Source organism: Pleurodeles waltl, chromosome 2_2 (genome assembly GCF_031143425.1).
Source record: "Pleurodeles waltl isolate 20211129_DDA chromosome 2_2, aPleWal1.hap1.20221129, whole genome shotgun sequence".
Taxonomy (NCBI): Eukaryota; Metazoa; Chordata; class Amphibia; order Caudata; family Salamandridae; genus Pleurodeles; species Pleurodeles waltl.
In genome coordinates this window covers 858,442,110-859,018,825 of record NC_090439.1, presented here as the reverse complement: position 1 = coordinate 859,018,825, position 576,716 = coordinate 858,442,110, and positions in this window count along the sequence as shown.

Sequence of the window (576,716 nt, the reverse complement as noted above, 5' to 3'; positions counted from 1 at the left end):
TCGCAGTGTTGTTGAGATATGCATGGGTTATGTTATATGGCATCCGAGTTAGAACAATGCTTACAGATATTGAAGATTCTCTTTGATTGAGAGTTTCAAAGATGAGTTTGGCAAAGTAAGCCTTTAGACTCTCTTGATGGATTTATGATAGCCTCCCCGTGAGTTTCTTGCAGACGATTTTGCGGTCTTCTGTCGGTGAATTGTGCCATTCTCTCTCTCTCTCGCTCTCACACACGTAAACATATGCACACATACAGACGCAAATGGAGAAGCATGTCCACGCTCAGCCACAAACACGCACATACACTTAACATCATTGTATTACATGCTTTGAATTGTATCCACATGGGTACTATTTCACAGGAAGCGCTGCTGTGTTAACTGTGGCATTTTCTGCTCTTAACCAAAATGACTTCAGAACGTTAAGCCCTTGTTGGCACTTTAGTGATCCTGCTCTTTTTGAATATCCGTGACTGTATCTGGTTTCTCTCATCCCCTGGGGGGATTCTTCATCCCGTGTCCGCAAGGCAGAGCGACCAGCAGGCACCGTGCCGCGAATTTACAGCTCACTTTCCTGAGATCAGTTTCACTCCTTGGTTTTGTCAAGTCATTTGCAGCACATTTCTCACATGCCACGCGCTCTTTAAAGGTGTAGGGCGGCAGGCTCTGCTTAGGATGCATTCCTGGGCAGCCAAGAAAGAAGGCAGTGAAAGTGTTATAAGGCAGCGTGTCCTAAATTATGTTACCGGGCCTAAGCGCTATCAAGTGTCACCCGAAGCAAACAAACAGAACTAAGAAAGTGCGGAGTACTTGAAAAACTGTCACTGTACACGAAGAAGATTGCCATAAGCTAAAAAAAAAAGACAAAAATCAGTCACGCAGCACGCTTTCCTTGTCGTGAAGGGATGCCTGGCAGCGTAAGCACAGCAGGCACCTTTGAACACACGGGAAGTTCCACTCATCATTTGCTTTTTTCGCACAGTATTCCTTGGTGTCTGGATCTGAGCACAGACCGAAAGTGAGGACACGGAATAAAATCTCGAGAGTTGTAGGCTGAGGTTTATGTATGGCTCTTAAGGCTTTGAATTTGTGTATTTTTAGCTAATGTTAGAACATTTTAGAGTTTTCTGTAATCAAATCATGTATTACTTTCCTCCTGCTATTACGTTTTGTTTCGTTTGTATGTGCGGGTGATTTATTTCGTCTGATTCAGATGAAGCTTCCAAGAATGATCGGCGTACGACGAATTTACAGTATTTAATTTGACACGAATGTATAGGCATATGGTAGAAAAGATATTTGAACGTGGTTCATCACCCGTCCCTTGTGGGGCTGAGCACAAATTGAGGTGACACTTGTCGTTGCCCGGCAAATGCCACTATTATTGACACTGACCACTGCAGCGCCTGCGCTGATTGATGCGACATTTCACTGTGACATCCCTCTAAGAAAGGTCCAAATAAACCCACTACACAGTTTTTTCCTTAGCCGGTTTTTGCTATTTTTGGTTTCCACAAAATTTGATAACTGCTCTGTTAGCCTATTGACGCCGGTAGACTTCTATACTAATATAACTAGTACTTCAACAATAATTCCGATGGGGAGGTGGAAGGGGGGAGTTGGAGGGTATTGATTTCAATCGGAGGTACACCCTCACATTCACTCATGGGAGACAGGGTCATCCGGCTGACACTGAAGGCTGGTTAACTAATCTTGCTTTGACTTTTTTTTTTAAAGGACGTATTTGTTTGAAATCATTTGCCTGTTAACCAAATAAAACACACTATCAAAGCGATAATTATAATGCAAAATGCCTTTAATTTTTAACTCTGCAATGCTGTAAACCTATGTAAAGCGCAAGAAGAAGATTTTGATGATCCATAAATGGAACTGTCAATTTATCAAATTATAAAGGACACATTAACCAGTTCTGAAAATTATTTTTAATACAATGTACTTGCTAAAATAATTATTAATTTATTTATTTAGTGGTATTTTATGCAGCACGTGCCAGGGCCGGGATTAATGGAACCTCACCTGCAAAGGTCAGGAGTGACAGCAAAAGCAACAATGTATCTGCAGCAGATTGAAAATCATGAATGAATCAAAGTAGAGGAACAAAAAAATAGTAGATCTATGTGCCAAGGTTCCATTGAGAGGAGAGAGCCAATAAACACATATTGCAGGATTAGGTTATACGTTGTGGACAGAGGAGCATAGAAGTTAAAAGTAATGTCATTTGAAATAGAAGGTAATTTTTCTACCTTTGTGATGCATTATAGGAAGGTTTCGTTCTGATAGCTGGGGAATGGAATTTACCATTGGGTGTGTTCCAAGAGAAAGCTTGAGAGTCCTCTTGTTATGGTTGAGTCTGCAAGTGCATGCAATAGTGCAACGCTTCACTTGCAAGACTGTGTTGTGTACAGTCCACGGGTTGAAGCCCGCCTGCCACTTACCATTTGTGTGCTTGCCTGGCACTCTTCTTTACAGCCTTGTAGCCTTGCAGCCTTGTGCTGCACTCCTAGCATCATTTCTGTTCTTCTCTCTGGAGCAGGGACCAAGCACTGATTGAGTCAACTTAATCAGTGCACGTCTGCAGCTCCTGAACTGACTGAGGTGCTCTTTTGTTCTTTTGAACTTCTAGTGCTCTGCAAACATAAGGCCAGTGACTGGAAAAAATGTGCCCAGCAGGACAAACAAAATTGCAAGGTTTTAATTTTTATAGCTAACTTTCTAGAACTTTGCCAAGTCGTCTTTTCCCACCTTGCAAACATGTTTCATTTTGTTTTTGCTTGTGATCAAAAGATGACAATTATCTTGTTCTGAATATTGCAAAGCGGCATTGTTTATTACGTGTAATTTTGAAAATAATGCTTTAACACATAATTGTGCAGTACCTCAATCCACCCTACCACAATCCACCCAAGTCCACCCCACCTCAACCCACTCCAATCCAAACCACTCACCCCAATCCAATCCACTCCAAACCCACCCCAATCTAATCTGCCCCACTCCAATTTGCCCCACTCCAATTAAAAAAATCTGCACCACTCCAAAGCAATTTGTCACACTCCAAAACAAGCTGCCCCACTCTAGTCCAAAACAATATTCCCCACTCCCATCTACCCCTCTCCAATCTTCCCCAATTCAATCCAAAACAATCTGCCACAATCCAAAACAATCTGTACCACTGCAGTCTGCTGCACTACAATCCCAAACAATCTGTCCCACTCCAATCTGCTCCACTGCAATCTAAACCAATCTGCCCTACTCCGATCCAAAATAATCTGCCCCACTCAATACAAAACAATCTGCCCCACTCCAATCCGCCTCACTCCAATCTGTCCATTTTTAATCCAAAGCAATTTGCCCCACTCCAATCTGCCCCCTTCAATCCAAAACAATCCTCCCCACTCCAATCCAAAACAATCTTCCCCCACCAATCTGCCTCACTCCAAACCAAAACAGTCCACCCCACTCCAATCTGCCCCACTCCAATCCAAAACAATACACCCCACTCCAATCCAATCCAATCCACGTCACCCCCAATCCAATTCACCCCACTCCATCCCAAAACCACCCGACTCCAATCCACCCTAATACAATCTGCTCCACTCCAGTCTACCCACTCTAATCCAACACATTCTGCCCCATTCTAGTCTAATCCACCCCAATCCAAAACAATTTACTCCACTCCAATCTGTCACTCTCCAATCCAAAACAATCTGTCCCACTCCAATCCAAAACAATCTGGCCCACTTAAATTTTCCCCACTTCAATCCAAAACAACCCGCCCCACTCCAGTCCATTTCAATCCGCCTCACTCCAATCTGCCTATTTTATCCAAAACAATCTGCCCAACTCCAACCTGTCCTACTTCATACCCAAACAACCCACTCCAATCCAAAACAATGTGTCCCACTTCAATTCACCCCACTCCAATCCACCTCACCACAAAATTCAATCCACTGAGCTCCATCCCAATTCAGCCACACCAATCCACCCTACTACAATCCAGTCCACCCCACACAAATCAATCCACCCCACCCCAATCTACTCCTGTCCAGTCCACCCCACTCCAATCCAATCAACCCACTCCAATCCAATCCAACCCAACCCAACTCAACCCACCCCACTTCAATCCAACACACCCCACCCAACTCCAGCCCAATCCAATCCATTCCAACCCATTCCACCCACTCCAATGAAGTCCACCACTACCCAATCCACCTCACCCCTATCCAGTCCACCCGCATTACCTCAAACTATCCCACTCCAATACAATCCACTTTAATACCCCCACTCAAATCCACATTCATTGACCTTACTCCAGTCCAATCCGCCTCACTACAAACCATCTTAATCTACCCCATTCCAATGTAGTTCAATCAAATCCACCCTGCACCAATCCAATCCACCCCACACCAATCCAATGCACCCATCTCCAATCCAAACCACTCCACTCCAATTAAATCCAACTCACTCTAATCCAATCCACCCCACTCCAGTCCAATTCATCACAATCCACTCCACTCCAATCAAATCCAAGCCACCCCAATCCAATGAACCTCATTCCAATCCACCACACCCAATCCACCCCACCATCCCCTACACTAATCCAGCCCACTCAATCCAATCCACCACCCTAAATCCAATCCCTACCACTCAATCTAATCCACCACACTCTATTCATTCCACTTCACTCAAATCCACTGCACTTCACTGCAGTCCACCTGGTCCGAATCTGATCCACTCCAGTCTGATCCACCCCAATCCAGTCCAGTCCATGCCACACCACTCCAATCCACCCCATTCTAGTCCACCTCACTCCAATTCACCCCACTCCAATGCAATCCACGCCACTCTCGTCCACCCCAATCCAATCCAACACACTCTACTCCAATCCAAACCAATCCACTCCATGCCAATCCAATCCACCTCACCTTAATGCAATCCAATCCAATCCTCCCCACCACACTCTAATTCAATCCACCTCTCCAGTACACCCCACCCCATAACACCCCACCCCATTTTCAATACCTTCCACCCCACTCCAATCCACCCCACTCTATCCGAATCCAATTAACACCACCCATTTCAGTCCACTGCACTGCAAGCCAGTCCATCCAGCCTACCCCACACCAATTCACTCCACTCCACTCCACTCCAACCCAATCCACACCAATCCACCCCACACCAATCCAACCCCTTCAATCCATTCCACCCCATCCCACCCAAATCCATGCCACCCCACCCCATCCCAGTCCAGTCCACCCCATTCCAATCCAATCCATCCACCCACCTCACTCTAATCCACCCAACCACAATGCAATCCATGCCACTCCACTCCACCCCAAACCAACACACTCCTATCGAATCCAAAACATCCTACTCCAATCCAATCCACTTCACCCTGCTCCAATCCAATCCTTCCCACTGCAGCACACCACATCCAAATCCAATCAACCCCATCCCATTTCAATCTACCCCACTCCAATCCACCCCACTCACTCCAATCCACCACACTCTACTCCAACCCACCACACTCTACTCCAACCCACCACACTCTATCCCAATTCAATCCACCCTGCCCAATCCCAGTTCAGTCCACCCCACTCCAATCCAATCCACCCCACCCCAATCCAATCCACCCCACCCCATCACTCCAACCTAAACCACCCCACCCCAATCCAATCTAATCCACCCCACTTGAATGCATCCCAGTCTAATCCACCTCATCCCATTACCTTCTACCTGACTACAATCCAATCCATCCCACTGAATCCACCCACTCCACTCAATCCAGCCCACTCTACCCCAATTCAATCCACCCACTCTGCTCCAATCCACCCCACTCTACTCCAGTCCAATTCACCCCTCTACCACACTCCACCCTATTCCACCATCTCTTTTCCACTCTAAAACACTCTGCCACTGAACTCTATTCCCCCACTTCACTCTGACACTCCACACCACTAACTTTCAGCCATACTGAACATCAGCCACACTAGTGTACAATATGGCAAAACACTTTGCCAAAGCCAATAGCTTTTTTATAGGCAAGACCTATTCGCTTTGCCATTTCTTGTTTGTTATTGAAAGTAGGATTTTCAAGAAGGAGGTTTCAGACATTCTCAGCAAACTCTGCATTAGTCGTGGCGTTATAATATAGTGCATGCTGCAAGACAATAAATGGATTCTATGCTTTTCTCGGAATGCAGGCTGTTCCTCACCATACATAGCTTTTAACCATATAGTAACCCCATATATATTTGAAATGGATAGGAAATGTTTGCTGACCACATTTGAATTTTGTTGTAAATAATGGATGGGGTACATATGCATCCTGGAGGTTCTGTTTATGAAGCTAGCTCTGAACAACATTTGTATTCTGTTTGTGGGCCGTAGCTTTCAAACAAAGTTGAACCTTTGCTATTTATTTAGACCGAAAACCAGTGTTCACAAAGGTGCTCATGGAGATCAGTGTTGACCACCAGGGCATTTGGTTCTGTATCAATCTGAATAGAACCATTTATTAGCAAAACAAATCCTTGGAAGTGGGGTTCACATCTCTTCATTTTAAGGATCTGCGAGCCAGGTGTAGAAATATCTAGAATCAAAATGCTGGTTGTAAATTGACTATTGTTTTTGTTACTGGTAAAGATTTTTAAGAATTGACCTTTGTACTAATAGATCAGTTCTTAAATTCCGACCTACCTTATAAATATTAATAATAAGGCCTAGCTGGAATTTAATTCCATTGGCGGTAATGGAGGAATTTGGTAATTCTGTGTTTCTAAACACACCAGGAAGTGGCACTATTTTCTTAGGCAAAGTTCACCCTTGCATCCATTTTTGGACACATGGATGCATTTTGTGCAAAGTAAATAGCACCAAATGCCCACCCCGCCCCATAGCAGAATTCAGTGGGATGTGGCAATTTCCCTCAATGTTTATGGAATACAGTTACAGTGTTAATTGTGACCCTCACCCAATTGATGCACATTCTCCACTGTTGGTGGAATTGAAGTTACAACAGTAAATACCCTCCACCATTTTATGTAACTTCACAAAAGATTTGTAGGAGTCGAGTTAGAATTGAAAATTATCCCAGAGTAAATGCTTTTGTAAATGTTTGCTGGATTGGAGTTAGAATATTAAACCTCACCCATCAAAATATGTGAATTTTTCACAATGTTTGTGGGGCTGAAGCGACATTATTAACAGCCTGCTCCAATATTTGCAGTTCTAACAATTTACCTGTTATTGAAGCCTGAACTGTCATTTGCAGTCATCCTCACTGTAGAAATGAAAAGGCAAATAAAAAAAACTGACAAGCAAGAGGGAAGAAATTTCAAGCATACAGGCAGAGGAATAGAGAGCCTCACAGAAATACAAATAAATAAGGAGATACAGAAAAAAGCTCAATAAAATAAAATAGTTTTCAGTTTTCTGCAAAAGACCTGGTGAGACGTGGTGTGGCAAACACTGAGGGTAGGAATGTATGAATCAGTTTGGGTCCCAGGATTCTCAAGGATCACCCTCCTTATCTGGCCTTGTGAAAGTGAGTGATTGACAGCAGAGAGAGGGAAACTGATCTAAGTAGTATCCATGGGTGATAGAATGAAATCAAAGAAGATAGAAGCTTGGAGCTCTGAACATAACAGGCCCAATGGACCAAGCAAAGCACCTTTATCTAGATACATGTCTTGACAGGCAACCAGGGCAGTGCATGGCAGGCTTCAGGTATTTGATTGAATCATTGAAGCTCAGCCACAGGGCTTGTAGCCATGTTTTGGATTGTCTGCAATCTGGTGACTTTAACATCAGGAAGGTCAATATAAAACTTTTTGCCATACTCCATCCCAGACAAAATGATCACACTGATGATCACTGCCACTAGTCTTGAGGGAGAAAGGGCAGGATTTAGGAGCAAGAGAAGAGGGCCCGGTATAAAGCATAAAGGCTGTGGAAAAGGGGAACAGTCAATATCAGACCAGAAAAATCCCATCAAATTTAAAAAATGCTCATCAGTCCACAATATTATATAATCATACAAAAACAGCTACCGAAGAGCCAAAATTATATCTAAAAATACCACATAACCTCCCACCTGTAACCCCAAACACACAAAAATATTATTTTAAAAATTCAACCAACTATCATTCTAATTCATCCTAAATCAATACCATATTCAGCACCCCAACTAAAACATCAAAAAACTCTCTAGTCCCAGCAATCACCAAGATTATATTTTCTCAACAATTTACTATTCATAGATTCCCTCTCTTAATTTGTATAGAGATGTTTCATTACATTTGCATATTATCATCGTATACATTTCTTCAATGTTGCACATTTGGTGTGTGATTTTTCTCCTTTGGTGATTCGCCATAGTTACGTGAGAGCCTGTGGTGTAAAAATACAGGTGGTTTTCCACCCTCTCCAAGGTTCCCTTTTGCACATTCTTTAATGATGAATATGTTCACCGTGTCCTGAGGAAGGCACAGGACTAAAGAGTAGTCTCACATAGAAATGTGCATTGGCAAAGTACTGGAGACATAGCAGAACTGATTATAATAAAACTATCTGAAGATTAATGAGAAGAACAACATTGGAGAAATGTATAGGATGAAGTGTGGTGGGGCTGAGGATGTGAGGTTGTGGAGGTCTTGTGTGTACATGAATTGGTTAGGACATTGATGTATTAATGTAAAGCAATGAATTTATCAAATTAATACATATAGAAATAGTCAAATTAACATATAAATAAATAAAAAGCTAGATTTTGGACATATCTTGGGTTTTGCATTGAATGTTTTGTGTATGATTACACATGATAAGCATTTTTGAAGTTTGATGGGGTAGGCTGCAAGTTGCTGGACTGAAAGGGCAATATTTTCCTGGGAGCTTTTTGGCCATTTACACTGAGCAAAGCCATCAGAGATGATGACCAAAGACCAGATGGACTTTCTTCCATGTATGGGCCTGATTTAGAGCTGGGCAGAGGGGAATACTCTGTCACAAATGGGATGGATATCTGTCTGCCGTGTTATGATCAACTTATATCCTTAGGAGATCATAATATGGCAGATGGGATATCTGTCCCATTTGTGACAGAGTATTCTGTCTACAGAAATCTAAGTCAGGCCCTAAAGCATCATCCAGTTTCGAAAAGTTGGTTGGGCATTGCTAAAATTCGAAAGAATCTCTGTGTTGTTGGCGCAAGACAGCATGTGGAAACCAAAACCTTTGATCAACTCATTCAGAGGCTGACCATAAAAGTTGAAAAGTATTGGGCAATGTGAGGAACCTTGTTTTAATATCCAATAAGCAGATGCAGATGGACAACTTAAATGTTGCTTTGATAATGTTTTACAAGAATATTTAATAGGCAATCAAACATTTTAAAATTGCAATGCATTTATAGACAGTTTTCATTTCTATTTTGCCACAGTTTTTGCACATTACCCCCATTGAAGAGGTTTTATAATTTCATTATCAAGTGGACAATTTTTAAAGCTAATTGTTTTGAATTTATAAGGGAATTATATGATGTGATATACAACCTTATGTTTTGTTATTTGTCTATCAAATGTATGTATTTTAATATTTTTGTAGGGAATTAAAGATGGATTTCTTTCTCTGTTGGTGGACTGTCCAGTTTGGATTTTCTACTACTATGCAAATATGAGTGTTTTTTAAACTTTATTTTCTTTGGAAATTGTGCTTCTGAGGTTAAGTAGGACAAAGATAATTTGTTAAGTAATGTATATTTATGATTGTAATATTCAGATGTATGTGTTATGTATGTATTGTAAAATGTTTTAGAAAAGTTTGAGAAACTCTACTGAATAATTCCTTTTACAGAGTAATTTATTGCATTTATTCATTATGTTATTTTAACACATGTATTTCTCAGTATGAATTTCATGTTTGCTGTATTGTAGTTTTTAATTTACCGGCGGCCTTTGGTCAGCTAGTGTAGGTGATATTCTGGTGACATATTCTTTTAGAATTGTTCCAGTTGGAGCTGTAGAACTGGTTCTAGCTCTGACATTGAGGGCAAATGGTTGTGATTGCATGTTTTTAATTGCATTTTTAATTTCCAGGGTATGTGTTTATTTATAGTATACTGTGTAGAATAAGTGTAACAGTGTGGTGAAAAATTCCCTGGTAGAGCTGTTGTGTAACTTGGTACAGTTGACGTTTTGTGATAAATTACATGATATAAATGTATTAAAGTTACATTTTTTTAACAAATTATCTTTTGTAGTATATTTCTTCTAATTCACTAACTACATGTGTGATTCCTTCAGCTAAGCTTCTAATTACTTCAGTTGGGCACAGTAGCATTTTCCTCTATCCTCAGAAAGCAGTGGCGCCACCTATGATTGTTCAATGTCACTTCTTTTTAAATTCTTGGGAAGTTATGCTTTCTGTTTGTTAACTGTGTATTTAAATGTGATTAGTTCAGAAATTATTTTGTATTATGTTTTGGGTTAAATGTTACATTCATTTTACTTTTTACTTCATAATTGTTTTCATGATTGAATTTGTGAGTTTGGTATGTACATGTTTTTGAGGGAGTTATAGATTTATGTTTGGTTTTATCAATATATTTGTATATGATATTTATGCTGTTGATATTTTTGCCTTCCTCAATGAAGTCATTTTGACAGCAATATTTTGTAGTTCTACATTGTTGTGATAAAAGTAATTGTGTGTATGATATTTTTATGAAATGGTTTTGTGGGTCATATTTTGGTATTTTAATAAGGGTGTTTAAAAGTTAATACTTTGGTTGTTCATATTTAGGTTATAATATTTTTGTACCACAATATTTGTGTTGTGGATATTTTGAAATACAGCCCAAGACAGCAGATTCCTAGTGCAATGTAAATCTGCACTAGCATCTTATTGTGGCTGAATGTTTCAGGGTCAGGCCAAATTTTAGCTCTGATTTGAGAATGAAGCAGTTTGCCTGATCAATTGGTACTATTTTTTTAAAAACATACATAAAGTGAGCTTTGGCTCCACCCACAGAAGTGTATTTCATTCTGCTCATGCTATTAGCTTTATTGTGTTTACTTTCACCCACTATAGAGGGTTTGCATTGTGGACAGTGTGCAGACAGCGTGCATTTCAAGGATGCTGGAGTACCCTGCGCGTGGTAGCATTGCAACCGGCTCAATTATGAGCTGGGAACAATGCTGTTGCACCTTTCCCACTGGGCTGACTTGCGGAAATCTTGGTTTCCGCCGGTCAGCCCACTGGCAAAGTTGTAATGGGGCCTGTGGGGAGACCACCAGCACTGTGGCGGTCTCCTCATCAGGAGTTTGGCAGACAGATGTGTCCATCTGCCAAACTCCCAATGACCCCCAAAATTCATTATCTCGTAGATGAAGGTGTACAGTTTTTCAGTTTGCTTTTTTCATGCCCCCATCACATTCAGCAATGTAAATAAGTAGGGCATGCATCTCTATCAGATCTAATCCTAAAACCTTACCTATATACTTACATGGATGCATGTTTTTGGATATTTGAAATTAAGAAACTGTGGAAAATGTAAAACCTTGTATCCAAAATAACTGCAGTGTACAATAAAGCATCTACAATTATGGTGGTACACCGGTTCAGCCTGTATTGTACTCTTCTTGCTTCTTTCATATGTCCATTTGGATTCTCAATGATAGACAATGTGCTTGATTGCGAGTTTGGCTGCCCCAGGACCCCCAAACTTGCAGTTACTGTCAGACCGCTGCAATCCTGGCGGTCTGACTGCCAGATTACAGCCCTGGAGGTTGACCCGCCAGGGGACCACCGCCTCTGCTGGGATCAGGGATCCCTCCATGAAAAGGCTGGTTGAAAGGCAGAGTTGGGGGCTACAAGGGCCCCTGCATTGCCCACGATCATGTTGTGGGCAATGCAGAGGTCCCTCTGTCAGCACGCTTGGAATGTGGACTGTCTGCTATGGGAGACAGTGCACGTTCTGAGGGTGATGTATGGGACAGCATTGGCTCCCTGAGGGAGCTGAGGCCAATATCCCTGCACTGTTTCCCCTGGTTAGCCTGGCAGAAACGTAATATGATGGTGATGAGGCCACCGGCTTGACAGTTACCTACCACCGCCATATTGGAGTTCGGGGGGTCTAACTCCTGAACTCGTAATTAGCCCCAAATTCTCGATCACTGGGCCAGATTTACAAGGCCCTAGCATCTCCCTTTGTCACATTAGCATCATTTCTTTTACACTGATGTGGCTCAAGGAGGTAATTTTTGCTGCGCCATATTTACTAAATGGTGCAATGCATTCATTGCGCCACTTTAGGAGCAATGTATGTAAGTGGAGGTGTTCTGGCGTTAGGAGGCATGCAAAAATGGTGCAGTGAAATCTTCAAGATTTCACTGCGCCATTTTCGTCATCACTTTTAACCCCGGCTCAGAGGAGACATTAAGTTGACGCACCCATTAAAATCAATGGGCCTCCTTGCTCTTGGTGCGCCATATTATACATACAACACACACATGGACCCTCATTACGAGTCTGGCTGTCTACTGACTGCTAGACTTGCGGTGGCAGTCCGACCGCCGACAGGCCAGTGGTGAAGATTACAAGTGTGGCGGTTTGGCCTGTGCCAAGCCGCCACTTACCCATTCCTACTACCAGGACGGGAGGACCGCTGGGCAGGAGATGTTTATCTCCGACCCCGTGATCCACGAAAGACCGCTGGGGTATCACGAGTCCCCTTCCCAGCAGGGATTTGTGACAGTAGCACTGCCACAAAATTTCTGACAGGAAGGCTACCTGTGACAGGAATTTGCCAGTAGATGAACCCCGCCCCCTGAAATCCCCCCACCCCCACCCCCTTCTATACCAGAACCCTCTCCTTCCTCCCCTTCCATACCAGATCCCTCTCCCCCTGCATACACGCACACACACAACCACATGCACCCCACATACACTCATTCACAAACACTGACATACACGCATGTCGGGGTTCTTTGCCCCGGAAATGGAAGACGCCCAAACTTGATGATATTTTATAATGTGTTTTATTTACTATATTCTGTTCATATAGTCTCTGATGTTCACTTTATGTTATATGTTCCTCGTTTCATCCCTCTGGTTTCCCTTCTTCTTTCTTTTCCTTAGTAGATGTCCTGTTCTTTCTTTCTCTTCGTTCTGGATCTGGATATCCCTTTTAATGTTCTCTTTATTTTCACTCTCTTCCACAGGAGTTCAGGGTCGGAACGTCTCGCCGTCGTGGAATCCCCCAAGGAGAAAAGGGAAACCGAAACCAAAGGTAAATGGACTTGTCTGTCTCAATTAAAGTTTTAATAGGGCAAGGAGTGCAGGGATACACCAACCCATTAGTGGAATTGAAAGTCAGTGATAATTCTTATCATGAGAAAACAAGTGTTCTTAGTGCGAGAGATGAACGTTCCAGTAAACAGTCAGTCCAGTGAGTATTTAGAGATTTGAGCGGACTGTTCGGCAAAACGTTCTACCTTTCTTTGTGGAGCCCATGTTGTGTGTGAGAAAAAAGAAAAACTAGGAAGCAAAAACATAACAACAACAAAAATAAAACTAGCGATCCCACTATCAAATAATATCTTTCTACCAACAATACCCCGAGGGGCTCAGTAAGCAGGCACGTACCTGTGTGAGCCACATCCCTCCAGGGACATGGCTGGCTCTAGTGGCCGTCTGGGATTCCTGGGCTGACAGTTTGCGTTGTAGCGTCCTGGACGCCGCTTCTTCTGCCCTGCAGTCTGCTGTTGTCCCGCACTGGCTCTCCTTCTCCTCATCCGATGCTTCCACCTTCGCCTCCTGAGATCTCGCTCACGCAACGGAGTTCGTATTTCTTTCCTCTTGATCCAGGTTGACACTGGATGATGTCACGTCCAGAAACTGAAAGGCACCCCCAGGGGTCTGCTCCAAGTTCCTTAGGGTATCGCAAAGAGCCAGGGTAACGACAGCCCTGCTACAATGCATTCACTCACACGCATCCATACACGCATTCACACAGACATTCCAACATGCACTCACTTCAACAATCATACCCACATTTATACACCCATACACACATGCATACAGACACGCATGCACACATGCATGCACACACGCATTCAAACACGCTTACAAACATGCACACGAACACCCATACACACACGCATACACGCTGATATTCACACACGCAGACAACACCGACTCACACATGCACACACAACACCGCCAACCCTCCTGCCACCCTCCCCTGTTGGACGTTCAACTTACCTTGTCCGGCGAGGAGGTCTTCTTGCAGGGAGCTAGCGCTTCCCCCGCCTGCAGCGCCCCACCATCAGGACAACGTCAGGCCACATTACAGGCTGTAAAAGGGCTGGAGGAGACCTTTTGGTGGGGTGGGGCCGGTGGTGGAACCACCCCTGCGCCTCCGACCACCAGCACGACTACTTGTGGATTCCGGCCCAAATTGTAGCAAAAATCCCTCAGTCTTCATAATATGGCGGTCTTCCGGGGCCCGCGGCTTCGGCGGTCTGTGTAAAAGACCACCAAAGTCGTAATGAAGACCATGGTGTTTTTAGGTAGGGCAAGGGCGATGCAAGAAAAGTGGCACATCAGTACTGATGCGCCACTTTCTTGTAAATCTCACCCATTGTTTCTTTTAATGGTGGTCTCAGCCATAGTCCAGATAAATTTGGCTCTTGCATGCTGCCAGTTGCCACTTGGATGACAAATAATTGCTTAAGATTAAATTGTAACAACACAAATATCCTTATCATGGGCAGTGCCATTTCACTATGGTCTTCCATGAAGTGGTGTGATGAGCTCTGTTCTACACTATCCCAGTGGATGCAGCCAGAAAACATTATTTTGTTTTTAATCATGTTCATTCATTTTGCCCACAAATTAATAAGTTAATTTCCAGCTCCTTTTTGAACTTTTTATGCTGATTTCAGCACATATATAATGAATAGAAAATGTATTTATTTTATTTTCAATGTGTTTTAGTGAGCATAACCAGGTTTCAGTTGAAAGGACTAGGCAAAGTCATTTTCATTGACATTTCTTTTGGAGTAACAGAGAAAATATGCTTTTAAAATTGCGTGAAACAGTTTCCTACGTGTATTTTTCTATTCTGAGCTTTTTCCTCTTAAAAAAACAAAATTTCAATAATTTTGTGGTGATTATTTTGCTGAATTGAAATATATTAATTTCTATTTCTTGAGAAAGAAGCTGCGTGCTAAATGTTCCCCTATTTGCAATATATTCAAGTCTGTTTGTCCCAGTCTGCTTTAGACAATTGCACTCTGTACTGTTTTCAATTGTATGATAAATGCCATGTCATTTCCTTCATTTCCTATGTACACAGTAATATAATTATGAATGATAGTAGGTGTTCCTGAATGTTTCTTACCTTATCTATCATATTTTCCTCTTTTACTATTTGTTTATGTGAAAGCTACTGTATTAGTGCAGCCCTATGAAGTCAGATTTCACTAATGCCAGAGTGTGTCTTTCACTGTCTGAAACCTATAGAATGCATTATTTTCCGGAGCTGTGCCATACTTTTTTGCTTACTTTCTTGAAGGCAAACTCACCTTAGTGTGTCTGTTTGATTTATACTTAGGTCTATTTTTCCTTTTTACTTGAACATACTCTGAACTATTCTCTCTACTGACTTAGGGCCTGATTATGACTTTGACGGTGGGACAGTCAATCCGCCATGGCAGTCGCAAGAATGCCATCAAGCCGCTGGCATCCAGACTGCTGCATGATGACATTCTAGCGGAGCTTGCGGTGTGTTGGCGGTGCAGTCAAGGCGGCGGCATGCTTTGGCCTGAAGTCAATACTGGCTACACTGCTGCACCTCCAGAAAGTTGCGTGTACTGTTTCCATGCACCATGTCGTACATGGCAAACAGTGTATGCACCAAAATTACAGTCTGGGGGAAACAACATGGGTCCTGCCACAATCCACATGGGCTTATTTGCCCTGGGGCCCTTTTTTGTGGCCTTTTACCTGCCTTTCCGCCAAGCTTTTCATGGCGGTGTCCCTGCCATGAAAAGGTCAGTGGAAAGGCAGATCATAATACACACAGCAGTATCAATGCCGGCACCACCACCATTGACCACCGTTGTCTCTACCGCTACCGCCGGGTAGCTCAATGTTGGCGGGGCAGAGGTCCTGTGGCGGTCTGACCGTACAGATCGTAATTGGGCGGTTGGACCGCCAAGTAGGCAGTGGTCAGACCGGCAAAGACAGTACGGCAGTCCCAAGACCCCTGAAGTCGTAATCTTCTCCTTAAGCCTTAAACTATTTGAACAAATTACAATGTTAGTCCTCTTGCTGAACCATATTTTGGGTCTAGCTCTCTACTTGCTTTGGAAGTTGACTTATTTTCTGGTTTTCTTTCCTCACTCATCAGTCTCTAGTCATTTAGTCACCTTTCATTCACTCCTAATGTCCCAGTCCTCCTTCAGTAAGGCCCTCTGCATTTGCCCCCAAGCATTTTATAAAACTGACCCTCTTTTTAGCCAACACAAAGGCCTTCATTACAACCCTGGTGGTAAATGCCGCTTACCGCCGTGCAGAACACCGCCAACATACCACTGCGGCCGAGGAATTCCACTACAGGTATTACGGCCCACAGCTCGGAATCCACCATAATACAGACACCCACACAAGTCCGCCACACCAAAGGTCAGTGATAAACTGGCGATAACAAAACCTCCACCGTCACGCCAATAGAAATACGCCCACACTATCACAACCCATGAATCAATGCGGCGGTCTTTCAACCGCGGTATTCCATTGGCGGTACACAACGCCGCACTCAAAATACACACACATTTACAAAACACAATCACATTGGACAAATCGAAATACACACACCTGATACACATACACCCACCACACCCACACACCCAATCCAATATAAAGCACACACCCACATCACCCACAAACCCTTACTATCGGAATTCTGAAACCACGCCAGAGAGAGACACCACCTTAAACAACACCAGCATCCACAGACACACAACACCATCACTTAGACAACATCCATGCACCTCAAACAACACACAACAACACATCCCCTCACACATCACAACACACACCACCTCACACATCACCCACACCACATCATGGCACCTCAACGACACCCCAGGTTCTCTGAGGAGGAGCTCAGGGTCATGGTGGAGGAAATCATCCGGGTAGAGCCACAGCTATTCGGATCACAGGTGCAGCACAACTCCATTGCAAGGAAGATGAAGCTATGGCACAGAATTGTCGACAGGGTCAATGCAGTGGGACAGCATCCAAGAACTAGGGATGACATCAGGAAGAGGTGGAACGACCTACAGGGGAAGGTGCGTTCCTTGGTCTCCAGACACCAGATTGCTGTACAGAGGACTGGCGGTGGACCCCCACCTCCTCCCCCCAACTAACAACATGGGAGGAGCAACTCTTGGCAATACTGCATCCTGAGAGCCTTGCAGGAGTAGCAGGAGGACTGGACTCTGGTAAGTCATATCTTTACTACCTTATCCCCCACACCCTACCTGCATGCCAACACATACTCCCATCCTCACCCCCATCACTCCAACACCTCACATATGCCCCATTATCACAACCCACCCATCCCAATACCAACCCCTGCATGTCACACCAAAGCATGGACACCCATCACCAAAGCATGTCCACTACAGATACCAGAACAGACCCCAAACCAAATATCACACAAGGAACAAACCAAGAATGCAAGCACTGCAGTAGAGGGTCACTCACCCATTGCACACAATGGCACACACAGATGCAATACTCATGCCTTTACACCCCTGCAGGACCCCTACCCAACGTCACCGGACAGGAGGTACCAGACATATCCAGTCCCCCCACAGAAGAGACCCACAGTGATGACAGCAGCCCTGCACAACTGGATCAAGATGACCAGCCCAGCCCATCAGGGACCTCGGGACAGTCGGTTCCCCTGACACAGTCACAAACCACCACAGAGCCTCCCCCCTCAGGAAACTCCACCACAGCACCCACCCAGCTGGCCCATACCTCTGTCCCCAGGACACATCAATCAGCATGTGTCCACCACTACAGGGAACCCAGGCAAACCCACTAACACAGTACGATCAGGGACCTGGGGGCAGTGGCAGTGGGCACACGGTTCAGGGGACAGAGGCACAGAAAAACAGGGAAGCTGGGAGGACTGCTGTGCGACAGGGGGAGGACAGGCCGAGGCAACCCACTCTCCATGAGGCACTTTCCAACATCATGGGAGCTTAAAATCATTCCCAGGAGATGATGGCAACAGTACTGGACAAGTTTCAGGAGACCCAGCGGCAGCAGGAGGAATACTATCTGAGGATCAGGGAGGAGCTGAAGTCCATTAACAACACCCTGGTCACCATTGCAGGGGTGCTGCAAGACCTTGTCAACACCAGGAGGGACACAGTGGTACAACAAGGGGCCCCTGACACTTGTCTGGATGATGAACAGCCCTCCACCTCCGCCGGCGCTAGAGGACAGGAGGCACCGCCACAGGAGCACAACACTAGCACCCCACCCCCTGCAGATGGAGGACCACCCCGCAAACGGTCCCTGAGATCCAGGAACAAGACAGAGAACATTGCCAAGATCCCCACCAGGAAATGAGACCCCCCTGAATTTCACCCTTCTGTCCCACTTTGTCACCCGGTCCATCCTTCAACTGCTATTGCACCACTTCCTGTGCCCCTTTGGACAATGCACCTGTGCAACAAATAGACTGGACTCTGCCATGGACATTCTTTCACCATCCCCCCTGCCCATTATACAACCCCCTCCACTTATTTGCACAGAAATAAACACACTTCAATCACAAAACAATCTGGAGTCAGTCTGTGCTTTCACAAACGTGTAATTGCAATAACCATGGAATATAGCAATGTCAATTTACTTGTGCACATACCGATGTAACACAGCTGTAGGCCTGGAGGAAATATAGCAGAGGGCACAAAGTGGGACCCACATCTGTGAAACGGAAAGGCAAAGTGACAAGTCAGGGTCCATACACTGAGTGAAAATGACAGACTCATGCTAGCTCCAAGAACAGTATGAGATATGGGAGGCAGTGACATCTTCTTACCTGTGTCTCAGTGGAAGTATTGCATGATTATGTTGTTTCTGTTGTCGATATCCTCTTCTTCTGCCTCCTCTTCTTCACTGTCCACAGGCTCCACAGCTGCCACAAGACCACCATCTGGACCATCCTCCTGCAGAAAAGGCACCTGGTGTTGCAAAGATAGGTTGTGCAGCATAGAGCAAGCCACGATGATCTGACACACCTTCTTTGGTGAGTAGTAGAGAGAACCACCTGTCATATGGAGGCACTGGAATCTGGCCTTCAGGAGGCCGAAGGTTCGTACAATCACCCTCCTAGTTCGCCCATGTGCCTCATTGTAGCGTTCCTCTGCCCTTGTCCCTGATGCAATGGCCACTGTTGTTTGAAAGGAACCACTTGCCAGGAAATGGAGTACTGACAAGACCTGCACTAGAAGGGGTATCCCTGTGGGTTGGCAGGTAGCTGACATCAGGTCGGGCTCCAACTGGGCACACAGTTCCTGGATTGTTGCACGATCAAGTCTGTAGGTGACTATTATGTGTCTCTCTTCCATTGTCGACAGGTCCACCAGGGGTCTGTACACCGGAGGATGCCGCCATCTCATCACGTGCCCCATCAGACGTGCCCTATGAAGGAGAACAGCGAGCAGAGAGTCATCCAACACTGAAGTATCACAAAATGTCATTTGCACACATTTATTAATCCGCAATGTGCCTGTAACTGTGTGTATTCCAGGCCTACATTGGTGTGACACAGTTATTATTAATGCCATGTGGGCCCCTGAAATGGCGGCTACCTGACCTGTAAGGTGGGTCAGGGGATATGAGGTAACTGAGCTGGCGTTGTACACCGCTGCGGTGGGCGGTCGAAGACAGCGGCGCAATTCTGCATTGGTTAACATTGGATCCTATGGGTCCCAGGGGCCAATGACGATGTACGCGGGCGCTGACGGTACGCACCGCCACGGACGTGACCGCTATTTTCTGTCTGTACACTCACTTGATACCTGACCTTCAATAGGAGAGGACCTACACTGCAAGTGCTGCTGTGACCTGTGTCTGGAAGCGACGATGGCTCATGTGTCTCGGGAAAGGGCCCCTGCCTTCACTTTGGAGGAGTTGGAGAAACTAGTGGATGGGGTCCTACCCCAGTACACGCAACTGTACGGTCCTCCAGACAAACAGGTGAGTACTCTGTGAGCACGCTGCATGGGCAATGCCTGTTTTGAGTGGTGTGGATGGAAGATACATGGGGGAGGCTGAGGCCTGCATGTGCGGACGGTGAGTATATGTGCATCAGGGCAGGGGTGGGAACGGGGGCCAATGAGTATGACGGTCCGGACGGCTAAAGATTTTCCTTTCCCCTTGTACTATTCCTCTAGGTCAGCGCTCACCAGAAGAAGGCTATTTGGCGTGCCATCGCCAAGGATGTCGGGACCCTGGGGGTCCACCACAGACGGAGCACCCACTGCCCTAAAAGATGGGAGGACCTGCACCGCTGGAGCAAGAAGACGGCGGAGGCCCAGCTGGGGATGGCCTCCCAATGTGGGAGGGGTGCGGGATGATGTTCCAGATCCTGGTGGTGGCGTATCCTGAGTTGGATGGACACTTAAGGGCATCACAGCAGCCACAAGGGGGTGAGTACACTCTCATTCAGCTGACTCTGCGTGCATTGCGAGGTGTCTGGGTGGGGGTGGTGGGCAGTGGGTTCCCCTAGGCCAGGGCGATTGTGGTAGGCAAGGTCCCTTGTGAGGCAGGCTATGTGGCACCCCAACCCCACTAGTGATTAGAGCCTTCTACTCCTAGTCAGGCTCCTGTGACTTCCAGGTGTGCAGCAATCATGCTTAGGCCTTGTACCCTATGGGCATGTGAGCAATCTAGGAACTATAAGTGCATGGCGTAGTGCAGAGGGCTGCTGTGTCTGTTGTGTCCGCCAACGGTAGTGGTGTTGCATGCACTGAACATGTCTTTCTCTTGTCTCTCCCCCCTCTTTTTGTGGTCTCCCTGTTCTTGTGTGCAATAGCATCATCAGGCAGAGGAGCATTGGCACTGGAGCAGGGGGGAGCTGTATCCCACTTGGCCCTGGAGGGCGAAGCAATGGAGTCTGAAGCCACCCGTGGGACGGAGGGGAGCTCCACGGCAGGGACAGGAGCAGAGACCAGCGACAGCGAGTCCTTCTCTGATGGGAGCTCCCTTGCAGTGGCGGGCCCCTCTGTGCCCACCGCATCAACAGATACAGCCGCCACCCCCCCCTACCAGCACCGCCCTCCCAGCAGCCCCTCAGCGTGTGTCCCGTGCCCGCTCACCCAGTAGGGTGGGCATCTCCTTCACCCCAGGCACCACAGGCCCTGCCCCAGTCATCCCTGCTGCCCTCAGTGAGGAGGCTTTTGACCTCCTGAGATCCCTCACTGCTGGGCAGTCTACCATTCTGAATGCCATCATGGATATCAATATACTGATACACATCAATCTCGTTCCTTTCAGGACTCATCGGAAAAAAGAAATGAGAAAGGTGGGCGATCAGAGTGAAGAACAGAGTATGTGAAACCGAGACAGGAATCACAACGCTCTTCAGAGGTTTCTGTTAAAAAGGAAGAGAAACCTGTACAGCAAAAACAACAATTGAAAAAGAAAAAAGTGGCAGCAGTCTCAGTTCGACATGCCACTCAGGAAGAGGGTTGTCTTGAAGAACAAGACTTGGGCTCTAGCACTGCTAGACAGCGCGACCGACGTCACAATAGTTTGCCGGAATCTTCTAGAGCATCTGGAGGTGAAATCAACTAATGACTTTATACAAGTAGAAACAGCGGACATGCGTGTCTCAGAGCCTGATAGGGTATACAAAGTAACACTACAATTAGAAGGAGACATTGAACGTACAATACACACAATCTTTTGGGACCGTGTAGTTAACGTGTACGACATCTTGTTGGCTGAACAGGATTGGCCTCCTGACTTTGTCCGCACCTGCCTATATGGAGAAGAGGTCATTAAACTTTTCTCGCCCCTTGTTCCGGAGGAACTTGCAGAGTCCTATTCTATAGAATGGGCTCTAGCACAGGCACCCGTGTTATATAGAAATCACGTGGGGTGGGATAGGGACTCTCCCTACCATGTTATTCCCATTAAAAGTGAACCTCAGCCACAAACGCAGTATCCCATAAAACATGAAGCAAGGGCACCGGTGAGAGAGATACTTACACAATTAGAATACCAGGGTGTGATTAAACCCTGTGTTTCACCGATAAATAACCCTTTATTTCCTGTAGCCAAGCCGGTCCATTCATACAGAATAGTCTTAAACTACAGACACTTAAATGGACATACACGTACATATGCTATACAAAATTCACATAGCACTGCACTGATGAGCAACATAGTGCGGAATAAATACAAAACAACTTTAGACATCTCGAATGGGTTCTTCTGCCAGAATACAGCACCTGAAAGCAGGGACTTAACAAGCTTTAGCGCATTAGGCTCTCAGACAAAATTCAGTTGTTTGCCTAAGGGGTATAAGAACAGCCCAGGACTGTTTGCGGCTCGTGTGACGGGTATATTACACGAGTTAGACCCTGAAGCATTGTCATATGTAGATGATATATATCTCACGGATGACGAGTTACTACAACATTTAAGACGGGTAGCTCGCATTGTTGTAGGGTTTGCCGAACTTGGCTACAAATGTAACTTTAAAAAATCAAAAATTGCCTTCCTCAGCGTCCTGTTTCTGGGATATGAGCTGTTGAGTGAAGGGAAGAACCTAGTGCCACAATTTTTAGAAAAATTTGCACAATTACAACCACCGAATACGATTAAAAAACTTCAGTCGTTATTGTTTTTTCTAAATTTTGGCAGAACATACATTCCTGATATGCAACGCGCATAAAACCTTTATATGACTTAATACGTCATGATTTTTCAAGCAAATACTGGACAGCTGAGCATACACGCACCCTTCGAGAATTGCAGACAGACATGCTAGCAGCAAAACATTTACACACAAGGGACAACAAAACACATTTGGTCATCAGGGTAATAGCTGGGGCCATCGATTTCACCTATGTGACATTTAATGAAGGTGAGACAGTCCAGATAGCATACAAATCACATTTGTATTCAGCTGCTGAACAACGCTTAACACCCACGGAGAAAATTTGCACCGCTGTACAGATGGCTGTTATTAAAGAAAGACCTCTTGCCCAAGGGAAACACATTATTGTTGTTTCTCCAATTCCAGCCCTAGAGGCTGTTACAAAAGCTAGCATTCCGAACGCAAAAGCACTTCATCCACGTTGGATACAATGGGCTACGTCTCTAACAGCCACTGATGTAGACTACATTTTCGATCCAAAGTTACAAACTCAAGAACTTCTACAATATGAAGTAGAATATCCAGTTTCAGCGAATACCTTGCCTATTGATCAATATCATAGAGTCATGTACACCAATGGCTCTGCGCAACCAGCGATTGGAACTATACATCAATATTCTGATGCTTGCGCAGTCGTAAGCGGCTATATGGAGGAGGAGAAATTCTGTCCCCTACATACGTACACACAGACCTTAGGGGATTGTACAGCACAATTGGCTGAGCTAAAAGCTCTACTGATGGCACTAGAACATACGGATCCAGCGCAGTCTACACTGATTGTTTGTGATTCATATTACTGTGTCCAGTCCCTTAGTGAATATCTGCATTACTGGCGTCAGAATGGGTTCAGAGATTCCAAAGGCAACACCATAAAACACAGACTTCTGTGGGGGAAGGTAGCAGACCTGAAAGAGATGCTACCGAAAGTCCATGTTGTGCATACATTTGGACACCAGAGGCGTTGGAATACACGTTGCTGAGAATACTTTGGCTGATGAAGCCGCAAAATCAGCAGTGGCAGTAGCCACTGTACCTGCAGTGACTCGTTCGAGTTCCAAACCAGACACAGACATTATGGCTGGCATAAAAGCTACGGTTGATGGTACGCCTTATCCTAAAGGATTTCCTAATAAATGTCAATACTTGATGGGAGGTAGCTGAACGCTGAAATTAAAATTCCAGGCGTAGGCGTACGTGACATCCCCAATAAAGATGTAAGATCACAATTGATTAAAGCAGCGCATGAGGGGGTGGTATCTGCACATGCTGGTGTGGCGGCTACAATTTCACTCTTACAGGCCCGTTATTGGTGGCCCGGTCTCTATAAAGAGACTAAGCAGTATGTCCTTTGTTGTGACATCTGTCAACAAATTAAAGTTTCCACGGCCAAGTGCCCGCCACAGACACCCCTCTTAATTCCCAATAGACCATTACAATGTGTGTACTTGGACCGTTGCGGTCCATGAACACCTGATAGTGCATACAAACACATATTAGTTGCTGTTGATTCATGCTCCAGATTTGTGTGGGTGTGGCCACAACGCTTGGCTGACGCTCAGACTGTTATTAAAGATTGGCAAGTCTTTATCAGTATATATGCAGTGGCGGCCTTCCATTTGGACCAGGGCCCTGCTTTTGCATCAAGGGCATTCAGGGACACCATGGCTTCATTGGGGGTTCAACTTCAGTACTCGTCTCCATTTCATCCTGAGGGAAATAGTGTTGTGGAGCGATTAATCCGTGATTTAAAGCAATCCTTAACAGCCAGAGTCTTAGGTACGGGTCGTAATTGGCTATTCCACATGTATGGAGTTCAGAGAGCACTAAATAACCTGCCTAGAAGGTCCCTGGGGGGTCGTACTTCATATGAGTGCCTGTTCGGAACACAAATGTTTGTTCCGGATCTTGATGGTCCTGGCGTGGAGGCAGCAGAAACACCTTTTGACATAAATGATCGTGTCACTATTTTACAGGAATTACAGCAGTTCTGTGAAGATAACTCTTCTAAAAGTGCTGCCTCCACAGGAATTAAGGATGTGCCTGTAACATCTACCAGCTGGATTCCCAGGGTTGGGGATCTTGTACATGAAAAGGTCGCAGTGAAAAAATAATTTGGCCCTTCTTATCGGGCACCAGTCCCTGTACTGGGGATACACGGTACCAGAACTGTTATTCTACCACTGTTGCCAGGTGCCAAAGAAAATCGTTTTGTTTCAATTGACAATGTCAAACTACAACATGTGGCTGATTCTGCACAGCCGACCAAGAGGAACATCCAGCAGTTCCCGAATCCCTCTCACTACTGGAGAAGAAGTTCTGCTACAAGCTGTTTATACCAACACTGCTACCTCTCCGAGCTTGGGGAGGGTGGATGATGATGATCTTGCATCAGTTCCACTAACAACAAGCAATTTAGAAACATTTGATCAAGTCACCACGACTGCTAGTCAGACGGATGGTGCTGTCTACAGTGTACCACCCCAAAAAACACCAACTCCACCATTGACCACCGCTACGCCATTTGCACGAACTGCCTCTGGTTACTTTGCGGACTTCAACGACGGTCTATCCGACTCGTTTGCCTCTTCGACAGCTGACCTGTCAGGTGCACGTTAGCTGATACATTGGCTTAAAGACATATTTTGTTTTTCCATGGAACTATGTATGGCTTTCTTTGACTGTCCTAGCCTTCCTGCTTTGGATTGGTTTTTGTTATTAGCTTTTTCTTGCTGATACATGGTCATTTTCTTCCAGAGAGATCAGCGGTTGAACAGGTGGAGGAGGTTTTGAAGCCACAATTTTCATCACATAAGATTCGAAGAGACTTGTCTTTTATGAACATTTCTGCAGTGCCAATTCCTGATGGGATTGTGTGGGACAAAGTAATGTTTGATATATATGGTCCCACTGAAATCATCCAAATACCATATGTGTTAAAATTATCTATGAATTATATAGTCATACCAGGCATTGTGTCAAATGATTGGGATGTGAAAACAGTTGATTCTATGATGACAGAATTGCAATATTATAATGTCTATGAAAACGAAGATGCTTACCACTTTAAAGAAAATTATGGTGATATGTTTTGCTATAATTATTATGGGCACCACTTCATACATAGAGCGAGTAATCCCTAGACGATATTTAATTACACGCAATGGGAACACTGTTTAACTCCACCACAAGGGAGTTCAAAAACATACTGAAAAGTTTGCGTACTTTTCTGGGCATCGTCAAAAAAATGCTGAGTCCTATTATTTTAAAGAAACTCCTACTAAGGATATATCTGTTATTGACCAACACGAAATTTATATATTCTGAATCCTTTGTTTCCTGGTTATCAATTGAAGCTTATGAATATTGGTCCAAATATATTGATTTGAAAAGTGTTTGGGGAACAAAAAATTGGCAGACTAAGGATACAGAAACATTGTTTAGAGCATGTCTCATCTCTGTTCAAATCATCTTTTTAAATGAAACGGTGCAACAAACAAGTTGTTTAGGCTTAGCAACAATCAGAGAATTAATTATGCCCAGTATACCTACCACTGCAAAATTTGACAACTGGCAAAAATACACAAATGCAACCATACACGAGCTTAATGAGTGGGTCCAGAATGGTACGTTTAATGCTTCACTGACACGTCCAGGCGGGTGGCTATTGTGGCCCATAGATACCAATGGGTGTCATCAACGTTTTGTCACCTCCTCGGGGGGTTTCCGGGCGAGTAGGCCAGACCATCGCTATTTATTACCAGAACATGCCGACATAATTACAACATATAGGCGGTCATTCCAACCGCACCGCCGCCCGCCATGCGATTACCGCCGAATGACCGCACCGCGGTCAAAAGACTGCGGCGGCCATTCTGGCTTTCCCGCCGGGCCGGCGGGCGACCGCCAAAAGGCCGCCCGCTGGCCCAGCGAGAAAGCCCCAGCAACGATGAAGCCGGCTCCGAATGGAGCCGGCGGAGTTGCTGGTGTGCGACGGGTGCAGTGGCACCCGTCGCGATTTTCAGTGTCTGCTTTGCAGACACTGAAAATCATTATGGGGCCCTGTGAACGGGCCCCTGCACTGCCCATGCCAGTTGCATGGGCAGTGCAGGGGCCCCCAGGGGCCCCACGACACCCGTTCCCACCATCCTGTTCCTGGCGGTATTTACCGCCAGGACCAGGATGGCGGGAAGGGGGTCGGAATCCCCATGGCGGTGCTGCAAGCAGCGCCTCCATGGCGGATTCCTTGGGCCAGGGGTAAACCGGCGGGAAACCGCTGGTTGCCCTTTTCTGACCGCGGCTTTACCGCCGCGGTCAGAATGGCCCTGGAAGCACCGCCAGCCTGTTGGCGGTGCTTCCGCGGTCCCCGGCCCTGGCGGTCCCATAGTGTAGAAAAATTGGGCCAACAGTGGCTAAAATATTCCTCACTTGATGCAGTTAAAGCGCACCTCAATCTCTTGTCTAACAACAGTGACTTACAAGATTTCTTGTCAGGCCCCAAGATATCACGGAGGAAGCGTTTCTTGTATGAAGTATACAATGAAATATGGAAACTTTCCCAACAAGAGGCTGCAGCCCGGTTAAGGCAAATAGACCAGGAAAATTTGAAAAAGGCATTAGCTGTTGTGGATAATGGGATTCACACTTTGTCCAACCGGATATATACAATTAACAACATTGTTTCTTCTGCTATAGACATTATACAATCTGATATGTCTACTTTATATCATGGACAGAGTCAGACCAGGTCCATTATGCAGTTGGGTTGGACACTTCAGACATTGAAGGCAGGTCGCGTTCCATGGCAGCACATCAGTGCCAGGGAAATATTTTTTTCCTTTAATTTGACGTGGCAACAACAACTAATGGCTAAGAAAGAAGTGACTTATGTCATGCTTAACATTGAAAAGATAGAAAGACTGCCTTTTACCGTGGCCGAGATTCCTTCGGCAGAGTTGTTAATACACGGGGTTATTAATCTGCCTATTTCAACATTACAATTCACTTCTTGTTTGAAACACGTTCCGGTAGGCAGATATGAAAAGTTGGGAGATAGTTACATCCATGAGGTGTGGGAGCTTCCCTTCTCGTACAAATGCCTCAATGGCATGAAAGAGGTCTTTCTTAGCGGTAGTGAATGCAAGACTTCAGTCAGCCATTCGATGATTTGTAAGCAGCTGTCCTTGCATGGGGCGTGTAATGCCTCGGTTGCAAACTTGGCTTGCTATCTGAAGGGAGTTCCAGTCCCCTTGATTAAATGCATGTTCCAGGTGCTTTCAAACGGCAGCTACATCCTTCTCAATAGTGAAGACTGTTGTGGCATGCGGGCCAGAAAAGTTTACTTTGTTTCGGTCTCTAAGGTCGTTACATGCTGCGGGAACGTGTTTTTTCCCCCCACTAAATTAAGGGAAATATCTGACATCTGGCTTCATATTGCTACTTCCAAGGTGAATTTTGACAAGTTGAGTAGACTCAAGGTTTTATTGTTTCAGAAGCATGTGGCCCTTACATCTGCACGCGAGACCTACGCACTTCAAGTGGCAAGGTCGTCGGCAAAGATACAGTCCCTGTTAAATACGAACTTTCCGAGACACTTTGGTGAACTCGTGGGACGTATATTTAATGTGTCCAGCACAGCTGGGTTAGCACACTTTTCAAAGCTGTTGATATTGGTTTTGTTCACACCTTCTCCTCTATATTCGGTTTGATACCTTCAGCTATTCACTCAATTTTCGGAAGTATTTTTGTTTTTTTTCCAATAACTTTGGCTGTATTAGCCAGCCTTTTGCTGTTGCTATTGTTTTTCCGCAATGGCTGTCCCGCCGCAACAAGGACAAATGAAGGCACTCCCATCAGTACAGCTGTGTCGTGAACACATGTACCAGTTTGGAGCAACACACCTGGAACATTTGGGGTGTGACTGGTCTTTGTCATTCAGACCGGTTTTGGATTGTGTGCAGCCGGTGTTTCGGTGCCGTTGGTGCTCTGTTGAACATGCACTGGCAGTTTTTCTTTTACAGCAACGCCCCTCAGTGATTGAGGCTGATCTGTTGATGTTCTCGTTGAGGGTTCATTACCAGACATGCGCACTGCGGCTGCGTTTGCTGAGAGAAGCTGATTACGAGCTACCCTTCCTGGAGGAAGTTAACATTGACTCGTTAATGGGCACTGCACGGGATGCTGCCTTGGTTGATACTGGGGCTATGGAACACACCTGCTCCTTAGTCGTTTTTGGTGCAGATTTACCGGTTCTGTCATCTGCCGAAGTGGAAGATCTCCTGCTTTCCATGAATTGTGTTTGATTCGGAACTGTTCTAAATTGACATTTCAATTTGAATTTGGCTCTGAACCGCATGCTCATTTCTAAATTGTCAAGTAATATGCTTGTGTGTCCTCTTAACTTGTCAAAAGTTTGTAGGGTTTTAAATATATTTTAGGTTAGGGCATTTTAGCTTTGGCTTGAACCACTTTCTACCGACAAGGGGAGGGTGTTGTGTAGCCATTTTATGTATAGCTCCATGCACGTTAGTTTAACATACTAGGCCGCTGTGCACTTTGCCCTAGATATATTTTATTCAGCTTTGCACTGTTATTTTACAATAACCAGTTTTTACGGTCTTGTTTTAATTTCTTCTATCACACTGTTTAGCTTAGTTCAGCACTGTATTCTCAAATAATGCATTCTTGAAAGCCCTGTGCTTCAGTCAAGGCTACAGTCTGGTACATTGCTGGTAAACGTGGTAGAAGTTTAGTCTCCAGCATTCGTAGAAAATACACATTCTTACGTAGGGACATTTTCTTAGAACATCTGCGTGTTAGTTATAAAAACACTTTCTAGTCCTAGTACACGTCAAGAGGGAGATTCCAGCCAGGGAACCACAACTGTGTGCTGAATGCCCCATTGCAGATGCTGATGCAGATCACAGGCCTTTGCTCAGGTATGAGGGTTGATGTCCTCCCGGGGGAACCTGAAATCAGGCTTAGAGATTAACATGGTGTGCTCAAACTATAACTTAGAGAGAGAATAATCTAGTGGCACTATGATAGCCTTATTCTTGTGCTTCACTCTCATTGTTACTATTTTAATATTAATGTGTTGTGTAGTTCTGGTTATTGCAGCTCATACTTTGCTATCCAAAATGCAGTCGTTTTATTAAACCAATCTTTAAAACTTACACTGCCTCTATTGTCATTTATATATGAGACTGTACTGTGTATGAGAGAACTGGTTGTGACCTGAGTGACCACGACTTCCCTGAGAAGTACAGAAATGTCATGCGCTTGACTGCCCAATCATCTCTACCATTCGGGAGGGATGAGGCACTGCTAGTTAGCCGGAGCAAAGCCCGGATTTGGAGTGGCAAGTGTCATCCACCGTGGGTCAGACTCAGTCCCCCACATTGTGGACGATCTTGCTGCTCAAAATCCAGTAGTCTCATTAAGATAATGAGAGCCTACGCGACATGGCGCCGCCATCGTTTGGTCAGGCTCTAATTTTCAGGTCCACTGGAACCTCTCATTCTATATAATGACCCCTCAGTTCCGTATACGGAGACGTCTGTGGTACTGAGGATTTCCACCACAGCCGTATAGGTAATCCTATTTTCAGCTGGCGGTTGTTCAAGCTTGAACTTTAAAAGGAAAAAAAAACATCTTGGTATGCCTTCTCTGAACTCTGAACTCAGACTCGTGGATGATCTTGCTGCCCAAAATCCAGTAGTCTCATTAAGATAATGAGAGCCTACATGACAACACAAGAGTGGCTCAGGCAAACATAAGCACCACACATCCCACAGGCACTCACTCAAGTATCATGCAGACATACTAACATCCACTTCCTCCACTGTGTCCCCCTCCTCCACGTCTCCCTCCTCCCTCCCAGTCTCGTTTCCACTCACACCTGTATGCACTACATCCTCAGCCACTACCTCCATCACCAACACGCCCATCACCACACACCGCTCATGTGCACTCACCACCCCCACTACCATTAACACATCCCCGGTGTCCTCTCCCAGTGTGTCAGTGAACCCTCCTCCCAAAGTACACAAACGCAGGCATACACCCACCCAACAGCCATCCACTTCACGACAGCCTCCAGCCCATGCACCCTCACCCAAATTCAGCAGGCGTACACCTCCTACAACCACTACCTCTTCCTCCACTCCCAAACCCCCTCCATCTACCCGTCCCAGTGAGTCAAAAAACCTTTTCCTGTCAAACCTTGACCTCTTCCCTTCACCTCCCCCCGTCCTTCCCCTAGGGCCAGGCTTTCAAGGTCTCAGCCCAGCACCTCAGCCACCACATCTCCAGGCACAGTGGTGCCAGCAACTGCAGGGTCATGGAGTGTGCCAACCATCAGGGCTGCCAGTGTGCCACAGAGCGAGGGCAAGGACATTCCGCCACCTGCCAAGGTTAAAAAGGTGCCCACATCCAGGAGGGAGAAGCCAAAAACACCTGCCACCAAGGGGTCAGCGAAAACGAAAGGGGATAGTGGCAAGACAACTGCACCACCATCAAAGGTGGGGAATGGCAAAAAACTGAAGGGCAGGTCAGGAGAGGGCATGGTGGCACCTACTGAGGGACCAGTGTCACACCTTCTGTCCACATCCACGCCCACCTGTACGGTGGCGAACACCGCCACCTGCACTGCCTCCGGCACGTCTACAACCGCTGCGACAGTCCCCAGCCTCTTCCTCGGGGGGCAGCCGTCCGAGGCTGCAGGAGACATCCTGCTTTCTCACTCAGCAGGTGCTGACACATGCTCTGCCGCCACAGACCCCGCAGCCAGCACCGCCACGACTGACACCGCCGCAAGCACCGCCACGACTGACACCGCCACAAGCACCGCCAGCGGCCTCGCGACGTCCTCAGACAGTGGCACCACCGCAGACATGTCTACCATCCCCAGTGGTCAGTCGTCCGAGGCAGGTGGTGAGTTCCAGGACCCAGGACAGCTTCCATGAAGCATCACTGTCATCACAGTTGTCACCTGCATATGGAATGCGAAGCCGCAGCAGTGTGGGGTATGTCTCTGCCTCAATGGCGTATCATGCTACCTGTACCTCGGCAATCTCGTGGCACAGACACCCAGGCGAGTGTATTGTACCGGCCACACTGCATGTAGAGCACTCTGGGCACACAGCCCCATCCAGAACCACTGGAGAGATACATCCACTTCCTCAGTCCTTGGCAGGATGAAGCACTCTGGGCACAAAGCCCCCTCCAGAACCAGTGGAGAGATACATCCACTTCCTCGGTCCTTGGCAGGATGAAGCACTCTGGGCACAAAGCCCCCTCCAGAACCAGTGGAGAGATACATCCACTTCCTCAGTCCTTGGTAGGATGAAGCACTCTGGGCACAAAGCCCCCTCAAGAACCAGTGGAGAATGACCTCCACTTCCTCAGTCCTTGGCAGGATGAAGCACTCTGTGCACAAAGCCCCCTCTAGAACCAGTGGAGAGATACATCCACTTCCTCAGTCCTTGGCAGGATGAAGCACTCTGGGCACAAAGCCCCCTCCAGAACCAGTGGAGAATGACATCCACTTCCTCAGTCCTTGGCAGGATGAAGCACTCTGGGCACAAAGCCCCCTCCAGAAACAGAGGAGAATGACATCCACTTGAGAGACTGTGGCTTTGCACTCCCCAGGATAAAGCAGTGGGCAAACCACCCACTGGAAAGACTTGAGAGACTGTGGCTTTGCACTCCCCAGGATAAAGCAGTGGGCAAACCACCCACTGGAAAGACTTGAGAGACTGTGGCTTTGTACTCCCCAGGATAAAGCAGTGGGCAACCCTCCCACTGGAAAGACTTGACAGGCTGTGGCTTTGCACTCCCCAGGATAAAGCAGTGGGCAAACCACCCACTGGAAAGACTTGAGAGACTGTGGCTTTGCACTCCCCAGGACCAAACTGTGGGCATGGAGCCCCCTCATGGAGCAGTGGCGTTGTGCCTTCATCAGGCTGAGGTGCCCCCCTCTCCCTGAGGTGCCTGTATATTTTCGATCTGATGCCCCTCAAGTGTTCTCTCCGTTTGGAGTCAGGTATCATGTGTGGGGCTCGCCCATGCATTTTGGGTTGTGTGGTCCACGGACAATGATTGATGCACTATCCGGACTTGTGTAGTTGGTGTACATAATTGTATATACTGGATTTTGAATATTGATAATGACATTTCACATGATTACATTCGTTCAAATCATTTCCTTTTGTCCTTGCATTCTTCCAGGGGGTGGGGACGTGTATATGTAATGTTGCAGCATGTATTTGTGTGTATGGTGTTGTGGGTGAGGGTGGGGTGGGGGTGTTGCGTGTTGCTTGTGTGTGTCACTCTCTTTTCCCTCCCCCTCTCCTGTGTTGTAGGTGCAGTACTCACCGTGGTCGTCGCCGTCGTTGGAGCTCCTGATAGAGGAGAAGGAATACCATAATTGGCAGAATCTGCAATTCGGGCTCCATGGCGTCCTGGTTCCTCGTGGGGTGTGGAGAGGTGAGTGTTTTCCCTTCTGTGTACTGTTTCCGCCGTGTTTTCGTTTGGGTTCGTTCCACCCTGGAAAAGGTGGCGGATAGGCCTGTTGTGATAGGGTGGGCGGTACATTGTCTTCCGCCTGTCTGTTGGCGGTGTCCACCGTGCTGTTTGTTTGTACTGCTGTGGCGGTCGGAGTGTTAAAGTGGCTGTCTATGTTGGCGGTTTCCGCCACAGTCGTAATCCCATTGTTTTCTCCCCCGGCCTATTTGCGGTATTACCGCCGCTTTAACACCGACCGCCAGAGTTGTAATGAGGGTCTCTTCTTACATTTCACGGAGAACCTTTCATTTTGTAAATGCTTCCTCGCGATAAAATGGCCAATACTGGAGGGCTCTTATTATCCTTTTTGGCTGTGAAGCACTTAAACGGTCTTTACCAGAGGTGCAGTACTCACCGTGGTCGTCGCCGCCGTCGTTGGAGCTCCTGATAGAGGAGAAAGAAGACCATCATTGGCAGTATCTGCAATTCGGGCTCCATGGCGTCCTGGTTCCTCGTGGGGTGTGGAGAGGTGAGTGTTTTCCCTTCTGTGTACTGTTTCCGCTGTTTTTTTGTTTGCGTTGGTTCCGCCCCGGAAAAGGTGGCGGATAGGCATGTTGTGATAGGGTGGGCGGTACATTGTCTTCCGCCTGTCTGTTGACGGTGTCCACCGCGCTGTTTGTTTGTACCGCCTTGGCGGTCGGAGTGTTAAAGTGGCTGTCTATGTTGCCGGTTTCCGCCACAGTCGTAATCCCATTATTTTCTCCCCCGGCCTATTTGCGGTATTACCGCTGCTTTAACACCGACCCCCAGAGTTGTAATGAGGGTCTTTTCTTACATTTCACGGAGAACCTTTCATTTTGTAAATGCTTCCTCACGATAAAATGGCCAATACTGGAGGACTCTTATTATCCTATTTGGCTGTGAAGCACTTAAACGGTCTTTACCATAGGATCAGTAACATAACTAATTTCAGCTCATTTAGGAAAAAGCGTAAATCCTGGCTCTTCACTAACTTGTCTATTTTTGACGTGTTTATTTTCATCTTAGCATATAGATGCCTTTTCTAGGTAGCAGTGGGCTTTAGAAATCATCTTAATTCATTCATGCATTTATGTCCTACTAATCAAACAATACACTGAGTAAAAATTAGATGCTGCTATCTATTTATAATTACCAAAGTGAATCCACAAAATAAAAGTTTTATAAAATGAGAGAACTTACAATAGCTATTGCCAAATGGTTGACAGCTGTCTGCTGGTTAATAGTGAGGACAATTCTGATTACTAATGCTCCCTACTGGAGTCTTTCATCAGCTCTAGCTAGTCCTCCCCTTGGGGACTGAGTTTTTCCTTGAGGTGGTGAATTATTTCTAGCAGGAACAGAGAATTTATCTTTTTTAATGTCGAGCCTGTGCATGCATATTGCTAGCGAGATGCTGTTGTAGTTGAAAAGAGCTTCAAGTCCGCCCGTCACTTATCATTTGTTGACTTGCCTGGCACTCTTCTTTACAGCCACTTAATTCGCTACTGGAGGCCATATCATTACTTCTGTCCCTGTCCATGGATCAGGGAACAAACACTGATTGATTCAACTTAATCAGTGCCCGTTCGCTGCCCCTGATGGTATTGAGGTGCTATATTGTTCTTTTAACTTCTACTGCCCGTCTAACAGAAGGCGCATGACTAGCAAAAACATGCCCACCAGAACGAACAAAATTGCAAAGTTGAATATTCTGTAGTTAACTTTTTCTTTGCCAAGTCTTCTTTTCTCACTTTGCACTCATATTTTGTTTATGCCCAAGGGCACTGTTCTCAAAATATGACTATTATTTTGTTCTAAATATTGCAAAGTGACACTGTTTCTTTCTTATGCGTAATTTTCAAAATTATACTTTAACACATAATCATGCAGCACGTCCCAATCCAACCCACTCCAATCCACCACACTCCAGTCCAATCCACTGCACTCTATCCCAAATCACCATACTCCAATACTCCCAACCCACCGCTCCACTCTGCCCCTCTTCAATCCAAAACAATATTCCCCACTCCAATCCACAACAATGTACCTCTCCCAAATCCAAAACAATCTGCCCCACTCCAATCTGAAACAATCTGCCCTACTGTAATCCAAAACAATCTGGCCCACTCCAATTTGCACTCTTCAATCCAAAACAATCTGCACCATTCCAATCTATCCCACTTCAGTCTGCCCCACTTCAACCCACAGCAATCTACCCCACTCTAATCTAAAACAATCTGTGCCACTCCAATCCAAAACAATCTGCCCCATTCCAATTCCCCACTCAAATCCAGTCCACCCACTCCAAACCAGCCCACCTCACCCCGATCCACCCCACTGTAATCTGTTCCACTCCAATCCAAAACAATCTGACCCACTCCAATCCAAAGTAATCTGACCCACTCAAATCTGTCCTACTCAAATCCACAGAAATCTCCCTACTCCATTCCAAAACAGCGGGAACAGAGTGGCCAGGGCACACCCGTATCGTAAATCCAGATAAAGTTCAGGAATTGAGTAGATGTCCGATCAGGAAATTTGGTGCAGAGGAATTTATTATAGATGCAAATGGGTATTCAAAGTCACGATCACAGAGAGAATGTTGTGCAGTAAGTCCATGTATCCAAAAGCAGCCAGATGTTAATGAATGGCCAAGGTTACAATCAGATGACCACAGATAACAAAGAGTCCGTACAGCAAAACAGCCAACACGTGTTTCGTCTTCAAGACTTTGTCAAGGCTTTGGATATGCGTGATATATATCAGGATATGGAAAACTATAAACAGGACTGGTAGTGGAGATTTTAGTTTCTCTAGGTGCAGTCAATGAGCATAAAAAGGATCAATGGTGGCCATGATAAGCCTCAAATATAGTTGTAATCAACCCGTGCTGATCGCATTGGGAAAAGCAGTGTGAGTGAACAATCTGACCGACTCCAAACCAAAGTAATCTGACCCACTCAAATATGACCTACTCAAATCCACAGCAATCTCCATACTCCATTCCAAAACAGTCTGCCCCACTTCAATCCAAAGTAATCTGCCCTACTCCAATCGATAGCAATATGTCCCAGTCCAATCTGTCCCACTCCAAACAAAAACAACCTGCCGTACTCCATTCCAAAAACAATCTGCACCACTTCAATCCAAATCAATCTGCCCCACTCCAATCCAAAAACAATATGTCCCATTCCAGTCTCCCTACTACCTTCCCAAAAAATTGGCGCCACTACAATCCAATCTGTCCCACTCCAAACAAAAACATTCTGCCCCACTTCAATACAAATCAATCTGCCACACTCCAATCCAGAACAATATGTCCCACTCCATTCTGCCCCACTACCTTCCAAACAAATCTGCTCCACTAAAATACAAAGCAATCTGCCACACTCCAATCTGCCCCAGTAAAAAACAAAATAATCTGCCCAATCCAATCTGACCCACTCCAGTCCAAAACAATCTGTCCCACTCCAATCCAAAACAATACACCCCCACTTCAATCCAAAACAATGTGCCTCCTCCAGTCTGCCCTACTGCAATTGAACAGATCTGCCCCACTCCAATCCAAAACAGTCTGCCTCACAACAATCCAAAACAATCTGCCCTACTCCAACCAGACGCACTCCAATCCAAAATAATCTGCCTCACTTAAATCTGCTCCACTTCAATCCAAAACACTCTACTCCACTCTAATCTAAACAATCAGCCCACTCCTATCTGCCCCACTCCAAAACAAAACAATCTGCTCCACTCGATCCAAAGAAATCTGTCCCACTTCAATCCAAAACAATCTGCTCCACTCCAATCCGAAACAATCCACCCAACTCCAATCCCTCACACAAATCCAATCCACCCCACTTTAATCCAACCCACCCCATTCTAGTCCACCTCACCCCAAACCACCCCACCCCACTACAATCTGCCGCACTCAAATCTGCACCACTACAATCCAAAACAATCTGCCCCACTTTAATCTGTTCCACTGCAATCCAAAGCAATCTGACCTACTCTATTCCAAAGCAGTCTGCCCACTTCAATTCAAAATAATCTGCCCCATTTAAATCCAAAGCAATAGGTTCACTCCCAGACTGGCCCACTGCAATCCAAGAATTCTGCCCCACTCCAATCCAAAACAATCTGCCACACTCCAATCTGCCCCAGTACAAACCAAAATAAACTGCCCTAATCCAATCAGACCCACTCCAGTCCAAAACAATCTGCCCACTGCAATCCAAAACAATTTGCCCCATTCCAACCTGACACTCTCCAATCAAATCCAAAACAATCTGGCCCACTCCAATCCAAAACAATCTGGCCCACTCCAATCTGAAACAATCTGCCCTAACCCAATCCTCCACTCATATTGAATCCACCCCACTTCAATCCAATCTGCCACAGCCCAGTCCAGTCCACCTCATCCCAATCGACCACACTCCACCCACTCCATTCCAGCCCACTCTAATCTGCCCCACTCAATCTGCCTCACTCCCAACAGGCCCACTCCAATCCAATACAATCTGCCCCACTCCAATCTAAAACAAACAACCCCATTCTAATCCAAAACAATCTGCCCTCTTCAATCCAAAGCAATCTTCCCCACTCCAGACCAATCGGCCCATTCCAATCCTAAACAATCTGCCCTGCTCCAATCTGCCTCACTCAAATCCAAAACAATCTGCCCACTCCAAACCAAAGCAAATTGCCCCACTCCAATCTGTCCCACTCTAATCCAAAGCGATCAGCCCCACTGCAGTCCAACCGTTCTGCCTCACTCCAATACACAACAATCTGCCTCACAACAATCCAAAATAATCTGCCCCACTCTAATCTGCTCCACTACAATCCAAAACAATCTATCCCACTCTAATCTAAACAATCAGCCCCACTCCTATCTGCCCCACTCCAAACCAAAACAATCTGCTCCACTCCAATCCAAAGAAATCTGCCCCACTCCAATCCAAAACAATCCACCCCACTCCAATCCAAAACAATCCACCCCACTCCAATCCCTCACACAAACCCAATCCAGCCACAAATCCAGTCTACCCCACTTCAATCCAGTCCACCTCAGTCCAATCCACCCCACCCCACTACAATCTGCCCCACTCCAATGCAAACAAATCTGCCCCACTCAAATAAAAAATAATCTGACCCACTACAACCAAAACAATCTGCCCCTCCCATCCACAATAATCTGTCCCATTCAATTCAAAAGAATCTGCCCCACTCCAGTCCATAATAATCTTCCCCACTCCAATCCAAAACAATTTGCCTCAAAACAATCTGCAGCACTCCAGTCCAACACAATCTGTCACACTTCAGTCCAAAACAATCTTTCCACTTCAATCTGCCTCACTGCAAACCAAAACATTCTGCCCCACTCCAATTTGCCCCACTCGAATCCAGTCCACCACACCCCGATCCGCCCCATTCTAATCTGTTCCACTCCAATCCAAAACAATCTGACCCACTCCAATCCAAAGTAATCTGACCCACTTAAATATGTCCTACTCAAATCCACAGCAATCTCCCTACTGCATTCCAAAACAGCCTGCCCCACTTCAATTCAAAGTAATCTGCCCTACTCCAATCGATAACAATATGTCCCACTCCAATCTGTCCCACTCCAAACAAAAACAACCTGCTGTACTCCATTCCAAAACAATCTGCCCCACTTCAATCCAAATCAATCTGCCCCACTCCAATCCAAAACAATATGTCCCATTCCAGTCTGCCCTACTACCTTCCAAAAAAATCTGCTCCACTACAATCCAATCTGCCCCACTCCAAACAAAAACAATCTGCCCCACTTCAATACAAATCAATCTGCCCCACTCCAATACAGAATAATATGTCCCACTCCATTCTGCCCCACTACCTTCCAAACAAATCTGCTCCACTAAAATACAAAGCAATCTGCCCCGGTAAAAAACAAAAGAATCTGCCCCAATCCAATCTGACCCACTCCAGTCCAAAACAATCTGTCCCACTCCAATCCAAAACAATATACCCCCACTTCAATCCAAAACAATGTGCCTCCTCCAGTCTGCCCCACTGCAATTGAGCAGATCTGCCCCACTCCAATCCAGAACAGTCTGCCTCACAACAATCCAAAACAATCTGCCCTACTCCAACCTGCCCCACCCCAATCCAAAATAATCTGCCTCACTCCAGTCTGCTCCACTTCAATCCAAAACACTACCACACTCTAATCTAAACAATCAGCCCACTCCTACCTGCCCCACTCCAAAACAAAACAATCTGCTCCACTCGATCCAAAGAAATCTGTCCCACTTCAATCCAAAACAATCTGCTCCACTCCAATCCGAAACAATCCACCCCACTCCAGTCCCACACACAAATCCAATCCACCCCACTTTAATCCAATCCACCCCACTCTAGTCCACCTCACCCCAAACCACCCCACCCCACTACAATCTGCCGCACTCAAATCTGCACCACTCCAATCCAAAACAATCTGCCCCACTTTAATCTGTTCCCATGCAATCCAAAGCAATCTGACCTACTCTATTCCAAAGCAGTCTGCCCACTTCAATACAAAATAATCTGCCCCACTTAAATCCAAAGCAATAGGTTCACCCCCAGTCTGCCCCACTGCAATCCAAACATTATGCACCACTCCAATCCAAAACAATCTGCCACACTCCAATTTGCCCCAGTACAAACCAAAATAAACTGCCCTAATCCAATCGGACCCACTCCAGTCCAAAACAATCTGCCCACTGCAATCCAAAACAATTTGCCCCATTCCAACCTGACACTCTATAATCAAATCCAAAACAATCTGGCCCACTCCAATCCAAAACAATCTGCCCCACTCCAATCTGAAACAATCTGCCCTAACCCAATCCTCCACTCATATCCAATCCACCCCACTTCAATCCAATCTGCCACACTCCAGTCAAGTTCACCTCACCCCAATCGACCCCACTCCATTCCAGCCCACTCTAATCTGCCCCACTCAATCTGCCTCACTCCCAACAGGCCCACTCCAATCCAATACAATCTGCCCTACTCCAATCTCAAACAAACAACCCCATTCCAATCCAAAACAATCTGCCCTCTGCAATCCACAGCAACCTGCCCCACTCCAGACCAATCGGCCCATTCCAATCCTAAACAATCTGCCTGGCTCCAATCTGCCTCACTCAAATCCAAAACAATCTGCCCACTCCAATCCAAAGCAAATTGCCCCACTCCAATCTGTCCCATTCTAATCCAAAGCGATCAGCCCCACTGCAGTCCAACCGTTCTGTCTCACTCCAATCCAAAACAATCTGCCTCACAACAATCCAAAATAATCTGCCCCACTCTAATCTGCTCCACTACAATCCAAAACAATCTACCCCACTCTAATCTAAACAATCAGCCCCACTCCTATCTGCCCCACTCCAAACCAAAACAATCTGCTCCACACCAATCCAAAGAAATCTGCCCCACTCCAATCCGAAACAATCCATCCCACTCCAATCCCTCACACAAACCAATCCACCCACATCAATCCAGTCTACCCCACTTCAATCCAGTCCACCTCAGTCCAATTCACCCCACTCCACTACAATCTGCCCCACTCCAATGCAAAACAATCTGCCCCACTCAAATAAAAAATAATCTGACCCACTACAATACAAAACAATCTGCCCCTCTAATCCACAATAATCTGTCCCATTCAATTCAAAAGAATCTGCCCCACTCCAGTCCATAATAATCTTCCCCACTCCAATCCAAAACAATTTGCCCCAAACCAATCTGCACCACTGCAGTCCAACACAATCTGTCACGCTTCAGTCCAAAACAATCTTTCCACTTCAATCTGCCTCACTGCAAACCAAAACATTCTGCCCCACTCCAATTTGTCCCACTCAAATCCAAAACAATCTGGCCCACTCCAATCTGAAACAATCTGCCCTAACCCAATGCTCCACTCATATCCAATCCACCCCACTTCAATCCAATCTGCCACACTCCAGTCCAGTCCACCTCCCTCCAATCGACCCCACTCCACCCCACTCCAATCTGCCCCACTCAATCTGCCTCACTCCCAACAGGCCCACTCCAATCCAATACACTCTGCTGCACTCCAATCTATAACAAACAACCCCATTCCAATCCAAAACAATCTGCCCTCTGCAATCCAAAGCAATCTGCCCCACACCAGTCCAATCGGCCCATTCCAATCCTAAACAATCTGCCCGGCTCCAATCTGCCTCACTCAAATCCAAAACAATCTGCCCACTCCAATCCAAAGCAATATGCCCCACTCCAATCTGCCCCACTCTAATCCAAAACGATCAGCCCCACTGCAGTCCAACCATTCTGCCTCACTCCAATCCAAAACAATTTGCCTCACAACAATCCAAAATAATCTGCACCACTCTAATCTGCTCCACTTCAATCGAAAACAATCTACCCCACTCTAATCTAAACAATCAGCCCCACTCATATCTACCCCACTCCAAACCAAAACAATCTGCTCCACTCCAATCCAAAGAAATCTGCCCCACTCCAATCTGAACCAATCCACCCCACTCCAATCCGAAACAATCCACCCCACTCCAATCCCTCACACAAATCCAATCCACCCACATCAATCCTATCTACCCCACTCCAATCCAGTCCACCTCACCCCAATCCACCCCACCCCACTACAATCTTCCCCACTCCAATCCAAAACAATCGGCCCCACTCCAATCTGTCCCACTCCAATCCAAAACAACCTGCCCTACTCTATTCCAAAACAATCTGCCCACTTCAATCCAAACATTCTGCCCCACTACAATCCAAAACAATCTGCTCCAATCCAATCTGAAACAATCTGCCCCAACCCAATCTCCCACTCCTATCTAATCCATCCGACTTCAATCCAATCTGCCACACTCCAATCCAGTCCACCTCACCCCAATCTACCCCACTCCACCCCACCCCAATCGACCCCACTCCATTCGACCCAACTCCAATCTGCCCCACTCAACCTGTCTCACTCCCAAAAGGCCCACTCCAATCCAATACAATCTGCCCCACTCCAATCCAAAACAATCAACCCCACTCCAATCCACTCCGATCTGTCCCACTCAAATCCGAACCAGTTTGTCCCATTCCAATCCAAAACAACCTGCCCTCTGCAATCCAAAGCAATCTGCCCCACTCCAGTCCAATCCACCCATTCCAATCCAAAACAATCTGCCCTGCTCCAATCTGCCTCACTCCAATCCAAAACAATCTGCCCACTCTAATCCAAAGCAATATGCCCCACTCCAATCTGTCTCACTCTGATCCAAAGCAATCAGCCCCACTCCAGTCTAAACTTTCTGCCCCACTCCATTACAAAACAATCTGCCCCACTCCAATGCAAAACAATCTGCCACACTCAAATAAAAAATAATCTGACCCACTACAATACAAAACAATCTGCCCCTCCAGTCCACAACTATCTGTCCCATTCAATTCAAAGGAATCTGCCCGACTAAAGTCCATAATAATCTTCCCCACTCCAATCCAAAACAATTTGCCCCAAACCAATCTGCACCACTCCAGTCCAACACAATCTGTCACACTTCAGTCCAAAACAATCTTTACACTTCAATCTGCCTCACTGCAAACCAAAACATTCTGCCTGACTCCAATTTGCCCCACTCAAATCCAAGACAATCTGCCCCACTACAATACAAAATGATCTGCCCATCCAATCCACAACAATCTATCCCATTCAATTCAAAAGAATCTGCCCCACTCCAGTCCATAATAATCTTCCCCACTGCAATCCAAAACAATTTGCCCCAAACCAATCTGCACCACTCCAGTCCAACACAATCTGTCACACTTCAGTCCAAAACAATCTTTCCACTTAAATCTGCCTCACTGCAAACCAAAACATTCTACCCCACTCTGATTTGCCCCACTCCAATCCAAAACAATCTGCCACACTCCAGTCCAAAACAATCTGTTCCACTCCAATCCAACACAATATGTCCCACTCCAATCCAAAACAACGTGCCCCACCCCAATTCGCCCCACTCCAGTATGCCCCACTCCAGATTGCCTGCTCCAATTCAGTCCACTTTACCCCAATTCAATCCACCCCACTCCATCCCAATTCAACCCACTCCATCCCAAATTACCCCACCGAAACCACCACAATCCACTCCACACCAATCCAAACCACCCCAATCGAGACCTGTCCAATCAATCCCAATTCAATCTACCCAACTCCAATCAAATCTACCCCACTCCAATTCATCACAATACATCCCACTCCAGTCCAACCCACAGCACTCCAACCCAACCTTCTCCAGTCCAACCTATTCCAATCCAACCCACCCCTCTCCTATCCAGTCCAATTGACCCCAATCCAATCTAATCCAGTCCACCCACTCCAATCCACCAACACCACCCCAGTCTACCCCCGCTCCAATACATTCCAATCAATGTTAATCATTCTCAATCCAATCCAGTTCACCTTAATCCACCCCACTCCAGTCCAATCCACCTCACTCCACAACAACCCAATCTACGTCACACCACACCAAGGTAATCCAGACCACTCCAATCCAATTCATCCCACTCCAGTTCAACCCACCCCACTCCAATTCATTCCACCACACCTAATCCAATCCACCCCACTCAATCCAATTCACCTCACTCCAGTTGTCTCCACCCCTCTCCAGTCCACCACACTCTAATCCAATCACCCCACTCAATCCATCTCACCCCACTCCAATCCAATCCACCCCACCTCAATGCATTCCATCTCATTCCAATCCACCCTACCACACCCCAATCCAATTCAACTCACCCCACCCCAATCCAATCCCCTCCACTCCAATCCAATCCACTCCATCCCAATTCACCCCATTCCAATCCACCCCATCCAGTTCACCCCACCCTACCCCATTTTAATCCACTGCAATCCACTCTACTTCACTCATCCACTCCACTCTACTGCAATCCACTTCACTCCAGTCCAATCCACCGCACTCTAATCCAGTCCTACCCAAATCCACCCCACTCTGTTTCAATCCACCCCACTCTACTTCAATCCACCCCACACTACTCCAATCCACCCCACTCTACTCCAATCCACCCAACTCCACACCACTTCACTCTACTCCAATCCACCCAACTCTACTCCAATCCACACCACCCCAGTTCAGCCAATCCCAATCCACGACACTCCAGTTGACCCCACTCCAATCCAATTCACCTTAACTCACCCTACTGCAGTCCATTAACGTCAACCTTAATCCACACCAATCCAATTTACCCCACTCCACACCAATGTAATCCACCCCACTCCAATCCAATTCATCCCATTCCAGTCCAATCCACCCCACTCCAATCCAATCCACCCCACCTCAATCCATTAAATCCAATCCAATCCATTCCACCCCAATCCAATCCACCCATCCAATCCAATCCACCCCACTCAATCCATCTGATCCCACACCAATCCAATCCACCCCACCTAAATTTGTTCCACCTCACTCCAGTCCATCCTACCACACCTCAAACCAATTCAACTCAACCCACCCCAATCCAATCCACCCCACTCCAATGCACCCCATCCAGTTTACATCACCCAATTTCCATCCGCTCCACTCCAATCCACTCTATCCTATCCACTCTACCCCACTCCACTCCAGTCCACCACACTCTAATCCAGTCATACCAACTCAACTTCAATCAACTGCACTCTACTCCAATCCACCCTGCTCAACTCCAATACACCCCTCTCTACCTCAATCCACCCCACTCTACCCCAACCCACACCACTTTACTCTAATCCACCCCTATCCACACCACTTCACTCTACTCCAATCCACCCACTCTACCCCAATCCACCCCAATCCAATCCACACCGCCCCAGTTCAGCCCACCTTACATCAGTCCAATCCACTACACTCTAGTCCATCCCACTAAAATTCTAGTTCACCTTAACCCACCCCACAACAGTCCAATACAGTCCACCTTAATCCACCCCACTCCTTTCCAATCAACCCCAATGCATCCCACTCCAAACCACCTTAATCATGTAACCCACCCCAACCCACACCAATCAGTCATCCCACACCAATCTAATTCACCCCACACCAATCCAATCCACCACACATCAATCAAATCCACCCCAATCCAATCCACCTCACTCAATTCAATTCACCCCACTCCATTCCAATCCAATCCAACCCACGCCTCCAGACCTGGCTGTTCGGGCAGTCACACCTCCCCCTCTTCCCCCCCAGCACCTTGAGACCCTCACACGTGAGTAGCGCACTCTACAAATGATTGAATGATTGATTGATTTCACCCTACTCCTGTCCAATCCACCACAATCCACCCAACTCAAATCCAGTCCATTCACATCCAATCGACCACACCCCACCACAATCTAACCCTCCCCAATCCAATCTACTCCAATCCAATCCAATCCACCCCACTCCATTCCACTCAACTCAATACCGCCCCACTCCATTCCAATGCACTCCACCTCAGCCTAATCCACTCCACTCCAATTCACCCCTCTCCAGTCCACCTCACCTAGTGCAATCCACCCCACACAATCTACCCCACCCCAACTCAACCCACCCATCCAATATACCCCAATCCAATCCACCCACTCAATCCACTCCAATCCACCCCACTCCAATCCACCCCACCCCAACCCAATTCAATCCAGTCAACCCCACTCTCATCGACTCAAACCTACCCACTCCCCTCTAGGCCAATCCACTCCACTCTAGTCCAATCCACCTCAATCTACCTAATCCAACCCACCCTCACCAATCCATCCACTCAACTCCAGTCCAATCCACTCCACTCCACAATCCATTCCAGTCCAATCCACCCCACTCCACCCCACCCCACCCCATTCTGATCAAATGAATCCAATTCACCCCACTCCATTCCACTCAAATCCTCCCCACTACAGTCCAGTCTCATCCACCCATTCCAATTCACCCCATTCCAAACCACACAGTACAATCCACCCCACCCCAGCCTAATCCACCCCACCCTAGTGCTATCACTTCAGACCTATTTGCCCACTTCAACCCAATCTAATCACCCCACTCCAATACACCTCACCCATTTCAATCAATGCCACTCCAATCCACCCAATTTCATTCAATCCACGCCACTCTACTCCAATCCACCCCACCAGCTTTAGGTGGTAAGGGAGGGTGTACCTGTTCTCACCATTCACAAATCGTGCAAAGCTTATTCAGAAGGAAAGGCCTGTCGTCAAGCGAGCTGCACATTCTTTAAAGACGTTAGCACTGGAAAGTGTAAGAAAGAGTTGAAGTTATAAATAATGCCAGCATTGAGAGTCATTGACGAAAAGCTGTCAACTTGTTTGGAAACTTGACACGATGCTCTTTATTCAACCATTGGAACGTCAATAAGTTAGCCTCTACAAGTTACTCCTCGGTTATGTTTACTCAATATTTCGGTATCAAATTAAGCACAAAAATGTTTCACAGTATAAAGGGGATACTTTAAATGAACAGCTCGTTCAATCATTTTAACAGAGCAGATGTGGGGAGTGAGTAGATTAATACATGCTACCACCGATAAAGTTAGAACATGTTGTGAATCTACAGATACATAGCCGTGCAGATTCTATGTACAGCTGGACATATGACTTCCACCTAAAAGTCTGTCTTAAAATTGTGCAGAAAACCTAGTGAAGGACAGCACCCACACGCTTTTTTTAGAAAGAGGTGACACAAATCGTAAAATAATTTAAAGAGAAAAAACAGTGATATAACAAATTTGAAAAAATCGTCACCTTTCCCAGTATTACACAGTGCGTACCTTATTTATTGTAAATTAGGACTAAAGATGCATGTCTTTGTTGTACATACATGCTATACATCTTAGTGCGTAGATTATATCATGATCAATTTATTTATAAGGTTCACGAAAGAGGAACAGGCTAGCAAAAAAATCAATACATTGCTAGATGCATGAAGGCCCACATTTCTTAATCATAATCATGGGTGTAGAGTCCTTGATGAGCACAGTCGGTGCAATCTTATGCGGAGTCCAGGGTGGCAGGATACGGGAGGCTCAAGAGGAAGTTAAACATAATTCGCCTTCAGGAAGAAAACTCTTATGCTTGGGGCTGGTTTGGATGATTGTACCAATCTCACTGCTGACTTTTGTAAGTGTATGTTTAATTGGTATGGATATGTTCTCCTCCAACTCGTGAACTGAAAGTGGTCAGCCTGGTAGACCATTGCTCTTACATGAGATGGAGGACCCACCGTAGGAAGAATCAGACCCTTGTGGATCCAAGGGTTGGATGACCTAGCACTGCGACATTGCCCCAAACCTCACACTTTGACATCAAGGTGTAGTTCATGAATTGGAGGTACTTGATTGCACCTAAGTTGGGCCAACCTCATGCCTGTCCGTACTTAGTTGTTGCTACCTAACCTTTTATCATGCTGTCACCACAGAACAGCTGTAGGACACTTTATGATAGTCACTACCAGGGTTTGGGGGTAGGGGGTGTGTGTGTATATATATCAGAGTAACTCACCTCACTATATGTGTATCTGCGATTATTCCACCATTCTGATAATCACCAGAAGGGTTTCGTTGACTTTTTGATCCAGATGGAGGAATTAAAAATGTTCACTGGTGTATGCTCCGGGAAGCATCCCGAGCAACGAGTCCTGAACAACGAAGTCGTGGAAAACGAAAGCGGAACAACGCTTTCGTTTTCCACGACTTCCTTGTTCAGGGCCTTCACCACACATGTGCTGAACCACGTACATGCGTGGTTAAGGCACAGAAGAAGGGAGTCGGCTGAGGAGGACGACGCAATCAAGGAAGAGGTAAGTTAGGCTGGGACTGGGGCTGTTTTAAGGGCTGGGGGTCGGGTATTTTTAGTTTTAGGGGCGTGGGTGGAGAGTCGGGGTATTTTTAGTTTTTGGGGGTGGGGTGGGGGGCTCGGGGTGATTAAAGTTTAGGGGAGGGGGCCCAGGGTTTAGGTTTTAGGGGTGGGGGGTTGGGGTATTTTTAGTTTTTGGTGGTGGGAGGGGGCTTGGGGTGATTAAGGTTTAGGGGTGGGGGAGGGGGAGGGGAGCCAGGGTTTAGGTTTTAGGGGTGGGGTGGGGGGTTGGGGTGCTTTAGGTTTTAGGGGAGGTGGTTGGGGTTGTGGTAATTTTGGGGGTGGGGGTTGGGGTGGGGGGTTGCGGTAATTTTTAGGGGTGGGGGGCCAGGGGGGACACATGCTGGAACCATGCATGCCGTTCACTAATGCCTTAACCAGGAATGCCTTTACAAGGAAAAATCATTGTTAAGGCATTCGTGGTAAAGGCATTAATGGTAACAACGAGGTGGTTTTTCCGACCTCGTTGTTAAGGCATGCGTGGTTCGAGCATGCGTTGTTCCGACATATAACCTCCCCTTTGGCAAGCTTAGCACCAGAAGAAGGCAGAAAATGACGGATTGTGAATATTGGGAAACGTGGTGGCAGTCCTACTTGCTGAAGTTGGCCTGCATTTGAACTGTTGCTGAGTGAAAGGTATGTCTCCCGCTCAGAATATCTCCCCATACGCCGAGTAACGCAACACAAAAGGCAATATAGTTTTCATGGTAGGCAGTAAAGTAAAGCAATATGGCGGAGATGTTTGTTTCGGTTGCCCTAGCCGCCGGGGGCCTCCCTAGAGTGAGTGCATTCTCGAAGAATGAGATGTCATGGAAGAGTGCTGTCCGCAAACACGGGCTCCTGAAGTGGTTCGGAAGACTTGCTTTGGTGTCTTGCATGACTCCCAGACTTGATTTCTTGCTGTAGGCAGCATGACAGTGACTGCTTTGAGGGTGAAGGATGAGCGGCGAAGGAGGCCACCTGATCTGCCACTGAAGTAGGCGGGTGACCCTTAACAGTCACCCATACCGAAGGGTGCTTGCACTTCATTAAATGGCCGCATCTGCAGCTGTGATTATATTATTCTTCGTTGTTATCTACGAGGCGTGTTCGCTCATCACGTCCATGTGGGTGACTGCTAGACTTCACTGACAAGTGGAAAGCTGTGTTACACGGTGCATGCCCTAAGGTGAAACACTAGCAACTGCCCAGGTCTATAAACGTAAGGCATGCTTCATTCTGAGAAGTGCCACACTTTCTCCAATCTCCTTTATTAGAGTTAAGATTCTAGTACTCAGACCTTAACGGTACTTGCCATTTTAATGCGCAAACTTTCTCTCAGACCCGGTGAAAGGAGTAAAAAGTGGTCCACTTAAGATCCATCATCCCAGGAGCGTAGGTCTCAATAGTGCAACAGGTGAACTGGCTCCAGGTCCCAGTGTTCTGAGGGCGAAACTTAACTCTGATAATGACTGTAATCTGTTACCCAACTAGTCGTCAGAGGAGCCATGTTCCTTGATAACAGTAGGGTCTATGAAACCCTTACGCCACTGAACTGTCCATTCCCCACCTATACACGTCGTGACGCTGTTAGGGGCCAGTTACTAGGATCCCAAGTGGCTTTGATGGAATCAGGATGGGAATGTTAGAGAAAACCATTGATATTGGATACTTCATACACTGAATGTAATTCGGTGTGAGGTGTATTGTAGCAAACAATATAAACCACAGGACTGAGAAAATGTAAGGGTTCTATGCACTTTTTAAAAACTCATTTTATTAGTTTTGTCACAAGCAGGCGAGAAACAAGGTGAATATCAGCAGCATACATTTACATAGTTAATGTTGGATATAACATAATATCATAATATGCACAGAGGGCAGGCAACTCAATAATTTTAGAATCTGGTGACTCAAAATACAGCCTCGTATCGCTCATTCACTACTTTTATCGCTCAGTAAATGACACATGCTTTCACCTGTACATAACAAAACCCCCAACCCACCACATATTCAAACACCAATATTATCATACTCATCATGCATGTGCTGCTCGAAATCCTTCAATGGCAAGACTTGTAACATATTAAACAAATTATTCATGGAATGTCAGATGAGAGGGCATCAGAGACATTCAGGGCGTGCAATGGAAGGTTCACATTTATTAGTCTCCAGGTGACGTTTGCGGGTGAAACTGCTTTAGCATCATATTGCACTCCATGGATATTGGTCTTTTGCATAACCCCCTGTATTCTTCCCTGTGCAGTGCCACGCTTTCTGTGGCTCCTCGTCGGCATACCACCTCCCTTCACTACAACAGTGAAACGGGACTGACGATTTCCAGCATTGTGTTATTTGTCGCTTGGCTAGTAGCTGAGCCAGGTCAATGGAAAGTGCCTCTGAACGGGTGTTTTTTGGCGGGAATAGAGCCCTAGTACGCAGTGCTCTATTGTGTCCCAATGCGCATGCTCCGTCAGTGACTTAAAGTGAGTCACCAACTTCTGCCCAGAAGGGCACCAGGTGTGGGCATGACCAAATCATATATATCAGATCTGCTTCTTCGGTGCAGCATCGGGAACAAGTGGATGCCACCGAAGGGAAGTGTGCATGGACCTTCAAGGAGGTCAGGTATGCCCTGTGAAAAATCATGACCTGAATTCAATTTAATCTAATGTTGTGGGCTATATGGGTGGCATATTCCAAGAGGAATTGCCACTCCTTTCCGTGCAGTGACTTGGCCATCTCTCTTTCCCATTTATGTTGTAATGGTGACAATAATAACTGAAGGTGAGGGTGTATGTCTCCATAGAGCCACAGAACTAAGGGACAACAACTTCCCATTTCATGAATTGCTTGTACTACCTGTGTGTTTGTGGCTTTTCCCCAGTTCGCATCCAGAGGGCCCCGGTAAACTACACAAGCGTGATATGTGTGGGTCCAGGGGAGAGTATGGACCTGCATAAATTCTTGATGGGGAAGCAGTGGGCCCTCTCCAAACAGGTCTCCCACCGCTGACACTCCCTGTTCCTCCCATTATCTGATACTTGTTGTCGATAGCACACTTGTAGGATTGGGTAGACCGCACAGTGGACTATTAGGGGAGAATGGAACCGTGGTTCATATAAGGCGAAGCACTGTGTGCCAGCATGTAATGGCATTGTACAATACTAGTGGCAACATTTGGAGGCGACTTACTTTCAGGTAATAACAATGAGTGTAGGTGACCATTTCACAGTTGGGATGGTGTATAACCTGTTTCTTGCAATTTAATGCCAACTAACCAGTGAGAAAGCCTCTGCAATTGTGCAACCAAATAGTATGCTCTAAAACCTGGAGGACCCATGCCTCCTTCATCTACCAGTAGCTATAGTTTTTGAAGACTAATGCGACGCTGTCCCAACACCCTATGAGGTCAGTTAGAAGTGAACTGAGTGTGCAAAAAACTATGGATGCAATAATGATGGGGAGATTAACAAAATACTATAATAGATTTAAGAGCATCACCATTTTAGCCAAGGCTAGACGGTCAGCTACTTATAGGGGGAGTCTAACGCAAAACTTCACTTGGGATCTTAGAGCCGCTATTGCCCTCAAGAGATTCCTGTTGAGTAGGCCTATATGGGCTCTGTATATCTGAATGCCCAAATTTCAAAATGTTTGTTGCACCCCCAGTATTTAATGTGTGCCCAGTGAGACCATGCCAGGGGACGTAGTATCGCAGAAAGAGAACATTTTAGACTTGGCATGATTAATCCATAGGCAAGATACATCTCCAAATAGATGGAGCATTCTAGTTATAGGAGTCAGGTCCATGGTCATATCTCAGGTGCATTTGAGAATGTCGTCCTCATTTAAAGAGACTGTGGGGGTGATTCCAACTCTGGCGGGCGGCAGTGAAACCGCCATTTGGCCGCCATGCGGCCAAATTTCCGCGGTCCCCATTCCAACATTCCCGCCGGCCCAGCGGGAATGAGGCCGCAACACAGGAGCCGGCTCCGAATGGAGCCGGCGGTGTTGCGGCGGTGCGACGGGTGCAGTTGCACCCGTTGCGCTTTTCACTGTCTGCTAGGCAGACAGTGAAAATCTGGCCGGGGCCCTGTTAGGGGGCCCCTGCTCTGCCCATGCCACTGGCTTGGGCAGTGCAGGGGCCCCCAGGGGCCCCGGGACACCCCTTACCGCCAGCCTGTTCCTGGCAGTGAAAACCGCCAGAAACAGGCTGGCGGTACGGGGTTCAGAATCCCCAGGGCAGCGCTGCTTGCAGCACTGCCCTGGCGGATTCTCCTAGCCGGGGCAAAAACGGCGGAATACCGCCGGCCCCGGCAGGGCGACAGCGGCTTTACCGCCACGGTCAGAATGCCATTTGAAGCACCGCCAGCCTGTTGGCGGTGCTTCCATCATTCGTGACCTGGCGGTCCAAGACCGCCAGGGTCAGAATGACCCCCTGTGTGTGTGCATGTCGCCCATCTGGGATATTTCACCCTGTCCCCTCTTGGCATAGTTTCTGCTTGAGCAGTCCCATCACCAGAACAAACCATAGTCGGAATAATGGTTATCCTTGTCATGTGCCTCAGGATATTGAGTATTCAGAAGAAATGTGCTTCCCTGTTCTAGCCCTGGCCGCAAGATGTGCATAAAGTATCTTGACCCTTGAGTTTATAAAGGTGGGTAGAAAATTAAATATTTTTAAGACTAGAAAAAGATATTCCCACTCTAGGGAGTCAAAAGCTTTTTGTAATTCCGTATGTCACGGGAAAGGGGGCACCAGCTGTCTCCATAATTTAGTAAAAGCATCTAATAATCAAGGGGGTACTCCTATAGGGTATGAAACCACATTGGTCAATATGTAAGGGTTCTATTAATATTTCATTAAATAGAGCATGAGTCTGTAATTCACTGAGGGCCTTTTGCATGCACAGAGCAAACTGTGTAATAAACCATATTAAAAATGTACGTATGCGATTGGGCATGCATCTGAATGACTAAAAAGTTGCACTTTTATTTATGTTTCTAAATAGGTGTTTGTGTTGTTTTCTACAAGTTAAATATGTGGCTAGGCGTAGTTGACGGAGTTGCGCTACGTGGAACTCTGTGAAGTGACAAAAAAACTCCTCTGCGCTAGGCGGAGTTCAGCGGGTGGGCAGAGTTTCCTCATCACGCCCGTTCTCATTGTGTTTTACGTCTAACGCAACGCTGAGTACGTTCTTGCATTCAAAATTGCTTGCAAATGGCACCACTCGGTTCTCATTGGCACAGCCATCTTGGTTTTCACTCTGTTTATGGTGCTGGGCCTGTTTTTTCCATCCCTTAATAAACTTTTCAATCCTCCACCCTTCTAATTAATCTACCCCGTATTTTTATTTACTGTATTAATGTGTCTTATTGTGTGTGTGTATTTTAATTTTTTAAAAACTTTTCAGGCTTTTTGTGACCTTTTGTATTTTTGTTTATTTTTACCTTTACTTCCTTAGTTATTTCTCCCCTCTTTCTCCAGGCCTCACGAACAGCCAACAGCAGGTGTCTACCTGGTGGGTGGCAGAGCCACAAAGGGGTGCAGCTTAGTTCATCTTCTGTGAGGCAAAGGTGGCAGCACTGGTTTTCTATGTGCAGTGCCACCTCCCCTCCATGCTGGCAGCATGCAGCATGCTTGGAAGTGGTTACCCTCTGCTGGAGCATCAGCTGCGTTGGAGAAGGATGTGCACGGTTGTTCTGTGCACCACCCAGGTCCAGCGCTCCACCCAACAGCTGATGCACTACTGGGCTGATATCATCAACCGTGGGCACGACCTGCTTGAACTGATAGGCATAGAGATTACGGTGCTCGGTGAGTATTATTAACTATATTATCGTATTTGTGTTCTGCAATGCTAATTTATTTCTGAATAGCATGCTGCTCACACCCAGAGGTAATTAAGTTTAGTTTACGTTAAAAATATTATTATGTGATCCAGTTAGAGCTAGGCAGATTCCAGGTGCTACCTTACCGTACTCGTCAACACTTGCTTTGACAGATTATTTAAGAAACCATTGCAATGCAGACTCCTTTGTCCTCCTGTCACCATTTGAATTAGTGATAGCAGTGAGTTAGCATTCTCTGTGACTTTCTTTATGTAGCTCATACAGTCCCAAGCAATTTCACAGTGATGTGTAGTACTAGTATACATCTATACATTGTGAAAAAGGGAGACTGAGTTGGTCCATCCAGGGAGTTGAGAAATGAGAATAGAATCAAAGAACATTCATTGCAATGCATTAGTTCCAAATGTAGTTTTTGCTAAGGAAATTTAAAATAGGGATTTTAGGATTAGTATAGCCAACTCAACGATAGTTGATAGTAGTACCATAGGCGATCTGATTTAGATAACTACAATGTTACTGCATTTGCCTGTTGTTTTGTGGAGATTAACCATACCACGAATGTACTTTTTTAATCTTCTTTATTTCTTACTGTCAGAGTCACCAGATCCTCGGGGTCTGTGCACGTTCCCAACACGTCCACCACTGAACAGCTCCAAGACTCTGATAGATAAATCACAGAGACTGAGAGAGTTCAAGAGGGGAAGAGGGGATTAGGAAGGGAACAGCTGGGAAGGAGACCTGTAGTAAGAAAAAGGTTAGAACACACAATATGAAAATTATATCTCCTGAAATCAATACTAGACTATGATTCTAAGCCTAGTCACTCTGAAAACATGAACAATCTAAGAGTTAAGTTTAAAATGACTAAGTTTCAAGATGGCCGGATACCTGTAAGGGAATCAAGATGAATTAAATGAAAACTTTCTTATTCAAGTACTTTCCTATACATGAGAATCAGAAAAAAACATTCTGACTAAATTTTAAACCGGTCATATAAATCCTGTTTTGAGAATGTATACTAGGACCATACAATATTGCATCTAGAAACTCTGGCCTTCTGTGTACTCTTAAAATGTTTCAACACAAATTGCGCATATTACAGATATATATATATATATATATATATAGTAAACACCATAAAAGGATTGTGCACCATGAATAACACAATATGGATTCAGGAAACAAATCACATAACTTGTCAACTCGAATATTACATAATCAATATCTTAGAATAGTGGCATACAATAAACAACATGAAATAAACTCGAGGAGAGAATCATACGTCTTGCCGATTCGAGTGTCACCATGTAAAATACCAAGAAATGGTAGCACGCAATGAATATCAAAGTTAAATCATCATTAATCGAATTGCGCGTCTTGCCGATTCGTAAAACACAATGTGAATGTCAAGAAATAACAGCTCACAATAAATAACAAGATCAAAGTACAATGAAATGAATCGCGCTTCTTTTGCCGATTCTTAAGCCACCATGTAAATGTCAAGAAATGGTAGCACGCAATGATCAACAAACTTAAATCCTCATGAAACGAGTTGCGCGTCTTGCCAATTCATAAAACATCATGTAAATGTCAAGAAATAGTAGCGCGCAATGGACAACAATGTTTAAACTCCATAAAACGAATCGCGCGTCTTGCCGATTCTTAAGCCACCATGCCAATGTCAAGAAATGGTAGCACGCAATGAATAACAAAGTCAAACCTTTATGAAACAAATCGCGCATCTTGCCTATTTGTAAACTACCATATAAATGTCAAGAAATGGTAGCGCGCAAGTAATCTGTTACTCATTCAAGAATTAAACCAAGAATATGAAAATTCTCAATAACGGTGTCGGAACAGTCCAACCACCGTCTTACCGCCTGGAACAATGATCACCAATGAAGGATGAAGGGCAGAAGACTGGAAGATCCAAATAGGCCGCCGGGACAGGAGCTCAGGAAGAAGCTGCTGTTCTGCACCGGGACCTCTGAATAGTGAGCACTGGGAGTTGGGCTGGCTCTCTTTTATAGAGTCTTGGCCCAGCCCAGAACCACGCCCAGGCATGTTGCAGGGAAAGTCTCTGGAAGGCCCTGGAAAGGGGCCACACCCTAACACACTCTGAAAACCTGCAGCAATACATTGCAAAGGAACAGTATTTGTAAGCATATTACAAATAAGTTTTCAGGATTGAACTCTGCAATTCAAAAGGTTAAACCACAACATATCAGCACAATGCATAAATTACATTGTTTTGAGAGTGCTGGGTTTTTGCATTTTTGTCGCCAATAGAGCGCGTACTGCTCTGGTGTTGACACTTACATCAGCAACCAGGGCCAAGAAGAGAGGATAAAATGAGGTGGATCCAGGAACAGCTGGGGATAAGGCGCAGCAGGGGATAAGGCGCCAACCACCAGTGCCTCTGTTGAGGCTCTGCTCACCCCAGTAAGTTCTATTATTTATTATTAATATTTTCCTAACTTTTACCTCTGCCTACTATTATACTACTTTTAATTTTGCCTTGTTTATTTTTTTATGCTGTCTCCTTTTTTTTCAACTCCCTATCCAATTTCTTTTTTAAATCCTGTTATCCCTGCTTTATTGTTTTTGTTTGGTAGCTGACTTCTTCAGTCTATACTAGTCTGTAGAATTCTTCTGCTTTGTTGGTAATCTTTCCCTCCCCCCTATGTTTCTTATGGTACTGTAGGACTAAGAACAGAGGTTTGGTACACTCCTATCTACTGTGAAGATTGCGGGCGCAAGTAAGCTAGTATCATTAATAATATTCATCATGTATGTTTGTTGAGAAGGCTTTCTTTTTCTTGCTGATGCTCTAACAGTTAACAAGAGAGTGGCCTTGGTCATGGACCACCCCGCCAACCCCCAATGTTGTGCTGTGTAAATCATTTATACAGTATACCAGCAGTTCCCATGACAGTGCAGCATGGATGGAAAGTATGAGGTCCCTTTGCATTTGCCAACCAACAACATGTCTTTTGTTGACCATTATTATTCTACCCGCTCATTACACTTCAATGATTCAGACTCATCATCATAGGCTATATAGCTCTGCACCTCCATTACAAAAGTTTTGGTTGGCTTGACTACCAGGCTTTTCTAATGTTGTGAAGCAACAAAATGCTCAAAGTGATATTTTTTTATAGAAGATATTGCAGTGGTAACCCATCTGTAGTGATGTATTGCTGTTGTATTTTTTTAATTTAAAAAATGAAGGGGAGGCATATCTGGCATGTAAAAAATGTATAATATTTACTTCTAGCCACTCAAGTTCCGCTGCAGGTGCAGAAGGAGCTGGGGGAGAAGCACCGGAAGGGATGGGCAGTGGTAAGTCACATTGCTTGCTTATTGACAATTGCAATTATACTCACTAGTTACAAGGGCATTGTTGTGACTCGTGATCGTGAATCCCCTACTTTATCAGCTACATCAGTGGTTGAGTTATGGTCACTTCTATCTGCAACTCAGCTAAAGCTCACGTAATGTAGGCTGATGAAAATGGGAAAGAACGGAAGGTTAAAAGAAAGGATGAGTGAAATGAGTGAAAGGAAAGGATGCATGGGTGGGTGAAAAGATGCATGGGTGAGTATTGGGTAAATGGATGGATGGGTGAGAGGGTGATTGAAAGAAAGGGTAGATACTGAATGGATAGATAATGGATTGGCCTTTTTGTTGAAGGACTGGATGAGGGAAAGTAAAGCTCAAATCATGGTGGCTATGGATGAATATAGTAGGAAGAATGAAAGGATGGTTGAATAATTGTTCGGATGAAAAAACAAGGAAGCTCTTCTGGAGAGGGGCATGCTGCTCACCTACTTCCCTTACTTTGCTTTTTGTTTGGTTACCAAAGCTATGGTTCAAAATGGAGGGTATCTTAATTTGTGTTCTTCTAATCCCTTGACTCACTGTATTTGTTAAGTGAGACAAATATGTATCCCACCCATCATCATTCATCAACCCCCCCTTCCTGGCCATGCCATTTTAGCACCCTTGACTGAAGAAGTGCAGTATGGTTCAATTTATGACTGCAGTGTTGGCTGTGCAATGTGCATCTGCTTTAGTTAATGCAGCATTTACAAAGTTTTCAATGCATTGCAAACAGAACACACAAGGTGTGTTCCCCTTCGGTCACTCAGTCACCTTGCTGAGTGCTTCCCTCCTTTATTCTTTCCTAAGTTCTTCCATCCCAGCCTACCAAAAAAAAAATATATATATTTTTTGGCATGTTTCATAACATACAGGCCATTTGAAGTGTTTCCAAAATGTAATTTATGGTTTCCCATAATAGATTTATTTTAAGACTGTTCAGATTGTTCCCTTTAGATTTTTGTCTGTCACAGTGACTGAATAAGCCAAATCTTAGGCACATAATGAATCGATGATCATTGACACCCCTCTATTCCACAGCAAAAGCTTTATCTACCCAACATATCCCTTTGCCTTACCCTGCAGTAGAGTATTTCAAGTTTCCTTTTCTTACTTCCCAGCAAATGAATTTGTTGGAAATAATTTCTGGTGGGGGCGAGGCCAGTGAGTAAAGTAAACTAGTAAGTGCCTGATTTGATTTCAAGTTTGGTGTAAGGGGTACCTGTGACAAACATGACAAATACAATCTATGTAGCCCATTCCTTTCGCTGTAGTGCAGTGCATCATTTTCCCCACCATCTGCTTACGGCAGCCAGAATAATATATCTGCATTTCATGTGTGAGGTGTGTGATGTAGTATCTTATTTATTATTCATCATTTTCCCCACCATCTGCTTACGGCAGCCAGAAGAATATATCTGCATTTCATTTGTGAGGTGTGTGATGTAGTATCTTATTTATTATTCAGCCGCCTTCTTGGAGTCAAGGTAGAAATAAGTGAAAGGCATTTTGAGAGGAGCAGGGCCATTGGAATTAAAGATAGATAATTGTCAACTACAGCTGCCCCAGCTGAAGACAGTAGCAGAGTATCCGAAGTGCTGGCTAGCATGCTTCCATTAATTTAGCACCACAACTTGTACTCCATAGTGCATAATTCCTCACTCATAAAAGAGAGGTAATTTTATTTTTATTTTTCCACTAAAAGTGTCTGTTTAGTTACTAGAAAAGTTTTTAAAAGAAAAAAATAAAATCACTGTTTTTTTAATCTGGTGTTAATCTGCCTTAATTCTTTTCTACCAGACAGTCAGTGCTTTTGTGTGAGGCATGTGTGGGTAAAGAAATGAAATTGGCCCTGTGACTCTCCTAATCATAAACACGTCAAATCTTAAGGTCCCTAGGGGACCAGCAATGTACTGCTACTATGCCACCCACTGCTTACTTTTAAAGAAATGTTTTTTTTCACAGCATTGTTTACAATTTGTCTTTTATATTTTCGTTTTTCTGGATATAGCTACTCCAGTTGGTCGACCAGCACTACCCTCCAGGCAGGAAATAGTGGCTGGTCTGCGGCAGTAGAGGCTGGAGAACATCCAGGCCAAATACCGGCGGCTGGTAGTCCTGGAGGATGAAGAGGCAGGAATTGCTGTCTCTGACCCAGGGCTCAGTTCATCATCAGCACAGCAGCCCCAGCCTCCCAGCGATCACATTGCTGGCACTGCCACCAGCTGTGAGGGGCCCTGACTGCACCTGCTGTGGCCCCCTCCTGCTCTGACAGGGCATTATTTCAGCGCATCCTGCATCGGAAGGACCATGTGGAGAGCCAGCTCGCCAGGATCAAGTAGATCCTTGACCAGCTCTCGGGTCAAGTTGACAATGCCCATTTCTGAGCCCTTTTTTAATTTTTTGTCTTGGTGGGAGGGACTTGTGGGTGGAGAAGGTGGGGAGGGAGTTGGAACAGGGTTTCACTTTAGATTTTCATTTGACTTTTTGAGGAGGGAGCTATTTGTTTGGGGAAAGGGGTGGACCTGTTGTGGGTGGAAAGGATGGGTTTTCTTATTTGTTAAAAAAAGGGGAACATTTATTTTACTTAATTTACGCCTCAAATGTTTATTTTGATGTTTTAGTTTCCACTGCTGTCTTTTATTGTAGCCTGTTTTCTAAATCTGCTATAAAAGTGTATGTCATTTGCTTATACCCTTGCTCTACTGCCCTATGTAACTATATTGATCATTAGGGGATGATTGCATTGCCTATTTTGTCTACCAAAACCTAGATACAGACAAACAACATGTTCTTGGTAGAAGTTAATTACCAACTAAAAAAGTTCACTTAAACCTGTTATCCTTCTCTTACCTGAATAGAAGAAGTGAGGACTAATAAATCAGTCTTCTTACTGCAGGGTTTCCCCAAGGTGGCATCTTAACTTAAGGGGTGGTAGTAGCAGCAAACTCCAGCTCCAGGATTAATCAAAGGGTACCCATCACTCTCAACTAGATTGAAAGAAAACAGAGAGTTAGTGGGTCATATATGATATCACAACTTTAGGAACACTGAGACCAGACTACCAGAATGACAGTATATGGCACAAAGAAGACCTGATATAATAATAAAAACCAGCAATATCAACTTCTTCTGAGCCATGGGGAGCTAGTATTTAAAAACTAAACTTAGGAAATGAAATCCTTGAGTCAGGAGAAGTGGGCTCAGAGTCAAAAGTGGTTGGACAAGTTTAAGCAGTTATGCAACACACAACACATGGCCTTAATGGTGATGTTGATGGGACTAGTGTGGAATATTGCTCAGGTAATAGAAGGTCATGCTTTGAGTTGGTGTCACTTTCACCACATCTGCACCAGCAAGTGTGTGATCCATTTATGGTGTAAAATTAAGTCACACCTCAATAATTCACACAGCCCAGGGGAAGAAGGTTAGGGGCTCAATGAATGGATGAGAAAAGGGATTTGGGGAAAGGTGTGACAAAGACAAACACTTCACAAAAGAAACCATGACAATATTCATGGGGGCGTTGAGCAGCACACCATCATCAATCCGTTGTGGAAGGGAACAATGAAAGAATAAGAATGACACAGTTAAATGTATTGCAAACGGTCCTTCTGCCCCAGAGAGACCCAAGGTAGTATATCTCTAAACATTATGGCCCTCATTATGACATTGGCGGTGAGTGATAAAGTGCGGTAATACTGCCAAGAGACTGGTGGTAATTACTGCCAAATTATGACCATGGTGTTGAGAACTCCCATAGACAGCCAATGTACCAACCGCCAGGGGGTTAACACCCCTGACCACGGCGGTAGCCAACAACAGCCAGGCGGAAGACAAAGTACCACCCACCTTATCTTGAAACAGGAAACCACCACGATTTCCAGGGCGGTACCAACGCCATCAAAAGCCTGGCGGAAACACATCACAGAAGACCAAAGACTCACCATCGGAGACAAATAGAAGGAGAAAGCCGCCATGGAACCAGAACTGCTAGTCTTCCCCATGCTCATCTATGCCATACTCCACCTGGAACACCAACGCTGACAAAGACGATGACGGTGAGTACAGCCACCTAGCACATAAGGGAGGGAGGGAGGAAAAGGAGAGTGACACACACATGCATGACATACACCCGACACACACACATCATCCACACAACCAGCTGCAGACGAAAAACAATGGCACACGACACACTGCATAATAATGCAAGGACAACAAGAACGCAGTAATGAGAAAGTATTGATTGTGAACAGCTACCAAATGAACCAATTGTACGAAAAACAGATATGTACAAATGTACACACAGGGCCAATGCCCAGTCCAAAGTAAAAAGGGCCCACATGGCCACAGGGGACAGTCCAACTCGAAGCCTGACATCATCCGGATAGAACTCTGCAGGGGCATCAGTTTGCAAGTGGGCAGGCACTTCAGGGGGGTGAGGGGTGGAGGCACCTCAACTGAATATGGGAACATTCCCACTGGTTCTGGAGGCAACTCCATACCCATTTCTCTCTGCAGGGGAGTGCAAGGTCACAGTCTCTCAGGTGGGGAACATGCCCACTGCTTCTGGAGGGGGCTCCATGCCCATTTCTCTCTGCTGTGGAGTGCAAGATCACAGTCTCTCAGGTGGCTGACTTGACCACTGGTTCTGGAGGGGGCTCCATGCCCATTTCTCTCTGCCGGGAGTGCAAGGTCACAGTCTCTCAGGTGGGGAGCATACCCACTGCTTCTGGAGGGGGATCCATGCCCATTTCTCTCTGCCGGGGAGTGCAAGGTCACAGTCTCTGAGGTATCTGACTTGCCCACTGATTCTGGAGGGGCCTACATACCCATTTCTCTCTGCTGGGGAGTGCAAGGACACAGTCTCTCATGTGGGGATCATGCCCACTCCTTCTGGAGGGGGGTCCATGCCCATTTCTCTCTGCTGGGGAGTGCAAGGTCACAGTCTCTCAGGTGGGGAACATGCCCACTGCTTCTGGAGGGGGCTTTATGCCCATTTCTCTCTGCTGGGGATTGGAAGGTCACAGTCTCTCAGGTGGCTGACTTGCCCACTGCTTCTGGAGGTGGCCCCTTATACAGCAGTACCTGGAGGGTGGCCTACATGCCCTCCGCTGGTGGTGGGGGGTGCACTGTGTCATCTGCAGGTGTGAGCTGCACTAGGTCAGCAGGTGAAGGTGCCTCCTGGGCAGCCTCTGCTGGTGGTGAGGGCTGCCCTGTTTCAGCAGGTGAAGGTGCCTCCTGGGCAGCCTCTACAGGAAGAGTGGGCTGCACTTCCTCAGCTGGCGGTGAGGGCTCCGTGACCACTGGTGGTTGTGGTGTCACCCTGACAGCCTCTGCTGGAGTCGAGGGTTTCTTCCCCTTCATGGCAGGAGGTGTGGGATCCTTAGCCTACGTGGCATGGGTTGAGCGCTTCTTCCCCTTCATGGCAGGATGTACGGGCTCCTGAGCCTTCCTGGCAGTAGTTGAGGGCTTCTTCCCCTTCACAGCAGGAGGTGCGGGCTGCTTTCCCTTCATGGGTGGAGTTGAGGGCTTCTTCCCCTTCATGGCAGGAGGTATGGGATCCCTAACCTTCCTAGCTGGTAGAGTGGGATCCTTCACTGTCTTGCCACCATGACTAGGAGGTGCCTCCACTGTCCGCATGGACTGTTTGGCTGAGGTGCTGGGTCGTTGGGACCCTGCTCTTACGGGCAAGACGGGGGGGAAGGGAGAGGGAAGAGGTCAAGTTGGGCAAGGAAATCTTCTTAGGGATGGGGGGTGGGATGAGGGAGGAGGGATGGGAGTGGAGGTTGAGGGAGTGGTTGTTGGAGGTGTGTGTGCTGGACTTTGGTGCAGGTGCATGGGCAGTGTGCTGATGTGAGGTGGATGGATGTTGGGTGTCTGAGTGCTTGCGTTTGTGTCCTTAGGAGCGGGGGACAGACAGGGTGGGAGAGGACACAGGGGACGCTTAGATGGATGTAGTGGAGGTGTTTGCTAGTGAGATGTGTGTTCTGCTTGGTGTGGTGATGCTGGTGGTGGATGTTGATGCAGTGCATGCAAGTGTGAGTGTGGATGTGACTGTGAGGGGGTGCAGGAGGAGGGGGGGAGACAGTGGAAGCAGTGGATGTGGTTGTGTCTGCAACTGTCTGGTGTTTGTGTGTGTGCTTGTGGGATGAAATGTGGTGCCTGTGTTTGACTGTGTCACTCTTGTGTGTTGTCTTGTGTGCATGCTCATCTGTATGTGTGCATGGAATGGGTTGGGGGTGAGGAGACTGGGACTGGGAAGTGGTAGTTGGAGGGGGGGCTGTAGGAATAGGGACAATGGCTTCCATCAGAGAGGAAGCCAGAGCCTGAATCGATATCTGTTGGCCTGCCAATCCACCATGTATGCCCCCCGAGAATGCATTGCTGCATCTGAGATGCCAGCCCCTGGATGGCATTCACAATGGTTGACTGCCCTAAAGAGATGGATCTCAGGAGGTCAATAGGCTCCTCACTCAGGGCAGCAGGGCTCACTGGGGCAGGGCCTAAGGTGCCTGGGGCAAAGGAGATGCCCACCCTCCTGGGTGAGCGGGCATGGGCAACTCGCTGAGGGGCTACTGGGAGGGTGGTGCTGGTACGGGGGATGCTGGCTGTACCTGCAGCTGGTGGGGTCACAGAAGTGTCCGCCACCACCAGGGAGCTTCCATCTGAGGAGGTATCAGAGTCTGTGTTGTCACCTCCTGTCTCCACCGTGGTGCTCCCCTCGCCCTCCATCCCACTGGTTCCCTCGGCGTCAGTGGACTCTGCCTCCAGGGTCCTGTGGGATGCAGCTTCTACCATTGCCGGTGCCCCTGCTCCTCCACCAGATGATGCTAATGCACACATGGACAGGATGACAGAAGAAAAAAGGGGGGAGAGAGAGAAAGGAAACACTGGGTCAATTACTGCACCAACACCACAGTTGACATACACAGCAGGGATCAGGATTGAGCACTATGCATTGCACTGCCAGTGATTTGGCTAGATGCCACGGCAAGATGAGGGCCACACACCGTCTACCGCACCCCTCCTGGGACCTACAAAGCCCTGACTGACATAAATGCTAACAAGCTAGTTTACCTACATTTGCCATACACCCATTACCCTTGAGCTGGCTCATGCTGCAATGTCTGCAATGTCTGACCTGGCATTAAGGAGCACCCACTAACTCACACTCACCACCCGGATCCCATGCCACCTACCAATTATTGTAGTAATGCCCACTGTACTCACCCCCTTGTGGCTGCTGTGATGCCCTCAAGCGCCCATCCAGCCCGTATGCGGGCCATCAGGGGGGTCAGGTTCCGACGGGCACCCCTTCCTCGTTGGGAGGCCATCCCCAGCTGGGCCTCCACGGTCTTCCATGGCTAGCATCTCAGGTTATGATGGGCACCCCTTCCTTGTTGGGAGGTCATCCCCAGCTGGGCCTCCACGGTCTTCCATGCCCAGCATCTCAGGTCCTCCCACAGTTTCTGACAGTGGGTGCTCCGCCTGTCATAGACACCAAGGGTCAGCACGTCCTTGGCAATGGCATGCCGTAATCCCTTCATTTGACGGGCACTGACCTGCAGAGGTAATACAGACAGGAGGACACCATTACACATACAAACCAGCCTGTCACACACATGGCCCACCAATCCTGTTTCCATCACCATTGGCACACATATCGCCCGACGCACACCATGTACACTACCAAAAGACATCCCCGAAGACACGATGCTTGCACACACATCTCCATGAATCCTTTACACATGCATCGTGTCCAAGGTGTACTCACCTGTTGGTCTGCAGGCCCATACAGCAGTCCGTGCTGGGGTAGGACCCCATCCACCAATCGCTCCAACTCCTCCGCAGTGAAGGCAGGGGCCCTTTCCCCCGTCACACGGGCCATGGCAGGTTCCAGACACAGGTGACAGCAGCACACGCAGTGTAGGTGTTCTCCTGTTGAAGGTCAGGAAACAAGTGAGGAATCTGACGGAAAATAGAGGTCACATCACCGCTGGCACTGAACCCCATTGGCCTCACTTCCACCTGTCCCCACATACAAGACAGGTGGTTGCATTTCATGGTGGTGGAAAATGATCATATCAAACAAATCCCCGTGTACAGACCCCTTGTGGACTTGGCTACACTGGAGGACAGGCACATTATACTAACCAATAGCTGCGACAGGGCCACAATCACAGAGCTGTGTGACCAATTGCAGCCTGACCTGATATCTGCTATCTGTTATCCGTCTGGATCCCCCCTCTAGTGCAAGTGCTATCAGTGCTCCATTCCCTGGCAATGGGTTCTTTCCAAGTGACAGTGGGCTTGGCAGCAGGAATGTCACAGACAATATTTTCAATCGTGCTGGCAAGAGTTTTGTCTGCCCTTGTGAAACACATGTGCAGCTACATCGCTTTCCCCCAGGTGGAAGATCTGGCCACTGTGAAGGTCGGATTCTATGCAATGGGACATATCCCCAATATTGTTGGGGCGACTGACGGGACACATATTGCGTTAGTCCCCCCCCCCGCCAGAATGAACAGGTGTTCAGGAATCGTAAGAGTTTCCACTCACTGAATGTGCAAATGGTGTGCCTGACGGACCAGTACATCTCCCATGTCACTGCCATGTATCCTGGGTCAGTGCATGAGGCCTTTGTCCTGAGGAATAGCAGCATCCCAAATGTGATGGCCCAACTATAGAGGCACAGGGTGTGGGTAATAGGTGAACCATGATCCCCACCCACTGTATGTTAGTGTATGCCTTCAGGTGTTATCCCCACAGCATTGTGTGAGGCTAAATGTTGTCCCTCAATATTTGCAGGTGACTCTGGCTACCCAAACCTATTGTGGCTGCTGACTCCTGTGAGGAATGCCAAGACAGGGGCTGAGGAACATTATAATGAGGCACATGGGTGAACCAAAAGCATCATTGAGAGGACCATCAGGCTCCTGAAGGCCAGGTTCAGGTGCCTCCATCTGACAGGTGGATCCCTGTGCTACTCACCCGGGAAGGTCTGCCAGATAGTAGTGGCAGCTGCATGTTGCACAACCTGGCCCTCTGATGGCATGTACTTTTTCTGCAGGAGGAGGAGACTGGAGATGTCCCTGTGGCAGCAGTGGACCCTGAGGACAGTGAGGATGAGGAAGCAGAGGATGAGGATGAGGACAACTGAACATCAGTTATACGTCATTACTTCCATTGACACACAGGTGAGACAGTGCAACTTACCATTCCTCTGACTATTGATATTTTCTGTGTGGCTGTAGCATGATGGCATTAACTTCCTTTGCATCTCAACTTACTGTCACCTATGGCTTGTCATTTTACAGATGTTGGTGAGATAACAACTGTGTACTGATGTGATGACTATAGACAGCTACAGGTAATTATTTCTATGCTCTCACAGTGTTCAGATCATTTGCAGTAGATGTGACTGTTTCAATAAATGCACATTTTCAACCCATAAAACACTAGTAGTCAAGTTGTGCTCAAGGGTGTTTATTGTAGTGCTATGAAATTGAGGGTAAAGTGCAATGGAATGGGGTAATGGTGGAGGAAAGTCCAGGGTATTGTTCCAGTCTGTTCGCAGCACAGGTCCAGTGTCCAGGGGACCATAGGAAGGGGAGCAAAGACAGTTCAAAATGGACAAGGTGACAGTGTGGGATACAAGGGGGACAATCAGGAGAGTCTCATTTCCTGGCGGTGGTCTTGACAAGTGTCTCTGGCTTCTGTCTGGGTCACAGGAAACGTTTGAGAGGTGGTTCACCTTCTGCAGGAGGAGGGGTGCTGGTGGCCTGTGGGTCCTGTGGCGGGGCCTCCTGCCCACTAGCTGCAGCAGAAGTGGAGGGCTGGTCAATGGACTGGCTAGTGGAAGGGGCCCGCTGCTGTGCTGTTGCTTCCCTCATGATGTTGGCCATGTCTGCCAGCACCCTTGCTATAGAGATCAAGGTGCTATTGATGGCCTGCAAGTCCTCCCTGATCCCCTGATACTGTTCCTCCTGCAGCCGCCTGTTCTCCTGTACGTTATCAAGGGTCTGGCCCATCGTAACCTGGGAATGTTGGTAGGCTCCCAGGATCTCAGTGAGTGCCTCCTGGAGAGTCGGTTCCCTGGGCCTTTCCTCCCCTGGTGCACAGCGGTCCTCCTAGTGTCCCTGTTGCCCTGTGTGTCTGTCCCCTGAACGGTTTGCCCACTGGCACTGACCCCAGGTCCCTGATTGTCTTGGGGGCGAGGTGTGGACTGTGGTTCCCTGTACAGGTGGGCACACTGCTGATTGACATGTCCTGGGGTCAGAGGTGTGGGTATGCTGGGTTCATGCTTTGGTGTTGAATACTGATGGGGGAGGCTATGTGGTGGACTGTGAGTGGGCTGGGGTGACCGACTGTCCAGTGGTCCCTGTTGGTCCAGATCCTGAAGTTCAGAGTTACTGTCATCACTGGGGGCATCTTCTGTTGGGGGACTGGCACCTCCTCTCCGCTGACATTGACTGGGGCACCTGTGGGGATGTAAGTGATGCATTATGCTTCATGTCTGTGACATATTATACATCCCTGGCTTCCCCTCTATCGTTGCTGTTGCCCTGCCACCTTTCTTTGTGTATGGTGATGTATTGTGGGATTGTTAGTTTCCCTATGCTGTGCATGCTTTAGTGATGAGTGTTCGTGCAGGGCTGGGAGGGCTGTCCATGCATTGGTATGGCATGCAGGATTTGGCTTTGGGGTTAGTCAGATGTGTAGATGCAGTATGTGAGATGACGTGGAGTAATGGGAGTGAGGGTGAGGGTGAGGGGGTGTGATGGCATGCAGATGTGGGGGGTGATAAGTAGTAAATATTGATTCACCAGTGTTCAGTCCTCTGGCTATTCCAGCAAGTCCGTCAGGATGCAGTAATGCGAAGACTTGCTCCTCCCATGCTATGAGCTGTGGGGGAGAAGGTGGGGCTCCACCGCCAGGCCTCTGTATGGCAAGCTGGTGCCTTGCTGCCACGGAACGTACCTTCCCCCGTACGTCGTTCCACCTCTTCCTGATGTCGTCCCTTGTTCTTGGATGCTGTTCCAGGGCGTTCACCCAGTCCACGATTCTCTGCCATAGCTCCATGTTCCTGGCAATGGATATTTGCTGTACCTGTACTCCAAACAGCTGTGGCTCTACCCTGACTGTTTCCTCCATTGTGACCCTTAACTCCTCATCAGTGAAACAGGGGTGCCTTAGTAGGGACATGGGTGTTGTGTGGTGTGTGTTGGTGAGAGTGTGTTGAGTAATATGGTGTGGTGTGTGATGTGGGGTGCGTGAGGAATGTATAGGTGTATGTGGTGTGTGTGTCTAGTTGTCTCTGTGCTGTTCGTGTAAATCTCCTGGCAGTAATTGTTGTTCGTAAAGGGTTTTGAGTAATGTGGGTGTGTGTTTTATGGTGCTGTGGGTGGGTGGGTGTGGTGTGTGTAAAAGAGTCAGGTGTGTGTTTTTAGTATTGGCCAATGTAGTGTTGTTTTGTATGTGGATGTCCGTTCTGAGCACGGTGGTATGTACTGCAAATGGTTTACCGCTATTGAATGCCCGCCATGGTGATTTGTGGGTCATGATATGGTGGGTGTTGTTTTGTTGGCGTAAAGGTATGGATGTTGGTACTGCCACTTTAGCACTGACCTTTGGGCTAGCGGATTTGTGTATGTGGCAGTATTCTGTCAGATTGGTGTGTGTGTCATAATATGGGAACGGATATTCGCCACCTCGGCAGTATGTTGGTGGCCGTTACCATGGCGGTAAGCGGGATTTACCGCCACTGTTAAAATGAGGGCCTATCTCTTCTAGATTTGAAAAATACAAATTATAGAGGAGTGAAGTTACTCAACCCAGTTGTAAAAGGAAAATGATACTGTATTGCTAAATTGGGCGATGCATCTCCATTCTTCTTGGACTGTCCATCACTCCTGGGTGCTCAACTGAACCCATCCAGTGGGTAAGCGGAGTGTTGAGCTTTCACCAAGTTTTTTTCATGCAGGAGAGGACTGAGAGAAGGCCTGCATATTGAAGAGCAGTAACTGCATTATAGAGTAACGGACAAGGACAAAAGGAAGCAAGGTAAGCTCCGTGAGGAGTCAGGAGTGTACTAAGAAGACACACAGTCAGAGCAAGAACATAAAGAGGAGTGTCACCTTTGATCCAGCAATGCAGCAAACACACATTCAGCAGCATTTTCCAAATCAACGCACCTCTCTCCAGTCCACAGAGCTGAGTGAGTACTAGGCCTCAGAGTCTTCGTCTTCCCCATGGTTTCTCTTTGAAGTCAATAACTTTCTCCTTCTAGCTGTTAAGGTAGTCCCGCCCTGAGTACTTCCATCCTCCTCCTCCTCCTCCTGATTCTGAGTAACTCTATCCCAGTCCCAAACCGAGCAAGGTAGAACTGTGTAATGCACTGCTATTGAAGAACAAATAAAAAAAGAGAATTAGAGTATTTTTGTGTAGATTTGTGTTTGGTACTAAAGTGACAGGTCTGGTCTCTGAAGAACCAGAAAAAAGGAGTCGACCCTGCATGAAAATGTTGCTAAGTTTGAAAGGACACTCAATTTAAGGAAAAAAGATCACCTCTCAGCCCCCAAACATTGCAAATCATCGAAATCAAGTTTACAAATTTGTTGAACCCCCTCCGTCACTGTCAGCCACCATATACATCATCAATCATCACTCACAATCACTCAATATATCATCACTCATTGGTTCAATAGTTAGTAGTTACCTTTTCCAATCCAAGCACGGTGCTTGATTGATACAAAATGTTTTTCCTCTTTGATGGTAGCAATACATTGAAATTTCACATTGGCACTGGCAGTCTTTTACTGATGATGTAAAAAAAAAGGATAGACATTCCTTTGTCTACAATGTCCTGAAGGGTATGTGGGGGCTACTTCACTGCACACAGGTCCAACAATTTTTTTGCAAAGAAAGAAGTTAAATGAGAAATAATTAAAAAGGTCTATGGTGGCAACTGCATACTCCGTCGGGGAAGCAGAGTTCATCCTCAAACTCAAGCGCTTCACCCAGAAGTTGGTCAGCAAACCCACTTGATTCTGACCAATCATCCTCTTCCTCCTCCTGTGGTGTTTCGGGAACAGTGTAATCAGGTGGTACAAAATGCTAGTTTATTTTGATCATGATTAATCTCTCCACGGTTTGAGGTGAGAGACTGGTCCTTCTCACTGTAACAACTGTACCAGCTGCACTGAGCACACATTCAGCAGACACACTGGCTACAGGACAAGCCAGATGCTATATTGTCAGCCTGCTGAACTCTTGCCATTAGTGCATCTTCCCATAACAATACACTAATGGGTTTTGATCCACATACACCTCTTTTGGGTCATCCGGATACTCCTGGAACATCCTCTGAAGTGTCATTGGTGCTGCAACTTGCTTGGTCTCTTTTGCCTTCTCCTCTGCACTAGACTGAAGACCTGCCACTTGAAACCAAGCGAATCCAGAGGTTGGGTCTTATTCTTCTGATGCTGTTGTTGCCGGTGTACTTGTTGCTGGTGTTGGCTGCTGTGAGACAATACTGCCCTCTCTGGAAGTTGAAGGTGGCACCCCAGAACCGAATAATGAGACTCTAAGGTCTAACCATTCTTCTTACAGTTCTCTGGCTTGCTCAACAATCCACCTCGTGTGTTTTGAAACATCCCCTTCATAAAAAGGAATGAAAGAGGAAAGAATTGTTTTGTAGCGTAGATCACCTAGGGTGGCACAGATGTACGCTTTCAACAAGATAATGTCATTTTGCAGCCTCACATTACAAATCAAGAGATAGCTTGGGCTCTCAACCAAGGCAGGTGCTTTTGGGTTTATGTTCGCACCTCTGAGTGTAAGCCTTTCAGACACCTTCTTTAGCTAGTCCTGTAGCAGATGCAGCAATGGGATAGCTTGGCCCATCATACTGGCCTCCTTACTAACTTCCCATGTGAAAACCTCAAAAGAGATCAGCACCTGTGTCAGGCATTTGACTAGGCCCCATTTGTCTGCATCCATGGTCATAGCTTTCCCAATTGCATCTCCTCCTCTTATAATGACATAGTCATTGATATGTCTGTACTGTTCAAACAGATGTGGTAAAATATAGTAGGTTGAGATCCAACGTGTTGGCACCTCCTGTATCAGGGTTTTAACTGGTACTCTATTACCACACTGAGTAATCTACAAATGTTTCTGGACTGTAAAAGAATGGCTGAAATTAGTGCAGATTCATCTGCAGGTGGTCAGTATGTTGCTGACTATGTCCCCTTTTTGTTTAGAAAGTCTTGCACAACCAGGTTGTTGCAGTATGCCAAACACAGGACCCTGAAATAGCCACCATTTGCCATGGCCTTGACTATGTTACTGTTATGGTCCGTGGCAACAAATCCAGTTCAGAAACCTATGGGTAACAGCCATTCAGACACCTTGCTATTAAATTCATCCAGCTGTATGTGATTTCTCCATGGTGAACATGGCTACTGTTACATGCCACAGAACACTCTTAAAAATGTCTTCAATGGCAAGACCTTTAGATAACTTTTGCTTTAATCCCACAAAAGAGATCCAGTGTGCAGTGATGCACATGTAATTAGTAGCCTGACAACTGGCCCGCATGTCTGCTGTCAGGTGGATAGTGTGGCAACACTTTGCTGTAATGGTTGTTCCAGCAATTGCAGCACATTGTGATGCAGCGCTGAAACGGCTACTCTGACAAAGTAGGTCATTCCTATTTTGGGCAGATGGCTGTCACAAAATCTGAGAATCCAACTCCTTCCACAAAATAAAAAAGGATGAGGTCTAGAGCTCACATTTTTGCCAACTTCCCATTGTACAAATGTGCCATTGGGTGGTTGCGGTCGTGTGGCCCCTCATGCCTATATATGACCATAGCCTGGATTTATTTATTTTGTGGGGCCACTGACACAGGTGACTTTTGAGTTGTAGGTGGTGGTAGACTCAATGTGAGTCATGGTGCAGTGACCGTATGTCTTGGTGTCTCTATCTGACTCTGAGTCCCCCTCTGCCATTGTGAGGTTGATGAGGTGGTGATTCTGGTGCACTACTGGGGACAGGGCTGCTTTGCATGTGGATGTCACCCTTTTCTTCCTCACCTTCCACCACGATTTGACCAGCTGTAGCTGATGTTTCCCAGCTCTGCTCACCTTCATCACCGCAACCATGTTCAACAACTTTTTTAAGGTGCTCCTCCCACCGGATTGCATGATGTTTTTCCATATGGGTCGTCTGTCCTCCAGTACCATAATGTGAACCAGGCTTACCTCGATTAACATTTGTGTGGCAAACTGAGCATATTGCAATGTTCTCCTCCTTCTTATTGGGCCACTTTCAATGCCTGAAAAAGAACTGGAGAGAGGTGGGTGTGTCAATTGGCTCTCTGCAGAGCATCTTTCTACTGAGGTACTGGTTGGTACAGGTCTCTCCTGAGACCTTACAAATATTGGAGCTGGCGGTGCTGCCTATGCCATTGTAATGTCAGACTCCTCTGTGCCACCATCCACAATGACTGGCTTGTTGTCATAATCCTACTCATCATCATCATCCTCTTCCATTATTCTAAGCTTTCTGTAACATTTTCTTTTCCCTTGCCTTTCCTGGCGGTTCCCGGACACTGCTGGGGTCCACTCTATATCCCTATCTTTGTCATCAAAAGTGGTGTTTGGAGAAGAAGGTGGAGTAGTACCCTTTCTTTTTCTTACTGGGGATCTGGGAGCCATTGAGTCTGAAAGAGGAGGTTCTTGCTCAGCAGAAAGCTTGACCTCTTGTTCTGCTCCAACTTTGGGAAGATCTAATATTGCTGGCTGCAGCTGCTATCCACTTTGCTCTGTTTCCTGAAATGATTGGGTACAACTTTACAAAAGGGACAAATCCAATTCAACATCACCGCTCATCAGCATTTCCATGATTGCAGTGGCTGCCTCACTGAAAGACATGGTCTTGATCTTAGGTTGAGGTGGTGCTGTTGATGCAGGAGTGCAGCTTTCCGGTTCCTCCCCAGAAGCCGGTGTGGCAGACACACGTCTCCCTAAGAAGGTTGTGGTCGGCACACCACTGGTGGAAAGTTGCTTCTTCTCACTGACCACTTTCTTGGGAGCAACTTTCTTTGGGGCCATCTTAAGTTCTCAGTTGGCAGTGGCACTAAGATGCACAAACTGAAGAGTTTGGAGGACCGAAGTAACTGTACAGGCCTTCTCTTTGGCAGTACTGTGGTGATGTGACATCTCTTATCTTGTGCACCTACAAGCAACAAAAACATGTAGTTAGTGAAATGTGGCATTGTTGCAGGTTAAGTAATACAGACAAATGCAGTATTAGTGCAGTTGGTTAATTATGTAATAAATATCATTAAAATCAAACATCGTAAAATCAAACCACACAACGAAGCCAAAAATTGTCATTTCAAATCAGGCAGCACAACATGCAGACATAGCTCTTTGTTTAATCTCCTTCTGTTTTAAAGGAAACACTTATTATAGTCAGAGGGAGGTGCTTAGGTAAATTGAATAATCCTTAAAAAGCCATTGGTGGCAAGTTTAAATGGAATAACCATAAAAAAAAATTATTATGCTGCTGATGTGTCTGCAGTGCACCACATCCAAAGTGTCCAGGAGGATATGGAATTAATATATGCCTAAACGAAGCAAATCCTGTAGTGCGTGCATGCCTTTGTTAGATGGATAGATGGAGGAATGGATGGATGGATGGAACAAGGCATATTGCTGAATTAAATAAAATGAAAGAAATTAAAAAAGTAAAAAAAAAAATCAATTAAAAAAAACTAAAATTCAAATAAAAAAAAAAAAATTAAACAAAATTAAAACATGAAATAAAAAAATAAACTAAAAAGTAAAAAAAAAAATCTAATAAAATCAAATAATGAAATAAAAAATAAAATAAAAAATTAAATAAATTAAAATAGAAAATGAAATGAAAATAAAAAAATAAAAAAGAACACATGCAAGCCTATGGCAATTGGCACTGGCTGGATGCCCAAAATGGCAGCCAGACACATGGTCAAACAACAACGGAGCAAGGATGTATGGGGAACAAAGAACACATGCAAACTTGTGGCAAAGACACAGTGGCTGGATGCACAAAATGGCTACCAGCCACATGACCAAACAACAGCAAAGATCAAGGAGGCATAGCAAACAAAGAACACATGCAAGCCTATAGCAAAGGGACACTTGCTGGATGCATAAAATGGCCTCCATCCACAAGGTCAAACAACAACAAGGAGCAAGGAGGCATAGGGAACAAAGAACACATGCAAGCCTATGGCAAAGACACTGTGAATGGATGCACAAAATGGGTGCCAGCTATATCGTCAAACAACAACAAGGAGCAAGGAGGCTTGGCAAACAAAGAGCACATGCAAGCCTATGGCGTAGGGACACTGGCTGGATGCACCAAATTGCCACCAGCCATAAGGTTAAACAACAACAGCAAGCAAGGAGACATGGGGAACAAAGAACACATGCAAGCCTATGGCAAAATCACATGACAGGATGCACAAAATAGCTGCCAGCCACATGGTCAAACAACAACTGTCAGTAAGGTGGCATGGAAAACAAAGAACACATGCAAGTTTATGGACATAGACTACAAAAATTGGCCCCTGACCACAGTGCATGAAGACTAAATACAAATGGTGGACAATGAGAAACACACACACACACATACACACACACACCGGCCATAAGGAGGCATGTTGGTAACACCTTAGAAAATGCTAGCATTAATTCAGCACTGCAAAACACAAAAATGAATTGAATTTCATGGCCGGAAGCAGTGCGAGGAAACGCAAAGTCTTGTGCATGCAGACGGAAGCAGCTCAAGAGAACACAAAGGCTCTCACATGCTCACTAGCGCCCCAAGAGTATTGTGGCTCAAGCGAGTGCCAAAACCATATCTTGTGTGAATGAACTCTGCTCCATGCCAGATTGTGAAATTGGGGAACCTGGCACTATTCCATGTAGTGCCTGAATTCTGCAAACTCCACGGGAGGAGCAGAGTTCTACACCCGGGCCTAACGCAAATGTTCTGTAACATTAATTTTAAGACATAATGCAGAAGCGTAGCATGGTTGCCATGAACAAGCAAAGAAAGTGGGACCCCTCCACCTTCCTGGAAGATGGACCTAAGCCAGCTGCTGACAGCACCACTCTTGAAACTCTCTAGCATAGACGGAAGCACTGCCCTTCATACACACTACAAATCTCTGTCATACACCATGATGTATTTGGAGACAGTGCCGGTGGGCACCACCTGTTTTTACCAGTTCAAATTAAGCACTGTTTATTGGTGGGTGCAAGACTTTGGGTATTTGATTGAGGGGGTGAAAACCCGTATTAACCCCTTCACTGCCAGGTCTTTTCCCCCTCAGATGCCAAGCCTTTTTTGGCTGTTTGGGGCAATTCGCGCTTATTGTCCACATAAGCTACCTACGCCAAATTTGTGTCCTTTTTTCGCAACATCCTAGGGATTCTAGAGGTACCCAGACTTTGTGGGTTCCCCTGAAGGAGACCAAGACATTAGCCAAAATACAGCGAACATTTCATTTGTTGCAAAAAATGGGAAAAAAGGGCTGCAGAAGAAGGCTAGTGTTTTTTTCCCTGAAAATGACATCAACAAAGGGTTTGCGGTGCTTTAAACACCATCTTCCCAGCTTTCAGGAACAGACAGACTTGAATCAGAAAACCCAATTTGTCAACACAATTTTGGCATTTTACTGGGACATACCCCATTTTTACTATTTTTTGTGCTTTCAGCCTCCTTCCAGTTAGTGACAGAAATGGGTGTAAAACTAATGCTGGATCCCAGAAAGCTAAACTTTTCTGAAAAGTAGACGAAACTCTGAATTCAGCAAGGGGTAATTTGTGTAGATCCTACAAGGGTTTCCTGCAGAAAATAACAGCTGAAACAAAAAGATATATTGAAATTGAGGTAAAAAACAGCCATTTTTCTCCACGTTTTACTCTGTAACTTTTTCCTGCGATGTCAGATTTTTGAAAGCATATACAGTTACGTCTGCTGGACTCTTCTGATTGTGGGGATATATAGGGCTTGTAGGTTCATCAAGAACCCTAGGTACCCAGAGCCAATAAATGAGCTGCACCTTGCAATGGGTTTTCATTCTATAACGGGTATACAGCAATTAATTTGCTGAAATATAAAGAGTGAAAAATGGGTATCAAGAAAACCTTTGTATTTTCAAAATGGGCACAAGATAAGGTGTTGAGAAGCAGTGGTTATTTGCACATCTCTGAATTCTAGGGTGCTCATAACTAGTGTGTGAATTACAGGGCATTCCTCAAATAGATTTCTTTTTTACACACTGTCTTACATTTGGAAGGAAAAAATGTAGAGAAAGACAAGGGGCAATAACACTTGTTTTGCTATTCTGTGTTCCCCTAAGTCTCCCGATACAAATGGCACTTCACTTGTGTGGGTAGGCCTAGCGCCCACAACAGGTAATGCCCCAAAACACAAGGTGGACGCATCAAAATTATCAAATGCAAAACTACCTGTTTTTGTAGGGGGTGGGGAACCTGTGTTTTTGGTCCTGGGCTCAGCAGCCATACAGGGAAACCTACCAAACCCAGAAACGGAAAACTAGACACCCGAAGTAGTTCAGGGAGGTGTGATTTGCGTGGATCACCCAATGTTTTCTTACCCAGAATCCTCAGGAAACCTAAAATTTAGCTACAAAATCTCATTTTCCCCACATTTCTGTTTGTGGGATCACTGCACCGGGACAAATTTCCTACCACCCAACGTTCCCCTCAGTCTCCTGGTAAAAATGATACCTCACTTGTGTAGGTGGGCCAAGTGCCACTGACAGGGAAGAGCCAAAAACATGTCGAAATGGAAGGGGAACCAAAGCGGATCCAAAAGGGCAGTTTGAAAAAAAAAACATTTTTAGGCTGACAAGTGCAGCAGAATTTCTATCGGTATAGTTGAGACAATGTTCGGTGGTAGGAATTTTGTGAATTCCTGCAGATTCAGGAAAGTTCCATCACAAAAATGTGGGAAAAATGTGTGATTTCCAGCAAAGTTGGAGGTTTGCAGGGCATTGTGGGTAAGAAAATGGCGATGGGTGCATGTGAAGCACACCACCCTGGAATCAACCAGATGTTTAGTTTTCAGATGTGTCTAGGTCTTGTGGATGTTTCTACATGGCAGCATCCCAAAGTCAAAAAAGTGCACCCCTCACCATTCCAAGATGGACGATTTTGTGAGTTACCAAGCTCTTATGGCCCAAATGTAAAACCAAAACCCAAAATAATCAAATGTCCTCTTGCTTGCCATGGGCTAGTGTGCAGGGGAGAGCTGAAAGACTGCTAGCCCCTTCAGTTGGGGTAGGGGCATAACCAGGCTCACACTGGTTGGTAGCCACCACCCCACAATTTTTTTTTTTTTTTAATTCCCTGGCATCTAGTAGACTCTCTGCCCCCCCCCGGGGTGTGGATCAGGGGTTATTGCTCAATCTGCCCACTGGTGCGCAGAAAAACTTTGGCCCCATTTATTTGGGGTGGGGGTATGGCCATACCCCCACCCTCTTATTTTGAAAAAAAAATCTTCACTGATCTCTGGTGGGATTTCTGCCCCCTTTGGGGGCAGATGGGCCTTCCAAGGGGGGCAGATATGGTCAATAGTAAGGTGCCCCATGGGGAGTGACCCTTGCCCAAGGGGCTCACCCCCAACCAAAACACACACATAAACATACACCAATCCCTGGTGTCTAGTGGTTTCTGCCCCCGCCCCCTTCAGGGCAGATTGGCCTAACAAAAATAGGCCGATCTGCCCCTAAAGGGAACAGAAATGGCCTAAATACAATTTGCCCCACAGGAGAGCGATCCTTTTCTAAGGGGTCCCTCCCCATACACAAAAACATAAAGAAAATAAGAAATATATATATCCCTGGTGTCTAGAGATTTCTGCCTAAGGGGTTGCTCCCCACAAATAAAATAAAAAAATAAAAATGTATCCTGGTGTTTAGGGGTTTTCTGCCCCCAGGGGGGGCAGAAATGGCCTAAAAATATTTTGCCCCCCTGGGGAGTGGCCCTTGCCCAAGGGGCTGCTCCCCTCATGACAATTACAAAAAAAAAAATCCCTGGTGTCTAGTAGGCATTTCTGCTGCCTGATCGCATCGCGATCGGGCAGCAGAAATGCTTGCAGAGACACGAAAGGAAAGCAAAGGCCTTTCCTTTCCTTTCATGCCTCTGTCGGCCCCCTCGTCCCGAGCGGAAGAGAAATGCTAAGCATTTCTCTTCCGCATCACGCTGGAAGCATGCTTCCAATGCGATGGGAGGTGACCACGCGATCGCGTGCTGATGTCATTAGACGTCACTCTCGGGGGATCGGGGGTGGAAGGTGAAGCGATTCCCCTTCCAGCCCTGCCCTGGGGGGGGTGGCACTCAAGGGGAGCGCTAGTGCTTCCCCGAGGGATGGTACCTGGATGTAATAGTTACGCCCTTGGCACCTGAGCGGCGCAGCTACAGACGTAACCATTACGTCCATGGTGGGCAAGGGGTTAAGCAACAACCACAGTCATTGTCCGAGTGAACCACAAAAGTTATTCAATTAACTTATGCTTAACCCTCTGGCAACTTGGCATGAAGGCAGTCAGGCTTAACTTAGCGGAAATCTTAAAGTATTTATGCAGCACACCAGCAGTAATAAAGGGAAAACACCACACCAATTTAGAAAAATATGGGGAAAATGTTAATGAAGAAATGTTAATTAATAGAATGAGACCATAGCAACAAAAATCCAATCAGTACAACAGGAGATGTACAATTTTAAATGTTTTAATAAAAATAGTGCCAAGAATCAGTGCTAACTGTGGATACCTGGTCGTTCTTGACTTGGGCAAATTCACAAGTTCAGGCTGACCACAATGGAGTGGAGGCCAGATACAGGGACCAAGTTAGTCCCACTAAAAGAAATACTTTCTTAAGGTCTGTTTCACAGAGTTCCAAACTTCGTAATTTCACAGGAGGAGCTGAACTCATGCCAGCCAAGGATCCAGGACATGGGTAGGCACCACTTATGATTCAGGGGCTCACTCCAGCAGAGGCCACCAGGGCTCAGGCAGGTCCAGGTGCAGGACCAGGTTGTTCCAATTGGAGATTTCAGCAGGTCCAGTTTCAGCAGGTCAACTGGGCAGTTGCAGGGCAGCATCTGGAGCTTATTGTGTCCCTATAGCTCAGAACAGGAAGTCAGACAACTGATCCTTGTACTCACTCAGATTATCCTGGGATAAAGATTTCCTTCTTAGAGAGCAGGGCATGCCTCAACCAGCAGGACAGTCCTCTGAAGAACAAGGCAGGCCACGAGCAGAAAGGCAATCCTCTGCTGAACAAGGCAGGCCCCAAGCAGCATGGCAGCCCTATGAGCAACAAGAGAATCCTTCTTCTGTAATACCCACAGGTCCAGGGGTATACTGAAGAGTTGTTCTGAGGGTAAAATAATTATACCCAGTGTCAGCCTTAGAAGAGAAAGTAACTTCTAGGCTCTTCTACATGTGGTTTCTGGAAACTCCCCTCTTCCGCTGCCCAGGCTTCCAAAGGTCTAGGATAAAAAAAGACCAGCATGAAGGTATTTATGAGTGTGATGAGGCAACTTCTTTCCAATGTTAGTGGGGCAGGGGACAGCCCTTCCTCACACATTCCAGCAGGATGACCCATTGTGCCAACATCTTGTCCTAGCCCTTGTCTCACTGTCTGGAAGTAATACACAAATGCCAACTGCCATGTTAATCACAGTATTGTGACCCTTTCTCACTGTTTGGGAGTAACACACAAAGGCCAACTGACATGTTAAACAAGGCCGTATGCCCCAGGCCACAAGCTGCAGGAATTAAACGGTTAGGATAAGTTAAATGCCATTGTTCTAAAAGTGGCATTTTCAGAATTGAGATTTAAAATCCAACTTTACCATTAACAGGGTATAGATCTTTTGAGATCACACATGACATTTCTACCTGTTCCCAATCAAAGGTTAGCACTCATTAAATGTAGTAAGGTATCCCAATGTAACCCTATGGGGAGGTAGGCCTCAAAATAGTAAAAAGCAAAGTTAGGTATTTTTCACTTCCAGAACATGTAAAACTGGAAAGTACACATTCAACTTTCTAAATAGAGTGCACACTTCCTTATTGGCTGTTTGAGGCTTACTCCATGGGTAACACATATGTATTAAGAAGTGGGGTTTAGGTCTGACAAAAGGTTTATTTTGCTGGGTAAAATTGGCAACTTAAAACTGCACACAGGCTGCAATGGCAAACTGAAGCATGTTTTAAAGGGCTAATTTAGTATGTGTCATAATAAGTGCAGCAGGCATATTAGTAGCATTTAATTTACGGGATGTGGGTAGATGTACCACTTTACTCTCTTAAATTAATTGTGCCATTGGGTGTCAGCCACTTTTACCATGTTTTAAGTAGTGAGCACAAGCACTGTAGCATTGGCCAGCAGTGGTAAAGTGTGTAGAATCTTAATGGCAACAAAAAGGAAATTCAGAAAAACAGGAAGGGTGAAGGGGAAACATTTAAGGGTGACCCTGCCAAGAGGGCAAATTCCAACTGCGGGGTTTTGGATTCAGACAATAACAGTTTAGTAACTTAGTTAAACTGCAGTCTAGGGCTCCAGACAACAGGTCCTCCTTTCCCCAGAAACTGTAAGTGAATCATCGCTGAGCTCAGGGTGAAGAACCATTCTGGAGATCCTTCTCTGTGCAAAGTGATTAAATGTAATGTGTGACACTTTCAGCCAATAGTGGTTTTTCTAACCAACAACAGTGTGCATTGCAGGACTTGTAGTTTCATTTTACTGTTGAAATATGGGCTTAAAAACCACAGCATGCAAAGTGCGGCTGTGTACAAAGCCAGGGTTGACTGAAGGTGTTAAGTAAAACATGGATCCTCTTGGCCATTGTGAACTTTGCATTGTCATTTTAAAAGACAAACTTGGGCAGTTAAAAGAGCTACCAAAGTCCCAAATTGCATCATATTGCCTAAACAGCCCGAGGCATGTGAAGGTGTCACAAATGACTGTGGCTCACTTTAAAGCTATGAAAAGAGTTTGTTCTAAAGATTAATAGCGGCTGTATTTTTTTCTCACACTGCTTAAGTAGGTTAATCATTAGGACATGATCATCTGAAGATAGCACCATGTGCAGTACACGTTCTGCAGAGCAAGTGTTGCTTCACCACCATTCCAGCTGAAGAACAAATTTTTACTTGGTGGTGCAAAGTTTATTTTTTTGTGCATAGTCCTGCTTTGGAAGCAGAACTCTGAAGTAGTTCTGTTTCAGGAGTGACTGCTCTTAAGGCCCTATATTTCACTTTGTATTCTGGCACTTGCAGTTTTAGTTTGCTTGTTACAAATATAGAACTCCCTTTGTCAAAACACCCAAATGCACCTGACATGGGAGACCGGAAATCAATGCAAACTTATCTATCTGTATTCCATGTATGTGCTGTTTTGCCGTCATGTAATTTTCTTACTTCTGTATTTTATTTAGCACCCACTGCCACGTCTTGTCTGTTTCAGGGAGCTTTCTGACATTGACTACATACACAAACACAAAATGGCTATAATCGAATTCTGCATACTAGAACAGTCACAGGGTGTTCATCGAGAGGTGTAGCTGGGTGGCGAGGTATATAAGTGGCTCCTTGGAAGTTGTAATACTCATGGCTTCAAATGAGGCCTATGTTATATCTGTGTTATGTGTGACACCTTCAGCTGTCTAGTTTTATATGGAAAAATGCCTAACATGCTTGGAATTTTAAACCTTTACTTCCAATAGCAAATTTTCAACTACAAATCCCAGAATCCAAAGTGCTCTTGGCTTAAAAGTAAGCACTGGCTTTAGGTGTCATAACTTATATGGTCCCACAGAATAAACTCCATCTGCCTATACCAAGACTCGTTATACCTGCTGAAGAGTTTGAAGAGAGTCCTGCTAATGTCATCACATTGCAATTAAAGAGAATACTTTCTATAAAGCCCCACACATTGTGAGTCATCTTAAGTTATCCCTGCCTTTTTAGCAAACAGCTCTTTTCATTTTTAAATCAATTCTTACAAAGTTAAAAGTGAGACTGTATATTGTAGCATGCAACTCTATGCTGGTTCAAATGGGGGAACTGGCAAAAAATGGCTCACGTGCTATAGTTTTACCTCAAAGCCACAGAAGAGAGCAAAATCTAGATGAGGATCTTGTTAATCACCTGTTACTTCTGCATCATACCAACCAGTGGGAATACATATATGTGAGATGACGGTTCTGACTATCTGGTCCTCCCTGATTTCTCACCTTGTGATCACCTGGATTTTGAACTTTTACTGTGAGGGAGCCTCATAGTTGGGTACTCACCCACAGTAAACTCATGGTAAAATGGACTTCACATGTTTACCGCTGGTGCACTTTGAGAGGGAATGGTTGCTGTGGTGCAGCAAGAGTAGGAGGCCCCAGCTGGTTGCACGTGATTACGTTTGTATAAGTGTGTGAGGGCTGTGTGGCAAGGATTCCTGGTGTGTGCAGCCGAAGAATTGCACTTAAGTAGCCTGGCACAGAAGAGACTATGCACAGTGCGTAGTGAACGGGTGTAGGCCTCATGAGATGGGTGTACACATGTGAGGGATAGTCAGTGTGCTTACTGTCTTTTCACTGTAGGGACACTACATCAAATGTCAATATCAGTGTGCTTTCTGTCTTTTCACTGTTGGGGCACTCCATTTTTTTGTCAATGGGATAGGGTGGTCTAGGGTGCAACTCCAGTCCCCTAGGGTCCACAGAGACAAGAGTCACACCAAGGTACACTCTAACCTGCATGAATAGAATAAGGCAGTAGGTTATGAAGGCATAGTTGCACAGCTTATAGGTCAACCAGGAATGTCATCTTCCTCTGACTCAGCTCAGGATTAGGGTCAATTACTGCTCTGTCTAGCTGCCTGAGCAGGACCTTGCATCAATCAGCCAGCTGACAGCCTGTGCCAGAAAATGGGCAGAGAGCCCCTGGAAGAAATGTCAGGGAGGACGGGCTGAGAGTTTCAGAGCACATGTAGCACTAACTCCTGGACGATGCCATTCTGAGCTATCCCAGAGGGCTGTGCAGGAAGGAGGGGACAGGGGCAAGAAAAAAGTGATGTGGCACATTTGGATTGGTCAGAAGTGCAGGCCTGCTGGACAATTCCACATCCACTTAAAAGGTCTTGTACAGAGGAGAACTCTCTCACTTGGCTGTGCTTCACTTCAGGACACTGGTACTGAGGACGGGTGTCACAGACAACTGGAAAGAAAAACTCTCTGATTGTTCACTGGGGTAGGGACTCTGCCCCTGAAGGATTTTAGACCTAGCGAGGCACATGCCAGGGCAAGACAAGTTGGCTCCCTTATTCCCTGAGGACTAGTTGAGGGAGAGACTAGGCTGGCGCAAGGAGAGTGCACTGCCCAGAAGACAAGAAAGCCACCCAGATGAAAGTCTGGTGCAGGGAGCCAGAGGGATTGGCTCCCCACAATTTGGGGATCTTCTAGGCCAGGAGGCCTCACAAAAGGGCTCACCACCAGGAGCAAAATGACACCAAGATCCTCAAAATCGGCCCTTGGGTACCCGAGATATCCCAATGAGAAGGTCCGTGACTTTTGACCTATTTCTGAACGAGCTGCTCTGGGCAATGCCCCTGGGTTGGGCCAGGGCCCGTGGGCTGCTTCCAAAAAGAAGTAAAGCTGGGGGCACCATTGCGCCCCCGTGAAGCCTAGTAGAGGGGCCCCAGACCTCATCCTGGGGCCCCCAAAGAGAAGTAAACCGGGGGAGCGCTGTCACTCTCCCCGCAAATTTGTGCTGGGCTGTGGCCTGAAGTAAATTTGGGGGGTGCTGTTACGCCCCTCATAAAGTGCCTGGAAAGGGCCCTGGATCCCATCCTGGGGCCCCGCCAAGAAGCAAAGTTGGGGGATAACATCGCGTCCCCTGTGAAGATGGCTGTCGGCTGAAGGAGAGGCCAAGGCCGAAGACAAAGCCGGGGAGTGCAGCAGCGCTTCCTGTAAAAGTTTCAAAAGGGGACCCAGTCCCCATCCCAGGGCCCCACACAAAAGATGAAGTTGGGGCGCACCCCCGTGAAGCTGCCCAGAGAGGCCCCATCATGCTCCCCGTGAAGGTGAAGAGGGGGCTACAGACCCCATCCGCGAGACCCCAGTGATGCAGGAGAGCCCCGGGGGCCCCATCAACCAGGGTCTGGTCATGACATTGGGGATCGTGGGGGGAGCCTGCATGCTCTCACGGTTCTAGCTGGCTCCCCACCTCCTGTTGGAGCCAGCATTGTTGTCATAGAGAGGGAGCTGCTCCGCTGTCTGCCTGCCTGCATCTTTGTGGGCAGGCAGACAGAGGAAACATGAGCTCTGATGAAGGAAGAGCTGTTTGACAGCTCCAATGCTTCCACCAAGACACAGCGAACAGCTCTGTCCAAGGGTGGGCACCCCGGGACATATCACGAGCTGGTCTTGAGAGGTGGCGGTCCCTAGTGTCATCAGTGGCTCCTTGAGGGGGGCAACACGGCCTCCCTCCCACAAATATATCCTCTGGAAGGTGGTGGTCCCTGGGGCTGCAGGGGGTCTGAAACAGTCTCCCGATCTCTTTGTTTAAACTCTGTCCCAGGGAAAGTGGTGGTCCCCGGGGCTGTTGGGGGGCTGTGCGTTCCCCCTGCATTTAATTTCACAAAGTGCCCCAGAGAGGTGGCAGTCCCTAGGGCTGCAGGAGGGCTAGTTTTACAAAGTGCTCACACATATTTACCTCATCACCCTGGGGAGGTGGGGGCCCCCAGGACTAAAGGTAGCCCTAGAAGTGGGGCCCCATGCACCCCCCTCCTCATTTAACTCCCCTATGCCCCAGAGACCTGGCCCACCTAGGGGCTAATAAAAAGAAACGGGAGAGATATCAGAAAAATCTGCGCATCTGATCTGTGAAAAAAATGCTTTTAAGCCCTGGCGCGGCCCTTCAGCGGCTGAAACGGCAACTTGCGAATGTATACATACATATACATGTGTACACATATGTACATATATATATATATATATATATATACACACACATATATATTCATATATGTATATGTATGTGTGTTTGTCTATTGCCTACTCGCTGTTGCCAGTAGGTGATTATAATTAGTACTTAGTTTTCATAGAAAAAGCGTTTTTTCACCTGCGTATATCTTTGGCACCGTTTGGCGAATCTTCATGAAATTGTCCCAAAAAAAGTCTGCCTAAAACCCTTGTTGTGCATGGGAAGTTTTGGGCTGATTTCCCATGTTAATTCCCATAGAAATGTTGAACATGACTACAGCCCAAACTACAGGAAGCAATTGCACCAAATTTGGAAGAAATTTAGCTTTCGGTACGCATATTACGCTTTTTGTGGTTTGGTGTGAATTCATTCAGTAGTATAAGAGAAATTAAAGGAAAGTCAAATTTGTATATTTAGCGACACTTCGGGCCTCTTTATGAGGCTCACGGTCTTAAGACCACCAGCCTCGCGATGGCGGTTGGACCGCCGCAGACAGGGAGGTCTGTCTGCCCCATTATGACTGTGGCGGAGCCGCTACGGTCAAACCGCCGACACCGCCAGGCTGCAGTGGTTGTAATCCGCCAGTGCAGCGCTAAAAGCAGCGACGCCCTGGGGACTACAAGTCCCCATCCTCCAGCCTTTCTATGGCGGTATACGCCGCTATGGAAAGGCTGGTGGAATGGGGGTGTCTGCACTGCCCATGCACTTGTCATGGGCAGTGTAGGGGACCCCATGCACAGCCCCATTGCACAGTGCAGGGGCCCCATGCACAGCCCCATCATGCATTTCACTGCCCAAATTACGGGCAGTGAAATACGCGACGGTTGCTGCTGCACCCGATGCAGCACAACATCGCCACCTGCTCAATTACTGGCTGGCGTCAATGTTGTGGTGAGTGTTCTGCTGGGCCAGCTGAACATTCCTAATATGGCAGGCAAAAGACCTCCATTACTGGCGGTCTTTTGCCTGCAGCGGCTTCGACGATCCTATGAAAGGACCACCAAAGTCATAATGAAGTCCTTTGTCTTTACAAGTCCTCCCAATCCCTTGCAGAGATCAGATTGGCTGGCAACACTTCAACCAGTAGGTGTTGGCAGCCATTTTGAGACTTGGCTTCACCCTGAACCAAGGCTTAAAAGTATATTTTTTAAAAACAAAACACAACAAAAATTACTGTGATTAAAAAAGAAAACATGTGCGGTCTCCCGGGTGAGCTAGGTCCCTGGGGCATTGCCAAAATATAGGAGGGGATCAGGGGCCCCCTCCTAGGGCTTATGAAAGCCCCAGGGACCACCACCTCCCCAGGGCACAGTACATTATGTTTGGGGGCAGGTCTGCTCGGCACACCGATGCTCTGGAGACTGCTACCTCCCTGTGGCAAAAGTTGTTAAATGAATGTGGGGGGCCCACGTGGTACCCTGCAGCCCTGGGACCGCCACACACACAGGGGAATTGTTGTTAGAAGAATGCAGGTGGATCCACGTGCCCCCCCCCTGTAGCCATGGGGACCACCATCTACCTTGGGCAAATATACTTAAATGAATTGGAGGGCATGCCCCTCACAGCCCAGGGACCACCACCTCCGTGTGGCAACTGCACTTAAATGAATACGTGGGGCCTGTGTGGTCTCCCCGCAGCCCAGAGGACCACCACCTCCCCGGGGCTGCAGTACCTTAATGTAAGGGGTTTGTTGCAGACCCCCAACCCTGGTGATCACCACCTCCCTAGGGCTAAATTCAAATTATGGAGAGGGCCACACCACACCACACCCACATTGGAGCCGGCTCCTGCTACTCCTGAGGTGCCCACCATTGGGAGGTAGCTGTTTACTTTTGCTTGGCAGGAGCTGACATCTCCCACCAAGCAAAAACAAACATAACTCCGCTTTCAACAAGCGGGAGCTGTCAAGCAGCTCCCACTTGCTGAAAGTGGAGTTTTCAACTCTTTCCCTGCATGCACATATGCGTGCAGTGAAAAAGATGAAAACTTTACTGCTGCAAGCAGGAAGCTGCTATTTAAAGCAGCTCCCTGCTTGCTGAAGCAATGCCAGCTCCTGCAGGTGATGGGAGTCGGCTGGGACTGTGGTGGCCTTCAGGCTCCCCTGGTGGTCATCTACTGGCAGCAAACATCTTGCTTGTGTGCTGCTGCTTTGAAGTCATTCTATGGAGAGACCATTGCAATAGCAATAGCAATGGTCTCTCCATAGAATGTCTTCAAAGCGGCACACCAGCAAGATGTTTAGTACAGATATCATAGTTGCATTTTGATGCACAGCAGCTCTGAGTCACCTCTGGCCTACTGGTAAAACTCCTGGACTGTTATTCAGTAGTTTGAAGGTTCAAATCCTGGTATTTCATGACAGTGTGTCTGTTTATTTACTAGCGTTTTGAATAGTGAACATTCCTCTTGATTTAACATTGAAATCTTTATCCCAGCAAAATCCTTGGGTCATGGCCAACCCCCTATAACCACCCAATCCCAGGACAGGCCCTGCAGTCAACCCCTGCAACGCAATGCCAAAGGCTGTGCGTGGTGCTGGCTTGGGTAGTTAAAGGGGGTTGGCAGCAGTCAGTGAATATGAGACTGCAAGAGGGAAGAAACAAGATCAGGCAATTTCTTACCTGAAGCTCCCAGTATGTCATCTACATATTAGTATGTCTGTGTTTATTAAAATACATTGGGAGCACTATCTGGACTGCAAGAAATAGGGTGCAAGAACATCTGAGGGCTATTGGTAATTGTGATAAAAAATATCAAGTTGCAAGACATTTTCAGGAGAAACACAATAGAGATCACACCAAATTATCATTTTTTACGGTTCAACAAATTGAACCTAATCCAAAAGGTGGAAATCGAGCCCTCAGGCTAAGACAAAGAGAGTCTGAATTAATTATTGATCTTACGATTCTCAGCCCTGGGGTCTCAATTTGGACGAAGAATTAAATGTACATTTATCAAAACAGAGAAAAATGTGTTACTAGAGGTGTTGCAGCTGCAATTTGAGGTATTATGTAGATAAAAGGTTTAGTATTTAGTAGTTTCTTTTGCCTGTCCTTGTGCAGTTATTATTGTTTTAGTCATTTATATTGCATACTTTATATTTATCTTACCATATTTAGTTTTCTTTACAGGAGGAAAGAAAGGGGTTCCACATTTGTTTGGACTTTTTGTTGGATCCTCTACCATTTTCTTCACGTACATAGGGCCCAGTATTCTATTTCAGATAAGAGAGTTGTATTTTTTGCTTACTGTTTTGTTTGTTATATTTGGTTTTGGGGTTGTCGCCATTTGTGAAGGGATCAGTCTGTTGGAGATATGACTGTTGTTGAGACTGCTGGATTGCGTAATTAGATTTACTGCTGTGAACAGGCTTGAGATTTACATGGGGTTAACTATAGATGCACTGTTCCTTTTAAAGGGTCTCCATTATTGTTGATGTGCATCAGCCTACTGGGGCTTGATTGATTTTTTATTATGATCAGATTGTATTATGAATGGATTTCAGGCATGTTATATTATTTTTGATCATTATTCTATACTTGTTGAGTTTACCTTTATTCATTTGGTTTTTATCTTCGGTCCACCTTGATCCAATCCCCACGCTCCTTTGGTAAAGTGCAATTTGTTTGGGAACTTGGGAATATCATTAACACCCCCTTTTATTAGCCTCCCAGCATCTGTGGATATACCATATTTCTCCACTGGTCTTGTGGAATGTTCCCCATTATTCCAACAATCGCCTATTATTATTTAGTGCGAGCTTTGGTAATTTAGGTAATTTAGATATGCCTATGTGCAATATTCTGTCTCTACTTTAAAACATATATTTTGGGTCATGGACTCAGTTTTAGAAGGTTCTGCATTTGCATGACTTTATATGTTAGTAGTACATATTCTTGAGTTCCTTTCCGAACATATTAACTTCACTAATGTAAGTGATTTTTTCCATTTGTGGTGATGATGTATGATGTTTGTTATTCGGTATCATGCAAGGTTTATACAGTGTGATTATATGTTTTACACTTGGAGACAGATTTGTATAAGCATGAAAACATACTAATGATTTTACATATCTTTCCCTTGCAAGATGGTGCTTACGTGCAAACTGTGTATCTTTTGTTTTTTCTTTATGTCGGTTGAAGGTATTTCACACAGTGTATGGTGTAATGAATCATGTGATCAAGGCTGCGGAGTCTGCTGAAACACGTCAGATTCCACGTCAGTAAACATTTTCTCACCTGCAGCCCGAGTGAGTGTTTCATTTATCTTTGGACTTTGATCTATCTGTCTATCTATCTTAGAAATTCACCAAAAAAAGGTTAAAGGGATGTTATAGTTAGGTTCAGATTTTACACACAGAAAACCATAGCAATTCAGCAGTTATGGCAGTGGGTTTGATAATCCATTACTGAATTCTTCGACCGGTTCTAGTAGCCATTCATCCCAGGTATGACTCACACATTTTATCCCTAATTTCAAATTTTTAAAATAAAAATAGCACTAAAAAGCGTTAAGTTCTGACCGTGATCACCTACTTTATCTTGACTGGTACCTAAGCATGATTTAAGGCTGACAGCAATGGAACGGGGGTCAGAGAAAAAAAAAACAGGTTTGACTCGGTCAGATGTTTTACCTTCTGACTCAGTTTCTGAAATGAAAGTCAGAAAACCTTGGAAGTACACACAATACATTTTGCAACACTATTTTCTGAAAGCTACTGAGCAGATTTACAATACACCAAGCAAAATCACTTCATGAGTAACGTTCTACTTTCATGCCAAATGTGTTGTAATTCACTTCTGCCATTTACTTCTGTAGAGGACAGCAAAGAATCCTATGGGAGTTAAAATGGAAATGGAAATGGAATACAATACTTCTTTGAACCCTCCTTTGCCCCTTTTTGATGGATCTGAATAAATCTTGACCTGATCAACCCAAATAAAATCAGCTTTTTATGCAACATGTCATAAAGATTTGGCAAACAAGGGTAATGTTGTTAAGCAAACAATAAACTGTTTTTAGTGGAAACCGTTACCTCATAATAACTGCACTCACTTACACAACAACCAGAAAAACCATAAGTCTCACTCTTAATGAATCCTTTGGTCAAGCCCAGCAGGCTACCCATCATGCACACTAAAAAGGCTGTTCCAGTGGAAGTTGGCCACTTGTTGAGGCATGTCAACAGGGCCTGGCAGTCGTCCCCAGCTGCACCGACCTAAGGCCAGGGACAGGGGAAGTTTGACAGTGCAAGTGGGGGCTGGCTGCCCTCAGGAGTTTAGGCACAGGGAAATGTTGGATGTGTTAAATAAAAAACTCTAAAATGTCACTGAAAAAAGAAAAGGTCAAAGAAAAGGGATGGTGGAATTTGTTAATACACCTTAACATATGTTTAAAACCCCTCAAAAATTCACTTAATACACACACACACAAAAGTGCCTTTATGGTCTTGACAAATACAAAAAAAACACTGCTATTTGGTGTTCCTAACTGATCAAAATGCAGTGGTATAAAAACTCATGTTTCAGAGGTTACTGTGAAATATGGGAACCATTTAATAGTTGTCTGTGAAACAAGGATTTCATCATCATAATGGCAGCCCCAAACCATTCTACAGAGATTCAACACTATTAGGGCTACTAGGATTATGCAGTGTGGAAGATCAAATTATGCAGCAAGGTATAGTAAATCATACAGCAAAACAATTCATTTTGTTCTTCTGTAGCAGTACTAGTTTTATCTATTTGAGATTAAAACAACATTTTTGGTGGGATCTGCATTTTTTGTAAATTACGCTGTAAATTATACAGCAAATGCAGTAAATCTATGATTACTTATTTCATGCAGCCACCTAACTGCCTACATCCACAGACTCTCACCATTGCCCTTTATTTTTTTAGCAATGTACCCAAGCAAGGTAAACAAAGCCTAAACATCCTAATTCCAGAGAGTGTCCGTTGTTAAGAGCATTTTGACAAAACAGGGTTTTCAAGCTAATTGCTTCTAAACAACCATGTAATATAAAAATGCATAACTGATACCATGTCGCTATCTCAGGGTTCTTGTGGTTTATGCTGTTACCAGAACCCCTCGATAAAAAGTATTGGAACATATTATATTTTTACCCTGCTATCTGTTCTTTCTCTCAGGCTCCCTGTGTGTGTGTGTGTGTGTGTGCGTGGGTGTGTGTGTTTGTGTGTGTTTGGATGTGTGTGTGTGTCTGTGTGTTTTGGCTGTGCACAGCTGACTTTAGCCTTAAGGCTTGTTTTTTGTAACATTTTTTTTATGCTCAAGAATCCAGTTGATACGTCTATAATTATCACCTGACACTCTTCCTAGGCTGCCTTTAGGTGCACTCACTAGAGTAAACACCCGAGATAACACTTTACTTATACTCATAACATCTTTAGAACATACATATTATACTGTTAAAAGCCTCTTCTATGCTTGGATTTGTCAAGGCAAAATTTGAACATAACAAAGTAACTAATATGATTGTTTATAATGTTTAGTTACATATTAACTCTAAATTTTGTGGTGGCCAAAATAAGGCACGTAAAATGCTTGCTAATTATCTAACAACTAAAAATAGCGTGAATTAATTGTATCATTGATGATATTGATAAATCTTCTTTTTTTTTTTTTTTTTTTTTTTTTTTTTTATTGGTGGAAGAAAACATATTACATAAACATCTTTAAATCATTATAAACTGAAAACTTACAGTAAGATAATCTATGGGGGTAAAGAGAAAAGATAAACGAAAAAGGGGGATAAAAGATAAGGTACAGAATAATAAAGAAAAAAAATAAAATAATAATAATAAATAAAAACAAAAAAGGGGGGAAAAACCATCACCAAATTAAATCATTCATATCAAATACAGAGCCTAACCACCCCACAAATACTAGCTTGGGAATGGTACCCCTTAATTCGAAGATGGGTGACCCCAGCCGGTATGGGCCTGTACCCAGGCCTGAAACAGACCCCATATTGTCTTCCCCTTCCTCCTGGCCTGTTTCCCCTTCCGTTCATACAATGATTTTTCCAAGTAGTAAGAGGAAAGCAACCTAGCCAACCATTGTTGCCAGGACGGGGGTCGTGGATCCAGCCATGCCGATGCTATACAAATTCGAGCCACCGCCATGGCTATGAATATAAATGCCCTACAAGGTCCAGCGATTTCGCCATCTGTCCCAAAGACCATAATTTCAGGTGTAAGGTCTATATCATAGCCCACTACTTCCTTCAAAACAGATTGGATCCCTTCCCTTAAAGCTTTTAATTCCCCACAGGTAGCCATCATATGGATAATATCTGTTCCGTACATCCCACATCTCGGACAGCTTGTTCCTGTCGTACATCCCCATTTGACAAGATGGGCTGGTGACTAATACAGATCAAATATAGTCTTATAATGCTGCGCTTGTAGGGAAGATGATAATAAAGTAGTGCATCCCAACTCCAATGAACTCAGGAAATTGCTACTACCCTCTGCCATTTTCTTACTCCACCTCTCCTTATGTTTTTCTAAATCGTCAGCTTGTTCTACTAAAAAGATAGGGTAGGTTGACCTAATGGCTAAGCTGGGTTTTGCCAACATGTCGTCCAGCAATTGGATACTTTTGAATCCCTGAGCCCCCCCTGTTTTTTTCCCTAAAAAATCCCTTATCTGTAAGTATTTGAAAAAATCCCTTTTCTGTAGCCCATACTGTTCCTGTAGGTCTCGAAATGTCTTGACCCCCGAGTTATCAAAAACATTTCCTAACCGAGTTACACCTAATGTACACCACTTCGCCATATATTTATCGTGAAATATTTCTGGGAGTAATGGATTCTTCTTGATCATAGTATAATAATTATATCTACCTAGTCCTTTTTTTTTACACCAAAATCGCCACCACTTGTGAGCGGCTTCTAACACTTTATACCTAGTTTTTTTGTAATATCCAGGCTCATGGTATGTTACTAGACACCCATTGGCAGCTTCTCCTATCTGCAGCTCATATATGTTGGGGCTGTCAACAATTGTAGTACCTTCCATATCAAATCCGAATAGTGGGCGCATGTATTGAAAGGCTGCTGCCAATTGATACAATTTTATATTCGGTAAGGACCATCCACCCCTTTCCCGTGGAAGAGACATATATTTACTCGCTCTCCTGCACTTTCCATATGCCCATTTAAACCTCATGATCATTCTGTCAATCTCTTTAAATTTTAGATTGGAGAAATACAATGGGATAGTGCGAAATAAATACAACAGCTTTGGAAGGAAAATCATCTTTATCATATTGCATCGTCCTACAATAGTTAAATGTAGATTATCCCATCTACGTGCATCTTCTCTAAATTTAGCAAGTATAGGATCTATATTTAAATTTACTACTTTATCTATATTCGGTGTGATATTAATACCTAGGTATACTGCATGATCCACCCTCCGTGTATCTTTAATATTTGTATATTGATTAGCCAACAGTTGTGTCTTAGCTCCATTTAACGAATATCCAGAAAACCGGCCAAATTGTTTCGCCACCACTTCTATTTCTTTTAGTGCTGAATCAGGGGATGGGGTTAGTATGGCTATATCATCTGCGTATGCTAGAACTTTGGTATCCCATCCCTGCCTGTGAATTGGTGGTATCTTATTATTCGCTTCCAATTGTCTCAGCAAAGGGTCTATATACAGAGCAAAGAGAAGAGGAGAGCAGGGGCACCCCTGCCTGGTTCCTCTCCTAATCAATATAGTCTCAGATTGTCCTCCCATTAGTTGTATTTTCGCCGCTGGGGATCTGTATAAGGCCCTAATTGCTGTAATGAATTGCCTCCCTAGCCCAAGCTGTTCCATTACAAACCACAAGTACTTCCACTTTACCCGATCAAAAGCTTTCTCTGCATCCAGAAAGATAGCCGCCATAGGCTCTTTAACAGCTTCTGTGGAGTCAAAGAGTGCTAAGACTCTCTGAATATGATTAGTCGTGTCTCTCCCTGGAATAAACCCGTGCTGCCATGGAGAAACCAGCTTTTTGATCACCAATGACAATCGGGCGGCCAAGATCTTTGAATATATCTTGGCAGAACTATTTATTAATGTGATCGGGCGATATGAGGCAGGATTTAATGGGGATTTGCCCTTCTTCTGGAATATGACTATGTTAGCTAGGTCCCAAGACGGGGGGATTTTCCCTCCTTTTTGTACCTGAACATACAGCTCCAACATTACCGGAAGCAAAGGTGACTTAAAAACTTTATAAAATTCTAAGGGGATAGCATCAGGGCCAGTAGCCTTCCCTGTGAGCAGATTGTTGATTGCCATTTCTATTGCTGTAATGTCTATCTGTTCTCCAAGGAATAGCTGGTCGCTCTTATCTAGTTTTCCTGTCGTGATAGGATACAAAAACTCTAAGGCTTCTTCATCCGAATAAGCCACTGTATCATCATATAGTTCCTGATAATACCCATGAAACACCTTTCTTATTTTATCCACCTCTGATATTAGCTGTCCTTGTCGATCTATGATCTCCCTGATTACCCCAGCTGCTGTTTTCTGTACTGCCCGAGCCGCTAATAGCCGCCCGGCTTTTTCCCCAAACTCAAGCCTTTGTGCCCGCTGCGCTAAATATTTCTCCGCTATTTTTTGAGCTGTAGTCTCATTTGCTGCTGCTTTGATTATGGCAACCTCTTCCTGTACTTTCGTTATATCTGCTCCAGCTTCTATAGCCATGGCTAGCTGTCTCTCTGCACACTGCAACTTTAATTGAAACTCTATTATTCTCCCTTGAACCTCCTTTTGCCTATTAATACTAAAGCTTAATGTTTCTCCACGTATACCAGCTTTCAGAGTATCCCAAACCATTTCTACTGAAGCGGATCCCCTTTTGAACCCCAAAAATTCGGTTATCCATTTGGTCATATGTTCACGGTATTCTGGATTTTTTAAAAGACCCCTTTCAAAGGTCCATCTACTACTCTTTAATTCTAGCCCCTCCAACTCCAAATCTAGCACTATAGGGTTATGATCTGAAACCATCCGGGGATATAATTCGATCCTAGCCTGCTTTAAGAAAACCGGGGAGATTAAAAAATAGTCAAGACGTGCTAATTTCTTATGCGGAGCCGAGTAATAGGTATAACCGGGATCAGGTTTGCGCAGCTTCACCCAAGCATCCACTAGCCCTAATTCTTGTTGCAGAGCACCCATGGCCTTATACACCCGAGGTTTGCGCCCTTGATACTTTTTAGTTGCGAGTGCTAACACATCCTGTAATCCCTCCCACGAGCCATTAAAGTTAAAATCACCACATATGATATAGGGAGGTACCCATCCTGTGAGCTCAATGGCTAAGGTATCTATTACTATCGGATCGTCCGTGACCGCCCCATATATGGAACATAAAGTGAAGCTGCTATGGCCATATCTACATTCTAAGATTGCCCATCTTCCACCAGCATCAGCCTTTTGCCGAGTAAATTGTAATTTGTTGGTCCGGTCTAAAATCGCCACTCCTTTAGTTTTAGCTTCTTGTTTGGACCAAACAATTGCCTTTAGGCCCAGTGAGCCGAAAATCCCGGAGTTTTTATATTCTATGTGCGTTTCTTGCAGGCAGTAAATATCTGCCTTGAAGGTTTTCAATTCTTCAGCAACTCTCCTTCTTTTATGAGGATCGTTCAGACCACATATATTAATTGATGCAATTCTGAATCTAGCCATACCCCCTTTTTTTTTTTATACTTTCGGATCTCTTTTTTTTGGGGTCACTCAAATTTCCATATCTAGCTACACCATCCCTTAGGTTTCCTTTCCTTCCTTTTCCATTTCTTTCCCCGATATCTCTCGTCTCCATTAACTGTTCCCTTTCCACATTTTTCCCCAGTTTTACCATTATGGATCCTCCCTCCACCCTTCTTACTTTCCCTTTCCCCATCCCCTTCCCTTTCCCCTCTCCTTTGCCCTCCCCCCAGGCCAGTCGCCCCCTACCCCACCCCTGCCACCCCCCCCCCACTGACACTGGCCCCCCATTCTGTAGAGCAATCAGACCCCTAATGGCCTGAATGTTGATGTCGTGCGTATGTCAGCCTGTCCCAGCCCACCGGTACCCCAAGCGCCTATGTCTTCCCTATTTCCCTCCCCCTTTATACTCTATACACTTACCCCTGTCAGATATTCTTTTGCTTTGATTTCTGACGTAAAAACTCTTATTTTCCCATTCATTATGGTTTTTAGCCTAGCGGGGGCCAGCAGATAGGCCTCACCTCCTTTCTCAAAAAATGGCTTGATAAGCTGCCGCAGCCGCCATCTCCGCTCAACTGTAGCATGGCAGAAGTCTGGGCGGGTAAAAAATGTAACCCCATTATAAGTACGCGGATTTCTGGGAGGGGTTTTATCAGCAATTTCTTGACGTACCAGATAGCTCCCTAGATATACCAGGACCGCTCTTGGGTATTTAGCGTCTGCCCGTTGACTACCCTCCCGTGTATTTAGCGGGAACCTGTGAGCCCTCTGTACCTCATTGTCCCAGTCCCGATTCCCTAATTCTGGAAAAGACCCGCGCAGAAGAGTAACCATGTATGTCTGCATATTGTCCCCTTCCAGTCCTTCTGGTATACCCAGAAAGCGAAGATTGTTCCTTCTTTGTCTGTTTTCCAAATCTTCTAGCTTCCACATCACATCCGTTAGCTGTCCATCTCGGGTGGCATTCTGTTCTTTAAGAGTGTCCATATCATCCTCGACTGCCACTATCCGATCTTCCATGGAGCATAGCTTCGCTTCGATTTCCTTGCAAGATTTAGCTACCTTGCGGACTGATCCTTGCAGTCTCTTTGTGGCAACCCTTGCCCGATGGCTATCGATCCGCGTCTCCGTTTGAAGCTCTTTGATTGAGCTATAAATTGACTGCAGGATCCCCACATCGGTGCCAATTTCATAGTTTCTACCAGTGGCACCTATCTCTCCGGCTGCAGGTTCCGGATCGCTTCCATTTTTATCTTTAGCGGAGCTTTGGTTGCCACCTGTAGAAGTGTCAGCCAAGTTAATCCCTGTATAGTCCCACCTTAAGGACCTACCATTCCTAGATGCCATACTTTCAGAGCCCTCTTGTAAACCAGAGCGTGATTTAACAGATTTCCTTTGGCGAGCCTTACGTACTGTGCACTCCCCACTTGCAGATTTGTTGCCTGTTTCAGATATCTCGCTCTCGTCAGTTTCACTAAAACTACAATCAGCGCTACCAAGGTCGGACTCCTCTGTCAAGGAATAAAACTTATCACTACTTTCTCTGCCCCAATCGTTTAGTTGGAGATTTTTCCCCCCCCCCATAATTTGGTCCCTTATTTTAGGACTGCCGGGAGGATTGGCAGGTTCATTCTCCTCTGCTGTGTGTCCTAATAGGCCGCCAGGTTTCCCCTTATTTTGGAGGTCCACCTGTTCACATTGCTCCACCTGTTGGGTTTGTGACTGCCCATTTTCGCAAAGACTAAGCACTTTTATAGTTGCTTCCCGACTGATATCTTGATTTTCTGACATGTTTGCTGTAGGATTATCACCGTAGTCTGGGTTTCTAGTACTTGAGTCTAATGAAGAGGATCCTTTTACTAAACAGTCAGTTTCAGAGAAAGAGGTTGCCATAACAACAGAGGTTCTTTGCATCCCTCCAGCCAGAAAGGCAGTTATAGTAGATTGATTTTTACCTTTCACTTTGTCCTCCAGCAGGGGAGTAGTACTATCACTTGCCTTAGTACTCATCTTTGCGTCTATCATCTGTCCTAGGATAGAGGCATTCTCCCCAGCCGCTTTTCCGGTTGTAGACGCTAGACGTTTATTAGAGCCCAGTGGTTCTCCTTTTCCTCTGCCAGAGCGCACAGTCTTGACACCTTCGTTTTTATCTCCCAGATGCCGATTAGCTTTAGGTGCCATATTTATTATAATGGCCTGAGATAATGATCTAATGGCTCTCGTTATGCCCACTGCTGCCACAAATACCTCTATTATTGTTTGCTTAATCACGCTCCTTAATGACCGTGCAGGAGTAGGCATATGCCATAGTGCATTTCTGTATGTGGCTACGAGCATTTGACGCTTCCTAGGATACTACACCTTCCTTCCTAGGAAGCTAGAATCTTTTTCTACCCCCTGTTCCGAATTGTTTCTCCTCTCTCTTCCTACCGCACCTTCTATTTTTATGTTAACAAAAATGACAGCCCAAACTCATGTAAGATGCGCGGAGAATTATCAGGAAATATTGATATCCTAAGGGGAATCCTCTTTATGATTACATCCGTTTTGCGCAGTTATTACTGCGGAACATAGTGTGTAAAGCGTCAATCCATGCGGCTGTAGCTAGCTAGCTTTATAGTTACTGCGGCTTAACGCGGACTTCTAAGGTATCCAGACGCAGTACAAAAGTCATGTATAGACACACTGCAAAAAACGGTCTGTGCTTTCCCCCATTAGCAGTAAGCAAGTCATATCATGTTGCTACTTCACTTTAGTCATTATTGGTCCTGGCCGGCTATAGAGTTCAACGATACTCGCCCTTCATCTGGATTAAACCACTTCAAATAATGCGGCCACCATCTGCTAAACGCCTCTGCTGCTACTGCCAATCTCGCCTTTTCAAAAAGCCATTAAGACCCTCTTTTCATTTCGAGGGGTTTTAATCTGGATATGATGCCTGCATTTTAGCCCCAGGTCCCTCAACTTCTTAATTCCCGGATAAGAAGTCAGAGTAAATCTTATTTCGTTGCTTCCTATACAGCCACAAGGGCTACAATTCGCTAAATCAGGATAGCGTCCTTGTGCCAAGCAAACAAAGTTTTTCTTTTCCTTTGCAGTTATTAATAGTTGATTATGAAGCCTCCTCCTCCCCCTTACCCCAAAGTTACCACTCTTTTGCTGCGAGGGGGAGGGGGTCCTTGTTGTGGTTGGGCCGCTGTCCTCCAGCCGCGGTGGCTGCCGTGCCTCGCGATCCCGCAAAATCCGCTTCTGAATCCCAAAGCCTAGTGAGGCAGCTGCCGGCCGTGCGGGAAAGGGCGGTAGCGGCTCAATACGAGCGCGGCCAAGAGCGGCCGGTGCAACGGCCGGTGCTGTGACCGTGCGGCGTCTCCGCGGTCAATTTCCTCTTCGCGCTGACTGCTGTCGCCGTGGCGCTTGGTTTCCGGTGGGTGTGGCTAATGGGCCTCACTACGCCGACACCATATTGCCCTGCACAGTGTGTGAATTCAGGTATTGATAAATCTTCTACTGTTTTTATGTTGATATTCCTAAATATGTTTACGTTTTTTAAAAAGATCGCTACAATGAGAATTTTAACCCCCGATGTGTAATTGCAACTCAATCTGATTTGAATTCTTTATTTTCTGCCATCCCCAATATTAAGACCTCTTCCAAACATTTCCTGCATTGGCTGAAGAAGTTTTATTCAGCCTTTACTCTTTCAAAAATGCTAAATATCTCAGTCATCATGGCCTCTCTGTTGAATTGTTTCCCCATTTCTCTTCATTTTTTGCCCAAAACCTTTGGGCTTATTTAGTAGCATTCTGTCTCAATCCCTTGCATGTGGAATGTTTTCAGAAGTTCATATCACAGTTATACCAATAAAGGCAATCATTTCTGCAAACATTGTAGGTCAATGTCGTTAAGTAATAGTGACTGCAAAATGTAAGCAAAAATTGGAATCCATTGAAATCCATACCCCTGCTTCTTAAATATAGCCAATCTGGTTTTGTTAAAAGTCGATTATCTATAGTTAGTGCTACAGGATTTTCTAATATTGTTTTAAAAGGTTCTAATTCCTTTAACTGTTTGCTCATTAGATGCTGAAGAGGACTTTCAACAGATTAACTGGAATCATTTGTTTAAAACTTTCTTATGGTTTGGCTTTGGGGAACAATGTATTAATATTTTTAAGCTCTTACATCCTTATCCTAGGGACTGTGTTCTTACTAGTGGTTGTTCCTCCTCTTCGTGTCCTTATTTCAACTGTGCCATGGCACTAGATAATATCGCTTGCTCTCTGCCTTTTGGCTAGTTTCATTCCTTGAGCCCTTTTTTGGAAAGATTGCAATGCAATAGCTCAATAAAAGGTTTTTATCACAAAACCTTTGCAATTAATGTATCCACATATGTTGCTGAAATTTCCTATTATGGCTGATGCCTTTAATTTTTTGGTGTCTTTTTGAGGTGACTAGTCAATTGTTTCAGAATACAAACTTCAGCCAAAATACAATTTTACCTCTTAATATTTTTTACCTGCAATATTTGTTGAGAGCTACAATTTTAAATGGAGCCTCAAACATTAAATATACCATATCTAGGTATCTGATTCTCTTTTAATAAAAATAGATTAATTTTTTATAATGTTTCCCCATTAAAAGAACAAAATTAAGACTGCCACTACCCTTGTCTTGATGGAGTTGTCTGAACACTAAAAATGGTCATTGCCCCAAACATCCTCTGTATTTTGTCTGCGCTTCTTTTCAAATATTCTAGCCATCTTTTTAAACAATTTGATTTCTTATGCTCGTTTGAGGCTTCCCTAATGTACTAGGGAGAAGTGTGCAATAGTGCTTTAGTGTTCTCTTAGTGTGAATGATGCCTACAACCTATGAGCAGTAATATGGAAGCATCTAAATATCTGACTAGGTGCTTTCGATGCTTCACATGCTCCAGATGAGAGTTGTGCACAAATAGTGTGTGTGCATTGTGCTAGAGTCGCATTCGTTTCGGGTGTAACATAGAAGTCTTGTGTGACTTCAAAGAGTACTTGAAATTGGGGGGCATCTGAAGCATGGCATGAGTATTTAAGCCACACCTTGAAGGCAGACCGCGATTGCTAGTGAGGAATCTGAGCTTTCCTGAAAATTGTGCTGCTGCAGCAGGATGGAGACGTACCTATTTCTCTTATGTCCAGAGGATTGCCGTGTCAAGTAACATAGGACCTCAGGAAACCCAGAGAAAGGAAGAAGATAGATAAGAATGTTAAGGTAAGGAACTGAGATTTGTTGAAAAGAAGGTAAGACACTTGCACGAGAAAAAATGCATTGCATATATTTACCTGTCCCAAATGCCTAGTGACGAACAGCACTTTTTTTTTTCAAATATATTTTTATTAATTTTCAACAGTGTCAAGTAAATAGTCGGTGGCAATGTCTCCAGCTGCACCACAATTTCTTATCAAAGAGGGGTTACAGTACAAGAAACAGTATGTCATATTTCAGTTAGTGAATCAACTTCACATTTGTAGGCTTTGGCCTCATACATTTCCATCAGAATTGCCTATCAAAGTCACAAGTATGTGAACAATAATCATCCAGTGAAGTTTATCGCAAGCATGTGTTCTAAACCCATAATATCAACCACACTTCAGGATGTGGTCGGCTGGCACCACTTGCCATAAGGCCTTCGTACAGGAAATACGGGCAAGAGAATAAAACTTGGTGAAAGTACAAACTATAGAACGTGCCCAGTATGTGCAGTTCAAGGAGAGAGGGTAACCACGGCAAACCACCCACCAGGGACCACGGTCCCGGTGGAGGGGGGAGCTGCTGAAGTAGGAAGGGGTGAGAGGGGCGCAGGGTGAGCAACCGGAAATCAATGGCCTCTGAGCCTTCACAAAGGGTGTGTCCAGCAATCGCATTGGGTACATTGTCCATCATACCCATAAAGGACCCTGGGGATTAGAGAAGCAGATGGCTCTCGGATGGCATGGGAAGAAGTAGCAGAGAAAGCCATGACTTTAAATGGTACGGAGTACTACCACTGGTTGGTAGGCTATACAGTAGCAGATTACGCCACCGTCCGGAGCGAACCTGCTGGGCTGGTGTTCTCATCCTCCCGGGGTGCTATTTTCTCAGTCAGTTTTAACATGTAGGTGTCCCAGAATTTCGTAGTCCTACCCCTACCCAGCAACTCTTGGTCTTGCTCCAATGCCGCAGCCTCTGTTGCAGCCCAACGGGACACCACGTGTAACCAGTTCTCTACATTGGGGGTTGGGGTGCTTTCCATGACATAGCAATAAGTTGCTTAAATAATGTTTAGGCTGTGTGGTTCTCTTAGCTATCCCCGGGAGACAGAAGAGTGGGTCTAGTGGAAGGTGTGCATCTATGATATCCTATATTTGTTGCACTACTTTTGTCCATGCACTGTGCAACACTGGGCATTCCCATGTCATATGTAAAAAGGTAGCATCTTCGTGGTTGCACCTCGGGCAGGAGGGAGAGGCTTCTGGAAACATACTATGTAGGCGATGGGGTGTCAGATAATTTCGATGAACATAATTAAATTGGGTATATTTCAATCTAGCATTCCTTGAAACGTAATGTCATCCTCCAATGCTGTTCTGTCAGATCGTTGCCCAAGCAGGCGTCTATTTAGCCTTCTTATGGGCATGTGGCACGCCCTGTGTCTCCCTAAGCGCTATGTAGAGATTAGAGATCACCCTCCTTTCCGAGCCCCGTGTTAGGAAATAATGCACTCCTTGATGTATTGTGGGCTCTGTACAGCCCGATCGCCAGATTTTCCCCATCACTGGCTGTTTTGCTGCATAAGCAGTGAAATGTCCTGCGTCCAGGCCATATGCATCACTCAAATTTGAAAAAGTACGCAGCTGACCCTCTTCATAGAAGTCACCTAGGTGTGCAAGTCCCCCCTCCCTCCAAGGATTAAAGTTATATATGTGAGAAAGGTCTTGCAACTGTGGTATATCCCATATCAGGAGCTGAGGTGAGTAGGGGAGTGAACGACTCCATGAATGGACATAACGGGCCCAAGCCAACTTTGCTGTCCGCAGAAGTAAACCCAACTCTGCATCGGGTGCGCCCTGAGTGAGAAGCCATCTTAATACCCCTCCTTCCCCTACCACTGCCCACACCATATCCCCCTCCATTGTTTGATCCCCAGTCAACCAAAGCATCAGCCACTGGAGCTGAGCTGCCGCATAATATCTTTCTATGTCTGGCACTGCCATATCACCCTTGGCCAAGGGAAGCTGGAGTGTCTTCAGGGATACCCTCCTACATCCAGAACCCCATTTAAGTGGCATTAGAAGACTGCGTATGGTCTTAAAAACAGTCTTTGCAAGAGGAACTGGTAATGCCAGAAACAAATAGAGCAATCTGGGAGAACCAACATTTTGGCAATGGCCACTCTGCCCATAGGGGAGATGGGCAGGCGAGTCCGGAAGGATAGAGATTGTCTAGCAGAGCTCAGGGCCTTACCATAGATGCCCTCCACCAAATCCATCTCAGAATGATAAACATTGACCCCTAAATAACAGAAGGTCCCAGCGGCCCAAACAAGGCGCTCCCCACTCGGTAATAGGGCTGCTACGTCACTGGCCTTACATAGGGGGAAGGCACAGGACTTAGCCCAATTTACCTTCAAGCCCGGCACTTCCCCAAAATGGTCTAAAATAGTAAATAAGTCCAGAAGAGCTCCGGCAATCTTGTGTAAATAAATTATGACATCATCCACGTATAGGGAAGTGACATGCCATCGTCCGCCCACCCAAATTCCCTTGTCTACTTCCTTCATCCGCAATTGCGCTGCTAACGGCTCGATATCCGGTGCAAAAAGCACAGGTGAAAGAGAACAACCATGTTGCGTCCCCCTTTGAATGGAAAAGGAGCAAGATACCTGACTGCCAGTGTGGTCCCACGCCCGAGGGGTGGAATATAGCAGTTGTACCCACTTTATAAAACAAGGGCCAAGTCCAAATCATTCCAGGACCTGCAACAAGTATGTCCAGCCGAGTGTGTTGAATGCCTTTTCAAAGTCCAGGGACACAGCCACTGGATGGCTCGCATGCCTTTAGACCGTGTCTATGATGTTACACAGTTGTCTGGTGTTGTGCAATGTGGTTCTACGAGGCACAAAGCCGCATTGATCGGTGTGAATTAAGGTTGAAATCACCGGAAGTAACCTGTTAGCCAGGGTTTTACTTAGGATCTTATCATAAATGTTTAACATTGATAAGGGTCTCTATGAGCCTACTTCAAGCAGGTCTTTGCCCGGCTTGGGAAGCACTATTATAAGTGCTTCACAGAGCAACGGTGGGAGTTCCCCTTGCTGATAAGACGCCCCATACATATCCATACATATCCAGTAACTGGGTCGCAAGTGTGTCCCTGTAGGTAGTGTAAAATTCAATTGGAAACCCATCTAGTCTGGGGGTTTTCCCTTTAGCTATCTGTTGAATTGCTAATCGTATTTTGTATAACTGCAACAGAAGTTCTAAGTGCTGCCTCTGCTGCTGAGTCAGGGTAGGTAGAGGTAGTGCCTGCAGAAATTGGCAGTACTTTGCTCCATATTAACACCGTCCACCGGGGTCATAATGACCCCCATAGTGTACATTCCCATGGTCGCCTCCCTCCCCCTCCCCCAACCCCTGGACCCAACTTGCACTCTCCCTGTTCACCAGGCATACTAGAAACAATAAAAACAAGATTAACAACTCCCCAATCCCAGGTCTGAACCATAATAACTATCACGCCAAAACCCCTCAAACATGTAAACAGTACTGTAAAAACTGTAGTATACATGCGTCCTTCCCGCCAAGGCTTACGTCTGTCATCTCACTCTCATCCAGAGGCGTGGGGGGGCAAAGAAAGGTCTGTATGAGAAGAGTATCTGCACCACGTATCCTGGGGATTGATCGAGAGAGGCCAGTTCCAGGGAGGGCACCATCCAGGAGGAAGGAATTCAGGCCCCGTGGTTTTCTCCTGTTCATACCAGAGCATCCCGCTCAGAAGGAGAATAAAGCATTAAAGAGTGTCAAAGGTCGTCTCCCAAATAGGGGGTTAGCGCCGGGCCCTCCTCCACAGGTGAGTTCCGGGGTGGTGATGGAGTCCCCGCGTTTGTATTAAAGTCAATGGATGGTTTATGCACCAGTGCAAAAAAAGTGTTGTTAGATAACTGCAAGGCTTCCTTCAATGCTCCTTCTCGTTCCTTAGGTACCTGGGCGCGTGATGTTCTCACTCTGCTGGTGTTATGCCTGTGCCTATTTGTTCGTGGTGTCAGCCAGGTGTCTTCATCTCGTGGTGCCTATGGGGAGTGCATGAGAACCTTGGAGTGTAACCAAGACCATGCATCCTCTGGGGAGGTAAACACTTGCGTTGCTTCCCCATCGATCACCCGCAACTTTGTGTCAGGGAGTCCGGATCCTCTGGGTTTGTGCTTGTTCCCAATATGTCCACCTCTTGGCAGCTCCAAACTCCACTATCTATTATAGCACAGAGTTAAAGAATGGCCAAGTGGGGAATGGGGTTTTAGGTTGGGAACAGCGGGGAAGGAGACCTGTGGAAGCAAAAGCTAAGAACACAATAGCAAGATTATTCACATTGACTTTCATAAACTTTGTTTCTAATATTTATATACTGAACACATGAATGATCAAGAGCTTTCCTATATCATGACCTTATTAGCTCTGGGTACCTGGAAAATAAAGAAGGATTATGCAAACTTTCATCTGAGCGTTTTTTAGAATGAAATCTTATGCTCTGAACCTTGAACTGTCTCAAGTTATTCCTTGGAATAGCAACTACATTATAACAGTAATCAATGAACACATTTGTTTTCAGGAATAAACTGCAATAGACTCATGAATGATACTGCAAGGTCACACTCTGTCTTGACTTTCAAGATTCAATTGCTTAGAAATGATTATACACTTTAATATCAAACTGTGCATCAAGATTTCAATGCCTAGAAATTATTGCGCACTCTGCCGATCTGAAACACAAGGGTTAAGTGCCAAGAATGAATCACGGGCTCTGTTGCTGATTCAACCATCAGGATTTAAATGCCTAGAAACGATCGCACACTCTGCCAATCTGAATTGCAAGGGTTAATTGCCAAGAATGAATCGCGCACACTGCTGCCGATTCAACCATCAAGGTTTAAATGTCAAGATACGATCTCGCACTCTGCCGATCTGAGCTGCAAGGTTTAATTGCCAAGAATGGATCGCGCACACTGCTGCTGATTCCACCATCAAGGTTTAAATGCCAAGGTATGATCGCGCACCCTGCCGATCTAAGCTGCAAGGGTTAATTGCCAAGAATGAATCACGCACACTGCTGCCGATTCAACCATCAAGGTTTAAATGCCAAGATATGATTGCGCACTCTGCCGATCTAAGCTGCAAGGGTTAATTGGCAAGAATGAATAGCGCACACTGCTGCCGTGTCAACCATCAAGGTTTAAATGCCAAGGTATGATTGCGCACTCTGCTGATCTGAGCTACAAGGGGTTATTGCCAAGAATGGATCGCACACACTGTTGCCAATTCGTACATCAAGATCCTAATGCCATGAAATGATCGCGCACTCTGCCGATCTGAAATGCAAGAGTTAAATGCCAAGAACGAATCGCGCACACTGTTGCCGATTCTTACATCAATATTCCAATGCCATGAAATGATCGCGCACTCTGCCGATCTGAAATGCAAGAGTTGAATGGCAAGAATGAATCGCCCACACTGTTGCCGATTTGTACATCAAGTTTCTAATGACATGAAATGATCGCGCACTCTGCCGATCTGAAATGCAAGAATTAAATTCCAAGAATGAATCGTGCACACTGTTGCCGATTCGTGCATCAAGATTCTAATGCCATGAAATGATTGCGCACTCTGCCGATCTGAAATGCAAGAGTTAAATGCCAAGAATGAATCGTGCACACTGTTGCCGATTCGTACATCAAGATTCTAATGCCATGAAATGTTCGCGCACTCTGCCGATCCGAACTGCAAGAGTTAAATGCCAAGAATGCGATTACCAAAAGGGCCCAAAACTCTTCTGAAAACTGAGTCGGCGGTCCAACCCAACCTCCGCCTTACCGCCTTACTTGAGGATCACCAAGAAAATTAGGACAGGGCCTGGAAATCCTAGGTAGGCCTCCGGAACAGGAGTTCAGGAAAATGCTGCTGCTCTGCACCGGGGCCTCTGAATAGTGAGCACGTGGAGCTGGGCTGGGTCCCTTAAATAGACCCAGACCCCGCCCACGTGCCACACCCAGCCAGACTGCAGGAGAGGATTCTAGAAGGGCTCAGAACAGGGACCACACCCTAACCACACTCTGTAATCCTGCAGCGAAGTCTTGAAAATGAGCAATACATTTCAAACAGCATTAATGACGTTTCAAGATGAATCGCTGCAATGCAAAAGGTTAACATACTGCATTAACACATAATGCATGAATTATTACATTACATAAGGATTGGCTTTTTGCATTACGTCGCCCGTAGGGCGCGCACTGTCCTGATGTTGACACTGTGCTGGAAATAAAAGAACATATTTTTAGTTCAGACCAATCAGATGCTGTTTTACTCTAATAAAGGAGTTACATTGTTTTTGCACTTCAGCAGTAAAGTCTGGAGAAGCTGAAATCTCAGCACTTTCATGACACCATAGGCCTTTAGAGCGGGATAGTTGAAGAATCAAATCACTGTCTCTAAAATTAAGGAGGCAGGCCACTAATGGTTGTGGAGGATCACCTGGGCGTGGAGGTCTATCAGATATTCTATGGGCCTGTTCCACCGAGAAAAAGTTTGAGGGGTTCCCATACAGAACATTGGCAGTCAACCATTGTTCCACAAATAGTTCCACACTATGGCCTTCTGTTAGTTCAGGGAATCCCACCAGTCTGATGTTATTATGGCGTGATCTCCTTTCTGCATCCTCCGCCCACTTATGGAGAGCAGTCATCTCCAGTTTCACCTGCGCTATCTGTGTTTGAAGTTCCTGACCCATAGGGAGGAGGGCGGCAAGCAAGAATTCCACTGCGTCCACCCGCTCCGCTAAATTGTGGTGATCTACTCAGAGTAGATAAACTTCCATGGCTATTGCATCGATCCTAGCCTCCAGTGAAGTTTTTGTGTCCAGAATAGCCTGGAGGACTTTGTCAAGCTGTGTGGAGTGGAATTTTAGTGTCATATCCAATTGAGTGATGGTCTCCATCGCACCACCATCTTTCAAGAGTTGATTTGGTTCTTGCCCACTGTTCTTTGTGCCGTTAGTTTTACCCATCATTGCAGTACATGTGTGTGGCAGAGAGGGGGATCACCTGTCTTCTGAGGAGCACTCCAGCGCACAGGAAAGTATCAGCCGACCACCCAGCAAGTATATTGAGGAGCACTTACATTGTCTCAGATGGTGATCAAGAGCTCAAAGAAGGATGCTGGAGGCCGCAGGGAGCCACTGAGCCATATTTTTGTCCAGACTCTTTTTCAATTATGATGGTCTCTGCTTCCACCACGTGCCAGACCGCAGGATTTGTTATGGGATCTTCCCTTCATGAAGAGGTAGTCCCCACGGGAGGTTAACGTTGCTCCCTCCTGGCCGCCGCCGACATAGGCCTCCCTCCTTGCTTCGTTATCCTTTGGAAAGGCCTTGTCAGATGACGCCTGCCCGTGGTTCCCCCCTGCCTATTCAGTACTGGGGGGCCTCACCACCATCCCCACATATGCTCAGCCAGCTACCCCATCCGATGCAGTAGGGAAAGGCAACGACACCAATTCACTGCGTGACAGGGCTCCTCCTTCCTACCCAAATATCCTCCACTGGGACGGTTTATGGTAAAGGAGGAGGGCCCCCTCCAGTTTCTGTTTTCGCCACTTCGGTGGGGATCTCGTATATCGCAGCCGCATCGCTGCCGCGTGTCGTCTCAATTGCCCTGTGTAGGAAAGTACCATCTTGCCTGGCATGTTACCCCCATTTTTCACTGTATATATGTTGTTTTAGTTGTATGTGTCACTGGGACCCTGGTAACCCAGGGCCCCAGTGCTCATAAGTGTGCCTGAATGTGTTACCTGTGTAGTGACTAACTGTCTCACTGAGGCTCTGCTAATCAGAACCTCAGTGGTTATGCTCTCTCATTTCTTTCCAAATTGTCACTAACAGGCTAGTGACCATTTTTACCAATTTACATTGGCTTACTGGAACACCCTTATAATTCCCTAGTATATGGTACTGAGGTACCCAGGGTATTGGGGTTCCAGGAGATCCCTATGGGCTGCAGCATTTCTTTTGCCACCCATAGGGAGCTCTGACAATTCTTACACAGGCCTGCCACTGCAGCCTGAGTGAAATAACGTCCACGTTATTTCACAGCCATTTTACACTGCACTTAAGTAACTTATAAGTCACCTATATGTCTAACCTTTACCTGGTAAAGGTTAGGTGCAAAGTTACTTAGTGTGAGGGCACCCTGACACTAGCCAAGGTGCCCCCACATTGTTCAGAGCCAATTCCCTGAACTTTGTGAGTGCGGGGACACCATTACACGCGTGCACTACATATAGGTCACTACCTATATGTAGCTTCACCATGGTAACTCCGAATATGGCCATGTAACATGTCTATGATCATGGAATTGCCCCCTCTATACCATCCTGGCATAGTTGGCACAATCCCATGATCCCAGTGGTCTGTAGCACAGACCCTGGTACTGCCAAACTGCCCTTCCTGGGGTTTCACTGCAGCTGCTGCTGCTGCCAACCCCTCAGACAGGCAGCTGCCCTCCTGGGGTCCAGCCAGGCCTGGCCCAGAATGGCAGAACAAAGAACTTCCTCTGAGAGAGGGTGTGACACCCTCTCCCTTTGGAAAATGGTGTGAAGGCAGGGGAGGAGTAGCCTCCCCCAGCCTCTGGAAATGCTTTGTTGGGCACAGATGTGCCCAATTCTGCATAAGCCAGTCTACACCGGTTCAGGGACCCCTTAGCCCCTGCTCTGGCGCGAAACTGGACAAAGGAAAGGGGAGTGACCACTCCCCTGACCTGCACCTCCCCTGGGAGGTGTCCAGAGCTCCTCCAGTGTGCTCCAGACCTCTGCCATCTTGGAAACAGAGGTGCTGCTGGCACACTGGACTGCTCTGAATGGCCAGTGCCACCAGGTGACGTCAGAGACTCCTGCTGATAGGCTCCTTCAGGTGTTAGTAGCCTTTCCTCTCTCCTAGGTAGCCAAACCCTCTTTTCTGGCTATTTAGGGTCTCTGTCTCTGGGGAAACTTTAGATAACGAATGCATGAGCTCAGCCGAGTTCCTCTGCATCTCTCTCTTCACCTTCTGATAAGGAAACGACTGCTGACCGCGCTGGAAGCCTGCAAACCTGCAACATAGTAGCAAAGATGACTACTGCAACTCTGTAACGCTGATCCTGCCGCCTTCTCGACTGTTTTCCTGCTTGTGCATGCTGTGGGGGTAGCCTGCCTCCTCTCTGCACCAGAAGCTCCGAAGAAATCTCCCGTGGGTCGACGGAATCTTCCCCCTGCAACCGCAGGCACCAAAAAGCTGCATTACCGGTCCCTTGGGTCTCCTCTCAGCATGACGAGCGAGGTCCCTTGAATCCAGCGACACAGTCCAAGTGACCCCCACAGTCCAGTGACTCTTCAGTCCAAGTTTGGTGGAGGTAAGTCCTTGCCTCACCTCGCTGGGCTGCATTGCTGGGAACCGCGACTTTGCAGCTACTCCGGCCCCTGTGCACTTCCGGCAGAAATCCTTTGTGCACAGCCACGCCTGGGTCCACGGCACTCTAACCTGCATTGCACGACTTTCTAAGTTGGTCTCCGGGGACGTGGGACTCCTTTGTGCAACTTCGGCGAGCACCGTTTCACGCATCCTTGTAGTGCCTGTTTCTGGCACTTTTCCAGGTGCTACCTGCTTCAGTGAGGGCTCTTTGTCTTGCTCGACGTCCCCTCTCTCTTCAGGTCCAATTTGCGACCTCCTGGTCCCTCCTGGGCCCCAGCAGCGTCCAAAAACGCCAAACGCACGATTTGCGTGAAGCAAGGCTTGTTGGCGTCCTTCCAGCGGAAAAACACTTCTGTACGACTCTCCAAGGCAAGAGGGATCCGTCCACCAAAGGAGAAGTCTCTAGCCCTTTTCGTTCCTGCAGAAACCTCAGCTTCTTCTGTCCAGTCGAAGCTTCTTTGCACCCGCAGCTGGCATTTCCTGGGCATCTGCCCATCTCCGACTTGCTTGTGACTTTTGGACTTGGTCCCCTTGTTCCACAGGTACCCTAGATTGGAAATCCACAGTTGTTGCATTGCTGGTTTGTGTCTTTCCTGCATTATTCCTCTAACACGACTATTTTGTCCCTAGGGGAACTTTAGTTCACTTTGCACTCACTTTTCAGGGTCTTGGGGAGGGTTATTTTTCTAACTCTCACTATTTTCTAATAGTCCCAGCGACCCTCTACAAGGTCACATAGGTTTGGGATCCATACGTGGTTCGCATTCCACTTCTGGAGTATATGGTTTGTGTTGCCCCTATCCCTATGTTTCCCCATTGCATCCTATTGTAACTATACATTGTTTGCACTGTTTTCTAAGACTATACTGCATATTTTTGCTATTGTGTATATATATCTTGTGTATATTTCCTATCCTCTCACTGAGGGTACACTCTAAGATACTTTGGCATATTGTCATAAAAATAAAGTACCTTTATTTTTAGTATAACTGTGTATTGTGTTTTCTTGTGATATTGTGCATATGACACTAAGTGGTACTGTAGTAGCTTCACACGTCTCCTAGTTCAGCCTAAGCTGCTCTGCTAAGCTACCATTATCTATCAGCCTAAGCTGCTAGACACCCTATACACTAATAAGGGATAACTGGGCCTGGTGCAAGGTGCAAGTACCCCTTGGTACTCACTACAAGCCAGTCCAGCCTCCTACATTGGTTGTGCAGTGGTGGGATAAGTGCTTGAGACTACTTACCACTCTTGTCATTGTACTTTTCATAAGAGAAAAATATACAAAACAAGGTCAGTGTATATACACATAGCCAAAAAGTTTTGCATTTCCTCTTTTCACTCTTTTCTAAGTGCTGAAAAGTACTCCTAAACTTTCAAAAAGTTCTTAAAAGTTTAAAAAGTTTTTTTTTCTGTCTTTCCAAAAAGTTCAGAAAACTTTTGTCTCTTTCTCTATCACTTTAACTCTCTCTAAAAAATGTCTGGCACAGGCCAAAGTGTTGATCTGTCCAAACTTGCATATGACAACCTTAGCTGGAAAAGAGCAAGGAGTCTCTGTATAGAGAGAGGTTTGAGTGTAGGGAAGAATCCTGCCTTGGAACTGTTAATTAACATGCTTAGAGAACAGGATAAGGCCAGAGGTGGCCCATCTGTTGAAAAAGTACCTAATAGTTCCCAATCTGATTCAGGGACTCCCCCAGGAAAAGATTCAGGAAAGAAACTTCCTAGCCTGCCCATTACTAGACAATCTAGCATAGATGGTAATGATGATGAGCCACACCAAAGAAATAGTGTTGTCTCACATCATAGCAAAAGCATTTATTCTCACCATACTGGTAGTAATGTTTCTGTAAACCAAGCTGTTAAGTTGGCTTCTGTAAGGGACAGGTCTCCTTCTGTTCATTCCCATCATAGCTCTGTTTCTAGAAATGTCCCTCCCACCAACCCTGATGACAGAATGTTAGAGAGGGAACTCAATAAGTTGAGGGTGGAACAAACCAGACTGAAGCTTAAAAAGCAACAGCTGGATTTGGATAGACAGTCTTTTGAATTAGAGAAGGAAAGACAGAAGTTGGGTTTAGATACCCATGGTGGCAGCAGCAGTATTCCCCATAGTCATCCTGCAAAAGAGCATGATTCCAGGAATCTGCACAAGATAGTTCCCCCTTATAAGGAGGGGGATGACATTAACAAGTGGTTTGCTGCACTTGAGAGGGCCTGTGTTGTACAGGATGTCCCTCAAAGGCAGTGGGCTGCTATCCTATGGCTATCATTTAGTGGAAAAGGTAGGGATAGGCTCCTTACTGTGAAAGAAAATGATGCCAATAATTTCCAAGTTCTTAAGAATGCACTCCTGGATGGTTATGGCTTAACCACTGAACAGTACAGGATAAAGTTCAGAGAGACCAAAAAGGAGTCTTCACAAGACTGGGTTGATTTAATTGACCATTCAGTGAAGGCCTTGGAGGGGTGGTTACATGGCAGTAAAGTTACTGATTATGACAGCCTGTATAACTTGATCCTGAGAGAGCATATTCTTAATAATTGTGTGTCTGATTTGTTGCACCAGTACTTGGTGGACTCTGATCTGACCTCTCCCCAAGAATTGGGAAAGAAGGCAGACAAATGGGTCAGAACAAGAGTGAACAGAAAAGTTCATACAGGGGGTGACAAAGATGGCAACAAAAAGAAGGATGGTAAGTCTTCTGACAAGGGTGGGGACAAATCTAAAAATGAGTCTTCATCAGGCCCACAAAAACACTCTGGTGGGGGTGGTGGGCCCAAATCCTCCTTTAATCAGAACAAGGAAAAGAAACCATGGTGCTATTTATGTAAAATAAAAGGCCATTGGACAACAGATCCCAGTTGTCCAAAGAAAGGCACCACAGCTCCTACCACTACAACCCCTACTGCTACACCTAGTGTCCCTACTAATAGCAGTGGTGGTGGGAGCAAACCTCCTAATAGCCAATCCAAGGGAGTAGCTGGGCTCACTTTTGGTAATTTAGTTGGGGTTGGTCTGATTAGGGAGACCACAGAGGCTACTTTAGTCTCTGAAGGGGCTATTGATTTAGCCACTTTGGTTGCTTGCCCCCATAACTTGGAGAAGTACAAGCAACTAACCCTAATAAATGGTGTTGAGGTCCAGGCCTACAGGGACACAGGTGCCAGTGTCACAATGGTGATTGAGAAACTGGTGCACCCTGAACAACACATACTTGGACACCAGTACCAAGTAACCGATGCTCACAACATAACACACAGCCACCCCATGGCTGTTGTAAATCTCAACTGGGGGGGGGTAACTGGTCCAAAGAAAGTTGTGGTAGCTTCAGATTTACCTGTAGACTGTCTATTAGGGAATGATTTGGAGACATCAGCTTGGTCAGATGTGGAGTTGGAGGCCATGCAGCAATGCTGGGCATCCCAGGGCATATTTTTGCTTTGACAAGGGCTCAGGCCAAAAAGCAAAAAGGACAGGGAAGCTTGGATCCTGGAACAATGGACCAAGTGCTCCCTAAAGCTAGGGCTAGTAGAAGCAAACCACTTCCTACTATCCCTCCCTCTACAGTGGATTCTACTTCTGAGGAAGAAGAATTCCCTCCCTGTGCAGAACCTACACCAGAGGAGCTGGAAGCAGACACTGCTGAGCTTTTGGGTGAAGGGGGGCCTGCCAGAGAGGAGCTGAGTGTGGCACAGCAAACCTGTCCCATATTAGAGGGTCTCAGACAGCAAGCTGTCAAACAGGCTAATGGGGATGTCAGTGACTCTCACAGAGTTTACTGGGAGGACAACCTCTTGTACACTGAGCATAGGGATCCTAAACCTGGAGCTGCCAGGAGATTAGTGATTCCTCAGGAGTACAGAAAGTTCCTCCTAACACTGGCACATGACATTCCCTTAGCTGGGCACCTAGGACAAATGAAAACTTGGGACAGGCTTGTTCCCCTGTTTCATTGGCCTAGGATGTCTGAGGACACAAAGGAATTTTGTAAGTCCTGTGAAACCTGTCAAGCCAGTGGCAAGACAGGTGGCACTCCAAAGGCACCCCTTATCCCACTGCCTGTGGTTGGGGTTCCCTTTGAAAGGGTAGGGGTTGACATAGTTGGCCCCCTTGACCCTCCTACTGCTTCAGGCAATAGGTTTATCTTAGTGGTAGTGGACCATGCCACAAGATATCCTGAAGCAATTCCTTTAAGGACCACTACAGCTCCTGCAGTGGCAAAGGCCCTCCTGGGAATATTTTCCAGGGTGGGCTTCCCAAAGGAAGTAGTATCAGACAGGGGAAGCAATTTCATGTCTGCATACTTAAAGGCCATGTGGAAGGAGTGTGGTGTAACATACAAGTTCACAACACCCTATCATCCACAAACAAATGGACTGGTGGAGAGATTTAATAAAACTCTCAAAGGCATGATTATAGGTCTCCCTGAAAAACTCCGCAGGAGATGGGATATCCTTCTACCATGCCTCCTTTTTGCCTACAGGGAGGTACCCCAGAAAGGAGTGGGCTTCAGCCCCTTTGAACTTCTTTTTGGACACCCTGTTAGGGGTCCACTCACACTTGTAAAGGAGGGTTGGGAACAACCTTTAAAAGCTCCTAAGCAGGATATTGTGGATTATGTACTTGGCCTCAGATCAAGGATGGCTGAGTACATGAAAAAGGCCAGTAAAAACCTTCAGGCCAGCCAAGAGCTCCAGAAGCAATGGCATGATCAGAAGGCTGTTTTGGTTCAGTACCAACCAGGGCAGAAAGTGTGGGTCTTGGAGCCTGTGGCCCCAAGAGCACTCCAAGATAAATGGAGTGGACCCCACACAATTGTTGAAAAGAAGGGTGAAGTCACCTACTTGGTTGACTTAGGCACTGCCAGGAGTCCCCTTAGGGTGCTCCATGTCAACCGCCTGAAACCCTACTATGACAGGGCTGATCTCACCCTGCTCATGGCAACAGATGAGGGACAGGAAGAAGATAGTGATCCTCTACCTGATCTCTTCTCTTCCACAGATCAAGATGCTCTTGTGGAAGGTGTAGTTTTGGCTGATTGTCTTACTGCTGAGCAGAAAGACAATTGCATAAATCTCCTAGGACAATTTTCAGAACTCTTCTCTACTGTGCCAGGCACCACTTCTTGGTGTGAGCACACTATAGATACTGGAGACAGTTTACCTGTCAAAAGTAAGATCTATAGGCAGCCTGACCATGTCAGGGACTGCATAAAGCAAGAAGTTCAGAAAATGTTGGAACTAGGAGTGGTTGAGCACTCTGACAGTCCATGGGCTTCTCCTGTGGTACTGGTACCAAAACCCAATTCTAAAGATGGACAGAAAGAAATGCGGTTTTGTGTAGACTATAGAGGTCTCAACTTAGTAACCAAAACTGATGCTCACCCTATACCCAGGGCAGATGAGCTCATAGATACACTGGCATCTGCCAAGTATCTAAGCACTTTTGATTTGACTGCAGGGTATTGGCAGATCAAATTGTCAGAAGATGCTAAACCTAAGACTGCATTTTCTACCATTGGAGGACATTACCAGTTTACTGTAATGCCTTTTGGTTTGAAAAATGCACCTGCCACTTTTCAGAGGTTGGTGAACACAGTCCTGCAAGGGCTGGAAGCTTTCAGTGCAGCATATTTGGACGATATAGCTGTCTTTAGCTCCAGCTGGGATGATCACCTGGTCCACCTATGGAAAGTTTTGGAGGCCCTGCAAAAGGCAGGCCTCACTATCAAGGCTTCAAAGTGCCAGATAGGGCAGGGTAAGGTGGTTTATCTGGGACACCTTGTTGGTGGGGAACAGATTGCACCACTTCAGGGGAAAATCCAAACTATTATTGATTGGGTTCCCCCTACCACTCAGACTCAGGTGAGAGCCTTCCTAGGCCTCACTGGGTATTACAGGAGGTTCATTAAGAACTATGGCTCCATTGCAGCCCCTCTTAATGACCTCACATCCAAGAAAATGCCTAAAAAGGTATTATGGACAGCAAACTGTCAGAAAGCTTTTGAGGAGCTGAAGCAGGCCATGTGCTCTGCACCTGTCCTGAAAAGCCCTTGTTACTCTAAAAAATTCTATGTCCAAACTGATGCATCTGAATTAGGAGTAGGGGCAGTCCTATCACAACTTAATTCTGAGGGCCAGGATCAACCTGTTGTTTTTATTAGTAGGAGGTTGACCCCTAGAGAAAAGCGTTGGTCTGCCATTGAGAGGGAGGCCTTTGCTGTGGTCTGGGCTCTGAAGAAGTTGAGGCCATACCTGTTTGGCACTCACTTCATTGTTCAGACAGACCACAAACCTCTACTTTGGCTAAAACAAATGAAAGGTGAAAATCCTAAATTGTTGAGGTGGTCCATATCCCTACAGGGAATGGACTACACAGTGGAACATAGACCTGGGAGTAGCCACTCCAATGCAGATGGACTCTCCAGATATTTCCACTTAGACAATGAAGACTCATCAGGTCATGGCTAGTCTTATTGTCCTTCATTTGGGGGGGGGTTGTGTAGGAAAGTACCATCTTGCCTGGCATGTTACCCCCATTTTTCACTGTATATATGTTGTTTTAGTTGTATGTGTCACTGGGACCCTGGTAACCCAGGGCCCCAGTGCTCATAAGTGTGCCTGAATGTGTTACCTGTGTAGTGACTAACTGTCTCACTGAGGCTCTGCTAATCAGAACCTCAGTGGTTATGCTCTCTCATTTCTTTCCAAATTGTCACTAACAGGCTAGTGACCATTTTTACCAATTTACATTGGCTTACTGGAACACCCTTATAATTCCCTAGTATATGGTACTGAGGTACCCAGGGTATTGGGGTTCCAGGAGATCCCTATGGGCTGCAGCATTTCTTTTGCCACCCATAGGGAGCTCTGACAATTCTTACACAGGCCTGCCACTGCAGCCTGAGTGAAATAACGTCCACATTATTTCACAGCCATTTTACACTGCACTTAAGTAACTTATAAGTCACCTATATGTCTAACCTTTACCTGGTAAAGGTTAGGTGCAAAGTTACTTAGTGTGAGGGCACCCTGGCACTAGCCAAGGTGCCCCCACATTGTTCAGAGCCAATTCCCTGAACTTTGTGAGTGCGGGGACACCATTACACGCGTGCACTACATATAGGTCACTACCTATATGTAGCTTCACCATGGTAACTCCGAATATGGCCATGTAACATGTCTATGATCATGGAATTGCCCCCTGTATACCATCCTGGCATAGTTGGCACAATCCCATGATCCCAGTGGTCTGTAGCACAGACCCTGGTACTGCCAAACTGCCCTTCCTGGGGTTTCACTGCAGCTGCTGCTGCTGCCAACCCCTCAGACAGGCAGCTGCCCTCCTGGGGTCCAGCCAGGCCTGGCCCAGGATGGCAGAACAAAGAACTTCCTCTGAGAGAGGGTGTGACACCCTCTCCCTTTGGAAAATGGTGTGAAGGCAGGGGAGGAGATGCCTCCCCCAGCCTCTGGAAATGCTTTGTTGGGCACAGATGTGCCCAATTCTGCATAAGCCAGTCTACACCGGTTCAGGGACCCCTTAGCCCCTGCTCTGGCGCGAAACTGGACAAAGGAAAGGGGAGTGACCACTCCCCTGACCTGCACCTCCCCTGGGAGGTGTCCAGAGCTCCTCCAGTGTGCTCCAGACCTCTGCCATCTTGGAAACAGAGGTGCTGCTGGCACACTGGACTGCTCTGAATGGCCAGTGCCACCAGGTGACGTCAGAGACTCCTGCTGATAGGCTCCTTCAGGTGTTAGTAGCCTTTCCTCTCTCCTAGGTAGCCAAACCCTCTTTTCTGGTTATTTAGGGTCTCTGTCTCTGGGGAAACTTTAGATAACGAATGCATGAGCTCAGCCGAGTTCCTCTGCATCTCTCTCTTCACCTTCTGATAAGGAAACGACCGCTGACCGCGCTGGAAGCCTGCAAACCTGCAACATAGTAGCAAAGACGACTACTGCAACTCTGTAACGCTGATCCTGCCGCCTTCTCGACTGTTTTCCTGCTTGTGCATGCTGTGGGGGTAGCCTGCCTCCTCTCTGCACCAGAAGCTCCGAAGAAATCTCCCTTGGGTCGACGGAATCTTCCCCCTGTAACCGCAGGCACCAAAAAGCTGCATTACCGGTCCTTTGGGTCTCCTCTCAGCACGACGAGCGAGGTCCCTCGAATCCAGCGACGCTGTCCAAGTGACCCCCACAGTCCAGTGACTCTTCAGTCCAAGTTTGGTGGAGGTAAGTCCTTGCCTCACCTCGCTGGGCTGCATTGCTGGGAACCGCGACTTTGCAGCTACTCCGGCCCCTGTGCACTTCCAGCGGAAATCCTTTGTGCACAGCCAAGCCTGGGTCCACGGCACTCTAACCTGCATTGCACGACTTTCTAAGTTGGTCTCCGGCGACGTGGGACTCCTTTGTGCAACTTCAGTGAGCACCATTTCACGCATCCTCTTAGTGCCTGTTTCTGGCACTTCTCTGGGAGCTACCTGCTTCAGTGAGGGCTCTTTGTCTTGCTCGACGTCCCCTCTCTCTTCAGGTCCAATTTGCGACCCCCTGGTCCCTCCTGGGCCCCAGCAGCGTCCAAAAACGCCAAACACACGATTTGCGTGTAGCAAGGCTTGTTGGCGTCCTTCCGGCGGGAAAATACTTCTGCACAACTTTCCCAGGCGAGAGGGATCCGTCCACCAAAGGGGAAATCTCTAGCCCTTTTCGTTCCTGCAGAAACCTCAGCTTCTTCTGTCCAGTCGAAGCTTCTTTGCACCCGCAGCTGGCATTTCCTGGGCATCTGCCCATCTCCGACTTGCTTGTGACTTTTGGACTTGGTCCCCTTGTTCCACAGGTACCCTAGATTGGAAATCCACAGTTGTTGCATTGCTGGTTTGTGTCTTTCCTGCATTATTCCTCTAACACGACTATTTTGTCCTTAGGGGAACTTTAGTGCACTTTGCACTCACTTTTCAGGGTCTTGGGGAGGGTTATTTTTCTAACTCTGACTATTTTCTAATAGTCCCAGCGACCCTCTACAAGGTCACATAGGTTTGGGGTCCATACGTGGTTCGCATTCCACTTCTGGAGTATATGGTTTGTGTTGCCCCTATCCCTATGTTTCCCCATTGCATCCTATTGTAACTATACATTGTTTGCACTGTTTTCTAAGACTATACTGCATATTTTTGCTATTGTGTATATATATCTTGTGTATATTTCCTATCCTCTCACTGAGGGTACACTCTAAGATACTTTGGCATATTGTCATAAAAATAAAGTACCTTTATTTTTAGTATAACTGTGTATTGTGTTTTCTTGTGATATTGTGCATATGACACTAAGTGGTACTGTAGTAGCTTCACACGTCTCCTAGTTCAGCCTAAGCTGCTCTGCTAAGCTACCATTATCTATCAGCCTAAGCTGCTAGACACCCTATACACTAATAAGGGATAACTGGGCCTGGTGCAAGGTGCAAGTACCCCTTGGTACTCACTACAAGCCAGTCCAGCCTCCTACACCCTGCCGGCTGCCCGGTGCACGTAGAGCACCCTGTGTCTATCTTTATTGTTATTTTTGTTTTTTTATCTCCTTCCTCGTTTTCTGTTTTGTTTTATTCACCGCTGGAGCAGCTCCAACAAATCTGACTAACTCCAATGCCAAGCCCTGCATGCTATACCAATGCATGGAGAGCCCTCCCAGTCCTACATGTACACCCATCACCAAAGCATGCACAGCATGGAGAATTACAATCCCACAATACATCACCATACACAAACAAAGGTGGCAGGGCAACAGCAACAATAGAGGGAAGCTAGGGATGTACAATATGTCACAGACATGAAGCATAATACATCACTTACAGCCCCAGCCAATCTCAGTGGCGAGGAGGTGCCTCGACTATCCAGTCCCCCAACAGAAAATGCCCCCAGTGATGACTGTAACTCTGGACTTCAGGATCTGGATGAACTACCTTGCCCACCAGGGACCACTGGTCAATTGGCCACCCTAGTCCACCAAAGAGCCTCCCCATCAGTATCCAACACCACAGCACCCACCCAACATCCCCACACCTCTGTCCCCAGGACACGTCAATGAGCAGTGTGCCCACCTGTACAGGGACCCTAGTCCACACCTCACACCCAAGACAATCAGGGTCCTGGGGTCAGTGGCAGTGGGCACACTGTTCAGGGGACACAGGCACAGGGGAACAGGGACACTGGGAGGGCCGCTGTGCGCCAGGGGGAGGACAGGCCCACTAATGTCCTGGGGGCTTACCAACAATCCCAGGACAAGATCCTTGCCAATATGCAGGAGAACAAGCGGCTGCAGGAGGAAAACCATCAGGAGACCAGGGAGGATTTTCAGGCCCTCAACACCCCCATGGTTTCCATAGCAGTGGTGCTGGCAGATATGGCCAACATCATGAGGGAATGGACAGCACATGAGCGGGCCCCTACCACTAGCCAGTCTACTGACCAGCCCACCACTTCTGCTGCAGCTAGAAGGCAGGAGGCCCTGCCACATGACCCACAGGTCACCTGCACCCCTCCCCCTGCAGAAGGTAAACCACCCGCAAACATTCCCTGCAACCCAGACAGAAACCATAGACACTTGCCAAGACCAAGAAATGAGACCCTCCTGAATGCCCACTTGCGTCCCACCCTGTTACCTTGTTCACTTTGAACTGCCTTTGCACCCCTTCCTATGGCCCCTTGGACACTGGACCTGTGCTACAAACACACTGGAACAATAACCTGGACTTTCCTCTACATCACCCCATTCCATTGCACTTTTCCATCAATTATTTGCACTACAATAAACACCCTTAAACACAACTTGAGTGATAGTGTTTATGTGATGAAAGTGTGCATCTATGGAAACAGTCACATCTTGTGCAAATGATCTGATAGCATACAATTAATGACATGTAGCTGTCTGTAGTCATCACACCAGTACACAGTAATTATACCACCAACATCTGCAAAATGAGAAGCCATTGGTGACAGTAAGTTGAGATTCAAAGGAAGTGAATGTCATTGTGCTACAGCCACACAGAAAACATAAATATTCAGAGGAATGGTCAGTTCCACTGTCTCACCTATGTGTCACTGACAGCATTGACGTATAACTGATGTTCTGTTGTTCCCATCCACATCCTCTGCATCATCAACCTCACTGTCCTCAGGGTCCACTGCTGCCACAGGGGCATTTCTAGTATCCTCCTCCTGCAGATAAGGCACATGTCATCTGAGGGTCAGGTTGTGCAACATGCAGCATGCAACTACTGTCTGACAGACCTCCTCAGGTGAGTAGCACAGGGATCCACCTGTTAGAATGAAGGCATCTGAAACTGCCCTTCAGGAGACTGAAGGTCCTTTCAATGATTCTTCTGGTTCGCCCATGTGCATCATTATTACGATTCTCAGCCCCTGTCCTGGCATTACTCACAGGGGTCTGGAGCCAAGATATGTTTGGGTAGCCAGAGTCACCTGCAAGTACTGAGGGACAAACATTAGCCTTAATCAATGGTATGGGGTTAACACCAGAAGGCATACACTGACATACATTAGGTAGGGAGTCAGGCTCACCAATTAGGTACACCCTGTCACTCTGTAGTTGTGACATCACATTTGGGATGCTGCTATTCCTCTGGATGAAGGCGTCATGCACTGACCCAGGATACTTGGCTGTGACGTGGGAGATGTACTGGTCCACCAGGCACACCATTTGCACATTGAATGAGTGGAAACTCTTCAGATTCCTGAACACCTGTTCATTGTGCCGGGGGAGGAGGGGACAAACGCAATATGTGTACTGTCAATCTCCCCAATAATATTGGGTGTCTTCCATTGCATAAAATACAGCCTTTACAGTGGCCAAATCTTCCACTTGGGGGAAAGCGATGTAGCTGCACATGTGTTTGAGCAAGGCAGACAAAACCCTTGCCAGCACAATTGAGAACATTGGCTGTGACATTCTTGCTGCCAAGTCCACTGTCACTTGGAAAGAACCAGTTGCCAGGAAATGGAGCACTGATAGAACCTGCACAAGAATGGGGATCCCAGTGGGTTGACGGATAGCTGATATCAGATCAGGCTCCAATTGGTCACACAGCTCTGTGATTGTGGCCCTGCCCAGTCTATAGGTGAGTATTATATGCCTCTCCTCCAGTGTAGCCAAGTCCACAAGGGTCTGTACATGGGGGCTTGTCTCCTCCTCCTATTCATCCGCAGTGGTAGGTATCTAAGGGACACCAGAGTGAGTAGGCTGTTACAATTTGAACAATGGAACCACCTCCTCAGTGTACATTGAGCATTGATGTGATCGGAGAATGAGAATGTCAGTGTATGTGCAAAGTGTAGCAATGACACAGTTATGGATTATCTAAATGTAGTCCACCACCATGAAATGGTGACCACCTGTACTGTATCTAGTGACAGGTGGAAGTGAGGTAACTCCGCCGACGTTCTGTGTCATGGCAGAAGGCGGTCTTGCACCTTCGTGCAATTCCTCATTGGCTAACTACACCGCCGCAGACGTGGCCACCATTTTCTATCTAAATCCTCACTTGATTCCTGAATTTCCACAGGACAACACCTACACTGCATGTGCTGCTGTGACCTGTGTCGGGATCCTGCCATGGCCCATGTGACTGGGGAAAGAGCCGCTGCCTTCACCTCGGAGGAGTTGGAGCTCTTGGTGGATTGGGTCCTATCCCAGTTTGGACAGCTGTATGGGCCTCCTGACCAACAGGTGAGTACACCTTGGGCACGATGCATGTGACAAGTTTGCATGGAGATGTGTGTGCAAGCACTGTGTCATTTGGGGGGTGGTGTGTGTGGTGATAGTGTACATGATGGGAGCTGGGTGATGTGTGTGCCAATGGAGATGGAAATGGGATTTGTGGACCATATGTGTGACAAGCTGGATTGTATGTGTAATGGTTTCCTCCTGTCTGTGTTTCCATTGCAGGTCAGCACCCATCAGAAGAAGGGATTGTGGTGTGCCATCGCCAAGGACGTGTGGACCCTGGGGGTCTACAGCAGGTGGAGCACCCACTGTCAGAAAAGGTGGGAGGAATTGAGACGCTGGGCCCAGAAGACTGCGGAGGCCCAGCTGGGGATGGCCTCCTAACGAGGGCGGGGGGCCTGTCAGAACCTGACCCCCCTGATGTCCTGCATACTAGCGGTGGCCTACCCAGAGCTGGATGGACACTTGAGGGCATCACAGGAGCCACAAGGTAGTGAGTACAGAGGGTGTTACAACAGTAATTTGTAGGTGGCATGGGATCCTGGAGGTTGGTGTCAGTTAGTGGGTGCCCCTTTATGCCAGCTCAAGGTTAATTAGTGTACTGCAAAATCTGGTAACCTAGCTAGGTTGCATTCCATGTCAGACAGGGCTTAGTGACTCCCAGGAGGGGTGCAGTTGCCGGTGGTTGGCTCACATCTTGCTGTGGTACATAGCCAATGGAATGCCAGTGCTACGCATGGTGCTCAATCCTGATCCCTGTGTGTGACAGTAATGTGTATGCCATCTGTGGTGTTGGTGCTGTAATGGACCCAGTGCTCCCATTCTTTCTCCCCCGTCTATGTGTGCATAAGCATCATCTGGCAGAGAAGCAGGGGCACGGGCAACAGAAGGCGTTGCATCCCACAGGATCCAGGAGTCAGAGTCCACTGACGCCGGGGGAACCAGTGGGACGGAGGGCGAGGGGAGTACCACAGCTGAGACAGGAGGTGAGAACACTGACTTTGATTCCTCCTCTGATGGAAGCTCCCTGGTGGTGGCGGACACCTCTGGGACCACCCCAGCTACAGGTACAGCCGCCATCCCCAGTACCAGCACCACCCTCGCAATAGCCCCTCACTGAGTTGCCCATGCCCACTCACCCAGGAGGGTGGGCACCTCCTTCACCCCAGGAACCTCAGGCCCTGCCCCAGTGAGCCTTGCTACCCTCAGTGAGGAGGTTATTGACCTCCTGAGATCCATCTCTATAGGGCAGTCAACCATTGTGAATGTCATCAGAGGCTTGCATCACAGATGCAGCTATTCAATGCATTCCTGGAGGGCATTCTCGGTGGATTGCCGGCCCAACAGAGATCGTTCCGGGCTCTGGCCTCCTCTCTGATGGCAGCCATTTTCCCTGTTCCTACCATCCCCCCTCCAACTACCATTTCACAGTCCCAGTCTCCTCAACCTCAACCCATCCCATGCACACATACAGACAAGCATGCACACAAAGCATCACACAAGAGTTGCACAGACAAACACAGGCAGCACACTTCAGCCCACAAGGACTCACACAAACAACAGACATTTGCCCACACAACAACATCCACTGCCTCCACTGTCTCCCCCTCCTCCCTCACAGTCATATCCACAATCACACCTGCATGCACTGCATCAACACCCACCACCACCATCACCACACCAAGCAGCACACACACCTCACTTCAAGACACCTCCACAGCAAGCATCCACGCATCCCTTGTGTCCTCTCCCACCCAGTCTGCCCCACAAGAGACACAAACAGACACACTCAGACTCCTAATAGCCATCCACCTCACATCAGCACAATGCCCCTGCACCTGCCCCTAAGTCCAGCAGACATACACCTCCAACAACCACTCCCTCAACCTCCACTCCCATCCCTCCTCCCTCATCCCGCCCACCATCCCTAAGAACCTTTTCCTTTCCCAACTTGACCTCTTCCATCCACCTCCACACCCTGTCCTGCCCGTAAGAGCAGGGTCACAATGACCCAGACCAGCACCTCAGTAAAACAGTCCACGGGGACAGCTGAGGCACCTCCTAGTCATGGAGGCAAGAAAGGAAAGGATCCCACTCCACAGTCCAAGAGAGGGAAGGATCCCACTCCACAACCCAAGAGAGAGAAGGATCCCACTCCACCAAGCAAGAGAGGGAAGGATCCTACTCCACCACTCAAGAGAGGGAAGGATCCCACTCCATCTGGGACACAGCAGCCCTAAACTCCAGCTGGGACACAGCAGCCCTCACCTCCAGCAGAGGGCATATAGGCCATCCTCCAGGGACTGTTGTACAAGGAGCCCCCTCTGGAACTACTGGGCAAGTTCCCCACCTCAGATACTGTGACCTTGCACTCCCCAGCAAAGATAAATGGGTTTGGAGCTCCTCCAGAACCAGTGGGCAAGTTCCCGACCTCAGAGACTGTGACCTTGCACTCCACAGCAAAGGGAAATGGGCATGGAGCCCCCTCCAGGACCAGTGGGCAAGTTCCCCACTTCAGCTGAGGTGCCCCCAACCCATCTTCCCCTGAGGTGCCTGGCCATTCCCAACACGATGCACCTGCACAGTGTAATGCAGACTTCGTCAGGGAACAAGTTGTGCCTTGGACTGTGCCCTGTGGCCATGTGGGCCTTTTGTACTTTGGACTGGCCATTGGCCCTTTCTGAACAGTGACTCAAATATCTCTTATCACATGGACAATATGGTGGCTGTTTGCATCAAATTACTCTATCAGTTATGGCTAAATGTTGTCCTTGCATTATTATGACATGTGTCCTGTGAGATTGGTTTTCCTCAGCAGCTGGTTGTGTGTATGGTGTCTGTGTGGATGGTGTGTGTTGTGCGTGGGTGTATCACTCTCCTTTTCCTCCCTTCCTCCCTTGTGTGCTAGGCAGCTGTACTCACCGTCGTTGTCTTCATTGGAGTTGGTGTTCCAGGTGGAGCATGGCGTAGATGAGCATCGGGAAGACTTGAAGTTCCGGTTCCATGGCAGTTTTGATCTTCTCTGTGTCTCTGATAGTGAGTCTTTCGCCTTCTGTGTTCTGTTTCCGCCAAGCTTTTGATGGCATTGGTACTGCCCCAGAAATCATGGCAGTTTGCTATTTCATAATATGGTGGGCGGTACCTTGTCTTCGCCTGGCTGTTGATGGCTGCCGCCGTGGTCAGTGGTGTTTACACCCTGGCGGTTGGTGTGGTACATTGACTGGCTAAGGGAGTTATCACCGCCATGGTCATAGTTTGGTGGTAATTACTGCCAGCCTGTTGGCAGTGTTACTGCCACTTTAACAGTCACCACCATTGTCATAATGACCACCTAAATACTTGTTGTACAGCACACATCCTGAAGTCATGTATTTTGAGGCCCTCTTACATGTGATAATGTACAAAAAGGAGGGAAAGTGAAATAAAGTAATTTGCTAGGATCAAACAATTTGGTCAAGTGGGGAAGCTGGGATTTATCCTAGGGTTTTTTCTGCTTTCAAATTGTTCAGTTCAGCAATTCAGCCACTAGATATAAATGCATAGCTTCCCCAACATTTACCTTACACACTCCCTTCCCCAACCTCCACCCTGGTTGTATCAATGTGGCCCTTTGTCAAATCACAGACCAAACATTTTGGCTCTTGAGAAAATATTTGTGAGTACCCATGAACTAAAGGATACCTCGGTGACTAGTTAAGAATAGTCCAGCCTGCGGTCCTTCACTAATGACTGATTTCTACGTTTTCAGCCAAAAGAAGAAAGAAAAGATCATAAAATAAATCCTGTGGAACAGAGGAGTAGCAAGTATAAAAAAGCCATAACTAAGAGAAACATTTGCTGGAATAGTACAGATATTCACTACTTGGAAACTGAGGTGACTAATCTTCTCTATGCTTATATTACACAGGAGGGGAACTTCTAAGAGCCTATACTCTGACAAGCCAACAACATGTGGAGCAGCGTCAGCGGCCTAAAGGACTTACCTGCTGCGATACAGACTCAACTTGACTTCTCATCTCACACATCCTCTTTCCTCCTGCTCTGCTGGTCAGCATTCTAGTACTGATTCTAGAGGAGTTGAGGCACAGCAGTAGTTGTGGATTTGTACTGCTTCCACAGGAGAAGTAGAGGGTTAATGGTCTGGACATTTTTAATTTTGTATGAAATAATAAATCATCAAGAGTTGCTTTATCAAGACTCAAAAATTCTAAATCATATGGTGGTGTTAGAGTTCCAGATTTCAAAATCTATCATTATTAAACAGGCATGTTCATTACTTCATAATTTTACCCAAATTTCCCCTCCCACATGTCCTGTTACTTCAACATTTATTTACCAATTTACTTTTCAGTCATCACTTATTTGGTACAGTATGCACTTCAAAATTAAAAACAGATCATCTTGTTGTGCTAAATGGTGTGACAAGAGCATATCATGGACTTATCAAATTATTGATGAAAATGACCCTGTATCCTTTGATACGCTTCAATCTAAATTTTAATTTCCATTTTTCTTCTGCAATTATTAAATGTTTCTTCAAGGTTCTGTATCCTCATTTGTAAAGATTTCTGATATTCCGGAACAGGAACCCATCATGAAATCTGATTTGTATAACCTTGTTTAGTGCAACTCAGGTCCCAAAGCTGCTGTAATATGTAAGTATCGAACAACCCATTTAACAGAGGCCAGGATTATAGGCTAGAGCTGCTTTGGAGTAGGATTTACAAGTTTGGTGGGATCCTCAACTTTGGGATTGCTTATGGAAAACTTTTGTTTATAATTTCTAGATGTGCAAATGTAACTCAGACATTGTTTTTCACTTACAGCAGGCTTCCCTCAACACCTAGCACATTTTATAATTTTATGAAGACCGAAAATAGACTCTGCTGTTCAACCAAAAGATGCTAAAGGCACCCAAGTTTCATGTTTTATTTGGTTGTTAATAGTCTCTGCTCTTTGTGGGAAGTGTGATGGGTTTAAAGTGATGAAATCCCCAGTACCAATATACAGACTCTCTCCTCAGCTTATGGTATTGTGTACTATTAGGCATTTCCAAAGAACAATAGTTATCAAAGTATATCTATTGTTGATTGATTATAATAGCAGTCAAATAGGTTACGTCTTGTCGGAAAGATCTATCTAAACTGTCATATCAATCATGTTGAAATGGGATTTGTGACATTAGTAGAGTTGATACAGCGATTGCATCTACTACCAAATGCAAGATCAGAAAGATATTTTCTGACTACTGCTTTTTATTCTCTTGAATAGCCAATGTTCTACTGTTTGTTGTCTAACTGAGTACCACCTTTAATTCATTATTTTCTCTCTATTGTTCTCTATGTCACATACTACTTCAGACCTATGCAATTCAGTTTGCTTTTGATTGATGCATTATCTTCCTTCAGTCTTTCCTGTCCTCTCATTTTGTATCTCTTGTCACCTTTTGCCTCCTGATGTTTTTCTCTCTTATTTGCCACAGTTGATAACTTTATCACTATATTATAAAATTATGTATATGTGTTTCATATATATGTTTTCTGCATGATTTTAAAATACTAATAACATCATTTAAAAAAAAGATTGTTGACCTGACTGGGCAGCAGAATGAATGTCCACAATGACACACTATGTTTCATGAAGACCGTCAAATTTATGAGCTACTTGGTCCAACATTTTTTAGCACATGTCATTCTGGATATAATGTAGACCAAATGGCCATTGCTTTTTTGTGCATGAAAGCTTAGCACCTGGGGCCTGACAAAATTTCTGAAGATATGCTCATTACCCAGTCACAAAATCTATTACTTCGCAATGGTTAAGTCTATACATTGAGAACGTGTTAGAATCAGGCCTTTTAAGTTTCTGTTGGGTAACCTATGGTATACAAAATGATACAAGCTGGAAGGCTCAATTGTAGCAATTAGCTTTGAACAAGCCTTATGTCCACCTGTTAGTAACCATGCCAAACTCTCTCAACAACACAGGTATTCCAAAACATTCAATAAACACCTCAAACAGAAACTCCAACCAAAGGGAAAGGAGAAATGTGTTTTGGTAGGAATCCACAGTTGAATAGGCCTTTATGGTAGCAAGTCATTCACACTTATCAGCAGGTCAAGCAGGGCCAGGCCAGGCCACCCTTTTCCAATATATAACTTGCTTTGTGTAAATTCCCTCTGAAGGTTCTGCAAAGGCAACTAGTAAATTCAGGGTACATGGACACAGTAATTGCATCCCTCTCCTGCCCATAAGGCTTAATTGCCTGATAATTTGCTGTGCAGGAAATGAGAACAAAGTCACAACTCTCACATTTTAAAAAACATAGAAGGTAATGTTCAATTCTTTCAGAATTACATTTTGTAGACATGTCATAGAGGCAAGCCTCATGTTAAACATGGCTGAACATGGAAGAAGATTCATGGGTTCTCTACCATTGTATCAAAGTTTAAAAATTGAGTTGTGTTTCCACTATTTCCACACTATTGAGTACCAACAAATGAGTAGATGTGGAGTAAAGGATTAAAAGGCCCAGATGTACTAAGATTTTGTGTTAAAGTGTGTCACTTATTTGGTGCAGCCCAATGAAAAATCAATTTTGGAATTTACAAAGCTATGGAAATCCTGATTTCAGTGGCTTTGTAAAAAAAAAGAAGTAACACAATGCAGTGCATAACTTGTACCTACCTGAGACTGGTGTATTGTGGAGAAATATCCTCCATTCTACACCTGCAAATGGGAAATAGCCTCAAAGGACAACTTCCTGCACAAAAGCAGTCTTGACCACAATGCTGACATCCCTTCCTCATGGTGCAAAGGTGCCTGCATTGCCACTAGGCAGCCACATGTGTGCCAATGCATTGAGACAGCAGAACTGTGCCATATCTTTATAACTATGGCATAGTTTTGCAATATTCCTTTCACACAACACATCACAGCAAGTTCACATCATTCTGTGAAATCTTAGTAACTTTGGCCCTAAATCTTGACTTTTCCATGCTTTCCTTAATGGTCTGTTATCAATAGATATCAAGACATTGATATATATGCAGGTCAGTATTCTTCAACTCTTCAACAATTGAGTCATGACTAATTTCAAAGAGCACATGGAGGTGAGGCCTGGACACAAGTCCACATTCCATTGAAGTGATGGAAAATCCAGAGGTCCATAAGAAGTATCCTATTAAAGCATCTTTTGCTGAAGGAGCTCCTCACATTTGTAGTTTCTGAATCTCATGCTCAGATTTCCCACTAGCTGTGGTTTTCTCCCTAGTTGAGCTTTTGCCTCTTATGAGGGCTTACACTTTACTCATAGATTTACTTTTCCAGACGTGTAGTGATGTCAAAATGTCATCTACACTTATGCATTAATGCAGGAGAGGGTTTGGTGATGCTGAGTAATAAAACTGTGGGTGACCTCAAAGGAGAATGCTAGAAATAGTGTTTTTAGCCTCACGTGTCTCACTAATTATGTGTGGATTATAGATTAACTCATACAATCACTCATGTGCATGTTTGTACTACTCTATATCAAGGCTATACATGTTGTGGTACAAGAATATTGTGGACAAAATATTGAAGACAAGGATATAGAGGAAGTTTACATGTAATATTCCTAACGCCACAGATACGTACCTTGAATATATATGGTTAAGGTACATCAATGTGGAGTTACGTATAGAAAAAGAAAATCTACACTTACTTACCTTTCAATATTTTTAGGTTCAATATTTTGTCCTTGATATTCACTTCCCTCGAAATTCTGGGTTCGACATTCAGGGTGCACACCATTTCCAATAAATAGAAAAAAATTGCATTACAATTTCATGTCTATCTGACAGAGTAATAAAATGAGAATTCTTACAACTGAAAAAGGACCAAATGATTGTATGGTATGAATAAAAGAAAGTCCAGAACTACGACAGCACTAAACCAAATTGGAACACCATGGATTATGAAAAAAAAAAAAATCAAAAACGTAACCTTGGGGGTTATTATGAACCTGGTGGTCTCAGGACCATGAGATTCCTGGATGGCACTTGTACAATCAAAAATGAGACGGTCGACTGCCGTATTTTAACTGTGGTGGATGGGCTGTGGTGGGACCACCAGCACCACCAGGATCAGAGATCCCAGTGGTCTGGAGGTTGCAGTGGTCCTAATCCACCAGGGCATTGCTGTAAGCAATGCTGCCCTGGGGATTACAATGTCATTCTCTGCCAGCAATTTCATGGCAGTAGCAACGCCATGAAAAGGCTGTCAGAGAACGTGTGCCCCAGGGGGTCCTCTGCACTGCCCATGTACTTGGCATAGGTTTCCCTGGCCAGCACCCTGCATCCCACAGCATTGCTGCCGGCTCGATTATGTTTCCCCGTCGGAAGTTTGGCAGATGGGCAAAACCATCTACCGAACTCATAATGAGGCCTTCTGTGTTCAGTAGGTGTAGTTCTGTTGTTAAAACACTGAGCTGGCCAGAATTTTGACATAGGCATCTTATTAGATGATAAGCAGTGAGAAGTTAAGACTTTTGTTTTAACTGTTGTTTTTAATATCACTGTACAAAATATTGTTTTCGTAAAATGATATTGTTTTATGGGTAATTTATTAATTTTTGTAGTATTTAATAGTAGTAGTTAAATGGTGTTGTACCTTAATTTTGTGTTATTAATTTGTATATAATTTGTTTTTATTTACATACTAGCATGTTTAAGTATTATTTAGATTAGTCTAATATATTTGATATTATAGGAGTGGGATATTGGGCTGATGGGGGAAAGGGTATGGAGGGTTTTAGAATATGTAGCATTAATTTGCTTGTACATGTTGGTTTATGGGTATTAATATGACAGGTTTTAACATTTAACATTTAAATAAAATGATTTTCATTATACAATCATTTGTTTTATAGGTTTTGAGTTTAAAAAAAATCTTTGTTGTACTAATGTAGATTTAAATTGAAATATTAAAAAATTCCTTTGATAACCTGTGAATATTTTATGACAAATTATAACAAAATAAAATGTATATTTTTGGCAACATTTTGAATATTTGTTTTTAATTAATATTAAAATTTTAACAAAATTGTAATTGGTAAAAACAAATTATTAATTTATGTTTTCCATTTTTTTAGGCTAAATATGTATTTCCAATGTATTTAAATTTTAATGTGCAAATTGTTTATACCTTTTAAAGCTTGTATTAAAATGTAAAAATAAACATAAAGTATCATAAAGTAATATATGTTTTATGTGTATACATATTAAATATTATTTTGTTATATTAGTTTATAATTTATATAATTTAAATGTTTGAAATATTTTTCTATAGACATTATTTATAATCAATTATATTGTTTGTTTACATGATTAATTTTGTATCTATGTTGTTCAAAAATAGGTTTATTCTCATTGCCCAATCCCCCAGAGAGTCATTGTAATGAGCTAACTGCTTATTTTCAAAATAAAGTTGCAGACATTTACAGTGAATTGCAAAAAAAAGAAAGTAGTCTCCTGCATTGGTCCAGGAAATCATTCATTAATGGAGGGGAGAAGTTGTCTGCAGAACTTTCCTTTAATTATGGAAGACACACTCCTAGAGTTGTTTGGGAAGGTGAAATTGGGCTCCCCATTAGACCTAGCTCATCCTCATTTTCTTTCACAAGGGAGCATAGAAATAGTACCTATAATAAGAGAATTATTAAACACTTCATTTACCACAGGCGTAGTCCCACAGGATTGGAAACATGAGGTCATCAAACCTTTGTTAAAAAAAAAAACTGACTCAGTCACTGTCTGTCCAGGGAATTTTAGACCTATCTCTCTGCTGCCAATAGTTGGGAAAGTTTTTGAAAAACGTATTAACTACCATCTCTCCTAGTATTTAGAGGATAATATGCTTCTCGATGATTGCCAAAATGGATGCCATCCAAAGCACAGCACGGAGGCAGCATTATTGGTAGTCACGGAGAAGGTCAAATAAATCCTAGATAAGGGAGGAACAGCTTCCGTTATTCTCCTCGACCTGAGCGCAGCTTTTGAAACGGTTGCCCATCGGATACTGAGACTCAGGTTGAAGGAGTTTGGCAAAGGAGGTGCTGCCGTAGACTAGTTTCTGTCATTTTTAATAGCTAGATAATTTCAGGTCTGGTAACCTCCCTATTGCTCTGAGGTGGAAGAGTGGGGTCCCACATGGTTCTGCACTCAGCCCCTCTCTTTCATATTTATATTTGACCACTAGCCTCCATTGTTAAGGAATTCAGTTTGCCAATTTCTTCTATGCTGATGATACACCTCTTATCGTCCCTCTTGCCACAGATGAAGGCTCCCAGTCTCATCAGGTCCCATGCTGAGAAAAAGTGGCTCATTGGATGGCAAGCTGCTTATTGAAATTAAATGGGGACAAAACTGAACTGATGACTTTAGGAAACAATCCATCCCCAATAACTTTCTAGGATGGCTAAACTGTCCAGGGACACTATCCATTCCAACCTCACTTATAAAAAGACTGGAAATGTGGTTGGGCAGCTCTCTGGCGAAGGATGCCCAAGTTAATAAACTTACCAGCTCATGCTTTTCCATGTTAAGCACCTTGAGGAAAATATTGGATCTGCTACCATTTTCATGTAGAAGGTTTGTAGTCCAGGCATTGATCTCTTCTTACCTGGATTTTGGAAATTCTCTATGTCTTGGCTCCCCTAAAGCAGTCCATAAAAGGTTACAAGTGTTGCAGAATGCTGTGGCCAGAACCATTTATAAAATACATAAAGGGTCCTGAGTCAAAAAAGCCTGAACCGCCTAACACTGGCTTCCTGTGGAACATAGAATCAATTTCAAAGTACAATGTATGACTCATAGGGCATATAAATGGTAAAGGCCCCCATATGATTAGAGCCCTTTTGGCAGTATACAATCCAAATAGGACTTTAAGATCCTCTGATATGGGTCTTCTATTAGTCTCTCGTATTCAGAAGGCCAAATGGGGTAGAAGATCCTTCTCTTATCTCTATTGCTATTTATGGAACACATTACCAATAACTCTGAAAAATGAGCTGGATGAACCCAAATTTAGGAAATGTCTCAAAACCTGGCTTTATCCTAACTAGCTATGAACAAATTGCAGATTGGTAGGTGCACATTCTGATTCACAGCGCTGGGAAGCCTTACGGTAGCCATGAGCTTGATAAGATAAGATAAGATAAGATTACATTTTTTTAAAATGAATGTGCAGCCTAATGTTTTTTTTATTCCTAGTTAATTTTTCTATTTTAAATGAAAACATTGTGTTTTGTAATTGTTCAGTAATTAATTTGTTTGTAAAATATTTATGTATTTAGGTATTTTTGGTGTTTTATTTGTCCCTTTTCCATGTATATGATGAAAAATTATTATATGTTATGTTTGCATATTACTTATGAAATGAATATATGTTATTTTGTCAATAATTATTAATGAATGCTGTTACCTTTTTAAATTATTATTTATTAAGTTGATTTTCATATACAATATATATTTTAATTATCCTTTTTTAAAGATATTAATAAATAATTTAAATTAAAATATATATCTTTAAAGTCATATGTTTATGTGGTATTATTTTTACTGTTAATTACATTAAAGAGTTATATTAGAGGTTACTGTAAATATTAAATGCTACCCCATTAGTATACGACACCTTACCCAAAATGGCTTATATTGGAATGAGAATAGTAAATGTCGCCCTTTAGTATCCAACATCTTCCCCAAAATGGCTTAGACTGGAGTGGGAATAGTAAATATCAATCCTTTAGTGTCTAGCACCTTCCCCTATATAGTGTGGATTAGAGTGGGAATGTAAGCGTCATCCCTTTAGTGTCCAAAGCCTTCCCCAAAATAGCTTAGAATGGATTGAGAATAGTAAATGTAACCCCTTTAATGTACAACAGCTTCTCCGGAAAGGCTTAGATTGGAGTGGGAATAGTAAATGTAACCCCTTTAGTGTACTAAACTTTCCACTAAAGAGCTGAGATTAGAGTGGGAATAGTAAATGTCACCCATTTAGTGCCCAATACTTTCCCCTAAATGGCTTTGATTAGAGTGGGGATAGTGACTCTCGCACCTTTAGTGCCCAAATTGTTCCCCTATGTAGCTTAGATTGGAGTGGGAATACTAAATGTTACCCTTTTAATGTCCAACAGCTTCCCCAAAATGGCTTAGATAGGAGTGGAAATAGTAGGTTTGTTTTTTGTGTAGAACATAATGAATACAATAGTTTCAACAGAAGTGGGAGTTCTATTTCTTTGATAGATGACTTTCTGGCCTTAGACATCAAGCTGATTAATAATTCCCCCACTCACAAAGCTGGAGATATGCTGGATCTGCCATTCACAAATCTGAGAAATGAACAGATACGCCTCTACCATTGATATGGTCTGACCATTTCACAGTTCCCTGCTCATTTTTAGCAGACTTAAGGTTACAGAGTTGGGAAACATTCTGTCTCCTCTATGAGGAGTTGGGCAAAATGTGATGCCCTTTTGTGGAATGCTGCTCTAGAGGCCAATCCCCCTTTGTTAGACAACTCAGTGGTGCTAGATACATTTACAATTGATAGTTGGCTTAGGTCCTCTTTGGACTCCTTAATACCTATTACTGTTAATAAGCACCACAGAACCTTTCCACTGGCTCCCTGGTTTCAATAATTTCTATGTGAAGCAAAAATGTGTTGTAAACATCTAGAAATGGTATAGCGTAAAACTTATAACAATGAAGACAAAGTAAACTATAAAACTGCCTTATTCTTACCGTAAAACCTGTCATAAGGCCAAAGCTGTGTTGTTTGCAAGCAAAATTGCTGCAGGCCAAAACTGCCCCAAGACTCTCTTTCAGTAGTGAGAACTCTTTCGGGCCCAACAAATATTGCATCACTTACCCTTCTTTCTCAAATACAGTGTGAAGAAATTGCCAAATGTTTTATTAAAAAAGTGGCACATATTAACGCCACATTCTCCAAAACAGTTGAGGCCAATACTCAAACAAGTGTCCCTATCATAAACAGAAGGCTGCAGGGGTTCCAGTCCTTGGTCGGGCCATCCTTTAGGGACATCCTTCTGTCTATTAAATCAAGATCCCCATTGGATCCCTGTCCCCCAAATATACTCGGGAAGTTTTCTGGCCCGGTTGTGGAGCTTATTACCCAACTATTAAATAGGTCATTGGTCGAGGGTGTAGTTCTAAAGATCTGGAAAACTGCTTTGGTCACCCCCTACTAAAAAGAACAATATGGACCTCTTCATATGGTCTAACTATAGGCCTATATTTGTGTTGGCCGGTCTTGCTAAGGTATTGGAGAAACATGGAAATCAACAACTTACAAGACACATAGGGCCTGATTACAACTTTGGCAGTCCGAGAACGCCAACAGGTTTGCAGAGCAGACCGCCATACTAGGAGTTTGGCAGTAGAGGCACCAAAAGATTGCCAGTGGTCTGCCAACACTGCCAGGCATCACAGACCGATGCGGCCTGTCCGAGCCACAAACAACCCGGCAGAGTCCATGTTTCCGCCAGACCTCTTAGGAGGTTGCACACTGCCAATGTAACTGTGGTGGTCCAACCACCACCTACCAGGAGGCAGAAACAAACAGTATAAAGGGAGACACTCACCTGCAGACAGCCCTTCCAGTCCAGAGCTGCCATGGAGCCATTCCTTGATGTCATGCAGCTGCTCCTGCTCACTGAAAGACAACAAAATCACTGCCGACATGGACGACACTAACCATAAGTACACACACTTACCTAGAACATTAACCCTTTAAAAACAGCACGCTGTGCATGCAAACACATCGGGGGGCAATGAGGAGCAGCTACACCTCTCATTGTAGACACACCCACCCATATACTGCAACAAGGACACCCACACATTCACAACATGCACACCTCAGCCAGCACACACACACTGCATGACAATACAACACATTTACACACGAATACACAGTACAGGCCCAGGGCCACTTAAGGCCATAGAGCATACACACACTTCAACCACAACACAACTACTGCACACAACCAATTACAGCCTGGAACAACATAAACCTATGGGAGGAAATGCAGGACAAAGGTTTATCCAAAACACCGACAACTGGTTGTGTGAATTAAAATAACTTCTGAAGGGCAAAATCAGTACAACGCCATAGGCCAGTCCATATTTTTAAGCACAAAGGGTGCAAATCAGGGCCCCAACTCAATTCCTGACTGCCATGTAACCTCCACAGGTAGCGGTATCAAGGGGGCAGGCAGGCACCTCAGGGATCAGCTGGGAGGGCAGAGGAGGGTTTTTTTGGATTGGGCTTAGTAGGGGTGGGCTGGGTTTAGGCTTGGAAGGGGGGAACCTTCTGGGGAGGGGTAGGCTCCTTCTTGGTGGTCAGGGGTCTAAGTGCTTGCAGGGGTGTAGGGGACACCTTCAAGGTTTAACTGGATGTCCTTAGGGAGGGAAACTGATCTTTTGGGGGTGTCACATTGGGGGACAAACAGGGGAAAGATCAAGGTCACAGAGGAAACGTTTCTTAGACAAACAGCAATAGGATCAGTAGGGTGTGGGGATTTTAGGGTGAGGGAGTGGTTGTATGACGAGTAGGAGGTGTGTCTTGGGCGCATGCTTGTAGGGGGTGTCTGTTGGGTGGGTGAGTGACGGTGTTTATGTGTCTTGGTTGAGGAGGGGTGGAGGTGCTGGGGGTTGCTGTGGTTGTCTGTTGGGGTGGTGACTGCAGGTGTGGTGGATGTGCTGCATATAAGTGGGTCAGCAGTGGTGGTGTTTGCAGGTGTGGTGACTGGGGTGGATGTCTGAGGGTCTGCTGGGGTGGTGTCTGCAGGTAGGATGGGTGTGGTGGCTGTATCAGTGACTGTTGTGGTGTCTGTGGGTAGGCCAGATGTTGTGTGTGTGTTAAGCTGGGGTGGGAGGTTGTCAGGGTAAGTCATGACTGTTGCCGTGTCTGCAGGTGGATGTTGTTTGTGTGTGTGCCGGTGGTGTGTCTTGTGTTGCTTGTGTTTGTGTGTGGTACCCTTGTCTGTTGAGGTGGATGCATGTGAGTGTCTGTGTGCTTTGGCTAGGTCGGGGAACGGGGGTCTTGGATTTGGAAGAGGAAGGTAGAGGGGGGACGGTAGACAAGGAGTGACTAGCTGCCATCAGTGTGGAGGCCAGAGCCTAAAAAGATCTCTGTAGGCTAGCCATTGCACCGTGAATGCCTTCAAGGAACACGCTGGACTGCTGGAGTTGTGTTACCAGTGCCTGGATGGCATTCATGGCAGAGAACTGACCCACAGAGATGGTCTGAGGGCAACAAGGCTAACAGGGGCTGGGACAGAGGTGCCTGTGGCAAAGGAGACGCCCACCCTCTTGGGTGTGCGTGCATGGCCAACTCGGTGGGGTGCAATAAAGAGGGGGATGGTAAACAAAGGTGGTACTGGGTTGGTCCCCGATGGGTCTGTCACCACCAGGGATTGTCCACTGGAGAAGGAATCTGATGATGTAGAGCCTGATCCAGTCTTTCCTGTGGCACTCCCCTCGCCCTCTGCGCTACTGGGTCCCTCGTTGTCCCTGGTGTTGTGACCTGAGGTTCTGTGGCCAGATGCTTCCCCACTTGACTCAGCCTGTCTCCTTCACCTGCCGGTGCTGATGCTGCCAAAAGAAAGTCAGGTAGGGGTACAACATGCACATGATAACACTCCAATCATAACTCCAAGAGACAAATCATATCATCATGTCAAGTGGTCCCCCGCATGAAGTGACGGTAAACTGACACCATCATGTGCCAAAACATGAATATGCGTGCCACTGGGAATTACAAAGGTAACACTTGAGCAATTCTTGGTCACAGAAAACTATAATTGCAGGGATGAAGTCAAGCTACCACAATAACCATACCACAACTAGGTGTTCACTTCACCCCAAACCTGTGCTACATGTAGTAAAACACACTGAACTAGTAGATAACAATTAGATACCATTGTGGGTACCCTACCAATTACACATTTGCCTATGCACACATTTACCTTGCACTGATGTCAAGTATCAACAAAAACAAAAGTTGATAGGGAAAGGCAGACAACACTGGTACCAAAATACTGTTCCTTTGTTAGATGAAATGGAAACATTAGTGTAACTATGGACACATCTCAACAAATATCAGCTCTAGAAATGACACCTGACCTAAGTGAGTCAAGGAGGTAGTAGCAAGCTCATGCAGACGTGCCCAACATGTGATGTTGCTAGGGTCAACAATGAAGCCAGGTCAAAAGGAGAAATGTCACAACATTACATACAATAGTAGCCCTGTAAGGCCCAGGATAGCCCCCACCTATGTCCCATTCCCATTTCCATGTCAATGTCTGAGTGTATTTGTAGTTGACAACTGTCCTGTGCTGGAAGGAGGGAGACAGACCTTGCAATCACTAACAGGAGGACATCAAATTGTTGTACATTGAGAACCAACATTACTACCCACATATCAGACATGACAACCATGGCATCTGCCTGTGGAAGATTACCTGACCCCAAACATAAGTCACACAAACATTACTGCAATAATTCCATGATGCATCACAACGTTCTGGGCACATCTAATGAACAACAAACAGGTGTTGTGCACCTACATCAACATACCCCATCTAGATTACAATAGATCATGACCTGAAGCAACACCCTGGCCATACCTGTCATGTCCATTGTAGCCAATGCAGTTACACATGACAAACTACACATTATGAGGCATGAATGTATCTGTCTAACTACATATGCTGTTGACACAGTTCAGTGAATGGATAAACATTGTAGAAGTATCATAATGACAACAGGATCCCATAGACATACATGTGAGAGGTTTCAGACATCATGCCATATGCAAGTTTAGCACTTGCACATATCCAGTGCATACATATGTCTGCAAATGGTATGCAAATGGTATGTTGTCCACACCTATGAGAGCTCATCCATGACAAAGCACATTCTCCATTTACAAATGAAAACCACCTTGCTGCAGCTACACTGTTTTGCCATGTAAGACATGTCACGTATGATGGACCACCATACATCACAGACTGCAGTGAGACACGAACACCCAACATTGAAAGATGAAAACTTGTCCATGGCTTGGAGAACCCCAGCTAGACATATGCCCAGAAAGATAGCAGAGGACAGTGAGCCACATCCTAGCCATCTTGGTACTGTGACATTTAGGAGGAGTGATCTTTTGTCAGACACTAGCACCCATACAGGGTACATGAAGCAATATAATTTAACACTATACACAGTTTTATGTGCTCCCTAATATGCAACTTGACTGAGGGATCCCAACAGTTTAGTCTCAGGGTTCAGACCCTGAAGGTTGAGTACACCAGTTGGGAAGACATGGCCCATCAAAATCTAAAGGATCACAGATGATCTGTGACACATGACATGTTCCACATTGTCAGGGGGAGCAGTCTGTCCCTCACTCAATCACCTGCTAAAGGGTCAATAATGTAGCTGCATTGTATTCACTCCTTGTGGCTGTAGTGCTGCCCTTAAATGCCCATCCAAGGCCGGGTAGGCCACCTCCAAGATGCACGCCCTTAGGGGGGTCACGGTCTGACAGGCACCCTGTCCTCGTTGGGAGGACATCCCCAGCGGGGCCTCTGCGGTCTTCTGGGTCCAGAGTCACAGGTCCTCCCACCTCTTCCGACAGTGGGTGCTCCACCGGCTATGGACCCCCCAGGGTCCGCACCTTCTTGGTGATGGCTCGACAGATCCCATTCTTCTGATGGGCGTTGACCTGCATGGATGCAAAAAACAAGAACATTTCTTATGTTTACAACTCCCACACAAAATAGATAAGTCACATACATGTCAATGCGACTAGCTAATGACATCATGTCTTGACCATCCTGTCCACCTGTGGCACATACCACTCTTTGGACATAGAGACATTACTGCAAACACTGCCCAATAGGGTGCCCTACAAACACCCCAGATCAGACCCTGAAGTGACTATATTCGAAAACAGTGCATTTGTGGGACATGGGATAATCACATGACATTGACATGGAACACATCACAGAATGTGGCAAAAGACAGGTACATCACACAGCTAACAATGCTCACAAACATCAACTTCCTCGGAATGTTATCCACTGCAGATATTCCCTACTGGTCACAGCCAGACTACAGACAGACCCATTGTGCTTGGACCTCATTGAAAAGAGTGACATGTAGAGCTCACAAATAGGCAAGCCTGTCCATGTGAGGATATGTGCTGATACAGATGCTGACACCTACTTCCTCAGGGCTTGGGGGGCTCTGTGACACATCAACATAGAAGTATAAAGATTTAAACACATGTTTGTACACAAAACATATGGCACTGTAAGGGAAACCTGGACCTGCACTGTACATGTCCCACATCATGGACACACCACAGAGTCCAAACTCATGGCACATCAGTGAACAAAACACTGTTGGCAGTTGTACAATGTCCTAAATGCAAGGAGTCTGCACATGACACATAATAACTGGATGACAGAGACAACAGGGCTTTTGGATCAATGTGTGTGGGAACAGTATCACACTTGCAGTGCAAAAGGGAATTTAGCTCAGGCCAAATGACACATTTAGCAATGAGTCAGAATTTTCAAGCCCGTTATTTGCAGGCAGACCCGACAGATCTACATAATACACCATGGCTAAAAAATAACATGCATACCAGAGGATTATCTAGCCCACAAGCAATTAGCAATAGGTGTCTATGTGTAGAGCTGAGGGGCATAGTGAGTCATTACCTGGCTCCAGTACAACAGTCCTACAAGGCCTGATCTGGCCAAGGATCAATGTATAAACACAGTGAGGCCTCAAATACTGGGCAACCGACCAATACAACATGCATTCACGCATCCTGCTTATATCCAAACATGTGTGACAACACATTTACGACATCGTCTGGCCAGCATTGTCTGGGAATGGCTATCCTGACACCTCACCTAACCATGTGCATCAAAGGCAAGTGGGGTCTGGGAGCACTCAATGCACACTCACCACATTGCCTCAGGAATTCAAACCTGTCATTTTACATAGCTTATAGCCTATTGACTGTACCATTGATGCACACTGATATCACCTACAGGGCATTGAAGACACAATATGACAAAAAGCGCCTAAGATTAGCCTAACTCAAGCTAAGATCAGTAGCGGTATAGAGAAAAGTGTGCACTTGGTGCACTTACCTGCTCCTCTGGTGCACCATTGAGCTATCTACACAGGTGTAGGACCTTCTCCACAAGCTTCTCCAGCTCTTTTGGGGAGAAGGCAGGGGCTCTATTACCTGCAGGATGAGGCATTATTGCTCCCAGGTGTGGTACACAGCAGCTCAGGTCACGGAGGTCTTGCTGGCAGCAGTATCAGGAGTTGAGTGAGAGATTCAGCAGAAGATGGCTTTCATGTCTGCCACGTATGCGACCGTCACTGCCAGCGGACACTGCCTTCAATCCAAAACTGCCAGAGACAGCAATGTAATCCAATGGCAGTGTCAATAGCTGATTGGAGTAAGAAGTGACACAGTAGCAGAGGACACAGTTGTAGCAGTTTGTCATTAGAGTCCCAGTGGTGGCTGTCCTTAACATTCATTTCATTGCCTGTGCCATACCCAGACACTATACAGTTGTGTACCATTCATATGAGAAAACACCATTGGTTAGTTGACCTACAAGGCAATAATCATGATGGTACATTTTTCTTGTTTAAGTGATAGAGGAACAATGCCTCCTGGGACTTGAAGTGCTGTCAACCCCTGTAGTACCTCCATTATACAGAGCTGTGTTTTTTCCAGGTGAGTGACCTTGGCATGTTGGCTTTTGAGTGGGGTGACATTGTAAGCAAGGAAAGGTTTTCAGTGAGCATGTATGCCAATACCTTTTGAAAAAAAATGTTCTGTTGTGACTTACTAGACTCCACTCCCCCAGGTTATCATGTCCAGCCCTCCGGATGCAGAATGGCCAAGACCTTCTTCTCCCATGATGTGAACTGTGAAGGGAGGGGGGAGGACCACCGCCAGTCTTATGTACCACCAGCTGGTGCCTAGTGGCCATGAAACGTACATTCTCCCTGAGTTCATTCCACCTCTTCCTGATGTAATCCCTCGTGCGTGGATAGCTGCCTACTGAATTCACACTGTCAACTATTCTTTGCCACATTTCCACTTTCCTAGCTATTGTAGTATGCTGTATTTGGGCTCTGAATAATTTTGGCTCTACTCGGATGATTTCATCCACCATAACTCTTAACTTGTCATCTGTGAAACAGGGAAGTTTTTGTGGTGACATGGTGGTGGGTAACAAGACAAACAAAAAGTGATGGGATGTAGGTGCTGTGTGGTGAGGGTGTGATGGTAAGTACATGAGGTGTAGGGGTGGTATTTTGTGTGGTGGGGATGTTGTCTGGGTGTGGGGTATGTGATAAGTGGATATTGGTGGTGTGCCTAATCTATACTTCTTATTTCGGCTCTGTCTGCAATGTTTAGCGTCAGTGATGTAAAGAATTGTGGTGTGTTAAGGGGTGTGTTTTATAGTTTGCTTGGTAGGGGTGTCAAGTGTGTGAATGTGTGTCAGCTCTGTGATTTTTAAAACCATCCAATGTGATGTTGTGTGTTACTGAGGGATCCGCCGACTGCCGCGGATCGTGCCGCCATTGGAAGACCACCTTGGCATCACTGCTATGGCAATGTTTGACTTGTAATATGGTCGTTGGTTGGATCACGGGCTGGTTGTGCCAGTGGTTGGACTGCTTATTTCCCCTCCCTCTTGAGTCAATGTCTGGTATTTGGCTGTCTTTTGGCAGTTCATGGCTATGTAACGCGCAATGCAGAGGTCTTTTGGCGGCCGCCACCATGGCAGTCAGTCCGCCAAACTAGTAATGAGGCCCATAGGACTTAATGACTTTCTCTACCTTTCACAATCTGGGTTTCAAGCAGGTCATAGCACAAAATCGGTGCTCCTTGGGGTCATGGAGTTCTTGAGGCATCTATTGGACGAGGGTGGAGCTGCTGCACTGATTCTGTGAAATCTCAGTCACGGTTTCATGATGCGTATTAGGTAAGACCTTTTTAAAGTATTTTTATAGGGATTTGAGAATAGGGGAGATGTAGATAGAACTAGTTAATGGTAGTTATAGTGTTGGTTGTTAGTTTTAGGGTTTTTTGGTGGGCATTTGTGTTATTTTGTGTAATAGTGTTCTGTGTTAGATCTAGTTAGAGTTTGGTAATAATTTTGAGTTAATTTAGATAAATTTATATTAAATTTGGGTGTGCTACAACTGAAATGTAATGTTTCTGTTGTATTTAGAAGTACTGTTTTTGTATGATTTAAATTACAGGTTTATAGATCTAAAGTTACTCTCTGGATGTGTAGATTTAGATTTTTTTCTGTGGGACACTTATTTTGGTTTCTAGCAAAGCAATATTTTTATTTTAGATTTCTTGTGTGGAAGTCTTTTGTTTATGGATCCGCATGCATCATAGTACGGTGGTCTGACCGCCAACCAGATGGCGATTGGACTGCCGGTGCCATGGCGGTCCATGAACCGCCAAACTCGTATTCAGGCCCTAGGTCCCCTAATGGATTACTGAGGAGATACATGGGATGGCAGACTACAATGCTCTGGACAGTTGCAAATCCAAATTCTAAATATCATGGTGGAGTATCCACGACAGCAGCATGGCCCAAGAGGCCAAAGCCAACAAATTCCTAGAGGCACTACAAAATGAACAAATGGGTCACACCTGTAGATGAAGCAGTGGGAAGGTGCACACATCAAAATGGACAAATGGTCAGTCAAATGTAAAGGAAGGTAGCACAATTGAACACCATCCATGTGTGGATTCACAAAGCTCTAGCTTGCACACATGAGATGAATGTCCAGTCTACATCAAGGGGATAAATCTAACACAATACATGCTGTCAATGGCCAGGCCAAGATGAAATACTTACCACATGAAACATAACCCAATGCAATGACACCCCAATTGGATTACCTCCCACATATCCATACATTGAACATCTCAGTGACCACCCCTGGGTGGGATGAAGCCTAATGTAGGATGGGTAGGTTTGGTTTTCAGAGGGGTGGGCTTAACCTTTGAGAGTAGTGGGCTTCTTCTTGGGGGTGGGAGGGGTGTGCCTAGTTTCAAGGGTTGGGGGAGGTGTGACAGGGGAAGACTCATACATGGAAGGGATGGGTTGGGATTTGGCTGAGGCACTTTTGGTTTTGGGAAGGGGTATTTTACAGAGGTACGGACAAGGTCAAACAGGAAACTTTCTTTGGGTAAACCGGTATGGTCTACAGAAGGGATTTGGGATTGGGAGGTTGAGGAAGTGCTTGTGTCAGCTGTTGGTGTTGTTGGTACTGGGGTGTGTGTGTCTGAAATATGTTTGTGTATGGGTGGTGGCTGTTGCATGTGTGAGTGTAGGAGTTTGCATCTCTTGGGGAGCTGTCAGATGGAGCTGATGGCTAAGGTGGGTGTGGGTGCTGTCTGTGGGAATGGTGTGTGTGATGACTGTGTCTGTGGGTGTTGTTGGGGTGTCTGGGGTATGGTGTGTGTGTGTGGCTGTGTCTTTGGGTATTGGGGGTTATATGAGGGTATGGTGTGTGTGTGGTGTGTTGGTCTATGGGTAGAGGAGTGGCATCTGGTGGTATGGTGTGTGTGATATGTGGGAATGTGGGTTTTGGGATGGTGTCTGGGGGTATGATGTGTGTGGTGCGTGGGTATATGGGTGTAGGGGTGGTGTCTGGGTGGTGTCTGGGTGTATGGTGTGTATGATGGCTATGTCTGTGGATGTTGGGGTGGTATCTGTGGGTATGGTGTGTATGGTGTGTAGGTCTGTGGGTGTTGGGGTGGGGACTGTGAGTCTGATGGATATGGTGTGTGGGTCTGTGTGTGTTGGGGTGGTGTCTGTGGAAATGGTGTGTGTGGTGGTGTGTGTGAGTAACTGTTGAGTGCTTGTGTGCCGGTGTGTCTTCTTGTGCTTATGTGTGCTGCTTGTGTGTATTGAGGTGGGTGCATGCAAATGTGTGTGTGTGTGCTTGGGACAGGTATGGGAAGAGGGAAATTGTATGGGTAAGAGGTAGGTGGTGGAGGTAGAATTGTGGAGGGTGGAACACTACTATCATTAAGGAGGTCAGAGCCTGAAGAGATCTGTGTAGGCTAGACAAGGACATATGAATGCCTTCCAGGTATGCAGCCACCTGCTGAAGCTAGCTGCCCAGCACCTGGATGGCATTTAGCTTGGCAGTCTGACCCACAGAGATACTCCTCAGTAGCTTACTAGCCTCCTCACCCAGGGCAGAAGGGGCAACAGGGGCAAAAGGTGAGGTGATTGGTGTGAAGGAGATGCCCACCCTCTTGGGTGAGTGGACACCGCCAACTGGGTGGGAAGCAACAGGGAAGGTGGAGTTTGAACTGAGGGTGGCAGACAAGGGTGGAATAGGTACAGGTCCTGATGGGTCCACCATCACTAGGGAGTGGTCACTGGAGGAAGAATCCAAAGATGAAGATGTTGATTCAGTTCCTTCTGTGGTACTCTCCTCACCCTTCAGGCCACTGGGTCCCTCCATGTCTGATATTTCTCGATTGGAGGTATCATGGCCAACTGCTTCCCCACTGGTTTTGGCCATATCTCCTCTGCTAGCCTGTGCTGATGCTGAAATTACAGAGACAAATGGGGTCACTACATGGGTCTGATCACACTTGAACAACAGCTTTGATCACCAAACATTACCATAATATACAGTAGCCCCAAGCCACAGTGGCTCCAACATTTGCTACACCATATGCATGCATGTTACATGAACTGTGAACAATGGCCAACAGGAGCATCAGAACCACAATCAACTCCAATTGCATGGGTGAAGTTGTGCAATCACAATATCCATTGATCAAGTAGGAGACCATATCACCTTGAATGGTTTGGCTTACGTAGCATCCCTCAGTGACCTGTTGTTACAAAAAAGTATTGCAATGCCAAGTTCAGTCTCACAGATCCCACACAAGGTCATGCATCCAGCTAATTCACATATACCCAATACCACATCATGATGGAATGATGGCCAAATAACCCAGCCATGTTACAGAAAGAAGTACAGTAGCTGTAAGAAGGTGACATGGAAACACCCATGTCACGTTGTAAAAAATCCCCAAAGGCAACTTCACAATATGTCCATTGACAAAATAGACTCATGGAAGTTGTACTAATATTGCTATGAATGATAACCCATCTTGCACAGCAAAGTATACTGTAGACAATTTGGCCAAAATGTCTGGGAGATGTGTCTCCAAATATCCACACCACAAAGTATAAGCTAGTCCCAGAGAAATCACCTATCTTTATTGGACTGGAATACCCTACTCAGATTTCAAAAGTAAAAGCCAATAGTCCATTGAATGTTGTAGAGGCTCTTGGAATCTCCAGTGCCTGTAGCAGGACCTCAACATGTTGCCCTGTGGGAAGGCACATCACTTTCCCTTTTTGTCATGCAAACACAGATTCACTTGGATCAATGAGTGTACATAATCACATATGATTCCCCCATTCCTGCAAGTCACTCCCTGATGTATGTCAATACTGTAGTTAGGTAATGAACTTTCACAATTTAACATGTGCAAAGCCCTTTGCCAAATGATTCTACATCAATGGTCTGAAAATGCACATTGTGAGGGAATCAGACATCATCCCATGAAGACAGGTAGGCAATGCATGAAACAGAAAATTAAATGGCAAAGTGAAAGGTACACATGCTAACTTGTAGGCACAAGGATGGATGGTACCAGTGACGTTACCAAAATAATGTCACTGGACATTCACTACTTACCAAGGGAAAGTATTGCTCTGTGACTGCACCCAAAGGGCAATATATGCTCTGTCAAATGTATGATGGCCACCTTCACATGAGAGACAGTAGTGAGGCACCAGCACTTGTGACACACTGAAGACAAGTACCCTGTGGGGGACAGATGCCAACACACTCACTTGAACAGACACATGGCTGAGTACAGGGATCTATTACATAATGTTGTTTGTTGTTGGGGCTGACACACTGAAGACAAGTGGACTATTGGGTACAAATGACACACACAACAACAAACAACATGACCTGATTGATCACTGTACTCAGGCATGTGTTGGTCCTGGCGAGTATATTGGTATTGAACTGTACTCTGCTGTGTCCTAGGTCACTGGGCCAATGGGCAAGGCACATCAACATTCAACCAGCTTCCATACCTACACAAACAATTACTCATCTTGTGTGTCACACATGACCCATCTCCAGTGTTGAGGGGAGATGGCAGACTCTAACGCTTCAACTTGCCAATGTACCAGACAGGAAAATGCCCAGGATTCACCCCCTTGTAGCTGCTGTGCTCCCCTCAAATGCCCATCAAGCTCAGGGTAGACCACCGCCAGACTGAGGGCCATTAGTGGGGTCAGGCTCCGGCACCCTACTAGATACCCACATTTCAATTACTCTCATGCATGACAGTACATCCTGTGCCCATCCTCTATGTGGGTTCAGGGTTGTGTGGCACTCTAGATGGCACAGTGAGTTTTACATGATTCTCATATAACAGTTTGGCAAGGGAAGATGTGGGCTAGGTGATATGTGGGAATATACACATTGCTAACTAGATCCTAAAATGTCTCAAACAGTAGACATACACAGCTCATGCTGTAATGCACATACATGTTGTTTTACATTTATAAACATCATATCCAAAGATATGTCATTGTATGGCTGCTAAGTCTCCTTGCCTATATTAATGCAACAGATGGAGGATCTAGGGCACATCACACAACACAACGGTAATGAGAAATACATAGAATATGTGTCTCCACTACAAACACCATGTACATCCCATGTATAAAACGCAAAATGTGACAACAGACACCTGAAAAGTCTCACTGGCATTCAGAGGTACATTGTAGCCTATGGGGAAGGAAATGATGGTGTCAAACAGAGTCAAATACGTCTATGAGGTTCATATCTGCTCCTCTGGCGAGGAGTGTATCTGAACCGTCCTTTGTTGTTGACACCACCGAGGAATTCAACTACGCCAGGGGAAGTCCACTTCAGTGAGGCCCATGGAGAACACAGCGGCCAGTGAAGTGGGCTTTTGGCCTCCTGAAGATTTTGCTGTCTGGACAAGACTGGGAGAGCCCTTCTCTACTCACTTGGGAAGGTGTGTTGGATCACTGTGGCATGCTTTATGCTCCATAACATTGCCCTGCGTAGGAATATCACTTACATCCCAGAGGAAGGGGAGGCAGTAGTGCCACTGGATGAGAATCCTGGAAAATAAAGATGATAGTGGTGAAGAGAAAGGGGCTGACTTGCAACAAGATCTCATCTACAGCTTCTTCTCATGAGTGTAAGTATGCATTGAGATGTCATGACTTTGACGGTACAATGAACTGTAATTGTGATAATGTGTGGAGTATGTTTTTGGAAATAGTTAGGGTGCTGATGCTCAGGCAAAACCTGCCAAAGGGTGTTTGATGAGGAATCTTTTGACACATTCACATTTTGATGATGTTTTACTTTGTTTGTGTCAAATGTTTCTAATGGACTTTGTTTTCCAGATGTTTGCTATGAGACTTGTGTCATATGTATGGTTTCATAACTGTACTCCTTGTTTAATTCTTTGTTCAGGTACCTTCACCTTGAGATCTTCATTTGGGCATTTCAGAGTTGTGACATTGGCAGGTGTTTTGTGTGTAGGGACATAAAAAGTTACATGGATTGTTCCTGGGAATATATTTCACAGATTTTGGATGTGGAAGACATGTGCCAAGACAGCTTGCACAGTGATAGGATGGAAGTGCAGACGATTTCCTGGACTTGTTTGCTGTTGTGTGGTGGCCATGATGCATCATATGTGTCATCATGTGGTCAGCAAAAAATGTTGTTGTAGGCCAAATTCATGTCAGTTCCCTTTCATATTGGCTAAACACTATTTTTGTTTGAACTGTTTGTAGCTGTTTAGGTGTTTCATTATTGTAGGCCATAGTGCCTGTGGCATATCACTAACCTTTGTTTGTGTCATACAACCAGATGCAGTAGTACCGGATTGTAATGACCGTGTGATTAGAGACTGTTGTACTGCCATCTGTCTGGGTGTTGCATTTTATGATGTGGGTTTCCTTTTGAGAGCTATGGGATATGGCTCCAGCTGATGACATCAATCATATCAATTTTTGCCTATTTAACATGACAATGTCTGATATGTTAATTCCTACAATGTTCGGGGGTCTGTATCACTATATTTGGTGGCCTACACAGTCTGATGTGGTCATGTCTGAATTTCTATGTTTCTGGCATGCTGACAGCCTATGTACTAAAAAATATAATAAAATGTCTTCTGAAACAAGACACTTGTATGTATGTGTTGGTGTGTAATGGTTGTAATCCATAGCTGGACACTCTGTACATGCAATATGTCCCTGCTTTCATAAGTAGCTTGTATCTTCATCATATGGTTCACATGGTCTTACATATCTACATAGGTAAATGTAAATTTTAAGACAGCAGACAATGAGTTTGTGATGGGTGAATTTATTAAAATGCTAATACAGAAAATCCATTTGGGACAGAAAGGAACATAGATATAACTTGAAGGGGTCAGTCATGGTGAATGAAATCATTGGAGTAGAAGCCACACCTTTCAAAGTCCTAAGTCCAGAGTACTCCTTCCATTGGAAGTCGAATGTGGTTCAGGATCAGTCCACAGAGGGTAGGTGTGACACACAAAATGAAGGCCTTTGAGGAAAAGGTTTCTTGCTGGTAGTAGTGGGTGCCTTGCCATCCGCACCACCTGGATTCTTGCATAGACATCCCTGCTTGTGAGGGGGCGGGATCAGCTGCTGCAGGGGCAGGGGTGTCTGAGGGTGGTTATGCTTCTGGCAGGGCCTCCCTTCCTGTGGCTGCTGCAGATGTCCTTTGGCTTGTGTTAGCTTGGCCACAGAAAGTGGGGGATGGTGCTGAAAAAGCACAGCTCAGGGTTGTGTAGATGTCCCCCAGCACCCCTGTCAGGATGCCCATGTTGGAATTGTGGTCATCCAATTTTTGGATCATGTCCATCTGTAGGTACTTCATTTCCTGGAATTCAGTTAACACATGGCCCATCATACCTTGTGATTCTTGATAGACCCCCAAGAAGTGGCTGATGGTATCCTGGTCAACAGCAGCCCCAGTTGTCTCACTCCACTGGCCCACAGTATCCCACTTATGCACCCCACCCCTTTGAGCCTGTGTCCTTGGCACAGGGTGCCCTCTCCAACTGTGTCCTGGACCCTCAGTGTCAGAATGTTGGATTGCACCTCAGGGTACGGGACTGGGGGTGCACAAGATGGTTGAAACAGTGATAAGTACACAGGTTGGGAGCCACATTGTTGCCTGTGATGCAGCAGTACTGGGAGGTGTTGTTGTGGGCACAGTGAGACTCACTGTTGCCATCTGACCAGGTTGCCAGGACCATACTCCACATCCACAAGTCCAGGAGTGTTGTCATCACTGAGGGCTTCATCCAGGGGTGGAGTGTGATTGTGGTAGGTGGAATACGTCTGCCCAGGGGCTGTGCCAGCTCAACCTGTTGAGAAAAAGAGTACATTTTTATTGGTTGAAGTGTGACATCCTATTCCAAAGGTTTTGTGTTACAGTAAGTAGAGACAGTGGACATTCTTAAGTGGTAGGTTAGCCTATTGTACCATTTTACCATGATATTGGAGTATTTGACATGACATTTGTGAAGCGTACCTAAACTATTAGACCCAAGCAGCTCATTAGATATTGCATTTTGGATGAGGGAATGAAAATGGCATCTTACCAAAAGTGAAGACAACACAGTGGAGAGGTAACATGTGCATTTGTCCATTCGGAGGCCTAGTTGAGCGTGATACAGGCAAACACACAACTTTGTTGTATGTATATATGCAGTCATCACATGTGCATTGCTGTGTCAAAATCTGTTTGCTGCTGCTACCAATCTGCTGATGCAGTTTAAGGCTTTAAGAATTCTTGGTGTAGACACTTGGTAAGGTGTCATTCCTGTTCGCAATGTTTTAATTTTGGGATACCAGGTCAAGATGGAGCAAGGTAGACAGATGCATCTTCGAGTTGAGCATGTATATTGCTCACTTCCAGGTGAGTAAACGTCATTTGAGAGATAAGAAACAGGTGTATTTGGGTAAGTGAACACTAGACTGGTAGGGGAATCACAGATCAGGGCCTCCTGGGAGTTGCAGTCAAGTCACTCACTCTACTTTACATACTAGACAAAAGGTATACTCCCAGGTGAGTAAACCTCCTTTGAGAGTTCACTAACAGGTGTATTTGGGCAAGTGCACTCTGGGCTGATGGAGTTACAGAAACAGAGCCTATTAGGCTTTACAGTCAGGTCACTCCCATTACTTCCCAACACTTGACAAATGGTATACTTCCAGGTTAGTGAAGAGCATTTGAAGGGACACAAACAGGTGTATGTGGGCAAGTGAACACTGGGCTGGTGGTTGGAGTTACAGAAACAGGGCCTCCTGGGAGTTGCATTCAGGTCACTCCCTCTACTTCCCAATACTTGACAAATGGTATAATCCCAGGTGAGTAAACTTAATTTGAGAGTTCACTAACAGGTGTATGTGGGCAAGTGAACACTGGGCTGGTGGTTGGAGTTACAGAAACAGGGCCTCCTGGGAATTACAGTCAGATCACTCCCTCTACTTCACAAACTAGACAAATGTTGGGTAATACATATCTGTTGCCAGACTTCATTTAGGTTGGAGCACACATTTACAGGATGAAACATACCATGAGTCCTGGGATGAATTTCTGATATTGAAACACATACCGGCACCATTCAAACTTATGGTAGGGATGGGTCTTGGTAGCTGTGATGTTAGGTCCAACAATACACATTGACAGCCTTACATCTATGATAATCTGGGTTTTGAATGTTGGTAAAGTCAACGAATGACACAGTGGCAAAAGCTGAGTTATAAGCATCCATGACATTGACGTTTTGTGACAGCTTTTGTGTTGTAATTTACCAGACTTCGCTACCACAGGTATTTCTGTCAAGCCCTCCAGATATAGGATGGCCAAGACCTTCTCCTCCCAGAGAAAGAGTTGTAATGGGGTACTGGGAGGGCCATCACCAGTCTTGTTCATCTCCATCTGTTTCCTGGAGGCCAGGTAACACACCTTGTCCCTCAGGTCGTTCCACTTCTTCCTAATGTCCTCCTTTATGTGCAGGGTGGTACCTACAGCATTCACTCTGTCGACGATCCTTTGCCACAATTCCATTTTCCTACTGAGAGGAGTGTGCTGGACTTGGGCTCTAAACAATGGTGGCTCTACTCTTATGATTTCATCCAACATGACTCTCAACTCATCTGCTCAGAAACAGGGATTTTTGAGATGTGACATGGTGGGGAATTAAAGCGGGTGACAGGGAGATACTTACAAAAGAAAAGTGATGTGGGGCTAAAAGGAGAAAAATAGTGGAACGAGTTTTAGGGACAGTGAAAAAAAGGGGCGCCTTATCTCTCTGAACAAAATAAAATTTTGGTTGCAGTGAAAATGCAAAGGATCATGGTCTGTGAACGGGTGTGTTTTATTGTGTGATTTGCAGGTGTGTCCAATCGAGCCATGATTGTCAGCTGTGTTGTTTTTAATTCATCCAATGGGCACTTGTCTGTTGCTCTGCTGAGTGCGTACAGCGGTGGTTGACCACCGTTGGCTATCTGCCGCAAGGGGACTGACATATCGACTGTATGTTTGGAATTGGCTCAGCGGTTTGCCGCAGTACTGACCACGCTGGAGTATGGACGGCCAAGATAACAGACTGCCACTCGAGATCAGCACTTTGCCTTGGCAGGCGGCAGTTTGGCCTGTATATATCGTAATATGGAAGTCTGGGGATCGCTGCCACAGTGGTCTTTTTGGGATTGCCACCTTGGTGGTCTGGCAGCCCGACCGCCAAACTCGTAATCAGCCCCTTAGTTTGTGTTTTTTTTTTTTTGTAGAATAGACTTTAGGTTGTACTGGTTAGTTATCTCTCTTACAGGTACATAGGATAGTGCAATCCATTTTTTATTTCAAAGGTAAATTGACTGTTCATTGCACACTCTGCACTTAATGCAGATTGTTGGAAAATGTCTCCCACTGCTTCGGTTAAAATGGAAGTACTTGTCTTGTATAGCTGTGTGTGGGTATAGTTTAAGGGGCATATTTATGAGAGGCTTGCGCCGCCACAGCATCACTTTTTTAGATGCTCAAGCAGTGCAAGTCTCTTAACCATATCTATGAAATCACACAAAGCCACCTTGTGTGGCTGTGCACGGCCTCATAGATGTGGAGTACAGCAAGGTGCAAGGGTGCCTGCGTAGGTGCTAGCCAGCCAATTGTGCAGCAACACAGAGGTAAAGGACAGGAATGCACCGTATTTCAGAAATATGGTGCATTCCGGCCCAGTTCAGCAAGAAGACCTGCGGTACTGCCTTACACCAATCCCCCATAAATATGGGCCTAAGTATTGTTTGGATCATGGCTTGTTCAAAGTCTATTGTTTGTTTTAATTTGAATCTGGGTTAATAGTTCATAGTATGTTCTACTTAGTTTACTAGGCAGCAAGGTGTGTATGAAGGGTATTTGTGTTTTGATATTCATCATGTATGGTGTATATCTGAGTGAATGGTTTAAGGCATTTTAAATGTTCCAACCATCATCCGTGCTTGACATTGGCTTAGTCTTAATATGCTGTAGCAAATGTAATAATGTGTTTGTCATCATTAAGATTGTCATGTAGGAGTAAAGGTTCCTCATTATGTGTGGTGGTTAAGTGTTCAGGAATTTGGATGTCTTGGTATCTTCTTGGGGCCGGAGGAATATCACTGGTAGCTTTTTTTAGTTTGTGCTGTTAAGCATTTCAAAGGGAGATAGCAGGCAGCTGACGTGATGTGTTCAGGGACTATAAAGAGTATATTCTTTGAAAATGTTAGTATTGGACTCTTGGAACCTAGGATTTGCCTCTTTTAAATTTTGTAGCACATGCTTTGATTTTGGTGACATTTGAGGGGGTGTTGTTTTTCTCTCACATAAATGACAACATAATTTATTGTAGTAGCCTTAACATAATAAGCATTAGAGTAATATTTTGTATGTGCCTTATGGTGATGTGGTGTAGCTTGCTCTTTGTGTCATTATGTGTGGAAATATTTTAATGATATAGTTAGATTGATAGCTTTAATTTATATGTAAATAAAACAGTATGAGCACCTTTTTGCATTTTATACTTACATTTAGAACATTTGAATGTGTTGGGAGCTCCATGGAAGACAATTGGGTAGCTCTGAGCTTATAATGGCTGGTATAAGCCTGGAGCTCCAACATTCCAATGTTTGTCTTCATGTTTCTCCCTTTTTAATTTTGAACATTCTAGCCTCAGTGCATAGAATGCTCAAATAGCCCTATAGTTCTACTGCCTTGGACTATACTGGTTGTTAAAGGCCCTCTGCCTCTTTATATGCCCTTGCCTGCAGCTCAGGCCTTAAATTCAGGTTCAGGGCATTTTAACAACTAATATAGCCCTCAGCAGTGGGCTATAAGGCTATATTGTATTCTTGATGGTAATTGCAGTACATTTTTATCTGTTTTCCATTGCAGGCGGTCCGATTTGGATCAAGTAACTTCTTTGCTGTTGGGGGAAAAAAGTTGTTTTACTTTTGTGTTAAATGTTTGTTGGTCGTTTGTATGGGTTGAGGGCATTTAATTTGATTTTTTCACATTTAAGGTTTATTTGCTATTTAGAACTTCTTTAAATTCACTAACTTTTGATTTGCCTTTCTCCAGGTATTTGTTTTGTGTATTTTATTGGAGGTTCTGTAGTTTGTCAATGGTGCTGTAATTTTTCTTTAGTTCCTAAAATTGTGAATATAAATAAAAATAGTGTTGTGTTAGTTATTTGTATATTTACATTTTTAATGTACAATATGTTTAGGTATGTTTACATAACTGTTTCCCTTACTTTGGAAGGTTTTCTTCTAATTTACATTTCTGCTTATCTGTTGGCAATCTGCCAGTCTCATCATTTTGCAGCTTTAGGCCCTCATTACGATTTTGACAGTCCGAGCACTGGTGCAGACCTCCACATTATGACCATGGTGGTCTTCCCAACGGAACACAGCCAACCCCCAGTGCGAAGGGGCCGCAACGGATGGTGATAGGTATCTCCAGGCTGGGGGGGACCATGTTACTGCAGAGTGAATTACGAGGTTGCACACCGCCAGGATTTCTGGCGCGGTCGCACCACCACCAAAACCCTGGCCGAACTGAATGCTATACAAGGAGACACTCACCTCCAGGAACAAAGACATGTTTGGAGCCACCATGGAACCAGAACTTGAAGTCTTCCCACTGCTCCTGATCGCCCTGCATCTCTGGAACCAGCGACGACGAAGAAGACAACAACCATAAGTATACCCACCTAGCACCCACTGGAGAAAAATGTATAAGAACACACACACACAACACACACATAATGGATGGCTAGCGACTGCCACGCACAGCCACGCCATCACACACCCATAACAAAACACATACACACACAAAACACACACATGCACACGAACATTACACACACCACCCCACACACACAGATCACCGCCACAGGCTAACACGCATATATACCACCGAGTCACACAACATCACAATCGCAACCACACAAATGCGTTGTCAACCCATAGTACTGCACACCTACACATGACAATACATACTGACAACAACACGCAGACAGCTTACAACAAATCAGCACCATCACACATACATTCAACGTACAAAATGTCACACTACGTCCACACAACTCACAACACAAATGACATAGCCATCACCCCACAAATATGGACACACACACAACAACCACACACTGGCACATAACACCACCACTACACATCACACCACGTACAATGCACAACTTAGCTACACACATGAATGGAACTACACAATTATATCACAGACACAAAACACACCAACAGCAGCGAGACCAATGGCATGGCTACACACACATGCAGCCCAGGCACAACATCTAGCACACCCAACACACACAACTCACACACAGACAAACCAAAGCCCATAAACATCCATATTGAAAGAAAGCCAGGACAAGCATGTTGCCATCAATACCAACACTAGGTTGGACCAGCTGTATTCAACCAGGAAAGGTCATAAAAACTACATGCAAATATGAGGCCATTGACCAGTCCATAGTTCATGGTGCCCATGGCACAAATGGCACCACAATTTTGCCTCAACTTGACTCCTGACTGTAAATGACCTCTACAGTGTTGGGGCATCAAGGGGCAGGCAGGCAGCTCAGTGGTGAGGGGATTGTGGAGTTGGGGGTTTGGGCTTGGGAGGAGGGGTACCTGGGTTTGGGTTTGGGTTTGGGCGGAGGGGTCTTGGGTTTGTGTTTGGCCTTGGTTAGAGGCTCCTTAGGTTTGGCCTTGGAAGGGGGTACCTTGGGTTTGGGGGGGTCAGACTTTCTGGCAGGGGGAGGAGCATCGGCAACACTAGAGGTGACAGGGGAGGACTTGGAGGTGGAAGGGCTGCACATGGTGAGGGACACAAGGCACTTGTGGGAATCACAGGGTGGGAGGGGGAGGGAACTGGGAAAACTCATAAAGGAAATGTTTCTTAGAGACAGCAGGAGGTCATGGGAAAAGCGTTTGGGAGTGGAGGGAGAGGGAGTGGTAGTAAGATGTGTCCTTGTGGGTGTCTTGGGTGCTGGTGTGTGTGAAGAATGTTTGTGTGTGCTGGGTGTCTGTTGGGTGGGTGAGCGTGGGTGTTTAGGTGTCTTGGGAGGAGCGGGAGGAGGTGCTGGGAGATGCCATGCTGGATGGGTGACTGTCTGTCGGGGTGGTGTCTGCAGGTATGGTACATGTGCTGCATGTGGGGGTGTTGGTGGCTGTGGTGAGTGCGGATATGGTGACTGCGGTGGATGTCTGCGGGTCTGTTAATGTGCTGACTGTGGGTATGATGGAACTTGGGGCTGGATCAGGGAATGTTGGTGTCATGCCAGCAGATATGAGTGGTGTTGTGTCTGTGAAGGAGGGGGTGGTGGGGAAGTCTGAGCAGGAAGTGGAGGTTGTTGTGTCTGCAGGTGGTTGTTGTCTGTATGAATGGCGGTGGTGGGTCCTGTGGTGCTTGTGTTTGTCAGTGCCAACAGTGTCTATTGAGGTGGATGCAAGGCTGTGTGAATATGTGCTTTGGATGGGTGTGGGGAGAGGGCTTTGGGATTGGGAAGAGGTAGGTGGAGGGTGGACAGGAGACTAAGGGTGACTGGCTGCCATCAGTGAGGTGGCCAGAGCCTGAAAGGATCTCTGGAGGCCAGCTGGGGCACCATGAATGCCTTCCAGGAATGCATTGCTCTTTTAGACTTGAGCTGCCAGTCCCTGGATGGCATTCATGATGGCAGACTGACCCACAGAGATGGACCTCAGGAGGTCAATAGCCTCATCACTGAGGGCAGCAAGGCTGACTGGGGCAGGGTCAGAGGTGCCTCTGGCGAAGGAGACGCCCACCCTCCTAGGTGAGCAGGCAAGGGCGACTGGGTGCGGAGCAACAGGGAGGGCGGTGCTAGTAAGGAGGGTGGCAGACAATGATGTTGCTGGGGTGGTCCCAGATGGGTCTGCCGCCACCAGGGAGTGTCCATCAAAGGAGATATCAGAAGATGATGTTGTCGATCCGGTGTCCCCCATGGCACTCCCCTTGCCCTCTGTCCCACTGTGTCCCTCAGTCTCACTGGTATCAGCCTCCTGGGTCCCATGGGCTGCTGCTTCCCCATTCGCCTGTGCCCCTTCCCCTCATCCTGATGATGCTGATGCACACAAAGAGAGAGGAAGATAGGGAGGGAGAGTGAGAAAGATAGGGTGGATACGGGTCAATACATGCCTCCCATAGACACATATCAACATTTACATCTCTGATATATCATGGCAGACTATGCCATTACTAGTGCACTCCAAATCTGATAATATTTATTGGCCAAGGCAAGCTGTAATGGGAATTAAACATCAGATGTGCACACAAGTTGACATATTGACATGATGAAGCCAGTGACTACGCATAGCAGCATGGGAATTTCCGGGGCTATGTCATACATGACATGAAAACACTATGGTGATACTTCAGGGACCTCCCCAGTGACTTACCACATCTAGTACCATCCCATTGTTGTAAGTGCAAGTCAACACAATGATAGCTCCAAATATTACATTTGCTGTGTAATCTGGCCTCATGAAATCTCTGTTACCAGTATCCCATGGGTGTTTCCCTACACATTGTAGGAAGGTACCATCTTGCCTGGCATGTTACCCACATTTTTACATATAAGTCAGTTTGTTTTTACCTGTCTCACTGGGATCCTCCTAGCCAGGACCCCAGTGCTCATAGTTTGTGGCCTGAATGTGTATGCCTGTGTAGTGACTAACTGTGTCACTGAGGCTCTGCTAATCAGAACCTCAGTGCTTATGATCTCTCTGCCTTTAAATTTGTCACTATAGGCTAGTGACCACTTTTACCAATTTCAATTGGCACACTGGAACACCCTTAAAATTCCCTAGTATAGGGTACCTAGGTACCCAGGGTATTGGTATTGGGGTTCCAGGAGATCCCTATGGGCTGCAGCATTTCTTTTGCCACACATATGGAGCTCAGACAAACCTTTGCACAGGACTACCATTGCAGCCTGAGTGAAATAACGTACATGTTATTTCACACCCATTTTCACTGGACTTAAGTAACTTATAAGTCACCTATATGTCTAACCCTCACTTGCTGAAGGTTAGGTGCAAAGTTACTAAGTGTAAGGGCACCCTTGCAATAGCAAAGGTGCCCACACATAGTTCAGGGCCATTTCCCCAGACTTTGTGAGTGTCGGCACACCATTACACGTGTGCGCTACATATAGGTCAATACCTAACTGTAACTTCACAATGGTAACTCCGAATATGGCTATTTAACATGTCTAAGATCATGGAATTGTCCCCCCATTCCAAATCTGGTATTGGGGAGTCAATTCCATGCATCCCAGGGGCTCCACTATGGACCCCGGGTACTGCCAAACCAGCTCTCTGGGGTTTTCTCTGCAGCCACCGCTGCTGCCACCCCACAGGCAGGGTTCTGCCCTCCTGGGGTCTGGGCAGCCCAGTCCCAGGAAGGCAGAACAAAGAATTTCCTCTGAGAGAGGGTGTTACACCCTCTCCCTTTGGAAAAAGGTGTTAAAGGCTGGGGAGGAGTAACCTCTCCCAGCCTCTGGAAATGCTTTGAAGGGCACAGATGGTGCCCTCCTTGCATAAGCCAGTCTACACCAGTTTAGGGAACCCCCAGTCCCTGCTTTGGTGCGAAACTGGACAAAGGAAAGGGGAGTGACCACTCCCCTGTCCATCACCATCCCAGTGGTGGTGCCCAGAGCTCCTCCAGTGTGCCCCAGATGTCTGCCATCTTGTTTCTAGAGGTGTGAGGGCACTCTGGAGGCCTCTGAGTGGCCAGTGCTAGCAGGTGACGTCAGAGACCCCTCCCGATAGGTGCTTACCTAACTAGGTGGCCAATCATCCTCTGATGGCTATTTAGGGTATCTCCAGTGGGCTTTTCCTCAGATAACAACTTGCAAGAATTCACCAGAGTTCCTCTGCACTTCTCTCTTCGACTTCTGCCAAAGATCGACCGCTGACTGCTCCAGGATACCGGCAAAACTGCAACAAAGTAGCAAGAAGACTACCAGCGACATTGTAGCGCTTAATCCTGCCAGCTTTCTTGACTGTTTCCTGGTGGTGGATTATCTGGGGGCTGCCTGCCTTCACCCTGCACTGGAAGCCACGAAGAAATTTCCTGTGGGTAGACAGAATCTTCCCCCTGCTTCAGCAGGCACCAAACTTCAGCTTCACTGGTACTCTGGACCCCTCTCATCCTGATGAGCATGGCCCCTGGAACACAGGTGGTGGACCTAAGTGACCCAGACTGTCCAGTGGTCCAACTGTCCAAATTTGGAGGAGGTACGTCCTTGCCTACCCTCACCAGACAGTAATCCCGTGCACCGCGTGAACTGCAGCTACAAGGGCTTTTGTGCACATTTCCAAGAAATCCTGCATGCACAGCTGAACCTAGGTCCCCAGCACTCTGTCCTGTGATGTTCAGCTCCCTGAGTTGATCTCTGGTGTTGTGGGACCTCCTTTTGCAGTGTTGAGATGACCGCTGTGTTCAGACTTCTTGAACCCATGTCGAAGGACTTCTGTGGGTGCTTCCTGCTTGTGCATGGGCTCTCTACATTGCTGAGGGCCCCCTTTGTCTCCTCTCCCAAGTGGCCACATCCTGGTCCATCCTGGGTCCGGGCAGCACCCTTTTTCTCCAACTGTAACTCTTGCAGCTAGCAAGGCTTGATTGCAGTATTTTGCCAAGGAAACAACTCTGCACCCTCCAGCACGCCGTGGGACATCTTTGCGTAAAGGAGAAGTTCCTAGCACCTTTTGTTATTGCAGAATCTTCAGCTTCTTCCATCTAGAGGCAGAAATGTTGCACCTTCATCTGAGGTTTAGTGGGCTCCTACCCCCCCTGGACACTTTTGCGACTCTTGGACTTGGTCCCCTTCCTTTGCAGGTCCTAAGGTCCAGGAATCCATCTTCAGTGCTTTGCAGTCTCTTGGGGGCTTTGCAAAATCCCTTATCATGAGTTTAGTGTGTTTCTGGGGAAATAGTAGTACTTTACTCCTACTTTCCAGGGTCTTGGGGTGGGTTATCTTGGACACCCTTAGTATTTTCTTACACTCCCAGTGACCCTCGACACACTACACTAGCCTAGGGGTCCACTCGTGGTTCGTATTCCACATTCTTAGTATATGGTTTGTGTTGCCCCTAGGCCTATTGCATTCTATTGTATTCTACAGTGTTTGCACTACTTTCTGACTGTTTTACTTACCTGATTTTGGTTTGTGTGTATATTTTGTGTATTTTACTTACCTCCTAAGGGAGTATTTGTGTGTATATTTTGTGTATTTTACTTACCTCCTAAGGGGGTATACCTTCTGAGATATTTTTGGCACATTGTCACTAAAATAAAGTACATGTATTTTTAGTAACTCTGAGTATTGTCTTTCTTATGATATAGTACCTATATGATATAAGTGGTATAGTAGGAGCTTTGCATGTCTCCTAGTTCAGCCTTGGCTGCTCTGCTATAACTACCTCTATCAGCCTAAGCTGCTAGAACACTACTAATCTACTAATAAGGGATAACTGGACCTGGCACAAGGTGTAAGTACCATTGATACCCATTATAAGCCAGGCCAGCCTCCTACACACATGCCTTACACTCTAAAGTTAACATATGTTTGCCTTGACAGCTATCAGGGCAATACTCATGTCTCATTGAAACCCTTCATGTGGTGGAACTGTGATGCCAGCTCCACAATCAGTCCATGGCAGCTACAGTACGATATCTATATTGTCTCAATAATTGCAGGAGACTAACATAGATGGGATCACACTTACACCTCAGATAAATTGATGCAGATGGATGGAGCTGGTCAGACATAATGCTTAGGGTGCCCAAACCTACACAACCATTGGAAATGTGAATTCTACATCCACTGACAGCATAGTATTGTCACACATCTACAAAATTTACCCTGCCAGGGTGACTAATACCCAATGTTGATATGCATGTACGAATGACCACAATCACAGCAGCTCACTAGTAAGCCACCAAACCCCATTCAAGGCCTGTCATGTACGAGGTGACAGCCAGTACTTACCCCCTGGTGGCTGCTGCACTGCCCTCAAGCGCTCATCCACCTCAAGGTAGGCCACCAGTAAAATGTGGGCCATTAGGGGGTCAGGGTCTGATGGGCACCCTCCCTCTTCGGGAAGACATCCCCAGCTGGGCCTCTGCGGTCTTCCGGGCCTAGCGTCTCAAGTCCTCCCACCGCTTCCAACACTGGGTGCTCCGCCGGATATGGACCCCCAGGGTTTGCACTTGCTTGGCGATGGCATGCCTAATCCCCTTCTTCTGATGGGCTGTAACATGGATGGGTGGCAGAGACAGAAGGAGAAAGTAATGAGGATTGGCACAACATCAACAGCAGTTGCTTACACACAACAGACACACCACCTTCCTACCCAAATCCATCATAACAGCACACACGCCTTAACTCCATGCCCCCAGCATGCATGTACCCCGTGGCCTATATGCCTACGCCATTCACCCTGTCACACACCTATCATACACGACAATGGCATGGGGCTCACCTGCTCCTCTGGTGCCCCATACAGATGTCCATAAAAGGCTAGGACCCCTTTGACCTGCTTCTCCAGCTCTTCTTGGGTGAAGGCCAGGGCCCTATAACCTGCAGGATGTGGCATGAAGGGCTCCCAGAGATAGAACACAGCAGCTCACCTTGTGGAGGTCTTCCTTGCAGGAATGTCAGGAGTCATGTGAGCTAGACTGCAGAAAATGGTAGTCACAGCTGCTGTGTACATGACCGTCACTGCCAGCGGTTATCATCATTGGTCCTAGTCCCCCATATGCAGCAATGTAAACCAATGAGAAGTTGCACGGCGATTGTGACCGCCTACTGCCATGACGGCATACGCCAGCGTACTTGCATCACTTCCATCTGTCTTGTGCTGCAGGAACGGCAGCTGCCATTTTATCTACAATCAACTGCTTGTAGCAGTTAAATATAAATGCATCATAGTGCTTATATGTCCTGCATACTGCGAAGGCCCATGTTGTGCGAACATGGTTAGGCTCATACATATCACAGTCAAGGCACAGTGCAGACAAATGGGTGGATGTCACATGTAGTACATGTCCACCTACTTTCTGCCTCGTAGGCGGTGTGAGCGCCTAGGTAACTGACATTTCTACATACATGGTCCATGCGGGACCCATCTGTGCACACAACATATAACATAACACATGTGAAGTGTGCCAGAAACTATAGTACAGGGCCAGCAATGGGCATCAAGGATGTTTGGAGTGGCACTCCTGCATACACTATTTAGTATGTGTCCACTGTTCAGGCATGTCTGTAGTGTTAAGTGTGAAGCACAAGATTTTGTACAGCTAACAGGTGGGGTGCTTGACACATTGTACTGTCTCTCCTCTCTATCCTAGATTCCATGTAATGAGGATAAGGAGGCATACACCATTGTACTGACCGCTAGTTGACCTCGCTACCTTGGAAGAGAGACACATCATCCAGACCTATTGTCTGAATCACCTGACCATCATGGACCTATGTGCCCAGTTGGAGCAAGATTTACTGCCTGGCATCCGCAATCCCTATGCCACCCCTCCCACAGTACAAGTGTTGTCAGTGCTACACTTTCTTGCCACAGGATCCTTTCAGGTTACAGTTGGCCTGGCTGCAGGGATACCATAGCCCATGTTCAGCATTGTGTTGCAGTATGTACTGTGTGCTTTTCTGAAACACTTGGACAGCTACATCAGGTTCCCACAACCCGCTGATTTGCCCACTATGAAGGCAGACTTCTATGAGCTTGGACACACACCTCATGTGATAGGGGTCATTGATGGCACCCATATTGCTTTGGTCCCTCCAAGTGTTAACGAACAAATGTATAGGAACAGGAAACGCCATCACTCAATCAATGTTCAGATGGTGTGTCTACCGGACTAGCACATCTCTCAAGTGGCAGCCAAGTTCCCTGGATGTGTGCATGATTCCTACATTCTGAGGAACAGCAATGTCCCACACATGACGGTACAACTACAGAATGAGAGGGCTTGGCTCATTGGTACTTATCAATATGGATAATTGTCTCTGTTGTTGCAAGTGTCAACACAATCTTCCCTGTGGCTGTACCTGGATTGTAACGAGTCCTAGCTTTATTCACACAGATGACTTAGGCTATCCTAACCTTCCCTGGCTGTCAACACCAGTGAGGTACCCTGTCTCGGATGGGGAAACCCGTTTCAATGAGGCTCACAGCAGGTTGAGGCATGTGATAGAAAGAACTTTTGGGCTACTTAAGGCAAGATTCTGGTGCCTACACGTCTCTGGAGATGCCCTCCTCTACAGTCCCCTGAACGTGTGCCAGATCATAGTTGCCTGCTGGGTGCTCCACAATCTGGCCCTGAGACATATGATACCCTTACTGGCAGATGAGGAGGTGGCCGCTGCACTAGTGGGTGATGATGGTGGCATGCAAAGTAAAGAGGATGCAGATGAGTATGGTGCAGCAGACATTTTTGGATGGAGCTGATCAATCAGTACTTCTATTGAAATACACGTATGTTGTGTGTTGTAGCAGGTGATATACTTGCACTTTGTTTAATGACAATTGCCCTCCTGGCCAGGTACATCAGTGGAGATGTACAATTTACCTATCCCAATATGTGGGTACTCGTAGACGACAGATTATGTGTCAGGAGCAGTGTTAGTGGTCTAAACTCAGACATATGTTCTCAATGCAGGGTGCTAGTTTAACATCTGCTATGGGCTGTCTTGTAGTATGCTATGTGTGCTGTTATCTCACATCCAGATGTGAATCCAGCCATGGACTGTGTACAGTGTATCCTTTCCTCTCCTATCAGTTGCCTGAGGCATTTATGTCCATTTGATTTTGCACACAGTCGGAATTGTTGAGTTGAGGCCATTACAGCTGTCAGGTAGTGCGTATTACTCATTACTTTATTGTGTTTGTTGTAGTAGAAGTGTTCTCTGTTTTGACCTGTTTCCTTGACAATCCACAATGATGATGATAACAATGGATTGCATATGTGCTTTGAGTGCCGCCATGCCTACATTACTGATGTGTGTCCCTGTGTTGTTCTTTTTTCAGGCTGAATAAGTGGATATACTCTAATGTACTATGTCCCCTGCAGAGGATGCCTACCTCTACTATTATTTGAAGTGACTGTTGGTTGAAGGATACTACCACACATTACAGATTGGTGACCCCACATTTGTACATGTCACAATCAAGACACAAAAGCTGTGATCTGCAGTTTTTATTGTGCATATTTTGTCAAACACTTCTTGAGTGGTGTCATGGTGGATAAAATCATCAGAGTTGGCCTAGGTCTAGGTAGTTCAGGTCCAGTGTCCAAGGGCCATGGGATAAAGGAGACATGACATTGAACAGTCAACTGGATATGTCAGTGGCACACAAGGGAGGTTGTGCAGGAGAGGTTGACTTCCTGCCAGTGGGTTTGGTCTTGGCATCTGCTCCAGCCGGATTCCTGGATGGATGACAACATTTGCTGGGGGTTCCTCAGCTACAGAGGGAGGGGTGTCAGTAGCCTGTGGCTCCCCTGGCAGGGCCTCTAGTCCACTAGCAGCTGCTGATGTGGATGGCTAAGATAAGGGGTTGCCGGTGGAAGGGGCCTGCTGGTGGGTGGAGGTGGAGCGCCGGATGTTGGGGAAGTCCCTGAGCACCACAGCAATGGTGGCCATGGAGGCAATAAGTGCCTGCCACTGCTGCATGGCCTCCTGGTGGTATTCCCTCTGCAGCCTTTGGTTTCCTCCCAAGATGGTGAGTATTTGACCCATCTTGTCCTGGGATTGCTGGTATGCTCCCAGGACTTGTGAGATCCACTCCTGGTCGGTTAGCTCCCTTGGCTGCCTCGTCCTCTGGTGCTCTTTATCTGCCACATACAGTGGCTTGAGTTGATTCCCAGTCATGGGAATGACCGATGCAGCACTGCAGGTATTGTTTGTGGGTAGTGGATTCTGACCTAGGTCCATGTTCTATTGAGGGTTGAGGTCTGAGTGTTGCATTGCTGTCATTGCCAAGTCTTGGTCCTCAGTCGAAGCATCCAGTCAGTGTGGCTGGTGCAATGGCTGTACATGCAGGAGTTGCACTGTGCAGTGGACATAGCAGGTTTACTTGTAGACGGGCAGGTGCATTGAGGGAGCCGGACGCTTTCCAGCACTTTGTCAACCATGTTCTGAGAGAGTTTTTAGATCAATTTGTAGTAGCCTACATTGATGATATTTTAATCTTCTCCCAGAATTTGCAAGACCATGTAGATCACATGAGAGCAGTTCTAAAGAAATTGTTGGAAAATAACCTATATGTAAAGTTGGAAAATTGTGCCTTTCATGCGAAGGAAGAAGAATTCTTGGGATACGTCTTATCGGAAAAAGGAGTTTCCATGGATCCTGCTAAAATTCAAACAATCCTGGATTGTCCTTCTCCTAAAACGGTAAAGGAAGTGCAAAGTTTTATTAGCTTTGCCAATTTTTACCATTAGTTTATAAAAGAGTTTTATACAAAGGTGGTCCCCATTACAAATCTTTGGAGAAAAGGAGTACCCTTCCATTGGTCAACTGATGCTGAAGAATCTTTTGAGTTCCTCAAAAGAGCCTTTACGACAGCCCCGATCCTTATCCATCCTAACCCTGAGGATCCATTTTTTGTGGAAGCTGACGCCTACGACCAAGCAATTGGTGGTGTATTGTCTCAGAGATACAAGGAAACTGGTCAACTTCACCCAGTGGCATTTCGATCCAGGAAATTTACTCCTCCTGAAAAAATTATCCAAATGCTGACAAAGAGCTATTGGCAGGGAAGGAAGCCTTTCAGGAATGGCGGCATTATTTATTAGGGGCTCGTCATGTAGTCACTGTGTTCAACGATCATAAAAATCTTCAGTTTTTAAAGTCTGCTTAGACAATAACTCCAAGGCAATTGAGATGGTCCTTGTACTTTGCAGATTTTAATTTTACCATTACCTATTGATCTGGTTCTGACAATGGTAAGGCAGATACCAATTCTGGAGGGCCTTTATAAAACAACTTGGAATAGACTCACGTTATTCTACTAGTTATCATCCAGAAACGGATGGAAAGACAGTGAAAGTTAACCAGGAGATAGAGCAGTATCTACGCTTGTATCTTCTGGACCAAGATAATGATTGGCCAGATTTCATTTGGACAGCAGAATGTGCGTACAACAATGCTATTCATGCCTCCATGGGTTATTCTCCTTTCTATTTGAACTCTGGTAGGCACCCAAACATTATCTTAGGAAGGTCAGGAGGCTCGGTCCCAGTTGCAAATGAGTTCAGTAAAAAAATTCAAAAGACCTACCAATCAGCTAGAGAACATTTGACCAAGGCGAAGGTCTCTTACAAGAAGCATGCTGACAAAAAGAGGAGAGGCAATCCTGATTATTGAGAGGGTGAGAAGGTCTGGTTATCTACTTGACATTTACATTCAAGAGGGAACAAAAAATTCCAGCCTAGATATGTAGGGACCTTTAAAATAAAGATTTTTTTTAATCCAGTAACAGTCAAACTCACCTTGCCTCCTCAGACTAAGGTTCATCCAGTATTCCATGTCTCACTACTTAAAAGAAGCCCTCCCAATGTTAGGACAACCACCCCTCCAGATCTTATCCAAGTAGATTCACATTTAGAATTTGAAGTGAATAGAATTTTAGACTCAAAGTTTAAAAAAGGAACATTATATCACCTCATTGATTGGAAAGGTTTTGGCCCAGAAGAAAGGTCCTGGGAAACCTTCCAAAATGTGCATGCTACAAGTCTGATAAAGCAATTTCACAACACTTTCCCCAACTAACCTTCTGTGGGAAGGAGTTCTTTGGAGAGGGGTACTGTCAGGAAAACTATTGCCAGTGTTGTTAAGTTCTTCCCTCAACAAAAACGATTCCCCTTTTCCTTGTACCCAGGTTGGTTGCAGCGGCGTCCTCACTCCCAGTGGCTCTTGCGGAGGCTGCCCTGTCCTCTGGCCCACAGGTGTGCTCCCACACACCCTCCCTCTGTGCCTGTGCCACTGACACGGTGTGCCCACACCCAATGTCACCAGGACGTTCATTGTATTGGGTTTGACGGGTCGACTCCGGTCCCTGTACCGTGGCGCCCACTATTGATTGACCTTCCTGAGGACAGAGGTTTGGGGACTAGGGGTTGGCTGTGCTGTTGTTGCCACTAGGTGGTGGGGTTAATGTGGGCAGGGTGAGGCTGAGAGTGGTGGACTGACCAGGGGTCTCCGATTGGCCAGGTATGTCCTCATTGTCCAGACATCCAGATGCATAGTCTTCACTACGGCCGTCATCCTGGCTGGCTGTGTCTGGCATCCTCTCCATGGTAGCAGTAGCAGGGGTATTTCTGGATGGACTGGAAGAGTGTTACATGGTGGAGGTGTGATTGGGTGTCTCTTTGTCTGCCGCATACAGTGGCTTGAGTTGATTCCCAGTCATGGCAATGACGAAGCAGCACTGCAGGTATTGTTTGTGGGTAGTGGATTCTGACCTAGGTCCATGTTCCATTGAGGGTTGAGGTATGAGTGTTGCATTGGTGTCATTGCCATGTCTTGGTCCTCAGTCGAAGCATCCAGTTGGTGTGGCTGGTGCAATGGCTGTACATGCAGGAGTTGCACTGTGCAGTGGACATAGCAGGTTTCCTTGTAGACTGGCAGGTGCATTGATCATTCTTGGCAGTCGTATCCCTGCACTTGGGAGGGACTGTGTGGGCATTGTGGCTGGGTGGTGCTGTGGCATGCAGGAGAGGGGTACTGGTGAATGGCTGTAAGGTGGAATGGTAGACAGGTGACTTGGGGAGTGATAGGGTGGGCAGGAGTACTTAGTGCCAGGGGAGTGTTAGTTTCTTACCAGACTCCAGTCCTCCGGGTATTTCTGTCACACCCTCAGGATGCAGTATGTCAGGAAAACTATTGCCAGTGTTGTTAAGTTCTTCCCTCAGCAAAAACAATTCCCCTTTTCCTTGTACCCACGTTGGTTGCAGCGGCGTTCTCACTCTCGGTGGCTCTTGCGGAGGCTGTTCTTAGAAGTAGCTTCTTCAGGTTTAACTGCCACTCAAGATGGTGGCCGCAAATCTTTGTGAGGTCAGCGCTCTAGCGTTTCTACCGTAGTCTCATGCTGAAGCTTCCCTCCAGCTGTTTCTCTCTGGGAGCTGTACACATCAACTGTCATCCTGAGGAGAATGAGCAGTGTTCCTGAGGCGCTTCGTTTCATACAGAATTCTTCCAGTTTTGAGTAATTAATTCTTTTTCTTGTTATGGTGTGCACACCAGCTACTTTTTCCCTTCTGGAGAAGCGGAATTTCTTCCTCTTTCCGACAACTGGCTATCTGCTTTCTGAGGAGAATTTGTTTTGGCTTCACAGAACTTCAAGCAACTGCAGTAAGGAATCCTTTTGTATCATTTCCAGACTTGCCATTAGACATATGTACACATATATTCAAAAACTCTTTGCCTTGCAGACTTGCCAGTCTTAGAGACAAATCTCAGTTCTCAGACTAATTTCTAGATACTGTGATTGAGAAAACTGAACCTTGAGAAGGAGTTTTTGTTTCCTGTAAAAGACATTAGTAGATTTTATATTTGTGAACCTTTGAACTGTTCTCCAGAGAACCTTGGATGCCTCTGACTGCTGGAGAAAAGAAGATATTAAGTTAACATTGTGCTTTTAGAGAAAGGCTAGTCTCTCAAAAGATCCAGGTTAGAATAACAATAGAATTGGGTTAATGTGAATGGCTGAACAGTTGAATGTGCAGTAGGAATGTACTTATCTATGCTCTTATCACCCGACTGCAGGTCCTTCTTTAAAGAAATCCCAATAAGAAGAAAGGTGCAGGTTACAGAAGCACACACTCAATATCCTATCTTCAAGTGGGATACGCAGGCTGGAACTGGATTTAGAGGCGGTCTCTCTTTTTCTATTCCCATTCTCCTTTCCCCCCTAGCGGATGCAGTGTTCAGATGATCAGTAAAGTCTGAGCACGCTTCTCTTGGAGGGAGTTAGGTAAAAGGCATCTGGTCCTGTGGAAGTTTGATTTAATGGGTACTCTCCTGACACAGTATTGCCATAACCTTCTCCTCCCATGTTGTGAGCTCAGGGTGAGGTGTTGGGGGCCCACTGCCAGTGTTCTGTATGGCAATTTGGTGGTGTGATGCCATGGAATGCACTTTCCCCCGTAGATCACTCCATCTTTTCTAAACATCCTCCCTTGTGCGTGGATGGTTGCCCACTGAGTTCACCCTGTCGACAATTCTCTGCCATAACTTGATTTTCCTGCCTACGGATGTTTGCTGGATCTGTGCTCCAAATAGTTGTGGCTATGCCCTGACAATTTCATCGACCATGACCCCCAGCTCTTCGTCTGTGAAGCGTGGGTGCTTTTGAGGGGACATTGTGGTTGTGTTGTGAGTGGTGGTGTGTGTTGTGTGCAAGGGTGCAGTGTAGGGTAGTTGATGGGGTGTTTGGTTGTGTCTGATTTACAAATGTGGTGTTTGTGTGTAGTGGCAATGTGTGCACTGTGTTGCTGGTGCCGTTGTGTGGTGTGTGATGCGTTATGAGTGTGATGGTGCCTATGGTATCCAGGTGCAGAGTCTTCTGTTTGTGTGCTCCTCATTGTCTGTGTTGGTAGTGGTGGTCGCTAAGGATTGTGGGTTGTGTGGTGGGTGTTATGTGGTGTAGTGAGCAGGTGTGTGTGATGTGTGTATATGTTTCAGGTGTGGGGAATTCGTACTGTCCAATGTGGTGTTGTATTCTCATGGAGGTGAGTGTTTGACCACGGCGGTTCGTTCCGCTAATGGTTTTCAACTGCGGAATGATCGCTGTGCTGATTTGTGGGTTTCAATCTGGAGGGCAGTATGTGGTGGGTGTGGTGGTGCTGGTGGGGGCACCTCCTCTTTTCTGCCCGTGGTCGTCCAGGCAGACTCAGATTTGTGGCAGGGTTTTGGCGGTGTTCAGTGTGTGACTCGTAATAGGGCGGTAGGATTACCACCTCCATTTCGATCTTTTGCCGTCCGCAACCGCGGCGGTCTTCAGGAAAGACCTCCAAACTTATAATGAGGCCCTTAGTCTTTTTGGTGTAGTTAGTGTTCAAATCTTGTGCTCCATTTCTATTGTATTTTTAATTAATTGTATGCTTTTATTGGTTAGTCTGCTTTATGGTTGTTTTTATTGGTTAGCGTTCATTTAGTTTGATTTTTTTTCATTTATTGCCTTTTTTAGTGGGTGCTAATTAGTGTTTCTTTTTATTATTAAATTAATATTTATATTTCTTAATATTATCATGGGTGTATGATTTATGTTAATAATTTATCTTTTTCTCATTTTTTATATTACATTAGTTGTGGTAAGTATTATGAGCTTCTTAATTACTTGATTTGTTGACGTGTATATTTATTTTTTGTGTTAAAGTTTATTTCAGGGTTACAAAATTAATATAATGTTGTTAGATTATTTATTAATGTGTTTAGAGTTTATTTTTTTAGTTTTCATTAAAATATAGTTTATATTTGGTTTGTAATATTTGTCTGCTTTTTTGTGATATTAACTTGGTCAATATTGTGTGTTTCAATATTTTTTACATTTTATATATTTATTTCAATGTAACATTATTTTATTTTCACTATTTATAGTATTGATAGAGGTAGAAATAGATATTATTCCTGCAGATATTTTTGTTAGCAATATTTGTGTTTTTGTTAGTTAAGTATAGGAAGGAAATATGTTTTTAAACAATATTTAATTTCTGACACTTGTGCAAATCAATATTAATTTTATCACTATTTTGTCATTTACCTTCTTATACATGGCTAACAAGGTTGTCCATGAACCAGTAAGGAGGCACATATTTCAGCTGATAGGACTGAATGCCCAATACCCTAAATGCACACATAAGCAAACTGACTTTGCACTTATAAAAAGAAAATTAAAGTTGAACACATAGGGGTTCATTACAACATTGGCGGTAAAAGCCGCTTACCGCCGTGCAGAAGACCGCCAACACACCGCCGCGGCCGTGGAATTCCACCACAGCTATTATGACCCACATCTCGGAATCCGACAAAATTCAGACACCCACACAAGTCCGCCACACCAAAGGTCAGTGATAAACTGGCGAAAACAAAACCGACACCGTCACGCCAACAGAAATACGCCCACACTATCACGACACACGAATCCACGCGGCGGTATTTCAACCGCGGTATTCCATTGGCAGTACACACCGCCGCGCTCAAAATACACACACTCTTACAAAACACAGCCACATTGGCCAATTCAAAATACACACACCTGATACACATACACACACCATTCACACACACCCAATACAATATAAAACACACACCCACATCACCCACAAACCCCTCCTACCAAAAATTCGGAAAGAAGTACAGAGAGAGACACCACCAGCAAGTACAACAGCATCAACAGGCACATAACACCATCACCCACACAACTTCCACGCACCTCACACAACACACCACTACATATCACCACACTTATCACCACACATACCACCCCACACATCACCTACACCACCCCATGGCACGACAAAGACACCCCAGGTTCTCGGAGGAGGAGCTCAGGGTCATGGTGGAGGAAATCGTACGGGTAGAGCCACAGCTATTTGGATCACAGGTGCAGCACACCTCAATTGCAAGGAAGATGGAGCTATGGCGAAGAATAGTCGACAGGGTCAACGCAGTGGGGCAACACCCAAGAAATCGGGAGGACATCAGGAAAAGGTGGAACGACCTACGGGGGAAGGTGCGTTCCGTGGTCTCAAGACACCACCTGGCGGTTCAGCGGACTGGCAGTAGACCCCCACCTCCTCACCCACAACTAACAACATGGGAGGAGCAGGTCTTGGCGATTCTGCATCCTGAGGGCCTCGCAGGAGTTGGTGGAAGAATGGACTCTGGTAAGTCAAATCTTAATTATTACATCCCCCACCCTACCTGCATGCTATCACATACCCCCACCCTCGCCCTCACCCCTATCACTCCAACTCCTCACAAATGTACCAATATCAAAAACCACCCATCCCAACACCAAGCCCTGCATGCAACAACAAAGCATGGCCACCCATCACTAAAGCATTCCCACTGCACATACCCATACACCCCCCTAAACCATCATCACACAAGCTCCCACACAGGACTGCCAGCACTGGGGTACACGGTCACCCACCCATTGCACACCATGACACACACAGATGCAATAATCATGCCTTTAAACCCCTGCAGGACCACTACCCAACGTCACCAGACAGGAGGGTCCAGACATGTCCACTCCACCCACAGAAGAGGCCCACAGTGATGACAGCACCTCTGTCCAACTGGATCTAGATGACCAGCCCGGACAATCGGGGACCTCGGGAAAGTCGGTTCCCCTCACACAGTCACAGGCCACCACAGACCTTCCCCCCTCTGGAAACACCAGCACAGCACCCACCCAGCGGGCGCATACCTCCGTCCCCAGGACACGTCAATCAGCTGTGTGTCCACCACTACAGGGAACCCAGGATAACCCACCACCCCAACAACAACAGGGACCTGGGGGCAGTGGCAGTGGGCACACGGTCCAGGTGACGGAGGCCCAGGAACACAGGAGAACTGGAAGGGCTGCTGTGCGACAGGGGGCGGACAGGCCCAGGGAACCCACTCTCCACGAGGCCCTCTCCTCCATCATGGGAGCATACCACCACTCCCAGGAGACGATGGCAACGGTACTGGCCAAGTTTCAGCAGACCCAGCGCATGCAGGAGAAACAGTGTATGGGCTTCAGGGAGGAACTCAGAACCATCAGATCCACCCTGGGCACCATCGTAGGGATGCTGAAGGAAGTACTTAACACCAGGAGGGACACTGTGGCACTCCAAGGGGCCCCTGACACTAGCATGGACGATGAACTGCCCACCACCTCCGCCGGCGCTAGTGGACAGGACGCCCCTCCACAGGACCACCACACCAGCACCCCACCCCCTGCAGACGGAGAACCACCCCGCAAACGGTCCCTGAGATCCAGGAACGAGACAGAGCACAATGCCAAGACCCCCGCCAAGAAATGAGACCACCCTGATTGTCATCCCACAGTCCCACTTTGTCACCCTGTCCATAATGAAACTGCCCCAGCTCCACTTCCCATGCCCATATGGGCAATGCACCTGTGAGACTAATAGACTGGACTCTGCCATGGACATTCCTCCACCATCACCCCTCACCATTTAACTTCCCCCTCCAATATTTTGCATTTAAATAAACACACCTAAAGCACAAAATGATCTGGAGTCTGTCTGTGAATTCGAAATAGTGTATTTGCAATTACAGTGACCAAATGTAATGTCAACATACCTATGTCACACAGCTCTGATCCATGAGGAATCTAAGCAGATGACACATGTTGGGACCCACATCTGTGAAACCGTAAGGGAAAGTGACAACTCAGTGACTATACACTGGGTGAAAACGACAGACAGTAGAGAGGTAGTAGTGTAAAAGTACATGTAGTAGGCAGGAATGTATTCTCACCTGTGTTTCACTTGAAATATTGCTGGATCACTGAGTCCCTGTTTTGCATGTCTTCTTCCTCTGCTTCATCCTCATCACTGTCCACAGGCTCCACAGCTGCCACAACACCGCCATCTGGACCATCCTCCTGCAGAAAAGGCACCTGTCGTCGCAAAGCCAAGTTGTGAAGCATACAGCAGGCCACGATGATCTGGCATACCTTCTTTGGTGAGTAGAATAGGGATCCACCTGTCATGTGGAGGCACCTGAACCTGGCCTTCAGGAGGCCGAAGGTCCGCTCGATCACCCTCCTAGTTCGCCCATGGGCCTCATTGTAGCGTTCCTCTGCCCTGGTCCTGGGATTCCTCACTGGGGTCAGTAGCCATGACAGGTTGGGGTACCCAGAGTCACCTGCAAATGGCGAGGGACAACTGTTAGCCACACACTAACCTGTAGGGATAACCCCAGACAACCATTCCCACTGTCTTGCTTCCATGGGCTCACCTAATAGCCACACACGGTGCCTCTGGAGTTGACCCATCACATAAGGGATGCTGCTATTCCGCAGGATGTAGGCGTCATGCACTGAGCCAGGGAACATGGCATTCACATGGGAGATGTACTGGTCGGCCAAACATACCATCTGTACATTCATGGAATGATAACTCTTCGGTTTCTGTACACCTGTTCACTCCTGTGGGGGGGGACCAAAGCCATATGGGTCCCATCAATGGCACCTATGATGTTGGGGATATGTCCAAGGGCATAGAAGTCACCTTTCACTGTAGGCAAATCCTCCACCTGAGTGAAAACGATGTAGCTCCGCATGTGTTTCAGCAGGGCAAACAACACTCTGGACAATACGTTTGAAAACATAGGCTGGGACATCCCTGATGCCATGGCCACAGTTGTCTGAAAAGACCCACTTTCAAGGAAATGGAGCACTGATAGCACCTGCAATTGAGGGGGGATTCCTGTGGGATGGCGGATTGCTGACATCAGGTCTGGCTCCAGCTGGGTACACAGTTCCTGGATTGTGGCACGGTCAAACCTGTAGGTGATGATCAAATGTCTTTCCTTCATTGTCGACAGGTCCACCAGCGGTCGGTACACCAGAGGATTCCGCCATCTCCTCACATTTCCCAGCAGACGGTGCCTATGAAGGACAACAGCGACCACAGAGTCAAACAACTCAGAGGTACGTACCCACAGTTTACACAGAACACCAATCATACACAATAGGTGGCCTGTATGTGTGTTGAGACTAGGCCTAGGTATGTGTGACGCAGTTGGAAATTAGGCCATGTGGGCCCCTGAAATGGCGGCTGCCTGACCTGTAAAGTGGGACAATGGGATGTGAGGTAACTGCGCTGGCGTTGTAGACCGTCACGGTAGGCGGTCGGAGACCGCGGCGCAGTGCTGCATTGGTTAACATTGGACCCTATGGGTCCCAGGAGCCAGTGACGATGTACGCCGGTGGTGATGATACGCACCGCCGCGGACGTGACCACCGCGGACGTGACTGCCATTTTCTATCTGTTCAATCACTCGATACCTGATCTTCGACAGGATAGGACGTACACTGCAAGTGCTGCTGTGACCTCGGTCCGGAAGAGACAATGGCTCGTGCGTCTGGGGAAAGGGCCCATGCCTTCACATCGGAGGAGTTGGAGAAGCTCGTTGAGGGGGTCCTCCCCCAGTACACGCTACTCTACGGTCCTCCAGACAAACAGGTAAGTACACTGGGAGCATGTTGTATGGGCTATGCCTGTGTGGAGAGGGCTGGATGTAAGAAGGAAGGAGGTAGAGTTCTGCGTGCATGAAAGACGGTGGGTGCATGTGCCACATGGCAAGGGTAGAGATGGGGGCCACTAACTTTGACGATGCAGTTGATAATGACTTCTCTTCTTCCCCTGTACATTTCATGTATTGTATTGTATTGTAATCGTATTTATATAGCGCTTACTACCCCTGACGAGGCGTCGAAGGGCTTTTCGATGAGTAGCACGCTACTCCGGAACCCAACAAGAATTAGTGATGGATTAGTATCATTTAATAATGAGTACAGTTTTAGTATTATTATGAGTTCATTTGAGCCGCGGATATGAGAGTTTGTTAGTTAGATTGACTGGAGTAATGGAGGGGTGGAGGAGGAAAAAAATCCAGAAGTGTTAATTGGGAGTATATCCTTCATTTACTCAATCCAAAGGCTTGGGATGAATAAAGGGGGGCAGAGGGGGGAAGAGTATGTGGAAGGGTTAGGGAGAGCATAGTAGCAGGGTGAGATGAATGCAGGAGAATTTAGTAGGGTTGTATGGGAGGTCACAGAGGTAGAGTGAGGTTTGGTGAGTTAGGTGTGGAGGTGGAGGGAAGAGTTTAGGCAGAGATATTTAGGAGATGAGTGGTTGAAGGGATTTGGGATGAGTCAGAGTGAGAATGGAGGATAGTTTGATAGAGACATGACATAAGAGTGATATAAAATGAGAGCAGAAATTCATAGATATCTAGTATAACAACCCAAAAACCAGGAGCCATGCAATGATCCACAAACATGCCAAGCACAGAAACAACATATACACATACATACACATATATAGATATATATATATTTATACACACACACATGAATACACACACATATGCACATACAATACATAATGAGAATCATGGGTAAAAAATACTTAGACAGGTTTAAAAGAGTGTGTGTGTATTTTATTGTTATGACAGTAGCAATACATATTTTCCAAAGAAAACTATAAATAAATAGAAATATACATATAATCTGAAAAAATATTTATCCACATAGGCATATGCAGTTCATAGTTGTTTGAAAAAGGTGGTTATGAAGGAAAGAGCCAACTCTTGAGTAGTTTTCTGAAAACAAGAAAGTTATCTGTGGCTCTTATAGTTGGGGGTAATGAATTCCAAAGTTTGGCTGCTTGGACGGAGAAGGATGTACCACCTACAGTCTTTTTCTTGTATGGTGGTGTTCTAAGGCGGGGTGCCAGTCTTGAGCGGAGGGTTCTTTGTTGGATGTATTTGGTAATTTTCTTTCTGATAAAAAGCGGTCCTGTTCCATGTATAGCTTTGTGGGTGATACAAAGCAGCTTGAAAGTGCATCTTCTGGCAACGGGTAACCAGTGTAGTGCTCTCAAGGCAGGGGAGATGTGGGCTTGCGGCTTTATATGTAGTAGTAGCCTGGCTGCGGAATTCTGGATACGTTGTAGTTTTTTCATAACAGATAGAGATGATCCATGGTAGAGGCTATTGGCATAATCCAGTTTGGATAATACAAGTGAGATAGTAGCTTGCACCTTGTGTGGAAATCCGAGGTGGGGGAAGATGCGTCGTAAAGTCTTTAAGGTGATGAAGCTTGTGCGTGCTAATTTGTCTACTTGGGTATTCATAGTTAGCTTGGAATCCATGGTGATTCCCAGGTTTTTCACTTCCTTGGATAATTGAGGAGGTGGTCCGAGATCTTCAGGCCAGACGCACAGAGGGTCATAATTTTTCCAGTCACCACATATGAGTATTTCTGTTTTGGAGGTATTTAGTTTGAGATGGCTCCAGGTCATCCACTGATCAACGGCTCTGAGGCAACTGAAGATTTGTGAGTTTTCAATGTTTTTTTGGGGTCTTCTAATTGAAGTAGTATCTGTGTGTCATCTGCATAGTTGTAGCAGTGAGATGGAAATCATTGATCACTTCTGGTAAAGATATCATGTAGATGTTAAAAAGCAAAGGTAAGATGATTGACCCTTGGGGGACCCCTGTTTTTGTGAGGTAGGGTTCGGACGAGAAGGGGGGCGAGTGGATGATATTAGCTCTTTTTTGGATATAGGAAGTAATCCAGTCGAGAGCAATCCCTTGTATGCCGGCTTCGTGGAGTCTTTGAGTTAGGGTGTCATGGTCAACCGTATCAAAGGCAGCTGAGAGGTCCAAGAGAAGTAGTGCAGCAACTCCATTTCGGTCGACTGTGTTTTTAAGATCGTCCCAGATTGCCATGAGTGCCGATTCAGTGCTTCTTCCTGGGCGGAATCCAGTTGTGAAGTCTGAAAGTATAGAATTGTCTTCAATGTAGGTCAGCGCCCACCAGAAGAAAGATATTTGGCGTACCATCGCCAAAGACGTCCGGACCCTTGGGGTCTACCACAGACGGAGCACCCACTGCCGGAAAAGATGGGAGGACATTCGCCGCGGGAGCAAGAAGACAGCGGAGGCTCAGCTGGGGATGGCCTCCCAATGTGGGAGGGGTGCCCGTAAAACCATGACCCCTCTGATGTTCAGGATCCTGGCGGTGGCCTACCCGGAGTTGGATGGGCGCTTGAGGGCATCACAGCAGACACAAGGGTGTGAGTACACTCTCATTCAGCTGACTTTGCGCTCAGTGGAGTTGTCTGGGTGGGGGAGGAGGGCTGTGGGTTTCCCTAGGCCAGGGCGAGTTCCGTCGGCTAGGCCCCTCCGCAAGGCATGGCCCTGTGGCCCCCCACACCACCTCTGTAGTGTGCCAAGTACAGCTATTCATGCCCCTGTGTCATCTATGTGTGCAGATGTCGTCCATAGCCTTGTAGGCCATTTCCCAGGAATTGCACTGTAGAGCCCAAGAGCGCGGCGTAGTGCAGGGGCCTCCTTTGTCTGACTTGTCTGCCAACGGTATCGGTAATCCATGCACTCAACATGTCTTTATTCTCTTTCGCCCCCCCATTTTTGTGGTTTCCCTGTTCTTGTGTGCATTAGCATCATCAGGCGGAGGAGCAGTGGCACCGGGGCACGAGGGAGCTGCATCCCACATGGCCATGGAGGGCCACACTACGGACTCAGAATTCACCAGTGGGACGGAGTGCGACGGGAGCTCCACAGCGGGGACAGGAGCTGACACCAGCGACACGGACTCGTCCTCTGATGGGAGCTCGCTTGTGGCCGCGCATCTACAGGTACAGCCGCCACCCCCCTACCAGCATCGCCCTCCCAGCAGCCCCTCAGCCTTCGCCCCGTGCCCGCTCACCCAGGAGGGTGGGCATCACCTTCGCCCCAGGCACCTCAGTCCCTGCCCCAGTCACCCCTGCTGCCCTCAGTGAGGAGGCCATTGACCTCCTCAGGTCCCTCACTGTTGGGCAGTCTACCATTTTGAATGCCATCCAGGGTGTAGAAAGGCAGTTGCAACAAACTAATGCATTCCTGGAGGGCATTAATTCTGGTCAGGCGGCCCTTCACCAAGACTTTCAAACTCTGGCCTCAGCACTGATGGCAGCCATTGTCCCTGTGTCTAGCCTCCCCCCTCCATCTTCCTCCACCCAGACCCAATCCCCTGTACCTCAGCCTATCCCAAGCACACCATCAGACCAGCCTGCACACACCTCACCACACAAGGGAAGCTCAGGCAAACATAAGCACCACACATCCCACAGGCACTCACGCAAGCATCACACACATGCAGACACACCAACATCCACTGCCTCCACTGTGTCCCCCTCCTCGTCGTCTCCCTCCTCCCTCACAGTCTCGTCTACACACACACCTGCATGCACTACCTCTACAGCCACTACATCCCTCACCAGCACATCCACCAGCACACCCCGCTCACGTGCAGTCACCACCCCCACTACCATTCACACGTCCCCTGTGTCCTCTCCCAGTGTGTCTGTGACACCCCCTCCCAAGATACACAAACGCAGGCACACACCCACCCAACAGCCATCCACCTCACGGCAGCCTCCAGCGCATGCACCTGCACCCAAAGTCACCAAACCTACACCTCCTACTACCACCACCTCTTCCTCCACTCCCAAACCCCCTCCAGCTACCCGTCCCAGTGTGTCCCAAAAACTTTTCCTGTCCAGCCTTGACCTTTTTCCCACACCTCCCCCACCCCGTCCATCTCATAGGTCCCAAACTAGCACCTCAGCCACAACATCTCCGGGACCAGTGGTGCCTGTAGTCACAGGTATGTGGAGTGCACCGGCCACCAGGACAGCCAGTGTGGCACGGAGCCACAGCACAGCCAGTCCCCCCTCCCTGTGAAGCATCAGAAGTTGGACAGTGCCCGGCGGGAGAGGGGGAAGACTCCAGCCACCAAAGCCGCTCCCAGGGGTCCCGGTGGGAGTGTGGACTCAGCTGTGACACCTCCCAAGGTGGGGAAGGGCCACAAGAAACCCGGCAAGTCTGGGAAGAGCAGCACGGTGGAGAAGACCGCCATCATCCCCGCTGCCCAGGAGGGCCGCGCCAGCCCCATCCCAGCTGCCCAGGAGGGCCCCGCCAGCCCCATCCCAGCTGCCCAGGAGGCCACCGCCAGCCCCATCCCAGCTGCCCAGTAGGGCCCCGCCAGCCCAAGCCCAGCTGGGCCATGAAGCACAGCCAACTCAAGCACCGCTGAACAGGGCACCGCCAACTCAAGCACCGCTGAACAGGGCAAGCACCGCTGAACAGGGCACCGCCAACTCAAGCACCGCTGAACAGGGCACTGCCAACTCATGCACCGCCGAACAGGGCACCGCCAACTCAAGCACCGCTGAACAGGGCAAGCACCGCTGAACAGGGCACCACCGAATCAAGCACCGCTGAACAGGGCACTGCCAACTCATGCACCGCTGAACAGGGCACGGCCAGATCAAGCACCGCTGCACAGGGCACCGCCAAATCAAGCACCGCTGCACGGGGCACCGCCAAATCAAGCACTACTGAACAGGGCACCGCCAACTCAAGCACCGCTGAACAGGGCACCGCCAACTCATGCACCGCTGAACAGGGCACCGCCAAATCAAGCACCGCTGCACAGGGCACCGCCAAATCAAGCACCGCTGCACAGGGCACTGCCAAATCAAGCACTGCTGCACAGGGCACCGGCAAATCAAGCACCGCTGAACAGGGCACCGCCAAATCAAGCACCGCTGAACAGGGCACCGCCAAATCAAGCACCGCTGAACAGGGCACCGCCAACTCATGCACCGCTGAACAGGGCACCGCCAAATCAAGCACCGCTGAACAGGGCACCGCCAAATCAAGCACCGCCAACTCATGCACCGCTGAACAGGGCACCGCCAAATCAAGCACCGCTGCACAGGGCACCGCCAAATCAAGCACCGCTGCACAGGGCACTGCCAAATCAAGCACTGCTGCACAGGGCACCGCCAAATCAAGCACCGCTGAACAGGGCACCGCCAAATCAAGCACCGCTGAACAGGGCACCGCCAAATCAAGCACCGCTGAACAGGGCACCGCCAACTCATGCACCGCTGAACAGGGCACCGCCAAATCAAGCACCGCTGAACAGGGCACTGCCAAATCAAGCACCGCCAACTCATGCACCGCTGAACAGGGCACCGCCAAATCAAGCACCGCTGCACAGGGCACTGCCAAATCAAGCACCGCTGCACAGGGCACCGCCAAATCAAGCACCGCTGAACAGGGCACCGCCAAATCAAGCACCGCTGAACAGGGCACCGCCAAATCAAGCACCGCTGCACAGGGCACCGCCAACTCAAGCACCGCTGAACAGGGCACCGCCAAATCAAGCACCGCTAGCCCATGAGCGGCAGGGGCACTGACGCAACTGGGACCGTCACGGGGTGAGTGATGCACTCTGGGCACCAGTTCCCCTCCAGAACCAGTGGAGACATGCATCCACTACCTCTGTCCTTCACAGGATGAAGCACTCTGAGCACCAGTCCCCCTCCAAAACCAGTGGAGAGATGCATCCACTACCTCTGTCCTTCACAGGATGAAGCACTCTGGGCACCAGTCTCCCTCAAGAACCAGTGGAGAGATGCATCCACTAACTCTGTCCTTCACAGGATGAAGCACTCTGGGCACCAGTCCGCCTCCAGAACCAGTGGAGACTGTTATCCACTTGAGAGACTGTGGCTTTGCACTCCCCAGGATAATGCAGTGGGCAAACCACCCACTGGAGACACTTGAGAGACTGTGGCTTTGCACTCCCCATGATAATGCAGTGGGCAAACCACCCACTGGAGACACTTGAGAGACTGTGGCTTTGCACTCCCCAGGATAATGCAGTGGGCAAACCACCCACTGGCGACACTTGAGAGAATGTGGCTTTGCACTCCCCAGGATTGAACAGTGGGCATTGAGCCCCCTCGTGGATCCGGCGTTGTGCACTCATCCGGCTGAGGTGCCCCCCCTTCCCTTCCCCCTGAGGTGCCTGTTGTATTTCTATCTGATGCCCCTGCAGTGTTCTCTCTGATTTGATCTGGTATCGAGTGTGGGCCTCGCCCATGCATTTTGGGCCCAGTGGACCACGGACTATAAATGGTGCAATACCTGGACTACTATTCTTGGTGTATATTTTGTTAATAGTGTATATATGTATATTTTTGTGTACTGGATTTTAATATATTACAATGGTTACACTCATTTCCTTTTGTCTTTGCATTCTTCCGGGGGGGTTGGGGGGTGTCACTATAATGTATAGATATGTATTAGTGTCTGTGTTGTAGTGGGTGAGGGTGGGGGTGGGGGTGTGTGTGTCCCTGTTTTTTGCCTCCCCCTCCCCTGTGTCGTAGGTGCAGTACTCACCGTGGTCTTCGCCGCCGGCGTTCGTGCTCCTGGTACAGGAAGTCTATCGCAGGTAGGATTTGGAGTTCCGGGTCCATGATGTCCTCGTTCCTCGTGGAGTGTGTAGAGGTGAGCGTTTTCCGTTCGAAATTCCTGTTTCCGCCGTGTTTTTATCCACGGTGAATCCGCCCCGGAAAAGGTGGCCGATTGGCCTGTCATAATAGTGTGGGCTGTACATTGTCTTCCGCCTGTCTGTTGGCGGTCACCGCTGCGCTGTTTGTTTGTACCGCCGTGGCGGTCGGAGTGTTAAAGTGGCTGTCTTTGTTGGCGGTTTCCGCCACGGTCGTAATTGCAAAAATGTTTCCGCCGGCCTGTTGGCGGTCTTACCGCCGCTTTAACAAAGTCTGCCAGGTTTGTAATGGCCCCCATAGATAGGTATAGATTGTCAAATTATTTCCAAATGTTTGAATAAATAAAGAGTTTGATTAGTAAGATTGTTGGCTTTGAGATACTGTCAACAACAAACCTCTGTCTTTGTGTGTTGTTTGTTTCAATGGTAAAAGCATCAGAGTTGCAAGTCATTGCATCTCGCGGCAAGGGTAGCACCATAACCACTGTGAGTGAATTAGTAGTTTCATTTCCTGAGCTACGTTTTAGAACTGATAATGTCCAATAGTAAGTTCAAAGCAGGTGATAAGGGGTTATTGAAACGGGCCCATTGTTTGGGCCATATTGGGAATCTCCAAGGGCCTGATTACAAGTCTGGCAGTCCCAGGACTGCCAGACTTGTGGTGGCTGTCAGACTGTTGCAGCAGTAGTGGTCTGACCACCACATTATGAGGTTGGCAGGCAGACCTGCCAACTTTCCACCATCTCTGCCATGATCTCAGATCACGATGGGCTGATGGCGGTGCAGGTTGTAAGCAGCCTGCTGATTACAACCTTGTTCTCCACCAGCCTTTTCATGGTGGTCCACCATGAAAAGGCTGGTGGAGAACGAACAAGTGCAGGCGGCCACTGTGGCATGGGCAGTGCATAAGTCCCTCTCCCAGCACCCTCGAAATGCACAATGTCTGCTTTGCAGACAGTATGCATTTCAAGGGTGCGGGTGCCCCCTGCATGCATCAGCATTGCCGCCGACTCTATTATGAGCCGGTGGCAATGCTGCTGACCCTTTCCTACTGGGATTCCCGCCCGTCAGCCCAGTGGGAAAGTTGTGATGGGGCCAGTGGGGAGGTTGCCAGTATGGTGGCAGCCACCCCGTCAGGAATTTGGTAGAATGGTGTTCCTGTCCGTCAAACTCATAGTCCGCCCCCATGTGTTTTTTTACCCACATGTTATTCAGATTTAACAGTACCATGGTACCATGATAGTACCACAGATCTGCATAACCTTTTTTTGTTAAAAGGGCAGACTCTTGCATTTTTCATTTCGGAACCAATCGCCTCCCCAGTTCCCCCCAACTAAGGTGGTCCAGGGGTAGGCACAGTTAATAAAAATAAATAAATAAATAAATAAGGAGGTACCTCATTTCCAACAGCCCACCTCCCCAAGCCAAAAATGGCCCCCAATGACACCATGCTCTGGGGCCTGCTGTAGATATTTGGGAAAGGGCCCCCTCCCCCAAGCCACATTATATTCCTGGCCCATGAGACCTTTCCCCGTTCGGATTCACTGTTGGTCGATGAACCTTTTGAATCGCATGAAGTAACCTAGTTATGCACTGATCCCAAGTTCCGAAAACAACATTAATACATCATTGTCAACACTCAAATATCAAGACTGAAAACCCTTAGTAACCAAAAATAACCATCACTCACTATAGAAAGTCAATAATTTTTTATTCCCTATTGATTACAATTCTAATCAAAATCTTTATTTACTTTCTTATATTCATTAATTCTTTATTAGTCATCACACAATATTATTCATCAAAAGAATCACAGGCGATCAAAGCAATTCATTATTCAGCAATTATTATCATTACTGGAGTATTTCAGCAATGCAATTTCGTCAGTCAATTGTCACTGTCAACGTCTCCCCAGTCACCTCTCTAACCAAGATTAGCATCAGCATGTGGGTCTTCATGCGAAAATAATTTTGTCAAAAGCATTAATTTGGAAAAATCTATCTAAGAGAGAGATTCTGAATAACAGCACAGTTGGTACCTGGAAGAAAAGGCACAATTAATCAGTCACATTTTCATAGCTACCTATCCAAGATAGATTAGCAACAGGTCTGTCTTCGTCCTCAGGTCATCAGTAGTCAGCAAAGTATCAGGCTCACAGAGAGCAAGCCCAATTTATCAGCACTTCAGACAGCGTCTCCTGACGTCATCAACTTTCTCCTCAATGCTCTGATTTTGCTCCCCTTGTCATGACTTTTTATTAGGGTCTCTCAGTCCGTCCCACTGATTGCTAATTGGTCAACCTTATCAAAAGTTATGACTCCAACCTATAGTTTTTGTTTACCGCATCTACACGTCTATTTAGGTTTCAAGTTCCATTAATTTGATTGGTTCTTCTAATGATGTGAACATCATCCGGCTCTTCAGGTAAAGAAATTGTTGCAGATGAGTCTTTGGTCAGTGCTTCCATTGTTCAAGTCCTGGGAAAGTACATTTAGCCTACACTACACATAATTGTATCAAATTGTCTTCATCATCTCCTGTCTACTGGTACATTTGCTGAATATTCTAGCAGAGTCATCTGAACTCTGCACAGTTCAAGGTCCTTTGCTCCGGTTACCAGTCCTCGCAAGCCTTGTCGAGTCTTCACGTTATAAGCAGGCAAGGCCCAGTGAAACCAGGCCTTTGGTTCAGCTAAGTTAAGAATGCGAATTAACACAAAACATAGGTTATACTTCCAGTTATGATATATTAATACATTTTACATATATTTTTCTCACATTTTAGCATCTTGTTATTACACATGGTGACCACTCCCCGTGGGACCCTTTTGCTTGCACACGTTATTTTCTAATATCAGTTTCATTATGAAATTTTCTTCACTAATAAACACATATTAGTCATTAGAAATTTCTCAAATTAACATTTCTGCTCCATCAGTATCCTGAGGCCCTACTGTTCCCGATCATGAGAGTGCAGGCAGGGAAGACTTCATTGATGTATCTCCCTGTTCTCATGGGCAGGGAAAAAAAGGATTGCTACCACCTGGTGGGAGCAGAAGAAAATACTGCTTCCGCTGGGCATGAGCAAAGAAGGCAAGCCAGTTCTCACTGCAACCAGGATGGGTGTAGGCAGAATTGCGGGTGCCATGGGCCTTGTCCCACAGCCCCCAATGTTTAAAAAAAGATGTAGGCACCTTGGGTAGGACCAGGGCCCCCACAAAACAAAAAACACATGGCTGGCTCCCACCGGCACCCGCGATGGGGGCTGCCAGGGGATCTGGCAGGACCATGGAGACCATGGGCCTCCCTCTATGGTGCCTCACATTTCTCATAGTTGTTGGGTGCCCTTGGTGGGCCAGGGTACCCAACCAAGTAATAAAAGAGAGTGGCTGGCTCTAACGCAGCCCCATAGACTGGGGGCTGAATGCAGAGAACTGGTGGGGCTTCCCTCTGCAGCCCCAAATGGCTAGAAATGTTGTGGGTGCCCTGGATGGGATGGGGCACCAAAAAAACAAAAATCAAAAACCCAGGAAAGGTAGGAATATGAAATGAGCAGAGTAGCTGCTCATATCATATTCACTGCACCTGATGGGGGAAGCACCGCATAATTCCCTGTGAGGGCTTTGTATGTTTATTTTTCATTCCTGGTGGTGCCTCAAGAAGGGGCAGAGGCACAATCAACCAGCCCCTTTAAGAACATAAAAAAACCTCATTGTAAATTTCCTGAGAATTCAAAAACATGACCCCAGGAGTGCTTACTATCTTTTGTAAAGTACTCCAATCTGGAGCTCAAATACATGTTTAGAAAATTGCCTTCTATAAAATGTTTTGTGTCACTAATTATTATTTAACATAGTCATGCATGTATTTGTAAGGAATTGATTAGATTTTGGTAATTAGTAAATTATTATGGTGATGTGTGTCAAAGCCAACAGGTCTGCTTTATATATTTTGATGCCCTGAACCCCTGATAAAGTCAATAGGCATGCCTTTTATATGATGTTCTGGTCCTTGGGGTGTGGCCAAGCAGCCAGCAATGGCGGACACGTGATTGCGGTGCTCCAAATGGGCCGCGGCCAGAAGCGGAAAGCCGGCGGTGTACCGCCGACTTTCTGCTGCCCATGGGAATCCGCCATGGAGGCGCAGCTTGCTGCGCCGCCATGGGGATTCCGACCCCCTCACCGCCATCCTGTTCCTGGCGGTTCCGCCCGCCAGGAACAGGATGGCGGTGAGGGGTGTCGTGGGGCCCCTGGGGGCCCCTGCAGTGCCCATGCCAATGGCATGGGCACTGCAGGGGCCCCCGTAAGAGGGCCCCACTTTGAATTTCAGTGTCTGCTCAGCAGACACTGAAATTCGCGACGGGTGCTACTGCACCCGTCGCACATCCTCCACTCCGCCGGCTCCATTCGGAGCCGGCATCCTCATGGAGGGGTGTTTCCCACTGGGCTGGCGGGCGGGCTTTTGGCGGTCGCCCGCCAGCCCAGTGGGAAACCCAGAATACCCGCGGCGGTCTTTTGACCGCGCAGCGGAATTCTGGCGGTTCCCTCCAGGCGGGCGGCTCCCGCCGCCAGCCGGGGTCAGAATGACCCCCTTAGTGAGACCAAAGGAGGCAGACGACGGTGCCTGGGCTGGCTCCAGCAAGGTTGGGCCGACTGGCGCCCAACATGCTGCATGCCCAACATGCTGCATGGGGCAACCAATGTGAAGGAACCAGCAGTGGCAGTGAGAGGTGATCAGAAATTGGTTTTGTGTTCCTGGGACCAAACTGCCCGCTCCCCAGCCCAGCACTACCTGAGAGAGGTGGATGAGGTGAGTGCTAGGATTTGGTGGGTATGACTGACAAGACAGGGGAGCGGCAATATGATGAGGTGAGAGGATGGGACTGGGACGATGCCCATGAGGGATGGAGGAGCAAATGTAACTAGCGCTGCAGAGACAAAAGGCCTGGGGAAGCATGTTGGAGACACAGTGCGACAGGATGAAGGAATCCCACCCAGGAACAACTGAAATCTTCATGAGGCCTTAGAGTGGATTTGAGCACATTCCACTCACAGAGGACTTTATATTGGGCGGCCAGGGCTTGGCGTGCTGCTTAATCCATCAAACAAGCAGGGTGGGAACTGGATGTTACGGAGTGCTCCTGACCCCCTCTTCTGATCACTGAATTTGAGGCCTCTCAAGGGTTGCACCACTGATCAGTGCATGTTCATCCCTTTCAGTGTAAGAGCGTGGAGGGGACAGTGGTTCCGCTATCTTAGTACTCTCCCAAGTGAGTGGAACAGTAACAAGTAGATCCCTTGAGTACCCTATGCCTGGCACTTCAGGAGAATAGTTCACTGGCTAGAGAATTGATGGGCAGAAACTGGAGGCAGTAAGCCCTATCAATCGATGGACCCTTAGACCAGTGACCGGTGGTATGCGATTGAGTACACATTGTGGAAACCCTCCAGTGCGGCCCTCTCAGGCAGTTCAAGACAGCTTGAATACGCAGGAGGTGCTTACAGATAAGGCGGAGGGACCAGAGACAATGCCAACAACTATCAATCACAGTTTGACAAAATTTTGGCAGCAATAGTGGACACTAAATCTGCTCTTCAACAGGATATTGGGGCTGTTGCGGTGGGCCTGGGATTGCTGCTTGCTGAACATCGAAAGTTAGTGGAAAGAGTGCAGGAAACGGAACGTGATCTAGCTGAGATGTGCCCAGCTCAAGAGGCTCTCACACACTAATTAGCAGCACTGACCGTTTGAGTACGCAGACTAGAATAAAGAGCAGAGGATGCGGAAGGCCGCAATAGATGCAATAATGTTCGTATAGTGGGACTCCCGGTGGACTGAAAGAAAAGATATGGTAGTGTATCTCAGGAACTGGCTCAGGACAGAAGTGGCCCCAAACAAATTCACACCTTTCTTTGCACTTGAATGGGCAAATAGAGTTCCTGCCCATCCCCCTGCCCCAGGTAGACAGCCACCAACAGTGGTGGCTAAACTACTGCATTACCACGGCAGGGATATCCTACTGAACTGTGCCCGCAAGGATTTTCCCTACCTCGTTAAGAATGGAAAGGTGAACATGTTCCCTGATTACACAGCCACAGACCAGGAAAAATAGGTGTTCAATACTCCTTACTGTTCTCTGCCAAACTAAAGCTGGTAGTGGACAGTGAGACACACTTTTGTTATGATCCCTGTGAAGCGTGGGACTGGCTGGAGGCATACAGGGCTTGAACTCCCTGGATGGGGAAAAAAGTCGAGTGATCACTTGCGTGGGCCTACCAGGAAATGTTGGAGGTCCTGTAGTCGTGATCAGCGATTGTGGCCAACACTGGCACAGACCCATAATGACTGGGAGGCAGCACTCAAGGTGGTAGCGAGCCTTGCCAGACAACACAGCTTTGATCACCGATGTGGGGCTGACACAGGTGACTCGGCTACGTACTCTGAGGTGGACAAACTTGACCCTGAGAATGATGGTTTCCCAGGGATAACCCCTCAGTCAGTGGATGAAATTATTTAGCCACCTACAAACTTTCGCTACTTCCAAGTCAGATTTTTTTAGGTCTGTCTAAATATATTTGTTTAGTGTCAGATGATACTGAACCCCAGACATACAGATGACATCAGGTGAGAAGGGAAGCATGTTGTTTGAAACGTGGTCTCATAAATAGTAGGGGTGAGCCTGGCCTTCTCTTGATATTAGGGGCATGCCTGATGACAACTAATATTGTACTAGATAGGCAGGAGTGACTTTGCTGGTTTTGGATTGCTGGAAGCCTCACCCATGTCACCATGCTCCCTGAAAGAGCAACCTGGAACAATAAAGGAGACATGGTTTCTTTCACAGAAGTTGACTTTTTTGGGCAGAAGGCCGTTGCCGTTCGGCCCAGGGGTTGGGGAGTTCAGCATAGGGTTTTGGTTTGTGTTTCAACGATGTAGGAACTGTTTTACATGGTACGGTGAGAGGCTGGGACTTGAGATGGGATCAGGCACTAACACCTGGCAAGTTAGACTTCCCATAGACACATGGCTAACACATCACAGCACATCCTATGCATGACCTGGAATGTCTGGGGCCTAGGGTTTGCAGCAAAACGTTACAAGGTACACCAGTACATATGCCGCAGAGGTGTGCAGAGAGCGATGTTGCAAGAAACACATTTAGTGGGGTGGAGTTTACCCATTTAAAGCATAGATGGCATAGACAACTTTATGCTACAGCTTATTCTGCTTATACAAGGGGAACACTGATTTGGGTCAGGCGAGGAGTCCACTTTGAACCTCTGCACAAACTCATTGATAAGGAGGGGAGGTATGTACTTATCGCTGGCAGGCTTTTGAGGAGGAAGGTCATCCTGGGAAGCATTTATACACTCAACCAAGATCAACTTGTATTTTTCCAAACTTTGTAGGCCCAGATGGGCATGCTGACGACTGGTGACATTTTGCTAGGAGGGGATTTTAACTGTGTAGATTTCATCCAGCTCAACCGTTCCATTCCACCATTGCAGGGGGCCCCCACCTCAAAACTGGCCTTAGGGTTCGGGGACTGGCTGCAACATTGGACCCTCACTGGCCTGTGGAGGTTCCAACATGGATAGGAATGGGATTACTCCTACTTCTCACACATACATGATTTACACACCAGAATAGACAGGATGTTCTGCTCTGGGGGGGTTATGTCACTAAGTGCGGTCCACAGAATACCTGGGACGTAGCCCCTCGGATCACAGCCCTCTTATTCCGAAGCTTGCTCCACTGCAGGACAAGCCAGCGATACCACTTTGGTGGCAGCAACCTGCGACGTTTGAAGACACCAGTTAAAGGGAGTCCTTGAGAACAGCTATTGCAGATTACTTTGCAGTAAATTACGGGCCAGCCTCTTTTGCTATAGTGGAATGGGAGGCCTTTAAGGTCGTCGTAAGAGGGCGATGTAGGGAACAGACTGTGGGGGTGCGCAGGATGCTATAGGAGGGGCTACGGACCCTTAAAGCCGCTATACATGAATTAGAGACAACACAGACGGACAACACACTGGTCCAAAATTACGGGAGGCACATATGCAGCATAGTAAATCTTTGGGCAGATTGCGAAACTGTGATTATAAAGCATATGTGGATTGATCCAACAAGGAGGGGGGTAAGCCTGGATGCTTACTGGTCGGGTTGACCTGTCTGGAATTAAGGGGCACTCCTATCACACACTTAACTACCATGACAGGAGAACATAAATATTCCAAAAGTTAAATTAATGATGAATTCAGAACATATTATGAGACACTCTATAGGTGACCAGAGGTTATTCCTGATAACCCAGGAGGCACTTCCTGGCAGAGTACAATTTCAGACTGTACCACAGGGTGCAACTGAGACACTGGGTGACTGATTACTGCCCTGAAGCTTCACCAAGTAATCAGGGAGATGGCCAAAGGTAAAATCCCAGGGCTACATGGCCTTCCAGCCAAATTTTATCTGACTTTTATGGATGTCCTGATTCCAAAGATGGAATGCCTTTATGCTACCTCGTGGGATAGAGGTAATGTACCAGATTCCACAAGGAGTGCATTGGTGGTTCCAATACCTGACGATATGTTCAGGGGTGCCTGCCTCAGAATTTCGTCCATTATCTATGTTGAATATGGATTTCAAAATACTTAGCAAGGTTTTGGCAAATAGAATTCTTCCCTATATGCAGACTCTTGTACACGAAGATCGGGAACAGGTTTATTCCAGGTGGGAACACCTCCCTTAACCTGCGCAGACTTTTCAACATGTTGTATCACCCAGATGTGCAGTACCAGGCGGAAGCCACACTTATGTCTGTGGATCTCAAGAAAATGTTTGATTCTATCCGCTGGGACTTTCTGACCAAGGTCATGCAGCGCATGAGCCTGTGAGAGGGCTGGATAAGGTGGGTGACGCTACTGTACACTGAGCTGACTGCCAGGGTGCGAATTGGGGTTACTATCTCCCCTGAGTATGCGGTCAATAGAAGGACTCAGCAAGGTTGCCCATTATCACCTTTATTATTTGCGCTCGCCATAGAACCATTGGCAGCCTAGTTCCGAACAGATAGGCAGATGGGTTAAACATGGGACTACTAGTGGACGGATACCGCCATGTCATTTCACTGTACGCAGATGACCTTCTCTTGTACCTGGAGAATAAAGTGAAGGGTGTAGATGCCATTGGGCGACTACAGGAATTTAGAAGGGTGTTCGGCTTGTGGCTGAACTGCACAAAGACCTGCTCTTCTCCTGTATTAAGGAAAGCCAGTGCCCATAGCACCCAATGCTGAGACTCAGATGGGAATCCTCTTCTTTTCAATATTTAGGCATCCAAATTTAAAAGCCATTGAGGATTTCTATGGAGGAAACCTGGGTAGAGCATATAGCTCCTTTAAGGGTAGTTTTATTTTCTGAAGCTCACTAAAAGTGTCCCTAATGGCTCATATAGCAGTAACTAAAATGGTGGTGTCACCCCACCTCGCCAACCTTTTTGCAGATATGCTGATTAACATCCCGGTGGTGTGGTTTCGTCAAGGGCCAAAACAATGAACAGGATCCAAGCAAAATCTGGGTCAATGAGATGCAAATTAAACCAAATGGTGGACATGGACGGAATTCAAAGAATGCTCGGGCTTTTCTGATTTTTGAAGTTCACTAGTAAGTCTTTGCCATCAACTGAAAGTTTTGAAATACCTTGCCTAAGGATTATGACACAGCTCTAGTTTAATGTAATAGTGCTGCCATTCTTTAGAAATACCAAAATGAGGAGGTCTTTCTATGGAAATGACATGTTTAGTAAAGTAAACTCACTTTCATGAAAATGTTCAGCTGTTAAATATCAGTATAATTCTCTTTACAAAATGTCATTCATTTTTAGCACTTGTTTTTACCATTCCTATAGACATTTTCCTGATAAAGGCATTACATTCCTGAAATACACCAGTATCATGCTTGATTTAAAAAGTATATTAAACGCAGTAAAGAAAGAACTAAATGAACTTGAGTTAGGCAATAAAGTAAGTATAAATTAAACTATGGGGCTGATTTAGAGTTTGGTGAAAGAGCTACTCCTTCACAAACGTGACGGAGATCCCTTCCTTCGCATTACGATTTTCATAGGCTATAATGGGATCGTAATACGTGGACGGGGTACCTGTCGCATTTGTGATGGCTGAACCCCTTCTGCCAATCTCTAAATCAGGCCCTAACTGTAAACTGAGGCGACTGAGGCCTGCAAGATAGAAATTGAAGTAGATATATTTACTGACATATTTGCCGTCCTTTTCGTTAAAGTTCCATGGCCTTCTACAACTACAGGCTTGCTCACATTTTACCAAATGCATGGAGATTTTCATTATCAAAAGATATATCCACATCAGCATGTGATACATTTAGATCATTGAAATGCTTTCCTCAAAGCCTTGCCGATTCAAAGACTAGCGGAAGATTCTATAGCTCATATCACCACACCTGTCTCCGTGGAAGGGATTACAGACATAATAGAAGGTTTACCTAATGAGAAAACACATGGAAGTGGCGGTTCCCCAATTGAACTGTATCAGAAATGTAAAAGAAAATTTACCAAACAACTTCTGTATGTGGCAAACCAAATACTGAAGGGAAGAAGGGCCCCTGGTAAATATGCCAATCGTTTAAATTGCAGGAAGAACCTAGAGTCCAAGTTCTTCTCATCCTTTAACATTACTAAAGTTTCACCATCAAATAATTTCAAAATTGATTGCTAATAGGGTGGACGTCCTAAATAGGTTCTTGAATCTATTTTCCATATTTCAAAGTTTACGTGGTTATAAAATGAATCACTCCAAAACAAAAACATGGCTCCAATACTACTTAGAAATCCTGCTGGACCCAATTCGTAATCCCTAGAGTAGCAAACCAAAACGTGACTTGTATACTGTATATGAATTGTGTGCCTCTAAGGAAGAAAGTTGAAGCACTTTTGAGCAGCTGGGCTGTGGTGCCCCTTTCCATTTGAGTCTGGGTCGCACTGACTAAAACGGCAATACTCCTGTTGCTTAATTTTCTACTTATAAACATTCCATGTTTCCTGTGCTCTGCTTTTTGTGTGAAGAAAAGTGTATTTTTTCAGTTTACTTGGGCTAATAAGAGTTGTCGAATAGCATGATCAACCTTATATCATTTGTTAAAACAAGAGGGCTGGCTGTTTCTACCCAGTATAAACTTGTATTATTTTTCTGCATTTGCTGTTCTACACTTCAGATTTTTTAAAAACGTCTTAGGCAATAATATCATATCTGTTATGCTTCATGAAGAAAATGCAATAATGTTTAAGACTGACCAAATAGCCTTAAAAGGTGGGATACAAGACACCTGTAGGGCTTCTTACCAGAAAAAAACAGTTGTTAAAGCAGTGTGCTCAGATTAATGGCCTCATTACGAGGCTGGTGGTCCTAGGACTACCTTCCCCATGGTGGCGGACAGACCACTGCAGCAGCAGCGGTCTGATGCCACATTACAAGTTTGACAGGCGGACTTGCCAGGATCAAAGGTCCAGATGGGGTGAGAGCAGTCGGGGTTGTAACCAGCCATGGCTACGCTGAACTCAGCACCAGCACAAGCCTGGCTGATTACAACCCCTCTTTCTGCCAGCCTTTTCATGGCGGGGTGCCCGCCATGAAAAGGCTTGAGGAAAGCCACTGCCAGGGGCCACGGGGGGCAGTGGCAGTGCACGGGCCACCCTGCCCAGCACCATCGGAATGCGCACTGTCTGCTTTGCAGACATTGTGCATTCCAAGGGTGCTAGTCAGCCCCCTCTTTGCTACAAGATAGCACTTGGCTCCTTTAAGGGATGTTCCAGCCAGTCAGCCCGACCGGAACATTGTAATAGGGCGGAGGGACGCCACCACCAGGGCGGTGGCATCCTCCCCACGGCTTTGGACCGCCAAAGTCAAAATAAGGCCCAAAGTCAAAGGGAGTGCATTGAAAGAAGTCAGTGAATTAAACTTTAAAATAAACAAAGGGGCCAATAACAGGAGGATGCAGTTTTGCCAAATGACAAATCTACAGAATACCTCAATCAATCAATCAATCAATCAGTTTTAGTAAAGTGCGGCTACTCACCCGTGAGGGTCTCAATGCTCTGGGGGCCTCATCTGATGAGCCTCATCTGAAGAACTACGTCTTGAGGTTCTTCCTGAAGATGGTGAGCGATGAGCTTTGTCTGAGGTGTAGGGAGAGGCCGTTCCAGCTCTTTGCTGCGATGTAGGTGAAGGAACGTCCTCTGGCGGTAGGTGTTGGTGGCCACGGCCAGTGAAGGGATCTGGTGGGGGTGAGGAAGGAGACGCAGTGGTTCAGGTAGGCTGGTCCTGCGTTGTGAATAGCCTTGTACGTGTGGGTGAGTATCTTGAAGGTGATTCGTTTTCTAAACCAGAAACCAGTGGAGGGTCCTCAGGTGTTGGGACATATGTTCTCGGCGTGGGAGGTCCAGGATGAGTCTGGCCGTGGCGGCGTTCTGGATGAATTGTAGCTTCTCGTCAAGGTGCTGGCATAAAGGGAGTTGCCGTAGTCGAGCTTACTTGTGATTTAAGGATTATTGCACAAACTAAATCAAGACATAAACTTGCAATATTTTAGATTTTTCGGCAGACATCAATAGTTGGATTCACATTTTATGGTTTTGCCCAGATAACCTAGTTCTGGACTCAGATTGTTAACTCAGAGGTGAAGTTCAGCAAGATAATATAATGGAATCAGATGATTGTACTCCTGGGATATTCACCCTCATTGGTAGATCTCTCTTTCCCTGAGAAAAATGTATCATCTCTATAGCTATTTTAGTGTCAAGATCTCAGATGACTCTGGTGACACTACACTGTGAAAGAGAAAATGTTCTCGATTTCAGTAATTGGGTGAACAAGGTCATAAAGTTATATAAAAGAGATGAGAAATACATAATGATTATGAGACTTTTTCTGATTTGATTTGAAACTTTTATATGATTGCATTTTAATGTAAGGAATTTAGCATGCACTCACCACTTTCATATGGTAGTGTGTTCTGGGTCAGGAAGAATTCAGAGAGGTCCCAAGTACCCTCTTGTCGAAAATCTAGTGGAGCTGTTTTAACAATATAGGCAAATAACTATATAAGATGTTTTTGTTGAATAGTAAGGGATGAAGACTACACTCATAGGTGTGCCCAACAACTGCTGACTCAGTCTTTTCCAGCAGCCTGTTATATGAAGTTTTAAAACAAAGGAGCATGTTTTGCCCTCTACAGCCCAGTCCTTTCCTAACAAATTTGTGTCTAGCAACAATTATGTAATTCCTAGAAAGAACCCATGATTTAAAAAGTGCAGTGCATTCATTCTGTGTGCTGTTATAAATGGTGTAAGTAATTTTATATCAAGACCGGAGGCTCCTATCATACTTTTCTTTTCTTGCTAGAATTTAATAGCAGCAGTCAAGAATAAATAAATAAACTACAAATCCCCCGTGGCAAAGGTTATAAGCCAATGGGGAACAAATCATACCTATTTGACAACCAATCAGAAGAACATATACAGTATAATGACATCACTTGACTGCGAACAACCCTCTTTTCTTGCTGCTCACAGTCAAGTTAAGTACTACATATTGTTTCTATTATACAATATTTGCATTTTGGTAATGTTTATTAGTGTTACAGCAGTATATATATATATATATATATATATATATATATATATATATATATATATATATATATATATATATTTTAAACAAAAGCGTCCTCTCTGTGAAAGCGCACTACCACCAGGTTAATTTAGGAAAATCGAAATTCAGCAACTCACAGCAAATTCCTTTCAGTCTTTTCAAAATTCAGGCCTATATCGAAAAAACATCTCTGGACACGTGTTTCGGGGTTGATCCCCTCATCAGCAGAGAAACCAAAAAATATATCACCCTCGTAGGTGCAGCCATCGCTGGATGTGTTCCAGACTCTCATTCCTTTTAAAGACCACACACCTGGCTCGCTCAGCAAACTCAACCGCAAGCACCTGACCAATATATTCAAGTACCAGCCCAAGTGCATGCTGGTTACGGTAGTCCTGCGCATCTGTAGTTGCACCCAAAGTGGGTTGCTGGAGCCAGACAAAATCATGAAAAGAATACAATTCCTTAGTAGGCGAATTCGACGTGAATTTTCAAATTAGCTGCATATATTCCAACCTGCTGCTCGAAGTGTGACAATCCATTTTAGTCACACCGACATGCTCAGAACACAGTGGTGCTGCTTTCCCGGCTGGACCAGCCGGTGATTTATTTTAAACAAAAGCGTCCTCTCTGTGAAAGCGCACTCCCACCAGGTTAATTTAGGAAAATCGAAATTCAGCAACTCACAGCGAATTCCTTTCAGTCTTTTCAAAATTCAGGCCTATATCGAAAAAACATCTCTGGACACGTGTTTCGGGGTTGATCCCCTCATCAGCAGAGAAACCAAAAAATATATCACCCTCGTAGGTGCAGCCATCGCTGGATGTGTTCCAGACTCTCATTCCTTTTAAAGACCACACACCTGGCTCGCTCAGCAAACTCAACCGCAAGCACCTGACCAATATATTCAAGTACCAGCCCAAGTGCATGCTGGTTACGGTAGTCCTGCGCATCTGTAGTTGCACCCAAAGTGGGTTGCTGGAGCCAGACAAAATCATGAAAAGAATACAATTCCTTAGTAGGCGAATTTGACGTGAATTTTCAAATTAGCTGCATATATTCCAACCTGCTGCTCGAAGTGTGACAATCCATTTTAGTCACACCGACCTGCTCAGAACACAGTGGTGCTGCTTTCCCGGCTGGACCAGCCGGTGATTTATTTTAAACAAAAGCGTCCTCTCTGTGAAAGCGCACTCCCACCAGAAAGACTGAACGGAATTCGCTGTGAGTTGCTGAATTTCGATTTTCCTAAATTAACCTGGTGGGAGTGCGCTTTCACAGAGAGGACGCTTTTGTTTAAAATAAATCACCGGCTGGTCCAGCCGGGAAAGCAGCACCACTGTGTTCTGAGCAGGTCGGTGTGACTAAAATGGATTGTCACACTTCGAGCAGCAGGTTGGAATATATGCAGCTAATTTGAAAATTCACGTCGAATTCGCCTACTAAGGAATTGTATTCTTTTCATGATTTTGTCTGGCTCCAGCAACCCACTTTGGGTGCAACTACAAATCCGCAGGACTACAGAGATGTTTTTTCGATATAGGCCTGAATTTTGAAAAGACTGAAAGGAATTCGCTGTGAGTTGCTGAATTTCGATTTTCCTAAATTAACCTGGTGGGAGTGCGCTTTCACAGAGAGGACGCTTTTGTTTAAAATATATATATATATATAGATATATATATATTACAATAGTTGCGTGCTGCATGCTAGTATCATTTACTTTCATTTTTCTTGGTTGGCATGTTGCCGCCCTGCTCACAAGTGCCGTCGCCCTCGGTTCCATTCCGCTTACTCGAGGCTCGTCTGCTTCTATATTTAGCTACGAGGGCTCGAATAGCCACCCCTGGTACACACCTCTTGGCCTCATTATACCGCCCACAGGCAGAGTTTAGTCTCTACAGTCCACTCTTTTGAAAATTAACCCCTTCCTTTCTGGTTTTCTTTCCATTCCTGCATAATTTAATTATATACATTGTTTGTTATGGAGATTGACAGCACCCTTTTGCTCCAGGATGTTACTGATTAGGAACATGCAGTAAAAGAGGATTTAAATGACTTTATTCAAGCCTTCGTGTGACAGGCAGTCTCTGCCTCTATGGGGAAATTTCAAAGAATCTGGAAAATTCTGTTTTTAATGTAATGTCAAAGATGATTTTGGCCCAGTCTGCCTGGGAAAGCAGAAAGCACCATTTTGCCACTATTCAGTTTAAAAAAACACATAAATTGGTGCTATTGGTTAGTGAGGTTCTCTTACACAAGGGGGAGGACTTGGCTCCTCACAGGCCTCCTTATAAGGAGGGGAATATTCATGAAAAACAAAAATCGGTGACAAAATCCAAACGAAAAGCCAAACATATTTCGTCCCCTATTATAATTTCTACCATTCCAGATACGATAATGATTTGGCTGATATGGATTCAGATAATGACAAGTCTGACAATGATAACGGAGAGCTTTTATAACCTCCCCCTGCAAAGAAACCCATAATCAAGCCACAAGATCTAGCAAAACCTAAGACTGTCACAGATTTGGACGGAGTTCCTGTGTTTGATCCTAATCACATTCACCACCCGAACTCCACAGAGTGGGTTCCGGAGGATCATGTTGGGGAGCATGTGGCACCCAGGTTACATTTTCCTCTGGATAAACACACTAGAGCCAAGCTGACATCGGAATGCCACCATCCTTCTCTCCCTCAAAAAATCACTATAACCCCTACGATTGATTCAGCTTCCATTACCTTCTTTTCAAAAGGATCCCCACAAGGGTGTAGATAAGGTATGGTCCTCATGCCAGGAAAAGCTATTAGATGTTGTTGGCCCACTTATCCGTATTTTTTACTTGGCAGAGGCAGCAAGCTTAGAAGAAGCTACAATTGATCCTGTAGAACTATCTCTTTGGGTCCAACAAGCTTTTTGCTTACTCGGCAATGCCGATTTGGCTCTAACTTATGAACGCAGGAACAGCCTCTTGCTTAAATTAGATCCAAAATGAATAAATTTAGCGGTAGTGGATCCTGGTATCAAGGTGGAGGGCCTCCTCTTTGGTGATTCTTTTGTGAAAGAGTTAAGCAAATACGTTTCCAACTTTGCTTCATTAGATAAAGCTCAACAGTCTTTAAAGGAGATGTTTTCTCAATGGGTTTTTGCCAGGGCTGGCAGAGACAGGAAACACTTTGCCGGCCGTGGTTACAACAACTAAAATTCCAGAGGATCCTACAATGCCTCCTATTAGGAATTTAAGCCTCAATTTTACTACCAAAGAGGCAGAGGTTTTCGAGGAAGAGGATTTAAAGGTTCCAGATATGCTAACCAAGAAGGTGAGCCTGCATTCTGGCCTCCCTCCCATAGGGGGCTGTCTTCGCTTTTTTCTTCCAAAATGGTTGTCCATCACTGAAGACCCTTGTACAGGGTTATGCTATCGAGCTTTACTCAAATCTTTTTCAGTCTGCCCTTCCACATTCTCCCCAGTTTTCAACAGAAAGGTCCAACCTAATTTCCATAGAAGTACAGTCCCCTCTACAGAAACAAGCAATCGCCCCTTGTCATCCCGACCATTCAGGTTTCATCAGTTCCATTTTTCTAGTTCCAAAGAAAAACAAAAAGATGAGACCAGTCATCAACCTCAAGTACTTTAACCATTTTGTAGATTATCAACATTTCAAAATGGAAACAATTCTTCATCTCAGAGATTTATTACTAAAAATGATTGGATGGTTCGTTTGGACTTACAAAATGCATACCTCACTATTCCTATACATCCAGATTACAGAAAATTTCTACAATTTCAGTGGTGACATCAATACTCCCATTTTTCCTCTCTTCCTTTCGGTCTTTCTTCAGCACCATGGTGCTTTACCAAGCTCATGAAACCGGTGGTAGCTCTTCTCAGAGCTCAAGGAGTCAGACTCATAATTAATCTAGATGACATTCTTATAATGAACCAGAGTCTTTTCTCTCTTCAACCTCACATCAGTCTAACATGTTCTCTTTTGTCAGACCTAGGATTTATAATCACCAAAGAGAAGGCAGGACCATCTTTGCATCACTCCCAGCTCTTGTATTAGAATCAGATGCAAGCTGCACAGGTTGGGCGCCCGCTGTGGCCTAATATCAACTGGAGGTACATGGGCATTAGAGGAGTCTAGATTGCATATCAGTTGTTTAGAGATGCTTGCCACCTCCTTTGCAGTCACAAGCCTTGCAAAAAACAGAGTTCATTGTGCTATTCTTCTCAGAATGAACAACATTTCGGCGGTAAGTTACATAAATCTTTTAGGGGGAACAAAATCCAAACCCCTAGTGAAATTAGCAAGAGTTTTTGGGGAATTTTGCTTTTCAAACTAAATTTAGTTTCATGCTGAATATTTACCAGGCAATCTCAACTCAATAGCAGATTGGCATTCGCTGCATCTTCGAGACACCAGCGATTGGAAACTTCATCCCTCTGTATTCCAATCAATTCAGAACAAATGGGGTCCCTTAATAACAGATCTTTTAGCCTCTCCTCTCAACTCCAAACTTTGTCAATTTCACAGCTGACACCCAGATCCGTTAGTGTTAGCCTCAGATGCTTTTTTGCAGGATTTGTCAATTTCTCTGAATTATGACCCTCATTGGGACCCAGGCAGTCAGCGGTTATTTGGGGAAAGGTACTGCCAACAGGCTGGCGGTACCTTTCCCCAAATTATGACATTGGCGGTTTGGCTCAAGCAAATCCTCCAATGTACCACTCTGTCCACCAGGGTGGTAATGCCCGCTGTGCTGGAGACTTCGGTCTCCAGCCAGGCGGCTGTCACAATCCCACCCTCTGGATTATGACCCCGCCTACCGCCATGGTTTTAGTGGCGTTCGTAACGCCATGAAAACCATGGAAGTAGGCACTATCAGTGCCAGGGAAATAATTCCCTGGCACTGATAGGGGTCTCTCCCCAACCCTCCCCCTCCCTCTACTGCCACCCACACATTTTCACATCCACATGCACACACACACATACACACATACACACATGTACACACACACCGCAACACACACCAACATACTCTGCTGCACACCCTCCAACTGCGATCCGTGAGCCTCACCCTCGCCACCGTCCCCCGCATCCAACGAACCTCCTCCGGCGGCAGATCCTTCACCTACCTCGCCGCCAAGACCTGGAACACGCTCCCTCCCTACCTCCGACAGACTCAAGACCTACTCGCCTTCAGAAGACTCCTCAAGACCTGGCTCTTCGAGCAGTAGTAGTCCCCCCCCCTCAGCACCTTGGAACCCTAACGGGTAAGTAGCGCGCTCTATAAATATCTGTGATTGATTGATTGATTGATTGACATGCATTCACAACACACAACATACATGTACACTCACACTCACATTCAGGCATTCACGCACTCATTCAACACAACTCACACCTGCATGCACATAGTCCTGAACAGACCACCCCCCACAACACCCCCCACACACACACAACACTCCCACACACACACACAACACCCCACACCCCGTCTCCTGTCGGAGCACCCGACTTACCTACGTGCATGGGGTCCTCCGGCTGGAGATCGGACGCAGCACTGCTGTCAGCAGCAGTGTCCACCAGCTGAACACTGCCAGGCCGTATCATAGCTCATGATACAGTAGGCGGTGTTTTGCTCGCATGGCGCTGCTGCTGATAGCAGTGCCACCTTACCGCCATCCACCGCCATGACCGTTGATGGTATTTCGCCAGCCTTATGGTGGAATTCCGTCGAGGGTCATAATGCAGGTGGGGGGCTTGTAGCCATGGCAACGGTAAGTTTACGGCTGTCGCTGTGGTGGTAGGCGGCAGTTGCCACCAATGACTTACTGAGGGCCTATGTCTTTCCTCCCTTTCACATGATCAGCAGTTTACTCGTGCAGGTAAGATGACTAGAAGCTGCTCTGGTGATCAAAGCTCCGTTATGGCAATCCCAGGTGTAGATTTCCAATCCTTCTGGAATTGTCAATGGATTTTCCCATTCTCCCTTCTTTTCTGTACCTGTTGTTGGATCCCCCAAATCGTCCTCACAACCTAGTCATAGACAATCTTCTTACTCTATCGGCTTGGAAAATTTCAGGAGTTCTCAAACTTTTCCACTCATTTCGTTGGAATCTTCAGACTATATCAAGCAATCCTGGGCTCCAGGAACTACAAAGGATTACAAGTCAGCTTGGTCTTTACGGCACAGCTGGTGTATGGGAAAAGACATCAATCCCTTTTCAGTGAATGTAACTTTCATTATTAACTTTCTAGCTGCAGAGGATAGCAAAGGAAAAACTTATCACAGAATCAATTTGTATAGTTCAACAATTTCTTCTAACCATCCTTCCATCAATGGAAAATCAGTGGGAGAACATCCTCTCTTTTGCCGGCTATTGAACGGAGTAACATTTTCTAATCCCCCTCATCCTAAATACAATACATTATGGGATGCAAATGTTGTTTTAAATCTGTTTCTGTCATGGCCTCATAATTCTCTTCTTTCTCTAAAAATTTTATCTGCAAAACTGACAATGTTGTTATGCCTCATTTCTATTAAAAGACTTTCTGATGCTAGAGCATTAGACAATTCTTCTCTTCAATGTACTCCAACATGTGTTTTGTTCACAGTGGTTCGACGTACCAAAACTAATCTCACATCTGTGTTTTACCCTTATTTTCCTGACCATCCCAAGCTTTGTGTTGGACAATGTCTAAAGATTTATGAACAGAGAAGTGTCGATCTAAGAACGTCCTCCGCATCACAACTCCTTATTTCCTTTAGAAAACCTTATAAATCAGTGTCTTCCCCTACACTTGCCCATGGGGTTTAACGGATCATGTCCTTAGCAGGTATTGATTCTTCCATCTTTGGTGCCCATTCTTCCAGGGGAGCTATGGCTTCTAAGGCATTTTGGTCTGGTTCCCGTTTGGAGGACATTCTCAGATCAGCTGGTCAAATGACAATGAGTATTTTATAGCAAACCTGTTGACAATGTTTCCTCAACTGTGATTAATTCACTTTAAACAAGCACAATAGGAACCTCCAATCTTGATATAAAATGTAGATTTTCCTAGTAATTTGTAAAGGAGAGTCTTCATTTTATTAAAGACACGGAGGCGAGTAGTATCCCACCACAATGTTTTTAACTTCTTGCTTTTTTCCCACCGACAGAGGCTCCGGCTTCTTCACAACGTTCCTCATAATTCTGCTGTCAGTCCTTCTGAATTGAGACATGTTGATGTCCCTTCTCCAAACCTACTGGGGAATGCAGTCACTTCCGTTCCTCCCTACACATTACCGTTTCCTGGATTTATGATTTTTTGTCATGAGCTTCTTTCATTTATCATGGTTATCAGGTTATTATGTTGTCTATTTTGCCTTTATTTCATACTTATTAACTTCTCCAGAAAGAAAAGAGATTTGTTCGTAGTCAAGTGATGTCATAATACTGTACTGTATATGTTATTCTGATTGGTTGTCAAATCGGTACTACGATTTGTTTCCCATTGGCTTGTAACCTTCGCCACATGGGATTTGTGGTTGATTTATTTATTCTTGACTGCTGCTATTAAATTCTAGCAAGAAAAGAAAAGTATAAGACTTGCATCCTTGTCTTTAATATAATTAAGACTTTCCTTCATAAATTACTAGGAAAATTTACACTGCAATAAATAATATCTATAGAGTAAGTTGTTTTCTAATTTTTAAATCCATAAATTTGGACTAATAGCAATTCAATAATGTCACCATGTATAATATTGACTTAATAGTTTTAAGGGTGTTTAGTGCTCAAATGCAAGACCAAATGCATGGCTGAATGACTTGACACGAATGATACAAACCGCTTATCAACAAAATTAAATCATATATTTGGTAAGATTGGCAGCTGTATTCATTTTAGGTATTTGCATAGTCATAGCCATTTATGGGAGGTCAACGAAGGTCCACACCAAGCCCCTCTGTGACACAAAAGTTCAGATCATGCCAGATGTTTTTTATAGTTTCTCTTTAGCTGCTTCTTGACAGAACATGTAGTAAAGTGAACAGCTGGTAAGGTTGACTCTTCGAGGAGTGTTGGGAGGGATGAAACTGGTTTGCCGAATAAATCAAAGGTCAAGGAGGAAGGGTTACGAAGTAGGCGCTATATGTAGAGGCTCCACCTCTCTGAAAAGAATAATTATCAGCGAAGGAAGCCATGTGTGGATGGGATTTGCTTCATATTGTGGCCCCACTTTTTGGAGCTGCTGCCAGTCGGAGATGTACATCTAAACAGACGTAGTGTAGACATGTGGGAGTGTAAAGATGAGCTAACACTCTCCAAATAAGGGACATTTGGATGGTCAGGTGTATAACAGTCATATTTTAATGGGGAAAATTCTCTAATCATGGATGAGGAGAAACAGGTGGTTCTAATCTGGGTTAATATGTTGGGCTGTTGAAACAGGGGTTGTATGCCTCCATAGTAAATTGAGTTCATTTCTTGTGCGACTGAAAAAGTACAAGATTCAATGGGTTTAATGCTCAAATTAATGTCAGTGATTGGTCACCCCGGTGGTCGACATTGCTGTCCATTGGTTTTTTGATTGTCTGGGCTATTACACACAAGTATGAACCACATGCAAAAAAGCAGTAATCTTATCTCACAATAACTCATGCTGCAACTTACTGATGAGGCACATTAAGGGTATAACTGGTCTGGAGTTGCTTGTGTTACCATTTGAGTGGGACGTGGTCTGGCAGTTTGTGCTAGAGCAATCTTTTTTCTTTTTTGGTCCTCATAAGAGACAAGAGGCACCTAAGCATTATTGTTACGGTCAGGATGTTTTTCCGTACAGGGTCCCACTATGCGATTAGGCCTCCTACAACATATTGGGGATTTCAGAGTGTCACTCTATACTCCTTTCCATGTTGTTTTGTCTTTAATCCTTGGACCTCTATTCCAGAAAGTATTATTGAAAACGGTCCCACATCCTCATTCTCTTCCATGTCCCATCTGCACAGTCCAATCTACAAATCCTTCTTGCCAACCTAACCCACTCTAACGTATTCGGTGCCTCAAGTGATAACCATTTCCTACAAATTTCTCAGTGTGCAGCCAACACCAGAATAAAAATTAATTGTGACTGGTATTTCCCCCATTTAGTGCTGGGCCAGTCACCACTCAAGATGGTAAATATAACAAAAGTCAGGCTTACCTTGACCTCCCTCTTAAATATGCCTGATAAAATCTTACCTATTTTTTGCCAGAAGAGTTGGGTCTTCGGACACTACCAGAATAAATGAACATCATCAGTCTTTTCCAGACCACACTTCAGTCTGCACCTTTTCCCTGGTTCTCCTAACTTCATCAGTCTCTGCGGAGACCAATGTGCCCTGTGAACAGGTGATTTCACCTTAACTGGGCAGATTTGACCACATGCCAAAATGTAGACATAGATACTTGGCAGATGTTCATTAGATCCAACTGTGGCAGGTCCGACTTCCACTTCTCCTCTGGCAGTGTTAACGGCCCATCTTCCCCCTGCACTAGCATCCAATACCACTTAGATACTTCCTTTTTCTTTAAAATTAGCCCCAGTAATATCTTTTCTCTTTTAACTTCACCGGTTCCAAAGTCCCTTTGCGTTCCTGCCCAGCTGGCTAGTTGGTAATATTTATACTTCGATATCCTCTTTCCCTTAAGACGATCAAGTTCATCCCTAGTTGCCAGTGCCCCCTCATCTTGCAACTGTCCCCACATTGTTACCCCAGCATTTTTTAAAGGAAGTGATAAAGCATCTTGTAAACACTCTGGTGTGCCTGGAGAGTTCCATATTGGAGCGAACTGGCTGTAATAAGGGAGATGACCGAATGTAAATACAAAATGTGCTCCTCCGTCTTCCTGGCTTTCAGTTAACGCTGGGTATAGGGAGAAAGTACGCTTGAAATTCGCTCGTAGCAATAACCTTACATTTTGTATTTGAAAGGCCCAGTTGTAGATCTGAAAATCTGGTAACCCAATTGCTCCATCAACCTTTTTTTCTTTAGCTTTTTTCAAGCAATACTTACCCCTCTGTGGGCCCATACAAACCTATTTATTTCTGCTTGAAGCTTGTTTCAACCAGTGTGTTTTAAACTCAAGTGGGATGGCACTAAAAATGAATGTAAACTTAGGTAGTATCATCATTTTAACTATGTTTCACCTTTCAAAAAATTAAAGTGGAAGACAGGCCCAGGAGTTCAAGAGCCTCTTTGTTTCTACTAAAGGTTTACTCAAATTAATTTTCATCATCTGATTTATATTATTAACCTTCTTAACCACTTGCACCCCTAGATGTCTGATTTCATTTTTCTCCAAAATGCTGAAAGATTAAGAGTTCCAAGACATCAATGCGATTTTCTGCTGATTTATTTGGTACCCAGATAACTTTCCAAAATCCATCATAATCGTTTTTCATCACTGGGAGGGCGCCTTTGCAGTTCTGTGTGAAGATCATCAGATCATCTGCATATAATGCCACCTCCTTCTCCCAATCCCGGTATTTGAATGGGATAATCTATTGTTCCTCCCTCATCTGGACTGCGAAGGGTTCAATATATATTTAAAAAGTAAAGTTGATAAGGGGCAGCCCTGCTGTGCCCCTCTCTGTCTTTGAATTGTATCAGTAAGGTTACTGTTTATCAAAACCCTTGCCCCTGGCTGATATAAATGACCTTGATCACCTTAAGAAAGTGATGCCCCAGCCCACAATGATTGATTACTGCATACAAGAAAGGCCACCCTACTCTGTCAAAAGCTTTTGCAGCATTGAAAGCCATTATAGTCAAAGGCAGTTTTCCTTTGTTGCCACATCTACAGTTGCTATTAAATCATGCGTCAGCTCTTGCAAGTGGCTCCCCTTCATGAACACTTTTTCATCCGCATGTATCAAACCCCCACAACACTTTCTCCAGCCTTCTAGCCAAAACCTGTGTGTAAATTTTATAATCATTGTTTAACAAAGAAATAGGTCCATATGACTCGCAGGCTTAAGGGTCTTTCCCGGGTTTTAAAAGTATGTTAATTACAGCATTATCCCAAGAGGTTGGTTGGGCGGTGATACCCTTTTAAATGGTATTCAGCAACCTAGTCATGACCGTAGTCAGCTCCTCTCTGAGTTCCCTGAATAGTTCACTTGGTAGGGAGTCTGGTCCTGAGGCTTTCCCCTTTTTCAACTCCTTGATTTCTTTACTTACTTCCTCTGGACTTATCTCTTGGTTTAGGCCTTGTTGTTGATCTAACTGTACAATGGGGCCACCTAGATATCTGTCTCATCTGAATATAAAGATTGAAAAAAAATTAAAAAATCCTATTCTATACTTTGATCATCTAAACAACGCTCCACTTTCTCCTTGACAACTATTTCCGTAATCACATTCTTTGTCCTTTCTACACTAGCTTTCCAAGCAAGCATCCTACCACATCCCTCCCCGTACTCATAAAGGGCCAACGTACTCGCCTCCCATCTCTTTTTTGCACAAACCTTTAAGTAATCAGCCAATTCCTCTCTTACCTCTTAAGTTTATTTGTGCAGCTAACCTGCTTCTGATCGTGGCAAAATTCCAGTTCTCATTGACATGCTCCTACATTTTCCTCTAATGTATTTACTTTATACTTGTGAACCTTCCTACTAAAGGCTGCACTGATTATTATCCTTCCCCTGGTATAGGCTTTATAAGTGTCCCAGAACACAGTAATAGGAGTGGACCCTTCATTCTCCTGAAAAAACTCTAATGTATCTTCCTTAAGTTGCCTAACTATAGCCGGATCATTAAATAGTGTCCTATCTAAAGTCCACCAATCCTGACCTGTCCCTCCTTCTAACACAACCTCAAGTTTTACTGCTGAATGGTTAGAGAGGTGTTCTGGTAAATATGCCACCTCTTTTACTTTGGAGGCCAGATTCCTACTGGAGAAAGGAAATCTATTCTGGAGTAGTGCCCATATTTTTTATTGTGATATGTACAACCCTTTTCTTGGCCTGCCCTCTGCCTCCAAATATCTATGATACCGAGCTCCCTTATCAAACGGTGTACACCCTCCCTCATTTTTGATGATCCAACTGCTAGTTTTGACATAGATGTATCTTGATTAGGATTCAGTAGAACTTTAAAGTCCCCTCCTATCACCAAATAATCTGTCACCTCTACCCTCATTAATTGCCCATGCAATTCCTGGAGCACGGTTAGGTCCTCGATGTTTGGCCCATAATATCCCACAAGAGTATATCCTACCCTATGCAGTTTAGTATTTGCCACCAGCCACCTGCCCCCGGATCTGCAATATATGCACCCCAATTAATGCAGAGGTCTTCAAAAGAATAGCAATACCTTTTACCTTATATCTTTGGTTTGTGCATGGAAACTGGATAATTTATTTCTGGTGTTTTAAAATCTCACTCCACTCCTCTTGAAGTAAATGCGTTTCTTGCAATACTATAATGTTGTAATCAGAGTGTTTTAAATATGCTAGTACTTGTCTCTTCCTGCTCAGCAAGCTAAGCCTGTTTACATTCCACGACAGGCCCCTCAACCTCCATTTATTTATCATGCCAACTCTATATCCCGTACCGTTATAACCTTTGTCTCATATGAGGAAAGTTTTTTTCCTTTTAACTCACATGCTCCCCATCACTTGCAGCAACCCTTCCCCCTGAACCTATCTGAGTATGACCTATCCTCCACCCCACCTGCCCTCCCTCTAACCCTTCCTGGGGAACCCTAAACCATTCCTTTGTTGGGTATCACTGATACCCTCGGGCTCCATCCCTACAGTAGCTGTGCTCAGCTCCCTTTCATTTGTTGAATTAAGTTCTGAACCTCAATAGGTTCCCTTATAGTATACATTATATTATTCTACATGATCTCGAGGGTCACTGGAAATTTCAAACTGGCTACTGCCCTATGGATCTGAGTTCCTGTATAAATTTACCTAATTCCCATTGACAATCTTGTGTTGCTTTGGGTATGTCTGACCTAATCCAAAAGTATATCTCACCCTTCTTAAAACAAGTAACTCTTAAAGCTGCCAAGAGAACCTGATACTTTATAGTGTAAGTCTTGAAAATTAACCAATATCTTCCTCGTATTTCCCTGTTCGGGTTTCTCTTAAAGGGGTCTCGATGAGTCCTCTGAATATCTTCTTCCAGATCTGTTGATGGGATGTATTCCTTTATCAGGTCTATCACAATTCCTTTTAGATCTCCTCCTTTCAAACCTTCAGGGACATTCAATATTCTGATATTGTTCTTCCTCTCAATATTCTCCAATATCTCTATTTTATCACGCAATTCTCTTTCACTAGATTTTAATGCTTGGATCTCCCCTCGGTTGAGATCAATCTCTTTACTTAAACATTCGATGGAGGCCTCCATCTTACATATCTTCTCCGAAAGATCGCCCATTTTTGCCTCCAAATTCCCACAAGCCAACTGAATTTTCTCCTGGTTCTTCTCTGAAATTGCAAATTTCTGCTTTATTTCTATTGTAAGTGCATCTAATGGTGACTTTATATTAGCACAGTTCTCTGTATCTGAGTTCTGGTTACATGTATCCAGTAATGACTGCTTTTGGGACTCCCCACAGAATGCCCCATCGCTCTCTTGCTTGTGGGGAACCTGACTCAAGGCTTGAAACTTATTCATAAATGAGGGCACTGACCTACCTTCCACTAATATGACCGAGAAGGCTGACATGTTTGGCAGAGGTAAAAATTTTTGTCTCTCCCCTCCGTTTTTTGCTTGAACTTTTAAAAAAGAATGCAGCAAAGGGGTGATTTTCGGTCTACCCCCTGTATTTACTACCGCGCTTCACTTCTCTTTACCTATTGTTGTTTTTAGGTTGCGTTGTAAGTGCTTAGCGGGCCGCCTCATTTTCTGGCCCTTGACATGCACCCCCAGTATGCTCAAAAGATATTATATCTAAATTGTCCTGTTTAGCCCCTCTACTATTCCTCGCCCCTATCAGAGGTTCTTTCCTTTCCCTTCCGTGTCTCAAAACATAGCCAGTACCCTTCCCATTCCCACTCCCCTTTGTCTCATCATTGCAGAAAATAACTTTTTTTTTGTTTTAAATCTGTTTATTGTATTTATGACATAAACAAAAACGCATCAATTTGAACAGTACAACTGTGATACTTAAAAGAGATAGAAGCAGAATAGGAAATGAAAATAGATAGTAGGGGGTGTGAAGTTATAGTTTTCTCAGTGAATGATCGCGGGTCTAGCGTTTGGTGGCCCGGCGGGGGGGGTAAGGCAGCCGGGAAGGGGCACGCATAAGAGGCGAGCAGGATATGAGTTATTAATTTCGAGTAGGGTGTGTTTGTTATGGGAGGAATGTACCACTGCGGGTGTTGCTTCGCAGCAATTCATCTTGGGCTTGTGCTTGCACGCTTATTGTCTACGTTCAAGTTGAGATTCGTAGCTAAGTAGTTGTGCGTTCGGTATGTGTCGGTTGTAATGTCTTGGGTAACTATTATTCCAGCAGTCTACGGAGGTCGGGTATCGTCTTTTTTCTTTAGTTGGTCTGCGAAGGAATCCCATATGTCTGCGCCCTTGATTACCACCCCTATGTCGCGCAATGTATGCAGTACCTGTATTTCTGCGTTGGCCCATCGCTGTAAGTCAATTATCCAGTGGCGGGTGTCTAGGGCACTAGGTGATTTCCACTGCGTGGCGATGAGTCGTTTGAGGATAACAAATGCCAGATCTGCGCATCTATGTTTTTGTTTATCTCTGCTACGTCTGTGCCGGATGTCCAATAGGCAGGACTCATGGGTGGGTGCCTGAGGTATTCCCAGCCATATCTCAGTTTGTTGTGTGATGTCTTGCCACACGCGTAGTAGTGGTGGGCTAGTAGTGGTGGGCAGTTCCAAGTCATATGTAAGAAATCAGCTTCTGTGTTGCCACACCTTGGGCAGTCAGGGCTGGCTTGTGGGTACATGTGATGGATGTGGTATGGAGTCAAGTATGTCTGATGTAGGTAGTTGAGTTGGGTATATCTAAAACGGGCATTGCAAAATACCTTGCGCGTGGTTGTGAGAGCCATGGACCATGTTGTTAGGGGTGTGTGTAGGGCTTTTTCCCATCTATGCTTGGCTTGTACCTGTACCTCTTCTGGATTAGCCCGTAGTGTGTTGTGGGTCCATGAAATTCGTGTTTGTATGCCGGTGTCTAAGAGCAATTCATGTAGAATAGGTGATGACTGTGGTTCCTTGCTGCCGTGCCCCCAAGTGTTACGTATTAAAGATTGCAGTGCACCGTACATAATGAAACCGCACTGTCCTAGAGTGCTTCATAGGGGATAAATTGGCCCTCTGTGAATAGTTCTCCCACTGTTTGGAGACCTTTAGTGGCCCAATCAGCAAGGCACGATCGGCCATGTAGTTTGTGTATACCTGGGATGGCGAGTAATGGGATCTTGGGCAAGTATGGTGGTTTTCCGGACCCCCTGGTCACATAGCGTCACCACACACGGTCAGCCACTTTTATCAGAATGTTACCGTGGCGTGGAAGGACAACGCGTCCTATAAGCCATTCCAGTGTATTTAAACTGCCCAGTTGTACGCCCACAGTGTGGCTTTCAGAATGAGTGGGATCTTGTAGACAAATCAGGATCCAGTGTAACTGAGCTGCTGCGTAATAAAGTTCAAATTGTGGTACTCCCATCCCGCCTCTGTCCAACGGTAGACAGATCTTAGCCAAGGCCACACGACTGCTTCCGGTGCTCCATATTAATTCTATCAATAGCTTATTCAGCTGTGCAAAAAAAGTGCTGGGGAGCCATAGTGGTAGGGCAGTGAAAAAATATAGTAGCTGAGGAAGTATGATCATTTTAATTAATGCCACTCTGCCCATGGGTGATAGTGGTAGTGCACACCAGAAGAGTAACGATCCTTTTATTGATCGAATCACCCGGTCTAAGTTGCCCTCCTTAAGGTCAGATTCATCATGATATATGATTGCAGAAAATAACTTGCATTACCTTCCGTGATGTCCCGGTCAGGGGGTAGCTAGTCTCAACAGGTACTTTCCCAGTCTGCCTCGTGGAGGACACAAAATTACACCCGGAGCACTCCTGCTCGCTGCGCTCCCCACTTGTACACCAGCTTGTTTTGACTGTGCTCCACCTGCCCCCAAAGCAAACCCAGGCTGCAGCACATAGCTCTCTTTCAATCCCCTAGGCCGCTCTTCCCCAAGGTTCTAACCTGCCAACAGTGCTTTTCAGTATTGTGGTCCCGTCACCTTCATCTCCCTGAGGCTGGATCATTCAGCAATCCTCAGTGATTCCAATCCGGCAAGCGAAAGAGAAAAAATAAGGTCATGTTGCGATTCTTCCTCGTATGCGTAACTACTGGGTCCAGAGCCCGCGGCCGGCTCCTTAGCTAGCTGCCATATTCCCCACCCAATCCCTACTTTGCAGTAAATGCTTGAGGCTGTGCCAGGGCGTTCTTATTAGAGCAAGCCCACGGCTGATTAACATATGGGTCCTTCACATCTGTAATGGCACAGGGAGAAAACAACAATGGAACTGAATGTGTCCCAGAATAGCTAGCAGTAGTTGAGATTAATTCATCAATTTTTTGTTCCCTCATTGTGATGCTGCAAGCATTAAATGCATGCCCAAATATGGGTTCTATAGCTCATTGTGCCTTAGGCGTCAAGCTGCACTTCACCTATGAGAACCAGTGTGGATTTTACCAGTCTATGGTTGTCTTTGTTGCCACTCAGAAGAGGCTTGGTATGCCATTTTATGGAGTACTGTTTCTGTTGTTCCAGCCAGTATAAATGCAGATTTGCATGTGGTTGGTCTTCATCTGAAGTGGCACAGTGAGCAAAAAATTGATGTTGTGAAATGCAGCCAGGGTAATTACTAGGGGTTGAGGATAATTCAAACACTCCATCACCACTTTTTTGCCTCACTCACTTTTGAGAGAGGGAAAGTAACAATGTGAAGCAGTTCTGTTTGTCCAGTTTTAAAGAAGAACACAATGATGGATGGAAGCTCAGGAGGGTGTGAGTACTAAGGGCCAGATGTATCAAAAAACTGAATTGCATTTCTTAAATAGCTAATTTTAAGAAATCGCTATTTAAGAAATACACAATGGTATATATGAATTTTGCGATTTGGTAATAGCGATTTCTTCAGATTTGCAAATGCTATTACTGAATCGCAAATAGAGAATCCGACCCCATTCGCACCTTTGGATTTAGGAATTCGCAAATTAGGAAATGCAAATCCCAGGGTGCTGGGAGCCTAAGGCCCCCCCTGCTGCACCCCAAAAAAATGTTTAGGGCATGTGAAGCACACACATGCCTTAGGGGCATGTGTGCGCTACATGTCAATTTTCAAAATGCAATTATAATGCATTTTTTAAATTTGCACATGGTTTCCACCAAACTTTAATTTGTGTTAATTGCATTTCCTAAATGCCCAATTCGCATTTAGGAAATGCTTAATACATGTGCTTTGGAAAGCGCAAATAGGAATTCTCTATTTGCGATTTCCAATTTAGAGAATCGCAAGTTGGCAGCAGAGGACTGGAGCACTGGCTTGACTGGATGCTCTAAAGTGCACATGTCACTTTGGCCAGCTGCTTTGTGCCTGCCAAAGTGACATGAGTACTCTGAAGCTCTCCGCCCAGCTGTCTTAAGACAGTTGGGTGGACACCAAGCCCAGGCCTCTAGGGCCTGAAGGAGCATCCTGCCAAGCTGCTGCATCCAATCCAGGAGCTTCTCTCATGCTGATTAACAGCATGAGGTAAGCGTCTGGATTGGCTAGGGGATCATACTTGGTACATCAGACAGCAGAGGAATACCGAAGAGGATGTGGAGCTTGTCAGTAAGTACAATTGTATTGTATTTATTAATAATGTGCTGTGCATGTAATGTAGTGATTAAGTAGGTAGTTATTTTTGGGGGGGTTTTGGGTGGAGGTGTTGTTTTTATTTGAGCTTTTGGAGGGAGGGGATGGTTGCTTTTGAAATTTGGAGTAAGGGGTTGTTTAATTTAGGTATTAGGAAAGCGGTCTGGCTCTTCACTCGCCCCACCATTTTCTAAGGCTAGCAGCCACCCCTGATTCTAATGCCTGTACAATTTGCTAATGGTTGGAACAGGATTAAAGTATTTTATGTTTTACAACAGCCAAAGTTATGATTACGCTTTTTTACCATATTTTCTACTGATAGCCCGAGAAGCCATTTGCTGTCTAACATGAAGCCTGGGGATTTTGCTTTGGGTACAAGGCCATGGAAATACCTATTGCAGCCACAACAGTTACATAATATTGTATACTGTGTTGTTGTGATGTAGCGGGAGAGAGAAATTCTAATTACATTTTTAGGCACAGCTTTAAATTATGGTGTAATAATCAGTAGTGTTTTTTTTTCTATCACACTGTGGCCGACTGATGTGTTGTTTGAGCTGTTACTTATCCTCTTCATATGAGGAAAGTAAACCATTTTATGCACTCCATATCTGAGTTGGCACTTCAAGCTGAGGGCGACATGGTATGATTTATACTGCTGCTGGAGATGGTGGGAGAGGTCCAGTTTAGGGCTTCTGCCTTCCTGTGACCAAGCCTGATTGTTTTTAGCTCTTTCATAGACAGCTTCAGGTGTCACACAAAGCTGATATAACCTATTCAAGGAGAGATATTGCGCTCAGAACCACTTCGCGACTGGTTATTGTAAGGGCCATGTATCATATTCATCAGCCATTGGTTGACTATAAGTTACATTAAGTTACATTAATGATGTTTCAGTGATGCAAAAGGGAAGCTGTAGAGCTCTTATTTTGTTTTATTTTTCGTTTGTACATAATTGTTTTCTGACTTGAGAAAGCAAAACATTTTCAATATAAGAGAGGACACATATTTACTGGGGGCATCTGTACAAATGAATCCGTTAGTCTTATTCACTCTGCTTGGTATATAATTTAGTAGCTGAAATTTAACTTTTGGAAATGTAGTTTTATTGAGCGTTTCTTAACATTTCATAGCAACGTGCGTATAAAGCAAGCTATCAGGATGTGTATCTAACATGCATTTTTATATCATTCAGAAACTCAGCAGTCGTAGCCAGTGGGAACATTTAATCCATCTTGACTGGTCGCAAGACAACCAATCAAGATGGAGCCCTTGAAACAATCGGTCAACAAATGGATGAATTTCATCAGACCCAAGTGATTCAATCTACATTGATGGCCCTGTGATTCATGTAGACCTACAGACTCAAGTTAGTTCCTGATGCTATATTATGCAACATAAAACTACGTTCCTAACTTCCACAGGAACATTCGAAATAAAACCTTTTTAGTTGCAGTTTTGGCCGGCACTGTAGTGTGCCCTCATAGTGCTGTAGATCTCGAATTTTAGTATTACGCAGCACTGTACGAATCACTTTATGCTGCTTGGATTCAAGTCTATGATGTATATATATATATATATATATATATATATATATATATTTATATAAATATATATATTTTTATAAATATATATATGTATATATATATATATATATATATATATATATATATATATATATATATACGTTTCATCAGTAGATTAATTTATTATTCCAACTGAGTTATTTTAGCAGCTTAGAAAATCAATTATCAATGAAAAACTGTAATTAGAAGGGACACTTTTATGTTGCATAAGGCACCAGTTCTGAAAGAAAAAAAAAAAAATCTGAGAGAAAGTAGGAATTGCAGGCCTTATTTAAAGTTCACAGGTAACTGAAAATCCTCCAATTTCTGAAGGAAACACTTCATATGGAGTAGAACCCTCTAGCTGAAATTCCTCGGACTGAAAGGCAGCATTATGGAAGAAATTCACCTCAGTGCGTTCTTTTGCGTATTTAGAGCATTCAACTTGTGAATATGCAAAAAAGCTGGAAATTATGCTCGTTGCTTTTGTACCCGGCAGCCCTCTATTCACCTCCAGCTCCATGCAGCTTGAGCATAGTTAATAGTTGCCTAGAGACAGTTCTTCAAACAAGCTGACATGAATATTCGCTATGCTGTTTCCCATAGTCGTGACCATAGATATGTCTGATAGCAGCCAGTACAGCAAACATAGCTGGCATGTTCTAAAACCATTCCCCTAACATACACCACGCTCAGTGGTATGGAGAATGGCTGTTTGGTTGATGCTTCTGTAGAGTCCCTCCATGTTATGGGTGACCAGGAACTCCATAGCGAGACCACATTCACTTCTAATTGTGTTCAGGGTGTCTACTGCATCTTGCATAAAGGATTGTAGATGTAAATACTTTGCATCAGCAAACATTCACCCTGGTGGTGAAAGCCTGATCTTATGTGTTCTTGGGTCTATCCATAAGGCTAGACCTGAGGCTTAAGTCCTACTAAGAACTCTGCATGATTTTGTGATCAATCCATGATTTTATCAGAACATTGGAGCCCAAGGGCTAGATTTACTGAGGGTAGTGCAAATGCCTGTGGGGCACTGCACAATTCTGCACTGCGCCCTATGGACTTTTTAATGGTAAGTAAATTGACTCAATGTTTTGCGTCGCTTTGCACTACTTAGGTCTCAGATTCTCTGTGGGATCCTGTCCAATATGTGCATAGCTTTTCCTGCCAGCCCACAGGTGACATGCTTCTTGCGTGTAAACTTTTGTGTCTAAAACAACATCCTTTGCCTGTCGGCCTTAGCACTGTGACTGGGTTGATTTGTAATTCTTGAACAGATTTGTGCTCCTCCCTGCTAGTGTTTTGAAAGTAATCGGTGGGTAGTAACCATTTTTTCTGCTGCCACCTACTGAGGACGGCCTTTTTCTGAATTTCATATGGACACATATCATTAATCTGTTCTTAATTGACATTGTACAAGATTATCCTAGGTATAATTTTGACATGCATACTGGGTGGGTCTGCCTTTGTACGTTGACCATGTAATCAGTTTATGTGATAACTTCCAGCTACCTAAGACTCCTCGTCACACTCTGCAAGATGTGAAATCCAGAGTAAAGTAGTAACAAATAAATACGTGTTGGATTTTTAACTGATTTGTTATCGGAACACACATCATGTAAAGTTTTACACCAGTGCATACATTATACAAGTATGTTTCCTTGTTCCATACTGACGTTTTGTACCACTTTGCTGGCTATGTTCACATAATCAAAAATTGACCAAAGCCATGCTTCCTCTCTCTCGAATGTGAAAAGGGATCCAAGCCTGAGGTAAAATTAATTTTCCATGTTTTTTTAGCCAAGCAGCAAAATGCAAAACCATTTTCCACCCTCTTTTAATTTTTACATGGATAAAATATTTTTTTATTAAAAGTGAAAAGCTGATGCAGCCAAACAGGGAGCATGGATGAACAAATCGCGGTTCGCAGGTAATAAAGTAAACAGTGTTAGGGATAAACATGTAGTTAGCAGCCTCGTGCAGTAAATCCCTGCCTCCTTTCGTCAGGGAACGGGTGCTGCTGAGGCTTTGTCCGAGCGCTGCACCGATCTGCACAGTTTTAAGTGCGCATCGTATGGGATGTTGTAGCTGCCCCCAGTGTTTGAACTGCTACGAATAAAGCAATCACCCAGTCCTTCTCCAGAGGGAAAGGTCATTAGAAAGGTCACCGTTTTAAGGGTCCTACTTCAAAGACGTTTATTTCCTTTGGCACACCATTAAATCCCCGCTAATGGCCCATTGTCTTTCATCATCTCAACCTCTTCACCTGCAAGTTTACTTTGTGACATACCTCAGAGTCAAGGGACAGTTTAAACAGGTGCCTGCATGCTACTGAAATCTTATCCACCGAAGGAAACCACGGCTCTTTTATTTGCGCAGATTTAGAGACAATAAATGTCGTGACACGGGCAAATGCTATGCTTTACTTCAGCATCAATCAGTTTGAAATACAGTGCGACGGCTTGCATCCCTAGGAGTCCGTAACATGGCTTGACGCACATGGCTGTTGCCCGTGCCCAGATCCAGTGCACTGTCACACCCTGCATTTAAGTTTTCAGTGCTTTTCGGGCTGTCACGTTTACGGCTTCACGATTGCACGTTTTCTGCCACTGTTATGCAGTTGTGCATTTCCGCGGGGCTGGCCATAACCACTGATGTTCTGATGCTTTTTGAGCGCGAAGAAATTTTTAAAGTAGAAGAAAAAAACTAAACTCGAACATGAGAGGTCAACAAGCTACGATTGATTGAATTACACCTCACAATCGTTTCAGAAATTATGCTTAAACTGGTGAACCAACAGATGCAGGCATTAATAAAGGCAGTAGGTTAGACATAAAGAGCATGCACACATACAGAAACAGCAGTACACCTACTGGAACTAAGGGGCATATTTACAAGCCCCTACCGCTGCCTTGTGCCACCGTAGTGTAATTTCTTTTATTCCAAGGCAGTGTTAAGGAGGCCATATCCCTGAGCCATATTTACAAAGTGTTGCAATACATGCATTGCGCCACTTTTAAACCCCATGTATGTAATGGGGCCTTTTGACGTATGGAGGCCCGAAAAAATGGCGCCGTGAAAATTACATTTCACTGTGCCATTTTTTCTGCCTTTTTTAACACCTGCTCAGAGCATGCGTTCAAATGACTCACCCATTTTAATCAATGGGCCTCCCTGTGCTTTGGTGCACTAACAGCAACGTTTTTGATGCCAGAGCAGCAAAGCACCGCAATAGCATAAAAAATGTTGACATTATTGTCATAATGGCCGCCATGGTGTGCCGTATTGTAAATATGGTGCAACCATGGTGTAGTGAGGTGGGGCAGGGATGACGCAAGAAAAGTGATGGATCGGACTGTTCCACCACTTTCTTGTAAATATGCTCCTAATTTCCATAAATTTCAACAGATATACAGGAATCCATGCACCCATACCAACTAACATAAAGGCATCCTACCATATAGAGCAACAGCCATGACTTAATATAAAACGAGATGGGGGCATAAAGCTCAGTTTATCAAGTTCAGGTAATCTTCTGTTTGGTTTCAAACTGCATTGTTTTCAATCAGGTACTGGTCCCTAGTGCATTCTGGTACTTCTAGTCCATCCCCTTATTACCATTGATATTATCTTGATTCAAAGTCAATCTTTTACTACAATCAAACAATCATATGTTTTACATTTTACAGATGAGCTGAACTTCGATTCAGCTTTTCAGTCTTTTGCATTGCAGAACCCAGAGCGTGTATACCATGACTAAAAATGGATTTGGTAGAAAAGACAACATTTACTTGAACTATCTGGGGTCATACAGGTGATTACCACTTAACAATAGCGTGATAAAAAAGACTAAAAGTTCCAGCATTCTTCGTGAGTCTCATTGAATGGAAACACTGGAATGCAATACAAGTAAGGAAGGCATTTGGATATAATTATTTGGAGTATTCAAGGACTGTAAATACTACAATACTTGTGGATCTCTCTGAGAAGCAAAGTATTCAGTTTTGAAACTAAACATAAGTGAAACTGAAGCTATGTAACATTTTTAGGTGTTTACCCTATTTGTATTAAGTTTTGAATGGAACAGGGCGCTGCAGAGGCTGTGAGATGCACCACAACTAAGAAATGTTTTTAAGAAAATACAGTTTAGAGTCAGTCACTCATTAGCAGAACCATTTGTGAACAAGATACTAAGGAAAGAGTTATTCTGTTATTCTTAACTACTAGGTGTTCTATTTAAATATGTATACTTACCTATCATTCAGTAAAAAGACATTCCTTGAATCATGCTTCCCAGGTAGATTTGTATTTAGCTACACTTTTTTTTTTTTTTTAATATTTTATTTATTGATTATTGTATAGGTACAAAACAAAGAGCAACAAGAATGGCCCCCCAATTATAGAAACAAGTTGTGTCAGAATACAGCCCTCCTCTGCCTCGAAGTAGATACTGTTCAACAGGGCACAAAGTTCAGCCGCAATGTGCGTCAAGTTCTATGTTAGTAGCACCGGCCCAGATCATCAGCCGTCAAAATCAATACAGTCCCCGTGGAAAGTCTAGGAGGGATGTCATAATCAAATATCGAGGTCAAGAGTAACAACAGAAAGAGAGTAACAAAGGAAAATAGGCAAAAGGCAGGCAAAGCGCGCAAACAGAAGTGCACCAGCCAGCATCAGCTATGCACAGACCACGACACAATCAGGGGGAGCAAGAAAGGACATCAAAACGCGAGCAAACGCACATCATTCTTCCTGCCCATTCAAGGTCACCAGATAGGCACACAAGGGGGCCAGATATCCTTCGGTCGAGATCCTTCAGGCAGAAGCTCCCAAAAAATCATCAGCTGATCCTGGCAAAAGGCAGCGTCCCTTAACCATTGAGACCCACGAGGAGCTCGCCCCTTGCCCAAGCACATAGCAACTCTGCGCTTCGCCAGCAACAAAAGCAGACCCACCAACCTTCTATGAGGCCCACTGATCTAATTCACGCACCCAAGCAGCGCGACTTTGGGGGAAATGGGTATTTCCGATCCAGTCACCTCAGCAATTATATGCAAAACCTCCAGCCAGAAGGCATGAACCTCAGTGCATTCCCATGCAAGATGCTCACAGCACGCATCCGCACATAGACCCATGGAGCAAAGCCCACTAGGTGTGTAATAGACGCAATGTAAAAACTTAAAATGCAGCAGCCGCAGCCTATAATTCGGGGACAGCGCTCTCATATGCACACAGCAACTCTGCCACGTTTCCTCCGTAATAGGGTCTCCCACATCCCTCTCCCATCGGACCCTAGAGGACGCACCAAGGTGACTGCGCTGTTCCTGAATGCAATTATATAATTTGGTAACCAGTTTGCGTGGCGACTGTGTGCCTCACAGCACCTCCAGAGCACAGCACTCCGGTGGAGCCTCCGGTAGGCCAGGGAATCGAGCTCGCAGCATAGCACAGACCCTGAGCAAATACATCCGCTGCAGTGCAGTGGTGCGTCCATCGCTGAGCACCTCCCCAGAAGGGATCAGACGACCATCTGCAAACCAATCACCCAGCTCCGTTACGCTGGCATCCCGAAGAAATTCACGCATTCCCCCATCCCGGAACATCTGGGCATCAGCAACCGCCATAACAGGCAGCGAAGGAGCAAAAGCCACATCAGCACCAGTATACCGCATCAACGCCTCCCACACCCTCGCCGTACATGCCACCTTGTCGACACCCCTAGGTCGTTCTGAGACGGCCGCCCGAGCACGCGCACCAAGCCGTCCGGCCATACCGCATCACTTTCTGGCACCAAATGCGGCAAATATTGCATTGGGCGCAACCAGTAATGTGCAAAGTGCGCTTGCGCACAATGATAATATAGCTCCAAATCAGGGGCAGCAAGCCCACCCAGCATCAACTTCTCCCAGGAAATACGAGGTTGGCGTCCCGCCCATACCAAACGGATCAGAACAGAGCGAAGACGCTGCAGGAAACTCCTCATGAGTAGAAGCGGGAGGTTGACAAACAGATACAAACATTTTGGGAGAACCACCGTCTTCACAATAGCAATACGCCCAATCAGCGAGAGCGGTAAGGCGCGCCAAGCCTCAACCTTCTCCTCCAACCACAAAATTGCTGCACCATAATTGGCCAACCAGAGAGTTTCAACATCGCAACTCAACTGGATCCCCAGATAACGAAACGGGCCCTCCGCCGATGCTATAGGATACCGGGAGGAGAACATCACCACCCTCAAAGATAGAGGCAGGACCACCGACTTGGACCAGTTGATCACGATACCCGAAAAGGTACCAAAGTGCACAATCTCATCCAACAAAATATCTAAATTCCGACAAGGGTCCCACACATATAGCGCGATGTCATCCGCATACATAGATACCAAAATGGGTCTCTGCCGGAACTGCAGACCTCTATCGTTATGTCTCTGCCGTAACCCCGCCGCAAGAGGCTCCATTGCCACCGCAAAAAGTAATAGGGACAATGGGCATCCCTGATGCGTTCCACGAGCAACAGAAAATGGGGCCGACACACTCCCATTGAACCGCAGCCGGGCAGTGGGCTGAGTATACAGTAACCTAATCAGCTTCACAAATCGCGTGCTGAGGCCCACTCGGGCAAGGAGCGCAAACATATACTCCCATGCTAGAGAATCGATAGCCTTGATGGCATCTAGAAACACCTCCACAGCGCTTTCGTCTGCCTCCATCGAACCAGCAACTGCAAAAAACGTGCGTAAGTTGTGACACGTGGATCTCCCAGGTACAAAACCCAACTGGTCTGGCAGCACCAGTCAAGGAAGCAGTGGCTGCAGACGCACCGCAATCATTTTGGCCAGGATTTTATTGTCAATATTAATCATAGAGAGTGGGCGATATGAGTCACAGCAGGCCGGATCTTTCCCGGGTTTAAGGATCATGACTATCAGCGCCTCCCGGAGCGAGGCAGGGAGAATCCTGACCTCCAATGACTCCGCATATACCTCCAAGAGGTGTGGGGCAAGAATATCTACATATTCCTTGAAAAACACAGGGGTCAGACCATCAGTACCAGGAGATATGTCGCCAGGCAAGCCGCAAATCGCCGCAGTCACCTCCTCCCAGAGAATGGAATATCCAGATACGACCGGTGAGCTTCGTTGAACCACACCAGCGCAATATCCGAGAAGTAAGCCTGTGCCGCCGCCGCGTCCAGTCCAACCGGCTCAGCATCTAGCTGTGCAAAGTATTGAGTAAAAGCTTGCATGACGCCACTCATCCCAGTCACACGCTCATCCTCAGCGGCCACAATCTCAGTGACGTAGTTGCTCGCCCACAGCCTACGCAGCATATCAGCAAGCGTGCGCCTGGCCCTCTCCCCCTCACCATAGCGACGGGCCTGGGCGGTCCTCCCCATAAAGCAGACTTCTCTAAGGGAGGCCTCCTCATACGAAGACACCTCTCTTCGCAGCTCCGCCAGCACCTCACCCGACCAACTCTCCACCAAGCGCCGCTCCAGCTCCGCAATCGTCCCCTCCAGATCAGCCAGTTCCCGCCGCAGGGTCCTCAACATTCCATGCTGTTTCGAGAGGCATATCCCCTGAATGACCACCGTGAATGCCTTCCACAAGGTGCCACCACCCTCACAGAGCCACCGTTTTCAGCAAAGAACAGCACAATAGCCTCACGCACCTCCGCAGGAAAGGCCTCATCCCGTAGCGTCCCGCAAGGTAACCTCCACATGAACAAACGTCCCAGCTCACAGGGTATCTCCAGCACTAACCGAACCGGCGAGTGGTCAGACAACGTGCGAGGCAAGTGATCCACAGAACTCATCCAAACCTCCACGTCTCTAGTGCCCAACCAACGATCAATACGGGATCAGCTGCAGTGGGCGTAATTCACACACGTGCCCTCTCTAACATCACCGTATTTAGCTACACTGAATACAACTTGTCCAAGAAGGGACTAAATTGACATGTGCCTTGGACACTTTTTACAAAATGATGTATAAAACTATAATATTATTCAGTTAATTCAGTTTCTGAATTTGTATTTATTCATGCAACTGATATGAATAAGGAATTTACATATACACAAAGGTATAATCTAAGTTATATATTAGGCATAAACATTCAAAAATACATGCTAACAATGGGCCATATTATGACCTTGAGGGAGGGGTTTCCTCCATCACAAATGTGGCGGATATCCCATCCTCCGTATTATGATCCCATTATATTCAATGGAGATCGTAATACTGCAAATGGGATATCCGTCACATTTGTGATGGAGGAAACTCCTCCTTTAAGGTCGTAATAAGGCCCATAATGTCTATTCTGTCAAGTACCATTAAAAATTAAAAAATAGCATCCATTCATGAGGAGTAGCCTACTGTCTACACACACCAAAGAACCACACTAAGCCCAGATTACAAGTGTTCCACAGGGGTATGTGGTATTTATCTCACACAATTAAATCCATCACTCTGGGATTTGGAATTTATTGGATGCAGTAAAGAACAATTAATCTGAGTTTTTGCCAAATAATGGGGAACAATATGCAGATTTTGGTCCTCATCACACCAAAATATGTGGGTTCCTGTCATTTTTCCAAGGTCTGACCTGTCAAAGTTTAAGGGGTGAGGAGTCTATTGGATCCTATAATTAACACGAATGATCATGTTGGCATAACTAATATTTTCGGGTTTGCTCAGGGGTCAGAACTTTCTGGGCCAGTTGTAATCAGGTCTAAGACCATATTGATTGTACACAAATGTTGATCTTCAATATTTGTTCAGGTTAGATCAACCAAACTGTATTATTCATGAGAACACTGACTTGGGCCTGCATTCAGACCACAATAAGTCAGAATCAGCACAGTGAAAAACCAAGACAAATCAAGAAAAGTCAGCCGACAAAAAGAAGTCCTACTTTTCTAAAAAGCTTTGTGTGTTATTTTTAGAACGCAGTACCTCTTACTACAAAGCAATAGATTCTCTTCCATTATGAAACCTGCCTTGTTAATAATGCTACACAGCAAATGCCTGCTTTGACTGGTGTTGCCCAAAACCCAGTTCAGTACGCTGATCTGAAAATAGTCGTCATCAATAATTGCAGTTTTAAGAATGAACAATTTTCAAACAGAAGTGGTCTCTGAAATATCGTAGAAGTATATTGCAAAATGAACTCAATAAAGCTGGCCTCAATTTGGCACAATACCATATGCATTTACAATACTATGCTATCCTATACGATACTATACTATACTATGTTGTACTATGCAAAACTATGCTATACTGTACAATACTATACTGCTCTATACTATACTATACTATACTCTGCTATACTACACTATACCATGCTATACTTTACTGTACTGTACCATACTATTCAAATTTTACTGTACGGATATTAAATAGTTAGCCAAAAAACTGATTTTAACAGCCAAAGACAGATCTCACTGTAGGTTCAAATCCTTGTCCTAAAGCCTGATGATTGTATTTGCAGGCGGTTGACCCCATGCTATCTTTGCTTCAACACAATGACCCAAGGAGGTAGACCACTACCTAATAGAGCCATTGCTGCATGAAACAGCATTAGGTCAAACATCACAAAAATCACTTTCAGGATTGCAGTACCAATATGCAAATTAGCGCAAAAATATAAGTAGTGTTATCATTATTGTGGTATTTATTTAATCAACACTTCTGTATGCATTTAATCATATTTATTTTTTGTAAATAGTATTGATATTTATTTACATCTATTTGCCACTCCCTAAAAATTAAGTTGTTGCTAGTATTTTTTAACATTTACTTAGCAGGATTCATTCGGGCATGTACAGTAAATTTTTCACTGTGATGCTCACATGACTATAGTGCATTTTTGCTTTCATGAGTTTATACTTTTTCCACTGCCACAAATAAATATCAAAAGGAAACCTTCATCTCACTATAAATGCTGAGATTTTTAGTGAAATGTTGTATTTCATACTTCCTTAGTTCCAAAAAGGGATTTCATTGAGGCTGGAGGAGAATCTAGAAAACAGAGAACTATTTTATTAGGGGTATTCTACTTCTGAGACATATCTTATTAAACTCATGAGTGGCCATAATCTGATCATACAATAAGCAGTAACTGCATCACTTGTTACTTATTGATGCTCATTGATGTTACAGTTTTAGGTGGTTTCTTAGATTCAGGAGAAATTCTTTGTTATCTCACTGAGTTTGCAATCAGTGGAAGAATCGAGTTTACACTGGTGAAGCATCAGCTGGCTCCATTGTCATAAACTATTGATCGTTTGCCTGTCCGCACTGGGCTGAAATAGCACATTAACACACGCTGCCATATTTAGGGCAGATTTACTGTCACTCATTTTAACTACCATAAATAGATGCTCATTACAAGTGGTGAGTATTATGGTGGGGTATTTTACACTCCTGTTAAATACCATGATCCCGGGGTGAGGTCTTTACCATATGTGATAAATATCTCTTATTCAGAGTTTTCAACTAGAAAATAAGGCACAGCATGACAAATCAATATTTATGACGCTGAATTCTACATGTTTTGCCTTTTTTCTGAGTCTTTGCCCCCAATAAAACTTGTTGGGTTTGACCTGAAGAAATCCGTCAGACAAAAACAGCGAGGGTGTGATAACTATCACACAATTCATGGGTCTAATAGGTTGTTTGCACATGGATTGGAATTTCACACCAAACTTGAATTGAGGGCCTTAAATTGTTGAGTTTTGTGCAGGTGCCCATGCATACACATGGGACAGAGAAGCACATCTGTGGACATGCACAACTCACTTTCAAACCTGCATAGCTGCAGGAGTCCCCTTTCCATATGAAACACCTTCAGCCAATCGTGGAGCTTTGACCAGAAGTATTTGACATCCCAAAGAACTTGACATGCTGTTTTTGATATTATAATTTTTATGGTGAAATTAAAAATATAAGTATCAGAAAAAAAGCATAACTGAATAAAAATCTCATGTGCAAAATTAGCACTTGGTAACTACACATAAGGCTGGATAGATGCAAAATTAGTAAGGCAACTTTCTTTATGGGAAGAAAATGTGTTTTAATTATTAATATGACTTATTTTCATTTACCAAGCTTTTATCAAATATGTACTTTCTCAGCTCCAATACCCATTCCCTGATTCACAAACGGCATATTGTAGTATGGTAAGTAGTCCTACAGTAGTACTACTTACTTATTACAAAATGCATGTCACAAACCTATCTCCTATCATTTCTATGGGAAGATCTCCACAAGTGTAAGTTTAATACTTATTAGAACATTGGAATGTTGGGAGCTCCATTGAAAACAATGGAGTGCTCCGGGCTTTTACTGGCCGGTAAAAGCCCGGAGCACCAACATTCCAATCTTCTTTGTTCACAGCTGTGAACAAAGCCTCAGAGAGCCTGAGGGGATTTTAATCCCCTCCGGTTCCGTAAAGCCTTTGTTTTATTTATGAGAACATTCTGCCCTCTAATGGCAGAATGTTCCAATAGCCTTAGAACCCGCCGTAGCAGGCTCTACCGGCTATTAAAGGCCCTCTACCTTGCTAAAGGCCGCGGGAGCGGGCCTTTTATAACCGGTAGAGTCCGCTACGGTGGGTTCTTAGGCTATATTAGAACATTGGAATGTTGGGAGCTGTATTGCACACAATGGAGTGCTCTGGGCTTTTACTGTCTTGTAAAAGCCCGAGCATCAACATTCCAATGTTCTCTTTGTTTATAGCAACAGCTGTGAACAAAAGCCTCATGGAGTTCGAGGGGATTTTAATCCCCTCAGGCTCCCTGAGGACTTTGTTTGATTTATTAGAACACTCCGCTCTATAGTGGCAGAATGTTCTAATAGCCTTAGAGCCTGCCGTAGCGGGCTCTACCTGTAATTAAAGGCCCGCTCTCTTGTTAGAGACCCTCGCCTTTGGCTCGGGCCTTTAACGCTGGAGCGGGCCTTTAATGGCCGATAGAGCCCGCTACTGCCAGCTCTAAGGCTATAGTAGTACATGTGTCTGAAATTACTACAACCCAAAAGGCTACAAAATGGTTCAAAATGGGCTTAGTCTTATGTCTAGCCCGACATATGGCCACTCACTGGTAATGCAACACACTCCCACAAAAAACAATGGAGATAGGTACTGAACATCCCATGGAAATAATATAAAATAAATGTAACTTTTACATTTCAGCTTTTATTTTAGTTGTATAGATAATTGCTTTAGTGTTAAAGTTGTATTAAACTAAAAATTAAATATATTATAATTAAAATTAACTCAATTGAAAAGGTTTTCATTAAACCTTTAAACAGAATAAAAAATAAAACATGAATTCACATTAATTAAACCTAAATTTAAAATACATGTCCTACATATTAATTAAATATAAAAATGGTAGTGAGATGGGATTTTTCAAAAACATTCCTATAAAAAATATGTTTAAATTAAATTACCAATTTTTAATTATTCAAATATTTAATGAACATTTAATTTGATGAGTTAATGTGCTGTAAAATATAATTTTATTAGCTCCAGGTAAATAACAATCTTATCATAGATTAATATATCAATTATTAACAATTTTATTTTACGTTTAATATTTGTAATATGTTTTTAAATTAATAAACCATAATAATTCTCCATAAATCTTTTCATAAGGAGATGCCCCCCTCCGGTGGTGGTGATTTCCACCCCGATGGTGTAGATTTCTGCCTACGTGTGAAAAATTATACTAACAATACCTTTATATTTGTTGGGGTGGAAAAATGTAAGTTTGCACTTAGGAATGGTGAATAGGACCTCATTGCGCGTATTGCAGTCCATGGACCGCGGTACCCGCAGGGAGGTCAGACCGCAGCAACCTTGGTGGCCCGACCTCCAGACTAAGATGCTAGAGGTCGAACCACCAGCACACTGCCACCACCGCCTCCGCCAGGATCAGAGACCCCAATGGGTTGGCAGCAGTGCAAGTCGTGGTCAGCCATTGCGGTGCCGAGTTGGGGCCGCAGTGCTGATCACGACTTTCCTTTCTGCCAGCCTTTACATGGCAGCGTCACCGCCATGAAAAGGCTGTCAGAAAGGCAAGGTTGGGGCCACAGCACACTTGGAATGCACACTGGCATTCCATGGCACATAGTGCGCATTCTGAGTGTGCTGTGTGCAGCGGCATTGGCCTCAGCTCTCTCTGAGAGCCGAAGCCAATGCCATTGCACTGTTTCTGCTAGCCAACCCCATGGAAATATCATAATACTGAGGTAGGGAGGCTGCCGAATTGGCAGGCACCTCCGCACCATCGTTGTGGCGGTCTGACTGCCAAAATCGTAACGAGACCCATAGTGCTGATTTACAACTAAGTGCAAAATTAAACTTACACATGAGTGAATCTGCAGGTGTAGATTTACCACTATGAATAAGAGCCCCTAGTGTCTCACACAACAAATCTTCATAAAGGGTTTGGCAAAAGAGTAGTGAATTGTAAAACCTAGATCATGAAATGCATTGCCTGACTCAAACAATTTCTGGAAGACTGGATCTCTTTTCAAATGTGCAGCAGTTTACTCAACTGATTGTATATGATTTTGTTGTGTGCATATGGTGAATTCAATTCTACTAGGCCGTTGTAAAGTGGTACAGGAAGTCTTTTAAGAATTATTGGAACTTTGCATTGCTATACAGTAGCAAACATTGAATACTAACATACATAACCAGCTTTTATTTACACATTCTGCATACTGAATGGACTAGTTAAAACCAGATGCCTTGCAGCAAGCTTCCTTTATCACACAATCCCATGACAGAATCCCGGAACATCTTGTGGGCAACCTCAAGTTCCATCTCAAAAGCTTTACCTTCATATCCTGTGACCATCTGATCCACAATGAAAATAAAAGAATGTAAAATATGGATATAAGGTCTATAGCATGAAGATTCAGATTGCAAAAGTGGTCAGAAATTGCACAACGTTTTGTGAACTAAATCTGATTTTGTGGGTCGACCTATGCACTTCTAAGTCAGTTCCCGAAATAGCAAATGACAGATATCATAGAATGACCTGCCTAATTTATAATAATGAGGCAATTCACAATGTGTAGCCCACTGCAATTGGCTACCAACAAAGGGATGGTGGCCTGCACAGGACAACAGACCACTATTCCTGTGACTGTATTCTAAAATGGAAAACGTTCCTTAAGGTCATCTCTGTTCCTTACAGGAACCAATGCTGCTTCAAACAAAAAAATCAGGTAGAGCAGGTAGTGATTCCCCAGAGCACTGCCTGCTTGTCCCTAGCAACCACCCTGATTCCTAAATGGATCATCTCTCCTTTGCAAATCACTTATCACCTCCTTTGATGGGTTAGTAACTGGTTAATGGTTTGCAACTAGAGTGCCAGTTGTAAACCATTGATAAATAGTTTAACAAATCAGTTTGAAAGAAATTCCTTTTTACATAAACCTCTAAATTGTGATTTGATATGGGTGACAGAACCAGGTTAGTTGTCAGACTCACAAAATGGGTTTTGTAGATTACAGAAAGGGATTTTGCAGTCTTAAAACCAATGATTTTGGAAACTGCAGAGTTTGTAACTTCAACTTCCTTTTATACATCTGCTTATTAAGACAAAAGGAATTTTAGCAAAGGGGGAATGTAGTCATAACAGTTACAATATTCAGACTATGGATGATTTAAGGGCTACCAATACCCCATTCTAATGGCTTTCACACCTCTCATCATCAAGCTGCACTTTTTGAAACTCTGATTATCAAGACTCTCTTGTAGATATATCTTTCATACCCTTGATTTTCATTAAAAGTTAAATAATATTTTGGCTAGAAATAGCAAGCCAAAAGTGGTGCTCAATACCTGCCTGAATGATTAGATATATCCTTTACTAAATTTTTCACTCAGCTGTATCTCACAAAGCATTACCCATACCTCTCTAAAATTTAGTGAAGTGCAGATCTGTCGGCAGCACATATGCTAAATCAGCGTTTGAATTAAAGCATTGGGTGCATGAGGTCTTTAGGTTAATATGCTCAGACAACCTTGCTGGTTTGTGGCCTTGCTGACAGAAAGTGAAATAATAATGTCTCAAAATATTAACAAGCATGACAACCTTATACAACAACGGTTTTAACTTAGTGCAGTCTCTGGAGTCCACATCAAACGGTAGTGTGTTTTCCCATCTAATTAGGACCACATCATTAAAAGGATGTGAGGGCAATGTAAGGGATTTATACACAATTGAAATTTTAGTCTATTGGTATATGCCCTAAGAAATACATTTTTTGATTTATTGATTATTTCTATCATAATCATTTAAACTTGTTATTCTCATGTGAAAATTTGGTATACATGTAATTAAATTGGTTTTCCAACCCTTTGTTGCCCACTACAAGGCACAGAGGGGCTCATCATGAGTGTGGCAGTCTATAGACACGCTAACACATTCAGGGCCTGATTACAACTTTGGAGGACGGTGTTAAACCGTCCCAAAAGTGGCGGATATACCACCTACCGTATTACGAGTCCATTATATCCTATGGAACTCGTAATACGGTAGGTGGTATATCCGTCACTTTTGGGACGGTTTAACACCGTCCTCCAAAGTTGTAATCAGGCCCTCAATGCCAAAAGTGATCTTTAACAGAGCTGGTCAGTGAAAATTCAAGTTGATGCTGCCAAATCCCTTCTCAGAGTGTACTTCATTGATTTATAAAGGTTGTCTAATTATGATAGCTATAGAAATGGTTGAAAACCAGCACAGTTGCAACTCGTTTATAAATATACATGCTTGGATTTAAACCTTCTTTATCAGCTTATAAAAGGTATGGGTATCCTTGTTTTGTTTCATGGTAAATATCTTGCTACATGTTTCACAATCATTATGCTGGAGCATTATGCTGGCACAATACCATTTGAGGAGATTGGCATACTTTACAGTCTTTACCCTACTTGTTAAGAAGTGAAGTTATAATTGTTGATGCCAGGGTTGCAGAGGACCAAATCAAAGTACTAAATAAGTACAAAAGCACTGAGCAAACCTTTATAAACATCTGCACAAGGCAATCTATAGGGCACCCCTCCAGATTTCCCATTATTATAAAGTAAAGTTGCTTTGCTAAGCACCCAGGAACAACATTGGGAAATGATTCATAAGCGGGAATGATTGTGTGGTCTTAAAAGATGTCTGTCAGACTTCCTACCTTGACCTCCTTCAATTCTCACACCCATTAATACTCCTTGAAAAGTTCTTTAATCAATGAACCTGATGCTAACTTTGCTTCATCAGGAGTTTCCCACAAGGATGGCAAGCTAATCTCATAGGGCATACATTTAAAAAAGAAAGCCAGGGAATCCTCTCAGAGCTGTTAGATCTAAGAAGTGCCTTTAGAGTTAGTCTGTATGATTCCAGCTCATCAACAGACCAGAGGCTATGCCAATACAGAATGGGTCTAAGCATCAAGCTAAAGTTAATTGGGTAGATGGCAACATCAAGGAATTGAAGGAGGCAGGGAGCACTCTGGGGAATGTTTAGTAAGCTCCTGACAAACCTCATCAGCACTCACATATCCCCATAACTCTGACCCATACATTGCTGAGCTTTTTGCTTTTAGATTACAAATCTCCACCGCAGGTGCTAGTGGGCACGCCTGTGTTTTCTTCCACATTTTAATCACAACACCAGCCTCCTGCTTGAGTTTCAACATACTTGGACCAGTTCAGCTCATTCATCGGGCCAGTTCAGCTTATTCATCAGCGAAACCCCTAAATAAACAAATTCCTGCACTTGTTCCAAAGGTACCAACCCTGCACCAGGATGTTCGCCCTCGCTGACTTGTAGGGGTTAAATACCATGAACTTGGTTTTGTTAATGTTGGGACACACAACCCTGTGCTCAACATCTCAATCACCACCACAAGATTTTTCGACACCTGGAAACAGGCTGAAGTCAGATCACTACTCAAAAAACCCTGTACCGACCCCAGAGAACTCAGAAACTATCAACCAATGTCCTTGCTCCATTTCTAAACAAGGTGCTGGAAAAGACAATTAACAGGCAAATCATGACACACTTGGAGCAGAACCAGCTACTCTATGCCTCCCAATCAACGTCTGCAGCAATCACAGCACCAAGACCAACCTGATTACAGCCACCAATGACATCCGAACCTTCCTCGACTGAGGAGAAACAGCAGCTCTAATCCTCCTCTACCTCTTGCCAGCCTTCAACACAGTTCCACACCACAAGCTGGTCAAAACACTATACACATTGGCATCCAAAAAGATGCATTCAGATATATCACCTCCTTCCTCACTAGGGTCAGCCTACCACCCTTCACCTCCAAACCCAAGGATATCGTCTGTGGTGTCCCACAGGGCTTGTCCCTCAGTCCTACACTCTTCAATGTATATATGACCCTGCAGGCCAACATCATTAGATTCCATGACCTCAACATAATACCCTACGCAGATGACACCCAACTCATCATCTCACTCAGGGAAGACCCTCCCACCACCAGGACCAATGTCCACAGATGCTTGACAGAGGTCACTGACTGGATGAAGAACATCTGCCTGAATCTGAACAGGGATAACACAGAAGTACTGTTCTTCAGCAGCAACACAACCCATGGACCACTGCCTCATGGCCCTCAGATGTGGGACCTGCACCCACACCACCAACCATGCCAGAAACCTTAGAATCATCATAGGCAACAAGCTCACAATGAAAAAACAGATAAATGCCATCTCCTCTGCCTGTTTCCATACTCTGCACATGCTGCATAAGATCTTCAAGTGGTTACACCTGCATGCCAGAAGCACCATGACACAGCCCCTCATCACCAGCTGATTAGACTATGGCAACGCTCTCTACGTAGGAATCACCACACACCTCCTACATATACTTCAAACCATACAGCACACCACAGCTAGACTCGTCTTCAACCTCCCCTGACTAACTCGCAGCACATCCCACCTCAGACAACTCCATTGACTCCCTGTACAGAAGAGATGTCAATTCAAGATGTTGACCCACAAAAACATGGCTATACACAACCAAGGACCCACCTACATTAACCATCACCTGAACTTCCACCAACCAACAAGAAGATTATGCTCCGCCTCCCTGTCACTCACCCACACTCCTTGCATCTACCAAAGCAGAAGTGAAGGACCATGAACAGCCTCCCCACGTAGCTCCTGACTATCACCCCACTTCCTGATTTCCAAAGGGCAATTAAGACCTGGCTGTTCGAATAAGGTTCCTAGTACCTTCAAACACCTGGACACCCTTTTGGATGATTAGTAGCGCTATATTAATCCAGATTGCTTGATTGATTGTAGGGTATAAGGTGTGTGAAGGGATTGCAGAGATTACAAATATGAGGACATTTACTATAAGGAGCACGGAACATGCATTACACATGCTGTGTTTTTCACCAGATGTTGACTTAAACATTTTCAGAAATGCAAGGAAAAATCTACCAAGCTTGCTATCTGTCTTGCCTGTGTTGGCAGCTGAGATGGACTTGCAGGAAGGACAACACCAGTGGAGGTGGTGGCAGATAGGAAGGTGTCTTGGAACACAGGTCCTGCACTTGTGTTGTGAATAGTCAATAGTTCCTTGAATTAGAACTGGCATTTGCACTCCCACTGTAAGACAATTTATGATGTAAACAGAGAAACATAGAAGGTAGTAAGTTAACCTAGATAATCAGACTATGTGAAAAAATGACATGACCCAGATAACAGTGTAGTACAACGTATTGGGGGTGTGTTGGCTGGACTTAAACTAAATGTATGCCTGCCTAAGTGACAAGTGTTACCTTAAGGCAAGGTCTAGTGACCACTTGCTGGAGCCCTTGCCACACATAGGATGTGTGATGATGTTAGGCCTTCAAGCAGACAGCAATGAGTCTGGAAAAAGAATTAACACCAAACATCTGCATGCAACTTACATGTAAATCTTGACCCTGATCTATGCCTAGATCTAGGTACCCAAGATGGGTTGCATAACAGAGGTCAGGGTATGCAGATGTGGGATTGTCTATGTAACTTGTTGCTCTTTTGAGCTCCGTGTTTGTTTGCTGCATTAATGTGATTGGACAGTCTCTTGTCAATGATGAGTGATGGACGACTAACACTTTGTCCATACACGTATCATACTGAGACAATTCTGTTTACTTCACATAATGACATTGGCTATCAATCACAACACAAAAATCATGTAATCTTGCACACTACATTAATGTTTTTTGACATGCTAAAACCCTTAATTCAAACACATATATTTGTTAGACAAACAATCAATCTTATTCTTCTATTCTATCATTTGTGTTTTACTCTAGGTGTATGCAGGATGTCATCCTCCTTCATGTGACGGGTTCCCTCCCGCATGGTGAATCTCCACTCCAAGTGCCAAGTCTCCCTTCCACGTACGGGGAGGAGACTCTGCACTCGGCGCTGAAATCTCCCCCTACCAAAATAAGCAGAACATGCCATATAACAAGAGGAAGTACACACATTTGTTGTAATTCTGAGCTATCTTCTCTTCACAACTTCATTCTCCTCCATCCTGCTGTCCGTTGACATATTCTTGCTCCCTACTTATGTGAGGGTAAGAAAGTCCCATTCTCGGGGGATGAATTAGACATCACCAGGCTGGGGATCATGGACAACTATTCTCAGCTTTTTGGGAAGTCCAAAGACAGTACAGCATGGGCCCAAATCAGGAAAAACATTTGGTGACACTGCAGTGCAGTGAGTGTCCACACCCTGCAGGGGAAACTATGATGCAGGTAATGGGAAGACTTTGTCACTGAGCCCAAATTATGACCCATGACATTATGGGCTGCTCCTGCCAGCTACATTCTGGGCACCCCAGCATGACATCACTGTAAAGAGGGTCCTGAAAGCTGCCTGGTTAAACCTTCATGCTCAGCTGGAATAGTCTGAGCAGCAGAGAGACTGTAAGTGTATGTTAGTAGTAACTACACAAGTGTACATGTGTTTTGAAAGTGGTGTCTTGTCGTGTTCACTGTGAACTTTGTTATAACCTTCCATGTTATATTTAACATGCTTGTTTGTGGTATGAAATTTTTGAAACATAAACTTTCCTAACATACATGTTTAGTTGATGCTGTCATTGTGTACCTTTACCTTATTTTCTACCCACCATATAATTGTTACCTTTTACTTTCAAAGTTCACTCAAATAACTAATAATGTGTGGAACATTTGAAAAAAATGTAGAACAGTTTAACATCCTTTACAATGCTTCGTGACATGTTTTAAAACGTTCTCTTCTCAGTTAACCATTGTGCACAAGCTGTTGAAAACGTATATTTTTACAATTGAAACTGAAATTGTACCAGGTATAGGTTCTTATTATCCTTTTCTTCCCCTTCGAATGCTGATTCGGTATATATTTTGAAAATATTCCATATAAACTATTTGAAATGACCAATATTTGAGTATGAAAGCAGGGGGAGAGTGACAAGTTTGTTAAAGACTCCAAAATGTCAGCACTTGCACAATGGGAGAATGTTTCCCTTTTAGAAAAAGTTATGTAGATATTCATTATTGTCCCAGGGAATTCAGAAAGTTTCTCTTTTTTTCACACTACGTTTCAGAGGACCTGTCTGGCCAAGGACTATCACAGGAGGACCAGGGGCAAAAATGCAGATTCTCAGCTCAGAAGGAGCACAAACACTTAGCACCACCTGCAAGGAGGAAGAACCTTCCACCAGCGAGAGTAGTGCTCCCCTCCCCCCATGGCTAGAACAATCTTTGGACAAGAGACTCCGGCTAGTGGCTGATCAGCTAAATGGGGGTGGGGCAGTGGATCTTGATACTGACTGCCTGAAAAAGGAAGATCTTAGGTCTCCTACTGGCTTTGATTAAGACCAGTCTCCACACCATCTGGCCCTGCACCCAGGTCTTTCTTAACTTCTAAGGTCCCCATTCTATCAGTTTCTGCAACTGCACTCCATGCCCATGCATCACCTCTTCCTTCCAGTGCCCATCCAGGAGAACTAGAATTGAGGGCACTTCTGCCAGACACCCCTCTTATATAGCCCAATCCCTTCCCACGAATATGTATAAATACATATAATCATTTACAACACTTACATACATAACACTTTCCGATGTATTAAATGCAACATCAGTATCCAACACAGATGAGAGTTTGACAAAGCTTTTTCATCCAGAAAGTGTACGTATTTTATTAGTCAAAAATGCTTACTTTTTTTTTCTTTTATGGCTATTATATTGGCCGAATAAAGATGCTTTTGGCTTTGGCTTACAGCGAATGTGTTAGGGATAGTGACAGATATTATAAATTGTAATTTTGTGGTGTTTCTCTTGCTGCTCTGCCTATGTAATGTTGCTGGGGAGTGTCATTGACATTGTGCTTGTGTAGTGGCTGGGCGAGTTGGTGGTGTTTGAGTTGGTGATGTTGGTGGATTAGGTGGTGCAGGTGTAGACGGTGCAGGTAGAGGTGGGAGATTTGAGTGGTTGGCAGGTGTTGTGTGCCTCCTACACTGAGACACATCTGGAAAACCTTTTGCATTGTTGGCAGTGAAGGCTGACATTAACATTTTATGCCTATTGCCTCTATCATCCAGATCCAGCAACTATAGAGAGAAGATGTATGCTCAATAAATATTATAAATGTATAGAAGTAAGTATGACTGCAAATGTAAAAGAACAGGAAATATACTTTTTACATTTGATAAACTTACAAACTAGAGAACATGAGTCAATGAAAGGACTATTGATGAGATGTAAAAGGTAATGTCACAGGTTTCCAGATTTGCCTGATGGACAGATAGCAGAGGGTCTATTAGAAGCTGCCAGGAGGAACCTCTGATGTCATTATTGTTAATGTTCATAAGGTGGACACCAAGAGGGTATTGAGTATAGAAGCTGACATGAGAGACACATTGGAGTAAGTCATTGCAAATCATGCATGGAGATTCTCTGTACATGGTTTCAGTGCTTTTTTTGGGAGCCACAAAGACTGTTATTCTGCAAGTTAAAACAACACCTAATAGATATCCTATAATTCTACTCTTACATTTCCAAGTTTTATGTACATTTTTAAAGGCAAAATATCATATCTGAAGAAATAGGAAGACATATTGAGAATGATGCCAAAAAACATACAGCTACTCTGTAAATAATAAATAAAGAGATTGGACGCAGAGGTAAAAGAGCAGACATTTAACTTATCAGTGTGTACCATCCATCTGCTCTGTGGTGCTAGTTCAGGTGATGATGCATGGAGCAGACGTCAATATTGTGACAGGTGGTAGATGGAGGAACAACACAGTGCCTTAAAAAGGTTAAAATTAAAGTTTGAGTATATTATCGTATAACTGTAGAAATTGCAAGGTTACATTTGACTACAATTAAAAGACATTACAAGACACATTGTAAAATAGTGTTAGAATTTACCAAAACAGGTGATAAAAATTCTCCCTAGAGTCTTAGTGAGATTGTTAATATATAGGCATATCTGTGTGGTAGGTGGGTTGTTTTGCAAACACTGATTTGTGTGTTGCCCTTGTACAGTTGCAGTGACTTCTGGGCCAGCTGAAGCAAGCAATCTGCTTGAAAGAATTGCTGTACGAAATGGTATTCAAATAAACATTAACACAACATGCATGAATTGAAAGTACTTGTGTCACAGTGTTGTTAGGAGGGGTATATTTGTGACAATGTAGGTGTTAATGAAGGGCAGATATGAATAATGCTTTTAGGTTTGGTTTTAGAGAGAGAGAGAGTTGGGGTTATAATTCCACCTGTCACCATATTAGTGTTATCTTAAAGAGGCAGAGCAAGTAGTAAAATTGGAGCATTGTGGAAATGACAACCTTCTTAAGAGGGGGTGGGTGAGACAGCAACAGGATCCAGTTGGCCCCCTGGGAAAGAATTAAGGAGAACTCCTTCACACACCTCCTCTCCTTTTTATGTTTTCTGTGGTGTGGGCCTCCTCTCTAATGCATTCAGTTTGTGACTTCCTGTGATACAGCGGCTTCCTGGGTGCCACTGTGGTTGAATGGCAGTAGTCCATGCGATTGTTTGTGGTATTTCACCACAAAATGTATTACAAGGTCTGTCTCTTCCTCAGTAAAACTTCTCTTCTTCTTGTAGTGACTGTTTGTCTATATGATTCTGCCTGAAGGTGGTAAGCTGCAGGATCCAGATGACAATAAAGTAGCAACAAGCAGATCCTATGGTGTAGGCAGTGTCTATGTAGCTGTAAGGAAATAGGTGTTAGATGTGTCTGATTTCTTTCAGATTTATAAAATGTTCGTATTCATTTTCATGCAATGTCTCCCATTCAGTGCCATGGGGAAGTGCAGCATTCCACCTGTAAGTGCAGAAGTCCCACCATACGTGTAGTACTATCATAGTTACTTGTAGTAACTATACAACCATAATTTTCAATTCTTCTGACTCCACTTCCTAAGGTGAGGTGGTGAAACATGTCAGTCTGCACTTTTGAGTAACTTTACCTTCAGAAACAGTAAATAGCCAAAAGTAATATAGTTACTCAAAAGTGTAACAGTACTGGGACGTGAGGCAGTGTTCTTCCAACCCCCTTCTGTTTAAAAGGCTCCCTTGAGACAGCTTTGGAGATGCACCTGTGTGCCTGTGAGTGGTACTGTGACCTGTGTAAGATTTAGGCAGCATTCCCAGCAAAACCAGATGAAATTTCACTGCTCTATGCAGATGAATGCAATACAGGAATATATGCATGTCTAGCGATCTACATCACTATCAGCACCAACTTTGGTGAAACACCACAGTCAAATTTAAAGTAAGGGCTGATTGTGTATCACATTTACCATAATGCGAAAGGGTCGAACTATGCTGCTGTGTGCTCTAACCTCCCTTTTACAGCAATATTTGCAAGGTTTGATATACCCATGTATATTGTTGCTAAGTATGCAAAGCTTGTTTTTATTTGTTTTGTTTTTTCAACCCCTTATATTAATGTTTCGGCTTATTAATAGAAGCACAGTTTCATGCATAGGGACGTGAGTAGAATGACAACCTCGTCTCTATTCTTTGACGTGCATAGTTTTTCATATGTATTACATGTAGTTATAGTTAGGTCAGGCTTTACAAAGGATGTTTGTTTTCTAATACTGTTTGGCAAATTTTCACAAAACTTTCCCCCCCAAAAAGTTAATCTATCCCGACTGCTTTCTAGAAAGCTTCGGGGACATCTGTCAAGTTGGGGCTGAGAAAAAGGGTGGGCTTCCAAAACACTCTTTCTTCCCTGTTTTTTCGATAGGGAAATTTTGACAATGATAAAGACAAACAGCTGGACAGAATTACACCACATTTGGCAGAAATCTAGATCCTTACCCAGAAGTATGTTTTTGGTGGAAAGTAGACAGTGCGCTTTCCGATGGTGCTGGGCAGGGGCCACCGGCTTTCTGCTAGCCTTTCCATGGCGGGTTCCCCACCATGAAAAGGCTGGTGGAAAGAGGGGTTGTAATCAGTCAGGCAATGCTGAGTTCAGTGCCACCATGGCTGGTTACAAACCTGACCGCCATCATCCCATTCGGACCTTTGATCCTGGCAGGGACGGCGGTCTTTAGGCGAGTCGGCCCATTAGTCTTGTAATGTGGCGGTCACACCACAATTGCCTCAGTGGTCCGACCTCCACCGGAGGCCTGGCAGTCCTATGACTGACTGCCTTGTAATGAGGCCACTAGTTTCCACAGTTTTTTGTTTTGCAAATAACTTTAACGCCTCTCAACAAATCTACCCACAATTTTTAAAACTTATACTTTGGTTAGTTCAGCTGCTGTCCTGGAAGTTTTGGGGTGATCCGTTAAGGAGAGGCTGAGAAAAAAGGGGAAGGCGTCCCAAAATATGTTTTGCTTAACACAATTACACAGACATTTGGTGGGAAGCTACCTCCTGTTCTGCAGATTATGCTTTTTGTGGTTTGGTGTAAATCCATCCAGTAGTTTTGGAAATATTAAAGGTTGAAAAATATAGATATCTAGGGACGCCGATACACCACAGATCCAACTGTCCTCTGATATGTGATTGTCTGCCAACCCTTCAACAAGGAAATCTTGGCAGCCATCTTGGGACTGGGCTTCAGCAAGGTCCCAGAAATAAAAGTAAAAAAATAAGAAAAGGGGCCAGGGTAGAGTCACTCTGACTCCTTAGCTCTGGTGCTTGGGTCCATGAGGGACCCCGCCAGGGCTAAAAAGCATTGTTAAAAAAAAAAGCTCTGAAAAATCCACATTTTTTCCACGATTGTTTTTAAAAAGGGCGGTCTCCTGCTTTTTTTTTTATTAGTCGCTGGGTGGGCCAGGGTCCTGTGGTGTTGGGGACTTTAATAAGGAGGGGGGCACATGGGGCCCCCTCCTAGGGCCTTCATTAGACCCAGGGGCCGCCACCACCCTGGGGTGATGAGTAATTACAATGCAGGATGGCTGCTTGGCCCCCACGCACCCCAGGAACCACCACCTCCCTGGGTTAAATTCACCCCCCCGGGCTGATTAGTAAAATATGTGCAGAGGGGGACTGCGCTGCACCCCCATGCACCAGGGACCACCACCTCCCTAGGGCAAATACCATTGTTTGTGGGGGAGGCCCGACAGCCTCCCCCACAGCCTCAGGGAACCACCACCTTCCCAGTGCACGTCTTACACTGAATGTGGGGGGTGTGGCCCCCCAACCCCAGGGACAACCACCTTGCCAGGGCTACAATAACAAATGGGAAAGGGGTCAGTGGTGGCCCCCCGAGTCCCAGGGACCACCACCTCCCTGGGGCAGAGTTTTTGGAGGGAAGCCGCACTGCCCCCCTCATGGAACCAATGATGGCCCTGGGGACAACCATCCCGCGGGGCCAGATTCTGCTATATCCCAGGGTGCCCATCCTCAAAACATAGCTGTTTGCTGTGGCTTGGCGGCAGCTTTGACAGCTGCCACAAAGCCACAGCAAACACTCTTCTCACAGCAAGGGTGAGCTTTCAATCAGCTCTTCCTCACTGCGAATAGAGGTGTTCTCTGTCTCCCTGCATGTGGAGATGCAGGCAGCGAGAAAGAGGAAACAATTGCTCTCATAGAGAGGTGGCTGCTTTAGCAGCTCCCTCTTTGTCACAGCAATGCTGGCTCCTGCAGTAGGTGGGGGGCCAGCTGGGGCCGTGGGATTTATATTTAGGCTTGGCCCTGGGGGAAGGTGTCCCCGGGGCCAAGATCAGCCTGGAGAGGGTCCACGTGGCCCCCTCTCCCAAAAAAATGAAATGTTTAGGCCAGGCTCTGGGGGAATGGGGTCCCTGGGGGCCGAGATTGGCCTGGGGGAGGCCGATCTCCCCAAAAAATTAAATGTTTAGGTTGGGCCCTGGGGATAGGATCCCGGGGGCTGAGATCGCCCAGGGGTGCGCAGGCCCTCTCCTTCCCAAAAATATTAAATTTTTAGACCGGGCACCATAGGATGGGTTCCCGGGACCAAGATCACCCTGGGGAGGGGAGACCATGTGGAGTTTGGTTAGTATAAGGGTTGGCCGCAGGGACTGGCCTCAGACCAGGCACTGTGACCAACACCTGCTGCACATGGCTGAAGGCTCTGCGCAGCACAGGGTTGGGTAGGCCAGGCCCTGTGGCCAACCCCTGCTGCGCACGGCCAAAGGCCATGCATGGCAGTGTTTGGATTAATATATAGTAATGAAAATTACTTTACATTAAAAGTCATAGAAATTCACTGAAAAAAACAAAGGTTATAGGGACATTATAGTTAGGAAATAGAACTTTAAAAAATATATAAATTCACTTAAAAAACCAAAGGCTACAGGGACGTTACATTTGCATTCACATTTAAACGTAGAAGACCATAGAAATTCACCTGTTATAGTTATAAACATAGAAAACCATAGAAATGCACCTGTTATAGTTATAGTTCTCTCAAGTAACTATAATTTGTGCCCTAAGGTAACTATAACTTGTGCCCTCGCCATGCTCTGCTAATTACCCCACAAATTATGGCACTCATGACATCTTTGATAAATTCATTGATAATTGATCAATGTAATATTTGCAGTAAAATTTTGGATGAAAAACTGTGCATGGTGGAGGAGTGAGTTATAGTTACCTTAGGGCACAAGTGATAGTTACGTGAGATAACTCTAACTATAACAGGTGATTTTCTATATATATGTCCCCATCATGCAGAGTTTTCTCATCAATAATTTTATTGAAAATGTCGCAGTGATAATACCAATGGTGCCATAGAATATCATCAATGACGTAATATGTGGAGTAATTAGCTTTAGAATTATGGTTACCTTAGGGCACGAGATATAGTTTCCTGAAATAACTCTAACTATCAAAGCTGAATTTCTTTTGTGCATGGAAATTCAGAACCTAACATTAACATCACTGTAACCTTTGTTTGTTTTACACAGCAGGGGTTTGGCCACAGGGCCTGTGACCAACCCCCGCATGCATCCAGTCCTACACCGCTCACAGCCCTCCATAGGCATCTAACCCCGCACCACGCACGTTCTTTGGCCGTGAACGGTGGGGGTTGCCTGCAGGGCTTGGTGTCACACACAGCCTTTGACTGTGTGTGGCGGAGGGTTGGCTGCAGGCCCTGGCCTATCGCCAGGCCCTGCAGCTAACCATCCTTAGGCATTTAAGCCTGCACCATGCATGACCTTCGGCTTGCGGTACAGTGGAGGGGCCAGCGGTATGGCTGTGGCTATTGTGACATGGTCATAATAGCTGGCGGAACACCGCTTACCGCTGGCCGCCAGGGTCATGATGAGGCCCATTATCTCATGTTGGTCTCATACTGTTCCTTGTCAACCTCGGGTCAGGAACATGAGGAGAAATGCTGTGCATAGTAATAATAACAACACTTTTGCGGAAGAGCAGCTGATTAGGAAAAATAAAACATCCCCACTGAAAAGTAAGCTATTCTAAAATGAATAAATGAGAATAGAGCATATTATCTAGGTAAAAGGGCACAGGCCTTAGCTAGGCTAAAATATATGTGCTAGAGCAAGGTACTAAAATGAATCCAAGACACTGGCAAAAGCATTTTTTTAAAAATTTAACACACTACATGTGTAATTCTCACATGCCGAACAGTACAGTGACATAAATACACACTTTTGTAGTCATCTGCTGACTATCCTCAACCCTGGTCATGGCCTACACTGACTAACCCAGCCCACTAACATCATGTAGCCCAGGGCCAACCGACATGTACTATGATGTGAGCTACTATGAAACACAACACACCATTATGACCTTCTCAAGGGTAAACTACTAGTGCATGACTGGACAGACACCTTTACAGCCAGGCCCTTTGACTTATTGCATCTGGTCCATACAGGCCAGTACCATAGTGTAGACCGCATGCTAAGACTTAGGTCACAATGAAAGGGCTGACGTGTGTTGCTGAGAGCTTTCTCACTGGGGATGTGTGGACATGTGAACTACTTAATGGAATATTATACTATGTCTGATTGAGTTTGTGCGGTATGTACTGGCATCACAGGACACACCTTTTACCATATATGTCACTGTTACAGAGATGACATTCAACATACCATGGTAGTTTTTGTGTGATTGGCAGAATGTCACAAAGCTAGCGATTCACATATAATGATCTCTTCAGAATTAATCAACTATTTGTACTGTACATTTGAAACTTGTGCAATAGGCCTTAAAAGTGCAAACATGGCTTTTGGAAATGTGACAACAGACCTTTGGGAGTAAGGGACCTGTCATTAGTAAATGGCACACATTAACAATGTAGGTCAATGGAAAGTTGTACCAGGCCAGGGGGCTACCTCAGTCACCATTCCAAATGCAGTCTATGTAAAAGCATTCAGGCCTACTATTGGTTCAGAAGACTCATTTTGGGAACATTCAAGGATCTGCAAGTCTACAGGGAGATTACCCTGTGCATCAGTTGTATTGCCACAGGAACTCTACTCCAGCCTGGGCCATGGCCCATAATGGACAAAACTCTTTGTGATGCCACGTAGGCTCTCATATTCTAATGAGACTACTGGATTTTGAGCGGTATAATCGCCCTCACCCACTGCGGGTGACACCTGTTGCTCCAATCCGCGTTTAGCTCCGGCTAACTAGCAGTGGCTCATCTCTACCCAAGGATAATGACGACTGGGCAGCCGAGTGCATGACATACTTGGCTTCTCAGGGAAGTTGTGGTCACTCAGGTCTCATCCGTTTCTCTCACTTACAATCCAGTCTCATATATAAATGACAAACAGAAGCAGTATATATTTCAATAATGAGTTTAATAAAACAACTCCATCTTAGACAGCAAAGCGTGAGATGCAATAACCAGGACTACACAACTTGACAGTATTAGAATTGTGATGAGAAGAGTGAAGCATAAAAACAACGCTATCATATTGTCACTATAATCAATGAACTAGCTCCTACCTAGGCTATGATAGAGCACAGCATGTTAAGCTCTAATTCTGCCCTTCAGGTTCCCCTGGGAAGACATCAACCCCCATACATGAGCAAAGGCCTGCGGTCTATGTTTGCATCTGTGGTGAAGCATTCAGCAATCAGCATACAGTCGTGGTTCCCTGGCCGGAATCTCCCTCTACCGTGTAAGGGTCAAGGAAGTGTTTTTATAATAACTCAGCTGATGTTCTGAGAAAATGTCCCTACGTAAGGATGTGTGTTTTCTATGAATGTTGGAGGCTAAACTTCTAACATGTTCACCGGCAATGTACCGTGCTGTAGCCTTGGAAGAAGCACAGAGTGATCAAGAATGTCTTGTTTGAGAACAAAGTGCTGGCCGAGGCAAAACCAGTTAGATAAACGGAAAATAAAACAAGACCATAAAAATGGTTATCGTAACAATAATAAAATGAAGCTGAATAAAATATATCTAGGTTAAAGTGCACAGTGGCCTAGTGTGTTAAAATAACATGCATGGTACTATAACCAAAGTGGATACACAACACCATCCCCTTGTCGTTTGAAGGTGGTTCAAAGCCAAAAGGCATAAAACATTGTTACTAAAAAGCTCAACCTAAGATATAGATATATAAAAAGCAATGTCAATGTTGACAAGTCGAAGGGACACATAAGCATATAGAGGGGGAATTTAAAACATGAGCATGTGGCATAGAACCAAATTTGAAAAGGCAAAGTTAATTTTGAAGAGTTACAATCGATTCTGGGACCATAGAGGACAGGAAATCTTCCACTTCTGCCGATGTTAAAGTCAGAAAGTCATCGCCAAGAAGGATCAAGGAGCAGTTGTGTAGCCTCAGCCTCAGCCAAGGGGGCATTCCGTGATATGCCCAGTGACAAGTCGTAAGCTACATTCTCCAAGAAGGATAACTCATTAGTAGCTTCTCTTAGCAAAGGCAACCTCAACGCGCGTGTCCAGTAATGAGCCCTCTGCGAGAACATCAACAGATCAGCGTCCAATGTAGGCAAGCGCTGCGATGAGAGACAGGCTTCCAGTGCGTGTTCGAACGAGCACCAGAGGTACCGAAACACGGGCTGCACACAATGCAAAACTGGTCTGAATGACAGAGACCAGCCACACTCAAATTGCTCCAGGAGTGTTGCTCCACAATACTGCATCATGCGTTCACGACACAGCGGGGCTGATGGGAGCGCCATCATTCCTCCTCTTTGCGGCGGAACAGCCATTGTGCATAAAAAATAGCAATAGAAAGATGCCAGCTAATAAAGCCAAATTTATCGGAAATCCCCGCAAAATACTAGAGAAGATTGAGTGGATTGCTGATGATATTAAGCCGAATATGGAGGAAAAGGTGTGAATGAAACCAGAACCAACAGTTTTAAAAAAATGTGCGATTCCAGTTGTACTGGATGCATTAAATATTCGTCCCACGTGTTCACCAAAGTGTCTCGGAAAGTTTATATTTAAAAGGGACTGTATTTCTGCCGATGACCTTGCCACCTGAAGTGCGTAGGTCTCGCGTGCAGATGTAAGGGCCACATGCTTCTGAAACAATAAAGCCTTGAGTCTGCTCAACTTGTGAAAATTCACATTTGAAGTGGCAATGTGAGGCCAAATGTCAGCTACCTCTTTAATTTTAGTGGGGGGAAAAAGTACGTTCCTGCAGCATGTAACGACCTTAGAGACCGAAACAACGTAAACTATTCCAGCTCGCATACCACAACAGTCTTCACCATTGAGAAGGACGTAGCTGCCGTTTGAAAGCACCTGGAGCGTTGGTCTAATTAAGGGGACTGGAACTCCCTTCAGATAACAAGCTAAGGGCCAGATGTAGAAAGCATTTTGCATGGTGCAAACTGTGAAAATCGCAGTTTGCGCCATGCAAAATGCCTTTTGCGATGCACATTCACAATTTGCGAGTCGGTACCGACTCGCAAATTGTGAATGCGGCTCGCAAATAGGAAGGGGTGTTCCCTTCCTATTTGCGACTTGCATCGCTATGCTAAATTGCTTTGTGACCGCGAATGTGGGTGCTTGAGGGCTCTCCTGATATTAATTATATCTCTGACTCCCCTCGCCCTTGCTTTCCTATATAGAAAATAGGTTTGTCATCTTTTGGAACAGTGTACTTTTCTATGGAACAGGTTATTTGGGAGACCGTACACTGGACCAGTAATATCCCTGTCCCTCTCTTGTATTTAATAGTCAGTATTATTGGACAGGAGACTGAGGTGTTCTCTAACCGTATCTAGTGAGGAAGTTCTTAACCATTGCTGACATAGTTTCCCTATATTGTGACTATACCTGCATGTTCGTATGATATATAGCGAGGGTCCGGCCTACTAGTTCTAAAACCCCTCGAGGAGTTGATAAAACGTTGATGACACCCATTGGTGTCCAGTGGGTACAATACCCATCCGCCAGGACGTGTCAGTGAAACATTAAATGTACCATTCTGGACCCATTCATCGAGCTGATCTTCAGTTGCATTTGTATATTTTTGCCATTTATAAAACTTTGCAGGGGCAGGTATACTGGGCATGTTTAGTTCCTTAATTTTAACTAAGCCTAAACAACTTGTTTGTTGTACTGTTTCATTTAAGAATATCATTTGTACAGGTATAAGGCATGCTCTAAATAAAGCTTCCTTTCCCCTAATTTGCCAATGTCTAGTTCCCCATACACTTTTCAGATCAATCAATTTCAACCAATATTCATAGCCTTCTATAGACCAGCAGGAAACAAAGGATTCCGAATATATACATTTAGTATTCGTCAATAGCGTATGTATATCTTTAGTAGGTGGTACTTTAAAATAATAAGACTCAGCATTTTTCACATTGTGCCCGGAAAAATATGTAAACTTTTCAGAATATGCTTTGGAACTCCCTAGTGGTGGAGTCGGACAATATTCTCATTGTGTGTAATTAAAAATAGTTTTGGGGCTGCTCGCTCTATGTATGAAATGGTGCCCATAATAATTATAGCAAAACATATCACCATAATTCTCTTTAGATTGATAAACATCTTCGTTTTCAAACACAGTGTAATACTGCAATTCAGTCATCATCAAATCAACTGTTTTCACATGCCAATCATCAGAAACAATATCTGGTATTATAATGTTGTTCATTGATAGTATGAACACATATGGTATTTGAATTATTTCTGTGGGACCATATATATCAAATATTACTTTGTCCCAAACAATCCCATCAGGAATTGGTACTGAGGAAATGTTCACAAATGATAAGTCTCTTCGGACCTTGTGTGATGAAAAATGTGGTTTTAAGACCTCCTCCACCAATCCAACTGTTGATTTTTCAGGGAGAAAATGACCATGTATTAACAAGAAAAGGTGATAACAAAACCAATCCAAAGGAGGAAAGCTAGGACAGTCAAAGAGAACCATAGATAGTTCCATGGAAAAATAAAATATGTTTTTTTTAAGCCAGTTCGTTGGCTTACGTGTATTTGACAATTCAGGTGTCGAAGAGGCGAATTAGTCTGAGACGTCATCATTGAAGTCGGCAAAATATCCAGAAGCAGTACGTGCAAAAGCTGGTGCTGTGGTCATTGGTGGAGTTGGTATTTCCCTCGGTGACACACAATATGTAGCACCATCCGTTTGTGTTGGAGTTGAGTCAACTCGGTCAATTATTTCTGTATTGCTTGATGTTAGTGGAACCAATGCAAGATCATCTTCCACCCTCCCCAAGCTCGGAAAGGTGTCAGTGTTGGAACAAATAACCTATGGAGGGACTACTTGACCAGTAGTGAGAGGGATTCAGTGACTACTGGATGTTTCTCTTGGTCTGCTGTGCAGGACCGGCCACAGGGTGTAGTTTGACATTATCGATGGAGACAAAACGATTTTCTTTGGCACCTGCCAATGGTGATAGAATTACAGTTCTGGTACCATGTATTCCCAATACTGGGACTGGTGCTCGATGGGAAGGGCCAAATTCCTTTTTCGCAGTGACTTTTTCACGTACAAGATCCCCAACTCTGGGAATCCAGCCGGTAGGTTTTACAGGCACATCCTTGATTCCTGTGGAGGCAGCACTGATAGAAGAATTATCGTCACAGAACTGTTGCAATTCCTGCAAGACAGTGACACGTTCATTTATGTCAAAAGGTGTTTCTGCTGCCTCCACACCAGGACCATCAAGATCCAGAACATACATTCAAGTTCCGAACAGGCATTCATATGAAGTACGACCCCCCAGGGACCTTCTAGGCAAATTGTTAAGTGCCCTCTGGACACCATATAGGTGATTTAGCCAACTACGTCCTGTACCTAAGACTCTGGCTGTTAAGGATTGCTTTAAATCACAGTTTAATCTCTCCACAACACTATTTCCCTCTGGATTAAATGGAGATGAGTACTGTAGTTGGACCCCCAATGAAGCCATGGCGCCCTTGAGGCGAAAGCAGGGCCCTGGTCCGAGGGGAAAGCCGCAACCGCATATGTACCGATAAAGACTTGCAAATCTTTCGAAACAGTCCGAGCGTCAGCCGAGCGGTTTGGCCACACCCATAAAAATCTGGAGCATGAATCGACAGCGACTAATATAAACTTGTATGCACTATCCGGTGTTAGGGGACTGCAATGGTCCAATTACACACATTGTAATGGTTTGTTTGAAATCAAGAGGGGTGTCTGCGGGGGGCATTTGGCAGTAGAAACGTTGATTTGTTGGCAAATGTCACAACAAAGGACATATTTCTTGGCCTCTTTATAGATGCCTGGCCACCAATAACGGGCTTGCAAGATCGAAATCGTAGCCGTCACACCAGCATGGGCAGATGCCACCCCTCATGCACTGCTTTAATCAACCCTGGTCTCAAGTCTTTGTTGGGAATATCTCTCACGCCTACACCTGGTATTCTAACTTCAGCATTCAGGCGATCTCCCATTTGGTAGGAATATTTAGCCTGAAATGTTTTATGATAGGGCGTACCATCAGCCATAGCTTTCACGGCAGCCCATATGTCTGCGTCCGGTTTCGTACTTAAATGTGTTACTGCAGCTACAGCGGCCACAGCCACTGCTGACTTTGCGGCTTCCTCAGCCAATGTATTTCCAGCAAAGTGTATCCAAACGCGCTGTTGTCCACGTGTATGTACAACATGGACATCTGGTAGCGTCTCTTTCAGATCTGCTACTTTCCCCCACAGAAGTCTGTGTTTAATGGTGTTGCCTTTGGAATCTCTGAACCCATTCTGGCGCCAGTAATGCAGATATTCATTGAAGGACTAGACACAATAATATGAATCGCAAACAATCAGCGTAGGCTGTGCAGGATCCGTGTGCTCCAGTGCCATCATCAGAGCCTTTAGCTCTGCTAACTGTGCTGTGCAATCCCATAGGGTTTGCGTAAATGTATGTAGGGGACAACATTTATCACCTTCCATGTAGCCGCTTACGACAGGGCAAGCAGCAGAATATTAGTGTTTTGTGCCAATTGCAGGTTGTGCTGAGCCATCGGTGTACATGACTATGATTTTGTTCAATAGGCAATGTATCTGCTGGAACTGGGTATTCTATTACATACTGCAAAAATTCTTGAGTTTGTAATTTTGGGTCAAAGATGTAGTCTACATCATTGGCTGTCAAAGACGTATCCCATTGTATCCAACGTGGATGTATTGCTTTTGCATTTGGAACGCTGGCTTTTGTAACAGCCTCTAGGGATGGGATCGGAGAAACGACAATAATGCATTTTCCTTGGGCAAGGGGTTGTTCTTTAACCTCATAGCTGCTGGGCCTTTTCCCCCCCAGGGCTGAGCCCTTTTTTGGCTATTTGGGGTAGTTCGCGCTTAGGCCTTCATAACTTTTTGTCCACATAAGCTATCCATGCCAAATTTGTGTCCTTTTTTTCCACCATCCTAGGGATTCTAATGGTACCCAGAGTTTGTGGTTTCCACTGGAGGAGACCAAGAAATTAGCCAAAATACAGTGAAAATTTTTTTTTTTTTTTTTTAAATGGGAAAAAAGGGCTGCCGAAGAAGGCTTGTGGTTTTTCCCCTAAAAATGGCATCAACAAAGGGTTTCTGGTGCTAAAATCACCATCTTCCCATCTTTCAGGAACGGGCAGACTTGAATCAGAAAACCAAATTTTTCAACACAATTTTGGCATTTTACTGGCACATACCCCATTTTTACTATTTTTGGTGCTTTCAGCCTCCTTCCAGTTAGTGACAGGAATGGGTATGAAACCAATGCTGGATCCCGGACAGCTAAACATTTCTGAAAAGTAGACAAAATTCTGAATTCAGCAAGGGGTCATTTGTGTAGACCCTACAAGGTTTTCCTACAGAAAATAACAGCTGAAATAAAAATATTATTGAAAGTTAGCTGAAAAAAACAGCCATTTTTCTCCACGTTTTACTCTGTAACTTTTTCCAGCAATGTCAGATCTTTTAAAGCAATATACCGTTACGTGTGCTGGACTCTTCCGGTTGTGAGGATATATAGGGCTTGTAGGTTCATCAAGATCCCTAGATACCCAGAGCCAATAAATGAGCTGCACCTTGCAATGGGTTTTCATTCTATACCGGGTATACAGCAATTCATTTGCTGAAATATAAAGAGTGAAAAATAGGTATCAAGCAAACCTTTGTATTTCCAAAATGGGCATAAGATAAGGTGTTGAGAAGCAGTGGTTATTTGCACATCTCTGAATTCCGGGGTGCCCATACTAACATGTGAATTACAGGCCATTTCTCAAATAGATGTCTTTTTTACACACTGTCTTACATTTGGAAGAAAAAAATGTAGAGAAAGACAAGGGGCAATAACACTTGTCTTGCTATTCTGTGTTCCCCCAAGTCTCCCGATAAAAATGGGACCTCACTTGCGTGGGTAGGCCTAATGCTCGCGACAGGAAACGCAACATGGACACATCACATTTTTACATTGAAATCTGACGTGTTTTTTGCAAAGTGCCTAGCTGTAGATTTTGGCCTCTAGCTCAGCCGGCACCTAGGGAAACCTAGCAAACCTTGGCATTTTTGAAAACTAGACACCTAGGGGAATCCAAGATGAGGTGACGTGTGGTGCTCTGACCAGGTTCTGTTACACAGAATCATTTGCAAATCTCAATATTTGGCTAAAAAAATACATTTTCCTCACATTTCGGTGACAGAAAGTTCTGGAATCTGAGAGGAGCCACAAATTTCCTTCCACCCAGCGTTTCCCCAAGTCTCCCGATAAAATTGATACCTCACTTGTGTGGGTAGGCCTAGCGCCCGCGACAGGAAATGCCCCAAAACACAACGTGGACACATCCCATTTTTTGACAGAAAACAGAGGTGTTTTTTGCAGAGTGCCTACCTGTAGATTTTGGCCTCTAGCTCAGCCAGCACCTAGGGAAACATACCAAACCTGTGCATTTTTGAAAACTAGAGACCTAGGGGAATCCAAGATGGGGTGACTTGTGGGGCTCTGACCAGGTTCTGTTACCCAGAATCCTTTGCAAACCTCAAAATTCGGCTAAACAAAACACATTTTCCTCACATTTCAGTGAAAGAAAGTTCTGGAATCTGAGAGTAGCCACAAATTTCCTTCCACCCAGCGTTCCCCCAAGACTCCCGATAAAAATGGTACCTCACTTGTGTGGGTAGGCCTGGTGCCCGCGACAGGAATAGATCACACAACGGTCAATGTTGGTCCTTACATGAGGCAGCTGTTGACCCTGGGGTGATCCATTCCTGATGCAGGCACTAGGTGTAGGCACTCAAGTGGGGTAGTGTTTTTATCAGGACAGGTGAGGAATCACTGGGTGGTAGGAATTTTGTGGATCCCAGTATATTCCTGTAGTTTGTGTGATAGAAATGCGAGAAAAGTAGAGTTTTTATTCAACATTTCAGCTTTGCAGGGTATTCTGGGTAAGAAAACTTTGGGGAATCCACACAAGTCACACCTCTGTGGACTCCCCCGAATGTCTAGTTTCCAGAAATGTTTGGGTTTAGTGTGTTTCTCTATATGGCCGCCGAACCCAGGACCAAAAACACAGGTGCCTGCCTTACAAAACCAGTTTGTTTTGCGATAGATAATTTTGATGTCTCCACAATACGATTTGGGCGGTGGAATTTGGGTCTGAACTAAATTGGGGAGCTCCCAAGAGAGCAATCTCTCTCTCTGCTTGCAGCTGCATTCACCTGCTCTCTGGGTTGGGCTAACCCACTATTACCCTGTTGCACAGACTGTGCTTGCGAAGGGACAGTAGGACTGTCCTCATCACCTCCCTCATAATTTACTGGAAGAGGAGTTATCGAATGGGACTCCTCCGACTGAAAAATCACTCCCAGAGTCTGCGCCATTGTCCTATCCCTCAGATGATGTCTCAGTCTCTGATCCTATGTCAAAGCTGTCCTCTATAACCCGAGTGACTGCAGCAGTCATCCATCAAGATGCCATCTCTGCTATTGGCTAAACTGTTGCTCTAAAACACTAGCCTACGTAGACAGTCACAAAATCGATGGTGTGTGTGAGATACGTGCAACAGTAGAGGCCACCTTACCTGCGCTTCTTCCCTCAATCAGCACGTTCTTTCAAGACACTCAAAAAACACCTTGTCACATACCATTCATCACAGTCTTTAGCACCTCCTGCGCCCAGTCCAACAATCATTATTGGTGCTCCCACCCCCTCCTCCTCGGATTCCCTCATTACCACCCAGCAAAAGTGCCCTTCATCTCTCCATAGCCGCCCTCCACCCTGCACATACATTTCATTTGTATTATAGCGCAGGTAATTGCTGACTTTACTAATGTACTCAGCTATTTACATAAAATACAGATTTGCTCTCTGCAGTAGGCATATAAACCTTCTGCGCTTCTTTATGGCACTAAAACTGCCACTAGACAAGTCTGACACTTTTGTAGCAGAAACATAATCACAATACTTACTTGACTTTTTTATTGCTGCCTAAAAGCGACAGTTGAAAAGTGTCAGTTGAAGTATGTGCATTGCTTTGAAGACGCAAGCTGCAACTGCAAGACAACTGGCGGCAAATATATATATATATAATATATATATCACCTGCTCCGATGGGGAAATCCACAAAGTGACGTCAGCGCACCTCGCGGCGTGCTGACGTCACAAAGGGGCGGATGGGGAGCAGGGGGAGACACGGAAAAGCTTCTGTGTCTCCCGGGGAATAAAAAATAAATACATAAATCCTCGGGTGCGACGCACCCGAGGATTTATTAACCCCCGTCCTGTAGTCGGCCACTGGTCGTGACCCGCATCCAAGGGGTTAATGACAGCCATCTGTACAGCAGTGGGAATTTTCTTAGTGGGAGCAAAGCGCTGTTCTGCCGCTGAATATAAGTGTGATTTGTACGCAATCGGGACTGTCTCACCTTCAATAAATGTCACATAGGTGAAACCTATGGCACCAGCTATTACTCTAATGAGCAAATGCGTTTTGTTGTCCCTTGTGTGTAAGTGTTGTGCTGCAAGCATGTCTGTTTGCAATTCTATAAGAATGCATGTGTGTTTAGTTGTCCAGAATTCACTTGAAAAATCAGGACGTATCAAATCATATAAAGGTTTAATGCGTGTAGCATAATCTGGAATGTACGTTCTGCCAAAATGTAGGAAAACCAATAGAGATTGGAGTTTTTTAATTGTATTTTGTGGTTGTAACTGTGCGCATTTTTCTAAGAATTGTGGCGCTAGGCTCTTTCCTTCACTTGACAGCTCATATCCCAAAAACAGGACGCTGAGTATGGCGATTTTTGTTTTTTTGAAATTGAATTTGTAGCCAAATTCAGCAAATACTACAACAATGCGGGCTACCCGTCTTAAATGTTGTAGTAATTCATCATCCGTAAGATAGATATCATCTACATAGGACAATGCTTCAGGATCAATCTTGTGCAAAATTGCTGTTACACAAGCTGTGAACAGTCCTGGACTGTTCTTATACCCCTGAGATAAACAACAGAATTTTTTCTGGCAGCCTGGTGCACTGAAACTTGTTAAGTCTCTGCTCTTAGGCGCTATATTTTGGCAGAAGAAACCATTGGAAATATCCAGTGTTGTTTTGTATTTTTTATTCACTATATTGTTCATTAGTGCTGTGCTATGTGACTTTTGTATAGCATACGTGTGTGTATGACTGTTTAAGTGTCTGTAGTCTAAGACTATTCTAAATGAATGGTCTGGTTTAGCTACTGGGAACAATCGATTATTCATTGGGGAGACACAGGGTTCAATTACGCCCTGGCACTCTAATTGTGTGAGTATTTCTCTCACAGGTGCTTTTGCTTCGTGTTTTATAGGATACTGAGGTTGGGGTTGAGGTTCATTTTTAACTGGAATTACATGGTAGGGGGATTTTTTATCCCATCCTATGTGATTTCGATATAACGCAGGTGCCTGTGCCAAAGCCCAATCGATGGCATAGGATTCAGAGAGTTCCTCTGGAACAAGGAGTCTATTGGTCACTCAATGTCTCCTTCTAACTGTAGCGTTACTTTATACACCCTATCAGGCACGGAGACACCCATGTCTGCAGTTTCTACTAGTATAAAGTCGTCAGTTGCTTTCACCTCCAGATGCTCTAGAAGACTCCGGTTAACTATTGTGACCTCTGCCGCGCTGTCTAGCAGTGCTAGTGCCCACTTCTTGTTCTTCAAGAGGACCCTCTTCCTGAGTGGCATGTCGGACTGTGACTGCTGCAACTTTTTTCTTTTTAAATTGGGGTTTTTGTTGGGCGGGTTTCTCTTCCCTTTTTAAAGAAACCTCCGATGAACGTTGTGATTCCTGTCTCGGTTTCACGTACTCTGTTCTTCGCTCTGACCGCACACCTCTCTCATTTCTTTTTTCCGATGAGTCCTGAAAGGAACGAGATTGGCGTGTATCAGAATATTGATATCTATCAGGCGTTTTTATACTATCTCTATTTGTGAGATTATATCTATTTTGTGGGGTCTCCATTCATGGAGATTCTCCCCTCTCTTTTTTAGGAGTTTGTTGTTTTTTATCCCAGCGTTTCTTATTACCCTCAGGTGCTTGCTTGGGAAAATCTTTATTAGATTTGCCCTGAAGTTGTGGTTTGGATGGTCTGACCCCTAAACTGTCTCGACCAATGCTAGAATAGGTCTCTGCGATAATCTTAGGCAGCTCGGGTTCCTGATCATGTTGCGGAACGTTACAGAGCCGCATGCGCACTGTCAGTGCGACCGCTTCCCCTTTAAGGTTACTTAAAATGATTGAGGATTCTGTGGCAAAATTGCCCATCAATTGCATCTCCAAATCTAGGGCCGGGGCAGCCCCATATTCATCTTGAATTTGTTTCAACACCTCCGGTAAATTGGCAAGTGTCGGTGTACCATGTGCGGTTGTATAGAGCGCAGCAAATACCGTGCCCCAAGAATTACAGTTATCCACTGTATGGACCATCCCAAATGGCAAGCACATTGTTAATGTTCTATGTTTATCCTGAGGTCCCGTATGGTGGAAATACTGCCTCCAGCGCATTTATTTTTTGTGCTAACCAAAATGGAGTTTCCTCTCGTTTGGCGGGTACTTTACCCATGATCAAATGTACAGTCGCAGGGTTTATACCTGGCGTTACTGCATGAGGATGCGCTGGAACATCATGTGCTGGGTTTGTATTTAATGTTTGCATTACGAATTGTACTAATTGTCTATATATCGCTGTTAATTCTGTATATAAGCGACGATCCTCAGCTACCGCTAAATTGCAGGATGTGGTGTATAGGTGGCCAATAAAGGCCAGGTAGCACCATCATTTCTTAGAGGACCCAACCTTACTGGTATAATTGTATGGGGTAGGGTGCCATCAAGCCAATTATTATGTTCTTGATAAGATAAAGGTATTTCTAAATATGTGTATGCTCTGTATTGTCCAGGTGCATTTGCAAGTGTGTGATGATGAAATGTATTTGTGTTCCTATCAACTGCTGGAAATGTGACCCAAGAATAAAACAGTTCCGTTCTATAAGCTGCATGGGCATCCACCACAAATATGACTGGACACCCCCTGGACCGTTAGGCCATTTGCTAATAAATGTGCAGTCAGAGGTTGTCTCATATTAACTGCTATTTGTATCTGCTGTGGATTCACCATTATAGACAGACTATAAGTTCAGAAAGGGCACACCAAATGGGGTTTTCCTTTTAAAGTTCAAGCTTGAACAACCTCCAGCCTCAAATAGGATAGCCTACGCAGCTGGGGTGGAAATCCTCAGTACCACCGACGTCTCCGTATACGGTATTGAGGCGTCATTGTATGTAATGAGACAGAGGACCCGAAAATTAGAGCCTGACCAAACGTTGCGTAGGCTCTCATTATTCTAATGAGACTACTGGATTTTGAGTGGCAGAATCGCCCGCGGTGTGGGAGACTAGGGCCCTCATTACAACCCTGGCGGTCAAAGACCGCCAGGGCTGTTTTGACGATTGCACTGCCATCAGGCTGGCGGTGCAATCTTGCGAATTCCGCTGCGGTCGCATCGCCGGGACCAGCGGTTTTCCGCCACGTTGGTCCCGGCGGTTGTAATCCTCCAGGGAATTACGAGTCCCCCTCCCGCCAGCCTCTTCATGGTGGTAGGAACTGCCATGAAAAGGTTGGCGGAAAGGGGAGTCGCAGGGTCCCTGGCTTGGGCAGTGCAGGGGCCCCCGGCACAGCCCCATGAAGCTTTTCACTGTCTGCATAGCAGACAGTGAAAAGCGCGATGGGTGCAACTGCACCCATCACACCGCTGCATTTGGAGCCGGCTCCCGTGTTGCGGCCGACTTCCCCACTGGGCCGCGGGGATGTCGTAATGGCCACCGCAGGAGTGCGGCCGCACTGGAGGCCGCACAGTGGTTACAACTTGGCGGGCGGTGGTTGCTGCCCACCAATGTTGTAATGAGGGCCTAAGTCTTACCCACTGCAGGTGACATCTGTCGCTCCAATACGGGTTTAGCCCCGGCTAACTAGCAGTGCCTCATCTCTACCCAAGGATAGTGATAACTGGGCAGCCGAGCGCATGACATACTTGGCTTCTCAGGGAAGTCGTGGTCACTCAGGTCTCATCCATTTCTCTCACTTACAATCCCATCTCATATATAAATGACAAACAGAAGCAGTATGTTTCAATAATGAGTTTAATAAAACAACTGCATCTTTGACAGCAAAGCGTGAGCGGCAATAACCAGGACAATACAACATGACAGTATTAGAATTGTGATGAGACGAGTGAAGCATAAAAACAATGCTATCATACTGTCACTATAATCAATGAACTAGTTCCTACCTAGGCTATGATAGAGCACAGCATGTTAAGCTCTAATTCTGCCCTTCAGGTTCTCCTGGGAAGACATCAACCCCCATAGCTGAGCAAAGGCCTGCGGTCTGCGTTAGCATCTGTAGCGAAGCATTCAGCAATCAGCACACTTGTGGTTCCCTGGCCGGAATCTCCCTCTACTGTGTAAGGGACAAGGAAGTGTTTTTATAATAAAACAGCTGATGTTCTGAGAAAAGTTCCCTACGTAAGGATGTGTGTTTTCTACGAATGTTGGAGACTAAACTTCTACCATGTTCACTGGCAATGTACCGTGCTGTAGCCTTGGAAGAAGCACAGAGTTATCAAGAATGTCTTGTTTGAGAACAAACTGCTGGCCTAGGCAAAAACAGTTAGATAAACGGAAAATAAAACAAGACCCTAAAAATGGTTATTGTAACAATAATAAAATGAAGCTGAATAAAATATATCTAGTTTAAAGTCCACAGCGGCCTAGTGTGTTAAAATAACGTGCATGGAGCTATAACTAAAATGGCTACACAACAGTGAGACCTTACTCTCTGCAGGCTGAGCATACGGAACCCACATTGACATCACATTTCCATCAATTTAGTACATAAATGTACATCTTATGGCCATCCAATATGTGAGCTCAAGGTTTTGTGGCACTCTGAAGGGGTCAGTGAGGTTTAGCTAGCTCTCAGACAACAATCTGGCAAGGCCCGATCTGGTCTGAGTGATATGTGGAACTGTACACATGGCTAACATCCTCCTCAACTGCTTCTAACAGTATACATACACAGCTCATGCTGTAATGCAAATACATTTATTTTCTCATTTACCATTATCTGATCATCAAATATATAATTGGTACCTTGAAAAGTATACTTGCATAGATAGTAAATGCAACACAAAGAGGATCTAAAGCTTCTCACACATCACACAGCACAATGGGGATTTTATATACACAAAGTATGAGGCTCCACAATCCATTCCATTTTCACCCTCTGTATGGACCACAAAATGTAACTACAGTAATCTAAACATTGTAGCCTGTGAGAAAGGAAAGGATGGCGTTGACCAGATATGTATATGATATAGTTACCTGTTCCTCTTGTGAGCCATAGTACAGACCATACAGGGGAAGGACCTCTTCAACCCGTTTCTCTAGGTCCTCTGGAGAGAAAGCCAGGGCCTTCTAACCTGCTTGGCCTGGCATGATTGCTCCCAGAGGCAGACAGCAGCTAAAGTGGAGATGGTGTTGATAGCAGCAGTGTCAGGAGACAAATCACAGCGTACATGTACGCCACATACGTGATCATCAGTGTAGACAGGCATAGCCATTGGCCCATGACCGTCACAGTCAACAACATTAGCTTATGGCTACGTCCGCTGTGGATGAAACCACCCACCGCACGTTTGATCTCTGCTGATGGTGGCAGCTTCCAAAGTCCAATATACGAGTTCAGGGATCCGCCATTTTATCCAATTTATGTGAATACCACATAGGTACCCTGTGAGAGGAAGGAGATGACAGCCTCTAGTGTACCACCCATTTCCAGACCTTCAGACCATGGAAGAAAGGGATGTTATAAAGAGGTTTCATCTAAAAAGACAAGTAATATAAGATTTATGTTATAAGTTGGAGCCTGATTTCATGCCTCAAAACACTAATCCAACATGTATCCCATCTATTGTGAGACTCATGGCAGTATTGTATTTTCTGGCCACTGGATCCTTTAAATATACAGTGGATATATCTGGTGGTTTCTCACAACCTATGTTGAGTGGTGTATAAAAAGACATGTTTTCAACAATGATGAAACATATTGACAGCTGTATCAGGTCCCCCAGATGTGAAGATTTAGCCAATGTGAAGGTTAACCTCTATGGAATTGGTTGTTTCCCACATGTGATTGGAGCTATTGACTGCACCCATATTGCATTAGTACCACCACAAGCCAGTGAATACATTTATTGAAACAGGAAGCACTTCCATTCTATCAACGTGCAAGTTGTCTGCTTGCCAGATTTTGATATTTTAAATGTCTGCCCGGTTCAGCGGTTCACCCCATGATTCCTTTGGATTGCGGAACATTACTCTATCGTCAGCTGATGTCACAAGTACAAAAGGGGAGGGCCTGGCTTGTTGGTAAGTAAGATCTGTCCTAACTTTGTGTGTGCAATGTCAGGTGCTATAATCAGAAAGTGTGTGACTCGTTGTAGCACTTATGCCTTGTTATAAAACAGGAGACACAGCACATCTTAACCGTCCTTGGTTATTAACACGGCTGAGGTATCCAACTACGCCAGGGAAAGTCTGCTTCAATGAGACCTATGGAAGACACGGCAGCCAGTGGAGCAGGCTTTTTGGCTCCTGAAGGCCAGATTTTGCTGTCTGGACAAGACTGGGGTAGCCCTCCTCTACTCACCCGGGAAGGTGTGTCAAAATCATTGTGGCCTGCTGCATGCTCCATAACATCGTCCTGCAATGGAACATCTCTGACAGCACAGAGGATGGAGAGCCTGAAGTGCCACCAGTTGTGAATCCTCAAATGCCAAATGATGATAATAGTGGTGAAAATGAAGGAGCTGACTTGCGACAACATCTCATTGACAGCTTCTTCTCATGAATGTAAGTATGTCATAAGACGTCACAACTTTGACTATTCAATCAACTCCTGTTGTGATGATGTGAGGAGTATGTTTATTGAAAATGTTAGGAAGCTGAAGCTCTGGCAAATTCTGGCAAAGGGAGTTTGGTGAGGAAGGTTTTGAGACATTCTCATTTTGTCAATGTTGCTTTGTTTAGGTCAGACTTTTGGCATGGGCTGTGTTCTCCAGATGTTTGCTATGTGAATGGTGCCATATATATGGTTTAATAGCAAATCTCTTTCTTTTGGTGTTTATCTATGCACCTTTACCATGGCATCTTCATTTGGACATTTCAGAGTTGTGAAATTAGTAGGTGTTTGATGCTGTTGGGACATATGAAGTAGACATGGATTATTCCTGTGAACGTATGTCAGAGGCTTTAGGTATACAAAACCTGTGCCAAGACAGCTTGCACAGTGATAGGATGGAAGTTAAGGAGACTCCATTGGACTTTTTCCTTGTCATGGGTTGAGCATAATGCATTATGTTTGCCATCATGTGCTCAGACAATGTAGTTGTAGGCCCAATTCATGTTAGGTTCCCTTCTCATTGGCTATCTGCTCTTTTTGAATGAACTGTATGTAGCTGTTGATGTGTTTCATCATTGTAGGCCAAAGTACTTGTAGCACATCACTGACATTTGTTTGTGACATACCACCTGATGTAGAAGCACTGGATTGCAATGATCCTGTGATCAGAAACTGTTGTACTGCCATCTGTCTGAGTCTTGCTTTACATGATGTAGGATTCCTTTTGTGAGGTAGGTGATATGGCTCCAGTTGTTGACATCAACCAATTTAATTTGTGCATATTCTACAGGACAATGTCTGATGTATCCCCTCCTTCTAGGTTCTTGAGGTCTGCATCTGCAACTGTGATCACTGACAGAGTATAATTCAGTCATGCAAGATTTGCGATGTTTCTGACATCTTGCCAGCTTATGATTGGAACAATGTACTAAAAATGTTATAAGACAAGACGTTTGTATGTATGTGTTGGTGTGACATTTTTGTGATTCTGAGTTAAACATTGTGTACATGCAACATATCGATACTTACACAAGCTTGTTTTGTCATTGTATAGTTCACATGGTATTACATATCTACATTGCTGAATGTGAAATTTACTACAGCACACAATGAGTTTGTGACTTGTGAATCTATTTAAGTGGTAATGATGAAGACATACTTAGTGCAAAAACAAACTTAAAAGAAAAGTTAAGTAGTCAGTCATGGAAACCATAGATATAGATGCCAAGATATCTGTAATCCAAATTGCAGATTTCTCCTCCCATCAGCAATGGTATTGTCAAGAATTATCACACAGAGTGAGTGTGTGACACACAATAGAGGAAATTAAGGCTCAGGTTTCTTGCTGGCAGTCATTGGTGTCTTACCATCCTCACCTCCTGGATATTTACATGGACATCCCTACTTGTGAGGGTCGGGGTGTCCCGCTGCTGCAGAGGCAGTGGTGTCTGAAGGTGTTTCTTCCTCTGGCAGACCTCCGTTCCAGTGGATGCAGCAAATGTAGATATGCTTGATGTAGTTGCACTATAGAAAGAGGTGTGGTAGAAAAGCCCTGCTCAGGGTTGTATGGCTGTCCATCAGCACCCCTGGAAGCCCATTTTGGAGTTATGAGCCTCAATCTGCTGGTACATGGCCCTCTATTGGTAATTTTCCCAAGTTCTGTAAGTACCTGGCACACCTGGCATATGAGTTGTGACATGGCAAATAAATAACAAGAGACAATAGGTCTCACATTTGCTTGAGCTAGAGCTATTGGCATTGCAAATTCTTAAATTGACTTTTCCTGTCACAGAAATTGGTCAACCCTGCCTCATAATTTCATCTTTTCCTGCCATATAATTCCAGTGACCCTGTGTATAACTAAAGTACTTCCATTTTCCTTTTTTCTCTACAGCAAGGGAAGCTAGAAAATATTATTCTGCCACTATAGCTTTCCTTTCTTTTTAGTAAATATAAATTTGTGCACATGGGGCATCGTCCATCATATGATTTAATACTAGTTCTAGCTCAAACAGATCAAAATCTTTTGAAATGTGGGTACGTGGGCCTGCAATGCTGCACCAGCCACTTTGCAAGACTTAACCTTTCACCTATCTTCTGCTGATGGCTGTATTCAGCTACGTCCAGAGGTAAAAAAGTATTCTAGATGGCTTAAGCATCCTCACATGATGTGATAGAGTCAAAGATGATCTCTTCTTTCTCATGAAAAAAATCTGTTTTACTAGTCACAGAAATCCATGCTTACATCTCAGACTTGTTCCTAAAGTAGTAATTTTGCAGGAGAAAACTCAATACTTCATTCCAAACATGTCCCATCTCTTTTTCAAATTCAGTATCTTCAGTCCTAAAGGGCTACTTCCTAACATAAAGAGTTATGTCACAATATTATGGTGGAAATATCCACCTATGTCACATTCCCATTACCAACAATGACTCTACAATCAAGGTAAGTTTATATGGGAAAGGTCAGCTCTGCTATTCCTAACATCACATTTCCCTCTCTTCACAATAATGTGGTAGATAATACTGCAATGCAGGCATGATTGTAGGTCAATATTTCATATTAAAATATCACAACAGCAATACCACATAAATTATTGTATAGCTTATTTTTAATTGTATGGTGTGCCATATAATTGTTTTTCCTTGCTGTGTCATACGATTTTCATTACTGAATAATTAATCGTACCTGCTACATTAATTGGTCCTCTGTTGCCACATAATTGCACTGCCACTTACTATAATGCTAAATGAATTTAGTTACCAAGGAGGACTTTCTGAACTGTATGTTTTCTATCTAAATTCAAAGGGGCGTAAAGAATACTTCCCATGGTGTGACCCCCACCACCGAGAAAAATTCGGAGCCCCTTTTCTAAACAAACTTTCTTTCCACCCTTTCTCACACATTGTTGAAAGAAGCCCAGAACCTACCTGCTTGAGAGCAAACTCAGCAAAGGCCCAATAATTCTGTCAAGATCGGCAATCACAAGATCCACTTAAAACCCCATCTCATGATCTGTTTTCATTAAGCTCAAAGCAAAAAACGGTATTGGTGACAAGAAAATGCACAAAGCAGCACAAGAACACAGATTACACTTGTTATTATGACCCCGCATGAATGAACACCTTGTAAGTGATTTACTGTCCTATGCTCCTTCCACTGCAGACTTGTACTAATGAAAGGCCCGACACATGCACATGCACACATACACACACACACAACACACGCATACACATACAAGCACAAGCACACACACACCTGTGCACAGACACACATACACACACACCAACAGACTAAAACGTACACACAAGCTCCCGTAAACGGAGCGTGCAAGATCAGATCCACACTTGTGTCTCTGTCCATCCATTGTGGTGCCCCAGTGTGCCCATCCAAACACACACATATAAACCATTCAGATTAAAAGGTTTCATGTACTATATACCTCACTTTCAGCAAGCATCTAAAGACTTCCTTTATTTGCTAGTTCATGAACTATTATCTAACACACAAACTGAGTTAAACTCTCGGCACTACCAGGGAAGTCAATGGTCCTCACGGTTCCTGTATTACTGATGATTAGCTGATTTCTGGACTTTTCCAACTTCATGTGAAGCACCCTTTTAACCATCAATCCAGATGAGATGTATTCCTAGACTAAAATAAATAAAAACAATCCTGAAGCAACATCCGCATGATTCCCCCACCCCCAAAAACACACATGGAAGTTATTCTAAGAGGGAGAAGTGCCAGAAACTCAGCGTGTTCTGTTTTTCTTTTTTTTTTACTTTTGAGTGTTAGCAAACCAAGCAGGAGAAAAGACACAAACAGACACCGGTTGTAAATTCTCACTGAATTTGGTGCTCTGGGTCATATTAGTCCCTCCCTTTTAATCATACGCAGGGAGGACGAGGAGCTGCTGCTTCAGGGGGTCTGGGCACATCCAGCATGGGAGAGAGGAAGAGGGAGGGGTGAAAGAGGAGCAGCTACATGCAAGCCAGGACTTAAAGGCGCTGCACTCCTAAGAAGAAGTGCTCAATGAAAATAATAATTAAAAATAGTGAAATGATATAATGGGAGGTTGTAGAGTAGGGATGGCACAAGAAGAGTAAGTAAACTGGGACCTGTGCCGTGGCCGAAGGTGAACTCAAAGCTGAACAGTCACCGAAGACAGGAGCAGGGACTGATGCCAAACGAGCAGGAAACAGTTAAAACAAAACCAGTTCAAAACAAGCTGCAAGAGGTCAAACAAGAGGGAGGGGTTTGGTGCATGAATAGGGGCACTTGGAATGTCTGACATTTGATCTTGCAGGAAACAAAGCAATGTTGTAAGTATAATCCCCAGGTCATAGTGTACAGTGTGTATGTAAATAATACCATCAGGAGAGCGCAGTCAAAGTAGCCTGTTGGCAATCAAAGTAAAACCAGTGTGTTTCTCCATGTGTTTGAAAACATCATAGGTGCGTGTTGGCCTCAGAAAGCCAACAAACACACCATTCCAAACACATGACCAGAGGCAATCTAAAGAAGACAAAGAGAGCAAGGGCGAGCTGCCCCTGGAAACGCCTTCCACTGCTGCTGCTTTATGTTTATAGAGGGATTTAAAGGGGGAAGGGGAAACTTGCTGGAGGACTTGCCTGTGGCTGCTCTGAAACACATACTCACAGTGTAAGACGACCAGACAAATACAAAAAAAAAAAAGACCCCACAGAAGACATAAACAGGACATAGCGTAATTATACAGTAGTTTGTGCTGCTCCCAAAGTGAAAAAAGCAGGACAAAGAGGCAGAACTGACCACTAGCACGCAAGGATTTTTAAAGGGCACTGTAACCAACAAATGAAATTGCTGGAAGCCACAGTATAAGTATACGTGAAAGTATACAACACATTGAACGCTTACGCTCAACCTAAAAATGGGCAAGAGCACAATAGCCTCTTGTGTTGAGTTACAAAAATAGGGCCTCATGGTAGTTATAGTCATGTCACTTTCTAATTCCCAAAACTAGACAAACAGTAAACTCCAAGATAAGTCTTGGGACCGCTCGCAGCGGATGGACGGTGGTGTGACGGCCAAACTCGTAATCAGGCCCTAAACAAGTAGAATCTCTACCCTGCTGGAAACGTTTTCTGCAGTACCAAAAATGTGGTGGAACATAATAAACACAAGCCGTCAACTCACCTGCACACAGAGTTACTCTTCAATACAAAGATTTATAATCTGTTCATTACATCTACACAACTATTATATAACATGTTCAACACAAAGATTTATAATGTGTTCAATGCCTCTATGCAGCTATTAGGAAAACATGCGTTTTGTAAACACAAATCAATTCGCTGGACATAATTGAAGTGTAATCCAGTTTCAGGGGCTCATTCCGACAGGCCGGGGATGCGGTTTGGCCGCGGTCAGACCAGGAAAACCGGCGGTCTCCCGCCGGTTTTCCGCCATGGGGGATTCCGACCCCCTCACCGCCATCCTGTTCCTGGCGGTTCCGACCGCCAGGAACAGGATGGCGGTGAGGGGTGTCGTGGGACCCCCATAAGAGGGCCCCACTTTGAATTCCAGTGTCTGCTTTGCAGACACTGGAATTCGCGATGGGTGCCACTGCACCCGTCGCACATCCTCCACTCCGCCGGCTCCATTCGGAGCCGGCTTCCTCGTGGGGAGGGGTTTCCCGCTGGGCTGGCGGGCGGCCTTCTGGCGGTCGCCCGCCAGCCCAGCGGGAAAGCCAGAATGGCCTCCGCGGTCGGGTGGCTCCCGCCGCCCGCCGGGGTCAGAATGACCCCCTCAATCTCTTAGAGGCACAGTGAATCACTAACTGAACATCAAAATCAACAATATCTTAACACAAAAAGTATTGTATCAAAAATATCATTTAGAAAAATATTGTGTAATAATGTGTTATAATGGGAAGTAAAAAAATACTGAAAAAAATATTGTTTCACACTACTATGGGTAAAAAAGCACAAAAGTGTTAAAAAAAATATATATATATATCTATATTTATATATATATATATACATATATATATATATATATATTAAACACATTGCAAGTTTACCGGTGCTCTTCTGCTGTAGTCGGCAGTCCAGGCTTGGGTCCGGTAGTCCGTTCTAAGCACAAATAGGTATCTTGACACAAGAGATAAGCCTGGACATAGCTGGGCCGAAACACGTAGGGGATGAAGCCTAAATAAATATTTATTCAGCACATCACAGCTGTGCTAATGTGAAGATTTGTGAGATATATATATATATATATATACATATATATATATATATATATATACACACACACACACATATATATATATATATATATATATATATATATATATATATATATATATATACATAAATCAAAAACAAAGTTGTCCTCATTTGAAAGCGCACTCCCAACAGGTTAAATAAATGGGAAGAAAAAGCAAAGCCAGCAACTCACAGTGAATTCTTTAAGCAGTTTCATTATTCCAGGCCTTAGGTAATAAAGTCATCTCTGGACACGTGTTTCTAGGTCAATCCTTTCTTCAGCAGAGAAAAATATAAAAGTGTTTCACCCTCGTAGGTGTAGCCAGTGCTGGAAGTGTTCCAGGCATTTCTTTCTAACTGAAAAGACCGGCATAGTTTAAAGTAGTACATTTTAAATATTTTATATAGCATGAATATGTTGATAAAATAAATCTCACTGATATTTAATACTATCTACATTATACACTTATATAAACATACATACATATGTATGTATATATTTGTGTGTATTATTACAAATATATAATCTAACACAGTAAAACAAATTTTACATTATATTAATTTTAATTACATTTGCAAAACATATTCTAAAAATGTAAAAACAAATAAACAAATACTAATAAATTGTAATAAATGATAAACAAATATTAATAATAATTATATTTAGCCAATATTAGTACATGTTTTGGAATCTGGGGATAATAGATATACTAGTCCCACTTGAGATTATTCAACAGTAGATAAAGTGAAGGTCTCGGAGGGGTTAAATATATTATTTCCCCTCCAAACAGCGCAACACTAGGGCATGCTTTGGACATGGAAGGGGTTAAATGTACTATTCCCACTCCAGTCTGTGCAACCGTAGAGAAGGCGTTGGATTTCGTGGGATTTTAATTTATTATTCCCCCTCCAGTCTGTGCCACAGTGGGATAAGCACTGGACTTTGGACAGGTAATATTTACTATTCCTACTCAGGTTTGTGCAACAGTAGAGAAAGTGTTGGACTTCGTAGAGGTAAGATTTATTATTCCCACTCCAGTCTGTGCAACAGTAGGGATAGCGTTGGACTACAGAGGGGTTAAATATACTATTCCCACTTCAGTCTAAGCAACAGTAAGTAAACTACTTCACTTCAAATACATTACATATTTGAATAACTCTATGACTTTAGAAAACAATATAATCTCAATATAAGCATTATTTCTTAATATAAAATATATATATATATTTAAAAAATTAAAAACAAGTAAGCAATTTACAAAATTCTTAAACAATGTAACAATTAATGTTTAGAAGGTTTCCGCCGGTCAGCCCGGTGGAAACAGTGCAGCGGCATTGGCCTTTGCTCCTCAAGGAGCTGAGGCCAATGCCGTCGCACAGAGGGTGCCGCAGAACACTCGGAATGCATTCTGTAGCAGACAGTGAACATTCAGAGGGTGCTGGGTAGGGGGGCCATGCATGGACAGTGCATGAGCAGCACAGTGCCCCCCCTCCCAGCACTGCCTTTCAGCCAGCCTTTTTATGGGTGGGACTCTGCCATAAAAAGGCTGGCAGAAAGGGGACTCGTGATCGGCATGGGGGTGCTGTACTGAGTGTCACCGTAGCTGACAACGACTCCAACTGCCACCACCCCATCTGGATCTGTGATCCTGGCAGTGGTGGTGGTCCCTTGGAGGTCCGTCCGCCAGGGTTGTAATCTGACAGGGGGACCTCCAGAAGTCCGGAGGTCTGACCGCACCTGTGAGTTTGGCCATCGCAAGACTACTAAATTCATAATAAGGCCCTTAATCTCTTAACTACTAAGCCTCACCCCTCAGCCATCAGTGCGGACCCTTTGCTTATTGTTTGCAGCACTTTGGGCCATATGTAGGTAAGAAAAATTTAGCGAGTCGGAAATTGCGAGTCGTTGCGACTCGCAATTTCCGACTCGCTAAATGGTATCCAAGAAGAAAACGGGACTTCAATTTGCGACTCTCAAATGAAGTCGCACCGCAGATTGCGAGTCCGCTGTTTGCGAGGTCGCTGTTTGCGACCACGCTAAAAACGAACATGCAATTTGCGAGTGGGTGTCGCAAATTGCGACTGTGCCGCAAATTGAATGCAGGTGCTGCAGAACACTCTGGAAAAGACTTCCTGGCTCATGATGATGACATCACAGCCAGGAAGTTTACAAATACACTTGGGAGGAGGGAGGACCACACCCATTTTAACAGCAGAACTGCAAACAGAGAGAACAGCAGCTACCATGGCTGAGACACCAAGGAAGCGCAAACTTAAATTTGCAGAGAAAGAGCTGGAGGTGCTGACAGAGGAGTGCTGCCAGCACCATGACCAACTTTTTGGGAGGGCAGCCCTCACCGTGCCAGAGGTGGCGAAGAGAAGAATCTGGACGGACATCCAAGACAAAGTGAACTCTCTGGGTGTCAGCCGCCGGAGCATCGATGAGTTAAAAAAACGGTGGTATGACCTGCGCTCCCGGACCAAGGAGAGGGTGGCAGAGCGGCTCCGGGAGATGAGGGGCACTGGAGGGGGACCGTCCACAATACCACCACCCACACCCCTGGAGGAAAGAGTTGAGGAGACCCTTGAGCCAGAGGCAGTGTGCGGGATGGGAGAGCTGGATACATCAGAGCCAGGACCATCAACCGGTGAGTACCAGGAGACATGCATGTACCCTCAATTATGCCATACCCTCACCCACCTTGTACACAGTAGCATGCACAACCAAAATAGCTCCATTTCAGAGGAGCAACCACCTGCATGGTGCATTATGGGCAATGTAGTCAAGTAGGCAGTTGATAGGCAACAGTTTATTAGGAAGTTGATAACAGATAGTAGATACTGACAGTGTATTCCCTATGTCCCACAGGTCTCCCACAAGACACTCCCACCAGCCAAAGCATCCAGGGGCCACTGGTCAGCCACCAGCCAACAGATGAATCAGGACCAGCCACCACTGAGACCTGCACCACCAACACTCAGTCCCCTCATGATACACCAGTTGACATACTGGTGTGTGATCCAGCACCTGGTCCCAGCCACAGTGCCACTGTAGAAGACACGGAGCCTCCACTGCGTCGCAGGCGACGTGTAAATGTACCACCAGAGCCGCAGGCAGAGTCAGGGGACGCCTCCATGTAGCCAGCTGAGGCCTCACTCCTACGGGGTCAGCGCCTGCAAACACAGGAGATTAGGAGAATTTCAGGGGCAATGCGGCGCATGGAGCAAAACCAAAGCAGTAGTATGCAGCTTGTACACACGGAGTTGCAACAATTGAACACACATGTGGGCGACCTTGCACTCTCCATGAGACAACTTGTGGCCGAACTCATAACTGAGAGAGAGGGTGCAAGGCGTTGTGACAGGCAGCTACTTAACCGGCTGGACCGCATGTCTGCCTCCATAGTCAGGCTGGCTGTGAACACTACTGGCCTTTCTAGGTGCACGGTCAGCCTCCAAGTTGACATGGGCCACTTTGCCAGTGATGTGGCACGTGGACTGGGCCGTCTCAGCCATGCTGTTGATATAATGGAGGCACGGGTAGGTGGCCAGGGCCGCGGCTCACACGCCGCAAGACAGCGAGGAGGGCTCCACCATCAGCAGTGTCTCTGCCAGTGACACCAGGGTGTTGCGCAGTGGAAGCGCAAGGCAGGGCACTGCTGACACCCCTGGTACCAGCCATGCTGGCCGAGGCCGGCATAGGATATGAGCTCTACACTGTCCTGGGGTTGGGGCACATGAGGTCAATGTGTCCTCATGCCAGGTGGACTGTTACAGCCCCAAATGTTGTCAATGTATATAGTTTTTTTCGGTTGCCCAAATTAAATCACTTGTTAGTTCCACTTCACACCTGGACTCTTTGTGTGTGACATTAGTGAGTGTGGTGACAGTTAGCACGTACCTTCCAAAGTATTGGTTTGCAATGTGTTCCCGTCTCAGTCTGCCTTGATTTGCGATGCTTCTATCCCCATGATGGCGATGTGGTAGCTCTTGCTCTTCATCCTCCGAATCAGGGTCTTCAGGGGTGAGAGGTAGCCCACGTCTGGTGGCAATGTTGTGCAGTATAGCGCATGCGACAACGATCTTGAAAGCTGTTAGTGGGGTATACTGGAGGGCACCTCCACTTCTGTGGAGGCATCTGAATCTTGCTTTCAGCAGTCCAAAGGTCCGTTCTATGATATTTCTGGTCCTCCTATGTGCACTGTTGTATCGCCTCTCCGTCTCATTGCTGGGTGTTAAGTACGGGGTAAGTATTCATGGTCGAAGTGCATATGCACTGTCACCTGTGTGGCACAAAATGTACAATGTTAGCTGGGCATAGATGGGTTCCACATTGACCTGTGTGTATGTCTGCAAGGTGTATTCAGCTATACCTAGGAGGTATCTGTCTCCAAACTCCCCACGTTCTAGGCGTTGGCGTATCCCACTGTGCCTGAAAATGTAGGAGTCATGTGTACCTTCTGGAAATTTGGCAACCATGTCAGTGATAACATAATGGGCGTCACATACCACCTGGATGTTCAGGGAGTGGGTACACTTCCTATTGCGGAACAGATATTCCAGGTTTGCAGGAGGGCATATTTGTATATGTGTCCCGTCTACACACCCTATGACATGGGGGAAGTTGGCAATCCTGTAGAATTCCAACTTGGTGCTGTTGATTTCTGCCTCATTCCTGGGTAGGTATATGTATCTGGACATGTGTGTGAGTAAGGCATCTAGGAATGCCCTGAAGAACCGTGAGAGTGAACTTTGGGAGACCCCACCTGCCATGGCAATGACACCCTGATAGCTACCCGTGACCAAGAGGTGCAGTGAGCAAAGCACTTGCACATGCGTAGGGATGGTGCAGCCGCGCACAGTCTGGCTCTGTAGCTGTGGATTCAGTAATTCTATTAAATCTAGTATTGCTGCACTGCTGAGTCTATATTTCTCATAAATCTCCTCCTCAGTTTGTTGGAAAAGTGTCTGCCTGGTTCTGTATATCTTCTCCTGTCTCTGGCTCCTCCTCCTCCTCTGCTGGGCGGCGTGGGCTCTCCTCCTCATTCCTATCACATATATCTCCGCCATCTTGAGTAACCCAGGTGCCTTCTGGGTCTCCTTTTATACTTTGGTTCTGGTTACCACTTGCTCTGAGTTAGTGGTAAATTAGAAGTGAAAAATGGGCTTTTTGCGACTAGTCGCAATTTGCGAGTGGCTATTGCATTTGGGTTGCAACTCGCAAATTGCGACTTCCTATTAGCGGGTCGCAAAATGGGGTCCCTATTTTTGCGAGTCGGTAATGGCTTGCCTCGCATTTTGCGAGTCGGAAATGGGATTTTTGCATCCCATTTCCGATTTTGCGAGGTCGCAAATTACGATTCGGGCCATTTGTGACTCGCAAAAGATTCCTACATCTGGCCCCTAGTGCTTAAGCCGTCATAACTTTCTCCATAAAACATACAGGCCAAATGTGGTTCCTTTTTCCTCACATGATGGGGATTCTATAGGTACCAGGGCTTTGCAATAGCCAAAATATAGCACTATTTTGGGATTTTTTTTTAGGAAAATGTGTTTTTTTCTTAAAATGGCATCAACAAAAGGTTTGCTTTGTTATGATCACCCTCTTCCCAGCTCACAAAGAGTTGTAAAAAAACATTGTTTACCATATAGCTTGTATTTTATCAGGTGGAAGTTATTATTTCTGTTTTTTAGTGGTTTCTCCCTACTACCACTACCTGTGAAAAACATGAGGGAACATGGCGTATAGTGATTTTTCATTGTGTACCAACAGTCCATCAATTCACGTTGTAAAGTCTAATGAATGAAGAATGGGTATGAAGGAAAGCTGTGGATTTATTAAATATGTCCAAGACATTGAGGTGGACTCTGCTTAATTCTCATGCAGTGCAGCAGGAAAAAATGCTGTGCTGCATTGTGTGAGAATGAGAGCAGAACAGCACCCTATCTACATAGATATGGCACTTTCCTCCCCCTCTCTGCAAACACAGTGCAAAATCTTAGTAAATATATACCTGAGTTTAAGAATAGTGGTTATTTGTACTTTTCTGAATTTGGGATTAACAACACCATGATGACATTCAGAGGGCATTTTTCAAAATGTGTTCTTGCGCATTGGCTTACATTTGGTAGCCAAAAATTGACAGAAATACAATTGATAATAACAAACTGTCTACTATTCTGTATTCCCACACTTTACCTGATAAATCAACAATAGGAAATGTCACCAAATGCAACTAGGACACAAGGAGATTTCACCTTGAAAATGTACCCATTATAGCGATGTGATCAGATGCATTATTTAAGTTCTGAATCAGCCGCCAATCTGGAAAACTTACTAAACCCAGACATTTATGAAAGCTAGACACCCTGAGGAATCTGTAGTGTATATGAATACCACTACGTTTTACACGCAGATTGCACTGCAAGCATCAACCTTCAGCAAAACAAACACATTTTCCTCAGATCTGTGATGGAAAATTCTGAAATCTAGAGGAATTCATAAAAGTCCTACCTCCCAGTGTTCCGACACATCTCCCAATAAAACCAATTCTCAGTTGCGTGGCTGGGCCTGTAGCCCACAAGCAAAATGACTCCAAAATGCACATGGAGACATAATGGTTTTGTCTTGCAGATTGACTAATTTTAGTGATGTGGTAACTGTATTTTGTGGGCTAGAACTTCACCACCTCCCAAGGAATCCTACCAAACATGGGCATCTCTGAAAACTTGACACCAAAAGAGACCAGGGTGGTGTAACTTGACTGGATCTCATTATATTTTCTTACCCAGAATGACCTGCAAAAATTTTGCATTCCCTCATATTTCTGTGAGGGTAAGTCCTGGAATCTGTGGGGATTCACAAAGTTCATACCACCCACCTTTCCATTCTCACATTACTCCGAAGGTGTAGCTGAACCTGTCAACTGCAATGACAATCAAAACTTCAACCATGTGAAATTATGTGGTACCAATGGGTTCTTCATGTGGTTACAGTTTTGGTTCATTCCTTTTTTATGATTTAGATCTATCCACACATGGGAAGCAGTCTTCCGATCAGGACAAATGTGAGAATGCGGATTGGTAAGACTTTGGCCATTGGCTGGAAGTGCCATGTTTTCTTTCATATAAATACAGGAACAATAGTCTGTTTTTGACCCATACTTTGACATTTTCAAGGCTTTCTGGGCAAGAAAACATACCGGAATTCACACATCCCACAAAACCCTGGATTCTCCTGGGTTGGCAGTTTTATTGTTGCTGGCTGACCTTGAGCTCGAATAGTGCAGTCATTCACCATAGCAAGGGAAAGGAAACTGGGATTTCTTCTTTTCTGCTGTCTAATATATCAAAGCTTTACTGAAAAGAATCAAAAATGTATTTCACTTGCCATGGGGCTGGGGATTCTCAGGGCCCAATGGAGCAGAAATAGTGAGTGGGCTTTGGGACTGTGTCATAATTCCTGGACAGGTTAGCCTGCACTCCATTTTTAAAATATGTTCTTGTAATCCCGGGGCTCAGATTGGGGGTAAATACTTCTATAACCCACCCACCAAGAGGACAGTAAGTCTGTCGGACTTAGGAGTTAGGGGAATGGCCTACTGTGGGTTAGCCCAATCCCATTCTTTTAAAATAAACAAAAAACTTTATCTCTAGGTCTAGTGGACTTTCAGCCCCAGTAGGGAGGCAGATTGGGCTAACCCTCTCAATCTGCCTCCCAGTGTAATAGTAGCCATTCCCTAGTGGCTATAAGGCTTTCTGCACCCCTGGGGCAGACATATTGAGGGTAAGCTTCCAAATCAGCCCTCAAGTAGGGAAGAAATACTGCTGAGCCTTTTAGGAGTGGGAGCAAGGTCAAATGCCAGAGCCGGAATCCCCATCCCATTCTTTTTTTTTTAAATCCCCAGTTTCCAGTGGGCTTTGTTTCACCCACCTTCCCAAGAACAGATTTAGGGGAAAACCTCTCAATTGCCCACAAATGGGGAACAAAACCTTTAGAGGTGGAAAGTCAGCCCAACATCAGTGCAGGCTTCTTCTACCCCGTTCTTTTTATGCTAAAAATAAACAAAAAGGAATTCCTTAAAGAGCAGTGAACCTTCTGCCCACAAAGAGCTGCTGGTAACCAACCCATCTGGCCCACAGGGGGACAGAGAGGCTGTTGAGGCCTTCAGGGAGGGGTGTGAGAATTGATGCTGGATAGGTAACATTCCACCCCATTTTATTTTTTTAATGGAAAGCCATTCCCTGGTGGCTAGTGAACTTTCACTCCCTTTTTACCCCTCTTACCTTGTGTACCAAGTTTATTTAAAAAAAGGAAAATCCTTCTAGTGCTTGTACTTGAAAAAAGTTCTGCCACTATGGGTTTGCATCAGAAGGAATGTCTGCCTCTGTGTGGAAGATGACACATTCACTTCATTCCCACTACAAAGATTATGCAGAGGATGTGAACATCTCATCATTAGCAATGAAGCGGTTAAGAAGCGCTACTGAGAGAGGGACTTTAGCCTGCCCAAATGTTACTTTTCTTGAGTAAACATTTTCATAGTGTGTGCTACTGTCAAATAAGAGTGCTTATATTGCACTTTTTGCCATGTGGGAATTGTTAAGCTCAATACAGAAGCACTTAGGGCCTGATTAAGAACTGGGAGGAGGGGAATACTCTGTCACAAATGTGATGGATATCACGTCCGCTGTATTACACTCCCTTTATATCCTATGGGGATCATAATATGGCAGATGGGATACCCATCACGTTTGTGAGGAGGTACCCCCTCCTCCAAGTTCTAAATCAAGTCTGCAATGGTGACAAAACAATGATAATCACTTTAGGACTGATCTGTTTATTAGGAAAATTTATGACAAAGGCAGGAGGCTTGAATCATTTATTATGAAAAGCTTATGTTAAAGTAAATAGGCCTTCAGGGTGGCTTGTCATTATATATATGTTACCAAATGGAATATCACAGATTAGCATAGTAGGCAAGAGTTTTGTTATTGGTTACACCCTGTGACAGAATCTCTGGGTTTAAGATTTGCACTTTGAGAATACTTGTTATCCCATTCGAGAAAGGGTTGTAAATTGTTTGACCAACTGTAATTATGTACATATTTGGTATTTTATGACAGTATATGGATGTATGCCTTCTGGAGACACTTATGAGAATGGAGTAGGCCTGAGTTGGGTATGCTAAAAAGGCTACAGGTTAAATTGTTTAATTGGAAAACGTTACGTCAAAGGTCATATGTGTGATCTTTATAGTAAGAAAATCTACAACAAGCACAGTAGGCTTGACTTATTAGTTATGAAAAGTGTATGTTAAAGTGAATAGGTCTTCAAGGGTGAATTGTTATTATACTATGTTAAGACTTGTCTACAGGTATTATGTTAGTTATGGTTTCACAGATTGCTATAGAAGGCAACAGTGCATGTTAAAGCCAATAGGTCTTCAAGGATTATTATACTATCTCAAAGCTTGTCTACATGTATGGTTTCACAGATTACTATAGAAGGCAACAGTTTTGGTGTTGGATTACCCCTCTGGTCTTTTCAGACCAATCTTCCAAATAGATGATTTGCACTTTGATAATCGTTTCCACTTAGAACGGGTTGAGTTTTGTTTTGCCAACTATACTTCTATGTATATTTATAATTTTATGACTATATGGATGAGGGTTGCAATGTGAGACTCAGAAAGTTAATGCAAAATTCAGTGGGCCTGAGCTTGTTATGGCAACAAACCAATGTTGAAAGCTTTAGGATTGATTCAGTTCCTAGGAAAGTTTGTCATATGCCATAGGTTACAATAAAGGTTACAATAAAGGCAGTGGGTCTGAAAAACGTATTGTTAAAAATATTTGTTAAGGCCAATAGACCTTTAAAGGTGGATTGTGATTGCGTTGTGTTAAAGGCTTTACAGTTATATTGTTACATGCAATCTCATAGATTACAACAGTAAACTAGAGTTTGATATTAGTCACCACCTCTAAGAAACACTTGGAGTTGAAATTTTGCAAAGTGATAATCCTTGTTAATCCCATTTAGGAGTTGTAAACTATTTTGCCAACTGTAATTTTGTATACACTTGTAGTTTTATGACTGTGTGTCTGATTGTTGCTAGCTTATGGGCAATGTGGGATGTCTCACTTGATTATGGTGACAAGTGGTGAAGGCTTTAGGCTTAATTTGTTTGTTGGGGAAATCTATATCAGATGCTACAGGTCAGGTATGTTTGTCATGAAAGATTATGACAAAAGCATTAGACCTGACTCACTTATTGTAAAATCCATTTATTAACGGTAATAGGCCTTTAAAGGTAAATTGTTATTGCACATTATAGAAGGCTGTAGGTATTTTGATACATGAACCTGACAGATTGGCTTAGTAAGCAAGTGCTTTAGTGTTGATCATCTCCTCATATAAATCTCTGGGTTAGAAGACTTACACTGTGATGCTCAAAGGACTTCTTGTTTAACCTCACCAGTGACTGCTTGTTCTATGTAGGCTGCTGTTTATCAGACAATACTGTGGAATGTAGTGTGAAAGTAGTCTTCATTACACAAGACGCTGCTGTGACAGCCAGTGCTTAATTTGGGAAATCAGATGTGCCTATGCGTCTGCCACTGTCTTAGTACTGGAGACCCATCCTAGGTGTGCATTGCTCACCTTGACTTCATTGATGTGCATCCCAAGTTTAGCAGAATTGGCTGTCATTGCTTGATTGATTTTCTGATTTGTGTGATATGAGGTTGCACAAGGCAGAGATCTGCAATACAAGTTCACCTAGCAGTCCAGTGCATCAACCATAACGCGGTCAAACACATGGATATCTCTGAAATGGCCTTCTTGATTTCAGTGTGTTTAATTGCCTGACTTCATCATGGCTAGTGCAATGGACACAAATTTCTGTGTTTACTAGGGTGCAATACCGTATTGCACCAAACACAAAGCTAGGGTGCAAAGGACTAATTAAAGGTAAGTTATTGTTTGATGAGCAGTAATGTCCATTCTCGGAGATGCATTAGCTCAGCAAATTACCAAAAGCTTTCGCTAGCAATACCAAAAGGGCTTTCTAAATTAAAAGACACTCCTTCCCTTAGACTATAAGCACATCAGAACAACCGATCCTGTAGAGATAGCAACCACTTCCTGTCCTTAAGACTGACGGGATGGAGCATCCTCTGGAAGTGTCTCCATCATTGATCCTCATTCATTATCATAGTCTTCTACTCTGTGTGGGGAGCATAGGGCCAGATGTAGGAAGCCTTTTGCGCCTCGCAAACTGCGAAAAATGGAGTTTGTGAGGCACAAAAGGCTTAACGCGATGCACAACCTCAAATTGCGAGTCGGTACCGACTCGCAATTTGAGGCTGCGACTCGCAAATAGGAAGGGGTGTTCCCTTCCTATTTGTGACCGCATCGCCATGCAGAGTTGGTTTGTGACCACGAATGCGGTCGCAAACCAACTCGCAGTTACCATCCACTTGAAGTGGATGGTAACACATACGCAAAAGGGAAGGGGTCCCTATGGGACACCTTCCCCTTTGTGAATGCCCCCCCACAAAAATGTTCAGAGCAGGTAGTGGTCCTATGGACCACTGCCTACTCTGAAAAAAACGAAACTAAATGGTTTCAGAAGTTTTTCGTTTTGCAGCTCGTTTTCCTTTAAGGAAAACAGGCTGCAAAAATAAAGAAAAAAACTGCTTTATTTAAAAGCAGTCACAGACATGGTGGTCTGCTGTCTCCAGCAGGCCACCATCCCTGTGAGTGCTTTGACTCGCTATGGGGTCGCAAACTGCGACCCACCTCATTAATATTCATGAGGTGGGTCTTTGCGACTCCATAGCGAGTCGCAGAAGGTGTCTGAGACACCTTTCTGCATAATATTTTGCGAGTTGCAAATTGCGAGTCGCTGTGACTCGCAATTTGCAACTCGCAAAATCTTTTTTTGCTACATCTGGCCCTTAGTGTTTAATGAGACTGTTGTGTTTTAAGAAGCTTTCAGTAATGGAGATTGGCTTCTACAGAGCGCTTTTAAAGGAATTACACATGGTTTAGCCAAGTTTCCTATTCTGTCATCTAACACCAACCAGCAAAGTGCGACCTGTGCATTTTCGGCACTCGTGTTGAACTTTATGAGGTGCAGTTCTGTTCACGTGTGTAGACGTGGGGTTTTAGCATGAGGAGGCTTTTGGAATGTTGCGATCTCTCATCAGATCATTCAGATCATTGTATCTTGTTTAGCAGATGGGCAGTAGGTTGTGGGAGGACGAAGTGAGACGGTTGAGTGGCAAGCAGCATGGATAAAGTCGGAAGGGTAGCGTTGGACAAGGCAATGGTAGTAAAGGTAAGGCATTTGTTTGTTTTCATTCAGCAGCAAATTCAATGTCGCATGGGGCAGTAAATGTTAAGTTATGGTACGCGGACATTGCATTGTAGAGGGTTTTGGTTTTGGAAATGGTTTACAGCACATAACGTTTTACACTGATCTTTGCATTAAGGGTGCATGATGGAATAACCAATTTGGTGAGAGTGAGTCCAGGATAATTTACAAGCTGAGCGTTGTGATGAAGACGAGGGTCAGAGTGAGCTCATGAATGATGTCTGTAAGTTGGTGTAATGTGGTTTTGCAGTCCTGCAGTTTTTAAGTCAGGGGTAAGTGTATGAGTTTGTTTTTAAAGATTGCTCTGAGTTCAATGACTTCATAAAAACACTCGTAACTCTGTTTGACAAGGCACTCCACGGTAACTTGCAATATTTTGCAATGTAAGGATCTTAAATGATACAGAACCAGAATAAAAATAAAGTAGAAAGACATTTTCAATTAAGAAAAATGTTGGTTCAGTCAAAAATAATAATTACCACATAAAACTGTACCGCTGAAAGACTTGTTGGTTTGTATGAGTATGATTTACACTTTATACTGTGAACATTTGCTCCTTGTTATGTGACATTTGCAAATTGTAGGGTGATTTTTACACTATTACCCATTGGGGAAAATTAGGCTTTTTTGACTCACACTCGTCTTAGATTTCAAACCGAAGTCTCGCATATAGATGGAATGATACTGGCTGCAGCTATCTGTGGATTAGACCGAGATAGTAACTGCAGCTTCTGATAGTGGAACAGAATAAATTATTTCATCGCTGCTCATTACCTTTCCTTTTATACTTTGTCACAAAATGTTGCATATTGTTTGTATTGTGTTTCAGAAGTTTGGAAAATAATGCCACTGTTCGACAAAAAGAAGTCTCTTTGGAGTCAATTGATAGGGCACCCTTGAGTTAAGTTAGCAAATATTACGACTATCACAAAAAAACGGCTTTTTTAACCTGACGTTTTCTGAAGTGGCTGTTCACACGCTTCTTCCACGCTGGAAGACCCTTGATGCAGTTTACAAGTCTATTTATTCACTCATTCATTCAGTCACTGACCGTGTTTGCTTAGTATGAATTCAACTCATTCGAGGAATCATTGAATCATAGGGAACTAGAGAGAATTAAAAACATAACGATACATATCATCCCTCTAGGTAGGCAGGAAGTACCATCTGTACGTCACCACACACAGGGCCTCATTATGAGTCTGGTGGTCTTAAGACCACCAGACTTGTGGTGGCGGTCGAACTGCCATGCTCCTGGTGGTCCGACCACCAAATTACGACCCTGGCGATCGGACCACCGCCACCACCAGGAACATGGTTTCTGGCGGAATGGCGGCGACCAGAGCTGTGGTTAGCCATAGAGGTGCTGAGTTCAGCACCGCTGTGCTGATCACAAGTCCAGTTTCCAGAAGCCTTTTCATGATTGGGACTCCGCCATGAAAAGGCTGGTGGAAAGCCAGTTCTGGGAGCCACGGGGTGCCTCTGCACTGCCCACGATGATGTCATAGCCAGTGCAGGGGCTCCCCTGCCTAGTATGCTCGGAATGCACACGGTCTGCTATGCCAGACAGTGTGTATTCCGAGGGTGCTGGTAGCACCTTCTGTGCAACGGCATTAGCCTCGGCTACAGGGTTGTGTCCCAAAACAATGTACTGGCACTCCAATTGGGATGCATTGACATTTTTTACTGACTTCTGATCATTCATCTGTTCCTCATGCCCATCTATGAAGTTATACAATTGAGAACATTCTTAATATATTAATGGCAGAACTCCCGATTTTTATGAAACAATATATACCAATCTCTTCAGCTTTATCAGAAGTGTTGCAGTGTATGGGTGAGGTGTGAGCAAGGTGCCCTGTACTAGAATAGAACTTGTATTTTATTAAAAAAAACAAGACCTTCCCAGCAGCCATGTGTAACCCTTGTACTGTGTGTTTTCTTTGTAAAACATTGCAATCTTTGTAATCCTAATAAAAGATGAGAAATCTCAAACACAAAGTATATTTGGTGAGAAATATTTGGTGACTTTTTTCCTTCACCCTCCTGTTTTCTGAACCCGTTGTTATTGGCTTTTGGAATTCTGCACACTTTGCCATTGCTAAACAATGCTAAATTGCTTGTGTTCTCTCCTTTAAACATGGTAGAGTTGCCTTACACCCAACTGACATAGTTACTTTATGTGTAAATCCCGAGTAAAGTGGTAATACGTGTACCTGGGGCCTGTTAAGTGCTAATAGTTTGTAATTTGTATCCGACAGAGCATATTGTAGTTTGTGACATTAGATACCCAGGTTCAGAGGGACACAGGGCACAGGGCAACCCCATTATTTTTTATGATAGTAGTGAACCTGCAGCACTTACTGTACCACCTACTGAAGTAGCCTTTTAAATATGTCTCAGACAGGCCATTGCAGTCTGTGCATGCAGTTTTAAACTGCCATTTCAAATTGACCAAATAAACATTTTGGCAGGCCGAAACCTTCCTTTGTAATGCATTTGGCATTCCTGGAGAAGCCCCTACACAGCCCAGAGGGCAGGGTGCAGTTTCTATAAACTGTTGGATATGTAATTTTACGTTTTACATCTCCTGGCCTACCTCTTCCATAAGAAAACATTGGTGTTACCTCATTACATTTATTAACCTGTAACTTCCAATTGGGAGTAAGTAGACAAATCGAGTTTGGTGTCTAAAGAATTGTAATTAAAAGCCCTCTTTAATGGTAAAGTTGAATTTTTAATCACAATTCTAAAAATTACACTTTTAAAAAAATGGCATTTTCTTATCCTATTCATTTGGTGCCTGCGCCCTGTTCCTGGATTAAATGACTAGGTGTAGATGGCAGTTGATGTTTGCACCCAGACATTGAGACAAAGGGAAGATAGGTGTTGGCAGGATGGGCCACTCTGAGTTAATGAGGGGGAGGGGATGTCACCTACCACACTTACACATCACAAAGGTTCTGCCTGAGCACTCTCATAAAGGGCTCAGACCCCAATTCTTCAGTACATTTCCAGACCTGTGGGCTCTGCCAGGTGGAAGGAATTCTGTGCTGCTTAAAGGACTGCCACTCTGCTTGACTGCTGCTCTGCTGTGCTGACCTGCGGCTCTCTTGCCTGAATGAGAAGGACTGGACCTACATATGTTGAACACAGAACCCCAGAGTGGCTCCAACGGCTAGTTGACTGCCCTCCTGACTAGAGCCTCAAGGAAAGAAGGGTCCAAAAACCTAGAATACAGCACCTGCCCTCTGCCTTCTGTGAGGTCTGCCATGCCAAGTGATTCCACCCCAGTCCCAGGCCCTTGGAAGTGGGCCTAAAGGTGCTGTTCCAGCCCATCTGTGGATCCTCAGAACCTACGCATCTCCTCACCTGTACGGTGCAACCCCAAGCAGAACTGACACATCACCTCTGCTGTGTGGACTTTCTCAAAGCAAGGACTTCACACCACAGTCTGCACAGCGGAACTGTCTTGGGGCGATTCATCACTGACATAGGCTCTCATGTCGCAATTCTCTTATCGAAGGCAGCCTCGATGAAGCAGAATTCCACATTGCAAGCCTCGCAGTTTCTTTGAGACAAGCTGGTGCACAATGCAGCCTTGATGCAGGATTTTGCATTGCAAGCCTGTTGGAGTGTAATCTTTGAAATCAATATTAACATGAAAAGCTTGCAAAATAATGTGTAGCGAAACTGCATAGAAATGTGGAAATGTAGAAATAATGAACGTATTTGAAATGTGCCCACGGTGAGTGGCCACCAATGTATACGATGATTAATGAAACTGACTAATGATGAGTTAACAATGTACTAATGTGTGACTTTGTAACAGCATTAAGAATTATGTATTAGGATTTTGCTAAATTAATCACTAGGCCTTAGTTAGCAGGGGTCTGGGCCCAGCTGCCTGGTCTCATGTTAAACTGTGCTTTTCTAACGTGCAATGTGCTGCTTTCCTGAAGGACACAAAGCTGTACTTTTCCAGAAGCTGGAGATATGTTTGTAGCCGTAGTAAATTCTTTCTCATGGGACCCGACTAGCTCAAGGAGACATTCTTGCCGAATGCAACAGTGTAATTCGCGACAGGTGCAAGATCGCCTGGACTAGGAGAAGACAATGGAACTACTGACTGGAGTGTAAAGTGTAACTTTTCTTACCTGACATTCCACCCGATGAAGACGTCAATCACAGGAGCCAATAAACGGCATGAGAACTGTGTTAGGTGAAATTTCTAGTAAGGTGTGTGAAGGATTATTGGACAGAGATAACGATGCACCAAATATTGCCCGATGGGAAATTAGAGTCTTGTTCGACAGATTTGATATAACGGCGTGACACAAGGAGAAATCAGCCATTACCGAGCATTCTTCCTCGCCATTACCTAGCCATTCTTTGTCATCCTTCTTTGCCATTCTAAGAGACTTTGTCTTATACTTTAAACCATCCTCATCCTATTCCCTGCCTAATGCTTACTTCTCCTCCTTAAGAGGGAAGAGCCTATTCTTAGCTATGCCCTACTGAGACATACCTGTACTATCCTTGCTGATGCTGAATCGACTGATGTCCTGAGGACGAAGACTGACGCTATTTGCTGACTCATTCGGATGGGTAACTATCAGATGATAAATTGTAATTGTCTGTTTGCCTTTTCTTTCTAGGTACCAACTGCTCTTTTGATAGAGGCCATAGTTAGATGTTTTCAAATTTGTGTTTGCTAAATTGTTTTGCATGGAGCCCAACATGCTGATGCTAATTTGAGGATAGTTAAGGAGTGCACTAATATTGGATGCAAATAGACAAATGACTGAATTCTTGCTTTGTTGAATAATGTACTAATGATGCTCTGCTAAAGTTGACCCATAATACTGTTGTGCTTTGTTCTAATGTTTATGATCTATGCTTTGATAAAGTTTTGCTCTGATTGCCAAGTTATAGTGGTTTTGATGTGCTTGCTATTGTTGAGACTAATAAATATGACATTAGATTGTAACTAATAGGGAATAAATATCCTAACTCTTACTAGATTTGTGTGGTTATTCATGGCTGAAAGGTCATGGTGCGTTCGTTGTATTGATCTATATTAAATGATTATTGATTGGTTCACTCGATCAGCTATTGGATATATTGATAGAGTTATTGACCTTTTGATTGTGATGCCAAAAGATACTTTCTTCTTCGAAGTCTCCAAACGTGGTCCGAAGGTTCATTGGCCTAGACGTGTCTCCTTGTAAGTTCACTTATCAAGGTTCGGACGCGTTATCAATCCCCCTCATCAATGGTCTCCTTGACGATGACAGAGGACCTCACATCGTTGTGTGATGCCTCCTTGAAGTGGGATTCCAAAACTATTCACATCCAGGATTTAAGCTATTCTTGTTCAGTGGGCCTAGCTTGGACCCTGTAGCCAGCTGCGCTCTATCACAGTCAACCTGAATTTGGGACTTTTTTGGGGATTCAGTGTGACTAAATGCCCACAGTCGGAGCTTTGTGCTTTTGGATGCTATTTTCACTTAAATCTTTAAAAGTAGATATCTCTACATTATAATCCAAGAGCTATACACACAGATTGACTAAACATTAGCTCTGAGAAAGGCAAAACGTAGCAGTTTGCAAAAACATGACAATTGGGAGTAATGTACAGAATATAAAGGAAAATGTATGGAAATTGCTGTAATTCTCAATGTTTCAGAACTGTACTTAATAAACATTGATGATGCAAATCACTTTTTGTAGTAATCTTAAAAACATAGGTGACAGGTTGCAAAACTAAGTCAGAGCATGCTGGTTAACTCAAGCACCTCAAGGAACACTTGTAAAGGTTGCAAAGTTCAACAGCGACTAGGAAACTTTCCAACTGTGTGCATCATGAACCAGCTAACAGAACTGGGAAGGGAGGTGCATCTGGTGGATAAGGTCAAAAAGGATCCCAGAAAACTGTTTGGGATTGCCTTCCTGGTGGTCCCTGAAAGAGCCAGGGAGGCCATATAGATCAGAATCAAAGCAAAAATCAATGCACTTATGTTAGACCTGGCATCCTTGGTGTAGTCTCCCCTGCCTTTTTTGCCTCTGCTTCCTATGTTGTGACTGTGTGCTGGACTTAGTTTTTGCTGGTTTTTGGTACTCTGGGCACTTTACCACTGCTTTCCAGTGCTAAAATGCAAGTGCTCTTTGTGTAAACTGTATGTATAATTAGCTTTTCCAGGATTGGCAAATTTGATTTACTGGTAAGTCCCTAGTAAAGTGCACTAGAGGTGCCAAGGGCCTGTAAATCAAATGCTACTAATGGGTCTGCAGCACTGATTGTGCCACCCACATGAGTAGCCCTGTAAACATGTCTCAGACCTGCCACTGCAGTGTCTGTGTGTGCAGTTTTGCACTGCCAATTAGACTTGGCAAGTGTACCCACTTGCCAGGCCTAAACCTTCCCTTTTTGTACATGTTAGTCATCCTTAAGGTAGGCCCTAGGTAGCCCCCTGGGCAGGGTGCAGTGTATGTTAAAGGTATGACATGTACTGATGTGTTTTACATGTCCTGACAATGAAATACTGCCAAATTAGGTTTTCACTGTGGCAAGGCCTATCTCTCTCATAGGTTAACATGGTGACTGCCTTTAAATATCTTTTAAGTGCAGTTTTCCATTGGGAGCAGATAGAGATTTGAATTTTGGGGTCTTTGAACTCACAATTTAAAAATACATCTTTTGGTAAAGTTGTTTTTTTAGATTGTCAGTTTGAAAATGCCACTTTTAGAAAGTGTCTCAATTAAAAATGCTCCTAGAGGAATTATTTAGATATAGTTTGCATACATATTATCCAGTCTTCAATTAAGTCAACTCCACTCTGTTAAAATCCAATATATCACTCAATAGGATTCAGGAAGTTACAAAAATGTACAACAATTCCAACGAATGCCCATTTAATGAACAACATTAATTATGTATATAACCCCTCTAGATCATAAGATTGAATCCCAACTGCAGATCCAGGACATCAAGATAGAACAGATTATGAACAAGAAGTTTTAAGACAACTACTTAATCCTTCACATTACAAAAAATTAAAGAAAGACCCTACACCATCCATCACAAGTGAAATTCCTGAAGTGACTAATACGGGTTTGCATGGTGGGTAGTTAAGCAAAATGGAATATGACTACCTGAATAAGGATGATTTTGCCATACCAGCCTTTTATGTTTTACCCCAAATCCACAAAGATACAAAGAAACCACCAGGAAGACTCATCGTGGCTGGCTGCCAGTCTGTTTTACAACCACTTGCAGAATATGTTGATTTTTTCATCAAACCATTTGTACCCCTAACCAAGTCATACACAAGAGATGGTCTGTCTGTGATCACTTAAATAGAAGGGTCTTCTTTTAATCCTGAGGTTGACATATTGGTTACAATGGATATAGAAAACTTGTACACCAATATTCCACAAGGTGAGGCACTTGAGGTAATTACCACCATTCTTGACTCTAGACCAAGACCTCATAGGGTCCCCACTGATTTTATCACAAGTTGTGCTCAGATTCCATTAGAACACAATTACTTCCTATTAAATGATGAGTTCTTTACACAAATAAGGGGAGTAGCGATGGGAGCTATTTTCGCTCTTGATATGGCAAATCTATATGTGGCCACTTTTGAAAAATATACCATCAATAAGAGGGATAATCCTTATGGCAGTTACATCACAAAACGGCTCCGGTATATAGATGAACTCTTCTTTATTTGGCATGGTCCAATAAGTGACTTACTACAGTTTCACAAATGGATTAATAATCAAAACACCAACTTAAAATTTATCCTGGAATATGATACCCATTCCATTATTTTTGTAGATTTAAAAATTTCAGTTGATGAGGGTGAGCTGTATGTAGGCCTATTTACTAAACCCACTGCCAGAAATACTCTTCTGAGATATAATGACCATCATCCCAGGAATTTAAGGGACAAATTACCATTTGGGCAATTCTTCAGGATTAAACGTAATTGCAACAAGAAAGACGACTATTTTTTGGAAGCCAAGACTCTAATGTCCAAATTGATCAAAAGAGGCTATCCATATAGAGTGGTTAAAAGATCCCTGAAACGTGCCTGGTATTACGATCGACAAGCCTTACTCCAGGTCAAAGAGAAAGCTGTTCACTCTCGTATGACTTGTGTTACTACTTTTGGTTCAGAGTCAAATGGAATTAAAAAGATTATTTTTTTTAAATGGCACTTATTAGCCTCTCTTGATATTCCACTTGAGAAACCATTATTTGCCTTCAAAAGGGGTAAAAACTTGAGAAACAGTCTAGTGAGGGCCTACATTGAACCAGAACCACGCACACTGAGTAACATATGGGGGCTAACACCAAGGGTTGGACATTACCCGTGTGGGAATCGCAGTGCATGTGCTTCCACTAAAATTCTAAAAACATGTTGATTAAATGAGAGAACTTGGCAGCTGAATTTTTTTTCTAATTGTGGTTCTAAAAATGTTATTTACTGTATTCAATGCCCGTGTTCTTTGTTTTCCTTTGGTAAAACAACTCAGGAGGTCAGAAAACGGATTATTCAACATCAATCACGAATACAGTCTAATGTTGTGAATGCGCCTTTGGTTGAACATTACAATCTTATGAAACATGCCCCAACGATGTGCACTGGTTTGTACTTGATGTTATAAAACCCTTGAAAAGATGTTAAAATGTGGACCAACTGTTGACCATTAAAGAGAACCGATGGATTTGGCTTGCAGATACAGTTAAAAAGGGTCTGAATCAACAGATGGCAACGTCGCAGTTAGACTATCTTGAACAGAACAGTTATTGTGATGTATTCCACATAGCCGGTTATGGATCTTAACTGTCTTTCACGGTTATGTGCCTGCAATTGCGGACACTGAATCAATATCTAGCAGCTCTACTAGAGAGGGTATGGTCCCTTTCAGGGTTTCCTATTGTGTCCTATTCTTTCTTATGGTTGGTGTGAAGGCTGTGAGTCCCTTTATCTGTACTTTCATTTCTGACATTTCATTGTATTGGATGTTGTGGTTGATGGCTAATAATGCCCTGAGACTAATTGGTTGGGTCTTTTCTATCTGTTCTATGGATAAGCTAGACTCTGGAGATACCTACAGCAGGGTTGTGAAAGTAGATTTAGTATTGGAGAGTATTTAGATGGGCCATTATTACATTTAAAGATGGACACTATAGTTACTGCATTGGTCACTGCCTGAATGCTCTGCAATAGGGAGACAGACAGCGTGTGTATCTTACTAACATGAAATGAGCTGATGGCCCAGATGGATATTTTATTTATTAACTAACTGAGGTCCACAACAGTATAATTACCGTAATTACAACAGTTTCCAAACTCTGGGTATTAGTCAGGCATTTTTACCACTTTAAGATTGCCGCCATCGTCACTGGAATGGGCACATGACCTTTCACTTCCTTTTTTAAACTCACCGGGAAGGCCAGCAATGTTTGCTTCTGACTTGCATGTGTGGACCGGATGTGGATGGAGACAGACGCTAGCGGTCCCATATTTAAAAGGTATGAGTGCGCTGCAATGGAGGCAGAGTTTTCCTAGAGTTTATGCTGTATGACAGTTAAGCGATTCTAATATTTTAATCTTTGGGAATTTGTTTACTTGGGCTTGTAGTTTGAAGTCCCCTGGTGTGTTGCTACAGAGACTATTTTTGCACCCTGTTGTAAGTAGCAGAATATAGCTATTCTGGTTGGGAGCCTGACACAGTGTACTTTATGGTGCATGTTTGCTATGTTTTCAAAGTATTTTAGGAACTTTCCTTGTCATATAGGTGATGGCTTATACTAGTATCCACAGCTGTATCATGGTGTTTTTTTGGGTTCAACAGGCGGTACACATGGTGTGATTTAATAGATTGCACGTACTGTTTTTTTATTATTTTTTCTTATGTGTAGGTATTATTTAACAACACTGAGTCCTGATGATGGGCTGACGGACCTCTGACTGCCACAACAGGCCGAAACATCGACAGTACCTTCTCATTTGACAAGCTGAATTGAAAGTGAATTGGGTTTTAAAACCATGCAATTATTGTGCAGAACTGTGTCCTGAGGAGGGTTATAACCCCTTCCTGGATCTGCAGTTGGGATTCAATATTATGATCTAGAGGGGTTACATACAGTGTTGTTGTTTATGAAATGGACAGTCACTGGAATTGTTGTACATTTTTTTGAACTTCCTGATTCCTATTTAGATATATACAGGATTTTAACAGCACGAAGTTGTCTTATTCATTAATTGAAGACTGGATTATATGTACGCACACTATAAATAAATAATTCCTCTAGGAGCATTTTTAAGTAAGACAATGTCTGTACCCATTTCCTGGGGGAATGCTGGGTTGTCCCTAAGTGTGTTCACTTTTAGGAAGTGGGCATTTTCTTGCTTAACCATTCTGTGCCTCTGCCTGCTTGTATATTCCACGTCTGGGTCCGACTGACAGTTGGGCTGTTTGTGAATTCCCTCTAGACAGTGACACAAAGTGAACTGGGGTGTAGCTAGCATATCCTGATGAGTCTTCTGGGCTAGAAGGGTTAGGAAAGAGCTGATACTTACACCTGAAAGGACTGTACCTGTCCTCACATAATGCAGTCTCCAGTCCCCTGGTGTGTGTCTGGGGCCAGCCCTGGGCAAGGCAGGATCTTGTGAACAACAGAGACTTTCCTTTGAAATTTGTCTATTTCAAAGGCAGAAATGGGTATAAGTAGTGGACCCAAAACACAAGATTTTTAAATTACTTCTGGATCAAGAGGAACCTCTACCAAGGAGAAGAGCTAAAGAGCTGGAGGAGGAGTACTGCCCCTTTGCCTGTGAGTATGATTTGCTGGGTTGGCCTACAGTTGCTGCTTCTGCCTTTAAAAGAACAAAGACTGGACTTTGCTGTGTTTTTCTGCTTGTGAAGTGTCTCCAAGGGCTTGGACTGAGCTTGCCCCCTGTTCTGAAGTCTCAGGGCCATCAAAGACTTGCCCGCCCAGCACATGAACTCTCTTGCTGAGACTCCTACCCTGCTAAGTGGTGCCCAATCCAGTCCCTGGGCCCTTGAATGGAGAAGCTGGTGGAACCAAGACCGAAATCCACGCACAGGCCCGTGCAGGAAAAAATCAATGCACTACCTGCTTTGCGGCTGAAAATCAATGCACCACCTGCATCGCGGCTAAGAAATTGACGCAACACTTGTGTGCTGCTGCCAAAATTGTTCCATCACCCGGTGTTGTGTCTATTTTGTAGTATTTTCTCTGTATTATTGTGTGTGTTGGCACAAATACTTTACACATTGCCTCTGAGATAAGCCTGACTGCTTGTGCCAAGCAACCCAGGGGGTGAGCAGGAGTTATCCAAGGTGCGTATCTCCCTGACCCTGACTAGAGTGAAACTCCCTGCTTGGACAGAGTGCAAACTGACTGCCAACCAGAGACTCCATTTCTAACATTGTTGATCAGCGGTTGGGATATAACTTGTATTTGTACTTGACATACAGTGATTGGTGTACACTACTGTTTTCAGTGCAGACCATTATGTGACCAGATACTACTTGTTTTTTTTCTGTGGATTTTTTTCTGCTTCCTTTTTTTTTTTTTACCTTGGGATCTCTCTGTACTTTTGGAACTCTTCACTAACAAGCATTACTCAATCTGGTGATGCAGCAGCTGTTGCTACAAAAGTTGTGTTTGAGTTGGAGAAACTGGAGGAGTATACAGTGTCTCAGCTTAAACAATTTTAAAAACTACTTTCCTGCTCAATCAAAAGCCTCACTTGGAAGGAGGAGCTGAGGGCCTGGTTGGCAGCTAAGGAGGCTAGGGGGCACATAGTGGAGAAGAATGTGCAGAGAAGGTGCGGAGCATGCATGATATTGTGTTGGGTAACCCTGACCTACCTGGAGGGAGGGCCTGCAGGGCAGGCAATAGTGTTTCTTCCAAAGATCTGACACCTGTAGAGTAGCAGGACAGACAAGCAGAGAGAATGCACCAATTTGAGGTAAAATGGAAATGGAAGAGAAAAGTTTAGCCATGGAGGAGAAAAAGAAGGCTTTTGGCTCATGAGTTAAGTTTGAGGGAGCTGGAACAAAGGAGCCAGTCCAGCGGAGATGATGGAGATAATGGCAGTAATACCACAGTGTAGCCTGAAAGGCAGGTACACAACCCAAAGAATCTAGTGAAGGATTACAAAAGGGAGGATGACGTATACCTGTAGTTTAAGGGGTACGAGTCAGCTCTCTACATGAACATGTTCTCTGAGATACACTGGGGGGCGGGTCTGTGGAAGCACTTTGAAGTGGAGAGGAGCAACACCCTGGCATTCTTAGGGGATCCTCGGGGACTCACCTATTCTACTCACCTATTCTATCATAAAGGACTTCATACTCATTAGGTATGGTCTCACCCCTGAGCAGTACAAAGTAAAGTTTAAATCCTATAAGAAAAAACAATCTCAAACTTGGTTGGAATGTGTAGATTCTTTTTGCAGGTCACTGGATCGTTGGGTGAAGGGCATTAAGGTAACAACTTATGAGGGGCTATACAATTTAGTTGCATGGGAGCACTTGTATAGTCAGTGTTTTCCAGAGCTGCGCCAGCACCTAATTGACAGCAAGCTGACTGACCCCAGGAAGCTTGTCCAGGAAGCAGACAGGTGGAAGAGCACCAGGGTCCAAAAGAGGTATGGGGGAGACTCTGCCGAGGCTGGGCAGGGTTCCCAACAGAAGAAGTGGGAGGGGGTAAGGGTAAACAGGGGGGAGTTCTCTAAAGGGCCCCAACCTAGTTCCCAGATTAAGGATTCCCCAGACCCCAGGTGAGAAGAAACCATGGATCTCTACATGTAAACCTGCAGAGAAGGGTCCCCGCAAATGTTATGCATGTGATCAGGTGGGTCACATGAGGAGGGTCCTCAAATGTGCCAAGTAGACACAGGCACCCACTGGTGCTCAGTCACAGGGTTGGGCAGTGTAGCCCTTGGGAAGGTGTTGGTTCCAGGAGAAGGGTGGGAGCCAGTTAAGATGACCCTTATCTCACTAGGGGACAGTGAGAAGGTCCAGAGGCCCCTTGTGCCTGAGAACACTAAAAAGTACAGGCAGTAGGTGTCCATCATTGGAGAAAGGGTGGAGGCTCTGAGAGACACAGGGGCCAGTATCCCTACTGTGAGGTGTCACTTGGTGTCTGAAGAGCAGGTAGTTCCCCTTGTACTTCACCAAGTAGTTGCGATAGACAACTCAGAGCGCGTATGTAAGGTTGCACAGGTTCCATTTGAGTTGATGGGGTCTCAGGTTCCTTGAAGGTAGCTGTGAGTCCCACCATGCCTATTGATTGTCTGCAATGCAATGACCTGAAGGATTCCCCTTGGAGTGAGATGGAACGCCGGTCACACTCAGAGATTTTGGGTCTGCCCGGGTGGGCATGTGTGACCACGGTCTATGGCAGTCCATCAGGGTGATCAGGAGGCACGGGAGCCTGAAAGAGTGGCCCAGGTGCCTGCCAGAAAGAGGAAGGGCAAGGGTGTGTAGAAAACCCATTACAGAAGTTCCCACGACCCAGGAGGAGGCTGAACCTGAGGGTGATGCCCAAGAGCATACAGGGGAACAAGTGGCTGAACTGAGGGAGGTGTCCTAGCTGACCCATTGGCAGCAGGAACGAGTTCCCATCAGGGAAGAATTCTGTGAGGCATGGAAGACATGCACTGCTCTAGAGGGCCTGCGGCAACAGTCTGCAGGCCAGTCATCTGGCAGGAGTCTGGATCACACTGGATCTATTGGGAGGATGGCTTCATGTATAGTGAGCCTAAGGTTGCTGAGCCTGGGGCAGCACATGTACTGGTGGTACCCCAGTGCTTTAGAGCCTTCCTACTAAGTCTGGCTCGTGATGTGCCTTTAGCATGACATTTGGGGCAGGTCAAGACCCTTGAGAGGCTTGTCACCCACTTTTTCTGGCCCCAAATGCTCAGGCACTCAGATGCATAATGCAGGTCTTGTCAAACTTGTTAAGCAAGTGGCAAGAGTGGGGGGAATGTAAGGCTTCCCTCCAACCTTACCCTGTGGTCAATGCACCCTTTCAGCAGGTGGGGATGGACATTGTGGGGTCTCTGGATCCCAAGACAGCCATGGGCAACAGGTTTATCCTTTTCTTGAAAGGACCATGCCACCCGATACCCAGAAGCCATCCATCTGAGGTCAGTTACAGCCCCTGTGGTGGACCAAGCATTGATGGGGATTTTTACCCACATGAGGTTCCCCACGGAGGTGGTATCTGACAGGAGTACCATCTTCATATCTACTTATATGAAGCCTCCGTGGCAGGAGTGTGGGGTGACCTACAAGTTCACCACTCTTTAACACCCCCAAGGAAATGGGCTGGTGGAGAGGTTCTGGGGACAGTCCAGCTGTAAAACATGAGATTTACAGGGTGACTGACAAGGTCAGGGTTTGCATCAAGGATGAGGTTTCCAAGATGTTGGCGTTGAGTTCTCCAGCAGTCCGTTGGTCAGCTCAGTGGTCTTCGGCCCAAAGGCTTCTGTCCCCGGTGCCACCCCAGAACTCAGGTTCAGTGTGGACTACTGTGTACTCAAGGCTGTCACTAAAACTGACGTGCACCCCATCCCTAGAGCTAATGAGCTCATAGATCGGTTGGAAACTGCCAAGTTCCTCAGCACGTTTGACCTAACATCTGGGTACTGTCAGATTGTCTTAACTGATGGGGTATTTTGAATTTTTTGTCATTTTGGTCTTGTGTGATTTAGATAAATATTGGCTATTTTTCTAAACTGGTGTTGTGTCCATATTTGTAGTGTTTTCACTGTATTACTATTTGTGTTGGTGCAAATACTTTACACATTGTCTCTGAGATAAGCCTGACTGCTTGTGCCAAGCTACCAAGAGGGTGAGCAGGGGTTATCTGAGGTGTGTATTTCCATTGCCCTGACTAGAGTGAGGGTTCCTGCTTGGACAGAGTGCAAACTGACTACCAACCAGAGGCCTCATTTCTATCAACTTAGAACCACTCAAAGTGCCCCATGATATTCTTCACTAGACCTAAGATAAAACAGCAAAAAGAACATAGGTTGTGAGTGGAGGATACAGCACCTTCAGGCTGTTGGAGCCAACCATTGAGTGCACGCTTGCTCCAGAGGTACTGAATTCTGCTTGTTTTTCCCTTTTCTCCAAGTCTTTTCCCCTTATGAAGTTTAGACTTCTAAAATATATCTGGCTAAATTTGCGAGGGTGTCATCATTATTGCAGTATTCTTAATTCTGAACTCTGTGTAAAATGTGATCTGCACAGTGAGCAGAATTTTCTCCACTACTCGATTTGAGTCCTCTGCAGCTTTACGTGACGTGCAAAACACATGGGACCAATATCATAACACACATCTTGGGCACAATGAAGGTGTCTGGGGTCCTTTTCTTAATATGTGCCCACCTTTTTATCAGCAATATACGAACATGAAACAGCGCAGGTCTACTTGTTGATGATGTGTGTGTCGACATGAGGGAGGACCTGTGTGGGCTTTGAATTCCTTGCAGAAAAGAGTGCAACTGAATGGTGGATAAACAGTGCGAAAATATTACTGACTACCGGCATGATAAAATACACCATATTCACACGAAATATTGATATCACCCAAACGCATGTGTTCACAGATCATACAAGGGATTGTACCGGTTTCACAAATGGGATAAGGAGACAATAACCTTGCATGTTCGGAACAGCATTCCAGGCACACCAACAAATATCGTCTGCCCACTTCACACCCACGCCAAGAATAGAATGCAACCGCTAGCAACACTTGGATATGCAGCACACCGCATCACTACCCAGAAGAAGACACCAACCAAAGCAAATCTGCAGCCCCTGGCACGTGCTGGTAGACATACCACTGTCTTGGAGCAGGCATTACTCTATAGCCAATGTATACTTAATTCGAGAGAGACAACAGGCAGGCATGGTGATGATTGCCAATGCCTATGCAGACACCACAGCTGGAAGCCAGCAGCCAGATAATAATAGGGCATTTTGGCGCTCTAAAGACTGTTTGGCCAGTAGCACTACTTTGCTCAACAGACACCTTATCACTTTTCATGAGGACAAGGACATGACTTGGCGCAACAATAACCTCGCCTGATTAATTTCCTTTCAATGATTTCCTAACCCCGTGAAACTTCCACTGATGTGGAGGTATTCACGTGGACGCTGAAAAGGCAATTGGTGTATAGGAGTTCCGGCGAGGGGGTGGTTTAGGAATGGGGGGCAGGGGGACAAAAAATGAAAAACCAAAAAGAAGGATGAGGGTGCCTCTAAACTTGGTGAAGACAAGACATAAACGGAAAACATGCATTTCCTAATAATTTCTCTTTCCTCGTGTGTGCTGTTATTTTTCACAACCATTCCCCATCATGCATACCATTTAACTAGCAGGCTCTACTTACTATACTAAACACCATGGTTAATACTTGTGAGACTTTTTACAGGTGAACCGAGAGCTCGATACTGCTCAACCGAAGACCACGGGGGTCATTCCGACCCTGGCGGTCCATGACCGCCATGGCGGAGGGCAGCGGAAGCACCGCCAACAGGCTGGCAGTGCTTCCTGGGCTATTCTGACCGCGGAGGTAAAGCCGCGGTCAGAAAAGGGGAACCGGCCGTTTCCCGCCGGTTTTCCCCTGGCCCAGGGAATCCACCATGGCGGCGCTGCTTGCAGCACCTCCAAGAGGATTCCGACCCCCTTCCGGCCAGCCTGTTTCTTGCGGTTGTCACCGCCAGAACCAGAATGGCGGGAACGGGTGTCGTGGGGCCCCTGCGGGCCCCTGCACTGCCCATGCCGCTGGCATGGGCAGTGCAGGGGCCCCCTCACAGGGCCCCATACAGATTTTCACTGTCTGCTTAGCAGACAGTGAAAATCGCGACGGGTGCCACTGCACCCGTCGCACCACTGCAACTCCGCCGGCTCCATTCGGAGCCGGCTTCCTCGTTGCAGGGGCTTTCCCGCTGGGCCGGCGGGCGGCCTTTTGGCGGTCACCCGCCGGCACAGCGGGAAAGTTGGAATGACCGCCGCGGTCTTTTGACCGCGGGGCGATCATTCGGCGGTAATCGCATGGCGGTCAGAATGACCGCCCACGTGTGCATTGATTAGTTTCCTCTGCTTAGGTTTCTGAGCCCATGCAGATTTACTGAGTTCCTTCCTTGCTAGCTGAGGTTAGCCTTTGTTAGTTCTTATTCTGACACTTGAAGCAGCTGTATGCAATAACTCTGGGTTAGTCTTGAGTAATTCTGGAGAGCTTTTCAGTAATCACAAATATACACGTAATAATTTCTGACTGTTGATTCAACACTGTATTCTTCTTAGCATCTCTAACGGAAGCCACAAGCCGCTAACACTGTCCTAGATACAGCCTCCACATATACATGTACTGGTTCCAATATTTACCTGCTAGTCTTGAGATTTTGGTCAGCTGTCCACTGTCTGGTTCTGGAGAAGTCAACTGTTGCTGATTATTGTCAATCGATTTGGTGTAGTTTAGATACAAAAGAAATTAAGTTTTCTTTAAGATGTCTACCAAGAATTCCAAAGTTTTGAAATCCTTCATCAGAACTAAATTGCACTCATGTAGGAGTTCCTTAGGTGGCACCTAGGTCTTCCTAAACATGCATTGAAAAGGTATGTTTACATTTGACTTTCTCTTATGCCATGTGTGCGTTCCTTGATTCCTATATTGTCTTGTTCCATCAGTGTCACATGCCGATTTAAGCCCCAACTAGACTAAACCAGTGTCCAAGAAGATCAGATATCCAAGTGGAAGCTCTTGAGAAGAAAGCATGCGATCTGGGGGGTGATCCTGACCAACCTAGTGAGGCAACTGGTACACTCAGTAGAGTGTTAGCTTTGATTATCATAGTTATACCCTGATTCGCAAGATTGAACCTGTACATGGAGCATCTTCTGTCTCTGCTCACAGATAACACCATCACAATTAAACAATAGCTGATGACATACATCTCCATTCGGAAATATCTTCTGCTATAAACATCCAGTGTCCTGAAACACTGCCTGCATTTCATCCACACCTGAATGTGGAGCACCTACCTGAAGCTCAATCCCAGTAAGAAAGAATGTATGTTCTTTTTCAAGAACAACAAACAAGAAATGGTACACACCTGGCTTGAGGACATAAACTGTGATAGCTTTGAACCTCAAGTCTCAAGCAGCGACAAGTCACTTGGATTCACCCTGGCTACCAACTTCATTGCCACAAAAAGTGAGCTGGTATCAGCGCTCCCTTCTAAAGAAAATGAAACCGTTTCAGAGAGTGACTTCAGAATTGCTGTTCAAACCTTCATACTCTTGCAGCTTGATGGTGGAATCACCCTGCTCAAGGTCTCCCGGTTCCCACAGTGTCACCTCAAAAGGACATCCTAGTGCCCAGGGGATTACATCATCCTCGTCCTGATGGAACTCCACTGGATATACTTGCCAGCCCACACCATCTTCAAAACCAGCTCCAACTTTTACAAAAACATCATAACCAGCACCCTTTTCTATCTAGCTGCCAAGCACACCATATCTGGTGATTCTTTGCACACCTGCAGTCAGGCCACCATCAGACTGAAGACAAAGAAGTATAAACAACAAGGCACCGTGTCTGTACCATCTATACACTCAGGATCTGGTACTACATCCCTATATCCATCAGGACCTCCCCAACTCTGCTTCAATTTAGGAAAGAGTTGAAGGTACACCTCTTTAAAGAAAACTACATCATGGTGCAGTAACAGTACACTTCTGCCCCCAGAACCCACCAATCTCTCCAGTCACTCACTCATTCACTCTACTTTTGCTTTTGACCTGTACAGCGCTCAGCTGACTTTTTTGCAAGGTTCATGCTATGCATGTTATTACATACTTAGATACCTACATAGATACACACATACTCTTCTACCTGACAGTAATGGGTACAAAACAGGGAGCAGTATATCTTTGGTGCACATTGGGAACAACGGAGCCATAACCCAGAGCAGAGATGGTCAGGGATGCCACTTCTAGTCCTCACTAGAAGCAAAGGTTGATATAATTACTTACTTTCATTCTTATTGTTATACTGCACTAACTCTCACTATCAGAAATGTCCAGACATCAGTTCAATTTAGGAAAGAAAGTCAGAGGTTAAATTACAAAGTTCTGTAGTTACTATATTTTTTTTTGTAAAACCCATGCAGAAACAGGAATTAAGTTGTTTATAGCAACCATTAATTTTCTCTATTTTAAGTCAGGTATTGGCACATCACTGACGTCAGAAATAATTTTGAACCAGTGCATTACTTTCAGCTTTTCTGTCATTTGCTTATGTTTCTCATTCAAGTCTTCCACCTTACTTGTAGCCCTCTCCTGATGACAATGTTGTGTATGTTTTGACAGTGCAACGATTTTCCAGCAAGTGACTGAGTCACATTATGAGACACCACTCGATTTCAAGAGGCATTTAAACAGTGTAAAATGTAATTTGTGCTCTCCATTACACACCTTGTCCTCAGATGTGTTGGGTTGTACAGCTCCTAATTGTCAGTTGCCAGGTTCAGGAAAGGAGTCAGGATCCATACCTGAATTTCATGTGCACTGTCACCTGTATGGTCTTGAATGAAAAACAGGTTTTGTATCTGTGCCTTATAATGATCTGTGCTTGTGGTATATGATAGAAATGTATCATGGAGCCAACCATGACTTAGTTCTCTGCTGGAAGGCTGTTTGTAGATGCCACTACGCCTTAACATGCATGACTCATGTGTTCTGTACTACCAGGTTACTCTGCAGCTAATTTTGTGATTATATAATGGCTCATTGAGTGATTGCTGACAGGGCCGGACTGGGGAAAAATGCTTAAACCACCGTCACCCTTTGTCTCCTCATCCATCCATCCATCCACCCATCCATACGTACATACATACATACATTCTCTATCTCTGTCCTTCTCTCCTCTGTCTCTTCTCGTTCTCTGATTGATTTCACTCTACCTTTCCCCTCCCTTCCACTCTCCCTATCTTTTGAAGCCTCTCCTTGTCCACTGCAAGTAACCTCTGGGATCTGGGAAAAGTGACAGAGGTGCTTTCAAAACCGGCCTCCTTGGGCTGTAGCCCACCAGGAAAATGCCCATTGGAATCAAAGGCCTAGCTTACAAGCAATGTGTCAAGTATTTATTCAGTATTCAAATGGTAATAAAGTGAAAACACAGCGCAAGAAAAATCCCAAAGCAATTTTATAAAAAAGGGAACATTCTAATGAATAAAATGACACCAAAGTGGCAAAATCCAATGAAGACAACCAGAGATCTTAATTTTTTAAGTTTGAACCAAAAATAGCACCAAAAAGCACGAAGCGCCAACTGGGGTTATCTGGCCATGCTAGACCGGACCAAAGACAAACGCTAAGGCTGACTGCAATGAATTCCCAGTTGGATATAGGGACCAGGTTCATCTTTGTGGAAAGTTTACCTTCGGCTGGAAATTGTTTTGTTTGGAGACAAAATATGGTCGTTGACAAATTGTTGTCAGGTCAAGCTGCAAGTTTCACCTGAAACGGGGCTTGACTTCGTTCGGCTGTTGAAGACCAGAGTCCCAGAGCGTCGTCAATGAAGGCAGGAACATGAACCGGCATATTCCAAACACTGTGCCCACAAAGGCCTTGTCATTGACAAATGCTACTCCTGATGAAGCTGTCTACAATCACAATCATAAACCTTTATTTGGTTGAACAGCCATAAATGCAAATAAAATATCACAATATATAAAACTCATTAAATCAATAAGATACTGATGTGATAACAATTGTTAATAAAAACTATGAAATGTATTGATTTACAATACAATGTACAAATCCAAATCAATAATCCATAAGGAATTATAGTATGCAGCTACCCCGATATTGACCCACAACCAATACCTATTTCAAGTCCGGTCTTAAGACCAGGAAAGGCAGACTACATGCACAACCTTTCAACAAGCAATCCTTTTTTGACTGAGCCTCTGCATATGCAACAGAAAGTTTGAAATAGCAAATACAATAGGTTGTCTGGCATTGCTTCTCAGGATCCTAATCGCTGCTTTATAGTCCCTAATTCCCAGGTTACTGCATAAAGAAAGAATCCTTCTGTACCAATGGTATGTCGGACAGAAGATTACAGCATGTTCAATGATTTCAGTCACCTGGGAACAAAAGGGACAGAACCCATCAGATTCTGAGTGGACGCAGCCCTTTTGGCATAACAGAACAAAGTGGCAAAGTCCCTACCCAGAATTTCATATAGAGCATCTTGGCTTGGGTAAACTCTATCTCATCCAAGAAGCCTTCAATGCGGTATTCAACTTTAAAGTCAAGAAAGGAGGTTGAATGGATCTGGAGCAAGCAAATCTTTACAAACCTGAGCCAAACGATCTTGGATGCCCGAGGCAGCCTCAATACATCCTCCAGACCCCATCGGTATAGCAAATGTTTAGGGGTTGCCCAAAGTCTACACCATTGCAATATAGGTCTCAGCCCTGCTTTAACAACAACAGATCTAAGGCCAAGATCATGCCATAAAGGGATCAGCTGGTACCAACAGGGAGATTGATTTAGAGTTGCATAAAACAATGTCCTACTTTCTCCAACGATTTTATATCATTATGACCCCATATCTCCCTGCCATATAGGGTCACCCCAAGAACTTAATGGTTGTATATTTGAAGGGCTGGAAATGTTGGGCAAAATAAGAAACCTCGCTGTGACTTCTTTATTCCCAGTTATTCTAGTTTTCTAATTTTAGCATGCACTCCTGAGTATGAAGTAACCAGTCAAACTGCTCAGGGAGCATAACCCCTAAATAGTCAAATACATGAATGCTCTTCAGCAGTAGCTAGTTAAGAGTCAGATTAGGTTGGTTCCATGAAGAGGGATTAAAAAACATGTTCTTGGTTTTACCAATGTTGATCTCGAGCCCCATCTGTTTACATAAGAACCCAAACTAATCCAAGAGCTTCTGTAACCCTATAGATGTTTTTGTGATCAGAAGTGTATAGTCCGCAAACAGGAGTGCTGGAACCTTTCCATCAGCTAGATTTGGGGTGTCATTCTCACACTTCTCTAGAAGGGTCACCAGGTCATTGATGTATAAGGTAAATAGGGTTGGTGCTAGCCCACACACTTGCCTCATGCCCCATTCAATTGGGACGGAGTCTATCAGCTCACCCTGGGACTCACATCTAACCTGAGCAAAGTTATTAGTGTGCAGGATCAAATATCTAAAAGGTCCTTCGGGAATCCAGTTTCCACCAGGACCTTCTAAAAAGACTCCATGAGTACGAGGCCAAAAGCAGAACAAAGGTCCACAAAGATCTCATATAGATGACCAACCCCCCCAGAGTAACATATTTCCAATGAAGCAACTGGAATCGAAACACCTGGTCAATGGTACTAATGATATCCCTAAAACCAGCTTGCATCGAAGACATCTTTCTAACATCAGCTATCCAGTCAAGCAACCTATCCAAAATAATCTGGCTAAAAAGTTTTTGGGAAATATCAATAAGGCTGATGGGCCTATAATTTGATGGAATTGCCCTGGAACCCTTTTAAAAATCGAGATTATCCCTGCTCCAGTCCATGTAGCAGGCATTCGAGCGACTTTCATCATGGTGTTGAAACACAATGTGAATTAGGGTTACCAAATATCCTTGTCAGCCCTGAAGAGATCTCCAGGGATTTTATCCAACCCAGGGGCTTTTTTAGGGGTAGTACAGTCTACTGCTTTATTAATTTCAACTATGAAATTATAACTAGCTTCTTGGAGTTCAAGTCCAGGTTGGGAAACTACTGGGCCAGTGCTACCTGTATCACAACCAATTGCTGTGACTGCCAGCCCAATTGTCCTGTTCTGGAGAAATTCTGGCCCTGTGGTGCAAGAGTACAGCTTTGAGAAGTGGTCAAACCAGTCAGCAGCAGAGATGTTGTTATCAATTCGAGACTGATCATCAGTCCCACCATTGGCACAGATGGGCCAGAAGGAATAACAGTCCTTTCCTTTAATGGTGCATAACATAGAACCCCACTTTGCATACTACCAGTCTCTTTTAACACTTAATATTGCAGCTTGATAGGCAAGCTTAACTTTTTGGATCAAATTCCTGTTCTGATCTTTAATGGCTTCAGGTCGTGTGTGCCTGGAAATTCTACAGGATTTGGAGTACGGGGGGTTCCTTTTGGAAATGGTCTTGGACACCACCAAAAAAAGATTCTCTAGGGAGGTAAACATAGAATTATGAATTGCACTGTTTCTCATCAGGGTATCAGTTTGCCTCAAGGACACACCTGTAGACCTGCCCAACTTCAAGACCAGTGGTTACTGCCTCATAGATCTTTCTCAGAGCTACCGGGGATTCAACCTAAGAACTTCATTTTAGCCTACGTCGATTGTCAGTGGGAATAAGCCTTCCATCAAATGGTTCAGTAAGAGAGTTAGAGATAGTAGTGCCTAATGATCCCAGGGTTACATCCAAAGCGTTATGGTCACTTTCCCGTCGGGAGTTACAAACATATAGATCACTATGGGCCAAAGTCTAGTGTCCAAAAAGATATAATCAATAAGACTAGTGTTGTGTAGGCGAAAATTTATTTAGTTGGATTACAGCAGCTGTCCATTTCTTTATGGGGGAAGTGTAAGCCCAAGAACTGACCAGGCTTTATCCTCATTGCTGGTAAGGACTTCAGAAGTGGTACAAAGTGGCTCAAATTTACAATTGAAATCACTCACAACAATTTTATAGCATCCAGCAGAAAGGGCTGCCATATGAGAATCTATCAAGTAAATAATTGGTAGTTCAGCTCTATTACTCCCTGGCCCTCAATAAACATTATAAATGTAATAGGTATCACTAATAGGGAACCACAGACCTAATATGTCTGGGGAGCCCAGATCGATCTCTTAGGCCGCACAGAGCAAGGTGGTTTTTACTCAGATTGTTAACCCCCTGGACGGTGGACCCTTCCCTGAGAAGATTTCATCCTGAGTCAAATTCACAAAACCAGAATGAAACCTTGGAGGACAAAAACTAGGTCTCCTGGAAGAGACAAATGCCAAACTTATCAATAAATTGGCACCAATCTGAGCAGGAAGGTTTGGACACTGTCCCAGCAAGTTCCAGGAAACAAGCTTAATGTGTGAGTTGGGGTAGCCATGGAGTCACTTCTGGAAACAATACTAGGGGGGTTAGAAGAGAAATCCAGTCACTCTGATCCTTTAATAACAGATTCTCTGCCGTCAGCTATTGTGATTGGTCATCAGTCAATGCTATCCAAATCTGACAGCGAGAAGAATCTGTACAAGGTGGAAACAGAGTATGCGTTTGAAACGTCAGCCCTTGATGAAAAAGACCCACGCCCATCCCCATGTGTGGGTAACAAGAGCTTGTAGAAGAAGCCTAAAGGATAATCTCAAATGTCAGCTCCCAACAGGTACCCACTGGCACCACTTTGGTTTATGTGGCAGGCCTGGCTTGGGTTTTTGCAATTAATACCAACACAGTGCCCTCATAAATGCTTATTCAAGGGACCGGCACATCCAACTCTCCTTATAAACAAAGTATCATTGTATTCATAAATATCAAAATCAGTATGATTAAGCTGTAGAGTTGATTCCTCCTCCATGGGGTTAGAGAGGGTACGTCAGTCAAAATGGCTACATACCGGCAACAGTCAGGGGGAAGATTCAAGCAGGACTTATTAAGAAGAGGCCGGGCCTGCAAGTTAGGTCCTTGAGCGTGCAATCCGTTCGCAACTCCAGGTCACCGCTGTGGGCCTCCTTTAACTCCCTCTTGAGAACTCTGAGCAAACTAGCAAGCTGAGGCCAACTGGAGATTTGATGTAGACTGCTGTGGCTTCGACGGCAATCTCTGTCTCCATAAGTTCTCTAGGAAAAAAGTTAGCAGTAGCTTTTAAGTCTGACATCTTTAAGTTTAGGGCCAGCAGGAGTACAATCTAACACCAATCAAGTGTCCAGGACCTGGCAGGGCAACTTTTTTGGGGCTAGGACTCCCAAACCAAAGGAGGCCACCAGCAGAGTCCTGCAAGGTTCAGTTGAAACTGGTCAGCTGAGGCATTGCAAGGAGGAAGAGAAGACTCTGGACGCTTGTTGTGTCCCTGTAGCTCAAACAGAAGGTCAGCCAACTGATCCTTGTCCACCCCCTAAACCAGTCCTGGTCAGTTCCTCCCCTGGGTTTGGTGCAAGTCTGAGTAGAGAGACAAATGTGAGGCAAGCTTGGGTGTGAGCTTCATATGCCAGTGACAAGGTAAGCATCCTTTGTAGCTCAGGAAGTCCTGTCACACCCATGGCAGCAATATGCATTGCACCACAAGGGAAACTTCAGGGATCAGGCGATAGCTGGACAATGGCAGGGAAGCCTTTTGGTTTTAGGCAGGAAAAGGACAACTTTCTAAAAGTATAATTTCCAAAATGGTAATATGGAATCCAACTTGACCATTAAGTTGGATTTTAAATTGCTATTAAAATGAGTTCTTGAACCATTTTTCTAGCTATTCCTAAACTTAATTTAGCACATCTTAATGGTAATTATTTAAACCAGTGTTAATCTACTGGAGAGCCGGCCTTGCCGCTTTGAAAAATGACTTTGGAGATTTCTCACTGCCAGGACACGTAAAACATTAAAAAAAACACATCCCACTATTAAACTTTTACAGTGTTTAACAGAGAGAGCACACGGGTTACCTGTGGTTAGCAGGGGTAAAGTGCACCGAGTTCGACAGTTAAATAAAAAAGCAAAATAATCATCCCGGATGACTCTGAAAGAAAGGCAAATTCCCAACATTGCTGATGTCTTGTGTGACTGATAGTGGATGAAACATCTGTACCCCAAAGGTTTGAATCTCCATTCCACCGTCCAATAGAATAATTGCACTTTATATCACTTTGAAAAAAATAACTGAAGTTTTTTTTCTTATAGACAAAAACAACTGAAGTAATTTTTTTTGTTTAAGATACTTGTCCCATATGTATGGTCATTTTTTGTGATTTGTGTGCATTATTATATATGTCTTCACATTTGTTGGTATATCTAGTCACCTGTAAGAATATGTTTCTTTGTGAAGCACTATGCTACCCGGTGGGTCTTGCTATTTAAAAACTGATAATAAATATAAATACGTATTTGGCATCACTTGTACTATTACAAAAAGACATTGTCTCTGGCAGATAAGCCCTAGTTAACACTGTACCTCAGCAGGTGAGTTAGAAAGTTGAGGTGTGCTCATCTTTGTTAGCGCATCCCTCATGAACTGATGCAATAACGTGACATAGCACTTTAGGAAACATGACCCTCCATGGCACGGGTGCTTAGTAGCTCCCTCGGGTGGTATACTTAATGGCACTACCTGCTGGCGATCTGTGGGGAGTGACTAGCTTTTCTCTTTATCGCGGCCCATTATGCAATCAAGCTTTCTGCTTCTGATGAGGACATGTAGGCATTATGTTGTACCGCATAGTGATGAGTGCGACATTTTGTGGGTACTACTTTAATTTCGTTGAGAATGCAGAAGGGTTGTGGAATGAACCATGCTTGTTTCTTGCAGCAAGGCGTTCGAAAGATGTATCTGCTGGCCTTCAGGCGTCCAGGGGGTTGTATTTTCTACTGCTTTCCGCCAGTCACAACAAAGACATTTACACGTTCCGTCAGTCTCACATGCAGGGCTGGCTTTAAAGGGGTGCAACTGGTGTGGCCGCACTGGGCGCTGATCTGCAAGGGGGCACTGACCTCAGAGAGAAGCTCTGTGTTGAGCAATAACTTTCGATTTTAAAACACCTGCTGCAGAGTTTCTTGTGCATCCAACTTTCAGACAGCAGACCAAATGTCAAGATAACTCTTGTGATTAATGTTCCTGCTAGAAAGAAAGAGATCAGAGTTTTGTTTAGTGACAGTTTTTACTCGCCATAAAGTAATGCAGAGGGTTAATGTGCCTGCTGAAAGAATGCATACAGTACAGTTCACAAATCTGTATTTTATGTGGATAGCTGTCTGGACTAGTAAAGCCAGCCTTTACCTGTGCTTTAAACCAATCGAATTGTATGTGAGAGAGGGGCAATGGAGAGATGAGGTGCAGTTTTGGAGGTGGTAGTGAGGGAATTCAAGGAGGAGGTCATGGGGGGGGGCAAAAAATATTGTTAAAGCTAGCTCTACTCACGCGTACTCTCATTGAGTAATGGCGCCATAGCAAACTGTCACCATAGAAAAATAATAATTCTGTAGGCCACCATTATATGAGTTGATACTGCTTTTACTGATTACATCTGATCGTTGCCAATCCGATTTCGCAGATTTGTTAAACCATTTTTACTAACGGTTCTTAAAAGAAAAGTTTTACTCATTCGAAATAATTTACTGCAGTGTAAAACAGCACGCTTTCCCTTATTGAAAAGTGTGAGCTATTTTTTCCAATGGTTCATTGTATAAACGTGGTAATGCATCTATAGACACCCCACAAACCACTTCGCAATGAAAGCTATGGACTTTTCCATTGGAGGTATTCAGTAACTTATGTTTATATGGCTGACTTTTTGTCCCACTTTTCTTGTAAAGCAGGACGATCTGTTTATAGAGTAAAGCATAGCTAATTTAGGACTAACATGCTAACAGTGTACATTAATGTTTCGTTTTACACAGGGCAGCCCTCGGGAGAAGCAAACATTCAGGAAATTGTGTGTCACTCTGATGGAAAACAAATGAAAACTCAGCTGTATTTAAAAGTCAGCCACCTAATATAAAATGTACCCACAATGCCATGCCAATGTGCTTTGTGGCGCTGTGGGGAGGGAGCATGTCATCATGAGAACAAAGACTCCTTCCATTGCATGCTTCACCACATCTTGAGTCCCTTTTCGCCATTCTTCTGCATACAAACTATAAATGTCTAACGATCTAAACGTTTTTCAGCGCTTTAAAGACAAACATAATTATCTTTTTTTTATATAAACATTTGACCCACATCTCAGAAGTTTAATACAAGCAACTAAGATTTTACAATCCCTTGAAGCTAGAAGAGTGAAATAGATTATTTTTATTTGAATATTTGTATTGTAACATTTTGAAAGTACAGTCCACAATTGGAGATAAAAGACTATTGCCGTGGGATTATAAAGAATAACATATGTGGAAACAACATAGCATAGGAAACCAGGCATAAGCAGGTCTTTTATAAAAGACACAGATTGTGACCGCCCTGGTGGGCAGTGTGATATTTCCTGCACTCGATAAAAACAGATACTGCAGGGTTCGGAATTTACCAAGTAGGATAAATGACACCGACTACAAGTTGAGCCTTTAAAATCAGGGTCGAATTCTGCATCAAAATGTGCATGTTTCTGGATTTACAAGCCTTCTACCCCTGTTAAATTGACCACCATTAAACCTGTTGAAATGTATCAAGGGAAAAAATACAAAGGCGCAGTCTTTATTGCACCCTGTAATTCCTTGGTGTGATAACCATTGAACCACTTGTAATTGTGAACCCTGTTTGCACAAGTATCATTAATTTAGAAGGCATTCATGATTGAGACCTAAAACTCCATAGCACAACTGATATGTTCCATCTGAGGTGGCAGAACATGGATACATGTGAAAGACTCAAAACGAATTATTTCCCATAAAAGTCTCCCCTTGCAGTGCATTCTAAATCTGACGATTCCAGTTATGTACGGAAACGTTCTTCTTACTGGACACTCAATCCACGGCGCATTTTTTTGCCTCGCCTACAGACATCTTCTGTTACCCATTGGCAAATAGAATTAATATATTCAATACAGACTTAGAGTGGCCTTGGGCCTGGCCTTGCTCATGATTCAATGGCATTCGTGTCTATCTGTTTCCTGCTCCTGATTAGGGGCTTTCCTCCAAGTTTTTGTGTTTGTTCCACCAAATGGTCATTTTAGTCTCATTGTGACTTGATTAGTCAATTTGTATCCTTTCAGTGTTTATGTTATGAATTGCAGAGTATGAGGAACTATTTGTTATCCCTCACTTCTGACTCCTGCTCCCTCTGCCTCCTTTTGTAAAAATGGTCCTCTCCCTCTCTGCGCTCCTTTAGTCTCTGGTGCCCGTTGATGACTTGTTCTTCCCAATTGCCACCAGTCCACTGGAATCATCTGACTGCACTATGTTAATAGTTTTGAAAAGCACTGTTTTGAACGATCTTTTGTTTTAATTCCAACAAAACCCATTGCAAGACGGCTACCATTTTTGCTTGAGTACAGGCATTCTCAACCTTGTTTTCTCAAGACCACAAACAATACACTTTAAATCACCCATAACTCTGGATTAGACCAGCAACTTCCCCATTCACATCACACTACTCAGGATCCAACAACCACATTGAAGCCAAACCAAAGATAATAACAAACCTTCTGATCTTTCAAGACTTTTTCATCGACAAACCAAAGCACAAACAAATGTCTCTCCAAGGGCCTGATTTAGATATTAGAGGATTGGTTACTTCGTCACAACAGTGATGGATATCCCGTCCACTGAAATCTAAATGATGGGATTTATATTTCAGCAAATGAGATATCCTTCATCGTTGTGATGGAGTAACTCATGTGCCAATATCTCAATCAGGCCCCAGATCACTTCCACATCAACACCCGACATCAAGTCTGTTGGAAATTGGCCTTTCTGCAGGGTTATCCCCAAACTTTTTGTCTTTCTCCTCCTATTTTTCTGACCCTCTTTTTGCTTGTTTTGAGATTCTGAGCACTTTTACCACTGCTAAGCAGTGCTAAAGTGCATGTTCTCTCTCCCGTAAAACCTGGTATAATTGGCTTACACATGTTTGGCATATTTAATTTACCTGTAAGTCTCTTGTTGGGTGGTATACCATATATCCAGGGCCCGTAAATTAAATACTACGAGTGGGCCTGCAGTGCTGATTGCACCAGCCACCAAAGTAGCCTTTCAAACTTGTCTTAGGCCTGCCACTGCAGTGTTTCCATGCACAGTTTAGTGCTACATTGCCTTGGCAAATAAAACTACTTGTCAAAGTCAAAATTAAATTTTTACTACGCCTAACTCACCCCTAAGGTAGGCTCTAGATAGCCCTATGTGCAGGGTTCTGTGTGTGTCAAAGGTCGGACATATAGGGGGTCATTCTGACTTAAGTTCCGCCGTCAGAATACCGCTGCGCGGTCAAAAGACCGCCGCGGTAATTCTGAGTTTCCCGCTGGGCTGGCGGGCGACCGCCAGAAGGCCGCCCGCCAGCCCAGCGGGAAACCCCCTTCCATGAGGATGCCGGCTCCGAATGGAGCCGGCGGAGTGGAAGGGGTGCGACGGGTGCAGTTGCACCCGTCGCGATTTTCAGTGTCTGCTTGGCAGACACTGAAAATCTTGGTGGGGCCCTGTTAGGGGGCCCCACGACACCCGTTACCGCCAGCCAGGTTCTGGCGTTCAAAATCGCCAGAGCCAGGCTGGCGGTAAGGGGGTCGGAATCCCCATGGCGGCGCTGCCTGCAGCGCTGCCATGGAGGATTCCCTAGGGCGGCGGGAAACCGGCGGGACACCGCCGGTTTCCCGTTTCTGACCGTGGCGGTCAGAATGCCCAAGGATGCACCGCCAGCCTGTTGGCGGTGCATCCGCGGTCCCCGGCCCTGGCGGTTTTTACCGCCAGGGTCGGAATGACCCCCATAGTTTTATGTGTTACATTCCTAGTAGTAACAAACAGCCTATTTTATTTTTCACTACTGTGAGTGCTGCTCCTCTCATAAATTTTCACTGGCAATTCCCTTATATATGTCTAAATGGTAATTTCTGATCAGGGAGGAGTAGCATGGGCATGTTTGATATATTTGGAATGGTAGTGAGACATCCTGCTTACTGGTGTAGTTGGATTTTACATTAGTATTTTAGAAATGCCATTTTTAGAAAGTGGAGGAATCATTTGCATTCAAATATTTCAGAGATATTAAATACTATTAATGTTGTAATTAACCAGATTAAATTTACTATCAGAGAGTATAAGGTCGATGTTTCGGTCTCCCAAGGCTAACATTTGTCAGTTGTTTGAGGAGCACTGGTGGGTGATTTTATTTTATGTATGTGTATATGCATGTGTGTATGTATGTTTGCATGTATATATATATATATATATATATATATATATGTATATGTATATATATATATATGTATATAAATTTGGTGTTGCATGTTATGATGATGTGAAAAATGCATGTTTCAGACTGAGGTTTATGCAGGCTATTTTTTGGAGTGCGTTGTAAGTGGGCGATTCACTTGCATGTACAGCGTGGTTTGATATTCTGCTGCCTTTTAGTGTTGTTTAGAGTTTTATTAATGTAGGTTATTTATTCTGTTGTAGAGCAACAATTATTGTGATTTAATCCACTCTGACACATTGTCCTGAGGATGGTCTCATGGACGGTTTGAGCCTTGCGAGACCGAAATGTCGATCTTATACTCTCCATGACGCAATTCTTCGCATGAACTGCGGGAGTCCCTTAGGAGTGACTTTCTGATTGTTTGAAAAAATGCATATATGACTCAAACCTTTTGTGGTTCGAGAGTCAGGAGGCGTGGTGCTCTCCTTCTACCCCTTTGATGTAAAGTGATTGTTGACAAGAGGGGTCACCAGTGCATTTGTATAAAAACACAAAAAATCTCTTTGTTGCTTTGCTATGTTGATGTATATAATATAAGTGAATATATAAAAAATCTTCATTTTCCCAGAAACAAATTACACACTGTTTGAAGATTTATTCATTTATGGAATTTAATCTATGGTTTATTACAACATTAATGGTATTTAATATCGCTGAAATATTTGTATGCAAATGATTCCTCTGTGAACATTGTGTGCTTTACAGTTTAGATTACCCAGTTCTGTGGGGAATATTGGGTTATCCTGTTTATTTGTGACATTTTTAGAAAGTAGGCATGTCTCTGTGCTTATCCCTCTAGTGCTTTGTAGCATAGGTCTGAGTGACAGCTCCAGTTTGTGCATACTTTGCAGACAGCCACAACACAGGAGGGGCCGTGACAGAAGAAGTATCTGCATAGTGCTAGTTTTCCTGGGCTGGGGAGGGTCAATCGCACCTTACAAGTGAATAGGCTGTATTCTGCCCTCCCACAATGGGCTGATTAACCCCATCTAATGTCTGGAGACAGGGCTGGGTTGAGAGGGGGTTGTGTTTCACTTGAAAGGGTTCCTTTGAAGTCACTCCCTCAATAAAGACATTTCTGAGTATACGTACAGGGGCTTTGACCCCATGACTTTCAGAGCACTTTTAGAAATGGGACTGAACCTCTGTCAAAAGGACTGCTGAGCTGCACAAAGGACTCATCTGGACTGCTCTTCTGCTGTTGCACTGTTGCCTGCTGTCTGCTGGGTGGTAGTAAGGGCTTACTGGATTGCTTTTCTGCTTGTTGCCCTGTGACCAGCTGCTCCCTGATTGTGGTCCTCCTCCGTAAGGCACTGGGGTGCTGCGAGGACGAACCACCACTGGAACACTTGACTTTGTTGTGGGCTGGACTCCTGCCTAACTACCCTGCTTTGTGCCCAGGTGTTCTCCAAGGAGCTCCAGCATGAGGTGGGCACTGTTTTCTGTCCCTTGTATGCCTCAAAACAGCACCTGACGAGCGCTTTATACTCTCACTTGCTTTTTCTTCCAGAGGCGCACGTGAGCACTTCACTTTCACCCAGCAAGTGGAAAGTGGTGGCTATTACCCCCCAATCTCTACAAAACCGAGTGCATGGAAGGTGCTTCCTTTTTCACCCCGCATACGCAATGTGAGTGCTTCATTCTACCCAAGAGTGCTCATGTGACCCGTGCAACCTTTTCCCCCCTTGTTAGATTTGCGTCGCTTGAGCAGTCGTTCAGCATTGCCAAGGCTGATGCCTAAGTAACTGGCAGAAGCCTCACAAGAAAAGCCCATGCTATCTGGAGCCAGAGGGAGGCCCCAGAACCAGAAGATGACACAGACACCGCCCACGCCTTGAAGAGGAGTGACACTGCACCCCTGATCAACCGTGCTTGCCACAGTGACCCTCTGCGTGACTGTCCCCGATGTGTTTCTGGGCAACCAGGAATGCCCAGGAGACGCGTATTGTGTATGCCCGGCCCCACCTGGGTGCTAAGGAAGTGGCCGGCCCCAAGGCCACTGGTTACGTTGAAGGTCGTGCCTGGGAGGAACAAGTGCTCAGGGAGAGGAACAGATCCTTTGATAAGAGGCACAGTCAGGCTGTGAGTGCTTTGCAGGCTGTGGAGTTCCCCAGTAGCTTGCCTACTTTAATAGCTACACCCCACGCTCAGAGGCAGCCGCTCCTCATAAACCTGCTGCGGGGAGGACCCAGGAGGGTCTCCCTACTGCTGCCTACAGCATGTGCCTTATTCCCCCTGTTGGGTCATACCTGGTGGGGGACCCTAGGATTTGCTGCATTCCTCTCGACTGAGGATCCTGGGGGTTACTTAGAAAGGAGCCACATTTCATGAAGCCTGATTACCATGAGAAGTCTAACGGAAGCGCAGGTGCTCCTGTTCCATTGATGGAATCCCTAAGTACTGTATAATGTAGTAGTTGGAGGGCAGACATACTGTCCCCTATACCATTATGGCCCTATGGGTGTCTTATATGATTTCTGTACTGCTAGTGCTAATTGGCAATTTATGCATCTTCCTTCCCATTATCAGTTGTATTATATATGCTAATGATTGTGATTTTTCGTCTCGTGGGGGAATCAGGGCAACAAGTATGCGCACAATACTTGCAGGATGTGCACAATCAGCATTTTTCATGCATCTATGGTGACACTTTGTGCTGTGTGAGCTGTTCGACAATATTCCATGCTCTGATTGGATTTCGACTATCATGATGGCTCTTGCATTTCCAGGATAACCAGTACTATGTCAGTAATTGCATGATATGCACAACCTATGACTGATGTCGCTTTTTGGTCTGGAAAGATATAAACAATATAGAAGTACATTTTTATAGAACTCTGTGTGGAGTCTCTTTTGTGGCGTATGTATTGTGTCAATATCAAGCATTGTACCTGACCATCAAACTCCATCTTCCAGACAAGTGGAATGCCATCAACCTCTTCATCAGTGAAAAAATACAGAAAAATATAGACCCAAATTGACAACAACAAGTGAAGCTCTCAAGACAGGCCAGATCCTTCATTTACTGAAGAAGCTCACACCATACCCTATTAATTTTGCCTCCTACCAGCCCATCCATAACTTATCATTTGATGGCAAGATGCAAGATTACACCACTGCCAACCATCTCTGGCATAACTACTGATCATACTGCAACATTGGAACAGCTTCTTCACGAGCCATAGATGATGAATGGGATTCAGTGGTGACATCCTCCAGTGGTGCTTCTATTAACCCTCCAACCAACTCTTAGCGTGTTCATGTGGGTCTCCTCCAGATCCCAGAACTCTCTATCACATGTGGAAACCACTATGGACCCATGTTTCTTGTGTCATCTTCAACTTCTACATCAATCTTTTGGAAATCTACCCATAAATAGCAGCATCAAAATCCATCAATATAATGAGACACAATTCTACAGGAAGGACTTAATCAGTCTCGAATGCCAAAGACTACCAATGCCTCAAGCACTGCCTCCACCTCATTCAGAGGTGTATGTTCATTGCCTACCCAAAACTTTAACCCAATCAAAGGTGAATTTCCCCTATTTGACAACTACAAGATGCAAACTATTACTACTACATCCTGGCTTGACGACATGAAACTGGAAGGAATAAAATCACAAATTTGACCAATGACAAGTCACCTTTGACACTGACCTCACTCTCAAAGAGCACATTACTATGACAACTAAGATGGCTGGTACAATCACTATCTAGCAGAGAAACGTAAACCATTTCTCCCAGAAAATGACTTGAGTACGGATGTTCAAGACCACATACTCATGCAATTGGATAATGGAAACACCCTTCTCTGCAGCTTCTGAGACACCCAACTTGCCCCTTTAGGGGCACCCTATACATTACAACATGCAACATCTAGAGCCTGAAATGAAGAAGTATGACTTCATCACCCCAACACAACCCCACCAATATAGAACTTGACTGTGTCTCCTTGTTGGCCTGCACCACCTTGAAGGGGAGCTGCATCAGCTATAAAAACACCAGAAACGGCATTGTGCCTCCCTTTCTGATAAGCACATCATCTCTGATGGCACTTAGCACATCTGCATCCATGATACACTAAGACTGGAGATAAAAGTGTAAAAAAGAAACACCGTACAAAAGGACTTCCACATCTTTGCTCCCTGTATCTGGAATGACAATCTGATAGCCACCAGAACCTCCCCTACCATTCTTCAATTTAGTAATGAGCTGAATACACACCTTAGAAAGAAAATTGCATCACAACAGAGTAAACAGCCCAGCTCCCCTCTCAGAACTCAGCTCCCCAGCCTGGATTCACACTCTGATTGCCTCTCTGCCTTTAACCTTGAACAGCACCCCGATGCCTTTTGGCTATGTTCGTGCAATACAAACACCACTGTTACAAATAGGGTCTTTGGTTGGCAGTCAGGTTACCTCCTGTCTAAACAAGGACCCTCACTCTAGTCAGGAAAAAGGCGAATCACCCTCAGTTAACGCCCGCTCACCTCCTTGGTAGCTTGCCACGAGCAGGCAGGCTTAACTTCAGAAGTAATGTGTAAAGTATTTGTACCAACACACACAGTAACTCAGTAAAAACACTACAAAATTACACAACACAGTTTTGGAAAAATAGAGAATATTTATCTAAACAAAACAAGACCAAAACGACAAAAATCCAACATAGTCAAATCCTTCTGAAAATAGGGACAACACCTTTAGGGTTCAAAAGTACCTGGGTAGTGTCAAAATAACACCGTACGTGCATCGGAAAAGGCCAGTGATGCATCAATTTCTCACCCCCAAGTGAGATTGTGCATTGTTCCTCCTCCCGTTGGGTCGGCATGCGTCGTTTCTTCTCTCCCGCAAGAGAGCAATGCGTGGATCCGGACAGACACCTCAGGTCCGGGCAGGCTTTGCGTCATTTTTCCGCACCCAGCGATGTTGTGTCAAAAATCCAGTTGCATGGTCTCAGGAAACAGCGCTATGTGGGGTTGCAATGTTAACAGCCTCGGTCAGTGGGTGTTGCACGTCGTTTCTCCAGCCGCGTTGCGTCGATCTTCCAGCCACAATGCAGGTGGAGTGTTGATTTCAGCCGTGAAGCCGGTGGCGCGCCGTTTCTCAGCCGCGTCTCGGAAGGTGTGTCAAAAGTTTTCCTGCACAGCGTTCTGTACATGGATTTTCAGTCTTGGTCTGCCAGCTTCACCTTTCAAGGGCCCAGGAACTGGATAGGGCACCACTTGGCAGGGCAGGAGTCTCAGCTGAGAGTCCAGGTGCTGGCAGGGGAAGTCTTTGATGTCTCTGAAACTTCAACAACAGGAGGCAAGCTCAGGTCAATCCCTTGGAGATTTCTTCACAAGCAGGAATGCACAACAAAGTCCAGTCTTTGTCCCCTTTCACAGGCAGAAGCAGCAACTGCATGATAGCTCCACAAAGCACAGTCACAGGCAGGGTCGCACTTCTCAGCTCTTCAGCTCTTCTCCTTGGCAGAGGTTCCTCTTGATTTCCAGAAGTGATCTACTTTTCAGGGGTTTGGGTCCCCTCCTTTACCCATTTCTGCCTTTGAAGTAGGCCTACTTTAAAGGAAAGTATTTCTTGTTTGTGAGACCCTGCCTTGCCCAGGCCAGGCCCCAGACACACACCAGGGGTTGGAGACTGCATTGTGTGAGGGCAGGCACAGCCCTTTCAGGTGTAAGTGACAACTCCTCCTCTCCCTCCTAGCACAGATGGATATGCAGGCTATACCCCAACTCCCTTTGTGTCACTGTCTAGAGCAGTGGTACTCAAAGTACGGCCCGGGGTCCGCATGCAGCCCTCCTGACATTTACATGCGGCCCCAAGGTCAACAGCAGCACTGTGCTGCCGTTTATTCGAAACAGCACTGGCACTAAAAATTGAAAAATAAACGGGCAAGTATTTATTTACAGTCTAATTGAAGTTAACGAAAAGGAGTAACTAGGGTGTTCTAGAACTCAACTGTAGAAACACCTTCATTATTAATGACATCTTGCAGCAAAAAATATAAAAGTATTATCTGTGTGAAATTCAAACAGTGCATTTCATTAACCTGCAAAACCGTTTCAACTTAGTACATAACATTATATCACTGCATTGATAAGTATTTTTTAAAGTCATAGTTTTCAAACATGACTTTAGAAACTTTCATCCCCTCCCATCCCCCACACCCTGACAACAATGTGAACTGTGAGCTAAAAGGCAAGTCAGTTGTTATGTGAATTCTTTGGGAGGGCTGGGTTTCTATAAAACATGAAGAACATTATAGTTTATTAAACCAGACACAGAAGGTTTTATACAACATACATCCTGAAGATATATTTCAAGGTTCTTATATGTGATGATGAAGAAAAACTAAAAAACAAGGTAAAGTGAAATAAAACATTTGCCTAGGATCACACAATTTGGTTAAGTGGAGAAGCCGGGATTTATACCCAAGTATATGGTTTCACATTGGGCAATTCAGACGCTAGATGTATATGCTTCACTTGCCCTACACACACTTTACCACTACCCCTCCCCACCGTACCCCCAGCCCTCCGACTGTCACCATGCTGGCAGCAATGCGGCCCTCGGTCACATCAAAGACCAAACAGTGTGGCCCCTGGGAAAATATTTGTGAGTACCTATGGTCTAGAGAGAGGTGCAAACAGCCTAACTGTCAAACTGACCCAGACAGGGAATCCACAACCCGGCAGAGTCACAGAATGGTTTAAGCAAGCAAATACCCACTTTGTGAGTTCAGAGACCCCAAAATCCACATGACTATCTGCTCCCAAAGGGAATCTACACTTTAATCATATATAAAAGGTAGCCACAATGTTAACCTATGAGAGAGATAGGGCTTGCAACAGCGAAAACCGAGGGGCATATTCATACTCTGTTTGCACCGAAATTTTTTGGCGCACATTCAGCGCAAACCGTGCACCACATTTAAACTTTGACGCCCGCAGATGTCAGAATTCCTGCGTTAATGACATGCAAGGTAGGCGTTCCCGCCCAAAAAATGACTTTAAGGCCTGTGTGCCTTATTTATACTCCTGAGTCATTTTGACGCACAGGAGGTGGCGGGCTTTAAAAAATGGCGCAAAACCTGATGTGCGCTGTTTTTTAACGCCTGGGTGAGGGCAGGCGTTAAGGGACTTGTGGGCTCACTTCCATGTTCTGTGACCATGGAAGGAGTCCAGAGGTGCCCTTCCCTGCCCCCAGGGACACCCCCTGCCACCCTCACCCACCCCAGGAGGACACCGATGGATAGGGGGACCCATCCCAGGTAAGTACAGGTAAGTTGAGGTAAGTATTTTTATTTTATGTTTTGAAAGTGGCATATGGGGCCTAATTTGCCCCCGCTACATGCCACTGTGCCCAATGACCATGCCCAGGGGACACAAGTCCCCTGGGCATGGTCATTGGGCAAGAGGGCATGACTCCTGTCTTTGCTAAGACAGGAGTCATTTCAATGGGGGTTGTGCATCAAAAAATGGCACAAATCCGGTTTGAGCCATGATTTTTGATTCAAACCTGACTTGCGCCATGTTTTGACGCACAACCCCCATTTTCCCCTACGCCGGCGCTGCCTGGTTTGAGTCTTTTTTTTTTACTCTAACCAGCCCACCTCGCGGGCTCACACAATCCTTAAATAAGGCGCCTGCCTAGCGCGTAGGAAAGGCGTTAGCCGGCGGTAAATTTTTCATCAAAAAGTATAAATATGGGCCGAATTTGGGAGTATTTCACTGTCAGGACATATAAAACACATTAATATATGTCCTACCTTAAACATACACTGCACCCTGCCCATGGGGCTACCTAGGGACTATCTAAGGGGTGTCTTACATGTAAGAAAAGGGAAGGTTTAGGCCTGGCAAGTGGGTACATTTGCCAAGTCGAATTTACAGTTTAAAACTGCACACACAGACACTGCAGTGGCAGGTCTGAGTCATGTTTACAGGGCTACTTATGTGGGTGGCACAATCAGTGCTGCAGGCCCACTAGTAGCATTTGATTTACAGGCCCTGGGCACATCTAGTGCACTGTGCTAGGGACTTACCAGTAAATCGAATACGGCAATCATGGAAAGCCAATAACATACACCTTTTATATAGAAGCCCTTGCACTGGATAGCAGTGGTAAAGTCCTCAGAGTAACAAAAACATCAGAAACAGAGTACAGCACACATCAACAACCTGGGAAATAGAGGCAAAAAGTTAGGGGAGACCACACCAAGGATGCCAAGTCTAACAACCACACACATGCATATAGAGCTTCATACTCCTGAAGCGGCAACAAACCCCTCTCGGAGAATAGATAGCAAGCAACTCCATATGTTTTTGACAATTTGATTATTGCAGGTACAACTCACAACTAAATTTTCCTCTAACATGGCCACCACTACACTGCCCCGGGTTTGGAGATGTAGATAGACTCTATCAAGTTTCCAGTGAAGGAAAGCGTACAGAGGAGTGCCCTTCTCACCCTTGGTGCTGGCAGCATGTCACGTTTACAAAGTGCATCTCTAAAAAATATTCAACAGCTCAGCCAAGCCTTATTGCAGCTATTCTGTCATCTGACATCACCATGTGATCCAAAAAGAAGGCACGCAATCTCTGGGCACCTTTGAAATGATATACTCTTTCTGGCATGCCAGAAATCTTACCCACAGGTTAAACCACTTGGAAGATCTTTGAAGAATTTTGCTTGCGCGTCTGACCTTAATAAGTAAACTTACAAGGTGGCGCGAACAGGTCAATGAACCTTTTGACTATGCTTAAGATGTTCCCACCATATATCCGTACATTCAGATCAATAATCAATAACAATCAATAACATTAGTAATCAATTAGAGTCAGTAATTGTTACACACCATGACCTTGCAGTCATGAATAACCACACCTTTATGCAAAAGTTAGAATATTTATTTCCCTATATTAAAATGCTAAAGTAATGTGGGTTAATCTCAAAATCAACTGTTAAACATACAGAAACAACACTGGCTGACCAAAACGATGAAAGAATTGAAATCTAATCAAAGCTTGAGCTACTACACATTCTAAAATAAAAGTACAAATTAATAGCAAGAATAACTGCGCAAACAATATTACATACTTTTAGATTCAGCAAAGAAAGGACATCAAATGTTACTTCATGTATTGAATTTCATTAGTGAGAACCCTAACTAACACCAGATTAGAACAGCATGTTTGGGCTTCATGCACAACATTTTAGTCAACACAAATTTGGAAAAACATCTATCTATGGCTCTATCAAATAGCGCGGTTGGTACCTAGAAACAAAAGCAAATAGACATAGCAAACAATATCCTAGTCAATATACCTATCCTCAGTTTGGATCGGCAAGCTGTGACAGTCTTCGTCATGAGGACATCAGTCTGATCAGCAAGGCATCAGGATTCAGCATCAAAGTTCAGAAAAGGCAAGTCTTTTAAGCAATAAAGTTAAGCAGGTCTGTTCTCAAGGCGGAAAATGGCAAAATGGTGTCCCCTTCTCAGTGCAGTCTGACTAAGTTAGATTTCCTAAAACTACTTCCCAAGTCCCTATTGGTCAAGGGATCGCATGTTCACACTTTGTCCAATAAAACTAAAACTTGGGTCACATGTCGATGATTAGTTCCTTTCGTACTGTTCTCATCATCAGACTCATCAGGTAACAATATTGTTGCAGCTGATACTCCAGTCAGAGTCTCCATTGTATTCTCCTGAGAAAGCCAGTCTTACACACATTACATAAAACAATGTTGCATTAGCAAGTACATCATCTTCTAGCAAGCAGTTCTCATGAGAAAGACTTTTAGCTAACAGCACATGGACAGTACAGTGGAAAATCACAATTTAATTCTCTAAGCAGACATTTTATTAAACGCCTAAGGAATACAGTTTGACATGAGGCCATACAACTAGGCCAAGACCGCCGCTAAGTTAAGGCCTACAATTAATAAAGCTAATACATAATGTACAACCCTAAATATGATGTATTACTACATTAATCAAGCAAAAGCTCAATATTAATAGCCATTAATAAGTATACTTCGTGAACAATGGCGACCGCTAACATGGTCACACTTTCAGATGCGTGCATTATTTTTCTCTATACTTGTTACATTTTCTATGCAAGTTCAACAATTAGAATACATGAATATTCATTAATAATTTCAATAATAAAATCAGCGTTAACAATCCCTCCTCTGATGACTAAATGTGTGATCACACCAAATCTTCACTCATCAAATTTTTCCATCGGCTAAAATTCTGTCATTTCAATCCCTTCAAATTTTTGTTCAGTTTTCAAATTTTCCCTAAAAACTTTTTCACTTTTTTCTTCCCTCCTCTGCTTATTCTTTATCTTCTTTAATTTAATTTAATTCTTTTACACAATTTACATATTTGCCATATTGCAATTACACAAATCACGATAATCAATATTCCTTGTATTATTTTCAATAATATTCCTTTCCCAAAGTTGCTGAGCCAATTTCCCACTGGAGCAAATCCTTTGCCAACTTTCTCCCAAACACCTGGTTCCTTCAATTCTTTCAAATCAGCACTCTCAGTAGTCAGATTAGTAAGTAAGCTTCTAATTTCATTACTATTGAACGAACAGCAATGCCTAGAATTAAGCATTTTGCAAACTCTGCCATCCGTTGCTAAAAGAATGTCTATCGCAAGGCAGTTCTGAAGAGTCATAGCTCTTTCCGCAGCTAATTCAGTATCTATCAGGATCATGGCTCCTGAAAAATTTGTCATCATGTTATCCACAATAGTAGACAACTTTTGAATTTTTATTGAATCCGGAACAACACCTACTGAAGGTATCATTGCTCCTAATATATCTCCCACTATACCAGTGGGAGACTCACTTCTCTCTCTAATGTGATGTAATTCATCACTTTTGGAAATTTGTTTAAGTCGGCTAGTGAAAAATCTTTGGGAAAACTATCCCCAACTAGCATGTCACATTCCATCCTTTTGGAAGATGGTAATAAGCATTATGACCACAGATATAGGGCCTCATTATGACCCTGGCGGGCGGCGGAGGCCGCCTGCCAGGATGCCGCACTCCATAATACCGCTCCACGGTCAGAAGACCGCGGAGGGTATTATGAGTTTTTCCCTGGGCTGGCGGGCGGTCTCCAAAAGACCGCCCGCCAGCCCAGGAAAAAACTCCCTTCCCACGAGGATGCCGGCTCGTAATCGAGCCGGCGGAGTGGGAAGGTGCGACGGGTGCTACTGCACCCGTCGCGTATTTCACTGTCTGCTACGCAGACAGTGAAATACTAGCGGGGCCCTCTTACGGGGGCCCCTGCAGTGCCCATGCCATTGGCATGGGCACTGCAGGGGCCCCCAGGGGCCCCACGACAATCCTTACCGCCATCCTGTTCCTGGCGGGCGAGCCGCCAGGAACAGGATGGCGGTAAGGATTGTCAGAATCCCCTCGGCGGCGCAGCGAGCTGCGCCGCCTTGGAGGATTCTTAGGGGCAGTGGAAAACCGGCGGGAGACCGCCGGTTTTCCCGTTCTGACCGCGGCCAAAGCGCCGCGGTCAGAATGCCCAAGGGAGCACCGCCGGCCTGTCGGCGGTGCTCCCGCCCCCGTTGGCCCTGGCGGTTCTCTACCGCCAGGGTCATAATGAGGCCCATAATATATACCAGGAATCGCTGGATCCTGTCCATTCAAAATAAATGTCTATTTACTCTGAAACAAAAACACTACATTCACTCGTTCCCACAAATATAGGCCCTCATTACAACCCTGGCAGTCGGTGTTAAAGCGGCGGTAAAACTGCCAACAGGCCGGCGGAAAAAAAAGGGAATCATGACCCTGGCGGAAACCGCCAACAAAGACAGCCACTTTAACACACAGACCGCCACGGCGGTACATACAAGCAGCGCGGCGGTTACCGCCAACAGACTGGTGGGAGACAATGTACCGCCCACACTATTACAACCCGCCAATCCGCCACCTTTTCCGGGGCGGACGCACCGCGGATAAAAACACAGCGGAAACAGCTTTTGCAATGGGAAAACACTCACCTCAACACATCCCACGAGGAAGGAGGACACCATGGAGCCCGAATTACAAATCCTACCTGCCCTTGTTTTCCTGCTCCTTTACGACCAACAGCTACGTAGGCGCAGAAGATACCGGTGAGTACTGCACCTACGACACAGGGGAGGGGGGAGGCAAAAGTTAGGGGGACACCCACCAAACACCCCCACTCCCACCCTCGCATATCACAACATACACACCAATGCAGTCACAAAAATCACAGTAACAACCCACAATCCCCCCGGAAGAATGCAAAGACAATGCGAAAATTGGGCAAACATTGTAATGTGCCAATATACATGTCATACAAAAATATACAGATATACATATCTCAAAATCACTCTTATTTACACATACAATCCGAGAAGTAGTGCAGATATGTACACAACAATGTCCGTGCACCAACAGTCCAAAAAAGCATGGGCGAGGCCCACAATAGACACCTGACCAAAATCGGAGAGAACACTGCCGGGGCATCAGATAGAAACACTACAGGCACCTCAGGGGGAAGGGAAGGGGGGCACCTCAGCCACATGAATGCGAAGCCAGATCCACAACGGGGCTCCATGCCCATTGATGTATCCTGGGGAGTGCAAAGCCACAGTCTCACAAGTCACTACAGTGGGTGGTTTGGCCACTGTGCCATCCTGGGGAGTGCAAAGCCACAGTCTCTCAAGTCACTACAGTGGGTGGTTTGCCCACTGTGCCATCCTGGGGAGTGCAAAGCCACAGTCACACAAGTCACTACAGTGGGTGGTTTGCCCACTGTGCCATCCTGGGGAGTGCAAAGCCACAGTCTCTCAAGTCACTACAGTGGGTGGTTTTCCCACTGTGTCATCCTGGGGAGTGCAAAGCCACAGTCTCTCAAGTCACTACAGTGGGTGGTTTGCCCACTGTGCCATCCTGGGGAGTGCAAAGCCACAGTCTCTCAAGTAACTACAGTGGGTGGTTTTCCCACTGTGCCATCCTGGGGAGTGCAAAGCCACAGTCTCTCAAGTCACTACAGTGGGTGGTTTTCCCAATGTGCCATCCTGGGGAGTGCAAAGCCACAGTCTCTCAAGTAGATGCAGGTCTCCACTGGTTCTGGAGGGGAACTGGTGCCCAGACTGGATGAGTCTCCACGTGAAAGTACCTGTCCTGTTACTGTCCCAGCTGCACATGGGATAAGGATGCCTGATGTGGTGGTCCATTCATTCCTAGACGGTGCATGCCCTGTTCAGCGGTGCTTTGCCATGGCGGTCTTTGCCCTGTTCAGCGGTGCTTTGCCATGGCGTTTCAGGACTGTTCAGCAGTGCTTTGCCATGGCGATCTTTGCCCTGTTCAGTGGTGCTTTGCCATGGCGTATCAGGACTGTTCAGCGGTGCTTTGCCATGGCGGTTTTTGCCCTGTTCAGCGGTGCTTTGCCATGACGTTTCAGGACTGTTCAGTGGTGCTTTGCCATGGCGGTCTTTGCCCTGTTCAGCGGTGCTTTGCCATGGCGGTTCAGATACGGACATTGGTGTGTGGCATGACGATCTCTACAATGGGCATTGGTGTGTGGCATGACGATCTCTACAATGGGCATTGGTGTGTGGCATGACGTTCCATCATTGCCCAGCGGGTCTGTGGCATCCTGGCCCCTCCTGGGCTGTGACACTGGCAGTGGTCTCTGGACCAGTGACGATACTTGGGCCCTCCTGGGCTGTGACTCTGGCGGTGGTCTCTGGACCACTGACGAAACTTGGGCCCTCCTGGGCTGTGACACTGGCGGTGGTCTCTGGACCAGTGACAATACTTGTGCCCTCCTGGGCGTTGACTCTGGCGGTGGTCTCTGGACCAGTGACGATACTTGTGCCCTCCTGGGCTGTGACTCTGGCGGTGGTCTCTGGACCAGTGATGATACTTGTGCCCTCCTGGGCTGTGACTCTGGCGGTGGTCTCTGGACCAGTGACGATACTTGTGCCCTCCTGGGCTGTGACTCTGGCGGTGGTCTCTGGACCAGTGACGACGGTGCTGGCGGTTGTGTCTGGACCGCCGGATATGATGGCGCACTTCTCCGCCGTGGCACTCACAACAGGCTGGGCAGACTTCCTCTGGACCTTCCACACCTTTGTTGGAGTTACAGCTGACTCACCAATCGCCTCCGATCCCATGTCACTTGTTGTCCCACCTGGAGTCTTACTTAAGACGGTCCCGTCGTCCACTCTCCATTTTCAGAGCCTTTACAGGGGGTGGGCTGCCACTGCCTTGGCTCCGGGTCCTTCTGCCTGCCATGGTGGGCGGTGCACTCCAAAAACCTGGAACACGCACCACTGGTACTGGAGGCTTTTTGGTTGAGGCGCTACAACGGGAGTGATGAATTGGAGTGGGGGGGCAAAAAGGTCTATTTGACAGAGGGACAGTTTCTGACGAACACTGGGATGGGTAGCTGGAGGGGGTCTGGGAGTGGAGGAAGAGGAGGTGGTTGTAGGTGGTGTCACTTTAGGTGTTTTGGGTGCAGGTGCAGGTACTGGAGGCTGTCGTGAGGTGGATGGATGTTGGGTGAGTGATTGCCGGCGTTTGGGTACTTTGGGAGGGGGCATCACAGACACATTGGGAGAGGACACAGAGGACGTGTAAATGGCAGTGGAGGTGGTGAGTGCAGGTGAGCGGCTTGTGGTGCTGGGTGTCCTGATGCGAGTCCTAGTGCTTGTAGATGTTGTGCATGCAGGTGTGTGTTTAGATGAGACTGGGAGGGAGGAGGGAGAAGAGGAGGAGGGGGACACAGAGGAGACAGTGGATGTTGCTGTGTCTGTATGTGGGTGAGGCTTGCGTGAGTGCCTGTGGTGTGTGTGGTGCCTATGTTTGCTTGAGCTACTTGTGTGTGTTGACTTGTCTGCATGCTGGTCTGTAGGTGTGCTTGGGATGGGCTGGGGTACAGGAGACTGGGTCTGGGTGGAGGAAGTTGGAGGGGGAGGCTGGACACAGGGACAATGGCTGCCATCAGTGCTGAGGCCAGAGATTGCAGGGTTCGCTGAAGGACAGCCTGACCAGAATGAATGCCCTCCAGGAATGCATTACCGTGTTGCAACTCCCTTTCTACACCCTGGATGGCATTCACAATGGTAGACTGCCCAACAGTGAGTGACCTGAGGAGGTCAATGGCCTCCTCACTGAGGGCAGCAGGGGTGACTGGGGCAGGGCCTGAGGTGCCTGGGGCGAAGGTGATGCCCATCCTCCTGGGTGAGCGGGCACGGGGCGAAGGCTGAGGGGCTGCTGGGAGGGCGGTGCTGGTAGGGGGGGTGGCGGCTGTACCTGTAGAAGTGGGGCGCACAGGTCGTGCTGCCACCACAGGGGAGCTCCCATCAGCAGACGAGTCCGTGTCACTGGTTTGTGATCCGGTGGCCAACGTGAAGCTCCCCTCGCCCTCCGTCCCACTGGTGCATTCAGAGTCTGTGGTGTGGCCCTCCATGGCCATGTGGGATGCAGCTCTCTCGTGCTCCGGTGCCACTGTATCTCCGCCTGATGATGCTGATGTACAAAATGACAGGGAGAGCAGAAAAAGGGGGGGAGACAGAACAACAAGACTTTTAGTGCATGGCATACCGCTACCGTTGGCAGACAAGACAGACGCAGCAGCCCCCTGCATTACACCGTTCTCCTGCCCTTTGCACATGCAATTTCTGGGACATGGCCTACATGGCAATGGTGGGAATCTGAGCACATTGATGCCACAGGGGCAACTATACCTCAACTTGGCACTCTGCTGAGGTGGGGTTGAGTGCCACATGGCCTACATAACAGAGGGGCCTTGCCTACCTAACTCGCCCTGGCCTAGGGACACCCACAGCCCACCTCCCCCACCCAGACACCTATACTGCACGCAAACTCCGCTGAATGAGGTTGTACTCACCCCCTTGTGTCTGCTGTGATGTCCTCAAGCGCCCATCCAACTCCGGGTAGGCCACCGCCAGTATCCGGAACATCAGGGGGGTCATGGTGCGACGGGCACCCCTCCCACGTTGGGAGGCCATCCCCACCTGAGCCTCCGCCGTCTTCTTGCTGCAGCGGCGGATGTCCTCCCATCTCTTATGGCAGTGGGTGCCCCGTCTCTGGTGGGCCCCCAGGGTCCGGACCTCCTTGGCGATGGCACGCCAAATTTCCCTCTTCTGGTGGTGCTGACCTACATGACATGCACAAGGAAAGAGGAAGAGTCATTACCAACTGCACCGTCAATGTGAGTGGCCCCCTCCCTACTCTGGCCATGTGGCCCATTCATTCCCATGCATGACAGTTCTATGTACTCTGCCCCCTTCCCTCTTCCACACAGCCCTCTCCACCCAGGCCTAGCCCATACAACGTGCTCCCTTGGTACTAACCTGTTGGTCTGGAGGACCGTAGAGTAGCGTGTACTGGGGGAGGACCCCATCCACAAGTTTCTCCAACTCCTGTGCAGTGAAGGCAGGGGCCCTTTCCCCAGACGCAGCAGCCATCGTCGCTTCCAGACCGAGGTCACAGCAGCACTAGCAGTGTAGGTCCTCTCCTGTCGAAGGTCAGGTACCTAGTGATTGAACAGATAGTAAATGGCGGTGACATCCGCAGCGGTGACGTCTGAGGCGGTGCGCATCATCAACGCCAGCGCACCTGTTCATTGGCTCCTGGGACCCATAGGGTCCAATATTAACCAATGCAGCATTGCGCCGCGGTCTACGACCGCCTACCGCGACCGTGTGCAACGCCAGCGCAGTTACCCCACAATCCCATTGTCCCAGTTTAGAGGTCAGGCAGCCGCCATTTCAGGGGCCCACCTGGCTTCATTTACTACTGCGTCACACATAGCTAGGCCTACACTCAACACACATACAGGAAGGGTTTTTTGTCTGGTGTAGTCTTGTGTGTAACTGTGGGTACATACCTGGAGGAATAGTGACTCGTTCTTCGCTGTTGTCCTTCTTAGGCACCGTCAGCTGGGACAGATGAGAAGATGGCGGAATCCTCCGGTGTACCGACCGCTGGTGGACCTGTTGACAATGGAAGAAAGACACATCATCGTCACCTACCGGTTTGACTGTGCCACAATCCAGGAACTATGTACCCAGTTGGAACCATACCTGATGTCACCAATCCGCCATCCGACTGGAATTCCCCCTGACGTGCAGGTGCTGTCAGTGCTCCATTTCCTTGCAAGTGGGTCATTTCAGACAATAGTGGCCATGGCATCAGGGATGTCCCAGCCTATGTTTTCCAACGTGCTGTCCAGAGTGTTGTCTGCCCTGCTGAAACACGTAAGGAGATACATCATTTTCCCTGAGCTGGATGATTTGCCTACAGTGAAAGGTGACTTCTATGCCCTTGGACATATCCCCAACGTCATAGGTGCCATTGATGGGACCCATGTAGCTCTGGTCCCCCCAGCAAGAGTGAACAGGTGTACAGAAACCGGAAGAGTTATCATTCCATGAATGTCCAGATGGTCTGTTTGGCAGACCAGTACATCTTGCAGGTAAATGCTATGTTCCTTGGCTCTGTGCATGACGCCTACATCCTGCGGAATAGCAGCATCCCTGATATGATTGGCCAACTCCAGAGGCACTGTGTATGGCTTTTGGGGGACTCTGGTTACCCCAACCTTTCGTGGCTATTGACCCCAGTGAGGAATCCCAGGACCAGGGCAGAGGAACGGTACAATGAGGCCCATGGGCGGACTAGGAGGGTAATCAAACGCACCTTCGGCCTTCTTAGGGCCAGGTTCAGGTGCCTCCATATGACAGGTGGATCCCTATTCTACTCACCGAAGAAGGTGTGCGACATCATCATCGCCTGCTCCATGCTCCATAATTTGGCATTGCGACGCCAGGTGCCTTTTCTGCAGGAGGATGATCCAGATGACGCTGTTGTGGCAGCTGTGGAGCCAGTGGACAGTGATGAGGATGAAGCTGAGGAAGAAGAAAACGACAACAGGGAGTCAGTCATAAAGCAATATTTCCAGTGACACACAGGTGAGAACATTTTCTGATTTAAAATTACATTAACTTTCACACGTCTACCTCTATCCTGTACCTACATTTCACTAACTATTTGTTAATTGAGTTGTACCCTTTCATTTCAGTTTCACAAGTGTGGTAACCTACGTGTCAACTGCTTGCATCCTTCAAGGGCTTGTGATGTGTGACATTGGTATGTTAGCCTTACAATGGGTAACCCATTATGACACTGTAATTGATAATACAAAGTTCCAAATCATAGACTGACTCAAGATATTTTTGGCTTTCAAGGGTGTTTATTTAAGTGCTAAACAAAACAAGGAAGGTTGTAAAATGGTGATCGGTGATGGTGGAGGAATGTCCATGGCAGAGTCCAGTCTATTCGTCTCACAGGTGCACTGCCCATCTGGGCATTGGAAGTGGAGCTGGGGCAGTTCCAATCTGGACAGGGTGACAAAGTGGGACAGTGGGGGGACAATCAGGGTGGTCTTATTTCCTGGTGGGGGTCTTGCCATCTAGCTCTGTCCTGTTCCTGGATCTCAGGGACCACTTGCATGGTGGTTGTCCGTCTGCAGGGGATGGGGTGCTGGTGTGTTGGTCCTGTGGCGGGGCGTCCTGTCCACTAGCGGCGGCAGAGGTGGTGGGCAGTTCGTCGTCCTGGCTAGTGTCAGGGGCCCCTTGGCGTGCCACGTTGTCCCTCAAGGTCTTTTGAATGTCCGTCAGCACCCCTACGATGGTGCCCATGATGGAGCTGATGGTCCTGAGCTCCTCCCTGAACCCCAAATACAGTTCGTACTGCAAACGCAGGGTCTCCTGCAACTTGTCCAGGACCGTGGCCATCGTCTCCTGGGAGTGGTGGTATGCTCCCATGATGGAGGATAGGGCCTCGTGGAGTGTTGGTTCCCTTGGCGTGTCCTCCCTCTGTTGCACAGCAGCCCTCCCAGTTCCCCGGTGTTCCTGTGCCTCCGTCCCCTGGACCGTGTGCCCACTACCACTGCCCCCAGGTCCCTGTTATTGTTGGGGTGGTGGGTTATCCTGGGTGCCCTGTAGTGGTGGACACACCGCTGATTGACCTGTCCTGGGTAGGGAGGTTTGGGCCCGCTGGGTGGGTGCTGTGCTGGTGTTACCAGAGGGTGGCAGCTCTGCGTTGGGCTGTGGCTGGGCAAGGGGAACCGACTGTCCTGAGGCCCACGATGGTCCGGGCTGGTCATCCGGATCCAGTGGGGCAGAGCTGCTGTCATCACTGTGGGCCTCTTCTGGGGGTGGAGTGGTGTTGCCTGGACCCTCCTTGTGTGGTGACGTTCCTTCGGGTTCCTGCAGGGGTATAAGCACATGATTATTGCATGTGTGTGTGTAATGGTGTGCAATGGTTGGGTGTGCGTGATCCCCAGTGCAGGCATTCCTGTGTAGGGGCTTGTGTGATGATGGTTGGAGGGGTGTTCTGGGTATGTGCAGTGGGCATGCTTTGGTGAGGGGTGCCCATGCTTAGTTGTGTCATGCAGGGCTTAGTGTTGGGATGCGTGCTTAGTGTCATGTGTAGATTCGTGAGGATTTAGGGTGATAGGGGAGGGTGTGAGGGTGGGGGTGTGTGATAGCATGCAGGTAGGGGGGGGATGTGATAGTTAAGATTTGACTTAGCAGTGTCCCATCCTCCACCGACTCCTCCGAGGCCCTCAGGATGCAAGATGGTCAGGACTTGCTTCTCCCATGTTGTTAGTTGTGGGGGAGGAGGTGGGGGTCCGCCGCCAGTCCGCTGCACCGCGATGTTGTGCCTGGAGACCGTTGAACGCACCTTCCCCCGTAGGTCGTTCCACCTCTTCCTGATGTCCTCCCTATTTCTTGGGTGCTGTCCCACGGCGTTGACCCTGTCCACTATTCTGTGCCATAGCTCCATCTTCCTGGCTATTGATGTGTGCTGTACCTGTGGGCCAAATAGCTGTGGCTCTACCCGTACGATTTCTTCCACCATGACCCTGAGCTCCTCCTCGGAGAAGCGGGGGTGTCTTTGGCGTAACATGGGGTCTTCTGTGTGATGTGTGGGGTGGTGTATGTGTTGATGAGAGTGGTGAGTGTAGTGGTATGTGGTGTTTTGTGCGTGGATGTTGTTTGGGTGATGGTGTTGTGTGCCTCTGTGTGATGGGGTTGTCAATAGCTGTGCTGTCTCTCTGGTCTTCCCTCGGAATTTCTGGTTGTAGGGGTTTGTGTGTGATGTGGGTGTGTGTTTTATATTGTGTTGGGTGTGTGGGAGTGGTATGTGTATCAGGTGTGTGTATTTTGAATTGTCCAATGTGGCTGTGTTTTGGAGATGTGTGTGTATTTTGAGCGCGGCGGTGTGTACCGCCAATGGAATACCGCAATTGAAAGACCGCCGCGTGGATTCGTGGGTCGTAATAGCATGGGCGTGTTTCTGTTGGCGTGGAGGTGGAGGATTTGTTTCCGCCAGTTTATCGCTGACCTTTGGTCTGGCGGTGTTGTGTGGGTATCTGAATTTCGTCGGATTCCATGATGTGTGTCATAATAGCTGTGGCCGTCTACCGCGGTCGCGGCGGTGTGTTGGCGGTCTTCTGCACGGCGGTAAGCGCCTTATACCGCCAATGTTGTAATGACCCCGATAGTGTCAGTGCAAGATTTATGCCTATATACACAAAGCTTCCCTACGTGTTGCGCATCTGAAGCTAATTTCCCTTGTGTTTTTATTGCACTGTAATTATAATCATTCGTGTACGTCCTTTTCTCTAAGCCCTTCTCTAATTTCTCCTTCAATGCCTTTCTCCTGTCATCTGTGTGGTCTAAAAAGCTATTTTCGCCGTGGTTGGAATAGAAGTACTGAATGTACTCCTGGTTATAGAATCGTGTTAGTAACAGACTACAACTTATCCCATAAGTAATGGGCAAACTATGATAGGTAACTCCTTCTTTGACTGATGAAGGAATCTGCGTACACACAAAACAACTCTTTGCATCCATCATCTCAACGTACTCACTCAGCAAGCGATAGAAGATATTAGAAGAAAGTTCCCCTGGGGCATTACTACATACATGCAGATACTTCTCATCTAATCTAAACTTCTCTACTGCTGTTAATGCAGTAGTTGTCTCTAAATCTGAAGTATGGTTGGCTTCCCTCTTGTCAAGAACAGTCATACCCACAATCAATATCACAAACATTATCCCACACACAACTGCCAAACCAATACTCATGTATTTACAGCACCTATTCTTCCTACCCTGCAGGCTAATGTTACTCATGATCTGTAAAGAATCAGAAAGCAGAAAAGAAAAATTAGGAAAATGCAGCAAAAATCTAAATCAAAAACAAAATTCTTCTTTCAGCCATTATTTATAGCTTTCAGTCTCACTTCCAGGATCCTTTGTCAAAATCGGTTTAAGCCGCTTTTCAAATCAGGCTTCAAAAAGGTCAAATCAGGTAATCAAACTTTGAATCAGGTTATCAAAAGTCTTTTCCGCTTACTTTTCAACAGTCTCTTTCTCTTGGCACTTTTCTCCAATTTGTTTTCAACAGTTCAGTTCATTAGCTTTGTTCAAGTGCCAAAATATTGACCTGGAATGTCTCGATCAAAACAAAAAGACAAAAATGGTTTCTGCCATTCACTTGGAGTTGCATATGCCCAATCAGGATCTCTGTACCTTCGACTTGCTATTCTCTTTCTTTTCAGCTTTCGATCATCATTCAATTCTCCTTCACTGAAATCTTCTCTCCTTGTTGTATCTATTTCTTCTTCGATTGCTGTTATAACAACTGCTTCCTTTCTCTTTGCTTGTGATTCTGGCCACTTATCTCCTTTCAGTGGACCATTGGGCAATGCACTTTTCAGTGTTGAATTTGAAATGTCTTTTTGCTCTGCAGTGTTTTCTCTTGACGGACCTGCAACTAGTTCAGGAGGAGTCAGATCACATAGGCTTTAATCCGTCTCATCTCCTTTCCCCTTGAGGTCTGGCAACTGCTCTATTTGTCTCTCAAAATCATCTGCTTCTGGGAAAGCCTTCCTCTCACAAGGCTCTCCTGCTGCCTCAATTGAGATTGGCTCACTGTCACCCTCTTGGAGGGCTTCTCCTTCGGCTCTCACAGAAGAGACTAAACCGTCCTCAATGAGTTGAGATCCGGTCTCAGTTCCTCTCTTGTTTCCGGTTCTGAGGCCTGTTTGGTCATTGTTGGTACTCTCAACAACTGTTCTTCATTGTCCAAAGGACATGCCACCTTCTTTGTGTGGCTTGGCTTCGATCCAGTTCGGATCTCCAGTGCACTTCATAGCTGTGGTAGTAGACAAAAGTACCTGGAACGGACCTTCCAGTGAGGCTCCAAACACGTTTTCCTCATGTGTTTTTGGAAAACAACACAGTCACCAGCTCTCAGGTTGTGCCCTGGGTCAATGATCCGTGGCAGTGTGGTGGCCTCCACCGGCTGAGAGAAAGAGCAAACCACATCAGTCAGACCATTGCACTAGTCCAACACCATATCATCTATAATGTTGACAAGTGCATTTGCAGGCATCTCTGGCAACCTCATGGCTCGGCCAATGAGGATCTCATGCGATGACAATCCTGTTTTTCTGTCGGGTGTGTTTCTCATAGTGATCAGAACTAAAGGCAGCGCGTCAGGCCATTTCAGATTTGTGGTCGCACACATCTTTGCAACTCTTGACTTCAAAGTACCATTCATCTGTTCCACTAGTCCTGATGCTTCAGGGCGGTAACTACAATCCAACTTCTGCTCAATGTTCAATGTTGCACACAGTAATTGGATTACTTCATTGTTGAAGTGACTTCCCCTGTCTGATTCTAAAGAGATCGGAAACCCAAAATATGGTAGAAGTTCCCTAAGTAGCAGTTTTGTTACTGTGAGGCGGTTATTTCTTTGTGTAGGGTACGGTTCATTCCAGTGACTAAAGATGCAGACAATCACCAACACATATCTCAAACCTTCACAAACAGACATTTCAATAAAAAACATTTGCATTCTGCTGAATGGACCTCCTGCTCTTCCAATGTGGCTCCAATTAACCAAAGTCACTTTTCCCGTGTTCGTTAGTTGGCAAATGACGCAACATTGCCAAACTGCTTCAGCAACCTGTCTAAACCTTGGGTTGAACCAATTGTGCTTGAATAAACGAATCATGGCATCGCTCCCAACATGTGCTTGACCATGATAAAACCTAGCCATTTGAGACAACAGACTGTTTGGTAGAACCAACTGACCCTCTTCTGAAACCCACAGCTCATCTATCTCTGTACACATTTAATTTTGCTCCATGAATGTTTTTCCTCCCTCTCAACATTATTCTGCAATCTTTTCAATTCTTCCAATGTATCAATTACTTTCAATTCAAAGTTTGGACATGTTTCATCTTCTTCAGGTAACAATTCCCACTTATCTTTGAATGATATACAGTTCAATGTGCAAAACCTTGCAACTTGATCCGCATATCCATTTCCCATTGACACACCTTACTTACCTATTGTCAGGGGGTCCTCCGGCAGGAGATGGAAACACCGCCAGGCCGTATCATGGGTCACAATTCAGTCTGCGGCGGTCTACTGGTGTCCGTCGGCATGGCCACAGCCGGATTTCCGCCATCCTTCTGGCTATCCTTCTGACGGAAGTCTAGCTGCGATCATAATAGGGCAGACGGCTGGTAGCCGCAGTAACGGTCTTTTGGTGGCCATCACTGCGGTGGTAGGCGGTTTTTACTGCCAGGGTCAAAATGACCACCAAATTCTTGTGATTTCAGACGTGCACTGCATTTCACCAGGGCAATCTTTTCAGACATTTGGATAGCATGCAACAATTCTTTAATTCTCTCACCATTTCTCACTGGTGAACCAGAAGAGGTCATGAAACCTCTCTGTGACCACAACTGGCCAAAATCATGGACTATTCCAAATCCATACTGGCTATAGGTATAGATGGTAACTTTCAGTTGAGCAGCAACTTGGAAAGCTCTAGTAAGGGCTACCAGTTCCTCTACTTGTGCAGAATACACTCCTCTAAGCCAAGACGCTTCCAGGATACCAGAAATTGTGCACACGGCATATCCTGCTCTCCCTGTATTATCTTTTATCCTTTTAGACAAGAACCATCAACAAAGATAATTTGGTCATTCTCTTCCAATCGGGTGTCTCTGTTTTGTGCATAGATCAGTGACTTCAAGAAAATCATGCTCAAGATCTTCCAATTTTTCAATTTCAACATTTCCATTGCCTGATTCAGCACTGAACATCTTTTCGAAGCCATATTTGGTGACCCTAGAATACTTGTCTCATATCTGGTCTATCTTGCACCTGTTAAATATTGGGTCTTGGTGCAGGTAAGGAGAACTTCAACTGAGTGAGGGACCATTATTGTTAGTGGATGTCCCATCACAATGCCTTCACACTGTGTGAGGGTATGTCCAACTGCTGCAACTGCACGCAAACAGCCAAGTAAAGTTGATGCGACTGGGTCCAAAGTAGCTGAAAAAAATGCTACTGGGCGGTTTACACCTCTATGGACCTGCGTTAAGACAGATAAAGAATATGCATCACTCTCATGACAAAACAATTTAAAAGGCTTAGGCCCATATTTATACTTTTTTAGCACCGCATTTGCGTCATTTTTTGACGCAAAAGTGGCGCAAACTTACAAAATACAATTGTATTTTGTAATTTTGTGCCGCTTTTGCGTCAAAAAGCGGCACAAATACGGCGCTAAAAGTGTATAAACATCGACCTTAGTTTAGTCAGGCATACCCAAAGCCGGAGCTTTGCACAGACTCTCTCTCAATTCAGAAAACGCTTTCATGCAAGCCTGGTCCAACACTATGGGATTGGTGACCTCCTGGCGGGTCAGCTTTTGCAAGGGCTTGGAAATGACCGAAAAATTTGGAATCCATTGGCAGCAGTAGCCTACCATCCCTAGAAACATCCTGACATCTCTCTGGGTGGTTGGGGGATTCATCTGCAATTTGGTTGTGACCCTTTCTCTGGATGTTTTCCTTGATCCCTTCTCAATAGGATGACCCTGATATTTCACTTCTTTCTGACAGTATTGCAATTTAAGTGGGGACAATTCATTGCCATTCTTTCCCAAATGTTTCAGCAAGGCAATCGTGTCATTGTTTTGGACGCACTCAGCAAGTAATCAATGTACTGTACCAAAGTCGATTGGAAAGGCAATTCTAACTACTCCAAATTCTTTTTCAAGATCTGATTGAATATAAAGTGTGACTATGAAAATCCTTGAGGAATTCAACACCAAGAGTAAATTCTGTCACAAAATTTGAAACAAAAGAGAAATTGGCTCTCCTCATGAAGAGGCACAGAAAAGAAGGCTTGTGACAAGTATATGACAGTAAACCACTCAGCATCACATGCAATCTGAAACATTATCACAGTTTGACTTGGCACCATGGGGCAACATTTGATTACAATGTCATTTATTTTTCTCAAATAATGGACAATTCGAACTTTCCTACTGAGCTTCTTCAATCCCATTATCGGTGAATTACCTGGGCTGCTCAACACTTCCTTCTGTACCTCTTGTTCCACAAATTATGCAATTATTTGGGCAACCTTTATAAGAACATCTTGTGCCATGTGGTACTGTGGAATCTGAGGAAAACTCGCATTCGGCTTTACAGAAACTTTAACTGGCTCAACCCCCTTTATCAGACCTATCTCTTTCCCTGTCAGATCCCACACTTCTCTTTAGCCATTCCCTGTAAATTGTGATGAAGCTCCTTCACTGGGAACACTGGAAATAAATCAATCTATAGGTATTCCTCATTTGTGGTTTCACACTCTGTCTCTGGGGCTGGGTCAGCCTCATCATCACTATTCGTCTGTATCTCGATTCCATCTTTGAACAAGTATTTGAGCACCTTGTTTTACATGCAAGTCTCTTCCACGTAGGGATACCGGACTTGAATCACAGACTATGGCCCTCATTACAACCCTGGCGGTAAATCCCGCTTACCGCCGCGCAGAAGACCGCCAACATACCGCTGCAGCAACGGAATTCCGCTACAGGTATTACGACTCACAGCTCGGAATCCGCCACAATACAGACACCCACACAAGTCCGCCACACCAAAGGTCAGTGATAAATTGGTGATACCAAAACCGACACCGTCACGCCAACAAGAATACGCCCACACTATCACGACCCACGAATCAACGTGGCGGACTTTCAACTGCGGTAAACCATTGGCGGTACACACCGCCGCGCTCAAAATACACACACGTTGACAAAACACCACCACATTGGACAATTCGAAATGCACACACCTGATACACATTCACACACCACACCCACACACTCACACCACTATAAAACACACACCCACATCACCCACAAACCCTTACTACCAGAAATTTGATAGCAGGCCAGAGAGAGACACTACCTTAAACAACACCAGCATCCACAGACACACAACACCATCACTTACACAACATCCATGCACCTCAAACAACACATACCAACACATCCCCTCACACATCATAACACACACCATCTCACACATCACCCACACCACATCATGGCACCTCAACAACACCCCAGGTTCTCTGAGGAGGAGTTCAGGGTCATGGTGGAGGAAATCGTCCGGGTAGAGCCACAGCTATTCGGATCACAGGTGTAGCACACCTCCATTGCAAGGAAGATGGAGCAATGGTGGAGATTTGTCGACAGGTTCAACGCAGTGGGACAGCATCCAAGAACACGGGATAACATCAGGAAGCGGTGGAACGACGTACGGGGGAAGGAGCGTTCCATGGTCTCCAGACACCAGATTGCAGTACAGAGGACTGGCGGTGGACCCCCACCTCCTCCACCACGACTAACAACATGGGAGGAGCAAGTCTTGGCAATACTGCATCCTGAGGGCCTCGCAGGAGTATCAGGAGGACTGGACTTTGGTAAGGCAAATCTTTACTACTTTATCCCCCACCCTACCTGCATGCCATCACATACCCCACCCTTACCCTCACACCCATCACCCAACAACCCACAGATATCCCACCAACACAACCCACACATCCCAAATACAAGCCCTGCATGTAACACCAATGCATGGACACCCATCACCAAAGCATGTCCAGTACAGATACCCACACAAACCCCAAACCAACTATCACACAAGGACCAAGCCAAGAATGCAAGCACTGGAGTACAGGGTCACTCACCCATAGCACACAATGGCACACACAGATGCAATAATCATGCTGTTACTCCCCTACAGGACCCCTACCCAACGTCACCAGACAGGAGGTGCCAGACATATCCAGTCCCCCCACAGAAGAGACCTACAGTGATGACAGCAGCTCGGCACAACTGGATCAAGATGACCAGCCCGGCCCATCAGGGACCTCGGGACAGTCGGTTCCCCTGACACAGTCACAAGCCACCACAGACCCTCCCCCCTCAGGAAACACCAGCACAGCACCCACCCAGCGGGCCCATCCCTCTGTCCCCAGGACACGTCAATCAGCAGTGTGTCCACCAATACAGGGAACCCAGGCAACCCCACTAACACAGGACGATCAGGGACCTGGGGGCAGTGGCAGTGGGCACACGGTTCAGGGGACAGAGGCACAGGACAACAGGGAAGCTGGGAGGACTGCTGTGCGACAGGGGGAGGACAGGCCCAGGGAACCCACTCTCCACGAGGCCCTCTCCAACATCATGGGAGCTTACCATCATTCCCAGGAGATGATGGCAACGATACTGGCCAAGTTTCAGGAGACCCAGCGGCTGCAGGAGGAACACTACCTTGGGATCAGGGAGGACTTGAAGTCCATTAACAACACTCTGGTCACCATTGCAGGGGTGCTGGCAGACCTTGTGAACACCAGGAGGGACACAGTGGCACAACAAGGGGCCCCTGACACTAGCCTGGACGATGAACAGCCCTCCACCTCCACCAGCGCTAGTGGACAGGAGGCACCGCCACAGGAACACGACACCAGCACCCCACCCCCTGTAGATGGAGAATCACCCCGCAAACGGTCCCTGAGATCCAGGAACAAGACAGAGAACATTGCCGAGACCCCCGCCAGGAAATGAGACCCCATGAATGTCACCCTTCTGTCCCACTTTGTCACCCTGTCCATCCTTAAACTGCCATAGCTCCACTTTCTATGCCCCTTTGGACAATGCACCTGAGAAACAAATAGACTGGACTCTGCAATGGACATTCCTCCACCATCCCCCCAGCCCATTTTACAAACCCCTCCACTTATTAGCACAGAAATAAACACACTTCAATCACAAAACAATCTGGAGTCAGTCTGTGCTTTCACAAATGTGTAATTGCAATAACCATGGAATATAGCAATGTCAATTTACTTGTGCACATACCGATGTAACACAGCTGTAGGCGAGGAGGAAATATAGCAGAGGGCACAAAGTGGGACTCACATCTGTGAAATGGAAAGGCAAAGTGACAAGTCAGGGTCCATACACTGAGTGAAAATGACAGACTTATGCTAGCTCCAACAATAGTATGAGATGTGGGAGGCAGTGACATCTTCTAACCTGTGTCTCACTGGAAGTATTGCATGATTATGTTGTTTCGGTTGTCAATATCCTCTTCTACTGCCTACTCTTCTTCGCTGTCCACAGGCTCCACAGCTGCCACAAGACCACCAGCTGGCCCATCCTCCTGCAGAAAAGGCACCTGCCGTCGCAAAGCCAGGTTGTGCAACATACAGCAGGCCACGATGATCTGGCATACCTTCTTTGGTGAGTAGTATAGGGAACCACCTGTCATATGGAGGCACTGGAATCTGGCCTTCAGGAGGCCGAAGGTGAGTTCGATCACACTCCTAGTTCGCCCATGTTCCTCATTGTAGCGTTCCTCTGCCCTTGTCCTGGGATTCCTCACTGGGGTCAGTAGCCATGACAGGTTGGAGTAACCAGAGTCACCTGCAAATATCGAGGGACAACTGTTAGACACACACTAACCCTTAGGGACAACCCCATACCCAGACACCTATTCACACTGTATTGGGTCCTTGGCCTCACCTGTTAGCCACACACGGTGCCTCTGGAGTTGCCCATTCATCTAAGGGATGCTGCTATTCCTCAAAATGTAAGCGTCATGCACTGAGTCCGGAAACTTGACATCCACATGGGAGGTGTACTGGTCTGTCAAACACACATTCATCTAATGGTAGCTCTTCCGGTTTCTGTACACCTGTTCACACCTGCGTGAGGGTACTAATGCCACATGTGTCCCATCAATGGCACCAATGATGTTGGGGATATGTCCCAGGGCATAGAAGTCACCTTTCACTGTGGGCAAATCCTCCACCTGAGGGAACACAATGTATCTGCGCATGTGTTTCAGCAGGGCAGACAACACTCTGGACAACACGTTAGAGAACATTGGCTGCGACATCCCTGATGCAATGGCCACTGTAGTTTGAAAGGAACCACTTGCCAGGAAATGGAGTACTGACAGGACCTGCACTAGAGGGGGTATCCCTGTGGGATGGTGGATAGCTGACATCAGGTCTGGCTCCAACTGGGCACACAGTTCCTGGATTGTTGCACAATCAAGTCTGTATGTGACTATGATGTGTCTCTCTTCCATTGTCGACAGGTCCACCAGGGGTCTGTACACCGGAGGATGCCGCCATCTCATCACCTGCCCCAGCAGACGTGCCCTATGGAGGAGAGCAGCGAGCAGAGAGTCAGCCAACACTGAGGTATCACAAAATGTAATTTGCAGAAATGTATTAATCCACAATGTGCTTGTAACTGTGTGTATTCCAGGCCTAGATAGGTGTGACGCAGTTATTATTAATGCCATGTGGCCCCCTGAAATGACGACTGTCTGACCTGTAAGGTGTGACAAGGGGATATGAGGTAATTGCGCTGGCGTTGTACACTGTCGCGGTGGGCGGTCGAAGACCGCGGCGCAATTCAGCATTGGTTAACATTGGGCCCTATGGGTCCGAGGAGCCAATGACGATGTACGCTGGCAGTGACGGTACGCACCGCCGCAGACGTGACCGTCATTTTCTGTCTGTTCACTCACTTGATACCTGACCTTCAAAAAGAGAGGACCTACTCTGCAAGTGCTGTTGTGACCTGTGTCTGGAAGCGACGATGGCTCATGTGTCTGGGGAAAGGGCCCCTGCCTTCACTTCGGAGGAGTTGGAGAAACTAGTGGATGGGGTCCTCTCCCAGTACACGCAACTGTACGGTCCTTCAGACAAACACGTGAGTACACTGTGAGCATGCTGAATAGGCAATGCCTGCTTTGAGTGGTGTGGCTGGAAGATACATGGGGGGCTGAGGCCTACACGTGCGGATGGGGAGTGTATGTGCGTCAATGGATGGGTGGGACCTGGTGGGCAATGAGTATGACGGTCCGGATGGGTGAGTAATGTCCTTTCACCCTGTACCATTCCTCTAGGTCAGCGCCCACCAGAAGAAGGCTTTTTGGCGTGCCATCGCCAAGGACGTCCGGACCCTGGGGGTCTACCACAGACGGAGCACTCACTGTCATAAAAGATGGGAGGACCTGCGCCGCTGGAGCAAGAAGACGGCGGAGGCCCAGCTGGGGATAGCCTCCCAACGTGGGAGGGGTGCCTATCGCACCATGACCCCCCTGATGTTCCGGATCCTGGCAGTGGCCTACCCGGAGTTGGATGGGCGCTCAAGGGCATCACAGCAGCCACAAGGGGGTGAGTACACTCTCATTCAGCTGACTCTGCGCACATTACAAGGTGTCTGGCCGGGGGAGGTGGGCAGTGGGTTCCCCTAGACCAAGGCGATCTTGGTAGGCAAGGTCCCTTGAGAGGCAGGCTATGTGGCACCCAAACCCCACTAGTGGTAAGAGCCATCTACACCTAGTCAGGCTCCTGTGACTTCCAGGTGTGCAGCAATTGGGCTTGGGCCTCATACTCCATGGGCATGTGAAAAATCTAGGAACTATCTGTGCATGGCGTAGTGCAGAGGGCTTCTCACTGTCTGTTGTGTCCGCCAACAGTAGTGGTGTTGCATGCACTGAACACGTCTTTCTTCTGTCTCCCCCCCCCTTTTTGTAGTCTCCCTGTTCTTGTGTGCAATAGCATCATCAGGCGGAGCAGCATTGGCAACGGAGCAGGAGGGAGCTGCATCCCACTTGGCCCTGGAGGGTGAAGCTACGGAATCTGAAGCCACCAGTGAGACGGAGGGCGAGGGGAGCTCCACGGCTGGGACAGGAGCAAAGACCAGCGACAGCGACTCCTCCTCTGATGGGAGCTCCCTTGTGGTGGTGGGCCCCTCTGTGCCCACCGCATCAACAGGTACAGCCGCCACCCCCCCTACCAGCACCGCCCTCCCAGCAGCCCCTCAGCGTGTCTCCCATGCCCGCTCACCCAGGAGGGTGGGCATCTCCTTCGCCCCAGGCACCTCAGGCCCTGCCCCAGTCAGCCCTGCTGCCCTCAGTAAGGAGGCTATTGACCTCCTGAGATCCCTCACTGTTGGGCAGTCTACCATTCTGAATGCCATCCAGGGTGTTGAGAGGCATTTGCAACAAACAAATGCATACCTGGAGGGCATTCATTCTGGCCAGGCAGCCAACAGAGAGCATTTCAGGCTCTGGCCTCAGCACTGATGGCAGCCATTGTCCCTGTGTCCAGCCTCCCCCTCCAACCTCCTCCACCCAGACCCAATCCGCTCTACCTCTGCCTATCCCAAGCACCCCAAGAACACCATCAGACCAGCATGCAGACACATCAACACACAAGAGTGGCTCAGACAAACATAAGCACCACACATCCCACAGGCACTCACACAAGCACCATACCCATGCACACATACCGACATCCACTTCCTCCACTGTGTCCCCTTCTCTACGTCTCCCTCCTCCCTCCCAGTCTAGCCTCCACTCACACCTGCATGCACTACATCCTCAGCCACTACCTCCATCACCAGCACGCCCATCACCAAACACCGCTCATGTGCAATCACCACCCCCACTACCATTCACACATCCCCAGTGTCCTCTACCAGTGTGTCTGTGAGCCCTCCTCCCAAAGTACACAAACGCAGGCACACACGCACCCATCAGCCATCCACCTCACAACAGCCTCCAGCCCATGCACCTTCACCCAAATTCAGCAGACATGCACCTCCTACAACCAATACCTCTTCCTCCACTCCCAAACCCCCTCCATCTTCCCTTCCCAGTGTGTCTAAAAAACTCTTCCTGGCTAACATTGACCTCTTCCCTACACCTCCCCCCTGTCCTTACCCTAGGGCCAGGCTTTCCAGGTCCCAGGCCAGCACCTCAGCTACCACATCCCCAGGCACAGTGGTGCCAGCATCTGCGGGGTCATGGAGTGCGCCAACCATCAGGGCTGCCAGTGTGCCACGTAGCGAGGGCAAGGACATTCCGCCACCTGCCAACGTGAAAAAGGTGCCCACATCCCAGAGGGAGAAGCCGAAACCACCAGCCACCAAGGCGTCAGCGAAAACTAAAAGGGATAGTGGCAAGACAACTGCGCCACCATCCAAGGTGGGGAAGGGCCAAAAACAGAAGGTCAGGTCAGGAGAGGGCATGGTGGCACAGACTGAGGTACCAGTGTCACACCTTCTGTCCACGTCCATGCCAACCTGTACGGCGGCAAACACCGCCACCTGCACCTCCACCTGCACCGCCACCTGCACCGCCACTTGCACCGCCTCCGGCACGTCTACAGCCGCTGCGACAGTCCCCAGCCTCTTCCCCGGTGGGCAGCCTTCCGAGGCTGCAGGAGACATCCTGCTTTCTCCCTCAGCAGGTGCTGACACATGCCCCACCGCCAGCACCGCCACCACAGACCCAGCCGCCAGCACAGCCACCATAGACACCGCCACCAGCACTGCCACCACAGACCCCGCCACCAGCACCACCACCACAGTCCCCGCCACCAGCACCGCCACCACAGACACCGCCGCAAACACCGCCAGTGGCCTCGCAAAGCCCTCGGACAGTGGCACTACCGCTGACATGCCTACCATCCCCAGTGGTCAGTCGTCCGAGGCTGGTGGTGAGTTCCAGGACCTTGGGCAGCTTCCATGAAGCATTACTGTCATCACTGTTGGCACCTGCAGGTGGAATGCTAAGCTGCAGCAGTGTGGGGTATGTCACTGCCTCCATGGAGTATCATGCTACCTATACCTCGCCAATGTCGTGCCACGCACACCCAGGTGAGTGAATTGTACCGGCCACACTGCACGTGGAGCACTCTGGGCACCAGGCCCCCTCCAGAACCAGTGGAGAATCACATTCACTACCTCAGTCCTTGGCAGGATGAAGCACTCTGGGCACCAGGCCCCCTCCAGAACCAGTGGAGACTGTGGCTTTGCACTCCCCAGGATAAAGCAGTGGGCAAACCACCCACTGGAGAGACTTGAGAGACTGTGGCTTTGCACTCCTCAGGATACATCAATGGGCATGGAGCCCCCTCGTGCAGCAGTGGTGTTGTGCGTTCATCTGGCTGAGGTGCCCCCCTTCCCCCTCCCCTTGAGGTGCCTGTTTCATTTCAATCTGATGCCCCTGCAGTGTTCTCTCCGTTTCCAGTCAGGTATCTAGTGTGGGCTTTGCCCATGCATTTTGGGCACAGTGGTCCACAGACAATGATTGGTGCACTATCCGGACTTGTGTAGTTGGTGTACATAATTGTATTTACTGTATTTTTAACTTTGATAAAGAGATTTCACATGATTACATTCGTTCAAATCATTTCCTTTTGTCCTTGCGTTCTTCCAGGGGGTGGGGGGGCTGTATGTGTAATGTTGCTGCACGTATTTGTGTGTATGGTGTTGTGGGTGAGGGTGGGGGTGTTGCGTGTGTGTGTCACTCTCTTTTCCCTCCCCCCTCCCCTGTGTTGTAGGTGCAGTACTCACCGTGGCCGGTGCCGCCGTCTTTGGTGCTCCTGATAGAAGAGAAGGAAGACCAGCATCGGCAGTATCTGCAATTCGGGCTCCATGGCGTCCTGGTTCCTCGTGGGGTGTGGAGAGGTGAGTGTTTTCCCTTCTGTGTACTGTTTCCGCCGTGTTTTTGTTCACGTTGGTTCCGCCCAGGAAAAGGTGGCAGATAGGCCTCTTGTGATACGGTGGGCGGTACATTGTCTTCCGAATGTCTGTAGGCAGTTACAGCCGCAGTGTTTGTTTCTACCGCCGTGGCGGTCGGAGTGTTAAAGTGGCTGTCTATGTTGGCGGTTTCCGCCATGGTCATGATTCCATTTTTTTTCCGCCGGACTGTTTGCGGTATTACCGGGGCTTTAACACCGACCGCCAGGGTTGTAATGAGGGCCTATGTATTTGTGCAATCCCAGAAAGTTGCCAATCTTAACCTGAACGGCATCTGTATTTGGGTTGGTCAAATACTGATGTGCTACCCGTACAATCTGGACTGTCTTTCCTGAAAGGGGCGAATTTGGAACTTCTGCAAATCTTACTGTAGAGTGTGTAGCTCCTGTGTGAACTAAGAATGAAACTCGTGACCCATGACCTTTCCCTTTACATAGGGACCTTTCAGATCTACTTCTAAGGAAGCTGCAAGCACACACGCCTCTTCATCCGAACTCTCACTCACCCAATCATCATTTATTCTATTCTCACTGTGTAATGGGAATTGGTGTACAGTGTTATTACTTTGGTTGGACCTCTGACCCGTGACCTGTCGAGGAAGTATCACCTGTTGCTGTTCCATTGGGGCTTGAGTTATTTCAATTTGCAGTCTAGGTACCATTGGAACCTGCTGTTGCATCGGCTGCAACTGTGTCATTGCTACACGTGGCATTTGCACCTGCTGCATGGGTTGAAAATTATGCATTTGATTCACATTATTTTGGAAATTCAGATTAGGACCTCTCATTATCGGTCCTCTCATGTTTTGGAACGAATTGATGTCATTAGTTTGCTAAATGACACCTTCCTGAACCATCATCGGACACTCCTGTTTCCAATGTCCAACCGCTCTGCAAACGTGACAAGGCAACACCCTCTTCATTCCCTGCACATCATTCTGAGCCACTTCAGTATTCAAATCAGGACTACGGTTTCCATTACCTCCATGACATCTACCTCTCATCTGATTTTGAAACACAGTATTTCCTTCCTCCTGTTGCTGCTGGTGAAATTTCCCTGCATCCCTGTTTGTGCAGCTTTAATCTGCATCACCATCGCCCTTTCCTTCAGCTTTCGCTGCTTCAAATAAATCTCATCACCACAGTACTTGGCATTCTGCAACCCCTCACCAATCAGCTTTGCTTGCCAGAAAATCAAATGGCTCTTAATCATCTGGCTAGGTTCTGGTCTCAATCCTTCCACAAATCTGAACACAGAATAGATCATGTCTTTTTGCTCAATTGTTTCTGTACCACTGTAATGCTTGAATGCCTGCAACAATCTCTCATGATACTCATGAATCTACTCTTTTGCTTCCTGAGCTGTCCTGTCTATTCTCTGCCAGTCAATATCTTTGGGTGAAATTCTCATTTTCAAAAATTAAATCACTTTATAGTAATATTTCATTACTTCAGGAGATGGAGCACCTGTAACCTAATCTCTCTCTGGTTCTTTTGTCAGGCAATCTATACTCCTCTTGTACTCCATCCACAAATCAGCTGGAACTACTATCTCTAATAAAGTGTTCAAGTCCTCCCACAGACATTTTTGCAAGTTTCACAAATGCTGGTACCATTACACTGTTTTTTCTCTCAAAATGAGATAATAATATGTAAAGGACAGAATGTCACTTCTGCTCCAAGGGACATGAATAAACTTTCCTCCTGGAATCTCTCTCATTGGTAAAACATTCACCGGATCCTTGTCCTACTGCACATTTGCAGTCAACTCTGCAGAATATCTTTTTCTTTTATCTCTTTTCTTAACCCATCTGCCTTCCCATTTGTCTAATGCTCCCCAGGTCTCGGCACTTTTAAGTAATTCCCTAAGGTGTGCCTTCATTCCGTCAGATCTCATGTGTTCAACATCTTTAGCCTCAAAATCTAACCTGTAACTCCTTTTCAAATGCTTTGTTTTCTCTATTTCTATGCCGTATTTCTCTGCTAGGTATGCTAGCTTTTGATGTACATTGATCACTCCTCTCATTATTTTTTAGCATAGATATCTCAATCTGCTTCAGTGTAGGACTCTATTCTATTCACACCCATAGTTCCCTCAATGAGCTCACCTGTTCCATTCCTAGTCTAGTGTAGTTCAATTACTCCTCTCCCTGTGGGGCACTCTGTGGGGCATTCAGTCAGTTGCTGGGCAGTTAACCCCTGCAACATAATGTTGTTAGCCTGTGCCGGTAGCGCCTGTTGTATAACTGTATTCGGGATCTGTGGTGTCAGTAATTTCAAGCTCTGACTAACATTGAATCCTATCACAGTATCCGGAGGAACTCTGAATGAACTAGGGTCTATCAATGATCTAGATCCATCAAAGGTCTGTCCCACAAGAGAAGATACTCAGATTTTCTCATTAAGTCCTCCTCTAATTGAATTCTGACTTAGGACTCCCTGTCCATTCACAATGTTTTTCTCTTGTGCGAACAAAGGCACAATCGGACCAATAGTAACAGGTACAGCATCTGGGCTTGGTCTAAGTTCTGTGGTTGCGTAGCTCTCGTATTTTGGCTCATCGTTACAGACATATCTGTCTGGGTCCCTGTTATTGGAGTGTATCTCAGCATTACTTGTGGCTGTACTTGCGGCAGTAAAAGTGGAGTCGGTTCTGTCTGAACCAACGTCGGCTTCGGGAAAACCTGTTCTGTAGGCACAATTAGATTAGTGGTAGTTTCTACAATGGGTACATCAGGGAAAATTCTCTGGACATTTGGCTGTGGCACAAGAGTTTGTACTACTGGAGTAGTAGGTGCATTAAGACTGCTCTGCATTGGGCTCTGTGTTGGGCTAGGATTAACCTGCACCGGACTCGTTGTCACATTAACCTGTGTTGGAGCTGAAGGATCATGTGCTGCATATGGTGGTGATGATTTCTCAATAACTGCAGAATAAACTCATCATCCTCTGACTCTTCCTCCAATGTCAAAGATTTCCTAATCACCCTATTCTCATAGGGGATTCTGTTAGTCTTTCTAGTAGCTTTCCTCCCTTCTTTCTTGCTGTCTTGTGTAATTGCTAGGAATAACTTGATCCCCTGCAAAGTCTTGGTTCTTCAAAACTTCTGAGCATGGTCCCATCCAGCCTCTGCTAGTGTCTTTTCTGCCTTTCTCACCCTCCTTTAAAATTTCTGTTGCTTTTGCTGCCTGGCTACTAACTCCCAGATCGCTAATGCCTCGAGCTGTGCTGGTCTCGGAGGGGGTTTCAGGTCATACAGCACCCTCCTCAAATGCTCTCAACTCCTCAAATTGAATGTTCAGTTTGCCGGAAACGTTAGGCTCCCATCTTTCTCTGTCACCTTGCACCATTGCTTTAGCCAAAGACATGACGCAACACCCTTTTCTTCAATTGCAATGTAAGCTAGCGTACCTTCTGGAGGTGCAATATCCCCTATACTCGTTGTAATGTATGTATCTCCCCTTAAAGCACTCTTTAAAGCTTTGTAAAATGTCATCTTTTAGACCTTTATTTTTTTCAAAATCAAATCAAGAAGTGACTTTTAATCCCAGAATTATCTTCACCCACCTTCTCAACCAATTGCACTTCATGGAAGCCTGCCAATCCATGCACGCCCCTTCTCACTGACCAACCTATCCCAGTGAGGCTACAATTATGTCACACTCACATGTGCTGTTGAGTCTGGCAAAGTCTTGTGGCTTGTCCTCCCAAACTCAATTTCACATGAAACTAATGCAAAATTGTTGTGTGCACCAAACAAAATCAAAACCAATTTGTCTATTTACTACAGGTAAGGTAATGCAATCACTTCAGAAACTTTACGGATTTTACACTGACAGCGTTACGCTCTAACAGCTACTTCTTCTTTCCCAGATTCCCTGATTTGCAAGCAAAATTCGACCTGCAAATTTCACTCTTAACTGATCAGTGGGTCTATCCTGGGGCACATAGGACTCGCCAGATCTCAGTCGAAAAATTATTTCACTCACTTTGACTCACTCTCTGACTTGTCGACCATGCCCGATCGACCTACCAAACCAGACAAATTTCAACAAAAACCAAGTGTCTCATACACTTTTACCTCGCAGGGTCCGTAAATCAACAATCACATGGAAAACTTTTTGAGCACAAAGCGCCACACGCATGTGAAGTTCGACGACTTCCCTACTCTCACACTTCGGAGTACGCACACTCCTTCTACAACTTCATTTGGAGTACGGAAACTCCCGAAACCCTCATAAACATCACAATTCACCTGCACTTTGCATAAGCTGTGCAAGCACAAAACCTACTTCATACACACCGTCACTAGAAAGCCGAGCACATCAACGACCAGGGGCAAGCTCCAAGATTCTGGGAAAGTTATCTTAAGGACTTAGGGGCACATTTTCTCTCCAATTTGTATCATTGAAAAAATAAATCCAAATCTCAGTGATGACGAGCTCCCAAAAGACAGGCCCATGTACCGGGCCTCTCTGATGGGCTCTTAAGGAAACAAACTATTAAGCTGCTACCATCTCTGCTACTGCATCTGACCTTAATAAGGAAACTTATCAGAGGACGCGAATAGGTCGATGAACCTTTTGACTACGCTTAAGATGTTCCCCCCATATATCCCGTACATTCAGATCAATAATCAATAACAATCAATAACATTAATAATCAATTAGAGTCAGTAATTGTCACACACCATGACCTTGCAGCCATTAATAACCACACCTTTATGTAAAAGTTAGAATATTCATTTCCCTATATTAACAATTTTAATGCAATGTAGGTTAATCTCAAAATCAACTGATAAACATACATTCCGGAACAATACTGGCTGAGCAAAATGACGAAAGGATTGCAATCTAATCAAAGCTTGAGCTACTACACCTTCTAAAATAACAGTACAAATTAATAGCAAGAATAACTGCGCAAACGATATTACATACATCTAGATTAAGCAAAGAAAGGACATCAAATGTTACTTCATGTATTTAATTTAATTAGTGAGGACCCTAGCTAACTCCAGATTAGAATAGCATTTTTGGGCTTCACGCAAAACATTTTAGTCAACACAAATTTGGAAAAACATCTATCTATGGCTCCATCAAATAGCGCAGTTGGTACCTAGAAACAAAAGCAAATAGATAAAGCAAACAATATCCTAGTCAATATACCTATCCTCAGTATGGATCAGCAAGCTTTGACAGTCTTTGTCATCAGGACATCAGTCTGATCAGCAAGGCATCAGGGTTCAGCATCAAAGTTCAGAAAAGGTAAGTCTTTTAAGCAATAAAGTTAAGCATGTCTGTTCTCAAGGCGGAAAATGGGCAAAATGGTGTCCCCTTCTCAGTGCAGTCTGACTAAGTTAGATTTCCTAAAGCTACTTCCCAAGTCCCTATTGGTCAAGGGATTGCATGTTCACACTTTGTCCAATAAAACTAAAACTTCAAATCTACATTTCTACTAGTACATGCTTCACATGTCGATGATTGGTTCCTTTCGTTCTGTTCTCATCATACGGCTCGTCAGGTAACAATATTGTTGCAGTTTATACTCCAGTCACAGTCTCCATTGTATTCTCCTGAGAAAGTCAGTCTTACACACATTACATAAAACAATGTTGCACTAGCAAGTACCTCATCTTCTAGCAAGTTCTCTTGAGAAAGACTTTTAGCTACAAGCACAATTTAATTCTCTAAGCAGACATTTTACTAAACGCCTAAGAAATGCAGCTTGACATGAGGCCATGCAACTAGGCCAAGACCTCCGCTAAGTTAAGGCCTACAATTAATAAAGCTAATACATAATATACAACCCTAAATATGATGAATTACTACTTTAATCAAATAAGCTCATCATTTCATGTTAATAAGCCATTAATAAGTATACTTTGTGAACAGTGGCGGCCACTCACGTGGTCACACTTTCAGATGTGTGCATTATTTTTCTGTATATTATTACATTCTCTGTGCAAATTCAACACTCAGAATACATGAATAGTCATTAATAAGTTCAATGATAAACTTAGTGCTAACAATTTAATGTGGAAATTTGCAAAGTTCCTTTTGTATCCTTTTGCAGTTTTCGATGGAAAAATTCCCTGCTCTCTGCAACTTCATTGTAATTGCGCTGTTGTTCAAGATTCAGCTGGTATAAGAGGTTTGCACTCAAATCAGGAATTTAAAGTGCCTACTGAACCCAGGTGAATTGTACAGGGGTAAACATATATTCCTGCATCATGGAATCCATGGTACTAGTATTTTTACTGAAATACCGTTGCAGGAGTCCTGCATTACTTGAACGAACGAATGAATGCATGAATGAGGCACTTTCTAAGTACAACAATCACACAGTAGGCATCTTGGTGCTAAAAAGAGAGTACTCAAGTGTGACATGTGAAAAGACAAAATAGCTACCAAGAGAACATTTTATCCTAGTATAGAAGTATTCAAAATAATTAAAAGTATTTTTTTGGGAAGATGTTCTGGTCCATTATGGAGCTCATGACAACAGGTAGTTGGATCTAAATCTTAGATCACTTGTAATTGGGCTATAATTTCAAAAGTTTATCACCTCAATACAGCTGCCTGAAAATTGTTACATGGAGAAAATATAATGCAACACATATCTGTTAAGATAAGAGTCCTTTACACTATGTAGTGCTCCAACACGATTTTTTTTTTTTTTAAAGCAAGACGAGTGGAGCTGTGCTTACACCATGTAGGAAAGTACCCTCTTTTTGGCATGCTACCCCCAATTTCTACCTGATGTCAGTGTGTTTGAGTGTGTCACTGGAGTCCTGCTAACCAGGACCCCATGCTTATGCTCTCTCTTCTCTTAAATTTGTCACTACATGCTGCTACAGCTACTCCTAGACAGCCTGGCTTCTAGACAAAGACTACATTTCACTAATAAGGGATAACTGGACCTGGTATAAGGTGTAAGTACCTTTGATACCCACTACAAACCAGGCCAGCCTCCTACACACCACAATGCAGTGCAGCTTCCAACTTCTACCCAGCAAATCCCCACATACCTATATTCTACGTTGGCACATGCCAACCTAACATTCTACATTCCACAGCGGCACATGCCACACATCTTTCCCCTCTTTATTAACCATAACAATAAAAGAATACAGTAGATCTAAAAACATCACTATACTAAATCCTAATAATCACTATTAAATTCTGTAACATTTCATTATAATACTAGAACACAGTATATTTGACAATTTACAATAATACCAGAACACAATATATTACCCCCAATGCATTACAATGAAATCTGAATCAACAAAATTAAAGAGCACTTACACTTTACCCATATACCTTCTTTCCCTGCTCCTTTTGCTGCAACACATTACTTTGTTTGTTTGAGTTTCCATTCATGTCTCTCACACTCGTCTGCACTTCAAGAACAACCGTTTCCACATTTGTACAACAAACAGGATCCTCTCACATTTCAACTAACTCCTCACTTCCTATATTTCCCATCATGTAACAACTGCACTCTTCCTCATGCTTCCCATCTTTCACATCAGACATGCCTCCTGCATTCCTTCACATCACCACATGACGAATATTCCATTCACATCCTACAAATAAACCGCACTTCCCAACACCTTACTGATCTTCAATGGTTCTGACCAACGGTGTCTTTCTTTAACAATGAATCCTGGTCTCTTGATACGGACATACTGTCCCACCAAAACTTTAGGAACATTTCCATCATTATCGTGGTATGCTTTCACACGCATCTGGTGCTGCCTCACTCTTTCCCTCATCTCACCATCATGTACTACACCAGCTTTCTTACAATTCTTTTTATTAGCCACCTCAGATCTAATCCTGTAGCTGATTTGCTTCCTCACAAAAGTTCAAACAGTATTTTCCCCATTAACAAATACTTTGTGAGGACTTCTTCCAAGGAAGTCCTGACTTCAATGCCAGTTGCATCACTTCCTTGATGACCCTATTAAATCTTTCCACTTGACATCTGCTGCGGGATGATATAATCCCTGACTCCATATTTCCTTAAAAATGATTTCATTTTCTTAGATGTGAAGTGTACTCCGTTGTCTGACACTAGAACTTCAGGAACATCCTCTCTCAAAAATACATCCTCTAAAATTCCATCACCACTTACCATATGGACCTTAGGCCCCTTTGTGAAATAGGCGATTAACATGATATTATAACATTCCTTAATTAGCAACATGGAAAAGGGCCCCATAAAATCTATAGCACATTTCTGCCACAGACAATCAGGCAATTACACAGTATTTAATGGCACATTTCATGGTTTAGCACTTTTATCACTTCATGCACTTACATCACAATACTTCACCCAGTGATCAATCATAATATTAATTCTGGGACTCTTAAAATGTCCCTTTATCTTCCTTTTAGTACTAGATATACCCCCATGACCCTCATGACTCATTCTCAGCAACAGTCCACGCAACCCCTTGGGGACAATAATTTTGTCACCTCTCAGCACCACACCATTACATAAGCAGATTTCCTCCTTTAGTTTCCACATTGGGGATCCATCACCTCTCATCATTCCTTCATTAGGCCAACCTTTCACAATGTGCATCTTAATAATTTGCATCTCCTCATCCTTTTCCACTTTTTGCCACCACTCCTTTTCTGACAATAAATCTGTGAACTCCAAGTTGTCACCCATGCCACATTACATGTCTTTATATGAAAACACAACATCAGTCTCCTCTTCCCCAGTGGTACTTCCTAAAAGGAGACAACCCATCAGCAAACACATTATTCCTGCCTGGAACATTTTCAAAACAGTACACTTGTAATTTAGAGGCTAGACTTGCTAGTCTGGGGGATAGGTTTCTTCCACCACCCGGCTTCAAAATGTTCACTAAGGGTGTGTGGTCCGTACACATTTTGAACTTCATTCCCCAAATGGATAACCTAAACTGTTGCACAGCCCAAGAAGCTGCTAACAGTTTCATCTCGATGACTGAGTAAATTCTTTCAGTCAGGGACAAAATATGTGATGCCTATCCAGTAATCAACTTCTCATTTATCTTCCTCTGTGATAACAAAGCACCAATAGGGTACCCACTTGCATCCACTGAAATCACACAATCAACCTTCATTTTGAAGGGTTTCAAACACAGAGCTTGCAATATTTATTTTCTGATAAATGCAAAACAATCTGCTTGCTCCTATCCCCATTCAAATTTATCACTTTTATTAAGTAATTTCCTCGGTTGTTCCACTTTCGTAGAATTGTTATTGAATCTAGAATAAAATTTCTTAAGGCCTAAAAATGACATCAATTACTTCTTACAGTTAGTTTTTGGAGCATTCACTATCGCATCAACATGGCTAACCTTAGGATGAATCCCATCTTTTGAAATCACATGCCCTAAATATACCACTTGGTCTTTACAGTAGTTACATTTCTCGCCCTTCACAGTCAATCCCTTATCCCTGAGAACTGATAAAACCTGTTCCAAGAAAACATCATGGGTAACTTTGCCATTCCTATAAATGAATGTGTCATCCTGGAAAACCTTAGACCCTACCACTCCCACCAGTGTCTTTATCTTTTCCCTTTGGAACACCACTGAAGCACTAGCAAGCCCAAAAGGCATTTCTTTTGTATTGGAAATCCCCTTCTGATGTTACAAATGCAGTAAAATGCCTAGATTCTTTTTCGAATTCAATAAGATTGTATGTGCTGGACAAATCGATTATTGAAAAAAACTTGGCATGACCCACAGATGTGAACAATTCTTGCAAATTCCGTTTTGGAATTGTATTTACCCATATGGCCTCATTCAGACACCTCAAATCCACGCATAATCTCAATTCACCACTCCGTTGAGAGTTATCTCAACAGGTCATACCCAGTCTGAACTTTCAATTGGTTCGATGATATTCTTCCAACACAAATCATTCAACATCTCCTTAAGTTTGGATCTATAGCTCACAGGAACTGTGCGTGATTTTTGTCTCATGGGAGTCATGTTTTCCCGTGTTTGAATCCTTTATTGACAACCAAACATCTACCAAACTGATCAGGAAACCTTTCCTTGAGAGTATCATATTCCACGCACCCTTCTCTCAATTCCTTCACCACATAAACTAGTGGATTCCTCATCGGGTCCAATTTGATTCATTACTCATTAATATCGGACATCACCCTTATCCTCAATGTGCAATTTGCCATGACATTTCCTGCCATCAAATTCAATTTGTACTAGTGTGAATCCTACTATTGGTATTTTGTGTCCCGTATAACTTCAGGAGTCACGTCAGATGGGTATCACTCCCTACCTGGACACAACTTATATTGCGTTCATCAGTCATTATTTTACACATTGGTAATTTCACAGGTATCTCTTTCTCATGTTCTACTTTATCTTGTACATTTAATACTACACCTTGCATTCTTCCCTCCATTTCTTTGTCATTTTCCTATGCAGTTCAAATTCTTCTTAACTCCTTTACGAACCCTACTAAAGAGACCTTTGTTCTTGCATGTGTTACAAACGTTCTTTTCAGCAGAACACAACTTCAAATTAGTTAAATGTTTACTTTAGTCGTACCTTTAACACAATTTAGCACTAGTTTTTTGTTTGTCATTTTTTCCATTTCTCCTTACTTTCCTTTGTTATCACAATGGCATTAATAGATTCAGTCTTACCATTACTGTTTTCCTTCTGTGAAGTTTGAATGAATTTCTCAAATACTTCAATGCTTCTAGCAACATCTAAGGCTGCTTTTAAGCTCAAGTCACCACAAGGCCACAACGTCTCCTGTATTTTCTTTGATTTCGTCTTCATTAACACTTGATCTCTTAATATTTGGTCACATTACATATTCAGAATTATAAATTACAGCTAATCCTCTGACTGATGACACAGATTGATCAATGGATTCATCTTCTTGCTAGAACTTGGAACTAAATGTAAATCTCTCATGCACCACATTTATTTTCCTACCATAATGTTCATGTAGCTGTTTTTTTGCAATCCGATACACATCCGCATTTCCTGGATTCTCCAACAAAAGTAGATTCCGAAATTACCTTAATCCAATTGCTCCTAGCCTATGTTTCAACAAGGATAAGTATCTTTCTGCTGAACATGTTCTTTCTTCTAAAACTTCAATATAAGTTTCAAAAAGGTCTAACTGTAGTTCCCATTGTATTGGTGGGTTCCCTGGTTCTGATAAGAAAATCGGTGGTGGCCGAATTGTAACCATGGATGCCACGAGCATACATTAACACTAACCTTAATAATATTATAAAAGGCACACAGTCCATAGACTGTGACTTCTGTAATAATCCATACTAGAACATTAAAATATATGAATCCCCATATAAGCAAATCAACCTTAATACAATCCCCTCACTATGTCAGATGAATGTTTATGAATCAAAGTAATCTGCTACGTTACTATAACTTGTATGAATAAGGTGTGTGGATCACTGACGATCCATGTAGTAATGCCAAATATGAGGTGAAGTTGTGTGAATCACTGTAGATCTGCTAATATCTCTGCTGACAGCTTGTTAAATGAAGGTGTGTGGATCACTGTCAATCCACTTAGTAATGCCCCCCAACTCCACCAATCGTGTGGTACTCTTAGTATTGGCTGATGATTTGCCTTATACGTGGCCCAATTCAAAATGGCACCACTGATGTGTGACGTAGTGTGCACAACATGCGGTGTCACAGGCCCAAGCACAAGTTGTTCCACGCACATCCAGATACACAATATTGACAGTCCTCGCAGCACACCAGCCATTCCACGTGCCACTTCGCACACAGGTAACACGCTCATACACAGTGCAAGATGGCTCAAATGACAGGAAAAAGGCCTCACCAAGGTCACCACCCCTTGATTACCATCTGCTGCATCGACAGGCACCTCTTGTTACTGTTGCTTGCCCAAGTGCAATAGTCACAGCTGCTTGCAGCATTTATATAAAACTGAATATTCCTCTAACACCACTGAGGAGTCACTCCGGTTAAAACTCCTTCCCTTTCATTGCCATTTGTTAAGATAAGGGTCCTTCATGCTATGTAGTGTTCAGACAAGATGCGTTTAAAAAAAATTAACAAGGAGAGTGGAGCTGCCCTTCCACCACCACGCAGTGTAGCTTCCAACTGCGACCCAGCAAATACCCACATACCTACAGTCCACATTCTACTTGGCAAATGCCAACCTAACATTCTACATTTCACAGCGGCACATGCCATGGTATCCTTGCTGAATGCTAAACAATTGTTACTGAAGAAAATATGTCTTGAAGCTGGTAGTGTTTTTCTCCGCAAAATTATTATTTCATAACAATATTTATCGTAAAAATGTAACCTTGGTGAGATACATTATGCTTATATTTTAGAGCATGGAACTATGAAAATAACGCCAGTCATTCACAATGGGTCGTGCTTGATTTGACTGAGTTTTTATTAATTTCAGTATTGATGCGCTATGCAAATAAAACATATTTCCTTGAGCTAAAATAAAGGAAAACCAAACAACTTGGTAACTGTTGCCAATAGGAAACATGGGGCATTTCACAAAGATTTGCATGCAAAAAACACTTTCCATACCTTTAATTTCAGTCTGAGCCATCAATACAATTCTGTAATGTAAGAGGTTATGCTGCTGTTTATGTAATCAGGAGATCAAAAATTTCAGTCCCACAAGATCTACTCAAGTTTTCATCGTTCCATGATCGATATGTTGATCCCCCAGCTAAATAGACAAATAATTGCACCATTATTTAGAACGCCAAGACCCTGTTTAAATCACATTTAGACACTCATTTGAAATGTGTCAGTGCACAGTGTAAGAACAACAGTACTTCACTGAGCAGTATTACCCCACCTAAATAATGGCAACCTGGAATGAGGGTATTTCAAATTGCAAAACAGCATCAACTTAAATTGCTTCAGCTAGTTCTTGAAGTTTTACCAACATGGGATGTGTTATTTCAAACTCCATGTGTATTTTATATTTTGCTGTTTTATGTAGTACTAATTAGGCCTAATTGAATTAGAGTGTTTTACATGAGCACCAGATTACATTAAATAAGGTCAGATAGATTTTTGCAGTCACGAGGAGATTAAGAGCCATTTGTATTAACGCATTTTTCCATAGACACGCAATGAGTAAAACCCTTTCATACCATCTGGCCCTAAGTGATTTGCCCCAAATTGCAGGATGTTGAGACGACGCTGGGACTCGGACGTGGATCCCCAGTGCCAAAGTGAGCAGAGCTGGCCTTTAGGACACATCTCCTGCATCAGCTAGGCTGCTTTCCATGTTACCCTCACTATTGTCTTTTACCTTCCTCTTTGGTTTCTAAAACTAATAGTTCACACTCACTCTAACTGTTGAATTTATCTTTGTGTTCAAGATGTGTATTTAAGATAGCCGGATTCTGTGGTGGACATATAGGGTCAACCTCACTAATTTACTGTGGTAGGATCTGGTGTGCGAGAAAACACAGAGTCGGGGGTGGGGTAGGGTGGGGAAGCCTGGGGAGTCTAATACCGCCAAACCGGGCATAGAACGCACGTGGGAGCATGTATGACAAAACGTGGACATTAAGCTGCTATCAGTTTGTTGTGATAAGTGAATACGGTAGGCCTGGAATTCCAGAAGTTCTGCATGATTAGCAAATAGCACGATGTGCCGGACAACAATAGGAATCTAGCATTGTTTGTAGAAAAAAGACGTTTCTCAGCAATCAGCTTGTGTCAATAAAGTGTTTATTCGCAGACATGTCAATTAGGTGATTCATAAACCAGATGACTCTCCCCTTCCATTTAACTGGGTTAAATGCCTTAAGTGTTTACTCTTTATGACCAGTGGCGGGTCTGGAATCGGTCAAACTTGGATTTGCCTGACATGTTTGCTTCTAGGATTTCTCACGTGGTAACGGAGGGCTAATTATCAGATTTCAGAAGAAATGCCAAATTAGCCGAGCGAATTCATCAACAGTTAAACCGACTGCTGTATTAGTATATATTAAAAGCATCAACCAGATTGAAATTCACCTGGATGAATACTGTATTTCTACATAAATATGCTTCCTGGCTTCAGGAGTTCGATATGGCATTGAAATAAAAGCCTGCCATTGCAGCAGTGTAACGTCTGTAGTGAAAGTTATTGTCTGTGGTTCTTGGAGGTGTGCGTAAAATGCTGTGAGTGCTGGGTGATGACATTGTTATTTTTGGAAGCGTGTTTCAAAGTATCACAGCGTGTCCTTTGAGGGTGAGACCTCATAAAAAAATGAAAACGTAAAAGGAAGATGCCTCCTTCCGAAATGAAGCACTTGACACATTTGATATCTGGAGAGCTTGTTTTTAAAAATAAATTATTCGTTTAGGCCCACACTCCTGGCTCGGTGGTACTACAATGGTGTAATATAATCTGGGGTAATGACAACACCCCAGGTTTCGTTTTAACACAGAATGTTTTTCTCCATTCCTAGACCCAAACCAGTGAACTACGCGGTTTTATCACTGCTCAAATTTCAAGTTTTTTTTATTTTTTTTAACCAGGCAAAGCTTTTGCTGGTAAGAACTAACATGTCAGTGTGAAATGTGTGCCCTACTACTAATACTAAGGACAGTGCAGAATCGTGTTCGTGGCCGAATTAGTATTATGCTACACAAGCGAATAAGGCCTTTGATCTTCTTCTTTCATCTGAATTTTGGGCATATTTTATGCAAGTATCGACGTTTAATGGCGCACTCTAGTGGTGCTGCTACCTGTGAAGTGAGCGCGCTGTCCGGGCTTCTAAAGTCTCACGAGTAGAAGGGGACGCATACATGCCCTTATTTAGAGATCGGTAAAGTGGATGCGTGAATTTCTCAGATTTGTGGTGGAAGTGCTAACACCTTTATCTTTAGGATTAGCGGTTGGGGAGGATCCTCATATGGAGTGACATCCACTAGAATATTTCTACAGTGGAGCTTTCTGAGAATTCTCCAAGAAAGGATTTAGCACTTTCTCCATAAATCAAAGGTTCTTTTATAGAACAACTCTTAGTCAGGCCTAGAATATTTTGATTTCCTTCTCAGTGGTATCTTAGAGGCACTGGAAGTGACATCACACCCTCTTTATCATTACATTAATATTTGAACCCAGATCATCAGGTGTGTCTTGTTTTCTGGCGCCTGGACATCTTGATTTAGGGAACAGAAGCATCAAGCAAGCCAAGAGGTGGACCTGGATTTGTCCCACCTCCATAAACTTGGTTTCCTATTTCCCAAGCCAAGGTCAGCCTTCTTTTAATATTAACTTTCGACAAAGACCCTCGAGAGTATGGGGATATGTGGCCCTCAGAGGAATGCCCATTCTATTTTTCACTAGTAAATCAAAGGAATTTTAGCCTATTGTTTTCCAGTTTAATTTGCCCGTAAGCGCATCCTGCTTGACCTACACAACTCCTTCTCCCTGCCTGTTTTGCTGAATTAATTTTTGTGGGTTTTAGGACTCTGTGCACTTTACCACTGCTAACCAGTGCTAAAGTGCTTGTGCTCACTCCCTTAACATGGTAAATTGGCTAACATCTGATTGGCATTTTTACTTTACTAATTTACTGATAAGTCCCAAGTAAAGCAGTATACCATATACATAGGGCAGGCAAAATACATTTTACTACTGTACTAAAGCATTTATGCCACCCACTTAAGTAGCCCATTAAAACATGTCTCAGGCTTGCCCTTGCAACCTGTATACCGTTTTAAACTGTCAATTAGACCTGGCAAAATTAACATTTTGTCAAGCTCAAAACTGCCTTTTTAATATATGTCACCCTTAGGGCAGGCCCTAAACAGTCCATAGGGTATGGTGCATTGCATTTAAAAAGTTGGGCATGTATGTTTAAGTTTTACATGTTATGTAAGTGAAAAATTCACAAATTCGTTTTTCACCACTGTGAGGCCTACCCCCCCCTCATATGATAAATTTGGGATGTCTTATTATATTCAGCAAGTGCTAACTTTTGTTCTGTTTGGGAACAGGTGGAAATTTCATGTTTGGTGTCTAAGGAATTGCGATTTGAAATTCTCTTTAATGGGAAGTCGAAATTGAAGCCACAATTCAGAAAATGCCAATTTTGTAATGCTGGCTTTTTCTTGTCCTAATCATTTGGTTCACGCAGACTGTTTACTGGGTCACATGACTAGGTGTAGTTGGCCACTGCGTATTCCTCCCAGACAACCACAACATAGGGGGAGTGGGTTTGGCAGGATGGACCATCTTGGCTGGATAGGGCTAGAATTGTGCACAGCCCCACCAGCACTTCAAATCAGCTGCCTCGGCATACACACGAATAACTTCACACTAGTCTTTTGTACCCCCAGATCCAGTGGAGCCACGGCAGGGAGGCAGGAAATACCTACACTATCAGTGGGAGAAAAAACTCTAGAAGTTTCTTCCACTGCAAAGCTGGCACCAGGTATATAATTAGAACCTAAGACTCACTCTTCAGTTCACTTCTGGACCTACAGAGGACACTCTGCCTGTGGCCTGATGTGTGCTTCAGAGGACTGCCCTGCTGCACCAAGAGGATTGACCTGCTGCCCAATGCCTGCCCTGTGCTCTCAGGCCTCCCGTTAAAAAAGTTACTGCAAAGCACAGGCATTCTGTTAAAGGTACCATGATGTAATGACTGCAAAGTGATGGTAAGTTATTCAAGATTTGGATCTCTAACAAGAAATAATAGCAGCATACCATGCATATAATACAGTTTTAATTTTTTTTTTTTAAAAATCTAAAAACATTTTGACAAATTGTTTAATTTGCAGGACAAAATAGCAAATGATGTGCTTGAGCTGCCGTTCGACATTATGGTGATCATTATGAACATGGCGGGACTCACCGCACCGCCGGCGGTGGCGGTAACTACCGCCAACAGGCTTGCGGTCCGGACCGCCAAATAATGAAGCACATGAGAGCCAAGTAGTGGTCAAGTCACACACTGCCAGCAGTGAGGATGGAGGAGGCCGCCCACAGGCCGGCGGAAAGGTCCTACCCGCCCACCAAATAATGAAGCACAAGCCCACCGTTGAGTGGCAGAAACAAACTAAATAAAAGGAAACATTCAATGGAGGTACACACAATACGCCGAAGTAGACATGGAGAGAGAGTTGCAAATAATGCCAGTGCTGCTCCTTGTCATATACCTCCACGACCATGACCGCGGATGAAGACGACAACGGTAAATAGAAGCAACCTAGTACACATGGGAAGAAAGGGCACAGTTACACACCCACCCCACCTACCCTGCAACGCTCTCCCAACCCCTCACACCATCCCACACCATACACACCAGAACAAGATGTACTTACCCGACACAAGGCAACAAAGACCGGCACTAAAGGACACACATGTGCGCACCACACCCTCACAATGAAACGATGAACAACGTCACCATATTGGGCCAACAGCACCACTGGGCACTCGAACTTTAATAGAAGTAGAACAATGTAATGTACGAATAAGGCCATTGGCCAGTCCAAAACTAATACCCTGAAGGGCCCAAATAGGCCAGACTTGACTCCTACATGTGCACAGGGTACTCCACTGTAAAGAGACATCAATGGGGCAGCCAGGCACCTCAGGGAACAGGGGCAGGGGGTGGCGGGGTGGGGACTTACGTCTGGAAGGTGGAGCTTGTGGGTTCAAACAGGTCAACATGAGAGAGGAAAAGCTTCTTAGGGGCAGTTGGAGGGGATTTGAAGGCAGGTGTGGGAGTGGAGGTTGAGGGAGTGCTTGTACCAGGTGTAGATGTGCCAGATGTGGATGTAGGTGCCTATTAAGTATGCTGATGTGTGGTGGATGTGTGCGGTGTGGATGTGTGTGAATGTTTGAGTGTTTTGGGGGGGGTGGACACAGTGGGAGAAGACAGGCTGCCAGTGTACATGGATGTTGTCTGGGTGTCTGCAGGTCTGGTGAGTGTGCTGCAAGTGTCTGTCAATGTAGTTGTGGTGAGTGCAGGTGTGGTGTCTGGGGTGCATGTCTGGATGTCAGATGTTGTGATGACTGCATGAATAGGGGCAGCAGCAGAGACTGAGGGTGCCATTCATGTGGGTATTCATGGTGAGGTGACAGACAGGGTGGTGGGGGAGGTTGACACACTGGGGGAAGTGGATGTTGTGTATGCTTTGGTATGTTGGGTGTGTGCATGTTTGTGGTGGGAAGTTGGTGCATGTGTTTGTCAGTGTGCTTTTTGTGTGTTGATCTGTGCGCATGGCTGTCTGTATGTGTGCCTGGGATGGGAGAAGGGAGTGGGGTGCTGGAAGGGGTAGAGGTGGTGGGAGAGGGGACGGAAAGACCAGGGACAGTGGCTGCCACCAAAGAGGAGGCCAGAGCCTGAAAAGATCTCTGTAGGCCAGACATGGCACAGTGAATGCCTTCCAGGTATGCATTGCATTGCTGCATCTGGGATGCTAGCCCCTGGATGGCATTCACGATGGTTGTCAGCCCTACAGAGATGGTCCTCAGGAGGTCAATAGCCTCCTTCGTGAGGACAGCAGGGCGGCTGAATGGGGCAAGGGATGAGGTGCCTGGGGCGAAGGAGACGCCCACCCTCCTGGGGGAGCGGGCACAGGCAACTGGGTGGGGAGCAACTGGGAGGGCGGAGATGGCATGGGGTGGTGGAAGATGACAGAGAGTGGGTGGGCCCACTAGGGTCCGCCACCACCAGGGAGCTGCCATCGGAGGAGGTATCAGAGTCACTACCACCAGTGGTAGTTGGCTCCCCCAGGGTACACCCCTCGCCCTCCAACCCACTGTTCCCCTTGGCCTCTGCCGACTCTTCCTCCTTGGAACCGTGGGCCACTGCATCCCCACTCGCCGGTGCCACTACTCCATCGCAAGATGATGCTGATGTACACAAAGGACACAAGAGGACAGGGGTGGGGAGACAAAACATGGGAGAAATATGTAAATACCTGAATAAATGTACTTTCTGGTTCCCACACACTCCCATCCAGCTCACACACCTACACGCAGCACCTACAACAATAGTCATTACTGTGCCCCTGACTAGTGGCCACTACCCCAGAATACACCCCATTACCCAAATGAAACACAGACTTGAGAAACTGTATGGACTACACACATGAGGGGCCATGCCCAGACAATGCACCCACTAGTCCATAAGCCCACAAAGCATCCAAGAGTAGAGGAAGGTGAACCCCCATGGGCCTATCTGGACCGTCCACACCTGTCCCACACCATTCCAGAGTCTATGGGGGGGTAGGACTGCAAAACACACCTGTCAGAGTGCCTGGCAATGTACAGCATACATACCACAGCACCCAAACACATCTATCAAAGTGGTATTAAACAGTGTTGGTACTCACCCCCTTGTGGCTGCTGTGCTGCCTTCAAGCACCCATCCAAATCCAGATAGGCCACCACCAGAATGCGGGCCATTAGGGAGGTCAGGGTCCGACGGGCACCCCTTCCTCGTTGGGAGGCCTTCCCCAGATAAGCCGTGTAGGTCTTCCTGGCCCGGCACCTCAGGTCCTCCCACAGCTTCCTGGAGTGGGTGCTCCACTGGTTGTAGACCCCCAGGGTCCTCACCTCTTTGGCGATGGCTTGCCACTTTCCTCTCTTCTGATGGGCGCTGTCCTGTATGGGACACACAGAGTAGAAAAACAGACGTCAGGATGTGGGCATCTTATACGGATGACATGTCGTCCCCTATGGAACGGAAATTTCTAAAAGACATGTAACTGACTCACAAACAGTACATGCCACGAATCTACGGCTGTGCAGTTACAAATCGAAAACACATGCATACAGTCATCTGCCCCCATCACACACATCCAAGCAAGACATCTGCCAACTCAGCTACTCCTCTGGTCACCCATATAACTTGGCATACAGGGGTTGGACCCCGTCAACCAGCTTCTCGAGCTCCTCCGTGGTGAAGGCCGGGGCCCGTTCCCCTGTGACTTGCGCCATTGGAGTAACCAGAGTCAGGACACAGCAGCACACGCAGTGGAGTACTTGTTTGCACAGGAATCAGGAGTCAAGTGTCATGGGTGTTACAACATAGGGCACATTCCGCATTGGTGTGCACCGTAACCGCTGGCGAAGATCATGATAGGCTCAGATTCCACCATTGACAACCATGTAATCCAATGAGTGGGTGCACAGCGGTGAACACCGCCTTCCGCCATGATGACTACCACCAGTGGAATGATGTCACTTTCACTCCCTCAGACCTGGTTGGCAGGAGGCTGCCATCTTGCTAGCACCACATACATATATCCTGACCCAGGGCCCCATTCAGGGCCTCCAAATCTAAGCCCTAGTCACTTGCTCAGATGAGTGACTGATCCTCACATGCACCCATCTTATGAAATGTGTACACACTGGGATGCCATTACAACAGACTTGACCCTGCACACACTCTACATAATCCATAGCGTCTGTCTGTGTAACCTACGTATTGCACATCCATCAATGCATTTACAATCTGTTTGGGATGTGTATGTGTGACCCTCATATGTGTTCTTTCCTCCCTCATAGGTACAGACCCATGTGGCGAGGGAGGGCCTCATCTGTGTACAGACCTCTGGTTGATTTGGAAACCATGGATGAACGTCACATGATTGTCACCTTCAGATGCAATAGTGCTGCAATCCATGACCTATATGCCTTACTGGATCCTGTACTTAGACCGTCTAATCAGAATCAGCGTACCATCCCTACTGAAGTGCAAGTGCTATCTGTACTCCATGTTTGGCTACAGGCTCATTTCAGGAGACAGTGGGCATGGGTGCAGGGTTCTCACAGCCAATGTTCAGCCTCATCTTGTCAAAGTTCCTGGATGCATTCGTCCAACACCTGACGACATATGTCCATTTTCCCCAAAGAGCAGAACTACCTGCTATCAAGTCTTGATTTTATGCCATGCTAACATCCCCCATGTGATAGGTGCCATTGATAGAACCCACATAGCTCTCATCCCCCCAAGAGAGAATGAACAGGTGTACAGGAATCAAAAGAAATTCGACTCCATGAATATACAATTGGTGTGTACTGCTGACCAGTACATATCACATGTAAATGCCAGGTTTCCAGGATCAGTCCATGATTCCTTTGTCCTGAAGAACAGCAGTGTGCTACACATGATGGAACAACTACAAGAGGACAGAGGTTGGCTCATAGGTGAGTGTGTATGACACTGGATCAGTACCTAGCTGACAGTCAGGCTGTATGCAAGTAATGGCAGTTTGTTAAAGTCCTCTTTCGCCCACTTTTGCATGAAATTCTGGCTACCCCAACTTGCAATGGCTCCTGACACCAGTGACGAATCCCAGGACAGATGCAGAGAGGAATTATAATGAGGCCCATGGACGTAGTAGGAGGGTGATTGAGCGCACTATAGGTCTCCATAAGACTAGATTTCGTTGCCTCCATCTCTCTGGGGGATCCCTGTGCTATAGCCCTGAGAATAGTGGTGGCCTGCTGCTTGCTGCACAACTTGGCTGTGAGGAAGGCTATCCCCCTTCTAGAGGAGGAGGGTGCTGTACAACCAGACATGCAACCTCTGAGAGGGGTTGAGAGTTAGGGTGAGGATGAAGAGGGGGAAGATGTAAACTCCAGGAACCAGCTGATCCGCCTATACTCCCAGTGACTATGAGGTACTGTTCACTGATGCTGTTGTCTTCACTGCATAGTGAAGGTCTGACTCATGTGATTGGTGATGTTGTGTCTGTAGTCATTGACAATGTAAACTGAAGACTGAAGTGGCATGTGCCAGGGAAATCAAAATGGTGTACATTCTAACTTACTACAGACACTACAGTGCGTGGTATTTCCTTCCTGCAATAAAGGTCTGATTATGAAATTGACTGCCTAATGCATACACACTCACAATTGTATACTCATAATGACAGAGGACATACAATTTGGTGTAGATGTGTTTTATTAAGTTTCACAAATTTGTAATTTCGCTGTACAGTGATATGGAGTGGGCTGATGGTGCATAGCAATACTCTGGTGCATGGGCTCAGCTGTTGGTGGCAGTGAGCATTGGTCCATTGGTCCCTTGGTAGATGGTGTATTGGTAGTGGCAGGTCAACATGGTGGCACAGTAGCACACTTGGGAAACAGTTCAGGGCAGAGTCACTTCTTAGCGGGGGCCTTGGTCTTTGCAGGTGTTTCAGTGCCATATCTGGGTCTGAGGGCACGTTTGAGTGACTGGTGCTGGGCTGCAGGGCTAGGGGTGCTGATCTCCTGTGTGTCCTCTGGCAGTGCCACCAGTCCAGTAGCTGCTGCAGATATAGATGGCAGGTGTTGTGGGCAAAACGGAGGAAAAATGATGAGCACGGTGAGGTTTAAAATGCCTTTATTTTCTTTGTTATTAAAAGGTCTCCGGGCCTCCAGGCGCCCCCCAGAACCAAGCCGCTTGCCGCTCCGTCTCCCAACCGTCTCTCTCTGCCCGTGGTGCTTGCGCTGCCCCCGAGCGCCTGGCAACCCCTTCACCATCGGGGTTCCAGACGTGAGGCCATGCGCGAGACCACGCACGTAAATACTACATTGATTATTATTATTTTTTTTTACATTATTAATAAATATTATTAAACACCCCCCCCTCAAATAAAAACAAAGAAACTAAAAAACTAACTAACACGCTAAAGATAAGCTTTATTGTTGATACCCTTTCCCAAAAAAAATACAAAAAAATAGCCCAAATATTCATTGACGCAATTTCCAAGGAAACTTGCATATTCTCTTACTCCTGCGCAAGACGAGACCATTGTCTCCACATTTACTCAGGTCCATTTTTGACCCCAACTCTCGCTTGGTCACAACCTGAGAATCCCAGTTACCCGTCAATTTAACTACTTTGGATTTGTTCCACCATTTGTTGCCTTGAACCCTCACCACATTGCCCAAGACACATTCAACACAAACAGGTTCGGAATATTTGGCATTACCTTTCTTAACATACGTTGGCAATTTTATCACTACCCAATCACCTTCCGCAATCAGTGACTCTTTAACCCCTTTCTTAATGTCAAAGTATCTCTTCTGAGTAGACTGCTTGCTTTCCACACTGGCCTTGATAACCTCAGCCCGATCTCCGAATAGCATTTGTTCAAAAAACTTAGACATCCACCCAGGTTTGATTTGGGTATTTGGTTTTCTCCCTTTCAAAGCTTCAAAGGGAGATACCCCCATGGTAGAATGAGGAGTTGTTCTGTAAAACCAAAGCATAGCCTGAACCGACGCCAACACATCACACCCATTCTTTAATGCCCACCTGATACACTCCCCCACCACACGGTTGAATCTCTCCACCAAACCGTTTGTTTGAGGTTGATAGAGGGAACACCTCAGGTGTTTGACTGAGCCTTGGTTCAGAAATGCTTTAAACTCCTCAGACATGAACTGAACCCCATTGTCCGAAATGATTTCTTCCGGAAAGCCTTCATTCATAAACACTCCTCTTAAAAACGTCACTAAAGATCTAGCATTAGGCTCCTGTACAAATTTGACAAATGGCCACTTCGAGAAATAATCCACCACTACGTATGCATACCGTAGGTTGGAATTGAGCAAGTGAAAGGGTCCCACCATATCCACCCCCAATTTTCGCCACGGACCTCCAGGACACACAATAGGCATAAGGGGAGGTGTCGCCGTTTTCAAACCCTTGTCAGAATTGTAACATACAGCACAATTTCTTACCAATCGCTCAACATCATCGTCCATGCGTGGCCACCAAAAGCTATCACGTATACGTCTTTTGGTCATAGTAACCCCCAAATGGCCTTCATGCGCCTTTTTCATAATTGAACACCTCAAATCCTCTGGAGGAATGAGTTTATCATTTCTCAAGAGAATGCCTTCCTCAATCGTAAGTTCATCTGAAATTTTCCAAAATGGCTGAATCCCCATCTCCAAATCTCTCTCATATGGCCAGCCTTCAACAATAAACTTCATTACAGCACACAAGTTATTGTCTCAAGTCAACTTCTCCTTCCACTCTGTCTCAGAGCAAACACAAACATGGTCAACTTCAACCGTTGCAATCATACAACATTGATCATCCACCAATTCATCAGTCGTCGGGCTAGTCTGACTGGGAAACCTCGACAAATAGTCTGCTCTTATATTCCTTCCTCCAGGAATATGCATAACCTCAAAATCGTATTGCATGAGCCTAGCTACTAACCTAGCAATCCTAGGTGTACCAGTTTTATCGTTTGTCCCTTTTAAGATAGAAACCAAAGGCTTATGATCTGTTTTTAATAGAAAATGCCTCCCCCACACATAACTTCAGAATTTTTCAATGGCCCATACACAGTCCAACAACTCCTTTTCGAAGACCGAGTAATGCACCTCTGGTGCCCTTAACACTCTCGACGCAAAACCAATGGTATTTTCCTCAGACTCAACCATTTGAGTCAAAACAGCCCCCAATCCAATATTGCTAGCATCAATCGTTAGGCAACACTGGAACTGTTGATCATACGGTTTTAGCACTTTGGCTTTAGTTAACATGACTTTGACATCCTCAAACGCTCGTTCACATTCAGCACTCCACTCAAAACTGGTCTTCTCCTTCAACAAATTTGACAAGCCTCTAACCCAACTAGCATACTCCGGTATAAACCGAGAGTAGAACTCACACATGCCTAAAAACGCTTTCACCCCAGCTTTGTCAGTAGGGGGGGTGCTGCCTTGATGGCATCAATCAAACCAGGTTTAGGGCTAACTCCCTCCTGACTAATCACATGACCCAAATATTCCACAGGGGACTTCATGAACAGGCACTTTTCCCTTCTAAGAACGATGCCATGATCCTTGAATTTTTGCAACACCTGTCTGAGAATCTTGTTATGTACCTGTAGATCGGGGTGCGTGAATAAGAACATCGTCCTGAAACACCAGCACATTGGAAATACCTTTTAGCAGTGTACACATAATCCTTTGAAACACTGAGGCTGCAGATGCCAACCCGAAAGGCATACGACAAAATTGAAAAACGCCAAAAGGTGATACAAATGCTGTCAAATACCTTGAGTCCGGATCCAGTTCCACCTGATGGTACGCACTGGCCAAGTCCAACTTCGTAAACACCTTTGCGCCTTTAATGGTAGACAACATTTCAGTTATATTGGGTAAGGGATGTGAGTCCACCCATATCTCCCTGTTGAGCGCTCTCAGGTCTACACAAATTCTCAACTCTCCATTCTTTTTCTTCGCTACAACCAATGGAGAAAGCCACAAAGAGGACTCAATGGGTTCTATAATCCCCTTGTTCTGTAAACTCTCTAATTCTTTTTCCAGGTCTTCTCTCACACTGAAAGGCACCGACATAATCTTATGTTTGACAGGGGCAGCATTCATTTTCACTTTTATCTTATGTTTAAAACCTTTCAGCTTTCCCAATTCACCTGAGAAGACTTTAGGAAACTCATTGAGTAGACTTTCAACCACATCCATTTCTCTAATCACTGCAACCTGTTCTGACGTACCTGGTCGCAACACCATTCCAAACAGTCCCTGATGGAACCAACCTAAAATGTTCAAACCTTTAGCTGCTACATAGACTTTCCCATGTATACGTCATCCACTAAACTCAAGAATATCCTCAAAAAAACCTTGGAGCTCAATCTTCCTTCCTTCATAGGACACTGGAGCCCTGTCCGGTGGCTCCAAAGCTCGCTGTTCCCAATTCTGCTTGAACAAGTCTAAGGTGATCATGGTGATCCTAGACCCAGAGTCCACCAACAGACGCAAGGACTTGTCACCAACTCTTACGCACACATAGGGATCCACACAGTTATCTGGATCACCAGACTTAACCACCCCACTATCAACAACTAGAAACATATCCTGAACCTCTCCCATGAGGTGCTCCACTGCTTCATCATTTTCATCCAATACTGTCACGACAGATTCACGCTTACCACCTTGACACACTTTAGCAAAATGCCCAACCTTGCCACAATTCCTACATTGGATACTCCATGCGGGACAACTCTTAACCCCTTTTTGATGAGACGCATTCCCACATCTAAAACAAACATTCTTTTGTTTAAAGAAGACATTAGAATTGGCAAACTTAATGTTCTTCTGTCCATTTGCTTTGGATATTGTTTTCTTATCTTCTCTGTTGATGATAGCATTGACCCTGTTGTCCTTTGCCTGTTCTATTTCTCTGGAGGACTTGATCGAAGATTCAATACTCTTTGCAATTCTTATAGTTTCAATCAATGTTGGATTGTCCAACGATAACAACTTCTGTCGGATGGACTTGTCTGTCCCTTGACAAATGAATTGGTCTCGAATAAGTTGATCACCCAGCTCTCCAAACTGACATTCTGCAGCCAGAAGATGCAACGCAGAAATATAAGTGTCAACATCTTCGCCAAAGCGTTGTTCTCTTTTAAAAAACTTATGCCTAGCAACTACTAAGCTGGGAGGCGTATCAAACCTGACACTCATTTTTTTCACAGCCACTTGGTACTCATCCATTTCACCATCGTCAAGTTGTAAGTCCGGTAGGTGCTTAAAAATAGCAATACCATTGCTTCCATACTATATGTGGTTCACCAGGGCTCTCCAGAAAAGGCGGTGGAGGCAGAACAGATTGCATGGTGCCCCAAATCACAATAAGTTACAGTATTCTTGTAGACAAAACAAAATCGTAACAATCTTTGTTATATCTGTTTTTGTTAGTTGAAGATAAATAAATGATCCAACCAGACCTTATTGCCACCTAAGTGTGCTCTTTTCCCTTTTTAAACTTGAATGGAAAAAAAAACCTGTAATGTTCAGCAGAGGGGCTGTTAAACAAAGTTCTTCTTTAACAAAGTTTCACCCTCATTTGTGTAACCTCTCCACCTCAAAAACACGGAAGATGTTTTCTATGGTTGGTAGATGTAACACCGGAGCAGGAAACCCCTCCCACGAGGTGGAGAAAACCAGTTTATGACCTGAAAAAACAGCTGTCCTTTGTATAGATATCCCCTCACGAATTGGCTGGCACCGAAAATGGCGCTGGGGGCGACTTCGTAGCTACTTGTTAGATGATGCATGGGCGTGGGCTCTTCATGCCCGAAGACCGGACCATCTCGTCGCCACGATGTTGTGGGCAAAACGGAGGAAAAATGATGAGCACGGTGAGGTTTAAAGTGCCTTTATTTTCTTTGTTATTAAAAGGTCTCCGGGCCTCCAGGCGCCCCCCAGAACCAAGCCGCTTGCCGCTCCGTCTCCCAACCGTCTCTCTCTGCCCGTGGTGCTCGCGCTGCCCCCGAGCGCCTGGCAACCCCTTCACCATCGGGGTCCCAGACGTGAGGCCATGTGCGAGACCACGCGCGTAAATACTACAGCAGGGCATTGTCCTGGCTAGTGGTAGGGGCTTGTAGGTGGGTGGGGGTCTCAGGCTGGCTAGGGTAGTGGTACTGCAGCACCCCTGCAATGGTGGCCATGGTGGTATTCAGTTGTTTCCATTGCTACATGGCCTCTTGGTGTTGTGCTATCTGCATCCTTTGATTCTGCTCCAGGGTGGCCAGGATCTGGCCCATCCTGACCTGGGTATGGTAGTATGCTCCCAGTACCTCAGAGATCACCTCCTGGGATGCAGCATCCAGCCTTTGGCCTCCCATCCGGCCCACTGATGCCCTCTCACTAGCCCTTGCTCCCTGTGCCTGTGTCCCTTGCCTGGCAGTCCCACTTGCACTGGGGCCATCATCGTCCTGCCTGTTGATGGGCGGAGACTGTGGCCTCTGTACATGTGGTCTGCCAGTCTGTGGCCTGGAGACACTGGTGTGGGGTTGTTTGGCCTGAGCTGGTGGTGTGAGCTGGGTAGTAGGGCTGTCAGTGGTATCCTGGGTGAGGCTGCTGGAGGCAGACAGTCCGGGACTGTGTGACAGGCCAGGGTATTGCTCACTGCCAATACAGCCCTCTCCAGTCTCCTGAGTGGGGCCTCTGTCTCCATGTGGGGCACTGGCACTCCTTGGGCTTTCCGTCCGGGTGGCAAGTGAATTTTGTTATGTTGTGTCCAGTGAATGTTTGTTATGTTGTCAGTCTCATTCATTCAATTGGTGTTGAAAAGGAATGTTGGGGTGTGTATGTGTGTGTTGTATAGTGTTGTGGATGTGTATCAGGTGTGTGGGTTTCAAACGTGCCAATGTGCGCATTTCTTGTTGTTGGGTCCCATTGCTGGCTGTGGCGATCCGTACCGTCAATGGTCGTTCGACATCCACTATCCGCCGTGGTGATTTGTGCATCATTAGTTGGTGGGCGGAGGATTTGTCTGCATGGCGGTGGCGGGGTGGAGTGGTCAGCCTTTCTGCCATCATGGGCTCAGGCAGTGGCTGGAGGTTGCTGGATTTTTGGAGGTTTAAGCTTTTGACATCATTATATGGCAGTGTGCTGTTCACCGCCACTGGTGGGCTTCTGTTCACAATCACCACGGCAGTCGGCGGTGATTGCCTCCATGTTCATTATGAGGGCCTTTATCTTAAAAACAATGGGTGCTGAAATTGTTGACCCTGAAAGTGCAGAGCTGGGCAAATATATAATGCATTATAAAAATTCTGTATCCCAGTATTACAAAAATTACATCATTTATCCTTAGTCAGAGAGGTAGACCAGTTGGCAGTTGGGACTTTTAAAGGGAGTAAGTTCATAAGTAACAGTTTGCCAAAGAGACGAATTCCATGATCTAGGTTCTATGATAAACACTACTCTGGTTCTCATAACTGGCAAGAAGCAATTATTTCATCCGATTTTCTGTTTTAGTCACAGACGTTTGAATCTAGACTTTGATACTTTGACTTAAAATACTGGAAGAATGCTTTAAAAAGCTTTCAAGCTGCACATTGGAAAGGGTATTATGAGAAAAGAGACAACATTTCATTGCCAGCATTTAAGCAATCTTCCATCTATTTATATTAAAAACATTTAAAGCATTAAAACTCAAGACAGTTGTCAATTTGAAAAGGAAGGAGTAGATCCCATAATGAAAGTTCCTGAAACATTGCACCTCCACTCCACTCTCCCACCAAAGTGCAATTGCAGGAGAACCTGGTGGTAACTACAAAGAGCAGCCACAATGGGTACATGGCCATGTGAGAAATTGGGTTGGTAGTTGAGGGGCCAACAGCCATAATCTGTGTGAAGGTAAACCACCAAAACTCACTAAAGTCACCTGTGCTTAATCTCCTGGTAGCTTTGCACAAAAGCAAACAGGATTAACATAGAAACAATGTGTAATGTATTTATGCAGCACTCAAACAGCAATGACATGAAAAAACAACACAAGACAAATCCCATACCAAAAATAGAGTGAAATGTAATAAATTATTTGACGCTAAAATGTAAAAAAGCCAACCAGTAGGACCAGAGTTATGGTTTGTAAAGTTAAAAATAGCACCTAAAAGATCAAAGGGCTGACCACGGACATCTAGTCATGCGAGACCAGAGTTAAGTGGAAAGTTATTGTTGCCCTTGATGGAGTGTGGCTCGGATACACAAAATCAATTGGGTCCAGTCTCTGCTGAAGAAAAAAGTCTGAGAAGGTAAAGTTCAGCAGGGAAAGGCAGCCAGTGGTGTCCGTGGAGGAGGTATTATCCTTGGGGAGCCACTGGACTGCCACAGTGAAGATTTCTATGCTCATCTGTTTTTTAAAAGCTGAAACTTTCCAGCAGTACAAATAGGCTGGCTTTAGCTGATGATGGCTCCATGAGGCCGGATACTCCTTCTGCAGTGAACCACTGAACAGGATTTACCGCTGCAGAAAAGAACAAGGTTGAAGTTAAAGCAAAGTCAGGCCAGCCAGCGATGCACTTTGGGCGGATCAGCGAGCAGGTAGGTTGCAGTCTCCTTTCTGTTTTCACAGCAATTTTAGCAGAACATTTTTGAAGTCCTAAGTTTTGGATTTGGCCTATCTGGGCACCTTTATCACCTCTTCCAATGGTGTATGACTGGAGGGACACCACTTGGAGGGGCAGGATTCACGTAGGCTAGGTCCAGGTGCAGGTTCAAGAAGACCAGCCAACTAGACCTTTGAGTCACTCTGGAGGTCCTGGCTTCAAGCAGGAAAGCAGGTCTCAAGCAGGAAAGTAGGTCTAAAGCCATTTGAAGATGAACCTCATGTGTACCGTCCTACAGATGCATGTCTAACAATCCTGTCATGTGTTTTGTAAAATTCATTAAAAAAAAAAAACATTCTAAGATGACTACCCTTTGAATGATTTTGCATAAAGTATAACAAAAAACATTCCAAGAAAGCCTTCAGTGTGTCTGCACACATGCACATGCATGGGGGGCCATCTCTTAGTTATGAAGTTTAACAAAAGAAATAACTGTTGGCAAAACCAATACATCTCCACCCAATGCTTGTTGTTTTGGTAGATGGGAGATGAGTTTGTTTGCTACTTTAGCTTCACATATGGTTTGTCTTAGTAGCCCCCATCAAGAAATATTTACGTTATTTCCTTTGTATTTTATTAAAAAAAGTATTTTTCATTAAAGTTTTATTTTATGCTTAGAAGTTCTCCTGGAGACTCCTTATCTGGGGCCATATTACACGTAGTGCCCTGGGGGTGAAACAGGTGTGTGCACCCACTTTCTGTAACACCACAGTGCATCTTGGAAAGTATGGTATTACAGAAGAGGCTAAAGAATCTTATACAGCCCCTTCTGTAATACTGATAGATCTGGTGCATATGTAGCATCAGAGCTATCGTCAGAAAGCATTAACTAATTTGCATTGGGGTGTTGCTCCATGCAAATGAAGGAATCTCTTTGTGTATGCTCCCCCACCGTATTACAGATATGGGCACAGAGAAAAGATGCCTTTAGGAGGTGCACTGAAAATGCACCATAAAAAGGTGCCACACTTTCAGTGCACCTTGTAAGCCCCTCAGATACGTCCTGCAGGCAGGTGCAGTCACTCACTGCACCTACCTATAAAGGGATCTCTAACCCCTCTATAAACTGCTGGTTGCTGCCTGCACAGAGAAATATGGAGTGGCTTTAAAGCTCCCCTCCGTATTTCACTGATTGCTCTGCATCCAGGGTAGCAAGGGTCTGCAACTGCTCTGGGAGCAGAACATTCATTGTAATAGGGGACACTCTCCCTGTTTGAGTCTGGCACAGAGGCTTAAATGTGTGCCTTGGCGCAAAGAAGAATGTTGCATCTTATATGCAATATGGGTCCTAGTATGCAAAATCGAATTACATACTTTGGATTTCCCGTAAGACTTCACTTGTAATGTCTTTTCATTAACACAGAGTTTTATGTCCAGAAATACAAATTCTGTACTGGTGATATGACTAGCCAATTTGAAGGTAACGTTATTGTACAAGAAATTCAACTGTTGGTAAAGAGGATTTTCTGAGCCTTGCCAGATCATAATGACATCATCTATACAGAGACCCCAATAGATGATGCAGTGTAAGTATTCTGGGAGGTATCAGTTCCTTTCTCCTTATCATTCTATATGACATGTATAAAAGAATTCATTCAATGGTGCAAACTTTGCAATCCTTTGCTATGCCCTGTTGTTGCAGGTCGATTATGCAGCTGAAGGTAAAATATTAACTGGTGAGACACGATAACTGTCAAGGTCCATAACTGTAGACCTAACTGGATTAAGCCCGCAGGTATTGGGTCTGCCATGTGTTGGGTGGACTTCCCTATGGATTTAAGGCCAAAGTGATGACAAGTATGAGGTTTCTTCTCGATTTGACCCTTGGCGCCAGAGAAAAGATGAACAGAAAACATCACAAAGTTTAGGCATATAGTAAACTCTCGCCAAAAGCTATGGCCCCAGGAGTAAACCCATTGCTGTTGCTGCAGGTTTCTCCAGTAGCAGGGGTGACTTGCCGCTGAGGTCTGGTCATTAGGTTGGCCAGTGTAATACCACACACTACCCTTTATCTTGTGTCATGCTGCCACCTTTCACTAGCCGTCATCAAGTGTCATGCTGCCAACTACCCTCTAATGTGGTCACCCTACAAGGACCTCTAGGGATAATGATGATCTATGTCCTGGTTGCAGCTCTACCATCAATGGATTTTCTATTAAATGCTGGCCTGGGCAGCAGAGCCCTTACTAGATTGGAAGTATGGAAGAGACAGTCATCTCTTCATTAGAGGTATCCATCAAAGGTCCAGTAGAGTCAGTTCCGTGCCAGAATTTCATTTCAGGATATCCACTTAGATGCAATTGCATACAATTGACATAACCTACAAAGAATGGGCCCTATTCACAAAGGTAAGTTTGCATGGACAGATCTCCTCCTGTGCATAGCTACACCCACAACTAGATGTAAATCTCATCATGCATGGAATAAACCTGCAGATTTAAACCTAGATGTAGACCCATGAGTCTCACTGCCTCACAAGAGGGGGTTGAGACTCCTACAACTGAAGTTATCACCAAAATGCTACTATTAGTAACTTTTAGCTTGTTTTTGAAGATCTCTGCCATCAAAGTGTAGCTCATCCCTTGAATCTAAGAGAGATTTGTTTTAATTAAAAATAAATAAAACACATTTTGCTCACTCCTATTCACTTAGGACTACCATAGTAGCAAGACAACACACCTACCCTAACAATTACAATTTTGATATGTTATACATGATTTCAATGTTTCTCATTTGCACTTAATTATATTTTTGTTGGAAATGGGGTCCTCAGTCAGTAGTAGTTTGCACCCTGTCCAAGTAGGGACCCTCACTCTAGTCAGGGTAAGGGAGCTACACAGATAGCCCCGGATCACCCCCTTGGTAGCTTGGCACGAGCAGCCAGGCTTATCTCAGAGGCAATGGTTAAAGTATTTGTACACACACACACACACACTAGCACAGAGAAAACACTACAAAGGAACTCCACATGAGTTCAGAAAAATAGCCAACATTTCTCTGAATAAAACAAGACTAAAACAACAAAAATCCAACATACACAAGCAAAGATACTAATTCTCAAATATTAAATCTTATTATAACACTTAGAAACACAAAAGCTCCAAATGGGGCTATCGCAACATCTTGACGGAGTCGTTCCCAACAGTCCTTCACCACTTGCGAGGGAGTGTGGGATGGTTCCAGAGTTGCACGGACCCCAGGCACAGTACCTTTCAAAAAGATGAGGAAACTAAGACGTTGAATGGAGTCAGGTAGGTGAAGCTTTGCTGGAGCCGGAGGTGCTGGTTCCTTACTGATAGTGGGGAGGTGCGGCATCAGTTCCTTACTGCCAGCCAGGGGAGGTGAGGCATTGGTTTCATATGGTTGCAAGGGAGGTGATGCAGCATCGGTGGTGAGACATCAGTTCCTTACGATCTAGTGGGGTAGATGAACCCAGCAGGTCAAGACACGAGGCATCAACTTTGCAGTGTCGCAGTCACAACACTGGCCACAGGTGCTGAGGCAGAGTTGGAGTCGGGTGTCCTGGACATCGAGGACAAGGTACTCACCTCTCACACTATGGCAGGACTTTGGAGGTGCTGCGGTGGCATTGGCATTAGGTGTGGATCGTGATTGTTTCACTCAGTGAGGACCATGGCTCCGCTGCAGGGAGGGCTATGAAGTGGGACAGTGGCACTGGTTTAGAAGTGGCTCTGGAGTCGATGTACTTGGTTTCTTCTTGGTTACACCAGAACTCACTCCCAAGTGCCCAGGAACCGGATTTGGCACCATTGGTGTATCAGGACTCTCAGCAAGAGAGCCCAGGTGCTGGCAGATGAAGTCTTTGATGTACCTGAGACTTCTAATAGGAGGCAAGCTCAGTCCAAACTGATTGCCTAATAGAGACCCCATTTCTAACATGTGGCATATCCAGGCACCCACTTTAGAACACACCTGGACCTGAGGAGGAACGGAAAATGACTTGACCTGCTGATCTGAGAGGAGTCCTGAAGGACTGGACCTGCTCCCTCTTATACCCAAGATAAGGAAATGGAGTCCAACTGTTTAAAGGCTGACTTCCTGTTCAAGCAACAGGGATACGACAAGCTACAAGAGGCCTTTCCTGCCCCCGCCCAGCTTTCCAGGGGCAACTGGACCTTGACTGGACCCGGCTGTTGGCCTCTACCTGATACCCTGAGAGCCTCTAAGAGCCTCCCTGGAAGACCTTGGTGATAATGTACACCTGTGGTGGATTGGGACTAAAAGGGCTAACGGCCCAATTTAGATCTTGGCAGAGAGGGGACTCCATCACAACAGCGATGGAGTTCCCTCCTTGCCAAGACTGTGGTTCATCTGCCTGATTTAAATGTGGGTGGATCATAGATTGACAATGAGGAGAATACTCCGGCTCTGCTGTGGTCAGACTTCTCCAACGGCTCAATGGAGTAAGGGAAGTCACTGGTTTAGCTATATGTCCACACACCTAATTTACATGGGTGGACATATGGTAGTTTTCAATGCCTGCAACTGCCAGAAAAAAATCTTGGTGGTAAGGAGCATTGAAAAGTGCTTAATGCCGCCTTCACCATGAGAGAATGAGAGGAAACCTCCATGGTGAGGGTAACATTTTTTTTGTTTTCAAAAAGAAAATCCCACTTTGTAAGTTTGCATTATGGCCCACCATGTCCCCCTATTGGAACACGAGTACCAGTTTTTGAATATTATCCAAAGGGACCATCTAGAAGAGAGGAAAGATGAAACTAGTGAGAGTAGTATTTCATCCATTCACAGCTTTACATCAAAATAATAGAATTAGTAGGAGTATTTAGAGCTATTGGCTTTGCCAATGCTTTTTGCCATTACATGCATGCACATTCATCTAGATGCATGAGCACACACGGCTGGCAGTCTTGGTATGGGTTTTGTATTAAAGAAAAACATTCATAGATGCCCACCAATGCACAAGCAATCATTGTGACACATATGCACACGTGTGTTGTGACATGTGCATTGTGACACATAAGCATGCACGTGTCGTGATGTATGCTTGCACATACATCGTGACACAGGCATACATTTTTAACTCAGCATTGTAACATAATGGCTGCCCATGTTAGAATGTAAACTAAAGCATTAAAAAAAGAAGTGCACGCGAAGTGCAAACCAAGAATGAAGAGGCCTTGCAGCACCAGGGCAGCTGCGGGCCCATTGAAAAAAATACAATGAAATAAACAAATCACAGGAAGCCTCGAATAATAAGAGAGAGAGTATTGAGGAATAAAAGGAGCACACACAGCCGATGGAAAAAGAAGAAAAACACAGGATGAGAGAATAAGGAAACACATGCCCTCCATGAATTGATGAATATAACATACAAAAAGAGTCCCTTCCAGAGTGCAGCAGAAGAATACAACTCATCCAGTTAGAACAGTTGGACACCAAAATGATCTTGGATGAGTGAAGCAGAACAATAGGTAGAAAGACATCAATCCAATAGCCAACAACTGAGACATACAACAAAGGCATCCAATTATGAGCAAACACCAAGTATATATAATGAATTGGAAACAATATGTCTACTTATCAAAAGATGCAGGCCTAAGAACTAGAAGAAATTGTGCCTAAGGTAGTAAACTGCTAAGGCTAAAGTGTCACCAAATGCCCAGAGCAATAGAAAGAACAATTACGCCTAGTCTACCAAGTCTAGAACAAATTAATAGTTACATTAAAGGAAAGATCTTGAGAACTATGCATCCACAGCTTTATGACAGTGAGCAGCAAATGTTAATCTCACATTTTTTTGAGGGTCTTATCTTTATTTTCCTTGAAGTGTTCATTCTGTTCTAAAAATGTATGGTCTTCTCCTGTGATTTTCTAAAAAGCTGATGCAATGTAAATTCCTTAAAAGGTGAAGTGTTATAAAAATTTAAACATGCAGGGGGGCTAATCACAAAGACATGTTGTTGGCATGTTAGAGTACATAAAAACGTACTCCTGCTTACACTTACTTGCTTGTATATAACCATTCCCTGAATATTCCCACGTTAATTTTACTTTAGATATTTTGGGACTAATTCCAAAAAAGCACATAAGATTTCGTAAGAAGTACAACGGGGTAAGTTTTTACGTTTTCCATTATGCACTTGTGAATAGGGCGCTGTGTAGCCAGTTCAAAGAGCAACTTGATCTGATTTGCTACTTCCTATTGAATCACTTACATCCCCTCTTGCAGCCACGGCAATGTATGCAACTTAAAGATGACCACGAGTACCCTCCTTACCTTTACTCACTCTTAGCAATTTTCCGCTGCGCAGAAATTCAGCAAGAGGAAGTATACAAGGTTGCGAATCAGCACATCATCTGTTTTTTTTCCTTCCACAGGAATACTGGTCTATGCTGAAGAAAACCCTTCCCTCACTCCCAGGTGACACTTGGAGGTTTCCCTTTTCTACCCTGGTAACACTCATACTCCAACATTTTTTGAGTCCTTGACAGGAGTTCCTGAGGCAGAAATCCATATGCAAGTGTTTGTGAATGCCTAGGAGCGCACAGGTTTTCAGGATTCATCCCATGGCTTTTGCACATGCAAACCTCCCGCTCGCCATCTAGGCACAGTCCGTTTTCACATCTCTGTGTTCAGCATCGGCACTGATTTCTTGGGAACGTTTTTTTACCACATGGATGTGATACTGAATGGGAATTGGTATCACGAGCGTTCATTTGGATTAAGGCCACTGTGGCAAGCTATGTAGTTGCGCTAATGGATAACATCATTCAGTCCTTTCATCCCTTTTTTGTACTCTTGAATAATTTGGAAACAATGCACCGGGCCAGAGAAGAGAGTTCCGCTCTGCCTTCAAAGTGGTTACATAGCCTACAGTTGTGAATATGTCCCCCAAATCACCCTCTCTGCAGCCGAACAATATGGCTAAATAGACAGGGGTGGGGAACACTATTTATTTGATGGCAAAATACTTGGAGCACATCACACTATCAAGTTGTCACTCAGCAAATTGATTGATTTGTACTGTCGCCGAAGCATGTGTAATGTAGTAAAATAGATTGGTAATTGAGGTAGTCGCTTTGCATATGCTGTGAGCATTTGGACACGGTTTGCATGCAAAAGAACTGCAACTTCGGTCACTAAACATTCATCTATCGCTTCTCTTCCCGTCTACATAGGAGAAAGCTCCTGCCTTTCACAGCGCCAACACTCCTTCTCCATAAAGCCCTTTATACAAGGATTATAGGAAGGGTCTGCGGTCCCGCACAGTCAGAAAACAATGCTCTTTATTGAACGCTCAGCATTTTCTACTTTATTAATATTGTTGTGGTAAATGTTTACTCAAGCCTGGTACCTACCATGAATTTGTTTGCTGAACATGTCTGACAGTCATATGATCTACTAATAACCCACTCAGCTCCATTAATATGCTTTTACACATTCTCATTTCCACAGCTTTAAATGATGTGGTTTGTCTCCACTACATTCCCCACTCCAACTCTAGAGATTCCACATAGAACCAAACATTCACACCCCAAACTATTCCCCATCGTGCGTGAAACCTCTCACCACAAAAACTTCTACCCATCAACACTCCCATTTACACACATTGAAGCTCATTCTGCAAAACCACGTTGCCAACATTACTAATCCGCTTTCCTCAGCAATCTAGATATTCTTTTTTTCACACAGAGATTTCACCATCGTGATTAAACGTTTTATACCTTCCCCCTTCAATCTCTTTAAAAAAATCTCTTCTAGGCTAAAACTCTCCCCTCATCACTCCATGTTTCACCTTATGTATCTCTCAAGGACCTTACAAACACTTCATTGACAACTTCCGTGACCTCATCTCCCTGTCATCTCACACAGATAAAAAATATAATGGTGACTTCATCTTTCTAAAAACTAAAACACAAGGGTGGTCATTACAACCCTGGCGGACGGTGTTAAAGCGGCGGTGAGACCGCCAACAGGCCGGCGGTAAAAAAATTGCAATTACGACCGTGGCGGAAACCCCCAACAAAGACAGCCACTTTAACACTCAGACCGCCACGGCGGTACAAACAAACAGGCCGGTGGTCACCGCCAACAGACAGGCGGGAGACAATGTACCGCCCACACTATTATGACAGGCCAATCCGCCAACTTTTCTGGGGTGGATTCACCGTGGATAAAAACACGGCGGAAACAGGAATTTCGAAGGGAAAACGCTCACCTCTACACACCCTATGACAAACGAGTACACCATGGAACCGGAACTCCAAATTCTACCTGCGATAGTCTTCCTGCTCCTCTACCAGCAGCACGAACGCCGGCGGCGAAGACCATGGTGAGTACTGCACCTACGACACAGGGGAGGGGGAGGCAAAAAACAGGGACACGCCACACGCAACACCCCCACCCCCACCCTCACCCACTACAACACACACACTAATACATGTTGATACATTACAGTTACACCCCCCAACCCCCCCCCGGAAGAATGCCAAGCCAAAAGGAAATGATTGCAACGATTGTAATCTATTAAAATCCAGTACTCCAAAATATATATACACTATAAACAAATATATACACCAATAATACAAGTCCAGGTATTGCACCATTTATAGTCCGTGGACCACTGGGCCCAAAATGCATGGGCGAGGCCCACACTCGATACCCGATCAAAACAGAGAGAACACTGCAGGGGCATCAGATAGAAATACAACAGGCACCTTAGGGGGAAGGGAAGGGGGGGCACCTCTGCCGGATGAGTGCACGACGCCAGATCCACGAGGGGGCTCAATGCCCACTGATGTATCCTGGGGAGTGCAAAGCCACAGTCTCTCAAGTGGATAACAGTCTCCACTGGTTCTGGAGGAGGACTGGTGCCCAGAGTGCATCTGCCGCTCATGGGCTAGCGGTGCTTGAGTTGCCGGTGCCCTGTTCAGTGGTGCTTGAGTTGGCGGTGCCCGGTTCTGCGGTGCTTGAGTTGGCGGTGCCCTGTTCAGCGGTGCTTGAGTTGGCGGTGCCCTGTTCAGCGGTGCTTGAGTTGGCGGTGCCTTGTTCAGCGGTGCTTGAGTTGGCGGTGCCCTGTTCAGCGGTGCTTGTACTGGCGGTCGTTCATGGCCCAGCGGTGCTTGTGCTGGAGGTCCTTCATGGCCCAGCGCTGCTTGTGCTGGCGGTCCTTCATGGCCCAGCGCTGCTTGTGCTGGCAGTCCTTCATGGCCAAGCGGTGCTTGTGCTGGCGGTCCTCCATGGCCCAGCGGTGCTTGTGCTGGCGGTCCTTCATGGCCCAGCGGTGCTTGTGCTGGCGGTCCTTCACGGCCCAGCGGTGCTTGTGCTGGCGGTCCTTCATGGCCTAGCGTGGCTTGTGCTGGCAGTCCTTCATGGCCCAGCGGGGCTTGTGCTGGCGGTCCTTCATGGCCCAGCAGGGCTTGTGCTGGCGGTGGCCTCCTGGGCATCTGGGCTGGGGCTGGCGGTGGCCTCCTGGGCAGCTGGGCTGGGGCTGGCGGTGGCCTCCTGGGCAGCTGGGCTGGGGCTGGCGGTGGCCTCCTGGGCAGCTGGGCTGGCGGTGGCCTCCTGGGCAGCTGGGCTGGGGCTGGCGGTGGCCTCCTGGGCAGCGAGGATGATGGCGGTCTTCTCTGCTGTGCTGCTCTTCCCAGACTTGCCGGGTTTCTTGTGGCCCTTCCCCACCTTGGGAGGTGTCACAGTTGACTCCACACTCCCACCGGGGCCCCTGGGAGCGGCTTTGGTGGCTGGAGTCTTCCCCCTCTCCCGCCGGGCACTCGCCAACTTCTGATGCTTCACAGGTGGGGGACTGGCTGTGCTGTGGCTCCGTGCCACACTGGCTGCCCTGGTGGCCGGTGCACTCCACATACCGGTGACTACAGGCACCACTGGTCCCGGAGATGTTGTGGCTGAGGTGCTACTTCGGGACCTATGAGATGGACGGGGTGGGGGAGGTGTGGGAAAAAGGTCAAGGCTGGACATGAAATATTTCTTGGACACACTGGGACGGGTAGCTGGAGGGGGTTTGGGAGTGGAGGAAGAGGTGGTGGTAGAAGGAGGTGTACGTTTGGTGACTTTGGGTGCAGGTGCATGCGCTGGAGGCTGTTGTGAGGTGGATGGCTGTTGGGTGGGTGTGTGGCTGCATTTGTGTATCTTTGGAGGGGGCATCACAGACACACTGGGCGAGGACACGGACGTGTGAATGGTAGTGGGGGTGGTGACTGCACGTGAGCGGGGTGTGGTGGTGGGTGTGCTGGTGAGGGATGTAGTGGCTGTAGAGGTAGTGCATGCAGGTGTGAGTGTAGACGAAACTGGGAGGGAGGAGGGAGACGACGAGGAGGGGGACTCAGTGGAGGCAGTGGATGTTGGTGTGTCTGCATGTGTGTGCTGCTTGCGTGAGTGCCTGTGGGATGTGTGGTGCTTATGTTTGCCTGAGCTTCTCTTGTGTGTTGAGGTGTGTGCATGCTGGTCTGATGGTGTGCTTGGGATAGGCAGAGGTACAGGGGATAGGGTATGGGTGGAGGAAGTTGGAGGGGGGAGGCTAGAGACGGGGACAATGGCTGCTATCAGTGCTGAGGCCAGAGTTTGAAAAGCTCGGTGAAGGGCCGCCTGACCAGAATGAATGCCCTCCAGGAATGCATTAGTTTGTTGCAACTGCCTTTCTGCACCCTGGATGGCATTCAAAATGGTAGACTGCCCAACAGTGAGGGACCTGAGGAGATCAATGGCCTCCCCACTGAGGGCAGCAGGGGTGACTGGGGTAGGGCCTGAGGTGCCTGGGGCGAAGGTAATGCCCAACCTCCTGGTTGAGCGGGCACGGGGCGAAGGCTGAGGGGCTGCTGGGAGGGCGGTGCTGGTAGGGGGGGTGGCGGCTGTACCTGTAGATGCGGGGGGCACAGATGTTGCCACCACCACAAGGGAGCTCCCATCAGAGGACGTGTCCGTGTCGCTGGTGTCAGCTCCTGTCCCCGCCGTGAAGCTCCCCTCGCCCTCCGTCCCACTGGTGAATTCCGAGTCCGTAATCTCGCCCTCCAGGGCCATGTGGGATGCAGCTCCCTCGTGCTCCGGTGCCACTGTTCCTCCGCCTGATGATGCTAATGCACACAAGAACAGGGGGACCACAAAAAGGGGGAGGGACGACAGAAGAAAGACATGTTGAGTACATGGATTACCGCTACCGTTGGTGGACAAGACAGACACAGAAGCCCCCTGCACTACGCCCCGCTCTTGGGCTCCACTGTTCAATTCCTGGGAAATGGCCTACAGGGCTATGGACGACATCTGCACACATAGATGACACAGGGGCATGAATAGCTGTACTTGGCACACTACAGAGGTGGGCTGGGGTGCCACATGGCCTGCCTTACGGAGGGGCTTTGCCTACGGAACTCGCCCTGGCCTAGGGAAACCCACAGCCCTCCTTCCCCACCCAGACAACTCCACTGCACGCAAAGTCAGCAGAATGAGAGTGTACTCTCTCCCTTGTGTCTGCTGTGATGCCCTCAAGCGCCCATCCAACTCCGGGTAGGCCACCGCCAGGATCCTGAACATCAAGGGGGTCATGGTGCGACGGGCACCCCCCCACGTTGGGAGGCCATCCCCAGCTGAGCCTCCGCCGTCTTCTTTCTCCAGCGGCGAATGTCCTCCAATCTTTTCCGGCAGTGGGTGCTCCGTCTGTGGTAGAGGGTGCTCCGTCTGTGGTAGACCCCCAGGGTCCGGACGTCCTTGGCGATGGCACGCCAAATATCTTTCTTCTGGTGGGCGCTGACCTACATGAAATGTACAGGGGAAGAAGAGAAGTCATTACCAACTGCACCGTCAAAGTGATTGGCCCCCATCCCTACCCTTGCCATGTGGCACATGCATTCACCGTCTTTCATGCACGCAGCCCTCTGCCCCCTTCCTTCTTACATCCAGCCCTCTCCACACAGGCATAGCCCATACAACATGCTCCCTGTGTACTTACCTGTTTGTCTGGAGGACCGTAGAGTAGCATGTACTGGGGGAGGACCTCATCCACGAGCTTCTCCAACTCCTCCGATGTGAAGGCAGGGGCCCTTTCCCCAGACACTCAAGCCATTGTCTCTTCCAGACCGAGGTCACAGCAGCACTTGCAGTGTAGGTCCTCTCCTGTCAAAGATCAGGTATCGAGTGATTGAACAGATAGAAAATGGCGGTCACGTCCGCACGGCGGTCACGTCCGCGGCGGTGCGTACCGTCACCGCCGGCGTACATCGTCATTGCCTCCTGGGACCCATAGGGTCCAATGTTAGCCAATGCAGCATTGCGCCGCGGTCTCCGACCGCCTACTGCGACTGTGTGCAACGCCAGCGCAGTTACCTCACATCCCATTGTCCCACTTTACAGGTCAGGCAGCCGCTATTTCAGGGGACCACATGGCTTCATTTCCAACTGCGTCACACATACCTAGGCCTCCACTCAACACACATACAGGCCACCTTTTGTGTATGATTGGTGTTCTGTGTAAACTGTGGGTACGTACCTCTGAGTTGTTTGACTCTGTGCTCGCTGTTGTCCTTCATAGGCACCGTCCGCTGGGACATGTGAGGAGATGGCGGCATCCTCCGGTGTACCGACCGTTGGTGGACCTGTCCACAATGGAGGAGCAACATGTCATAATCACATACTGGCTTGACTGTGCCACAATCCAGGAACTGTGTACCCAGTTGGAGCCAGACCTGATGTCAGCAATCCGCCATCCCACAGGAATCCCCCTTGAAGTGCAGGTGCTGTCAGTGCTCCCTTTCCTTGCAAGTGGGTCATTTCAAACAACAGTGGCCATAGCATCAGGGATATCCCAGCCTATGTTTTCCAACGTATTGTCCAGAGTGTTGTCTTCCCTTCTGAAACACATGCGGAGCTACATCGTTCTCCCTCAGGTGGAGGATTTGCCTACAGTGAAAGGTGATTTCTATGCCCTGGGACATATCCCCAACATCATAGATGCCATTGATGGGACCCATGTGGCTTTGGTCCCCCCCCCAGGAGTGAACAGGTGTACAGAAGCCGGAAGAGTTATCATTCGATGAATGTACAGATGGTATGTTTCCCATGTGAATGCTAAGTTCCCTAGATCAGTGCATGACGCCTACATCCTGCAGAATAGCAGCATCCCTTATGTGATGGGTCAACTCCAGAGGCACCGTGTGTGGCTATTAGGTGAGCACCTGGAAGCAAGACAGGGGGAATGGTTGTCTGGGTCTGGGGTTACCCTACAGGTTAGTGTGTGTCTAATACTTGTCTCTCGCCTTTTGCAGGTGACTCTGGTTACCCCAACTTGTCATGGCTACTGACCCCAGTGAGGAATCCCAGTACAAGGGCAGAGGAACGCTACAATGAGGCACATGGGCGAACTAGGAGGGTGATCGAGCGGACCTTCGGCCTCCTGAAGGCCAGGTTCCGGTGCCTCCATATGACAGGTGGATCCCTATTCTACTCACCAAAGAAGGTGTGCCAGATCATCGTGGCCTGCTGTATGCTTCACAACTTGGCTTTGCGACGACAGGTGCCTTTTCTTCAGGAGGATGGTCCAGATGGCGGTGTTGTGGCAGCTGTGGAGCCTGTGGACAGTTATGAGGAGGAAGCAGAGGAAGAAGACATGCACAACAGGGACTCAGTGATCCAGCAATCTTTCCAGTGAGACACAGGTAAGAATACAATTCTGCCTATTACATGTACTTTTACACTACTACCTCTCGCCTGTCTGTCGTTTTCACCCAGTGTATGGTCACTGAGTTGTCACTTTCCCTTACGGTTTCACAGATGTGGGTCCCACTGTGTGACATCTGCTTAAATTCCTCATGGACTAGAGCTGTGTGACATAGGTATGTTGACATTACTATTTCAAATGCATTTTGTCATTGTAATTGCTAATACACTATTTCGAAATCACAGACAGACTCCAGATAATTTTGTGCTTTAGGTGTGTTTATTTAAAAGCAAAATATTGGGGTGGTAGTGAAATGGTGAGAGGTGATGGCGGAGGAGTGTCCATGGCAGAGTCCAGTCTATTAGTCTCACAGGTGCATTGCCCACATGGGCATAGGAAGTGGAGCTGGGGCAGTTTAATTATGGACAGGGTGACAAAGTGGGACAGTAAGATGACAATCAGGGTGGTCTCATTTCTTGGCGGGGGTCTTAGCATCGTGCTCTGTCTTTGTCCTGGATCTCAGGGACCGTTTGCGGGGTGATTCTCGCTCTGCAGGGGGTGGGGTGCTGGTGTGGTGGTCCTGTGGCGGGGCGTCCTGTCCACTAGCGCCGGCGGAGGTGGTGGGCAGTTCATCGTCCATGCTAGTGTCAGGGGCCCCTTGTAGTGCCACAGTGTCCCTCCTGGTGTTGAGTACTTCCTTCAGCACCCCTACGATAGTGCCCAGGGTGGAGCTGATGGTTCTGAGTTCCTCCCTGAAGCCCATATACTGTTCCTCCTGCAGGCGCTGGGTCTCCTGAAACTTGGCCAGTACCGTTGCCATCGTCTCCTGGGAGTGGTTATAGGCTCCCATGATGGAGGAGAGGGCCTCGTGGAGAGTGGGTTCCCTTGGCCTGTCCGTCCCCTGTCGCACAGTAGCCCTCCCAGTTCCCCTGTGTTCCTGGGCCTCCGTCCCCTGGACAATGTGCCCACTGCCACTGCCCCCAGGTCCCTGTTGTTGTTGGGGTGGTGGGTTATCCTGTGTTCCCTGTAGTGGTGGACACACAGCTGATTGACGTGTCCTGGGGACGGAGGTATGGGCCCGCTGGGTGGGTGCTGTGTTGGTGTTTCCAGAGGGGGGAAGGTCTGTGATGGCCTGTGCCAGTGTGAGGGGAACCGACTGTCCCGAGGTCCCCGATTGGCCGGGCTGGTCATCTAGATCCAGTTGGACAGAGGTGCTGTCATCACTGTGGGTCTCTTCTGTTGGTGGTGTGGACACGTGTGGACCCTCCTGTTCGGTGATGTTGGGTAGGGGTCCTGCAGGGGTATAAAAGGATGGTTATTACATCTGTGTGTGTCATGGTGTGCAATGGGTGGGTGAGCGTGTACCCCAGTGCTTGCATTCCTGTGTGGGAGCTTGTGTGATGGTGGTTTAGGGGTTTGTATGGGTATGTGCAGTGTGCATGCTTTAGTGATGGGTGTCCATGCTCTGTTGTTTATGCAGGGCTTGGTGTTGGTATGGGTGTTTTGTGATGTTGGGACATATGTGAGAAGTTGGGGTGCTGGGGGTGAGGGTGGGGGTGTGTGATAGCATGCAGGTAGGGTGGGGGATGTAATAGTTAAGATTTGACTTACCAGAGTCCATTCCACCGCCTACTCCTGCGAGGCCCTCAGGATGCAGAATCGCCAAGACCTGCTCCTCCCATGTTGTTAGTTTAGGGTGAGAAGGTGGGGGTCCGCCGCCAGTCCTCTGAACCGCCAGGTGGTGTCTTGAGACCACACAACGCACCTTCCCCCGTAGGTCGTTCCACCTCTTCCTGATGTCCTCCCGATTTCTTGGGTGCTGTCCCACTGCGTTGACCCTGTCCACTATTCTTCGCCATAGCTCCATCTTCCTTGCAATGGAGGTATGCTGCACCTGTGCTCCGAATAGCTGTGGCTCTATCCGGATGATTTCCTCCACCATGACCCTGAGATCCTCCTCCGAGAACCTGGGCTATCTTTGCCGTGCCATGGGGTGGTGTAGTTGATGTGTGGTGTGGATTGTGTGGTGATCAGTGTGCTGATATGTAGTGGTGTGTTGTGTGAGGTGCGTGGAAGTTGTGTGGGCGATGGTATTGTGTGCCTGTGGATGCTGTTGTTCCTGCTGGTGGTGTCTCTCTCTGGCCTTCTTTCAGAATTTTTTGGTCGTAGGGGTTTGTGGGTGATGTGGGTGTGTGTTTTGTATTGTAATGGGTGTGTGGGAGTGGTGTGTGTATGTGTATCAGGTGTGTGTATTTAGAATTGTCCAATGTGGTAGTGTTTTGTAAATGTGTGTGTATTTTGAGCACAGCGGTGTGTACCGCCAATGGAATACCGTGGTTGAAAGACCGCCGCGTGGATTCGTGTGTCGTGATCGTGTGGGCGTATTTCTGTTGGCGTGACGGTGTCGGTTTTGTTTCGCCAGTTTATCACTGATCTTTGGTGTGGCGGGCTTGTGTGGTTGTCTGAATTTTGGCGGATACCGAAATGTGGGTCCTAATAGTTGTGGCGGTTTTCCGCGGCCACGGCGGTGTGTTGGCGGTCTTCTGCACGCCGGCGGTAAGCGGCTTTTACCGCCAATGTTGTAATGACCGCCAATGTCTTTTACCTATGTGGTTTGGTTTGGAGTGTTGTGGATGTATGAACAGAGACGGCGTACTGTCTAGTGGACTAAGAATGTGGAATTACCACTGGGAACAGAGATTAGATTAGGAAAATGAAAAACACAACCGCTATCAGTTTGTAGCAGATATATGAAGAAATCATGCCAAACTTCCAGGCCATGTGATAGCCGTGGGAATTGGTCCATATATTTTTTCTACATTCAGTATGAATATTAGAAATAAATAATGCTCTTTTCACTCTATTAGTGTGCCACAAAGCCAGCAGAGATATGATGTATTACTAGAATTTTGGTGTTTTAATCAAATGGTCTAATCTTAACTTCACCACTTAAATACATTTTGTTACCACAGGTAAATTAATTCTTGTGCCTGTCTTCTAGTTTTGTGATAGCAGGAGAACCATCCACGTACGAACACAGGGGGTGTGGTTGAGGGTCACATAACTAATGGACCAGCCTCAGTTCATAAAATAGAATATACCTGCCAGGATTCAGTAAGAACTTGTTGCATTCTGGGACTGGTAGTGCTAAGTGCTAGGATTGTCTAATTGGGCACACGTGATGGTAGACGAGCCTTAATGGTCACGAGGAAAGTGATCGGAATAAAAGCAGGCACAACCCGGTCCTCTCTGCTTGCTGAAAGAGGGAGCTGTGTTTGTAGAGGGCAAGCTCACTTGTCACAAAAGTCGGGTTAATTTATTTATTGAAAGCCTCGGACTGCTTGGTTCAGTACACAGGCAATCTGTCAATATTTATTCTAAATCATACGCTAATGTTTGGAAAAGTTCTCTGTGTTTCCAGTTCAACTTATTGTCATTATAAAGTGTGTTTTTGTTAAGACCCAGAATTCTTTTTTCAGATAAACTGACCTGTGTTTAACTAGACTTGCAGAATTGACAGGTATTGTTTACGCTGTTCAGAGATTGGGGTTTGGAAACAGTGATGTGTTGGGCTGGGTTTAACCTGAGGACTTCGATTTAATTAAGTAGACTGTGACCAGTGGTTAATTTGAGCAGGACGGGGACACCAGCACTCATTTTTGGGGATCATTACTTGTCTTTCCACATCAGATGTTTGCCGGAGCAAGAGAGGGAAAACGCACAAAACAGACAGAAGAAGGAAGAGACAGATGGAAAAACCGTCACAAAAGGAAGAAAGCGAAACTGTAAGAGTGAGAAATGGGTAGACAGTGCAGCCTTGGTATTCACCGAACTGACCTTTAATTGCACCAGACGCACGCTTCAGAGCAGAGGTTAGGGCAACAACAATCTTTCTTTCACAATTAAGCACTACAAACGTCTAAGAGTGTATTACTTTAATGGATATTAATCCGCAAAACCAAAGTAATCACTACAGATTTTCATCCTATAAACAGGTTGCATCATTAAAGTGATGCAGAAACTTAATTGAAATCGTCTTTTCACACAAATTATAAGCCATCCCTTCTCTGCCTTTCTGATCTGAACTTAAAATTTCTATGTGCCTGTTTGGTGCATATGTGTACCTCATCCACTCCTAGTTTCTCTGTATTCTGATAGATGCAGAGTTACATTTTCCAATAGTAACTCAGGACTAAAAGGCCAACAATGCAACGGTTAAACAGTATTGCATGGCATACTTGTTCCCGGAACAGAACGTCTTGTGATTGTTTCACTAGTGGTGTTCGGGTGGCTGGAAATATCGACACAAGTCATTCTACTGAACTACCTCGCCCGTGCAAAAACTACCTTGAGCCAACCCGGGCTCGTGCCCGCTGTCAAAGCCGAAATAGCCTGCACCCAAGCACTGCATCTTGGAAAGCTTCTAGATATAACTGGGGTCATTTCAATTGAATCTTATTGTTGTAAGGTAACCCCCTGTACGTGCAGTCAATTAGCATGTATTGCCTTTACCGCCAAAACGAACTTTGAAATGCACCAGTCACCCTTATGTTGAAATGGGGGCGGGGGAGGAGCAGAGGGCTTGCCCGTTCTCCCCCGGGGCTTATCGGGCTATGGTAAGAACCACAGAGGGGGCGAATCCTAATTGGCTGGGTTACAGGATGGGGTGGGCTTTATGGGTGGGGATATATAAGATGAGGGCAGGGTGTGGGCGGCCTCTTTGGCCGTTGTCACACCCAGGAGGCGGTACTGTTTTTTGGGGGTAGTGGTTATAGAGTTATATTTTGAATTGAGAGGTGCTTTTGGGGCTGTTAATTGGAGTGAATATGGAACCTAGTAAAGTAGTACAAGCGTTGAAGATGTTGCAAGAGGAGGGAAGGGAGGATTTGATAAAGGATGGGGTACTTGAGCAAGCGTGGGTGGGGCTGAGAAGACCGAAGAGGTCATCTGCTGAAGGAGTGACGGCAGCAATTTTAGCGTGCACATCACCGGAGCAGAGTCCCATAAAGTTTGAGAAATTTGAATCAAAAAGCGTTTCTGGCCGTAAGCTTTCGGTTTCGCCAGAATGCGCAATGGAGTTGGTGGGGGAAAGTTCAGTTGAATTACCTGTTGGGCGCCCCGTTCGTCAGGGTGGTGTACGTTTTGCGAGGTGGTCTGGGGCCTCATTTCGGCAAAGAGTTGCGGCGGTCGGGAGAGGGTCGTTGCCTGTTGCTGCGGTGCTCAATGCCGGCCAGGTGGGGGTGTTCATTTCTGGAACGCACGCGTTGAAGAGTCAACGCGCGCCTTATGCTGCGGTGTCTGTTGTGGGCCGGGCGGGGGCGTCGTCAGTTGGCGTGCATGCGTTTAAACGCAGACACGCGTCCAAAGAATGCTCAAAGCAAGCTCCATCCGCGGTCGAAAGCGACGCAGAGTGGGTGGAGCTTGTATTAGAGGAAGGGACCTTCGAAGGGGCAGCCAATATGGTGGCGCCCTTGGAAGGCTCTGAATTTCTGACAGTCGAAAGGGGCAGGCAGCAGCCAAGTGGTGGACAGGATCGGGCTACGTGTTCCAATATGGACATTGTAGTTATCGATTCAGATGATGAGGGAGAGGATGGTAAGGCTACAGATAGTGAGGTTGGGAGAAGGGTAGGTTTTGCATCTGCAGGTTTTAGAGCGAAAGGTGGTAGGTTGATTCAGTGGGTGCCTATGGTGACTAGTTTCATGCTTTGTAGAGTTCAGGAATGGGGGGTTGACAATCAGTCGGTCTTTAGGGCTTGCGAGCAGGTGGAATTTGTAGATGATCATGGGACCGTGCTTAGGGGCACTATTTGTGGTGCGACTTTGGAGGATGGTAGGTCAGGTACGGCTCAAGTTAGGTTAGATTTTTGGCAGCCAAGTCAAGGTGCATACCGGCCTGGGTGTGATAGTCCTCAGGTTTTTGGCGGACATGAGGTTTTTACAGCAAACCAGTGGTTGAGGCGGCCGTCTGGTCTACAGCAAGTACCGGTGGGGGTCAGGGCACCCTCAGGACACCGGGATGAAGGGAGGGTGAAACCCGGAGCGGTTCACCTGACATCGAGGGAGGCAGCTGTTTGAGAAAGCGGATCTTTGGATCCTAATTTGGGAAAACATTCCTGCTAGCCAGGGCGCTAGTTCACGCTTGGACATCGGAGAGGAATCTTTGGACTATGATGAAGAGGATCCAGTGCATGGGGTGCGGTCAGTTGCCACAGTGGAGAAGTCTAAGACGAGCAGGCGGGCGGTCCAGGGCGATCGTCTTTTGTGTCGTCATCGGGAGTTGGCTGGAAATTTGCTTAGAGGTGAGGTTTCTGGTTATGAGGCAGGGATGGTTGGAGTTGGTTTTGGAGGTAACACGGTTGTGGCACAAGGTAAAGATAATGTTGATGTTACTATTCAAGTGAGCGTTGGGGCGGAGGCAGGTAAGTTGGAAGTTTCTCAGGGTGTTGCAGATGTGGTTACAGGTAAGTTGGAAGTGGCTCAGGTAAGTGCGGGGCAGTCTGATTTGAGTGCTTCTGTTGGGGAGGCTACTCAGGGTGGGACTAAAGCTAAAAAATTGCCTTATACGGGAGTGTCGATGACTTTGGGAGCGCATCTCACTCAAAGCTTGAAGGAGAAGATTTGGAGAGGCAAATTCATTGATGTTTGTAAACTGCTGCACAGAGAGGTACAGGCAAAGGAGGGTTCAAGGAGGAGGAATGGGAGCTGGCTCGTAGGCCTAGAGTCCCAACGACAATTGAAAATTAGACTTCTGCATTTTTGATCTATGCAAGTGTTTTGTGTGAGCGTTTCCCGGATAGTTGTGTGGCTCTGTTTAAATACATGGATGTTGTGAGACGAGCTCAGATGGATTATGGAAGATTCAGCTGGTTTCAATATGACAAAGAATTTAGAGCGCGTAAGGCTATTTATCCGGAGAAAGTTTGGGGTGAAATTGACAACGAGTTATGGATGCAGTGGTTGAGAACTGCAAGGAATGCGCCTACGACGCATACGGCAAGTGATCAACCTGTCCAGTATAAGCCCTTTCTGGGGCGGCCCACCCAATTTGGGGTGGGTTTCGGACAATGAGGGCAGTTCCTGCATAACGGGGCCTGCTGGTCATTTAACAGTGGAATGTGCAGTAGGCAACAATGTAAATTTCGGCACAATTGTTCCAACTGTAGGGGCAGGTACCCAGCGTACCAGTGCTTTGGGGGGTTCAATTGGGCTTGGCAAGGGGCACAGGGCAGAGGAGCCGATAGAGGATGGGCACATGGGCCGCAGCTGGCAGGTAAAGGGCCCTACTCCTATTAAGATGGAGGTGGTTGGTTATTGGTTACAATTTTATCCTCGGTTGGATGAAGCTAAAATTTTGCTACAGGGGTTTCAGGAAGGTTTTAAATTATGTTATCAAGGTCCAAGGTTAATGAGATGGGCCAATAATTTGAAATTGGTGAGAGAGTTTCCAGAAGTGGTAAGGGCTAAGCTGCAGAAAGAGTTGGATTTAGGCAGAATTGTGGGCCCTTTTCACAGCTGTCCATTACCTAATTTGACTGTTTCACCTTAAGGAGTGGTCCCTAAGAAACAGCAAGGTGACTTTCAGCTTATTTACCATTTGTCTTGGCCAGCAGGAGTGTCAGTTAATGATTTCATTGCGCCTGAGTATTTGGTGGTCCATAATGCATCAGTGGATTATGCGATTTCTTTAGTGAGAAGATGTGGGCGTGGCGCTGAAATGGCAAAATCAGATATTCAATCAGCATTTAGGCTTTTACCTGTTCATCCAGAGTATTTTTCATTGTTGGGTATGCAGTTTGAGGATGCCATATACGTTGACAGGATGTTACTGATGGGTTGTTCTGTATCTTGTTCTTTGTTTGAGATGTTTAGTACATTTTTGCAGTGGTTCTTTCAGTATCAGTGTGGTTTTAGGTTTGTTACACATTACTTGGATGATTTTTTGTTGGTGGGTAGGCCTCAGTCTGGTGAGTGTGGTAAGGTGTTGGTTGTTTTTGAGCAGATGATGGCCAATTTTGGGGTTCCATTGGCCCATGAGAAGACTGAAGGGCCTTCGATATGTTTGAATTTTTTGGGAATTGAGTTGGGATCTGTGAAAATGGAAGTGAGGTTGCCACGTGAGAAGGTGCAGCAGTTGGTCTCTTTATTGGAGGACGCGGTCACAAAGCTGAAATTGGAGTTGCGTTGGGCTCAGAGTTTGCTGGGTCATTTGAATTTTGCTTGCACGGTGGTGAGGTTTGGCAGAGCTTTTTGTAGGTGACTGGGTTTTGCGATGCGAGGAGTGGTCTTACCGCATCATCACGTTCGGCTTCGGGCAAGTGTCAGAGAGGATTTGAAGATGTGGATTGGTTTTTTGCAGGAGTTTAATGGGGTCACCATGTTGGTGGATGAGTCTGATTGGTTTTGGCAAATTCAAATTTTTTCGGATGCCTCTGGAGCACACGGTTTTGGTCTTTTCTGGGATTGTCATTGGGCAGCAGAGAGTTGGCCTTTGAGTTGGAAAAATGCTAAGCATAGCATTTTAGGTATTTTTCCCACTTGTTGTAGCGTTGTCCATCTGGGGTTCCACATTTGCGAATAGGAATTTGTTTTCAATGTGGACAATCAGTCGGTGGTTAATCTGGTAAATTCGCAGAGAGCAAAGGATGAGAAAGTACTTAAGCTTCTGAGAGTCTTTCTGTTGAAATGTTTGACATTTAATGTAACTTTCAATGCAAAATATGTTCCAGGAGTTAACAATGATGTTGCTGATGCTCTGTCTCGTTTCCAGTGGCAGAGATTCCATGGGCTGGCACCGGGAGCGGATGTGCTGAAGACGGCGGTCCCCGGGGAGTTGTGGGAATTAGGAGAGTGAGGATGTTGGAGCAGGTTCAGCAGTCCATAGCTCCATCTACGAGGAAGAGTTATGCTCAGGCCTGGTTGGAATTTTTAAATTCAGGTGCTGTTAAATGGGAGGGGTGTGTGGAGGTGTTTTGGAAGAGGAGAGAGGATGCGGTCCAGTTCATTATGCAACAGATTGAGATGGGTTTATCTGCTGTTACCATATCAGGTGAGTTATCAGGTATTTCCTTTTACGGGAAGTATATTTGGGATATGACCCTGTTGAGGGGGAGATTTGTAGAAGATTGATTTCAGGTTGGGCAAGGGAAGGGGGGGTGAGGATGGACCGCGGTGCCCTATAACATCACATTTGCTGCAGGAGTTGTTGGGGGTTTTGGACAACGTTTTTTTTCTTCAGATTGGGAGGTGAAATTGATGTCGCTTTGCATGTCATGGCTTTTTCACGGAGCTTTTAGGGTTTCAGAGCTTTTAGGAGTGAAAGGACATGAGGACATTTTATCTTCGGATGTTCAGGTAAGGAATGGCGACATAGTTATATGGCTGCGAGCATCCAGAATGGATCAGTTGGGGAGGGGTCAAGAGGTTGTTTTAAGAGGTACTGGGTCTTGCATTTGCCCTTTTAGGCTTTGGTTTTCTTTTGCGAGATGTTTGCCGGAATTATCAAGGTTTGTATTCATTCACCAAGGTGGTTCATTTTTAAGAGCTCATCAATTGCTTGCAGTTCTAAAAAAGTAAATTGGATTATTGGGTTTAGATCCTCAATGCTATGGGACTCTTTCTTTTCGGATTGGTGCTGTTATGGAGGCAAAACATCTGGGCAAATTGGATGGATTGATTATGGGTATGGGGAGGTGGAAATCACAATGTTTTAAGCATTATGTCAGGTTGGATAAATTATGGTATGCTTATCTTGTTGGTTAGGTCATAAGGCTTGGCTATTTTGATGCTATTCTTTTGTGCAGATTTGCTTTCCTTTTGCCCCCCGCCTCCCCCCTCCCTCCCCCTTTCCCCAATGACACTTGTTTTATTAAGAATTTGTTCATGCGGTTTTTTGCTGTTCTTTTGTAGGTTGTGTCGGGGGCCCGGATGGAGGCTGTTCGGTGTGGATAGTTGGGCACTCGTTCGTACGGTGGGCAGAGAAACAAGCGTCCTCCAGGCATTTTGGAAAGCAATTGGGGCTGGACAGGGCCAGAATTAAGATTAGTTGGGTGGGTAAGAGCGGCATGAGGTGGGGTGAGTTGTTGTATGTTCTTTCTAAGAGGCTTGAGCGAGGGATTTGTCTGGATTTATTAGTCATTCATCTGGGGGAGAATGATTTGGTGTCACTATCTGGTATTGGACTTTTGAAGGCTATGAAAACGGATTTGGTGAGGATAAAGGAACGTTGGGCAGGGACACATATAGTGTGGACCGGTCTGGTGCCACAGAGGGTTTGGAGAGGGGCATATTCATTTACCGGGATAGAGAAGCAGAGGAAGAAGGTGAATAGGGAAATGAGGAGTTTTTGTCAGGTTCAGGGGTTTTCTTTTCTGCATCATGAGAACATAGGCGTGTCAGATTTTGAGTTGTTTCGGCAGGATGGTGGGCATTTGTCATTTATTGGTAATGAACATTATTTATTGGATCTTAGGATTATGATTGCTGATTTGTTGGGGGAGAGGCTTTGGGATCATTAGTGGTAAGTTTTTTGGGTGGGGCAGGAAAATGCCTAGCAGGTTTTCCTGTGTGGCGGGGATTTTCACATAAAGGCTTTGGGAGGGGGGGGGGAGGGGTTATGATGCGGAAAGATTAGAGGGCAGGGAGGTTTTCTCAAGGATCACAAGGGAGGAAAGGCAAGGGGAACTACAGAAGGTGGGCAGCAGGACAGATGGGGAAGGGATTGATCAAGGGGTATTGGTGAGGGGCAAGTTTAGAGGGTGGGGGAGAGGTTAGGAGGAAATAATGTATTAGTGAGGTTTTGTAGTTTTGTTAGGCTTAATGCCAAGGTTATTGTTTATACCAGACCTGTTCTATTAAAGCAGCCTTTTACCCCTAAGATGAGCTTCTGTGGTTTGTACGCTTTTCGCCCGATGGCTGATATCTGCAGATATGGACTGCCATTCATGCCAAAGTTTGTGGATTTATTGTTCCCTTTTCACAGTTTTTCCGTCTCCTACAATGTGTGCTTTTGAGTTACCGCTCACGTGAAAATGTTTTTTTTCTGAAGACATTTGATGTGAAGTGGCAAAAGCGCGAAGTTTGGCCTGAGAGTGAACTGAGGTTTGTTGGGGTAGGAACTGCTAATGCTTTAGTCTATTCTTTGGTTCGCCTCACGAGCTGTGTTTTAGTAATGTGGCATCTGTCTCACAGCGAAGTGCTTGATGACCTGCATATGCTGATTTATTACAAGGAATACAGATCAGTGTGTCCAGCACTTAGTGGCAGGGTTCACCCGTGGGCTCCCGACATTTTATAATGGAAATTCTACGGCTGTTTGGAACCTGATGGCAAACTATTTTGAAGCAGTATTTAGAGAAAAAAGATGTGGTGTACATCTAGCGCTGATGACTTTGGCACTGGGGAGCTGAGTTTGAGTCTCCACGTCCTGTTCCTGTCGGCATAGAGGAGAACATTTCCAAAACCGGGGCAGGAACACACCAAGGCAGGAAATAATTTAAAAAAGAGTCCCTCCTTACAACAGATAAACAATAAAAGCGAAAGGAAACTGTACTTGGCCGGTGCGCCTCAGCCCGAATGGAAGTGACGTATCGGAGGCCTGAAACAGTTAGGAGGTAGCAAGGAAGAGTGACGCTGCAGTCAACCAACAGTAAGCAGCAGGTGGGACTAAAGTCCTTTTGTTGAATACAGCAAGTCTTTCCAGACAGCACATGCGCGCTGTCTAGGCTCGACCTAAAAATGATGAAATAATTAAGTAATACTATTAAAAATTGTGCCACTTTATGCTGCATAATTTGCCTTTTCTTGCCGCATAATTTACTGAATCGTGCTGCATGATTTGGCCCTCTCCTGCCGCATAATTCCAGTGGCCCTGATTATATTTCAAGCTTACTTTCTTCCTGTCTTTGTGGGCTCCGAAGTGGTAATGAGGAGTAGGCTTCAACCACGGTGTTCCGTGGTGCAATGACTGACTGAGCCAAGACAGAGCCTTGATGTTTATTTTTTCCGGCAGTTTCGTGGTGTGCTCTGGCAGGAGGCTTGTGCTGCTTGTTTCTTGCACTCATGGTGAGTGAGAGGTGAGGACGTGGCATTTCCCTATGCTCGGGGTCTGAGGTGTTGACGTTTTCAGACGCGGCCTGGTGCTGTCCCATGCATCAACTTTGCGCCGCCCCACAGCATTGCTATGCGGCCTGGTCTGGTCTTGTGCATCGGCCTTGCAACATTCCACAGCATTGACACATGAACGCTCTGCTTCCTGTGTTACATGGTCAACTTGCTAGGTAACGTTCTGCCATTTTATTTCTCGATGTTTTTCGGCTGGTTTCGCTCCACATAGCGTGCTATTTTGATTTGGGGTATTTCCCAATCGAGTAACTCAGTGATGCACACACCCGACAAGAGCACACTCAAATGTAAGATTACTGCTGCATTTCTTTACTACAGTGATGTGCACGCTGGCAAAGCAAGAGCATATTTTGTGTTATTCAATGCACTTTATTAATTCAGTGATGCACACACCAATCATCACTACGATTGTGAATTAGGAGGAACACTTCAGTGATGTGCACACTAGTATCAACAATGCATTTGTATGGTAATGTGCACAAAAAATGAACTTGAAGCTTTGGACTAGTGTTTCAGGCACTGTAATTTTAAATATTGCGCAGTTTTCATTATCAGGCATAGTGAAGGGTCTGTCTCTGTTTCAAAACGCAATTGGCACATTTTCTTGGTGTCAGGCAATTTTACATTTGTTTCAGAGTGCAACAAAACATTATTTCTCCTCCAGCATCTTTTAGCACACAGGGTTTACCACAAATTGACTGGAAACAATAGAAAGAAGGATTTAAGGCTTATCTGGAGGCCATTGAAGGTTGTTTTTACTCAGAATAAAAGTATATCATTCTAAAACATTCTCTAGGTCCAGAAGATAGAAAGATTTTAAAGTGCTTACCTGTGTTCAATGTGATGGGGGAGGTTGATGTGTTGGATGAATGTGCATCTACTATCAAAATGCTGGATACTCAATGTTTGACAAAAAAATATAATGGAAAGGCACAAATTTTATGTGGGACATCAACTGCTGGGAGAGTCGATTGAAGGTTATGTGGTGGCCCTGAGACTTTTTACTGCTTCGTGTGACCATAAGTCATTTGAAGATTAAATGATTAGAGATCAAGTGGTGGGAAAGACCAATAACAAAATGATTAAAGGGAAATTGTTGACCAAGAACAATTTTCCATTATAGAAAGTTATTGAAAAAGCAAGTAGTATAAAATCCACTTCTGTCTATATGGAACCCCTGTCTTTAAGTGCTCATGTACATGTTTTCAAAGGGGCTGTGTCAATGAAATTTGGTGGGAGGAAGACATTTTGGAATTTAAAATGGTATAGATACAGTAGTGAGAATCATTTAGGAAATGCTTCTTGCTGACCAACTTTGACAAAGCAGGTGCCAAATGCAAAAAGAAAGGGCATTTTGCCAAGTGTGTAAGTCAAGTATGTCATGCCTCTCTACTGCCTTCCTGGCATCCTACGTTATGCAGCGGGAAGCCTTAAACACCTACCTGCACCATTGGGAGTCACGTAAGTGGCCAAGGAGAGCCATTCTTTGCCTCACTTGACGGGTGGGCTGAAGGCATTTCTCTCCTTAGGGGCCATATTTGTGCTCTCTGTAGTTTCACCTTCCCAGAATTCCTGAGGGAGTTTTTTTTTTTACTTAACCTATCCACCATGGAGGCTCTATTATGTATTCCTGCCAGCATTTCCGAATCCATCATGGCGGCCTCTCTTCTCCAACTATGTCACTTCCTGTTTTGGGGCATATAAAGAGCAGAACTTTGAGTTGCAACACTCCTCACTCCTGCTGGTGTTTCCTCGCTCCTGCTTGCATTTCCTCGCTTCTGCTGGTGTTTCTTTGCTCCTGCAGGTTTATCATTGCTCTTGCTGGTGTCTCCTTGTTCCTGCTGGTGATTCTTGCTCCTCTTGCTTTCCTTCTGAGCCTTTCTATTCTCCTGGTTCTGGCATTTCCACTAGCCTTATCTACACCTTCTGAGCCTTGCTGTAGCCCTGATCTTCTACTGTCAGTACCAGTCCTCATCAGCCTTCCAGGATTCTCCAATCACAATCAGAGCTGTTCACTTCAGGGTTTTTCCTTTTGGGGGCTCCTTCTGGATGGCACTATCTGCTTAGACGTTCCATTCTCAGTGGCATTGTGTCTACTAGAATGAGTCACCCCTACCTTTGGCAGACAAGGAAAATAAAAACCTAGATTTAGGGATTTTCCCATCGCTCCAAGGCTGAGAACAGAAGTATTATCAAAAGACTACATTGCCCACTCCTGGACCAACTCAAAACAATAACATTGACATGCAGCATAATAAGACAATACTTAAATAAACTTCTTTTATTTATATACAAATTTAAATTGCATATTCACATCCAAACCCCCCTATCAAAAAAATAATAAGAAGGACAGAAAAAGTGCCAAATGAACAAGTGCTCATGTCAAGAAGAGAAAAAGAGAAAAGTCAATCTCACACCTAACCAATAAAATCAAAATTTACAGGACAGCCTGTTGGTTCAACTTTTAGCGCATTGAATCTTTAGTATAATTGCAAGAGAATTAAATCCCCATTAAAGTCCTTCTTTCATCCCAAAAACGAAAACACATCCAGGCTCAAACATCATCGTCGACGTTTCGACCCCTCTGGCTCTCGGGCTAATTCCGGGCTCACATACGGGTCTTCATCAGGACTAAAATGATAGGGGACCACTAAAAATAATCCAAACAAGATAATTAATCTAAATATACCAATCTTTTGAATAACATAATGCTGCTGTCGAACTATATACACCAATACTTACACTTATTGTAAATCCATTCTCAAAACCACAATCCTCGCCAGTTGAACTTCACATCGCCTTATATCTACAACATACAAACATTACCTCTATTACAAAAAACATCATATGTGCTAGTCAATAAATTTACCTACAATAATGAGATCAATTGTCACGAGTCTCTTACCCCAATCAACTGGAGATATCCTCCCTTCTTCATAATACCACCAAATCTTTTGAAATTAATCCTTGAAAAAAACAAGCATACATTAAAATCTCCATACCTAACAACCAAACCATATGTCCAAGGACTATCTATCACCCCTCAAAAAAACATAAATTAAAACACCCATATCTCAATACATTAATTAAATTAATCTGTTTCTATTATTCTCATAAAAACAAGTCCAAAAACCAAAGATACTCCATTCAATGACTTTTCCGCAATGACCTACCATTGGAATCCAGTAGCCGTTCGCTTCACTCCATGTCCGATTGTTAATTCTATCAATGAAGACGGTAGCACGAACAACGCGCTTTTATAGCTACCTACATTTTCTATCAAGAACAGGTGTGGAAAAGAATGGAGTTGTTCCACTGCAGTCCGGCACTAAAAATTATAGCTTACTCCATTTTGTATCACAAACCGGTGTGGAAAAAGTGAAGTTGTTCCACTCCGGTCCGCCACTAAAACTGAGCAGTGCGGTGCCAATCACTGCAGAATAAACACACTTGCTCGTCCTCCGTATCCAGCCTATAATATCAAGTTTTACAATCTCAATCCAAAACAACACACTCGGATCACTTCCTGCATTCACTTTTACGAGAAGGAGCAATACCAATTGTTCCACTCGGGTCCGCCGCCTATTGTAAACAGTGTGCTTCGAATCATCATAAGATTCGATTAAAAAAAGCGCACCAGTCAGAACGCGGGGGTATGAAAGGGGAGGCGGGGAAAGGGAGGAAAAAGGGGTGGGGTGGCCGGGGAGGGAGAGGTTTAGGGTGGAATCAATCCAAACCAACACATACTAGTCAAAGCAAAAAGGGGAAAGAGAGGGAGGGGAAGACAGAAAAAAAAAAAAGAGGAGGGAATAAAAAAAACATGGCCGGATCGTGCCATTGGATGGTAAGCTTGACAGGGAGCATCTCCCAGCAGCAACAATCGCTCTATATATAACCCGGGGAAATGTATGACAGCCCTGAGACAGAATGTAATTCCATAACAGAGGACGGCTAAAAGTAATTGGGGCCTATTGCTCATTATACGACCAACCTTATACATGCAGACAATAAACTTGGCAATTCAATCCTTCTAGAAAAATCTAGTATACAGCCAATATAAGGCTATACAGATGTCATAATTTCAATACAACAATAGGCTTAAAAAAACCTCACTCTATGTACACATCCATAAAGGTTTCAAGATCATTCTGGAAAAGATCAGACTAGACTTCTTTATCCTTAAGATCCTGTAGGTCTCATGTAATGGATGAGCTAAAGCCCAGCTGGAATGTCAAGATGAAATGTCAGTCCCCTTTAGCCATTCAATAGACTAGCTGTCTGCCTGGCTATTTCTTCATATTCATTAAGGCCATGCAAGACAGAATCAAACAGATGAATCCATTTACATTCTCGTAGGTTTAGTATATTAGCCACATTGCCCCCTCGTTGGTTTCCGATGATCGTATCAATCACATCCCATCTTAAAGAATCTACTGGATGATTCAATGCAGAAAAATGTTCAACCAAAGGTGCACCTTGTATTTTACATCAAATGCGACTGCAGTGTTGTAAAATCCATGCCTTAATTTTTTGCTTAGGTTGACCAACATATATCAAATCACATGGGCATTTGATTGCATAGATAACATTCATACTGTTGCAATTAGTATGTTCTTTCAATTGCACAGTTACACGATTATACTTGAATATTTTCATCTCCAAACATTGGAACAGACTTTACATGACCCACATTTAAAATGCCCCACAATCTTAGGTAAATTGAACATCGATAGCAAAGAGGGTTTGGGGGGGGTCTGCTAACAGAGAATTAACCACCAATATTTGATACTCTTGCCTCTCTTAAATGCATACATAGGAAAATCCTGTATTGCAAGTTCATCTGAGATCAAATTCCAATGTTTGTTAATAATCTTTTTGACTTCAGTGCTTCTGGTACTATATGTTGTGACACATATCAACCTATTATTGGCACTGTCTGTATGTGCCTTTGGAGTAAGCAGGATATCCCTATGACAGAACCACGCTCTCTTGCGTGACTTCCTCGCTATACTTTTGGGATAGCCCCGTGTTACTAAGCGATTTAACAAGTCTTCGGATTCTTCAAAAAAATCTTGTTCACGAGAGCAATTCCTTCTGAGACGAAGGAATTGGCCATATGGTAGATTATCCCTCAAATTACGGGGATGATGACTCGTATATTGTAAAAGGGAATTCCTCTCACTCGGCTTCCTATGTAGGGAAGTATAGAGTCGATTGTCTTCCACCTTAATTGTTATGTCCAAAAAATCAATCTCAAATGGACTAAGGTGTATGGTAAATTGAATATTGTTCAATCTCTCATTCAGACATTTATGGAACCTCAATAGATCACCTTGGGTCCCTGTCCAAATCATCATAACGTCATCTATATACCGTTTCCATAAGGTTAGCTGAGTAGAATATGGTAGAGTACTATCAAAGATAAACTGTTGTTCAAATTTGTCCATATACAGGATTGCTACATCTGGTGCAAACGTTGCACCAATCGTGACACCATTTGTTTGCATATAGAAATCTCCATGAAAATAAAAGAAATTTCTAGTCATTGCTATCTCTAATAGCTCTGATATAAACTCAGTAGATACTTGAGATGGCTGTACCCTCCCATCCAATACTTCTTTAAAAACCTGCCAGGTTTAGTGGCGGACCGGAGTGGAACAGCTTCACTTTTTCCACACCGGTTTGGTGTATAGCTCAAAACTATTTAGAAAAATACTGACAGTGGATGAAACCCTATCAAGAGGTCTCAATCAAAACATTATTAAAATAATGGGTGATTCACAATTAAATTAAAAGCTTTCTTTTGTGGCTCAAAACAGACTCCTTCACATGTGCTTCTTCCAGCTGAGACTATAGAGAATTTAGCCAATGCCTTGTGCATTGTTCTCAAGCAAGCATACACAACTGGAAGTAAGTTCTGACTTCAACTTTCCTAGTTGTCGCAGCCACAGGTCTCCTAATCTGACCTCCTTACTTTTCTCAATGAGAACTTAGACTTCTCTGATAACCATTCGTGTTATTGTTGGCTGCCTCAAGTACTTCATGGCCTCACCAGGGCTATGCCTGTCCTTGCCACTGATCACACATTTTAGTGCTAACCAAACCTCTTTTTTCAAGGGGTTAGTGCTCTTAATTTTTATTGGTTTCAAACTTGGCACATGAGTCACAGCACCATTACACTTACTAGGGGCTACTTGCTTCCTCTGAAACAGCTACAGGGCACCTACAGATTCTTCAGATATGCCAAGACAATGGTCATATCTGTCCGATCACTCACCACCACTGGGCAAATCTTTTGGTCCAGGGTGGCCTCACTACACTCAAAAGCAGTCACATAACCTTCATTCTCTCCTCTAATATGCACTGACATGGTCATGGAGTCAAATAAGAAAGGCTCTCACAGGACTTTAGAGACCTCACCTCAGCGGAGGGGGAAAAAGTTCTCTCTCGGACACTACCCTGTGAAAGGTGCAGTCAGAAGTCCTTTACAGCACCTTGAACCTATACCCTTAGCACACAAAATCATGCAGAATGACTTACCTTCCCTGTGGGAAGAAGAGCCCACTCAGTTTACAAGGTATCCTCCTGACAAAGAATTACCCTGGACTCTAAGGCCCTCAATACAACCCTGGCGGTCGGTGTTAAAGCGGCGGTAAGACCACCAACAGGCTGGCGGTGAAAAAAATGGAATTATGACCGTGGTGGAAACCGCCAACATAGACAGCCACTTTAACACTCCGACCGCCACGGCGGTACAAACAAACAGCATGGCGGTCACCGCCAACAGACAGGCGGAAGACAGTGTACCGCGCACACCATTATGAGAGGCCAATCCGCCACCTTTTCCGGGGCGGATTCAACGGGAACAAAAACACGGCATAAACAGGACTTGGAAGGGAAAACGCTCACCTCTACACACCCCACGAGGAACCAGGACGCCATGGGACCGGAACTCCAAATTCTACCTGCCATTCTCTTCCTGCTCCTCTCCCAGCAGCACCACCGACGGCAGCGACCACCACCGTGAGTACTGCACCTACGACACAGGGGAGAGGGGAGGGAAAAGAGAGTGACACACGCAACACGCAACACCCCCACCCCCACCCTCACACACAACAACACATACACAAATACATGTTGAAACATTACATTTATACCCCCCAATTCCCCCTGGAAGAATGCAAGGACAAAAGGAAATGATTTGAACGATAGTAATGAGTAAAAATCCATTAGTCAAAAATATATATACACTATTAACAAATATGTACACCAAGATTTCAAGTCCATGTACTGCACCTGCATAGTCTGTGGATCACTGGGCCCAAAATGCATGGGCGAGGCCCACACAAGATACCCGATCCAAACAGAGAGAACACTGCTTGGGCATCAGATCGAAATAAAACAGGCACCTCAGGAGGAATGGAAGGGGGCACCTCAGCTGGATGAGTGCACGATGCCGGCTCGACAAGGGGGCTCCATGCCCATTGAGGTATCCTGGGGAGTGCAAAGCCACAGTCTCTCAAGTCTCTCCAGTGGGTGGTTTGCCCACTGCATTATCCTGGGGAGTGCAAAGCCACAGTCTCTCAAGTCTCTCCAGTGGGTGGTTTGCCCACTGCATTATCCTGAGGAGTGCAAAGCCACAGTCTCTCAAGTCTCTCCAGTGGGTGGTCTGCCCACTGCTTTATCCTGGGGAGTACAAAGCCACAGTCTCTCAAGTCTCTCCAGTGGGTGGGTGCCTTTCTCCACTGGTTCTGGAGGGGGCTTTGTGCCCAGAGTGCTTCATCCTGCCAAGGACTGGGTGAGTGGATGCTGTTCTCCACTGGTTCTGGAGGGGGCTTTGTGCCCAGAGTGTTTCATTCTGCCAAGGACTGAGGTAGTGGATGCCTTTCTCCACTGGTTCTGGAGGGGGCTTTGTGCCCAGAGTGCTTCATTCTGCCAAGGACTGGGTGAGTGGATGCTGTTCTCCACTGGTTCTGGAGGGGTCTTTGTGCCCAGAGTGCTTCATCCTGCCAAGGACTGAGGTAGTGGATGCCTTTCTCCACTGGTTCTGGAGGGGGCTTCGTGCCCAGAGTGCTTCATCCTGCCAAGGACTGAGGTAGTGGATGTCATTCTCCACTGGTTCTGGAGGGGGCTTTGTGCCCAGAGTGCTTCATCCTGTCAAGGACTGGGTGAGTGGATGCTGTTCTCCACTGGTTCTGGAGGGGGCTTTGTGCCCAGAGTGCTTCATCCTGCCAAGGACTGAGGTAGTGGATGCCTTTCTCCACTGGTTCTGGAGGGGGCTTTGTGCCCAGAGTGCTTCATCCTGCCAAGGACTGAGGTAGTGGATGTAATTCTCCACTGGTTCTGGAGGGGGCTTTGTGCCCAGAGTGCTTCATCCTGCGAAGGACTGGGTGAGTAGATGCTGTTCTCCACTGGTTCTGGAGGGGGCTTTTTGCCCAGAGTGCTTCATCCTGCCAAGGACTGGGTGAGAGGATGCTGTTCTCCACTGGTTCTGGAGGGGGCTTTGTGCCCAGAGTGCTTCATCCTGCAAAGGACAGAGGTAGTGGATGTCATTCTCCACTGACGGTGGGCCAACATGGAAGCTGTCCAGGCCCCTGGAACTGACCACCAGCCACGTACGACTGACCACTGGGGATGGCAGCCATGTCTGCGGTGGTGCCACTGGCACAGGATGTGGCGTGGCCGCTGGCGGTGCTGGCAGCGGCCTCAGTGGCGGCAGTGCTTGCAGTGCTCATTGGGCAGCGGTGCTGATGGGTGGCTCAGTGAGCGTGCTGCTGCTGGCGGTGTCCTGGGCAGCGGTGCTGGTGGGTGGCTCAGTGAGCGTGCTGCTGACGCGGTGGCCTGGGCAGCGGTGCTGGTGGGTGGCTCAGTGAGCGTGCTGCTGGCGGCGGTGTCCTGGGCAGCGGTGCTGGTGGGTGGTTCAGTGAGCGTGCTGCTGGCGGCAGTGTCCTGGGTGGCGGTGCTAGTGGGTGGCTCAGTGAGCCTGCTGCTGGCGGCGGTGTCCTGGGCGGCGGTGCTGGTGGGTGGCTCAGTGAGCGTGTTGCTGGCGGCGGTGTCCTGGGCGGCGGTGCCGGTGGCGGCGGTGCATGTGGCGGTGCCGGTGGCGGTCTTGTCCACCGTACAGGTTGGTGGCGACTTCCCTTTCTTCCTCTGGCCCTTCCCCACCTTGGATGGTGGCACAGCTGTCTTGCCACTCACAACTGTAGTCCTGGGAGAGCCCTTGGTGGCAGGTGTTTTGGCCTTCTCCCTCTGGGCTGTGGCCAACTTCTTTAGTTTTTGAGGTGGGAGAATGTCCTTGGCCTGGCTCCTTGGCACACTGGCTGCCCTGCTGCTTGGCGCACTCCAGAAGCCGGTTACTGCTGGCACGGCTGTGTCTGGTGATGTGGTGGCTGAGGTGCTGGGTTGGGACCTGGACAGGCGGGCCCTAGGGGACGGAAGGGGTGGGGGAGGTATAGGGAGGAGGTCAAGGTTTGACAGGAAAAGTTTTTTAGACACACAGGGAAGGGGAGATGGAGGGGGTTTGTGAGTGGAGGGAGAGGTAGTGGTTGTAGGAGGTGTACGTTTGCTGACTTTGGGTGAAGGTGCATGGGCTGGAGGCTGTCGTGAGGTGGATGACTGTTGGGTGGGTGTGTGACTGCGTTTGTGTAGTTTGGGAGGAGGGCTCACAGACACACTGGTAGAGGACACAGGGGATATGTGAATGGTAGTGGGGGTGGTGTGTGCACGTGAGCGGTGTGTGGTGATGGGTGTGCTGGTGATGGATGTAGTGGCTGAAGATGTAGTGCATGCAGGTGTGAGTGGAGACGTGACAGGGAGGGAGGAGGGAGACGTGGAGGAGGGGGACACAGTGGAGGCAGTGGATGTTGGCATGTGTGCATGGGTATGATGCTTGTGTGAGTGCCTGTGGGATGTGTGGTGCTTATGTTTGCCAGAGCTACCCTTGTGTGTTGAGGTGTGTGCATGCTGGTCTGATGGTGTGCTTGGGATAGGCTGAGGTACAGGGGATTGGGTCTGGGTGGAGGAAGCTGGAGGTGGGAGGCTGGACTCACGGACAATGGCTGCCATCAGTGCAGAGGTCTGAGCCTGAAAAGCTAGCTGTTGGGCTGCCTGGCCAGAATGAATGCCCTCCAGGTATGCATTTGTCTGTTGCAACTGCATCTCTACACCCTGGATGGCATTCAGAATGGTAGACTGCCCAACAGTGAGGGATCTGAGGAGGTCAATGGCCTCCTCACTGAGGGCAGCAGGGCTGACAGGGGCAGGGGCTGAGTTGCCTGGGGCGAAGGAGATGCCACCCTCCTCGGTGAGTGGCCACGGAACACACCCTGAGCGGGAGGCCGGTGCTGGTAGGAGGGGTGGCAGCTGTACCTGTAGATGCGGTGGGCACAGAGGGGCCCGCCACCGCAAGGGAGGTCCCATCAGAGGAGGAGTCGGTGTCGCTGGTCTCAGCTCCTGTCCCCGCTGTGGAGCTCCCCTCGCCCTCCGTCCCACTGGTGAATTAGGAGTCCGTAGTCTCGCCCTCCAGGGCCATGTGGGATGCAGCTCCCTCCTGCTCTGATGGCACTGCTCCTCTGCCTGATGATGCTAATGCACACAAGAACAGGGAGACCACAAAAAGGTGGGGGGAAAGAAAGTAGAAAGACATGTTCAGTGCATGCAATACCGCTACCGTTGGCGGACACTACAGACACAGCAGACCTCTGCACTACGCCATGCACTTATAGTTCCTAGATTATTCACAGTGCCATGGGGTACAAGGCCTATGCCCGATTGCTGCACACATGGAAGTCACAGGAGCCTAACTAGGTGTAGATGCCACTAACCACTATTGGGGTTGGGGTGCCACTGAGCCTGCCTCACAAGGGACCTTGCCTACCAAGCTCGTCCTGGCCTAGGGGAACCCACTGCCCACCTCCCCTACCCAGACACCTCGTAATGCGGCAGAGTCAGCTGAATGTGACTGTACTCACCCCCTTGTGGCTGCTGTGATGCCCTCAAGCGCCCATCCAACTTCGAATATGCCACCGCCACGATCCGGAACATCAGGGGGGTCATGGTGCGACGGGCACCCCTCCCACTTTGGGAGGCCATCCCCAACTGGGCCTCCGCCATCTTCTTGCTCCAGCGACGAATGTCCTCCCATCTTTTACGGCAGTGGGTGCTCCGTCTGTGGTGGACCCCCAGGGTCCGGACTTCCTTGGCGATGGCACGCCAAATATCCTTCTTCTGGTGGGCGCTGACCTAGAGGAATAGTAGAGGGGAAAAGGAGAAAATATAACCGTCCGGACCGTCACAGTCATTGGCCCACATTCCGACCCTTGCCCTGACGCACATACACTCACCGTCGTTTCATGAACGCCTCATCCCCCCATCTCCCATCCACACCACTCCAAACAGGCATTGCCCATACAGCATGCTCACAGTGTACTCACCTGTTTGTCTGGAGGACCGTAGAGTAGCGTGTACTGGGGGAGGACCCCATCCACTAGTTTGTCCAACTCCTCCGAAGTGAAGGCAGGGGTCCTTTCCCCAAACACTGTAGCCATTGTTGCTTCCAGACTGAGGTCACAGCAGCACTTGCAGTGTAGGTCCTCTCCTGTCGAAGATCAGGTATCAAGTGAGTGAACAGACAGAAAATGGCAGTCACATCCGCGGCGGTGCGTACCGTCACTGCGGCGTACATCGTCATTGGCTCCTGGGACCCATAGGGTCCAATGTTAACCAATGCAGGATTGCGCCGCGGTCTTCGACCGCCTACCGCGACGGTGTACAACACCATCGCAGTTACCTCATATCCCATTGTCCCACCTTACAGGTCAGGCAGCCGCCATTTCAGGGGGCCACATGGCATTAATTTTAAATGCGTCACACATATCTAGGCTTTGCATACACACTAAGACAGGCACATAGCAGATTGACAAATGTTATGTTATGTTATGCGACTTGTAAAGCGCATGGCTACCCTGAGGCTTCCCAGCACTAGCGGACCAGATCAAGGCTAACATAAATGACAGTCAATTCTAAAACAGCCAAGTTTTAAGTTCCTTACGGAAGCTGTATTCCTGGCTTATGAGCCGGAGTCTAAGAGGAAGGGAATTCCTCTCTTAAGAGCGGAGGCCCACAATTGTGAAGAGACCAATGAATATAACACAAAGCTTTGAATTTGATCCGCTGTTCAACCGGCAACCAATGTAATGAGACTAATGCTGGTTTTGCAGAGGAATGTCTAGGGATGTCTAATAAGGCGGGCCGTTGCATTTTGTACCCACTGCAGCTTCTTTATTACATATAAGGGAGAACCAAGAAATATGCCATTGCCATAATCAAGTCTCGAGAGAATGGTAGCTTGAATGATAAGCCTTTTTGCCGGATATGGAAGAATTGTAAAAACCTTCCTCAGAAGTCTCAGTATGCCAAGGCAAGTGGCCAATATATGTTTGGCATGCTGATCCAACGTTAGCCCGGGATCCAGCCATATCCCTAAGCTCTTAATGCATTTCTTCGGGATGGAAAGTCAGCTAGGGCACTTGGAATCGTGAGTGACTTACCTGGGCCAGGGCCATACCCCAGAATCATAAGTTCTGTCTTGTCACCGTTAAGTTGTAGTCTGCTATCCATCATCCATCCTGTAACTGCCTGTAGGCAAGAGGTCAGTGAAGAACCATCCAAATTGGTGTTATCTGAGAAGAATACCACCAGTTGGGTGTCATCCGCATAAGATACCATGGATAGGCCAAAGGATTCAACTAAGTCTGCTAGAGGTGCCGTATATATGTTAAAAAGCGTAGGGCTGAGCGACGAGCCCTGTAGTACACCACAACTGGAGTAAAATTTGTCTGAGTAATAAGATCGATCAAGGACCTGAAATGTTCTGCCCTCTAAAAAGGAGGTCAGCCACGCATGAGCACGCCCCTCTATTCCCGTGTTCCTCATCCTTATACTCAACACTTGATGGTCTACGGTATCAAAGCCGCACTCAGATCCAAAAGTATAACTGCAGTTGTATGACCAAGATCCATGGCCTTCCTTGCCTCTTTCATAACTGCAATCAATGCAGTTTCTGTGCTGTGCCAGCGTCTAAAACCCATTTGTGTAGGGTGGAGACAGTTATGTGTTTCCAAAAAAGTAGAGAGTTGAGTATTAATATGTTTATCTAGAATTTTGGCCGGTGTCGGTAGTAGAGATATTGGTCTATAGTTCTTGGGATCTGCTATGTCCAGGGAGGCCTTCTTTAATAATGGTTTGACTATGGCGTGCTTCCACTGATCCGGAACTAGACCTCTAGATATTGAGGCATTCAGCGTGTCCGTAAGAGCTGGACCAATCACTGTCCATCCCAGCGCAATTATCTGTGGAATAAAGTTGTGTTTTCGTACCTCAGTGTTGGCTGACCCTCTGCTCGCTGTTCTCATCCATAGAGCACATCCGCTGGGGCAGGTGAGGAGATGGCGGCATCCTCCGGTGTACAGACCGCTGGTGGACGTGTCGACAATGGAAGAGCGACATGTAATTGTCACATACAGACATGACCGTGCCACAATCCATGAACTGTGTGCCCAGTTGGAGCCAGACCTGATGTCAGCTATCCGCCATCCCACAGGTATACCTCCTCTAGTGCAGGTCCTGCCAGTACTCCATTTCCTGGCAAGTGGGTCTTTTCAAACTACAGTGGCCATAGCATCAGGGATGTCCCAACCTATGTTCTCCAATGTGTTGTCCAGAGTGTTGCCTGCCCTGCTGAAACACATGCGCAGCTACATCGTTTTCCCTCAGATGGAGGATTTGCCTACAGTGGAAGGTGACTCTATGCTTTGGGACATATCCCCAACGTAATAGGTGCCATTGATGGGACACATGTGGCTTTGGTCCCCCCCCCCGCAGGAGTGAACAGGTGTACAGAAACCGGAAGAGTTTCCATTCTAGGAATGTGCAGATTGTGTGTTTGGCCGAACAGCACATCTCCCATGTGAATGCCAAGTTTCCTGGCTCAGTGCATGATGCTTACAGTCTGAGGAATAGCAGCATCCCTTATGTGATGGGCCAACTCCAGAGGCACTGTGTGTGGCTATTAGGTGAGGACATGGACCCTATACAGTGTGAATATTTGTCTGGGTCTGGGGTTGTCCCTTAGGGTTAGTGTGTGTCTAACAGTTGTCCCTCGACATTTGCAGGTGACCCTGGCTACCCCAACCTGTCATGGCTACTGACCCCAGTGAGGAATCCCAGGACAAGGGCAGAGGAACGCTACAATGAGGCACACAGGCAAACTAGGAGGGTTATAGAGAGGACCTTCGGCCTCCTGAAGGCCAGGTTCAGGTGCCTCCATATGACAGGTGGTTCCCTATTCTAGTCTCCAAAGAAGGTGTGCCAGATCATCGTGGGCTGCTGTATGCTGCACAACTTGGCTTTGCGACGACAGGTGCCTTTTCTGCAGGAGGATGGTCCTGAAGGAGGTGTTTTAGCAGCTGTGGAGCCTGTGGACAGTGAAGAAGAGGAGGCAGAAGAAGAGGACATAGACAACAGAAACACTGTGATTCATCAATACTTCCAGTGAGACACAGGTAAGAAGACATTACTGCCTCCTACATCTGATACACTTGTTCTACCTCTCATCTGTCTGTCTCTTTCACCCAGTGTATGGACCCTGATTTGTCACTTTCCCTTTCGATTTTACAGATGTGGGTCCCACTGTGTGACCTCTGCTATGTTTCCTCATGGACTAGAGCTGTGTGACATAGGTATGTTGACAATACAATGGACATTGCTATTTCCCTCAGTTATTGCAAATACACATTTGTGAAAGCACAGACCGACTCCAGATTGTTTTGTGATTTAAGGGTGTTTATTTAAGTGCTAAATAGTGGGGGGTTGTAAAATGGTCAGGGGTGATGGTGGAGGAATGTCCATGGCAGAGTCCAGTCTATTAATCTCACAGGTGCATTGTCCAAAGGGGCATAGGGATTGGAGCTGGGGCAGTTTAAGGATGGACAGGGTGACAAAGTGGGACAGAAGGATGACAATCAGGGTGGTCTCATTTCTTGCCGGGGGTCTTGGCATTGTTCTGTGTCTTTGTCCTGGATCTCAGGGACCGCTTGCCGGGTGGTTCTCCATCTGCAGGGGGTGGGGTGCTGGTGTCGTGGTCCTGTGGCGGTGCCTCCTGTCCACTAGCGCTGGCGGAGGTGGTGGGCAGTTCATCGTCCAGGCTAGTGTCAGGGGCCCCTTGTTGTGCCACAGTGTCCCTCCTGGTGTTCACGAGTTCCTTCAGCACCCCTACAATGGTGCCCAGGGTGGTATTGATGGATTTGAGTTCCTCCCTGAACCCCAAATACTGTTCCTCCTGCAGCCGCTGGGTCTCCTGAAACTTGGCCAGTACTATTGCTATCGTCTCCTGGGAATGATGGTAGGCTCCCATGATGTTGGAGAGGGCCTCGTGGAGAGTGGGTTCCCTGGGCCTGTCCTCCCCCTGTTGCACAGCAGCCCTTCCAGTTCCCCTGTGTTCCTGGGCCTCTGTCCCCTGAACTGTGTGCCCACTACCACTGCCCCCAGGTCCCTGTTGTTCTTGGGGTGGTGGGTTAGCCTGGGTTCCCTGTAGTGGTGGACACACTGCTGCTTGACGTGTCCTGGGGACAGAGGTATGGGCCCACTGGGTGGGTGCTGTGCTGGTGTTTCCAGAGGGGGGAGGCTCTGTTGTGGCTTGTGCCAGTGTGAGGGGAACCGACTGTCCCGAGGTCCCAGATGTGCCGGGCTGGTCATCTAGATCCAGTTGGACAGAGCTGCTGTCATCACTGTGGGCCTCTTCTGTGGGTGGAGTGGACATGCCTGGAACCTCCTGTCCAGTGACGTTGGGTACGAGTCCTGCAGGGGTGTAAAGGCATGATTATTGCATCTGTATGTGCCATGGTGTGCAATGAGTGGGTGACCCTGTACCCCAGTGCTTGCATTCCTGTGTAGGACCTTGTGTGCAAATTGTTTAGGGGTGTGTGTGGGTATGTGTAGTGGACATGCATTGGTGATGGGTGTCCATGCTTTGTAGTTGCATGCAGGGCGTGGTGTTGGGATGGGTGGTTTGTGATAGAGGGACATATGTGAGGAGTTGGAGTGATGGGGTGAGGGCGAGGGTGGGGGTATGTGATAGCATGCAGGTAGGGTGGGGGATGTAATAGTTAAGATTTGACTTACCAGAGTCTATTCCTCCTGCTACTCCTGCGAGGCCCTCAGGATGCAGTATAGCCAAGACCTGCTCCTCCCATGTTGTTAGTTGTGGGGGAGGAGGTGGGGGTCCGCCGCCAGTCCTCTGAACCGCGATGTGGTGTCTTGAGACCACGGAACGCACCTTCCCCCGTAGGTCGTTCCACCTCTTCCTGATGTCATCCCGTGTTCTTGGGTGCTGTCCCACTGCATTGACCCTGTCCACGATTCTGTGACATAGCTTCATCTTCCTAGCTATGGTGGTGTGCTGCACCTGTGATCCGAATAGCTGTGGCTCTACCCGGATGATTTCCTCCACCATGACCCTGAGCTCTTCCTCAGAAAACCTGGGGTGTCTTTGCGGCACCATGGGGTGGTGTGGGTGATGTATGAGGTGGTGTGTGTTGTGATGTGTGGGGTGATGTTTAGGGGTGTGTGGTGTTTTGTGCTTGGATGTGTATGTGTGATGGTGTTGTGTGCCTCTGTATGCTGGTGTTGTCTTTGCTCTGCTGTCTCTCTGGCCTTCATCAACATTTTTGCTAGTAAGTGTTTGTGGGTGATATGGGTGTGTGTTTTATATTGTATTGGGTGTGTGGGAGTGGTGTGTGTATGTGTATCAGGTGTGTGTATTTGGAATTGTCCATTGTGGTAGTGTTTTGTAGATGTGTGTGTATTTTGAGTGCGGCGGTGTGTACCGGCAATGGAATACCGCGGTTGAAAGACCGCCGCGTGGATTTGTCGGTCGTGATAGTGTGGGCGTATTCCTGTTGGCGTGACGGTGGAGGTTTTGTGATCGCCAGTTTATCACTGACCTTTGGTGTGGCGGACTCGTGTGGGTGTCTAGATTTTGGCGGATTCCGAGCGGTGGGTCGTAATAGCTGTGGCGGAATTCTGCAATGTTGTAATGAGGGTCTTAGTCTGGTTCTTCTCTCAGCCACCAGAGTTAAACATCCTGATCTTAGCCAACAAGCACAAGTGAACTGTTTCAGGGGATCATCCAGCACACTTATCTGAATTGTTTCACCCTCGGAAACCATCCATGGAACTCCGTCACACCTGCCCTCCTTGAAAGGACTGTGTTCTCCCCCCAACCAATTATGCACCTATAGGCAAGTCTAATTATAATTGTTTATTATAATTAGTTGTTCTGTCCCAGGATAACCCTAGTTAAATGTTACAACTCCTAGTCTCACAAGAATGTTAAAAAAAATAGTTGAAAGTGCAACTTTCTGAATAGACAGTATCCCCAAGGTCACATCCAAATCCAAATGAAGCAATAGGTCTCCACATATGCAGCCTCAGTCAAGACAGTGCAGACCCTCCATTCTTCCCTGAAAGAAATGTAGTGCCAGCAGGTTTGAAGTAACACTACTCTGTGCTGAAGCAATAATAAGTGGTTCACAGTTTCTCCAGCATGCTTCATGACAGAGACATCCCAGAGGGATGCTGCATAGAGAACAGAGAGGGCTGGTGTTGTAAAATCGTCCATTTGACTTACAACAGTTCCTGCCAATAACTGACAGAGTTTGGTTGAAGAAAGCCAATGGTTGAAAGAGATGGGTCCAATTTCCTCTCAATGTATATGGTTACCAAGAGGTCTTTTTGATAGCTGTGGTTTCTAAACCCAGACATAAAAACACTCACTCTGCCACCACCCTGACAATCATTCACTGGCATAGGAAAATGAACTATCATTATAAGTGAGAAGAATCTCTCTCCACAGCACTGAATTGCACCTTTGCGTAGTGTACCAAGGTGCACACTAGCCTCTATAGTAAATGCAGATTATTTGCATCAGGCTGGAGTTAAGCTACATGCATTAGGATTTTAAAACCAGACCTATTGACTTTGCCAATGCTTGGTTTATATTTTTTTGTGTGTATTATAAATGAGGTGATAGAGGTCAAGGTGATTGAGGTGAAAATGTATCAATAATCTGTTCACCTTCTGCACACAGAAAGGCTGTGAATTTTGGCTTGATTTAAAATGTTTTTGAACATCAGACAAAGGCACAACACACTCTGAGACTCTGGCTGACTCCAAAAAAACTTGTAGAGGCTCTGCACATGCTAATAACCCCTGATTGGTTGAGATGGAAGATCATTAGAAACAGAGAGGAAAAGGAAACTTGAACACAAACTTTAACTCTAAATTGAGCTGTGCATCAGATATCCAGACAATCAATGTATGAACACTTTAGACAATTGTTAATTCTGTAACAGGTCCTAAGTAGGATAAAACCATTCTGGAGCTGCTTGTGTTCCCTTGTAGAAGGGTATTGGCCTAGTATTTCAGGCTGGATAGTTCCTAATAGAGTAGGATCAAGACTGGTTTGGATATACCTGGTCTTTGTCCACACTGGCATTATTAGTGAGAAATTGTGGATTGGAATCCAGCCTGTGTGATAGCCAGTGGCTGATATTAACTCAAGTGTTCCTTCCATACTTTGTTGTTTATTGCAGTAGAAGCTTTAAGTGTGATGGACATGTCCAGAAATGTGTTCCAACCTCTATGTGCCTCAAGAATCACGCTCTACCTCACTGATGAGGCCTAAGTCGGGCAAAACAGGTCTGTGGCTGCTTGTGTCCCCTTTTGAAAGTGAATTACAGTTTTTGCTGGATTGTTCCAATTGGAGCAGCCAGAGACTTGTTTGTATATAGCTCGTCTTTGTCCAGAGTGGCATATTAGGTGAAAAACAATGAAGTGAGATGCTGACCCCAGTGTTTGGTAGTGGCTGAGCTCAATTCAAGAATTATTTCCATCACTTTGTTGTTTGTTGCCTTAAATGCCCTAAAAGCTACAAGAATTCCCAGATGTGAGTCCAATGCTCAATATGTCACAGAGCTCAAGCTATACGTCACCAATGGGACTCAAGTAGCCTGAAAGCAGTCTGGTGTTGCTTGTGTTCTCATCTGGAGAGGATCAGGCCTGGCAATTTTGAGATGGACTGATCCTTTTGAAGTAGAACCAAGACTGATTTACTTCGGGCAGGTGTCTCTGCAGAGTGGTAGCATGAGTGAAAATCAAAGAATGGAAATGCAGCCCTGAATGATCACCAACTGTTGAGATTAATTCAAACATTCCTTCTATCATCTTGTTGTATAGCCTCAGAACAGTCACTTAGAAAGAAGTGAAACTAGTTTCACAGTGTCCCTCTGTCGCGTGGGCTCTCATTATCCTAAATTAGACTACTGGATTTCTAGGCAGCAGGATCGATAACGGTGTGGGGGACTGAGTATGACCCACGTGTAAGGAACTCTGTCACCCTAAATCCGGTTTTTGCTCCGGCTAACTAGCAGTGCCTCATTTCTCCCACGGGGAAGAAATGATTAGGCAGCCGAGCGCATGACATCTTTGGAACTTCTCAGGGAAATCGTGGTCACTCAGATCCAAACCAACTCTTTCATTTACAATATGGTCTCATATACAAATGACAAAGACAGTATAGGTTTTATATAATGTTTTAATAAAACAACTGTATTTTAGATAATAAGGCGTGAGCCGCAATAACCAGAACAATACAACACAGTAGGATTGAAATAGTCACCAGGAGAGTAAAACATAAGAACAAAGCTATCATATTTCCTAACAGTTTCTACTCTCCCTCTGCTTGTTCTATTTAGAGCACAGCATGTTAAGCTTCTAGCTTGCCTTTCCGAATCACTGGGGAGACATAAGCCCTCATACCTGAGCAAAGGCCTGTGATCTGGTTCAGCATCTGCAACGAGGCAGTCAGCGTCTAGCTGTGGGTCTCTGGTCGGAATCTCCCTCTTGCATGTATTGGGACAAGGAAGTGATTTTATAACTAACATGTCATCGTGATCACAAAATGTCCCAACGCAGGAATGCCAAATCTAAACTCCTACCATGTCTATCGGCAATGTACCAGACTGTATCCTTTACTGAAGAACAGAGTGAATATGTTATGAAGAACTCCAGTGCTGAAGTAGGCAAAACAGTGTGATATGAATAAAAAACAATACCGTAGAACTGGCTATTTGAAAAATAACAGTACGAAGCCTAATAAAAAGCATGTAGAACAAAGTGCACAGAGGCTCTAAGCTGTCAGCAAATGAATAAAATACATTCAGGGCAAAGTGCACAAAGGCCTAAAGCCTGAAGCTAATGCGTAAAGTATACGTAAAACTAACCACACTACACCCTCCCCTTGTCGGTAGCAAGTGGTTCCAATAACATAAAAACATGCCCCAAACATAAACAATATATTTCGACAAGGTAAGAAGACAACAAAGTCATAAATTTAGGAAACATGTGACGATAAGGCCAAATTCAATATAGTGTCAATTTTGCCGAAGGAAAAAAAAAATCCAATTGTCAAACAGAAGCAATAGAACGTAGGAGCTCCTCCACTTCGATATATGTTAATATCGGAAGATCCACGCCACAAAGTACCATGGAGCAGGTGTTTTCCAAAGCCCCAAAACCATTCAGGGCGGCACCCCGTGCAGTGCCAATGAAAGAGAGAATACCATCTTCCTCCAGGAAGGGAATCTCATAAACCGCCTCACGAAGCAAACGCAACCGTAGTGCACAAGTCTGGGAATGAGCCCTAATCGGGAACATCAACAGATCAGGATCGACCACTGGAGGGCGCTGCAGTGAGAGACAGAAAGCCTGTGCATGTTCAAATGAGCACCAAAGGCACCGAAACACGGGTTGCACACAATCCAAAACCGGTCTGAATGACAGAGACCAGTCACACTCCAAATGTCACAGGAGTGTAGCTCCAAAATGCTGCATCATGTGTTCACGACACAGCTGCGCTGACGGGAGCAGCAATATAGGATCTCATCGTGGCGGGACAGCCAATGCAAAAAAATAGCAACAATAGCAAGACTCCAGCCAATAAAGCCAAAGTAATCGGGAAACCCCCAAAAATGCTTCCGAAAATAGAGTGTATAGCCGAAGGTATCAAACCGAATATGGAAGAGAAGGTGTGAGCGAAACCAACACCAACGGCTTTGAAAAAATGAGCAATACCAGCAGTGCTGGATGCATTAAATATACGTCCCACAAGTTCACCGAAGTGACTTGGAAAGTTAGTATTCAAAAGGGACTGTATCTCCGCCGATGACCTTGCCACCTGAAGTGCGTAGGTCTCGCTAGCAGATGTAAGGGCCACATGCTTTTGAAACAATAAAGCTTTCAGCCAACTCAACTTGTCGAAATCAACCTTGGAAGTAGCAATATGAGGCCAGATGTCCGCTACATCCCTAATTTGAGTGGGGGGAAACAACACATTCCCGATGAAGTAACGGCCTTGTTGACAACGACAACGTAAACTATTCCGGCACGCATGCCACAGCAGCGTTCGCTGTTAAGAACAACGTAACTGCCGTTAGAAAGCACCTGGAAAGTGTTTTTAATAACCGGGACTGGAACACCCTTTAAATAACAAGCTAAGTTAGCAAACAAAGCGTTACATGCTCCGTGCAAGGACAGCTGTTTACAAACCATGGAATGGCTGACAGAAGCTTCGCATTCGCTACCGCTAAGAAAAACCTCTCTCAAACCATTAACACATCTGTATTGAAAGGGAAGCTCCCACACCTCGTGTATGTAACTGTCTCCCAATAGTTCATATCTACCCACCGGAATGTGCTTCAAACAAGAAGTAAATTGCAGAGTGGAGATAGGCAAATTAATAACCCCATGAATCAACCACTCAGCTACCGTGAAAGGCAGTTTCTCCAATTTCTCAATATTCAACATAACATATGTCGCTTCCTTTTTAGCCATCAACTGTTGTTGACGAGTCAAATTAAAGGAGATAAAGATCTCTCTGGCACGAATGTGCTGCCATGGAACGCGACCCGCCTTCAAGGTCTGAAGAGTCCAACCCAGCTGCATGATGGACCGCGTTTGACTCTGCCCATGATATAAAGAAGACATGTCTGATTTAATAATGTCAATAGCAGAGGAAACAATGCTGTCAATCGTGTAAACACGGTCAGAAAGGGTATGCATGCCATTATCAACAACAGACAAAGCCTGCAGCAGATTTTCTTGATCAATCTGCCTCAACCGGGCTGCAGCCTCCTGTTGTGAAAGTTTCCAAATCTCATTATAAACTTCATATAAAAACCTTTTCTTCCGTGGTACCTTGGGACCTGACAAAAAATCTTGTAAATCAGTACCATTAGACAGTAACTTGAGATGTGACTTAACCGCATCCAGCGTGGATGACTTCAACCATTGTTGACAAAGCTTCCCCACGCTGTACGTAGTTATAATATCAGCATGTTCTGGTGAAATGTAACGAGGGTCTGCCCTACTAGTCCTGAACCCCCCTGAAGAGGTGACAAAACGTTGATGACACTGATTAGTGTCTACAGGCCATAATAACCACCCGCCCGGATGTAACGATGAAGTGTTAAGCGTACCATTCTGGACCCAATGCGTAAATTCACTAAAAGTAGCATTCACATAGTGCTGCCAGTTGTTTAATTTGGAAGGGACAGGTATACTAGGCAAAGTCAACTCTCTAATCGTCACCAAGCCCAAACAGCTAGTCTGTTGTACCGTGTCATTGAGGAAAATCATCTGCACAGGGATAAGACATGCTCTAAATAATGTATCCCTGCCTTGCATCTGCCAATTTTTCATACCCCAAACACTTTTCAAGTCAACAGTCTTTAACCAGTATTCATATCCCTCGACCGAAAGTTTAGATACAAACAAATTTGAATATAGTAATGTAGTATCGGTCAATAAAATTTGCTTATTAGAATACGGTGCAACTTTAAAATAGTAAGACTTAGCATTCCGCTGATCATGCCCAGAAAAATATGCAAATTTATCATAATACGTTTTTGAACTCCCTTGTGGAGGAGTCGAGCAATGTTCCCATTGCACATAATTAAATATGGACTTAGGGCTACTAGCTTTATGAATAAAGTGGTGTCCATAATAGTTGGAGCAAAACATGTCACCATGATCATCTCTAAATTGGTAAGCATCTTCATCGTCATAGACAGTATAATATTGCAAATCTGTTAGCATAGAATCTACTGTCTTCACATCCCAATCATCAGAAACAATGCCTGGTATAACAATATCATTCATTGATAACTTGAGGACATACGGTATTTGAATCAATTCAGTGGGACCATATATATCAAACATTACTTTATCCCATACAATCCCATCCGGAATCGGTATTGCAGAAATGTTCACATTGGACAAGTCTCTTCGAACCATATGAGACGAAAAATGTGGTCTCAAAACAGTCTCCACGTGCTCAATGTCAGATCGATCAGGAAGAAAATGACCATGTATCACTAGAAAAAAAGTAACTACAAATCCCAACCATAAAAAAAGAGTCATTACCAGCCATAAAAAGCCATAAATAGTTCCAAGGAAAAACAAAATATGTGCGTTTAAGCCAACTCAGCAGCTTACGTGGTCCTCGGACAGAAGACTTCGAGGACGAGGAGCTGGACACTGCTTCATCGTTGAAGCAGCCAGAGGCAGTTCTTGCAAAAGGTGCAATTGTGAACAAAGAAGCAGATGGAGGCTCTCTCCTAGGCACGCTATAAACCACATGTTCAGAAACATCAGTAGAACGCACAGCAACTTGATCAAAAGATTCCATATTAATCGTTGTCTGTGGAACAATCGCAAGATCATCTTCCACCCTCCCCAAGCTCGGAGAGGAAACAGCGTCGGTGTAAATCACCTGCAGCGGGACTCCTTCCCCAGTAGTGAGAGGGATGCCGGAACTACTGGGTGTCCCTCTTGGTCTGCTGTGCAGAATCGGCCCCACGTTGGGCGCCATGTCGCGTGGGCTCTCATTATCCTAAATGAGACTACTGGATTTCTAGGCAGCAGGATCAATAACGGTGTGGGGGACTGAGTCTGACCCACGTGTAAGGAACTCTGTCACCCTAAATCCGATTTTTGCTCCGGCTAACTAGCAGTGCCTCATTTCTCCCACAGGGAAGAAATGATTAGGCAGCCGAGCGCATGACATCTTTGGAACTTCTCAGGGAAATCGTGGTCACTCAGATCCAAACCAACTCTCTCATTTACAATATGGTCTCATATACAAATGACAAAGACAGTATAGGTTTTATATAATGTTTTAATAAAACGACTGTATTTTAGATAATAAGGCGTGAGCCGCAATAACCAGAACAATACAACACAGTAGGATTGAAATAGTCACCAGGAGAGTAAAACATAAGAACAAATCTATCATATTTCCTAACAGTTTCTACTCTCCCTCTGCTTGTTCTATTTAGAGCACAGCATGTTAAGCTTCTAGCTTGCCTTTCCGAATCACTGGGGAGACATAAGCCCTCATACCTGAGCAAAGGCCTGTGATCTGGTTCAGCATCTGCAACGAGGCAGTCAGCGTCTAGCTGTGGGTCTCTGGTCGGAATCTCCCTCTTGCATGTATTGGGACAAGGAAGTGATTTTATAACTAACATGTCATCGTGATCACAAAATGTCCCAACGCAGGAATGCCAAATCTAAACTCCTACCACGTCTATCGGCAATGTACCAGACTGTATCCTTTACTGAAGAACAGAGTGAATATGTTATGAAGAACTCCAGTGCTGAAGTAGGCAAAACAGTGTGATATGAATAAAAAACAATACCGTAGAACTGGCTATTTGAAAAATAACAGTACGAAGCCTAATAAAAAGCATGTAGAACAAAGTGCACAGAGGCTCTAAGCTGTCAGCAAATGAATAAAATACATTCAGGGCAAAGTGCACAAAGGCCTAAAGCCTGAAGCTAATGCGTAAAGTATACGTAAAACTAACCACACTACACCCTCCCCTTGTCGGTAGCAAGTGGTTCCAATAACATAAAAACATGCCCCAAACATAAACAATATATTTCGACAAGGTAAGAAGACAACAAAGTCATAAATTTAGGAAACATGTGACGATAAGGCCAAATTCAATATAGTGTCAATTTTGCCGAAGGAAAAAAAAAATCCAATTGTCAAACAGAAGCAATAGAACGTAGGAGCTCCTCCACTTCGATATATGTTAATATCGGAAGATCCACGCCACAAAGTACCATGGAGCAGGTGTTTTCCAAAGCCCCAAAACCATTCAGGGCGGCACCCCGTGCAGTGCCAATGAAAGAGAGAATACCATCTTCCTCCAGGAAGGGAATCTCATAAACCGCCTCACGAAGCAAACGCAACCGTAGTGCACAAGTCTGGGAATGAGCCCTAATCGGGAACATCAACAGATCAGGATCGACCACTGGAGGGCGCTGCAGTGAGAGACAGAAAGCCTGTGCATGTTCAAATGAGCACCAAAGGCACCGAAACACGGGTTGCACACAATCCAAAACCGGTCTGAATGACAGAGACCAGTCACACTCCAAATGTCACAGGAGTGTAGCTCCAAAATGCTGCATCATGTGTTCACGACACAGCTGCGCTGACGGGAGCAGCAATATAGGATCTCATCGTGGCGGGACAGCCAATGCAAAACAATAGCAACAATAGCAAGACTCCAGCCAATAAAGCCAAAGTAATCGGGAAACCCCCAAAAATGCTTCCGAAAATAGAGTGTATAGCCGAAGGTATCAAACCGAATATGGAAGAGAAGGTGTGAGCGAAACCAACACCAACGGCTTTGAAAAAATGAGCAATACCAGCAGTGCTGGATGCATTAAATATACGTCCCACAAGTTCACCGAAGTGACTTGGAAAGTTAGTATTCAAAAGTGACTGTATCTCCGCCGATGACCTTGCCACCTGAAGTGCGTAGGTCTCGCTAGCAGATGTAAGGGCCACATGCTTTTGAAACAATAAAGCTTTCAGCCAACTCAACTTGTCGAAATCAACCTTGGAAGTAGCAATATGAGGCCAGATGTCCGCTACATCCCTAATTTGAGTGGGGGGAAACAACACATTCCCGCAGCACGTAACGGCCTTGTTGACAACGACAACGTAAACTATTCCGGCACGCATGCCACAGCAGCGTTCGCTGTTAAGAACAACGTAACTGCCGTTAGAAAGCACCTGGAAAGTGTTTTTAATAACCGGGACTGGAACACCCTTTAAATAACAAGCTAAGTTAGCAATCAAAGCGTTACATGCTCCGTGCAAGCACAGCTGTTTACAAACCATGGAATGGCTGACAGAAGCTTCGCATTCGCTACCGCTAAGAAAAACCTCTCTCAAACCATTAACACATCTGTATTGAAAGGGAAGCTCCCACACCTCGTGTATGTAACTGTCTCCCAATAGTTCATATCTACCCACCGGAATGTGCTTCAAACAAGAAGTAAATTGCAGAGTGGAGATAGGCAAATTAATAACCCCATGAATCAACCACTCAGCTACCGTGAAAGGCAGTTTCTCCAATTTCTCAATATTCAACATAACATATGTCGCTTCCTTTTTAGCCATCAACTGTTGTTGACGAGTCAAATTAAAGGAGATAAAGATCTCTCTGGCACGAATGTGCTGCCATGGAACGCGACCCGCCTTCAAGGTCTGAAGAGTCCAACCCAGCTGCATGATGGACCGCGTTTGACTCTGCCCATGATATAAAGAAGACATGTCTGATTTAATAATGTCAATAGCAGAGGAAACAATGCTGTCAATCGTGTAAACACGGTCAGAAAGGGTATGCATGCCATTATCAACAACAGACAAAGCCTGCAGCAGATTTTCTTGATCAATCTGCCTCAACCGGGCTGCAGCCTCCTGTTGTGAAAGTTTCCAAATCTCATTATAAACTTCATATAAAAACCTTTTCTTCCGTGGTACCTTGGGACCTGACAAAAAATCTTGTAAATCAGTACCATTAGACAGTAACTTGAGATGTGACTTAACCGCATCCAGCGTGGATGACTTCAACCATTGTTGACAAAGCTTCCCCACGCTGTACGTAGTTATAATATCAGCATGTTCTGGTGAAATGTAACGAGGGTCTGCCCTACTAGTCCTGAACCCCCCTGAAGAGGTGACAAAACGTTGATGACACTGATTAGTGTCTACAGGCCATAATAACCACCCGCCCGGATGTAACGATGAAGTGTTAAGCGTACCATTCTGGACCCAATGCGTAAATTCACTAAAAGTAGCATTCACATAGTGCTGCCAGTTGTTTAATTTGGAAGGGACAGGTATACTAGGCAAAGTCAACTCTCTAATCGTCACCAAGCCCAAACAGCTAGTCTGTTGTACCGTGTCATTGAGGAAAATCATCTGCACAGGGATAAGACATGCTCTAAATAATGTATCCCTGCCTTGCATCTGCCAATTTTTCATACCCCAAACACTTTTCAAGTCAACAGTCTTTAACCAGTATTCATATCCCTCGACCGAAAGTTTAGATACAAACAAATTTGAATATAGTAATGTAGTATCGGTCAATAAAATTTGCTTATTAGAATACGGTGCAACTTTAAAATAGTAAGACTTAGCATTCCGCTGATCATGCCCAGAAAAATATGCAAATTTATCATAATACGTTTTTGAACTCCCTTGTGGAGGAGTCGAGCAATGTTCCCATTGCACATAATTAAATATGGACTTAGGGCTACTAGCTTTATGAATAAAGTGGTGTCCATAATAGTTGGAGCAAAACATGTCACCATGATCATCTCTAAATTGGTAAGCATCTTCATCGTCATAGACAGTATAATATTGCAAATCTGTTAGCATAGAATCTACTGTCTTCACATCCCAATCATCAGAAACAATGCCTGGTATAACAATATCATTCATTGATAACTTGAGGACATACGGTATTTGAATCAATTCAGTGGGACCATATATATCAAACATTACTTTATCCCATACAATCCCATCCGGAATCGGTATTGCAGAAATGTTCACATTGGACAAGTCTCTTCGAACCATATGAGACGAAAAATGTGGTCTCAAAACAGTCTCCACGTGCTCAATGTCAGATCGATCAGGAAGAAAATGACCATGTATCACTAGAAAAAAAGTAACTACAAATCCCAACCATAAAAAAAGAGTCATTACCAGCCATAAAAAGCCATAAATAGTTCCAAGGAAAAACAAAATATGTGCGTTTAAGCCAACTCAGCAGCTTACGTGGTCCTCGGACAGAAGACTTCGAGGACGAGGAGCTGGACACTGCTTCATCGTTGAAGCAGCCAGAGGCAGTTCTTGCAAAAGGTGCAATTGTGAACAAAGAAGCAGATGGAGGCTCTCTCCTAGGCACGCTATAAACCACATGTTCAGAAACATCAGTAGAACGCACAGCAACTTGATCAAAAGATTCCATATTAATCGTTGTCTGTGGAACAATCGCAAGATCATCTTCCACCCTCCCCAAGCTCGGAGAGGAAACAGCGTCGGTGTAAATCACCTGCAGCGGGACTCCTTCCCCAGTAGTGAGAGGGATGCCGGAACTACTGGGTGTCCCTCTTGGTCTGCTGTGCAGAATCGGCCCCACGTTGGGCGCCATGTCGCGTGGGCTCTCATTATCCTAAATGAGACTACTGGATTTCTAGGCAGCAGGATCAATAACGGTGTGGGGGACTGAGTCTGACCCACGTGTAAGGAACTCTGTCACCCTAAATCCGATTTTTGCTCCGGCTAACTAGCAGTGCCTCATTTCTCCCACAGGGAAGAAATGATTAGGCAGCCGAGCGCATGACATCTTTGGAACTTCTCAGGGAAATCGTGGTCACTCAGATCCAAACCAACTCTCTCATTTACAATATGGTCTCATATACAAATGACAAAGACAGTATAGGTTTTATATAATGTTTTAATAAAACGACTGTATTTTAGATAATAAGGCGTGAGCCGCAATAACCAGAACAATACAACACAGTAGGATTGAAATAGTCACCAGGAGAGTAAAACATAAGAACAAATCTATCATATTTCCTAACAGTTTCTACTCTCCCTCTGCTTGTTCTATTTAGAGCACAGCATGTTAAGCTTCTAGCTTGCCTTTCCGAATCACTGGGGAGACATAAGCCCTCATACCTGAGCAAAGGCCTGTGATCTGGTTCAGCATCTGCAACGAGGCAGTCAGCGTCTAGCTGTGGGTCTCTGGTCGGAATCTCCCTCTTGCATGTATTGGGACAAGGAAGTGATTTTATAACTAACATGTCATCGTGATCACAAAATGTCCCAACGCAGGAATGCCAAATCTAAACTCCTACCACGTCTATCGGCAATGTACCAGACTGTATCCTTTACTGAAGAACAGAGTGAATATGTTATGAAGAACTCCAGTGCTGAAGTAGGCAAAACAGTGTGATATGAATAAAAAACAATACCGTAGAACTGGCTATTTGAAAAATAACAGTACGAAGCCTAATAAAAAGCATGTAGAACAAAGTGCACAGAGGCTCTAAGCTGTCAGCAAATGAATAAAATACATTCAGGGCAAAGTGCACAAAGGCCTAAAGCCTGAAGCTAATGCGTAAAGTATACGTAAAACTAACCACACTACACCCTCCCCTTGTCGGTAGCAAGTGGTTCCAATAACATAAAAACATGCCCCAAACATAAACAATATATTTCGACAAGGTAAGAAGACAACAAAGTCATAAATTTAGGAAACATGTGACGATAAGGCCAAATTCAATATAGTGTCAATTTTGCCGAAGGAAAAAAAAAATCCAATTGTCAAACAGAAGCAATAGAACGTAGGAGCTCCTCCACTTCGATATATGTTAATATCGGAAGATCCACGCCACAAAGTACCATGGAGCAGGTGTTTTCCAAAGCCCCAAAACCATTCAGGGCGGCACCCCGTGCAGTGCCAATGAAAGAGAGAATACCATCTTCCTCCAGGAAGGGAATCTCATAAACCGCCTCACGAAGCAAACGCAACCGTAGTGCACAAGTCTGGGAATGAGCCCTAATCGGGAACATCAACAGATCAGGATCGACCACTGGAGGGCGCTGCAGTGAGAGACAGAAAGCCTGTGCATGTTCAAATGAGCACCAAAGGCACCGAAACACGGGTTGCACACAATCCAAAACCGGTCTGAATGACAGAGACCAGTCACACTCCAAATGTCACAGGAGTGTAGCTCCAAAATGCTGCATCATGTGTTCACGACACAGCTGCGCTGACGGGAGCAGCAATATAGGATCTCATCGTGGCGGGACAGCCAATGCAAAACAATAGCAACAATAGCAAGACTCCAGCCAATAAAGCCAAAGTAATCGGGAAACCCCCAAAAATGCTTCCGAAAATAGAGTGTATAGCCGAAGGTATCAAACCGAATATGGAAGAGAAGGTGTGAGCGAAACCAACACCAACGGCTTTGAAAAAATGAGCAATACCAGCAGTGCTGGATGCATTAAATATACGTCCCACAAGTTCACCGAAGTGACTTGGAAAGTTAGTATTCAAAAGTGACTGTATCTCCGCCGATGACCTTGCCACCTGAAGTGCGTAGGTCTCGCTAGCAGATGTAAGGGCCACATGCTTTTGAAACAATAAAGCTTTCAGCCAACTCAACTTGTCGAAATCAACCTTGGAAGTAGCAATATGAGGCCAGATGTCCGCTACATCCCTAATTTGAGTGGGGGGAAACAACACATTCCCGCAGCACGTAACGGCCTTGTTGACAACGACAACGTAAACTATTCCGGCACGCATGCCACAGCAGCGTTCGCTGTTAAGAACAACGTAACTGCCGTTAGAAAGCACCTGGAAAGTGTTTTTAATAACCGGGACTGGAACACCCTTTAAATAACAAGCTAAGTTAGCAATCAAAGCGTTACATGCTCCGTGCAAGCACAGCTGTTTACAAACCATGGAATGGCTGACAGAAGCTTCGCATTCGCTACCGCTAAGAAAAACCTCTCTCAAACCATTAACACATCTGTATTGAAAGGGAAGCTCCCACACCTCGTGTATGTAACTGTCTCCCAATAGTTCATATCTACCCACCGGAATGTGCTTCAAACAAGAAGTAAATTGCAGAGTGGAGATAGGCAAATTAATAACCCCATGAATCAACCACTCAGCTACCGTGAAAGGCAGTTTCTCCAATTTCTCAATATTCAACATAACATATGTCGCTTCCTTTTTAGCCATCAACTGTTGTTGACGAGTCAAATTAAAGGAGATAAAGATCTCTCTGGCACGAATGTGCTGCCATGGAACGCGACCCGCCTTCAAGGTCTGAAGAGTCCAACCCAGCTGCATGATGGACCGCGTTTGACTCTGCCCATGATATAAAGAAGACATGTCTGATTTAATAATGTCAATAGCAGAGGAAACAATGCTGTCAATCGTGTAAACACGGTCAGAAAGGGTATGCATGCCATTATCAACAACAGACAAAGCCTGCAGCAGATTTTCTTGATCAATCTGCCTCAACCGGGCTGCAGCCTCCTGTTGTGAAAGTTTCCAAATCTCATTATAAACTTCATATAAAAACCTTTTCTTCCGTGGTACCTTGGGACCTGACAAAAAATCTTGTAAATCAGTACCATTAGACAGTAACTTGAGATGTGACTTAACCGCATCCAGCGTGGATGACTTCAACCATTGTTGACAAAGCTTCCCCACGCTGTACGTAGTTATAATATCAGCATGTTCTGGTGAAATGTAACGAGGGTCTGCCCTACTAGTCCTGAACCCCCCTGAAGAGGTGACAAAACGTTGATGACACTGATTAGTGTCTACAGGCCATAATAACCACCCGCCCGGATGTAACGATGAAGTGTTAAGCGTACCATTCTGGACCCAATGCGTAAATTCACTAAAAGTAGCATTCACATAGTGCTGCCAGTTGTTTAATTTGGAAGGGACAGGTATACTAGGCAAAGTCAACTCTCTAATCGTCACCAAGCCCAAACAGCTAGTCTGTTGTACCGTGTCATTGAGGAAAATCATCTGCACAGGGATAAGACATGCTCTAAATAATGTATCCCTGCCTTGCATCTGCCAATTTTTCATACCCCAAACACTTTTCAAGTCAACAGTCTTTAACCAGTATTCATATCCCTCGACCGAAAGTTTAGATACAAACAAATTTGAATATAGTAATGTAGTATCGGTCAATAAAATTTGCTTATTAGAATACGGTGCAACTTTAAAATAGTAAGACTTAGCATTCCGCTGATCATGCCCAGAAAAATATGCAAATTTATCATAATACGTTTTTGAACTCCCTTGTGGAGGAGTCGAGCAATGTTCCCATTGCACATAATTAAATATGGACTTAGGGCTACTAGCTTTATGAATAAAGTGGTGTCCATAATAGTTGGAGCAAAACATGTCACCATGATCATCTCTAAATTGGTAAGCATCTTCATCGTCATAGACAGTATAATATTGCAAATCTGTTAGCATAGAATCTACTGTCTTCACATCCCAATCATCAGAAACAATGCCTGGTATAACAATATCATTCATTGATAACTTGAGGACATACGGTATTTGAATCAATTCAGTGGGACCATATATATCAAACATTACTTTATCCCATACAATCCCATCCGGAATCGGTATTGCAGAAATGTTCACATTGGACAAGTCTCTTCGAACCATATGAGACGAAAAATGTGGTCTCAACACAGTCTCCACGTGCTCAATGTCAGATCGATCAGGAAGAAAATGACCATGTATCACTAGAAAAAAAGTAACTACAAATCCCAACCATAAAAAAAGAGTCATTACCAGCCATAAAAAGCCATAAATAGTTCCAAGGAAAAACAAAATATGTGCGTTTAAGCCAACTCAGCAGCTTACGTGGTCCTCGGACAGAAGACTTCGAGGACGAGGAGCTGGACACTGCTTCATCGTTGAAGCAGCCAGAGGCAGTTCTTGCAAAAGGTGCAATTGTGAACAAAGAAGCAGATGGAGGCTCTCTCCTAGGCACGCTATAAACCACATGTTCAGAAACATCAGTAGAACGCACAGCAACTTGATCAAAAGATTCCATATTAATCGTTGTCTGTGGAACAATCGCAAGATCATCTTCCACCCTCCCCAAGCTCGGAGAGGAAACAGCGTCGGTGTAAATCACCTGCAGCGGGACTTCTTCCCCAGTAGTGAGAGGGATGCCGGAACTACTGGGTGTCCCTCTTGGTCTGCTGTGCAGAATCGGCCCCACGTTGGGCGCCATGTCGCGTGGGCTCTCATTATCCTAAATGAGACTACTGGATTTCTAGGCAGCAGGATCAATAACGGTGTGGGGGACTGAGTCTGACCCACGTGTAAGGAACTCTGTCACCCTAAATCCGATTTTTGCTCCGGCTAACTAGCAGTGCCTCATTTCTCCCACAGGGAAGAAATGATTAGGCAGCCGAGCGCATGACATCTTTGGAACTTCTCAGGGAAATCGTGGTCACTCAGATCCAAACCAACTCTCTCATTTACAATATGGTCTCATATACAAATGACAAAGACAGTATAGGTTTTATATAATGTTTTAATAAAACGACTGTATTTTAGATAATAAGGCGTGAGCCGCAATAACCAGAACAATACAACACAGTAGGATTGAAATAGTCACCAGGAGAGTAAAACATAAGAACAAAGCTATCATATTTCCTAACAGTTTCTACTCTCCCTCTGCTTGTTCTATTTAGAGCACAGCATGTTAAGCTTCTAGCTTGCCTTTCCGAATCACCGGGGAGACATAAGCCCTCATACCTGAGCAAAGGCATGTGATCTGGTTCAGCATCTGCAACGAGGCAGTCAGCGTCTAGCTGTGGGTCTCTGGTCGGAATCTCCCTCTTGCATGTATTGGGACAAGGAAGTGATTTTATAACTAACATGTCATCGTGATCACAAAATGTCCCAACGCAGGAATGCCAAATCTAAACTCCTACCACGTCTATCGGCAATGTACCAGACTGTATCCTTGACTGAAGAACAGAGTGAATATGTTATGAAGAACTCCAGTGCTGAATAGGCAAAACAGTGTGATATGAATAAAAAACAATACCGTAGAACTGGCTATTTGAAAAATAACAGTACGAAGCCTAATAAAAAGCATGTAGAACAAAGTGCACAGAGGCTCTAAGCTGTCAGCAAATGAATAAAATACATTCAGGGCAAAGTGCACAAAGGCCTAAAGCCTGAAGCTAATGCGTAAAGTATACGTAAAACTAACCACACTACACCCCAAACTGAAATCAGACAAGCAATCCAGTAGGATGGTGTGGCCAATGGTGTCAAACATGTCTTACAAATCAAAAAGGTCCAAAGTACTGACTGCTCTGGTGACAGAAAACTGGATCAAGTTATTTATCACAGCCAAGGGCTCCAATTTACATATCACAGTTAGGACAGAATCCAACATGTCAACGATCTAGATAACCTTGGATTCTACACAGTTACAAACCCAAGCAGTAACAAAAGCTTCTAGTAAGTTAGAGCATCTAGAAGAAAAGAAATGTAGCGATTGATTGCTTAGGACCTCACAACAGTTTTCCAGTTCTTGGCTTAACAGGGGTATTTCTTAAAGCATTGATTAAAATTCCAGTCGAAATGATCTGATTTAAGATGAGTAAAAGACTGACTGTATCTGGTGGTGGGATATGCTGCAAAAACCTAGGTTTTAGGGGATAAATAGGAGGTTTTCCCAGCACAACCAAAAAGATCATCCCTAGAGAAAGGGGCAAAGTTACTAAATAAAGGACTAGAACTATGGGTGGTGATGATATGGGTTGGAGATATTACAAGCAATGATCTTGCTTACATAGATTATTTTGCCTTTAAGGAACTTAGCCAACAACTCACACAGGACCTGTAAGGGATGAGCTGCCACCAATGCAGATGAAGTTACACATTCATTCATAATATTAAAAATGTCCTTCTGGGTGCCAGGTGCATTAGTAAAGGAAATAGTTAAATACACAACTTGATCAATAAAACTATCCGTCTCTGAGAAACTGGGTTGTTGGTTGGGGGTGGGGGGTGTTGACACCTATTCGAGCAACAGCCACAATCCCTGTCAAAGTGAGCACAAAAAGTCCGAAATAAACCTTTGTTTAACCCTCTCGTCGCATGGCACAAAAGCAGTCAGGCTTAACTTAGAGGCAATGTGTAAAGATATTATGCAGCACCAAACAGATATAAAGTGAAAATGCAACACAGGAAAAATCCCACAACAATTCAGAAAAATAGAGTACATTTGAATAAATTATTTGATGCATAAACAACAAAAATCCAAACAGGAAAACCGGAGTTATGAATTTTTATTTTTTTAAATAAAAACAAGTGCCCAAAATATCAAAGCAGCAACCACGGACATCCAGTCATGGCTAGTGCAGGTCAAATACAACGTAGAAATTTTGAAGAAAATATTCTGAGAAGGTAAAGTTCAGCCGGGTAAGAGTGCAGGAGGTGTCCAAGGAGGGAGAGCCATTGCCAGGGAGCTGCTGGACAAAGTTGCGGTGACGATTTCTACATTTGGACTTAATCACTTCTATGGATGTTGAAAATCGTCAGAGAGACAAAGCTGGAGGTTGAAGCCCACAAAAGTTCCAGGAGGCCGATACCCCTTTGCCAAGGGACAGCTGAACAGGATTTGCTACTGTGGAGAAGAAAGTAGCTGGATCTACCGCAAAATCAGAACGACCGGCAATGCACCTCAGATGGATTGACTAAAATTCACTTTTTTATGTATTCTTCGTATTCTTTCCCTCTGCTTTTCTATTGCACATGCAAAAGGGGAATTCATGCCAAGGTGAGAGTGATAGAACATTTACATTTAGGTGCAAAACAGAAAAGAAGCTGGGTGCTGATGTAAATAATGTAAAATGTTGATTCATCTTTTTTCTGTCAATTTACTTTATATTTGCACTGCAGGGGTACAAATGTAAGCTGGGCAGCATCCTTTGTGCTGGCCACTGTCTCCATTTTACATCTAAAATGTATTAGATGTAGAAGGTTCACATCATATTTGATAGTAGCACATTCATTTGCAAAATCACCCTTAGTACAACCTCAGCATGAATGTGTGACCTTTCAGAAGAATAAACCACATTTAGGTGTAAAATCATTTTTAGGTGCTAAAGGAAACAGCATTGTTGCATCAGAGTAAGGAGCAAAATTATATTTATATGCTATATCACATTAAGCTGCATATTGCCCCTGGTGGAACGTGGTAATACTTTTATGAGTACAAAACGCATTTAAGAGGAAAAACACATTTTAGTACAAATCATATTAAGATGCAAAATCACTATAGATGCATCATTAATCGGGGTATAGAAAACACTAATGGGAGAACAAATGTTGTGCCATGACATTGCTTCACCATTCATCCTGTGTAATTAGGGTACACAGGCATCCCGGATTCGCTGAGACAGTCCTGGTTTTTCACCTTCCTGCCCTGCAGATTTCTGGAAATTTGGCTCATGCCCCGTTTTAAGAGAGGGTTGACTAAAAACGGTGGGTATTGCCTTTTTATGTTCTCCAGGATAGTTAGCAGCTCTTATAAGAAAGCAATTTATTTAACAGGCATGATACTGGCTTTAAAAATTGCATTTTATTTATTTTCTGATGTGTGCTGTCATTCTATGCGCTTAGTTGAAGTAAAATTGTTGTCCTTTTTTATTTTTATGAAATGTCCTGTTTCTTTACTTTAAAATTCTGGGCACCCTAACTGCTCTGGGAAGCATTGTTTCATCTGAAGCACTAACACACTGGGGCCCCAATTGCAAATTAGGAGTAAATATGTAAGAAGAGTCCAAATAGCACGAATTTTTGTTTCCGACTGGTTATCTCGTCACATACTGAGGCCCTCATTACGAGTTTGGTGGTTTTCGGGCAAGTCCGCGATGCAAAATCCGGCCATCATCCCGCCAGTGTTGGCAGTACAGTGTCCGCCGTATTACAAGTCACAAACACCAAGCCGATGAAACACAGCCAGAAATCCAACACAGCCAGTGCCACTGACGGTGAAAGAGCGACTGTCCGCCCGCTGGGCCTGCCATGCCGACACCATACCGGCTGCCATATTATGAGTCAGATTGCAGCACATCGGAACATAAACAGTGGGAAACCATTGGCAGCGTGCACCGCCGGGGCTAGAAAATCACCGCCAATAGAAGGTAACACCAGATTGGACAGTTTGAATATCCCACACTTGAAACACATACACAACCTACACACACCTGTTCACTGCCCCATAAACCACACTCCCTCCTACCCCCTCAAATCCTTGTGAATGCTACCACAACCCAGAGATACACGAGCCACAAACCACTGCACATTGACCACTGAACACGTACGGTGCACGCACCCCCACAACATGTCACGCCACAAACACCGAAAATAAGTTGCAGGTCATGGTGGACAAGATCGTCAGAGTAGAGCCACAATTGATGGGAGCACAACATCGATGGCCAGGAAAACCGAGCAATGGCAGAGGGTCGTCCAAAGGGTGAACGCAGTCGGCAGCTACCCACGCACAAGGGAGGACTTCAGAAAGAGGTGGAACGACCTCAAGGGGAAGGTATGTTCCATGGCATCCAGGCACAACATCGCCCTCATCAAGACTGGCGGTGGACCCCCACCTCCTCCCCTTGACCTGACAACCTGGGAGGAGAAGGTCTTGGACATCATGCATCCTGAGGGCCTGACAGGAATCATTGGAGGGATTGATACTTGTAAGCAATGTTCCCTCTAATTTTTTTCCACTGTGTGCGGCAGTGTGCGGTCTCTGTGCGCTGAAGCCAAGGATACGTGCGCCAAGAAATTGACCATTCACGCTCGCGCAGCGCATAACTAGCCAAGATCCTTGGCATTAGACTCTCCATACCACTAAAGCAAAAAAGGGATATCATTGCTCCATGCAATAGGGCATCAAGGCAGTTTTGTGACCTGGTTGCACACCCCAAGGACATGACCTGTTAAGTGCCACCTACACCCCAGTTAGAGAAAACAGAGGAACATTGCCCGCGGCCTTTAAACGCTGTTTTCATTGACTTCAATCCAAAATCAAATATGAGCATTTTCTGCAATAGGAGAGCACGACTATCTCTCTAAAAGGCTTATTTGAGCTGAGAAAGTGATAATGCATATAAACAACTATGAAGTATGACAATGATGGAAAAGTTGATAACAGCACATTTCCTACTGTTCTGAAGCATTTCCTAGCTCATTAACCATTAATTTTCAACATAAATATCACTTGTTCACTTGTATGCTAAAGTACGCCAAATGATGTTTAAAACACTCCCCGCGGCCTTTAAACGCTGTTTTCATTGACTTCAATCCAGATTCAAATATGAGCATTTTCTGCAATAGGAGAGCACGACTATCGCTCTAAAAGGCTTATTTGAGCTGAGAAAGTGATAATGCATATAAACAACTATGAAGTATGACAATGATGGAAAAGTTGATAACAGCACATTTCCTACTGATCTGAAGCATTTCCTAGCTCATTGACCATTAATTTTCAACATAAATATCACTTGCTCGCTTGTATGCTAAAGTACGCCAAATGATGTTTAAAACACTCCCCGCGGCCTTTAAACGCTGTTTTCATTCACTTCAATCCAGATTCAAATATGAGCATTATCTGCCTGAGGGGAGCACGTATATCGCTCTAAAAGGCTTATTTGAGCTGAGAAAGTGATAATGCATATAAACAACTATGAAGTATAACAATGATGGAAAAGTTGATAACAGCACATTTCCTACTGTTCTGAAGCATTTCCTAGCTCATTAACCATTAATTTTCAACATAAATATCACTTGCTCGCTTGTATGCTAAAGTACGCCAAATGATGTTTAAAACACTCCCCGCGGCCTTTAAACGCTGTTTTCATGCACTTCAATCCAGATTCAAATATGAGCATTATCTGCCTTAGGGGAGCACGTATATCGCTCTAAAAGGCTTATTTGAGCTGAGAAAGTGATAATGCATATAAACAACTATGAAGTATGACAATGATGGAAAAGTTGATAACAGCACATTTCCTACTGTTCTGAAGCATTTCCTAGCTCATTAACCATTAATTTTCAACATAAATATCACTTGCTCGCTTGTATGCTAAAGTACGCCAAATGATGTTTAAAACACTCCCCGCGGCCTTTAAACGCTGTTTTCATTCACTTGAATCCAGATTCAAATATGAGCTTTTTTTGCAATAGGAGAGCACGACTATCGCTCTAAAAGGCTTATTTGAGCCGAGAAAGTGATAATGCATATAAACAACTATGAAGTATGACAATGATTGAAAAGTTGATAACAGCACATTTCCTACTGTTCTGAAGCATTTCCTAGCTCATTAACCATTAATTTTCAACATATATATCACTTGCTCGCTTGTATGCTAAAGTACGCCAAATGATGTTTAAAACACTCCCCGCGGCCTTTAAACGCTGTTTTCATTCACTTCAATCCAGATTCAAATATGAGCATTATCTGCCTTAGGGGAGCACATATATCGCTCTAAAAGGCTTATTTATTAACGTGCGCGCTTGCCGAAGGGGCCTGCGCGATGGGGGAAGGAAAGGTGCACGCGTGCTCGCGCGCATGCCTTACAGGGAACATTACTTGTAAGGAACCTACACCACCTCTGAGCTATCCCCTCCAGTCCTGCATGCCTCCCAAGCACCTACCACTCCCCATCATATCACAAACTACAAGAATGCCCCCCCACTATCACCCCACCTTCCTACTCTGCATGCCACACCACCCTTCTCCCACCATCCACACACCCACACCGCAAAATGCACTTTAAACCTTCACTATCTCCTCAACTACCACTCCCACAATCCATCACTAGGCCTGCCGGATATGAGTCACACTCACACTCACACCTCCCAATGGTGCACCTGCATGGACGTTCAGCCCACCCAGACTGCTAGCTAACACCACCTCACTACCTATGTCAATTACAGCAATGTCAAATAGCAAACCCCCAACTACAATTGATATGACAAGCATGGCCCAAAGGTCATTCACCATGCAGTGTCAGCATTGCTGCAAATGTCATTGCCATCCCTGGGTAACGATTCCACCCACTGCAAGCAGCACACCACAATGACATTTCCACGTACTGACTCTCTTCCTTTCCATCCACAGCTAACCCTGCTACTACCATCCAGCAGAGATGCCAGGGTCAGACAGCTCTCCCAGGATGAAGGCCCCAGTGGATATCTGGAGGACAATGAATTGCCTGGGTGATCTGGGGCGACTGGCCAGTCCACCTCCAGCAACTGCAACCCAGACACCCCGGACTCACCCTCCCATGTGGCCAAAACACCACAGCTAACCGCTCCTCCTCAAACCTGTGCCTCAGGGACCACTCAATTAGAGGTGTGCCCCACAGTACAGGAGCCTGAGTCAAGGGCACCCACCCCAGACAATGAAGGCCTTGGTGCTACTGGGAGTGGACACACTACCAGGGGCAAAGGCACAGGGTGCCACGGCTAGTGAGGGGGGAAATCTGTAGTCCAAGGGAGGGGTCAGCAACAACATCAGACTGCCCAGGGGGCTCTCATCCAAGTCCTGGGTGCATACCACCAAACCCAGGACACCATGGCCCAGATCCTCACTACCCTGCAGGAGACCCAGAGACTACAAAGCAAGAACCATCAGGAGGTCATGCAGCAGTGGCAGACCCACAATGTCACCATGGCCTCCATAGCAGGAGTGCTGACGGAACTTTCCACCATCCAGTGTCAATCCACCTCCCACCAGCAGGCCCCTACCAATAGCCAGATCACATCTGAGCCATCCACATCAGCCGCAACCAGTGGAATGGAGGCCCTGCCACAGGACACGCAGGCCACCAGATCCCCTTCCCCTGTAGCTGAGGAGCCCCCACGCAAGCGAGGACATCCAACCAGACATCCAGCCTCCACTGATGCCAAGACCACCGCCAGGAAGTGAGCCACTTTAGAACATACCCCCTTGTGTGTCACAGTGACACCCTGTTGACTGTCCACTGTCATAACACCTTTTTCACATGGCTATCATAGTGGACAACGACTCACCACAGGTGGGTTAAGTACTCTGATGATCCCACTCGCCATGACCCCACCCATCAGCCCTTGCACTTGTATTATAAAAATAAACACCTTTGAACACAGTTTCTGTCTACGTCTTTATCTACCATGAGTACAAAATATACAGCCATCACATATGTAACAAGAAGACCATTGACCTACAAATTCATGTGACAGTGCTAGAAGGCGGGTGCAATCATTGACAAGTCCTGTAATACAGTTAATAGCACCACATCTAAAGTAATGGGTTCACCCTATACCCACCTTGAATACACAACCCTGGTAGCAACTCTGTACATGGCAGACATTGCTACTGGTTCTGTATCATGGCTTTGACACATACCTGTATGTCAGTGGAAGTTTTATTGTATCAGCTCTGCTCTGGAATCAGCTGCATCCTCGCCATCTTCCTCCTCATCACTCCCCATGTCCCCTTTATCAGCCACTGGAACAGCTGCACCCTCCTCAGCATCCAGTAATGGGATGTGACTTCTGAGAGCCAAATTGTGTAACATGCAGCACGCCACAATGATCTGGCACACTTTCGCTGGTCTGTACAGTAGGGCCCCTCCAGTAAGGTGCAGGCACATGAATCTGGCTTTCAGCACTCCAAAGGTGCATTTGATTACCCTTCAGGCCTCATTAAAATGGTTTTCTGCTTCTGTAGATGATGCCTGAGAGGTGTCAGTAGCCATGGCAGGTTGGGATAACCAGAGTCACCTGTGTGCACAGAGGTAATAGGCATACTGAAAACTGTAGGTAAATCTGGAAGGTGGTGTAGAGTGTGCAGAATACAGAGGCACACATATGACACCATACATACCAATGAGCCAGGCATGATCCCTTTGCAGTGATGCCATCAGGAGTGGGATGCTGCTGGTCCGTAGTATGGAGGCATCATGCACTGACCCTGGGAATCAGGCAGTCACTTGAGTGATGTAGAGGTCTGCAAGACATATCACCCGAACATTGGTTGAGTAGAAGATTTTACGGTTCCTAAACACCTGTTCACTCCTGGGTGGAACCAGAGCAATGTGGGTCCCATCAATAGCCCCAATCACATGAGACACATGTGCGACAGAATAGAAGGCTGCTTTCACAGTGTGCAGATCGTCACGTTGGGAGAACCCGATATAGCTGCCAAAATGTTTCAGTAGGGCACATAGGACATTCTTCAAAACATTACTAAACATGGGCTGGGACATTCCGGCAGCCCAGCCCACTGTTATTTGGAAGAACCCTGAGGCAAGGAAGTGGAGGACTACCAACACCTGTACTGTAGGTGTGATGTCATTGGGATGACGAATGACCAGGCTGCAGATCCGGCTCCAAAAGCCTCACAAGCTCCATGAGGGTCTGATGGTTGAGCAGATAGCACTGGATGATGTGCCTCTCTTCAAGGATGGCAAGATCGCCCATGGGCCTGTAATCAGGAGCAATCCTCACCATCATTCTTTCACCATACTTGGGGATAGGAGGGAGTGGCGATCATTATGTGCATAAAGGACTGCGTGGATGCAGAGGAGCTGTGCACAGGTCACTATTAAACATCCATGACGCACCTCATAAACACCCTCTGTACACATTGTAGAAGTAAAATGGCAGCCACTTGTCCTGCATGCACAGTACAGATGAAAGTGAATGAATCCATCCGGCATAGGATGTCATAGCGGTAGGCGGTCGCAACCGCTGTGCAACTCCTCATTGGTTAACATAGTTGCCTATGGGAGTAATGAGCCAATGGCGAACACTGCCGGCAGTGATGGTGATGTCCCCGGCAACGGTGACTGCCATTTCATGTGCTCATGTTCACTTATCTCCTGGCACGCATGCTGAGAAGACCTTCATTGCATGTGTTGCTGCGTTCTGCCACTGGAAGCCAAGATGCAATGTGCTGCAGGGGATAGGGCCCCAGCCTTCTCACAGGAAGAACTTGAGAAGCTTGTGGAGGGTGTCCTACCCCTCTAGGCCCAGTTGTATGGGGCACCAGGGCAGCAGGTGAGTGCACTATGATTGTACTGTCTATGAGTGGTACAAATGTGGATGAGGGCTTTGGAACGAGGATGAGTGACTTGTGGAAGGACCTAGCTGAGGGCTGTGAAGACAACTGGAAGGTTGAAATGTGCATATGTTTAGGGGATGTGTTGTGTTCAGTGCAGTCCCTAAAATGCCATGCTACATGACTGTCTCCTTTTCTCCATGTTTTCAATGCAGGTGAGGGCCCATCCGAAGAAGGGGATCTGGCGTTCCATTGCAAGCAAGTGTGGACCCTGGGGGTCCATGCCTGGCAGAGGACCCACTGCAGGAAGCGGTGGGAGGACCTGAGATGCTGGACGAGGAAGACCAGTGAGGCCCAGCTGGGGAAGTCCTCTGAATGAGGGAGGGGTGCCCGTCGGAACCTGACCCCCCTTATGTCCTGCATTTTGCCGGTGGCGTACCCTGAGGTGGATGGGCGCTTGAGGGCAGCACAGCAGCCACAAGGAGGTGAGTTCACATTCATACTTAGGTTGTGTGGTGAGTGATAGGTGCAGCCTGTGCAGTGTGTGAACGCTGTGAGATGTGTGCTAGGTATCTACTGTCTGACTAGGCGTGGGACACATAGAGGCCGGATGTGCTACACACGTGTTCACATGCCGTGCAGATGTGAGTTAATGTTGACTTTACTGCCAAGTTGCATCGATAACAGGGCAACTGTGTAGTACATGAGCAGGGTCCTAGATGTGGACAGGGTTCCTGGTTCTGGAGTTCACACACATTGTACTCCCAACTATCCAGTCAGTGTTGCTGGGGCCATGTCCCTATCTGCTGTCTGCTAACATGTGGTGTATGTGTAGTCTGCGAAGTCTGAGGTTTCACATCATACAGCTATATGTGATTGGATTATGTGGCTGTGCAAGTACGCCCGTAGAGTATTAAGTTTGGGTCTAGTGATCGTATACAGCCATGAGCCAATGGGGTGGGTCAGGCATGTGTTGAGGGTATGGCTTTCATCATGTACAGGATTCATTGTGTGTCAGCATGAGTGAAACTCATGTGCGTGTTCTGAGGTGGCATGCATGGGCTGTCATTGCAGTGGCATATGTGTGTGAAGGCATGGCATATAATGACATGGCACTAGAGTATGTTGCAGTGACTTGTGTGTAGCTGTTGTGCTAGCATTGACCACTTGCTCCCTGTTTCTCTTTCTCCCACCCTGTCTCTCACTGTCCCTGTCCCACCCTCCCTCCCTCTCCTCCTCTGTCTTTGTGTGCAATTGCATCATCTGGCCAAGGAGCAGGGGAACCGGCGAGTTGGAAAGCTGCATCCCACGGGACCAAGGAGGCTGATTCCAGCGGAGCCGAGGGGACCAGTAGGAGTGAGTGGAGCACCATGGGGGAGACAGGAACATCAACACCATCATCTGATTCTTGCTCCTATGGTGACCCCCTGGTGGTGGTGGAACCTTCAGGCCCTATTCCAGCACCATCCTTGTCCGCCACCCCCCTTACCAGCACCGCCCTCCCTGTAGCTCCCCACCCACTTGCTCATGCCCGCTCACCCAGGAGGGTGGGCATCTCCTTCACCGCAGGCACATCTGCCCCTGCCCCAGTCAGTCCTGATGCCCTCAATGAGGAGGCTATTGACCTCCTGAGGTCCATCTCTCTTGGACAGACAACCATCGTGAATGCCATCAAGAGACTGGCATCCCAGATGCAACGGTCAAATGTGTTCCTGGAAGGCATTCACGGTGCCCTGTCTGCCCTTCAGATATCGTTTCAGACTCTGGCCTCCTGATTGATGGCAGCTAGTGTTCCTTCTTCTTCCATCCCCCCTCCAACTACCTGTTCCCACTCCCACATCCCTCTCTCATTTCCCATCCAAAGCACACTTTCATACCAGCATACATCCCCTCCAACAGACCCAGAGTGCAAGGCCTATCACATGCAACACAAATTCCACCACTGCCATGCACACACCCACTATTCAGATGCACACACAACATGCACTACCTTCCCTGACTCCCCCACCTGCTCCCCCGACACAGTCAAATCACCACTCACACATGCAGACATCACATCATCAGTCCCAGGTCCAGCCACATGTGCCTTCGCTGCCCCCGTTACCACAACAGCAGACCCCCGTACAAGCACCCCATACACCACATCTGCCCGCACCACAACAGTCAACACAACCACATGCAGCACATCCACCCCAACATTCACTCACACATTCCCCTGCCATCTCCGTGTGTCACCTCCACTTCTCCTCCAAGTACACCTTTACGCCCACATTCATCCACCCAACACACACCCAGCACACACATATCATACACCCAAACCACATCCACATACACACCAGTCAACCATCCCGCTCCCTCCACTCCCAAACGCCTAACCCATGACCTACCCACTGCCCCTAAAAAAGGATTTCTGCATGAGCTTTCCCTGTTCCCATCTCCTGGTCCAAACCCTGTTCCCCCCCAAACGCCCTGCTACCCTTCCCAGACCCCTGCCTTCAAACCTCCCTGTCCTCCTCTGGGCTGAGCCATGCCCCGCAGTCCGCAATCTGCAGTGCTGCCACAACAGGTACACCTGCCCCTCACACCTCCAGCCCTGGTAGCACTCCATCTGGGTCGCCTGCTGTGGTGGCCTCCACCGCCGTCCAACCTAAGAAGGCAAGAAAGAGGGGCAAGGCTAAGGCATCCCCCAGAAAGCAGGACTGTAAGGGGGGAAGCCTTATAAGAAGAGGAAAGACCCCCCCATCCACACTCTGATATCACCCCCATCCCTGAGGTGCCTGCATGCCCCATTGATGCCCCTGCCCTGTGGAGGTCTGCACATTGCAGTCAGGAGTCAATTTGGGCAGCCCTCACGTTCCCAGTACGCCCGGGACATTTGGACAATGATGCACTGGCCCTTGTGGCATTTTGTAAATAGTTATTCTCATGACATTTTTGATATTTCCAATAATATTTATCTACAACTGCACCGTTGGTGTTGATGCTACATAGCTTGCCCTGGCTTTCCTTGTGCATGTATGTGTGGTGACTGTGCGTTTGTGCATGTATACTAATGTCCTTCCCTCCAGTGCGTGCTAGGCTGGGGGTACTTACGGCTGGTGTCTATGTCAGTGACACCGGTCCTGGATGTCAATGGCCAGCGGGCGCATTGGAAAAACTTGCTATTTGCGTGCCATGGCGCCTACGGACATGCCTGTGTTCCAGAAGGTGGGTGCTTCCTTTTATGTTGTTTATTTCTGCATGCTTTTCACGGCAGTTAGATCACTCCGGAAGTCCCGGCGGTGTGCAACCTCGTAATACGGTGGATGGAAACTGACCACCTGCCTGAAGAGGCCTTCCGCCGGCAACAGCAGTCCATCCGCAATGGCGGTACGGACGGAAACTTGATTGTGTTCTACAGGTGCCTTTCCAGTACTCGTATGGCCACTCCTGCGGCGGTGCAACCGTCATCTCCACTGCGGCGGTCCACTGATGGCCAAACTCGTAATGAGGGCCCGACTCTCTTTATGAGTTAATCCCATTTAGAGGAAAATAAATGTTCAGATTAATTTTTTCTATACAGAATTCGGCATGGAATTCCTAATTACATGTGATTTAACACACACATTTACCACATGCTCAAAGCAAGCAGTAAAGATGTACATAGGGGCCCATGCAAGTGAAACCAGAGGAGGATGGTGATCCTGTAAGTTGGATACGGAGGATGTTGCTTTTCTCCCCTGTGCCTTGAAAGGGTGTGAGCTGGGGGAATGGGCTGAGATATACTGCAGTTCATTTTGTAAGACAATGTTACTGCCCATATGTTTGTGCTGGTGATCTGCTTTACCCGCACTTGGGAAGAAAGGTCCAGTTAAAACTGAGCAGAGCTAAATTCCTGACAGGAATTAAACTCAGCTCAACTTTTAATTGGAGACCTAAGAGCCAGTACCTAACAGTGAGATTGAAATATTCCTCTGGCCTCATCAAAAGTGAAAATGAGACTATCTTCAAGCAATGGCTGAAAGAGACTTACCTAGGAAAACTAATGGCTGAAGGAGGCTGACCTACAGCCACTTTTTTTTTTTTTTTGTGTGAGATGATATGAGCCCTGGCAAACAGCTAAAGCTGGCTTTGGCCAGACCTAAAATAAGACTCCGAAATTAAATATCATGCAAAGTAGTTTGCTCAGTACAAAGATGCAACTCACTCTGACTTATGTGTGTGTTGCCGTGTGAAAAAACAAGGAAATTCTGGGCTGCTTGCTGTTTAGACATGGTAACTTGTAAGTGCTCTAAACAACAATGCTTATAATGCGACTTTTCTTTAATTAGCACCTTGCTTCACTTCCTTATCATGTGCTCAATTTTATACTGTGCTGCCCGAGGCTGGCTAGGGGACGCATTTATCTACTTTGCTGTAAAATAGCTTTCACATTCATTGCCTAACAATTACTCTGAAGAGCATACCCGTGTTCCCAATAAAACCACGCTTAAGTGTATACCGATTTCAAAATAATATTACACATGTGGTTCTGATCTGAAAAAAAGACATTCTTAGAGGTCAAATCTATGCTCTAGCTAACGCTTGTGTAAGAATGCAAACTGACTATTTATGTGCCATTTAAACATTCACCTGAACCAATGAATCTAGGGTACTTTATAATTTATTATCAGAAATTTAATGACCAAATAAATATACTTCTGTTCCCAGGTCTTTATTTTCGGATTTCGAATAAATTATGCAGTACGTAATTTCTTTGTGCAATTATATTAAGCAGTCGTGTCATTTTTATTTTGTGCGCATAAAACATCGGGTGGCAATTTTGATACAAAGCAATGCCTGTATTCATTGAGGCTGATTTAAGGAGTGTCTGCACTAATATAGCGGCTTTCTGCATCATTTTCTAGACAAGAATGGCCACTATTACGAAATACCGATGTGTTTTCACCAAACTCTGGTCTCCTGATGGAGCTCCAATGGGACATCTGTGAGGGGCAGATGTGTGGTGCAGTCAGCTTCAGGCACGCATGCTCTGCTTTAGTGTGCCTTGGCTGCCATGAGTTACTTTCAGGATGGAACGTTTGCCAGCTGATGTGAGCATGACCTGCTGCTCCCAGTTTGTTGGGATTTTGGAAGCACGTAGGAAAATGTGAAGGAGTACATTTTACCTCTTATTGAGGGGTAAGAACACAATGCGGCGTGCCAATACTTATGTCTGCATGTTGGGAATTAAAGTTGTGCAAATTGTACAAGCACAATTGAGCATTGTGATTCTGGTCATGACTAAATTTAATATTTTTCCCGAATCAAGAATATGTACAGTATGTTGCTTTGTGATTCTTTCCTCTTGCTGTTTGTCGTATGAGTCACCTGTCCTTACCCATTTCCCTTTATATCATTGCTCTTTGCGACTGCCCACCCTGTTAGTTCATTTTGACTGGCATCTAGTGGTGCAACTACAGCAAGCACATCAATCTCGAGTTGCACGTGCTTCTATAGAAGGGGGGTGCTGAGAATGGAAGATACAAGAAGTATTATAATTTTACTCCATTACTCCGTGCCCCTTGCAAAAGGTTGGGGAAAATGTAATACACTTTATCCGTTTCGTTAAGCAAAGTTGTAACCTACAACGTCCCTTGTCTGAGTAGGCCTAAGGGCGACCTTCCTGGTGCACACCTGAACAGTTCACATTTGTGCTCATCTATTACGATTTAACAAAAGCGATTTCAAACAACAATAATATTGAGACAGGTCTCTGGGATTATTAGAACAAACTGAATCCATTTATTAGGATAGGACCCAACTACCTGCTCATCAGCGAACTCCTGAAAATGGAACTCTTCAAGCTATAATGTAACTGAACCTGCTCATAAGGGCTTGAAGAAAAATCTCTAGGAGTCCCTACACATCAAGCTGCTCATTAACTGCCTACACAATTGTTATACTCTCCCAGGATTCTGAAGTGACACTGCAGCACGTCACAGAACCCTGCCAATAAAAGAATAAATGCAGTCATGGGATCACTTAGAATAACATTTTACCAGTTCATCATTGTCTGTTGTGCACAAGAAACAGAGATGCTGGCTGTGTATTGAGTGACTGGCTATTTCTATATGTCTTAATGAACCGTAAGACCTATGCAAATGTGATAGTGTTGTGCTGGTGAGTAGATTCTTACACCATTGGAACCTAAGTCTGACTCAGTACTCTCTGCTGCTTACCATCAGTGTGTTGTGAGCAGATGCTGAGAGATAATTATTCTGCACCTTCCTGACAAGAGTCACTTACCACAGATTACTTTTGCTACTTCTGCATTGGCTCACCAGGCTCCGAAGGATGGCCCTGCAATGTCTATTGGGGATTTGGACTCAGGTTTACTGCAAAGGCACCCACATGAGCAGTCTGTACCTGCCCTCTTTGTGGGCACTGCACACATAGTGTTGGCGACTGGCTCAAGTTCTTTGTTTTGCAGTCTTTCAGACTGATCTGCATGATTCCCATCTAGATGATCCCTCAGTGGAACACAGAACCCCCAACTTAGGTCTGTGCTGCTGCCTGGACCCACACCAGTGCATTATTTTTTGGTTTTGTTTGAGTTTAATATAATTTTTATTGATGAATTAGGACAAAGATCTACAATAGGAAATACAAATCATGTACATTCATATATCGTTAAAATAAGTATGGTAAAATACAAATATAAACCATATTAAGTTATAGAGCTTCAGGATAATATTTAAGATGGTTAAATAATCGAAGAAGAGAAAATGAATGAAGAAAGATGGAAAGGGGAGATAAGAGAAAGAAACGAGAAACAAACAATATGAAACATATGAAGATCAAATAGAATAGAATAATTTAATGTTGCCTATTAATTAGAGGAATTATTAGACACCTACGTAGTAAAAAGTAACCATAATCTTTAATTGCTGATGTTAGTCTTAAGATCCAAAGTAGCAACAATACCATTCCCTGATATGATTTTATCAAGAAAAATACGATTAATATATCAATAAGAGAAATAGTTCCTGCAGCAAGTTATCTGTGTAGAGGCAATAAAAATAAAAAGGTCTAATAACTTAACATTGTAATATGATTCATAACTTAAGGTGAATGCCAAACTTAGAAACACAATTACTAGAGATAAAAGTATAATGATATTCACTATTTCAGAACATTTAGATAAGACTAATTTCCAATGTAATACTATGTTACTAGAATATTGTGGATCAATGTTCCTTCTTCATTGTTTCATGACCAGCATAAACTAGGAACAGAAATATAAAATTTGTTAACTTGAATTAATGTGAACAATAATCAATAACATATAAAATATTACAATTGAGCAATATTTGCAGACTTAGATGTCTAAAATAACTTAGTCCACATTTTACGCTAGGTTTTAACATTAAGGGTATGTTTAACATTATTTATCCATATGAGCTCAATAGACTAGTTGAGCATATCTATTTCATCTAGCATTCCTATTTTAGACACAATTGTAGATAAAGTAGGAGCTTTGAAACTTCCATCTTTGTCACAATTGATAAAGTGCAACAGATAGATGATAGTTGGGTGGCACTAAAGAATAAATTGTTTTAAATGGGTCTTCATATCAGTGACATGTAAGATGTTGCAACAAAAATTACAAAGCTGGAACAGGAGGGGGGTGTGGCTGAGAAACCCGCAAGATGGCCACAGTCCGCTGACCCTCTGCACCGTCATGGAGCATTTATTATTATTTTGGTGGCATACGGTTGTTGCAGAAGCTGAATTTTCGAGGCAAAGAGATGGAAGTGCAAGGACAACATATATTCCACTCTTAATCTTATTTTGGAGCCTGTTTTGCTGGGTTTGTTTCGCTCATATGGCTTCTCCTCAGCTGAGGTGGTTGCAGCCAACATTTTGAATATAAATGTATGATTCTGCCTGCTTTTCTGTTTGATGCTTGTATAATTTGAGGCTCCTTTTCTCAATAAGTTACTCTTATTCTGACAACTTTCAAAATCATCTTTGGCTGTTGTGTATATGATTACTGTATTTATTGAACCATTGCGATATGGGCATCATCCACAGCTTTAGGTGATGTCTGCATCACTTATAATTTTGCCAGTCAGAAGATACACTATATGGAGCGAACTGTAGTTTATTTTTGCTACAGTTGGAGAATTCTTCTCTTATAAGATTTTTTTCTTCAATATACTTACCAGTTTCTAGTGTGCACACTCCAATATTCACTTCATATGGAGCCTTCCTCATCTTCCTCTCAAAAGGCTGCATTATTACCTAGAGCTATGTCCTGTGTCAGGAAGGAATATAATAGCACTCCTAAACTACATAAGAAAGATCCCTCTTCTCCAAGGAAATATCCATTGCCTCTGACCCTTGAAGAGCTCATGGATGACATAAAACATTTGAAGCCCTTTGTGATGGAGACAAATGTTACTCTCCAAAGGATTGAAGAAAAATGGTTTAATCTGGAATCCAGGGTCACGGAGGCTGAGCCAAGGATAATTAATATACAGAATGCAGTTGCTAAGATGGATGTCATGTCTAAAGAAATTTTGCTTCTGAAACAGGAAACTGAGGACCTGGAAAATCATAACAGACGTAACAACCTCAGAATTTACGGTATTTCTGAGGAGGCAGAAGATAATGGCATAATAACGTTTCTGAAAATTCAATATCCCTAAGATAGTTGAGCTGAAGGATGGTACTGCCCTTAACCTACATTGTGCCCATTGTGTGGGGCCCAAGCCTTTGGGGGCTTCATTGTCTGATCGACCGAGAGGCATAATAGTTATTTTTTTAATATACTGACCTACTCACATTCTTATTGGTCGGCTAAACAAAGGAAATAAATGCTGTGGTCGGGCCACAGTGTTTTCTTCTTGCAGGATGTGGCAAGCGCTATGGCAGCTCGATGCAAAGAATTCCTTACGTCCAGATCTACGATCTTTAAATGCTCGATACGGCCTGGTGCATCCCTGCTTTTTCAAAGTGACTTATAACGACCACACCTTTTCATTTGCCTCTCCTGCAGATTCAAAAAAGATCATTTGCCAAAGCAAAGGTGAAGAAATGGAATTTGGCAAATCATGATTGTTTCCTTGTTTATTTTCCTTCTTCTTAATGGATACTGTTACGACTCGGTCGTCCCATTTCCAGGGGGCGCTGTAAGGGGACTGTCAGAAGCCTGGGAATCACCTTGAACACCTATCTAGAGTCCCTAGCTGACTCCTGTTTGTTTCTCTTTTCTCCATGTTACACTTGTGTAGGACTACATTTGCTTCTTGGGACTGCAAATCCCATAATGCACAGCTTGGTAGTCAGGAAAACCCGGATTCTGTTTCCCATTGTTTTCAATGGGAGAAGTCCAGTTGCTCCTTTTCACTGGATCCTCTCCTCCAGGACTTGCAAGTGTCCAAAACCACACACACCTGTGACCACTCCTGTGCAGCCCAGCTTGGAACTGCTTATAAGCAGCCATTTCCTCAAGATCCTTGTCGTGCATTGGACTTCAATTCCTTTGTGTTACAGACCCCTTGTCGGATGGTGTTCCAGTTTTGTTCCTGTTCTGTTCCAGCCTGATCCTGTTTCCTGTTTCTCTGCCCTGCTCCTGATTGTTCCAGCCAGAGTCTGCTCCCTACTTCTTAGCCTTGTCCCTGTTTGTTTCTTCCAAAGTCTGCTTCCTGTTTCTCTGCCCTGCTCCTGCCTTGTTTCAGCCTAAACCTGCTCTCTGTTTCCCAGTCCTGTTTACTGCTCATTTCCTACTCCCTGTATTCCAGTCCTGTCATTGCCTGTTCCAGCCAGAGCCTGTTCTCAGTTTCCCAGTCCTGTCTCTGTCTGTCCCAGCCAGAAGTTTGCGCCCTGTTTTCAAGTCCTAGACCCGCCTTTGCTTCAGCCTGAGCCTGTTCCTAGTTCTTGCCTCTGCCTCATTGTTTGTTCCCTTCTGTTTCTGTTTCTTCTTGGTTCTTTGTGTCTGGTAAGTGTTCTATCAGTCTTCACCAGTGTATACGTGTCCTCCTTTGTACTGGGGTTGGCTCCTGGTTTCCAGGAGGCAATTCCAGCCCCCATCCTTGTCCAGTGTTATACGTTGTATTTCGTGCCTAACAGTGACAGTGTGCTATTGCTGTTTTCTCAGGAATCGCCACTGTGTTTCCAGCTGGACCCACAAGAGCGTGTCCTGTGTATGTAAGTACTATCCTTGTTTGTGCTCTAGGGTCCAGAGACAGAATCACTTCTGCTGCCTCCTTTCTATGGGGCTGGCAGGGTGACTATCTGTAAGAGCAAACTGCACAGAGGCATTGAGATTCCCTGCCACTGTGGGAGGTTCTGCGCCTTACTCTGTGTACAACCCCAGCGTGTTTGTCCACTGGTAATCCGTTTCCTGTTTGTTCACACAAGGGTTGCTCTGCTTTTACTTTCCTGTTTCCTGTGCCTATCCATAGCTGTCCTTTCCGTGTATGCCTTTAGCTGCTCCTCTGCCCCAGTGTACTACCTCTTTAGGATATTCAGTGACCTCAAGGGGTGTCCCAACCAAAGTCCTGATCAGACCCGCCCGAAACCGTGACAGAATGCAAGACCCAAACATTTCAAGCTCCCCTGGCAGTAAAGGCACACACAAACCTAAAGGGCTTTCCTATCATGTTAAGACACCCCTTTCTAAGCCTATACATTCTCTGAAATCCTCTAAAAAAGACCTTAGTTTAAAGGATAGACTTGTTAAAGAAAACCATAACTTGCAAGTTCAGTACTATACTGAGTGGCTTGCTAATCTTTCAATGATAGACTATTATGTTATTTGTGGCTATGACCCCCAGTCCCTGTCTGTAGAAGAAATACAAGGACGTAATGAGTTTTTGCAATATCTATTAGCTGAAGCCAGTAAGAATGTTTGTAACCGTAGAAGTGCTTTTGCTACCTCTGCACAAGACACTCACACTCAAGAAAAACTGGTTAATTCCTTGCCTCATGCTAGCGCATCCCAAGTTCACTTCCAGCACTCTGCCAAAACAAAGAACCCTGACACTGTTCAAGAAGCCACTCTAGGGATTCCCTTGTTTTCTGTTGAGTGCTTCAGCCCATCTAGGCCAGTTTCTCAGAATTCAAAGTGCAGTGCTAACTCTTATAAAGACCTATCAGTCCCTCAGAACTTTCAAGTCAGCAGGCTAGACCCTGTATCTAAGGGATCACTAAAGACTGTGGGATTCCTTAGTTCAACTCAAATGGCTTGTGCTCCTCCCAAATTGGATGACAGTACATCAGTCTCAATTCCTAAGTGTTGTGCTGACTCGTGTAAAGATCTACCAGTCCCTCAGTACTTTCAAGTGAGCAGGATAGAACCTGTATCAAAGGGATCAGTAAAGACTGTGGGATTCCTTAGTTCAATTCAAAAAGCTTGTGCTCTTCCCAAACTGGATGATAATATACCAGTCTCAATCCCTAAAAGCTCTGCTAAACCCTTTTCTATTCTGAGTGGGTTTGATAACAATATGGACATACACACACTAAAAGAGCAGTTTTGGCAGATTAAAAGGCAGATATCAGACTTCTATGATGAATATGTTGTAACATACACAAGAAATCTTGCACATGGGCTCTTTTCATCAATGCATATTTCACTGTTGGCAGAACCAGACATTCTGTTTATCTGTAAGGTAGAAGAAGTAACAGAGCAGCTGATGGAAACTACTGCAAGACAATTTGAAAACCTGAAAAAAGAAAATGATCACCAGCTTTCGCTTAAAGAACAGTATGCTACCTCATGTGCCTCTCCAAAGACTGCTATAAAGCAGATTTTCCCTGCTATGAATGAATGTCAAGAGACTGCTCCAGTTATAAATATATCAGCCTCTTTTTCAGACTCTCTCTCAGCTTGTAGTTCTCCAGAGAATATCCCAGTACAGTTGACTGAATCTCTGACATCTCTGAGAGATTTGACACCTCTTGATTCAAAGGATGGATCTGAGTCTTCAGAAGGAAGTGTCTCAGCCCCTCTATCAGAACAAATAAAGCCAAAGGAAGAAGAGAGTTCTGATGCAGACTCCAATAGCTGCACCTTAAGAAACCAAGCTATGACTTTACTGGAGATGAATGGCAAGTTGTGCAACAGTGTTGAAGAATCTGAATCTAGTGATGACAGTGGTTCCTGCCTTGCCGTGAACAAACCTGCAGATAGTGCTGTTCAAATGGCGCACACACCAGAATTTTCAGATTGTGGGGATACTCCTGACCTTTCAAACAATATCATAGAATTTTCAGATAATGAAGAGACAGTTCATGTTTCAAGTGAACTAATGGATTTTTCTGACCGTGAAGAAATACCCGCAATTACTAAGAATGTAATGGACTTCTCAGAAAGTTTAAAAATCTCTTCTGTGTCAAAGCAAACTGTAGCAATTTCAGAAAAGGAAGAAAGCCAGCAATCTGAAACTAAACAGCCTGTCATAAGAAATGAGAGCCTTCTCCTAGAACTGGACACAGTTGCAGCCTCAACCACTGATCCTGACCCGCTGATCCCTGCCAATGTGTATCCTGTTTCCAGCTCCACCATTAGTGAAGACAAGATCTCTGAGCTACCGGTATCTGATCTTGATGTAAAATCAGCCACACCAATGCCACCTGCTGTGTCTCTGAAATTAAAGACTCCTGAAAACCAGCAATCTGAAACTGAAGCTCAAGTACTGAAAGATGTAATATTTCCCACTAAAACTAAAGACTTGAATTTTAATCTTGTATTAGAAGATCTGATGATAAGTACTGTTCTTAGTGTTTTATTGCAAGAAACCATCATCAGTTCAAAGGCTAGAGCTGAAAATTTAGATAACAGTGTAAAGGTGATTTCTGAAGAGACTCCAGTTCTATTTCTTTCCAAAGAACAACCTTTCAATGTTAACAGAGTTGAAGATCAACTACCTGTAGTAGAAACGCCTTGCAAAGAAACCATTTCTGATACCACAAACACACCACAGAGCACTTGCAATGAAGAAATCTCAGTCTTGCCAGAAGATCACCATAAAGAATTAGTTTGTGGAACTTCTACATTTTCAGATGTTAATCCAGTTTCTAAAGACTTGAAAACTCTTGTTTCTCCTGAATTTGATACTCCAATGTCATCCAAGATGAAAGACAATTCTGACTTTTTCATGTTTACCTTGAGAACACCAGTTACCCATGTCTCCAAAGTTTCTATGCTTTGCAAGCCTCAGACCACAATCAATGCAAATACTGCTGCAGAAACAGACATATCCTGTTTGTCGGAAGGAGTTACAGACCTTACTAATACACCAATTATGTCCTCCAAAGAAGACAGTACTGAACAGGAAACTAAAGTCCCAAATGATACCGCCCACGATGCAATTCCAGATCTCCTTGCTCCTGAATCCACTTCACCAGAAACCAACTCCATGCACTCCTCCCGTATCAATCGAACAATAAAGAGGAAAGACATCAGAGCCCATATGGGTATTAATACATGCTTTGCTCATTGGAATATTCACCTATGGCAGGACTGTAAACTTATCAACCAAGGTTGGTGTTGGATTTTCTTGCTGTGGCTTTTCCTCTTCAACTTTTTTCAGCCAAAGGATCGCCTTCTCTTCTTGAGCAGACTGGTGGGAGGGGGTATACTGTTACGACTCGGTCGTCCCATTTCCAGGGGGCGCTGTAAGGGGACTGTCAGAAGCCTGGGAATCACCTTGAACACCTATCTAGAGTCCCTAGCTGACTCCTGTTTGTTTCTCTTTTCTCCATGTTACACTTGTGTAGGACTACATTTGCTTCTTGGGACTGCAAATTCCATAATGCACAGCTTGGTAGTCAGGAAAACCCGGATTCTGTTTCCCATTGTTTTCAATGGGAGAAGTCCAGTTGCTCCTTTTTACTGGATCCTCTCCTCCAGGACTTGCAAGTGTCCGAAACCACACACACCTGTGACCACTCCTGTGCAGCCCAGCTTGGAACTGCTTATAAGCAGCCATTTCCTCAAGATCCTTGTCGTGCATTGGACTTCAATTCCTTTGTGTTACAGACCCCTTGTCGGATGGTGTTCCAGTTTTGTTCCTGTTCTGTTCCAGCCTGATCCTGTTTCCTGTTTCTCTGCCCTGCTCCTGATTGTTCCAGCCAGAGTCTGCTCCCTACTTCTTAGCCTTGTACCTGTTTGTTTCTTCCAAAGCCTGCTCCCTGTTTCTCTGCCCTGCTCCTGCCTTGTTTCAGCCTGAACCTGCTCTCTGTTTCCCAGTCCTGTTTACTGCTCATTTCCTACTCCCTGTATTCCAGTCCTGTCCTTGCCTGTTCCAGCCAGAGCCTGTTCTCAGTTTCCCAGTCCTGTCTCTGTCTGTCCCAGCCAGAAGTTTGCGCCCTGTTTTCAAGTCCTAGACCCGCCTTTGCTTCAGCCTGAGCCTGTTCCTAGTTCTTGCCTCTGCCTCTTTGTTTGTTCCCTTCTGTTTCTGTTTCTTCTTGGTTCTTTGTGTCTGGTAAGTGTTCTATCAGTCTTCACCAGTGTATACGTGTCCTCCTTTGTACTGGGGTTGGCTCCTGGTTTCCAGGAGGCAATTCCAGCCCCCATCCTTGTCCAGTGTTATACGTTGTATTTCGTGCCTAACAGTGACAGTGTGCTATTGCTGTTTTCTCAGGAATCGCCACTGTGTTTCCAGCTGGACCCACAAGAGCGTGTCCTGTGTATGTAAGTACTATCCTTGTTTGTGCTCTAGGGTCCAGAGACAGAATCACTTCTGCTGCCTCCTTTCTATGGGGCTGGCAGGGTGACTATCTGTAAGAGCAAACTGCACAGAGGCATTGAGATTCCCTGTCACTGTGGGAGGTTCTGCGCCTTACTCTGTGTACAACCCCAGCGTGTTTGTCCACTGGTAATCCGTTTCCTGTTTGTTCACACAAGGGTTGCTCTGCTTTTACTTTCCTGTTTCCTGTGCCTATCCATAGCTGTCCTTTCCATGTATGCCTTTAGCTGCTCCTCTGCCCCAGTGTACTACCTCTTTAGGATATTCAGTGACCTCAAGGGGTGTCCCAACCAAAGTCCTGATCAGACCCGCCCGAAACCGTGACAGATACATGTGTATACACTCATTGTTGCACTGCAGAAGATTTTCAGCAAAGTTGTTCATTCTAAAAGTGTTTTCCTAATTTACTAATCATTTCTTCTACTTTACAGGTATTTCACACCTCATCTGCTTCTCTAACTCAGATATGTGTCCCTTCTCTGTTTCATGTCCCAGACCCATTGTCTACATTATGTTCTCAGTTGCCGGTACGTGTTCTGTATAAGTCAATAGTGTCAATTCTCATGCCGGAATCCACATCTTTCTTCATCTATTGTCTTCGTTACTTCCTGTATCCTCTTTTGTGAGGTTCCGGTTGTTGCTTATCTTGGCTCTTTTTGTGCTTCCCCACTCTCCTCTGTTATTGTCATCGTATTGTACTTGCCTTGTTTTAATATGGCTCAAGCCATTTGGCTTATAGCCATCTACTTCAAACTCCTCGCCCACGCTCACAAAGCACTGCACAACACCGGACCAGAATCCCTCAACAGATGGCTCTCCTTCTACACCCTGACCCAGAATCCCAGCTCTGCCGACCTCGCCCTCGCAACTGCCCAACGTGTCCGCAGAACCACAACCAGCGGCAGATCATTCTCACACCTCACCGCCAAGATGTGGAACACTCTTCCTAACCACCTGAGTCAGACCAAAGACCTTTCTTACCGTCAGGAAACTTCTCAAGACCTGGCTGTTCGAGCAGTAGCTGCACTTTCACCCCTCCCCCCACCTCAGCACCTTGAGACCCTCACGGGTGAGTAGTGCGCTTTACAAATTCCTGATTGATTGATTTGTTTCTATTACTTATTACATTTCTTTCCTTTTTTCTACTCTCATGTCGTCCATCTTTCTCACTTACTTGATTGAGATTTATCTACTCATCCTACATAGCTTTTGTATCTTTATGATCCAGGTGTTTTCAATTTATTGTCATGTAATCTATATTATATTGAAAATGCTGTTACAAGAATATCTCTTTATTGTTCTACAAAATAGTTAATGCTATGCGTGTTGTTTCTTAGAATGTGAAAAGTTTACGCAATCCCATTGAGAAGCAGAGAGTTCTTTCACATCTCTCCAAACTAAATTGCAAGATTGCCATGTTACAGGAAACCCGTACATCGGTAAAAGATCCTTAAAGAAGCAGTGGGTGGGTCATGTGTTCTGTTCTCCTGCATATCACAATAGAAATGGGGATCTTATTCTATTTCATAAATCACTCTTCAGACAGATAGAGAGAAAGGAGAAAGATGACGAAGGGAGGTGACTTCTTATTCACCGTACTATTAACAATATCCCATATACCTTACTCAATATTTATGGTCTTACGGGTATAGATTTAAAGTTCTGGGAAAGCATCTCAAATCTTTTACACTCATGCCCGACTGACAATCTCATAATGGGTGGGGATTGTAATTAAGTTCTGGATCCTTTTACGGATAGGCAATCCCTCTCCAGATATGTCCGTAATAAAATGCAGAAAACATTTAAGAACATCATTCACTCTAGAGGTTTAACAGATGCTTGGAGATACAAACCCAGATAATTTAGAATTCACCTTCTATTCTCCAGTGCATAACTCTAAATCTAGGATTGATTACATTTTTTTGACACCTTACTTGCTTACAGCTCAAGTTCACGCTAAATTAGGCTCCATATTAATATGTGATCATACACCTATGTTCGTAGATATTGAAACAACAGTCAAGCCTTATAGATCAAGGAGATGGCATTTTAACAACTATCTGTTGAAAAATCAGATTTTTGTAAATAAATGTGAAATATTCCTTAAAGAATACTTTGAACTTAATCTTCTCTCATCTTTGAAGTTCCACGTCATTTGGGATGCTTTTAAACCCACTGCTAGATGCTTTATTATTGACTATGTGGCCACAAAGAAGAAAGCGTTTCTCATCGATTCTGCTCTTCTTTTATCATCTATTAAAAATATGGAACATAAATACAATACCTCAAACGATAATGACACTCTCAAACTCCTCATTCAATCCAAGTTGGGTTTTAAAAAGACATCAACTGAACAAGCCTCTGGTATCCTTTTAAGAATTAATTCCAAATATTATGGCGAGTGTAACAAAGCTGGCAAACTGCTCACGAATTATCTTTAAATTAAATCCCAAAAATCTAAAATTTCAAATATTATAGATGAAAACGGTATTAATCATTTCAGAAATGAGGCTATCTTACAATGTTTCTCTGATTTCTATCATAATCTTTTTACGCCTGAATCATCTCCTTCGGAGGCACCTCTTGACTCCTTTTTTGAAACTCTCCCATCTTGCCCTCATCAATCACAAGACCTCTCTTTCTTAGATAAAGAAATATCTTTTTTAAGACTGCTTTGGCAAAACTATCAAAAGACTAAGCTCCAGGCCCGGATGGCTTTACAGTTGAATTCTACCTTAATTTCTCACATTTTCTCCTTCCACACTTACACTCACTATACAATAATTTCTTCATAGTGATAAAGCTCAAGGTATATTTTCTGAGGCAATGCTCTGTCTCATTCCTAAAAAAGACAAAGATCTTTCCCTCTGTGCCAACTATCGGCCTATCTCTTTGATTAATTTAGATTGTAAAATATTTGTGAAAATATTGGCACTTCGGGTTAATCTGATTGTACAGGATTTAATTGGCATTGAACAAACTGTCTTTGTTAAAGGCAGACATATCACTGACAATTCCAGGGCTTTACTTAATATTTTGCATCTAGCTTCTAAAAGTTACACCCCCACTGGCTGCTATTACATTGGATGCAGAGAAAGCATTCAGCAGTATTAACTGCCTTTTTATGATGCAAGCCCTTAAATGGCATGGATTTGGTCCTGGAATCGTAAAGTACATAAATATACTTTACTCCTCCCCAACTACATCTATCTTTTTAATTGGAATTCAATCCTCTTACTTTTCCCTTCACTGGGTACTAGGCAGGGGTGTCCACTATCCCCTTTATTATTAATATTATCTCCAGATTCTATATTCCCTGAGGCACTCTCCTTCTTTTACTGGATTCATACATATAGATCTGCATGTTAAATTTACTGCCTATGCCGATGATATCATCTTGTATGTTACTAATCCACAGACATCGTTACCTGCATTTACCAATCTCTTAAACAAATACTCTAATCTCTCAGGATACAAATAAAATTTAAGTAAATCTGAAGTTCTTCCCTTGAACAAATTCTGTTATAAATATATGTTTGCTGGAACTGACTTTAAATGGACCCCCACACATATAAGATACATAGGCCCTCATTCTGACCTTGGCGGGCGGCGGAGGCCGCCCGCCAAAGTCCCGCCGTCAGGTTACCGTTCCGCGGTCGAAAGACCGCGGCGGTAATTCTGACTTTCCCGCTGGGCTGGCGGGCGGTCGCCTTCAGGCCGCCCGCCAGCCCAGCGGGAAAGAGGCTTCCACGATGAAGCCGGCTCGGAATCGAGCCGGCGGAGTGGAAGCTGTGCGACGGGTGCAGTTGCACCCGTCGCGTATTTCACTGTCTGCACAGCAGACAGTGAAATACATTTAGGGGCCCTCTTACGGGGGCCCCTGCAATGCCCATGCCAGTGGCATGGGCACTGCAGGGGCCCCCAGGGGCCCCGCGACCCCCCCTACCGCCATCCGGTTCCCGGCGGTCGGACCGCCGGGATCTGGATGGCAGTAGGGGGGGTCGGAATCCCCTCGGCGGCACAGCAAGCTGCGCCGCCTTGGAGGATTCAATGGGGCGGCGGTACACTGGCGGGAGACCGCCAGTGTTGCCGGTCCGACCGCGGCTTTACTGCCGCGGTCGGAATCCCCATTGGAGCACCGCCGGCCTGTCGGCGGTGCTCCCGCGGTCCTCCGCCCTGGCGGTCTTTGACCGCCAGGGTCAGAATGACCGCCATAGGGATCAAATATACATCTCAAATTTCAACAACTATTCAGATTATTTGGATGCTCTTGTTCAACAAATTCATAACATGGATAAATGGTCTCCCCTCTAGCTATCTTGGTGGGGTAGGTTGGAATCCATTAAAATTATGATGCTCCCGGTGATTACCATTTATTTGTCTATGCTACTGGTTAAAATACCTTTGAACTTCTTTAAGCTGCTGAATAGCATACTGACAAAGTTCTTATGGAATGGACGGAAAGCACGCATAGCTATATCCTCACTATGCAAGCCTAAAGAAATAGGTGGAGTCAATGTTCCTAATCTTCGCCAACATCATTCCTCATTTATATTGAAACAAGTTTTACCTTATATCTACTCCCCTAAAGATGTAACCCCATCAATTTGGTATAGATTGGAGGATGCTATGATTTTCCCTTTTCCATTTCACTCACTATCATATTTTTCACACTATCCCAGAATGTTCTCATCTCCCATTATCACACACTCCATCTTAAATAGCTATTAATTCTTTACCAAACCGTTATCATCCTTACATACATTTCTGGACTCCTCCATTTGGCATAGCAAAAATATTAAATTATCTAATCATACTCATTTCAGGAAAGAGTGGGTAGCTAAAGGAATTTTACAAATCAAACAATTATTTGAAAACATGCAACCTCTTTCCTCCTATGATTTCCAATCCAAGTTTAATCTTTCAGCCACCTACATGCCAAAATATCAATGTTTAAGAACCTGTCTTGTACAACGATTAAATATCCTATTGCTATACGCATGCCCCACCCCAACCTCAACTACTTTGCAGTTTTCTCCTTTTATCCCTACTAGAGCCTCTTACATATTCAAATACCAGCTCCCGAATCATGCCAAACATAAAATAGAATTTATATGGGAATCGGATCTCCATTGCTCCTTCTCTGTTCAAACATGGAACTGCTTATGATCAAAAATACATCATACGTCCTGCAATGCTAGCACTACACAAACTACCTATTGCTTTTACCACAGGCTTTTTTGACTCCTCTCTCTCTCCCCAAATATAACCTAAACAAATCGGATCTTTGCTGGACCGCGTCTAATTCACCAGGTTCCTACTTGCACTCTTTCTTCTACTGTCCAACTATTGCTTCTTTTTGGTGAAAAACATGTAATAGAATTGCACATATATAAAATATTAATTTCCCTTTTGACATTACCAACATTTTAATGGGACGTTCTTCATCATTTGGATTGCCGCCCGTAAAGTAGGCCGTTTTGTTGATTTGCTTATTGCTTTAGCATTTCAAGTTATCACTTCGAACTGGAAGGATGCTACTAAGCTTGCCATTTACAGATGGTGGAACTTACTTTGTCATCATCATAGATTAGACAGAGCATTTGCAAATTCCCCAAGACAACTTCTTCTAAAAGACTAATTTTGGTCTCCTCTTACTACATACCGATGCCATCAATCAACTCAGTTTGAAAACAAATGTTTTGTCTTCCAGCCACCATGTAATAATACTCCATGAAACCTTCCATTGTATTAAATAAATTGTTGTTTTTACTGTTTTAAATTATATGACAATTTTTTGTCATCCGCGTAATCACTGTTTCTGGTAAAGGATGTTTTATGTCTCTCCTTCTATCTTATTCTCTTCTTAACTCTCTTTTTCTTTCAACTTCCTTCTGCTGCATCTATCTTTCTCTTTTCCTTTTCTGAAAATACAAAACATAAACTGCAATTTTTATAGTGGTACATTTTGTATCCATTATTTACTATCTATAGTTGGCAATATATTTATACATTGTTTGTTATCCTTTTCTATATCACACTTTCTTGTATCACTCTTTAGAGTAACTTTTAATTTTGTGAAATGTTTCATTTATTCATTTATTAAAGCATTCTCAAACTTAAAAAAATACTGGAACAAGAAATACAACCTGTTTCAAATACATATCTAAGAGTTGGAAAACAGGCTTAATGACTTCCGTGTGTATGGTCTGCCTGGGGCTGGTATTCATGCCAATGTGAACAGTCTCTGTAATGGCACCACCGAGAGTGATTGTGGATATGGTGGATGTGGGCTTTAGAACATGCTTGGTGGCCGCAGGACACCTGGGTTCATTGGGGAGTAGATCACAGAGGAGCATGGGTGATGGCAGTAAGCTCCTGAATTTGCAAATTAGCAGCCCATTGCTGAAGTGTCTGTCTGCACAGCCCAGGACACTCACAGGGGTTGAGGTTGCATTGCCAAAGCTTCCCCTTATTGTGCTATTGATGGCACTATCCGTGAAGGCTCTTTTCCCCTATACCTGCAGTCAGAGGATGATCAGAAATCACAAACAATGAGGACACTGCTGATGCAGATCTACATGCCGAAACTGAGATGAGATTTAACAAGTTAGAACTACGGTTGAAGGTTAAACTTTGAGTTTGAGCTCTTTACTTCATTTCTTATCCCACCGTTAAACTGCATGCGGCACCTACACCACTTGAATCAATGAAATAACGAACATCTACTAATTCAACATGTAACTCTGATGTTTCTAAGAAATCAGAGCACACTAGCAAATCCATATATAAGCAGCAGAATTGGGGAATAAAGACAGAGGAGGTGAGCTTTTTTTCAAATGATTGTTTTAGGCATGGTCATGGCATCAATCAGTCTCAAGGTTCTGGGACTAACACAATAGCAAACAGAGTGCAGCTAAAAAAAAAACTCATTGCCAAAATGAACAATCATATAACCCCATAGGAAAGGAGCAACTAAAGAGGTTACCAACTAGAAATTACTGCACAAAAACATAAAACCATTTAGTGGGAGGGTCAGTAGAATAAGGGGTCCAAAATTCAAATAGGCTTGAGAAATTAGGAACCTCAAGGAGACAGTATTTCCACAATATTCACAAACTCTGAATGAGCTATGATGTAGAAAAAATATATAAATCCTCAGCCTTCACGTTTTGCTGAAAATACCATCCACAACTCTAAAACCCATTCAGGAAAGGGTGAAGGAACAGTAGTTGGTGGTATTGGACTTATATTTTGCATTCAGGAATAGTCTTTAACATACCATCTTTTAGCTGATACATGAAAAATGTAGTCATTATGCTAAATTCAAGGTGGGCAATTAATGTATGCAGCAGTCTCTGGCTGAAGTAGCTGGCAAAATGTGTTCATTATCTGAGCAGATACAAATTAGAGTAAAGAACTGCTGAAATAGAAGAAGCTACAATACATACCTTGGAACTGGTAAAGGCACAGGGAGTGCCAATATTGCCAACTCACTGTAAGCTTGAGGACTTGGAAAACTACTAATGATACACCAACTTCACAGTGATGAGGATACCAGAGATTATGAGCCAAAGCTATCTTTGATCAACTTATAGAATTTTATTATGAGTTTTTTTTTTACTTTGATTCTACTATTGGGCGGACTCACAATGATATATATTTAAAAGCTGCTAAAATATTGTATCTGACTCCGATTTTAACATTGCCAGATTGATAGCAGTACTGCTGAAAGCAGGCCGTGACCCTCTAGATGTTCGCTCATATAGGCCATTATCACTGCTAAATACTGATTGTAAATTACTTGGTAAGATTTTAGCCAACCGCCTGCTACTGCGCATAGCTGAACTGGTCCATCAGGACCAGGCAGGCTTCATACCCGGGCGCAGCACCTTCAGCAACATCAGGAATCTGTTACGCCTGATGGGAAACTCCCCAGCGAATGATGAGCTGCAAGTTGCAGTCTCACTGGACATTGAAAAGGCGTTCGATACACTGGGATGGCCTTTCTTAATAGAAACACTCAATCGAATGGGTTTTGGGCGAACATACATCGGCTGGGTGGAAACACTATACGCTGGCCCGGTGGCCAGGGTCAAGACTGGAGACACGATTTCCGAAAAATTCAACATTGGAAGAGGCACCAGGCAAGGATGTCCACTATCCCCACTCCTATTTGCACTAGCCATCGAGCCCCTGGCCGCCCGTCTCCGTGTAATGGCTCCCATATGGGGCATCCTTGATGGCCAGTCGCACCAGATAGTTTCCTTATATGCAGATGATGCCCTTATTTTTCTACGTGACCATGCTACGGCCATCCCGGGCCTGCTGGAACTCCTTAAAAAATACAGCGAGGTAGCCGGGCTAACAGTTAACTGGGCAAAATCCTGTATATTCCCCTTACACCCGGTCCCCGAAACTCTCAGAACGCAATCAAGCCTGGGTGGCTTGAAATGGTGTTATATCACATTCAAATACCTAGACGTAAATATATTTCATGACAATCAAGACCTAAGAGATGGCAACCTTGGTCAAGTGATCAGATCAACGAGGGGCTCCTTGCCCTTCTGGTGCTCACTCCCATTGTCTCCCATGGGCAGAATTGCCATCGCAAAGATGATAGTGCTCCCCCGCCTCCTCTATTATTTCAGGGCATTGCCCCTAACATTGCCGAGCTCCTTTTTTAAACAACTGAATAGCCTATTAACAGACCTAATATGGGGCAAGGGACGCAGACGCGTCGCATTAGCAAAAATAACCCAGCCACTTAAACTAGGGGGGCTGGGCGCCCCCAAGTATGAAGCGTATTATGCAGCTTCCCAGATACAATGGATAACCACCTGGTTGGGAAATCCCACTGGAGCGGAAGCACAGAAGGCGCTGGCTGATCTCGATGGAACGGAGGTTCTGCAATACCTCATGAATCGGACAAATCCTAGACACACAAGTAATATGCTACTGACCACAGCACACTGGGCCTGGGGACGCTATGTACTGCGAAACAGTAAAGACCTGCAGTACTCCCCCAGGATACCACTATTGGCACACCCATCGCTGGCAAATATTGCGGTCACGCTGGGTCTGAACGCTTGGGTCAGGAGAGGTATACACACACTTGGAGACATTTACCAAGAAGGGCAACTTCAATCATATGGATCATTAGCCGATAAACACGAATTGGGTCAGGGGGGGTTCATAGCCTACGCCGCAATCAGACAGGTAATACGAGAGTCCTGGAGAAAAGGCAGCTCGGAACCAGAAGTCTCCCCCTTGCTCCATGAGCTACTGGGAAACATCAATGTTTCATCGAGCATTTCAAATATATATTGCATCCTCACCTCCCATACCGAACACAAACAGGAACAAGCGAAGAACATATGGGATAGTGTGCTACCAGAGCCCTTAACACTTAACTTATGGGAACAGGCGATGAGAGTGATCCGAGAGGTCTCGCGCAATCCCCGCTTTCGATATACTCAGTTTAATTATGTACATCAGACTTACTTAGCACCACACCGTATTACACGCATGTTCCCCCTTTCACCCCAGACATGCCCCAGATGCAATACAGAAGAAGCCACCTTTTATCACATGACTTGGGAATGTCTCCCGGTTAGGAACACTTGGATAGCCATAACATCGTTATTGACTGAATGGACGAACATTCCATTATCCCCCACTCCTGAAGTATGCTTATTGGGTATAACACCCCTCTCCAAGAAACACAAACGATCATATAAATGCATCGCCCTGGCCTTGGTGCTATATAGACGCCTTATTGCCATGCACTGGAAGGCCCTGGGCGCCCCTACGACCGCCCAATGGCGAGAAGAGGTAATACGCTGGGCTAAAGCAGAATCACAGACCCTACAAAATATGCTGGAGAAGGGTATTCCAGTAAAAGGCCTAAAGGTATGGAATACATTCGTGATAGCAGCAGAAAACAAGGATGACGTTCGTCCTCCCTAAAACAATACAGTAACACAACACCCGTTACTTCTGCAGCAAATGGAATCATTACTACAAAGATTGACCGAAACGCTCGGTGAAAGAGATACACCAACACAGAATCCGAATTAAACTGCATAAAAATCCCAGTCAGCTCTCTAGAGATGCCGAAAATGAGCAGCGCTACCTCTCCCCATCCCGACATATAATTCACGCAGCTGCTGCCTCCCCCCGCCTGCCCCCTCTCCTCCCTTCCTGACTGTACCCGCCGCGCCCACTCTATCTCTCTGTTTAATTTCCTTTGCTATATTTCTCTGATTATCTACTGACATTGCACATACTAAACTACTGAATGTCTTAAAAATATAATCTGTAATGCACAACTGTGCAGCGGTTGAACTGTGACATGTAGTGTGTGCTTATAGCGACAGTCATGTACAACGCGTCTCGAATACACTGTAATCTTGGTTATTCTATTTGTAAGTTGCCACCTGGCTGATAAAACAATAAAATATATCTAAAAAAAAAAAACAACATTGCCAGACAATATTATATTAGCAGAGATGTGTGTGGCTATAATGGATCTATCCTCTGGGTGAACTGCCGGAATGGGCACCATACATCTCAAATTCCACAAAACATTTGTTGAGCTTTTTACAACGGTGTGCTTACAGGCCATTCTAGATATTGAATACCAAAATAGGGTGTATGCTTTTCAAATTGGCAACAAGGGACTGGGCAACAAATGGGAAAAATCAAAGATTGAACTGGATGCTATCTTTTTGAACACAAAGCCAATACATTTGGGGATTACCTCGGGTTCAGCAGACCCATTTTTTATTTAGAAAAATCAGTTGACTTCTTTCCTCTTAGGAGATTGACCATTGGCAGACTAGGTATTCACTAAGGGCTATACGGACTGTTTGTAAATGCCTGGAAAATGGCACAGAATTTCTGCTAGCTGTAACAGAGTGAATATTCTTGATGAATCACCGGTCTTCTTTTGATTGTGAAATAAAGAGGTAGACTGTTTGCCAAAAGCTGTGCGGATTCTCTAGTGTAATTACAATATACTTATTTAGAATAAATTTGTAAGTCTCAGCTAGTCCTCATGATGATCACAATGAGCTATTGAGGAGGTCTGAAAAATCGACAAATTGTACCACTATAGAGGCTGATTAAGTGTGATAAATAACAAGTTGGGCCATCCCTCAAAAACAGGAACTGGAGGATGATGCCTGCTTCTCCTTGCCTACCCAATGCTGTTTCTCCCCTTCTTTAACATTTTGAAAGTTTGGATGTATTGTTTTGCCTTTATATTTTTTTTATTTTTATTTAAGGGTTGGTGTTTTTAGACAGGGATACTTTTTCTCTTGAATTGTAAATGACCTACGGATTTATTAAGAAATTGAAAAAATGTCACTGAGTGAGTATGTGCTCTCAATGTTTGAGATGTATTGATTTATTCTTATGATGCATCAATGCACTTTATTAATTTAGAGTACCTGGCAGACAATTTATTTTGATGGTCATTCTAGATATTGCTTAAGGAGGGGACATCATGAAATCACTGAATGCCACAAATATTGCAATTTTCCTAAGAAAGGCAAAGAAGCAGAAAACATTGGATCATGATGCCCTGTTTTGCAAATCAATGCTGAGGCTAAAATCTTTGCAAAAATAGTGGATACTAGACTTACCCCTATATAAAAGATCTTGTGACCACACAATAACACAGGTGTACACCCGGTAGAGACTGAGACAGCATGAAAGTTAACTGTACACTGTTGCTGTCCATATGGGTTTGGGTGTATGCATGGGCTCGCATGTGAACTTTGCACCGTTGTGCTAAACTTGCTCTGTGTGTATAAATCTTCCACTGCCTATGAGTATACTGAACCTGTTCTGTATGGGCCAAGTATGCCTAAAGTTTTTACAATTTACACTTTCTTGCAAAGAAACATTAATGCTGTTTATAAGATATGTTTTAACCATGTCCTAGTATTCTTCAGAATTGCTGGATTTCTCAAGCAACAGTAAGACTGTTAATAAAAGAGAGCAACCTTTTTAGGTTACTGTACAGACTCCACGGCACATGGAAAGAAGTAATCCTTTATTTGAATAATTTTCTGAATAAAGTAATATTGTGATGAACCCCCAGCAAGAGCTCATCACCCTCCAGCTTCCAGATCCTTCTCTCTTTTTCTCCATTCCAGAATCTCCACTCTCCTCCAATTCTAATCCCATCCTCTAAGATCATCACTACACCATCTTCCCCTCATACATCCTAATAACATGTGAACATAAACAATTCCAAACATATCATTTTAAACATGTACTATTTACAAGTTATGTCAGCATGAAATACATTCAACATCTACATCACTGCCTACTCAACTTTGCACAAATTTCCCATACTCCATTCTCTCCCATCAGCCAACCTAACTACAGATTTAAATATTTTCACAACCTTCTGTGGCCCACAAAATCTACTTTCTCCCTTCTTTATTATACCACATTTCTTTACTCTCACCCAATCACCTACCTCTATTCCAATGTCTTTCACCTTTTTTCTCGTATCAAAGTTCAACTTGTTACGTTCTTGACAACCCATCACTCTCACCCTAATTTTTTCACGATCCACCCACACTTGTTTCCTTTCGCGCAACCACCAAGGAGACTCTTTCGTCGCTGGTTCTCTCCCTTTAAGAGCAACAAATGGTGCCACCCCCGTTACGGAATGCGGTGTCACTCTATGTGCCCACATCATCTTATTCAGTTCTTCCCTCCATTCCAGTCCATTAGCTAGAGATAATTGAATATTTTCCATGACAATTCGATTAATTCTTTCTACTAAACCATTAGCTTGCGGTCGAAATAAGGCAACCTTCTCATGTTTAATTCCCAATCCGGTGAGGAACTCTGTCATTCTCTCAGACATGAATTGCACCCCATTGTCAGTAACTAAGACCTTGGGTGCACCTTCCTCCAAAAACATATTCCTAAGGAATTCGATAACATTGTTAGTCATAATATGTTCCGTGCTCTTGACTACAAACCATTTACTGTGGTAATCCACCAAGACTACTAAGAACTGATTTCTTCTTCCAAGTTTATCCACAGGACCAATAAAATCCAAAGCTAATTTCTCCCATGGTCTCGCAGGAAATTGTACACACCCCACAAGTGGCTGCCTAACAATCCTAGATTTGTCACTATTTGCACACGCTACACACTCACTCACTCACAATCACTCCACATCCTTGTCAATCCCGGGCCACCAATACGATTGTCTTAACCTTCTCTTTGTCAAACTTCTTCCTAAATGACCCTCGTGAACAATTTTTATCAGCCTCATTCTTAGCTTCGTAGGTGGTATCACTTTCCCTCGTCTAAATACCTTTTGACCATGCACACTTAGTTCATCTTTTACCTCTAAATATTGTTTCAAATTCTGCAAATCACCTCCTATGTGACCAGAACCACTTATAAATTTCTTTAGCTCATCATACTCCTTATCATAAACCATGGCGTCCTCCCACTCTTCTTGTTCTAAAGTAAGTTCATCATCTATCAAAAATGCTTCTGCTTCAATCTCACTCAATACTGAAGCTTCCTCAGGATGTTCATCAATAGGCATGCGTGACAAGCAATCTGCCACAACATTTTTCTTACCCCTCACAAATTCCACGCCAAAATTGAAGTCAATGATATTAATCAACCACCTCGAAATTCTGGGTGTCATACTTCCTTCCAAACCTCGACCACTCTTGAAGACTTGAAGCAAAGGTTTATGATCCGTACGAAGCACAAAAGGCAGTCCCCACAAATAGTATCTATAATGATTGATACCCCAACAACAAGCTAACGCTTCCTTCTCAATTGCAGAGTACGATCATTCTGCCCCTTGTAACCTGCGAGACGCAAACCCGATGACTCTTTCTTCCTTGTCTACTACTTGTATGAGAACTGCACCCAGCCCTACACCACTGGCATCTGTCATTAAGATTGTTTTCTTATTCACATCAAAATGTCCTAGGGTAGGCGCACAAACAATAGAATCCTTAATCTTCTCAAAAGTTAATTCACACTCTGCTCCCCACTCAAACACTGCTCCTTTCTTTAATAACAATCTCATGGGTTCTACAACTCCAGCAAAATCATGCACGAATTTCGAACAATATTCTACCAACCCCAGAAACGATTTAAGTTGATCCTTGTTACATGGCTTCAGGGCTTCGCTAATCGCCCTCACAATACTTTTTTTTGGCTTTATACCTTCTGCAGACACTACATGACCTAAATTGTTCACACTACTCTTTCTCAACTGGCATTTTTCCTTCTTCACAGTCAACTCATGATTCTCAATTCTTTCCAACACTTTCTCAATCAATTCATCATGCTCTTCCATAGACCTCCCAACTATTATAATATCGTCTTGGAAGCACAATACATTCTTCATGCCCTCAAAAATGTTATGCATAATACGTTGAAACACAGCAGACGCGGATGCTAGCCCAAATGGCATTCTACAGTAACGATAGGCACCTAAAGGTGTTACAAAAGAAGTCAATGGACGTGAATCTGGATGTAGATTAACTTGATGGTAAGCTGCCGACATGTCCAGAACGCTAAATACCTTCCCACATCCCATCATACTTAACATTTCCGTGATGTTCGGCAAAGGTTGCCTATCAATCCAAATATTCTTACTCAGGTCTCTCAAGTCTATGCACAAACAAATCTTGTTCCCATCCTTGGGTGCTCCAACGATCGGTGCCAACCACTCCGACGATTCTATTGGTTCTATTATTTTTTCCAGCAATAATCTATCAATTTCCTGTTGAAGAGGTCCTCTCATCATATACGGTATTGATCTTACTTTGTGAACAACTGGAACAGTGTTTTTTTTTTTAATTATTCGGTGCGTGAATTTTTTCAATTTTCCTAGTCTCTCAGTAAAAACTTTTGGTAACTTTTCCATTAATTTCTCACTCCATCCCTCTGCAGTTCCTTGAATTCCCATATACTCTACATTTGAATCTTCCACAACTATGACTGGTTCAGTTGCGTTGGGATTGAGAACAATATTTAAATCTTTCTGATGTCTCCATCCTAATAAATTAGATCCTTCATGAGTCACATATACCTTCCCATGTACACCGTTCCCTTTGAAGATAATGTCCATCCATTTCATTCCCACAATGTCGATTCTCTTACCACCATACCCAACCGCTTTCACATCTGCAGTCTGCAAATCTTCACATTTTTCCCTCAAGGTTCCTTCATAAACCTCTCTAGATATTAAAGTATACAAACTCCCTGAATCAACTAGCATCCTTACAATTTTAGTGTTAAGTATTACATCACAATGAGGCTTCTTCAATTCACATTGGCTTTCTCGCTTCAAATTCATACATTCTTCTGATTCAGCATCACGCAAATTGTCCTCTGACATGCTGTTGATGGTTAGAACAATTTCTTCCTCATGTTCCCCTTGTATGCTATCTATTGATTTAACACTTTTCTTCCACACTTTTGACCTACACACTTTGGCCAAATGACCACGCCTTCCACACGTTCTGCATGACAAAGTACGCGCAGAACATACAGGACTTGAAGCAATGTGTCCCGGACACCCACATCTATAGCATAATATATTACAATTCTTCTTCTCTCCCATGTTACTAGCAGTACCCTTCTCATGTTTTATTGCTTTAAGTTGTTCTACTTCTACTGTGCTCTCTTTAGCTGATTCTCTCATGTGTGTTTTAGATTCAATTCCCTTCATCCAAGCTTCAGTATGCTCCATACGCCTTGCTATTTGTATTGACTCCTCTAACGAAGGGTCAATAGATAGCAGTCTCTCTTTCACCTTTTTGTTATTAGTGCATCGCAATATTTGGTCACGAATGAGAGAATTAGTTAAATCCTGAAAGTTACATGTTACTGCTAACCCTCTTAGTGCAGCCACATAAGTCATCACATCTTCATCTAAACCTTGAACACGCGAAAGAAACTTATGACGTTCAAACACGACACTAATTTTTGGCGTAAAATGTTTTTCCAACATTTGAAAAGACAAATCATAAAGATTAATGGGTTGTCCTTCGCCAATACCCAAAGATACTTCTGGCAAGTCATCGTATATCCTCCTTCCTTCAGTACCCAAATGATGCAGTAAGATTGCCTGTTTTCTAAGAGGACTATATTTGTCTCCTCCAATTGCCAACAAATAAGTAGTAAAAATGTTTTTCCACCTCTTCCACGGAATGGACGGTTCGCCTGGTATTGGTAAGAAACATGGTGGAGCAGAAATACTTTGTTCAGCCATACTTGTAAACAAAATAAAAATAACAAACTACCAAAATTTACTAAAATAACAATTCAAAATAATTAAGTAAAATAACAATCTAAAATAAATATCTGCTATTTATCTTAGTAGAAATATATATTTTTTTTCTAGTCCTTTTCCTTAGTCCTTCTCTGTAGTCTTTTATTCTTTTTTTCCTTTTATTTAAATTAGTTTCTTTAGACCTTCCTTTGTTTTCATGCTGTGTCCAAGCCTTCGAGATGAAGAGCTACTGAAAGGAAACGCCTCCACTAGGTAAGGAGCAACATCTTTTTTGTTTCTCAACGTGGGGTTTATTTATGGAGTTTATTAGTATCTGCGTTCACTCTGTACCAGGCGCACATCAAAAGAAAACTAAGCTCATTTAGTGCACGCACCACACGCGAAGTTGCCGCACGCTCCGCACTTTGTTTATCCTTCAATCATGCTGCACCTTCTTTGTCCTTCAACGTGCCGCGTGCGCCGCACTTTGTTTATCCCTCAATCGTGCGCGAGAGATGCCGCGAGCTGTCTCTCGCGCTGCACCTTCTTTGTCTTCAACCGCCTCTCTCCATAGCGCGTGCCGGTAAATAGTTGGCAGCCAAATTAGCCCAAATAACAATATACGAAGCTTAAAATAATTTATTTTTAAAAACAATTACAATCAAAGTCGGCATAGCGGCAGCAATACGGAGAATATTTCTCTGACACAATTAAAAACAAAACAAAAGCGGAAACATCGTTCAGTGGATCTCCAACAGTTGAAAGCTTAAGTTTAAAAGTTCTTTTCTGGAGAATCAAAATAATGGAAACTCACAATTATGTACATTTCTCTCCTGATCTTTTTGCTTTCGTTTTCTTGGTATGCTGTACGAATTTCTTTCTTCATAGATCCTTCCTTCTTCCAGATAGCTGATCCAGGGGTTGTGGGTTATCGGTTCTTCTTACTCACTGCCCCCTGCACAGAGTCTCTCGTTGCCAAAATATGTACAGACTCCACGGCACATGGAAATAAATAATCCTTTATTTGAATAATTTTCTGAATAAAGTAATATTGTGATGAACCCCCAGCAAGAGCTCCTCACCCTCCAGCTTCCAGCTCCGTCTCTCTTTTTCTCCATTCTAGAATCTCCACTCTCCTCCAATTCTAATCCCATCCTCTAAGATCATCACTACAGTTACCATAAGACATGAAGTATGACAAGGATGCTGTACTACAGTCCTGTGGTTATAAAATTAATAAATTGTATTTGTGTAGCGCTTACTACCCCTGACAAGGCATCAAAGTACTCTACAGTGAGTAGCACGCTTCCCAGAGCCTAGCTAGAGGTCAGTCCTTTGGATATTGGGGTTAGTTTTGCATGCTCATACCATGCATTCAATAAAGTTTCTTTTTGGTAATTGTTGACATGGACGTGATTATTAGAGGGGACTACGTGAGGCACTATTGCTAGCTGGAATTAATATTGTTATGGTTTCCAAAGTGCTTCAAGGCAGTTAGGCATGAGATTTTTAGAGTAACTTGTATACAGATGGAAGGTAGAAAGAAGCAGAGGTCGATTTAAAAAACAAGTGATGGAAGGTCAGTTTTCTTACAGACTTTTAAGGGTTTTAACAGGTTAAGAATTTTTGCATGCAATTTGTGGATGTAAACCTGTTGAAAGAAACAGTTTCATTCAAAGATACTTATCACAGTGAAACATGGAAACACACACGAATAAGAGCCACTTTTTACATACCCACTGCAACACATTAAATACTATACTATAAAGTAGTGGAGTTTATGCAAATTGTATGCACGATAAACAATATATTATAAAAAATGTTTGTAAACATCCACCAACTAAAAAATGTAACAAGGCAATTAATGTATACACATTGCAGTAACCATTAGTATATTCAGTGCCAGGTTTGTCACCCATTTAATATCTGGTTTTGAAGGCGCCGCCCACTTCATCCGCAGAACATGAAGAGCACCCCCACAGAACAGATACCATGTCCAGCAGAATGGATGTGTTCGGGGTCACCTTCTCCTTCTATGATCCTTTTGTTTCACATCACAGCCTAATACAGTCTGGGAGCTGTAGTCCTATTTCACTTCAATTGATCCAGTTGAACTAATATACCTGAAAATAGTGATTTGCAAAAGAAAAGCCTAGCAGTGGAACATTGTGCCCTTTATGACATGGAGTCATTTGGCAATAAACATCTGACTACACACACACATATATATGCAAAATGCTACTCTGCTGCATTAGTAAAAAAAAATACATGCACAAAGGCTATAGGCCCAACTGGAAAGGTTTGGGTAGAGATTGTGGCCTCCACTTGTAGAAGGTGTAGGTTTCCGGGCATACTTCTAGAAACGTCATATAAAGTTCTGGAAAGGCTCCTGTTCCATCTGTGCAGTGTTCTCTACAGTGGATGACCCTCCACAGAGTAAATGGAACTTCCTGTGCAAATGCAATTTGGGGTGCTCTGTATCTCTTTACATCCTCGAAAGAGAGCTTCCCCAGGCCTTGGCCAGAATAAATCTAAGCCATTTTCAGGGTGGACAGGGGAAGGAGATAAAGTTGGTGATGGCCATAAAAACACGTTTGTGGAGTTTACCAAAATTCGTAGGCAACCCCCACCATGGAAAGCTCATTTCCCACAACATTTATGAGTGTGGAAGGGCTGGTTAATGCCATAAGCAATTGCAGCTAAAGGATCAAGGGAAAACGTGTGAGTCTTCATTTGCTGTTGAGTCTGAGAACAGTGGTGTTGGATCTTTATTGGGTCACTGCCTATGACTGTCTTAATATGCTGAGGCAACTGGAAGACCACAGAATGCATGTGAACAGGATTGGTGTTGGCAACTAGACACTTCCCACATTGCCTGGACCCTGATTTCATCTCAGCAACTTCAGTAGTGTGATGCACTCCGAGATATTTTGAAATTGGTGCCCCCTGAAGATTTACTATTCTTTCTTGCCTCTCTCATGGAGGGAGCTGCTTCTGCAGTTTATCAAGATCTTCCTGAACTTGTGTGTGATGTTTCGTAGCAACAGAGTAATGGAGAAATAACAGATACAGACAGAGGCATAGAAATAGGACTTGAGTGTTCAGGATAACTTTTAACAGCGACCAGTCACTGATGTAGCATTATTCAAGGGACACACTTTCTTGTTTTGTTCACTGTAGCATAACAATATGTCCACGACAATGACAAAATAACAAAGGTTAAGCCACAGCAAGAACTTTCATTGTTTGTAGCAGAAGGCAGGTATCCAGATGTGGAGAGAATTTTACAGTTGCTGCAGGGAGTGGTGATGAGGCTTTTAACAATGTTTATGGAAAGTATTGCATTATAAACCGAGAGAGTCAAGAAAAGACTAAAAGTCCTCAGCCACCAATTACAAAAAACACAACTATGTGCAGAACTCTTCCAAGTAAAGATGAAGAAATGCACAAGTCATATGGTGGCGCAGGTGTTACCAATCCTCAGACATATACATACAGGTAGTGTATGTAACAAACATCTCTGTAAAAGTATGCAGAATGCGCGTTTTGAAATGGAAAATAAATATCCCATATCACATATAATTTAAATCTCTATCTGGTCCTGTATAAGGTCAAAAGACATGGCGAGACAGCTTAATATTGGGAAGAGAAACCACCTAGAGCAGTTTTGGGATGAATCCTCGGGCAAGGGTGTGTATTTTTTGTGCTACACTCTTACAAAGAGGAGCATATAACCTGTCCCTCTCTGAAGAATACAGACAAACATCACACATAATTGCAAAGCAGCCATACAGTGAAGGAAAGGCGGAGGAGATTTGAACCACTTTGTAATAGGCAAACAATAACGTGTTGCTGTGCATGTCGTGAATGAGGGTAGGTGCCAAAGGGGGTGGGAGGCCTCCAAATTATGCCCAAGGTCTCACTCACACAATTCTGATAAAGGATCACAAGCTGGACATTTTAGGTTGCAAAGTCCGTTTATAGCATATTGGCAATCATGAATCATGTATTTGAATTAGCTTTCAAATGGGATAATTGAACACAAAGCCTGTTATTTTAGGCAACAGACCATTGTATTTTGAGACTTATAGTATGTGTTTAACACTGTAAGTATGGGCTCAAACACACCAGTTTGCAGTGTGGTTGGATAAAATAACAGGTGTGGTATAAGGTGTCACATCTGACATGAGGCCGGTTAACTGCTGATTGTGATCATGTAAAAATCTCAAAGGCATGAATGAACATTGATTTTTGCCCAAATTACAAATATTATTGTTCGGTTACTGACAACCATTACAATAACAAATTTACAATCTAAAAGCACCATACATATAAAAAATGATGCATTAAAATAAAAACTACTCACTATATGATATTACCTCACAGTCTAAAAACATTCAGTCAGTGACACTTTTTATTAAGCTTCATTTAACAGAACCTGACCGTATGCAAAGATAAAATGCATCAGTATTCACCCTTAAATTAGCATATTAAGGAACTAATCCTACACTGGAACGGGTAGTAAAGAAGATGCATTAGCATTCACAGTGGATTAGCATGAAAATGTCTGAAACTTAGCTGCCACCGATAATATACAGTGCACTGAGTCAAAGTCTAGTGTGAAAAATAAATATTCACCATATTTTCACTTAATAATAACTGTTCCATTACTGGAGGAAGTGAAAACCATGTACAGGAGAGAAAGCGCACAATATTTGCCATGTATTGACTTAATGTTAGCTGATCCTTCACGGGTAAAATGCAACAATGCATACAATACATTGAATAATAAATAGTCACCATAAATTCACACAATAGAAGCTGATCCTTAAAGGAGCAGAGGAGGGTCACATGCAAAAGTGAAGTGCACTGATAAAAGCACCATGACTGATCATTTGATGGAGCAGATAAAGCGCAATTTGCAAAAATGGAGCACATTAATTCCTAAAATAGTAAAAATATATAAACGAACTTCGACCAAGATTATAGAGAAGGCTGGTGTGTAATATTGAACATACTGATGGCTATCCTCTGTTCGGTTCACTTGCTAGTCAGACATAATAACCAGCTTAGAACTGGGGGTGGAGGGCTCATGAGTGCCCAAATTTGATTTCTGAAGTTCCATAATTACAGTGTCTCAAATTTTATTAATGGAGACTGTAGCTGTAAGTCAGTGCCCTGCAGACATGCTGCCAAGAAGAGTCATAAAAATTGGGCGCATACAAATAACGTGTAATATTGATTCAGAACAAAAGCCACATCCTCTACAGCATGGACATGTATGACAAGACTGCCGGGATTTAATTGATTTTAAAGGTAACAGGAGAAACCCGAAACCAATTTAAACTGCACACAAAGGACTCCTGATAAATAGGTAGAAGTAACTGAGCTCTGGCTAATTTTTTAAAAGCTTCCATATTCTTTATACATGAATGAGCTCTTGCTGCAAGCTTTACTTCTGATGTAAAATGGCCATATTCAGTCTTAGGGCCTGATTTAGATATTGGCAGGTGGAATTCTCTGTCAGCAACGTGACAGATATCCCGTCCACTGTATTACGATCTCCATAGGATACAGTAGGATCTTAATACGGCGGAAAGGCCATCAGTCACGTTTGTAACAGAGTATTCCGTCCCCCAAGATAAAAATCAGGCCCTTATTGTCCCATTGCTGTTTTAACTGCAAGTTTCCCAAAATGGTAATCAGATTTAAAATCCCATTGTTTCTGTGAATTTTGTAATTGTCTTGTTGCTTTTTCCAAATCCAAGCTTTTATGGAATAAGCTAATTGAGAGCATTCCTCAATCAAAGGCAATACTTAACTGGGCATTAGATGTCCTAAATAAGTTCATCACTCCGAATTTCAGCCGAAGTTGGCTGACTGGAGTGCTCTTAGATAGACCTAAAACTGAGTGAATCATCCCAGGCTGAACCTTTTGCCTATTCGGCATGTAATTTGCTTCCCCAGGTGGGTATCCATATATAATGGCTGGTACCAACTTAGTTCCAAAATCTGAGGCACACTCTCACCACTAGGCCCTGTACCACAATATTTATTTCTCTTATTTGGTGCTGCAGATGATGTGCATAACTTTCCATAGCTTTAAGTAATTTTTTGTTAACAATTTGTGGACTCTGTACATAGTCCCTCATACTTACATGCTATGCATTCATAACAGTACACTGTTCTGTTTTCAGTGTTTTTTATGAAAGTCAGTGTTTTCCAAGCCTTTTGAAATCAGTGCTAACCAGTGTTTATTCAGCAGCCAAACAGCCAAAATAAGTTTTTCTAAAGCATATATTTAATTTAATTAAAAGAAGTAGTAATGTGTGTCCAATAGACTGTTGTAAGCATATAACGTCTGTGCATTGCACTTTCATTCACACCTCATTACCCTCTTTCATATCTCATTTCTACACTCCCTCTGCAAGGAAGCTGTCTGGTTTATGGGAGTATGAATAGATTTTAAAAGTAAGAGTGCTACATTCAAGTGCTTTAATAAAAAAATCCTGGCAAAGTTGGGGGTTATTCACCCACTCCTTACGGAATATTATGACTGTGTAGCTGTGTTCAACCATGCCAACAGCATAGTACTGTGTGAAACCTTTAAGATTGTGAATTACACTAGATCAATCTGTAGCCCTACATTCTTTGGCACCTGAACCTTGATACTTTAAGCATGTACGTCACTGTTTTCTGCACTCATTGCCTCACTACATTAAGGTGGTGCTGCTGTTGTGTGTACATTAATATACAAGTGCCCCCATGGCAAGTGTCTCAATTTAAGTCAGTGCTGGCCCTTTAGTAGACATCAAATTGTATTATGGGACTTTACAGTTTGTTCTTAGCATTGTAACTATGGGCTCAAAAACCCCAGCAGTAAAGTGCAGTTGGGTTAAAAAATGCAGGGTTAGATGAAGGTGTCACATGTAATAATAGGACACCATCCAGGTATGAATTTTGCTGGTATGTGTAAAGTCTTGTGTCATGTTTTCACCACTATCCCATGTGATTTGTGACAGCGCTCTTTTTACAGATATCTTTCACTGCACCTTACACTGACTAATAAAAGACTGGGGTGTTTGGAAGCTATCCATCTTCTCTTACAACAATGCAGGCACCCCCTAATTAGGTTGCTTTTACAATACAAAAGTGATGCTGGCTTGAGGTCAAAGCATAGCCACTGGGGTCATATTAATGCCACTAAAACAGCTTCCACTTCATCAAGGAAAGAACTTTCAACAACACTATCCTTGCCAACTAACCATACTAACCCATATGAATGTTGAATGTGTAATAGGCATTCTCTGCATGGTAGTTCCCAGTATGGGCTTTAGTTAAGTCATTGTAAGAGAAAATGGGCATCATTAGTTTATTGCAAAGCATCAATATAATCCTATAATTGATGTGACTTTTTAGGATACCGTCTTGGGTGATTAGTGCACCTAAAAATCAACATAACATAACAGGTGGAGAGTATGGACAGCAAAAAGAAAGATTGTGCACATGCAACATGGATTTTTGCCATGTACCGCCATTAATATTTCTCATTATTTTTTGTTGTTGTTTTCTTTATCATAATAAGTGAGGAAGCATGGCAGGATGCTGTATTTACAGATGAACCATAAATGAACCAGAAATTAAAACTGACACAATAATAGCAAAACTGTTTATCTCACTAGCTCATCAAACACCTATTTCCAAGAACAATGATGTTTGGGCTAAAATATTTATGACAATCAGTTCAGTAGCACTGGTTAACATAAAGAAGGAGGGGTGCAAAACTGTTACAACATTAAAATGGGAGTAAAAGAAAGAATTACAAAAGTGAAATAATTTAATAGAGGAATTGATGGTGGACCTCATATGGATCTGAATTAGATTTCAATTCAACCAACGTTCCTCACGATAATATGCATTGCCTCAATTGAAGGAATCGATGATGTGGAAATTTTGGAATATCATAAAGATTTCTGACAGTGTGTTGTAAAATGTGCATACTCTATAAGTGCACACAGGTATGTTGACATGTAGCTGAATTTTCAGTACATCACTTCATTTCTGTTGCCAGATCAATACAAGACACAGCTTGATCAAGACGCAGAGGATGATGATCATGAAGAAATGAATGATATTAGCAGGTTGCACAACATAGTGAAGTACATGCTTAAAGTATCAAGGTTCAGATGTTGAGATACCGAATGTAGAGAATCTGTTAAATGACCCTCCATCAAAGGACGGTGGGTTTACACAGGACTGTCTTCTAATTTTGCCCGTTTAAAGTGATAATCATAGAGAAGTAGTTAATCCTGGAAAATGAGGGATGCACCCCTAGTTAAAAGTAAAACCTCCTCATAACTTTTCTGTTATGCATCCTCCTAGACCAAGTTTCAGGTTAATCAGAGCTAATTTCCAATGATCTTCATCACCCAATTGTCTGTAGTGCTATCCATATCAAGATCCATTACATAATTAAAGTCCCCTTAGGTCCAGACATTGGTGCATTCAGTAACAACATCCCCATTTTTAAAAAACACCATTTTTTGCAGCAGTATGGTCATGTAGATCAATAGTAACAAACAACTTCACCATCACATGCCCATATTCATAACTCTACTAAATAGCAGTGGTCAGCCACCTAAAATGTAGCAACAAGAATTTCAGCTACCTTTTCTAAGTAAGACTTTCCCCACATGGTGTCTTAAAGCTTCTCTCTACAGCACCTATTCTCATCTTGCCTATTCATTCAGTCAACGTTTGCTGCAGCAATATTTCCTACTCTTTTCCCTCTGCTTTTCCTATTTGGTAGGTGCCCAGAATGCCACAACATCACGTTGGAGATATGTCGAACTTTCTTACTGAAGCAGGACAACCCATATCATTCACCCTTGCACCAGTGTGATTGATGCCTGGGAACTTCTTCAAGAAGTAGACTTATTTTTTCCTCTGGTTGTTTTCCATCTCTTGAATTAGTCTGACACTTCTTCTAGAATGAGGAAGTGCCAAGTTTTACCATACGTGCTGAAACAGTCCTTAGCAGGGAACACCATCATCTACTGTATCACTAGACACCAGAGCTTCATTTTAGAAGCATCAAATGTCCTCCTCCTGGAGACTATAGCCTTAGTATTTTCATTGGGAGTCTCCCCTCTTTCTCACTTCCTATAGGATATCGTCAAGGACACCAGAGTTCAATAACTTTGCTATAATTGCCTTTGTGGTGTGTGTCTTCTCTGGCAAAATTTCTGCACTTGAGCCCTCTGCTCTCTCAGTGATTCCAACAAAGGGGACACTGTTACATTATGAGCATACAGTACACTTTCGAAGAGGATCCTCAAGTCATCTGTTATTTGCTGCACAGGCTTTCAGGTTTTCTCTGGCTCACTATGTGGGTTTTCCTCAGACATTATAACTCTTTCAGCTATTTTCCCGAGATCTGTCTTCAACAGGTTCACTTCTGTGTTAATGAACCAATCTTTGGCTCCTGATATCAGTCTATTACAGACTTCAAAACCTTGTTAAGGAGTGTTCTGTGTTCTAGGATTCAGTACCAGGCTAGGACGTCCTTTCAGGATGCTTCTCACTACAATTTCCGTGAGTTGCCTGTAGGAAGGCATATTCAATCTGTTTGATTTTCAGGAAGCCCCCCATCTCTGCTCACAGTATGGCCCATAGAAAGTATCTCAGTTTGGTACCAGCAGATGGAGGTGGTATCTATCAGAGGTGCTACAGTCACAACATTTTGGACTCAGAGGCTTATGCAATTGTTTTCATCTAGCCCAGCCAATGAGAACAGATGCAAGAGGTGGCCTGGCTTTGTGGTAAAGGAGGGGGGCATAATTGCTCACCAAATTTGAGTTCCAGTGGTATCCATGCTATCCCAAGTATCATTAAATAATCTGTCTTCTGGAGTGAGGGGGTACTAGCATAGGCAGCAACCTATCAATGCCATCCTAGCCAGAAGACCACATGCAGAACCGTTGGGGCTCCTCAGTGCCCTTCATCATCACAGATAGTAGTCAGACCTCAGGGCTTCGACTAGCCTCCAGTGCGAGTAAAATCTACAATCTGAAAAGTGGGTTTTCAGGTCAGGAGACTCAATGTGAGGGGAGTCAATCAAGAATTCCCGACTTCCTGTATACCCCCATAGTCTTTCATCCACATATGCCAAGCTACAACTTATCTGGAATTTTGTTCTTCATTCGCTGGTGTAACAGCCCCTTAAACTCCTCCACCAGTTCTGTGGAAATCCACAGAAGCTCCCTTCAGTGGTCCAAAAGGCACCATTACAGCTCTCCCTTGGGAATACCACTGAGTTGAAGGCTCAGCAACGGCAATCTAGCTTCATCCCTTTGCCATTCATTCCTCCAGGTGATCAGCTGCACTTGTCAATATCTTTCACTTCGTGGTGATTCACTGATCCGATGTTGTCCTGTCAGACCAACTTATTCTACTCCCCACCTCAGTTCAGGGCACCTGTCACAACAGGCACATCTGGTGTTTACCACAACAAGACCTCCCACTTCATTTGCACCTTACACCAATCACAGTGCTGACCGTTCCCTCTATCAGCTTTACAGATCTCTCTGTCGCTCCTTCAGCTGTGCAGCAGCACAAAGGAACAATCAGTTGTTTTGTTTATGTATAATTCTTCAGTCAGCCACTAGCTTCTCAATACTCTGCAACTGGAATCCATGCAGTTAGATTTCTACCTACTTCAAGTTCACATACAATCGCTCTATTACATTAAACAGGATTTTTCAGGAAGAAAATCTGCTGAACAGAGAGCTCTTCAGAATACGTGTGCTATAGGGATCTCATGTTAATTGTTATAAAGATATCTTTAACTTATTAATAATGTAAAATAAAAACTTGACCAAACCTAAATTACAACAACAGCTCCTAGTGTGATCTTTATTGGCCTATTTGCATCCTCTGAGAGATGAGAAGCTGTTTTTAGTCAAAGTCAGTCTTAGATTGTGTCAAAGCTACTATGTCCGTGAGTATTCCCCAGCGCATAAGGGCAGGAAATGGTTTCTGGGTCTTTGTCAGATATGATGTCAGGTATCCCCAGATGTCTTAAAAAGATCAAGTCACAGCCTTACAAAACTACCCGCTTAATCACGACTAATGAAACAGATATTCAAGTGTCCTCAGATAACAATGCTTATCTTTTGGGGTAAATTTATGAAAAGTGTGTATATGACCACTTGGTCCAGTTGATGAGTGAGCAGACCTTGGGTGTGGAATACTAAGGAACTCTCTGGGATGACTGTAGTGCAGATTGCCTCTTTTCTGATTATATATTAACATTTTTACTTGCCAAATTGAATTTTATTGGTTCTTGACATGGCAGTAGTTTTCTTTTTAGCCAACAATGGAAGGGCTTTTTTTCCAATATTACTACCTACTCATATATCATGGCCAGAAGGTTAACATAAATGCACTGTTATTAACTCTGTCAAGATAATATTTTGGAATTTATGTTGTCATGATATAGAAGGAGGTACATAAAATCGATATTTTGAGTGCGATATTGTGGTACAACACCATTTTGACTTTATGTCCGTTCAGTCTATTCACAGCCAGATAACTCATGCCATATCAAAAAGTGTGTTTCAGAGTCAAAGCCTGTCATTCCTTCGCCCAGTGAAGGTCTTGACTAGTCAATTGAATTATTCAGCACAACATTAAGCAGATTTTATACCTGTGAGTAACCCCTGTAACAAATATTGTTGCCCTCCTGAAGAATAGTAAAAATATTAAACAAATATCCAGAATTTCAAATTTAATTGTATGTAGTTTGACGGTATTCTTATACTTTCTAGTTTATATCATTTTATAGCGCTTGCTGTCTAAGTGTTGTTTTCATTGTTGTTAACGCTGAGTTTACTAATGAATATTCATGTATTTTGAGTGCTGGATTTGCGTAGAAAATGTATTAACTTAGAGAAAATTAATGCACGCATTTGGAGGTGTGCCAGCTACAATGTCCGCCAATGTTCACAAAGTGGACTTATTAATGGCTTATTAATATGAAATGTTGAGCTTATGTTTGATTAATGTAGTAATATGTCATATTAAAGGTTATGCATTATGTATTAGCTTTATTAATTGTAGGCCTTAACTTAGAGAGGTCTTTACCTAGTTGCACGGCCTCATTTCAAGCTGCATTTCTTAGGCGTTTTATGAAATGGCTGCTTAGAGAATAAAATTTTGATTTTCCACTGGACTGACCATGTGCTCGGAACTGAAGTTCTTTCTCATGAGAAACTGCTTGCTAGAAAATGCTGTACTTGCTAGTGAAACAATGTATATTGTAGTATGTGTGAAACTCACCTTCCCAGGAGAAGAAAAAGGATGCACTGACTGCAGTATAAGCTGCAACAATATTGATACCTGACAAGCAGAATGACGAGAGCGGGAGAAAAGGAGCCAATCATCGACATGTGAATCAGGTACTAGCAGAATTGTAGATTTGAAGTTTTAGTTTCATTGGACTAAGTGTGAACATGCGATTCCGTAACCAATTAGGATGTGGGAAGTAGTTTTAGGAAATCTATCTTAGCTAGACTGCACAGAGGGAAGATAGGCTATTATTTTTCTTGACTGTCCAGAGAGGAGAGGTGCTTCACTTTACTGCTTAGAGAGATTTTGCCTTTTCTGAACTTTGATGCTGAATCCTGATGTATTGCTGACCGAGCTGATGTCCTGTTGACGAAGACGGTCACAGCTTGCTGAACCATATTGAGGACAGGTATACTGACAATGTTACTGATTGTTATGTCTATTTGCTTTCGTTTCTAAGTACCAACCGCTATTTTGATACAGCCATAGTTAGATGTTTTTCCAAATTTGTGTGACTAAATTGTTTTGCATGAACTCCAAACATGCTATCCTAATCTGGTGTTAGTTATGGTTCTCATTGATGAAGTTCGCTACATGTAATAACAGCTGATGTCTTTTCTTTGCTGAATCTAAATGTATGTTAGTTTGTTTGTGCAGTTATTCTTGCTATTAATTTGTACTATAACCTTAGAATGTATAGTAGCTCAAGCTTAGTTTAGATTGCGATTCTTTCACCACTTTGGTCAGCTGGTATTGTTTCTGTATGTTTATCAATTGATTTTGAGACTGTTACGTGACATTAGCATTGTTAATATAGGGAAATAGACATTTTAACTTTTACGTAAAGGTGTGGTTATTCATGACTGCAAGGTCGTGGTGTGTGTAAATCACTGACTCATATTGATTATTAATGTTATTGATTGTTGTTGTTATTAATCAGTATTGATACGGGATATATGGTGGGAAAAACTCGAAGCACAGTCAAAAGGTCCATGGCCTAATCGCGTCTCCCTTGTAAGTTTACTTATTAAGGTCTGACACGCTAACATAGATGGTAGCAGAGATTGATGGCTTGTCTCCTTAAGAGCCCATCATAGATAGCTGGTACATGGTTTGTCTCCTTAAGAGCCCATCATAGATGCCCGGTACATGGTTCATCTCCTTAAGAGCCCATCATACAATCCAGAGATAGGAGGCAGGGTGTTTGGTCCCATAAATTGTAAGCGGGAAATAACAGGTGTTTCCAGAGGTGGTAGTAGGGTAAGGGTAACACCCTACAGAGAGCAAAATAATCCACATATTTGGGGAAAATTGGTGAAATTTGGGGTTTACAGATTGAAGGATACAAAGTAGAAAGAAGATGTGCCCCTAAGTACCTAAATTGGCTTTTCCAGAATCTTGAAGCCTCCCAGTGATTGTTTGAGGATGTTTTCGGTATTCTAGTGACAGTGTGAATTGAGTAGGTTTTGCGCTTGCACAGCCTATGCAAATCGCGGTGAATTGTGATGTTTATGAGGGTTTAGGGAGCCTGCAACCTCCAAATGAAGTTGTAGAAGGAGTGTGCGTACTCCGAAGTGTGAGAGTAGGGAAGTCATCGAACTTCACATGTGTGTGGCACTTTGTGCTCAAAAGTTGTCCACATGGTTGTTGGTATACAGACCCTGCGTGGTCTAAGACTCCGGAGTACAATGAAAAAGTATATGAGACACTTGTTTTTTGTTTTAATTTGTCTGGTTTAATAAGTCAATCGGGTATGATCGACAAATCAGAGTGTGAATTAAAGCGAGTGAAATAATTTTTTGACTGAGATCTGGCGAGTCCTATGTGCACCAGAACAGACCCACTGATCAGTTGAGAGTGAAATTTGCAGGTCAAATTTTGCTTGTGAATCAGGGAAACTGAGAAAGAAGTAGCTGTTAGCGTGAAATACCGTCAGAGTTTTAATTTTGTTCAGTGCTCGGAATAATTTTGCAATAGTTTTGTGTGAATCTGAGTTTGGGGAGGACAAGCCACAAGGCTTTGTCAGCTGCAGTACATGTGAGTGTGACATCATTGGAACCGCACTGGGATAGGTTGGTTAGTGAGAAGGGACGCGCACGGATTAGCTGCCGTCCGTTAAGCGCAATTGGTTAAGAAGGTGGGTGAAGAGAATTCTGGGATTAAAAGTTACTTCCTGATTTGATTTTGAATAACATAAAGGTCGCAAAAATGACATTTTTCAAAGCTTTAAAGAGTGCTTTAAGTGGAGATACGTACATTAACATGAGTATGGGGGATATTGCACCTCCAGAAGGTACACCAGCTTTCATTGTAATCGAAGAGCAGGGTGTTGCGCCATGCCTTTGGTTGAAACAATGGTGCAAAGTGACAGAGAAGGATGGGAGCTTAGAATTTCCTGCCCATGGAACAATTAACTTGAGGAGCTTAGAGCATCTGAGGAGGGTGTTGTATGATCTGAAACCCCCTCTGGGACCAGCACAGTATGAGGCATTAGCAATCTTGGAGTTAGTAGCCAGACAGCAACAACAACAAAAATTTGAGAGCAGAATGGAAAAGGCAGTATTGATGCTAGCGGAGGCTAGATGTGACAGTGCTCAGAAATTAGGGAGAACAGAGACTTTACTGGGAATTAAAATGTTTCCAGCAATTACACAAGACAGTGAGGGAGAAGAAAGGAAAGCTACCAGAAAAACAAACAGAATATCTTCCAAGAGTAGGGAGCGGAGACCAAAGGGATCTAGAGGATCATTGACATTTGCGGAAAAATCAGACGATGGTGAGTTTATTTTAGTTACTGAGAAACACCATATGCAGAACAAGAGAGTGGTCCGAGCACCAGTGTAAATCTTTCAGCTCAGACCCAGTTTAGCATGACTACAAGTCCATTGCAGATTAATTCGAGTATGACACAGAGCCCAATGCAGAGCAGACTTAATGCATTTATTACTCCAGTTGCACAAAATCAGCTGCCATAGTCAAAAGTCCAGAGAATTTAGCCAAAACCAATGTTGGTTCAGACTGAGCCAACTCCTCTTTTACTGCCTCAAGTGCAGTCACAAGCTTTGCCAACATACGTTCCAGTAATAGGGACACAGTCAGACAGGTCCGTACTGATGAGCCAGAATATGGGATCTATCCATCCGCAGAACTTGAGTGTAAAACAAGCCCAGATGCCATGTCTGTACCTGTTACCATTGGTCCAATTGTACCTTTGTTTGCACAAGAGAAAACCAGTGCAGAGAGACAGGGAATCTTAAGCCAGAGTTCAGACAAGAACATGAGGGACAGACAAGACCTTTGACGGATCGAGATCATTGTTAGACCTTAGTCCATTCGGAGTTCCTCCGGATACTGTGATGGGGTCGAATGTTAGTCAAAGCTGGAAATTAGTGACACCGCAGTCTTCGAATACAGTGGTACAACAAGTGCCACATGCTCAGGCTAACAATATTTTGCTGCAAAGTTTGACTGCCCAGCAATTGACTGAATGGTTAGACAAGCTGAATACCCCGCAAAGTGCTCCTAGGGGAGAGGAGTACTTGAACCATACGAGACTAGGAATGGAAGCAGGTGAGCTCATTTAAGGAACTATGGGTGTGAACAGATTAGAGTACTACGCAGAGGCAGAACTGAGATACCTGTGCCCGAAGATTACGAGGGAAGTGATCAATGTACATCAGAGACTAGCAGACCTGCCCGAGAAATATGTCATAGAAATAGAGAAAACAAAACACTTGAAAAGGAGTTACAGGTTAGATTTAGACTCAGAAGACTTCGAACACATGAGATCTGCAGGGATGAAGGCACACCTTAGGGAGTTACTCCAAAGTGTCCAGACATGGGGAGCCTTAGATAAATGGGAAGGCAGATGGGCAAAGAAAAGTGATAAAAAGAAAAAGGGATTCTGCGGAGCTGACTGCAAATGTGCAGCAGGGCAAGGATCCAGTGAAAATTTTACCAATGAGAGATATTCCAGGAGGGAATTTTGTTCATGTCCCTTGGAGCAGAAGTGATATTCTGTCTTTTACAAAGTATTATCCCAGGTTGAGAGAGAAGCCAGTAGAATGGTACCAGCAGACAGACGGGTTTGTGAAACTTACGAAATGTCTGTGGGAAGACTTGAACACTCTATTAGAGATAGTAGTTCCAGCTGATTTATGGGTAAAGTGCAAGAGGAATATAGATTGGTCGACAAAAGAACTAGAGATTGACCAGGTTACAGGTGTGCCATCTCCTGAAGTAATGAAATATTACTATAAAGTGATTGAATTTTTGAAGACAAGAATTTCGCCCACAAATATTGACTGGCAGAGAATAGACAGAACAGCTTAGGAAGCAAAACAGTTGATTATTATCATTATATATATATATATTTATATTAGTATTATGAAAGATTGTTGCAGGTGTTCAAGCATTACAGTGGTTCAGAGACAATTGAGCTGAAAGAAATGATTCATTTTGTGTTCAGATTTGTGAAAGGATTGAGGCCTGAAACTAGCCAGATGATTAAGAGCCATTTGATTTGCTGGCAAGCAAAGCCAATTGATGAGGTGTTGCAAAATGCAAAGTAGTGTAGTGACGAGACTGAGTTGAAGCAGAGAAAGCTGTAGGAGAAAGTGATGGTGATACAGATTAAAGCAGCACAAACAGGGATGCAGGGACATTTTCCACAGCAACAGCAGCAGCAGGGAAATGTGGTGTTTCAAAACCAGATGAGAGGTATAAGTCACAGAAGAACTGGTAATGGAAACCGTAGTCCTGATTTGAATACTGTAGCAGTTCAGAATGATGTGCAGGGAATGAAGAGAGTGTTGTCTTGTCACGCTTGTGGAGCGGTTAGACATTGGAAGTGGGAGTGTCCGATGATGGCGCACGAAAGTGTTGTTCAGCAAACAAGTGACATCAATTTGTTCCAAAACATGAGAGGACCGAGAATGAGAGGTCATAGTCCGAAGTTTCATAATAATGTGCAAATGCCATGTGTACAAATGACACAGTTGCAGCCAATATAACAGCAGGTTCAAATGGTACCTGGACAGCAAATTCAAATACCTCAAGCCCCAATGGAACAGCAGCAGGCGATGCTTCCTTAACAGGTCACAGGTCAGAAGTTTAACCAAAGTAATGATACAGTTCAGCAGTTCCCGTTACACAGTGAGAATGGAATACACGATGATCGGGTGAGCGAGAGTTCGGATGAAGAGGAATGTATGCTTGCAGCTTCTCTAGAAATAGATCAGAAAGGCCCATGTGTGAAGGGAAAGGTAATGGGTCATAAGGTTTCATTCTTGGTTGACAAAGGAGCTACACGCACTACAATGAAGACTGCAGAAGTTCCAAACTTGCCCCTCTCAGGAAAGACAGTCCAGATTGTAGGAGTAGAGAATCAGTATTTGACCAACCCTATTACAGACCAGTTCAAGTTAAAATTGGCAACTTTAAAGGACTGCACAAATTCTTAGTCTGTGATTCAGGTTCAGTATCCCAACTGGGAAGAGACTTGCCGTGTAAATCCAGGTGCTTGATCACTTGCTCAAACAATGGAATCAAGATGCAGATGAATAGTGATGATGAGGATGACTCAACTCCAGAGACCGAGTGTGAGATTATGAATGAGGAGTACCCCCTGATTAACTTCTTTCCAGTGTTCACAATGAAGGAGCTTCCTCCTGACTTACAGGGAATGGTCAAAGATGAAGTGTGGGATCTGACAGGGAAAGAAATAGGTCTGATAAAAGGAGTTGAGCTAGTTAAAGTTACTGTAAAGCCGAACACAATTTTTCGTCAGATTCCCCAGCACCACATGCCACAGGATATTCTTATAAATGTTGCTCAAATAATTGCAGGATTTGTAAAACAAGTGGGCTTGAAAGAGGTGTTGAGCGGCCCATGTAATTCACTGATAATGGGATTGAAAAAAACCTGTGGGAAGGTTCGAATTGTCCAGGATTTGAGAAAAATAAATGACATTATGGTCATATGTTGCCCCATGGTGCCAAATCCAGCTGTGATTCTGTTTCAGATTCCATGTGATTCTGAGTGATTCACTGTCATAGACGTGTCACCAGCCTTCTTTCGGTGCCTGTTCATGAGGATAGCCAATTTCTCTTTTGTTTTAAGTTTACTGTTGGTGCCGAGTTCCTCAAGGGTTTTCAGAGTCACCTTCCTTATGCAATCAGAACTTGAAAAAGAATTTGGAATATTTGGAATTGCCTTTCCAATCTACATTGGTACAGTACATTGATGACTTGTTGTTTGCATCCAAGACAAGGGATAAGTGCAAGTATGACACGATTGCCTTACTGAACCATTTGGGAAAGAATGGCCATAAAGTGTCTCCATTTAAATTGCAATACTGTGAGAGGGAAGTGAAATACTTCGGTCACCAGATTGAGAAAGGAATAAGGGATATAACCAGAGAAAGGGTCACAACAATACTACAGATGAGTCCACCGGACACACAGAGATATGTCAGGATGTCTCTAGGGATTGTAGGCTATTGCCACCAATGACATTGTCACCAATTTGTCAGTCATTTCCAAGCCATTGCAGAAGTTGACCCACAAAGAAGTCACTGATCCCCTAGTTTTAGATCAGGCTTGTATGAAAGCTTTTTCTGAATTGAGAGAGTCTGTGCAAAGCTCTGGCTTTGGGTATGCCTGACTACACTAAGGCGGTCATTCTGACCGCGGCGGTCGGCGGTCGCCGCCCGCCAAGCGGTTCCCGCCGAAAGACCGCTCCGCGGTCAAAAGACCGCGGCGGCCATTCCGGCTTTCCCGCAGGGCCGGCGGGCGACCACCAGAAGACCGCCGGCCGGCCCAGCGGGACAGCCCCTTCAACAATGAAGCCGGCTCGGAATGGAGCCGGCGGAGTTGAAGGGGTGCGACGGGTGCAGTGGCACCCTTCGCGATTTTCACTGTCTGCACAGCAGACTCACAGAAATTACAGCCTCACAGTAGCAAAATTACTGCTTAGGGAACTGATACCACGTTTTGGGTTACTGATCTCTTTAGAATCAGATAGGGGGCGTCACTTCAACAATGAACTAGTGAAATTGCTATGTGCAGCATTGAACATTGAGCAGAAGTTGAATTGTAGTTACCGCCCTGAAGCATCAGGACTAGTGGAACAGATGAATGGTACCTTGAAATCAAGAATGGTGAAAATGTGAGTGTCCACGAATCTGAAATGGCCAGACACACTACCTTTAGTTCTGATGACAATGAGAAACACACCCGACAGGAAGACAGGATTGTCACCGCACAAAATCCTTATGGGCAGAGCAATGAGGTTGCCAGCGGTTCCTGCAAATGCGCTTATGAATATTACAGATGATTTGATGTTGGACTACTGCTAAGGTCTGGCTGACGTGGTTCGCTTTTTCTCTCAGCAGGTGGAAGCTACCACACTGCCACCAATCCAAGATCAAGGACACACCTTGAGGGTGGGTGAATGCGTGGTGGTCCGGAAACATGTGAGGAAGACATGTTTGGAACCTCAGTGGAAAGGTCCTTTCCAGGTGGTTCTGACCACTACTACTGCTGTGAAATGTGCTGGAGTTCAGAACTGGATAAAAGCAAGCCACAAGAGAAAAGTGGCATGTCCTTTGGACAATGAAGAGGAGTTGTTGAGAGTACCAACAACAACCATACAAGCCTCAGAGCCGAAAGGAGAAGCAAGAGGAACTGAGGCCAGATCTGAGCACATTGAGGATGGTTCAGCCACTCCTGTGAGAGGCGAAGGAGAAGACCTCCAGGAGGGTGACATTGTGTCAATCTCAATTGAGGCAGCAGGAGAGTCTTGTCAGAGGAGGGCTCTCCCAGAAGTAGACAAATTTGAGAGACAAACAGAGCAAATGTCAGAACCCGAGGGGGAAGGAGTTGAGGCGGATCAAAGGCAATGTGATCTGACTCCCACTGACCCAGTTGCAAGTCCGTCAGGAGATAATCCTGCAAAGCAAGAAGAAGTTTCAAGTTCAACACTGACAAGAGCATTGACTAAGGGTCCACTGAAAGGAGATAAGTGTCTGGAATCACAAGCAAAGAGAAAGGAAGCAGTTGTTGTGACAACTATCGAGGAAGAAGTAGATACGACAAGGAGAGAAGACCTAAGTGAAGGAGAATGGAATGGAGATGGAAAAGAAAGAGAATAGCAAGTCGAAGGTACGCGGGTCCTGAATGGGCATATGGAACAACAAGTGAACGGCAAAGAGAATTTTTGTCTTTTGTTTTGACAGAGACATTCCAGGTCAATATTTTGGCACTTGAAGGAAGCTAGCGAACTGAACTGTGGAGTCAAATTTGAGAAAAAGTACAAAGAGAAAGAGACTGTTGAAAAGTAACCAGATAAGACTTTGATAACCTTATTTTGACAAGATAAACGGATTTGACAAGCTGCTAAACCGAGTTTTGACAAGCTCACCAATTTTGGGAAAAAGGATCCTGGAAGTGAGACTGAAAGATGTAAATAACTGCTGAAAGAAGATTTTTGTTTTTGATTTTTGCTGCATAGTTCTAAATGATCTATTCTACTTCCTGAGTCCTTAGAGATCATGAGTAACATTAGCCAGCAGGATAGGAAGAACAGGTGCTGTAAATACATGAGTATTGGTTTGGCAATTGTATGTGTGATATTGTGTGTGATATTGATTGTGGATATGACTGTTCTTGACAAGAGTAAAGCCAACCATACTTCAGCTTTAGAGGCAACTACTGCATTAACAGCGATTGAGAAGTTTAGGTTAGATGAGAAGTATCTGCACATAGATAACACCCAAGAGGAACTTTCCTTTAATGTCTTCTATTGCTTATTGAGTGAGCATGTTGAGACGATGGATGCGAAGAATTGTTTTGTGTGTACGCAGATTCCTTCATCAGTTGAAGTCTGCCTCTTACTTATGGGATAAGTTGTAGTCTGTTACTAACAAGATTCTATAACCAGGCGTACATTCAGTATTCCTATTCAAACTAATATGTTGTGTTTTCATTTGTTCCCATAATTAGGTATCTGAGTAGAGTAAATAAGGATAAGGACATAGTATTAGTGAGGGGTTTCTTCGAGCCTACCTTAACTTTTGGGACTGCTTACGCTCACAGGAATAATCTGACATGCTTGCTTACATCTTTAGAAAAGAGCTTCTTAGATCACACAGATGACAGGAGAAAGGCATTAAAGGAGAAATTAGAAAAGGGTTTAGAAAAAAGGACTTTTAGAAATGATTATGCTTATAGTGGAATAAAAACACAAGGGAAATAAGCTTTAGATGCGCAATACTTAGGGAAGCGTTCTGTGTATAGGCCTGGATCTAGTACTGACACATTGATGGGGAAACTAGTGAATGTAGAAGTTTTTGCTTCAGAGTAAATGGACATTTATGTTGAATGGACAGGATCCAGCGGTTCCTGGCATATATTACATTTGTTGACCTAATGCTTATTACCGTCTTCCAAGAGGATGGAATGGCACATGTTATTTGGCAATAGTTTTCCCAAATATTTTCCAACTGGATGACTTGAACAGATTTTGACTGAATTACATCACAGTAGAGAAAGGAGAGAGTCTCCTTCTGGTATAGTGGGAGATATATTTGGAGCAATGATTCCTTCAGTGGGAGTTGTTCTGAATTCGATAAAGATTTAAAAGTTGTCTACTATTGTGGATAACATGCTGACAAATTTTTCAGAAGGCATGATCCTGATAGATACAGAATTGGCCGCGGAAAGAGCTATGACTCTTCAAAACTGCCTTGCATTAGACAGTCTTTTTGCAAAGGAAGGCAGAGTTTGCAAAATGCTTAATTCGAAGCATTGCTATTCGTTTATTCCTGATAACAGTAAAGAAATTAGAAGCTTACTTACTCATCTGACTAATGAGAATGCTGATTTGAAAGAGTTGAAAGAACCAGGTGTTTCGGAGATAGTTGGCAAAGAATTAGCTTTAGTGGAAAATTGGCTCAGCTACATGGAGAAAGGGATAATATTGAAAATAATAAAAGGGATACTGATTATTGTGATTTGCAGAATTGGGGCTTGGGGAATATATAAATTGAGCAGGGTGATTACATTGAAGAAAATGAAAAAGGATCAGAGGAGGGAAGAAATGAAAAGAGAAAAATTGTTTAGGGGAAATTCAAGAAGGGAACAAAGATTTGAGGGGTTAGAGATGACAGAATTTTAGCTGATGCAAACATTTGTGTGGGAAGATTTGGTGTGATGACATATTTAGTCACCAGAGGAGGGATTGTTAACACTGAGTTTACTAATGAATATTCATGTATTTTGCGTTTTGGATTTGCATAGAAATTGTATTAACTTAGAGAAAATTAATGCACGCATTTGGAGGTACGCGTGCCAGAATGTCTGCCAATGTTCACGAAGTGTACTTATTAATAGCTTATTAATATGAAATGTTGAGCTTATGCTTGATTAATGTAGTAATATGCCATATTAAAGGTTATGCATTATGTATTAGCTTTATTAATTGTAGGCCTTAACTTAGAGAGGTTTTGGCCTAGTTGCACAGCCTCATGTCAAGCTGCATTGCTTAGGCATTTTATAAAATGGATGCTTAGAGAATTAAATTGTGATTTTCCACTGTACTGACCATGTGCTTGTAGCTGAAGTTCTTTCTTATAATAAACTGCTTGCTATAATGCTGTACTTGCTAGTGAAACAATATATTTTGTAGTATGTGTAAGACTGACCTTTCCGGGAGAAGACAATGGATGCACTGACTGGAGTATAAGCTTCAACAATATTGATACCTGATGAGCTGAATGACGAGAGCGAGAGAAAAGGAGCTAATCATCGACATGTGAATCATGTACTAGCCGAATTGTAGATTTGAAGTTCTAGCTTTATTGGACTAACTGTGAACATGGGATTCCCTGACCAATTAGGATGTGGGAAGTAGTTTTAGGAAATCTAACTTAGCTAGACTGCACAGAGGGAAGATAGGCTATTATTGTTCTTGAACCGTCCAGAGAGGAAACATGCTTAACTTTACTGCTTAGAGAGGTTTAGCTTTTTCTGAACTCTGATGCTGAATCCTGATGTATTGCTGACCGAACTGATGTCCTCTTGACGAAGACTGTCACAGCTTGCTGAACCATATTGATGACCAGTATTCTGTTACTGATTATTATGTCTATTTGCTTTCTTTTCTAGGTACCAACCGCTATTAGATGTTTGTCCAAATTTGTGTGACTAAATTGTTTTGCAAGAAGTCCAAACATGCTATCCTAATCTGGTGTTAGTTAGGGTTCTCACTGATGAAGTTCGCTACATATAAAAACAGTTGATGTTCTTTTCTTTGCTGAATCTAAATGTATGTTATTTTGGTTGTGTATATATTCTTTCTATTAATTTGTACTGTAACCTTAGAATGTGTAGTAGCTCAAGCTTTGTTTAGATTGCGATTTGTTCGCCGCTTTGTTCAGCCAGTATTGTTTCTGTATATTTATCATTTGATTAGCATTGTTAATATAGGGAAATAAACATTCTAACTTTTACATAAAGGTGTGGTTATTCATGACTGCAAGGCCATGGTGTGTGTAAATCACTGACTCATATTGATTATTAATGTTATTGATAGTTGTTGTTATTGATCTGTATTGATACAGGATATATAGTTGGAAAAACTTGAAGCAAAGTCAAAAGGTCCATTGGACTACTCGCTTTTCCCTTGTAAGTATACTTATTAAGGTCTGAAGCTCTAACACTGTTTTATTTCTTTTGTCAGAACATTATGTAAATGCCTTAAAAAATATAACATACAAATAATTTCAATGAATGTGTCACATACCACAATGTAGTCTAACCACACTGGCAAATATTGTGTGGTTTATAATCTGAATTAAGTTTCTGTCACAATTATCATTATAAAGCTTGCAAGGAAAATTACTCTCAGGATTTGCTTTTGTTCAGGGAGGTGTGCCTTCCTGCACACAAACAATCCTGCATACAACACACGCACCCTTGCACCATGACACAAGGGTGCCTGCCTTTTGTGCTAGACAGCCAAAAGTGTGCCAATGCGAGGGAAGGACATGAATGCGCTATATAATGGTAAATACTGTGCATTCTTGCCATTTCCTTTTCACACAGCACAACAAGGTGGCTTGGTGAGTTTCGTGGCATGAAAAAATGATAAATCTGCCCCTAATATCTGTCCACCACAACAGAAAAAACATTCAACTGACCCTATCTCAGACTTTTTCAATGATCTTTGGAGTCACAGGGCCTACAGAGCACTATCAAAAATGAGAATGCTCTCACTAGAACACTGGGAAATCAATAGTAGATTGGCCACCTAAGACCCCGTGCCTCCCCTAGTAGCTGTGGATTCGCAGACCACAGAGGTGAACAGGTCAACAGGGTTGCCCTAGAGTTGAGTAAAAGTGTAGCATGAAACAACAATTACAATTTCAATAAAAATGCATTGCCAGATTTGTACATTCTTGTAAAATTACAACATTTTCATAGTGCAATATTGTTAGAAATGGGTTTTCTGGTTCGCTAAGGCATGCACCTCAGCCAGGCAGAAACCACTACTCTAGTCAGGGTGAGTGAGTTAAACTGTAAAGATAACCTGTGCTCACCCCAGTAGCTTTGCACAGAGCTGTCAGGCTTATCCTCAGACGTCATGTATAAAGAGTTTGCACAACACACACAACCCAGTAACACAATAAATACACCACAAAAATAACTCCACAACAAGCTATATGAAAATAAACTGTATTGCATAAAAATCATTAGATCAAAAACAACATAAATTAGTGATATTTGGCTAAGCAAGCAGTTGTCAAAACCCTTGCCAGCATGAATGCAAATACACGAAACAGTCTCAGGTTGCACAGATTAGAAAACAACCCCCATCACTGCATACCAGACAGATCCTGAAAATATGTTTGTCACTCCAAAATGGCAAGCATGACATATAACATAATCAGGTCATGAAAGAGGAAGAAAATGCACCTTATACAATGAGGGCAAAATATCATGGTGAAAGGCATTGCAGCATGGATCACCAACAACACCTTCTACAGGAATGTTGCAGCACATGTGCGCTTCTCTCAGAGGATATACTGTAAGTGAAAAGCCACCTCCTACCATACAGAGACTCCTATGCTCTTTCTATGATCAGGGCAGTGAACAAAAGGGGCTTGGCAGGTACTGGACCTCTGTTGAGGTTTTCATCCCCATTCTGCAAACGGTATTACCAATGCCCCCAAAGATATGTCAAGACACGGTTCCTCCAACAGTGGGGAGGCCCCTCTGGGTCCCCCACACCCTCCACAGATCAGGCAGATACAGATGCTGCAGGTCCTCCTTTCCGGTGAGTGACAGTAGTCGGAATGAACTATCTGGTTCTGGAACTTCACATAGGCAAACGCCCTGAATGGCAAAGTTGGAATGAGCCCTCCGGCTTGGGGATTTCACATGGGCAAAATGCCCAGAATGGCAGACACCCACAGGGGGACCTTTCTCAGTCCTCCCCATCATCAGGGGTTCCACCAGTGAGCTGCGACCAGGCCTCACACCTAGAGCCCACGGTCCTGCTGCTTCTTGCTGCTCAGCTTCTCCTCCATCAGTCAGGCTGTCCACACAGGCAGCGCAGTCCCAGCCCCCTCTAGATGAAGAGGGCAACATGTCTCCATCCTTCTGGACTGACTCAGATCCCTCAGAGCTGGTTCTGCCGGTGTCGGAGACTCCAACAAATGGGGAGAGTGGCAAAAATGATACAAGGGCTCTTCAGGTGCTGCTGGGACAACAAAGTGCAGCCCTCACCATGCACTGATAATACTCTAAAGCAATAAAGCGCACGCTGATTCCGGTGAACGTGGGAGCGCTCAGTGCACGTTTGGCTGCAGGCTCCAGAAGAAGCCTGCACTTGAGGGTGAAAAATAAAGTGCTTCCCAAGCACTGAAAACACTATTGAGGGCATGAGGCAAGCAGGCAGGCCAGCACATCGATAGTTGTGGCTGAATGGCGGCTCCCCCTGGCAACACAGCAGTGCCTTAGTGAAACACAGTCCAGAAGCCACTGGAAGTTGGCCAACAAGCACAAAAGCAATCCAGATGAGTCCTTTGGGCCACCCAGCAGACACCAGGCAGCAGGGCAACAAAAGAAGAGCGGTCCAGGTGAATCCTATGTGCAGTCCAAACGTGCTCTAAAATCAGAGGGGCAGAGCCCCTCTACTTATATTAAAAAATGCCTTTGTTAAGGGGGTAACTTCAAAGGGACCCTTTGAACTGAAGTACAACACCCTCTCAACCCAGCCCTGTCTTCAGACTTCAGTAGGGGGTAATCAGTAAATTTTGTGAGGACAGGACACAGCCTGTTGACATGTAAGTTGTGGACGACCCTCGCTCTCTCCAGCCCAGGATGACTAGCAGTATGCAGATGCCTCTTCTGTCACACCCAGCACTTCCTGTGTTATGGCTGTCTGGACAGTATGCACCAGGTGGAGCTGTCACTCTTCACCAGATGTGGATTGGAGTCAGGCTGTATTGCACTAGAGTTGTAAGCATAGAGAAATGTCCACTTTCTAAAAGTAGCATTTCAAAAATAGTAATTAAAAAATCAACCCACACAAGTAAGCAGGATTTCTCACTGCCATTCCAAACATACTAAACATACCCTTGCTATTCCTCATAGATTAGAAGATACCACTTAGACACATGTCAGGTCATTTGCAATGCAAATCTATGAGAGGAGCAGCACTCACAATATTGAGAAACTAAATATGCTGTTTGTCACTCCTAGGACATGGAACACAGAAAGACATGTATCCTACCTTTTACATACACAGCACCCTGCCCATAGGGCTGTCTAGGTTCTACCTTAGGGGTGACTAAGATGTAGTAAAAATGGAGTTTAGACCTTGGCAAGTGGTTTGGCTTGCCAACTCAGTGTGGCAGTAAACTGTGCCCCCAGGCCCTGCAGATGCAGCCCTGAAACAAGTTTGAAAGGCTACTTCTGAGAGAGGTACAATCAGCACTTCAGGCCCACTAGTAGCATTTAATTTACAATACCTTGGGTATATGGTATACCACTTTACAAGGGACGTACAGATAAATTAAATAGGCCAAACAGGTGTAAGCCAATTATACCAAGTTTTGGGGGTGAGAGCACATGCACTTTAGCACTGATTAGCAGTGGTAAAGTGCCCAGAGTCCTAAAGCCAACAAAAAAGAGGGTCATGAAAATAGGAGGAGGGAGGCAAAAAGTTTGGCGATAACCCCACAGAAAGGGCCATTTCCAGCAAATATATAATATATGAACAACAAAACTGAAAGTCAAACAGTAAAAAGCACACACATCATAATGCAAAAAAAGGAATGCAACACAAAGCAGTGATAAACCAGGGCTCCTAGATATAAACCCTAGTTACCATTTCTCACTGCAGGTACCAGGACAGTCCTGAACAATGTAAAACTCAAAGCTATAAACAAAGCAGCTGCGGATGGAGTACTTTAAATTAATTTCAGCCACTGGTGATCATTCAGGCCACATTGCCATCCATCATTTTTCATCATATGCTACTGAAGGCATCCCAAGATTCATACCTGGTCAAAAATCTCTGCACTGCACAATGGAGGATCCGACTCTGCCTGCCAAAGTCTGATTACTTTGTTATTGGTTAATAAACCTTATTGCTTGCAATGCTAATGGCAGCGAACACTGAAAACAGCTAAAGAAAAAGAAACATTGTGTGAAACCAACATTAATGTTACAGGACCTTGCATAAGAAACCAGTGCTTCTCGGAGTTCAAACGGGTGAGTTACAGTGTACAGTAAGGTAAGTATTACATATGTATAGGCTCTTTGTAGAATACTATTTACTTTGAAGTGCTGTTATTGTTCTGCTGTCTTCAAAATTATATTCTGCAATCTCTCTGGAAGGCAGTTTTCAGAGGACTTGTTTGTGTCCTTATTGTACTGTGCTGCTACTGTGCTGCTACCCATAAATAACTTTTTTTACTAAATCCAGCATTGGATCTTAACAGTAAGTCTCTCTCTTTGTGTGGGGTTAGATTATGTAGGCTCTGTCAAGGGAGCTAAACAGCATAAGCAACACTGGGGCGACTCAGGCTCTTCTTGCACGGGCTAGTGCAATGGACAACCAGGTGCTGGACCTCTGCATACGAAGTAGGGGCAACCAATGCCTACTGCTAAAGACAAGCATTTGCAATGCAATGGGTCTCGCATTTGCTCGAGTTAGAGCTATTAGCATTGTAAACTCCTAACCAGACTTTTCTTGCCACATAAACTGAAAATGAAAAGTAATACAATTTCACATAAGGGAGCTGATTTAAAATGCCACGCCATGAGTGTGAAGGTGACTAATCAGAACAAAAAGACCGGTCTGGTTTCGCCTTTGCAGAATATTTAAAAAAAGAGCACTATTGTGCTGTGTAAAACCTTGAATCTGCAAAGGAGCGCTAGGATAAACAATAGAATTAAACTGGAAGTCATGAAAAGGGCTTGATTATTGCCCAGCGAGATCGCACTGCCTACGAGATAAAGAGAAAAAGTAGTCCAGAAACTACACAGAAAACAGGGAGCCTCGTATGTTTTCAGTAGTTGGCAGGTGCTCTCGAGGAGGGCTAAACACCAGAAAAGTCATGAGGTATGCATGCCTTTCACTAATGCAATCAAGTGAATGTTAAAAGGCAAGCCCATGAACCAACGAAAGTGATGGACATGGGCGTGGTAAAAAGCCCACAGAGATGTTACTACAGGGACAGAGCACTTGCGCGCTCGACCCAAAAGAGTGGTGCAGGGACTGAATGGGTCCATGTGAAGAGTCACCACTCGCCACACCTGCAGTTAAAGCAAGTGATTCGGTACTCTCTGAGAGTGGTAGAGATAGTTTCTTCTAAGAGCTACATCCGCCAGTCCTAATACGCGGTACTGTGTGAAAGTTCACACACAGACATGTCAGCAGCAGGCAGGCCTGCAATGATTCATCCATGTCACCAGCTAAGAAGAAATGACTTAATGATAAAAGTTTGAATAAAAACCTCATCTATTGAGTGAAAAGAGAAAAATGGTCGCACCAAAATGAAATTGTTTAGCAGTGTTAAATGTGCTTTTACAGAAGTTGAATGGTATTCAGAGATATCCCTTATTTTATGAAGTGCACTGTTCTACATGTGGTAATAAAAAAGTGGTCTTTATCTACAGATCCGCATGGGGCACAAAAACAGAATCCCTTTGGTTGGTTCACTCTCTTTACTGCCAGAGAACTGTCAGGCTGAGGTAAAAAATGATTTTCTTGAAATCTGATCCACGGGTTAAGTGGAAGCTAACTAAATTATCTAAATCAAAAACGTATCATGGGATGAAAAAGAAAAGAAAATCCTCAAAGAAGTCATGCCATAAACAGAAGCAGCAAGCAGGAGACATAGCCTTTGTTTAACAGATTCAGGAACTGATTTATCACCTTTTATTATTGGGTCTCATTAGCAGAAACAAATCTTAGGGCCCAACCTTAGATGTTTGTGAAATTACTTTTTTCACTGTGATTCAACAAATATTCAAAAGGCTAAGCAACTGTATCTACAAAAAACACTTAGGGGCTGATTAAGAATTTGTAGGTGTACTCTGTCGCAGCAGCAACAAAGCTCCCTGCTAAATTCATAGTCTGCATATCTGGTATATATTCCTCCAACCAATGGCATAACGAAACTTGAGGGGGCCCCCTGCAAAGTTCATTAAGGACCCTCTACCCTCCCCCGACCCAGTCAGGAACTCTCAGATAAGAGTACTGGCTGAGGGGACCACCTGGAGCTCGGGAGCCCCCCCTGTGCACTGCCGGGTCTGCGGATGCCTTTGTTACGCCACTGCCTCCTACAGAATAAAAGACAATGGTGGCTAGCTTCCGGCCGTCTTCCCAATTTAGAGTGTGCGGTTCAATGGCGTTTTGTTTACTGGCCATCACCGCCAGGTGAAACACTAACTCAGAAGGAGGGACCAGTGGAAGACAAGGGATTTGCACCCTCGGAGGGTCACAGCCAAATAAAAAAAAACTGTGAGGTGTTTCATCAACCAATCCCAAGCAAATGCATTGTATGTAAGTCTTCAATGAAGAATGCAAATTCCCCAAATCAATTCCACTACTACTGTTCACACAAACAATCCAAAATCATCACGCTTTCAAACTCAGTAACTTTCCTCCTATGCTACTGGTTCTTCGCATCTGAGAGTCCAAGCTGTGTTTTTGCAGGACACATTAGTCATGGAAGTAAGATGTTTGATAAACAATGTGTGTAAATGCTCACATGTTCTGTCGAAAGCATGACAATGGGCTTCCTTTGCTGTACAGCAACACTTCTCAGTCCATACTTTGCAATCAAAGTCCTCCATTAAGAGATTCACGCTATTAATGCACCAATTAAATGGGACATATGTTGTTGATGTGGCAATACTCCTCTGTGGTGATCAGAATAATGAACAACACTTAATTCAAGCAATGGCTGGATCACGTTGTATGAAGGAACCACGCATGCTGGAATCACAAATGCCTTAACAATGCGGTCGGAACCACGACCGTGTTGTTTCCACGCTTGCCTTTACCATGCACGCCTTTGCAATGAATTTTTATTGTATAAGCATGCCGAGTAAAGGCATGTGTAGAAACGGCATGCAACAAAGCATGTGTGGTTCTATCATACCACCCCCCACCCGCCCTGAGCCCTAAAAAAACAACTATCCCAACCCACCACCTGTATAAACTAAAGTACCCCGACCCCCACCTGCTCTAAACCTAAAAAAAAACACCCTAACCCCCACCCCAGCCCCATAAAAGTAAACTACCCCAACACACCTACCCACCCTGAGCCCTAAAAACAAAATAACATCCCAACCTGCCTACCCCTAAAAATTAAACTCCCCAGACCCCTACACTCGCCCTGAGCCCCAGAAAAAAAAAATGCCCGACCCCCATCCCTAAAACCTAAGCTACCCTGACACCCCTGCCCGCCCTGAGCCGTAAAACCTTCCCATTAATAAGTAAGCTACCCCAAACCCCCTACCTCCAGACCCTAAAAAAAACTATCCAGGCCACACCGCCAGCTCCTAAAAACTAAATTACCAGGACCTCTCACCCACCCTGAGATGGAAAAAGAAAAAATTCTACCCCCCACCCCTGCCCCTAAAAACTAACGCTAAGTACCCAGACACGCCCCACCCACATTAAGCCCTACATCCACCTCAATGCTAAAAACTACCCACCAACCCTGGACCAACCCCACTTACCTCACCGCATCCTCTCCCGATCATTCCTCCTCTTCTCTCCTCCTTCCTCCCTCCCTTCCTTAAACCTTCCCCCACCCCTTTAAAAACAAACTACCTCGCCCCCACCGTAATGAAAAAATATACCCAAACCCCCCACTCCCGCTCCTAAAAAGAAATAGCCCAACCCCCCACCCTAAGCCCTTAAAAACATACCCAAACCCCCCACCCCTTAAAAAATATACCCCACCGCCAGCCCCCACCCACCCCAATTCCTTAATCCACCCCCACCCTTGCCCCAGCCCCACTTACCTCATCGCACCCTTGCATGGCTTTGTCTGTGCCTCAACCATGAATATGCAAACTTCAGCACATGCGCGGTTAAGCCGCAGAAAAAGCCAAGTGTTGTTTAGGCAAGAATGGTTATGCTTGCTTGGGAACCGTCCACATTGTTTACAACGTGTGGTTGAGGACATTTCCTGCTGGATCGGGCTGATCCTAGCAAACCAACGGCTGAGGGTGGCCGATCCCACTCTGTGTGTGTAGTTTTTGTTCATGACAACATCTTTGACTACACCAGACCTACAAATATGGGTGATTGGATATTTTTACACTCAATTTGCAAATTTCATCTATCTCTTTCACACTAAGTACATGTTTCTTTCTTGTGGGGTATCAGACAATTCTATGATTTCTTGAGATATTGTGTAATGTGGAGGAGAATCCAGTAGTACAATTTTCAACACCATAGTGGTGTATTTATTCACTTATTTATGTATTAACACTTACGTATTGTAGCACACGCAAAGAGGTGACAGAGAACTTTATATAAGCTTACAGTCAATTCCCCACTTTTATATCATATTAACATAAATTTCCATTTGACAAGAATTGTGAAAGCGCAGTTTTTTATATTTTGGGTGCTCTCATTTGTGCAATTACATTTTAATCATATTTGTGATGAGTTTGACAGAAAGTGTTAGTGCAGGATTTGTCAGTGTGACAGGAACCATTAGAATAGTAGAGCTTCAAGCTCCAGCTTGAAAGTTTGGTGATGAAGGATTGTTCTGATTCAAGGGGCAAGGAGTTGCACACCCTGTGTGCATTTCATGAGAAGGATTTCTTCAATGTTTTCGCTAGTTTGAAGGATTATGGCTGTGCTTCTCAGAGAGCACTGGCCACCCAAAATGCTTAATTTGTGGGCCAGTTATCTAAGAATGCCTGCATGCAAGGCTTTGTATGTGATAACAGCAGAGGTGTAACTTTAGCCCCAACAGCCCACATATTGTGGGGGGGGGGGCCAAGCTCCAGGGGGTTCCCTTAGCATAGTACACTGACTGAGAGCTCCTGACTAGATCGGGGGTTCTGCATCTAGCGCTGACATTGCAAAGTCCAAGAATAGGAAAGACATTTTTTTTAATAGATTCTCTCACAGATGTGGGGCCAGAAGCATTTTTGAAGTCACAAATGCTTTTTTAATGTACAAACCTCAAAGTGTGATTTACTACAAATTTACTGAGTTGCAATTCGGATTTGCAACCCACTACCAATTTGGTATTTGGATGGGGCGTGTTTATGGTGTCTCTTCCAAATACCAAATGGTAGTGCTATAAATTAATGTTCTGCAACCAAATTCGAATTGCAACACAATAATATTTTACCTCCTCTTCAAAGAATGTGGTTACCCATGGGACGGTCTTCTCCTTTGAGAATGTTAAAAAATACATTTTTTAAGGTTAGGCAGTGGTCCTATGAACCACTGTCTACTATTAAAAAATGAAAGTTAAATATTTATTTTTTTTGTTTTGAGGCACATCCTGTTTTCTTTTAAGGAAAACAGACTGTATTTTGCTTTATTGAAAAGCCATCAAAGGCATTGTGGTCCTCTGACCCCAGAAGGGCACCATCCCATGATGTCTGTGATGTCTATCAAACTGCAACCTATCTCATTAATATTCATGAGGTAGGTCAATTTGCGGCCCTCTAGGAATCACTAAATAAATGTAAATAGGTTTCATACATTAGGAATAGCGATAACCCTAACTGAGATTCACAGAACTTTGTGGTTTGGAAGTCGCTATCCCCAAATTTTGTACATCTGGTCCTTAGCTCTTTTTCCATAAATCAGAGAATTGCACATTGCCCTTCAATAGTAAATAAAGACCAAGCTGCAGGTGGGCAAATTGGTTTAGAACATCGAAGAAATAACTTGGTCTGTGTTTTTCCACATTCCTAATAGACATGCTCTCACCCCAACCCTAAACTTATTACTGCATAAAATTTGCCTCACTTGCATCTTTCCACATTCATAAATTCATTCTATTCTATGATAACTAGTCATTTGTACTACCAGGTATCAATTTTTTTGCACATAAGTTTAACTTAAACATTTAAAATAAGTTTAATGAATTAGCTCTATAGATCAAAGTTTATCTTGCTTAGAGCACACATTTGTTTTGCAAACCTTCTTCCCTACAGATAGATTGGGTCCAACCTCTGTCTTTCCGTATTACTAGTACACCTAATAAAGAAGAGGACAGTGCTTAACTTTTGTCAATGGTTACAGATGATAGGCACCAGTCATCATTTTTGGGAGCCAGGACTTGGTATTCGTCATCAGACTGTTTCCCTCCATTCACCTGCACAAGAAGTGACATCACTGGAGTTCCCATTCTCCACCTACACAAAAGTGACATCACAGGATTTCCCACCATCCATCTGTACATCAAGTGATATAATTGGATTTACCATCATTCATCTGCATATGAAGAGACATCATTGGATTCCCCATCATCCATCTACACAGAAAGTGGCATCACTAGTTTCTTGCCAAAATTATCTTTAAATAAAGAAACCAAGCAAGAGGACTAATTTCCCATCATCCATCTTCATAGGAAGTGACATCACTGGATTTCCCATCATCTACCTACACAGCGAGTGACATCACTGGATTTCCCATCATCCATCTGCACAGGAAGTGCACAGGAAGTGGCATACCTTCATTTCCAGTCATCAATCTACAGAGGTAGTGACTTCGCTGGTTTCATGCCAAAGCTGTCTTGACTGAATGGAGGCTGTATCATGGACGCGCACCAGACACACCACTGGCAGACAGAAGGCATGCTAAAGGCAAATCCATCAGCACCCATCTGCGCCCAACTCTAGGACCCATGAGCCTCCTCCCAACCACCTACCCCATCGCTGCTCCACCACAACCCTGTGCTATGCCTCATCACCCAACATTCAAGGAGTGTTCTAATGCTTCACATGCACTCTCCAGCACCCACCTTATTCCCCAAGCACCTCATACACCCTGCATATTCACCATACACATCTGACCCCTCCCTGTCCTGCATAAATCTCAACACTCGCTCCCTCACTAATCACTCCACCAAATGTTGGGATTTGCTACACTGCCCACCAAACCTGCTATTACTGACCAAAACGTGGCTGACTCACTTGTCAGCCCCTTTCATTGTCAAGGCAATCCCTTCTCCCCCCCCGGATACAAGATGGAAAGACAGGACAAACAATTTGACCTGGAGGTGGAATCACTATCATTTTCAAAAAATCCATCCAGTGCTCTACTACCTTGAAAGCATCACCAGTAACATGGGACACGTGGCCTTTAAACTCCTCATCACTGCCAATTAAACCCTGAACAGCACCCTAATCTACTTCCCTCCTGGACTGTGCCAAGTTCAACAGCTCCTTCTCAAACTTCAGCTCCCGTCTGATCATCAACTCCAGCACCTTCATTCTCCTTGGGGACCTCAAATACTACCTGTTGAACCTCACCGAATTTAACACGACTAACCTCCTCGAGGACTTGTCCACCCTTGGACACTCCCAACCTGTTGAAGGCCCTGCACACGCCACCAGACACCTCTGCTGGACCCCATCTTCACCAGCTTCAGGAACATCACAGTAGACAAGCTCATATTAATCAAGTGGTTCAACCATACCATCATCAACTACAGTATATCATTCTTCACCACTGCAGAAACACCATCACCAAACCTTCAAAGTGGGACTGCAACAAGATTTGAGAAGCATCCTGGTCTTCCGAGCTTCTACACCACTGGCTTCAACACAACAGCAACCCCCCTGAATACATCTCCATCTGGGTCAATACCTGCACATATAGTCTGGCTCCTCTCAAAGTAAACACAGCCACAAGAATCAGTCCGCAAGCCAGAAAATACACAGAATAACTCAGGCTCAACAAACACCACAGCAAGCAACCCGAACACAAATGGAGACAAAGTCAAAACAACACTGACAAGAGCACCTAAAAATCTACCCTTAGCGCTACATCAGCAAACCAGTCAATAAATACTCCATGCTCAAAGACCACATCAAAAGCAGAATTAGCGACTCCTAGGAAATCTTTGACATAGTTAAAAACGTCCCCTCTACGACAGTAAGCTAAACCCAGTGTAACCTCCTCTCAGAACCTCTATACCAATCTGTTCCTATTTTTCAACAACAAGATCACGAGCATCTATAAAAACTATGAACTACAACCAGACCTTTTAACTCTTGCAGCCAGCCCTTCCACCAATCTCTTCTAACACAAAGAGACCCACCCAGAACACCTGGCCCACCATCACCACTCAAGAAACCACAATGACCATGCAATCCATACCCTATGGAGCACCCTCAGAACCTTGCCCTCACAACGTCTTTAACAATAGGTTTGACCCCATCAGATCAGCCCTCACCCTGATCCTGAATAACTCAATCATCACAGCCATCTACCTGGAAACCTGGAAAAATATCACAATACTCCCCCTCCTCAAGCCACCCACAGCTAGCCAACTACCCTCCTATCTCCCTACAACCCTACCATCTCAAATGCCTAGACACCCACTTCACTGAAAACCAACTCTTAGACACTACTCAATCTGGATTGAGGCCCAACCACAGTTCAATGAGTGGCCTCATCACTGCCACAGGCGACATTCGGATGATCATGGACAGAGATGATCACCAAGCCCTCATCGTACTGGATCTTTCTACCACCCTCAGCATTGTCTCCCACCCCATTCTTAACCAATGACTGCATGAAGCCAGCACCCAAGGTCCCACTCTTTACTGGATTTGCTCCTTCCTAAAAGGCCACATCCAGTTGGTCAGCCTGGCCTCCTTCACCTCGGATGCCGTTAACTTAATCTTCGGAGTTCCAAAAGGATCCTCACTCAGTCTCACTCTGTTCAACGCTGACATGACCCCACTCACCAGCATCATTAATGCCCATGGAATCAAACTCATATCTTATACTGACGACGCCCATCTCATACTATCCCTCTCTAAAACCCGGACCCATTTTATCACCCATATGGCCAAATTTGTCAGATGGATGAAAACCAACTGCCTCAAGCTCAACACAGTCAGGACAAAATTAGTAATCTTTAGCAAAGTCACCTTGCTCTCACCTGGTGGCCTGCTGAACACAGCCCCACACTTCTCCCGGCTACCTACGCAAAGAACCTTGGAATAGTAAATGACAGCCAACTCATCATAAAGGACCAATTGAACACACTTTCTGTCTCCTGCATCCACAGACTTAAGATGCTCAAGAAGATCTTCAAATGGTTCCCCACCAACACTTACAAAACCATCACCCATGCCCTCATCACCAGCAAGCTGGACTATGGCAATGCACTCTATGCTGGAATCAATGCTCAACTGATCAGAAGACTCCAGAATTCAGCAGTCAGGCTCACTCTCAACCTCCCCATTCTGCACTCACATCACCCTGCACCTTAAAGAAATCCTCTGGCTCCCAGTCAGGGCCGGCATTAGCGCTCGTGGCACCCTGTGCAACAGTCTTTTTTGATGCTTCCAACACATGACCACCTCCTCAGATTCTCTCACTACCACCCCACATATGTGCCCCTCTCCTCTCCATAGCCCCCCATTTCACATACTTTCATTTGTTTTAAGGAGCTTGTAAAGGCTGGCTTTACGGATCCACTCAGTTATCCACTTAAACTATAGTTCAGTTTTTTGCAGCAGGCAAATTAATCCACTATGCTACTTTATGGCTAGTCAAAGCTGCCGCTAGACAAATGTCCGACCTCTCTCCCTAGCAGGAACATTAATCACAAGAGATATCTTGACATTTTAATTGCTTGCTGACGGCTGGACGCACAAGGACCTTTTCAGCAGGTGCTTTTAAATCACAAGTTTCATAAGTTATTCCTAATCACAGAGCCCCACTGAGGTCAGCTCCCCCAAATCAGGTCAGCACCTGGTGCGGTCACACCGCTCGCACCGCCCTAAAGCCGGACTTGCTCCCAATACACAAACAAGCACTCTTCAAACTCCCCACTCACATATACAAAATCTTACACAACATGGCCCCACATACATCAACAACCTCATAAACATCCATAAGTGTACCAGACACTCCACTCAGCTAGACTCCTACTTGCACACATTCCTTGCATATGGAGAACCAGATCTAGTGGTTGTGCCTTCTCCTACCTTGTTCCCAAAGCCTGGAATGACTGGCCACTGCACCTCAGTCTCTTCCTCAGTTCATGAGTTCCACAAGAAACTGAAGACCTGGCTCTTCATCTATCACCGACCATGGCTCAACCCATACAGCTCCTGCTTCAAGATGAGGTTTACAAATGCACATAACATAAGATAAGATAACATAACACATAGTTTAACAGCGAAGGTGGTGGGTTTTTAAAGAAAACATAGGTGTAGGAAAATGCCTCTCTTGGCATGGTTACCCCCTAACTTTTTGCCTTTTGTTGATGCAAGTTATGATTGAAAGTGTGCTGGGACCCTGCTAACCAGGCCCCAGCACCAGTGTTCTTTCCCTAAACTGCACCTTTGTCTCCACAATTGGCACAGCCCTGGCACACAGATAAGTCCCTTGTAAATGGTACCCCTGGTACCAAGGGCCCTGTGGCCAGGGAAGGTCTCTAAGGGCTGCAGCATGTAATATGCCACCCTGGGGACCCCTCACTCAGCACATGCACACTGCCTCACAGCTTGTGTGTGCTGGTGGGGAGAAAAAGACTAAGGGGGTCATTACAACCTCGGCGGTCTGCCTTGCAGACCGCCGAGGTTGCGGGAGCCAGAATACCGCCAGTGCTGGCGGTATGGCTGGCTCCGTATTTTGACTTTTCCGCTGGGCCAGCGGAAAAGTCACATCAACATTGCCGCCGGCTCGTAATTGAGCCGGCGGCAATGCTGATGTGCAGCGGGTGCAGTAGCACCCGTCTCGCATTTCACTGCCCGAAATTCGGGCAGAGAAATGCGCGAGGGGGCTCTGCCTGGGGGCCCCTGCACTGCCCATGCCAAGTGCATGGGCAGTGCAGGGGCCCCCAGGGGCCCCCTGAGTCCCCTTACCACCAGCCTCTTCCTGGCGGTGCAAACCGCCAGAAACAGGCTGGCGGTAGGGGAGTCATAATCCCCAGAGCAGCGCTGCTTGCAGCGCTGCCCTGGTGGATTATCACCGCCGGGGCAAAAATGCCGGAATACCGCCGGCCCCGGCGGTGCGACCACCGCGGTCAAAATATGGGTTTTCGTACCGCCAGCCTGTTGGCGGTACGAACGCCACTTTAACCATGGCGGTCACCGACCGCCAGGGTTGTAATGACCCCCTAAGTCTACATGGCACTCCCTCAGAGTGCCATGCCCACAACCCACTGCCTGTGGCATAGGTAAGTCACCCCTCTAGCAGGCCTTACAGCCCTAAGGCAGGGTGCACTATCACACAGGTGAGGGCATAGTTGCATGAGCACCATGCCCCTACAGTGTCTAAGCCAATTATTACTCATTGTAAGTGCAGGGTAGCCATAAAGAGTACACAAACTCCACAGTTTCATAATGGCTACACTGAATGCTGGGAAGTTTGGTATCAAACTCCTTAGCACAATAAACCCACACTGATGCCAGTGTGGGATTTATTGAGAAATGCACACAGAGGGCAACGTAGAGATGCCCCCTGTATACCAGTCCAACTACTAGTGCTAGGCTACCCAGTTTCTGCCAGCCTGCCATATCCAGACGAGTTTCTGGCCACGTGGGGTGAGTGCCTTTGTCACTCTGTGGCCAGGAACAAAGCCTGTACTGGGTGGAGGTGCTTCACACATCCCCCTGCAGGAACTGTAACACCTGGTGGTGAGCCTCAAATGCTGAAGCCTGGTGTTACAGCGCCCCAGGGCACTCCAGCTACTGGAGATGCCCACCCCCTGACACAGCCCCCACTTTTGGCAGCAAGTCCGGATGCGATAATGAGAAAAACAAGGAGGAGTCACCCTCCAGTTAGGACAGCCCATAAGTTGGCCGGAGGTGAGTGACCCCTACCTTAGGAAATCCTCCATCTTGATTTGGAAGTTTCCCCACAATAGGATTACGGATGTGCCCCCCTCCCCACAGGGAGGAGGCATCTTTGAGGGTGTAGCCACCCTCAAGGACAGTAGCCATTGACTACTGCCCCCCAAACCTAAACACACCCCTAAATTTAGTATTTAGGGGTGACCCTGAACCCAGGAAACCATATTCCTGATGACCTATAACATGAAGAAGGACTGCTGACCTGAAAGCCCAGCAGAGACGACGGAGACGGCAACTGACGGCCTGTCTCCAGACTCAAAGAACCTGCACAGCGAGGCATCCAGCGGGACCAGCAACCCCTGAGGACTCAGAGGACTGCCCTGCAACCAAAGGACCAAGAAACTCCCATGGACAGTGGCTCTGTCCAAAACAGCAACAAAGAAACCATATTGTAAGGGACTCCAACCTCACTCCGGAGCGTGAGTCCCCAACACTCTGCACCCGACACCCCCGGCTCGTGTCCAGAAGATCCAACACTGCAGAGAGAACCCCTAGGCAACTCCAACGACATGGACACCCTGAGACAACCTCCCTGCACCTCCACAGCGACGCCTGCAGAGAGAATCCAGAGGCTGCCCCTGACCGCGACTGTCCGGTAATAAAGGAACCCGATGCCTGGAAGAAGCACTGCACCCGCAGCCTCCAGGCCCGAGAGAAACAAACTACCAGTGCAGGAATGACCAGCAGGCGGCCCTCATCCTTGCCCAGTCAGTGGCTGGCCCGAGAAGCCCCCCTCGTGCCCTGCCTGCATCGCCAGAGTGACCCCAGGGTCTCTCCATTGTTTTCCACCTAAAACCTGACACCTACTTCACAAACTGCACCCGGCTGCCCCTGTGCCGCTGAGGGTGTATTTTGTGTGCCTCTTTTTGACACCCCCCCCAGTGCTCTACAAAATTCCCCTATGCTGCTCCCCGAGGACACAGGTACTTACCTGTTTGCAGACTGGAACCGGAGCACCCCTGATCTCCATAGGCGCCCATGCTATATGGGCCCTACTTTGACCTCTGCACCTGACCGGCCCTGTGTTGCTGGTGCTGGGTGTTTGGGGTTAACTTGAACCCATAACGGTGGGCTGCCTATGCCCCGGAGACTGAACTTGTAAGTGCTTTACTTACCTGAAAAACTAACCATTACTTACCTCCCCCAGGAACTGTTGATTTTTGCAGTCTCCACTTTTAAAATAGCTATTTGACATTTTTGCCAAAACTGTGTAAATTACTGTTTTAATTCAAAGTTCCATATTTACCTATGCCAAGTACCTTACAATGTATGTACTTACTTGAATTCTGAATCTTGTGGTTCTAAAATAAATTAAGAAAATAATATTTTTCTATATAAAAACCTATTGGCCTGGAGTTAAGTCTTTGAGTGTGTGTTCTCATTTATTGCCTGTGTGTGTACAACAAATGCTTAACACTACCCCCCTGATAAGCCTACTGCTCGACCACACTACCACAAAATAGAGCATTAGTATTATCTAATTTTTCCACTATCAACCTCTAAGGGGAACCCTTGGACTCTGTGCACACTATCTCTCACTTTGAGATAGTATATACAGAACCAACTTCCTACACTGGGACTTTTCACTTATTTGATATTTATTTCACAAATTAAGAAATGCAAAATAGCAAGACAGAACATGCATGGATGTCATTATGACCTGCAGTTTGTGAGTGTTAACATGCGACGGGGTCCTAGTATGCATGTCCCCAAGGAATTGAAAGGGAATTGTGCCTCAGATAGACTCTGACATGTGAGCTGGAACCAAACCCAGGGCAGAGTGTGTTCGCATTCCATGCACTTAACATACATTAAATGCTTTGGAATGCTAGCCGCTGAGATTATGCTAGACTTTGCTGCTGGGAACTGAGCACAGCTAGCTTGTGAAATTATAGTTGAGACTTTGTGAGAACAAACTGCTAACGAGGAGAACCACGAGCAGCTGATTAACATTTTAACATTTTTAAACATCTACCTGAACTTTGGCACTTTATCCATTATAGACATAATCTGCTTTCATGGAACATCAGGAGAAATAAATATTATTTGTAAACAAAATACCACATTCAAATATCTTTCTGAACTGTGACTTTTCGTGTATTATATACTTCCACTGGGGACACCGGGCTGCTGGAGACACGATCTACTTTTCATGGAATTCTATAATTCAACAGGAAAAATATATATTAATTTGTTAACAAAATAGCAAATTCGTGTTCTGAAGTGGTAGTAGCTGTAGCCTAGCGAGCTGGAGCATGTGCGTCCTCTGGGACATTATTATGGTCTTATCCATCATTAAATCAAGCAGAGCTTGGGCTGCCTGGAATGTAAAGATAAATGTGCTTTGCAGAGTGTTTATTTTGTGCATCACTATAATTCATCTTCATTTCACAGTCATGAAATCCTACACTCCTGATGGAGCAATCTCTTCTTACAGATGCTGCGTAGCTAACATTTGTACATAATTAAGAGAAAAATAACTCAATGCTATGAAGGATAGGTGGATAAAAATAAGAAAGACGCCACGCAGACAGGAAGACATAGTAAAAGATTTAAAACGTAGAGGGCTGGATAGATAGATAGATAGATAGATAGATAGATAGATAGATAGATAGATAGATAGATAGATAGATAGTGTTTATTGCTATTTAAATATTTATAGGGTCTGCATAGTCTTACCAATGCTTTAAGACTGTTTCAAAGTGCTTGGGGGAGAGGGGTTGGGAGTTCAGATAGTTTGAAAATGATAAAGCGTTTGCCCAACTCAGAGTTGAAAACTCACAAGAAGGCCAAACTCTAGCAATATAGAGACAGATATGACACCCAATTGCTGTTTGTATAGGCAGTGTCTCCTTCCTGCCACCATGTGTGGATGCTCCTCTGCATGGAAGTGGCGGGCGTACTTGTCTCCTATTACCCTGGTTGTGAGAACCCCTCCTCTTTGGGTGCCCTGAGCTGGCTTGTTCCATTTTCCTAGGAACAGGAGGTTGCAGGCTCCATTGGTAGTGATCAGTGATATTGACAAGGAAAGGTGTGGCCCTTGATTGCTCTCTGAAGAAGGTGGTGAATGAATCTCTCTTTTCTGTGTTCCAAGGTGCGGAGACATATTTAAAGATTTTCTCTGCGAATTACAGTGTAGCAGATATCCACACATTAAATCTCAGGAACCCAATAAAGTTCAATAATTTTCATTTAGACTCAAAGTCAAACTTACATATAGAGTCTCAAAATCATAGTATAAATATACATAATCGCCATAGGAGAATCAAAATGTCATACAATATAAAATTTGATTACATATAGAACATCGCCAATTCAACTACAATAGTGCAGAAAATAAGGAAAAACGTTTGATGCATTAAATTCAAATCCAAGTTTTCCTGCCTAACCATTTACTCTAATATTCTAACATCTATAGGGGTTAGAAAGAAAAGTTGCCAGCATGACAGAACTTCTATAGAAGTTTCCATCAAGAGAGGTATGTAAGCATGCTGCCACATAAGGTTTAAAATTTAAGGGGTATATCTCAGTAAGGTCTGCTTTCAGCAAAGGACAGAGGGAATCTAAATCTTACCTCTAACTAATCCATACAAAAAACCTAGGGCCAGATGTAGGAAAGTTTTGCGAGTCGCAAATGGCCCGATTCGCTATTTGGGACAATGAAAAATCGGAAATGGGATTCAAAAACCCCATTTCCGACTTGCAAAAAGCGAAGCGAGCCGTTTGCGACTCGCAAAAATTGTGACCCCCATTTGCGACCCGCAAATAGCAAGTCGCAATTTGCGAGTCGCAAAGCTAATGCAATTGCAACTCGCAAATTGCGACTAGTCGCAAAAAGCCCAGTTTGCATGTCCCATTTACCACTAACTCAGAGCAGGTGGTAACCATAACCAAAGCATAAAAGGAGACCCAGAAAGCATCTGGGTTACTCAAGATGGCGGAGATATACCTGATAGCAGTGAGGAGGAGAGTCCACGCCGCACAGCAGAGGAGGAGGAGGGGCCACAGACAGGAGAAGATATATAGAACAAGGCAGACTCTTTTTCAGCAAACTGAGGATGAGATATACGATAAATATCGCCTTAGCAGCGCAGCCATACTAGAATTAATTGATTTACTGAAACCACAGCTAGAACACCAGACTCTGCGTGGCTACGCCATCCCTACGCATGTGCAAGTGCTATGCTCACTGCACCTCTTGGCCTCAGGGAGCTATCAGGGGGTCATTGCTGTGGCAGGTGGGGTATCCCAAAGTGCAGTGTCAAGGTTCCTCAGGGCATTCCTAAATGCCTTAGTCACACACATGGCACGCTTCATATACCTACCAAGGAATGAGGCAGAAATAAACAGCACCAAGCTGGACTTTTACAGGATTGCAAACTTTCCCCATGTCATAGGATGTGTAGATGGGACACATATTCAAATATGCAAACCTGGAACATATTTTCCGCAACAGAAAGTGTACCCACTCACTCAATATTCAGGTTGTTTGTGACGCCCATTATATCATCACTGACATTGTAGCTAAGTTTCCAGGCAGTACCCATGACTCATACATTTTTAGGCATAGTGGGATACATCAACGCCTGAAACGTGGGGAATTTGGAGACGGATACCTCCTAGGTAGAGCTACAGACACCTTGCAGACATACACACAGGTCACTGTGCACACCAATCAGGACTTCCTAACAGTGTACTTTTTGTGCCCAACAGGTGACAGTGCATATGCTCTAAGGCCATGGATTATGACTCCGTTTTTAACACCCAGCAATGAATGTGAGAGGCGATACAACAATGCACATAAGAGGACCAGGAACATCATAGAGCGCACCTTTGGAATCCTGAAAGCAAGATTCTGATGCCTCCACCGCAGTGGAGGTGCCCTCCAGTATACCCCCATTACAGCATTCAAAATTGTGGTCGCATGCGCCATCCTCCACAACATAGCCACCCGACGTGGGCTACCTCTCACCCCTGCAGACCCAGATCCTGATGATGAAGAGCAAGAACAACCACATCGCCATCATGGGGATCGGAGTATAGCTAATCAAGGCAGACTGAGACGGGAACACATTGCAACACAATACTTTGGAAGGTACGTGTCAACTCCAACCATACTCACCTATTGACCAAAAACACCATTTGTTAAGTGGAACAAATAAACTATTTAATTAGTGCAGAAATTGAACTATATACAAGTAATGAATGTCCATGGGCATGAAAATGCAAACCAGGCATGTGGCACATTGACGTCATGTGCCACTTCAACAGGACCAGGGTAATCTCTATGACCTTCTGCCCCTCCTGCCAGCCTGGCTGGTCCCTGGTGCTTCTACTGTGCTCTGCCTGGTACTCCTGAGCACCCTACTGTCAGTGGCAGAGACACTGCTCACTGTAGAGCCCTCCTCACTGTCCTGGGGTGTTTCCCCTGTGCCCCTAGACAGATGCCGTGCCTCCATCAAGTCAATGACGTGGGTGAGACGTCCCAGGCCCCTAGCCACATCCCCAGCGAAATGGCCCATTTCTACCTGCAGCCCAACTGTCCTCCTCGACAGGCCTGTGGTGTTCATCGCCAGCCTGCCGATGGATGTGGCCATCCTGTCTAGTCTGTGCAGGAGCTGACGGTCCCTGCGCCGCCCACCCTCGGCCTGGGCCAGTAGTCCTCCCGCCAGTTCCCTCATGGCTAGGGCAAGGTCCCCAGTGTTCGTGCATATCATGTCCATCCGGGAGTTCAGTTGCTGCATGCTGGCCTCGTTATTGCGCACGAAGCGGTGCAGCACACCACTAATCCTCTGTAATATTCTATTTTGTAGGCGCTGACCATGCAGCAGCTGTGCCTCACTGGTGCTGGGAGGTTGTTGGCCGGACTGCAGCCCTGATGTCCTGGACCTGCGTCGCCTGCGCAGCGGTGGCTGCCCTGTGTGTTCCACTCTCTCACTCCTGCCTGTTGCTGGCGCAGCCTCTTGGGATACAGTTGCAGCAGGTGTGGATACTGCAGGGATGATGGTGGCCGTGCAGGTGGGAGTGCTGGCGGGTCCTGAGGTGTCCTCATGGGGCTGGCTGATTTGAGTAGTGGTGGTGTCTTGTGGGAGACCTGTGGGACATGGGGAACAGACTGTCAGTGTCTACTATCTGTTGCACACTTCCTAATAAACATTTGCCTATGAACTGCCTACTTGACTACATTTCCCATAATGCATCATTCTGGTGTTTGCTACCCTGAAATGGAGCTATCTTGGTTGAGCATGCCCCTGTGTACATGGTGGGTGGGGGTATGGCATTGATAGGGGTACAGGCATGTCACATGGTACTCACGGTTGATGTGCTGGGCTCTGAGGTGTCCAGGTCCCCAAATCCGGATACTGCCTCCTGCTCCAGGGTTTCCTCCACCCTTTCTTCCAGGGGTGTGGGTGGTGGCACTGATGATGGTCCCCCTCCTGTGCCTCTCATCTCCCGGAGCCTTTCAGCCACCCTCTCCTTGGTCCGGGAGCGGAGGTCATACCACCTTTGTTTGATGTCATCAATGCTCCTGTGGCTCACCCCCAGGGAATTTATTTTGTCCTGGATGTCCTGCCACAGCTGTTTCTTGGTGGCTTCAGGCACATTTAGGGCTGACTTGCCAAATAATTTGTCATAGTACTGACAGCATTCGTCTGTCAGCACCTCCAGCTCCCTCTCTGAGAACTTCAGCTTTCTCTTCCTTGGAGTTCCTTCCATGGCAGCTGCTGTTTCTCCTGTGTGCAGTTCAGCAGTTATAAAAGGGTGTGGTCCTCCCTCCTCCCAGCTGTATTAGTAAACTTCCTGGCTGTGATGTCATCATCATGTGCCAGGAAGTGTTTCCAGAGTGTTCTGGAGTTGTTTCTGGAGTGTTCTGCAGCACCTGTAATCAATTAACAAGCAACTCGCAATTTGCGACACCCACTCGCAAATTGCGAGTTCGTTTTTTGCACGGTCGCAAATAGCGATCTCGCAATCGGCGGGATCGCACACTGCGTTGCAACACCGGGTGCGAGTCGCTATTTCGGCACTGTTGTTTTGCCTGCGAGTCACAATTTTTTTTTTTGCTACATCTGGCCCCTAATTCTTTCAAGGGCTCAAAGCAAATACCTTTCCCAACTCAAAAACATAGCCAAAAATCACAAGTTGCTAATTGACATTTTAACCTTCTGAAGTCTTCGTCACTCCAGCTCAGTGCACCTTCGCACTTTGGATTTTCATAAGAGTACAGCTGCCCAGGATATTCCTCCTGTCCTTGATAAGCATTCCTGTGGACTTTTCTTATCTTCCAGCACAATGAGCTCCCTATTACCTGGATCTCAGATCCTGACACCTGCAGCTTTAGAAAAGCATGCAAAAAGGAAACTTCATATTGAAGGTTAGAACACAGGAAGAATATGCACCTTCACGCAGGCCAAGCTAATTAAACACAAATACACTTTTCAAGTTAAATTAATTATATATATCTCTTATGTTGAAATATAAATCAATTATAAAGAATGATGTTTCTAAAATACTATCACATAAACATTCTTTCAAAACAATGATAAAATGTGTCGTACATCAAACATTTAATTCATTTGTGCATTTTACTCGTATGTATTGCAGTGCACCACATTTAAATGAAAGCATTTCTCATGTTAAGCAGAAAAATGACCACCCCTTCATTTCATGCTTTAAGAGACATAGGGGGTCATTCTGACCCCGGCGGTCATGGACCGCCGGGGCCAGGGTTGGCGGGAGCACCGCCAACAGGCTGGCGGTGCCCCGCAGGGCATTCTGACCGCGGCGGTTTTGCCGCGGTCAGAGGCGGAAAACCGGCGGTCTCCCGCCGGTTTTCCGCTGCCCTTTAGAATCCTCCATGGCGGCGCAGCTCGCTGCGCCGCCATGGGGATTCTGACAGCCCATACCACCATCCTGTTCCTGGCGGTTCTCCCGCCAGGAACAGGATGGCGGTATGGGTTGTCGTGGGGCCCCTGGGGGCCCCTGCAGTGCCCATGCCAATGGCATGGGCACTGCAGGGGCCCCCGTAAGAGGGCCCCACTTTGTATTTCAGTGTCTGCTTTGCAGACACTGAAATACGCGACGGGTGCCACTGCACCCGTCGCACCTTCCCACTCCGCCGGCTCAATTCTGAGCCGGCGTCCTCGTGGGAAGGCTCTTTTGCACTGGGCTGGCGGGCGGCCTTTTGGCGGCCGCCCGCCAGCCCAGTGCAAAAGCCAGAATACCCTCCGCGGTCTCACGACCGCGTAGCGGTATTTTGGAGGGGGGAACTCTGGCGGGCGGCCTCCGCCGCCCGCCAGGGTGAGAATCACCCCATAATGGCACAGCCTAATGACACTCTCCTACTAACCTATGTCCGTCTGGAGACATGAGGCAATTTTTCAATACATCAGTTGTTGGAGACGTAGAGCATCTTATTAATATAATTTGCAGCCGTGCTACCTAGAATGTGAATTTTGTTTTATATATAAAATTTGAAAGTACTTTTGCTCATCATAATACTGGAGCGTGAAATTGATACAGCTAACAAATCCTGCAGTTTAATAATTGCTGGATTGAATTTCTGTTTTAGGTTGCCCCTTGACTGATAGAAGAAGAGGTGTTGGACTCAAACTCATATTTCACCTCAAACCGCATCTTGGTGGATGTAAGGAGGGGGCAGAACAATTTGAAACTTGCCTTATATTGCTCCTGATTGGTGTTTAATTAAATGAATTTAATTTAATTTGTCTAGCTTTTTCCCTTGTTTTTTCCAAAGATAAGGATAAGCTTCTAGCACTTCGCTATTTGAGCTGGTTATAGCCGCCTTTGTAGTTATTGGTAGATTTAGGCGGTATCTTGATCTCCCTTGTGACGAAAAACCTAATTGCTGCTTGGGATTCATGGCCCAAAAGGACCTGAAAGCTATTCAGGAAAAAACATTCCAATAAAACCATGCTGTTTTTGAGATTACAAGCATTTTGGGGAGTTTCCCCCCTGACGTGGGATAATTTTTTCTAATTTTACTGCCCCTCACTGCTCACTCTGATTTGGGGTCTAAATTGGGCAAATGGTTGGATGACTTAACTCAGATGGCCATAACCGTTGAGCCATCAGAGGAGTATGTCAGTGACAAAGCCGGAGCAGGCTCACTCGTCAACATACTGTCAGTCCGCCCATCTCTAACTTGGTCAGAGGGACCATGACAGCTCACTTAAGAGTTTATACTAGTAAACAAGATGTTATGCTCTTAAATTAAACTAATGATTTAAGCTATCCATAAACAAGCATCAGCACAGTCAATAGATCTGGAGTTTGCTGCCAGTCTTTTAGCTGTGTCATTGCTTGGTTTGTTTTAACATGATTTTTGCAAATTTTCACTATTGTCAGAGATGGCTGCCCCTCATCAATATAAAACAAACAATGGGACTAACCAAAAAAATATGTTCGGTCTCTAAAGCACACATTACATCTTAGTGCCTGGTACTCAAGGGAATCACTTTGTGTGTGGATGTGTACCTGGTGAAAGAGCAGAATGCACCACTTGCAACAAAGATAGCCAGTGACTGAAGCAGGATTACCCATGCCCTATATTGCATGCTGTGGTGAGCAGAATTTAAATGTGAATGACAAAACAACAAACCAATGGCTGAACAGGGCTGGCTGAAAGCATCTATAAGTAAGAGTATTATACAGACAAACTTGTAACAAGGGCATTTTTTTCTGTGTCCTCATTTGCCATCAGAAGTTACTATTATCAACGGACACCCTTATCATCTGAGTTACTGCTGCTGGATGAATCTTGGCCCAGTCTGTACCGTTCGAGAATTATAGTAACCCAGTTGGTTTAATCATTGTACTTTATTTCCCTCCAGAGGTCCTTTAATTTCTTATTGGGGCAGGTGTTCCTGTGCATCTTAGAAATCTTATTAACCAAGGTCAGCCATTAAAGAGCAGTAGGATTCCAAAGCAACCACTTTACGAAGATCTCCCTCCTTCCGAGAAGTATTACATAGAATAAAAACCTCTTCAGATTTACTGAAATATGCTTAATTAGTTGCAGATCAGTTCCGAAGAAAACTAAGTGGAAGGTTACCGCCATTCATTTATAAAACCAGACAACTTATTAGCATATGGATGTCATTAGTGCTGTCTTTTCCACTCCTTTGGCATCTGGGAGCATTCTCCTTGACTATTTGCAACAGCTTCTCCAGTGTCCAATAGATACGATACTGTGCAATGTTTAGAAATGTTTTTTACTTTAAGGTATCAGATTTAACATTTGCATAAAGAAGATTCAAGGATACTTGCCAAATGTTTTGTTGCTCAGGCCTCGACAAATATACTTCCCATACATGTTCAGGAATCTTCATTTTCAGATCGTTTGCGTTCACCAACTACCAGTACAAAGTAAATAACAGCTTGGGGTCCTGTACACTTTCCTCATACTCCCATAGTTCCTTGCAGGGGCAAGAGTGTCCATATCAGCATCATTTTAACTGGCAGTGCTTGAATCATGAGATCTCATCATCAGTAAACTCACTTACAGCTTCCCATGAGATAAGATCCAGACCTTCTCTCAGCTGTCCCCACTGTTTTATTTCTGCCTTTTTAAAATGAAAGGCTAAGTTTACACTCTATGGTGGTCATCACAACATTGGCGGTAAAAGCCGCATACCGCTGTGCAGAAGACCGCCAACAAACTGCCGCGGCCGTGGAAAACCGCCACAGCCATTATGACCCACAGCACAGAATCCGCCAAAATTCAGACACCCACGCAAGTCCGCCACACGAAAGGTCAGTGATAAACTGGCGAAAACAAAACCTCCACCGTCACGCCAACAGAAATACGCCCACACTATCACAACACACGAATCCACGCGGCGGTCTTTCAGCTGCGGTATTCCATTGGCGGTACACACCACCGCGCTCAAAATACACACACATTTACAAAACACAGCCACATTGGACAATTCCAAATACACACACCTGATACACATACACACATCACTCCCACACACCCAATACAATATATAACACACACCCACATCACCCACAAACCCCTACGACCACAAATCAAGAACGAAGGCCAGAGAGAGAAACCACCATCAACACCACTAGCATCCACAGGTACACAACACCATCACCCACATAACTTCCACGCACCTCACACTACACACCACTACATATCAGCACACTTATCACCCCAGACACCACCCCACACATCACCTACACCACCCCATGGCACGGCAAAGACACCCTAGGTTCTCGGAGGAGGAGCTCAGGGTCATGGTGGAGGAAATCGTCCGGGTAGAGCCACAGCTATTCGGATCACAGGTTCAGCACACCTCAATTGCAAGGAAGATGCAGCTATGGCGAAGAATAGTGGACAGGGTCAACGCAGTGGGACAGCACCCAAGAAATCTGGAGGACATCAGGAAGAGGTGGAACGACCTACGGGGGAAGGTGCGTTCCGTGGTTTCAAGACACCACCTGGCGGTTCAGCGGACTGGCGGCGGACCCCCACCTCCTCCCCAACAACTAACAACATGGGAGGAGCAGGTCTTGGCGATTCTGCATCCTGAGGGCCTCGCAGGAGTAGGTGGAGGAATGGACTCTGGTAAGTCAAATCTTAACTATTACATCCCCCACCCTACCTGCATGCCAGCACATACCTCCACCCTCACCCTCACCCCCATCACTCCAACTCCTCACAAATTTCCCAACATCACAAACCACACATCCTAACCCCAAGCCCTACATGCAACAACAAAGCATGGACACCCATCACTAAAGCCTGCCCACTGCACATACCCATACACCCCCCTAAACTATCATCACACAAGGTCCCACACAGGAATGCAAGCACTGGGGTACACGGTCACCCACCCATTGCACACCATGCCACACACAGATATAATAAACATCCTTTTATACCCCTGCAGGACCCCTACCCAACGTCACCGGACAGGAGGGTCCACACATGTCCACACCACCAACAGAAGAGGCCCACAGTGATGACAGCACCTCTGTCCAACTGGATCTAGATGACCAGCCCGGCCCATCGGGGACCTCGGGACAGTCGGTTCCCCACACCCAGTCAAAGGCCACCACAGAGCTTCCCACCTCTGGAAACACCAGCACAGCACCCACCCAGCGGGCCCATACCTCTGTCCCCAGGACACGTCAATCAGCAGTGTGTCCACCACTACAGGGAACCCAGGCTAACCCACCACCCCAACAACAACAGGGACCTGGGGGCAGCCGTAGTGGGCACATGGTCCAGGGGACAGAGGCCCAGGAACACAGGGGAACTGGGAGGGCTGCTGTGCGACAAGGGGTGCACAGGCCCAGGGAACCCACTCTCCACGAGGCCCTCTCCTCCATCATGGGAGCCTACCACCACTCCCAGGAGACAATGGCAACAGTACTGGCCAAGTTTCAGGAGACCCAGCGCCTGCAGGAGGAACAGTATATGGGCTTCAGGGAGGAACTCAGAACCATCAATTCCACCCTGGGCACCATCGTAGGGGTGCTGAAGGAAGTACTCAACACCAGGAGGGACACTGTGGCACTGCAAGGGGCCCCTGACACTAGCCTGGACGATGAACTGCCCACCACCTCCGCCGGCGCTAGTGGACAGGAGGCACCGCCACAAGACCACCACATCAGCACCCCACCCCCTGCAGAGGGAGAAACACCTCGCAAACAGTCCCTGAGATCCAGGAACAAGACAGAGAACGATGCCAAGACCCCCGCCAAGAAATGAGACCACCCTGATTGTCATCCTACTGTCCCACTTTGTCACCCTGTCCATCCTTAAACTGCCCCAGCTCCACTTCCTATGCCCATTTGGGCAATGCACCTGTGAGACTTATAGACTGGACTCTGCCATGGACATTCCTCTGCCATCACCCCTCACCATTTTGCTACCCCCTCCAATTTGAGCACTAAAATAAACACCCTTAAAGCACAAAACAATCTGGAGTCAGTCTGTGATTTCGGAATACTGTATTAGCAATTACTGTGGCAAAAAGCTCTTTCATTTGTAATGTCAACATACCTATGTCACACAGCTCTAGTCCATGAGGAATCAAAGCAGATGTCACACTGTGGGACCCAGATCTGTGAAATCGTAAGGGAAAGTGACAACTCAATGACCATACACTGGGTGAAAACGACAGACAGTAGAGAGGTAGTAGTGTTTAAGTACATGTAGTAGGCAGGTTTGTATTCTTACCTGTGTTTCACTGTAAATATTGCTGGATCACTGAGTCCCTGTTGCCCATGTGTTCTTCCTCTGCTTCCTCGTCTTCACTGTCCACAGGCTCCACAGCTGCAACAACACCGCCATCTGGACCATCCTTCTGCAGAAAAGGCACCTGTCATCGCAAAGCCAAGTTGTGAAGCATACAGCAGGCCACGATGATCTGGCACACCTTCTTTGGTGAGTAGAATAGGGATCCACCTGTCATATGGAAGCACCTGAACCTGGCCTTCAGGAAGCCGAAGGTCCGCTCGATCACCCTCCTAGTTCGCCCATGGGCCTCATTGTATCGTTCCTCTGCCCTTTTCCTGGGATTCCTCACTGGGGTCAGTAGCCATGACAGGTTGGGGTAACCAGAGTCACCTGCAAATCGCGAGGGTCAAGTGTTAGACACACACTAACCTGGAGGAATATCCCCAGATCTAGACAACCATTCCCACTGACTAGCTTCCAGGTGCTCACCTAATAGCCACACACAGTGCCTCTGGAGTTGACCCATCACATAAGGGATGCTGCTATTCTTCACGATGTAGGCGTCATGCACTGAGCCAGGGAACTTGGCATTCACATGGGAGATGTACTGGTTGTAAATTCATCGAATGATAACTCTTCCGGTTCCTGTACACCTGTTCACTCCTGTGGGGGGGTACCAAAGCCACATGTGTCCCATCAATGGCACCTAAGATGTTGGGGATATGTCCCAGGGCATAGAAATCACCTTTCACTGCAGGCAAATCCTCCACCTGAGGGAAAACGATGTAGCTCCGCATGTGTTTCAGAAGGGCAGACAACACTCTGGACAACACGTTGGAAAACATGGGCTGGGACATCCCGGATGCTATGGCCACTGTAGTTTGAAATGACCCACTTGCAAGGAAATGGAGTACTGACAGCACCTGCACTTGAGGGGGGATTCCTGTGGGATGGCGGACAGCTGACATCAGGTCTGGCTCCAACTGGGTACACAGTTCCTGGATTGTGGCACGGTCAAGCCTGTATGTGATTATCACTTGCCTTTCCTCCATTGTCGACAGGTCCACCAATGGTCGGTACACCCGAGGATGCCGCCATCTCCTCACATGTCCCAGCGGACGGTGCCTATGTAGGACAACGGCGAGCACAGAGTCAAACAACTCAGAGGTACGTACCCACAGCTTACACAGAACACCGATCATAATCTAAAAAGTGGCCTGTATGTGTGTTGAGTCTAGGCCTAGGTATGTGTGACGCAGTTGAAAATGAAGCCATGTGGGCCCCTGAAATGGCGGCTGCCTGACCTATAAAGTGGGACAATGGGATGTGAGGTAACTGCGCTGGCGTTGTACACCGTCGCGATAGGCGGTCGAAGACCGCAGCGCAATGCTGCATTGGTTGACATTGGACCCTATGGGTCCCAGGAGCCAATGACGATGTACGCCGGCAGTGACGGTACACACCGCCGCAGACGTGACCTCCATTTTCTATCTGTTCAATCACTCGATGCCTGATCTTCGACAGGAGAGGACCTACACTGCAAGTGCTGCTGTGACCTTGGTCTGGAAGAGACAATGGCTCGAGTGTCTGGGGAAAGGGCCCCTGCCTTCACATCGGAAGAGTTGGAGAAACTCGTGGATGGGGTTCTCCCCCAGTACACGCTACTCTACGGTCCTCTAGACAAACAGGTAAGTACACTGGGAGCATGCTGTATGGGCTATGCCTGTGTGGAGAGTGGTGGATGTAAGAAGGAAGGGGGGAGAGTGCGGCATGCATGAAACGACGGTGAGTGCATGTGCCACATGGCAAGGTTAGGGATGGGGGCCAATCACTTTGACGGTGCAGTTGGTAATAAGTTTCTCTTCCCCCTGTACAACTCATGTAGGTCAGCGCCCACCAGAAAAAATATATTTGGCGTGCCATCACCAAGGACGTCCAGACCCTGGGGGTCTACCACAGACTGAGCACCCACTGCCGTAAAAGATGGGAGGACATTTGCCGCTGGAGCAAGAAGACGGCGGAGGCTCAGCTGGGGATGGCCTCCCAACGTGGGAGGGGTGCCCGTCGCACCATGACCCCCCTGATGTTCAGGATCCTGGCGGTGGCGAACCCGGAGTTGGATGGGCGCTTGAGGGCATCACAGCAGCCACAAGGGGGTGAGTACACTCTTATTCTGCTGATTTAGCACGCAGTGGAGGGGTCTGGGTGGGGGAGGGGGGCTGTGGGTTTCCCTAGGCCAGGGCGAGTTCCGTAGGCAAGGTCCCTCCGTAAGGCAGGCCATGTGGCACCCCACCGCACCTCTGTAGAGTGCCAAGTACACCTAGTCATGCCCCTGTGTCATCCATGTGTGCAGATTTTGTCCATAGCCTAGTAGGCCATTTCCCAGGAATTGAACATAGGAGCCCAAGAGCGTGGCGTAGTGCAGGGGGCTTCTGTGTCTGTCGTGTCCACCAAAGGTAGCGGCAATGCATGCACTCAACATGTCTTTCTTCTGTCGTCCCCCCCCTTTTTGTGGTCTCCCTGTTCTTGTGTGCATTAGCATCATCAGGCGGAGGAGCAGTGGCACCAGAGCACGAGGGGGCTGCATCCCCCATGGCCATGGAGGGCCACACTACGGAATCGGACTTCACCAGTGGGACGGAGCACGAGGGGAGCTCCACAGAGGGGACAGGAGCTGAGACCAGTGACACAGACTCGTCCTCTGATGGGAGCTCCCTTGTGGTGGTGGCAACATCTGTGCCACCCCAATCTACACGTACAGCCACCCCCCCTTCCAGCACCGCCCTCCCAGCAGCCCCTCAGCCTTTGCCCCGTGCCCGCTCACCCAGGAGGGTGGGCATCACCTTCGCCCCAGGCACCTCAGGCCCTGCCCCAGTCACCCCTGCTGCCCTCAGTGAGGAGGCCATTGACCTCCTCAGGTCCCTCACTGTTGGGCAGTCTACCATTTTGAATGCCATCCAGGGTGTAGAAAGGCAGTTGCAACAAACAAATGCATTCCTGGAGGGCATTCATTCTGGTCAGGCGGTCCTTCAGCGAGCTTTTCAGACTCTGGCCTCAGCACTGATGGCAGCCATTGTCCCTGTCTCTAGCCTCCCCCCTCCAACTTCCTCCACCCAGACCCAATCCCCTGTACCCCAGCCTATCCCAAGCACACCTCTAGACCAGCATGCACACACGTCAACACACAAGGGAAGCTCAGGCAAACATAAGCACCACACATCCCACAGGCACTCACGCAAGCATCATACCCATGCAGACACACCAACATCCACTGCCTCCACTGTGTCCCCCTCCTCCTTGTCTCCCTCCTCCCTCCCAGTCTCGTCTACACTCACTCCTGCATGCACTACGTCTACAGCCACTACTGCCATCACCAGCACACCCACCACCACACCCCGCTCACGTGCAGTCACCACTACCTTTCACACGTCCCCTGTGTCCTCTCCCAGTGTGTCTGTGACGCCCCCTCCCAAGATACACAAATGCAGGCACACACCCACCCAACAGCCATCCACCTCACGACAGCCTCCAGCGCATCCACCTTCACCCAAAGTAAGCAAACAAACACCTCCTACAACCACAACCTCTTCCTCCACTCCCAAACCCCCTCCAGCTACCCGTCCCAGTGTCTCCCAAAAACTTTTCCTGTCCAACCTTGACCTCTTTCCCACAGCTCCCCCACCCCGTCCGTCTCCTAGGTCCCGAACTGGCACCTCAGCCACAACATCTCCGGGACCAGTGGTGCCTGTGGTCACCGGAATCTGGAGTGCAGCAGCCACCAGGGCAGCCAGTGTTTCACGGAGCCACAGCACAGACAGTCCCCCACCTGTCAAGCATCAGAAGGTGGCCAGTGCCCGGCGGGAGAGGGGGGACGACTCCAGCCACCAAAGCCGCTCCCAGGGGTACAGGTGGGAGTGTGGAGTCAGCTGCGACACCTTCCAAGGTGGGGAAGGGGCACAAGAAAGTCAGCAAGTCTGGGAAGAGCAGCACGGCGGAGAAGACCGCCATCATCCCCGCTGCCCAGGAGGCCACCGCCACCAGCCCTGCCGCCCAGGAGGCCAGCACCAGCCCAGTTGCCCAGGGGGCCACCGTCAGCACCAGCCCAGCTGCCCAGGAGGCCACCGCCAGCACCAGCCCTGCTGCCCAGGAGGCCACCGCCAGCACCAGCCCATCTGCCCAGGAGGACACCGCCAGCACCAGCCCTGCTGCCCAGGAGGTCACAGCCATCATCCCCGCTGGGACAGAGAGGACCGCCAGCACAAGCCCCGCTGGGCTAGAGAGGACCGCCAGCACAAGTCCCACTGGGACAGAGAGGACCGCCAGCACAAGCCCCGCTGGGACAGAGAGGACAGCCAGCACAAGCCCCGCTGGGCTAGAGAAGACCACCAGCACAAGCCCCGCTGGGCTAGAGAGGACCGCCAGCACAAGCCCCGCTGGCCCATGAAGGACCGCCAGCAGCTGAGTCACTGCAAAGGAGCCCGCCACTCCAAGCACTGCTGAAAAGGGCACCGCCGTCTCAAGCACTGCTGAACAGGGCACCGCCGTCTCAAGCACCGCTGAACAGGGCACCGCCGTCTCAAGCACCGCTGGCCAATGAGGGCCAAGGGCACTGACGCTACTGAGTCCGTCACGGGCAGAATGAAGCACTCTGGGCCCCATGCCCCCTCCAGAACCAGTGGAGAGATACATGCACTACCTCTGTCCTTAGCAGGATGAAGCACTCTGGGTACAAGGCCCCCTCCAGAACCAGTGGAAACTGTTATCCACTTGAGAGACTGTGGCTTTGCACTTCCCAGGATGGAACAGTGGGCAACCCACCCATTGTAGAGACTTGAGAGACCGTGGCTTTGTACTCCCCAGGATAAAGCAGTGGGCAACCCACCCACTGCAGAGACTTGAGAGACTGTGGCTTTGCACTCCCCAGGATGGAACAGTGGGCAACCCACCCACTGTAGAGACTTGAGAGACTGTGGCTTTGCACTCCCCAGGATAAAGCAGTGGGCAACCCACCCACTGTAGAGATTTGAGAGACTGTGGCTTTGCACTCCCCAGGATATGGCAGTGGGCAACCCACCCACTGTAGAGACTTGAGAGACTGTGGCTTTGCACTCCCCAGGATATGGCAGTGGGCAACCCACCCACTGTAGAGACTTGAGAGACTGTGGCTTTGCACTCCCCAGGATATGGCAGTGGGCAACCCACCCACTGGAAAGACTTGAGAGACTGTGGCTTTGCACTCCCCAGGATATGGCAGTGGGCAGACCACCCACTTGTGAGACTTGAGAGACTGTGGCTTTGCACTCCCCAGGATGGAACAGTGGGCATGTGGCCCTCTCGTGGATCTGGCGTCGTGAATTCAAGCGGCTGAGGTGCCCCCCTTTCCCTTCCGCTGAGGTGCCTGTTTTCTTGCTCTCTGATGCCCCTGCAGTGTTCTAACCGTCATGGTCGGGGATATTCTGTGGGCCTCGCCCATACTGTGTGTGCCCAGTGTTCCACGGACTTAATTGGAGCAGTACCTGGACTACTATGCTTGGTGTCTATTTTGTTAATGGTGTATATATATATATATTTTTTTTGCCTACTTGATTTTAATATATTACAATGGTTACACTCATTTTCTATTGTCTTTGCATTCTTCCAGGGGGTTGGGGGGGGTGTAACTGTGATGTATCAATATGTATTAGTGTGTGTGTTGTCTTGGGTGAGAGTGGGGGTGGGGGTGTTGCGTGTTGCGTGTCCCTGTTTTTTCCCTCCCCCCTCCCCTGTGTCTTAGGTGCAGTACTCACCGTGGTCCTCGCCGCCGGCGTTCGTGCTCCTGGTAGAGGAGCAGAAAGACTATCGCAGGGAGAATTTGGAGTTCTGGGTCCATGGTGTCCTAGTTCCTCGTGGGGTGTGTAGAGGTGAGCGTTTTCTCTTCGGAATCCTGTTTCCGTCGTGTTTTTATCCGCGGTGAATCCGCCCCAGAAAAGGTGGCGGATTGGTAGGTTGTGATACTGAGGGTGGTACATTGTCCTCCGCCTGTCTGTTGGCGGTGACCGCGGTGCTGTTTGTTTGTACCACCGTGGCAGTCGGAGTGTTAAAGTGGCTGTCTTTGTTGGCAGTTTCCGCCACGGTCATAATTGCAAAATTTTTACCGCCGGCCTGTTGTCGGTCTTACCGCCGCTTTAACACCGACCGCCAGGGTTGTAATGACCACCTATATGTCTGGGGTTCCCTGGCAAATTCCAGATAGGGGTGAACAGTAATTATTATTCAATACCTAACAATCTTCTTATGTTGCATGTTAGACCTGGCATCCTTGATGTGGTTTCCCCTGTCTTTTTGCCTCTGCTTTCTGTATTTTTCACTGTGTGCTGGACTTTGTTTTTTTTCAGGTTTTTGGTAGTCTGGGCACTTTACCAGTGCTGACCAGTGCTAAAGTGCAAGTTTTCCATGTGTAAATTTTGATTAGGATTGATTATCGCTGATTGGCATATTTGATTTACTAGTAAGTCCCAAGTAAAGTGCACTAGAGGTGACCACGGCCTGTACATCAAATGCTACTAGTGAACCTGCAGCCCTGATGGTGCCACCCACATGAGTAGCCCTGTGAACATGTCTCAGACCTGCCACTGCAGTGTCTCTGTGTGCAGTCGTGCATTGCCAATTGTACCTGGCAAGTGTACCCACTTGCCAGTACCAAACCTTCGCTTTTACGACATGGAAGTCACCCCCTAAGTAGGCCACAGGTAGCCCCATGGGCAGGGAGCAGTGTATTTAACAGGTAGGACATTTACTGGTGTGTTTTACAAGCCATGAAAGTGAAATACTGCCAAAATATGTTCTTCACTATTGCAAGGCCTATCTATTCCCATAGGTTAACATGGGGACTGCCTTTAAATATATTTTAAGTGCAGTTTGCCATTGGGAGCAGATGGAGATATGGAGTGTGGGGTCTCTGAACTCACAATTTAAAAATACACCTTTAAGTAGAGTAGTTTTTTAGATTGTCTGTTTGAAAATGCCACTTTTAGAAAGTGGGCATTTTCTTGCTTAACCATTCTGGGCCTCTGCCTGCCTGTGGAATCCATGTCTGGGTCAGACTGACAGTCGGGCAGTTTCTGAATTCTCTCTAGACAGCAACACAAAGGGAGCTGAGGTGTGTCCTACATATCCTGATGAGTCTTTCTGGGCTAGAGTGGGGAGGGAGGAGCTGATACCTACAACTGAAAGGGCATTGCCTGTATTCACCCAAAGCAGTCTCTACCCCCCCTGGAGTGTGTCTGGGGCCAGGCCTGGGCAAGGCAGGATCTTGTGAACAACAGAGATTTTCCTTTGATGTTTGCCTACTTCAAAGGCAGAAATTAGTATAAGTAGTGGACCCAAAACCCCTGGTTCTTAGAATACTTCTGGATCAAGAGGAACCTCTGCCAAGGAGAAGAGCTGAAGAGCTGGGGGAGGACTTCTGCCCTTTTGCCCTTTTGCTGTGTGTGTTTTGCTGAGTTAGCCTGCAGTTACTGCTTCTGTCTTAAAGAGGACAAAGACTGGACTTTGCTGTGTATCCTGGTTGTGAAGTTTCTCCAAGGGCTTGGACTGAGCTCGCCTTCTATTAAGAATTTTCAGGGACATCAAATACTTCACCTACCAGCCTCTGGGTTCACTTGCTGTCGATCCTAACTCGTCATGTGGTGCCTATTCCTGTTTCTGGGCCCTTGGGAGTGAAAGCTGGCCTTAAAACAAGAAGAACCAGGTGCACTGACTCTGGACGACTCCAGGACTGAATGCTGCTGCCTGACTCCCCGATGCTGCCTGCACCCAAAGCTGTGGTCCCTGCTGGATTGCGATGACTGTGACTGACACCACAGGCTTGATGCCACCCCAGCCCCGCTGATGTCCCAAGACTGTGAGTCCTGAGTGCCATGTCACCAACATCCGTGACACCCGACTCTGATGCGCGCCTGTGGCCCTGTGTCACGACCACAACCCCGTGAGGTCGCCCCACGCATCTTGACCTGCCAGATTCATCATACCTGCTGGATCGTCAGGAACCAATGCCTTGCACCAACTCTGCATCACCTCCCCTGCTCTGCTGTAAGGAACCAATGCCACACTGGATCCAGAGACAACTCACCTCCCCAACTGTGCGCCAGCTTGTTTCCTCGTTACCAAAGGTACAAGGTTAGAGCGGCAGACCCTGATGCAGAGATCTGGCCCGGGACCAGGGTTCAATTCCCGCCTCAGAGGGTCTTGGGCTCAATTCCCTTGGACCAGATAATTCTCGCCTCGGTGCCTAATCTAATTAATGGGTCTCACTCTGTAACTCTGGGCAATAGCTTGCTTAATCTCCACAACGGCCCTCACAGTGCTTGGATGCCTGGCTTCACCCCGGGGCTGTCCAGGAGTGGGCACCTCACAGGGAAAAGTCAGGAGGGGTTCCACAGCGGTATGCGTACAGCGCCTTGAGACCCTAACGGGTGAGTAGTGCGCTATACAAGTGCAAAGTTTACAGTTTTTTTAGTTTTACAGTACCTGGGGTCCATGCAACTCCATGACCAGCGCCACCCCCCTAGCGAGTGGCATCGGATTGTTGGGAATGGCTCCCTCAACGATACAGTGATAGCCCACGTTGAAGCTCATGTGTTTCTAAGCGCTATATTGAAGTTTATACTTTGACAATTTGTATCTTTTCTTGTGTATGTTGGATTTTTATTGCTCTGGTCTTGTTTTACTCAGATGAATATTCGCTATTTTCCTAAAGTGTTGTTGAGTGCTTTTGTGGTGTTTTCAAGGTGTTACTGTGTGTTTTGCTGCAAATACATTACACATTGCCGCTGAGATAAGTCTGACTGATTGTGCCAAGCTACCAAGGGGGTGAGCAGGGGTTATCTGAGCTGTGTATCTCCCTTATCCTGACTAGAGTGAGCGGCCCTACTTGGACAGGGTGTAAACTGACTGCCAACTAGAGACCTCATTGCTAATATTGGTGGCAGTCGTGGGATAGGACATGTATTTGTACTTGACACACAGTGATTGGTGTACATTACTGTTTTATTGCAGACCATTACACAACCACATACTATTTTTAGCTCTTGGATTTCTTTTGCTTTTCTTTTTGTCCTTTTTGGAATCTCTCTGCCTTTTTAGACTTTGCACCTTTATTGAACCTAGTCCACATAACATGTCTCAGTCTGGGGAGCCATCAGCAGATGTTGCAAAAGTGAAATTGGAGGATTACATAGTGGCCCAGCTCAAGCAATTTTGTTCCAAAGCCCAATCAAAAGCTCCACCAAGAAGGATGAGCTGCAAAAGGCACCGATGGTTGGTAGCAAAGGAGGTTGAGGGCCATGCAGTAAAGGAGAATATGGCTGTGGATGAGGAGGTGCAGTGCATGCATGGTGATTTGGTGTATACCATGGTCCTGCATGGAGGGAGGGCCTCCATGGCAGGCAGCAGTGTTTCTTCTAAAGGTTTGAACACAGAGGAACTGAGGGACAGACAAGCAGAGGAAAAGCATCATGTGGAGCCTGAGAAGCTCAAGCTGGAATTGGACAAACTGAATAGAGAGGCACTGGCAATGGAGGAGAGAAAAATGTTGTTAGCTTATGTGCTGAGCCTAAAGGAGCTGGATTTGAAGGGCAGGTCCAGCACAGTTGGTGGCAGCAGTTCCCAAGTGCAACCTTAGAAGAGAGTGCACATTACCAAAGATCTGGTAAAGGATTAGAAGAGGGAGGATGACATACAATTGTGGTTTAAGGGGTACAAGTCAGCTCTTCACATGAACCTGGTCTCTGAGGTACACTGGGGAGCAGATCTGTTGAAGCACTTTGAGGTAGAAGGGAAGGACACCTTGACAGCCCTAGGGGATCCTCAGGGGCTCACCTACTTTACCATGATAGACTCCCTACTCTCCAGAAATGATCTCACTCAACAGCAGTACAAGGAAAGATTCAGATCTTACAAGAAGGGGGATTCTCAAACTTGGTTGGAATGTGCTGATTCTTTTTTCAGGGCACTGGATGGACGGGTGAAGGGCAGCAAGGTAAGAACTTATGAGGGGCTGTACAATTTGATTGCATGGGAGCATTTGTATAGTCTAGGCCAGGATGCTTGCCCAGGAGGCAGACCGGTGGGAGAGCACCAGGGTCCAAAAGAGGTATGGGGGAGACTGTGCCAAGGGCGGGCAGACTCCACTTCAGAAGAAGTGAGGGGTGTAAGGGTTAAAAGGGGGAGTTCTCCAAAGGACCCCAACCTAGTTCCCAGGGTAAAGATTCCCATCACCCAGGCAAGAAGAAGCCATGAATCTCTACAGGGAAGCCTGCAGAGAGCGGTCCGCCTATGTGCTATGCATGTGATCAGGAGGGTCACATGATAGAGGATCCCAAGTGTCCAAAGTGGGCACCAGTACACACTGATGTACAGTCACAGAGTTTGGCCAGTGTAGCGCTTGGGGAGGAGTTGATTCCAGGAGAAGGGTGGTAGCCAGATGAGATGATCCTTAATCTCACCAGGGGACAGTGAGATGGTCCAGAGGACCATTGTTCCGGAGAACACTAAGAAATACAGGCAGTGGGTGACCATCAATAGACAGAGGGTAGAGGCTCTGAGAGACAGTGTGACTACTGTCAGTTGTCACCTAGTGTCTGAAGAGCAGGTGGTTCCCAATGTGCTTCACCAAGTAGTTGCTGTAGACAACTCAGAGCACCTGTGTAAGGTGGCACAGGTTCCCTTTACGTAGGGGAGATCTCAGGTTCCTTCAGGGTAGCTGTGAGTCCAACCATTCCTGTTGATTGTCTGATAGGTAATGAACTGGAGGAGTGAGGTGGTATGCCAGTCACACTTGGAGATATTGGGTCTGCCTGGGAGGCCATGCATGACCACCTGGTCAATGGCATCTAGTCAGGGTGATCAGGAGGCCCTGGAGCCTGAAAGAGTGGCCCAGGTGCCTGCCAGAAAGAGCAAGGGGCAAAGGGTATGGAAACACACACCAGACGTTCCCCCAGTCCTGGAGGAGGCTGAACCTGAACCCACAGGAGGACAATTGGCTGAAATTGCTGATGCTCTCAAGCTGGCCCATTGGCAGCAGGAAGGCAGACCCACCAGGAAGAAGTTCTGTGAAGCACAGAAGTTTTGCCCTTCTCTTGAGGGTCTGCAGCAACAGGCTGCAGACCAGGCATCTGGAAAGGAATCTGGCTCACACTGGATTTACTAGGAGGATGGCCTCCTGTATAGTGAGCCTAAGGTTGCTGAGCCTGGGGCAGCACGTCTGCTTGTGGTACCTGAGCACTTCAGAACCTTCCTACTGGGCTGGCTCATGATGTGCCTTTAGCAGGACATTTGGGGCAGGACAAAACTTTAGAGAGGATTGTCACCCCCTTTTCCTGGCCCAAAATGTGTAGGCACTCTGACACCTATTGTATGTCTTGCCAGACTTTGTAAGCAAGAGGCAAGAGTGGGGTGAGATAAAAGGCTCTCCTCCAACCATTCCCTGTTCTCAGCACCCCTTTTGAGCAGGTGGGAATTTACATTGTGGGGCCTCTGGACACTAAGACAGCCATGGGCAACATGTTTATCCTGGTCTTGGTGGATCATGTCACCCAGTACCCGGAGGCCATCCCTTTGAGGTCAGTGACAGCCCCCGTGGTGGGCCAGGCATTGATAGGGATTTTTACCTGCATGGGTTTCCCCAAGGAGATGGTATCTGACCGGGGTACCAACTTCATATTCACCTATATGAAGTTTCTGTGGAAAGAGTGTGGGGTAACCTACAAGTTCACCACTCCCTACCACCCCCAAAGAAATGGGTCGGTTGAAAGGTTAAACCTCACCCTGAGAGGTATGATTATGGCTCTGTCAGAAACCATGAGGCGTAAGTGGGACGTCCTCCTGCCATGCCTTCTCTTTGCATACAGGGAGGTACTGCAGAAGGGATTTTGTTTGAGCCCCTTTGAGCTGTTCTATGGGCACCCTGTGAGAGAACCTCTGGGTCTGGTGAAGGAAGGTTGGGAAAAAGCTCCCAGTAGGCCACCCCCAGGATGTATTTAGCTACGTGCTAGCCTTTAGAAACCAGACTGCTTCAGGAAACTCTCTGACGCAAACATAGAAGCCAGCCAAGAGGACATGAAACAGTGGTACAACCAGAATGCCACTCTGGTTGAGTTTCAGCTTGGCCAGAAAGTGCGGGCCATGGCCCCAGTGGAGCCTCATGCTCTCTAGGACAAGTGGACTGGGCCTTTGGAGGTGGTAGAGCACAAGAGTAATGTCAGCTATCTGTTGAACTTACAGACTCCTAGGAACCCTTTGAAGATCCTACATGTGAACCGCCTCAAACCACATTTGGAGATGTTTGAACTGACCATGCTCTTGGCAAAAGATGATGATATCCTGTCTGCCCAAGAAAATTATGGTCTGCTTAAATTTACCTTAGGGATTTCCTCTAAATTTGAAACAACCTCTATACCTAGATATCTATCCTTAGATTGAGAATGCAAATTCTCTCCCTGCACGTTGCTTGTCATTATCTGAGCCTTGGACTTATGTATTAGATACCAGGAAACAGTTCTAAAGTTTTCTATTAAATGTGCTCCATTCTAGATAAGGTTCTGTGTGGGTCGCTTATGTACAATATAATATTGTCTACATACAGATCAATTTTGTGTTTGAACTTCTATTTCACAAATGGATTAATGCCCACATCATTCCTAAAAAAAAACGGAGCCAGTGGCCTAATATAGAGATCAAACAAAAGGAAGGATGGGAGGAATCCCTGACAAATGCCTCTCATGATTATTATTTTCCTGGAGAGTTTCTCATTTACCAAAATCTAGGCCCTGGGTGCTTTATATAGCTATCTTATTCTCTCTATGAATGTTGTAGACAGACCAACATCGGCCATCACCTTCCACAGGTAGGTCCAACTTGCCCTGTTAAATGCCTCAGCTGCATTGATCATCTTTACTGCGAGTGGGCTAGAGTTCTCAGTGACCATATCTATTGAAGATATTGGCAGGAGGGTTAAATCATGTAGTTGTCTGCCTTAGATAAAGCCTTTCTGATCCTTTTATATAACCTCATTTTTACTTTAGCGAATCTGCCTGATAGGATCCCTGCAATAAATGATGTCATATAACATGTCATGATTGATGTAATATGTGAGGTCATAAGTATTGCATTGCAGGGACACAAGTTATAGTTAGCTCTGCTAACCACATCTGGTAAATTTCTGTGGCTTTTTTTATTTAAAAAAAGTTAATGACACAGTCACTCATCACTGTAACGTTATTTAAACTTTTGTTTTTTTCAATTAATTGCTAAGGTTTTCTTTGTAAACAACACAGATCTTTTTATCACACCTAAATAGAGCGTTACTTTAACCTTTGGGGGGGTGTGTGCGTGTTAGGCCTGGGTTGTGTTCACGGAGTTGTGCTACGCGGAACTCTGCGAAGTGCCAAAAAAACTCTGCCACACTACGTGGAGTTCCGCGAGCGGCGGAGTTTGGATAAGGAGAGCTGTTTGCATTGATTTTCAGGGTGGACGTTTCTCCTGCACAGTAAAATCAGTGTGAACGGCATCACACGAAGCACCAGGGGACGCTAACTTCTTTTTGCTGCTCGATTAGATTTTCTACTCGAGCGGCAGCTTCCTCATCACAAGTAGGTGTGGGCTACCACGACCGCTTGCGTTCAGAAATGTCTCTCACGCTCGCCAAATTAGCGATTTCTCTTGCTCGCGCTCATCAACTTAATGTTGGTGAGTGCAAGCAAGAGAAAAAACTCCACTTTGTGTCAGTTTGCGGAGTTCATCAGAATTCTGCGCAGAGTGCGGAGTGGGGAAAACTCCACAAACTCCACCGGCGGAGCGGAATTCTTCACCCGCCCCTAGTGTGTGTGTATATATATATATATATATATATATATGTATATATATATATATATATATATATATTATCTTCTGGCAGTCGTCAGTAGGTAATTATTGTTAAGACCTAGTTACCATGGGGAAATCTTCACGGAATTTGTTACGCCACCCACTTCTTGAATGTTTTGGGGTGGTTTGTTAAGTGGGGGACCACGAAAAAGGGGAGGTCTCCATGCAATTTCCCATAGAGATTTTGAACATGACTACAGCCCGAACCCCTGGACAGAATTACACCAAATTTGGCAGAAAGATAACATTTAGTCCAGAAAGAGTCCTTTTTGTTGTTTTGTGTAAATCTGTTCAGTAGTTTGGAGTTATTAAAGGTTAAAATATATAGATTAAAAACATAGATATCTAGGGACGCGGAAGGTCCGAGGATCCCTGTTATCTCGTGCTGAGATCTAATTGACTGGCAACCAGCCAGTGTTGGCAGCCATTTTGGGACTCGGCATCAGAGAGGATCCTCCTCCCCAGGGCTTTAAATCAAAATAATGTGGGGGTCCTTGTGGCCCCTCCAAAGCCCTACGGATCACCACCTCCCTGGGGCATTTGTGTGTATGTGGGGGGCCGCATGGCTCCCGGATCCTGGGGACCACCACCTACCCGGAAAATTTCTCTAAATATGTGCAGAGGGGCCACAACCACCGCCCCCCACCCCCCACAGCCCCAGGGACCACCACCTCCCTGCGGTGTTTCTGTAATTATGTGCAGGGGGACCACAAAGCCCACCCTGCAGCCCCTTGGACCAGCACCTCCCCGGGGCAAATATAAAAAAAAGAAACGAGGGGCCATTTTGGACCCCACCCTGCCACTGGCACCACCACCACCAAGCTGCTATTTTATTTGGAGGGCAGCCACACAGCCCCCCTCAAGGAACCAATGATGGCTCTGGGGAATGCCACCCCCCAGGGCCAGCTCATTATATGTCCCGGGGTGCCCATAGCTATTTGCTTTGGCTTGGCTGCAGCTTTGACAGCTGCAGCCAAACGACAGAAAACACTCTTCTCGCAGTGAGGGAGAACTGTCAAACAGCGCTCCCTCGCTGCAAACAGAGGTTTCCTCTGTCTACCTGCCCGCTGAGATACTGGCAGGGAGACAGAGAAAACTGCTCACACAGAGAGGGAGCTGCTTTAGCAGCTCCCTCTCTGTGACAACAATGCTGGCTCCTGCAGGAGGCAGAGAGCCAGCTGGGAACACTGGGGGCTTAAGGCTCCCCCCATAGTCCCCAATATTGTGACTGGGTGCCCTGGGGGGCACCCAGGTCACATGGGTGGGCCTTATGGGATGGGAGGGGGAACCAACTGCCCCACCCCCCAAAAAAAAATAATAAGGCCATGCCCAGAGGGATGGGGTCCTCAGTGCCAAGATCGGCCTGGGAAGGGTGGCCACAGCCCCCTCCCCCCAAAACCTGATTATTAGGCTTGGCCCTGGGGGATGGGGTTCCTGGGGCTGATATCGGCCTGGGGAGGGGGGGCCACATAACCCTCCTTCCCACCAAAAAATAACTTAAAATACGGCGTACACATGGTGGTGGTAGGGGGGCACTAGGGGGTGCAAGGAAAGTGGCGCTGCACTAAGTTCAGCACCACTTTTCTTAAATCTGCCCCCAAGAGTTACAGGGACATTATAGTTAGGCTAACATTTTAAATGTACAAAACCACAGAAATGCACCTGTTTGCGTTATCTCAAGTATAACTCGTGACTGACCATTTTTTGGTGAGAGCTCTGGTAAGTTGAAATTGTTTTGTTTTCTAATTTATGTGCTGTGCTGATTGCTAGTTTTTACAATAAACTCATGTTAATCTGCAGGGCGTTCCCAAAATGTTATGTTTTATTTTTGACATATCGTGCAATGGCTGGGAAAAATGTCCTCCACCAGCAGTAAACCGACTGCAGGGCTAGTCTCCACACACAACCCTAGAAAACTGACGTAAGGGAGAAATTAATCCGGCGGGGTGGGGGGATCATGGGCCTGCGCTGGACCTGGAGAATTGGTTAAAAACATGATCGTGACTGAACCAAAATTTAGGTAAAGTCTAAACGTGCTTATGATATATTTGTTCTCTTGCTTGCATGGCCTGTGTTTGTTTATGGTTGTAAATGTGTTGTTAACAGGGTGTGCACAATTTTCATCCAGGGAGTAAACAATAGGGAAATCAAGTTGGTTGGGCAGGTAGGATTGTGAGGAGTCCAATCAAAAGAAATGCGTATGAATGAAAAGTCATGGTTTGAGCAAGCGGGCTCCAGATATAGTGCACTGATGGGGAAGTTAAGCATGAGTGGCAGAACTTGTAGCATAGGTCTGTGAAGGATGAATATGTGAGACAAAGAGACCCTCTGATACAGAGGCTTGACTCCTTCAAGAGCGCGTCTTAGTGTTGACTGAAGGTTCCTCAATAGCAAGGGGATCTTTGGGTGTGAGTGTGTAATGTCTTCCCTACCCTCATAATGAGATCTATTAGAAGAATAAACTGAGGGAACCCTATCCCATTTTTCTATTTCCTTTTGTAACCCTCTCCATTGGATGAGCTGCAGGCGCAAGGCTGGCAGACCTCTTCCTTTTTTGCAAGTGAACAATAAGGAGCAGAGATGGGGGCCAAGAAATCTAAATTTAGTGAGCCCTCTCCAAAAGGGACCCCTGGACATTTTATGTGACAACAATTTGGTAAACACATGAGCAAATATTTATGAGAGTGTGTGGGAATCATTATTGAGGATGGAAAGAAATACTTTCCTGAACAAGGTACTTTCAATATAAAAAGAATAGCTGATCTACAGAAGAAACTGAAGGACCCTTAAGACAAGATGGATGCTGAACAACAGCCTCTCCTCATGCAATAGAATGAGGAGACACACAAACATCATCATGATTCCCAAGTCTGAGATATGAGAGATACCCAAGAGAAGCTCCAATATCAAATTAGTCACTTTTGAGAAAAAGTAAGGGATTGTGCTCTAACTGCTCCTCCATCCCAATCTCCTTGTGGATATCTATTTCTCCAGATCACCTAACCACAGGAGAAGGAGAACGAGAGCAAGGACGTAAGAAGTATCTATAAGTCATGTTCCCCCTATGGGTCAAATGGGCCTGGGGTGCACACAGAACAGCAGTGCCTGCAGAAGAGGCTGAAGAACAAGGAGGCAATGAGTATGTGAGCTCTGAGATTTGACCAACTGAGAGTAATATGCCTTGCAGAAGGGTAAAGCAAGTATACAAGACACTAATTATACTACTGTGGATTGATATGGAAAAAGATTAAGATCCATCTTGTAGAGACCACAGAGAACAAAGCTCTTTTATTACTCTTGAAAGTTTGAGACAGACCACAGAACTAGGAAGTATGGGCCAGATGTAGCAAAGGTTTGTGACTCGCAAACGGGCAGAATCGCAATTTGCGACAGTGCAAAATCGGAAATGGGATGCAAAAAGCCCATTTCCGACTCGCAAAAAGCGATGGGACCCGTTTGCGAGTCGCATCCGTTACGACCCCATTTTGCGACCCGCAAATACCAAGTCGCAATTTGCGAGTCGCAAACCTTATGCAATTGCAACTCGCACATTGCGACAAGTCGCAAAAAGGCCATTTTGCATGTCCCATTTACCACTAACTCAGAGCAGGTGGTAACCATTACCAAAGTATAAAAGGAGACCCAGAAGGCATCTGGGTTACACAAGATGGCGGAGATATACCTGATAGCAGTGAGAAGGAGAGTCCACGCAGCCCAGCAGAGGAGGAGGAGGGGCCACAGACAGGAGAAGATATATAGAACAAGGCAGACTCTTTTTCAGCAAACTGAGGATGAGATCTATGACAAATACCGCCTTAGCAGCGCAGCCATCCTAGAATTAATAGATTTACTCAAACCACAGCTAGAGCACCAAACTCTGCGTGGCTGCGCCATCCCTACGCATGTGCAAGTGCTATGCTCACTGCACCTCTTGGCCTCAGGGAGCTATCAGGGGGTCATTGCTGTGGCAGGTGGGGTATACCAAAGTGCAGTGTCAAGGTTCCTCAGGGCCTTCCTAGATGCCTTAGTCACGCACATGTCCCACTTCATATACTTACCAAGGAATGAGGCAGAAATGAACAGCACCAAGCTGGACTTTTACCGCATTGCCCACTTTCCCCATGTCATAGGGTGTGTAGATGGGACACACATTCAAATATGCCCCCCTGCTAATCTAGAACACATTTTCCGCAACAGAAAGTGTACCCACTCACTCAATATTCAGGTTGTTTGTGACGCCCATTATGTCATCACTGACATTGTAGCTAAGTTTCCAGGCAGTACCCATGACTCATACATTTTTAGGCATAGTGGGATACATCAACGCCTGGAACGTGGGTAATTCGGAGACGGTTACCTCCTAGGTAGAGCCACAGACACTTGCAGACATACACACAGGTCACTGTGCAAGACAATCTGGACTTCCTAACAGTGTACTTTTGTGCCCAACAGGTGACAGTGCATATGCTCTCAGGCCTTGGATCATGACTCCGTTTTTAACACCCAGCAATGATTCAGAGAGGCAATACAACAGTGCACATAAGAGGACCAGGAACCTCATTGAGCGCACCTTCGGACTCCTGAAGGCAAGATTCAGATGCCTCCACCGCAGTGGAGGTGCCCTCCAATACACCCCCATTACCGCATTTAAAATTGTGGTCGCATGCGCCATTCTCCACAACATAGCCACCCGACGTGGGCTACCTCTCACCCCTGCAGACCCAGATCCTGATGATGAAGAGCAAGCACAACCACATCGCCATCATGGGGATAGGAGTTTGGCAAATCAAGGCAGACTGAGACGGGAACACATTGCAACACAATATTTTGGACGGTACGTGTCAACTCCAACCATACTCACCTATTAACCAAAAACTCCATTTGTTAAGTGGCAAAAAAATAACTGTTTTATTAGTGTATTAAATAAACTATTCACAAGTGAAGATTGTCCATGGGCAGTAAAATGCCAACCAGGCATGTGGCACATTAACGTCATGTGCCACATTTAATGGTCCAGGGTGATCTCTAAGACCTTCTGCCCCTCCTGCCAGCCTGGCTGGTCCCTGCTGCTTCCGTGGTGCTCTGCCTGCCACTCCTGAGCACCCTGCTGTCAGTGACAGAGACACTGCTCACTGTTGAGCCCTCCTCACTGTCCTGGGGTGTTTCCCCTGTGGCCCTCGACATTTCCCGTGTCTCCATCAGTTCGATAATGTGGGTGAGACGTCCCAGGCCCCTTGCCACATCCCCAGCGAAATGGCCCATCTCCACTTGCAGCCCAACTGTCCTCCTCGACAGGCCTGTGGTATTCATGGCGAGCCTGCCGATGGATGTGGCCATCCTGTCCAGTCTGTGCATGATCTGCCGATCCCTGCACCGCCCACCCTCTGCCTGGGCCAGTAGTCCTCCCGCCAGTTCCCTCATGGCAAGGGCAAGGTTCCCCAGTGTTACTGCAGATCATGTCCATCCGTGTGTTGAGGTGCTGCATGCTGGCATGGTTGTAGCGCACAAAGCGGTGCAGCACACCACTAATTCTGCCCAAAATTCTGTTCTGCAGGCGCTGACCACGCAGCAGATGTGCCTCACTGGTGGTTGGAGGAAGTAGCCCGGATGCAGACTGCAGCCCAGATGGTATTGACCTGCGACGCCTGCGCAGCGGTGGCTGCCCTGTGCTTCCACCTGTCCCCTCCCTGCCTGTTGCTGGGGCAGCCTCTTGCGGAATTGTTGCAGCAGGTGTGGCTACTGCAGGGATGCTGCTGACCGTGCAGGTGGGGGTGCTGGGGGTCCTGGGGTGTCCTCATGGGCCTGGGTGCTTGGAGTGTTGGTGGTGTCTTGCTGGAGACCTGTGGGACATGGGGAACAGACTGTCAGTGTCTACTATCTATTGCACACTTCCTAATAAACATTTGCCTATGAACTGCCTACTTGACTACATTTCCCATAATGCATCATTCTGGCATTTGCTACCCTGAAATGGAGCTATTTTGGTTGTGCATGCCCCTGAGTACATGGTGGGTGGGGGTATGGCATTGATAGGGGTACAGGCATATCACATGGTACTCACCGGTTGATGTGCTGGGCTCTGAGGTGTCCAGGTCCCCAAATCCAGACACTGCCTCCTGCTCCAAGGTTTCTTCCACCCTTTCTTCCAGGGGTGTGGGTGGTGGCACAGACGATGGTCCCCCTCCTGTGCCTCTCATCTCCCGGAGCCTTTCAGCCACCCTCTCCTTGGTCCGGGAGCGGAGGTCATACCACCTCTTCTTGATGTCGTCGATGGTCCAATTGCTCACCCCCAGGGAATTGATCTTGTCCTGGATGTCCTGCCACAGTTGTTTTTTTGTGGCCTCAGGAACATTGAGGGCTGCTCTCCCAAACAAGTCATCATAGTGCTGACAGCATTCCTCTGTCAGCACCTCCAACTCCCTCTCAGAAAATTTGAGCTTCCTCTTTCTTGGGGTTCCCTCCATGGCAGCTGCTGTTTGTCCTGTGTGAAATTCAGCAGTTATAAAAGGGTGTGGTCCTCCCTCCTCCCAGGTGTATTTGTAAACTTCCTGGCTGTGATGTCATCATCATGTGCCAGGAAGTGTTTCCAGAGTGTTCTGGTGTGGTTTCTGGAGTGTTCTGCTGCACCTGTAAGCAATTTTCAAGGTAATCGCAATTTGCGACACCTACTCGCTAATTGCGAGTTCGTTTTTTGCACACTCGCAAAAAGCGACCTCGCAATCTGCGGACTCGCACACTGCGTTGCGAGTCCGGGTGCGAGTCGCTATTTCGGAACGTTTTTTTTCCTTGCATTACAAATTGCGACTCGCATTTTGCGAGTCGCATAAACTCGCAAAATGCGAGTCGCAATTTTTTGTTTTGCTACATCTGGCCCCATGTCCCTTCTCCCTATTCAAGTGATGCTTATGTTAGGGACCCTTCCTCCTCTACACCCTTCTTTCCTTGAGGGATTACCCAACATGTTAAGGACCCTTCCTCCTCTACACCCTTCTTCCCTTGAGGGATTTCCCAACAGCAGGGGGCAGAATTATGGTCCACGACTCTTAGATCTCCTCGAATTTACTAAATATTAAGAAACATTTCCCTAACATCTGGAAAAACTGCAATCTGATCCGAAAGGAACTGCAGAGAGCATTTCAAGTGTACCCACCCAGTTAGACAGATTTGAATCAGTTATTGCAGTTGGTAGTGCTGAGTAAAGTGGGATAAAGACTGGTGGAAAAAGTGCCATGCCTAAGAGTGACCCCTACAAATTATGAAGAATTGAACACATTGAAGTATGAGTTGCTGAATACAATTCTGGATCTGTGTCTTGTGAAAACCATCTACTCTGTGATCCACATGTGCCAATGATGTGGCATTGATATCATCAATGGAAATAGTGAAGGTGAAGATTGCCCTCTGAAGAAGCTATCGAGAATACCCAAGTGCCTGTTGAAACCTGAGGGGGTTGGGTGGAGGAATCTGCCTTGTAATAGCAGATTTGATCAGGCAAGGCGTTTTAGTACCTATTGTTAATATATGTAATACCCTAATTCTACTAACACGCAAGGCAGGGAAAGTCAATGTGTACAGGTTGGTACAGGAATTTGGCCCATTAATATTGTGACTATCCCACACTTCTGCATAGTCCCAAGCCCTACCATTATCCTTTCTTGTAGCCCTGCAAACGCCCAATCATTTACTGTAGTTGACCTGTGTTCCACTTTCTTTTCCATCCCCATACGTGAGGAAAGTTAGCATCTCATCTTGTTCATATTTCAAGGTCCAAAATTTAATGTCCCTGGCATCATGGATTTATAGAGTCCCCTTCAATCTTTCACAGGCCCCGAAGAAGGATATAGATACATTGGGTTTCCCTCTGGGTTCTACTTTAGTCCTATATGTTGGAGATCTGCTTTTGACATCTGTTGCTCTAGAACATTACAAGAATGACTCTATCTCCTCACTCAATTGGCTAATAAAGGGTACAAGGCTTCAAAGGAGAAATTACAGTTCTGCCTTTTCCAGGTGCAATACTTTGGTCATGAAATCTCTGCTGACAAGTGTCACCTTTCCTCTGAATGAATTGAGCCCATTTGTAAGTAGCCCTACCCTGTAACTATCGCTCAGGGACATATCTTTCTGGGCATCATTGGATATTGCAGACAGTGGATCATGGCTACGTCAAAATAGTAAATCCTTTGCAGGATTATAGCAAAAAGACACCCCTGAACTGATGGAATGGTCTATGGAAGCCGAAAATGCATTTATGAAAAATAAGCAGGCATTAATGTCTGCACCAGCCTTAGGACTCCTTCATTGTACCAAACATTTCCCTTTGTATTATCATGAAAATAAAGGATTCTGAATCTTGTCATGGCTGGGCTCCAGCCATGCTTAAGGTCTGCAGCGGCGGGTGCATTTTTTTTCCGTTTTTTGTTTGTTTTTATAGCGTAACCTGGCACAAGGGCATTGGAGTGTTTTATATGTGCACCAGTTACATCACACAAGGTCAAATCCCTTTATTTTTTAGGCATAAGGCTATTAAGGATCTCAGTACGAGACCACCATGGCGGCGTTGGATGTCTGACCTCCATCGGGGTATGGTGTTGAATGGGCCTTTGGAGCAAAGACTGCCACAGTTCCACCTGCACTGCCAGGCTGCACACTCTGCCATGGTCACAAAGCAGCACAAACAGGCCGTCACAGACAGTGTTTCCTTCCGATACAATTCAAGGGTGCACTCCGCCAATGTGACCTTGGCGGTCCAACCACCATGTCTCAGAAGGCAGATACACATGATATAAACTGAGACACTCACCTGCAGGTAGCATTACATGTGAGGAGCCGCAACAGAACCCATCACGCACGTCCTGCCACTGTTGGTTATTATTGATGGAGTACAAAATCAACGTCCCCGTGGATGTCACCGACCGTAAGTACACACACACCTACCTGTGTCATTATAATCACCAACAGATTGTTGCACCGTTGTCCACATCATACGGGGGTCACGCTAGGGGCACCAAGTACACGTCTCATTGTATCCCACATCAGAATCAGACACAAAGAAGGACAGATTGACACTCACAAGACGCCCCCTTGGGGCAGGTCATTCACACTGCACAGTTACACTACACAAAAACACACATCCATACATCTGCGGCACAAGGACAGTGAAGGCTATACAACATTCACTCACACATCACCAACACCACACAAACATCAAATCTACAAATACAACTCACACACACACTGGCCAGGGACTATCATCACATACAACACACATATGTAGTGATTTGGCATGGAACACCATCACCAGGAAACAGCCCTAAAATGTACACACACATCACAGCACAATGGTAGGACAATGGCATTCACACTAGACAGGGAAACAAATAGACAAAGGGCACTATGCTAACAATAACTGCACAATTGGGATGGGGGCAAGAAACACTCAGGAAAGGAAGCTGCACTGGGACACATATCACTTTGCACATGACAAGTGCACAGGAAATCACCGTACATGTGTATCAGGGACAAACAGCACTATACCCAAATGGCATGCCCAACTATACAATTTGGAAGTGCAAGTAAACAACTTCAAATGCATGGGACATACCTCTACAGAAACTAGCTGCAAGGGACACACAGCTAAATGGACACATGTACACTCAAATGCAAACAAAGCTAGTACAACTGAACTCAATCCATGTCTGCACTAATAAAACTCAAGCTGACACACATCAGATGAATACATAAGCCATATCAGGGGGACAAGTCTAACACCATACATCTTCACAATGGAAAAAACAAGATGAAATATTCAACATATCAAACACCACACAATGCCATGACAACACTATTGCATTTACACCCACATATCTTTACACTCAACATACACCTTTTTCTCGGGTGGGCCACAACACTGCCCACTAAGTCAAATACTGTGAAAAACAGCAAAGGGAGCAGCAAGCAGGCTTAAACACACACAACTGTAGACAGACAACACAAATCAATCAGGAACAACATTAAGGTAAAAAGGGAATTGCAAACAAATTGTATTATCCAAAAAAACACAACTGTTTGGGTTTATTAACTAGAAAAACTATTAATGTGCAAAGGCCATTGGCCAGTCCATTCATTTGGTCCAAAAATATCACAGTGTTGTACCTAAACCTGACTCCCAACTGCCACAGAACCACCACAGGAAGGGGCATCAAGGGGGCAAGCAGGCACCTCTGGGATTAAGTGGGGGCTGATTTGGGAAGAGGGGGGCTTGGGAGGGGTGGTCTTCTTCTTGGGAGAGATGGGCTTCTTCTTAGGGGGAGAGGTAGGGGTGCTTTTGGAGGGGCAGGAGAGGTCTGGAAGGTGGAAGGGAGGGACTGGGAGCTGGGTGGGGGCCTCTTGGGTTTGGGACAGGGGGTAGAGGGAACAGGGGTAGGGTCAAGGTGAAACAAAAAATGTTTGTTACGGCCACGGGGACGGTCGGCAGGAGGGAGTCTGGATTTGGAGGTCGGGGGAGTGGTTATATACTGTGTAGGTGTGGATATTGTGGGTGTGTGCTTATGGGAGGTATGCTTGTATGTGGTGAGTGTCTGTTGGGTGGGTGAGTGTGGGTGTTTGTGTGTCTTGGGGTAGAGAGGGTGGTGGTGCTGGGGAATGCAGTGGTGGGTGTGTGTGTGTGGCTGTTGGGATGGTGACTGCAGGTACGGTGGATGTGGTGGGTATATGTGTGTTTGTAGTTGTGGTATCTGCAGGTGTGGTGCCTGTGGTGGAAATATGGAGGTTTGTTGGAGAGGTGTCCGCGGGCGTGATGGGTGTGGTGGGTGTGTCAGTGACTGTTGGTATGGTGCCTGTGGGTATGCTAGATGTTGTGTGTGTGATGCTAGGGGTCGTGTGTATGTCAAGGGAAGTTGTAACTGTACCTGTGGGTGAATGTTGTTTGTGTGTGTGCCGGTGTGTTTTGTGCTGCTTGTGTGCACTCCTCTTGGCCGTTGAAGTGGATGCGTGTGGATCGGTCTGTGTGCTTTGATTAGGTAGGGTAACAGGGGATTTGGATTGGGAAGAGGGAATTGGAGGAGGGCAGGAAGCTGGGGTGTGACTGGCAGTTGTCAATGAGGAGGCCAGAGCCTGAAAAGATCTCTGTAGGCTAGCCATTGCACCATGAATGCCTTCCTGGATTGCATTGGTTTGCTGGAGTTGGGTTGCCAATCCCTGGATGGCATTCACAATGTCTGACTGACCCACAGAGATACTTCTCAGGAGATCAATAGCCTCCTCACTGAGGAAAGCAATGGTAACAGGGGTTGGGGCAGAGTGGCCTGCAGTGAAGAAGATGGCCACCCTCTTGGGTGAGCAGGCATGGCCATCTAGTTGGGGAGCAACAGGGAGGGCGGTGATAGAATGGGGGGTGGTGGACAAGGATGGTACTAGGGGACTCCTTGATGGGTCTGCTACCACTAGGGAGTGTCCACTGGAAGAGGAATCTGATGATGATGAGGAGGATATTCCAGTCTCCCCTGTGGCACTCCCCTCACCCTTCAGGCCACTGGGTCCCTCTGTCTCAGTTGTGTCTTGACTCGATGTCCCATGGCCAGATGCTTCCTCACTTAGCTGTGCCCCGTCTCCTTCACTTGCCGGTGCAGATGCTGCATAGGGTCATCACATGTCCATGATCACACTTGAACAACAGCTCTGATTAGCATGCAGTACCATGATGTCAAGTAGGCCTTAGCAACAAAACTCCACCTAAGTGGCCTATACATGTGACATACCATTTTCATGGATGCCATATGAACTATCAACAGTTGCCCACAGGAACATCAGCAACTACAATTGCATGGCTGAAGTTGTGCAATCACAATAACCATTAAACTAGTAGGAGACCTCATCACCCACAGAGCTTGTCCCCATGGAGCAGACCTCAGTTACCTGTTGTCACACAATAGTAGGCCAATGACAACTGCGTTCCCACAGATGCCATATATGGGCATGCACAAATCTACTTGTCACATACATAATGACCCAAAAATAAGAAATGATGCACAAAAACACTGCCATGTTGCTGACAAAAGTACATTAGCCTGGAGAAGGTGACAGGAAATACTCATGTCACACTGGAAGCAGTTCCACAATGCACACTTCACCAAGTGACATCTGTCCTAATAGAATCAAGGAGGTATCATTGATGTTGCGCAGATATGGCACATGTGGCATGGAAATGAACACTGTAGACATCATGTGCAAGATGTCAGGGAGAGATCTCCCCAAAATACACAACATAATGAATCAGCAAGCCCCAGGGTAATCACCACTAAAGTCGTTCACCCCTTACAATGACATAATCTGAGTGCACCAGTAGAAGCCATTAGTCCTTTGCATGTAGGAGACACACAGAAGTTGTGAGGACTTGTAAAATGCCCTCAACATGCTGCCCAATGAAAAGATACATCACTGTCTCCATTTTGGTCATGCAAACCCAGATATATGTCTGTGGATTAATGTCTGTAACAAAACACATGTGATTTAAAAATAACTGCAAGTCACTCCATGATGTATTCCAAAAGTCAGGGCACAAACCTTAACCTTTACACATGTGCAGTGCACTTTTCCACATGATGTCACATCAAGGGCATAGATATTCACAATGTGGCTCTAAACTCTAGTCCTACCTGTCATGTCCCTCATTGCTAGAGCAGTTGTGCATGCCAAATGACATGCTATGATGGGTGAAGGTATGTGACAGCCAAAACACAATGGTGACACACTCCAGTATGTGGTACAACATGACAAATTTCCCCATTGTGAATGTATTATTCCACAAATAGTGTGCTATGCACATATATGTGAGGGAATACAGACATCATCCGAGCAACAGAGGTAGACCATGCATGAAACTGCAGCTTACAAATGTATACTAAAGAGAAAGGGACACATGCTGACATGTAGGCACAAGGAATGTTGGCAACAGTAATGGCACATAAATCATGTCAATGGACAGTCCACACTCATCAAGGGAAATTAGTGATCTATAGCTGCACCAAAAGTACAATGTAAGACAAGTGGCCTCTGGGGGGCAGATGCCAACAAACACATCTACACAGGAACATGGCAGTGGACAGTGATTCATCACCTACTTATCTTTGGTCTGGAACACTGAGGAGTAGTGGTCTTTTGCATAGCAATTACACACAATACAACAACAAACAGTACATGATTGAGTAATGCACCCATTCATTTGTGGTCTCTGCAGAGCAAGTGGTAGAGGATTCCACCCAGGTTTAGCCTAGGTCCCTGGTCCAATTGGCAAGTGACATAAGTATACAACACATGACATGTCAACACAAACAGGTGGTCATTACAACCCTGGCGGACGGTGTTAAAGCGGCGGTAAGACCGCCAACAGGCAGGCAGTAAAAAAATTGGAATTGCGACTGTGGCGGAAACCGCCAACAAAGACAGCCACTTTAACACTCCGACCGCCACGGTGGTACAGACAAACAGCTTGGTGGTCACCGGCAAAAGACAGGCGGAAGACAAAGTACCGCCCACAGTATCACAACCTACCAATCCGCCACCTTTTCCGGGGCGGATTCACCGCGGACAAAAACACGGCGGAAACAGGATCTCAAAGGGAAAACGCTCACCTCTACACACCCCACGAGGAATCCGGACGCCATGGAACCAGAGCTGCACATCCTGCCAGCCCTTATCTTCTTGCTCCTCTACCAGGAACACGAACTCCGGCGGCGAAGACAACGGTAAGAACTGCACCTACGACACAGGGGAGGGGGGAAAAACAGGGGGACACACACGCAACACCCCCACCCCCACCCTCACCCATGACAACACACACACCAATACAGCATGATACATTACAGTTACTCCCCCAACCCCCCAAAAGAATGCAAAGACAAAAGGAAATGAGTGTAACCATTGTAATATATTAAAATCAAGTACGCACAAATATATATATACACCATAAACAAAATATACACCAAGCTTAGTAGTCCAAGTAGTGCTCCAATGAAGTCCGTGGAACACTGGGCCCACATGGTATGGGCGAGTCCCACACAGGATCCCCGACCATGACGGAGAGAACACTGCAGGGGCATCAGTGAGCAAGAAAACAGGCACCTCAGGGGGAGGGAAAGGGGGGGCACCTCAGCCGGTTGAGTGCACAACGCCAAATCCACGAGAGGGCCACATGCGCACTGTTAAATCCTGGGGAGTGCAAAGCCACAGTCTCTCAAGTCTATACAGTGGGTGGGTTGCCCACCGTTCCATCCTGGGGAGTGCAAAGCCACAGTCTCTCAAGTCTATACAGTGGGTGGGCTGCCCACTGTTCCATCCTGGGGAGTGCAAAGCCACAGTCTCTCATGTCTATACAGTGGGTGGGTTGCCCACTGTTCAATCCTGGGGAGTGCAAAGCCACAGTCTCTCAAGTGCATAACAGTCTCCACTGGTTCTGGAGGTGGCATGGTGCCCAGAGTGCTTCGTCCTGCTAAGGACAGAGGTAGTGGATGACAGTCTCCACTGGTTCTGGAGGGGGCATGGTGCCCAGAGTGCTTCGTCCTGCTAAGGACATAGGTAGTGGATGACAGTCTCCACTGCTTCTGGAGGGGGCATGGTGCCCAGAGTGCTTCATCCTGCTAAGGACTGAGGTAGTGAGTGACAGTCTCCACTGGTTCTGGAGGGGGCATGGTGCCCAGAGTGCTTCATCCTGCTAAGGACAGAGGTAGTGGATGACAGTCTCCACTGGTTCTGGAGGGGGCTCTGTGCCCAGAGTGCTTCATCCTGTTAAGGACAGAGGTAGTGGATGACAGTCTCCACTGGTTCTGGAGGGGGCTCTGTGCCCAGAGTGCTTCATCCTGCTCGTGACAGACTCAGTAGCGTCAGTGCCCTTGCCGCTCATGGGCCAGCGGTGCTTGTGGCGGCGGTGCCCTGTTCAGCGGTGCTTGAGGCGGCGGTGCCCTGTTCAGCGGTGCTTGTAGCGGCGGTGCCCTGTTCAGCGGTGCTTGAGGCGGTGCTTGAGGCAGTGGTGCCCTGTTCAGCGGTGCTTGTAATGGCGGTGCCCTGTTCAGCGGTGCTTGAGGCGGCGGTGCCCTGTTCAGCGGTGCTTGAGGCGGAGGTGCCCTGTTCAGCAGTGCTTGAAACGGCGGTGTCCTGTTCAGCGGTGCTTGAGGCGGCGGTGCCCTGTTCAGCGGTGCTTGATGCGGCGGGCTTCTTTGCAGTGACTCATCTGCTGGCGGTCCTCTCTAGTCCAGCGGGGCTTGTGCTGGCAGTCATCTCTAGCCCAGCGGGGCTTGTGCGGGCGGTCCTCTCTAGCCCAGCGGGGCTTGTGCTGGCAGTCCTCTCTAGCCCAGCAGGGCTTGTGCTGGCAGTCCTCTCTAGCCCAGCGGGGCTTGTGCTGGCGGTCCTCTCTAGCTCAGCGGGGCTTGTGCTGGCAGTGTCCTCCTGGGCAGCGGGGATGATGGCAGTGGCCTCCTGGGCAGCGGGGATGATGGCGGCGGCATCTTGGGCAGCAGGGTAGGTCCTGGCGGTGGCCTCCTGGGCTGCGGGGATGATGGCGGTGGCCTCCTGGGCAGCGGGGATGATGGCGGTGGCATCCTGGACAGCGGAGATGATGGCGGTGGCCTCTTAGGCAGCAGGGCAGGTGCTGGCGGTGGCCTCCTGGGCAGCGGGGATGATGGCGGTGGCCTCCTGGGCAGCAGGGCAGGTGCTGCCGGTGGCCTCTTGGGCAGCAGGGCATGTGCTGGCGGTGGCCTCCTGGGCAGCGGGGATGATGGCGGTCTTCTCCGCCGTGCTGCTCTTCCCAGACTTGCCGGTTTTCTTGGAAGGTGGCGCAACTGACTCCACACTCCCACCGGGACCCCTGGGAGCGGCTTTGGTGGCTGGAGTCTTCCCCCTCTCCCGCCGGGCACTGGCCAACTTTTGATGCTTGACAGGTGGGGGACTGTCGTTGCTGTGGCTCCGTGCCACACTGGCTGCCCTGGTGGCCGGTGCACTCCAGATTCCGGTGACTACAGGCACCACTGGTCCCGGAGATGTTGTGGCTGAGGTGCTAGGTTGGGACCTGGAGAGTCGGGCCCTAGGAGACGGACGGGGTTGGGGGGGTGTGGGAAAGAGGTCAAGGTTGTACAGAAAAAGTTTTTGGGAGACACTGGGACGGGTAGCTCGAGGGGGTTTGGGAGTGGAGGAAGAGGTAGTCATTGTAGGAGGTGTTCGTTTGGTGACTTTGGGTGAAGGTGCATGTGCTGGAGGCTGTCGTGAGGTGGATGGCTGTTGGGTGGGTGTGTGCCTGCGTTTGTGTATCTTGGGAGGTGGCGTCAAAGACACACTGGGAGAGGACACAGGAGACATGTGAATGGTAGTGGGGGTGGTGACTGCACGTGAGCGGGGTGTGGTGGTGTGTGTTGGTGATGGCAGTAGTGGCTGTAGATGTAGTGCATGCAGGTGTGAGTGTAGACGAGACTGGGAGGGAGGAGGGAGACAAGGAGGAGGGGGACACAGTGGAGGCAGTGGATGTTGGTGTGTCTGCATGTGTGTGATGTTTGCGTGAGTGCCTGTGGGATGTGTGGTGCTTATGTTTGCCTGAGCTTCCCTTGTGTGTTGACGTGTGTGCATGCTGGTCTGAAGGTGTGCTTGGGATAGGCTGGGGTACAGGGGATTGGGTCTGGGTGGAGGAAGTTGGAGGGGGGAGGCTAGAAACGGGGACAATGGCTGCCATTAGTGCTGAGGCCAGAGTCTGACCAGAATGAATGCCTCCAGGAATGCATTAGTTTGTTGCAACTGCCTTTCTACACCCGGGATGGCATTCAAAATGGTAGATTGCCCAGCAGTGAGGGACCTGAGGAGGTCAATGGCCTCCTCACTGAGGGCAGCAGGGGTGACTGGGGCAGGGCCTGAGGTGCCTGGGGCGAAGGTGATGCCCACCCTCCTGGGTGAGCGGGCACGGGGCAAAGGCTGAGGGGCTGCTGGGAGGGTGGTGCTAGTAGGGGGGGTGGCGGCTGTACCTGTTGATGCGGGGGGCACAGATGTTGCCACCACCACAAGGGAGCTCCCATCAGAGGACGAGTCCGTGTCGCTGGTGTCAGCTCCTGTCCCCGTCGTGGAGCTCCCCTCGCCCTCCGTCCCACTGGTGAACTCCGAGTCCGTAGTGTCGCCCTCCAGGGCCATATGGGAGGCAGCTCCCTCGTGCTCCGGTGCCACTGCTGCTCCGCCTGATGATGCTAATGCACACAAGAACAGGGAGACCACAAAAAGGGAGGGGACGACAGAAGAAAGACATGTTGAGTGCATGCATTACCGCTACCTTGGCGGACACGACAGACAGAGAAGCCCCCTGCACTACGCCACACTCTTGGACTCCACTGTTCAATCCCTGGGAAATGGCCTACAAGTCTATGGACGACATCTGCACACATGGATGACACAAGGGCATGACTAGGTGTACTTGGCACTCTACAGAGGTGGGGTGGGGTGCCACATGGCCTGCCTTACGGAGGGACCTTGCCTACTAAACTAGCCCTGTCCTAGGGAAACCTACAGCCCACCTCCCCACCCAGACACCTCCACTGCGCGCAAAATCAGCAGGATGAGAGTGTACTCACTCCCTTGTGGCTGCTGTGATGCCCTCAAGCGCCCATCCAACTCCGGGTATGCCACCGCCAGGATCAGGGGGGTCATGGCGCGACGGGGACCCCTCCCACGTTGGGAGGCCATCCCCAGCTGAGCCTCCGCTGTCTTCTTTCTCCAGCGGCGAATGTCCTCCCATCTTTTCCGGCAGTGGGTGCTCCTTCTGTGGTAGACCCCCAGGGTCCAGACGTCCTTGCCGATGGCACGCCAAATATCTTTTTTCTGGTGGGTGCTGACCTACATGAATTGTACAGGGGGAAGAGAAACTTTAATACCAAATGCACCATCACAGTAATTGGCCCCCATCCCTACCCTTGCCATGTGGCACATGCATTCATCGTCGTTTCATGCATACCTCAATCTCCCCCCCCCCAATCTTTCATCCACCCCACTTCACTCAGGCATAGCCCATACAGCATGCTCCCAGTGTACTTACCTGTTTGTCTGGAGGACCTTAGAGTAGCGTGTACTGGGGGAGGTCCCCATCCACGAGTTTCTCCAACTCCTCCGATGTGTAGGCAGGGACCCTTTCCCCAGACACTCGAGCCATTGTCTCTTCCAGACCGAGGTCACAGCAGCACTTGCAGTGTTGGTCCTCTCCTGTTGAAGATCAGGTATCGAGTGATTGAACAGATAGAAAATAGCGGTCACGTCTGCAGCGCTGCGTACCGTCACCACCGGCGTACATTGTCATTGGCTCCTGGGACCCATAGGGTCCAATGTTAACCAATGCAGCATTGCGCCGCAGTCTTCGACCGCCTACCGCGACGGTGTACAACGCCAGCACAGTTACCTCACATCCCATTGTCCAACTTTAGAGGTCAGGCAGCCGCCATTTCAGGGGCCCACATGGCTTCATTTTTAACTGCGTCACACAAACCTAGGCCTATACTCAACACACATACAGGCCACTTTTCGGATTAGGATCTGCGTTCTGTGTAAGCTGTGGGTACGCACCTCTGAGTTGGTTGACTCTGTGCTCGTTTTTGTCCTTCATAGGCACCGTCCGCTGGGACATGTGAGTAGATGGCGGCATCCTCAGGTGTACAGACCGCTGGTGGACCTGTTGACAATGGAGGAAAGACATGTGATCATTACTTACAGGCTTGACCGTGCCACGATCCATGAACTGTGTACCCAGCTGGAGCCAGACCTGATGTCAGAAATCCGCCATCCCACAGGAATCCCCCCTCAAGTGCAGGTGCTGTCAGTGCTCCATTTCCTTGCAAGTGGGTCATTTCAAACAACAGTGGCCATAGCATCAGGGATGTCCCAGCCTATGTTTTCCAACGTGTTGTCCAGAGTGTTGTCTGCCCTGCTGAAACACATGCGGAGCTACATCGTTTTCCCTCAGGTGGAGGAATTGCCTACAGTGAAAGGTGATTTCTATGCCCTGGGACATATCCCCAACATCATAGGTGGCATTGATGGGACACATGTGGCTTTGGTCCCCCCGCATGAGTGAACAGGTGGACAGAAACTGGAAGAGTTATCATTCCATGAATGTACAAATGGTGTGTTTGGCAGACCAGTACATCTCCCATGTGAATGCCAAGTTCCCTGGCTCAGTGTATGACGCCTACATCCTGCGGAATAGCAGCATCCCTTATGTGATGGGGCAACTCCAGAGGCACCGTGTGTGGCTATTAGGTGAGCACCTGGAAGCAAGACAGTGGGAATGGTTGTCTGGGTCTGGGGATATCCCTCCAGGTTAGTGTGTGTCTAACAGTTGTCCCTCGCCATTTGCAGGTGACTCTGGTTACCCCAACCTGTCATGGCTACTGACCCCAGTGAGGAATCCCAGGACAAGCGCAGAGGAACACTACAATGAGGCCCATGGGCGAACTCAGCAGATTATCGAACGGACCTTCGGCCTCCTGAAGGCCAGGTTCAGGTGCCTCCATATGACAGGTGGATCCCTATTCTACTCACCAAAGAAGGTGTGCCAGATCATCGTGGCCTGTTGTATGCTTCACAACTTAGCTTTGCGACCACAGGTGCCTTTTCTGCAGGAGGATGTTCCAGATGGTGGTGTTGTTGCAGCTGTGGAGCCTGTGGACAGTGAAGACGAGGAAGCAGAAGAAGAGGACATGGACAACAGGAACTCGGTGATCCTGCAATATTTCCAGTGAGACACAGGTAAGAGTAGAGACCTGCCTACTACATGTACTTTAACACTACTACCTCTCTACTGTCTGTCGTTTTCACCCAGTGTATGGTCACTGAGTTGTCACTTTCCCTTACGATTTCACAGATGTGGATCCCACTGTGTGACATCTGCTTTGTTTCCTCATGGACTAGAGCTGTGTGACATAAGTATGTTGACATTACAATTGTAAGAGCATTTTGTCACTGTAATTGCTAATACACTATTTCGAACACAGACTGACTCCAGATTGTTTTGTGCTTCAAGGGTGTTTACTTAAGTGCTAAATATTGGAGGGGGTTGTAAAATTGTGACGGGTGATGGAGGAGGAATGTCCATGGCAGAGTCCAGTCTATTAGTCTCACAGGTGCATTGCCCAAATGGGCATAGGAAGTGGAGATGGGGCAGTTTGAGGATGGACAGGGTGACAAAGTGGGACAGAAAGATGACATTCAGGGTGGTCCCATTTCTTGGCGGGGGTCTTGGCATCGTGTTCTGTCTTTGTCCTGGATCTCAGAGACCGTTTGCGGGGTGGTTCTCCCTCTGCAGGGGGTGGGGTGCTGGTGTGGTGGTCCTGTGGCGGGGTGTCCTGTCCACTAGCGCCGGCAGAGGCGGTGGGCAGTTCATCGTCCATGCTAGTGTCAGGGGCCCCTTGTTGTGCCACAGTGTCCCTCCTGGTGTTGAGTACTTCCTTCAGCACCCCTACGATGGTGCCCATGGTGGAGTTGATGGTTCTGAGTTCCTCCCTGAAGCCCAAATACTGTTTCTCCTGCAGGCGCTGGGTCTCCTGAAACTTGGCCAGTACCGTTGCCATCGTCTCCTAGGAGTGGTGGTAGGCTCCCATGATGAAGGAGAGGACCTCGTGGAGAGTGGGTTCCCTTGGCCTGTCCTCCCCCTGTCGCACAGCAGCCCTCCCAGTTCCCCTGGACCGTGTGCCCACTACCACTGCCCCCAGGTCCCTGTTGTTGTTGGGGTGGTGGGTTAGCCTGGGTTCCCTGTAGTGGTGGACACACTGCTGCTTGACGTGTCCTGGGGACAGAGGTATGGGCCCGCTGGGTGGGTGCTGTGCTGGTGGTTCCAGAGGGTGGAAACTCTGTAGTGGCCTGTTACTGTGCGATGGGAACCGACTGTCCCGAGGTCCCCGATGGGCCGGGCTGGTCATCTAGATCCAGTTGGACAGAGCTGCTGTCATCACTGTGGGTCTCTTCTGTTGGTGGTGTGGACATTTGTGGACCCTCCTGTCCAGTGACGTTGGGTAGGGGTCCTGCAGGGGTTTAAAAGGATGTTTATTACATATGTGTGTGCCATGGTGTGCAATGGGTGGGTGACCGTGTACCCCAGTGCTTGCATTCCTGTGTGGGACCTTGTGTGATGATGGTTTAGAGGGGTGTATGGGTATGTGCAGTGGGCATGCTTTGGTGATGGGTGTCCATGCTTTGGTGTTGCATGCAGGGTTTGGTGTTGGGATGGGTGGTTTGTGAAATTGGGACATTTGTGAGGAGTTGGAGTGATGGGGGTGAGGGTGAGGGTGGGGGTATGTGATGGCATGCAGGTAGGGTGGGGGATGTAATAGTTAAGATTTGACTTACCAGAGTCCATTCCTCCATCAACTCCTGCGAGGCCCTCAGGAAGCAGAATCGCCAAGACCTGCTCCTCCCATGTTGTTAGTTGTGGGGGAGGAGGTGTGGGTCCGCCGCCAGTCCGCTGAACCGCAAGGTGGTGTCTTGAAACCACGGAATGCACCTTCCCCCGTAGGTCGTTCCACCTCTTCCTGATGTCATCCCTATTTCTTGGGTGCTGTCCCACTGCGTTGACCCTGTCCACCATTCTTCACCATAGCTCCATCTTCCTAGCTATGGAGGTGTGCTGCACCTGTGATCCGAATAGCTGTGGCTCTACCCGGACGATTTCCTCCACCATGACCCTGAGCTTCTCCTCCGAGAACCTGGGGTGTCTTTGCCGTGCCATGGGGTGGTGTGGGTGATGTGTGGGGTGGTGTGTGTGGTGATAAGTGTGCTGATATTAAGTGGTGTGTTGTGTGAGGTGCGTGGAAGTTATGTGGGTGATGGTCTGGTGTGCCTGTGGATACTTGGCAGTAGTTTGTAGTGTCTCTCTCTGGCCTTCTTTCTGTATATTTGTCGTAGGGGTTTGTGGTTGATGTGGGTGTGTGTTTTATATTGTATTGGGTGTGTGGGAGTGGTGTGTGTATGTGTATCAGGTGTGTGTATTTTGAATTGTCCAATGTGGCTGTGTTTTGTAAACGTGTTTGTATTTTGAGCGTGGCGGTGTGTTCCACCAATGGAATACCGCGGTTGAAAGATGTGTCGTGATAGTGTGGGCGTATTTCTGTTGTCGTGACGGTGGAGGTTTTGTTTTCACCAGTTTATCACTGACCTTTGGTGTGGCGGACTTGTGTGGGTGTCTGAATTTTGGCGGATTCCGTGCTGTGGTTCATAATAGCTGTGGCGGATTTCCGCTGCCGCGGCGGTGTGTTGGCGGTTTTCTGCACGGCGGTAAGCGGCTTTTACCGCCAATGTTGTAATGAGGGCCACAATGTCTCGTGTACTGTGTGACACAGGGCTCATCCATAATTGTCAAGGGGAGCAGTCAGGCCCTCACTCAATTACTTGGCAATTGGACAGACAGTAATATGCCCTGTACTCACCCCCTTGTGGCTGCTTTCTTCCCTCAAATGCCCTTCAAAGTCTGGATAGGCCCCTGACATAATGTGGGCCATTAGGCGGGTCATGGTCCAATGGGCCCCCCGCCCACATTGGGAGGACAGCCCAAGCTGGCCCTCTGTGATCTTCAGGGCCCAGCGTCTCAGGTCCTCCCACCTTTTGTGACAGTGGGCGCTCTGCTAGCTGTAGATCCCCAGGTTCCGCACCTTCTTGACGATAGCTCTCCATAACCCCTTCTTTTGATGGGCGTTGACCTGCATGGATGCAGAAGACAAATCAAGAGATCATGTTCACAAATTTCAGCACAAATGGATGGGTCACATACATGTCAGTAACATCAAAGTAGAACTTTCCTAGTTGTCACTACTCCCCAAGTGTGACACATACAAGCCAATAAGTACAGGGCCATGACTACAGACATGCAATTCCTAATCTGCAGACCAACCCACCACTCTGCTCAGGTCCTACAATGACGAGGCAAGCTTATCGACATCATGTGGGACATGCTCTAGCACCCTGACTGATATGTGAGCCACTATGATTCACAACACAACTCTTGTGGCTTCTGAAGGGTAAGCTCTTTAGGCATGAATGGACCAACACATTCACACTCTGTGAGAATGACTCTCTACGTATAGTCCCAATAGGCTACTGCCAGACTTCAATCTTCAACATCACACATGGGCAACAATGAAGGGACTGGCATGGTACAGAAAGTCTCTAGCCGGTCCATGCGTGGACATTTGCAATGACAAATGCAGACTCATGCTACTTCAGGGAGTGGGGTCCTGTGTCATGTAACTGGACCACAGAACACGTTTTTGGACACGTGTTCATCCTACAGAGATGGCATCCAACAAACAAAGGCATGTATTGACCATTTTCTGCTATGTGACCAAGCTGTATTCACATATCATGGTCTCCCAGGAATCAACGCAATGTCTGCAACATGGAAATGTCATTTATGCAATAGGTCTGCACAGGACAAATGTGACCTGTGTGAAGGTGACAACAGGGTTGTGGGAGTAAGGGACCTGGCATGAGTCAAACACACAAATTGAAAATGATGCTAAGTGCACATGTGTAATAGATCAGTAACTCACCCCTCTACCCATTGGTAATCTGATCAAAGGAATGAGGCATTCTGTGCAGCATATTACATAAGAGCCTCCTATTGGCCACATGGCAGGTTCTGCTGGGGTACAGGGAGTGGGCACAGTGCCACAGTTGCATAGCCACAGTGACTTCACCCCAGCCTAGACTAGGACCCATACTGGGAGATACATGTGACAAGCCATGGTCTCTGCAGGCTGAGCACACAAAACCTACATGACATTACATTCCTTCACATCCATGCATGACAATACATCATGCAGCCAACAGCTAATTGCCATGTGGTGTGTGTGGCAACATGAAGGGCAGAGAGAGTGATGACATACCTAACAAAGCACAGTCCAACAAGGGCAGATTTATGAAGAAATCTCTGTGGCAACATACACGTATCTCACATTACTCACAACTGACGCATACAACATGCATACTCAGCTCATGCTGCCAAGCTCATACATGGTGTCTAAGATATACAACAATCAAGAGGAAAGAGATGTCAGTGGATGGCTGTAGTGTTACTTGACCTAGTTATGAACATCCAAAACAAGGAGGATCTAGTTACACCAAAAACACACACACCACAATGTGAATTAACTTGCCATATGGCACTGTCCAGCAATACCTGAACATTGACCGTCCCATTGAAGCCATACAGACTGCACCTACAGGCAAATGAGTAGTCAATCTGGCAAACATGAACACTAGCTAGCCTGTGAGAAGGGAAGGAATGGTGAAGTACAGAGAAAACTGTGCATATGAGCCACTTACCTGCTTCTCTGGTGCATCACAGAGTTGTTCATAGAGGGGTAGGAACTCGTTGACTAGCCTCTTCAGCTCTTCTGGGGAGAAGGTTGGGGCCCTATCACCTGCTGGACGTGGCACAATTGCTCCCAGAGGCGGTACACAGCAGCTCAGTAGTGGAGGTCTTGGTGGCAGCAGTGCCAGGAGTCAAATGAGGGAATCTGCAGAACAAGGCAGTCACGTCCGCCATGTATGAGATCATCACTGCAGTCGGCACAGTCATTAGCTTCGGACTGCCGTGGTTGCAACCGCCTACCACCATGACGACTGCCGCCGGCTGTCGCTGGTGTTTCCAAATGTCCATTGAAGTAGGTCAGGGAAGCTCAACTTTAGATGCCTGAAATGTGGTATCGGGCTTCAAAAACTGTCACACCTCCGAGAAAGTATTTTGAGCACACAAACATGCTTATCCAGTCTTTTCATGTAGGTCCTAAAACTCAATCACCATTGTAGTATGTTGCAGTGCACAGATGACAATTTACATTGGTACACAGTCCACCCCTGTCAAAGGTAATTTTTTCACTCAGGACACCCAGTCACATTGCGAGTGGCATTTGTGATGCACATATTTGTTTTAGCTTCATATACATGATGTGAACACATCTGTGGTAAACCATGGGGAGAACATGTGACCCATGCGTCATTAGCATCTGTGATGTGTATGCCATGTCCATCCCTTCTAAATTGTCTTGTCACATGTTATCCTTGACATCCATCATGTATGTTTCAGTAGACACAATGACTAATGTCAGAACTAATTTCTTGTCATATATAGGTGCCAAGGGGAAGGGAGGATGTGACAACCATCTGTCTACTGTCCACTGCCAGACCTTCAGACCATGGAAGAAAGACACATCATCCTCCTGTATCATCTGACTAGGCAAACAATAGTGGACTTTTGTTGTCAGCTGGAGCCAAATCTGCTGCCAGCTATTAGTAATTCAGCCAGCATACTACCTATTGTACAAGTTATGTCAGTGTTGCACTTCCTAGCCACAGGGTCCTTCCAACATACAGGGACCAAAATTGGTGCTATTTCCTGTTGGATAGGTATTTTAGCCATCTTTTTATACATGCTGTGTTATTTTAGCATCTAGGCCAGCCGCTGTGCACTTTAGCCCGGTTATATTTTATTCAGCTTTGTGTTATTTTCCTAGCATAGGCCACATTTGTGGTGCCGTTTTATTTTCTTTTTCTAGCTATTCTTTCACCTAGGAAAGCATTGCATTTCTAGCAGGACATTCTTTTCACTTTGTGCTTTCCTCAAGGCTGCAGCCAGATAGAGTTGCCGGCAAAGTGGTACGCTGTCTCCAACATTCACAGAAACATACACATCCTTATATGGGAACATATTCTCAGAACATCAGCTGTTTTCTTATAAAAACATGTTTCTGTCTTTCTCTACAGCTGCTTGCCTAGAGTACCAGATCCGCGACCTACATGGGGATGGTGTCTTTCTAGACAGCAGGCTTCCTTGCTCAGGTATGGGGGATGATGTCTTCCCAGGGGGGGAAACTGGAAGGGTGGATTTAGGGCTTATGATGCTGTGCTCTGAAATAGCTTAGGTAGGAACCACATATATTATGCATACTGACAGTATTTTGAGACTTTTTCTGTGTGTCACTCTTATTGTCTCCATTTTGCTTTTAGCATTTTTTATCATCCTAGGTATTGCAATTCATGCCATTTTCTCTAAGATGCAGTTAATTTAATAAACCTTATTGAACCATTCTGCCTCTGTTTGTCTTTGCATATGTGAGACTAATGTAACTGAGAGAAAAAGATGAGATCTGATTTACAACGATTCCCCTGAGGAGTCATTTCCTGCCATGTGCCCAGTTGCCACAATCATCCATGCTCTTGGGCAGAGATGAGGTGCTGCTGGTTAGCCAGGAAACCCGGATTAGGCTGACAGTTGTCACATGGTATGGGATTGGACTCAGTTGCCCACAATTCAGGTGATTCTGCCTTCCGAATCCAGTAGCCTCATTAGGATAATGAGATCCTACGTGACAGTCCCAACCTATGTTCAGTCTGGTGTTGAAGGATGTCCTCTCAGCAATGTTGAAACACCTGGACAGCTACATCCAGTTTCCCCGACGTGAGACTTTAGCTCATGTGAAGGCTGACTTTTATGGTTTTGCACGTATCCGACATGTGGTGGGGGCTATTGATGGCACATATGTTGGCTTGGTCCCACCTCATGCCAATGAACAAGTATACTGCAACCAATAGAACTTCCATTCCATCAACGTCCAATTTGTTTCTTTGGTAAACCTATACATTTCACAGGTTTGTGGCTCTTATCCAGGTTCAGTCCATGATGCCTTCATACTGTGAAACAGCAATAGCCCCCCATCTGATATCACAACTGTACCGAGAGAGGGCTTGGCTGGTTGGTAAGTCACATCTGTCCTGTATGTGTGTGTGCAATGTCTGGAGCAAAATTTCTGAGAAGACGGTCTCATTGTTGCACATATGTCCCATTTTTTAACACGAAACTCTGCATAGCAAAACCATTCTTGGTTGTTGGGTCAATATAGAATCCAACTACACCAGGGGAAGTCCACTTCAATAAGGCCCATGTAAGAACAAGGCTGGTAGTGGAGCAGGCTTTTGGGCTCCTGAAGGCCAGATTTAGGTGCCTGGACCGGACTGGTGGAGACCTCCTCTACTCACCAGGAAAAGTGTGTAAGATCATTGTGGCCTGATGCATGCTCCACAAAATTGCCCTGAGGAGGAATATCCCATACATCCCAGAGGAGGGGCATCCTGCAGTGCTATCGGGTGAGACTCATGAAATGCCCAGTAAGGATGACAGTGGTGAAGAGGAAAGACCTGACTTGCGGGAAGATCTCATCAATAAGTACTTTTCTTGAGTGTACGTATGTCATGTGATGTAATGACTCTGACTGTACAAAGGACTGTAGTTGTCAGAATTTGTAGAGCAGACTGTGTTGGAGTAACACTGGGAAGCTAATGCTCAGTAATATTCAGCCAAAGGATGCTTGAAGAGCTAGCATTTAACATATCCCCACCTTGATGTAGCTGCTTTGTTTGTGTCAATCTCATTGCAATGTAACTTCATTTCCAGATGCTTGCTATGTGATTTGTGTAATAGGCATGTTTTTAAATCTATACTCCTTGTTTTGTGTTTGTACAGGTATGTTCACCATGACATCCTCATGTTGGAATTTCAGAGTTGTGACATTGGCAGGTATCTGATCCTGTTCTAACACAGGAAGTGGACATCTATTGTTCCAGGTAATGTAGGCCACTGATTTGGGGTGTATGAGACCTGTGCCAAGCCAGCTTGGCCAGTGTTTGGGGGGAAGTTCGGCAGTACACATCATACTTGTTTGGTGTGCTGTGGTGGGCCAATTGCATCATGTGTGTGATCATGTGGGCACAAAATATGTTGTCATCAAGTGCAAGCCAGGCATTCTTCCTTCACATAAGCTAAACACTCTTCTTGTATGACCTGTATGTAGCTGTAGATATGTTTCATCATTGCCTGCCACAGTGCCTGTGCCACAACACTGACATTTTCCAGATGCTTAGTCTTTGGATTATGATGGACTTGTGATCAGGGATTGTTGTCCTGCCCTCAGCCTCTATGTTGGTTTATGTGATGTTGGATTACTTGGCTTGGGTATGTAATAAGGCTCAAGCTGGTGACACAATTCACTTGTCTGTTTGCCTATTCCACAGAACAATGTCTGACAAGGGCCTTCCTTCTGTGGTCTGGAGGACTGTACCTCTATATAACTACTTTGATACAATATGAGTCAGCCATTCTTGGCTCAGACAGTCCAGACATATGGACAGCCTATGTGCTGTATAGTGAAATACAATGTTTGGCATGAGCAGACACTTGCAGCAATGTGTTTGTGTTGTGTTGGATGTAATCCTTAGCAGGACACTGTACCTGGAACACATCCCTACTTGCACTAGTATCTTGTGTCTTCGACATTTCCTTCACATGGCCTTACATCTCTACAAAGCAACAATTGAAAAAGAAGCAAGCAGACACAAACTTTGTGATAGATGGTATTTATTGTGAATTTGTGCACAGAACAGAAATAAGACACATGATGGAACAGGAATGGGAAGGTTTCAGTCATGGTGAAAGAAACCATTGTAGTAGATGCCACACCATTGTAAGTCCAAAGCAAAGTGTACTCCTCCCAGAAGAAATGGAAGGTGGTTTTAGAACAGTCACCAGAGTGAATATGGGGCATACAAAGGAATTCCTTCAGGAAGAGGTCAGTTGCTGATAGTGGTCAGTGTCTGACCATCTGCAGCTTGTGGATTCTTAGCTAGACATCCCCATTTGCATGGCGGTGCAGCTGCTGCAGTGTCTGTAGCAAGTTTTTCCCCTGACAGGGCCTGCCTTCCAGTGGCAGGCACCAATGAAGAAAGGCCTGGTGTTGCTGCGCCAAAGGAAGGGTAGAGTGTTGCTGATGATCCCTGATCAGGGTACTGCTACTGTCCCTCCACACCCCTGTTAGGGAGGTCAGGTTGGTATTGGCAGCCTCCCACTGTTGAAGCATATCTCTGTGGATGTCCCTCTGCAGCTGCTTCATCTCCCGGAGCTTTGAAAGTACCAGGCTCATCACGCCTTTGGGACTCCTGATATACCCCACAAGACTTGACTAATGGTTTCTTGACCAAGAACATCCCCAGTTGCCTCACCCCGGTGGCCCACAACATCCCTCCCACAAACCCTACTCCCATGGGCCTGTGCCCTTGCCTCAGGATGCCTCCTACTACTGACTCCAGGACCATCATTGTCCGAGGTGTTGTGCTGCCACTCAGGATGCTGGACTGGGGGGCACGAGTTGGTTGGCACTGTCCTAGGGGCACAGGTTGGAGGTAAATGGCTGCTGGTGAGGTTGAGGATACTGGGCTGGGAGGTCTTGATGTGGGCACAGTGAGACTCACTGTAGGGGTCTGACCAGGTTGTCCAGATGGGCCTGAACCATCCTCCATGTCCAGACGTCTAGGAATGTCATTATCACTGAGGGCTTCCTCAATGTGTATAGTGGCAGTCTCTTCTGTGGCCTCTGTGTGGCCAGTGGCAGCTCCACCTGTTGATGTGAAAGATACAATGTTACTGGTTGTATTGCGACATCTACCTCCAAACGTTTACAGTGACATTTTACAAAGCCCATGTACATATTTGATTTGTAGGTTATCCTACCATGACAGGTACCCATGCTAATAGTTGTATTAAACTGACATGTGTGAATCATGCCAATTTCATTTGAGTCCAGCAACTGCTGAATTGTGCAGTTCAATAGCACTTGGGAGGATGATCAAAGAATTACACCGTGCCACCAATGCAAGCATTACAGTGGCTGGGCACGATGTGGCTTTGACCATTTTGAGGTCAAGGTGATTGTTGTGCAGGATTACCCAGGAGTTTGTTGTATATGTGACTGGAGTCATCATGTGGCCGGCCAGTGCATTGTGAATGTCTCTGTAGCCAATATCATTCTGGTGATGCATCTTGAGGCCTTTTGATCATTTATGATGCACACTGGTTGAGCTGTCCTTCCTGTCCTCAATAGTTTCATATTGGCTTCGCAGTTCAAGACAGAGTGAGGTGGCCAGCCACATCTCTGAGTTGAGCATGATCTGTATCTTGGTCCCTCCCAGGTGAGTAAACGTCATTTGAGATTGATCTGGCAAGGGTTTTTGGGCAAGTGACCTCTGTTCTGCTATTTGGAGTCACATGAACAGTGCCTCCTTGGAGTTGAATTCCGGTCACTCACCTAGTTCCAAGTACTAGACAAGTGGTATCCTTCCAGGTGAGTAAACTTCCTTTGAGAGTTGACGGCCAAGGGCATTTAGACAAGTGTACACTGGGCTTGTGTTTGGAGTAGGAGAGACAAAGCCTCCTGGCCTTAGAAGTCATATGACTCCCCTACTTCGTAAACTTGAGAAATGTCATCCACCCAAGTGAGTACACTTCTTTTGTGATTTCCAAAAAAAGAGTCTTTTGAGGAGAGGGCACTGGACTGGTGGTTAGAATTACAGTTAGAGACGCTCCTGTGAGTTGCAGTCATGTAACTCCCTGTACTACACACACTATGCAAATGGTTTCCTCCAGGGCTGGCTTTGGGGTAGTGCAAGTGGTACGGCCACACCAGGTGCTGTCCTCGGAGAGGGGGAGAGGTGCTGTGTTGAGCAATAACTTACAAAACCTGCAATTTAAAAGAATCTGCTGAAAAGTTAATTGTGCGTCCAGCCTTCAGGAAGCCATTAAAATGTCAAGATATCTCTTGTTATTAATGTTCTTGCTAGAGTGAGAGATCAGAGGTTGGTTTAGCATTAGCTTTGACTCGCCATAAAGTAGCATAGAGGGTTCATATGCCTGCTGCAAAGAACAGACCTAGGTTTGTCGTAGATAGCTGAGTTGATTAGTAAAGCCAGCCTTTACAAGGGCTTTAAAACAAATGAATGTATGTGAAAGGGGAGCTATGGAGAGATGAGTGGCACATTTGCCAGGTGGTAATGAGGGGTCTGAGGAGGTGGTCATGGGGTAAGAGGGGTGCCAAAAAAGTCTGCCGCACAGGGCGCCACCAACGCTAAAGCCGGCCCTGGTTTCCTCCCTGGTGAGTACACTTAAACAGAGAGTTGAGACACACGGGTCTTCTGAGGGGAGGACACTGGTTTGGTGTTTGGAGTTGAAGGAACAGTGCCTGCTGTGAGTTGCAGTCCTGTCACTCTCACTACTTCCTAATACTTGACAAATGTTATACCCCCAGGTGAGTAAACTTAGTTTTGTAATTGACAAACAGTGGTCTTTGGAGAAGAGAACACTGTGTTGGCGATTGTAGTTACAGGTACAGTGCCTGCTGTGAGTTGCAGTCATGTCACTCACTCTAGTACACACACTTGACCACTGTTCTCCTCCTAGTGAGCACACTTCAATTGAGAGTTCAGCAACAGATGTATTGAGCAAGTGATAAGTGGTCTGGTGCTTGGAGTAACAGTAACAGTGCCTCCTGGCCTTAGCAGTCATGTCAGTCCCTGTACTACACACAGTATACAAATGCTATTCTCCTATGTGAGTTGACAAACATGGGTCTTTGTAGCACAGTACACTGGGTTGGTTGAGTGGAGTAACAATAACAGTGCCTCCTGCCCTTAACAGCCATGGCAATCCCTGTACTACACACAAGTACACTTCAAAAGGGAGTTGACAAACAAGGGACTTTGGAGAATGAAACACTGGTATGTTTTTTGAAGTTATGGAACACTGCCTGCTGGGAGCTGCACTCATGTCATTCCCTGTACTACACACATTATACACAGATATTGTTCCCCCTCAGGACACAGGATGGCCAAGACTTTCTCCTCCCAGGGATAGAGATGTAATGGGGAGTAGGAGTTCCACCACCAGTCTCCTTGGCCTGCAGCTGATGCCTGGAGACCAGGGAACGGACCTTACCCCTGAGGCCATTCCCCATCTTCCTTATGTCTTCCCTTGTGTGCAAGGTGATGCCTACAGTATTGACTGTTGACAATCTTGTCCCACCTTCCCATTTTCCTACTGAGATGAGTGTGCTGGACTTGGGGTCCAAACAATTGTCACTCTACTCTTATGATTTCATCCACCATGGCTCTTAACTCTTCATCAGTGAAACAGGGATGTTTTAAACATGCCACAGTGGAAAAAATTATTTCAGGTGACAGTGACTTACTTAAGAGGGGTAGTGCAAAAGGGTGTGACTGGGATGTTTGCAAAAAATGGAAGAGGTGCCTATTCTGTGGAGTTACATTTTTATGTGCTTTGTCTTGCTGGGAAAATGCAGAGGATTGTGGTGTGTTGAGGGGTGTGTTTTATAGTATCCTTTGCAGGTGTGTCGAGTGTGGCAATGTATGTCAGCTGTGTTGTTTTCAAATCCATTCAATGTGCAGTTGTATATTACTTTGGTGACCGCAGACCACAGTGGTTTGGACCGCCATTGGCTGACCACCATGGATGCCCGCCACTGCAACTTTGGACTTGTAATACAGACAGTGGTTGGTCACAGGGCTATTTTCACGCTAGAGTTTAAACTGCCTAGTTCCAGACTTCCGCACCACTGCCAGTCTGCTTTGTTTGGTTGGC